The following is a 537,216-nucleotide window of genomic DNA, read 5'->3' on the forward strand; positions in this document are numbered from 1 at the left end:
TGCAGCCAGGCGATTCCGTTCTCGTTTGGACCTGGAAGGACAAGCCTCTCCAAGAGAAGTGGAAGGGACCCCACACCGTCCTGCTGGTCTCCCACACAGCAGCAAAGGTCAAGGGACACAAGAACTGGATTCATCACTCCCGTCTGTAGGCAGTGCCCGCTCCTGAATGGTGGACCGTCCAGCCTACGGAAAAGGACTACCAGCGACGACCTGAGACTTAAACTGTTATTCAAAAGACAATAAGGCCTGCTGGGAATGCCCTGTGGTCTCTCTGGACAGTCGCAGCGCACTCCCCGTGAAAACTCTAAGCGTTGGTTGTGTTTACTCTCACAGGGCCGGCCTAACCTGGTGGCCTGGCCCTTTTGTTTTTAATCTGCCTACTATTGGTAATTGATATTTTGTGGGTATTTGGGGAATTGTAATTGTTAGGCCCTAGGGTCACCTGCCCAGCATGAGTTCAGGTCCAGGGTCTGCCACAGTGGTACTCTTTGCCATAGGGACACTCCTTTCGTTACCTCCCGTTCCCCCCAGGCACATGTGGGATGGAAAGGGATCCCTACTAACTTGGAAACAAACACATATGAGTCCTTGAAGGTTTGCTTTGCCCAAAAGTTTAACCTCTCTAACTGCTGAGTATGCTCCCAAGTCCCGCACCACGCAGCAGGGTTACCCTGGAGGGCGGTCCCCCAAAATTGGTCAGATATCTGTTGGGGATGGTTCAGTAGGGGAAGAAATACCTCGGGTACCCCCTTGTCACAAAACTGTACCATTGAATCCCAGTAGGCATTAAGGGACAACCCCTGGCTGCCCCAGGCAGCGTAAATCTTTGTATGCCACCTCAGAGCCCATTAAGGAAGAAGACAGGTTGGGTATAATCCTCCTCCCATCCTATGGGGTGGAACAGCTAACTCAATTTTATCGTAGGCTCTCTGTGTTTCTCACCAAGTATGCCAATAAGACCTTAGCCATAAAAAAACTCAAAGCTATACCAGCTCCGGTTGCTGTCCCTGCAAAACAGACAGGCCTTAAATTATGTTTTCGCCTCCCAGGGCGGGGTGTGTGCCCTTATTGGGAATAAATGTTGTACTTATGTCCCGGAAAACTCACAGGATATTAACAAGCACGTCCTGTCAGCCAAACAGGCTTTCAAGCAGTAGAAGGCCCAGGAAAGGAAACCCACAGTTTTCAATTCCCTTTGAAGTTGGTTGCCCAACCTAGGAGGACTGGGGGGTGGCCTTGTGCGTCTCCTCCTCACCGGTGTGGTACTGTGCCTGGTCACCCTCCTCCTAATTGCTTGTTTTAAAATGCTCCTCTTTGTGCCCCCCGTTCCTCAAAAATCCCGGCATATCCCCTCATTGAAAACCCCAGCTTCATAGCACTTAATCATATCTTGTCCACAGAATATGAGAAAACTCAGCCAAAAGCTTGTTGAGTATTCTCAAAGGAGGGAGTTGTTGACGTCACTAGGCATAACCCTAGGTAACTCGGGAGGGTGAAAGGCCACAAAGTGTCAATGAAGCCTTCCTACACTAGGCCTAAGTGAACCAAACTCTATCCTTCCATGTTTAAACTCTAATCAACCTCAAAAGCCAGGTGCAATTGGAATATGTAAGCAACCAGTTATCTGTGTGCAACCCCCTGCTCAAGCAGTAATAATGAGGCCTGCATGTTTCTGGCTGAAGGGAAAAAGGACAAGATAACAGTTTAAAGAAGTTACTAACAAGCTAGGCTTATAGCTGCCAAGAATGACTTAACTATTACCAGGGATGGGAGGGGTAGAGGGAGGAAGGGGGGGAGAAAGGGAGGGCTAGAGGGGAAAGGGGGGAGGGTGAGGCTTAACTGCAAAATGTATAAAAGAAGAAAAACTGTTCCTGTTAATGTGCTTGATTTGAGACTTGCCAGTCTCCTTGCACCGCTTTGGGATCCCAAATAAACTTTGTTTGCTTCTCCCCCTGGTGTCTTTATTGGCGCGAAGCACACCGGGCAACGGACCCGCTGTTGCTTTGCCTCGGGCACTCTGTGCTGGCAACAAGCCCTAAAAGGTTCTAATGAGAACTCCCTTCTTACCAAAATGGATGATTTTCAGTCCCTGTGTCTCAACAATAATTTTTGGTTGCTCCACACATGTAGTGAAGAGGACAATACAGATAAAAATCTCATCTTCAATTTCTGTATGCTGTGGCATTGTTATTGTGTTGTTGTTTTTTCCTCTTTCCCCACAAGTGCTTAGGACCCTACCATATATAAAAACCATGTAGCTAGGTTCTGTCCAACACTTCACCAGCAACATCAACAGAGCATAAATTTCATTTTGTAGCACAATATTCAGTTCAGAGATACAGGAACTACAAGTGCATCTGGTTGTGTTTTTCAAAGCCAAATGAAACAATCTTTCTGGGTGGCAAACAGAGAAGGAAATTGTAGCCAGGTCTAAAGAGAGGAGGGAGCAGAGCAGATAAAACAACAGTGAAGTGGGCTTTCAATAACCTGTCTGATATGCAGACATAAACGCCACTGAGTGCACTGACCCGTTGCTCTATGATTTCAGTGAAGTCACCTTACTGAAATGATGTTCCAAAACTTGTTGATCATGTGAACCAGGAATTTTTTAAACCCATTTTATGGTTTTACAACTTCCTGACAAGAATATTCAGAACATGACAAATTATGTATTTGCACAAGAGGCCAGAATTCTCTCCTGTAGATGCAGTTTTTCTCTCTTCCTTGCTTTAAGTTTATTATCTGTCTTTACCAGATTTTTTGGGTAAACATAGCTTGACTGTCTAGTGACTGGGCCACAAAGTTACTAGCGATTGAGAGTTTCACTTTGAGATTCGGGTCTGAGTGATTCCCCAAACCTCAAAGCAAAACCTAGTCAAAGTGCCTGGTTGAAACTGTCATATTTTACTTACACAAAGAACAGAACATATCCTTCCAGTCTCGGGAAATTTTACTTATACTAAAGAGATCACAACAGATAGAAAATCTCCATGAGACAGAAAGCAAAGTATGGCACAGTCTGTTTGAAATTCTTAGTCTTGAAAGGTCTCATGCTCTAGCTTCTCCCCAGCTCCAAAAACAAGGATTTCAGCTGTTTACATTTAAAGGCACAGTACATAATTTAGAATCATATAGTAGCTACAGACATTCTGGGAAACCATAGTGGTTCGTATGGTTTCCGACCAAGTCCCATAAAATATTGCATGCTTGCTTGAAACTCAGCCCAGGATTGCTCTAAATTTGTTCCTGGTTTTGTGAACCTTCTCCAAACTTCCTTCACCCTTTGTGAAGCCTGGGCAGAATCTCATGTTTGTAACACAACTAGGCTGATTGTTTCAGAGTCCATTAGCAACATTTCACAGAGTTCAGTGTGGAACTGAAACCCCTGTGCCTTTGTATTGCAGATGTCTCAAAATACTGTTTCATCTCACATAACATACATGTTGTAATTCCTAAATCCAGCTGCGTGAATTAGGGTGAGAATTATTTTTATGGATTTTGGTTACCATTATAACACCATTTCAATTTTATTTTCCATCTACATTTTTACCTTAGTAGATTCTCATCCAACAGCAATAAAACTACAGACAGAAAGCTGACATCTTCCTCCATTCATGTAAAACACTGATAAGCTTTATGATGTGTCTGTTTTTGGATATTATATTAAATCTTTCCCAGAGAGGACAGTAGCTTCATTCAAGTGATTATGGAACATTTTCATTTACTGTTTTCTTCATCTGTCTTATTTCAAGGCTCAGAATCAATGGATCTAGGTAAGCAATTCACAAGACAAATGTAAACCTTTCTGCTGATTTCAGATCACTCTTCTGCCCCATCAAGAGACCTATATTTTCAAGTCTTTGAGCATGGAATTCTGATAGAACCTGATGCAAAGCCCACTGACTCCATGGGAGATTTTCCACTGAGTTCTATAAGCTTTGGATCAGGCCCACAGATGACAATGGGAGCTCTGCATGCAGAACAAGATCAGGCCCACATGAGTATGACATTGCTGATGAATGGTCTGGGCCATAATGCATATTTAGAGGTTTATTCTTCCATATGTAGCTGCCATTAATGCTAATGGGAATTGGGCACATAAATCTCCTGTGCACTGATGAGTGAACAAACCCATTTAGTTGCAGAATAAAAATTATCTTCAATATTTAAAGGAAAACTCTAGAAAATTGAATCACATTATTAATGTTTTATACACTTTACTGCTATAAAATCCATAATAAATATGAATATCAAGGCAATCAACACTCACCATCTCTCTCCTTATTGTTTTTTAGATGTTATCACTGTATTATACTGGCAAACTGCAGCCGGGTAATTCAAGCTTCTAAGAAAACCTGGGAAAGAAGACGTGGAAATATCCAGGCTGCAATCTGTTATAAGGAGAGAGATCAACTGTTTATATGACATAAATCAAACCAACAAAATATTAAGGAAAAACCTCAATCATTTTTATACCCTTCATTTAAAGGGCTCGGGAATGTTCCTTTATGAAACCATGTAATATCAATAGGTTTTACAGAATGATTAAATCGTTAGCTATTTTATGTTGCTTGTGTTTAGAGCTGCTTCACAGTAAGTGATTTATTTACAGAAATCATATTTTAGTTACAATGCAAAGCAACATGAGTGTTCGAATGAAATCCTGTACCTTTATTGCAATTGGTATTCCAGAACCAGTGCTGCTGGGGAATCTTTCATTTCTTGCTCCACTGATTTAAAAATGGTAACAGTAGCAGGGAATTGTCACAGTGGTAGTCTGAGAGAAAGCCCCTAATCTCTTAATGGCTAGCAGGCAACAGTCCAGGATGCTGGGTTATCTGAAGCAGCAGACTGACAATGGAAACATAGATGTTGGGAGATATTTGACCAAGTTGCAAGGCTAGATGAAAATACTAGGTCATTGACGCTTAAATGCTTCATATCTTTCTTTGAAAGCTGAAAGCTATATCAGGTTGACACATTCACAGGGAAATCATCATACAATAAAATATTCCTGATGAATGCTATTACACACCTCCACCACCAATAAATCTTTTATATACAGAAAGAGATCTCTACACAGTCAGAAGTCAAAAGGGAACAAACAGTGTTACACTTCCAAAGGATGTATTCCCCACACACTTTATTAGCATTCAATTGTACACCTCTACCCCGATATAACGCAACCCGATATAACACGAATTTGCATATAACGCGGTAAAGCAGTGCTCCGGGGGGGGGGGGGGGGGGGCTGTGCACTCTGGCGGATCAAAGCAAGTTCGATATAACATGGTTTCACCTATAACGCAGTAAGATTTTTTGGCTCCTGAGGACAACGTTATATCGGGGTAGAGGTGTATAGCAGGGCCCTCTATTGTTAAGGGTGCAAAACAGTTTCCACTGTAATGCTGTGTGCAGAAATTTTCCATGCATGGTCCATAAGCAATAATTATGTTTGTTAAGTTAAGAGCAATATCATCAGCAGTTTTTGAGTTATGGGGGAGGGAAGAAAATGGGTTTATTTTATAATAAACATAACCAGGCTAAGTGTAATCACATTTCCATTTGAACAGAACTGCAGCAAATATGGCTGGAAATTAAATCTTTGCATGGATATAGTCCTCAGTGAGGACTACTACCTTTGCTTGGTTTGAACATTAAAAAGGAAAAGTCATAAGCACATGAAGAGTATTCAACAGGAAAAACTTTTATGGTTAGTTATGGGTTGAGAGTGGTTTCATGAATGTGTCTATATGAATAAACTGTTAGAGGTAACAGTTAAAAACCATTAAGTCATTTACAGAATCCACTGTGCAAAGCACCAGCTAGCACTTGAGAAAAGGATCCCGAAATTGCAAAAGTACTCATTACATGTGAACTAAAGATCCAAGTCAGAAGTTTCTCATAAGGGAATATGCTTTCAAGAGTGCCATAAATAGTAAAAGCAAGGAGCTAGAGAAAGTTGTTTGAAGTAAATATAACTCAAGAAACACCCATTTCCAAAACAAAATCTGGCATGGCTGGCACTAGAAACAACTACTTGAGGGAGTAATTCTGGGTGGATGGCCAATGAAAAAAGCCCAGGCATCTCTAAATATAATGTCTTTGTAGCCCTATCTCTGGATCACTCCCCAATGGTGGTGAAGCCCTTATTCCACCCTCTTCTGGGGCTCAGTGACCTACTTTAAGGCCAATGGGCTACAAATTCTCTGCCCTCAGTGTCTCCAGCTGGTGGCTGGTTGCATAAACTCACAGAGCAGCACCTTTGACCTCTAGGACATTACAAATTATAGTGACAGGGAACCAAGGACCAACAGATTATAAATGATAAACACTTTATTCCAGCAAAAAACTAAATTAAAAGAAGGGAAAAGGTACAGGGAAGGGAATCAAAGATAACAAATAAAGGAGTGACCAACCAATCCCACAGTGATAATTAAAACGATTCCTTCTTCAAAAGCCCTCAGCAGAGTAAAATCAAAGAGGATGCCCTCTCTCTCCAAACATTCTCCCCACAGCCCTTAGCTGGGTGATGGAATTGGAGCCTGAAGAAAGACTGGTGCTCTTTGCTGGGAAGCTCTGGCCCTCCCCACTGGGAAGCCTCCTGAGTGCTAGTGTCTGTCAGTTCTTTCTGGCCAGTCTTGGAGCTCAGTCTCTCCTCTGTGGAACAGTTGGTCTCAGCCCCTGGTGACTCTTGGTTGGTCTCAGCCCCTCACCATCCCCTGGATCCCAGTGCAGGGGAGGACTTGTAGGCTTAGCTGGCAGGTAATCTCTCAGATCGAGAGAGACAATATGCAGCAATCTGCTGCAAAGACCACCTCAGGAGTTCACACCTCTCCTGCTGTTGCAGCCTGACTTCCTTTGTCTACAAACACTGTCTCTACTTGGGCTCAATGTCCATGTTGTCCAGCCACGTGCAGGTATGTTAATCAGGTTCTGGCCCAGTAACTCCTCCTCCTCCTCCTCCTCCTCAACAAGGTGTAGATCTAGGCTCAGTTCACATATTTGGGTTGTCCCAGCCCTTTGCAGGCTGCCTGGGGCCTGCCGATGGTTGCCCTGCCAGTTCCTGGCCAGTAACTCCTCCTCTCTTCTCTGGTCCAGGCCTACCATCAGGCAGGTTTCAAGCACAAATTAGGCAAGGAGTTTCAGTTCCCCAGATTTGCCTCTTAGCTGTTCTGTCTGAGCAGGTAGAAACTGTCTCTCTCAAACCGCTGAGCAAAGAGAGGAAAGAGTGCAGATCTCTCCAGGCAGTGAAGAAGTCTGAGGCCTTTCAGCAGAAGGAGCTGCTGCTGGAACCTAGGGACTTTTGTTTTGGGACTTAAGTTTTATCTGGGCTCTGAGATAAGAGTCTTTAAACCCTTGTACAAGTGCTCCTTTTGGAAGGCTTTATTAAACAGAGACATACTGCTGTAAAGTACAGTGTTTGGCTTCTCCTAGATTGGTCTAAGTGCCCTCATTGTTACCTCATTAAGGAGGGGAAACCGAGGCAGGCCACAGCAGAGCCATGCTCCGACACAACGGGGTGCTCAGGAGGTGACAGTGTCCCTTGCACAAACCACCACTCCAGAGAGACTCATAGGTGGAAGGACAAAATCTAACAAGCTTCTTGAGTCACAGGGCCAGATTTGTAAATGTATTTAGGCACCTAACTCCCATTGAAATCAAATATATTTAGAAATCTGGCTGAAAGACAATATACCCTGAAGTAGTTACAAGAGAGCAATATGCCAGGAAACTAGAACAGAAGAAATATTATGACCAGAATTTGAAACATTGCAAATGAGAAAACATTAGACTGCAAACAGAAAGGGGTAGGCAATCAGCCAAGCTAGCAGCTATCCCATCTGCACCAATGTCCTATGCTATAGTCACCTCTTAGAATCAGACCCACGGATTGCATGTAAACAAAACCAAGGAAGAAGAAACTCTTTCTTGAGGATATCCACTACGTTCCCTGCACCTCTAATGTGCTAATAGAAGGAACACATGCCCACCTGACCCAGTTAATGACAATGAAAAACACCAACAGCAGCAAACACAGGCTAGATGTGGCCAATCTACCGCTGTAGCCCAACTGGCCATTGCAGAAGAAAGTGTTTTGTGAACAAGGGACAAGATTTTTAAAAATAGACACCTAAAGTTAGACTCTAAATCCAGTTTTAAGCACTTAAATATGTGGCCTGATTTTCAAAAGTGCCAAGTACCCATTAGCTCCCACTGACTTCAGTGTGGGTTGTTAGAAGCCAGCACTTCTGAAAATCAGGCCATTTGTTTAGATGGGCCATGTGGTCAGAAAGCTTTTGAGGTTCAGAGGTAGCAGTTATTTCAAGAAGAAGAAGAAGAATCCTCTCATCTGTCAGGAGGTTCAGATCATCTGTCCTGATCTCCATCTTAGACATCCCCTCTAATGTATTTATTAGTTACCTGGGCCCAGGCTTATAAAGATCAGACTTCTACAAGCATTTGTGAGTGTCACACCTTTATTAAAGGTGTAGTTCCATAAATCATTAAAATATTCCCAAACGTAATCATGCAGTTTGGTTTTAATAAAACATTAACTTACATAGTTGGTAATGCTGGATGGCACAAGGCAAAGCGTGTGAATTAGTGGTGCCTTCTTTCTGGGAAAATTGCTTCATCTTTCAGATGCATAGATACTGCAAAAGGGAATATATCAGAGTAAAGCAGCACACAACGCTTTGGGCATCTCAAAGCTCTCACAGACTCCACATGACAGAAATAACAAACCTCAAACAAAACATGTATTACTATGCTATCAAGGCTTTTACCTCTGACTTGGACAATGAAAGCTTTTATCTTTCTCTTGCCTTCCTGATAGATCTTTCCCGTCTGTATAAATAATCATTAAGCAAAGCTAAACCTGTAAACTTCCCTATTTGTTGAAAAAGAAATTATTTTACATTATTTCTATTCATTTTTATGAACATGAGAAATATAAGGGATTAACCTTAAACACTGGTAAAATCACTACCCAAGTTGCAAGGCCATGAAGAATCAAACCCAATTACATCAATGGGAGTTCTGCATGGAGGGCTTGTAGAAACCAGACTTCTGGAAACACTGTATCTTGGACTGATCCTGCAGTTGCAGACAAAATTCCCAATGGGCTTGATTCTGCAAGTCCTCCACACAGAACTCCTCTTGAAGCCATTTGGGGCTGATTGTCCTCTCCACTGCCTTGTACCTTGTCCTGTCATTTCGATCTAGGAACATAGGACATGGGTCTGGAAGGGAACTTCTGGGTCATTGAGTCCAGTCCCTGCTATGCAGGCAACCCCATTCTGGCTATACATTTATCAAGATGCATCTTAAAACTAGTTAGGTTGTTTGCCCCCACTACACCTAGTGAAAGGCTGTTCCAAATCCTCACTCCTCTGATGGTTAGAAACCTCCTAATTTCCAGCCTAAGTTTATTTGTGTTTAGTTTATACCCATTTGTTCTTGTGCCAACATTGTCCTTTAGCTTAAATAGCTTTTCATCTTCCCTGATGTTTACGCCCCCCCCCAATACCCCGATGTATTTATAGAGAGAAATCATATTCCCTCTCAGCCTTCATTTGGTTAGGCTGAACAAGTCAAGCTCTTTCAGTCTCCTCTCCAAAGAGAGACTCTCCGTTCCCCTGATCACCCTAATAGCACTTTATTGCACCGGTTCCAGTTTGAATTAATCTTTCTTGAACATGAGTGACCAGAACTGTACACAATACAAGGTGGATGTCGAATGCTACCAAGTCAGAATGGTAGCACTCTCCATCCACTTAGCACCGGTGTAAAGGACTACGCAGGGTTCAAGGCAGTGAACAACTATCATTTCCCCCAGTCTGTATGAGATCACTGACACAACTGAGGACAAGACAAATAGACACAGATCATAGGTGGGGGAAAGGGACACAGCAGACAAATAAAGTGGCGAGGATGCTGTTAGTAATAGAATGTTTGATAACACAATCCTTTTTTAAAGACATGCAGACTGTTTAACCTTCAACCTGGCCTTGCTTAGTCAGCTAGGTTCTGATGGGCATCAGGGTGTAAAAAGTTGGTGTTCAGGAGGGATTTGCATGTGATGAAGACAGTTGTCTAGAGGACCAGCTCAGGAAGGGCATTCCATGCATGGAAGTTGGTGTGGAAGAAGGCACAGAGATGATTGTCAGATGAATGGAATACCAGATGAATGGCATCATTGGTTGAGCAAAGGGACCAGTAGCCAGGGAAGCTACAGAAAGACACAAGGACTAGTGATTAGGGTTGGAGAGAAAGATCCATGGTCTTGATTGCAAGGGCAAGGAGCCTGAACTAGATGAATTGGAAGAGGGAGAAACAGGGATGTTCAATTAAGAGGCAGCAAATTCAAAACTGATACAAGGAAATAGTTTTTCACACAACACATAATTAGACTGTGGAACTCATTGCCCCAGGAGACTGTTGAGGCCAGGAAGTTAGCAAGATTCAAAAAGGGATTAGAAATATATATGGATTCAGGAGTTAGTACTATTTTGAAAGTGATTTTAAGCCAGAGTTTAATCCAGTCTCGGACTACAAGGGTATGTCTACACTGAAATAAATTGGCCTGCGTCAGCTGACTCAGGCTCAGGGGGTTCAGGCTGTGGGGTTAAAAATTGCAGTGTAGATGTTTGAGCTTGGTCTGGAGCCTGGGCTCTGGGACCCTCCCTCTTGCGGAGTCCCAGAGCTCGGGCTCCAGCCTGATCCCAAACATCTACACAGCAATTTTACAGTCCTGCAGCCCAGCGGAGTCAGCTGACCTGGACCAGCTGTGGGTGTTTAATTGCAGTGTAGATGTACCCTAAGAGACCAGGATGAGACCTACTGTTGGGGACAGATTATCCCACATCTGCCAACTGTGGGGTTCTGACACCTTCCTGTGAGGTAACTATTGCTGGCCACTGTCAAAGACAGGATATTCTATCTAGTCCAACAATTTAGTCCAACAATTCCTGTGTTCCTTACATTGAGAAAGAGGCTCTTAGCAGCTGTTTCTAAATGGAAGGAAGAAGTGCATCATGGGCATTAGGGATGCCAGACAGGAGGAATTTACCTTCACCCATTTGAAAGAAAAGGAGGACACGGGCAAGAATTTTACTGTAAGGATACAAAGTAAAGGCCAGCTCTTAGACACACGGTACAAGAAGGAGCAGGATTTGGACGTGACAAAGCTGTCCACTGACAGAGATTGTAAGGAAAATCTGTTCACTTTTGGCCATGTGGAGCTTAAGTTCAGCTATCTAGGAGGAAATGTCTGGGGAACAGTACAAGACATCCAATTAGATGGATGGAAGCAAGTTAGGAGTGGACTGTAGATTTGTGTCATCAGTAGAAAGATTACCTCCTTTCTCTGTCACCATGGACAACACACCATACTGCCTGCCATTCAGGCCTGGGACCTGAATGTCATTTTCAACTTGGACCTCTCTTTAGGTCCTCACATCCAGACTATATCTAAATGTTGCAGTTTCTAAGACATCTCTAACATACAGCTTTTCCCATCTATCCATGTAGCTAAAACTCTCCTCCAGGCTCTTATCGTCTCATGTCTCAATTACTGAAACATCCTTCTCTCTAGCTTTGACACACGCAACCTTGTCCCGCTCATATCCATTAAGAATGGTGCTTCAAGCACCATTTTCCCAGCCCATTGCTTTGATCACTTCATCCCCCTCTTTGCATCCCTCCATTAGCTCCTCCTTCTCTATCACATCAAACATAAGCTACTTGTCTTCACTTTCTAGTGAAGGGCTATCCCACCCTATCCTCTCTCATTGACTATCAAGATGTTGACTCCTGCCTCTGATCAGTCCATGATACCAGCTTCCATCACTCTCTTGTTACATTTGCACACAAGCACTTTTGTGCTTTCTCCCATGCTGCCCCTCATGCTTGGGGGAAGCTCCTTGTAAATATCCACAAAGCCACCTCATTATCCTTCTTCAAATCCCCCCTTAAAGCTCTCATCTGTGTGATATCTACAAGCAACTTGACAATAGCAAGTCTGTTGATGTGCTGAGGCCCGTACCTACCATGCTGTGCAATATTGTTTCATTGTTTCCTTGCACTCCCCCCTCTATCTGTCTGTCATCTCATCTTATAATTAGATTGTAAGCTCTTTGGGGAAGGGACTTTTTGTTCTGTGTTTGTGCAGTGCCTAGCACAACAGGGTCCTGGCCCATGATTTTCACTATGGCAGTACACATAATAAAAAAAAAAATAGTAATGGCCATTGAAGACACATGAACAGATGAGGTTACCGAAATCTTCCTGTATCTTCAGTACCTCTCTCCCCTTCCCAGCTCTTCTGCCTTAGTCCTGTCTCTCCTACACAGTCCTCTCTCACTGCTGGAGCCAGGCTCTAAGAGCAGCTCCTTTTTCTTCTACTTCTTTCTAGCAACATATAGTAGAGACAGCTAGGTTGGCTCCTCTTCCTTGTTTCTAGCTGCTTTGGATTAAGGCCTTAGACTGTAAGCCTCTTAATGTAGGGAGTGGCTCTTTATTCTTGTCTATGAAGTACCAGAATACTAAGGGAGCCATATAAAAAAAAATTGATATTGTATAACAGATCTAATTTTCTGCACTAGAACTGCATATGCATTTGGAGGTGTTTTATGATCTGCACATTGGTTCTCATTCAAAATCAGAATAAAGAGTAACTGAATTGTTTTTGGTACTGCTTGACTGACCCTCGGCTGTTTTATGATACCTAATCTGAGATATTATACGTATTCACTCATTCATTTTTCCCCATTAAAAATTCAGCTTGAATTCTGAAAAGTAGTCAGGTAAAGCAGTGGTTCATATGATGTTTCAAATCCTGTGATCATCCCTAGCCAACAATATTTAATGCACTAGCATTTGGGGAAAGTATCCCAAGTTTTTCAGCTGTGAATCAGCATGCAGTAAAACTGCACACCTGAAATATCCTGCATTTGGGCAGGCTGCCATATATCTGTGGGCCAGGGACCTGAAACAGGTTTGGAAACTTAATCACTAAATTCTATAATTTGACTTTTATTACAAAAATATTTCTGGCCATTTACTATCTTTCTTCTCACAAAAATTTGAAAAAGATCAAGTAATCACAACATATAGGTAGAAAATACCACCATATAGTGTAAATCTCTCTCTCTCCCACACAGGCCTGGTCTACACTAGGCGTTTATGTCGAAGTTAGCGCCGTTAAATCGAATTAACCCTGCACCCGTCCACACTGCGATGCTATTTAGTTCGACATAGAGGTCTCTTTAATTCGACTTCTGTACTCCTCCCCGACGAGGGGAGTAGCGCTAAATTCGACATGGCCATGTCGAATTAGGCTAGGTGTGGATGGAAATCGACGCTAATAGCTCCGGGAGCTATCCCACAGTGCACCACTCTGTTGACGCTCTGGACAGCAGTGCGAGCTCGGATGCTCTGACCAGCCACACAGGAAAAGCCCCGGGAAAATTTGAATTTGAATTCCTTTTCCTGTCTGGCCAGTTTGAATCTCATTTCCTGTCTGGACATCGTGGCGAGCACAGCAGCACTGGCAACGATGCAGAGCTCTCCAGCAGTGATGGCCGTGCAGTCTGGGAATAGAAAGAGAGCCCCAGCATGGACTGATCGTGAAGTCTTGGATCTCATCGCTGTGTGGGGCGATGAGTCCGTGCTTTCCGAGCTGCGATCCAAAAGAAGGAATGCAAAGATCTACGAGAAGATCTCTAAAGACATGGCAGAGAGAGGATACAGCCGGGATGCAACGCAGTGCCGCGTGAAAATCAAGGAGCTGAGACAAGGCTACCAGAAGACCAAAGAGGCAAACGGACGCTCCGGATCCCATCCCCAGACATCCCGTTTCTACGAGGCACTGCATTCCATCCTCGGTGCTGCCGCCACCACTACCCCACCAGTGACCGTGGACTCTGAGGATGGGATACTGTCCACGGCCGGTTCCTCAGACATGTTAGGGGACGGGGAAGATGAGGAAGGAGATGAGGAGGGCGAGGCAGTTGGCAGCTCTCACAACGCTGATTTCCCCGACAGCCAGGATCTCTTCATCACCCTTACAGAGATCCCCTACGAAGCGTCCCCAGCCATTACCCCGGACACAGAATCTGGTGAAGGATCAGCCAGTAAGTGTTGTAAACATCTAAACATTTATTTTTAACAAAACAGGAATATTAACAATTAAAAGAATGGGTTGTTCATGATTAGTGTGCCCTAGGCGCTTAACGGTTTAGTAAGGGGCAGTGCAAGTTTTGAAAAGAAATCTAGCAATGTCCGGTTTTCAGTGATTGTCCTGCACAAGCCGCTCTACTGTGTATTCCCTGCTACTGCAGCTACAGTAAAATGCGGTCTATATGTGCGGGGATAGAGCAGTAATCCTCCTGGGACATCTCGATGAAGCTCTCCTGGAGGTAACTTGAAAGCCGTTGCATGAGGTTCTTGGGGAGAGCGGCCTTATTGGGTCCTCCGAAGTACGACACGTTGCCGCGCCACGAGATTATCAGGTACTCAGGGATCATTGCTCTGCACAGCAGGGCGGCATACGGCCCTGGTCTTTGGAGGCTTTCCCGGAGCATTCTCTCTTTGTCGCTCTCGGAGATCCTCATCAGGGTGATGTCGGCCATGGTGACCTGCTTTTAATTAGGTAGGGGAATGTTAGTGTTGGGACTGCTTTCCCGTTCCTTTACAGAACTGTCACCGCTGGTTTGCAGCCACGCGGTGGAGGCGGGAGAGGGGCAGCCGAAAGGGATCATTCCCGGGGACAGCCGCGAGGGGGTGGGACAGGGGCAGAGTTCCCGCTTGCCGGATTGCTGGCAGCAGGGACTGACATTGATTTAAATGTGAAATGAGGCCAGTGGTAATATAAAAGTTTTAAACTGCCACAAGTGTACGGCTTACCATGTCTGCCTGCAACAGAAATTCCGTTGTGCTGCCTCGCTTCTCAAATGTGCTGTTCAAGACCCCAGGCACTGAATGCGAAGGCCGAGAATTCGACCTTGTGCTGAGTGCGCATGTGAAAGGTGCTGTGCATGGTCTTGTTCACAGAGAAAGACTATGTTCTTTGTTCACAACTACATTTATCTTTCAGAGGAATTCACTCCCTTTTTCCCATTTCCACAGCCCCGTCTGCGACTGTCTCACAACCTAGCCTGGAATCACACTCCCAGAGGCTAGCGCGGATTAGGCGTAGGAAGAAGAGGACACGGGAGGACATGTTCTCTGAGCTTATGGCCTCTTCCCAAGCCCAGGCAGCACAGCAGACCCAGTGGCGGGAGAACTTGACCCGAATGCACCAAGCCAACATGGATCGGGAGGAGAGGTGGCGGCAGGAAGACCAGCAGGCGACTCAAACGCTGCTTGGACTACTGAGGGAGCAAACGGACACACTCCGGCGCCTTGTGGATGTTCTGCAGGAACGGAGGCAGGAGGACAGAGCCCCGCTGCAGTCCATCTCTAACCGCCCTCCCCCGCCACCAAGTCCCATACCCACCTCACCCAAAGTGCAAAGAAGGAGAGGCGGCAGAGTCCCTGCTAAGTCTCACTCCATCCCTGCAGAGAGCTCTAGTAGCAGAAGGCTCTCATTTCCCAACATTTGAAAAGTTCTTTCCTTCCCGCCTGACACAAGCCCACGTCCAAGTTTCACCTCCCAATGCCATGTGTAGTTGATAATAAAAAATTCGTTTCTGTTAACTACTGTTTCAATCATGTTCTTTTGGAGGAGGAGGGGAAAGGGGGTTGGAAATTGGACAGGACAGTCTCCTTTGGCAGGGTACATAGTCGGGGGCAGGCACAGCAGCAGGGCACATACACAGTGCAGTGATGCAGTGACTAGTTGCCCCGGTTAGTCTGGGAGGTTGTTTTGATGTAATGTTGGGGGGGGTGGGTTGCTCTGTGACTTTGTGGCGGGGGAGGGCAGTTACAGATCTTAAGCGCCGGTCCTTAGACAGGATCACAGAGCCACACAGCATGGGATCTGTAACCGTCCTCCCCCTGCCACAAAGTCAAATAGACCTCCCATACACACAGTCCCGATCAGGAGGGTTGACAGGCTCCGTTGAAACAAGCATCCCACCGCAGCGGAGCCTGTCAATCCTTGAGTTTAGAAGCTGCATTCGCATCACAACACTAGACCCGCCCCGCACCACAGTCTGCGTCCCAGTTTTAAAAAATTCCCGCTAAAACAGTATTAAAGAAAACGGTGTGCTTTAACAAAGTAGAACTATTTTTATTTCGACACGTGTGTTGGAGGGGGGGTGAAGGGGGTATGTAACTGGATAGGATAGTCAACATTACCTGGGTAAAGAAACGGGGGCAGGTTTAGCTTCTCAGTACACAAACTATAAAATCACAGGTTACCCTGCTCACTCAGGAACTTTGCTTTCAAAGCCTCCCGGATGCACAGCGCTTCCCGCTGGTCTCTTCTAATCGCCCGGCTGTCTGGCTGTGAGTAATCACCAGCCAGGCTATTTTCCTCAACCTCCCACCCCGCCATAAAGGTCTCCCCCTTGCTCTCACAGAGATTGTGGAGCACACAGCAAGCTGCTATAACAATGGGGATATTGGTTTCGCTGAGATCACAGCGAGTCAGTAAGCTTCTCCATCTCCCCTTGAGACGGCCAAAAGCACACTCCACCACCATTCTGCACTTGCTCAGCCGGTAGTTGAAGAGTTCTTTTTCAGTGTCCAGGGCGCCAGTATAGGGCTTCATGAGCCAGGGCATTAGCGGGTAGGCTGGGTCCCCGAGGATGACTATAGGCATCTCCACATCCCCAACAGTTATTTTGTGGTCCGGGAAGTAAATACCTTGTTGCAGCCGTCTAAACAGACCAGAGTTCCTGAAAACACGAGCGTCATGAACCTTGCCCGGCCATCCCACGTAGATGTTGGTAAAACGTCCCCTGTGGTCCACCAGTGCTTGCAGCACCATGGAAAAGTATCCCTTTCGGTTAATGTACTGGGTGGCCTGGTGGTCCGGTGCCAGGATAGGGATGTGAGTTCCATCTATGGCCCCACCGCAGTTTGGGAATCCCATCGCTGCGAAGCCATCTATGATCGCCTCCACGTTTCCCAGGGTCACTACCTTTGGCAGCAGTACATCAACGATTGCCTTCGCTACTTGCATCACAACAACCCCCACGGTAGATTTGCCCACCCCAAACTGGTTCGCGACTGACCGGTAGCTGTCTGGCGTTGCAAGCTTCCAGAGGGCTATGGCCACTCGCTTCTGTACACTCAGTGCAGCTCGCAACCGGGTGTCACTGCGCTTCAGGGCAGGGGACAGCAACTCACAAAGTTCCAGGAAAGTTCCCTTCCGCATGCGAAAGTTTCGCAGCCACTGGGATTCATCCCAGACCTGCAGCACTATGCGGTCCCACCACTCAGTGCTTGTTTCCCGTGCCCAGAATCGCCGTTCCACGGCATCAACATGACCCATTGCCACTGTGATGTCCTCGGCGCTGGGTCGCCTGCTTTCTGACAGGTCTGTGCTACTCTCAGACTTCAGGACATCACCGCGGTGCCGTAGCCTCCTCGCCTGACTTTTCTGCATCTGCCTCAGGGAAACCTTTATGATAAGCTGCGAGACGTTGAGAGCGGCCACAACTGCAGCGATGGTCGCAGCGGGCTCCATGCTCGGAGTACAGTGGCGTCCGCGCTGTCAATGACTGGAAAAGCGCGCGAACTGTTTTCCCGCCGGCGCTTTCAGGGAGGGAGGGCGGGAGTGATGGACGGATGACGACAGTTTCCCAAAAGCACCCTCGACTCATTTTGTTACCCAGAAGGCATTGCCGGCTACACCCAGAATTCCAATGGGCAGAGGCGACTGCGGGAACTGTGGGATAGCTGACCACAGTGCACCGCTTCGAATGTCGACGCTATCACCGTTAGTGTGGACGCACAAAGTCGAATTACTGTCCTTAGTGTGGACACACACGTTCGACTTTGCAATATCGATTACAAAAATTCGATGCAAGTAAAATCGAACTACTCTCGTAGTGTAGACAAGGCCACACACACACAAATCCCTTCATCTCCCCCCCACACACACACACACGCAAATTCTCTGCCACAGGGGCATCATTTCAGAAAAAATCAGGGGGTGGTGTTGGGGAACTTGTGTCAGCACCTAAAACTTTATCTGTGATTATATTATATCCTGCAAAGGAGGGGGGAGGGGGAAGAAGTGGAAAACATACAGACCTACTAAATGTTTTTTGGGGGGCAAACAAAGGTCTGGTAGGGGCAACTACTCCCTCTGCCCCATAGCAAATGACTCCCCTGGCCTGCAGTGAAATTTGGTCCCTGATTAATAATAGATACTGTCACAAACAATTTAGGACTCAAAGTGAAGAAGAACATTGTGTCTATCTGAAACTGCCGGAGGTGCTTCAGTAAGCAGAACGTCATTATTCAAACTGGAACAATTTCAGAGCATGGAGCCTAAAACTCCTTTATTTGTGTGCAAAAAAAGTGTGGTATGGGATTAATAATCATAGATGTCAAGATCACAATTTGACATTTTGTCTAGAGTGTTCAGATAGTTTTATAGAACAAAAATACTTTTTTCCTAAAAGACAGCATCTCCAGCAGTACAGCATCCATTAATGCCATTCTGAGATCCATGATCAGGACTGACTCTGAGAGAAGAGTACATATGGGCATCTAACATCTTGACAGATGAAAGGAAACATGACAAAGTCAGTCAATAGTGTGGGAGAAGAGCCCAATGCGTGAGCGGCAAACCTTCCCACAGTGGCTACAGGTCCACTCGCCAGATGAAGGTTGGAGCACACACTGCTTTCTGGCTCACCTGAGGCCTCAGCCTGGGCTCTCTGGTGGCTCTCCGTGATGACTGCACCAGCCTTGACCCAGCTTCTCCACACTGAGTGGTTGTGGGCAGGATGCTCCCAGTTGTCAGTGGGAATGCTGAATTTCTTGAGACCTTACTTGATCTTGTTGCTGTATCAAAGCTTTGGCCTTCCTCTGTGTCACGCGCAGTTCTTGACTTGTTCGTAGAGCACAGACTTTGGCAGACAATCTTGAGGCATGCGCTCCACGTGTCCCAGTCAGCGAAGCCTGCAAGTGTCCAGCCTAGTTTGCATAGACTGTAGGCCGGTTCTCTCAAGGATCTCGTTACTGGTGATCCGTTGGTCCCAAGTGACAGTGAAGGTGGAAGCTGTTCAATCTCCGCTCCTGCTTGGAGTACATGACTCAGCTTTCACAGCCGTAAAGGAGGATGCTGAGAACACAGTTCTGATAAATGGACACCTTGGTGACACCTTGAACTGTAAGCAGCAGAAAGCACTACTATTATTTATATAACAATAGTGCCTAGGGGCCCCAGTCATGGACCAGGGCCGCACTCTGCTAGGAGTGGTAGAAACAGAGAAAAAAAAAAGAGAAAAAGAAAAAAGAAGAGTCCTCCACTTTGAATGGAATTAAGGGCTTGTTTCCAAGGGGTGCAGCGTGGGGGTAGGGTTAAACCAGACTAAGTCAAGTTAAACTGGTTTGAAAATGCTTGCGTATACACAACAATTCATTACACCATATTAACTTGGTCAATTTAGGCTTGAATAGGGACTGGGAATGGCTGAGCCATTACAAACATTGAATCTATCTCCCCTTGTAAGTATTCTCACACTTCTTATCAAACTGTCTGTACTATCTTGATTATCACTTCAAAAGTTTTTTTCTCTTACTTAATTGGCCTCTCAGAGTTGGTAAGACAACTCCCACCTTTTCATGCTCTCTGTATGTGTGTATATATATATATATATATATATATATATATATGTTCCATTCTATGCATCGGAAGAAGTGGGCTGTAGCCCACGAAAGCTTATGCTCAAATAAATTTGTTAGTCTCTAAGGTGCCACAAGTACTCCTGTTCTTTTTTAAAGTGAACTAAGTTTGCTGTGAATTGAGTTAGTTTGGTCTGTTGTTTGCATGCTTACAATGCTGCCACACATTACTTTGGCAGTCCTTAAATTGCTATGACACTGCTTTGCAACTACTAGCGACCAGTCTGTTTCCCTGCATGCCCTCCCCTGCTCTGGTATTTGTGATGGGTCGGTCACTGAGACCCCCTTGGGACTGTCACCTGATGTGCTGAATTTGCCTCTGAGCCCATTTTCCCTGCCAGCTTGGGACTCCAGAACCCTGCCTTGTTGAGCCAGACATGCTAGCCAGCTGCAAACACAAACCCAGGTCTGGTCTATGCCCCCAAAGCTGCAGACTTGAACCAAAAACTGCTCAGCATGTCACCTATCTCCAGCATCCGGTTCCTAATGGGATCCAAACCCCAAATAAATCTGTTTTACTCTGTATAAAGCTTATACAGGGTAAACTCATAAATTGTCCGCCCTCTATAATACTGATAGAGAGATATGCACAGCTGTTTGCTCCCCAGGTATTAATCACTCAGGGTTAATTAATAAACAAAAGTAATTTTATTAAATATAAAAAGTAGGACTTAAGAGGTTTCAAGTAATAACAGACAGAACAAAGTAAGTTACCAAGCAAAATAAACCAAAACACGCAAGTCTAAGCCTAATACATTAGGCAACTGAACACAGGTAAATCTCACCCTCAGAGATGTTCCAATAAGCTTCTTTCACAGACTAGACTCCTTCCTAGTCTGGGTCCAATCCTTTCTCCTGGTACAGATCTTGTTAGTTCCAGCAGGCATCTTACGTGAAAAGCAGGGGATTCCACATGACTGGGACCCCTTTGTTCTGTTCCAACCCCTTTTATAGCTTTGGCACAAGGTGGGAATCCTTTGTCTCTCTCTGGGTTCCTACCCCTACCCCTCCTTCTAAATGGAAAAGTACCAGATTTAAGATGATCACATGTCCTGTGAAACACCGAGTCTCCATTCTTCCAAGGCTGGCCAGCAGGTACCCTAGAAGTTTTGCAAGAAAACAGAGCCATTCACAACCAATTGTCCTAGTTAATGGCTGCCATCAAGATTCCAAGCCACCATTAATGGCCTACACTTTGCATAATTACAATAGGACATCAGAGTAATGCTTCATATTTCTAGTTTTAGATACAAATAGGATGAACACACTCAGTAGAACATAAGCTTTGTAATGATACCTTACAAGAGACCTTTTGCATAAAGCATATTCCAGTTACATCATATTCACACTTATAAACATGCCTCGAGCAGCCACTTGGAGACATGCTGAGACCCTGGATCTCATCACCATCTGTGGGTAAGTGTAGGTGCAGGTTTTAGCCAACCACCAGAATAAAGATCTTTGTATGGACATTGCTAAGCAGATGATATTCCTGGGGAACTCTGTGCCACTGTATAGGTGCAGAATTGAGGTTCCTCCCCAGATTTCTTTTGGGGAAGCAATGGGAAGCTGCAAGACTGCTCATGCACCTGTGTGGTTTCCAGCGCCTGAACAGTGGGCCTAAGGATACCCATGGGTTTAGTTTGGGGGGGCATTGCCCCCCAGACAGAGGAAGCATGGGGTGGGCACGCAGCTGAGTGGCTGTCTAACCTAGCCTCCCTGCACCTGGACCACCCTGATGAGCCTCGCCCCGCACTCAGACCCCTAACCCACTGAGACCCAACCAGCTGCACCTGAACCCTCACCCCACCAAGCCCCACTCCCACAGCACCCGGACCCCCCCCAGGCCCCTTCCCCAGGGGGCTGCAGGTTGATCGCCCATCTCCATGCAGCCAGTGGCCTGTGCTCCCCACTACCATGCTGGAGCCTCCACATTTATTTATTAACAAATAAAATTTGCAGAATTTTGTAGATGTTGTGTGCAAAACCAAACAGCATACACTGCACAGACAAAAGTCCCAGTGCAGCCCTTCTCATGCACATGCCACTTACCATTTCTGAGGTTCCCCCAGATAGGGAAGCATCTCAGAAAGGGAAAGTCAGAAGTGGCAATTAAAAATATTCTATCAATGCCTCTTTGGAATATGTACAATATTAGCTTGTGGTTTTTTTCCTATTCTCACAGCCATGGCATCTGCAGCAGCCAGAACCTCAAGGCCAGGGCCTTTCTCAGGGCTGAGTGGCTGTCTAACTTGAAGGGGACAAAATGTCCATTGTCTGGGTGACTTTGGAGTTCCCGGGTTTCTTTGCCTGGGCTGGTTCCAGTGGCTCCGGAGTCCCTGGGTTGTCTGCAGGTATCAGGGCATCTGCCAGGGTCTCGGTGCCTCTGGCTTCCACTTTCAGAGGCTGCCGCTGCTCCAAGGTGGGAGCCAGCAATGGATGTTCTTCCTCTCTGGCAGTCAGCCCAGACTGAGCTGGGCTGCTCCTTTTTATACTTGTACAGCACTTGGTGCACACCCAGTAGGGATGTGGGGACATGGCTTCCTCAGCCCACAATGCGGAGTTAACTCTTTCCATCCAGTCAAGTGTATGTGTTCCCACAGTTTTTTCTCAATTTCCTCTTCCCCATATTGACTGCTGTGCTCATCAGGTAGTCTTTGGTTATTCAGTCCTCCGGCCAAATCACACTCTGTTCATGTGCGAAACAAACAAACCCCTTCCGGGGTGCACAATCCAAAATGTCCCCAATGTCCTGCAGTTCTCCCTAGGCTCAGTCTTCTAAAACAGTCCAGTAGGGCCCAAAGCAGTACCCTTGGTTGCTTGGTTGGGGTCAGGGCCGGCTCTCACCGGTCTGCCGAAACAACCTCCCCCCCCCGAGTGCCGTGCCGCCGAACCAAAAAAAAAAGAAAAAAACCCCGAGCGCTGTCCCGCCACCCGAAGATTGGCCGCCCCTTACAAGGGGCCGCCCCAAGCACGTGCTTGGTCAGCTGGTGCCTGGAACCAGCCCTTGTTGGGGTGTTCTTCTCTACAGCCCTCCCTGGGCTCTGTCTTCAACCAGTCTAACAGGGCCTGTTGTGGTACCCTCGCTTGGTGCGGCTCAGTTGCAAAGTTCCTACTCTGGTATTGAGCAGTGCCCCGAGGGCTTCTTCCCTGGGGACTTCTAGCCTCTACTTGAGTCATCAATGTCCCCAACCTTCCTGCTGAGCCACCCTTTTTGTTTGCTGACCACATCTCCCCGCTGAGTCAGTCCCCTATTGCAGCTGCCTTCCTTGGGGTACCACAGTTCTAATTCCCTTCCTTAGGGCATAACTACTTTCCCGCCAGTGGCTGGTGGAGAACCTGGTCCCACCCACTGCTTTGTGTCCCAACCCAGAGACCCTTTAAGTATAGCAGCCTTGTGCTGCATCCCTTTACTAATTGCTGCTCTACGTTTCCCTTGCCACTTCTCTGTAGCCTGTCTTAATTGAGTCCCGACAGCCAGCCAGAAGCTCCTTCCTCGCTCCCCCAGTCCCTGCCATTAACTACCTGCTTAGTCCCAGAAGCCAGCCAGGAGCTATTCCCAGGCTCCCCCAGCTCCTACCAACAACTTATCTGTCCAGCTCTTTCAGCCCCTGCAGCCAGCCAGGAGCACCTCTTGCTCCCCCAATCCAGGCTAGCAGACTGAACTCACTCTGGCCTTGCAGCTCCTTTTATATGGGCCTGATAGGCTGCATCCCACGCAGCCTCTCTAGGGAACTTGGAGGATGGGGTGTGGTAGGGCCACCAGTCCTTCAGCAGGGGGCCTCAGGGCGTAGTCCACCCCATCACAGTTCCACTTTCACCATCTATAAGCAACACTGCACAGCTCACAATCCATGCCACCCCACCCCACTCCACAGGTTAGTGGCTGGATGGACAGCTGCACATTTTCAGGCTTGAGACTCAAAGTATGAGCAATAGGCATCCCCAGCAGAATTGCCCTGGCTGTTTCCATTTTGTACTGGATGCCTTACTGGCTGCTGAGACCACTGAGCAGGTCTCTGTACTTCAGTCTCCCACCCCTGGCTAAGGCTTTCTTACTTATGCTCACAGATATTGTGCAAAATACAGCATATTGCTATAATTTTAGGCACATTTCTGTTGTGCTTCCAACCCATTCCACAAACAGCGCCACCTGCCTTTCAAATGGCCAAATGCGTACTCCACAGTCATTCTGCAACTACTGAGGCAGTAGTTAAACCGTCCCCTCCTTCTTTCGAGTGGCCTGTGAATGATTTCATTAACCAGGGAAGCAGAGGATAAGCTGGATCTCCCAGGATAACAGGAGCAACCTCCATACCAACAATGTCCATAGTGATCCTAGGGGCGAACAGTCCTTCTGCCATTAAGGTAAACAGAGCTGAGTTCTAAAATATCCTAGCATCATGGATCCTCCCTGACCACCCAGCATTTATGTCTGTAAACCTGCCACAGTGGTCACACAGCTCTTGTAGCACCATGGAAAAATGCCCCTAACTGTTTATAAATTCTGTGCCCTGCTGGGGAGAGGGGACAGGCAAATAATAAGCACGCGGGTCCCATTAGTTGCTCCAAGACAGTTTGGGAACCACATGCCTGCAAAGCCATCAGTAATCTCCTGAGCACACGCAAGCTCTATGACCCAGCGTAACAGTACCTTTTCCATGGCATTACACATCCACCTGACAATGGCCCCAACAGTTGATCTCCCCACACCAAAACAATTGGCTATGGATTGGTAGCATTCAGGGGCGGACAGCTTCCAGATGGCAATGGCAACCCATTTCTCCATATGTCTGGGGCACCACATGTTGTTATGCTGCCACTACAGATGTGGGGCTAGTTCAGCACATATCCTGAAATTCCTTTGCAACCGCTGGTCAACCCAGGGCGGCAAAATGATCCTTCCCCACCAATCTACACTGGTTCCCAGAGACCAGAAATGGTATTGCATGGTGTGAGGCTGTTTCAGGAACCGGTCCTCTAGTGTTAGTCGATAGGTGTGCTTCTCTTTTTCCTCATCCTCCTCCCACTTCCGCCATCGCTGAATCTGCTGGTGGAGCTGCTGCTGCTGCCGCCACATCATCTGCCCAGGGACGTGGTGGATGAAGTCCAAAACTGAATTAATCTGCCTCTCGGTGTTGAAACACAGCCCAAGCAGCCTCTGTGCATTTGAGGTTGGCAGCATAGTGGTGCAGAGCATTGTTGTGTCCGTGCTGGCCAACAGCAGTTTGAGAATGGCACCAGTTCACCCAGAAGAGAAGCAAGGGGCAGAGACAGTGGAAAAATGGGACTTTAAAATTGTTTTACTTGCCTGGCTTCTGCTATGCATCCTACAATGCAGAGTGAGAAAAATCCCAGAATGCACACTGCGGAGCAGCAAAGCAAAGGACCATGGGATACCCTCCAAGAATGCCCCACACTTAGAATGCCACCCATGTATACACAAAGATGCAAATTGAAAGAAGGAATGGCATCCCATGTGTGCACACAATTACTGCAGCTTATGTCCTGTGAGTTAAAAATGCACATCAAACCAATCCAGTCTAACACAGACTCACGTGTGTGGACAATCTGTAAGTCTCAAACCACTTGTGCATCCAGTCTCCTTATTCTTAAAAGCATGAGATATAAATGGGGCACAGTGTTGCTGGGGAATTGGGATAGCTGAGAAGACATGGACTTAAATGCGAGCCTGGGTGTCCAAATGAAGTACTCTCTTCTATCTTTACACCTGCTACTAGACAAAAATAATTTGGTGGCCACACAGTAGCATTCTTATTAATACCAGCTCAGGTCCCCTGTGCTTCTTGTCCTGCATATCACTTTTTAACCTTACACTTAAACTTGCAATGCTTGGCACCTGTGCTGTCCAACTGTTTTTACCCCTTTGTCCACATGTAACAGTTCTGTAGCAAATGGATAATGTTAAAATTGCAATGTTTCAATTCAACTGCCCCAGATCCTCCTCCTCCTAAGGCAAATTAGTATAAACCTCATTAATAGAAGATAAATTCTACTGCATATGAGATGGGAAGGACTCTTCCAAGAGCCTAAAAGCCATTATTACAGAGCAGTGTAGCAGTACTTGAGAAATCAGTGGCACCATTAGGAGTCACTTTTCTATAGAAAAGGAGCCAGACCTGGGAAGGCAGGCACTGAGATGATAATAGGAAAGCTGTTAGTAGACCTCTTATTTGTTAGAAAATGATTCTAGCCAGAATGGCACTGGCCCAGCAAGAAGCAACCCTGTCAAATAGCTGAGGAAACCCATTACTCAAAAGTTTCAATTCCCTTGAATAGACATTAAAAAAAAAAAAAACCCACACAAAAGAGCTGTAGGCCTCAATTGTGTCCTGCATCCAAGCAATTGCAAAGATGCACCTGTCTTGTACCATCTATTAGGATGGTGTAGAATGCTCCCCAGGGCTGAGAGAGTCACGTAAGGGCAAGGCCGGCTCTGGCTTTTTTGCCGCCCCGGCAAAAAAGCCTCCCGCCGCCCCCCGAGCCCGGCCGGGGCCCTGCTCTCCCCGACCAGCTAGAGTGCCGGGAGGAGGGCGGAGAGCCCGGCCGTGGCCCTGCTCTCCCTGGCCGGCCGGAGCGCCGGGGGGAGGGCGGCAAGCCCAGCCATGATCCCGCTCTCCCTGGCCGGCCGGAGCGCCAGAGGAGGGCGGCGAGCCCGCCGCGGCTCCGCTCTCCCTGACCGGCCAGAGCGCCGGGAGGAGGGCGGAGAGCCCAGCCGGGGCCCCACTCTCCCCACCCAGCCGGAGCGCCGGGAGGAGGGCGGAGAGCCCAGCCGTGGCCCTGCTCTCCCCAGTTGAGCGCCGCCCCCTCCAGGTGCCGCCCCAAGCACATGCTTGGAGGGCTGGTGCCTGGAGCCGGCCCTGCGTAAGGGCTTCAACAAGGTGGCCACAGAAGCAGCTTGATAGAAGATACAGAAAGAATTGTGCAGTGTGGATGGCAAGTGAAACCTGGTCTATAAGCTTCTCTATGCAAGCTTCAGTTAACATTTGTTCGTTTCAAAGCCAATCTGAAAGAGCGTACAGTTGTAAATAAAAGCAGATTAGGATAATTTATTAATCCTATAACCACGGTCTCCTTATTTTGTCTCCTTTAAAAAAAAAAAGTGACCCACCTTCTGAGGTTCCAGGTATGCTGGCTGCTCAGTGCTGACACATCACCAGCACACCTGGATTCAGCAAATGCATAGCATTTACACAGAAAGCATGTTATCTATGCATAAGCTCTTTGTCCATAGTCACGTGGAAGGTGTGTAAATCCCTATTCAGAATTATAGATATGGATGCTGGGCCCTTATGCCGGTAAGCTAATTAGTCCTGACAGGCAGGAGGAGCACAGAAATACAGCAACACTAAGATCTTATTCTATCATTGCTTCCCATGCTATGATAACAGGGCAAATCAGCTGGACTCAATAGCATAAATATAGACTGCAGCACAATAATAATAAAAAAACCTACTGGAAATATGCTTTCCAGAAAGCTTTTGAGGTTCTCCCCATCAACAGCTGAGCAAAACAATTTCAAGTGACTGCATTACAAGAGTTAAGCCTCCAGGCATAGATGACTGTTGCAAGGTCTGCACAAGAGAGGAATGGCTGCAGTCCCCTGGCCAGCCACTGATGATTATGGGCAACACTGTTTTGTGTGCTGTTTCTTTAAATCTGTCAGAGGAAACCAAGCAGGCCAGGGCTGGTGATGTTTCTAGGCAGAGATGGACAGAGTAACTTTACAGATAATACTGCTTTTATTATTCTAATAAAGTTCCATGTTCAGGTGTTAGAAGAAATTGATTCTTTCTGTCACTCTTTACCATTGTCACATGGCAAAGGCCACCGCTGTGTCCCAACAACAGATCCAGGAGGACTCGGAGTCTGCAAACCATGTTGATGAAAGAGCGCCCCACTGGTGCGGAGATTCCCACTCTCATTCTCTTCCAACAAGTCATCACTCCTATCTTGTCTGGGTTCATTCAGTGATTAATTTTCAGCCATCTCTCTCTGTCAAATACAGAGAACAACGATACTCTATAATCTGGATTCAATGCAAAGAAGATATGGGAGCTAACTCCAGTATCACCAATATATTGATAATACTGTTGCCCCAAATTTCTCTCTCCCCTAGTGGTTTCATATAAACATTGAGCAGGAAGAGGCGACGTTAAGAGCTGCTGCGAAGAGTTGCCAGAGGAAGCCATTTGCAGGGTACAAGTTTTATTGGCCCTACAAAACTCAGGAACAATTCAATATGCTTTTGAGTGCCATCTACTGGCACCGAGTCAATTAACTATTTACATATATACAGATATAAAATGCTTCTGTAAGAGCAACAAGATGGAATCCTGGCACTTAGGATCCTCCTGGAGAGAGAGAGAGAGTGAACATAATCACTCAACTCTGCTCTCTACACCCTCCCCCTAAAGAAGGAAGAGCAAACCCATTAAAATGTAGTTTAAGCAGGAGATAATGATTTACACAAAAATACCCAGTAAAGAAAATTCACAGCAGTTTTGCTCTCTGGGCATCTGGGTGTTCACCAAACTCTGCTTTTAGGCCCAGATTCAGCAAAGTACTTAAGCACCTGTTTAACTTCAAACAGGTATTTAAGTCTCATTGAAGTCAAGCACATGCTTAAATACTTTGCTAAATCAGGGCCTTAGTAATTCGAGATTTGAAAACATATTAAATCATCAGGACTATCTCACAACCCCGACATGGCAGGATATAATTATCCATAGAAAACATTTGATATTAACCGGATATAACAACTGAAATTAGTCAATGGTCCAAGAACATCAACTTTATCTTAGAAAGCTCAGTAATGATACTAGTATAGAAAACACACTCAGGAAGCTTAGCTTTAGATACCATCTACTTGCCATTTTTTTCAGCAAATAAAAGCTAAAAATCTGAAGGCTTCCCCCAGTGTTTTTATTTTCAAAGTAACAATGCATATATACTGCATCATGCCATGCTGATTCATTACGAGCTCTCTCAAAGTTAAATAAGGGAAACCAGAGACAGTAACAAAACAGTGACGTACTGCATTATTTAATTAAATGAATGTATCATTTCAAAATTTGGCAAGCGTCAACCATTTGCGACTACACACTGCACGTGCCCAAGCTGCAATGTACTCTGGCTTTTGCTGGAGGCTTGAGAAACATAGCTAAAATATGACCTGGCAAAGTACACATCAGTGAAAAATATAGGCTGATAGTTCCCTCCTTTCAATGTTACTTTTCAAAGAACAAGCAGGGAGAAAACAGGAATTTTCTTGTTGAAAATAGCGAGATGGAAAAAAATAGATCAGCACTAGATAGATTATTTTAAATGCCAAAGTGTGAAGAGCCACAGTGAACTGTAGATTCTGAGACTGTTTCTGCTGCAAACTGCAATTACAAAAAGCACTAAGAATATATTAAAACATAGACGTCGGTAACACGTGGTTATGTTTGAAATATGCTAATGGAGGGCCAAATCCTGGCCTGCTTGCAGGGTCCCTTTATGGGCTACTAACACCATAGGTAGCACCACTGCAGGAGACTTGGCCTATGCAAAGCCACTATATCTCCCTTTGAGCATGTGGATGGGAGTAGGTGGGATAAGGCAAGACACGGGTGGAGCCATGGCTCCCTCCCTCCCCACAAATACACCGAGCAGCGGCATGGTTGCACTGGTTCTTTGGGATACGTGTGTTGTGCCAGGCATAGACCTAGTGCAGGGTACTTCACCCTCAGAGCAAGTGGGACCCAAGAGACTGATTGTGAGTCACAACCGGGCTTCTGCCCAGCTTCAGGAGCAGGACAGCTCCCTGCTGCTCAGGGCTTGTGGCAAAACCATGATTTAGCCCTGGGAGGGGGGGTCCATATAGACAAATAAGGGTTTATTTTCATTTCGAAGCTTCAGATAAAAGCTAATGGTTCTCAATCAGATTCAGAGCCTGAGAAATGATAGTGCATCTCAAATAGGTGTGGGAGTCTGGGACTAATAATGTTTAATAAAAGCTAGCATGGGAGGCAGGTAGATGGTTAGTCATAAAGATGTGGTAATTTTATATAATCAAATATCATAGCAAATATTACAGATTCTGGTGAAATTCACTGCTTGGCATTAGTGGGTCCTATTCCATTGACCTGTTTGCCAGCAGTGAATTTGAGCCACTATGTTTTATAGTTGAGTCCATTTTAATTCTCTTCTGCTTTAATTCCCTGCTTTATGGCAACTGGCATCATAGCTATAGTTGGCTTTAAATACAATTTACCCCAGAAACCTCACAAGTCTGGACAGGGCCCCCAGAAGTGCATCTCATAGGTCCTATCTGATATCCCACTTCAGTGGCAAGAGGGGAAACAACTCCCAGTCTATCCACTCTAGCCAGCAAAGTGTGATTTAGCTATTACTTGTGGTCCCACAGCTCCAAAGTTTGTCCCAGACTGGCACGTGGGAAGAGCAGCAGTGGCATAGGTACAGTAGAGCTGTTTGAGTGTGGCTCATTGGTGCCTCAGTTTATATTGAGGGTATCCAAGTCCAAAACAAACACCAGAGTTTTCCACCCACTCAGCTCAAGATGGGACCAGCACTTCTTTCCTGAGGGTCTGTCCTGATTGCCATACTTGAAATTTGACCTTAATGCAAATCTGGGGAAAGTTACCATTCCCATTGATTTATGGTTTTACTTTCAGCTACTTATGATCTGGAGAAGTTCATGTCTGACTGTTCATATTTTCAGAATCCTTATATTACATACAAGGCTGTTCTAGTAAGAAATTTAAATATTTCCATAGGAAATGTTTCTATGCATTCCATAAAATTACAAAGCTTTCAATACCAAGTGCATCGTAACGTGATTCAAAGGCAAAAAAATATTGGTAATATGGTGGGGAAAAACACTCTTCTCACTGATAACTTTTTCTGAGAGAAATTTGAAAAAGAGAAAATACCACACACACACACTTTTAATTAACCACACCCTATAAAATGAGGGGGGAAGGGGAGAGAGCAAAAAACCACTCGCCGGGGAAGGGAGAATTTTTACCAAAATGAATCAAAAGGTTTTGGGGTTTGATTTTTTTTTAAATGTTGTACATTTTTTTTTTTTGCCAAGAACCACAGAACATTGAAGACAGTGGAAACTGTAGTGAAAATGTCAATTGTGTCTAAAACACCAATTTTAATTAAGAAACTGACAAAATATTCAACCAGCTCTGTTCATAACTGCCTCACTGTTATCTTGTGCTCTTCTTGCCTATCATACCTACCTGTTGTCTCTTGTCTTAAATTTAGATGAGAAGACCTTTTGGTCAGGGACCATCTCTCTATTAAAGGTCTGTTATCTGCCCAGCAGCACAATAGGGCCATGGCCCTCATGTGCTACTGCAACATAAATAATAACTATGAAGGTACAGTGCTACATCATTAACAGCCATATGATGTCTTTATTATTCTGGATATGCAATTAATACATCCAGCTGCCCAACGGAGGACTTTACTAAGAGCTTGAGCTTGCCCTGTTCAATCCTAATTGTGTCTGCGTGCATCTTACATATTGCTGTATCACAGCTTAGATTCAGGTAAGGATCCTGTTGGAGAAAAACACAGTTCCTGTCAGTTCTTTCTCTGCTTCCACAACCCTTTTGGTTCACAAACAGCAATTTCACAAGAAGAGCTACTGAGAGCATCCCCCAGGACAACATGGGCTGGGCTAAACTTATTTCAAGGAAAGGTCACTGCAAAGACATCCGCTATTTTTGCTTTATAACAAAACAAGAATTTGAGTATTCCTTGCAGGAACGAATTTCAAGATTTGAATATTCTTTGTAAATATGATTACAGTCATGCTTTTGCTAATCACAAGTGATTATATATATACACACATTTAGTGTACAGGAATTAAGTAGTAGCCCCTTAAGTAGTTTACGTGGCCTCCCTGTCTTCTATTGCAGAAGCCACCAGAACAAACATAGTAGCAGTGTATACATAGCTGGGCCTTATATGATTATATTTAGTAAATATTATTTGGAACCCAGCTGTGTTCATGGGGTTTCCTCATATTTGTAAGGTTGTGCAGAGATTAAAGACACACCAGAACACTTTTGATTTTGAACTGAGAGAATAATGAACACCGGTGTTTAGTCAATTTTTTGGGCAAGAAAATTACAATCAAGCCCAAACTGTGAAACCAATGGCAATGTGTGTGCGGGGGGCACGCAGGGTCACATGCCTGCCAGATTTCTGCCAGGGTGGGAGTCAGGCTGAGCGCGGCTGAGGGGAACATGCCTGGGAAAGGCACTGGCACCTAGCACTCCCACTGAGCCCTGCTAGGAAGTGCCGGAGCAGGGAAGAGACACAGGGCTGGCAGTGCAGCTCCACCAGAAGTGGCGCGGGAAGCCCGCTGAGTCTTGTCCCTTCCTCGCCCGCAGCCACAGTTACCAATGTATAGCAGTAGGACAAGTATTAATCCTTGATGTAGCTCCACTGATGCTAGTCATCATACAAAGTCAGTAAAGTAGCCTGTTCATGTCTAAAATGGAGGAAAGAGGAAATGTGATCTTGCAGCTGAACCTTTCCATTGTCCCTGGATGAAGAGGGACCACAAGCAGCATAAAGAGATAGCCTATGCAGAACACAGAGTCCTTTCATTAAAGGGAAGCCCTTGCTTATGCAAATGTCCATTTCCAGCAATTTATGAGCAGCTGCTCACCACAAGTGTTTTAATTGCCAGTGTACAACTTCAATTACTAATCTGTTCTCTGTCCTCACCTCACCATGAACAGACCATAAATTATTGTAATTTGTTATGATGTGAGGCATTATAATGGTGCCTGCCAGCAGCATGATAACTAAGAGTCTCTCATCATTTCAGTTAGCAACCGTTATAGGTGTTGGCAATGACAGGTGGGCAGAAAGTTATAATATAGAGCAGTACGATTTTGCTGTGGCCTGAAATTTAGCCTACAGGGTCTTGGACAAGGACCTTTTTTTGGTTGTTGCAAATTTAGATTTTTTAAAATCATCATTTACATTTTATGAATGTAAGCAACAAAATGTTTTCATGTTTTCTAGCACTCAAAACTAATGCTGTTTTTAAAAGTATAGTATTTTGCAGGTGAGTAGTCCATTATGTACCTATTTCTGACTTTTGAAATTTGGTTTTAAATTTTAAGAAACTGAGATTGAGGTTTAAAAGGTAGCCAACTCTGAGGCTCACTTGGGGTGCAGTGGTATACAGGATGACAAGAAAAAGACAGGATAGAACAAACCAAGGAAAGAGACTGCTTACTTGGATTGCTGATACATGTTAGCTGCAAAAATCTACACAAGAAACTAAGCTATTAAGGGGATATTAAGAAGTTTGGAAAAAATTGTACCTGACCTGTAATATGTAATCAATTGATTCACTCATGATGCAATTCCAAATAGTATTAGATTTATCAAATTCAGTCATTGCACAGATTAATTGGGTATTGTTCTTTTTAAAAATCAATTGGGAGCTCTGAGAACTCCAAGCATTTACATTTACTTTTTAATTGTAACAGTAATTTTAGAGCCAGATATCTTCTGAGGGCCTAATAGCCAGCTTCCCCTCCTGCTCAATTTTTTGCACATAAACAACGTCTTAGCCTCTCTGTCTTGGTTTCCTCACCAGTTCAACAGGAATAACGTTACACTTGTAGATAACTCTGACTGTAGGTTAACAGTGTTGCAGGTAGAACAGTCTTAAGCTTTTGCCAAAATACACACACCCTCCCTGAACAGCACTCAGACTTTTTGGGTGTGCAACACAGGAAGTTATGAGGATTAATTAGTCACTCCTTGTGAAGCACTTTAACGATGAAAAGTGTTAAGTATTATTAATATTTCTATTTATTACTCCTCTGTGCTATTCACTGTTACTATGGTGTTCTGTTTAGTAAAGATATGATTAAAAAGTCTTCTCTGGAGTGGACATAGTTAAACAAATGTGGAAATAAACATATGCTATATGGGCTCCTTTTATTTATGCTATTGAATTTTATTTTTGTGCTCATCGAATGGATATTCATGGTCCGTCCCATAATTTAGCTATGCAACTCCCCCCACTAACATCACTAACCTGTGACAAAAATCACTGTGTTCTTCTCTAACAAATTTATCATTAAACAACTTCTTCACCAGTTGGCCAAGTACACTCACTCAATAAAAATGCAGATTCTGAAAGTACCTTTGTAGCAGCTAAGTAGCAATAATGGTATGTTGAATGGACAAAGCCGCTTTTTTGCATTCAAAATTCTCTGATGTTCAAGTATCAGCGATATAGTCTTGCAATCAGACAGCAGCTACTGGAAATGGAGGGCTAAGAGCTCTGTGCATTGCATTATGTTTATATTTAGAATATACTGGGAGAACGCAAGACCGAAATGCTGGTCATACATTAAGTAATTTCAGCAGAAACCTTGCATGTCATTCAGCATCATTTAGTTGACACAAGGGCAAATATCCTTAATCATTATTCCCTGTAGCCATTAATAACTAAGCTTAACATAAAATATCCCACATTCTTCCAGATGCATCAAAAGGCTTAACAATTAGAGTTATTCCTTTGAAATAAATCAAGATAATTTACAAAAATAGACTAACTGCTTATACAATTCATGGTTGTTATAATGTGACTGTACATGTTGCTATGTTATGCCTATTGATTTTGTATAATAATACTGATGAACTATTTACAATTGCGCGCTAGATGATAATGATCCTACATATTTTCTTATAATTAAAATGACAATAGCTTTTAACTTAACGCTACCTGAATGTGGCTGGTGGAGTTTCATAGTGGTTAATAATAGCTCTCCATTTGTTTCTCAGGTGTTTATATGCCACCATTTAGTACTAGCGAAGCATGATACTGCCAGCTGTACCCTCGGAATTGAAATGAAGGGACATAATCAGCAAGACTCTTGCAAGCCCTTCAGCTAGTTGGCATTGTTGTGTGTCTGGAGGGTAAGGGGTTGTATCATTTTTAGTTTACATATGAAGGGTTTTTTAAAAATTTGATTGCACTTTTGATGTGAAACCACAGATAAAAACACTCTGCTCATTTTAATGTGCTTTGTAACAGGAAGATCCCTCTGGTTTAGTGTGATCTTTTAAATCCCGAGTTCTTTACTGACAGAATGATTTTAATCTTTATTACACTTGCAGTTTTTATTACAATTCAAATAATTACTCCCAATAGTGTTATTACATGTAATCTTTGCTGGATAAAAACCTTTTAAAAGGAGACAGTCTAAGAAATACTAAACAATAGGCACATGACGTGAAAATGCATGGATATTTCTGAAGATGCAGAAATGTGCATCAATTAATCTCTCAAATTTTCCTCATTTATTCTTTCTCCAATAAACCACTGGCATCTGATTCACAGCAGAAATATTTGGAGTCACTGATAGCGAAGGGTCAGAGTGTGAGCAGTTACTCACACAAGTAGTCCCAGCTCTTAGGGTCAGGTGCAAGAGGGGGGTGTACACTTCCTCTCCTCCACTTGCCCCCCCAATTTCCACTCTAACCGAACAGAGATTCAGAGGTTCTGTAACTGGCTCCCTGGTTAGCCCCTCTGATTCTTTGCTTGGCCCCAGCAGAGAATTCAAATTAGAGCAGTCTAAGGGCTGCTCTAAAAATGCATCAACAATTGTTCTAATGAACTGTTTGCTAATTGTGGATTACAGAAGAAACTCCTCCACTCCACCTCTCTGACACTTGGTGTGCCACCAGAACCACGTCCCATGAGGATGCTGGTGTTAGAGATGGCTACGCCCCTTCCATGCATGCAGGGCACAGAATCTGCCCATGTCTGTTGGCAGTGCATGGATTAGTTACATCACAATGAACATGTTCTTAAAGTAGGGATTCATGGCCTTCAAAGGTTAAAATGTAATAAAAGGCCTGGCATGATCCCCTGGCCTAGGGTTGAATTGCAACTATGGTGAGCAACTCTCCTATTTTGGATAAGAAAACATTTCCAGAAGCAGCAAAAACATAAACCCTACAAAAGAGGGGAAAGGGTACTTGGTCCATTTTGCCTGACAAGTTTTGGTTTCTTCCTTTTCTTTTCCCCCCATCTTTGTTTATCACATACACAATTTCACGAAGCCACAGGCATAGCACAAACAGCTGTTTAGCTTGGTCAGGACACTTCAGCCTTGACCTTCAACATCTCCAGCTCTCAAACTTTCTTGAACAAAGCCAGCTGAGTTGTGCAAAATTATATGCCAGTTTTGGTGATGTGATTAAGTGTTCACAAGGAACTTGGGGCAGAGGCAGCCTGGCCTAACAGTCCCAGCTGGGCTGGTGTCCAAAAGTCAATGGCAGCCATGAGGCAGTTGTCAGCGAGCCGGGATCAGAGTAATCGCTAGAGCCAGGATCGATAAGCAAGAGTCAGGGTCAGAGTCAGGCCGGGCTCAGAGACTGGAAATCAGGAAGCATGGTGCAGTCTGGAGTTGCAGCAGGCCAGAAATCTGTGTGGTTGCCCAGTCAGCTTCCTGGGGCACCTCCACGGTGAAAGAAAAAACAAACAACAACAACAACAAAAACCACAGTTGGCCAACCAGAGGGCCACAGGGTACTCTGGACCCTTTGGACAGTACTTCATGCAGTACCTAATTTCCACAGTGCTTCTTGGATAGGATTCTGCATGTCCTGCCAGTGGCAGTGTGGGACCGTCAGCTATCCCAGGCTCCACAGAGCCACGTTCTAGTCTTACAGAACTAGTAAGACAAGCAGGTCAACTGATTTTCACTTGTGACCAAAACACAACTGGTCCTAGGTCTACACAGGTGAAAGATTTGTGCTCAAAATCAAAATTAGGAAAGGGGTTCAGGAAAGAGCTGCAAGAATGATCGGTGGGCTGGAAAACATGCCTTACACTGGGAGGCTAAAGCAACTCAATCTATTTAGTTTATCCAAGGAAAGGATAAGAGTTGACTTGACCATGATCTGTGAGTACCTACATAAGGAAGAAATTTTTGATAGTAGACAGTTCTGTAATCTAGCAGACAAAGGCATAATTAGATCCCATGGATATAAACTGAAGCAAGAAATTCAGCTAGAAATAAGGTGCAAATATCTAATAGTGAGGGAAATGAACAATTGGAATAATTTACTAGGGATGTGGTGGGTTCTCCATGATGGGAAGTCTTTAAAAAAAATGTGGATAGCTCTGATTCAAACAATATTTGTAGATACAACACAAAGATTACTGGTTGAGATTCTTTGGACTGTGTTATGCATTAGAGCAGACTAGATGATCATAATGGTCCCTTTTAGCCTTAAAATATATGATTCTAGTAAAAGCCACTGATCCATCAAACACCAGTCATGTCTAATACACATTTTTCAATTCCTCTTAACTAGTGTAATTGCTGCCTGTTAATTGATATAACTTGAGATTATGTCCTTCTGCTACAACAAAGGAATTACCATAAAAGCACAAGATGTTCATTCAGCTAGTCTGGTGCTCTGTTTATGGAAGTGGCCTGTAGTGGGTATTTCAGAGGAAGAGTGAACCATACCCCATAATGCACCTGGTTAATAGTATAATGGTAGACCATGATGGTAGCTTGGTGTGGAAGTCCTTCCTGACTTTAGCTGAAGTGCATATGTATAGATCAAATGTATACACTATTGATTTCCATATGCCTACTGAATCACGGGCATACATCTGTTTGGATATTTGGACCAGTCACTTACATAAGAAAATACGGAATATCAGCAAAACTAGGAATGTTGAAATCATTGGAATGTTGTTCCTAATACACTGTAGAGAAAGCTTGGCTAAATTGCAATTGTCTGCTGCTTTAGAAAGACTAAGCTTGGTCTTCATCACTTTTCCAAAAAGACATTATTCAATGACAAGTAGAGCCCTGCATGGATAAAAAATGTGGATCTGCATCTGATCCGCATCCGCCAGAGTCAATCCGCGATCTGCTAGCCATCTTTTACCTGTATCTGCATCCGCAAGCTTTCTCACAAGGGCTAGTGATGGGGGACAGGGGATGAGTGAGTGGGGGGTGGAGTCTCAAGGAGAAGAGGCTGGGAGAAAGGGGCAGCACGGGGTGGGGGCCTGGGAGGAAGGGGCATCGCATCGTGTGCTGTTCCCAGGCGCTCGTGAGCGACGGCAGCAGCGCATGTTCCATCACAGCGGGGCGGAGAGGTGGGGTGCTGTAGCCCCACCTGCTCCAATCCCCGCAGCCACAGGTGGGCCCTGCTGCCCAGGAGCTGGTGGGCCAGGAGTGTGGCCAGTGCTGCCAGGCTGGGCCATGGTGGGTTTGCTGGCGCTGCCAGAGGGGCCTGAGCAGCTGGACAGGAAGCAGCATGGCAAACGGGTGCTGGATGGCCCCGATCCCGGCCTGCCGCCCAGCCCGAGCCACTGGCTGCTGGCTCCAAGTGCGCTCGGCCCCTGGGCTGCCTGAGCCGGATGCCACGGGACAGGCACATCTGATCCACTATCCGCAAAAATGATCTGCAGGGATCCGCGGATAGCCACGGATTTGCAGGGTTCTAGTGATGAGTATATGAAACAGACAAATTATTCAGTTCCTGGCAATCTTTTCCTTACCTTGCTCACTAATCATAAATATAATCATTTAATTCATAAGTCATTATACGAAACCGTTTCCCTGTGATACAATTAAAGACAGCAAACAACCTGTTGCCAAAACAAAATGCTAAAGGCAAAACATCTTGCTGCAGCCAGGGGCAGCTCTACATTTTTTGATGCCTCAAGAACGGCAGTCAGGCGGCCTTTGGCGGCATGCCTGCGGGCTGTCCGCGGTCACGCGGATTCAGCAGTTTTTCTGTGGGTGATCTGCTGGATTGCCGCTGATACCGCGGGACCGGTGGACCTCCCGCAGGCATGCTGCCGAAGGCCGCCTGACTGCCGCCCTCACAGCGACCAGTAGGCCGCCCCCCGTGGCTTGCCGCCCCAGGCACGTGCTTGCTGCGCTGGTGCCTGGAGCCGCCCCTGGCTGCAGCATAAAATAACTTCTTTTATGCTCCAGATTGTCAATGACTGAACCCAAAATGACTATTCTGATGAACACAGACATCTAACTCATTCAGAATTAAAAGATCAAGATCCCTACCCAGTCAGACCTCGGAATGTCAGAAAGATTATCAAGGAATTACTGTACGTAAAGTAATCAATGTTAAGAAGTAAATCAGATTTTAAGAATCAACATGATAGTGAACAGATGATTTGTGTGGTGTTCTCCCCCAAAACATGTGAAACCAACTCTGTGCATACCTTCTAGGCCAAAAAGAACAAACATACGAGGTTAATGCAGCCCACAGCATAATATTTTCTTCTGAACATTTTGCTAACTCGTGTCATCCTATATAAAGAGAGGATGACAGAATTCAGTGAAATTTTGTTTTAACAGAAAACCTACCACTCTAATGGGAAGGCTATATCTGGAAACATTACAGCCTAGAGAGAAAACACTCCAAGTCTAGGATTAGTAAACAAAGTGAATGAATTTTCTATGCCAGAAAGTGCACAGTGCTGGCTTTATATTGCTTACTGGAAGGTATGATGGAAAGCTAGGATAACTGAAGCCAAGCCAAACAACTGAGTCAAGGAGAAAGCCTAATAAGGGAGGCAAAGGCCAGTGAACTCTCTGGACTGGACACTTCATCACATTTCCTTTCAAACATAACCTGGGCCTGCACAAGGACAAAGACTGCTGAAAGGGAAACAGGCTGCAAGTACTCAAAGAGTTAGATCAGAGAATTGCAATACTGAGACATAAGTGGTGGATGATTCTGTGGAGTTTGCTGTTCTTGCTTCATATCTGTTTAGTTCTGATATCTCTCTTGGTAGATATACCGCCTAAGCTTCAAGAGGAAGAACATTAAGATTTACAAAAGGTATTATAACTGTTAGATTAAATTTTATGGGGGCACCTAACCATAAAGGTATTGCAATAAAAATTACCTTACAATACTATCTAGAAATCTCTTTCATAATATCACTAAATTACTTTTAAAGCTCCTAGTAAAGAGCTTCTTTGATTAAAGATATTCTCAAACATATTTTATTTGGCAGAGACCCTGTTTCAACTTACTGTTACTGTTATGTACTTTGTGTGAGGATCCAGGCAGAATGGGAACTCACTTGCTTGCCAATTATTCTTTTACTTCAGTCAGATATATTTTTGTGGATTTTTTTCTGTGTGCTAATTCTAAATTGAACAGCCTTTTCTCGATCCATAACTCTGCCTACAATATAATGAACAGTTCCAATGTACAGAAATCCCTACCCCCCAAAAAATAAAGTTCTGGACTTTTGCAGTATCCCCGCAGCAGTTGACAACATGATATAGGAGAAAAGTGACAGAAAGGTGATTTTTTTCACCCCCTTGCTCTTATTTTATTCTAAGAGATGGAGATTTTTCTATAAAAAAAGAGAAACAAAATAGCATATTCATTTCTCACACAGAATATGAAGATAGCATTCATGGTGAAAACCAAATCCTTATGCTTTGTATCACAGCACTCTGTACATCTTCCCCAAGCAAAAATATAGATAATGGGCCAGGTGCCTGCCCACAGATGTGGTAGGTGCAATTTGCCTACCTCTGGGCCTGTAGAGAAACCACAGTCTGGAGGGGAGAGTCACCTAAGCAACTTTTCAGAGAGATGCATTTGCCAGACTGGTGCAAATACTTGGTCGCAGTCACTCAAGCCTCTATACTGCCACCTTATCTAGGAACCTTTCCCTTATCAACTCAGAGCAAGTAGAAACAGCAGCTTTAATTTTTGGCTGAACACCAGAAAATAAGAAAAAAGAAAAGCGGTGTATGCATATGAAAAAGTTAACAGGCTTTGGTTACTGACATCACAGCCTATCATGCTGATCTATATTGTCTCATTGTTTTCATTCTCCCCATCTGTTTGTATCCATCTGTTGTCTCTTGTCTTGTATCATAAACACCTTGGAGTAGGGCTCATCTTATTGTTCTGTGTTTGTACAGCACCTAGCACTCTGGGGTCCATGACTCAGCTCCTAGGTGCTACAGTAATACAAAATAATAAATAATGAAGAGAATTGGGGCCAATATTTGTGTCTCATACATTTCTGATAAATGGAGAATGGCATCTCATGATTTAGCCTAGTATAATTAAACCTGTATTTTAAGTACATTTCACAGTTCATTGAAGGTGAGAGAACTCTTTACTTTCATCTATAGATATGAGATCCTGAAGCAGTCCTACAAGGTAAAATGATATTCTAGTGTAGGACGTCTCTGAAGTAAACAATTTACCAAGTTACATGTAGGAGATCAATCCAGGCTTTACATTCAGCCCTGAGCATGCCGGGGAGAAGGGGATTTCAAAAAGCTGGATACAAATCCCAACTTTCCCAAATGTTGGGGGGTCTCTGAATTTGCCCAGTTTTAGAGATAGACTAAATCTAAATCCATAGCTTCGATATTGCGGGTTCTGTGGACCTGATCCAGGTTTGGACTTGCACAGATCTTTCTCAAATTAATTCAAAACAAAACCCTATTATAAATAATATCTACAGAGGAGAAGGATGTTCAGTGGTTAGAGCACTTATATAAGACTCAGGAAAGCTGAATTCAATTCACATCTGTCACAGACTTCCTGTGTGACCTTGGGCAAGTCCCAATCTCTCTGTGCCTCAGTTCCCCACCTGTGAAGCGGCAAGAACAACTTTTTTCTACCTCAGATGTCTGTTGTGAGAATAAATACATTAAAGATTGAGTGACCTGGCTATTGTAGTAATGGGACCATACAGATTTATATGTAAATTTTGGTTTTATCTAAAACTTCTTCTGTGTTCTGGAACCCCTAACAGGAAACCTCTGAAGTTTGTGGACATCTGTAATATTAAAATACGTTGTGTGTTGACAGATTTTTTCCTACTTCATTTTTAGTCCAGGGTATGGAGAATTTGTACCAGCTGTTACAACTGTTATTTCTCTTTCAACAAAGACAATCATTGGGCTGATTATTACAGCTGTGGTTCCCTTATGTATTTTTTAAATCTTGGTGGCTCCCCAAAACTCTGTTCTTTTAAAAAGCGAGGTGGCAAAATTTGCGGACGACACTATATTACACAACATAGTTAAGACCAAAGCTGACTGCGAAGAATTACAAAGAGATCTCACAAAACTGGGTGATGCCATGTCTACACTACAAAATTATGTTGGCCTAACTCACGCTGGCATACAGCCACCACAGTTATTAAATCACTTCTGTGTGCGCACTTTTGGCTTCTTGTGACAGCGGTGCACATCCTCACCAGGATCACTTGTATCGATTTTTTTGTCAGTGTGGGGCATTGTGGGACAGCTTCTGAAAGCCAGTAACAGTTGATGCAAGTAATGCAAGGTCTACCCTGACTTAATTACATTGACCATGACTCTATGCGGCTCAGGGAGGTGGTGTTACTAAATTGGCATAGAGGCACTTACGTTGGCAGGAGCCAAATTTAAGTTAAGAGACTTCCACAGCTAGATCGATGCAAAGCAATTTACATTAACCTAACCATGTCGTGTAGACCATGCCTCAGCATGCAATAAAATGGTAGATGAAATTTAATGTTAATAAGACAAAGTAATACACATTTCAAAATATAATCTCAACTATACATACAAAATGAAGGGACCTAAATTAGTTACCACCACTCAAGGAAGAAATATTTAAATTATTGTGGTTAGTTCTCTGAAAATAACTGCTCAATGTGCAGCAGCTGTCAAAGACCTAACAGAATATCAGGAACCATTAGGAAAGGAATAGATCAGGGGTCCCCAACGCGGTGCCCACGGGCGCCATGGCGCCCACCGGGGCGTCTAAGTGCACCTGCATACTGGCCAGCGGACGAGCATCCACCAAAATGCCGCCAACAAGCAGCAGCATCCAGAGGCGGCGACGCTGAAATGCCGCCGATTTTGGCGGCGACACCTCTGGATCACGCTGCTTGTCAGCGGCATTTTGGCGGCAACGCCTATTGACGTTGCCACTTGTCAGCGGCATTTCAGCGGATGCTCGTCCACCGCTATGGTCTTCCGTGGCTCGTCGTCTGGCTCCCACCAGACAAAAATGGTTGGGGACCACTGGAATAGATAATGAAACAGAAAATATCATGAGGCCACTATATAACTCCATAGTACACTCACACCTGGAATACTGCGTGCAGCTCTGGTTGCCCCATCTCAAAAAGATAGACTAGACTTGGAAAAAGCAGAGAAAAGGGCAACAAAAATTATTAGATGTATGGAACAAAATCCGTATGAGAAGAGGTTAAAAAGACTTGGACTGTTGAACTTAAAAAAGAGACAATTAAGGGAGGATATGATAGAGGTCTACAAAACCATGAACAGTGTGGTGAAAGTGAATAAAGAAGTGTTATTTACCTGTTCACATAACACAAAAACCAGGGGTCTTTAATATTTCGTCACCTAGGTTTTTTTGGGTTGGGATTCTTTGCAAAAAAAAGTTGTTGAACTATTGTACCTGCTTTAACAAATATCACCTAACACAGAAGCTGACCCATGTTGGCTATGTCTGTGGATTCCTCAAGCTGCAGTGCAAAATATTGACTCTTAATTTGTTCTATCAACTAGTCCCGGGGTTTTCTGCAAGATCATCAATCCATCAGATGCTGTTATTTGACCTAGGAATGGTTTTCAGTGCCAAGGCTGCTTGTTTCCCAATCTATACATCTCTTGGTGCTGTAAGATGAAGGGTCTCACCTATAGTGTGCACTGGTTTGCATTTTGAAATTCACATGTCCAGAACATAAGATACTTCTAAGGCTTCTTGAGGAACAGTTACTTCTTTAGACATACCTTTTGGGGATGGAGGGGCTCCTTTAGTTTTTCTTGTTTCCACAGGGAAAAAAATCATGTCTCTTGTTTACGAATTCTGGGTGTTTCATTTCTAAATGCCTGTTGTTTTCCCGGCCCCATAGTTTCATTTACAAACACTTGAAAACAAATGACACATTGCAGCTGTGGACTTTCCCCAGTAAAATATCGAGACATGAAATCCAAACATATCTTAACTCTCATCATATTGTCTATTTGTCTTCCTTTTCTGTTTAATTTTATTAAAATCATCTTCTTCAGCAAAATGTTTGCTACATGTAGGCTTAGGCCTTGGTAAAAATTGTTCCATTATAAAGAAGCACCCTTCTGTCCCGCAGCCCCTCTCCCCAGTCTACTAGTGTTCGTGCTGCTGCCGCCGGCACTGGGAACCTCTCTGTGCCCTTCACTCCAGAAAGGGGCTTTCAGCCCAGATACTTCCTGCTCAATACTTCCCCACGCACAGAGTCTGTTTGCTGAGGGCCCCCCTGCAGGAGTGGAGGGCACAGAGAGAATGCCAGCCCCAGCAGCAGTTTAAGACACAGGCTTGTAGATAAGCCCATTGATTTTTAAGCCTTATTTACTAGTCTCTGAATATAAAAAAAACAAAAACAAAAAATGAGCACATTGGGGAAAAAAATGAATCAAATGTTCATGGCTCCCCCGCTGAACCCTTCTTGGCTCCCCAAGAGAGCATGGGTCAGAGTTTGGGAAAGGCTTAACTACGGTATCTTATGGTTACCCATATTATTATCTATATTTTGATAACACTGAGTTAAATGCACAAAAGGGAAGCATTTAAACCATTTTCAGAAGTGACATGGCTGGACGCTAGAGCCCTAGTGACAAACACAACTCGTCAAAAATGCTCTTCATGCATTGTATGTCAACTATGTGTATTAATTTCTAGCTATAAACAGCTGGTTTTACCCCAGATTTCAAAGATGCCAAAATCGTAACAATCTACAAGCACAAAGCAGACAGACCTGACTGCGGCAATTATTGTGGCATTTCGCTCCTCTCCACCACTGGTAGGACCCTAGGTAAGCTGTTGCTGAAAAGACTTCAGGTTATTGCAGATGATGTACTCCCTGAATTCTAGTGTGGGTTTTGTTTATCATAGAATCATAGACCTTAAAGTCAGAAGGGACCATTATGATTGTCTAGTCTGACCTCCTGCACAACGCAGGCCACAGAATCTCACCCACCCACTCCTGTATCAAGCCCCTAACCTATGTCTGAGCTACTGAAGTCCTCAAATCGTGGTTTAAAGACTTCAAGGTGCAGAGAATCCTCCAGCAAGTGACTCGTGCCCCACGCTGCAAAGGAAGGCAAAAATCCCCAGGGCCTCTGCCAATCTGCCCTGGAGGAAAATTCCTTCCCGATCCCAAATATGGCGATCAGCTAAACCCTGAGCATGTGGGCAAGACTCACCAGCCAGATATCCAGGAAAGAATTCTCTGTAGTAACTCAGATCCCACCCTATCTAGTGTCCCATCACAGGCCATTGGGCATATTTACTACTAATAGTCAAAGATCAATTACACCTCTACCCTGTTATAACGCGACCCGATATAACACAAATTCAGATATAATGCGGTAAAGTAGCGCTCCGGGGGGTCGGGGGGGGGGGGCTGCACACTCCAGCGGATCAAAGCAAGTTCAATATAACGTGGTTTCACCTATAACGCGGTAAGATGTTTTGGCTCCTGAGGACAGCATTATATCAAGGTAGAGGTGTAATTGCCAAAATTAGGCTATCCCATCATACGATCCCTTCCATAAACTTATCAAGCTTAGTCTTGAAGCCAGATATGTCTTTTGCCTCCACTGCTCCCCTTGGAAGGCTATTCCAGAACTTGACTCCTCTGATGGTTAGAAACCTTTGTCTAATTTCAAGTCTCAGCTTCCTGATGGCCTGTTTATATCCATTTGTTCTTGTGTCCACATTGGTACTGAGCTTAAATAACTCCTCTTCCTCCCTGGTATTTATCCCTCTGATATATTTATAGAGAGCAATCATATCTCCCCTCAGCCTTCTTTTGGTTAGGCTAAACAAGCCAAGCTCTGAATCTCCTTTTATAAGACAGGTTTTCCAATCCTCGGATCACCCTAGTAGCCCTTCTCTGTACCTGTTCCAGTTTGAATTCATCCTTCTTAAACATGGGAGACCAGAACTGCACATAGTATTCCAGATGAGGTCTCACCAGTGCCTTGTATAACAGTACTAACACCTCCTTATCTCTACTGGAAATACCTCGCCTGATACATCCCAAGATCGCATTAGCATTTTTCCCGGTCACATCACATTGGCAGCTCATAGTCATCCTGTGATCAACCAATACTCCGAGGTCCTTCTCCTCCTCTGTAACTTCCAACTGATGCATCCCCAGCTTATAACAAAAATTCTTATTATTAACCCCTAAATGCATGACCTTTCACTTTTCACTATTAAATTTCATTCTATTATTATTACTCCAGTTTACAAGGTCACCCAGATCTTCCTGCAAGATATCCTGGTCCTTCTATGTATTGGCAATACCTCCCAGCTTTGTGTCATCCGCAAACTTTATTAGCATATTCCCACTTTTTGTGCCAAGGTCAGTAATAAAAAGATTAAATAAGATTGGTCCCAAAACCGATCCCTGAGGAACTCCACTAGTAACCTCCCTCTAGCCTGACAGTTCACCTTTCAGTATGACCTGATGTAGTCTCCCCTTTAACCAGTTCATTATCCATCTTTCAATTTTCATATTGATGCCGAACTACGTCAGTTACAGGAGAAAACTGCTGGACAAGAAATGCCCCTGTACTTTCCTTTGTCAACCTTAGTAAGGCATTCAGCTCAGTCAGACGCTCTTCTCTCTGGTGCTTTCTTGCAAAGTTTGGCTGTCCAAACAAACTAATCAACCTTATACGCTGTTTCCATGACAACATGCAGGCCCATGCACCAGTGGATGTCAACTCATCCGATCCTTCCCTGTAGCTCAAGGGGTTAAACAGGGCTGTGTGCTTGCTCCTATATTATTTACTTTGTTCCTGGCTGGAGTGCTAGAAGTCGCCCCACGTACTACCACTATAGGTGTCACTCTAACAACACGATTCGATGGCAGACTTCTAAACCCTTTCAATGTTCAGAAATGACTATACTTCCCCCCTTTAAAAATTGGTTATTTTGAATAAAATAAAAGCAAACAGGTGAAATAAGTGACCTCTCTTACATTATGTTGCCCACTGCAACAATGAACTCTGCAAGCAGAACTGGCCATTGTGTTCATTGTCTATTTCTATGTATTTCATCTCTACACTATGGGCCTGATTCTGCCACCCATACTCACACTGAATAGTTTTGCTAATATTCATACTGAAATAACTGGGACTAGTCATGGAATAAGATCCTAGTCAGCCTATGTAAAAGTTAATCCCTAGATAACTGGCCCAGTTATATGACAAAATGACTATTCCACATTGCCCCTATTGAATTGTGGAGAAGCCAGAAATTTACCCTATGTATTTACATTCATATTCATTTCACAGCTGGGATAGATAGTAAACTTCTGTTAATGTAAGATTATAAGTGAAACCCTTGCTGGCCTTTAGGCTGCTGTTTGCATGAAGTGTGTTGGGACTTTGTTTTTCCCTTATTATTTCTTAGCCATCATTCAATCTAATCAGAGCTCCTGAAACCTTTACAGAGTATTATATGGATAATTCTAGTTCATCAGCACTTTTTTGGTTCCAGTTTTCTTTGGCTGTGTAATTATTATTATTATTTATTTATTTTTGCCCTTTTTCCCCTCCAGGAGTTGCCCTTTCCATGAATTAAACAGATGGAAACCTGAAAGACTCAGGAAAGTAAAGATGTATTAAAGAAAAAAGCCAGATAACTAAAAGGAGAATTATTTGCTGGAGCACATAATCTCCCCTTTTATGTAGTTATCCACTGATTACGGGCAGAGCAACATTAGTGAAATCACAGGTGGCTTTCAAAAGAGACTTCCATAATGGGGCAAATTTGAGGTGGGAGGAAAACATTTACATGAAAATCCCTATGGAAGAAGAGTAATGTAATTTAATAAGGATGAAACCATTATGGTTTTGTAGTGGTTGGTTTTTTAAAAAAACCTCCTCTGGAACTCTACAGTAAGGATATAATTCCTCCAATTTTTTTCTGCAGGTTTAAAAATCCTATAGAAAAGTTACCTATTAAATTCTGAAGAGCATCTCCACACGCATATGCATTCACAAATTTCCTTTCCCAGTCATTTTCTGTATCTCTTCCTAATAGTCAAATATTTGTGTTTGACTAAGAGCTTTCTTCTTCAAAAAACAGACCTTTTTAAAATTTTGCCAAGAAATCATAAATCAAGATTTAGGACAGTCTGTTGCCATGGAAATAATTGTGTTGTTACAAATTTAGTAATATGACTTCCTGTGTTAGAGAATAGTCTGGAAAATAGAAAACCTTAAATTTGAAAACAAATAAAAAAAATAGATAATCTGATAAGCAAAATCCTGGAGAAAGGTATCAGTGAGGCATTAACCATAGAATATTAGACTTATTACTATGTGTTCACTGGTGTGCCATGCATTCAGAGCATGCAAGCACTGTGATTGCGATTAACCCCTAAGTTGGTGTATAGCTGGGAGGGAGAAATATTTCTTTGCCTTTTTCAGACTTGCACAAGTCAAGACACAATGTAACCCTAAAACAAGCTTTGAGAGGAGACATCGCAAGATTAGGATTTACCCTAATAAGGTGCACCAACATTTTCCCAATTCTCAGCTCTCCTATCCCTATTATTGGAGATATGTACTTGGGCCTAAACCTCTTTCACAATTTGCTCTGCAAAACAAAGTCAACAATAATGTCGCTATTTTTGGTACTGTGTAGTTTTGACATATGATTCTAATTGCCCTGACATTAGGTGAATGAAGGAGCTATGATGGTGATGCAAGCTCATCACTGCCTCCCGGTACTAAAATATACCTCTCATGGGTTACTTCAGGTCAACACTGTTCAGAATTGAAAGAATGGGCAAAATTCAGCTGTGCTGTAAGCAGGTGCGACTCCACAGTAGTCAAGGCAGAGTGTTTTGGAGGAATAAGCACAGAGCTAGGAGTCAGGGGCCCCTGAACTGTAATCTTGGCTTTACCACTGATTATCCATCATTTCTTAATTACTTTGATTAGCAGTAAAATATTTATCAATATTGACAGTCCAAGTCCTTATAAGACTTCAGCATTAACACCCATTGAGCTGAACAAGGGCCCTATTGGTTCAAGCAGTCTGCAGACTACATCGGTGACACTCATGTCCATGTTCAAGGGTTAGAGACATGTTTTTTAAAATGAAAACTTAGATTCTGGAACACAGATTGGCAGCCACCACCAAACAGTTCCAGCTTATCCAATTCAATCAGTTGCAGGCCACCCAGTGCAAGGCAGGAATATACCAAAACCATCTTCAAAATACAGAGTAAAATTGTCAGTTATCTCAGTTGAAATTCTTCACCTTTTAATTTAACCTGATATGATCTCCACAGAAAACACACACACACAAACCCACACAAGGCAGCGATAAGACCAATGTTGGTAGGAGGACATGCTCTAAAAGCCTGATCATCCAGATGGAACAGATAAATCTGTTACCATTTCTCTAAATATCAACACTGCATAATTAGCAGCTGCTAAAATAATAGAAGCCAATTGAAGAAAAGCATGGTATACTCCACATACATTTATTAAATACCTTATGTTTTCAAACATAGCTTTCTATATTTGCTGCAAAACTATGTGGCTTTGTGCACCACACAACTGAGGGGAAAATGACACCAGTGAAATAGGCTATTACTATATCCATCAGGAAGATAGGGGACTAGTCTACGTGAGCAAGATGGAAAAATATATTCATCAAAAGGAAAAGCTTTTAAAAGCTGCCACTATCTAAGAGATCAGCATCCCGTCTCCCTTGGAGACAGCTAAACCCCACATTTATCTAAATTATCTTGGTAATATGACAGAGTGATTGCTCACTAATGGTCAGTAACAGTTTTCTTTGTCATTTTCCTTGTCATTACCTTCTCAGAATGAACTCCAGAATAAACTGCTTGTGTGCTGTGACTAGAATACAAAGCATACTGTTACAACAGACACAGTTTCTATCGAACTCGTGTACTCCCACATTGGACTTTTGACATTTTTATTTATGAAAAATAATAGTCTGATGAGCTTAGAGATATTTTATACTTAATCAGAAAAGAAGCAGTATTTACTTGGCACAACTGTCTTCTGTTTTTCCATCTGATATGATATGTTCTCTGCAAAGCGAAGGGTTTGCATGGATAGCTGTTCTAGGATATCTACTTTTCTGGTTGGATATTTTTGTACTTTGTGGTCCATTCATCTGCATTTTTTAATTTGGATGTTTAACTCCTTTTGCCCTTTTTCAATGGCTATGGAGAATCACTGATTATACAGTCAGTCTGAAACTCATTTCCCCTGCTGAGCCTGAGAAAAGCCCTCACAGAAGGCTGGTTCACATGCAAGCTGATTATTGGCTTCTTTTCCTCCCCTTAAAGAATAGAGTTTTTCAATGCCTGACCTCCATTGTGTTTATTTGTAATTAAATGGGAATGATACACTGAGTTGCAAAGGGGAAGGAACTGAACAAATCAAGGGGTGGAAGCAAAGGAGCAGACATCTTCCCATCTCAAGCTGTCCAGCTTTAAAAAAATGTCAGACTAAAAAAGGAAGATTTAAAAGTCATACTATGGCAGTGAACACACAAAGTTTATAAGTAGCTCACAGAATATTTATGCCCAGCTCCTCTAGCGCAGTTGTGAAGCTTTGTGCTGTTCTGTTGGGACATTGCTGCCCTAAAACCAGTTTAACGGTCCACAGGAAGAACTCTCCCCAGGCATAAGAAGGCTCAGTGGCCTAGAGCTATCTCAGTGGTTCCAACACATTCTCACTCCCTTTGGCTTGCACTAACTGGATGTTTTCAGGGCATTTCTGAACCCAGATGATCCCTGACTGCTGTAACAACCCCTTGACACCATAGACACCTGGTAAAACTTAGATCAACCTTGAGATTGCCTTAAATTATGCTGGGGACTGGTCCAGCACCCAGTCAGCTAAAGATGGGGGCAGGAAGAGCAAATCTCTTAAGATGTGCCATATGATCCTCCATTTATAAGCCAACTGAAATTCAAATGGGCTGGTAGCCATGCAGTAACAGCAACAGCACATGTTGTTGTAGTGTCTCAGCGATGTACTGTTGGCCTTCTGCATAGACTCTTGCCATTCTGATAACATACTATGCTTTGCTGCTGGAGCCTTGCAATAACTGAATTATGAGCCAGACCAGAAGGATCACATTTTAGCTACACTTTCCTTATTCCTCTATAGCAGTGTTTCTCAGTGGGTGGGACACAACCCCCCGGGTATCATGAAAGGCACTGAAAATTTCCTCTTGTAATTTGAATTTGAATAAGAAGCTGCCAACCTGAAACTGAGAAACACTGCTTTGTAATATTTCTAAGGACACTAATCACTGTGGTATTTGAGAGACCCTAGTTGAAGAGTTACATCTCTCTTAAAACAAGCTCTGCCTCACATCACAGAATTTCCATGGACGCAAGGCTTCTAATTTCAACTGTCACCATGTTCACCAGGCCCTGTAATTTGAATAGCAATTTATGAATGCAAAGCTCAACCGTGGAAAACATTTAATCCTTATGCAGAACTAATTACTAGGAAAGGTTTGATTGATTTATTTCCATGTATGTGTTAGTATTCAAAGGACAGATATTAATCTCTGATCCAGGACACACAGTGCCACACCTGAGACTGAAATGTCTGCTACCGAGATGCTAAAAGAGCAAGAGTTCCCCAGCCATGAACGCCCAGTTGTCCCTGTATTACAGGGAGATTTCTTAAGCTGAGGTGAGGTAGCCCATGTTCTGGCCGCAAGGCTGCTGAACTTTGTGGACCTTTACTAGAATCACTCGATAGTGTAGTTCAGACAAAGGCACCTTTGTTTATTTGGCTAAAACAGCTGCTAATGCAAGTAGCCGATGCTGCACTGATTAAAACAAAAATAAAAACAGATTTGCATAAAATATTGTAGACCTTTATGAGGGGCCTTTTGGTACTTCACCCTCAGAAAGAGACTGACCTCACTCTTAAATGTGTTAAAGCTTCACAAAAACCACTATGACAACTGGCACTAATTAGAATCCTTTGCTGGCAGTCTCTGCAGAGAGGCCAAGAATTGAATGGTAATGGCCTCTCCCAGCCCACTGGAGGTGGTCTCCTGTGTTGAGCCACATAGGCAGGAAAGCCATAATTGCCAAATCTTGACTTTATCAGAAAGGTGGATGAATTAAAGAGTTCAGTCTCCATGGCTTTCAATATGGAACGTTTTATATTAAAATATGGCCGGGGGAGAGAATGAAATAAGCTTGAATTTAGCTGGACTTAGCAGAGTCCATGTTCTTTCACACATATATTTTTCACCCTGAAACACAGCCTCATTGTTTGCTGTATTTTTAGTGCCTGTGCAGATACTAGATCTCTTTGGCAGGGTATGTGTTTGAACCAGAAGAGAGTGGATGATTGGCACAAAGCATTAATAGCTTTTACGTCCAGGCTTTGGTGCATCATTGGTTGTCACATCTACTCAGACTCCAGTTTCTTGTTTTAAAAATATCACTTACTGCCTAAAGACAAGCAGTCTCCTTGAGTGTTATGAAACACAGCAGCAAATCATTTCCACACACTGAACTGTGCACAAGCCTGAGATCATCAAATCATGCCTAGAGAAGGCTGGCTGATGCCCACACATATGATCTGGGAAATCAGCACATCCTACATATTTTAGATGAATCAGCCACTGCTGTGTATATGTAGCACTTATCTCCTTTGCATCCAATTTCAGCACAGCCCTGTTTACGACCTAGTATTCTGGAAACAGATCAACTCTTGCATTTTCCAGAGGAAGGGAGGCTAATACAAAACTGAAAGCTGCAGACTTGTTGCTCTAGAGAGTCTTGGAAGGATTTAGAGTGGGAGCTCTACCACAAAACTAGCATTATGTAAAATATTTTGCATAGTGCTGGTCTGTCAGAAATTGACTATCTGTCTGAAGATAAATATCAGTCCAGATAGCCGCAGACTGTTAGTCAGATTATTTTCACCAGTTAGCCTTTCACTCCTGAATCATGTTCAAACATTTCATAATAAAACATTGCCATAAATAGTCAATAAAAGTGTCACAAGGTGCTGCTAAAGTGAGGGAGTTTGAAGTCAGCTCCCAAATTTCCCCAACCAACAATCTTTTGCATACAACGAGAATCTATTCTACTCTATACATTTTCCGCTGTGTAGAATTACTTTTGTATCAGCAAATTTATGAATGCTGTTGAGAATGATTCTGCACATCCCAATGTTCTGCAGTGCACACCGAGTTCTTAGACACACTGAATGTGTGTGTGTATGTGTTGTCTGAGGTGCCATTTCAAGTGACTATCCTTTATGGGTGAGTTTGTGCTGAACATACCCAGTGCCAAAACAGCAGTAATAATTTAATACTTAATATTTAATAATTTAATACTGGAGGATGACAGACTATCTTAGGTTTTAGTGCCTTTTATCACTGTATCTAAGTATTGAGCAAGCTGCACAAATCCAGTGGGGCTTTTCAGAAAGTACAGTAAATATGAAAAGATTGTATAACTCTAGAGGAGAGTTTAATTAATGTTATGACACTCTTGGATGGGTTGTCTGCAGGGAGTGAACCCAGACTGTCTGAATCTAAAGCATGAATCCCTAATATTTGAGCCAAAGGGCCAGATCTGCTAACCTCAAAGACTGTGGCACAAACCTCTGTGCATAGTCTAGCCACTAGAGGAGGACAAAGAGCCACCCTGTATTAGCATGGGTTACAGTTAGGTCTACACAGTAAGAGCTGTGCACTGGCTAGTGTACACTACCAAGCTAGCTTGACTCCAGCTAGCTTGGATAACAATAGCTAGCCTGTGCTGTCTTCACTGCAAGCTGAGTACATACCCAGGATCCATGCCAGGTTTGTACTGCCCATGCTGAAGCTCACCCTGTTCTAGCTTCACTACTATTGTTCCCCCCACTAGCTGAATTCAAGCTAGCTCAGGTAGGCTAGTCTATGCACAGCTTGTGCTGTGCAGAACAGTTTATTTTAATGTTTGTTTACTTTTGCATATTTAAGAGTGACTACATAATAGGATCTCGTATGCATGCAAGCCCAGGCATGCTTGTTGCCTCTAGGAATAGGCAATCAAAGAACTTCGCAATGTATGTATGCATGCACACATGTGCACATCTAACAGTCTTCCCTAACAGCATGTGATGTAAGTGTGCCCACACTGACACTCAGGCTGCCAGTCACTGGACTGCAGAAGTGTTCCTTCATGAAGGAAGTGCTGCAAATTAACATGCATGTGTTGCTCAGATCTGCAAACAAGACCAAGAACAAAGTGGTTGATGGAGGTTATTTGCAGTTGCACAGTAATTCCTCTTGCCTTCTTTTGGGAACTTGCTCTTCCACTCTTTTTTCAGCATCATCTTTTCCAAGATAAAGATGTTGAAGATAAAAGGGAGATAGGAATCCATGGATTCCTATCTTAGATGACTTAGTCCCAAACTCCATAGATCCCTGTTCATAGTGGTGGAGCTCAAGTTTTACAAAGGGCCCAGGAGCAATCCATATTGCCACTGACCCTTGGCTCTTCTTCCAGAGGGCTAATGCCAGGGAGAGAGAGTTACAGCTGCTCCAATCAGAAGAGTGGGCCCAGAAAACAGCCTCATTTTATTTTGAAGTAACTGAGGAGGCTCAGGCAGCCCGCAAGCAAAACAGTCTCAGGGATGGGTTCAGCCAGCAAACAAACAGTCTTTCAGGGGAACGGGCTTGGAGAGGCACAGGCTACCAGCAAGCAACAGTCTTTCAGGGCTGTCTTTGGGCTGGGCGGGACTCAGGCAGCCAGCAAGCAAAACAGTCTACAGGTGAGTGGTAAGGGAAGCTCCTCTTCAGAGCTAGAGCCTCCTTTCACAGTGTAGGCCCACCCTACTCCACAGCCACAGCATGCCGACTGGGCCACCACTGGCTCTGCAGCCAGCTGCTTCGGGGCTGCCCCTGGGCCACTTCCTGCCACCCAGGGGTTTGGTACCTCTAGCCTCCAGGCCTCTTCAGGCTCCTCAGGGTAGGGGGCAGCAGGCACTCCGGGCCAGTCCTTGTCAGCGTCTGTGGATTGGGCACCGCCTGGTGAGGGTTCCTCTTGGGGACGCGGCCGAACCAGCAGAGTGTCCTTCCCCTCTGCAGGCTCTTCCCCAACTGTGCTGCAGGGCCGGCCTTTTATACTTCCGGCCATGCCCAGGTACTTCCGGGGGGAGGGAGGTGGTGATATAGGCTCCGCCCTTCAAGGGGAGTGTAATGGTCCCTTGCTCTCCCGCTCGGAGAGAGGCCACTCGGCCTTGCTACAATGACCAAATGATTAACACAAACCATTATCTGTTCAAATATACTGAACCAATAAAGTAATTAATTAGAAAGAGCTATATCCTCTTCTTTATCAAATACCAACACTACAGTGGGCAGTAATAATAAAAATAATGACATTTAGAAATTATTTATCACTTTCCATGTCCAGAGCACTGTATAGATCAGGGGTCGGCAATCTTTCAGAAGTAGTGTGCCAAGTCTTCATTTATTCACTTTAATTTAAGGTTTCATGTGCCAGTAATACATTTTAACGTTTTTAGAAGGCTCTTTCTAGAAGTTTATAATATATAACTAAACTATTGTATGTAAGGTAAATAAGGTTTTTAAAATGTTTAAAAAGCTTCATTTAAAATTAAATTAAAATGCAGAGCCCCCCAGACTGGTGGCCAGGACCCGGGCAGTGTAAGTGCCATTGAAAATCAGCTCGTGTGCCGCCTTTGGCACACGTGCCATAGGTTGCCTACCCCTGGTATAGATATTAACTAAAAATATCAGAGAACCAGGAAACATTTCTGCAATACTTCTATTCCAAATAGGTCAAGAGCTCTTGTATGCAGAATAAAATATTTTATATTAAATGCATAAGAAAATCTCAGCTCCTACAGTTAAAGCATTGAGACAGCTTGTATGCAATGCTGAATAACTATCAGTCCAATGGAGAACGTTACAAATGGATGGTTGAGATGCAAAAAAGAGATCTAGAATTGAAATAGTGTCAGTGGCAAAGAGTTTGGTTTCATTCAACCCTTTTCTCCCAGGCTTAATCAGTTGATGGCTTTCTCTGGAGCCTTGGGTGGAAAAAAAGGGTGAGTTACAACTGGTAGTTATTTGCAGGAAAGAGCATATTCTTTCAGTGACTGATTTCTGGACCAAGCAGTTGTACATGTCCAGTTATCTTTTTTAAAATGTATCAAAAAACTACTTTTCTGTAGTGTCTGTACATTTTCTTCCCCAACTCTCACATCAATAAATCAAATTCCTTCCTCCCACCACCAAGTGGAGAAACCTTCTGTAGTTGTGTTCCCTTTCCTTTCACACTGGATTCAGATCTCTTCAAATAAGTGTTATGGTTTGTGAGAGAAATTGCCTGTATAAGAATACAGACCCTATATAAAACTGAAAATCTAAGATTGTCCATTAGTTTCATCTTAAGAAGCTTTAAAGTAGCTTCCTCTATCAAGGTAAACATTTCAGGAAGAGAAGCCGATTGCCTTACGGCCCAGTGCCAAATGTTACTATAAATTTATCTTTGTGACAAGAGTGATGACATTGGTCATAAATTGTTTAGAGGTGATGATTGGTTGTTGCTAGGATGGTTTTTTAATCACCTATTTTACCGTATTTTTTTATACTGACCTTTCCATTAATAGGGGACATAAAATTACCTTAAGACCTTTTACACACATAAGCCCATGTCACCTTCCTCAAACGTGTATTAAAATCCAGATTTTTGATATTTTTGGGGTTGGGTCTCAGACTTTCAGTTTCTGTGGGATGTAAAAACCCCGAATTTTTTTTTTAAGTTAATGCTTGCTATGGATGACCTCATTCAAACTAGATTGGGCAAAGCTGCATAGCTGTAAGGCAGGCCTTGCATCAGATGTGTCAAAAGACTTTGGAGGGAGAGGGCCTGAAAAATGGAGTATAGAAGTTCACAATCTATAAGAAATCAAGGGTAGCCAAGACACTTTTTGGGTCAAGTCACCTGAGGGAAGACTGATGTTCCTGAAACCCTGAGACTGATCACCTGGGGGAGAGAAAGTCTAGCTTTTGACCAATCTGTCCCTGTACATGATGGAGGCCCATTAGCACAAGCTACTATGCAAGGGGAACATCACCATCTGGCTCCTTGACCACAGTCTCAGCTCCTACATTGAGAGCATTCAGAATACTGCAAGAGCTGAAAAGTTTGTGAACCCCTTGTCATCTTAGGTAACTTATTTTTCCTTTTTCTATTATTATCTGGGGCATGTCCCAGCCCTTTCTATACTCTTTAAATTTAGGGTATGAAAATGTGATTGTGTGTTTGCCTGTGTTAGCATTCAACAGCCACATGGGACCTTGGGACCATCCAATGTGGGACCAAACTACAACTCCCATAATGCAGTTGAATGTTTTGTTGAAATGATTTGAAAAAAAAATGTTTCAAGTCAGTTTAATGAAAACAGATATGTTGATTCCAACAGAAAAGGAAACATTACATTTTTATTTTCCCAATGGAAAAAAATCAAAATATTCCCACAGAAAATTTTAATTTAGCAGAGAAAGCATTTTCCATTGAAAAATCATTCCTATGGAAAATTCCCAACCAGCTCTAGTTAATAGGTTCTCTGAGTGTCTCAGGCTTGCTTGTGTATTTATTCACAGCTTGTTGCTTTTTCTAAGAGCTATTTATAGCAGAAAGTAGAATCTCAATGAGCTGGAACCTATTACTGCTTCAGCAGATGTTTTGGCAAATTGTTTCCTGGCTGCTGATATGAGTTAAAATGACAAGAGAGTTTGGCACTGACCAATGGGAGATTTCAAGGTCCTGTCATTATCATGAAGTAAGTCAGGACCTAGTTTATGTAGTGGACCATGCACAGTAATATGGGCCTGTGGCTACAATGGATACACACAACACCAGGTTAGTAAATATGAGGTCCTTTACACAATATGACTCTAACAGGGTACTAGGCCTTGATGCACATGCCTATTCCGCATTGTGCTTGTTATAGCTCTTTGGCCCTTTAAGGCTAGAGTTGTAGTTGCAGGGTACACCCTTACACCTAGTCATATGCCTTATAAGACATCTGCTGGAGGGCTCCCTGCAACTTAGGCACAGAAGCAGGTGAGACCTAGGGGTAGGGAAGGAGCTAAGGATCTGGAAGGGGGCTCTCATCACTCAGCTGGAAGGCCTGAGAGGGAGACATCTAAAGGGTAGTGTCTTCTGGGGAGGTTTGTAAGGACTACGAAGCCCTGGAGACCCCCCAGGGGAGGTGAGAGCACATTGGGTTGTGTCCGAATCTTTATTAATAAAGAATGTCTTGAGAAGAGAACTGGAACTTTGCCATTGTTTGGAGAGTGTGATTACCTTCCTTGGCTGGTGGACCAGTCCACCAGCATACGTACCTTGACAAAGGAAATCTGGCATCTGCCTAATATACTAACGTTCTGGTTCAAAATTAAGAGAGACCAACATTGGTAATAAATGACATCTACAGCCAAATTCGGAGGTGGAGCTGAGGACGTCCATGTTGATGGAACTTACAACTTCTTGTAGACCCCTGAACACCAGCTTGGAGTCCCTTAGACTCAGTTAGATTCCCCTAAAAATCACACCCATTTATAAGCTGTACTCCTCTATATGACACCTCTGAAGTTAGTTCAGCAGTCTAACTGTATCTGAAACAGAGACAAAAAGTGGTCTGTAACTTTAATGCACAGGGCTTGGAAGAGCTAGGTGGTGTAGGAAAAAAAACCTAAGGCCTGGTCTACACTAGGCGTTTATGTCGAAGTTAGCGCCGTTAAATCGAATTAACCCTGCACCCGTCCACACTGCGATGCTATTTAGTTCGACATAGAGGTCTCTTTAATTCGACTTCTGTACTCCTCCCCGACGAGGGGAGTAGCGCTAAATTCGACATGGCCATGTCGAATTAGGCTAGGTGTGGATGGAAATCGACGCTAATAGCTCCGGGAGCTATCCCACAGTGCACCACTCTGTTGACGCTCTGGACAGCAGTGCGAGCTCGGATGCTCTGACCAGCCACACAGGAAAAGCCCCGGGAAAATTTGAATTTGAATTCCTTTTCCTGTCTGGCCAGTTTGAATCTCATTTCCTGTCTGGACATCGTGGCGAGCACAGCAGCACTGGCAACGATGCAGAGCTCTCCAGCAGTGATGGCCATGCAGTCTGTGAATAGAAAGAGAGCCCCAGCATGGACTGATCGTGAAGTCTTGGATCTCATCGCTGTGTGGGGCGATGAGTCCGTGCTTTCCGAGCTGCGATCCAAAAGAAGGAATGCAAAGATCTACGAGAAGATCTCTAAAGACATGGCAGAGAGAGGATACAGCCGGGATGCAACGCAGTGCCGCGTGAAAATCAAGGAGCTGAGACAAGGCTACCAGAAGACCAAAGAGGCAAACGGACGCTCCGGATCCCATCCCCAGACATCCCGTTTCTACGAGGCACTGCATTCCATCCTCGGTGCTGCCGCCACCACTACCCCACCAGTGACCGTGGACTCTGAGGATGGGATACTGTCCACGGCCGGTTCCTCAGACATGTTAGGGGACGGGGAAGATGAGGAAGGAGATGAGGAGGGCGAGGCAGTTGGCAGCTCTCACAACGCTGATTTCCCCGACAGCCAGGATCTCTTCATCACCCTTACAGAGATCCCCTACGAAGCGTCCCCAGCCATTACCCCGGACACAGAATCTGGTGAAGGATCAGCCAGTAAGTGTTGTAAACATCTAAACATTTATTTTTAACAAAACAGGAATATTAACAATTAAAAGAATGGGTTGTTCATGATTAGTGTGCCCTAGGCGCTTAACGGTTTAGTAAGGGGCAGTGCAAGTTTTGAAAAGAAATCTAGCAATGTCCGGTTTTCAGTGATTGTCCTGCACAAGCCGCTCTACTGTGTATTCCCTGCTACTGCAGCTACAGTAAAATGCGGTCTATATGTGCGGGGATAGAGCAGTAATCCTCCTGGGACATCTCGATGAAGCTCTCCTGGAGGTAACTTGAAAGCCGTTGCATGAGGTTCTTGGGGAGAGCGGCCTTATTGGGTCCTCCGAAGTACGACACGTTGCCGCGCCACGAGATTATCAGGTACTCGGGGATCATTGCTCTGCACAGCAGGGCGGCATACGGCCCTGGTCTTTGGAGGCTTTCCCGGAGCATTCTCTCTTTGTCGCTCTCGGAGATCCTCATCAGGGTGATGTCGGCCATGGTGACCTGCTTTTAATTAGGTAGGGGAATGTTAGTGTTGGGACTGCTTTCCCGTTCCTTTACAGAACTGTCACCGCTGGTTTGCAGCCACGCGGTGGAGGCGGGAGAGGGGCAGCCGAAAGGGATCATTCCCGGGGACAGCCGCGAGGGGGTGGGACAGGGGCAGAGTTCCCGCTTGCCGGATTGCTGGCAGCAGGGACTGACATTGATTTAAATGTGAAATGAGGCCAGTGGTAATATAAAAGTTTTAAACTGCCACAAGTGTACGGCTTACCATGTCTGCCTGCAACAGAAATTCCGTTGTGCTGCCTCGCTTCTCAAATGTGCTGTTCAAGACCCCAGGCACAGAATGCGAAGGCCGAGAATTCGACCTTGTGCTGAGTGCGCATGTGAAAGGTGCTGTGCATGGTCTTGTTCACAGAGAAAGACTATGTTCTTTGTTCACAACTACATTTATCTTTCAGAGGAATTCACTCCCTTTTTCCCATTTCCACAGCCCCGTCTGCGACTGTCTCACAACCTAGCCTGGAATCACACTCCCAGAGGCTAGCGCGGATTAGGCGTAGGAAGAAGAGGACACGGGAGGACATGTTCTCTGAGCTTATGGCCTCTTCCCAAGCCCAGGCAGCACAGCAGACCCAGTGGCGGGAGAACTTGACCCGAATGCACCAAGCCAACATGGATCGGGAGGAGAGGTGGCGGCAGGAAGACCAGCAGGCGACTCAAACGCTGCTTGGACTACTGAGGGAGCAAACGGACACGCTCCGGCGCCTTGTGGATGTTCTGCAGGAACGGAGGCAGGAGGACAGAGCCCCGCTGCAGTCCATCTCTAACCGCCCTCCCCCGCCACCAAGTCCCATACCCACCTCACCCAAAGTGCAAAGAAGGAGAGGCGGCAGAGTCCCTGCTAACTCTCACTCCACCCCTGCAGAGAGCTCTAGTAGCAGAAGGCTCTCATTTCCCAAAATTTGAAAAGTTCTTTCCTTCCCGCCTGACACAAGCCCACGTCCAAGTTTCACCTCCCAATGCCATGTGTAGTTGATAATAAAAAATTCGTTTCTGTTAACTACTGTTTCAATCATGTTCTTTTGGAGGAGGAGGGGAAAGGGGGTTGGAAATTGGACAGGACAGTCTCCTTTGGCAGGGTACATAGTCGGGGGCAGGCACAGCAGCAGGGCACATACACAGTGCAGTGATGCAGTGACTAGTTGCCCCGGTTAGTCTGGGAGGTTGTTTTGATGTAATGTTGGGGGGGGTGGGTTGCTCTGTGACTTTGTGGCGGGGGAGGGCAGTTACAGATCTTAAGCGCCGGTCCTTAGACAGGATCACAGAGCCACACAGCATGGGATCTGTAACCGTCCTCCCCCTGCCACAAAGTCAAATAGACCTCCCATACACACAGTCCCGATCAGGAGGGGTGACAGGCTCCGTTGAAACAAGCATCCCACCGCAGCGGAGCCTGTCAATCCTTGAGTTTAGAAGCTGCATTCGCATCACAACACTAGACCCGCCCCGCACCACAGTCTGCGTCCCAGTTTTAAAAAATTCCCGCTAAAACAGTATTAAAGAAAACGGTGTGCTTTAACAAAGTAGAACTATTTTTATTTCGACACGTGTGTTGGAGGGGGGGTGAAGGGGGTATGTAACTGGATAGGATAGTCAACATTACCTGGGTAAAGAAACGGGGGCAGGTTTAGCTTCTCAGTACACAAACTATAAAATCACAGGTTACCCTGCTCACTCAGGAACTTTGCTTTCAAAGCCTCCCGGATGCACAGCGCTTCCCGCTGGTCTCTTCTAATCGCCCGGCTGTCTGGCTGTGAGTAATCACCAGCCAGGCTATTTTCCTCAACCTCCCACCCCGCCATAAAGGTCTCCCCCTTGCTCTCACAGAGATTGTGGAGCACACAGCAAGCTGCTATAACAATGGGGATATTGGTTTCGCTGAGATCACAGCGAGTCAGTAAGCTTCTCCATCTCCCCTTGAGACGGCCAAAAGCACACTCCACCACCATTCTGCACTTGCTCAGCCGGTAGTTGAAGAGTTCTTTTTCAGTGTCCAGGGCGCCAGTATAGGGCTTCATGAGCCAGGGCATTAGCGGGTAGGCTGGGTCCCCGAGGATGACTATAGGCATCTCCACATCCCCAACAGTTATTTTGTGGTCCGGGAAGTAAATACCTTGTTGCAGCCGTCTAAACAGACCAGAGTTCCTGAAAACACGAGCGTCATGAACCTTGCCCGGCCATCCCACGTAGATGTTGGTAAAACGTCCCCTGTGGTCCACCAGTGCTTGCAGCACCATGGAAAAGTATCCCTTTCGGTTAATGTACTGGGTGGCCTGGTGGTCCGGTGCCAGGATAGGGATGTGAGTTCCATCTATGGCCCCACCGCAGTTTGGGAATCCCATCGCTGCGAAGCCATCTATGATCGCCTCCACGTTTCCCAGGGTCACTACCTTTGGCAGCAGTACATCAACGATTGCCTTCGCTACTTGCATCACAACAACCCCCACGGTAGATTTGCCCACCCCAAACTGGTTCGCGACTGACCGGTAGCTGTCTGGCGTTGCAAGCTTCCAGAGGGCTATGGCCACTCGCTTCTGTACACTCAGTGCAGCTCGCAACCGGGTGTCACTGCGCTTCAGGGCAGGGGACAGCAACTCACAAAGTTCCAGGAAAGTTCCCTTCCGCATGCGAAAGTTTCGCAGCCACTGGGATTCATCCCAGACCTGCAGCACTATGCGGTCCCACCACTCAGTGCTTGTCTCCCGTGCCCAGAATCGCCGTTCCACGGCATCAACATGACCCATTGCCACTGTGATGTCCTCGGCGCTGGGTCGCCTGCTTTCTGACAGGTCTGTGCTACTCTCAGACTTCAGGACATCACCGCGGTGCCGTAGCCTCCTTGCCTGACTTTTCTGCATCTGCCTCAGGGAAACCTTTATGATAAGCTGCGAGACGTTGAGAGCGGCCACAACTGCAGCGATGGTCGCAGCGGGCTCCATGCTCGGAGTACAGTGGCGTCCGCGCTGTCAATGACTGGAAAAGCGCGCGAACTGTTTTCCCGCCGGCGCTTTCAGGGAGGGAGGGCGGGAGTGATGGACGGATGACGACAGTTTCCCAAAAGCACCCTCGACTCATTTTGTTACCCAGAAGGCATTGCCGGCTACACCCAGAATTCCAATGGGCAGAGGGGACTGCGGGAACTGTGGGATAGCTGACCACAGTGCACCGCTTCGAATGTCGACGCTATCACCGTTAGTGTGGACGCACAAAGTCGAATTACTGTCCTTAGTGTGGACACACACGTTCGACTTTGCAATATCGATTACAAAAATTCGATGCAAGTAAAATCGAACTACTCTCGTAGTGTAGACAAGGCCTAAGAGGACTAACACCTGTCCTACACCATCTTCTTGTATCTTCTCAGCACCTACATTAAGCCAACTTGGATTTGAGGGACTTCCAAACCTGAGCAGTTTTGAGCTCCTTGCAGTACTGAAAGGTCAGAGAGGGTGTACCACAACTCACAAGATCTTTGGTTTCAGGATCTGTTAGCTGGAAAATAAAGTTGGATAATTGGCCAGGCTGTCTAATAATTGGGAGATCCTACCTTGAGGGATAAAAAAAAATGTTGACTTTCCCAAGCCATTAGGATGCTGCCACCTCCTTCTTTTGCTTCCTTGTTATTAATTATTATTATTAGTTAAGTGCTGATGTTCTTTCCAATTTGTTAATGGAAGACCATGAAGGCTATCGGGTGAGATACATCCAACTGGCTTGAGAGCTGCTTGATGAGAAGAACTTTCACACATGAACCTAATACCCAATATGCATCAACCCCTCATCTCCAGAAGTCAGAGCATGACATAATCACTGCCTGTTGCAAGCTGGAAAGGGAAATTTAGCTTTCTAAGTTTTTATCTGAAATGTACTAGACATACTATAAAAAGTTTACTACACTTTTGGGGGTGAGGGGGAGAGGAATTGGATTTTTATAGGGAAAATATACTATTTTAAAAATAAATACCCTCTTGACCTTATGGTTCAATTCTGTTGTGAATGTTTAATCTTCTTAAGAGTAATCTTTGTGCAATAACATTTTGAGAGGTGTTTTAGGACTTTATTGCCAAGGCTGCATGAATTCAGAGAGCATATGATTAGCATTAAACAAAAAAGCATTTTAATCCCTTTGTAAACTTAAAAGGGTGCCAAGAAAATAAATTACAGTGTTTCTGCCTCTATCTAAACCAAACTTTATGCACAACAAAAGCAGGAAGTTTTAGAGATGAACTTGAAGGTTCTATGCCTTAGATTCTGGTGTCACTTAAATGGATGTCTAAATCCTGAGCAACTCCATCAGCTTCAGTGACGTTACTCTAAATTTATACCAGTGTAACAGAGCAGAATCTGCTCTACAGACCTCAGATGTTAACCAATTCAGTGGTGGATTATTTACAGCTCCTTAATAGAGAAGCTTACAAATAAGTGGCTCAGTTCAGTAAGGGCCAGTTTACAAGTTGCATGATACAATACAAAGCTTCTTTGTTTATTTGAAACAAATACACCAATTTTAGTCCTGCCCCATTTGTTAATGAAATGAGAGAACCCAATAGAAATTGATTAAATCAAAAATGTTTTGGTACTACAGGCAAATAAGATTTTAGATTTCAGGTCTTGCACACCTGTACCACGGATCAAAAACTAACCCAGTCATTTAAAAAAGTCTTCCATATTTGCAAACTGTGCACATATGTTTTTGAAAGACTTGCTGTTTGTATTATTACCACTCTGTCCTTTCCCTGCCCCATCTGTAACCTCTTCTGTTATGTTTTTAACTATCATAGAATCATAGAATATCAGGGTTGGAAGGGACCTCAGGAGGTCATCTAGTCCAACCCCCTGCTCAAAGCAGGACCAATTCCCAACTAAATCATCCCAGCCGGGGCTTTGTCAAGCCTGACCTTAAAAACCTCTAAGGAAGGCGATTCCATCACCTCCCTAGGTAACCCATTCCAGTGCTTCACCACCCTCCTAGTGAAAAAGTTTTTCCTAATATCCAACCTAAACCTCCCCCACTACAACTTGAGACTATTACTCCTTGTTCTGTCATCAGGTACCACTGAGAACAGTCTAGATCCATCCTCTTTGGAACCCCCTTTCAGGTAGTGGAAAGCAGCTATCAAATCCCCCCTCATTCTTCTCTTCTGCAGACTAAACAAACCCAGTTCCCTCAGCCTCTCCTCATAAGTCCAGTGCTCCAGCCCCCTAATAATTTTTGTTGCTCTCCACTGGACTCTTTCCAATTTTTCCACATCCTTTTTGTAGTGTGGGGCCCAAAACTGGACACAGTACTCCAGGTGAGGCCTCACCAATGTCAAATAGAGGGGAATGATCACATCCCTCGATCTGCTGGCAATGCCCCTACTTCTACCGCCCAAAATGCCGTTAGCCTTCTTGGCAACAAGGGCACACTGTTGACTCATATCCAGCTTCTCGTCCACTGTAACCCCTAGGTCCTTTTCTGCAGAACTGCTGCCTAGCCATTCGGTCCTTAGTCTGTAACAGTGAATGGGATTCTTCCGTCCTAAGTGCAGGACTCTGCACTTGTCCTTGTTGAACCTCATCAGGTTTCTTTTGGCCCAATCCTCTAATTTGTCTAGGTCCCTCTGTATCCTATCCCTACCCTCCAGTGTGTCTACCACTCCTCCCAGTTTAGTGTCATCTGCAAACTTGCTGAGAGTGCAGTCCACACCATCCTCCAGATCATTAATGAAGATATTGAATAAAACTGGCCCCAGGACTGACCCTTGGGGCACTCTGCTTGAAACCGGCTGCCAACTAGACAAGGAGCAGTTGATCACTACCCGTTGAGCCCGACGATCTAGCCAGCTTTCTATCCACCTTATAGTCCATTCATCCAGCCCATACTACTTTAACTTGCTGGCAAGAATACTGTGGGAGACCGTATGAAAAGCTTTGCTAAAGTCAAGGAATAACACATCCACTGCTTTCCCCTCATCCACAGACCCAGTTATCTCCTCATAGAAGAGGATCAGGTTAGTCAGGCATGACTTGCCCTTGGTGAATCCATGCTGGCTGTTCCTGATCACTTTCCTCTCCTCTAAGCGCTTCAGGATTGATTCCTTGAGGACCTGCTCCATGATTTTTCCAGGGACTGAGGTGAGGCTGACTGGCCTGTAGTTCCCCGGATCCTCCTCCTTCCCTTTTTTAAAGATGGGCACTACATTAGCCTTTTTCCAGTCTTCCGGGACCTCCCCCGATTGCCAAGAGTTTTCAAAGATAATGGCCAATGGCTCTGCAATCACATCCATCAACTCCTTTAGCACCCTCGGATGCAGCGCATCCGGCCCCATGGACTTGTGCTTGTCCAGTTTTTCTAAATAGTCCCGAACCACTTCTTTCTCCACAGAGGGCTGTTCACCTTCTCCCCATACTGTGCTGCCCAGTGCAACAGTCTGGGAGCTGACCTTGTTTGTGAAGACAGAGGCGAAAAAATCATTGAGAACATTAGCTTTTTCCACATCCTCTATCACTAGGTTGCCTCCCTCATTCAGTAAGGGGCCCACACTTTCCTTGACTTTCTTCTTGTTGCTAACATACCTGAAGAAACCCTTCTTGTTACTCTTAACATCTCTTGCTAGCTGCAACTCCAAGTGTTATTTGGCCTTCCTGATTTCACTCTTGCATGCCTGAGCAATATTTTTATACTGCTCCCTGGTTCATTTGTCCAATCTTCCACTTCTTGTAAGCTTCTTTTTTGCGTTTAAGATCAGCAAGGATTTCACTGTTAAGCCAAGCTGGTCGCCTGCCATATTTACTATTCTTCTACACATCAGGATGTTTTTTTCCTGCAACCTCAATAAGGATTCTTTAAAATACAGCCAGCTCTCCTGGACTCCTTTCCCCCTCATGTTATTCTCCCAGGGGATCCTGCCCATCAGTTCCCTGAGGGAGTCAAAGTCTGCTTTTCTGAAGTCCAAGGTCTGTATTCTGCTGCTCTCATTTCTTCCTTGTGTCAGGATCCTGAACTCGACTCATCTCATCTCACCTGCTTCCCAGGTAACCTACCCACTTTTGCTTCCCCTACTAATTCTTCCTGGTTTGTGAGCAGCAGGTCTAGAAGAGCTCTGCCCCTAGTTGGTTCCTCCAGCACTTGCACCAGGAAATTGTCCCCTACACTTTCCAAAAACTTCCTGGATTATCTGTGCACTATTGTATTGCTCTCCCAGCAGATATCAGGGTGATTAAAGTCTCCCATGAGAACCAGGGCCTGCGATCTAGTAACTTCTGCTAGTTGCCAGAAGAAAGCCTCATCTACCTCATCCCTCCGGTCTGGTGGTCTATAGCAAACTCCCACCACGACATCACTCTTGTTGCTCACACTTCTAAACTTAATCCAGAAACTCTCAGGTTTTTCTGCAGTTTCATACCGGAGCTCCGAGCAGTCTTACTCCTCTCTTACATACAATGCAACCCCCCCTCCACCTTTTCTGCCCTGCCTATCCATCCTGAACAGTTTATATCCATCCAACTATGATTGTAAGCTCTTTGGTGCAGGGATTTTCTTTTACCGTCTGTCTGTACAGTAGCAGAAATATGCTTAACAAAACAATATGAGCACTATTCAAAAACATTAAGGAGAGATATTCTCCCATCCATGTACAGTAGTTTGCATGGCAATTTTCCATATTGCTAATGGAAATTACATGCACATCAGTGGAAGACTAGATTTCATAGTCTAAAGCAGGGGGAGAGAGAGAGAAAATCTATAGATGTTTGGAGGATGATAGAGTGGGCCCCATTACTGCAGTATAAATAATATACCATTTTCCCCCCAAGACAACTAGAACGTTACTTACTTTGAATGCTGGATTTCAAAAAAGGAAAATTTACCAGCTCCCTGACAGACGATGTGCTGCAGTATGACAGGTGTACAGATACTGTGGTAACAGGGCTGTATGCCTACATTAGATAGACATGCAAAAAACAGGGAATCAAGACTTTGGACCTGATTCAAAACCCATTTAAGTCAATGGAAAGACTCCTATTGATTTCAGACGTCTTTTAATTGGGCCTTTTCCCCTAGGTCAAATGAGATATTTATTCTTCAGCTGGTTGCCCTTTTAAACAAAATAGTAAAGGAAATATATTGATAAGAATGATATTTGATGAGGCTATTACTGCTACAGTATTCTACAGCAACAGAATTCAAACAGATTGCATCGTTTCCAGGGAGGATGCCCAACTGCTATATTTGTTTTATTTAGAGCTAGTGTAACTGGGTCCACCTCTTCCTAAGTGCCCCCTTGTGGCCTAGGATGGCTCTGCAACACCGTGTCTCAGTGTCCCTCTTTCACGGAGCAACTCAAAAGCTCCACCCAGTCCACATTGTCTTAAGACGTTCCCCTTCTGGAGGGGGATCCAATGTATTTACCACACACAGACATCCATACTTCATGTTGGCTTCACCCAGCTGGCCATCAGTTCTGTGGTTCCAATGATTCTTTCTCCTTGACTCAGGAGTCCCCAGCCCCACTTCCCGGAGCTGGGTTATAATCCACATAGTCGCTTTCTCTTCTGCAGGAGCCTATCTTGCTCCCAGCAGCATTCACTGGCAGCTGCTTCTTTGGGTCAGCTGTGGCTTTTCAGACTTTTGTCCTGACTGGCACTCGCAGCCCTACCTACCTACCTGGAGCAATACAGGCTCCCACTCAGCTACAGATATACATTGCAGCTCGTCAGGGTCTAGTGGCTTCTGAAATTTAGAAGATAGGCCTCCCAGCCTGGAAAGATGCACAAGCCATGCAAGTCTTAGCACATTAAAAATAGATGTGTGGATGTTTGACTCAGGCTATCAAACTCACCCGACCCACTAGGCTTCAGAGCCCAAGCCAGAACATCTACATTCCTAGTTTTAGCATGCTAGTTCAAACCCCACTAGTGCGAGTCTGTCTACCTTGGCTGGGGTGCAAACATACACTTCTTTATATCCTTGGCCCTGTCCTGAGTTAGTCACATGACCTCATTCATCATCACTCATCCTCCCCAACTGGGGAGAGGGGCTAAGCTTGTCAGAGGAGGGGCTGATGTCTATCCCCCCATAAGGGGCCAAGCCACTCTGACAGCTAGATTCTGCCACCCTTACTCATGTTTGGTAGTAACTTACTTTGCAAGTGAGCCCTCTGAAATCAGCACTGGATATCAGAACAGGGTATTAAGGCCCCAATTCTGCACAAACTTATCTTCATTAGCCTAAATTTACACAAAGAACTAGTGATTTGCAGTATGTCACAGGGCCAGGGGCGGCTCTATGTATTTTGCCGCCCCAAGCACGGCAATGAGGCAGCCTTTGGCAGCACGCCTGCGGGCGGTCCACTGGTCACGCAGATTTGGCGGCATGCCTGTGGGAGGTCTGCTGGTCCCGTGCCTTTGGCGTACCTGCCACCGAATTGCCGCCGAAGCCACGGGACCGGCGGACCTCCCGCAGGCATGCCGCTGAAGGGAGCCTGACTGCCACCCTCATGGCGACCAGCACGCCGCCCCCCGCGGCTTGGTGCGCTGGTGCCTGGAGCCACCCCTATACAGGCAAATACACCCCATCCCCCTTTGGGGCAGGCAAGGGCATTGTAGCCTCATGGTTATGTCTGGCTGACTACCCTTAGCCTCTGGACAGTAGGGCCCAGTGGCCAAAGGCCATGAGGTTGCCTTTCCTCACAGAGTTATGTGGCCTAGTTGTCAGAGAACATGTCTGCCCTCTCCCTCAGGGTGGTATGGCCTTATGGCCAGAGCCAATGTGGCCTCCCCTCTCCACAAGACTGTGCGGCCTACTGCCAGAGTTAATAAGGCTTCCCTTCTCCACAGGGTTATGAAGCCTAGTGGCAAATCAGGGAGGTGGGCTGGCCACCACCAGGGGGATGGGTGGACCCTGGCCCTCCCTACTCCACCAGCTCCCAGTCCAGGGCCCTGGCAGTGACATATGTGCACGCCATTGAATCAGCGGGGATCCGACCAAAACACGGCACAATGACTAGCCCCTTGGCTACTTCCTACCTTGTCCCTGATGCAATGGCCCTGGTGTCTCCAGGGTCTTTGGGTTCTTCAGCCTGTGCAGCTCCTGGTGGCTCCAACCTTTCTTGGGCATCTGCAGGTGCTTGGGTATTAGGCTGGGTCTCGGCACCTCTGACTTCCATGGTCTAGGGCAGTAGTCACCAACTGGTTGATCCTAGAGAATCTCCCAGTCAGTCTTGATCTCTGTTGGTACAGTGGGGCTGCCACTAAGGCAGGCTCCATGCCTGCCCCAGCCCCAAGCTGTTCATAAAAGCGATCAGCACAGCCCCGCAGTCTCCCTCCGCACGCTGCTCCTGCCTGCAAGCACCACCCCTGAAGCTCCCATTGGCCGGGAACGGGGAGCTGTGGCCAATGGGAGCTGCGGGGGGTGGTGCTTCCAGAGGGGGCAGTGCATGGAGCCATGTGTTCCCTGCCCCGCCCCCAGGGACTGCAGGGGCACATTAGCCCCTTCTGGGAATGACGTAGGGCCAGGGTAGGCAGGGAGCCTGCCTTAGCCTCACTGCACCGCTGACCGGAAGCCGCCCAAGGTAAGTGATGCCCAGCAGGAGGCCACACCCCAACCCCCAACCCTGAGCCTCCTCCCGGAGCCTGCACCCCAAACTCCATCCTGTACCCTAAGTCCCTGCCCCAGCCCTGAGCCCCCTCCCAGAACCAGGACCCCGCATCCCCCCTGCACCCCAACACGCTGCCCGAGGCTCAGCCCGGAGCATCCTCCCACACCGAGAATCCCTCGGCCCCAGCCCAGAGCCTGCCCCCCTTCCTGAACCCCAACACCGTACCCCAGTGAAAGTGAGTGAGGGTGGGGGAGAGCAGCAATGGAGAGAGGGGGGATGAAGTGAGTGGGGTGGGTCTTTGAGGAAGGGGCGGGGTAGATCCTGGGTTGCCCTTAAATTCAAAAAGTGATCTTGGGCATAAAAAGTTTGGAGACCACTCGTCTAGGGCTTCCACAGGTACTGGGCTGGAGCCATCAAGGTGTGTCTTTCCTCCTTGGCGGTCAGCCCAGACTGAGCTGAGTTACTCCCTTGTATATTGGTGCTCCAGTTGGAGCATGCCTAGAAGGGACAAGGTGGGTAGGACTTGCTCCTCTCAGAGTGTTGGGTTAATCCCTTTTTGGCCAGTGCAAGGCAAGTACACACCATCACAGGGTGCCTCAATTTTTGGGTGCTCAGCTTCAGTCAACTTAAAGTGACCTGATTTTCAGAGCATGTTCATCAGTCTCTGAAAAATCAGGCACCCAAATTACTAGTCACTTGAAAATTTAGGCCATTGACTTCAATAGGCTTACTCATGTACAAAAAACTACACACGTGGTGGGTTCAGGGCCTAAACATCAAGAGCAGACAAGTTTTAAGTATTCTCAACATTGTATAGAAGATTACCGGACTTCAATTTTTAAAAACACCACGTCTCAATAAGTTATTTCCCAAACTGGAGCAACTTTCAATTTGAAAGGGCTTTTTATTGTATAAACCAAAAATACTTATTTTAAATTGTCTACAAATACTAGACTATAACCAATCATGTCCATTACCTAATATCACAACATTTTTCTAGCAATCTGTGATAAACAGATCATATGTAAATAGGTCATATGGAAAGTATGGAGCATAACTAACAGCCCTATACTTCAAGAGTGAGTAATTAAAACAGTGAAGTAAAGCACAAAGCAAATCATAACTTCATAGCTGCTATAATACATCTTATTATAACAACCCTAGAGTCCATAGATTTTAAAATTGTTCTATAACAGGGTTTCTTTAATCTTTTGACAGTTAAGATTATTGCACTATAGATTTTTTCCCTTCAGAGTTGAGAAGATATGTTGAAGAAGAAGAGTGTGACAAAACTGCAGTCCTTAAATAAATGAAGAAAGAAACATTATAGGTGTACTAGTATTATAGAAGTACTAGTACTAGTACTGTATTAAACAGAGATTTCAAGATGTAAATGAAAACCAACACTACCACAATGTTGCGAAGAGGGGTCATTTACTAGCAAGTAACTCATTTTTTATTCCTAATGAAACAGAATAATTTTTCATTGAACTATAAGTTTCCAGAGATGTCTATAGACTGCCTTCCATTGCCTACTTGAGCCTATTTGAAAGGATGCTTGTATTCAGTGTGAATATTGTCTGGACCCTTGCAGAGATTGACTGCATGATGATCATGTGTGGTAGAAATAATGAATACAGAAGGCTAGATTCTTAGCTGCAGCTGAAATAGGCTTGGCAGAGCTGAGAAGGATGACAAAGGTAGCTGCTTTAAGACCTTTGTGGTTTCCTAATCCTGATGTTGCAAACATCCTGGCCACTGATATAAATTAGAACAGCCCTGAAGTTGCTCTAAATTATGCACAGCTGCCAGTGGCCTGAAGCGGCCTTTCTAGCAGCTGGAAATCATCCATGTGGCAGCACTCCAGCTATATAACCTTTTCTTCTGCACTAGCTGCTGATTGCTCCTGAAAGGTATTTCGCACCCTCAACTCCTAAAAAAATCAATGGCAGTTTAGGGTGTTTGACAGGGCTAGCCCCTGCAAACAATAAAAATAAAAAAAAGCAGCACTCTCAGCATCCTCCTGCTCCTCTCCACCTGCACTGGAGAGCGGAGATGGTTTCCCAGTGTGTTCAGAGTCAACTGTGGCCCTTTCTTGGGCTGGAGGAATTTGGCCTAATTAGGAATAAAAGCATGGCACACCTTTAGAGTCAAAGAGAACCCTATCTTGGATGTATGCTTGGAACAATAGAATTCCATGCCTGATGAGAGAGCAGCCTGTTTTCCTCAACAAGAAAAGCTTGAGATACAAAGTGACGCCACGATTCCTAAGAAAATCAGCAGCCATCTGATCTATCCCATTAAAGCACAAGCCAGAAAAGCTCCTCTCTCTATACTGATGCCTTGTACTAATCAACAGCAATCAGATAAAGACAAAGCTTATTACTGGTTATGCAAGAGACAGTTTCTTCCAAGTAACAAGAGAGCAGGGACATTGCTCCGGCATAAAAGAGAATTACACTGTGGTGTCATCTACCTGATATGGAAGACAAGCGTGCACTATGTAATGACAACTCTAAGGGGTATCAAATAAATATTTAAGAGATTGGATCTGGAGAATGACCCTGAGGAAATCTCATGTACTTACAGCATGGATGAGTAGCTGTACAGGAATGGGCCCTCTGAGAACTCAAAGCAAACTAAGATGGGACTGAATAGGTCACAGTGAAGCTCTACAGACATTTCAGTAAAATTACATGATCTGTAGTATCAAGGAGTATGGGGGGGGGGGAAGTCTATCAATACCAATAGAATTATTAAGAATTAACAAGAAAGAGTAACTGCAGAGATGCACCAAGACAGACTGTAAAATGGCCTTATCAAGAAACAATGAGATGTTGAATAAGGTAGATGGGGTCACCTTTTCCAAGTATGTGCCAGAAACTTTACAGATGGAATGGTAACTTAGTACAATATCTGATGGACAGACTCTCCACAAAGTGGACTTAAAGCATCTGTATATGGCCTGCAGAGGATTCTCCCTGTGAAGGGGAACACTCCAATTGGGTAGCTGCTTCCTGCACCTGACACCCCCACCTCATTTTTGGCAGGGAAGGAAGATGGGTTATAAACAGTAAAAATGGTACATCTTGATTTTAGTAGGGCTTTAGACATAGTCCAGTATTACTGTCTCATAAGCAAACTAGGAGAGTGTGTTCTAGATGAAATTACTAGAAGGCGGATGCACAGCTGGTTGAAAGACCAACTCAGAGAGTAGTTATCAGTGGTTCACTGTCAAACTGGGAGGATGTATCTAGTGGGAGTCCCACAGGGGTCAGCCCTGAGTCTGGTACTGTTCAATATTTTCATTAATGACTTGGATAACGGAGTGGAAAGTATGCTTATAAAATTTGCAGATGACACCAAGGTGGGACAGGTTGCAAGCACTTTGAAGGATAGGATTAGAATTCAAAATGACCTTGACAAATTGGATAATTGGTCTGAATTCAGGAAAAAAGAAATTCAGTAAAGACAAGTGCAAAGCATGGAGGAAAGAAAAATCAAATGCACAACTCCAAAATGGGGAATAACTGGCTAGGTGGTAGTATTGCTGAAAAGGGGAATTAGAGTGGATCACAAATTGAATATGAGTCAACACTGTGATGCAGTTGTGAAAAATGCTAATATTCTGGAGTATTAACAGGAGCATCATATGTAAGACATTGGAAGTAGTTGTTTTGCTCTTCTCGACACTGGAAATGCCTCAGCTGGAGTATTGCGTCCAATTTTGGCCACCATACTTTAGGAAAGATGTGGACAAACTGGAGAGAGTCCAGAGGAGAGCAACAAAAACAATAAATGTTTAAAAAATCTGACCTATGAGGACAGGTTAAAAAAACTGGGTATGTTTACTCTTGAAAAAAGGACTGTTATCAAGTCCGCTGCCCTCCGCCCCACCTCAGTCTTCAAATATGTTAAGGGCTAGGGCTGTCATGGATTGTTCTCCATGTCCACTGAAGGTCGGATGAGAAAGTAATGGCCTTAATCTGCAGCAAGAGAGATGTAGATTAGATATGATTGTGACAGACTATTCACCACTTTTACAGAACTATGATGCATACTTTGTACAAAGTATGCCTCGTGAAGTATTATTTGAAAACACAATTTGCTGATCATTATTGTCCTGGTAAAATGGGTGTGCGAATATTGTGTGCCAAGATAAGATTCTACAGTATGATGTTACTAAAGCATATTCCAAATTTGGGAAGCAGCCCAAGCCAGTTCCTTGGACACAAAAGGCAAACAGATACCCAGCCAGGTTGTCAACAAAATCAATTGGACAATCACCTGGGTTAACAGTCATTCTTTGGCAGGAAGAGGGGTGTGAGCGAGAAAGCAAACAGAATTGCTGTCGCTTGAATCCCAGCTGGAGATGATTCTCAAAGAAGAGAAATACTATTAGAAGGGAGAACAGAGGACACAAATCACCTCTTTCTTCTCATCTCTACTCACAGAATCAACAACATTTGAAAAACAACAGGAACATCACTGAATGGGAGGAGGGATCCTGGCTGAAAGATCCAACCAGACTGCTGTAAGCATATGGTGAGAGAAATCTTTGCTTTGAATTCACTTAGCTTGGTAAGTTAGGTATTAGTTTACATTTTACCTTTTATTTCTTTGTAACCAATTCTGACTTTCATGCCTCGTTATTCATAATCACTTAAAATCTATTATTCTGTAGATAATAAACTTGTTTTCTTGTTTTATCTAAACCAGTGTGTGTTTGGATTGAAGTGTTTGGGAACTTCCATTTGAGATAACAAGGTTTGTGTAGATCATTTTCTATTAAAGAAATGGTGGACTTTCTACGAGCTTATACCTCACAAAAGGAAAGAACAGGGCAATACAAGATGCACATTTCTGGGGACAAATCTGGAACTGGGAATTTGCTGGAGTCTCTCTGTAACATAATTCAGGAGTGGGTGGCTAGAAGGACTCATAATTCACCTGGGAGTGATTTTGCGTACTAGAGACTGTGTGTGAACAGATCAGAAGTGGGTGTTCTCACAGCGAAGGAGTACGAAAGGCAACCCAGCTTAGAGAACTAAGAGGACACAGCTGTTCAGCAATCCAGATTGTACCATGGGGAATGTCACAATGAGGAATAACTTTCTAATCATACACGTAGTTAAGCTCTGAAATAGGCTTCCAAGGGAGGCTGTGGAATCCCCATAATTTTTAAGAACAGGTTGGACAAACACTTCAGGGATAGTCTAGTTCTATCTGGTCCAGCCTGGGTGTAGGGGCTGGACTTGACTTCTCAAGGTCCCTTCCAATCATACATTTCTGTGAAAGCATGGGTTGGGAGGCAGGGAGTTAGTGTGAGAAATAGGTCTGACAAATAGAGCTACACCCTATGCTCCACTGGTTTATAGTCTCATCAGGTATGCTCGCTGGGCCAGATCCTAGCTAAACTGGCAGAGAATCTGGCCCCCTTTCTTTAAGGAAATTAGGAAATCCCATTTATGCTGAACATAACAACCAACTTAATTCATAAAACTGTAATTTAACTGTAATAATCAAGCTAGCCCAGTACAGACAGTTAAGAAGTGTGAGAATACTTACAAGGGGAGATAGCTACTGGGCTAGCTTGATTATCACTTCAAAAGTTTTTTTTCTCTTAATTAATTGGCCTCTCAGAGTTGGTAAGACAACTCCCACCTGTTTATGCTCTCTGTATGTGTGTATATATATCTCCTCAATATATGTTCCATTCTATATGCATCCGAAGAAGTGGGCTGTAGTCCACGAAAGCTTATGCTCTAATAAATTTGTTAGTCTCTAAGGTGCCACAAGTACTCCTGTTCTTCTTTTTGCGGATACAGACTAACACGGCTGCTACTCTGAAACCTCAGGGCTCAGTTTTAGTCCTCTTCTTTTCCTGCTGTATTTCTCTGAACTATGAGGCCACTTGAGATCTGTGTATGTATTGATGTTTGTTGACTCGCAAGTGGCAAGTTCTTCAGTTCCTTTAGAAGAAACCAGAGTGCTATCAACAATGCAGTTTACTTTACAAATGCAAAGTACTCTGCTTAGGAAGGAACAATCAGTTGAATGCATACAAAATGGGAATGACTGCCTAGGAAAGAGTACTGCGGAAAGAGATCTGGGGGTCATAGTGGATCACAAGCTACATATGAGTCAACAGTGTAACACTGTTGCAAAAAAAATTGAACATCATTCTGGAATGTATTAGCAGGAGTGTTGGAAGCAAGACACGAGAAGTAATTCTTCCGCTCTACTCTGCACTGATTAGGCCTCAACTGAAGTATTGTGTCCAGTTCTGGGTGTCACATTTCAGGAAAAATGTGGACAAATTGGAGAAAGTCCAGAGAAGAGCAACAAAAAGGATTAAAGGTCTAGAAAACATGACCTATGAAGATTGAAAAAATTGGGTTTGTTTAGTCTGGAAAAGAGAAGACTGAGCGGGGACATAACAGTTTTCAAGTACATAAAAGATTGTTACAAGGAGGAGGGAGAAACATTGTTCTTCTTAACCTCTGTTGACAGGACAAGAAGCAATGGGCTTAGGTTGGACATTAGGGAAAAACTTCGTAACTGTCAGGGTGGTTAGGCACTGGAATAAATTCCTAGGGAGATGTGGAATCTCCATCACTGGAGATTTTTAAGAGCAGGTTAGACAAACACCTGTCGGGGATGGTCTAGAGAATACTTAATCCTGCCATGAGTGCAGGGGTCTGGACTAGGTGACTCTTGAGGTCCCTTCCAGTCCTATGATTCTATGATTTATACAGAGGCCCAGAAAGGAAGGCAATGGATCTTTTCAATGGATCCAATAACACATTGGTATATATGGGAGTGAGATAGCTGACGATCTGGACAAAGTTGGAAGATCAGAAACTAAGGTAGGAATGATAACGGTCGAGGATATTGAAGCCTTATCAAGGAAAAATATTAGCTGAAATAAATGGTCAAGAGATAAAAGATCCTCTGATTGATATCAAAATATCTTGGAAAATAACATCCACTATTGAGACTGCAGAGAGGGCACACCTCAGGAATGAAAAATCAATAGAGACGGGACCAAGATATATCAACGTTGCTATTGTGTCAGGAGCAGGCTTTAACACCTACCCATTCTTTTGAGCATGATATTGTAAGGAAAGCAATGATCTTAGATTTCACTCCTGGCATCAATCCCTGGATTTCACTCCTTGGATCAACAAAGGACCCTGTAAGAGTCACTGAATTCATTCTCAAACTTCATGGCTTGATATGATTATTGTGGGACAAGACGAGACCACACCACCCTACCCTCTCTGAGGACAGAAAATTCATCCACAGCAGGAACTTGAAATAGTCAATTTTGCAGATGAATCCTGAATCATTTTCAGAAAATCACTTAGAGAAGGAACACTTGGGAATACGTTCCCATTACGCAAATGTGTGCCTGACGTGCTTGTTGAAAAACGGATTATTTCAGTCTGTGACAGACCATTACAATGCCTGCCTTCACCTTTCCCTTTGCTTTGTGCATCTTTAAACTTCATTGAATAATAGTCTTAAATGCTCACTTAACCTGATCAAACTGAGCCCAGCAAATCTACCTCCACTCCAAAATGCAAATAAAATAATGACTGGAAAATGAAGGCAAACTACCACCTCAGTTTGTTTGTTTGTGTGTGTGTGTATATATATATATATATATATATAATGGCCCAATGCAAATAATGGTCTCTAGAATGTGTCCTAACACAGATCAATACCTATAATGAGGTTCCTCATGCTCCAATAACTACTGGAATTGAATGGTAAGAAGCATACTGGACAAAGAGTAAAACTGCCTTCTCCAGGGGGGAAAAATGAATAAAAAGGAATTCACTTTAAGTGAAAAGTATTTAAAACTAAAGGACTAAACCAAATGGCTGTTGAATAAAAAGGGTTGCTTGCACTAATGAAAAAGCTCCCAGAAATGGTTTACAACTATATGCAGCCATAACATAAAACATAAGAGCACCCAAGCAGATTTTAAAATGTTTTCTATTAGGTGCTGCTTAAGTGGTGTGTCCTGTGCAGTATTAGTAGAAGGTCTTTTTCCTCCTTTGCAGTTAGACAATTACATTTTAATTCCTTGTTAAGAATGTGATGACTCTTCCTACTATAAGTAGATATGTGAGAGGGCTTTGTAACAAAGTAATTGGAGAGACCATTCTCCTCACCTCGCATTTAATTATGAATTAAAAATGGGTCAATTTCTAAGAAAAATATGGCCAAGTTATACTTTTAAAATGTGCTTGGTTTTTTGTTTTCTTTAATTAACAGATAGGGAAATTCACAATTATCTCACCACACTTTTAATGCAAGAACAAGATTTTGCATAAAGAGATTTGGGGCACGCAAAAGAAAACAGAATAAAAAACATTCACAAGAAATTGAATGAAATGGACACTGAGTGTCTCACAGCTCTATCTGAAAGTGTAACAAGGAATTACACGACTCTAGGCTCCTACTTTTGGATCCAAATGCAGATTGGGTTTCTAGCATTACACAGCATTTTCTGATAACTATAGAAATAGAAAACCTATCATATCAATTCTATGTTCAAATCCACAATGAGAATGTTAACTAATGCAGGGAGATCTGTCAGTAATAAATAATAATTAAAAACAACCCCACAACACACACTTCTTGCAAATAGTATAGATTGGTCATCTTGACTATCAGGACAACATTAGATGTTTTGCACTAAGCATACAAGTGACTACACAATAACACCTATCTAGTACCTGGTCCTACTCCCATTATCATCAATAGGAATTTTTCTGCCAGTATCAATGGAAGCAGAATCAGGTCCCTGGTGGTTCTATGCTGATCTAATCACATCGAACACATCACTTTCTAATTCAGCAGTGAAGGACAGTGTGCTTTTGTTTGTTTTGATGGTTTGAAGAATTTACCGTTTTATTCATTCTCAATGGGAATAAAGTAACCCATTAAAGCTAAATAACTAACACAGAAAGCAAGCAAGACTTGTTTCTTTTTCAGGATCTACCTCCAGTCACCTGATCACACTACCAGTTAGTTCTTCACTGTGTTTCTTGGCAGCCAGCAAGCAACCACAGAGAGCAAGAACCAGCAGGAGAAGTAACAACTTGGGAGAGAAAAGTGAGTAAAATGATTTCAACCGAGAAAGTTAGATTCTAACGTAAATAGAAGAGAAACTGGGGTTAGAAGCTAAATCTCAAGGGAGGTAACTCAGATTACTGACACTACAAATTGGAATAAAATTACATCATACAAGAAACATCGATGAAAAGTGACAAGGATGCAAGTGAAAACATTGAAATGAGACAGACAACTACTGTGGCATGATTTAAGAAGAGAGGATCAGAGGTAAAACAGAAAGCAAGATGCAGCTGACCCAGAACTGAATGAGAAAATAGAGTAAACATAAAGTGAAAGCCCAGTAAAAATAAATTGAGATGGAAATAAATAGAAATCAGTAGGTAAATAGAAAAGAGGAAAGAAAGAAGATGATTTTAATGATACTCTGTAGAAAGTGAAATTAAGTACATAGACTGATAGGGAACATTTTAGTATTCCGCATTAGTTTTCACGGAAATATACCTTTGATTGACAGACAAATGCTATTGTTATTTAGAAAACAGGCAGATTGTTTTTACCACCCTGGAGGTGCACTTACAAAGTCTTCTATATGCCCACATCCACGTTTGTAAAAGAAAGCACGCATCTGCTTGCATCAGATTCATCAGCAATAGCTATCGTATTGAGCAGGCTACAAGCAGCTTGCAGCAAACTGCAGTTTATACCTACCTGCATTTTGATAGTCTCTTCTATACACAGGGGAGGGAGCAGAGCACAGACCTGTTTCTGGAACACACCCGAGGGAGTGCTTTACCTTACCTTGGATACACCGACAGTACCACTGGATGTCACTGTTGCTTCATGAAAGTCAAAAGATGTACCAGGTGCCTATAACATTTTGTAAGAAGCTTACCTGTTATCTGGAAGATTTTTCCAGAAGGACCAATGTTATAAAAGTAATATACACTATTACAGAATACTTTACAGTGTTTATGTTGCCTTGTGTGGCACTTTAATCAATCATTCCCCTCATGAATTGTTTCTTTCTGTTACAGATATATTGTTTAGCATATTTCCAATACTGAAGTTTGCTCATATTGTGTTTCTTCACTTTTCCTTGTACCAATTATTGAGATTTGTGGGGGTTTTTGTTTTGTTTTTAATTATTGTCTCCCTGTATGGGGAAAAAAGGCTCTCTCTACCTGTTACATCTGGTCATGTAGGCTGTGAGCCTCTTTGAGGCAGAGACTTCATTTGTCCATACATTGCCTAGCAGAATGGAGCCAAGAACATTGATTAAGGTACCTACATGCTCCTCCAATACAAATATCACATCAGAAACAAATGGAGGGGCTATGGGGGTGGGGTGGGGTGGGGGTGGGGAAGGCAGTAACAGTTCCCATTGATTGCTTGTGTTACTGGTGACTGATTGAGGAGAACTTATCTTTCTATGTAAAATCCCCTAAGAAAGAGGGGAGCCAGACTCCACCTGAGCCTCTGGGCTAGCACCCCAAGGGCACACTTGGTGCATCAACCCATTAAAGAAATGAAGTTATACTGATTTACATCAGGTAAGGGAGTGGCCCTCTGTGTTCTTGTCAGCATAAAGTCAAACTGAGAATTTCAAACAACTTTTATCATGGTGAACATTGACTTTTTTAATGGTCACCAACACTAACTGCTTGCACTATTTCCCTGTACATAGACTAGGAAATAAATGAAGTACCTGATAACACTGAGTGGTAAGACCTGGTGAATGCTGACTTTTTAAATGGTGGCCATAGTGTAGCGTACCAAGTGAATCCAGACACAGAGGTCCCTTCACCTACCTCAGGAATATACCACCTTTCTGTGTATTTGTGTACTTATGAGTGTACACAGTAACACAGAGCAGGAAGCATGCCTTATCCAATTGAAACCCCCCCAGGACAATTTTAAGTGGCCAGAAAGTACCATAGTTATCCACATAGGAATTTAATTAGGACCCTGTGCAGATGATAGGGTGTTAGACCCAAAGTGCCATGGACTCTTTAATAACCACATCCATTGTTGTATAATATAAAAACAAATTGTCGGAAACAATCCTACATTGGGGTGTAAAGGACTAGGTGACCCAATGGGTGTTCTCTGTCTGTAACATATACAATTTACCAGTGATCAGAAGGACCTTGGTTCAATGGATTATTCAAAAGACAACTCCCAAAATCATATTTTCATCCTAGGTCACTTACTCATAGTATTGACTCAGAGGAGAGAGTGTTATTTACTCAGTCCTACAACATTTGAGAATCTCTGGAGGTCTCCCATCCACATATTGACCTAGCCCAATGCCACTTAGCTTGATATCTACTATATCCATGTAAATGGGTATCAGACAGTAGGTTCCTATATGGAAGTATAGTGCTATTCTGTTGACTCACCTTAGCAGCAGGTCAGGTGGCTCTCACTAGCATCAGTCAGGAATATAAAAGGCTGAGAGTCTCCCTGATTTTGAACTAGAAGGGGAGAGAGATCTTGCTAAGAGAAATCCTAATTAGGAATGAGGAGTAAGCAGGCTTGGGGCTAATTCTTGTGTTCTGAGTACAGGCTGGCTTTAGGAATTTGTTATTTAAATTAAAAGCAAAGCCCCAAAGGAGGGGCTGATAACCATTTTGTGTGTGTTATGCTATATTGAGAATGGGATGGGCAAGCCACTCTGTTACAACCCGGTTTAGCAGTGACATTTTAGTTATGGACCCTTCTTCTGGTTGCATAATTAATAAATAGACGTTTGGGTGATGGCATGTGTTAGTGAAAATATATGCATCATGGAACATTAGCATCAAGGTAACCAAATATGTTAATGCCAGTTTTGAAGAAAACTGTGTCAGCTGGGGGTGATGTCTTGAGAGGAAGGCAATAGACCTGGTTATTATTTTAAGATTATGTTGAAAATTAGGTGTCACCACAGAATTTGGAGAAGCTGAAGCCAAGGTGCCACTGGGAAACAGGAATGGCGGAGAGAGATAGGGAATTAACCAAGTCATGTGGAACAAAGTGATTGCTAGAGGTCTGATCTGCACACGGGTATGAGGATTGATAGGTAAGACTGAAATCAAAGGCAAGAAACCATCGTGAAATAAGATGTGATTCACAAACCCAGTGAGCTTTGCCTTGGCTTACCTCTTACCCAATTCTTTTTCTGTCTGCAGTCTTTATTTGTAGATTTCTAACAGCAAATGAATGCTGTTAATTTCTTCATTTTCAATACAACAGATACCACAGAACCAAGGCATCAGAGAGGGAAAAGACTAAGTAGATCACTCAGTCCACCTTCCCACTGACTCTTTATAAGAATATTCTAGCCTACAATGGAATATTTCCAGTTATGGAGTTTTCACAACTGAGATTTGCTGCAGTTTCCATTGGCTGGCAGAGCTTACGTTACATTTTATCATGGGGTACATGGGGAGCTTGGATACTTGTTTACCTGATCCAATAAAGTTTTGACCTGGATATTCATTGTACACTAGAGGGTCACACACTTTGTGGCTTCTGTCAGACTAGCTTATTACACACCCCAGGGGCTCCTTGCATTCCTCCTCTCCCCCCCCCCCACCCAAGTTTCTTGGGTGTTAGCTGCCAGTGCCTTCTATTTAAGGGTCTCCCTGCAACCCCTCCAGCCCTTCCTTCATACCAGGGGCTGTATGTGCTCCCATTCCTCTTCCTCCCCTATGCTAGTGGCTTTTGTGCCCTACTTTTCCCCTTCCCTGCACATGCTAGGGTCCCCCATATACCCCTACAACTGTCTCCCTTCTTTCCCTCCCCCCCACCTAAATGTGTCTTTTAAAGAGAACATTGTAGAAGTGTATGTAGTAATGTGCCTGCCAAAGCACTGTCAGTGTACATCCCTAGGTAGAATTGTGTATACAATTGTAGCTATTTGAAAGATATGTAAGGTATTTGGGATATACTACAGCAGTAAAAGCCCCTATCCTAACACTCATGTGGGCAGATCTGCATACCCATTCTGTCCTCACTGCAGGATTTGAACCTACAATTATATGTACATATTCCTCCTATTTTTCAAAATGTGCAGATACTGATTTTTATAGCACCCACCCTGTGACCAGTACTTCACAGAAATTATAATAGACATGATCTCTGCCTAGAAAAACTCTTTACATTCATCATACAGGTTATTCTATTGTGCTCAGCACCATAGCTGGAGGGACCCGTATCTGGTTCATGCTCATAATCTAGCCACTCTGACATCAGCATAGGTTCATTGGTGAAAACAATATTTTCTTTTATCCTGCAGAATACTGAGAAATCTTTTTTAAAAAACCCCATGACTCTGACACATCAAAACAGTGTGTGAGCTCCTCCTGGTGGTGCAGAAGTCTTGGAGAGTCAAACAGGAACAAGGAATAAAAGGAGAAAAATCAAGTGACTATGTTGAAGCTTCAAGAAAGGTATTACACATGGGGGTGGGGAGAAAAACAAAATAAGAGCTAGCTGGGGCAGTGCCTTTTTAAAAGGTTTTAGCATTTTCTCTAACATCCATGCGATGTACAAATGTAGTGCACAGTCAATGCAACTGTTAACCACTAAAGATGAAGGACATTTCTGACAGATTTGCTGCTCTCAATAGTCTCCACCTCTCTTGTGTTTGCAAACTGAATCACTCATTCTCCAAGATGTGCTGACACAGATACCAGTAACAGGCAAAATTTCCTCTCTCTCCTCCCACACGACTAATTTTTTTTTTGCAGTCCTTCATGATTTTAGTCTGCTGCTTTTAAATTTCTAAGCAATTAAATTTTTGGCTCAAATACCCAATCAACAGGTGTGGAATGATTGACATGGCCCTGATATGCTCCATCTGTTCGCTCCTGATAACGTAATCCTGTTGGCTACTGGGTAGTATCTTCAACATACTTAAAAGGCAGCAGTCTAATCTATCTGCAGGAAAAGAAAAAGCCCTGCAGTTAACATCATTATGTGACAGGAACAATTGGCAACAGACAGCACTTCTATAGGGACAGTGGGGAGGCTTTTATTCAACTATTTTCCACACTGGGAGCGATGATTCACCTAGTGCACAGTTTTTCTCTTGGAAATATAAAAAGCTTTATTTTGTGGTTTGTATAAAAAAAAACTCTGCATGCAGCCATTCAATTATTGTTTTGCTTTTACCTCCATATGCCATAGGAATCTTACTTAATTTTAAGAAAGCAATGGAAAAAAAAGACTAATATTAACTATACTATGTATTATAACTACAAAGCTATGATGGTAAATATATACAAAAATAGCAGGGCTGGTGCCTGAGATCTAGGCAAAAGAAAATTTACATGTGCTCATGGGTATTCTCCTGTATGTAACTAACAGTAGTAGATTAAGGGGTCTATTATCTCCTCAATGCACATTTTTCATTCCCATTAACGGTAGGAAGGGCTCTGCATGCATAATGAACAGGGAATACAGCTTTGGATCTGGGCAATACCTTTTGCTAGATTGTGAAATAAAATATGGAGTGCAAAACTGAGACTGCATGAAACTTCTATGGGTTCGTCTTCACCGTACTGTTAAGAATGAACCTGGCTCTCCCTCAGGCTGTAATCCAACACCCCCGACCCCAAATATTAGAGCTTGCCTTTTGGGGGGGCTGAAACATTTTTTCCACCAAACAATGGAAATTCAGGACAACCAAAACATTGTTAATTTGTATCAATTTTGGCTAATTGTTTTGGTCAAAATGAAAAAAAAAATCAAAAATATCAAAATGGTTCATTTTGATATTAATGAAACAGCTCACTCTGATTTTTGGAGAGGCTAGATTCACAAGGGGATTTAGGCACAAAAACCACTGGAAGAAGAGATGATCGTGGTTCCTCTTTTATAACATTTATGGCAGTGGTTAGGGCCCTCAACAAGGTTGTAAGAGACTGAGCTTCAAATCCCCATTCTCAATTTCTCTTGTTGACACTGTTCCACTTTGTAGAATATATTTTAATAGTCATGAGGTATGTGTATGTGTGTGTGTGAGAGAGAGAAATTCTATAGCCCAGTGGTTAGTGCACTTATGTGGGAGAGAAGAGACATGGGTTTAAGTACCTGCTCCAGAGGGTATTTGAACCTGGGCCTGCAGCTGTCAGAGCAGTCTGGCCTAGCAACAGGCACAGCCCAAGGATCCAGGCCAGGTAAGAAAACCAGAAAAGTCAGAGTCAAGTGACAAACCCGAGGACCAGTACCAAGAGACAGGTGTCTGGCAGAGTCAGGTTACCAGCAGGTCAGGATCAAACAACAGTATCAGACAGCCAGAACCAGGATACCAGGGAAGCACTCCGTGACAGGGTGAAGTCCACTTGTTCAGGCAACTTTCTGGCTTAAATAGGGGCTTCGGTCCTATCAGACTTGGAGCTCTCCTAGCCAGAGCGTAGGGGTAGGGCTGGTGCCCCAGTTGGGCCGCATGGGCCCCAGTCCCAGCTGCTGTCTGTGAGCTGCCAGATGGAAGATTGGAGTGTGATGACTCCATGGACTTGGGTTCAAATCAAGGCCCAGGAGGCCTGACACCGGCCACTGGGCTAAAGGTTATCAAGGGAACCTTACCACCATCTCTTCTACACCAGTTTTAGTGCCTAAATCCCCTTATGAATCTAGCACCCAAACATCAAAATAGTTAATCACAACCCCCATCCCTCCCTCCTCTCCTTTGCTTTTATTAAAGATTCCTGAATTGAACCATTTTGTTTCAGGTCAAATGAAAACCCAAAATGAAATTTTTCCAACCTTCTGAATTTGCCAAAAATTCTGAAGAATTTTGGTTTCAGTTCAATCCGAACCAAAGTTTCATTTCAATTTTTCAGAATTAGCAGTGTACTGAAACACCAGTTATTCACTTGGCTCCACCTACTATCCCCACAGAAAAACCTCTGACCCAGGTTTTAGGTGCTTTAAGCCAGGGCTACCTTACCTGGCTGGGGTATAGGTTAGAACCCCAGCTCCGCTTTCCCTCATGCTGGAACCTACCCACCCACAGTGAGGATGTAGAGACAAATCACTCAAGTGCTAAGAGTCCTCCAATGCCTTCCCACAATTCCTCCCAAAAGCCAGACAAGTTCTCCCCCAATTGACTGGGAAAGAACCATAGAGCATCTCTGTACAAAGAAGCAGGGGATATGCTTCCAGACATACCCACAGGTGAGTGCAGAATCAGTGAGGACACAGTAGCATAGGTAGGGGCTTTGCTGTGAGAATGTTCACACTAATTTAGACTAACTCAAGAGCTCAGACCTGGGTGCCACTCACTCAGGTTAACTGCTTAGTGAAGATACCATCTGGGAAGGTTTCCCAGGCCCATACATATTTACCCAAATGCCCAAAGAGATTCTATGGGATTTCTGCCTATAGATTTGGGATGCCTTTTACTTACTGTGACAATGTCAGCCCCCACCTCTCATAAGCACCCCCTTTCTGGTCAGGTGTGAGAGCCTGCTGTTTCTCTGTTTGGAACGGGGGAAACACTCACCTCTCACAGATATCCCCCACCCAATGGTTTCTTCAGCAGGTCTTCAGTGACTCAGCCCTCCTGAGGCATCACACACACTGTCTGTAGGTGGAATAGAACAAACAAACAAACATCTTCCAGCATATAGAGTCTTTACCTTCCACCAAGGCTTCCTCCCTGGAGTCACTGCCCTCTATAATAGTCCAACAGGGCCCATTGCAGTACCCGCCGTTGGTGTGTCTTTTTCATCAGGTCATCCCCCCTCCCCCAGGCTCAGTCTTTAACCAGACCAACAAGGCCCATCACGGTACCTTAGCTCGGTCTGGCTAGGTTCTGGAGTCAATCCTTGCTCAGTCCCCAAAGCCAGCCAGGAGCTCCTTCTTAGCTCCCCTGGTCTTCAGCAACCTTCCCTAGCCTCATCCCTGCCAGCCCTGAGCTGTGCATGGTCCTGTTGCCCTTCCAGCCAGCCAGGAACCCAGTCCTCTCTCTCTTTTCCAACTCCAGGTAGTAACTAACTGCTCTGTGTCTGATGCTCCTTTTTATATGGCCCTCCTGGCCCCTGATTGGCTGCTCCCCTGCAGACAGTCTAGGCTGCCTGGAGGATTTTTCCTCTGCTCTTTTCTCGGGTGGGGTGAGGCAGCACTGCAAGGCCTCCAGCAGGGGGCCTCTGGACCTAGTCCACCCTGTCACACTTACTTAACTCATTGTTCCTGTTCTTAGGGGTTTATTTGTTCACACACTTTATCTTAGTATCTCTTACAGCCTCAACTCAGCAAAGCCCATAAGCATGTGGGCCAGGTCTCCTGTGGATTCCCAGAGTTCCACAGGGATTGGTAGAGTTTAATGCTGGGCCATGCACCCTATTCTGTGGGGTGCAGCATTGCCAACTCTGATGATTTTATCGCAGCTCCAGTGACTTTCGGGTGTTGTTTTTACCAGTCTCATGAAAACATGATGACATCAGCCAGCTCATAAATTTCCCTTTATTTGAAATGGCCACCATTTCCTATTAATGGAGCTGAAGTCAGCAATGTGGCTGTAATTACCCTACAATCTACCTGCATGCAGAAGTACAGCTGCTCTGAATAAAGTTGGCTGCCACCTCCCACTGTTTTCAATTAGATTGAAGCCAGCCCACAGGCAAAATGGCTTCCACTGTATTGTTCAGGGGGCTAAATAGGACACAGGGAGTGTGAGGAGCAGTATACACACTGTGAAAGATGGTTAGGGAGAATGAGAGGGAGCAGGTGACTGTGGGGAGCAGGAGGCAGATTTAGGGGCTGCAGAGGAATGGGAGCACAGGATTGTGGGAAAGAAGGGAGGTCGAAGAGTTGCAGAGGACAGGGATGGGGATGGAAGATGGAGGGAATACAATGGCAGCATCTCCAGCTGGGGGCAGTGGTGGGGAAAGGGAGTCCCCTCCAAGTGGCCAGGTGAAGGCAGTGTTGACATCTTTTGTGAACTGATTGCATGTCATGGGATTTTGGCACCTGGGGAGGAGCTGTCACAATGACATGAGAAACTCCACTGATCCCACAACTTTCAGGGCAAGGCAGAGATCTGTGTGAGAACCTCAGGGCTGAGGTCACAGACTTGCCCTGTACGGAGCCCTGCCTTCCGTATGGCCCCAGAGCAGAGAGACAGAGTCCTGGAGCAGCAGGAGGCAGTGGAGAGGGAAGTTGAAGAAATGCTGCTGCTGGGTCTGGAGCTTCAGACCTAACAACAGCCCTTCCAAGCCTTGGGACTTCTCCTCTGGTCACGATTGTGAACTCTGCTGCCCAGGGGTCTGGTAGACAGGAAGCCGCCCCTCCCCGTTAACGCCCATGAATTTTTGAAATTCTTTTTCCTGATTGCCCGGCTTGGTGAGCACACCTAGCAACTCTCCATTATTGCGTGCAAGTGACCAGCTGACCATGCTGGAGCTGCACTCCTGTCTGGACATATTGCAGATCCTGGGCTGCTAGGGAGAAGAGGCTGTGCAGGCACAGCTCCGATCCAGCAGTAGAAACGTGGACATCTACGAGCATTTTGCTCAAGGGATGCAGGAGAAGGGCTACAACACGGATCAGCAGCAGTGCTGCATGAAAGCCAAGGAGCTGTGGCAGGATACCAAAAGGCCAGGGAGGTCAACAATCGATCTGATGGAGAGCCACAGACCTGCTGCTGTTTTTACAAAGTTCTACATGCCAATCGTGGCTGATACCCTACCACCACCCCCAAGAGCCCTGTGGATACATAGGAGGAGTTCAAGTCACAGGCCCCTGCCGTGAAAAGGAAGAGGTGAATGAGAAAGAGAAGGAGGAGTATGGGGGACAGGCAACGGGGGATCCAGTTGCCCAATGAGCCAGGACATGTTTTTGACTCCACAGCAGTCCAGTCAGTTCTGACAGCCTGATGCAGGGGAAGGAAACTCTCATAAGTATGCAACTTGCTTTGAAATTACAGAGAAGGCACCTTCAAAGTAGCAGGACACATCTGTTGATTTACTCTTTTATACTTGTGCTAGAAGACGTAGTGAAACAACCAAGAGAGGCAGAGTTGCTCTTTGCTTTTTACTCCCATCTAGAGTTAGGCAGAGGGGGCCATGCAGAGCAGTTTGTTTATGTCCACTGGGATGTCCTGTGAATCCTTCATAGAGACCATGATGGGAATTTCATGGAGGTACTTTCCAATCCTCCGCCGAAGGTTTCTGGGGAGGGCTGCCTTATTTCTTCCACCGCAGTAGTACAGTTTCCCACACCACTCAGTGATTACTTCAGTAGGAACCATTGCAGTATGCAGGCTAGCAGCATACGGGCCTGGGCAGCATTGGAATGCCAGCAGCAGTTGTGCTTGGTTGGTCTCTGTTACACTCCCGAGTGAGATATCAGCTAAAATCACCATCACCCGTAGAAAATGGTGCCAGTATTCAGTTCCATTGCCCTATACAACTATAATCATGCCAGCGAGCTACTCCTCCCTTATTTCCCCAACCGCCCCCAAAGGCCATACTTACCAAGGCTGGTGCTGTGCTCCATCAAACCCAAGCAGAAGTAGCACTTCTCAAAGCACAAGGGAAGTGATTTCAGTATCTTAAGTTTCAATTTCTGTTGTAAATACACTGACAATGATACCTCTGTGTGTTCTATCTGCAGTTGCTGCTAATGTAGCATTTAGGGTCTTTCCCTCCACACCTGCAAAATGAATGAGCCAGATAACAAGGAGAAAGAAGAGGACTCGGGATGGCATGTTCCAGGAGATGCTGCAAGCTAATGCTGCATCAGAGAACAAAACCAGGGCCCGGAGGATCACCCTTGCAGACAGCCTGGAGAAGGATACAGCAGAGAGGAGAAAGGTTCAGGAAAAGGAAAAGGACATGCAACAGGAGATGCTTTCACTTCTCAGACAGAAAACTGAAATGCTGCAGACTCTGGTAGACCTGCAGATTAAACAATCCCATGCTTGCCTCCCTCTGCAGAACTCAATATTGGGACCTCCCTATGCCCTCCCTCAACATTCCACGTGGCATCAAGGAACCACTGCGCTACTCCTACCACTCCATCCCAGGGAACATTAAAGACAATCACAGCTTCACATACACTGACCTGTGAATGCCATGGGGTGGTGTACATGTACCTGGAATGGAGTGTTCTTTTCCCTTCATAAGTTCTGTTCCCTTAATTTATTAAGTTTTAAATGTTTTTTTTTTAATTGCCTGGTTCATGTTACAGATAAAATTCAATTTTTTGGAACAAAATTCATCTCTATTAGTTCACAACATATGCTGCTGCTGAGCATGTCTGACATGCACCAATTTCCTGTTGTTTCATTTTGTCACAGAACCCATATCATTCACAGACACTATTAATAGATTATATTACAAAGTTATATTCCTACATACAGAGTAATCACTACAAGATTCATTCCGGGCTGCAAAAGAGCAACACTAGGTAGAGCACACTGCAGCAATAAATGCTATTCTGTCTCACTATTAAAATGGTCTTTCAAAACCTCCATGTGTGTATAGCTTCACATTGAGCTCTTCTAATAGCCCTTGTACCTGGCTGTTCAAATTCAGCAGACAGCCGCTCACCTCCGCCCTCCACCCCGATGGAGACTTTTGCCCCTTAGCTTCACAGATATTATGCAGGACACAGCAGGCAGCTATAACCACTAGGATATTTTTCTCTTCGAGAGACAACCTTGTACATAAACAATGCCAGCAACCCTTCAAACGACCAAAAGTACATTCAACTTTCATTCTGCATCTGCTGAGTCTGTAGCTGAATCTCTCCTTGGTGCTGTCGAGGTGGCCAGTGTATGGCTTTATGAGCCAGGGGAGCACGGGGTTAGCTGGGTCCCCCAGGATCACTATTGGCATTTCAACATTCTCAATGGTAATCTGTTGGTCAGGAAAGAAAGTCCCTGCTTGCGGCGTTCTGAACAGTCCTGTGTTCTTAAAGATGCAAGCGTCATGCACCTTCCCTGACCAGCCTGCGTTGATGTTGGTAAAGTGTCCCGGTGATTCGATTCCACCATTATTTGCAATACCAGAGGAAAGTATCCCTTTCCGTTTATGTACTCTGTGGCAAGGTGGTCTGGTGCTAAAATAGGGATATGAATGCCACCAATCACCCCACCATAGTTTGGGAATACCATTGCCACAAAACCATCCACTATGTCCTGCACATTGCACCAAGTCGCAGTCCTGTGTAGCAGGAGGCAATTAATGGCTGTGCATGCATGACAATGGCCCCCACAGTGGATTTCCTGACTCCAAATTGATTCCCGATTCACTGGTAGTAGTTTAGTATTGCAAGTTTCCACAGTGTGATGAGCACTCGCTTCACCGCTGTTAGTGCAGCTCTCATTTTGGGGTTCTTGTGCTGGAGGACTGGGGCAAGTTTGGCACACAGATCCAGAAATGTGGCCTTGTGCATCCAAAAGTTCTGCAGCAACTGCTCATCATTCCAAACCTGCATGATAATGTGATTGCACCAGTCAGTGTTTATTTCTCAGGCCCAGAATTGGCTCTCCACCATCTCCAGCTGCTCTGTGAACACCACCAGCAACCTTGACTTGTTTCTTTCTATTTCCCACAGCAATCAAGCCTCCAAGGAATCATCATGGTCCCCATGGCCTCTCTTGTAGCTCTGCTAATAATACTGGAGGATCATGAGCCCTGTGCTTGCAACACTTATGACAAATAGAGCAGAGCTGTGCAGGATCCATGTTTCTGTCAGACATGGGAGACAGTGAGGAGGGACATGCATGTTTGTGCAGATTTTGAAAAAAAGGTGCAAAATATTAAAAGGTGCAGATGAAATTATGGGATGGAGAACACTGCATTATGGGAAGTTGACCCCATGCTTGGAGTCACCCCTGTATGACTCATTTCAGCCCTTTCAGGCGTTGCAAAAACTTCCCAAAACACCCTGTACTGGATAGTGCTGAATTGCACAGTGGGATACCTATCCACAGTGCTCTGCTATCTGCATTGATACAAGTGCTCCCGGTGAGGGCTCGCAGGGCCCACACAAGGAGCAAAGAGTGCACACGCACAAGCCACGTAATAATTGAGGCGACTGTATGCCAACATAACTTGGGTTGACATAATTTTGTAGTGTAGACATGGCCTAAGTTTGGTAGCCTGATTCTGGAGTCTGATTAAATAACTTGTAATGATTCCTCACCTGGGGAAGTGTTTGTTACACTGATTCCTGGCCTAGAAACCTGTTTACAAGGTGACATGGTATTTTGTTTAAAATGTGTTGGCTTCTCCTTGCACTGGGTGCTTACAGTGAATTGATTTCAGCCCTACCTGGGGAAATTAAGGTAGAGCACACCTGTGGTGCCACACAGGGCCACAAGGAGGCATAGTGCTTAGCCTGAAGCCACAGCCAGAGCAAGAAACAGATGTTTAGGGAGCAATGGACCATCTCTGATCTTCAGCTGCAGGAATCCCTCTGAGTCAACAGGCACCTTCTGAACAATTGAAGACACTGGAATGACTAATGATGATGACTCTGGAGAGGACAGAGGTACATGACGAGCACTAGTACATGTGATGAGATGGAAGAGCCCCACTATTGCAACAAAGGGGAACCGGGGTCCTGGGCTTCGGTACCAGGAATAATTACAGCAAACAGTTCCTCGGGCCAGGAATCATTAAAACTGTCAGTTAATCAGGGTCAAGGGCTCCCAAACTTACAGTCTGCATCTCAGACTCTGAATCAGGCTAGGCCTTGCTCTAGGTATCTCAGGGAACAACTGCAGCTTGCCTGGCTTCTACCCTCCTCTTTGTTTCTGTTTATATAACTCTGCCCCAGAGTGGGGAAGAACCTTGTCGATTACCCCTAGTTGCAGGTGCTAGCCTGTCGCTTAAGAGATAGCACTCTTTTCCCCATACACTCTTTCACACCCATAGAGTAAGTATAGTGTAGTCCTATTGCAACGTACATCAGTACATCTTGGCTATGGAAATATTCTTTCCTCTCTTAAAAGGACTTTTTATTTTCCTCTCCCATCCTGCCTGACAATATGAAATACTGCATTGTAAGTATTTAAAGAAATCTTTCCCTGGTTCAGTTTCTATTTGTAATAATTGGAAAGATTTAAAACCCCTGTAAAAATGATGCCCTACTTTTTGAACCCTTAACTTCATCTCCCATCTATGGAAGGGCTAAGGTCACTACAGCTGAACAGACATCTCACAAGGAGGCCAAGCTTGGCAAAGAAAGATCCTCTCTAGAGTTTCACTTTTATTTACAGGTAGTTGTCATTCCAAAGTAAAATATATTAGTTGAGTCCACAGTTTTTCCCCTGCATGCTTTGTACCACCCCTGGACAAAATCAAAACAAGATTAACAGATTAGCTGCTTCAGCATACTGTTGTTTTGTGCTCAGAGAAATCTTTATCCAGGGTTGGTGGAACTGATTCAGCAAACAATTTAAATATACACTCTTCTAAAGAGGCCTCTCCCCTCACAGAAGAGGGAGTAAGGAGGAAACACGAGCCCCTTTTCATAGGCACTCAGACTCTCTTGAGCCAAGTCTTTTAACTCCTTCTCCTAAAAAGTGAGAGAACTCTTCTATTTGTTCCTTTAAAATTGGCTGTGTAAGGGCAATGAAACACACCTGCTCTGAGTTGCTCTCAGCAAACCCAGCTGCTTTGCCTTAACCCTGAGGAGATGAACAGAAAGCAGCTATCCCCTACACGTCCTTCAAGATCAAAGCTAGCCAAAACTCAGAATTTCCAGTTTACAGGAAATTTCAACAAATTGTGTGTCAATTTTTTTTCACTAAAACATAAACAGAAAACACTTTGATCTAGAAAAGATAAGATGTTTCAATAAGGGCTAAGTAGCAACTGCCTTTAATTATTTTTAAAATAAAATAGTGTGTATATAGAGAAAGCTGTATATAATTATATAATTAAAATACATAAATATAAAAAAATAGAATATTTCAACTGTTACACTATGGTATTTCAGTAGTAGTGCATATTATGACATAATGTAAAAATAATATAAAAATGAAACAAAATTAAATTAAAAATAAAATTTTGAAATCCAAAATGAAAATTTTCCAAACCTAATTTTTTTCTTTCCAAATGTTTTGTTCCACAGGAATATTTGTTGAAAATGACACAATTTTTCTGAAATGTTTTGACAAAAAGGAACTTTCTGTCAAATAAAACATTTTGCCAAAAGATTTCTGATCAGAGCTATTCTGGAGTTCATCTGCCACAAAACCTGTATAGAATCCAGATTTAAAAATTTTATTAAAGCTAATGTTAAAAAATTATATAATACACAGGTTAAGAAAAAGAGTGTCTGTACATCTGGGTATAGTGCTTAGATTATACAGAAATAAAAAGGTTGTTTTAAAAGTCATAAGACACATATAGTGCATAGTCAGCAATAACCCAAATTTAGGTGAATAAAGTTAACAATACAGTTTAGATATTAGCATCCATGTATTCGAATACCTCACTCATGAAAAATTATACAGAGAGTTGGTTTTAGAATTTAGGATAGGTTGTCTATTAAAAATACAATCCACCAGGGAAGTATTTCAGTTACTTTCCCAACTGCTTAACCCACAGAGGTCCTCTGAGACCAACATCTGGTTTCTTAGGAAATCACTGGTGGCCTGAAACCCACTCTGCACAATGCACACGATGAACCCTGCTGGGCCATATAAGTGATGTTGTGAGGGTTTTGGATCACCAAGGACTGCTGATAGTGGGGTAGGGGGCCTTTGATCTTGGCAAGCTTCCCCACTTAATGCCAAGAGAGAGGCTTAATGTCAAGCCTCTCTCCTGATGTTGTCATTATTTATGTTTCTGCACTTGGTTTGAACTAGACCAGAAATGTCTGAATTTGATTTTTTTTAAATCAATCTTTTAAAAATCCCCCTCCTCCAGAGGTGAAAGTAAGCCGGTACGCCCCAGTACGGCATACAAGCAAGAGCCGGTGCACTGTACCAGGGCGGATCAGCTTTCCCTGGCAGCAATTTAAAGGGCCTGGGGCTCCCAGCAGCAGCTGGAGCCCCAAGCCCTTTAAATTGCCACCAGAGCCCTGCTGCCAGAGCCCTGGGAAAGCGGCAGAGGGGCTTGGGCGGCAATTTAAAAGGCCCGGGGCGCCTGCCACAGCTACCGCCCCGGGCCCTTTAAATCGTCCCCGGAGCCTGCCGGAGCCTTGGGGTAGCGGCAGCAAGGCTCAGGCAGCAACTTAAAGGGCCAGGGGCTCGGCCGCCGCTACCACCCCAGGCCCTTTAACTTACCGCTGGAGCACCGCCACCGCTACCCCAGGGCTCTGGCAGCAGGGCTCCGGGGATGATTTAAAGGGCCCGGGGTGGTAGCATCAGCCGGAGTCACAGGCCCTTTAAATCACCGCCCGAGCCCCCGGCTGCTGCTGCTACCCCGGGGCTCTGGCAGCGCAGCTCAAGTGGCCATTTAAAGGGCTCGGGACTCCCACTGCCACTACCCTCCAGGGCCCTTTAAATTGCCACCCGAGCCCTGCTGCTGGAGCCCTGGGATAGCAGTGGCGGGGCTCTGACAGTGATTTAAAGGGCCAGGGGCTCCCATCTGCCGCTACTGCAGTGGAGCCCCGAGCCCTTTAAATCACCCCCGGGGCTCCCAGCCTCTGCAGCTGGTAGCTCTGGGGGTGATTTAAAGGGCCCAGGGCTCCCAGCTGCTGCTACCACAGCCCCAGCCCCGGGCCGTTTAAATCCTGATTTAAAGTGCCTGGGGATTTAAAGGCCCCGCCTCTTCTAGTTGAGCCACCACCCCTCCCAAGGACTCCGGAGTACCAGTAAGTCTTTTAAGTTACTTTCACCCCTGCCCTCCTCACACATAAAACAATCAAGCCAAAGGTTCAGGCTAGTTCGTAAATTATCTCAATGTGTTCACCCATCCCTAGTCCTAACAAATTATATGTGTAAAATATAACTCAACCCATGGCAGATGCTTAGTTCAAAAGCATTTATTCCTATAAGAGGTGGGCATGCTAAACACAGAAAGGGTGTAACTAATTCCATGGAAAAGAGGTACACGAGTCTTCCCATGCCTTTCAAGAAACAGATACTGTAAATAAGTAATTGGATGGATCTGTTTACTGACGTCATTTTGGGAAGGAACTATAAAGGCCAGATTCTGATCTCACACCAGCATAACTTCACTGATGTCAACAAAGTTACACAGGTATAAGATCAATGTAAGTAATTGCTTAATCAGGCACCGCGTGTTTTGCTTTTCCTTTAGTTCTTTACAGCTATGTTTTAGTCACATCAGATAGCGTCTGTCAAAGTGAAGAGTGGAACAAAAGGGAAAAAACTAGCCTAAATAGTGATTAGTGAGGAACTGTCCATATTTAATCACAGCTTTTAACTCAGACTTTTATAATTTAAACTTCACTAACTGTCTTCATGATTTCTGCATCCATTTGTCCTGGCCTACGCACTCTCTTTGAACTAACAGCATAGCTTATCTTTGTAATTAACCATTCAGTGTAGCAACAAATCTTCAATTCGGTATGAGTCACTCAGCTGCTAAATCAAACAATGTACCATAAACAAACTGATTTCCTCCTGACCTCAAATGATAATAATGTTATGCAGCTATACTTACATTTCTTTAGTATAATTTTCTGATACCTTTTGACACACTCATTTTCAAAAAAGGGAACACACAAATATACATACAATTTATGCTAGTTATCCTGGAAAAATGACACCCCAGTTGATAAAAAGGCAAGATCACCTCCTTAAAATTATAAATCTTGGATGGCTACAGCAAAAAGAAAATGTTGTACAATGACCATTATCACATTGATCCTTGAACTTCAGCATACAGTTAAGGTGGCAGCTTAATAGTATTACCTTACCTGTGTTTGGTTTGAAACAGCATCTAATAGTCCTTTTGCTGAAACAGCAACTTGTGTTCTCACATCATAGGCAAAAGATAGCCTGATAAAAGCAACAGCTCTGGCAACGTGTGCAATGGATGTTTCCATATCAAGAGCTGCACCCATGTGAGGAATGGGAGCAGGCTGTGAGGCAAGTGCATGAAGAATAGAGCAGGGGAACAGCTCAAAAAGCGTTCTGCCAATATTGGTTGGAATAAAAAGCTAGAATTGGCTGTGTCTGACTTCCCACCGCTGGTGGTTGCTTCCCATCGATAGTCTAGTGAAAACGTTTCCTTCAGGAATCATTCCCCACTTAGGCATTATCTTTATGTGTACGGCAGGACTGTTTTTTGGTAGATCGCCAAGGTGCCCTTTGAAGTATTTTTTAGAACATGAAGTGAGGGCCAGATCCTGCACCACCGAAGTCATGGGAGTTTCACTATTGACTTCAGTTAAAATGTGTAAAGTATTTTTTTTTTTTGTATGCATGAGTCAGTAACATCACCCTCTATGGGCTGTCCCACAGAGAGGAGGAGCAACAGGCTAATGTTATAAGCTACACTAGTAGAGGCCAGTGTTTTAGGAACCAAAGGAGCAGGATGCAAGTTCCAGCTCCCTACATGTATGGCTTAGAGAATATCGAAATTGTGGGCTTGACTCTTCACTGCCTTGCATGCTGTGAACTCATTGGTACATGTGCAAAGCAGGTGCAGAATGCTACATAATAAAACATCTGTTCACAGTGGGTATTTAGTATAGTATAGCATTTGCTTACAGTGTGCTGGGTGCTTTCCAGATGCTGAAGGAGAAAAGGTCCCTGCCCTAAGGAGCTCGCAGGCTCTGGACAAACAGATGGAGGTTAGAGGAAGAGGAACACCAGATAGGGATTTCTTTATACCAGCAAGCTGGATTCACTGCAGGCAGCATGTCAGAAGTGGGTCTTTAAATATGGGCAGGAGAGGGCCCTTCCCTGTGGATGAGTTCTGGAGGGTTGTCCCATGCACTGGGGCTGCGTGGAGCAAGGTATGGGGGCAACATTGTGATAAATTGACAGGTAGGGAGGAACGCTGGCAGAGTAGAGGGGCTGGGGGCAACAGAAAGCCTGAGGAGGCATGTCAAGGGCAGAGAGACAGAGTTGTGCAGGACTTTGAAGTTGGAGATGAGGTTAAATTTGATGCATAGTGCATGGGAGCTAATGGGCTTTTTATATATGTAACCCTTCTGCCAGGTGGAGCCAGCAGCAACCAGGGCCAGGTTCAGTATCTAGGGGTTACTTTCCATCAATATAACACAGAACTGGCTCGAACCCCACCGGGGAAAATGACAAACCCTCATGGGCACCTCTGAGAGGCAATGCTTCCCCACTTGCAAGCAGAGTCCAAGTGTAGAAAATAAACTTTTAATAAAAGGAGGGAAATAACTCCAAGTTAATTTGGGAAAATATTGCAAACAGGGTTCATAAACACAAACCGTGAGTAAAAGACCACCCCCAAGTAGGTTGGGCAGTGCCCTTTTCCCCTCAGGTTCTTAAGTCCAGCAACCCAAAAGTCCCTTTCACATGCCTTTCTCTGCACCCCACTCACAGTTGCTGTCCTTGGTCAGTGCAGACGCAGAGTTCAGAGGTGCATCTGCAGAGTTCACCTCCCCCCAGGTGGGGTAAAGAGGCATCTTACTCGCTCTGCTGGCCGTTCACCGACCACCTGCTCACCGCTCTCGCCGTGCCCCTCCACCAGCTGCCCTGCTGGCCGCTCATCGCGCCTCTCCACCACCGTCCTGGTGGCTGTTTGTTGTGCCTCTCTGCCACTGCCCTGCTGGCCGCTCATCGCGCTTCTCTGCCTCCACCCTGCTGGCCGCTCATTACACCTCTCTGCCACCATCCTGCTGACTGCTCATCACTCCTCTTCACTACCACACTGCTGGTCACTCATTTGCCAGCTGACTATCAGTCACCTTCTGCCGCTCTGCTGTGACCTCTGCACATCAGTCTCAGTGATTTTCAGCTCTTTTGCATGCTAGGCAGAAACACTGCCCCATCTCAAGTGGTTTCAGCTCTGCAATTAAAATAACAAAAGAGGCTCCTAAAAAAGCCTATTTAGCTCTATTCTTTGAACAGTGGGGGAAAGAACAGGTTAAAGCAGTCTAAAGAGGACTCAGGGGTGGGGGTGAGAGGGGGTGCCGCCTCTTGACCAGGATTCCTGTCCCTACCCCTCTTACTTTCACAGGACTCGGACATTTGAGCCCCTGTTTAATAAGGTTCTTTCAACTGAGGGTGCTCCCCCCCCTCATTTGGGACAGGTTAAGAACAATCCTGCTACAATAATTACAACATTGGTAACCATATTTCACTATCTCTGCATTCAGCACTAAGGTCATTTGTACCCAACACCAGCCAAAGTTGATCCTTTGACACAGCTGTAAATGATGAATATGTAAACAGAGCAGGAACAAACTGTATTTACATAAACACACCCATAGTCTCTTCCCCTCCCAGCTAGCTGTCATTCAGACCCTGCTTACAGCTATGTGCAATTTGAGCATAAAATGATCCGTGAGCAGAATAGCAGGTTTTAAACCTACTTTACGTAGAGCTAAATAATTCCACAAGGAGCGAGGAAGAGGAGAGAATCAGGCCCACAGTTCTGATCTTGATAATTTTCAAAAACCTGGAAGAAAACATAATCGCTGATAAAGTTTGCAGAGGACACAAAAATTGGGGGAGTGGTAAATAATGAAGACGACAGGTCACCGATACAAAGCAATCTGGGTAAGTTGGTAAGCTGGGCGCAGGCCATCCATCTGTGTTTTAATACAGCTAAATGTAAACATATACACCTAGGAACAAAGAATGTAGGCCACGATTACAGCATGGGGGACTGTACCCTGGGAAGCAATGACTCTGAAAAGGATGCGGGGATCATGGTGGATAATCAGATGAACATGAGTTCCCAGTGCAGTGCTGAGGCCAAAACGGCTAATGCAATCCTGGGATGCATAAACAGGGGACTCTCGAGTAGGAATAGAAAAGTAATTTTACCTCTGTATTTGGCACTGGTACGACCACTCTTGGAATACTGAGTCCATTTCTGCTGTCCACAATTCAAGAAGGATGTTGGTAAATTGGAATGGGTGCAGAGAGGAGGCACAAGAATGATTTAAGGATTAGAAAATGTGCCTTATGGTGATAGACTCAAGGAGCTCAAACTGTGTAGCTTAGCAAAGGGAAGGTTAAGGGGTGACTTGATCACAGCCTGTAAGTACTGGGAGAGAATATTAATGGACACTTCAGTCTAACAGAGAAAGGTATAACACGATTCAATGGCTAGAATTTGAAGCTAGACAAATTCAGACTGGAAATAAAGCATACATTTTCAACAAAAAGAAGAACAGGAGTACTTGTGGCACCTTAGAGACTAACCAATTTATTAGAGCATAAGCTTTCGTGGACTGCATATATATGCATCCGAAGAAGTGGGCTGCAGTCCACGAAAGCTTATGCTCTAATAAATTGGTTAGTCTCTAAGGTGCCACAAGTACTCCTGTTCTTCTTTTTGCGGATACAGACTAACACGGCTGCTACTCTGAAACCTGATATTTTCAACAGTGAGGGTTATTAACCATTGGCGCAATTTACCAAAGGCTGTGGTGGAGTCTCCATCACTGGCAATTTTTAAATCAAGATTGAATGCTTTCTAAATGACACATACTAGTTCAAAAGGAATCATCAGGGGAAAGTCTATGGCCTGTGTTATACATGAAGTCAATTTAGATGATCACAACGGTCAATACTTTTGATTTATATTCCTTGCATTTTCAGCACGTCAGTTGTCTTACTACACATCAGCAGCCTGATTAGGCAAGTTAGCTTGATCACAGTGGTTGAACCAACAGTACATATCATAGGTCTAAAGTTACTAATGCGCCATATTTTAAGCAACTGGGAAAAATACATATATGTGCCCCAATTCTACCATATCCAAGTGCCTCCCATATATTCATTCTCACAACAATTGGTAGGTAGAAGAATATCACCATGCACATTTTGAAGATGGAGAATTGAGGCAGAGAGAGAGATTAAGTGACTTGCCCAAAGACACACAAGAAGTCTTTAGCAGAGCCAACATCAAAATTCACATCTCCTGAGTCCCAGCCCAATACCAGGCCATATACATATTGGCTGGTGCGAATACCTATTAAACCTACATGCTCCTGTTCTTTCAGTAGTCAAACACTAGAGCTGTTTGGAAGATTTTTCTTCAAAATGCATTTTTGCAGGAATATGCTGTTTTGTCAAAGCCAAAAAGGTTTCATAGAGACATATTGACTTTGACAGAAATTTCATCAGAAAGGTTTCTGATGTCCGGAGCTTTCAGATCAATGCAGACCAGAGAGAGGGACAGAAGCAAATCCTTTTCGAGAAGAAAAGAGACAGAAGCAAATCCTTTTCGAGAAGAAAAGAGACATTTTGACACTATTTTGTTTTGCCAAAGCATTGGAAAAGTTTGGGTTTTGTTCCAATGTGGTATGAAAACAAATTTTGAAACTTCAAAAGTTGTCACAAAACAAAATTGTCACCCTCCAGTCAGCGGTATCCCACACTTTTGTTGGTATACCTTTCATACAGTCTGACACATGTGACACAGATATTTGCATTTGCACCTACAAAAACCACTAGCCCCCAAACAAACAAAATATTAATCTAGTATTACCCAAAAGACCATCTTTCCCCCCAAATAATTTTTTCCATATGCTTATGCCATATGGTGTAAGTCAGCATAGATCCATTGTCTTCAGTGTCAATTTACACCAACTAAGGTTCTGGCTTTTTTATGCCCAAACGTCCAAATTCTTGTAGATTAAGAACATTAGGATGCATATTTCAAATGTTATAGCAATTTACAAAGAGGAGGCTTAAAAATTAGCTATCTTTAAACTGATCTAAATGGTCTGTGATCCACCATAATATTTCATAACAAACACCTTAGGTTAAAATTGAAAAACAGGTAACAGCCTGAAGAAGAAAGTTTCTGTATTAATGTATATTGAGAGACCTAGGCCCAGATGTTCAACTGGTGTAAACTGGCATAGCTCTACTTCAAAGGACACACACTGATTTACACCCTCTGGGGATCTGGCCTATAAAACCTAATAATTCACCTGTACTCCATACTTGAAAATAAAAAGTAACTTGCATCAGTTACTGGAAATACCACCTGAAAATGGCCTGCATTCCTACTGGTAGAATTAGTCATATATAGAACTCTTATTGCAAAATACAGTAGATATCATGGATAAGTGGGCCTGTGTCAACAGTTACAGACTGATAGAAGGATGCCTGATTTGTGACCTGTGAGGATATACCAGCAATTTAATGTAGGCAAGAAGATAAACATTACATACGCATACATGTGCATGGCAAGGTTTAAAATGCTTATTATGCTGCCCCACAACTTTCTCTTTAGAAGGAGAATATTTTGGATATATTCTAAATCCTACAAGATGAATCACATAACGCAGCATTTTTATACAACTGGCTGGTAGATCACCAGTGGGTATTGCATAATGTAACATAAATTCATATTATAAATCTATAAGGGATGCAGGCTTACAGCCGGCACATTTTAATATCTTGAATCACTTTTGCTGGATACCCAAGAGGATTATAAACTGGTGCTTAGAACGTTCAGTTTATGCTGTCACTATTGCATCATGTCCTGGAACGTGTATTCACTTGTTCTGGATGTGGAGGGACATAAAACATTTTTAGAAACAAGTGTCACCAAAATAAAAGTTTATTTTAAATACAGTACAAGCACCCGCATTCCAGAGTCCTTTTGTGTTTAAGATGCTGTGACAAAGCAGAACACATTTTTCAAAAGGAGAAGTTAAGTGGATTAAATTTATCTTTTTGCTAGCAAAGAAAATACTTAGATACTGATGGAATTTATCACCAGCCTCTAGAAAAGAATGGCATTTGTATTGTTGAATGCTGCTGCAGCATGAAAGCCTTGCTAATCCCTCCCCTTGCCTTAGAATGGGTCAGCTGTGAGGATTCCTTCCTCACCCCATCAGCCCCTGCATAGCACCTCAGTACACAGTCTAGTTATATGGGCTATGTGCTGAGTTAAGAACTTGGCTCTACAGAAGAATTCCACTGTGTTTTATAGCTGACATCGATATAATATTTACCAAAAACTAACTCTGATAGTTGACACTTGGTAACCATATTGGCAATAACAATTCTGATCATGTTGGCATCTCATCAGTCTAGCATCCTGCCCTGCGTTCCTTTTCTGAAAGTGATCCGCAGACAATCTGCAGTTTTGCCACATGAGTGCAAATGCATTGCTAGGCCCAGCCAAGGAGAAGAGCTAGTCACGTTATTTTATGACTATCAAGCACCATCTGGAAGCAGGGTTATATGTATTGTACAGCAATAATTTTGCACAACATGGTATCCCAGCAGTAGATGAAGCAATTAGAAATGTGGCCTGGTTCATTCCACACAGTGAAAAAAAATCTGTCATAGTCCTGCAGAGGGGAAATAAAATCACTGCTTGGGTACTATTCTACAATTTCTAGCAAAATAAATCCCAATTGCAAAATGTGCCTCCTTATGTTCTATTTATTCTTCTCCTAAGCACTCAGGCAGCAAATATGAAGTTACATGTTTATGCTGAACTTTAATGGGCTTAGGACCTTAATGAATAATAAAGTCAATAGAAAGATTTCCATTGGCTTGAAGAGCCTGGCCCTGATCATTCTCTGATATCCTCTTTGTGTAGATGGGTGTCATGCATGTTTCTTCCCGTTCTACAGGTAGGGCCTGATTTTCGAATATGCTGAGCAACTCCAACTCAAGTCGATGGAAGTTGTGATGGTCAGCACCTCTGGAAATCAGAACATTATTGGAGTCCTTTGGCGGCTTTCTGGTTTATGTTTCAACTAAAAATCAATGAGAGTTTTGCCACTGAGTTCAGTGCAAAGAGGCTTGGGCCCTTAGCGGTATGTATTTGGAGCCTAAAATACAGTGATTTTTATGCTGTACTTTATATATGATAAACACTGTAGTTTTCACATCTACCAAACTCCATCTATTGCTGGGAAGGAACACACACAGTCTCTGTAAAGGTTAATGGTTTAGAGGTTAAGAATAGAGAATGCTGCTCAGGCAGAAAGGAAAGCAAGGGAAATGTATTACTTGTTCCAATGAACTTTGTGATCTGCAGTTGTGTTTATCCTTTCCCATCTTCCTGCAGTGGCATCTTTACAGTCTTGTGGGTTATAATATTACATACATTGTGTCAGGGACTTCTGAAAATAGTATATTTTTTCATACTTTACTGATACTTTGTATTTCAAAGAATGATTGAAATAAAGCAGCAAAAAACTCCAAGCAACTTGGAATCTAATCTTGATTTGGTGAAGAATAAACAGTACCACAAATATATTGCATATGAGAACTGTACAGTTTACAATCAATCCAACCACATGTACAGTGGCTTTCCCAAAAGTATGTTATGTATTGACATTTAGCTAGATCCTGTAAACTGGATCAGAGTGAACCAGGATCACCATGAATGCATCTAGACACAGCTTACAATACCGCAGCAGGATATAGGCATTTGTAGATCACAAACAACATTTTGATCTCTGGGAAAATAAATCTTCTGAAAATCCTACAGTGACGTGCGGAAATCTAAGGTGGCAATGGCATAAGTGGCAGTGCCCATGCCAGCTCATCAAGACACAAGGAAGGAATCTGTTTGTTTAAATCAAGGCTTTCTGGTGGAAATCTCTGCTGTCAGCTGGGAGTGGGATGAAGATGACCAAGGTTTATTGAGGAATAATACTTCAAATGGTAACTATCAGCTCTAACATATTTGATTGTTTTTTCAAACACTTTTAAAGGATATTTCATAATTATTATTCAATGAGGGGCTGAGTACTGGTTCCAATAAAATGTAATGATTATAATGATTAAGTAGCCCTTACACAGATTGCTTTCCAAGGCTAGATCTTTACAAAGAGGGCTGGATTAATGTATAGACAAACTAGGCATGTGCATAGGGTCCAAATGAGTGGGGGAACCAGGGAGCAAGTCCCAGCAAACAGCCACACACTGCAGCCTGGCTGGCCATGCTGTGGATCCACCACAGTTGGCTTCTCCTCCTGCTGCTCAGGACACTACTCACCGTGACAGAGGGGTGGCTGGGCCAAACCCGAGTGCTGCTGTGACCACATCACAATGCTTCTCACACAAATTTGGCTGGGACTTTAGTCATGACAGAGGGTGGCTGGGCCAAATTTGAGTTATGGCTACTTTTGCCTATTTTTTGCGAACTCTCTATATTGTATTTAAGATTAGGTTTGCATATCTAATCCCATTTATACTTATGAAAACTAAGATATCTTCCTTGCATATGACTCCATAGTCAAGTCATTAGAGCTGATTGATACCCGAAGGAACAGCTGAGAGGTCTTAAAGAAATGTACTCGTTCGGAAAGTTTCAGCATCCCACAAATGCATCTCTGTAGCAGGGACCTTTCCTTTCCATTACATGTCTGAGCCCCAGTTTCAGTCCCCTCATTGCTAGGTACATTACCTCTTACTGACTCTCTCCAGACCAAAAAAGTCCCCACTTCCAGGGTAAACAAGAGCCCAATGGCACAAACATTCAACCCATGTCCTCCAATCCTTCACCTGTTGCTGCACAAGCTCTTTCTTATAAATGAAATAACCACAACTTCCCATACAAGACCAAACCATCCCCACTCTTGATCCCAAGCACTCTTCCATGGAAAGATCAATTCACCCCTCCCTGGGGGTTCCTTAGTCTCAGGCATGCCTCCTCCCTGACCCGTCCACAGCCTATTGCAGCCTGCTCACCATAGGCCCCCAATCCCCTCTGCTATAGAGAGGTTCATCTTCCTGCACTGCTACTCTCTCCAAAGAAAGGGAGATTATGTATATCCCAGCTCCCTTTCCCATCAGGCTTTGCTCTTGGGCTATAGTTCCCAGGGTCCCTCTGGGAATGATGAGCCGCCTCAGAATGCCTTGCTGCTAACTCAGGGTAATACCAAGCCATAAGCCTGCCTTAGTGAACTCAGTGCACCCTGTTACAATCTCCTTCACATTTCTGGAGGGGGAGGGGAAGGGCAGTGTGCCTGAAGGACATGGCTAATGACACTCTAGCACTGCGGAAGATAATTAAAAGAGACTGCACTCTCTGGAGCGCACAGCACACTGTCAAGTGACTACCATCAGCTTGGGCAACATATCACGAGGGACACAAAAGGAAGAAACGTGATGAGCGGTATTAACACAAGTGATTTATTTGTGAAGTTTCTGGGAAACAGGGAAGCTATGTAAGGCTCTAAACATTGATGCCTGAGGTGCTCGGCATGTCATCCTATATAAAGCCAATTCCAATCCAAAACACAGAAAAATATGAGAGAGAGAGAGAGAGAGAAATGCATTTGCTGCCTGGGAAATCATTGCACATTGAGAGGCAGGGAACAGATTGATTAAGGGAGGAAGTGTCCCTCACTTCCCTCATTACACATACATCAGTAAGGAATAACAGCATTCAGCTTGGCATTAGGTAACCAGCAGTGTGTGAACTGGCGTTAAATGGGGTTTGAAGAGGCTAGAGGGACAATGCCTGAAGAGGAGAAAGAGAACTGTGAGGAGGAGACAAGTAGGGGGAAAGGAAAGGTGCCATATACAGAAAAAGCCAAGGAGCACAGTGAGAGAAAAAAGGTGTCCAGGAACTTTTAAAGGGGTAATAGCAGCTTGAAGACCGAGAAAGAGGCTTAATTTCAGCCAATAAAACCTAGGGTAGAGATGGGGATCTGGAAGCAATGAGAGATGAGGGCTGGAGTACATACCATATCTTCTTCCTTGAAGAAGAGAAGGGCAGGAGTACATACCAACCTGGGGCTGAATTCATGTACCCCATAGTTACCAGCTTACTCCACACATAGGGCACAGAGAATAGAATTCTTGATCTTCTCTCCACAAACGGTGCCATCTATTGCAGGCTAAAGAAGGACCATCATTAAGGACCATCAGTTGCAGCAGGCTTTAAATACCCGCTTTCTACCACCACTACAGTGTAAGATCATCATAAACTATCAAATGTGCAACCGTTCTGCCAGGTGCTACCTGCAGTGAGCTCCCTACCCTCTAGAGCTTCAGGCCACAGGGCTTACTAATGCTTGAACAGATTGGATTCTATTCACTAGATCAGGGTCTCAAACATGGCCGATAGGCTGGATACAGCATGCAATGAGGTATTCATGTGGTGTACATGTCATATGTACACCAATGCAGAATCTCAGCTTTCATTTTGAATCAAAGAGTAAGTTTCTAGCCCTCTTGGCAGCAGAGAAAAATCTCCAAAGGAGAACCGAACATAAATTTGATGTTTATCTGCGTCTGCATACAGCCTGAAACAGTTACCCAGAGGAGTGAACCTCCCTGTTCCCTATGAATGTCATTGGGGAGTCAACGGCGAAGTCCAGTGATGACACTTCAAGGTCAACATTAACAAATCCATTGCCGAGCTTGTGAACGGGTAGAACAGGAAGGAGGTGGGAGTAAAGCCCTCGACGGGTGAGAACTGGGAGTTGCTGCAGGGAAGCAATTGCAGAGGGAAGAACAGAGAAGACACGCAAAGACTGGGAAAGGAAAGAGAATCACAGGAACGAAGATGGGGATGAAAAGGAAACAAAGATCACAAGTAACACTGAAAATAATATTATCTAACTGAGTCATACATTTGTGGGAGATTCACTGTAGCTTAAAGGGAATATGAAATCCTGGATTTATATCTCCTAACGCCTGAGCAATAATTAAATATGGACTCAAGCCCTCTCCTCTGACCGAGTTTGACACCTGTGCCCTAGAGTGTAGTGGTACATATAACACAAGACAGTATGTAACAATGGGTCCTGAGGGAGATGGGGTGGGGGAAGGGAAACAGAGAAGGGGGTGGGGTGGGAAGTTTAATGGAAAGAATAAAAGAATAAAGAAACTTTGATAGAGACAGAGTTTCAAGTTTAGAAAGCCAAGGTCAAAGAACATTCCTGACAGTCTAAGCATGAGAACTGTGCAATAAACGTGCGAGACACAGGGGAGCTGGGGAAAAAAAGATATTTTTTTCCTGGCTCCTCTCACCTGGATTGGGTCAATGTTACAAGGTTAATATCCATCTCTCATGACATGACAAGGGTCAGCATCCACTGTGACTGACTACTGTTACAAACCGTGGGTAAATCATTTTGTTTTGTTTTATCAAATGTAAAGTAATCTGGACAAAAATCACAGTAAAAATAAGTTTTTAAACAATTAGAGACATTCTAACTTAAAAAAATAAACGTTGTACAATTGGAACTTTTTGTTTTCTTAAATAGTAAAGATATTTTAGAATCAATGTTAGCAAAATTAGAATTTCTTACTATCTGCCATCAACAGTAACTGCTTCCTGTTCAGCAGTGCCTCACATCTCTGCTGTGCAGAGGTCAAACTGTGCTAATACGACATCCGAATGTCCCCAAATATAGAACTGCCGATCTTGTTAGTGGCTGGAGTGCGAGTCCAAGATGACTCTGGAGCCTTGGAAGTTACCATAGCAACCTACATTATAGATAAGAGCTTTGATGAAGACATTGGCTAAATTAACGGTCTCTCTTAAACCGCACTTCAGCTTGATAAGCCTGCAGCTTTCAGGAGAGAGTGGGCCACATTCTGTTCTCACTTACACCACTGCAAATCTGGAGTAAATACACTGGTTTTTCAGAAGATTTACAGCTCTGGGTAACTGAGAACCAAATTTGTCTCAGTGAACTGGTATCAGGTGCAAGAACCAACTGGTGGGCTGACCAGAAAGGAAAAGACAGCCATCAAACGATGCTCAGATACAAGCACTCACTGAGGCCTGCACTATTCACAGCTGCATACCTTGCAGTGATACTGCCAGTATTTTCAGCCCAATAAATATAGTTGGTGTAAGAAGACAGCAAATAGACACAGAACTGAATGTATAATGCTGTGAAACTTCAAGCTTGCTGATAGGTGGGAGCTCCTGTGCTGAAACTATCAAGAGCAACTAAAAAAAGCAATAATCAAGTACTCAGCAGCAGTACAGCTCAGGGTCTGGTAATAATCTTTTCCGGTGGGTTATTTTACCTTCTGTTTTTGTTTCTTTCAAGGCTTGTGTTGCCACCCACTGACCAGATTCTGTCATCCACGGACCTGCTTCTTGGATTCAAATTGGCTGGTTTTTTAGACAAGGTTATTGAGTACAACATATAGCACTTTACTTAGAAGCTGTTATCTGTTACCTTATTATAATTATAGCCTGATTTCTAGAGAGGCTGAGCACCAACAACTCCTCTTGGGTTCATTGGGAGAAATGAATGTTTGCACTTCTGCAAATGAAGCCTATGCTGTATATCCATCAGCTATTGCATAGACCCTAAGAGCTATTCCTGTCTCTCCTTATACATTATTGAAAGAAATAAAAGAATAACTGCATAAAGAGAAGAAATATTTTCCTGGACTTACAGGAATCTCTCTTGCTCTCTTCTTCACAACCAGCTTTCCAAATAAACCATTAATGCTTTAACCAAAGTCATTTAGGGAATGCCCCCCTGCAAACAAATTATTTGAAAGAGTAAATAGTTTTTATAGCCACTAACTCACTGTTTGCTCAGTGGAGTGTATGGGTCTTGTCTCAAATCCCTCACAGTTTATGCCTTTTTATCCAAACTCTGGTTCAGTCAATGAGAGTGAAGTATATACCTTTATTGCTGTTGGTAGCACATGCAAAGCTGTGTCCTGCTTTCAGAGAAATGTACCACTAAGACAAAGTGAAGGATTGGATGGGAGATATTCTGGTTAAAAAGCACCAATCTGAACTGAGGTAGCAATGAAGCCATCTCTACATTTTAGGCATTTCGCTGGCTCCAAGTACTCTGCAACCAAAATATTCCATCCCCACAGAAGCCTTTTCTTGTATTATTCTAGCTGGCTGGGTTTCTAAGAACCTCTAGTGAATATCAGGTCTCTGCAGAAAGGAAATGAGATTATCTGATTATATTTGTAGCAGAGTTTTTAGACTTGACCACAGGAATTAAAAGAGCAACACACCACCTGTCTCCTGATTTCAATGGGCTGAGCGTGTGTGGGGTAGGAAACTTGCTACAACATGCCACCTTGTGGTTACAATCCAAATTCAACATGCTGTAGGAAAAAAGTCTTGTGCAGGCCCATAAAGAAGGTTGAGCAATATCAGGTTATGGTAGAAGTCCACAAAGTAAGCATCAGGGCATGGGGACCCATTAGTAGAATTAAAATAGCGAACTTTCCTAGGTTGAGACTATAGAAAGAGTCAGAGATTTCAGTCAGTGCTAAAAAAGGGTCCCAAGAAAAGAGACAGAGGTGTCTGAGGACAAACAGATAGAGCTGGTTCATGTGTGCAAGTGGGGAAAAGAGTAATGCCCTGATTATGCAATGCTAATATGCCCATCCAAAGGTGTATACATACAAAAGGACTGGTGATTACTACATATCCAAACTGCCTCAGATCTATCCTGAAAGCCATTCCTTAAACAGAGTCCCATTATTATTATTAAGTTATTTATTTTATTAAGTTATATTACTGCAGGCTGGGGATAGGAGGCTGAGGGTATCGCCCCATTGAAATAGTTTTGAAAATACATATCATTTGATGAGAGATGAGCCAAGGAGGCTGGGTCTGGGGTACAGGATGGACAAACTTGTCAGTCAGATTTTGACTTTGCAAAACCCAAACAAAGGTTGGCACTGATCTGTCTTCCATTTTGTCCGACCCACTGAAATGCAGAGAGGCAGAGGAATGATGGTTAAATGACTCTAACAGTTCCCCATAACTATATTTGAGGCCATGTGGTGCATTGCAAAAGTAAAGTAAAAATTATCTTTCCATAGGTGTTTTATTTTTAATAATCCAAGGATAAAGAATCATCCATGGCAAGGAAAGTTTACTAGTATCTGGCGATGGTGACAAATGCCAACATGCCATGCAAGGGATTATAACAGCAAAGGGTTGCCAGAGCACAGTGGCTGAAGGCCATGTGGCATATGAGCCAGCTACACTAACTTTGTGTCTGCTGGGGGCTCTCTCACACCAGGAAAATCCTCAGTTGGAGAGAGGCAGCTGCTATCGTGCCCCTGAGTGCCACCAGATTGGAGAGGAGCCAGGTTGCACAAGAGAATCTGAGCCCTTCGTTTGGGTTACTTGCCCTATGGTAGACTGTGAGATTCACTCTCAGAGCTGTAGAAGCGAAAAATATTTATATCAAACATTTCATCTAGCATTCGCTGTCTGACACATTGCCAAAGCACAGGTCATCTAACTTGGTTATTTCCAACATTGTCTGACCAGGATAGACTTAAGGGAAACACATCACACATAGAAAGGTAGGCAGTGTGGGGCTGTAAGTGTGGGGCTGGATTATGAGAAGTCAAGTCCAGCCCCCTGCGCTGAGGCAGGACCAAGTAAACTAGACCATCCCTGACAGGTGTTTGTCCAACCTGTTCTTAAAAACCTCCAGTGATGGGGATTCCACCCTTGGAAGCCTATTCCAGAGCTTAACTTCCTTTAGAGTTAGAAAGGTTTTCCTAATATTGAACCTAAATCTTCCTTTCTGCCAATTAAGCCCATTGCTTCTTGTCCTACCTTCAGTGGACATGGAGAACAATCCATCACAGTCCTCTTAAGACTCTTAAGAGCCCTTAACATATCTGAAGACTTTACCAGGTCCCCCCAGCACCACCACCACCACGTCTTCATTTCTCAAGACTAAATGTGCCCAGTTTTTTTTAACCTTTCCTCATAGGTCAGGATTTCTGAACCTTTTATTGTTTTTGTTGCTCTCCTCTGGATTCTCTCCAATTGTCCCCATCTTTCCTAAAGTGTGGTGCCTGAACTGGACTCAGAACTGCAGCTGAGGCCTCACCAGTGCCAAGTGGAGCAGGACAATTACCTCCCATGTCTCACACATGACACTCCTGTAAATATATCCCCGAATTATATTAGCCTAGATCTCAGCTGTAAGCATACACAATAATTAATTGTTTTCAGAAATGTTATCAACTGCTTTTAGGTTCATTTTAAACTGTTTTATGCCTATCGTCTTACTTTGTTTTTTTAATTTGAAAAAGATGGAGTTAGAGGACCAAAGTCAATTTTTACTCTGTCCTCTCTCTTACAAAGTCCCACAGCAATTCTCATCTGATCTATGAACTTTGTATATGGAAGTTAAAATATGAACAAGGAACAACTTAGATAAATATTCACACAGAACAATTGAGATATTCACATAGAACAACTTTGTTTAATGTTAGTTAGGGTGGCTTTGTTCTGCTTTAGCAGTATTTTACTCAGATGCTGAAAACTAGGAAATACAAAATTAAGGTCAACACCACACTTCTGTTTCTCTACCTGTGCTAATGTAAAATATATCAACTCTCACCTATTACTGTCCTCCTTCCACAATACATTGTTCACACCCAGAACTCACAAACTACTGTGCTGCCTTAATTCCAACATACATATGAGGAAGGCATCTGTTAAAAGTATATGTCCTTCCTTTGAGAGAAGCTTGTGTTTCTGGATTTCTTTGAATAAAAGATAACTTTTAATATATGTCGCCTTGATATATGTTGTAGTTAAGGCAGTAATTATAAAAAGGTCATTTTATAAACCACATTACTCCCCTTCAAATTCCATCTGCGCAGAAAATTCAATGCTTTCCTCCATTCTATGTGGCTTGTTTCTTTCTCCCCCCACCCAACTAAGACATTTATTGGATATTTCCATTTTCTCCCCATTAAGCAAAAATATCTGATGCAACCTTAACTTTGGCTTCAGTACCACACCCTCAGCATACAATATCATCGCACATCTTAGTAAACTAGGGGCCAAACCCAAAGGTTCTAACTCAATATTTATTCATTCCATTGACGTCAATGAGAATTGGTCCAGTTAAGGACTAAATAATAGCTGGCAGCCAGATCATTGCCTTCTATGCTCACAGGATGCTGTGAAGGGTTGGAAATTTCTATCAGACTGGTTTTATGATGGAAAATGCAGTTTCCACAACATTTACATTTTCATTAATATTTCACTTTGGAGCCATTCAACCTGAACCGGAATATTTCATTTTTGTTAAACATCTTGTTTCAAGTCAGTTCAACATTAAACTATATTTCCCTAGAGTTGTAGTTTGGGCAACCATTCTCTTCTCTGAGCTGAACTCAATGGAAGACTACATATCCTGTGATGCAAGGTGAACTTCCCTCTGATCAAACTTCTTGGTGCATCATAGGAAAAGTAGTCCTTCCAAGGAGCCTCGCCTAAAGAAAATAATGGAGACATCAGGCTCCTGAACTACAGCTCCCATGAGGTAATGTGCCAAAATGGGAAAATGCAGTTTAATGTTGAACTGACTTGAAACATAGCATTTCAGGTTAGCTCAACAAAACAAAATGAGGCATTTTGATTTTGAAATGTTTCCTTTTTATCAAAAATGTCACATGGCAAATTCTGATATTTCCACTTTTTGCCCCAATTTGGTATGAAAACAAATGTTGAAATATTAAAATTTCCTAGTCAATGGAAATTCTATATTTCACTCAGCTCTAGTGAAAAACTCTGAGTATGAGGTTCCCCTTGTGATGTTTTCTCCATATTATTCCTTCAGAGAATATGGTTTGCCCCAATGACCCCCATGTAGAAGAATCAGCGACATCCATGAAGAAACTCTAACCTCCATATTGGCTATGAGTCCTCAGCACCACGCCCCTCTTCCCTTGCTGGGTAGCTCAGTAATTCTGCTGGTCATGTCTATCACAAAGATCCCCTGAAGGTGGGAGTGCCCCCTCATGAAAGGGGCCCTGCAGAAAACATACTACAAAGCCCGGTTGTGGTTCTATAATCTTTGCCTCCCTGTTTTTTGGTGCAGGCTGGAAGGGGAATGGAAATGAAATCTACCCCACCACTCTCAGATTATGTATTGACCATCCATAATTTCAAAATGGAAATGCATGAAGAGTAAACAGCAGTCACTGAGCTGAATTCCTGAAATTCAGGCCTTCACTTCATAGTACGTTATGACACATCAGGTTAGTTTTTGGACATACTAATTACAAGATGGGAACACACCTTTCATAGCTCCGTTCTCAGAATAATAATTCAGGCAATCAAAGACAATCAACCTATACTGCACAATTCATTAAATAATCCACAGAATCTAATGAAAAATTACTGAAGGAGGCTATTCAAGAATAAATAGTACAAGTAGTTAAAATTGGGATATTTTACAAAATGATGAGGCTCCTGGCCAGAAGATTTATCCACAGTAACTATGTATCTTCAGTAGCTCCACTATGAGATACTGTTCTTTCCCAGTGATCCCAGATTATGGACAGAAAAATTTAGGGAGAAAGGAGAATACATCCAGTTGTCAACATTTTGTTTTGTGAAGGAGCAGATTTGAAATTGGACCTTAAGGCAGAACATAAGGAAGTCAACAGAAATATTCCAGTGATATGATGTGAATATTCCACACAGACTTTCTGTGAAGACCTAATTTAAAGGTGGATGAATCTTACTATTATAGTCTCCTAGAAATGCACATATCCTCACCATTCAGCTCTGTGAAACCATCCGTTACCACTCAGACCTGCATATCTCATCTTCCAGCTGCCTGCAATATCTCTGGCCCCTAGGCACAAACCCTCACCTAACCTGGCTCCCAGCTCCTGGAAACCTTCCCTGTCCCTTGGACAAGAGTCTCAAATTGCAACCACTTCCAACTGCCAGACCCACATTAGCTCCCAGACAAGAACCAAACTTGGTTTGCCTCATAAGACTAGACTCCCTCCATACCACACAGGAAGAGCTCAGCTTGCCCCAACTCTCAGCTTCTGGTTCCTTTCCATTACCCCGTAGGCAAGAGATTTGAGTTGATCCCTCCAAACTGTGAGATCCATCCTTCTACTTACCTGGGTACTGGGCCCAATTAGATCCACCTCACTACTGCTACAGGGCTTCTGCTTCCTCCCAGAAAAAAGCTCCAGGACAAGCCACTTCTCAGTTCCCCAAAATCCTCCAACAAAACCCAGACAAGACCCTCGAGGACAGTTCATCTCCCTCCTACTGAGTGTTTCAACGGTTTTACAAAGGTGACTTTCTAAGGGGAAAAATGGGTTTGTACCTATTTCCTCTTCCTTATAGTGGGTAATAGAGGCGGCCTGAAAAGTTGTTTTTGTAATTTTTTGAAGGTTTTTTTTCTTTTTTCTGTTTCAAACAAGATGAATAAAAGTCACTTCCTAATTCTCAATCAAGTTTCACTGCCTTGGTATCTATGATGTTCTACAGCAGGGCTCTCAACCTCTCCAGACTACAGTATACCTTTCAGGTGTCTGATTTGTCTTGTGTACCCCCACGTTTCACCTCACTTAAAAACTACTTGCTTACAAAATCAGACATAAAAATACAAAAGTGTGACAGCACACTATTACTGAAAAATTGCTTACTTTCTCACCTTTACCATATAATTATAAAATAAATTGATTGGAATATAACCATTGTACTTACATTTCAGTGTATAGTACATAGAGCAGTATAAACAAGTCATTGTCTGTATGAAATTTTAGTTTGTACTGACTTTGTTGGTACTTTTTTTGTAGCCTGTTGTAAAACTAGGCAAATACTTAGATGAATTGATGTACCCCCTGAGAGACCTCTGAGTATCTCCAGGGGTATATGTACCCCTGGTTGAGAACCACTGTTCTACACCTCCAATTCTTCAGCTGACCATAGAATTTCCCAGAGCAGAAAAGATGTGGATTTTAATGTAAAACAAGCAGAAAAAAATTAAATTAGAATAATGACTTCCATCTGCGTTATACATCATAAATAAGGACAGGAAATAAAAAAGGACAGCAATGTGTGAGATACTGCATGACATAAATGGTCTGTTTTTCAAGTGTGGAGCAGCCCTTGCATTTAGATAATGCCACTCTCCTGCTGAGTGGTAGCAGATGTTGGAGTCATGCAGCTCAGCTTCCTGGTGGAAGAGAAATTAGTGACACAGAGTCTGGGTATATTCTTAGGACAGCTTATTTATTTTAATACTCTATACACCAGTCCTTGAACAGAGATGGCTACAATCAGGCACAGGCAATTCTATCTTTCAGGGATCTCAGCATAAATTCCAATGCCCAGTTCCAAGGCGGTAACTCTGCCTCAAGAATTGCCTTTAGTTAGAGAGATGAAGGGAGAGAGCAAACTTCCTTGCTGCTTGCCAGCTCCGCCAAAAAAACAACATCAGAAAAATCAACACAGCTGCAGTATTTTCTTCCAAGTCTAAAATCTTGCTTGTACACTAAGGAAAATAATTTGTAAAGCTAAATGCAAGAGTATCATCTTGTGACATTCTACAATAATAACACTGCTCTACAGCCAAAATGCTTCTGAAATAAATGTAGTCAAACTTTACTAATTCTGGGTCACAGAGAAAGAAAATGATGCTTAAAATTGTTGATTGGCTCTAGTTTTCAAGATATGCTATTGGGTCAGTATATCCGACCCTTGACTTGGGAATGGCGGAGGATAAGTGAGTTATAAAGGGAAGGGATCTCAATTTAAACCAAAAATGACTAAAATACATCTTTGACTGGATCTATGAATAAATCTATGACTGGGTTTGGACAGTACTTGCTTTTTAGGCAAAACAATGAATGATGCAATCTGAAGCTGGTATTGCGTCATACATGATATGAATTGCATCATGTTATTCCTAGAAGTCATGGATGATGCAATCATAACAAAGCTTACATCACTCTGCTGAACAAATTGCCCTATATCAGCTTTAGAAATCATACAGTGTCGTGCTCTTTTATTTGTCAGTGTTTGATTTTGCAAAGGGACACATTTCTGTTTAGCCAAAGTGAGCAGAGATGCCTCGTACTTGTGTGACCAGTGCAGATAACTTCTGCTATATTTGTGGTGAAGTGACTTTTGCATCACAAAAGCGCAGTATGGTTAAGAAAGCCTATCACCTTTATTTTGGCTGCAAAATTGGAGATCGGGACAAGAGGTGGGCCCCACACATATGCTGCAACACTTGTGCAACAAATCTTTGCCAGTGGTTGAACAGGAAAAGGAAATCTATGCCTTTTGCACTGCCAATGATTTGGAGAGAGCCAACAGATCATACCAGCAATTGTTACTTCTGCATGGTGCCTCCAGTTGGGAAAGGTGTGTCAAAGAAGAAAAAGTGGACTGTGCATTATCCAAACATTCCATCAGCTATACGCCCAGTACCCCACGGAGAAGGACTGCAGGTTCCTGATGCACCAGAATCATTCTCACTTGAGTCAGACGAGGAAGAGGAAGAGGATGAAACTTCTGGTCCTGAACCATCAATGTCACAGGACCCACATTTTCTCCCATCCTCCTCCTCTGAACTGCCCTCATAACGCAAGGTGAACTGAATGACCTTGTCAGGGATTTGGAACTACCCAAGAGTAAGGCAGAGCTGTTGGGCTCCAGATTACAGCAGTGGAATCTCCTGGCAGGTGATATTAGGGTTTCCATGTTCCGTGACTGTCAAAAGGATCTTGTCCCATTCTTCTTCATGGAAGGTAATCTTGTAGCCTGCAACAACATCGATGGTGTGATGGCAGCCCTGAACATCGTTCACGATCCAGATGAGTGGAGACTGTTCATTGATTCATCGAAGACGAGTCTTAAAGCTGTTTTACTGCATAATGGCAATGTTTTGCCATCAATTCCAGTTGGTCATGCAGTCCATATGAAGGAAACCTATGACAACATGAAATAACTTTTGAGGTGCATAAACTATGACCAACATCAGTGGCAGCTTTGTGGCGATTTGAAGGTTGTTACTCTCTTGCTTGGTCTGCAGACTGGATACACAAAGTACTGCTGTTTTCTCTGCAAATGGGATAGTCATGCAAGAGATTCCCACTACATCAAGAAAGATTGGCCACTCCGACAGTCATTGGAGCCTGGGAGGAAAAGTGTTCAGCATCCACCACTTGCTGAATCAAGGAAGATTTTGTTACCACCCTTACACATCAAGCTGGGTCTGATGAAGAACTTTGTCAAGGCCATTGACAAAACACAAGCAGCTTTCAAGTACCTCCGTGGAAAATTTCCAAGGTTAAGTGAAGCTAAGATAAAGGAAGGTGTCTTTGTTGGTCCTCAGATTCGTGAACTTCTTCGAGATGATGCATTTGACCATGCATTGCGTGGCAAGGAAAAGACGGCATGGAAAGCCTTCCAGTTAGTGGCAATAAATTTTCTCAGAAACAACAAGGCAGACAACTACAGGTTGTTGGTAGAAAACCTCCTCAAGGCATACAAAAGCCTTGGTTGTAACATGTCACTAAAGATACATTTTTTGCACTCTCATCTAGATTTTTTTCCACCGAACTGCGGAGCACTGAGCGACGAGCACGGCGAGCCATTTCACCAGGACATTGCAACAATGGAGAAAAGCTATCAGGGCAAATGGAGCCCATCAATGCTTGCAGACTATTGCTGGACAGTGACAAGAGATGCTCCATTTAATGAATACAAGAGACAAGCCAGGAAGCGCCGAGTAGACACTGAATAGGACTAAACTATGTACATAATAGTTTTTTGCCTTCTGTTTCATAACAAATTTTATTTATATAACCCTTTTGCTGATTTTTAAAGTGTTACATAAACAGGACAGGTGAAATATTATCATGTAAAGCAACCATAAACACATGAAAAGACCTAGGTTTACAATTTATGATTAAAACTCTACTATCTATGATTAAAACTCTACTATCTACACAATATACATAGACATAAAATGTAAAAACTTAAATATCTTAGAAACAGTAGCCAATCAGTTGTTTTAATTGTCATATTTGAATTCAGCACATCAAAATACATATTAAATAGCACATTTTATCTCTGAAGCAGACAACTTCTCAAAAATTGTAGACCAGTGTAATATTTGGAACTGTCATAGAATGATACAAATTAAGCCAGAAGTTATATTGATTTAACAAAATCCATTTCTAAACTGATTTACCTTTACTCTATGCAGTTCCCGTGTGCAGACACTCTAAGTTTAAGAGAAACTGTAACTGATTTAGCTGAAACATATTAATTAAATTGGAACAATTTTCCTGTACAGAGTGGGTGCTAAGAACTGGGAAAGGATCTTTTAGGTCACATAGTCCATCCTGTTGCCCTTAGAGGCGTGTTACCTACAGGCTATTCTTGAATACTGTCCAGTTTAGTTTTAACTTATTCAGCTACATCCCTGTGGACACCCTTCTCTGCCTATTTTACAGTACTGATATGACATTTTCCCTGATACTCAGCACATACTTTCCTTTACTTAGTCTCATCCCTTGTAACTCAAGGTTAAATGCTATTACTTCTAGCTTCCTTCCAATGGCAAAAACAAAGCATAGCAATGCCCCCTCCCATCCCCACACTTCTGAATGCTGTGTTCTCATTAGGGTTTGGCTTCTTTCAATGTTCTGTCATTCCCAGCTAGTGTAAATAATCCCTTGTCCTGTGTTATGCTACCAACTCCCAGACAATTATAGAGGATAAAATGTTCACAAGTGTCTACATGAGTTAGGCGCCTGAGTCCCATTTTCAAACAGCATTTAGAAGCCTCGGTATTACTGACTTCCAACGAGACTGAAGCACCTACATGCCTGTCATGTTTGAAAATGGGGTCTAGGTGCTTTTGACCATTTTATCCATTGTTACACCTTTTTGTCTCCTTACCTCTACATTTTACAGAACTGGCCAAATCCAGACCTGGTGCGAGTGAGTGAAATTCCACTGAAGTCAATGATATTACAGACCCACTTACACCATGTCTGAATTTGCCCCCTGTGGGGCTGTAACCTCTTGGCATATGTTCTAGTCCACATAGCTTTTTCTGTTGCAGTTTGTTTCTGGTTTCTCCAGTGTACTGATGTTCCTTTTAATGATGAGATGTCCAGAACTGTACACAGGACTCCTTTCCCCCTGCACCTTGGTTTATATTCATGTGTAAGAAACCCTTTTCTTTCCTGTCTGGTAATAGCAGTGGGTCATCTGGGAAATCCACATTCTGAAGGGGGCATGGGGCTATTGGACCCATGCCTTGGGCAGACAGGAATATAGCTGACTCTTCCCCCACTATTTGCATTGAATGTATCATTTTTCCTATGCATATATTTTGATCACTGATGTCAAGATATTTTGCTGATACAGTTTTACTCCCTAGGAACTAACAGGGCACGTAGGGACAAACTGTAAGTGCTATATGATTGTTTTGGTCAGATGGAACAAAAAGCTCGGCCTGCATATTGAAGGCCAAATTCCATTTACATTACTTACATGAGTACTGTCATTTAATTCTATGGGATTACTTACACGAGTAAACTGATCAAGATTTCGGGCCTTATCCAAAGCCCATTGAAATCAATGGTCTTTCCATTGATTTCAGTGAACTTTGATTCAGGCTCTTGCTTTTAACTGTGTAATTTCTTCTCATCTCTATCCCTTATGTTTGCTGTAAGGTTAAATTCTGGCCAGAAATCATAAATAGGAAGTATTCAGGGTTTGAATTTGTTCAGCTAATATGGTTTAGCTGAAGTAGAGCATCTACTGGGATTTTTTCCTGTTGAGTTTTTTTTCTTGATCTACAAGGTGCAGTAGCTTTCATTACATTTACACAATAGCTCAGAATCAATAAAATGAAAGCTTTCTCTCCTATGTAGTACTCCATTCTGTCCACTGAGGGTTGCTAATGTACTGGATTTGAATCAGCGCTGCCTGTCTCATAAACTGATGTTACAAAAAAACGGATGATGCAATCATCTTCCCTGCATGTATTTCCATTACAAGTATTGTTTTCACTTAAAACAAATGCATATGTCTATTTATAAACATCTTTCTAAGCAAAGACAACTCTCTTTACTCTGATTAGCCAACTGCATCCCAGAACTGGCAACTGAAAAGAAATGCAGTGCAGAATGAAAGAGTAAATACTGTGCAGCATCCTTCAGTATGAATTGATTTGCATTTTACCTCTTTTCTATATCACTGTTAGCAATTATCATGCAATCTTTCCCCCTCCCAACTTATCCATGTCTCCTACAATCCTGTCGTGAGTTTAGAACCCTGAATACTACATTTTTGGACATCACAATACACAACAGATAAATCAGCAAATTGTGTTGTCACAAAGCAGAGAATAGATCCAGCCCAGCTTCTTCCACAAATACCAAATAATTCTAACTGGTGTCAACAGAAGCTGAGGTGGCCCAATGCCTGTGAAACTCAGACCACTCTTTAGGTCCCTAATTCTGGTCACACATGTTTGAAAGTTTTGGCCTCAGGGAGTCGCACAGGAGGATGGATTATCTCGCCAAGTAAGCAGAGGACTGGAAATCCCAAATCCTGGGTTTTAATCCTCATTCTCACAATGCCTTGATTTGCAGACTTGTGAATTTAACTTCTCTGCACCACTTATTCTCTTCCCCAGCTATAATATGGGGAAATGATATTTAAGTGCTAAACAGAGTTTTGTAATGTCCTACAATGGCAAAGTATTATTAAGGTCAGTCAGTTCAGAGACATTTTGGAGAAGGTCCAAAATCATGCACAACAAACTGGTGAAAAATTGCATGAACTTACATAAATTCCCCACCAACTCATACCATTAAAATATTTTCGGTAGCCCTCTTAAGGAGAAGCGACAACATGAATCTACAGGAGATAGTGCAAGAGCCTTGAATTAACTTTATCAATAGTGAAGAGGAAAAAACAAAAGAACCTTGTAGACTTGCAATGCATTTAGAAACACCAGTAGGTGGAGCTCTGGCATGCAGTCCTCCTTGCTCTATCTCCCCCCCCCCCACCCCCAGCACTAACTTCAATAAATAAATCCATTTATATATTACAATTAAAAAAGTGTTAACTTTTGAAAACTTTGAGATTTATTTTAATTTTACTACTACGTATAATTACAGTGGTTTATATAAGAACATTGCATAGCATATAGATTCAATGCTGTACTAAATGTAAAAGCACTAGAAATACAATCAAAAGCATTTCCCTTACAATCAGTATCCTGGATGGTAGGAGAGACTCAAATAAGCTGTTAAAAGTCCTCATATGCTCTTTTCCTGCACTTCTCAGGTGCAATTCCTTGACCTTGCTGAATTGTGGTATCTGCAGACAGCATAGGGATAGTTGTAGTTAGTTCTTCCTCTCCTTCCCAATGCAAAGAAGGATTTGTAAAACTCATTAGATATTTCTATTGCCATGCAGTAGATGGTTCTTACTGTGATGATAAAGGAATCTCAAGACAACGTCCTTGTTCCCTCCCTCCTTACCCCCTGTACGGCTGCTTTGTACTGCATATGTGAACCACAGCAGTGATAACAGGGGCTGATGCAGAGGGTGAAGGGTTCCCCTAGTGCCAGGAAATCCCAAGGATGCATATATTACTCCTGGGGGGGATTCTGTGCCACTGCGCATAGGCAGAATTCATGTCCCCCGCAGATTTCTTTGCTTCCCTGCAGAAAAATGGCTGTCTGACAGGAAAGCAAAGGGAAGCTGCAAGAGCAGTCATGGGCAACTACCCAGCAGCACAAGTGCATTGTTTCAGGCACCCAGAGCAGCCAGCATAGTGGCAAATCACTGGGGGGGGTCTTAGGGAACGCTCCTACCCTGTGCCAGGTTCAGCTATTAGTCCTGGCTGGGGAGGACAGGACTTCCTTTTCCTCTGCAAGGAGTGGCCAGGGCTGTGTCAGACCCACCCCCAGAAACCTTTCCGGCTGCAGAAAGCACTGCATCCTCCCCATGCTTCCTGCCCCCTTCACTCCTCAGCTGGGGGGGGGGGGAAGGGGTCACTGTATGGGGGGCTGCTCCCCCATCTGCCCAACCCCCATGCATCTGGACCCACCTCATATCCATGCCCTAGGTGACAGGAAATGGATCACTTGACGATAACCTGTTCTGTTCATTCCCTTTGGGACACCTGCCATTGGTCACTGTCAGAGGACAGGATACTGGGCTTGATGGACCTCTGGTCTGACCCAATATGGCTGTTCTTATGCTCTTATATCCAGATTGCCCCGCCAAGCCTCACGCCCTGCACCCAGAACCCCCCATTGACCCCCTCTGAACCCGAACCCACACCCTGACAAGCCTCACTCTCTGCATCTGGAAACCCCCTGCACCCAACCCCCACACCAAGCTCCAACTCCCTGCATCTGGACCCCCCACCCCTGAACCCAGACCACCCCCCATGCTTGAACCTCCACCCCAATGAGTCCCACCCCACCTGCACCTGGACCACCCTGATTAATCCCCATGTATCCAGGCTCCCACCCCATTGAACTCCACCAAGCCAGCACCCAGACTCGCACCCCACCAAGCCAGCACCTGGACCCTGCTGAGCCCTTGACACCCAGAACCCTCCCTGCTGAGCCCCAACCACCTTCACCTGGACCCCTCTGTAGAGTCCCATTGTGTCTGCACCAAGAACCCACCCCCAATGAGCCTCTGTTCATCCAGATCTCCATCACACCCGAATCCTGCACCAAGCCGCCCACACCCAGATTGCCCCACACAGAACCCTCTCACCCCACACCTGGATCTCCCTACACTAAGCCCCTCCACACTTGGATCCTGTTGGGCTGATCCTGCCTTCCTACATCTAGTGTGCTTGGCACGGGGCGGCGGGGGTGGGGGGCAGGGCCCCGGGGTATTTCTGGGACAGTGCTGGTCCTTGCGCTGTGTCAGGGGTGGGTGCAACTTTACCACAGAGTCCATGTCCAGGGGGTTGGGGGAGGGGTGCAGGGTGATCTATCTCTGTGCAGTCAGTGGCCTGTGCTCCCCACTGCCATGCTGGAGCCTCCACATTTATTTATTGACAAATAGAATGTGCAGAATTTTAAAGTATATTGTGCAGAATTTTAATTTTTTTGGCACAGAATCCCCTCAGGAGTAATGTACGCAGGATCGGGGTAAAGGGGAAGCATCAGAGTCTGCTCTGATTTACACCTCTTCAATGTTGTTGATTTCAGTGGGATTGTCCCATTGTAACTGGAGGGAAAAGTATATTTCCACCCAGTTCTCTGTCAACATTCTGTGCTCATGGCCACCGTTATGATCAAATGGCAGAAACAGTGTACTCCCCACTATTACATTGTTTATCCCAGCAGGCTCTCCCAATGGCCCTGGCCTCTCAGATGTTCTCTATGACAGCATTGCTACATCCTTCCTGTGTAGGACTACTTCCTCAGATCTCTATCCTTTCCTAACCATTCTGTCCTTGATAGACCAGAATTACAACATTCCCGTCTTTTTCAGAAATGCCAACACAGGGACAAACATCCAACACGCAGGAATAAATCAGAAACATATGGCTACAGGGCCCAGTGCTGCCACTCGTTCTCATGTTGAATTGCGTCTCACTCTGGGAGTAGCCCTAAGTAAATCAGCGGAACTACTCTGGGGCCCCGATGTATTCATTTAAGCATCTGCCTAAATCCTTCCTTCTTCAGCAAAGCACTTAAAACAGGTGTGTAAGTCCCTCCGAAGTCAATGGAACTAGACACATACCTAAAGTTGAGCACATGCTGAAGTGTTTGGCTGAAGAGCTGTGGACTGGGGCCAGCATAAGAGAGCACATTTTGCTGTTTCTGACAGTGTGCTTGCTGCCTAGGCTGCCGAATGGGAGCAGCTGCAGGGAGCAGGCCTTTGGGTCAATCCCTGACAGGGAGTGCTACTGCAAGAAAACCTGGCTCAGTAGAGCAGGAGAGCAGAGCATCAGCGGGAGCGGTCATAGCTTTCAAGGTGAGAGAGACAGAGCCGAGAGCCCAAGGAAAGTGCTTTGAAGCTGACAGACAAGAGGAGAGAGACAGAAGGCAGCTGAAAGACAGGATTGGACTGGCAGGTGCAAAGAGGCCCTTTCAACCAGCCCAGAAAATAGGGACTGGTCCCATAAGGTGCTGAGATCCCCATGGGAGATAAGAGGTCGTGGCTCTCTGGAGGACCTGCTCAACAAAATTATGGTTGAGAAATGACACATTCCAAAATCAGGAAATTCCAAAAGTTCAGGCTTTTTCCATGTCAATGTGCCCACCTGGCCATCCTGTATATTTTCTTAATTAAATTGCAAAAAGTAACAGCTTACATTTAACATTGAAAGTGGGGTAGAAAATGCAACCTATGTGCAAGGCTAGTTTCTGCATTGAGAATCCACTTCTGCTCCCATTGAAGTCCAGGAGAGTCTTGCCATTGTGCACATAGGATTGCTCACCTATGTGCTAGTAAACTGGAGACTTTCACCCCAGTCTTCTCCCCTTGAAGTCAGTGGCAAGGATTCAGTAGGCCATGTAGGTGCAGCCCATTATATGGAGCAGTGCAGAGCTGCCACACCATAGGGGAAGCACCAGTAGGCATTTTCCAGTAGGCCACCTTTGTATACACATCCCTGATGTGAGATCGCTGCAGATTGGCTGTTCCCCAGAACCCAGCCCCTAACAGTTTGGAATCATCTGAGTTTTGAATGCTTGATTTCTCAGGTTTACCCCTGCAGTCATAGTAGGTTTTGTTTTCAACATTATATATGCAATATTGCTAAAACTTACTGAGGAAGGATGGCCTGGTGGTTAGAGCACATGTGGCTCTGGGTTCAAGTCCTGCTCAGCTACAAAACCAGGTCATTTAGTTTCACTGTGCCTCTGGTCCCCATCTACAAAATGAGAATAATAGCACTTCCCTACCTCACAGCGGTGTTTTGAGGACAAATACATTCAAGAGCGTCAGGCACTCAGATACTACAGTGATGCGCATGATATAATTACCAAAGCAAGAGAATGAAAAACAAATGTTACATGACAGCCTTTTGTCACATGTGTACAGCAGTTTTAAAATACAACTGGAAGTGTTCAGCAACTCATAGGCCAAACAGAATTGCCAGATCCAGCAGTCCATGTAGTCCAGTGTCTTGTCTCGGAGAGTGGCTAGCACTAGATACTTCAGAAGACGCTGCATCCAGTTAGTGGATGGCTTATGCCCTGAAGCATGAGGCTTTAAGTGTCTTCATTAAAACATTTTTTAATTTTCACTATCATAACTACAATCCCACATTTTTGGACAGTTTTTGAAAGGACCATTTTTTTCCTGCTACTGCAGGAGCGTGCAGTTTTCTTTTCCTCCTAGTCTAAGAGCCTTAAGGTTGCCTGGTTACTCTGAATCAGAATCTCTGTGAAATGTCTCTTGATGAAGAAGCAGTTACAATTTGGCAATTAGAGTAGCTTGATTTGTCATCTAAATGTAGAAATCCTTGGGGGCGTGGAAGAGGGGAACACTTGAAAAATGATGGCGTATAAACCGCAGTGAGAAAATACTTACACATATGCACTTGAACAGAACGGCATTTAAAAAAAGTAAGTGAAGGTTGCTAATAGTAGATGAGAAGGCAGTATGGTTGATGGGGTGTCTAGAAATGGAAATTACCACATGTGACTTGGAAGAAAAGCTTAAAGAACGTAATGAGCTCAAACTGGGGGGACCAGATAATTTCCACCCCAGAATACTGAAAGAACTGGCACACGAGATTGCAAGGTAGCAAGGTATTTTTTTTTTTAAATCTATGTGTTCGGGGCAGTCCCATATGACTGGAGAAAAGCTAATATTGTACCTATATTTAAAAAAGGGGGGGAAAGTGATCCAGGCAATGGATAATCTGACCTCAGTAGTACTCATGGCTTTAGAACAAACTGTGAAGGAAAGACTAATTACATTCATGAAGGTAAATGGAAAAGAGGATGTAATGCAACATGGGTTTACCAATGGTAGATCGTGCCAGACTAACCTACTTTTCTTCTTTGAGAAAATAACTAATTTTGTTTTTGTAAAGGAAGCACAGTGTAAATACCTCGTCTTCAGAAAAGCATTTGGCACAGTACCACAGGGGAGATTATTGGTTAAATAAGAGCAGATGGGGATCAGTCCAAGCATTGAAGGAACTGGCTAAAAGGCAAAGGCAATGGCTTGTGCTAAAAGCAGAATTATCAGACTGCAGGGAGGTTGCTAGTCGAGTTCCTCAAGCATCAGCCTTGGGATCAATGTTATTTGATGTTTGTATTACTGACCTTGGCACAAAAAATAGGAGTGTGCTAATGAAAATTGCTTGCAATACACAGTTGAGAGGCATTGTTCATACAGAGGAGGAGCGGAACATCATTCAGGAAGAGCTGGATGATCTTGAAGATTGGAGTGACAGAAATGAGATGAAATTCAACAGTACAACATGCAAAGTCATGCACGTAGGCTCTAACAATAAGAATTTCTGCTACAAGCTGGGGGCTCATTAGTTGGATGTGACAGAGGAGAGAGACCTGGCTATGTGGGTCAATCACAGGATGACTATGAGCCACCAATGTGATATGGCTGTGAAAAAAGACAAATGCAATTCTAGGCTGTATCAGGTGAGGCATTTCCAACAGTGACTGAGAAGTATTAATGCCATGTACAAGGCACTGGTGAGACCTCACTTGGAATACTATGTGCAATTCTGGTCACTTATGTTCAAGAAAGATACATTTAAACTGGAACAGGTGCAGAGAGGAGCTACTAGAATGATCAGGAGCATGGAGGGCCTTTCTTATGAGAGGCAACTGGAAGAGCTTGGCTTGTTTTGACTAGCAAAAAGAAGGCCAAGAGAGAGAGATGACTGCTCTTTCTAAATACATTAGGGGTAGGAGGCAGGGAGGGGGAAGAGCTATTTAAGCTGAAGGACAATGCTAGCCCAAGTACAAATCGATATAACCGGCCATGAATAGATTCAGGCTGAAATTAGAAGATGGTTTCTAACCATCGGATGGGTGAGGCTCTGGAATAGCCTCCCAATAGGAGTTGTGGGGGCAAACAACTTCATTAGCTTTAAGAGTGAGTTGGACAAAGGTGAGTGTGACAGAATTGCTGGTGATGGTGGGAGGCAGGGCTCAGCAGCCCTGGGCTCACTTACAGTTTATACTCCTAACAGTTTGTGCTTCAGGATTACAGTCAGCCACCTGCAGGGGTCGGGAAAGGATTTTTTCCTACCCATTCGGGGGAGCAGGGGGAGCTCCTTCGTCTAAAACATCAGGAACTGGAGATGGGACATTGGACAGAGAGGGCCATGGCTCTGAGGTGGCACAGAGCATTCTCTGGCTCACGTGCTTGGCTGGCTGGTTCTTGCCTGGCTGGTTCTTGCCCATGTGTTCGGGGTCTGATTGCCACATGTGGGCACAAGAAGGAATTTTCCCCCAGGTCAGATTGGCAGTGACCTTGGTGTTTTTCCACCTTTCTCTGCAGCATCTGGGTGTGGGTCCCTTGCCAGGATGATCTGGGTGTAGCTCACTTCATCATTTCTCGGCCTTGGTGCACTTCGGTCCCTCCTAGTCTCTGCCAGTGGCATGTAATAGCCTAGTCTCCTGTGAGCTGTGACATTTGGGTCTAATTTTGCTTGTCGGGTTTAGTGTGCGGGTGCTGGGTGGGGTTGGTGGCCTGTGATATACAGGAGGTCAGACAGATGATCTGGTAGTCCCTGTTGGCCTTATACTCTATGACTGTGTGAGAGGACTAGCAGTAATACAGCTTTCTGCTGTGTACTATTCGTGTTTTAATATAATCCTGTTCCTATAATATAGCAATTCCCAACGTGATTAGAAAATCATTTTTGTTGAAGAACCTCCTCCCCCCACCCACAATTCGCAGTATGAAAACATTTCCAATCAGCTGGCAATCTACACATCTTAATGCAGATTTAAAGGACCACCATCAATTCAGAGGAGGCCCAGAATTCAGCTAGTAAAGCAAACTCACATAAAAGTCAAAGTCCCTTCAAGTATATGGTGTTGTCAAGTATATTGTATTGGTGAAGACCTGGAAGACTTGTAATTGTTGTAATGCTTTAACACTGCAAGATATTTCATTTAGAAGTGAATCAATGTTTTTATATTAATATTTGTTTTTGCAGTGTATTTGTATTTGTATTTTGCTTAATGGGAGCTGCCCCTTTAAGAACAATGAGGGGCACTTGATTGGGGTATGTTTGCAAGAGGCTCAGATCAGCGGGTGAAAGACTTTGCCTCTGTTCCAGGGGACGCGGGGGGAGTTGAGATCCTGCCTAGGTAACTCCAAAAAGTCAGAATTTGATTTAATAAACGTTCCTTTCAAGAAAACAAGCCTTATGCTTGAAGTTGGAGCATATTTCCTTATGGCAGCTTTACTCAACAGGCACTAGATACAAATCAAACACAAGTAAGAAAACCTGTAATTTTTTCAGTATATTTGAATTTTAAATAGAGCATATCCAATCAATTTTATATGTACAGTTTCCCTGGGTGCACAGGGCCATATTTTGGCCCTTCTGCAGCGTGTATAGTAGAGATGAGGTAAAACCACAACATTATAAGACCTCTTTTATACCACTTTTGCTCTTTAAGGCTCACAGGTGTGCCTCTGGGTTGGCCTAAATAACTCAGATCTGATTAGTGTGTACATACTGCAGCTCATGCACTGAGCACTATGATATTACTTTGAAAACTCTTTTATGTCTCAGAAGCTCTGTTGGCTCACATGTGTTCAAATATTTGAATTTTCCACTGACATGGCTGTTTCTTCAGCTAATTGAAACCAGAGGAGGGGAGTATAGTAGACGTCCCTCTTTTTATAAAAAGGTAATAGAGATGATCCGGGAAATGACATGTCAGTAACCCTTCCCCCTTCAATACTAGGTTAATTGGTTGAAACAAATAGTCATTACAAACAGAATTACAAAACACCTAAATGGTCATGACATCACAGGAGCTAAGCAGCTTGGCTTTGGCACAGGAAAAATTGTACCTTATTAATGTAGTAGAATTTTTGAATGGGTCAGCCACGTGACTGGATATAGAAGAAAAAGGTTGAAATAACTTTTGGAACTTTTCAAAAGACATTGACAAATTCCCTATCAAGAGGCTATTCAGGAAACTAAGTAGTCCTGGAGTGAGAGGCAAAGTACTGCCATGTGTCAGAAAATGGAGATTTTTCAGCATGGTAAAAGGTTAGCAGCAGGGAAACTCAGGGTTCCATACAAGCACTGGTATTTCATATGTTCATTACTTATCTGGAAAACAGAGTGAAGAGAGAGGTGGGAAAATTTGCAGATAACTAACCTAAATAATTCTGTGTCAAGACCGGAGAAGACTGAGAAACTCCAGAAGGATCTAATACAGCTAAGATGAGTGGGCAATGCGATGGTAGATGAAATGCAGTGGTGATAAATTCATTGTTGGATGGAATCATGAAATAATTCTGGACCTTAATGAGGTCTAAATTAATATTAACAAGTCAGCAAAAAGACTCATGCATCATAGTAAACAGCTCAATGACAATCTCTGCTCAGTGTGCATTTGCTGTGAAAAAAAGCAAATAATGTTAGGATAAATAAGAACTGGGATAGAAAATAAAACAATGAATTTTATAAATCAGTGATACATCCTTGCCTGGAAAACTGGATTCATTTCAGGGCCTTACAGAGAGGGCTGTAATAGAAAGGGCTTCAGGGATAGGTAATGGCAATGATTAGACATGGAAAATTATCCAGACATGAAAAACTGAAAAGATTGGGACTGTCTAGTTTAGAGGTGAAGTGAATAAGAGGAGACATGATAAAAGTATACAAAATAATGAGAAGTATAGACAAGATGGGGTCAATAGCAGTGCCCCATTATTCCAATAATAGAGGAATACAATGAAACTACAAGAGACAAAAGTTTGAACTGATAAAAGGGAAATTTATATATGCAGACAATACACAATTAAACGATGGAACTCAGTGCCACCAGGTATGCTGGAGAACAAGAACTTAGCAAATATTTTTTAAAAATTGGATATTTAGTTGAATTGTGCAAATATCCGAAGTTAGACAAGTAAGAACTTAAAAGAGCAAACAATCTAAACTGTCATGCTTCAGTCTATAAGTCAGCCTCAGAATTAGAGGGTTGGGAAGAAAGTTCCTTATGGGCAAGTAATCCCATAATTGTCCCCTTCAGCATTTCTTGCATCTTGCAACTGATACTGGCTGCTTTCTGAGACAGGCTGTTAGACTAGATGACCCACTGACCTGCTCCAGTACAGCGATTCTTATGTTTCCAGTGTCTTGAGGTACACTCTGGACCTGGTATAATGGGCTTAGTTTATTTGGCTGGACTTTAAGCGTGTATGGTAAATTATAAATAAATTATTTGTTATTTGAGCCTATACATCTTTTCCTTGTATTTGGTGCTTTGTTCATTAAGGTTTGTATTTTGCATTTCATCCAATCAGCGAGATATTCTCTTAAATCATTGGCCAATATATTTTTGGCTTATCGAGGTTGCATCCCAAGGAGATGCATCACATTTTCGGTCTGTGTTACCCCTGCACTTAGGTTTAATGTATTTTTTCCAGGACCTTGAAATATGTATATTGCAGGGGAGCAGGACAGGAAAGTAACAAGATGGAAAGCCTAGGACATGAATAACAGCACGCTTATGAGTAAGGCTCTCAGCCTCTCTGGGTTTTTTTTTCCACCAAAGTTTCACACAGCAGCAAACAGTTCCCAGTGGCGCCACATATAATGCAGTACTCTAAAAAGATCTGTTTAAAAAAAGTATTAAAATTTACCAACAAACACACAGCAAGTAAAAAGCTTTCAAACCAAACCCAAGTGTTATGAAATTCACAGAGGAAAAGTCACCCATTATTAACAAAAGACAGTGCACAGTGGAAGAGACTCACTTTTCGAATCCTGAGGGACTAATAGATTCCTGACTAAACTGGATAAATGGCAATTTTGCAAATTTTACTCTTAGCTGGAGCCCTCAGCAGGATCAGTCTAATGGCAAGCTGCATAATTCATTTTTACACTTTTGATTTATTTTTAGCTCAAAGAAAATTGATTTAGATATTAGTCTTTTTCATAATTAATGATCAGTCTTTCAGATCTTCCGTGGGAAATATCTTGGACCCAGTTCTGTTCCCACTCACTCTAGGGAGCAGCATCTGTCCTGGAGTTAAAAAGATCGGTATCCAGTATGTAGCATGTGTGTGAGAGATACACATAGACGCCTACATTTGAGGACTTTGACGCTGCACTCCTTTCTACAGTACAGTCTACACAACAGTACATATCTCTTCAACTGTATCGAGTTGGGGAGAGGTAGCATGTGGGAAACAACAGGGATCTAGCTTCAGTCCAGTCATATTTAGTAACTTCATTAATGATCTGGACCAGCATGTTAGCGAAATTCTCAAAAAATGAGTGGAGCTACAATTACCAATGAGGACAGAGAACTAACCCAGAGAACCAAGAAACTGACAGAAAACAACAAATTGATATTTCACAGGGAAAACTTCAAACTCCTACAGAGGTTGCAGTTTAAAATAGCTTCATTATGAATGGTTATCACCCAGTGGTGTGGAGATGTTCTTGTTTTTACTTTTTTTAAATATAGGCTAATAAGCAGTATTAATATTTAGCTCTAATATAGCATTTTTCCTCCATACATCTCACAGCACTTACTGCTGTGTCTCCGAGGCATAGTATCATAGACTATTTTAGAGGTTGGAGACACAGTGGCCAAGGTCAGAAATTTCTCACTTGAGTGGGAAAGGGCTGGGACAGCACAGTTGCATGCTCTGAAATAACCTAGATTCTCAGTCTAATCATCATGCAGATATAGCCGGCTGCACACGAAGGAGAAAAGTGATGATTGCATGGAACATTCCTCCCCAGAGGCCAGTTATAGGGGGGGAGGGGAGTGGAATGTGTTCACATTCACAGTGAAACTGAACAAACTACCTCTGGGAAAATGGCCCCTTGACCAGGGCCGGCTCTAGTTTTTTTGCTGCCCCAAGCAAAAAAAATTTTGGTTGCCCCCCCGGGCTCTCTCCCCCCCCCAACTGCACCCTCCTGCCGCCCCAGCCCTGGGTCACTGGTAACTCGCTCCCAGGGCGGGTCATTCAGCAGGAATTTTGGATGTGCACAGAACACAGACAGGATTGGTTCCCACATGGTTACAGAACTGCAGTAAAGTGGAACAATTTTCAGCGTGTGTGATTGAAGGATATCTGGATGCATATTATAAGACTGTCCTACATAAATGAGGAAAAGTTGAGGTGCCTTTATTATTCTTTTGTTCCACTCTTTGTTTCTATGGGGAATTTGCCAATGCCATATCACTGTCTTCCTTTTAAACAACTAAAACTAAAAACAAACAAACAAACAAACAAAAATGGCTGTTGAAAATAGCAATTCCAGTCCTAATAACCACTGGGATGCATTTCTTGCTCAATTTATTCTACTTTTTCTACAGCAAGTTACAGTGGATCAGTATATTTGATTTGGGAGAAATGAAGTAACAGCTGCCCAAATTGATCTTGAACACTCCTGAATGTTGAGAGTGTTCAAATCTGGAAGGCAGGTGCTAGATTGCCTTTCTGAATATTAGCTAAATCTGGAAAAGAAAAGTCAATTTCTGCTTCCATGGCTCAGAAGTGTAAATCCTCCTACGTGCCTGGTACTGTACCTAAAGCTGCCCAGGTCCTAGTAGAGCCTCCCTTCCCTTACTTTTCATTTTTAATTCTAGTGGGAACTCCCTTGCTAGGCTTCAGATAGGGAAGTGCACTGTCCATTTAGTCCACCCAATTCTTTCTTTGGGGGAAAGCCCAGGGCTGGGGCGGCAGGAGGTGCGGGGGAGGGGGGAGAGAGCCCAGGGCTGGGGTGGCAGGAGGTGCAGGTGGGGCCAGAGTTGGGGCAGCAGGGGGTGTGGGCGGGGGAGAGAGCCCAGGGCTGGGGCGGCAGGAGGTGCAGGTGGGGCCAGAGTTGGGGCAGCAGGGGGTGTGGGCGGGGGAGAGAGCCCAGGGCTGGGGTGGCAGGAGGTGCGGGGGAGAGCCCAGGACTGGGGCAGCAAGAGGTGCGGGGGAGGGGGAGAGAGCCCAGGGCTGGGGCGGCAAGAGGTGCAGGTGGGGCCAGAGTTGGGGCAGCAGGGGGTGTGGGCGGGGGAGAGTCCAGGGCTGGGGTGGGAGGCGGCAAAAAAACTAGAGCTGGCTCTGTCCCTATCATTCACAGCAAGCTGCAGCATGAGGTTTCAATTCCACTCCTTCCCCCTCCCTTTCCTATTAATTGCAGCCAAGGGAATGCTGGGAAATGTAGTTCTTTTCCTGCTCCAGGGCTGGCTCTATAGGCAGGGAGCTAACCAAGGAACTACAGCTCCCAGGGCCCCCTGTTGGTTCTCAGCTCCCATGCTGTATTCTTGCACCCCTGCAAATTTGTCGCCCCAAGCAACTGCTTGCTTTGCTGGTGCCTAGAGCTGGCCCTGCCCTTGACAAATCTTCAGTGGGATTTCTAGTTTTGTACAAATGTTTATGTAACGAAGGCTGTAACTGGACCAGGGCCATTGAGCTACAGATGTTGTTGTGAATTCTGAAACACGTATTGTAGTGGCGTGCATAGTGGCAGAAGCTGTGAATATATAGTGACATTATTCAGATTTGTATATCATGGCTCTGTAGACAAATGCCTGATGAAATGCAGTCTGCATGTGTGTGTGACTGCGTGCAGGGAATAGCTGCTTCAGACCTTAAAAATCCTCCTCAACGTTATCTTTGTACAATAAGTCACTTCCTATCAGCCCAAATAATGCTGCCCACACAGAGTTTGAATAAACAGTATCACCAACGCCAAGCACTTAAAAATCCTGAGTCAGCCACACACACCCCCATAATAAGATTGTTAAACCAATCATGAGATCTTTAAAAATAATAAATTTGGGCTTTTTATTTGCGGTGTGGGGTTTGAGCCTTTAGGATTACTGTTTTCAGGCCTTTCTCTGCAACCACGAGGGCTAGAAACTTTTTTCAAATGAAAGCTGAGTTCTCCCCATAATAATTAACCCCCAGCTCGAGGAGTCATGTTAAAAATAAAGTGTGAGACTCATGATAAAATTGCAAGAGCTGGCAACACTGAGCAGAGGGAGTCTTAAAGGGTTTTAGAGGGAAGGAACGTCTCTCTCATCTATCCAACCTTTGGCTTCACACAAATGGGCCGTGCAGCCATGGTGCCATCACTACTGCAGAGCATAAACTGTAATAGGAGCCGGGGACCTGCACATTGCTTACACAGGAGCTGTTAGGCCTGTGGATCTGTTGGTGCTGGTGCCACTAGGCATAACCCTAGGTAACTCGGGAGGGTGGAAGGCCATTAGTGTCAATGAAGCCTTCCTGCACTAGGCCCAAAAGAACCAAACTTCTCCCATGTTTAAACTCTAATCGACCTCACAAGCCAGGTGCAATTGGAATATGTAAGCAACCAGTTATCTGTGTGCAACCCCCTGCTCACACTGGTATCAAGTGGTAATAATGAGGCCTGCATGTTTCTGGCTGAAGGGAAAATAACAGTTCAAAGGGAAAAAGGACAACAGTTTAAAGAAGTTACTAACAAGCTAGACTTATAGCCGCCAAGATGATGTAACTGCTTAAATGTAATTGCTTGCTACTTGCTTAAAGTAAACTGTTATAGGAGAAAGGGGGGTTGGGTGGGTGAAGGGGGGGGGTGAAGCCTAAATGCAAACGAATAAAAAGGGAAAACTGTTTGTCTCAGTGTGCTTGATCTGAGACATGTCTGTCTCCTTGCACCACTTTGAGATCTCAAATAAACTTTGTTTGCTTCTCCACCCTGATGTGTTCATTGCCGCGAAGCACACCGGGGAACGAACCCCACTGTTGCTGTCCTCGGGCCCTCTGTGCCGGCAACAGTTTCACTGGCCATTCTCCCATCCTACCCCTAACTTGTCCCTGCCACAACCTGAACACCCCTCTGTATTGCCAGGAACCCAGGCACCATAACGTGGAGCTCAGACTCACACAGCAGAACCACGGCAGAGGTGACACTTAAGTCTTTCTGCAGCCATAGGAATTTATCTCATTTGTTAGCAAATCCTCCGAATGGCCATCTTTAAATGGTATGGGCAGCTACCGCTGGGAGATGACAGAAACTGCAAACATTGTAAAGCCCCCATGAAAAGAAGTGGGCAAGGGGAAGATGCGAGGTTAGAAGGGGCACGCTTGCTATACCAGGACAACGTCTTTTCCAAATGTAAGAAAGGTGCAGTCAATGGGTGAGTCTTTCTTAAAGCCCTTAGAAACACTTCTTGGTCCAAAAAGATAATATCTTTCACTGATGGTCAGACAGGGGGAAAGAGGGGCGGTGGGAATGCCATAGCTACAGGGGCAGGGGCAAGGTTGTTCAGCTGCTTTAACTGCACTTCTTTACTTTCAAATTTTTAGCTTGCTTTTAGATTTAAAATTCAGGCTGAATTGCCTGGGTTTCTGCTAACTACAGCAGTGTTATAAGGTTTGGGGTTTTTTTATCCTGAAGTTACTGCTAGGTACTCTGAATCTTAGCTTTAATCAAGTTAAGTCTAGAATATATTACCAGTAGCAGTGTAGCAACCCTAACATGCTCAGCTATATAGCACCATACAGTCTGCAAAATAGTTGTACATTAGGGACTTGCTTTATTGTCAGTGAGAAAGTTGACAATGATACCAGCATTTTCCTTTACTCTGGAAAAAATACCATTATGTATTAAACCTCACCAAAGATGGGCCAAAAAGGACCGGGCTTAACAATGCTCGTTAAAATGGATTAAATATTGCTGCACTAACAACTGCAAAGTTCTATATGACACGCTGACTCTTTTTTTTTAAATTAGTGTCTAGAACAAGGTTGATTTCTCATATCCACTTATCTGAAGGTCTGCTTGCAAGGAGAACCAGTTCACGCTTTAATGAGTCACTCCAGCACATGTAACACAGACAATCTCCCAATGGTGCCTTGTTCTTTTTTTCTGAGTCACACGTTTCCCAGGTGGCACTTACTGAATACAGATGGACTGATTGCCACCGTACACATTCAGTTAAAAGCTGGAACGTGAACCAGACACATTGCAGAGAATGTTCATCCGGGTGAATTTGCACCTTAAAATAGTGGTAGAATCCCACCTTTACACTAGAATCATTATGTCAGCATATGGCATCATGTGTGTTATCCGGGCTGGTGCAAGGAAGTTTCACGCCCTAGGTGAAACTTCCACCTTGTGCCCCCCACCCAGCCCTGCAGCAGCTCCCCCTACCCCGCCCTGAGGCGCCCCCCCCCCCGTGGCAGCTCCCCCTCTCCCCCAGGAACTCCCCCCCCCCCAGGGAGCCATGCGGCAGCTCCCCACCCCAGCTCACCTCTGCTCCGCCTCCTCCCCGAGCACACTGCCCCGCTCTAATTCTCCTCCCCTCCCAGGCTTGCGGCGCCAAACAGCTGATTGGCACCGCAAGCCTGGGAGGCAGGAGAATTAGAGCGGGGGCTGCGTGCTCGGGGAGGAGGCGGAGCAGAGGTGAGCTGGGGTGGGGAGCTGCCGCACGGCTTCCCGGGCTGGGGAGCTGCCGCGGGGGGGGGGGGGGGGGAGGGAGCTGCCGCAGGGCTCCCCACCCCAACTCACCTCTGCTACATCCCCTCCCTGAGCATGCTGCCCCCGCCGGCAATGACAATAATTGCATGGAGCAGTCGCTGCGCTGGGAGAGGGAGTCTGAGCCGCACGTGTCAGCGCGCCGCCGGCAGCCCAGCCCAGGAACGCTGTATAAAAAAAAATGGGGGCACCGCTTTTTGGCACTCCCAAATCTTGGCACCCTAGGCAACTGCCTAGTTTGCCTTAATGGTAGCACTGACCCTGTGTGTTATTATGGACGTTTTTGTGTACACTTTTAAAATAATTATTTTAAATGAATTAACTAAATATCTCAGGGTTTGTGGGCCACATCCAGGAAATAGGTGAGAGATAGGCAGCTAAGTTTTGAAAAGGTATGTTAAGGAAGAGCGTGAGTTTGCAAGGCATATAGGACAATACTCCATATGTGTGTATATATATATATATAGGGAGAAGCAGGGGAAGGAGCTGTACGGGAAGATTTGGCAAACCAGTAAAATGCCTGAACCCACTACTGCTTATTGCTAAAAGCAGCCAAGTCAGCAGGCTGTAAACTGGCCATCTCACAGCCTCAGCTTGACCAAGGCAGGAGGGGAGGGGCTTTTGGGTGCCATAGAAAGGGCAGCTTGACCCCGCATCCTTCCTGATAAGAATTGTGTTGAAGTTGCTGATACATGCATTTTAGAAGAGCAGGATGTGCCCTCAGGAATGCGTCTAACAAGGTCTCAAGGCTGCAAACTCTGGGGGAAAAAAAACCCACACCTGATTAATCAATAATCAGAAGAAAACCTCTTGCTTGATCATTGGAACTGCTTGCTTAACAAGTTTTCTTTAAAGGACATGTCATTCTATTACTAATGTATAAATAAGGGGGAAAAGTTTGAGGTAGTTGGACTCTTCTGGACTCTCCCTCTGGATACATCTTGCAGTCCCCAGTGGCAGACGGGCTGCTGCTGTGCCACTCGCGAGCCGCACTCAGCGTTGGTAATTATCGAGGGTTGGGGGTGTTTTACTAACCTGTTGCGGACATGTGTGAGTGCTTGAGACTGACTAAAAGTGTAGCTTTAAGTGAAAGCTGTCTTGTGTTGTCCTGTTTGTGCCAGCCCTCTATCGCTCGGGCGGCCGTGTCTCCCCAGATTTATTTCCTGACACCACCTCGCATAGAATAAAAGTTACCAAGAGCTTTGGGCTGAAAGAACCCCGGGTAACAGAGCACCCCCGGGCACTCTGTGGGCACAGTGTCGTCCAGGAATGAGGAGTGGTGGGCAGCCAAGATGTACGCAGAGGCAGAACTGTAAAGGGCAGCATGAGGGGTTTGACTGCAATGTGGAGAGAGACTGGAAGCTAATGCAGTGGGGGGGGGGGCAATATAGCATAGTGACACTACTAAGAAGAAATTTTTCATTAGTATCTTATCATTAAATTCACTAAATTAATGACACTTTCATTCATAACTCAACAGAACTTCTCTGAATTTTATCAAAACCAGCAGATTATAAAGATAGCAGAAGTATTAAATTGCAAGCAAGAAAAATAAAATATGGTTATAACTACAGAAATAGCTACATAGCTTATACACAATGCTGAAAGCTCATCAAGAACTGTTAATAAACTCTTATGAACACAATCATTGCAAATTCATAATTGGATATTAATCTGATCAAACTGTATTCTGGGAAGACAATTTTGCTTTCACCAGGGAGCACTATAGGTCATGTTATTTGTCAAGGCTGAATCCCCATTCTGTCACTCTGAGTGCAGAAGGTGGGGGCCTGCAAGGACTCTAAAAATTAATACTTGCCACTCCAGGCTTGTATTAAACTCCCAAGGTTACAGCTTTTCTCTGACCGTGGCTTGGTAAACGCTGCCACCACCCAAATAAAAAAAAACCCCTTTGAACCCAGGAAGGAGCACTTGGGAATTCCTCCCTGTGGGGTACCCTCAATCCCTTTCACCCCCCCCCCCCCCTCCAGGGAAGAGCTGAGAAAGAAAACAAAGGAAATTAGCTGTGGCTATCAGCTAATCAAACAATATGCACAAACCTCTTCGGACACCAAAAATCCAATCCTGTTCTTAAAAAGGTAAATTTTTATTAAAAACAAAAAGGGAAAAAATACATCTGGAACTTAGGCTTTTGCTAGATTTTAAAAGAGCAATTCCAAAAATCAAGCACCCACAATAGTTTTCTTGGGGATTCAGCTTAAAGGTTACAAGCAAACAAGAGCATCTGGGTTTAACACAGAGGAAATCCACAAGCCAAAATAAAAAAATCAAAGAAATAACCCTAATTGCGTCTTTTTAGACATTCCCTAATTTTACTTACATATCTGAGGCTCCAGATAAGTAGGTTCGAGGTATGAATTGATAATCTATAATCATACCTGGTTTAAAGCTGGTTACAGCATTACTGCTCCATGTCCCTGCAGCCTAGAGAACAACAGACAAAGGGAAAGTTTCTTTCCCAATTTTAAAAAGTTCTACCTTCCCATTGGCTCTTTTGGTCAGGTGCCCACTGCTTTTCTTTTACCTGTGGACTTGTTAACCTTTTACAGGTAAAGCAAGCAGAGAACAGACCAAGAGGGATTTTACAGCTAACTGGCTGGCTCGGTGTCTATCAAAGGAAGCTACTTCCCTCCCCTCCCTCTTTCATGTATCACATTATTAAAGAAGCTTATCAAGGCCTATCAAACCTCTATGACTATCAATGTTAGTAGTAACTGGTCACAAGGGCCAATGGGGCTAAACCCACCAATTCAATCACCTTTTCTTCTTTAAAGCAACCCCCTTTTTTGGCAGACGTTGCCTTTTCCCTCCTCTTCTCCAGCAGCAGACAGGAGAGCACAGCAGGGGGTGTGCCTGGGAGAAGAGAGGCAGGACTGGCAGAGTCTAGCTGCTTTAGTGCTGCAGTCAGTGGAAGGAGGGGCAGGTGAGGCTGCTGGGGTCTAGCTCCTAAGAGAGCTCCTCCCATCATCACAGACATAGAGCAAGGCTGAGATCAGCGCATGCTCACAGGCTCCCTACTTTGGGGCTAAAGAATTGCCCCAGTGGGAGCAGGGGCTCAGCATCCAGAGCAGAGCTGCACAGAGAGAAAGATGAGGTAGAGGAGGTGAGGAGCTGGCCAGCCTGTAATTTCAGGCCAATGACTTAGGAGAGGCACCAGTGACTTTGTAAAGGGGCTAAAAGGCAGAGAAGGGGAAGCCTATGACCCAGCAAGGGCCATGTGGTAGTGAGCAGAGCAGAGCAGAGCAGAGGGAGGCTGCCAGTCAATTTTAAAGAGCAGTAGGGGAGCAGAGGTGGGAGTTACAGCAGAAGAGCTATGGGAGAGGGGGGAAGGGCATAGCATTTACTTCTTGGGGCAGGGGAAGAGTCCCCAATGATCTAATTGGTTGGGTGCTTTTCTTTGTGAGATCAGAAAATATTTGTGGGGGGAGAGTGCTCAGAAATATTTTGTCAGGTAGGGGTGGGAGGTGCATCCCATTTCCAGCCCCAACCCCCACCATTTATTTGGGCCACTTACCAGCCACCATCAGTAATTGTCCAGTCAAAGTAAATTCTCTGAGGTTAACAGTTTGTGTAATTCTGTTATTTACTAAATAAGGACTAATTTGGCAGTTGTTGCTATGGTCACTACACTTTATAGGTACATTCCCTCATGCTCTCTCACACCCACACAGAAGATTTCCTAATATATTAAAATACCAACCCCAAATTCACTCTATCAGTGTTCAGTGGTTTCAGGTGTCATAATACTCCCGTGCTAGTTAGGCTTAATCATAGGTAGTTGTTCAATAACCTTAACATTCAAATCACCCTACACATACATTTTATCATCAAACACTGTTACAATCCTGCCACTCTTAATTTCAGTAATTTAAGATGTTTGTTCAATATTTAAAAACGATATCTGTTTCATATGCTATCTCGAGCCATGTATTTAAGTCATTTCAAACTTCAAGTTGCTTTAGATGACATCTTTTCAATTACATCCTTTCACAGTATATAGAGCAGTTACTCATCGAACAGAAGGAGTCATTCAGATGTACTGAGTTTTCAAGGTCACTACATTGTTAACAAACCTTGTTATCGGACACACGTATTAATCATAAATCTGAGTAACAGCAACGATTAAGCCACTCAGTTCCTTTCAAACCTGTTGCACACTTTCTAAAAAATGGTCACTTCAAGTCTGATCCAAGGCCCATTAAAATCAATGGAAAGACTCCCATCAGCTTCAGTGAGCTTTGGAGTAGGCCCTTAATAAAGAAGCAAACCATCACCATTATAAAAGAGTATACAGCAGACTGATCACTTGGATAATAATACCAGTGAGTTGTTCAGACATCCGCATATCAGTTACAGTTCATAGCTATAGCAGTCATCTCAGGAAACAGATGGAACTTGAGGTCAGCTCCAGGTGGTATTGTCATTACATTTTAGCACCACAGATTTCTCTTATTGTTAGAAAGCATGACTTAAATATTGTCTCTGTTTGATGGGTCTTGTTGATGTTGCCGCATGATAAACTGTTAAGAAGGGATGGTCTTTGAGGTATATTCAGGTCTCTCCTATTCTGTTCCCAGGTTTCTGTATTTCAAACAGAATGGAAACAAAGAAACAGACGTGTTCCTTCTTTTATGAGGCATCCAATGAGTAAACCTGTGGCATCTATATTTTTGTGTGCCTTCCAGCAATATATACTTGAACCAACTGGTGCAGAAGGTGCACTTTTGTACATCATTTTCCTCATTACTTAATAGGAAGCCCGCTCTGGGTTTGATTATGTGAACTTACTTTCTAGTAAATAAATTTTCTCTTTTGGGATATTTTTTAATCGCCATGGGGTATTTTGGCTGGACTGTGATCAGGTGATATGAGGTCCACCTGCTGTAATATTTCCTTTGTCTCGTGTCAATGTTTTCGCTGTTGTTATAGCAGATAAAATTCACAACAACATTCACCTATGTGCAGAGTATTAAACAACACCCTTTGTATTGTCTCTTCATATAAGGATTAAGGCTCTTAAAAACATGATGTATCAATAACTTCTACCATTTAGCATATGTAACAACCTATATGGAACTTGGAGGGAAGACTACAGGTTGCAGGAAGGAAGCATTTGTACACATGGCTAGAATGCTAGCTGCAGCATCTCTGTGAACTGTCCTCTTGAAAATGAGCCTGATTAGTTGACAAGCATGCAGTCCTTTCTTCATGTTATCACCCAGCCCTCAGGAAATGAAACATTCTGGATATAAACATCCCCCATTTATTGAACTGAGAGAGCAAAATTATTTTGATAGTTTAACAAAAAAAATCTATGGAAAAACCTGCTTTTGACTGATTATATTAAATATTTAATAGGAAAATCTGGCTAGGGAGGTAGCAAGCAGAGATCTCTGCTGGTTATGCGTGTGTTCATTTTACTGTTACCATATTCTTCCTACACCTTCTTTTGTTTGTTTTGTTCATCTGTTGTGTCCTGTCATCAGCCTAGACAGTAAGCTCTGGAAGATGAGCACTGTCTAATGTATATGTTTGTATGTTGCCGAGCACAATGAAGCCTCAGACCTTGATTGGGCCTCTAGATACTAATGTAATGCAAGGTCTCGCTCTCATATAAGAGACCCTAGTTTGGGTGTGCTGTGGTTGGAATGTCAGCCAAGGAAGGTGATTTTAGCAGCAATGAGCAGGACAGATCACACACCTCCCAACATTTCAAGTGGCTAATATGGGATGCAGTGACCATCCACCCCTCTGCAAATGGAGATGGAGGGATAGATGGACCAAACCTGAGTGGCCCTGTGACCCTAGGTGCCAGGTTGCAACACTACTTTGTTTAGGGGGTCCTCTCAAATGCTGGGGAAACTGCCCCTTTGTCCCCCTTCCTGGAGGGCTCTGAATGAAAGAACTCTTCTGTGTCAACTGGGACAGGGGAGTTTGGGGGATTAAAGCAGGACAGTCCCCTGAAACTCAGGTGTGTTGGGAGGTCTGAGATTGGAGGAGTACAAAGTGAGAGGAGAGGAGAGCACTGTGTTGTGGTAGTCAAGGTGAGGTTCAGAGGTTCTGCTGTGGGGATGGAGACGTTAGTATGGATTTTGGAGCTATGGTAATGCAAGAACCAGCAGGATTTAGCAATAGCATGAATGGGGGTTTAATGGAGAAAGGGGAGGAAAATATAACACCACGGTTGCCAGGCTGAATGAATGGAAAGATGGTGGAGTGGTGAAAGTCAGATAGGTGCTTTTGAAAATGCCACCAAAGGAGTTTTGTTTTAAGCATGTTGAGCTGGAACTGTAGTTGGACATCCAAGACAAGCTATCAGCGAGAGAACTGCAGGGATGGGTTTTAATGGAGTAGAGCGGTAGGTTTGAAAGCCATCAGCGCAGAGATTCTAACGTGTCTGTGAGAGCAGCTGAGATCACCCAGGTCATTGGTTATAAGAGGAAAGGAAGAGACGAAGGTCAGATCCTTGAGGGCACTAAGGGTGGGAGAAGGGTGGATCAGGAGACAAGGAGAAATGTGTTGAGAAGCCTCCTTCCAAGCAAACCCTGGGTTCATTTTGAAGGTGACATTAAGCACAAATAAAGTTATTTTCAATTATAGATTCCTTATCTGCACTTTGTGCCACTATTTATGTATTCTCTGATCACACTCAGCTCTGTTTACCTAGCCCAGATTTTCAGATAGGGATTTAAAAAGAAGTAGGCTTTGATATGTTTTATTTGCATTTAACTACCTCCACAGAATCAAAGAGAAATGAAAACTGGTAAAATTAAATAGGTTTATGAAATTGCAGCTGACAAATGCTGCAGATGTAAAATCCAAATGGATCCCAATGACATTTGTGTGGTATTTGGAGTACTTGCTCCTTATGTGTACAATGGCATGGCATTATGTAATAGGCAAATGTAAAAGCAGTCAAAGGAATGCCCAGAGACCTTCTGAGGTCACTCAGTTTAAAATTGCAGGGCTTTTATTTCACATATTTAAACAGCTGGGGAGCCATACAAACTGTCATATGGAAAGAGGTCAGGTTCACTGATGATTTGCACAGCTTTTATGTCCTTTGTTAAGAAAAACTTTAAGGTATAGTATAGGGTCAAGATTTAGCCTCTTGTAGCACAAAGGTAGCCATCTGAACCAAGCTTCCACAACTTCCAAATTCCCAGTCACATATTTCATAACCCTCTTTGATTCAGGATGGATTTTTCTTACGCCAACTAGGATGTTAGAGGAATTAAATCCAAGTTAGTATCAAAGAGCAGGGACAATGTACTCTTTTATGCCACCTCACCATCCTTCATGCAACTCTCCTCACAACACGCTTGTGAAGCAGGACTATTATCCCCATTTTGCAGATGGGGAACTGTGGCAGAGAGATGGGGGCAGATTTTAAAAAGATAAAGATAGGTGCCTTGTGAAATTTTCTGAAACACCAAGTTGCCTAATTCCTATTTAATTACCTAACTGCCTTTTAATATCTGGCCCTAAGTGACTTGCCAAAGGTCACCCAGACAGTTTCTACCAGAGTTGGGCACTGAACCTGAATCTCAGCCTAGTTCCTTAACCACTGGACCACCCTTCCCCACTGGTTGCACTGCATCCTACTCTAGATGTATTACTCACACTGCCTTAAAACCAATGGAATTACTTGAGTAAATGCATGTGAGGGCTCCACAATTGAAATCAGTGAAATTCCAAATGGAATAAAGTACTACTCCAAATGAGTAAGGCATCAGAATCTGGCCCTCAGTGTGTTACTGACTTTTCAGGGTAGAGGGGGTTTCTCACTGGGAAGTGTTGCATTGTGATGGAAAGTGAAGTTTTAAAAGGAACAAACAGTGTGACAGGAGGAGGTCAGGGGCATAGTGCTGCTGTGTACTCTGTGGCTGAGGTCAGAAAACTGACTCCAGGGGAGCAGGCAGGTTTCAGCAGCAAGATGAAATGTTTGCCAAGAGCTTTAGTTTTTGTATAATGCTGCCAGCCTACAACTGAAATAAAAACAGAACCAAGCATGAGCAGGAGAGAAAAGAGCCATTGTGACATTTGACTGAAATGCCAAGTCTTTTGTACTATCTGTCTGTGAGCTAAATCGGGCAGTGCCTGATAAGAACCAGCTGTAAGGTGGGGCTGGAATGGAGGGACAAAGGAGTGAGGGGCATTGCCTCAGGTTCTGAAACGTGTGTGTTTCTTAAGAAATGTTGGCCAATGGGATTGCTTAGAGCAAAGTCCTAGGGTGGGATCCACAAAGGTAGTTAGGTGCTTAAGTCTTGGGTTTAGGTGTCTAATTCCCTGTTTTGGCCCCACTGCCATCCACAAAATTCCCCATGAGAGTGAGACTGGGAATGACTCTGTAGTCCACTGGTTAAGGCACCCAGGAGCGCCGCCAGGGTTTTTGCTGCCCTAGGCGGCAGCGCTCCTCTGAGCATTTGGCGGCAGGGGGTCCTTCCGCTCCGCGTCTTCAGGGCACTTCGGCGGTGGGTCCCGGAGCGAGTGAAGGACCCACCGCCGAATTTCCGCCAAAGACCCGGAGCAGAAGGACCCCCCGCCACCGAATTTCCGCTGAGAATGGCAAAATGCCACCCCCGAAATCCTGCTGCCCTAGGCGACCACCTAGGGTTGCCTAGTGGAAGCACCAGCCCTGAATGCACCCACGTAGGAAGTGGGAGATCCTAGGTCCAGCCCCCCTTCTCCAATCACTTTTTCATTATTTATCCACTGTGGAACAGCTTCAACAGGCCAGACTGCATGAGCCCCACATCAGACTATCCCATTGCTGAGTGGTTGGAGCACCTTCCTAAAAAGTAGGAGACTCCTGGTCAAATCCTTTCCCCTGCCCCCCAGCAGAGAAAGGGGAATTGTACCTGGGTCTCCCACATCCCAGGTAAGTCCACTAACCATTGGGTTAAAAGTTGCCAGGTGGGTGGCACCACCACCATGGATCACTCAGAAGAGCTCTGCACCTCATCCCAAGATAGGGGCAGGGCTTAGCACACAGCCCTCCCCTCGGCATTTCCTACTGGCTGGCTTAGGTGACTCCCTGCCTCTCATTCCGGCTTTTGTGGGTCATATTCTTAGGCACCTACTCCTCCTCATTCATTGTACAGGGAGTCTGAGTGCCTGACTTGGCTTTGTGATTCACAGTGTTGTTCCTGTGATTTTCTACATGCGGTGATGCTCAGGATTCCAACATCAAAGTCCTTTTGTGGATCCCACCCAAGATATGCACATGAATCAGATTGATAGTGACCAAAAGTCATTACCGCAGGACAGCTGTTTAGTGCCCTAGGCTGGCTCCAGGCACCAGCTTGCCAAGCAGGTGCTTGGAGCGGCCACTGAGGAGAGGGGCGGCACGTCCAGCTATTTGGCAGCAATTCGGTGGAGGGTCCCTCACTCCCGCTCGGAGCGAAGGACTTCCCGCCGAATTGCCACCGCAGATCGCGATCGCGGCTTTTTTTTTTTTTTTTTTTGCGTTGCTTGGGGTGGCAAAAACCCGGGAGCCGGCCCTGGCCCTAAATAAAATGATCATATGGTTTCCATCCAGATCCAGGTGAAAAATCATCACCCCCTTTTTGGTACCATTAATGCTGTTTTGGGTGGTCTGAGCAAGGATTGTCTCCCATTGAAGGGGTTAATAAAATTCCAATTAAATACAGTTCTATTTCTCATTGGAAATGGGTTCTCATGCAAAGAACCATCTGGCATGGTGTCCAGCACCTTCATCTAAATTGTCCATTTACCAGGGCATTGAGTCTCTTGTTTTTTCCCCTGAAAACATTCATAATCCTGTGTCCTAGATGTAGTATTCAGGGAAATAATGCAGTTACATTTGTTTAAGCAAAAGGTTTGATTTTTCTTACACAATGTATGTTAAACAGTACAGAACTCTGTATCAAAACAGAATATCAGTACAAAGATCTGTCCAACAAAGGAAACAATAATTGGGATTTTCAAAGGAGCCATTGGAATTCAGTGGGTTTTGGGCACCTAACTCCCTTATTTAAGTGTCAAGCTATTAATAATGTTCCTATGGCATGCTATAATATCTACTTTGCAACTGCTGCCCCCCCTCCCACACACTTGTTTGTTTTTTTTTAATTATCCTGAATGTGTTTCCTTTTATCAATGAAAGAGGAGGCGGCAAGGGACAAATTAAGGAAAAGTGTGAACTCTAAGGCAAATTATGTTGTGAAATAATTTTTGGTTGAAACTTGCCTTAGTGACCAATTGGAATTCTACATTACCCTTTTGTGACTTACTATGGATAAGGCTAAAATGTAGTCGTGTATTTTTAGTAAAAGTCATGGACAGGTCACAGGCTCTAAACAAAAATTCATGGCCGGTGACCTGTCCATGACTTGTACTATATACCCCTGATTAAATCTTGGGTGCTCTGCAGCAGGAGCTCCAGAGGTGCTGGGGGTGCTCTGGGGCGGGGGCGGTTCTGAGGATGCAATGGGTGTTCTGGGGCAGGGATTTCCGGGGGTGCCACAGGTGCTCTGGGGCTGGGGGTGGCAGCATGTGGCCAGGGACCGCTGCTGGTGCTCCAGGGTGGGAGGGGTGGTGCACGGCCCGAGACTGCTCCAGCAGCAGATGGTGCAGCTGACCTGGAGGCCGTCGCACCGGCCACTGCAGAAGTCACTGAGGTCCCGGAAAGTCACAGAATCCATGACTTCCATGACAGATTCGCAGCCTTAACTATGGATACTGCCAACATGAGATCCTAAGTGCACACACACAAGCCTTGTCTACACTTAAAACGTATACCTGTTTAGCTATGTCAGTCGGGGTATGGACAAATCTCCCTTGCTAGTGACAGAGCTTTGCCAACAAAATCTCCAGTGTAGATGCAGGTATACCAACTGAAGAATGCTTCTTGTCATCATAGCTAACATCGGTCAGGAAGGTGGTACGATACTGGCCAAAAAACTCTTCCTGTCAGTGTACAATAGTGTCTACATAAGGGGGCTATGCTGGCACAACTATGCAGACATAGGCTCCCTCCACGCACACACTTTTCAAATCTACACATTCACATATGCAATCACCTCACTCTTCTCTGAAATACAGCCCTCTCTAGGTTAGGATGCAGAAACTGTTAATGGTATAGAGCAACACTGGAGCTTAGGGCAAGAAGTGAAGACACATACAATACCCTATTGAAAGTGCAAGCGATTTAAGAAGGAGAATGTACAGTAAGTACCCAAAATGGAATTATAGGAACCAGAAATGTAACAAAGTATTACTAAAATTGTAATACAAAAATATAAGTGCTTTCTAGCAAAGTAATAATAGACTGACTGACTGCTACTGTGTTTGTAGAGTGCCTAGCACAATATGGCCCCCTTCTTGGTTGGCCCTTAGGCACTACTACAGTAATAAATAAATAAATCCAGCAGTCATTGATTACTCGGGGATGATAGCATTTTTTACATCATTCCCATAACTGGTTCATAATTGGAAAAGATAAAACAGCTTTTAATCTTGTTATCTAACTGATTAGCATCGACTTTTACACCCTGTACGCCGAATTATAATGGAATTCCCATGGAACTAAGTACAACAGTGAAAACAGAACAATACATCTGACAAATATTATCACAGTAAACACTAAAGCACATAACAACTTGGCTTGTATTTAAAATGTTTCACAGGTACCCGCTCACCTGCATGGACAATATGTCAGATATGAAAAAAAAATCTCCTTATGCCTTATGTTTTTGTCATAATATATTTTCTTGATTTCTGTTTTACTGCAGATGAGTGACTGAGTGGAAAGATTGTGCACTCCACAGTGGTAATCTATAATTAATTAGAAATATTGGAAGCAAATATGAGCCTAGATGCTACTTGGATAGCAATGAACATACTGTTTTCCTTACAGTTCATATTTATTGTAGTTTTGAAGGACATGACCAAAATGCAAGTTCTCATGAAAGTCAGCAGAATACAAATTCAACGTAACATGTACATCAATTTTCAAAATTGTATTCTCAAACATTTGTTTTTCATCACTCACTCTATAAACTGTCTCTATTGCTTTTGTACTTCAAGTGCATTTAAAAATATTTTGAATTAACTATGACTTATACTGAAGATGTTGAGTTATATACCAAAATATTACAGTGAGTCAATACATACAAAAATATGAAGACAATAAAATTACTATTAACAAAAGAGAAGAAAAACATATAAGTAAAGGGAAAAGCTAGCCAGGTTTTTTTTTTTTTTTTATTAAACAAATTGTGTATTTTCCATATGCCTCACAAGAAGGTGGCATGTCTGAATACCATTAGCACAGGTACCCTTTTCAGTACTGGTGAGATTTTGCAATAGGTAATATAGCTCATCTCTCAATGACAGTTTGGACCACACCGGCTTTTTTAGAATCCTTTGTCATGTAACAGTGTAGGCATGGTTATGTGATATTATTTTTCTTAATGAAATGTGTCATATCAACATATTTTTCATTGATAGCACCCAACTGCTACAGCCCTCTAGTCAGCGTCTCTACTACCCCAGCACCCACTATTGCACCTAGCAACATCCACCTCTAACAACATCTAGCCAGCACCCAGAACATGTCACCCATTCAGCATCCGCATAAGCCCACCACCCCACAAAACCAGCTGCAGTTCCTTCTTGTAACCACCAAGGATTGTGGAATGTCACTGCAAAGTATTGTGGGATTGGGGTCATGAAAAGAAACCATGGCTAGCTGTGTGGTCCAGGCTGGAAAGGTTTGGGAACCCCAGAACTAGCATAGCCAATTTACACGTATAGCTCTGAAAGAGAGATAATGGATTGACTTGCACTACAAGGCTTGTATTGATCAGGCTTTAGAATGACATATTTCATCATAAATTTAGCAATATCTGCCCTTCCTTTGAAATTGTCCCTATGACTGTTGCAATCCACAGTTGTGAAGCCATAATGATTCCACATACCTTAGGCCACCCAGATTATAAAGCTGGATACTAACCAATGTACAAAAGTGGTGGAAAAACACCTCCTCACATGGATGCTGCTAGTTTGATATTCAAGTACCTGCACCTGAGAAACATGAGGATTTCTTTGCAGAGATACCAGCTGCTATAGAGTGAATGTCCCATATGCAGAGTCTACACTTCATCTCATTTTACAACTGGAATTTTATCTATAATGTTCCCCTTCCTATCCTTGTTAGAGCACACAGCTATATATACCCTTCCCGTCCTTGTTAGAGCACACAGCTATAATATTTGGAGCACTATACTCTTTTACATCTTTGGAATGCAGTGGAAAATTAGCACCAATCATGTATCTTGGAGTGTAGATTTCAATAATTTGGTAGTAAAGTGTAAAGCATGCCATTTGTTCGCAGATAGTCAATAACTAAAATAATCAATAGCATAAATGAAAAAAATAATGTTCAACTTCTTGAGTATTAAAGGAACATAAGATTGAGCATTATAGCCCCACAAAGGGTTGTAAGATCAACCAAGTTAAAGAATAATAGAAATCTTTTGTTATACTCCTAATATTGCTGGAGCCAATCTTTGATTAAATTAGCTCAAAATTAGCTCCAAACAAATGTCAGCAGTATTGCCTCTTTAGGAAGAAAAATGTATGACAAAGAGTAACCGAGAACCAAAGAAATTTAGGGCTGGAAGGGACCTTAAGAGGTCACATAGTCCAGCCCCTGGCACTAAGTATATCTAGACCAAGGCTTACAGGTGTTTGTCCAACCTGTTATTAAAACCTTCCAATAACAGGGATTCTACTATAGCCTTTGTTAACCTATTCCTGTGCTTAACTAGCCTCGTAGTTAAAAAGTTTTTCTGACTATCTAACCTAAATCTCCCTTAATGTAAATTAAGCCCATTACTTCTTGTCCAACCTTCAGTGGAAATAGAGAACAACTGATCAATGTCCTGTTTATAACTGCCCTTAGCATATTTGAAGACTTGTTATCAGATCTCCCCCTCACTCTTCTTTTCTCAAGATTAAACATACCCAGTTTTTTAACTTTTCCTCATAGGTCAGGAAACATTTTTGTTTCTTTCCTCTGTACTCTTTCCAATTTGTCCATATCTTTCCTAAAGTGTGGCACCCAAAACTGGATACAGTACTCCACATGAGGCCTCACCAGTGCTGAACAGAGCAGAACAATTACCTCCCATGTCTTAGATATGACATGCCTATTAATGTTGTGCAAAGCACAAGTTATACTTCATCATAAAACTGAACCAAATCAAATGTCATATTGAAATAAATATAGTCAAAAACTTCAAAATTTTGAATTTTTAATGAAATTTTTCACCCAAAATTCAATTTTTGACAGAAAAAACAAAAAAGTTTGATGAAAATACATTTTTTTTTTATTTTGGTCAGTGACAGATGCTGCCACCTATAGATCTGGTCAAAATTTTCTGTTGATCAAAAAACTGTCAAGATTTCAAAAAAGCAGCACAAATTTTCAAAAACACCCTTCAATTTTTTCCATATTCCAACCAGCTCAAGAAATAATTATGACTATCTGACGTTAATAGTGTGCCTAATTCTGCTGTGGTGATCTGAAGAAAACGAACATTATATGCAACATATGAGAATAAAGATATTATTGTCATAAGATCAATGAATACCTTTAATGTGTTGGAAGACTCACTTGAAATGTTATTTTTCAAAGTAGGTCAGAAAACAGTTCAGTTTGAAACAGCGGCCACTTTGCAATACAACATAAAAGGATCAGAAACAGATTTTCATATAAATGTGCTTTATTGCAGAGAAGTTACATTATTTACATGCTGTGACACATTACAACATAAATCTATCAAATATTTCATGGTGGATACTGTAGGTTGCCAGATAATATTCTTATAAGAACTACTGAATAAAGTGAATAGACTTACAGCTTTATTTACTCTACAACTCTGAGGAGCTAAAATGTTAAAAGTGAAAAGGCAGTGTTTTCTCAGGCGGGCCAGTCATCGAATGCATGCAAAAGCCTAAGGAGAGAAAATATAAAAGTGCTGTCTGTTTTCAGATCCATAACGCCACCAAAGCTGATGGGTGAGTAATTATTTGTATTTTAAGCATATAATTCTTGCATAAAATATACAAGTCTATTAAGATTGGTATAAATCTAATTATTTATGAACCATAGTTTAGAAACAAAGGAGAGATACAGCTTACACATGCATTTGAAAAGGACAACCTAGCAAATGTTTGTGACCTGAGCGATTATCATCTATCTTCTTAACAAATCTGCTAGAAAACATCTTAATTCTAGAGTTGCATTTCTCTTGGCTGAATAATGACAATGGAACTCCAGAAAAAGACAACTATGCAATCTAGCTAATATATGCTGGTGGAGAAAAATCTATGGAATATAAAATATTTAGGTATAACTTAGTATGCCTTCTTTAAGCAACGTTTCAAGCAGGACCATAGTGAAATACAACAATTCAGTGAAGTTTGGCCCCTTTGTTTTCTAAAGTGTTAAAACAATCTAAAGTACTAATAGAGCTGAAACCCAAATATCAGTTACTGTATGTGCCAGGGAAATCATTCCTTAATGAGTGTAATTGCTTTTAAAAAAAGTTCTCCTATTTCACCAGGCTTAAAGTACATGACTTGAGCAAGCCTAAAATCCATATGGATAATATTTAAAAAGAGAGGGAAACATTCTGTGCATCAGAAAACAAACATAAAACTAAAATATCCATTCTGGGTCAGATCCTTGGCTGATATAAGTCACTGTTATGCCATTGACTTCAATGGAGAGATGTCAATATACACCTGTTAAGGATCTGGCCCTATTTCTTTGCTGCTAATGAATTTTCCCATTCAAGTTATCCCAAGGAAAAGCAATCAGCAGAGGGGTCAGCGGTGGTACAAATACAGAAACACACATAGGAATTGATCCTGCCTGTGGTGCAACGGGTAGCACCAGGGCACGGCTCACATGTGGATCCCCAGCAGGCCTGGTTTGGAAAGCTACCCACACATGACTGCCACGTAGCAGAAGCAGTCCATTCACATGCCACGTGACAGGAGTGCACAGAGGGCCGAAGAGGCATGGTGACTAGCGAAATCAAGGCATGGCATCACACCCCTGTGGACATGAGATTTAGAAGGCGGTGGGTGGATGCAGAAGATACCCCCACCCCATTGCCCTCTGCATGCCAACTGCAAGTGTGGGTGTCATCATGCAGACAGGGACCAGGCAGGGACCAAGCTGCACCACAAGCATCATGGTCCCAAACACACAGCACTGCTGGAGAAAGGGGCATGTCTGAAGACCCATGTGCTCCTCTGCCTCTCAACAGTGGCTGTCTTCTGCTGCACAGGCAGATCCCTGCACATGGATGGGATTTATACTGTGTGCCTCTCCAGAGGGCCATCAGCATGCTCCTGGAAGGCTCTGTCTGCTTGGTAGCACCCTGAGATCTACGCAATGGCAGAATGAAGCCCACATATCATCCAGAGGACTTTGGGGTTGCTAACCAGGGGCCTGATCCTAATCCCACTGAAGTCAATAGACTCCCATTGACTTCAATGAGCTTCGGCTCAGGTCCTAGATAACGTTTGTGGGATGGAGAGGACAGAGAGAATCTGTGCGTGTGCACTATAATTATAACTCTTCTCCACGGGCAGAGTGCTGGAGGCAAGACCAAGTCTCTCACTCTCCCTTTTCACAGCTCAACCCAACAGGATTGGCTGCCTTTGCCTACACCTCTGAAAAGGAGAGGAATGCCCTCCTCGTTTCACTTTGCCCAAGTCTCTTATGAACCCACTTCTATGAGGCCCATGAGAAGTCAGATTATATTACATATGTGTATCTACATATGCATTAAATATATCTATTATGTATATATAATATACATACATATTACGCACACACATATATTAAACAACACAGCATTAAGTTATCCTCACTTCTGGCTTTCCCAGTGAATCCCATCATCTCTCTCAAACTGGAAGCTCTTCAAGAGGACTGGAATTGCCTTTATTTTGGGATATTGCACATCTCCAAGCACAAAGCTGGCTACATGGCAATTCCTAGATTTAGATGAGTGAAGGTTGCACCTGGTCTGCTAGTACTTTATTTATTTATTAGTCCTTGTAGCCTCTACAATACTTCTTAAGCCCTGATTTATTCATGTGTAAATCCCATTGATTTCAACTGGTTACTCAGAGTGTATAAAATTAAACACGTGTGAGTCTTTGCCAGATCAGGGCCTTAGTTATCACTGGGAATTAATTGTATCTAACATATTATATGTTATTACAAATGTTATACACATGTAACAAAAACATTGAGGGGAGGGGCGAGTTTTGGGAGTGGGGAGAAGTGCAATGCCCCGTCCTTTTCTTCTCTTTCTGTCTCCTGATTGCATTTTGGAGGAAAAGTGTTGTGTTAGGGCTAATCTCCTCTCTTTTTGACGTTTAAAGGGCCAGTTCTTGAAAGTTCACCAGCAGGAAACATGGCAGCTCTAAACTGTCTAAAATATTTCCCTTATTTGTGTGTTTCTAGTGAAACAGATCATATTCCTAAGGTTATTTTTTGTCATCTTTGTTCTTTTTCTTCAGCAGAATATGCTCAGTATGAAATACTGAGAAATAGACTGATGATGGATGATTAAAGCAGGAATTCTGGAGTGATAAATGATATTTGTCAAACTTGTAACAAACAACAGATAAGTTGTCCTTGGACTTATCCAAATACATAGCTAAATAGACGACTTGCTCTCCACTAATAAAGTCTATGAGTGCTAACAGAGAAGTGCCAAACAAATAACTTACCTTGTATAAAAACCCTGAATAATACAGTATCAAACTATAATTTTAAATAATAGACAGTAGAACAGAAAATTCACAATATAAATCACAACAAAACCCAAGGTATTTTCCCATACAAGTTATGGCTTTCATAGCCAGTGAAAGCTTACTGTAATTCATAAATAAACAAAAGTCTATAGCAGGTATTGTAAATTGCAATAACAATAGAGTATCTGCAGATTGCATAAATGTGTTGTTGTGTCACATAATATCAAAGTTATTTGCAAAATGTATACAATCTGGAATGCTTTAATATGAGACACAACAATGTACTTAAACATACATGTATAAGAAAATGAGAGCAATCATTATATAAAATGTATTTTTGGGATGCATTAAGTTAGCAGTGCTATCAAGGTTAAATATGTAAAGTGAAAAGTCATCTTTTCAGTAAGCTGCTCATTGATACCAAATTTTGCCATCAAGACATTTTCCATCCCATACTTCTAGTGGATCTTTAAAGTTCCAAGGGCAAGTTTCGCCCAGTTTGGGGCATTCAGGAATAATTCAGTCGGAATTTGTTTGATTGTTATAGCCATTCACTTTTTTTTTCTGTTTGTAAGAGAGAAATGGTTTTGCAAAGGCAGGCGTCTGTTCATTTAGATTGTAAACTCCTCAGCACAGGGGCCATGTCCCCTCCATGGTTTGGATACCACAGATCACACTGTTGGCACTCAACAAATAAATAACAACAACAATAATAATTTATTTTGCTTATTTCCTACTTTTTTCATGTTCTGATCCCCTCAGTTAAGTGATACGCCTTAGGAATTTTCAGATCCTCTTGGCCTACTCCCCCTCTCACTTTCCTCCTTCCTGTAGTCTTTCTTCTTAGTGCTGCTACTCTTTTCAGTCCAAAACCTCTTATTTTTGAGGCATTGCTGTTTTATTTGCACCTAAAGCGGCTGTGTTCGATAAAGCTACACCTCTTTCTGCATTTGGTAAATCTGGTGTTTCAAACTCCCATGGACAGACTTCAGCTCGAGATGTTAAAGCTTGCTGTAAGTTACTACTTGATCTATAGGAGTCAGAGGAAAGCATGTTTCCCTCCAAGGATGTGGTTTTTTTCTTTTCTCCCAAATTATTGAGCTTTTCCCTTTCAGCTGTTTGCATTGCAGCTTTTTTTGGCAGTTCCTCAGATTCCCCACCACAAATATTTGCTGCATAATATTTATTAACATTCTCACACTTAAACCCAGGGATGACCTGAGACTTGGAATTTAAATGTTTTTTCTCATCTTCAAAAACCTGCTGCGCTTGGGTCTCCCGAGTGCATGCTTCTGACTTCTCTGTGCTCTTTTGATTTGATTGCTGATACCCTTCAGCTGTCTTAAGCTTGTGATGAGATTTCCACTTTGGCTGGGAAGTGTGATTTTTCTCTGTTTCTGAGGAAGCAATAGACACATGTTTTTGAACTTTCGATTCAGAAGGCACAGAATCAGGAGTTTGGTCATAAATCTCCCAAGGACAAATTTCTGCTATGTCAAAACTGTCCTTAAGCAGGGACTTGCCTGTGCCTGTGTCAGGATTTGCAACTGTCTGACTAACCCTTTGTTGTTTCATAATTCCAGATTTATGGGGTTTCCTTGTCTCCTCAGTGTGAGTAGAGTTTTTCCGATGTGAATCTTTATGCTCCCCTTTATCGCTGCCTGAGTGTTTTTTGCTGGCCTCTTTACCCTTTTGCTGAGGTTTATGGGATCTATTGCTTTCCTCTAGACTTTGTGTTTTCCCAGTTAACCCCAGAGTCTTTTCCTTGGCACTAGCAATAACACTGAGAGATTTTTGTAACACTGATGTTCTTGGATGCAGAGGCTTCTTATCCGCACTTAAGTTGTGTGCACTTAGTGATTTGCACACTAAAGGGACAGATTCAGTGGACACAGCTTCAACTTTTTCTGTAGATTTTTTTGTTAATTTTTTCCCTGTCAAGGAATCCAGCAGTGAATTATCAGCAGTTATAACTTCTGCGCTTTCTGTGGTTAAGTTATTAGACTCTTCTGTTTGATCTCTAACATGATCATAAGTGCTATGGGACTTTTTTAATGAAAAGACTCTATTTTTCAAAGACTCCTCCTTTGGCTTTACATAACTTGTGGAATCCTGTGGGTTTTTTCTCACAACTGCAGTGTTCTTTGTAGCACTGTGGTCCATAAGGTCCTTGTCCTCCTTGGAACACTGCCTGGTGACTGTCTCAGGGATTTCAGTAATTCGTCTCATTATTGAACGACCCAAGCCCTTCTTGGAACACCTCTTTTTCTGGAGATGTGGGTTATTAGCAATCATCTTTTTCCTTTTGTAGATTTCAAGCTGGGCATATAGTTTCTTCAACTCATCCTAGAAAACAAACAGCAAAACTAGTACATACAACATAAATCAAGTCAAATGAACAGTCTCAGCGAATTCCATTTAAGCTCCAGTTGTCTAAATACGACATTAAATTATTTCACTGCATCTTTTCTACTGTTTAAATTTGTCACTTCTCCATGTACTTGGGATTACATTTTTCATTGTTAAGGTAAATTCAGATTTAACCCATTGCACAGAATAGCCATCACATTTGGTCGCACAGCATATTCCATGCACAGACAGTTATCAAATACTCATGCTGTATTTTTAGGCTTCTTCTGGAACCAAATGGGGTTACTGTGCATTCTTTATTAACCAAAGAAAAGGACAACAGCCCCCTTCTCTGGGCAGTGACAGTCAAATCAGTACTGGGAGAGAAGTGCCCTTTTATCAAATGAAGTAGGGATGATGTATTTTGATCAGTTTATGAAGTTTTATAACAAGTAACACAGTCTCTGCTCACATTAATATGTTTCCCCCAAAATATGTCACATGATTTGATATTGCTAGAACTGAGCTGGCCCACTTCATCTGGTGTCTGCAATAAAAAAAAAATCAAACTGACATGGCTCAGAGTTTACTGGTAGAAAAACACTTGTCCTTAAAAACGAATTACAATTAAAAGTTTTGTATTTACCCTGATGTCCTCAGGGTCCAAACTATGCTCACTCCAAGCTGAATTGATACTGCTGTTTAGATAGGACCCAGATCGTCCCATGTCAAGTTCATCTTCATATGCTTCAGTAGCTATGTCATCTCTTGGGTTATTGCTTGAGTGTGAAAACTGCAATAAGTATTTGTAAAAAGATGTTGCAGTTAGTGTATTGATAAGGATCCCATCAACATTCAGAAGTGTACCACTATTCTCCAGGTTTCATTTTACAAGCCTGGATTCAAACAATGGCTGTCTCTCGGTAGGCATTATTAGAAGAGGTACTATATTATTAATTTATTATTATTATTATTGAATAGATACTATTATTAGTGGTTGGTTAACCTGAAAAAGTTCAGAGGTTCACTTCAGAAAATCCAACCCTAAGCTGCAACTCCTTCGATTTCAACTCAGTGCTGGCCCTTGGCAATTGTTCCTGTTTCCTATCTGACTTCAGCTCTGACCCTGGGCTTGACTCTCAAACCCAACTCCTGATCCAACCACAAGATCTAACTGCCCAAGCCCCAGTTGTGACACCACCTTAGTAAAGGCCAAAGATGCCACCATACCTTGTGTATCTTCCTGTTACAGGTTAGATATGACAATATTCCCCCTCCAAGCACAGATCAAAATCAATGTCCTCCATACAGAGGGCCCAAATTTACCTGTACTCTTTTACACTGAACAAATAGAGGCCTCACAACAGTTACAGAAGAGTTATACTGAGGAAAGTTACATTGCAAAACTATTACTCATATGGCACTGGTGTACTTTAATCTAGATACTCAGCAGAACAGACATACATTTCATGTGGCAAGTGATCAGCACTACGGGGGCATATGCAGAAGGTGGCCAGGAATATGGAGACAGAATTAAGGCTATTGTAAGTATGTTAACTTTGAATTTCCTTATGTTTGTGTAACAGAGTTTTTTTCTTATTATAATGTTCTAATAATTGATTTATATAAGTTAAATATATTCACAAGCTTAAATCTATTAACAAAACTATTTTGTGGGAATTTCCTTATTGTTCTTTCATCAAGAAATTCCATTCTAAAATTAAACTTTCCTAAAATGGAAATGCTCTGAACAACAACAACTGAAATTGAAGATAATCATAATAATGTTAAAATACAGCAGTGGGCAAACATATAATTTCCTCGAAGTCTTGTGTGAATTCTGATATGTTCCTTAGCAATACTTTTGAAACAGTATGTATCTCAAATACTAAATGTCATAAAAACACTTCTGATTAGCAAATACACACAGTGGCTTTTGTTCTTTGTTGTTAACATTATCAAAAATAATTGATTATTCAAAGCAAGAATTTCTGCAAATGTAGTATTAAAAGAGAACAAAAATTAGTGAGTTTCCCCAAGTATTTTAAGATAAGAAGAATTTTAAAATATATATATTTGAAGTTATATTGGACCAATATCCTAATCCTCCTCCTCCAGTTACTTTCTAATTTAACAAAGAATGCTTCTGCAGAATTATACTGTTCTTTCTGTGGACTTGACAAGAAAAAGGATAGAAGAAGAATACCTTAGGTATCAGAAGTAACCCAATGGTAACTGTCAGAGTCAAGTGCGTGTGTGCAAAGAACAACATCAGCATCCAATCGGACTGAAGTCTTGAGGCAAGACTAAATCTGAAAATAGAATTCAGAGTGTTGGCAATTTGTCTTTTTTAACATGTTAAACTTAATATTGCTGGAGGTAATTTGAATTAAAGATAAAATGATGTGTTTGTTTTGTATTACTTTGATATAGACTAAAAGTTACATTTTCATCCTTTCTACATGCACCATAACTCCAAAGGAACTGCGGGGGACAAAAAGCAGACTTTTAAGAATATAGCTTACTTAAATATTCTCACTCTATTTGTTCAGACCCCCATTGACTACAACTGAGCTATGATAATGTACACATGCTGAGGATTTGGCCCTAGAATTTTTAGATTATTCACAAAAACATGTTCTTCTCTATTTTACAGCACATTTCCTAACTAAGTTGCAGCTACAGAATGGGGCTGGCCAGCCGTCGTCACAGAGAACTGAACTGAACTACATTTTAGAAGGGCTAAGTGGGGAGTACAGAAATGGCCTTGATTGCAGGAGCTTCCAGCTCAATACTACAGGGCTTAACAATCTTACAAATTCTAGTGAATGAAAAGCTAATTTGATTAAATTCATTACATTACATTACGCTATATGAAGTAATTCTTTGCTGTGCTTTTTTAAAGTGTCATAGACTAAGCACTGCAGTTAGAGCTGGCTGAAGCATGTTCGATTTATCTGAATATGAGAGTTCCCAAAAATGGTAAGCAACGTAATGGATGAATGGATGTACCACTGGCTTGTAATATGGTTTAAAAAAATAATTCAAATAGAAATGATGTTTGCAACCTCTTTCAACTTAATTTACATTTTATAAGAACCATATACTTTTATTAATGTCACTGGTCTGGCATGAAACATTATCTAATAATATACACATACTTTCTTGTTTATTACTTGTAAGCATACTGGTTCATGCACACAATAAAATATAACACTCTTCCTTAAAGAGATGTTGCTATACTTACATTTTGGAATATTTTTTTTCTAAAACTCAGAATATTAGGGATCACCAATTGTAGTCATCATTTGGTTATACACCTCTACTCTGATATAACGCGACCCAATATAACACAAATTCGGATATAACGCGGTAAAGCAGCGCTCTGGAGGGTGGGACTGCATGCTCCGGCAGATCAGTGGGTCTGGCTCTGACACACTGCTCTGAGTGGCGTGTTAAGGATGCCGGGCTGGGGCCGAGGGGTTGGATAAGGGGCAGAAGGTCTCAGAGGGCGGTCAGGGGACAGGGAACAGGGGGGGTTGGATAGGGCATGGGAGTCCTGGGGATGATTAGGGATGGGGGGGTGTCTCTGGAGGGGGCGGTCAGGGAACAAGGAGCAGGGGGGCTTAGATAGGGTGTGGGGTCTTTGGAGGGGTGGTTAGGGGCGGGAGGTCTCTGAACAAGGAGCTGGGGGAGTTGGATGGGTCAGGGATTCTGAGGGGTCAGTCAGGGGGCAGGAAGTAGGTGGGGGTCGGATAGGGGGTAGGGCCAGGCTGTTTGGGGAGGCCCAGCCTTCCCTACCCGGCCCTCCATACAATTTTGAATCCTGATGTGGCCCTCAGGCCAAAAAATTTGTCCACCCCTGCATTAGGCGTTCTCATCTCTCCTGCCTATTTTAATCTCGTTTCTAAATTGTGTGCAGTATAGACTAAGCTTAAGTTGTCTCACTAGTTGTATTTTGGAAACATTGTAACTCTGCGCTGACATTTTCTAAACAATAAAAAAAAATTGTTAGCATTAATACAGTATTAAAATACCATTGACGTGATGGCAAGTAGTTCACAGCCATGGAAACGAAAGGCATGGACATTCAAAGAAAAATTGGAAGCTATGGACAGACTGAAACCAGGAATGAGCCAAGGGAAGGTCTCAAAAGAACTAGGAGTGGGGGAATCAACATTAAGAGGGTGGATCAAAGACGAGGAAAAATTACGATCAATGCTAGTTGAACTGGATGAAAGTGAAGGCCTGGAAAGGAAGCGCCAAAAACTGCCCAGGATAACCAACTAGATAAAGCAGTATTTACGTGGTTTACCCAAGAATGCTCCAACGGCACGCCAATTTCCGGTGACATTATAAGGAAACAAGCGGAGAAATTGAAGGATCTCAATTTTAGACACTCGGGCAAGGACGCTTCTGCACATCAAGGTAACGAATTTAAAGCTAGCAGTGGATGGCTTAATCGTTTTAAAAAACATCATGGCATTCGGCAAGTCGCAATTTCAGAAGAGATACGCTACGCAGATATAAAAGCTTGCAACGAATACCCGCTAAAGTTACAAGAGATCATCATCGAGGGTGACTATGCTCCAGAGCAAATCTATAACGCTGATGAAACCGGCTTATGTTACCGTATGCTGCCGGATAGAACACTTGCTTCTCGGATCGAAGAACAAAAGGCCGAAGGTTTTAAGGTGATAAAAGAGAGAGTGACAATACTTTTTTGTGTGAAAAAAAAACAGTTCACATAAACTTAAACCTCTGTGCATAGGCAAATCCAGGTCACCTAGGGCTTTCCACCATAAGAACATGGATTCAGTTTCATTCATTTATCGCCATTCAAAAAATTCTTGGATGACATCGGATATTTTCGAGGAATGGTTTAAGAAATATTTTATACCAGCTGTCCAGAGCCACCTACACAGACAAAACCTGGAGCCAAAGGCATTGCTCCTACTTGACAACTGTCCCGCCCATCCCCCAGTTGAGACCTTAACCAGCAAAGATGGGAAGATAAAGGTGAGCTACCTTCCTAAGAACATGACATCCAAAATACAGCCCCTCGATCAAGGCATTATAGCCACATTTAAAATGAACTATCGTAAAGCCTTAGTAAAGAAAATTGTTGAGGACAACAGTAGCATAATGGATGTAATCAAGAAATTGAATTTGTTGAATGTATTTAACTTAGGTGAGACAGCCTCGCTAGGAATCATTCCGTCAATGATAGAGAAATGTTGGCATTGTGGTCTCAAAAGTGCTTTTGTCACTGAAAGCGACTACAACTAAGATGAGGAAGAAGACGGAGATGAGAACAATTTTGAAGGTTTTATGGAAGAAGAGGCCATGGAGGCAGAACGAGTCTACAGGGAACTTGGCTCAAAGTGGGGTAGCTGATGTTCAAGAGTGGATGGAGGTGGATGCTATGTGTCCAACCTATGAACGACTTACAGATGTAGATATAATTCATAATGTTGCCCCTCAACCACCTGATGCCTCAGAAATTGTGTCTAACCCTGAGGATAGTGACAAAGAACCCTCAGAGCCACTGCCCAAAGCTGCTGATGCGATTGTAGGATTAGAGATTGGTCTTAAGTGGCTAGAAAGCCAGGATGTGGATAGACTGCAAATACTGCAGTTAAAATCCATAATTGATCTGGCGAAGAAGAAGGCTTGCAGTAGCACGAAGCAACAAAGTATAACACGTTTTTTTAAAAATTAAAAAAATGTTAAGGGGTACATCTTAAATAAGAAAGCATCTTGTACCCCCAAAAAGGTATTTACCATTTTATCAGTGTCTCTAAAATTCGATTACTTTACCATTTTTAGCTTCATTTTAACCTTTTCTATAAGTAAAAACTTCCATCTCCAAAATGTTTTCAAACTATTTAATAATTAACGGTTCATATTACTTAACAATCTACATATAACATACAATAGTTGTCTAAGTGACAAAGTGGCCCATGCTCCTATTTGCTAAAACACCAAAATCCTTTTTTACAACAATTTGTAAGGATGTGTAATTCAAAGTGTTTTCTGATATTTTATGTGAATTTTGCATTTTCCTAAGTATTACACGCAGACCAAACGATTGATGTATGATGAAACCTAGCCCACATGGATGCATTTAGCAGTGGTTAGTACCTGTGTTGTTAATATACTGTATCTTTTAAGTAAGCTTATAAAATAATTGTTGTAATTAAAGAAAGGAGAAACAATTTAACCATTGTAGAACAGATTTATTTACTGCATACACTGTGTTAGTTCTAACAAAAATGATTTGCTGACTGTTAATAACGGAAATGCTTGAGGCCAAAGCAAGTTTGCTATCAAGCGGTTTCACCCATAACACTGTAAGATTTTTTGGCTCCCGAGAACCACTTTATATCGGGGTAGAGGTGTATATTAGAGCTGGTCAAAACATGGGGGATTTTCCATGGAAAAGTTCAACAAACAACAAACAAAAGTGTCATTTTCATCTAAAATTTTCCACAGAAAATTTCTATTTTCAGAAAAAATTTAAAAACAAAAAATTTTTGTTTGGGAGATGCTGCTGCAAAGCCTTATGGGAGTTGTAGTTTGGGTGCCTCATACCCCCATTCTCTACAGGAGGCTAGGCTCCTTGTTTGGACTATATCGCCCATGATGAACCATCTCTCTTCTCCAATATAGTTGGGGGAAATATTTCAGTTTTCAATGAAAAGACAATTTTTTCCATGGAAAATGTTGACATTTTTAATCAAAATTTTCCTTTGATCAGAAACCCAATTTTACTTTAAAAATGGTTTTGATGCAAAATTTTTAACCAATCCTCATATTTTTCATATAAAATTAGTACAAGTTACTTTAAAAATAATTCTATTCGGGCAAAAGGCAGAGACTGAGTAAAACTTGATAGCAATTGGATGGGGGTGTGACAGCAAGCCCACCTTGATTATTCACTGGGCCCCAGTGTAAGTACTAGGGTCCCGCCAGTGCTGCCACTCCTGCCTCTCTGTGGGAGACAGCAGATCCTTTCTGCTCTCAAAGAGAATGGAGCCCTGCTGCCATTCCTGGGAGGACAAGGAGGCCATATGCCAATTGCCCCAACCTCTCTGGGAGGGAAGAGAGAGCCCCTACCACCAACACTGCAAAAGGGCATTGGGGTCAGAGTGCAGGGGCAGAGGTACATGGGTGGAGCCACGAGTGCCCCATGACGTGGTGTCTTAGTTGGATGGCTGTTCAATGGCCTGGCAGATGTAACTATAGCATTTTTAGAACATCCATTACTGCTAATGCCTTGTAAAAATACGTTCAGTATTGTTCCAAAGTACTGCATCTCAACACAAAAAATAAAGGGACATTTCAAGAGCACTAACTGACATTCTCAGCAAGAGGCCAAAGCCTGTATGGGTCATGGAGACTGATGTATTCTGTCACCCACAGGTCAAGCAGAAGGCAAGCTGGAAACATCAGCTCCTGTCCTGCGGGGCCGGGCCTTGCTCTACCCAAGCCTGGTGCAGAGAGGAGGTGGGGGTGGGGGACACCTGGAGAGCAAGCCCACCCAGCCCCACGCTCATCTCAAGCAGTGGCAGCTCCTGTCTTGTGGCCCTGGGACTGGGCCTGGGGGTTGCAGGGCAAACCCGACTGGCCCCACACTCATCCTGGGCACTTGCTGCTAGAAGGAGCCCCACCACAGCATCACGTGGTGCAAGTCAAGGCTTTGCCACAAGCTGAACATGCATGCAAAGGGCAGTTGGTGACCTGGGATCAGATTTGGGGGGGAGGGGTTGAGCTTCCTCTAGTCCTAGCCACCTGCTGTGCAGGGCCGGCTCCAGGCACCAGCTTACCAAGCAGGTGCTTGGGGCAGCCACTTCGGAGAGGGGCGGCACGTCCAGCTGTTCGGCGGCAATTCGGCAGACGGTCCCTCCTGACCGAAGGACCTCCTGCCGAATTGCCGCCGCAGTTCGCGATCGCGGCTTTTTTTTGTTTATTTGTTTGGCTGCTTGGGGCGGCCAAAACCCTGGAGTCGACCCTGCTGCTGTGTATGATTGGGGTTGGTGTGTCTGTCCTTTACTTATGCTGTTCAATGAGGTAGTTTGTTTGTAAATATCAGACTGGAAGAAAAGATGAGACTGGCAGTAATTTCTTTGATTTCCATTGATACTGCCAAAAGCCAGAAAAAGCATTTCGCACTTTGGATTGCATGTTACTTGTCTGAAGATGAAGAATGTTGAAGCTTTTGGAGGTAGCGCCACTCGTAACCTAACTGAACCACCTTGGCATAAAATGACCAGCAGAATTCATTCTCTCGTTATGGGGTGGAGATTTTGCTTCTCTACAGTTGTCTAATTTTGTCACCGTTTTATTGTTCCAGCTCTAGCTATATATACATAAGTTCTTATATGGCATGCATCACTGTGGCATTTGAGTGCTTCCCCTAATTACTGTGCATACACAATCATACATTTCTCTGTTTCCTCCAATTTTCAGAGATTGGACTGTGGTTTGTGGTGTTATTTTGGGAAGGCGAGCCCAAAGAAGTGGATTTTGCATTTTGCTATGAAGATGCAAATAATCATGGTTGTTCTGATCTCAACCCATCTCACCCAGATTGGTGGGCAGTTGTTGAGAAGTTCCATCTCCTACATAGACAATTTTCACTCAAGTTTGACACATGGTCAATTGTTTCCTTTTAAGGAGATTGTATGTGTCTTGATGTTGACTAAACACATTACATAAGCATAATATTAACTAACTTGAACTACATCACAAAATACCATGACCTGCCACATAGTAACGCCATTTTACTCATGTGCCACGACTTATGTCACCAATGTATCCATTAACAAACTGTATCATATATGTGGGTGGGAGAATTGAACATAAGAACAGCCATACTGAGTCAGACAAAAAGTCCATTTAGCCCAGTATCCTGTCTTCCCACAGTGGCCAGTGTCAGGTGATCCAGAGGGAATGAACAGAACATGTAATTATCGAGTGATACACCCCCTGTTGCCCATTCCCAGCTTGCCACAGCATGGGTCCCTCATGGTTTCACTTCTGCTGCCTGAAAAAGTAGTTGCTATCCATCACTAGTCCTATTGTTAATGCTGATTGATGGGAAAGGGGGGACTCACCCTCTCATCTTCATATGCTAATTAAATAAAAATCTATTTAAAAAGAGGGATTCCTGTACACAAACTTAGAGGTGGTCTTGAAAAGGGAATGATAACTGATATGTAAATGATTGGCAAATATCAAAAAGTTCAGGGTTTAATTTGGATGCTCCTCTGAATTTTACTCAAACTATATTAAGCTGCTGGAATTGTCAAATAGTATGGTGTTTATCTCATCAGAACAGGTTATGCTGCAAGACATCCAGTGCATCCAACTTTTCACACATACTCTGTGAAAATGCTTGGATTTTGGCTGTTTGGGTTACACCCAGAATTTAGGGAGAAGGAGGAAGATAAAAATGAAAGAGGATGGGAAAATAAATGCACAAAACATTTCAAGAAGATTTAGTTTATGTTGGAATATTCAACATTTTAGAAGGGGTCTTACATTTTCCAAACCAGTTCATTCATCCTTATTTAATTATGGTATATGATCTCTTATTTCAACAGAATGCCAATACATCCAACAGTAAGAGAGGCACAGGGCAAATATAACAAACAGCAAGGAAGGAAAAAAACACTAGACCTTGTGCTGAAAGGAATAATTCTTCACCAGCAGGAATAGAGAATAAATGCCCTACTGGCCTCTTCCAGTTCACATTTATATGATTCTTTCCACTTCCTTATTCTCATTGTGCTATATTTACTCTGAGAGAAGCAGCTATTCCAGTCAGTGACAGACGGGAGATGTCTCCAGAACTGCACGTTCAGAAAATGACAGCTGGTCTGGCCATTGCAAGGACTATAAGAATGATAATAAAAGAGTCTGGAAATCTACTGAATTTTTGAAAAGATGAGCTGATCAGAAAGGAAATAAAATCAGATTTATAGAATAGAGGGGAATTGTCAAAAACTCCAATGTTGCACCTTGAGTGGCATGGTAGAGTTGTCAGCTGTGATGAAGGAAATGGGGAGGGAAGAGAGTTTAGAAGGAAAGATGAGAAGTTCTGTTTTTTCTGTGTTTGGTTTGAGTCAACTGTGAATCATCTAGGAAGACATCAGAAAGGCAGCAAGAGACATGAGCCTGATGAGAGGGGAAGAGGTAGATTTGAGAGTGGTTAACACAGAGATGGTAAGAGACCTTAGGAGTGGGTGTGACTGTCCAAGAGACAAAAGGAGGAGGTTAGCGAAAGGAGACAACAAAAGACATCAGAATCTCACATAGAGACAATTTGTAGACTATACCAGTATTTGGATTTTCCAGGACAATTTCATTTCTGCGGTGAAAATTTTGCACAACCAAATTTGATCACCTCTAATTTTTTGTTACCATTACTTTAATTTCCCACAACTAAATTCAGGGTAAATTATAATCCTTATAAGACAAGAATTTTCATACACATTTGTTATAGTATTACATACATAAACAGTATATAATTATTGCTTTATTTTATATCCAGCATATAAACCACTATGCTTCATGCACAAACCAATATAATTATCTCAAGGATTTTCACTTGCCGATCTGTTACACACCAGAAAGAATTCACATATACTAATATACTTAATTGCCAGTTTTTGGGAGATACAAACCAGTGTGTGCTGTGTAAATGAATTAAAATGGACAGTAGTTCTGTTAAATCTAATTTGTTATATATATTAAATTTTGATCCAATTGACATAAAGAACACGTAAACTAGCTATACTGAAAAAACAAATCACATGATTAATAAGTTGATTACATATATTTTCCAGTCCTATGAGAACATTAGGTTTAATAACGTCTTAATATGCAAATTAAAATATTTATGAGACCCTTCCGTTGTCCAGATTACCCATTTTAAATTGTACCACGGGAAACCTGAAAGATAAACAGTTAAATACTAGATCTACAGATCACTTGCCTAATTGTATGGAATATAGCAGAGATAATGAGCTCATTGTGAACTGCAACAGTCATATAACGTGGCTCATGAAATGCTGATGGGACTGTCCGCACTGCATAGCAGAGATAAACACCCCACAAGAGGAATAAAAATTCAGCTGTGAGAAGAACAAAAAGAAATAATTTGCCATTAGTTTTATAGATGAAAAATAAAGGAAATTTGAAGTTATATAGCATGTTCTATATGTCTGTGTATATATAAATATAGAAACATATAGACAATATGTATCATAAATATAGATATTCATACACAATTGTTCATATACTTTCAGATATTTTAAAATTGACTTTAATATTTAACATTTAACTTCAAACATTTAATTTTTACACAATATGTCATTAGACCAGGAACCTTTGCCTCCACGTTTTCCCACTATTTTACAAGTGTTAAAATCAACCTTTAGCAATTTCTTGTCTGTTTTTCAACTTGATATGGTAGAAGCCTGACATTATTTGTAATACATTTCTGATTTTTATCTCAGGTTCCTGTTATAAAGGCAGCTTCAAGTGCCACTTCAGTTAAGAGTCTGTAAGCCTTTTTAATATGAATATTTTATTTAAAGGTTTATAACTCAGCTGTAACTATTTCTTCTGGGTTGAAGTACATCCTCTACTCACTTTAATTATGTTGTGCCTATGTTTTATAGACATTATGAGCCTCTTTTGAGGCACCTAAGGACTTGGTAATTACAACAATGACACATTTCTCCTTAATAAGTAAGAAATAGGCGATGAAAGAAACAAAATAGGGATGGATGAATGCTCAGGATCAGCTCAAACCATCCCTGTATGAAGGGACTGAACTGAAACCTCACACTCAAGAGTTTGCATTTCAGTCAATGTTTCACCGTGACACAATTTTGTTTGTGACACAAACATCATCTTTCACATTGGCCCAGAAAATCCCACATTCCAGGGATCTATCTCAGGGATGTGGTTATTAGAACAGCCTATTTCTTTCGTCTCTTCTCTTCTGACATGGGATGTCCTTCTTGAGAACTGAGCTGGAAGTGGCCAGCCCTGTCTTGCCACATGCAGTGCCAGAATCAACTCCTGGAACATGGCTCTTCTGGGCCAGTATTAAGACATGACGATGTCTATGTTGCATTGGGTTTGCTGAATTTTGTGACTAGTATTTCGCTCATGACACCGCTCTATATTTACCACCCTAAATTATATATATGTTTATATACATAATGTTGTTTTCTGAATTCAGGTTAGTTATATTAGAAACACGTCTTCATCACATTTCACCACATCATAACTCCTAGCTACAGGCTCGTCTGTTAGATCAGCAAACAACCAGCATACCATGTAGGTACCTAAACAACCTTATCATTTTCAGATTTTTTCCCATTGGAATCAGTGGCAAAGCTCCTAATGACTTCAACTGATGGAAAATTGGGCCCTAACACAGGAAATGTGAGCCAGGAGAAAGAGGGAAAAAATTGTCAAGGATACACTGCTACTGTTCCTAATCAAGTAACAATACTCTCTCTCTCTCTCTCTCTCTCTCTCTCTCTCTCTCTCTCTCTCTCAAAAAGGTATATTATCTCATTCAAACATTACCATGCTGGGTATCTCTGCCCTAGAACATCTGATGCTCTATTAGAAGCAAGTTCATACACTATTAACACGAGAAAAGAGAAAAAGTAAAATTGTGGCTGTCTATCTCTGGAATTAATTCACCTGTCTGAGCTAATGGAAAATTGGCTATAAATGCTCCTTTCCTCTTCCTACTTTTATGCTTATTTTTGATACTGTATTTAAAAATATTATTGGCCATCCACAAAAAAGGAAATTTACAGTAAGAAATACAGATAATTTTTGGTGTTACTTTATTTTTCTTTTTGAAAATTCTATCTACATAATGGGCACCTGTTCCATTTAATTAGTAACATCACAAGTAATGATTGGCAAAAACAGCTACCAATCTGGTTTTGATAAATATGCAACAGTTTGGAAGGACCATATTTGAAATAGTTTCTGAGTTAAGTCCAAAACTATTCTCCTAGTATTTTAGATCTACCAATTCTAATTTTGGACTTGTATGCAACCAGGAAGTGCAATGGCTTGAGAAAGTGAAAATGAATTCAGCATTATGTGAACTTCTTTGTGCCTCAATAAAAGAATCAGTGAGTTTTGAGCAAAGCTTTGAGTGGTTCTTGTTTTAATGTGAGTGGTTTGCCCAGTCCTAAATCTATACATTTGCTGACCAAAAGTTATGTATCTTCTCACAACTGCTAATATGTAGCACTTTTAGTACTCTCTCTCTTTTATGTCTCCCCCGAAAACCAACAATAATTACTATTAAAAATGGAACAACAGTTTGATTTGGGATTTTTAAAAGTGTCTCTTTGGGGACCCATAGTACATCTTTTGTGATTTTTTTGACTGGGTCTATTTTTGGGCTTCTCAAATGAATGTAAAGTAGTACAGCAGTACAGCACTCTTATGTCCTATACTGAGTGCCTGGGCAAATTGGGTACTAGTTTCATTTCACTACCACTTCATTGGCTACATTGCCAGTGAAGTCTATTACTGTATCTCATAAATATCACCAAACTAGGAAAGATCCACTGAAATATTTTTTCCCCAAAGACTTGTCTGAGCACATGGAACACAACTTCTGGTTTGATTAAATTCAAGCAACCCTTAACAAGCTAAATAGCAATCTTAGCCTTTAGAACTATTTCAAAGACATTCAGTGTTCATTTGCATGCTCTCTTTTTAAATATATTCCTCTCTTAAATCTAGAATCACAGCACAAAAAATGTGTAGTTTGTATTAACTTCAAATACAATTAAAAAAAGAAAATACTGTAATGAACTAAGGTAATAAACATATCCCTCATGCGTCTGACGAAGTGGGTACTCACCCACGAAAGTTTATGCTCCAATACATCTGTTAGTCTTAAAGGTGCCACAGGACTCTCTGTTGCTTTTTACAGATCCAGACTAACATGGCTACTCCTCTGATACTTGAAACTAAGGTTGGTACAGCTAATTCATTGGCTCTTCTAAGGGTCTACAGAAATTTCTCATTGACCCAGCAGAGTTTGAGAGATGTGCCACCAGAACATATTGCCCCTGCTGTTTTTACAAATTCTGTCTTTCAGTCCAGTGTCATCCTCGATAAACAGATATTAACAGTACTGTAGGACAGAACAATGTCAGTGCTAGCTGCCAAGGAATGATCAAATTCCTGAATACTACACCTAGGGCTCTCATTTCTCTTTCTCCTGAACAACCAAACCAAGTGAGAAAAACCCAAATCTGTTACTGATACAGGGAGAAAGTGATAAGTTTCAAGAGCTAAGTGAGGATATACACTAAGGGCTTGTCTATACTTACCGCGCTGGTTCGGCGGCAGGCAATCGAACTTCTGGGTTCGATTTATCGCGTCTTGTCTGGACGCGATAAATCGAACTCAGAAGTGCTCCCCGTCGACTCCGGTAATCCTGCTCGCCGCGAGGAGTATGCGGAGTCGACGGGGGAGCCTGCCTGCCGGGTCTGGACCGCGGTAAGTTCGAACTAAGGTACGTCGACTTCAGCTACGTTATTCACGTAGCTGAAGGTGCGTACCTTAGTTCGATTTGGGGGTTTAGTGTAGACCAAGCCTGAGAGTTCCAATAAATAAGTCTGTTAAGTGCATGGAAAGAGAAGTTTATATATGCTTATAATGTTCTGAAGATACCTTTATTGAAAAAAGGACCCTGTCTATCTGGAATAACTCTAAAGAAGGCATTGTAATGACTCTATAGTTACAGTGCAGTAACCAAAAGAAGACTTTAACTGTTTCCAGATACACTGTAATCTCTTAAAATATCCCAATAAGCAAGTGAAATGGAATAAGCCACACTTCAATTAGCAAAGGTCAATTTCAGTGGGCTTTCATGGGCATAAATAATGGCAGAATTTGGTTCTAAGTCAAAAGAAGTTTTGTGCATTTCGTTTTCACATATGCAGGTAATATCACTCTTTCTAAGCAGCCACTTATACTAGTATGACTTTAATGCCAACAACAATGGAATTCAAAGCATGTGTATACTGGAACACAGCAGACAGTTGCACTATTTAATGTAAAATGTTTCTATCAATGCTTTTCATTTAGAACAGAGGTGGCATTTCTGACTACAGAAAATAATTAGCATGACATCTAGTATATTACACAAATTGGAATAGCTTTTAAAATGCAAGGTAAAATAAGAGTGTATATACTAGCTAAGCCCAATATTATAATAATTTAATTAGCATTAGCAAACAAAATATTCTGGTTGAGAAACAATTTATCATCCAAAGCACCAATTACCTATCTTAAATATATCATGTAGAAGTTGGCCTTGAGGAAGAAAATCAGGTTTATATAATTAACTTCAGGCTAACACCGTAATTTACAAAGAAAATCTGCAGATGTTACCAAATTTTGCTGCGCTTTTTTGTACGTGGGCATTGGACAACATATTGTGATTCTGAATATAAAATTAAGACCGATATGGATAGAACATATATAAATAAATGAGTTTTTTAAAAAATCAAGTAAGAGCATGGAACACACTTTTGGAGTGCTGAAACTAATTCAACAAGAGAAACTGAACACTACTGTCTCAACTATCATCTAAATAGTGGTCACACAAAATACTGCAGAGGAACCCCAGGGATGATTAACATTGTTGATCATGCACTATCCTAGCCAGTTTGTGCCACACAACTTTTAATGATAAATCTGCCAGGTTTGAAATGAGGATTTATATTTGACTCACTCAGGAATGAAACACTCAAGAGAATGGAGTAGAGGAGTGCATTGGCAAAAGCTAACGGACTATACAGGTATATTGCCAAAACTGCTAATAAATGTTTTGCAGTGTAGCAATGTTATATCACTGATATGCTACAGTAGACCTTGTAAAACTGCATTAAAATACTGTAAGGTGTAGGGTTTTGGACTAGCACTGTAGTGATTTTTAAAAAAAAATAAGGGATGGTGACATCTTTAAGAGAAGCAGTGAGGTATATTTTGACCCACAAAGTACTAAAGTGGTATTTCAGTAAATGAAATTGGTCACACTTTATATTAATGTTATATTTACAAATAGTTTATAAAGGGCTAATAGATGGTATGAGCACATTGTGGACATTTATAAGTACACCCATAGAAGGTGTTTTAGATGGTTATGAGGGTTTATAAGCAACCTATTGGATTCTATAAGAATCCGTAACAATTGAGCAATCGTTTATTTAAATATCTACTAACCAAGTCTAATAAATAGTTTTTAATGTACAATTTGGCCATAAAACTCAAGAGATGAAGCAGTAGGAGCAAGTAGTAGGAAAGAAGCCTAAAATAGGCATCTGTATTATATCAACTGTCTAGTGACCAAATATGGAACTGGAGGTCTTTAGAATATGCAGAAAAGATGCAAAATGGAGGGCAGAAGCAAAAATAGCCAGAGGGAAAGACGCAAATGGTGTGGATTTCTTTAATTAGCCATAATGTTAAAATTGTCTATAAGCTCAGTTTAATACTTCACCATTTTTGAAGTCATTAAATAACAATACTAAACAAAAAGTCAGGTGGCAACTGGCGCATGACGGAGGTAAAGTGAGGTCTAAACAAAGATCTCCCTCATAATAGGATACAACATGTAATTACTTCTTTGTCCTTAATGGTGGAACTGTGCATTGCAACTTCACATATAGCCATGTGTACAATAAATGTTTTACTTAGGCCTCTCATTCTTGTTGAAAGAGTAACGGAAGTCGTGACGTTACTATAGTTGCTGCTTGCTACCTGGATAAATAGTTTGTTATACTTTTCAGGGACATGAGGACCACTCTGACATCCCTTATTCACATGAGCACCAGTCTCTGTTAATTAGTGTTTATCTCTAAACAGAGCTCTTGCTCTAACTGATACTGTTTCCTCTGCTTCAATTCAGTTGGAGTGGGCAAAAAATAATGTTCTTGCACTGTTCCATGACCCTAAGCAGTGTGATACTTTCCATTCAGCATGTTGGACTAGGGACTAATACCCAGACCTGTGCTGGGTCATATCGTTTGCCAATCACCTGCAGCCAGCAGCTTGTACTGTACTTAATGATTTTCCACATAGCCAATATCGGCGGTCATTGATTCAGATGGAATGCGTCTTCCGATTATAAGGAGCATACCAAAGCCTAGATGGAACTTCTGGAAGGCAGATTGGGGCTCCTATACAGAGTACTTTGAACAGAGCAATTTGTAGCAATCCCATTAAACATCATCTCCGTGGAAGATGCAAATCGTCATTTCTGCTGTGCCATTTTTAAAGCTGCAAGTGCAACAATTCCATGTGGCTTCCAACCTGTGTACATTCCACGTTTGAATGAGGATTGTGCAGACTTGCTGAGGCAGAATGAGCAGTCAGGTGATCCAGAGATTGCAGACCATCTTACAGAATCAAAGGGATTCCAACATAAGCTGAAGACTGGTTCAGTTTTTCTTGACCAGACCGTGGCATACAACACAGTTTGGCACATAGGCCTTTTGGTGAAATTGTCTAGATCTATGACAAGTTGGTTTGTATATGCAATGGCTTTGTTTTTGAGAAATCACTATTTCTGTGTGCACATTGGTGAGAGAACAAGTGGTTGGAGGCACCAGAAGAATGGCCTACCACAAGGATCAGTATTGTCTCCAACATTATTCATTTTACATTCGAATGACCTACCACATATCAGATCTCACAAGTTTGTTTATACATATGACATATGCCTTGGCACTCAGTCACACTCTTTTGATATACTTGAGAGTGTTTTGAATGCAGATATAGTGGCTATGGCTGATTATTGTCATCAGTGGCATCTGATACCAAGTGAAAGTAAGACTGTTTTGAGTGTTTTCCACTTACATCATGCCCAAGTGGGGAGAGAGATGAATATAGTTCTCAATGGTCAGCGAATAAAGCATGATTCACACCTGGTTTATCTAGGCATCATGCTGGATAGAACTCTCAGCTATCATGATCATCTTACAAAGACAGCAACTAAGGTCAAAATGCACAACAATCTGCTCAGAATACTGGCCGGAACTACATAGCCTTTGCACTCTGTTATGCAGCAGCAGATAACTGCGCTCCAGTAGGGGCTTGCTTGTCTCACACAAGGATGATCAATGCACAACTTAATTCCACCATGTGTATTATTTCAGGCACACGTAAATCTACTCCTCTACCATGGTTACTGGTTGTCTGCATATTGCTCCACCCAGTGTTCACAGAGAGGAAAACATAGCAAATCTCATGACAAAATTGTGTGATATGCTACATCTATAGTTAATTAAAGACTTGTTTAATCCACCATATGGTCATCTGCCCTCACAGCGCCCATTGTGGATAAGTTTACCGGGTGAGGGATTTACAGTAGAGGATGCATGGCGAGCTTCATGGTCCACAGAGATAGTGACAAATAATTCTTGTCTCGGACCCCACTCAATATCAACCCAGGTTTGATTTACCACGAAGGCAATGGTGCCTTCTCAACCGGTTTCATACCAGGCATGGAATTTGTGCCGCAGCAGAATTTTGGTAGCATTTTATAGACAGTCCGCTATGTCAATGTGGGCATCCACAAACCATGTCATGCATTGTTGAGGACTGAAAAATGACTCATCTCTCTGGAAGTCTTTGTGCCTTGAACATTGTTGATAAAAATGCTGTGACTTCACTTGACCGGATTGTATACACTAAATAAATAAGTGGATTGGATCTGTCTAGACTGGAGTCCATCACAAATTGAGAGGTCTGATCCCAATTAGTGGGTGGTTGCGGGAATTGGGAGTAGAAGGGAGTACTGTTACTTATCAGCTCTTTCCACACCTCAGGTTTAGCATTTATTGGAAATTTAAGACATAGCTGTCCATAAAAGACCAATGAACAACAAGCTTCCTGTTTACCCAAACTGAAATCTCCAGAGGATATGATTCTGTACATTTCAACTTGAAAGGTTTGCTACTAGATGTTTGAAAACTATTTTGTACAACCCTTTCCTGGTCAAAAAATTTTAAACAAAACTTTTTTCCATAGAAAAATGCCATTTAATCAAAATAGGAGTGAACATTTTGTTGCTATAAGATGGAATGGATAGGAGAGCATGCCACCTCAGACTAATAGCACACAGTGATTAGGGCACTCACCTGGGATGTGGGAGACCCAAGTTCAAGTCCTTTCTCTGTTTCAGGTACTTGAACCTGGGTGTCCTACATCCCAAGCAAGTGCCTTAATCAAAGGATTATTGGCTATTCTTAGTGGGGTGTCTTTCTCTTAATATTTTTCATGAAAATTTTCAGGTCTCAGATTTGTTTCACATTTTGAAACCTTGACATTTTTTGTGAAATGGAATTTCTGTTTTCTGGCCAGCCCTAATGTTGAATACAACTTACTCATTGGGAATGACATAACCATGGGTTGCAGAACCAGGCCCTTACAAAAACAAAACAAATTTGTAGGATATGACTGACTATTCTTATTCATCAGGCACAAGAAATGGGCTGCACATTCTCCATTCCTACAGAAAGAAAGGGTGGGGGAGCAAAAAAACATAGAGCTTTTAACATCTGCATGCAAGAGAAAGCATTAGCTCACAAAACAGGGCAAGACAATGTATCCTCAGAAATGAAGTGACAACAGTATAACTGCAAGGTAAGCATTCAGGGTGGATGGACAAATGAGAGATGTACTGAGACACATATGAGAGTAAGACAAGTGTTGCTATGAAGGCATATGTGGATGTACATGTAATTGGAAGGCAAAAGACAAAAATAGGGTGTAACTTAAATATCCCATATACACGAATGGAGTTTTTAAATGATCTCTTCCACTGTTCACTACCTTGTTCTCATCTAGATTACATCTTATCCAGTCTTTGTGTTACCCAATTAACCAGTTTTATTGTATCCCCCAATTCCTAGGAACAGTGGCTGTTTTTAATGGCATTTTTACATTATTTTGATAGCAATTCAGCTATTTCATGTTTTTAGTTCATTTGGAACACTTGACCTGGTTATCCAATACACTGAGCCAAATTCATGCCATATTCTATTCTACACCAGTGGTGGGCAACCTGTGGCGCACCAGGGTAATCCGCTGGCGGGCCGCAAGACAGTTTGTTTATATTTACCGTCTGCAGGCCCGGCTGCCTGCAGCTCCCATTGTCCGGGAATAGTGAACCGTGGCCACTGGGAGCTGCGGGCAGCCGTGCCTGTGACTAGTAAATGCAAGCAAACTGTCTCATGGCCCACCAGTGGATTACCCTGACAGGCCACGTGCGGCCCATGGGCTGCAGGTTGCCCACCATTGTTCTACGTCATTATTCATGCCTGGTGTAACTGAACCATAATGTCAATTGTACCAAAGATGACTCTCCCCCCTTTTCTATTTAAAATTGAATTTGTAAATGTCCTTTTTTGGTGTTTTGCACATTTCGGTGAGGAAGGGCAATGATAAGTTTGCACTGTGTAGTGCATGTTTACTATATACAGTGGACCAGATCCTCATCTGATGTAGACTGGTATAGTTCTATTGACTCGATCAATTTATACCAGCAGAAGATCTGGTCCTGTATGTTTACAATATATTGTATAACAGGGAGTTGTCTGTGAAAGTTAATTATTGTTCTTGAACAATGAAGTGTTCTTTTAATGCACATGCCTCTGACTCCAAAGCCTCCTATCGCCAATGTAGTTTATTAATTATCTTAGCATTAATTGGCATTTTAATAAAACTTTCCCTACGATTTAGACTTTCTTAATAAAAAGGTTTAATGTCTACCTTCACTCCTAGCTGCCATTTACTTTAGCTACAGTTCATATCCACTTTTCACATATGTAGCTAAATCGGTACCAGCCACACAAAAACGTGCAGATGGGGAAAATGCGTGTGTAAAAGACTGATGGCTTTAGGGTGTACAGCTTGCAATGTATTCTGCATGCTGCGAGAAGGATTAGAAAAGCGGTTCTCAAACTGTGGTTCAGGACCCCAAAGTGGGTCGCAACCCTTTTTTAATGGGGTCACCAGGGCTGGCGTTAGACTTGCTGGGGCCCAGGGCCGAAGCCCAAGCATGACCCCCCACATGACTCCTCCCTGCCCCACCCCCAGCCCGGGGCCCCGGCACTCTCCCTGTCCCCTCCCCATCCCACGTTACCTGTGGGGGGAGGCTCTGTCCTCCTGCTGCGCCGGATATCGATTTCTGAAGCAGGGCTCTCCCAGGAACCGCAGTGGTGAAAGGAGTAGAACTTGGGGCTGCCAGGAGGCCCCAAGCCAGCAGCTCCAGCGGTGCGGCTGTACTGTCCCCAGGCCAGTTCTCCGGCAGGGCTGTACAGACCCCAGACAGAAGACGCAGCTGCGTGGAGGTGCTGGGGACGGGGCTGGGGGCAGTACAGCTGCACTGGAGAAGCTGCCAGCGTGAGGCCACCCTGCAGCCCCTAGTTCTACTCCTTTCACCACTGCAGTTCCCAGGAGAGCCCTGCAGTTCTGAAAATGTGTCTTTCCGGTATGGCGTACTGGCAATAAATATCTTAATGGTACAGAGTACCTGACTGTACCTGCTTACTTGCACCACTGTTTATAAACATATACTGTTGCACTGTATTTTCCAGTGGTGATTTCAGTTTGTAAAGTACCATTCTGCACTGTGTACAAGGCTCCTGCTCTCTAGAGGTGGCCTTCCAAATCACTGTCTAATCTGGCACACCTTTCATTACACTTCTTTCAGAGGGGAAACCATTAACAATTACAATTTACTATAAATTTACTAGGCAATTATGAAGTATGTACTGCTTGCAAAACACAGAAGTATTCCATTACACTGAGGACATCTTTTCTCAGAATACTGACAGATTAGAATGCTAATTAAACCCATAACACTGGCTATTCGATTTCACTCAGTTTTAACTAGCATTTTATTTCCTCAATCTATTGTCTTTATTTCAAGTTCTGTTTGCTGAAATTCACTGAGCCATGGATCTGGAAAGCCGGCTGTTCCATCCATTTAACTGCTCAGACTGTCTTTTGGAAGCTAAGTGAACACAATTTTAAAACGGAAAAAAATACTATGCCCTAGATTCTTCTTCTTCTCTTTCCGCTTTGCTGCACTCCACCTCTCACCTGGAGGGCTACGCTGTTTCATATTAAAAGTTCCTTTTCACAGACTGAAAGGATTTTCAGACAATGCAAGGATCTGTAATCCATTTATATTTCTTCAGTTCTGAATTGTTTCCTGGGTCATTCTGTTACCAGGGTTTTATCTATCCCTTTTAACTAAGCTATACTTATTTCAGTGTCATTTTAATCTTCAAAGCAAAACAATATGCATTCCTTTGCAATACACCATATGTGGCAACTATTAATTACATGAGGCCAAATCCTTCCATCTTTACTGAGGCACAACTCCCACTGACTTCATTTGGGAGCAATGTGTGATCTGACTGCCTGAGCTCAAGCCTCTGAACATAGTCTCACCCACTCCCATCCCCTTCCCCTCTCATTTTATCCCCTCCATTATTCCACCTGCTTTTCCATTCACTCAGTTCTTCTGCACTGACTCCTCTCCATACCCCATCTTCATTACTGCATCTACTCTCCCACCCACATTGTCCTTCCCCAGCCTCTCCCTCAATTTCACTGTGTGTGTGTGTATACAAAAGATAAAGAGGGAAACAGAAAGAGAGAAAAGAGAGAGAAAGCGAAGGAAGGAGGAAAGGTGAGAGAGGGACGAGAGAGACTTTGAGCTCCTTACCAGCAGCTTGACATACCACTAGATATTGAGTGACAGGGAAGCCCTGGGAACTCTTCCCTGTCCCCTCAAACAAACCGCACAGGAAATGGCCATGCAAAGGGGAAGCACCCACGGGACAGTGGTGTCAAAAGTGTCAGAAGTAGGGGAAGGCCTAGACAACACAAGAAGTGGTCAGGGAAAGGGGAGCCCCGGGTTGTCTCCCCAGCTCAGGCCACTGCCACTGAAAGTGTCCAAAGAAGAGGAGACCTGGAGCACATCCCCATCTCAGCCAACAGCACTAGAGCGAACTCCTCTGAGTGGCAGGTACCTAGCTGAGCATCAGGTTTGGCAGCAGGAGCACAGCCATGCAAGCGTGTTGCTTTGATGGAGCCCTGCATAGGAACTGTGCCTGAGGCCTGATCTACACTGCCGCTTAAGCCGATGTAAGTTACGTCACACAGGGATGTGAAAAAATCACCACCCTAAGGCCTTGGCTACACTTACCCGCTAGTTCGACGGCTGGAAATCGAACTTCTGGGTTCGACTTATCGCGTCTAGTCTGGACGCGATAAGTCGAACCCGGAAGTGCTCGCCGTCGACTGCGGTACTCCAGCTCGGCGAGAGGAGTACCGCGGAGTCGACGGGGGAGCCTGCCTGCCGAGTGTGGACCAAGGTAAGTTCGAACTAATTCGAACTAAGGTACTTCGAACTTCAGCTACGTTATTCACGTAGCTGAAGTTGCGTACCTTAGTTCGAATTAGGGGGGTAGTGTAGACCAAGCCTAAGCGACATAGCTTACATCGACCTAACGCAGTGTCTACACTGCGCTATTTCGGCAGGAGACACTCTCCCACCGACTTAGCATCTGCCTCTTAGCAAAATCGACACCGCTGGATAGATTGCAACAGCATAGAGAGGAACATAGTTAATTGAATTGCTTCATATTCCTAAACAATATTTGTTATAGAAAAAGCTCATAGTGCTGCCTATAATTAAAGTAGATTGACACTTTCCATGATGAGCTCCTGTTTTCAGCAGCTTATAACTTTGCCAATTTTTAACTGTTTAGACTGAAATTTCCCATGCAGGTTGTCTGCCTCCGGCTAAATCTTTTTGGAATGTTTCAGCTAAAACAGTGCAGCTATTTCTGAGAACATGATGAAGAAAAAATAGGTTGTTTTGTCCATTTAAAAAAAATTCTTAGAACCATTTTGTGGAGCTCTAGCACCTCTATACTAAAGCACAGTCTTCAAATTTGGCAGGGTCACTTTGGTGTCAGTAATGTGGTTTTTGCTGTTCCTGGGAAAAACGACCGTTCAAGACTCCCCCCCTCAGCCCACCCAAAAACATCTCACTTTGCAGATGCTCAGTAGAGATTTATTAGAGTTTGGTGGCAAAATTCTCCACAGATTCCATCTGACCGAGTATGCCCCAGCCCAGGCTACTGGAGCTGAGCAAGACTTTCCCTTTAATTGCTCTTCCCAGCAGCCAGAGGCCACTGCAGCACTGGGCACGAGTACTGAGAGCTAGGAGACTCTCCCAATGCTCTCAATACTCCCCTTATGTCCACTGAGTGAGGAGGAGAAATCCAGAGCTGTCCTTTGGGTACGACGAATTGGGGTGACCACTCCGGGCCTGGTGCTTTGGGGGGCCCCGCCAGCCGGTGTGATTGGCTGGCGCGGTCAGTACCAGAAGCAACGGGTTGGTCCCAAAAGTGACACATTCGTCACATTCGTCACTTCCGCCCCAGGCCCTGCACTCCCCTAGGGATGGTCCTGGAAAAATCAACCACATTGGAATGCACACAAGTGAAGACTGGGGTTCTGAGCAGCAGGAGAGGGGATTGCAGAAGCCAGAAGGGTAGGGAGGAGCAGAGAGGGTGGGTGACCAGGAGCCAGGATAGAGGTTGGATAGCTTAAGTAGGTTATCAATGAGCTCCTGATGGAGACATATTGGCCTCTTATTATTCTTTTTATCTTCATATCAAGATAGTTTTCTGTCGTGCTTTAATATTGTCTCCTTGAGAAACTGCCAGCTCTGCTGAACTCTTTTTCCCCTTAGATTTTCTTCCCATGGGACCTTACCTACCAGTTCTCTGAGTTGTTGTAGTCTGCTTTTTTGAAGTCCATTGTCTTTAGTTTGCTTCTCTCACTCCTTCCTTTCCTTAAAATCATGAAATCTATAATTTTACGATCACTGTCACCTAAACTGACTTCCATGTTTAGATTTATAACCCACTCCTCCCTGTTAGTCAGAATCAAGTCTAAAATGGCTGTTTACTTAGTTACTTCCTCCACCATCTGAAACAAAAAGTTGACTGCAAACCACAATACATTCTGAAAACTTGTTGGAAATTTAGTGTTTTGCCATATTACTTTTCCAACAGATGTCTGGGTGATTACAGTCCCCCATTATTACCACCTCTTTCTCTTCATCTGATGGTCTACAGTAGATTCCTACCATGACATCACTCCTGTTTTCCCCCCTTGTATCTTCTTCACCCAGAGACTTTCAATTGATTTGACTCTCACCTCCTTCTGAACCTCAGAACAAATACATATATTCTTCATGCATTATGCAACACTGACTCTCTTTCCCCCATCCTGTTCTTCCTGTACAACCTATACCTCTCTATACCACAGAGGATAACAACCTACTATTGCTACCAGTTACTCCATTAGCTCAAGGTATGTTTGTGCTGTGGATCTAAAGTTCCAAAGCAGGCTGATTACCCAGCTGGGGCTCAATATGGTTCCATGTGATGGAATTCCTGTTTTTTTAGATTTTTCTTTAAAAAATAGGAAATTATATCTATTAATTACATTAAAAGAACATTAAGGTTACAAAGTCAAGCACTCCAAAGTTAAGAAATGCCAGAATTAAGGTTGCGTGTGCATTCTTTTTAAGGTACAATATCATACAGTGAGAGGGAGTTCTTTAGGCACCACAAACTCAAGTGGTTTCTTTGTTATTTTTGTGGTTGTGGCTGCTCAGTGGCCATTATAACATCTTTTATTTGCATGTCAGCTGACAGCCAGCATTGAAAATATAAGTCACCGATTGGTCAATGGTGCACTACCATCAGAGAACAGCTCAGGCAAATTGCCCTTCAATCAAATGTGTGTGGGGGGGAATATTTGTTTGGGTTTAATCCACAAATATTTGCCATCCATTTCTGATTTTAATAAAAGTTTTATAGACTCACATAGATTATATCTGTCAGTGTTATACATATTGTGTGAAACCCTGGCCCTGCTGAAGTCAATGGTAAAACTCTGATTTACTTCAATAGGATCAAGATTTCATTATTTTTATTTGGTCTGTATATCTTTCTCTCCTGTTTGAGGTTTTGGCTATTAAACTTATTATGTTGCTGTTAGTCCAGTCAGTGACAAGTTTTAAATCTTGTGCTGATATATATTTGGGTCAGAGGGGTCCCCAAGATGAAGTACCACAGTTTGATCTGTAATACTCTGAGCCCTTTGGCTTCATGTCATGTGATTATTCCTGGCTACCAGAAATCTGTCTGTTGCCAGTTCGGGGACAGAAATGCAGCCCCTAAAAGAATACATTCAAGTTATAAAATATAAGCTTCTTGGATGGTTTATTTTCAAGTCTTCAGCAAGTCTGCCTCTAAAATCTCAGAACTGTCAGTGGTGCCACAGCTGCCAGTGTTATAGATGCCACAACTTTGAAAGTGACATTGTAGAGAACGCAGGGGAAACAGCAAGCTACAAATAAGACAGTATGGAGACTCACCATTATCCAAGCTCACAGAAGATTCAGATATATTATATTTCTTTAATTTAAATAAAATTCCATTTATAGGATGTTGATTTTTCTCCTCAATACATCTCAGAGTGCAGATGGGGGAATCAGGAACTGTGATGTCCAGTCTTGGTCTAAGACCACACTGCTCTCACCATAAACATGTTGTCAAATGTAATACAAACTTAAATACAAAACATTCACTATTGCTAAAGGGTTTGGATAAATATCAAGATGAGTATGGAAAATACTCCATAAATCCTAACTCCCATAATCTCTGTCAGCATAAAAACTTTATCTCATTATGGCTTTGTAGCAGAACCTTGTTAATTTTCACTTCAATAATCTGCAATCTGGACAATTCTCTCTCTGCCTTTCAGCGAAGATTTGACAGCAGAGTGAAATTATGAACTCTCACATTAGTAGGATTTTGTTTTACAAAATATACTACAGAACACTCACTAGTATTCTATGAAGCTTGGTTTTCATTTTATTATTATTAATCAAATATCTTCACACGTGCTAATTTATAAAATGTAATAATTAGCAATGGAACTCCCAGTCAATGGTGTGAATTAGTGAGGTTCCACACTATGTATTATGTGAGGTTCTTACCCACGAAAGCTCATGCTCCCAATACTTCTGTTAGTCTTAAAGGTGCCACAGGACCCTCTGTTACTTTTTACAGATTCAGACTAACACGGCTACCCCTCTGATACTTGATACCAGTAGAAGAGCAGGAGGAATGTTCTAATATACTATTGTACCTGATAAGCAATGAAATTATGGGACAAACTAGCTTAATATGTGACAACAACAAATGCTTCACATTTCCCCCTCTTGTTATTGAACTTAAAAGAGAGATGTCTGATGATGATTAGGGTGACCAGATGACAGGAAGAAAATATCGGGACACAAGGGGGGGGGGGTCACTGGCGGAGCAAAAAAACCCAAAACACCGAGTGCTGCCGGTGTAAGGACACAAACAGCTCCCTCTCCCAATTCCCTACTGTGACCCAGTGCTGCCGGCAGTCGGGGGCGGGAGCTGAGAACAGCCCAGGGCTGCAGGCAATCAGTGGAGATTATGCTTACCCTTCCTTAAGTATGCATACCTTCAGCCTCTGGTTTTTAGGAGCGGGGGAAAAAAACCAACAGAGAACAGCTGAGTGCTGCCGGCAGTCAGAGGGGAAGGAAAAAAAAAAAGCCGAGAACAGCTGAGTGCTGCCGACAGAGAAAAAAAAAAAAAAAAAAAAAAAGCGGAGTGCAGCGTCCCGACCGAAGATCAATCGGGCGCGGGACACATACCTAAATATCGGGACGGTCCCGATTTTATCGGGACGTCTGGTCACCCTAGATGATGATTGAGTTTTATAAACATGGGATTACTGGAGAACTTCCTTTTACATCATCCGTCACACTTTATTATATTGCATAGGATAATGCAACACACTTTAGGCATATTTCCAACACACCACTGAACAGCACACTAACCCACAGAAACCTTCCTATGAAAAGAAGGATTCTGCATGGACTCCTCCTGAAGGTCAAAACAACAGACTGGACTTCTACATAGAGTGTTTCTGCCGACGTGCACGGGCTGAAATTGTGGAAAAGCAGCATCACTTGCCCCATAACCTCAGCCGTGCAGAACACAACGCCATCCACAGCCTCAGGAACAACTCTGACATTATAATCAAAAAGGCTGACAAAGGAGGTACTGTAGTCATCATGACTAGGCTGGAATATGAACAAGAGGCTGCTAGGCAACCCTCTGACACCATGTTCTACAGGCCATTATCCTCTGATCCCACTGAGTGTTACCAAAAGAAATGACACCATCCATAGGCGCCGACTTCTTTTGGCGCCGGTGGGTGCTCGACCCCCCGCAGCCCCAGCCCCGCCCCGACCCCACCCCTGCCCAGCCCCCTCCCGCCCCCATTCCAACCCCTTCCCCAAAGTCCCTGTCCCAGCTCCGCCCGCTCCCTGCCCCTATTCGACTCCCTCCCCAAATCCCCGCCCCAGCCCCGCCTCCTCCCTTGAGCGTGCCACGTTCCCGCTCCTCCCCCCTCCCTCCCGGAGCTTGCTACAGCTGTTTGGCGGTGACAAGCATTGGGAGGTATGCGGAGGTGCAGGGACATAGTGTGCTCAGGGGAGGAGGAGGAGGCAGAGGGGAGGCGGGGTGGGGAGCTTCGCTGCTGGTGGGTGCAGAGCACCCACTAATTTTTCCCTGTGGGTGCTCCAGCCCCTGACCTATGACACCATCTGTTCAAGAAACTCCCTGAAGCAGCACAGGAACAAATCTACACAGACACACCCCTAAAGCCCCGACTGGGGGTATTCTATCTGCTACCCAAGATCCATAAACCTCGGAATCCTGGACACCCCATCATCTTAGGCATTGGCACCCTGATAGCGGGATTGTCTGGCTATGTGGACTCTCTCCTCAGGCCCTACGCTACCAGCACTCCGAGCTATCTTCGAGACACCACTGACTTCCTGAGGAAACTACAATCCATTGGTGATCTTCCAGAAAACACCATCCTGGCCACTATAGATGTAGAATCTATGGATGTAGAATCCCTCCACACCAACATTCCGCAAAAAGATGGACTACAAGCCGTCAGAAACAGTATCCCCGATAATGTCACGACAAACCTGATGACTGAACTTTGTGACTTTGTCCTCACCCAAAACTATTTCAGATTTGTGGACAATTTATACATTCAAGCTATGGGTACCCACATGGCCCCACAGTATGCCAACATTTTTTATGGCTGACTTAGAACAACGCTTCCTCAGCTCTCGTCCCCTAGTGCCCTTACTCTACTTGCGCTACATTGGTGACATCGTCATCATCTGGACTCATGAGAAGGAGGCCCCTGAGGAATTCCACCAGGATTTCAACAATTTCCACCCCACCATCAACCTCAGCCTGGACCAGTGCACACAAAAGATCCACTTCCTGGACACTGCAGTGCAAATAAGTGATGGTCACATAAACATCACCCTATACTGGAAACCTACTGACTGCTATACTTACCTACATGCTTCCAGCTTTCATCCAGACCACATCACACGATCCATTGTATACAGCCAAACTCTAAGATACAACCGCATTTGCTCCAATCCCTCAGACAGAGACAAACACCTACAGGATCTCTATCAACGTAAGCGTTCTTAAAACTACAGTACCCACCTGGCAAAGTGAAGAAACAGATTGACAGAGCCAGAAGGGTACCCAGAAGTCACCTCCTACAGGACAGGCCCAACAAAGAAAGTAACAGCCCCCAACTAAAACCTCTCCAGTGCATCATCAAGGATCTATAACCTATCCCAAAGGATGATCCCTCACTCTCACGGACCTTGGGAGACAGGCCAGTCCTCACTTACAGAGGGGCCCCCAACCTGAAGCAAATACTCACCAGCAACCACACACCACACAACAAAAACACTAACCCAGGAACCAATCCCTGCAACAAACCCCGTTGCCAGCTCCGTCTGCATATCTATTCAACGGCCACCATCATAGGACTTAACCACATCAGCCACACCATCAGGAGCTCATTCACCTGCACATCTACCAATGTGATATATGCCATCATGTGCCAGCAATGCCCCCCGGCCATGTACATTGGCCAAACCGGACAGTCTTTACGCAAAAGAATAAAGGGACACCAATCTGACATCAGGAATCATAACATTCAAAAACCAGTAGGAGAACACTTCAATATCCCTGGACACTCAATAACAGACTTAAAAGTGGCAATTCTTGAACAAACAAACTTCAAAAATAGACTCCAATGAGAAACTGCAGAACTGGAATTAATTTGCAAACTGGACACCATCAAATTAGGCCTGAATAAAGACCGGGAGTGGATGAGTCACTACAAAAAGTAATGTTCCCTCTGCTGATACTCACACCTTCTTGTCAACTGTTGGAAATGGGCCACCTTGATTGCACTGACTTCATTAGCACTACAAAAGGGACTTCCCTTCCCTTGGTATTCATTCCTTCTTGTCAATTGTTGAGAATAGGCCACTTCCACCTTAATTTAATTGGCTTGTTAGCACAGACCCCCCCACTTGGTAAGACAACTCCCATCTTTTCATGTGCTGTAATATATATACCTGCCTATTGTATTTTTCACTCCATGCATCTGATGAAGTGGGTTTTAGCCCACGAAAGCGTAGGCCCAAATAAATGTGTTAGTCTCTAAGGTGCCACAAGGACTCCTTGTTGTTTTTGCTGATACAGACTAACACGGCTACCACTCTGAAACACTTTAGACAGTACTTCCAAAAGTAGTGATTTACCTGCTATATTATCAAATGTTCTGATTGCCAGTTTCTACCCACCAGCACCATATGGTCTGCAGGCCATTGGCTAGAATGTTAACAAAGAAATTAGGTATCTAAGGGCTGTCTCTGACTGACCCAGAGATCTCACTCAAAGGAAAGAGGGGCAGACGAGAGGGAGTAGAGAGATGGTATGGGGTGGCCTTGGAACCATCTCATACCCACTGCAGGAATAGTAACACTCCTAATAAATAAATAAATAAATGAAGTTGGCAGTTTCGACAAACATTTAACATGTCATCACTTCATGCTCCTAAATCAGCCCAGTTCACACAAGGGTGATCTATCCAGATCTGATAGAATAGAAATAAAAGGCTTCTCCATACTTTGTCAGTCTAAAGAGGATGCAGTAGGTAGGACCTTCCTGGTTTCAAAGCTCTTATTTTCACGAGCACCAGATCACATTGTTGTTGTAGTCAAAGTTACACACCTTTGAAAATGATATAATATTCAAAATCTTTGGATTGTGTTTCACCTTTCAGTGCATTTAAAAAGTTTTATTTCTAGGGCTGTCAAGTGATTAAAAAAATTAATCATGATTAATCGCGTGATTAAAATAATTAAGCACAATTAATTGGACCGTTAATAATAGAATACCATTTATTTAAATATTTTTGGATGTTTTCAAATATATAGATTTCAATTATAACAAAGAATAGGAAGTGTACAATGCTCACTTTATATTTATTTTTGTTTACAAATATTTGAACTGCAAAAAACAAAAGAAATAGTATTTTTCAATTCACCTAATACAAGTACTGTAGTGCAATCTCTTTATCATGAAAGTTGAACTTATAAATGTAGAATTATGTACAAAAAAAACCCTGCATTCAAAAAAAAACCCAATGTAAAACTTTAGAGCCTACAAATCCACTCAGTCCTACTTCTTGTTCAGCCAGTCACTCAGACAAACACATTGATTTACATTTGCAGGAGATAATGCTGCCCACTTCTTGTTCACAATGTCACCTGAAAGTGAGAACAGGAATTCTCATGGCACTGTTGTAGTCGGCGTCACAAGATATTTACATGCCAGATGCATTTAAGATTCATATGTCCCTTCATGCTTCAACCACCATTCCAGAAGACAGGCCTCCATGCTGATGACGGGTTCTGCTCGATAACAATCCAAAGCAGTGCGGACCGATGCATGTTCGTTTTCATCATCTGAGTCAGATGCCACCAGCAGAAGCTTGATTTTCTTTTTTGGTGGTTCGGGTTCTGTAGTTTCCGCATCGGAGTATTGCTCTTTTAAGACTTCTAAAAGCATGCACCACACCTCATCCCTCTCAGATTTTGGAAGGCACTTCAGATTCTTAAACCTTGGGTCGAGTGCTGTAGCTATCTTTAGAAATCACACATTGGTACCTTCTTTGCGTTTTGTCAAATCTGCAGCGAAAATGTTCTTAAAATGAACATGTGCTGAGTCATCATCCGAGACTGCTATAATATGAAATTTATGGCAGAAAGCAGGTAAAATAGAGCCGGAGACATACTATTTTTCCCCAAGGAGTTCAGTCACAAATTTAATTAATGCATTATTTTTTTTAACAAGCATCATCAGCATGCATGTCCTCTGGAATGGTAGCCGAAGCATGAAGGGGCATACGAATGTTTAGCATATTTGGCATGTAAATATCTTGGAATGCTGGCTACAAAAGTCCTATGCGAACACCTGCTCTCATTTTCTGATGACATTGTAAATAAGAAGTGGGCAGCATTATCTGTAAATGTAAACAAACTTGTTTGTCCTAGCACTTGGCTGAACGAGAAGTAGGGCTGAGTGGACTTGGAGGTACTTAAGTTTTGCATTGTTTTGTTTTTGAGTGCAGTTATGTAACAAAAGAAAATCTACATTTGTAAGTTGCACTTTCACGATAAAAAGATTGCACTACAGTACTTGTATAAGGTGAATTGAAAAATACTGTTTCTTTTGTTAATCATTTTTACAGTACAAATATTTGTAATCAAAAATAATAATATAAAGTGAGCACTGTACACTTTGTATTCTGTGTTGTAATTGAAATCAATATATTTGAAAACGTATAAAAACATCCAAAAATATTTAATAAATTTCAATTGGTATTCTATTGTTTAACAGTGTGATTTAAACTGCGATTAATTGCGATTAATTTTTTTGAGTTGATCGCGTGAGTTAACTGGAATTAATTGACCCCTAGTTATTTCATTTTCCTATATGCTTTTTCAGGTGAAGCTCCAAGGTCTGACAAAGGCTTTGAGAGGTTTGGTTTTGTTTTTTGTAAAGGAAACAAGCTTTATTTAAAAATTAAGAGACAAGCCAAAAAGTCAACATACCAATAGCCATCATGTAATCCCAGCGGTCTAGGAGGCACATATTGAAGATCAGGTGGTCTGATGTTTGCCCCTGGCCAATGGGTGAAATATTTCTCTCCAAGTTTTGGCAGACTGCAGAAGTCCAGCCGATCAGGAACCAAAAGACTATCAGGAGAATTACAGCCAGCATCCTCATCACTCGGCCACCTGTCATGTATGGAATACGTTGAGCAGTTTGGGACAGGAATACCTTCAAAACTCTGTAAAACCAAAGAATGACATTTGAAGCATCATTACTTTCACATGTATTATATTTAAATTGAACTGATTGTTATTAGAGACTGCCAGTCAACAAGAATTAGTGTATTTGACCAGTAATTTTTAAAGCAAACTTTGTGTCCAAATTCTCTAATCAGAGTTGAATTTTTTTCTACAAATGAAGAGCAAAAATATACAAAGTCTTCTGTCTTGAGTCTCGTCATATGAGCAACCCTTGATATTCAGCAATACAATTTGATTTCAAGATTAGCATCTATATTTATTTTTACAGAAGAGTGAGTAAATATAACTGGCACTTCCTAACAAAGAATAGAATAGGGTCTAGTAAGGCAGAAGTGCTAGGGCTTAAATCACAGTTTGACCATAAATACAAGTTTAACACTGCACGTTAGGTGAACTTGGAGATCTCAAGAAGTTCAACATTATTCAGCTGTTTTCTTCCCAACAGCTACACCATATGGAGGCATACTCCTTAATCTTTCCTTGTTTTATAGATGTGATATTCAGTTCTCCCTTTTCAGATACTAAATATTTTATGTTTGATGCAAATTCTAAAACACTTCAGACAGAAAGAGAGACAGGATCAGGACAGATAACTATTTTCACAGGAATGAGTCACACACAAATTCCCTGTACCTTTATCAACCAAAAACTAATCTTGCATTCTCATTTTTAGAAGGAGCTTGCTACAATTCCTGGACCCTTAAAAATTTAGCCTGACCAAGGGATTTCCTGCCCTGCAGGGTGAATGCCACTGAACAACACGGAGTTCCTCGGGGAGGAAAAATAACCACCCTTTTCTTGCATAACTGGGGGAATGTGAAGGCTATAAATTAGACCACAATTCAAGAAAAAATTTATAGCATGAAGGATATGAAGCTTTGAGAATTATGGAAGCATTACTTATAAACGATTTGAGAATTATACTAGCAAATTTCCTTTTCTATCTCTTTTGGCTCTTCAAAGTCAAATTTTTAGCTAATATTGAAAGCCAATGTTAACCTGTTTTGGTTGTGATGAGTCAGGACATGTCAAATTTCTTCCAACACCAGCTCAATGACTGTTGTCTGTGAAATACTTTCCCAATGGAATTGGTGGAAGCTGTATTGTGTGATCACTTAAAACTAGATTGGACAGAGCCCTGGAGACATGCTGTATACTGTTATTCTGGAAGGTATTAATGGCTACTATCAAGTTGGTCTTTGATCTATAGACAATCACAGACCTCATTAAAGCTGATCGGTGTGCTAACCATCCTTCCTTTAGGCTAAATGGAAAGAGCAATTAGCCCTTTTATGCAGTAAAATAGCTGAAGACAGTTGAAGCTACTGCTCAAAGCAATTGGCATATGGTGAAGCCTGAGCAGAGATAAGCCATGTGTTCTGAGGGGTTTCACCTGGACTAGCTGCAAACACAGGGATAAGGGGACTCACTGGTTGTGTGTTGTGTGAGAGTATGTCTACAGTACGAGCAAGGGATGTGATTCCCCTGCTTGTGCACACATACTTGTGCTAGCTCTCATGGAGCTAGCATGAGTATAAATAGCAGTGGGTAGCAGCCCAAGAAACCCCCGGTTTCAGGCATATACATACTAGGCTAAGCTGTGTCTCTGCTGCAGTTACCTGTGCTACTACGGCTACCTGCTATTTATACTCACACTAGCTCGATGAGGACACATAGCCTGAGAGGCTGAGAGCTGGCAGAAAGGCAGCACACAGCGAGAGAAGCAGGGATGAAAGTAGCTCTGAGAGGGACTAGAGGGACAGAGCTCATTGGGGCACAGGACTGCTGGAGAGGCAGGTCTGGAAACTGTGAGCAAGAAAATTCCCAGCTGTTTGATTCCTGCTGTGTTCAGGGAAACAGGACTTCATGTACATTCCCTGTAAACAAAATACCTGACTTGTATAATCAGTTTCTCCTCTTAAAGGAAACAACCTGGCAAGCCCCCAAATATTGATTAACTGCATGGGTCCAAAGAGGCAACAGCATGAACAGTCCTGCAGTGGCAGCTGAATGTATAAAATGACCTACCTGAGTGATTCTTTTTAATTTCTAATTTCTATGATTGTATGGCTTTTCTGAGTCATCCTGTCAAACAGCTCCGTTAAACAATTTGTTGATTTTTGTGATATAAAAGCTATATTTACACACATTAAAAGATGAGAAAAAGGTTAAGAAGGGGGCAGAGTGTATTGCTGACCAGACTTCCCTATGGGAGGCAAAGTTTGCTGGCTATTTTCACTGGAGAAACACAGTATCTCGGGCTAGCTACTCAGCATGTTTAAATCAGTATAATTCCAATGAAGTCAATGGAACTATGTCAATTTACATCAGCTGAAGACCAGACACACATTTTCTACTTACTGGACTGTTTTTAAAGTAAAGTTTTTAAAAGGTCGCATCCATCAGAGAAGTCCAAGAAATGTAGATTGAGGAGATTCAGCCTCAGGTTCTGCTATTTTCAGTACAGCTGAGCTTGCCATCACTTTTTGCATGTGAAGGATACGCTTGTGTTCACTTTGGATAAAATGTGGTTTGCAGGATGCTTATGCATAGGGAAACATGCGGTGGCTCACCACACTAGGAACATTCTAGAAAAGGCAGGGGGAGAGGGATGAGCTCAGCATGTGGAATGAAGGACTATGAGCATGTGATAAATAAATCCATATATGGAAAGGTTAAATCTGATTGGTTAGAGGTTTGTGTTATGTAACTTGTTATGTAAGTGCCATGTGCTATAAAATAGCAACGGAGGGGCTCCTTGCTGGAGGGACTCTGCCTGATTTTTGTACCAGGGGCTTTCCCTTTGTGCACATTGAATAGAGCCTTGTTGAATTGAATTGAATCGAATCGCATCGAAGTCCCTTGATTCTGCTCAGCCTCTGACTCATTGGGAACCACAAAATCCCAACACATGACCTAGAACAGATGGCACAAAAATGTTGCTCTAGAGAAGAGCATAACCTTGAAAATATGGAGACACCCCACTGCTCTTCCAGTGCACTATATTAGCAGTCCTGGACAACAGCTCAATCTACTACTGAAAAAACTTTTCAAAATGATCTTCTCACAATTCTACTTGTGCAAGAGCATTGCAAACGCCAAAAGAAATACAGGAGACGCCAGAATTTCTAGAACATTCTTATAGTGTTTCTTACCATGATGTCAGCAGAACTGTTGGAAAAACATGGAGAACTAGGACACCAGTGACCCAGCAACAATTTACATCTATCATCCACAATAACAATAAAAACCTCAAAAACTTAAATTATGCCCCTCATCTGGATATCCCACTTTGTCTTCTCTGTGTCTGTCCTTTAGACTGACTCCTTGGGCCAAGATGTCAGCAGTTAACAAATAAAAGTAGTCGCTGTAACCTGAAGTAAAGCGTGCATTGGAGATGACTGCATGCTTCAAACAAACAGAGAACAGAAGGCAAAACCAGCTGGTACATGGAATAGATGCAGTGTCTAGAGACTATAAATGAGTAATGGGTCAGCATTTTAATTTTGTCTGTAAATTGGTTACCACTACCCCTGCATTGCTATTTAGGATCAAATGCTTGCCTTTGCTGAGTGGGTGTTGGGTTAAGGGAAGAGAGACTCTTGGGGCTGTGAAGCTCCAGTGGGCTAATTTGCTCAACATTGCCTTGAATATTCTACCTAGCTGTTGCATGGGCCCACTAGGAGTAGGGGAACAGGCCTTCCTCCCATCTGTTCCCCCAATCCAGCTGTTAGGGACCAGATCATAGGCAGTCAGACCTAGTGAGTCAGAGCTGGAGCTGGCATCAGGAGCCAAGCCAAGGGTCAGAGTGGAAGTTAGGAATTGAGCTGTGGGCCGGTAGCCAGAAAATGGTCCAGACTCAGAGCTGGGACTGGTAGCTAATGGTCAGGAGCAGAGCATAGGGGCGCAAACCAGAGAAAAGGCAAGGATCAGGCATGAGGCAGGAATTGAGGACAAGGGCAGGAGCAAGGCATGAACCAGGAACAGGACGGGAGCAGAGCAGGAAGTGGGAACAGGAGTTGGATGCAGATTGCAGGAAACAGGCAAGAGTGGGGTCTGATGCAGCAGCAACAGAAAATCCATATGGTTGCTCAGACAGCCCACCCCAGTCATTTCCTGGCTCAAGTAGTGGGTGCAAACCAATCAGGTGACCACACATCTTAGGCATTCCAACAGACTTCCTGTCGGATTGACGTTTCAGGATTTGGTGAGCTGCTGCTTCGTCTCTCTCACTTGGAGGTGATAAGGGAGCATCAGAGACCCAAGCCCCTCACTGACCCAAGTTTAGACCCACTGAAAGAGAAGACCTGTACAATCAGATCCTTAGAGCAGTATAGCCACTCCAGCCAAAGAAGGATTTGGTCCAAAATTTATAATGACCTGTCTGGGGGGTAATAAATGGCAATGTTCATATTTGAGGATATACTGGTGATACCTTAATGAATTACTGATCAAACAGACTAAAGAATTGAATGATTGGGGAATTCAATTATGTGTTTCCTAACAAATCATATTGGCTTTTAAATAGACATTGTTTCCATGATTCCTTACCCCGGATTTAAAGAGGACTTCTATTATAAGAGACCAGACCAGCCCAAACTTGTCAGACAAAGTGTGACTCAGAGGAAACAGAGAAATGTTATTAAGGAGGGGTGGGATTTCTTTTTTTCTTAATGCATGATAACAACTACCTTTGCAAGCACATAAATCTGGGATCTAAACATGGTCCTAATCTATATGCTATTTCTGTACAAGTCCTCCCCCATATCTCCTGAGGGTTTCCTACTCCCTGTTTTCATCCTACATTAAGTGTAGCTATTGTACTGTATCTGTAAATAAATATTAATGTTTATACCACACACAGAAGGCTATTGGATTGGATTTTGGAATACTCCACTGGAGCCAGAGGATCATTATTAAGGCAATTTTGAGAATCTTTGACAAAAGTTCTATTAAGAGTGTAGGGAATAATTTATGTGCCATAATTTCTATGTATGTGGGTTAGGGTGAGGAAAGTTTAAAGGAAGGAGGCGAGTTCACATGCAGGAATCAAGAGGAGGCTAGTGGTAGGAGATTGCAAAAAGGGGCTCAATACTTATCTCATTTAAATCAGTGGCAAATTTTCCCACTGATTTTAATGGGAGAAGGACTGAGCCCAGTATCATGCAACTTTAATAATATGGAATTATTAAAAATACTTTATTTGCTTTCATTGAAATGTATTAATTTAAACTAGATCTTGTCAATCCATCCACATGTAAATTTGGAACGAGCAAACTGATTATTATTTTCCTAAATTAAATCAGTGTCACCTAGATGACAGTATTTTCACATGCTGTAGACATGTTTTGTATTCATCTTTCATCTCTGTGTCTGAAATTTCAAGCCAAAGTTAAATGTAAAATGGGCCCTCTGAAGAAAGCTGATTTTCTCGTGGAATTCTGATCAAAATGTTTCAGTGTGTGGAGCTGACTCTGAAGAGTACAGCTAGAGAGTCTTTGACAGATCAGATGAGGTTTGTTTGTCCCTTGAGTCTCCCCATTTCCCAGCTCACTCTTGTGCTGCATGCTTTTGTTCTGGTGGCTGCTGTCCTCCATTCCAGAGGAGACTGGACTGCGCCGATGTTGTTTTTGAAGCACTGTAGTTTGCTTATTACCATATTGCCAAGATATCCCACCCTCATCACAAATGGACAAATGGCTGCTCCTCCTCTGGTTTTGTCCATTCTGGATCTGGGTCTGTGTTGTACTGACTATCTTGGGATTGAGGGGTAATAAGAATCAACACAGGACCTGCCGTGACACATAACCAGGTTTCAATAATGCAGACCATATTGGATCTCATTAGTATGGAATCTGTGTCCGCTATCCATTAATTATATCTCCTAATGGAAATAAACCACCCCATGGATCAGTTTCTGTACTAACACCCCAGACTATCCCACTGAGATCAATAGGGCTGCACATGATATGAATCAGCACAGAATTTGACCCCTTAACTGTAAAGTTATCTTATCACTCAGAACTATCACAGCATATACAACTATTATTTACGCTGTTAAATAAGGAACCCAGTCAAACCATTCCCAAATGATTAGTAGCAGCAAGACTACAGTCTGTCAACTTTTCACCTTTGGGGTTAAGCTGCATAGTTACTTCTGCTTCTTCAACATCTAGAGCTGTCAATAATAATGTCCTGTCTAAAATTCCTAGAATTTTGAAAAACACCTGCTGCCAAGAGAGCCTCTATCATGTCTTTGACTCATGTCCTTGAGCCACCGATGCTACTTTTGTTAACATAATCACTTCAATTATTTCCCTGTGGCAGACATGTTTAAAATGATTCTACATACTTCACCTGCTAAAAATGAATTCTGTGTTTCAGCTCCTCAAACATCCTTTTCCATAAGCAACCCAATCCAGTCCAACCCTTTTCCCCCATTCAAACTGAAGGTGATTTGTTGTAGAAACGTTAAGTTCACAAATCCCTAAGGCTCTTTCTTCTAGTGCTTTGGTCTAACAACTATAAATCCTTCAGGCTACACAAGCACTGGCTAAGCTAATTATTTGCTTCTAAAAATCATCAGGTGATCATTATCTTTTTGTAAATCTAAAGCCATTCACTTCTTTACCCTTACCAAAGACTTTCAGAATTGGCAGTACAAAAGATCTCAAGGTCACTATTTATCAAGAAGCTTATACTGTGAAAATAGATCTGAGTAATGCCTGCCTGTTAATCTCCTCTCACCATAGTTCAGCACATTTTCAAATCCTTCATTTCAAAACTAGGTTCACGTGGAGTTTATGGATTTGAACTCACCACTCCAACTAAACTGCAGGATTGCAACTTGTGTTGAACTGAACTCACCAATTTTAATTTGACGTAATTTGGTGAATGAAAGCGTAGGTTTGCTCTCCACAGACATTCTCTTTTGCTGAAAATATATATAGACAGTTATAATAAGCTTCTTCAGAGTCAGAGATATTTTTCCACTGGTCAATCTTAGGGTACTATTAATCAGATGTGGTCAAAACGTCAGTGCTGTGGCATATGTTTTTATTTGTAGTATATATGTTCACATACTGCTGGTGGCAGGGACGGTATGGCTAATTCACAGCATCAGGACTAGGGAGATATAGTTTCTGTTCCTAGCTCTGCCACTGACTTCTAGTGTGACCCCTGCCAAGTCACTTAACCTCTCTGTGCCTCAGGTTTCTCCATTTGTTAAATGGGGATAACAACAACTTCTAAAGACTCACTTCTTCCACAGTGCCTCAAGAAAGGAGTTAATAACAACATACAGTATAGACGCTAAACACAGTTATTCCCTTCTCTGGGTTTTCCAGTGAATTCTGTCTTAAGCATTTGCTTAATTGCTTTGCTGGATCAAGGCATCAGATCTTTAGAACAGGGACTAATTTTATTTATATATGTTGTACAGTGCAACCACACTGTTGGTCATTTAATAACAAAGAATTTCCAACCCCAACTGATCAAAAATCATGAGTCAGACCCCCAAAACTCATAAGATTGGCTTATAAATCCGGAGGTGTTAAAATAATAAATATGGGTTCTTTTTATTTACCTTCTAAGTTTTGAGCCACTATGGTTCACTTGGCTCACATTTTCTTCACAATCATGATGGCTAGAAATTTCCTTTTTTTAAAAATGAAAGCAGAGATTCTTGTGCGTTCACATACTCCAGGAGTTAGGACTTCAAGAAAAATACCACATATCGTGAGATCTGTGATAACATTTCAAGAGCTGGCAACATTGATAACAGCAGCACTTGCCTACCTCACAGGATGTTGTGAGGCTTAGTTCACTAACTGTAAAGCACTTTGAGATCCTTTGATGGAAAGCACTATAGAGTAATTGAACAAGGTATTATTTTGAGTCAGAAACCAAAGACTAGTTCACTAACCATAAGTTAGGCGGTGAAATATATTTCACTCTGCCACCAGATTTATTGTGGGAACTAAAATATTTATCAGTTGCAGATTCGCAAATTATCTTGCCGGTATTTCGCTTTATTTTTAAAAATAAATTTTATTTGACAAACATTAAATAATATTTTAGCAACAGAAGAAAAAACAACAAGAGATTCAAGAAAAGTATGTACTGGGATACTTAACTGTTTTTACTTTTTGTCTTGTTTTATATATGGCTGATATGACATGTTAATTGTTAATTTACCTATGGTGTAACAGACAGATATCATAACTCTAAAATAAACTGCTATTTTAATTCACTGACTTTCCTATGCTCAAATTAAATAGCAAGTTTCTGCACTAAATCAACCACTAAATCATCTCAATTCTAACTGGTCCCTTCTGATTTATTATTGCTTTGAATAATAGTATTGAAAAACACTAATAGTGCTATTATCATAACTTAATGCAATTCTTTTACTGAATCTTCTAATGGAATAAATTAGTTGAGTTAATGCAACCCATTGCAAAATTCAGGCTTGTAACCATTGTAGGATCTATGAACTCAGTGATTACTATGAAAACTCAAATGCTTACTGTTATGTGAAAAATAGAGTGCAATTCATTTACTCCTAGAGCCACGTTCTGTTTTCCTTGCACATACCTACATGATTATAAGATTTTACTGAGAGGTCTAACCCTGTCAGACAAGATTAAAGAAACATATTTAACAATATAAGCTAGTTCTTTGAAACGAGCAGTGGTTAATACCAATAGATCCGAGACTAAATCTACTTTGCTTAAATCCGGTATTAACACTTCCATTTTTAAAACACACTGCTTTGAAGCAGCCCCATTTGAGAAAGAAATGGGCTGTAGATACTGTATCAGATTATTCAGAAGGCACACATACATGATCATTAACTAATATCATTTCACTATTACAGAACTTCCTCTCCATAAATTCCAAGTTATTTATTTATTGTTCTCTCTAAGCATTCCCCAAGAACACTGCAGAAAATGGAGCAGCCATTATGTGCTTAGTAATAACTCATACAGTGCAGATAAGAAATGTTGGCCAGGATGGAGTCAAAAATGGAAGGATCAGAGGAATTCAGTTCCCCTAGTTAAAATACTAAAATAAAAAAAAGAGCAAGAATCACTTCAGAAATACTGTATATATACAAACATCTGAAAAGCTGTTGCAGAGGGATGGATTGTTCTGCTCTGATTAGCCTCGGCTTGGCTTGTGAAGTGTTGGCAGTAAGGTACACAGCTGTGTGCAATACCCCTGTGTTTGTCTGTAACGTACTTCTCCATAAATTATGCACACTATCAACTAATGGTATTGTTATTTAAACAGATCAATTAAATTCAAACTCTGGAGGAGATGAATTACATTAATTACCCTTTTTTCTGCAGTTTCAAATAACATGCAACCTTTAATTAAAGAAAAGATTTGAAAATTTAGATCATAACCATTGTCTTGTTTCAGTAATGTCTGGAGATAATGAATCCTTTCTTAAGATTCAATGTTTTACTGTCAGATAAATGCTCTTTCAGCTGTATTTACTATGTGTATGTGTGTAGCAATAGGAAGATCCACTCACTAATTAGGTTAATCATGAATTAATATGCCTTATGAATATCATAGAGGATCTCTCCTTGAAACCAGTTTTTTTTATTTTTTTAAATTGTCTGAATTTAAATTTGGTGAAAATGATTCAGGAGAAAAGTTGCATCTCTTAGCAAGTACAAGCTTCGGGCTTCTTTCTCATGACCTAGTGACTCACTGCTCTAAGCTATGTATATACTGCCAGGAATCTCAGACAACCTGACAGGATTATCTACTGACAGTAACTCAGCATTAAAGGTGTGCCTATTCTGAAATAACTATTCTTGATCTTTATGTATGTTAGTGCAAGGATATGGAGGGGAGGTGCAAAGAAACTAATGAACAGTGGTTCTAGCAGTAAGCACACTGCCTCAGGCTTCTTCTCGGGATCTTAAATCCTTTAGAATATCTGTTATTTAACTGATGCTATGAGATCCTCTATGCTTTGATCAGAAGTGTAGTGAAGGCACAAATCAGTTCAGTAACACAGTGGGAAAATTCTGCTCTCAGATGCAGTCCAGGTACATTATTTCTCTTTAGTAATAATATTTAGTATTGTAAAACATTACACACACTTAATGCACTGGATAACATTCCATCCTCATTCCACATACAAAGCTATATACATACACCAAAAACAGCATATGGCTTTCTAGCGAGAAGGCATGGCCTCCCTCAGAGAGTGACAGGGAGGGATCACAACACGGTCCCCGGGAGAACCACATCTGCCCCGCCAGAAGCGTAAGGGCAGGATAGGAACAGGAAGTGCAAAAGGCAGGCCCTGCAGCTCAGTTGGGCTGGAGCCACTAGAGGAGATGGATGCATCCCGCCTGCTGCTGGAGCATGCAGAGGAGGCCTCCTGAGGACTGGCCAGAGCTCCCAGGACCGCTGGCCGACCAAGGCGCTGAAGAGTTGCCAGGGCTGCCACCTGAGGACTGGCCGGATCTCCTCGGGCTGCCGGCTGACTGAGACGCTGAGGAGATGCTGGGGGTGCCACCTGCAGACTGGCCAGAGCTCCCTGAGATGACAGACACAGGTACACCCAAGGGGGAGAATAGGAAGCAGCCCAGGGAAACCAGGCAACAGTGTGGTTGGGAGCTGGCCTGATACAAGGTCAGCGTGTTGTGGGTGGATCCCTCCTGACTCCGTGGCTGACCACTCCGCCACTGTTAGGGCCCTGGGCTGGGACGCGTACATGTTGGAACAGAGGGGAGTCAGAATGTGACTTGGGACTTAACCTAGGAATACTATTGTTACATTATAGTGGTGCTGAAAAACCTACTAGAGTATTGTGACATAATTCTGTTGTGAGCGACCTCAGTGGGTTTCAATCACCTGCAGCTGACACTGATATACTAACTGAAAGCAGACAATCAGCAGAGGGTCCTCAAGGGTAACACATTTTGGCCATGGTTTTGTGCTGAGGAGAGTTTTAACGCACTTTAAGGGCCTCATTGAGCAATGTTTTTGTTATATGTTAACTGCTCTTCTTCGGGTTGCTTTATAGAGAGAACTTAAGCAGGGCCCTATGAAATCCGCATTAACGAGAATACGGACAGAATCACAGAATCTTGCTCTCCCCAGCACTAGGACCACAGCAGGAGGCAGGCAGGGCGGGCTGCAAGGCTGATCTACCTGCAGCAGCCGCATGTACGACAAGCTGCTTTGGATCAGGAGCCTCCTGAACTGCTGTCCTGAACAGAGCCAGGGAGGGGCTAATGTTGGGGTGTCCCCCTCCCCCCACTGGTGCACCCGGTCTCCACTGACCTGGGGGGGGACAAGGGGGTGCCTGTCTGTGAACCAGCCTCTGGCTCAGGAGTGGGTGCTGCCGGCTGCTCTCTGAACAAGTGTTAAGACTGGTGGGTACCCTGCTTATAGAGACAGTGTGTAGACACATTCACTCAGGCATGCGCACTCCCCCAATGCACACACACACACACTCCCCCCAACACACAGTTTCTCTCTCTCTCTCTCTCTCTCTCTCTCTCTCTCTCTCACACACACACACACACACACACACACACACACACACACACACTGTTCAGCAGTGTTACCGAGCGCTACTTTAAAAAAATCATTTCAAATGTGTAACTTTTACCGTATACTGTATATCTGCAGGATGTTTTGTTTAAATTGTAGGATTTCTTTGTAAAATCATTTTTTCCCATGTGCAATACAATTCTGAACATTTTTATTATTCATAGTAAGGCTAATTGTTGTCAATGTACCAAACAATTTTGATTAAACAAACCCATAAAGATGGAATTAATTTTTTTTCAAAGGAAAAAAACAAAAGAAAATAATAAATCTGAAAATCCACAATAAAATGCATTTCATAGGGCCCTACTTAAGCATTATTAAAGTAATTTTTTAAAAGTTCTGTAAGGCTTTGAGATGGACTTCACACATCCCTTCCTCACAATGTTTTCTGACACCATTGCCTACAGCACTTATCAGGTGCTATGCATGATTACTCCCTGGGCACAAGCACTACCATGGTTTCAAGAACCGATGACTATTTGGTAAGGGTTGAGTAGGATTAGTTGTAAAAGCATTGCTCAGTGTCAGATATCTTCAATGTTAATTTAGTTTTGTTTCCGTTGTCTGTATTATCACTTAAATTATTAATAAAGACATAAATATGATTCACTTAACTTGCCTTCTGGTTTTCATTCTGGTGCTTTGAACAGCAACAGTTATTTCATGGCTTACTTCATTGTCATGAACACTTGTTTTTAAAAAATGACAAATTCATAGTCACTGGAGGGAAGGGGTTGTCGGAGGGAGGAAATTGTTTGCATTTCCATGGCACCAGACTTTTAAGAAATCACAGTCATGTGCTGTGAATTCTGCTACTCCATCCTAAACCTTTAGGATGAACCATTTGATCACACTCAGAAAACAAGGTGCACACACAAGTGAAGTGAACAGTAACTTTTATTTACATACAAATATTGAACAATAACCAAAAAAAAAAAAAATTCCCAGAGAAGTGGGCAAACATTAATGTCTGTGGACACATCTCCTCCACCTTCCCCTCCTCCTTGCCCTGACAAGAGAGAACGAGCTGTGGAATATTGTGTGTGCAGAACAAACACAGACTTGTCTGTGTGGGGTTTGAGGTGAAGGCTGAGCATGACTGGGCTACAGGGACTGCACTAGGCTCATTGTTCTCCTGAGAGGGTCTTGGGTGACTGAGGTGGATGTGGTGCCGAGAGTCCAGGATGCTCCTCACCGGCAGGGGTAGGAGGTGGGATTCACCACCTTGGCAGCACACTGGATAGCAGCTGGGGGAGGAGGAGGTGCTGCCTGTTCCAGAAGAGGAGCAATGGCGAGGCAGGTGGGCCCGAAAAGTCACGAGTTGTACCACGGACTGCATGAATGTATGATCCCATTCCTTCTGGGAATACTCCAGGAAGCAGTTCATGAGAGATTCCTTCTGCCTAAAAGCCCAATCCTCCTTTGCCCAAAGGAATTCAAACTGTTCCTGACACCTCTTTATGCCAATGACTCTGTCTTCCAGCATCTTTCTTCATCTTCCTCTGCTGTCACTGTGTTGCCGATCCTGCTGTCCCAGCAAAATGGGTTCCTGTCAGCATTGGAATATCCTGGCAAGTCAAACACCTGACTAGCACTGTATTTATTTTCTCCTTTGAAGAAACCTAAGAAATCCCACTAGATAACATAATTGTGCTCCCAAAAGCAACAATACTGATACTTTTTAACATCCCAGGAATGTTTCTGTTACAGCCTCCTTCCTTCAGACTACTTTTGCAGCTCATGGGGAAGCAGTTGAGGGTAAAAATAGTAAGCTACTTGCATTACTTTTATTAAATTGTTGTGATGTTTACAGTGCATCAAGGGGACAGTTGAGGTGTGGTTTGGTTCCTTCACTGGTAAGGTTATCAGTCACCTTTTTCTTCCTTAAAGGCTGGAGAACTCTGGAGAACTGCTATGTTCTTCCATCACTTGGAGAACATAGCAGTTGAAGGTACTGGAATAGAAGAGAGAGATGGTTTTCTACCCAACCACCTATGCCACAGAGATGTTTCTGCTAATGGTCACCCCTCTACATATTGCTGAGTGAAGGGGTATGGTGAGCTAGCAAGATGGACCAAGTACATTTGCCCTGCCATTAAACCTAAAGAACCAGCTTGAATTGCTACTACACTACAAATTTGCTGAATTATTCTTACAAGGCTGGGTGTCAGTTTGAGAGAAAACCAACTACATTCTATGCTAGCAGACAGAGTGTGCCCATGGAAGAGGAACAGAAAATCATAGAAAACATCCACCCACCCCCAACCCCCATGCATCACCAAAAAGTCCAGCCTCGGTGTCCAGCGACCAGCACTGAAAGGGACAGGGAAACAGAGTGACTCCAGAAGTATATTTTCTTCTCTGAATTTTTGGATTAACACCACAAGCCAGAGCCTCTGCACTGCTATGGGACACAGAATTGTGTATATGCAACCGTCAGAGTGGATATTTTACCCCCCCTGGCTTCTCCAGATCCTGCAGAGTGGCTCTGCATGGGGAGAGGACAGACTTTCCTCAGACAACCAAATGGTTCCCTTTCCCTTTCTGCACCTAGGTGGGCCTGCGCACAAGCCACCAGTCACACCCACTCTACTTCCACATGGCTCCTGTTTGTAAGGGGAAGGGGAGTGAACATGGGAGTGGGAGAGGGGTGGTATTGGGTTTTTGCACAACCATAAATGTTATGAAACTGTTCTTTCTCCACCCAGACTCTTTTAAACCCTTCTACTCCCTCTCTCCCACATGTGTCACCCTTGGACCATGTCGGGGTGGTGCGGGGATGTGGTGTGGTAGTGCAGGGTGTACTGAGGCATATGGCACCAGATCAAGAGGGGATGTTGGCAGGGAAGGTGGGGGTCCATCCACTGTAAAACTTACCAGTGTTTTTTGCAGTGTCTCTTGGACTTTCTCAGGGTGGACTTCCTCATTTGGGTCCCCCATGTAGGTGCAGGATCACGTGCTCCTCTTCCTCCATGTCTCCCTCCCGGGTCCCTACAATCTCCTGATTCTGCCCCTCATCGGTGTCCCATTGTATAATGAGGCCAATGGGGTTAAGGAGGGGTCTGTGAGTCTTCAGGCTCCATACTCACAGCCTTGGAGAGCAACTGGTCCAGCTCATTGAAGCAAGGGCATATGTTAGGTCCCTTCCCAGAGTGATTGTTGGAGTCCTTCACCCTCAATTACAAAAGCCTGGGGAGCTTCATGCATTCCTGGTGCTGGGACGGAGTCCGGTGAATGCCAGCCTCCTTGAAATCTCCCGGTACAGGTGAATGTTCCTGCTGACCTGGGAGAAGTCACAGAGGACGGTGTACTCTGACCACACATTGATCAGCACCTGGGTATGCTCCAGAGACCAGGCAGCTACTCTCAGACCATGATCACCTGTATTGATCAATAGATTTTAGCAGAAAACTGTTCTGAAGGGCTCAGCACAGGTTACTACTACTGCTGGAAATGGGAGTTGGGGTAGGGGAGGAGGTAGTCAGGTATCTTTATACCTTTGAGTAAGGGTCAGGAAGCAAATGGATCAAAGCATTGTGGGAATGGCCCTGGAGAACTACTGATACCCATGACCTGATACACGACCCTGCCCCCATCCTCACTGCACTGTAGAATGGGTACAGTGCCATGCCACAGCAGAAGCATGCATACGCTCACACTCCTCATGCGTGCTAGCTATTGCACACTACACTGTCCTTCAGGAACACACTTCAGGGCTTCAGATGTGGATAACAAGAACGCATAACGTAACAACACACACATAACTATGTACAGTCGCAAGTGTAGACGTAGCTGTATAAAGAGAGCCACAAGCTATTAACCAATAAGCTAATGACATGTACAACTACCAAAATATAAATGTATTTAAATCATGGACAAAGCATAAAAGATAGAGAAGGTTCTGGCACACTGCTGGCTGAATGATATCTATGAGACACTCTTATGCAGTCACCTAAAGGAATGCCTTGCACAGTCACAGATCCACCCATCTGATTATGGAAAATGAAATTCTTATGATAATAAAAAAGAATGAAAAGAAAAAAGTGTTTTAGAGAGCAGAAGTTAAGAGAAAGACTGCAATGAGGAAGCAAGCAAAAACTGCCACTGCTCTGTTGAGTAGGCACAGTACAAAAAATAAATTAATTGCTATCACTATATTGCCAGCCACAGTAAACATTTTTAGAAAGAGATAAACTGGCTAGCTAAGAATAGCCTCATCAGAGAAACAGCAAACCCTAAATGCTAATGATCATGCTTCAATACGAAGAAAAAAAGGGGGGGGGGGAGAGAGCTGAATAATGTTCAGACACTGGGTCACCTTCTGCCCTGGAGACTTCAGTGGAATTAAAACTGCTTACACCATCACTGAATTTGGCTCCTTCAATTTAGTACATTGCTAAATGTTCCATATAGCATGAAATAGAGAATAAAACGTCAGTACCATCTATTTGAACATGGAAGACAGAATACCAATGGAAAATCTACACTCCTTGCTGCTCAAAGCAGAGAATAGTTTAACAATCCAACACTGACCTCCAAAATGGATTATTCCATAGAAGACAATGAAACCCTCAAAACACCACCTCAGTGAGAAACACTTTCCCCTCACATAGCACTTTCCATACCACTAGCTAGATGAAAGACTACCACCGATCCTCTAGTAATTTAGCAATCAATCAAAAATTCTTGGTACATGCGTGGGGTGGGATTTGTTGTTATTGTTGTTATTTTAAATAGTCTTGGGAAATAAAGGCCTTGTGATTTGTGTATTCCAGCTGACACACTCTGCAAACTATATCAATGATTATGACTTTGTGTAGTAATCCAACTGAATGATTACAGACCAAACCTCTCTGATGGTAACAGGGCAAGGTGCCAATTCTTTGTACATTTGATTGCTCTTGAGCTGTATCCAGCCACAGCAAGTTAGACAGCAGTAAGGTGGAAGGGTCCCAGGGCTTGGACTGCAGCCTGAGCCCAAACATCTACACTGCAATTAAACAACCATGCAGCCCGAGTCCCGCAAGCTCAAATCAGCTGGCATGGAACAGTCCCGGGTTTTTAATTGCAGTGTAGACACCCTAGGAAGCTAGTCACAGAAGTAGTGTTCCTCCAGCTATGATTTTGGGCATGTTTCAACTACTAGCCATTATAGGTTTCATTCCATTCACTATCTCCCACACTGTGGTAACTCAGGATGACTGTTCAGTCATCCTAGAAGTTAGGGAGTCCACATAAGATGAAACGTTGGGGTTTAAAACTGAAAATAATGGTTGAGGCTTCCAGGGTGAATCCCTCTATATCAAAATCTTCAGGTTCATTATTGTGTTCCTTGAATTGGAGCAGGAAAGTTTTCGTTTTTAAAAAAATAATCCTTTTTTCCCTCATAGAAGGAGTCCAACAACTGTTTAAGAGCTTTTTTGTTTTACAAAGCCTACTCACCCTTTATAGAATACAGATTTAATGGAAAGACAGACAATGTATTCTTTTAAGAATATATTTGCTAGCAATCTGAAAAATGCCAATGTTCTAATTATTCAGTGATAGTAAAAAGCTTTAAATTATTTCTTTAAAAATATTTTTGTTCATATTTAATTAAAAAAAAAGAAGATGGCAGATTATTTGTAGAAAAAAAATAAGTTAGATACCTGGGTCTGATTTGATAGACACTGAAGAATCTCTTTAGTATATAATATCCCTGCAGTCCTGAATTGTTTTCTTCCAGCATCTGAGGCTGTAATGTTTTGGACTTTGTGGTACAATCCAGAGATCTAATATATTTAGAGTAGACTGGTTATGTCTCAGGAAGTAACCAATTAGCCAGGACCGGCTCCAGGGTTTTTGCCGCCCCAAGAGGCAGGAAAAAAAAAAAAAAAAGCCGCGGTCGCATTTGTGATCGGTGGCACTCTGGTGGCAGCTCCACCGCACTGCTTTCTTCTTTGGCGGGAATTCAGCGGCAGGTGCTTCCCCCCGAGAGGGACCCGCTGCCGAACAGCCTGACGTGCCGCCCCTTCCCCTTGGCCGCCCCAAGCACCTGCTTGCTGGGCTGGTGCCTGGAGCCGGCCCTGCAATTAGCACATTTGATAATGCACAGATTGGTACAGTGTCGACTTAACATCATAGCATTAGCTAATAATGTAGTCACAATATAGTTGTTACCACTGATAAAACTACTGAATTGCTATACAAGACTGGTTTTCGTGGTAAGTCAGAGAAGTATTAACTAGAAACACATATAGATAACTATTTTCCATGGTTATTTTTGAGGCAGATTGCCTGATTCTTCCAGTACTACGAGTCTGCAAATAGATTTAAACCACTTACATTTTCAGAGCTACTTTGAAGATAATCATTAGCTGGGAAAAGGTGTAGGTCAGTAAATAAGATTGGTATTAATGTGAAATTTAATTCACAAAAAAAGTTTAGTTATCCATGCTGACCCAAATTAACACTGACAGCAGAGCTTGTGTTTCAGAGATTCATGGAGTTTAAAGCCAGAAGGGACCATTAGATCATCTAGTCTGACCTCCTGTATGAGACAGGCCATTAAATTTCACCCAGCTACCTTTGTATTGAACTCAATAGCTTATTTTTGTGTTTGCAACATTTCAGTGCAGAATTGTGTATGTTATATAATTAGTAGAGCACAGGGGTTTTATTACAAAGGCTATTGTCGGGGTGAGCTGGGGTATGAGATCAGTCTTGGTATGGATTATCTGCATGCACCCCAGGTAAAGTGAGTGTGGTCAGATTCAGCTATAGCTGTACTGAATGGTGGACGCAGTGGTTAGCACTGCTTGGTAGAGGTATGTTTGAGAGATCTGTGGATTATTTTGAGGTGTGTGACAGAGCTGTGACTGTGATAGGAGGAGGGCTATGTTTTCTACGCTCATGTGTAGGGCCCTACCAAATTCATGGTCTATTTTGGTCAATTTCATGGTCATACCATTTTAAAAATCGTAAGTGTCATCGTTTCAACTATTTAAATCTGAAATTTCACAGTGTTGTAGTTGTAGGGGTCCTGACCCAAAAAGAAGTTGTGGGGGGTCATAAGGTTATTGTGTGTGTGTGGGGGGGTTTCAGTACTGCTACCCTTACTTCTGTGCTGCTACTGATGGGGCGCTGCCTTCAGACCTGGGCACCTAGCCAACAGCTGCTGCTCTCCAGCAGCCCAGCTCTGAAGGTGGCGAAGAAGTAAGGATGGCAATACCGTGACCCCCTAAAATAATCTTGTGACCTCTCTGCAACTCCCTTTTGGGTCAGGACCTCCAATCTGAGAAACGCTGGTCTCCCCCCGTGAAATCTGTATAGTATAGCGTAAAAGCACACAAAATACCAGATTTAACGGGGGGAGACCAGATTTCATGGTCCGTGACGAGTTTTTCATGGCTGTGAATTTGATAGGGCCCTACTCACATGTGTGAGGAAAAGGAAGAGGGGCATGTGGACTTTCAGGATGCAGAATGCATAATTTCTATGCAGAATTTTGTAGGTGATGTTGGTAGCAGGGAATAAGGCTTTTGTTACAAATCCTATTGTCAGCAGTGAGGTAGAATATGAGAGGATTATCCTTTAATGATAGTTAAGTGAAAGTTTAGGTTGAGATGGTATCCTGTGAGCAAGTGTAAGGGAGTTGTAAAAGGCAGTGAAGTGGTGTGCTATTGTTTTGGGGGAATTGGCTAAGTGTCTGAGGATTTAGAACCTCCTGGCTCTTATAGTGCCCCGGGCCAATAAGTATGTGTTACGAGCATACTGAGGCATTGCTTGACAACAGAGGAAAGGTGGTGGGGGCAATCTTCCCCCCCCTATTTTTATCCTTTTAAATAGTGCTAGATGGAATCCTGTAGTGGCAGCAAAAGGAAGTGAAGAGCTTGTACATTTCAGCAGGGGTGGTCAGAGTAAAGGTGCCTGGGGGGAGAAGAGAGTGATGGGGACCATTTGGCATTGCTGAAAGAAGGCAAGAGTTAAGGTTGCATGGGACAACCTTACCTGTCCATTTCCTGGTTTTCAGATGTTTGAGATTTGCTCAACTCAGCATTCTGCAAGGAGACAAGATGAGGTACCACCAAGCAACCTTAACTCTGCAGTGAGACAGTTTTTTGACACTGAATTTCCAAGTTTTTTTAATAGGAAAAGATATGTTGTTGGCAGGAGTTAGTAGTAATTTACGCAGTTTTACATACTATGTCCCACAATTAGCATGCTGAACCAGCCAGCCCCGCCCCATCCTCAGCAGCAGCAGCCCACCAACCTTGCTTCAGCACAACTCCCCAGCCATACCCTTTGCCCATTTTTTTGTGTTACCCCCTCCAACCTGGCCCTCTTCCCCCTACTGCCCAGGCGCTCCTACCACAAGCAGGAAGCATCTCCCTGAAGTCCTCACTCCCTGTTATACACATGTTTCTATTGCCATTAATTCCTCCTCCTATAACCTGACTCACATGCAGTGCCTGAAGCAAAGGACAGCCATAGCACAGTGGAATAGTGTTCCTGGCTGTGTTTCAGAGTGGTTGTAGGGTGGTGTGATGGGGGGTTCACCCCACACTTGCTCTGGAATGGTTAATGAAGACAAAGAAGGGGCTAATTAACCCAACAGGCCACAGGTGAGAGGAATCAGGGGGCTAAGTAATCCCCTGACTGAGAGAGGGACCCCAGCTGAGGAGGAAGGAGCTGAGCTGAACTTACAAAGGGAGGAAATTGACATCAGAGGGGGCAGCTGGGAAAGTCTGCAGTCACTCCCTGGGAGAAGGGAGGTGCATTTGGGAGAAAGAGGGGAAGCCAAGAGGGTAGGACACAGCTCAGGGAAAGACAATAAGGTCTAGAAGGGAACAGACCTTGACCGCCAGCTAGAGGGTCTCTGAGCCAGAACCCAGAGTCGAGGACAGGCCCAGGTTCCCCTGCCACCACTGAGGGAGTGGCACTATAAGGCAGTGAATGGGAAGGCTGCCTAGGACTGCTAAAGGAAGACTTTGGTACCCGAGAAGGGGAAAATATGTAGAGTAACCTGGCCAGATGGCTGAGTCATAAAGAGGTGGCAGCAGCTCGTGGAATGAGAGAGGGCCCAGAGAGGCCAGCAGAGGACACCGTGCAACTATAAGAAGGGACGTTGACCTCATAAGCTATTCGTCAGAACGCCCAGGAGGAGGTGCCATTCTAGCAGAGAGTGGATCACGTTGTCACAGGTGGAGTTTGTAGCAGGGCCAGCAAAAGAATTTCACAGACAGTATTTTGGAACAGAAACCCTGACGGTTTTATGTTTGAGAGAAAGGGCCTCTGACCCCTGACTGATAGATGTCCAAAAAACAGTGAGGTATCAGAGCTTGTAGTGTTTCTATGCCTGACAGTACAAATTTTCTGGTCAGCCATGAACCCTCCATTTTCTCAATTAATGTTCTTCTAGCACTTATTGCTTGCTTTCATATTGTTGCTGTAACAATTATTCAGCTGCTCACCAAATCAAAGCAAACTATCACAGCTCCTGGAAACAAATCTCTGATGTGGGCCAAATCTGCTCTCATACATTGTATGAAGTACACACCAGGAATATGACCCAGATAATTTCTGCCTGAGTGAATCACCACAATGTCCAGTAGATTACAACCTTTCAAGTTAGACACTGCAGACTGGGCAAAACATGATGTCAACACAAGCCACCTCTCTCCACCCAAATCAGCCAAACGTTGCAATCTCCATTGTGACGTTATTGACATAATCTGTAACTGTATAGATTACTGTTGAGACCACTGTTTCATAGATTCATAGATTCATAGATTCTAGGACTGGAAGGGACCTCGAGAGGTCATCGAGTCCAGTCCCCTGCCCCCATGGCAGGACCAAATACTGTCTAGACCATCCCTGATAGACATTTATCTAACCTACTCTTAAATATCTCCAGAGATGGAGATTCCACAACCTCCCTAGGCAATTTATTCCAGTGTTTAACCACCCTGACAGTTAGGAACTTTTTCCTAATGTCCAACCTAGACCTCCCTTGCTGCAGTTTAAGCCCATTGCTTCTGGTTCTATCCTTAGAGGCTAAGGTGAACAAGTTTTCTCCCTCCTCCTTATGACACCCTTTTAGATACCTGAAAACTGCTATCATGTCCCCTCTCAGTCTTCTCTTTTCCAAACTAAACAAACCCAATTCTTTCAGCCTTCCTTCATAGGTCATGTTCTCAAGACCTTTAATCATTCTTGTTGCTCTTCTCTAGACCCTTTCCAATTTCTCCACATCTTTTTAAAAATGCGGCGCCCAGAACTGGACACAATACTCCAGCTGAGGCCTAACCAGAGCAGAGTAGAGCGGAAGAATGACTTCTCGTGTCTTGCTCACAACACACCTGTTAATACATCCCAGGATCATGTTTGCTTTTTTTGCAACAGCATCACACTGTTGACTCATATTTAGCTTGTGGTCCACTATAACCCCTAGATCCCTTTCTGCCATACTCCTTCCTAGACAGTCTCTTCCCATTCTGTATGTGTGAAACTGATTGTTCCTTCCTAAGTGGAGCACTTTGCATTTGTCTTTGTTAAACTTCATCCTGTTTAACTCAGACCATTTCTCCAATTTGTCCAGATCATTTTGAATTATGACCCTGTCCTCCAAAGCAGTTGCAATCCCTCCCAGTTTGGTATCATCCGCAAACTTAATAAGCGTACTTTCTATGCCAATATCTAAGTCGTTGATGAAGATATTGAACAGAGCCGGTCCCAAAACAGACCCCTGCGGTACCCCACTCGTTACGCCTTTCCAGCAGGATTGGGAACCATTAATAACAACTCTCTGAGTACGGTTTTCCAGCCAGTTATGCACCCACCTTATAGTAGCCCCATCTAAATTGTATTTGCCTAGTTTATCGATAAGAATATCATGCGAGACTGTGTCAAATGCCTTACTAAAGTCTAGGTATACCACATCCACAGCTTCACCCTTATCCACAAGACTCGTTATCCTATCAAAGAAAGCTATCAGATTGGTTTGACATGATTTGTTCTTCACAAATCCATGCTGGCTGTTCCCTATCACCTTACCACCTTCCAAGTGTTTGCAGATGATTTCCTTAATTACTTGCTCCATTATCTTCCCTGGCACAGAAGTTAAACTAACTGGTCTGTAGTTTCCTGGGTTGTTTTTATTTCCCTTTTTATAGATGGGCACTATATTTGCCCTTTTCCAGTCTTCTGGAATCTCTCCCGTAGGGTTACCATATTTTGTGCCTCCAAATGGAGGACACTCCACGGGGCCCCGCCCCCGCCCCCAGCCCCGCCCCCGCCCCGCCCCCGCCCCCTCCCCAAAGTCTCCGCCCCCTCCCCTGCTTCTCAAAAGGGGGAGTGTGGGGGGAGGAGGCGCGGCCCAGGCTGGCCCCCCGGCGGCTCCAGCCTGGGTCGGCTCGGGCCCTGGGGTGCTGGCCCCGGCCCCCGGCCGACCACCCCCGGCCCGCCCAGCACTGCCGGCCCCCGGCGGCCCGGCGCACCCCCCGGCTCCCGGCCCCGCGACCCCGGCTCCCGGCCCGGCCCAGCTCCCGACCCCACGGGCCCGGACCGGCTCCCGGCCCGGCCCCCGGCCCCGCGACCCTGGACCGGCTCCCGGCCCCGCGGGCCCGGCCCCCCAACCGGCGCCCGGCCCCGCGACCCCGGACCGGCGCCCGGCCCTGCGACCCCGGCCCGGCTCCCGGCCCGGCCCCCCGGCTCCCGGCCCCGCGGGCCCGGCCCCCCGGCCCCGCGACCCCGGACCGGCGCCCGGCCCCGCAACCCCAGACCGGCGCCCGGCCCGGCACCATGCCCCTGGCCCCGCGACCCCGGCCCGGCCCTGCACCGGCCCCGGCCCCGCACCGCCGACCCCAGCTAAAGAGGCCCCGGTCGAGCCCTCCCTCCCTCCCGATTTTCCCGGACATGCCCGGCTTTGGGGGATTTCCCCCCGGACAGGGATTTGAGCCCCCAAAAGCCGGATATGTCCGGGAAAATCCGGACGTATGGTAACCCTACTCTCCCGTCTCCCATGACTTTCCAAAGATAATAGCTAGAGGCTCAGATACCTCCTCTATTAGCTCCTTGAGTATTCTAGGATGCATTTTATCAGGCCCGGGTGACTTGCAGGCATCTAACTTTTCTAAGTGATTTTTAACTTGTTCTTTTTTTATTTTATCTGCTAAACCTACCCCCTTCCCATTAGCATTCACTATGTTAGGCATTCCTTCAGACTTCTCGGTGAAGACCGAAACAAAGAAGTCATTAAGCATCTCTGCCATTTCCAAGTTTCCTGTTACTGTTTCTCCCTCTTCACTAAGCAGTGGGCCTACCCTGTCTTTGGTCTTCCTCTTGCTTCTAATAGATTTATAGATGTTATAGATTTGCAGGATATATTGTATAAAGGTTGTTGTGTAAGGGGTCTAAGGATAGGTTATGGTTTGCTGGTTATGATTATGCTGTATATATGCTGTATCATTTTTGTAGTTGAAGTTATGAATATTGGCTCTATATGGTCTGTATTTCAAACTTATTTATGCTTTGGGGTGACACCCCAGACAAGTTGATGTCAGCTCTGCCTAGCCTGCTTGATGGCCCATTAAGGATCATCAGCTATACAATTGACCCATTGAGAGAAGGCAGACACACCTTGTGACTCAACAAGGTATGCAGGGACATGCCTATGGACAGAACTCTGAGGTTTTTCCATGCCATGTGATGGACAGCTTGTCTTTGAGACAAAGAGAGCAGAGACCACATGGCAAGAAACTATAAAAAGCTGCTGCAGCTCCTCCATCTGGTCTTCAATCCTACTTTTTACCTCTGGAGGGACTTTGCTACAAACGGAAGTTCTAAACAAAGGACTGATGACCCATCCCAGCTGTGGATGTACTCCAGAGACTTGATTTGAATCTGCAGTTTATTATACCAGTGCTACAAGCCTGAACCAAGGACTTTGCCATTACTGTATGTAATTGATTCCATTTAACCAATTCTAGCTCTCATCTATATCTTTTTCCTTTTATGAATAAACCTTTAGATTCTGAAGGATTGGCAACAGGGTGATTTGTGGGTAAAATCTAACTTGTATATTGACCTGGGTCTGGGGCTTGATCCTTTGAGATCGAGAGAACCTTTTTTCTTTTACTAGGGCATTGGTTTTCATAACCATTTGTCCCCATAATGAGCGGCCCTGGTGGTGATACTGGGAAACTGGAGTGTCTAAGGGAATTGCTTGTGTGACTTGTGGCTAACCAGTGGGGTAAAACCGAAGTCTTCTCTGTTTGGCTGGTTTGGTTTGCCTTGGTGTGCATCGAAACCCCAGCCTTGGGGGAAAGGACATAACTGTGTTGAACTTGTGTCAACCAGTTTTATTTTGAAGAAATAAAGCCAAAGCCCTGAAGAAAAGGGGAATGTAATACTCTGGCTGGAGTATGTTTTTGGTGCATGGGCTACTCCTGGGGGAATTCTGCACCACTGCGCAATGCAGAATTTTGCAGAAGTTAATGTTGTACATGCAGAATTTCCTTTCTCCCACAGAAATGGGCTGCAGTGTGGCTGGCCACCACTAGGGGCTGCTGGATCCAGGAAAGCCCAGCTCACACATAGAAGACACTGCTGGGGGGAGGGAGAGGGAGCTAGAGGGTTCCTGGCAGCTGAAGTTCCCAGCATGCCCTGAAGGAAGGATATGGCAGTGGAAAGGAAACTCCATGCAAGCCTGGGACCAAGCATCAGGCTGTTTCTTCCTCTAGATCCTTAGGCTCGGGGGGTGGGGAGGAGGAGAGGAGAGATTGGTATCTGGGCAAGGGGGGACCATGGCTGGGCTCTGTGGGGGAGGGGTTGTGGGTGTCTGGCCACCCTGGCTGGGCTCTGGGGAAGAGGCAGAGAAACAGGAACTGGGTTGTCATAGGAGTTTCTTTAAACTTTCTACTCCTGGAGGAATTTTGGTGTGTGTCTATATTGTTACAGACCTACTTGCTCACAAGTATTTTGAAATAAATTACCAAAATAACTGAAACTGGTGTGATTATGTAGTGTTATTTTGACAAATAAAATTTGCATAATTTTAAAATATTGTGCACAGAATTTTTAAGTTTTGGGCACAAAATTTTTAATTTTTTGGCACAGTAAGCCCCCGGAGTAATGAGCCAATGAGTTAACCCACCGATTTATAAAATGGAACAGTTTCAGAGTAGCAGCCGTGTTAGTCTGTATCCGCAAAAAGAAGAACAGGAGGACTTGTGGCACCTTAGAGACTAACAAATTTATTAGAGCATAAGCTTTCGTGGACTACAGCCCACTTCTTCGGATGCATATAGAATAAAAGGTGCCACAAGTCCTCCTGTTCTTCTTAAAATGGAACAGAAATTTTCCTCTGGAATTTCTAACTGGCCACATGCTCAATATGAACTTTTCTGATGAATGATTCCTCATGTAGACATTCAGCATCTCTGTATCGCTCTTCATGTCTAACTTCCATTCTTCTTCTTTCGTATGGGTTCGGTACGTAGCAACCCGACTACAAATTTATATCTAGATTTGATAGCCAACACATTGCCGCAGCAGAGAGGCGGTGACTGTCCTTCAGACCCCCAGCGAAAGAACAAAGGGGACACTCAGATATAATGTGCTTCATCGCTTGTGTCTGGTGACCACAGATGCATACAGGTGTTTCCTTCATTTTCCATTTAAAGAGGGTTTGTCCAAATCTCCCATGAGATTTCCTGACGTGACTCAATCTGCACCAGTGTTTCCGATATAAATCAAAACCTGGTGGTTCCTTGACAAGGTCAATGACAAGTGGTTTGTTTTGAGCGGTCGAAACACTCCATGGGATTCTCCATTGAGCCTCAGTGTTGAAGTTGGGTGTAAGGATCTTGATGTGGTTCCATAGAGGTTGCAGGATTTTAATCTTGCCTTTGGTGGGTTCTGGAGGTAATCGTGCAGCGGGATCCTCATGTTTGCATTGACATGGTTAAGAAAGTGAGATGTCTGAGCAGCTCTTCTAATCTGTGGATCCTGGATGTGCAATAGAACAGGGAGTCAGTTGATTGGAGTTGATTTGAGCATCCCTGACATTATGTGCATGGCGTTATTGAGTTGAATGTCAAGGAGTTTAGTATGACTGCTGTGAGATCACATGGGCACACAATAATCAGCTGCAGAATATACCAAAGCAATTGTTGCAGTTCGTAAAGTTCGTGGACTGGAGCCCCATGATGTTCTGGCAATTTTATTCCAGAATTGTACAAATTCACTAACATACCAGTGTCGTCAATTGGCCACTGGATGTCGTATTACTGACCTCCCAGTGAAAGTAGCAATGATTATACTTCCTCTAACTTCCATACCCATGAAGCACAAATGAGTTTTGTACTTTAACCTACTACAAATCTGCTACCCCTTCCTCCCTCCCCCCCCAAAAAGTAACAGTTTCTAAAGGAGGAGACTCCAGTAGAGTAGCAGAATGGAAGAGACTCCAGTAGAGTAGCAGAATGGAAGAGAAGCTTCTAAATTCTCTGGGACCACATCTTCCCAAGTTGTAAAGCAAACTGTTAAGTTAGGGTATTAATTCAGTGTACAGCCAAGCCAGGCAGAATTCTGATACATACAGAAATGTACATGGAGGCTTCTTCAGGTGCCAATTACTCCAGCTTAGTGCAAGGTGCTCTCTAGACAGGGAACATGTAGGTTTCTCCAATTTTGTATATTCCTGTTGGTAGATAGATCTGCCCATGTTAAAAAGGTACTCCTGTGTATTTGCATACAGTGAAGCTATTGAGAAACACACCTTACTTCAAGCCCACACACAAGACACTTGGGTATTGTCTTAAGATAGTAATTCTCAAGTTTTCCATCCTAGGACACCCTCACATCTAGCTGGGACCCTCCTTCCATTTAGCATTATGAGAAAGGCAGGGTGGTCGTGACTTCCCTGGAAGTTATAATTCCCAGGTTGAGAACCAATGGTCCAAAAAAGAACAGTACATGATCATTCTTCCCTCTAGAATTACTCCTCTCACCCAGCCTCTTCTATGATTTTTCTTTAATTTTGAAGCCAAGATGGTAGAAGTTCCAAAAATAAAATCAAAGCATAAAACCTGTTTTTAAATAAAAAGCACAGACAAGAAGACAAAGACAATCTGCAGTCACAGAGATGTACAGAAAGAAGCAACATCAGCAGCTCATTTGACCCCAAAGGGCTACCTTTGGGGCAGCATTGGATTTGATCTGCTAGAAACGTTATGTGGACTTCATTGTTGAGGAAAGTACTAGAGTCTTCTGTTCACCTCCCTGAATTCAAATCTGTTAAGTTTAGCTCATCTTCCTGTTTTCTCAAGAAAAAGTAGAGTGATAAATTCAGCTCATTATTTTAAAAATGCACGATGAATGAAATGTGGTTGAGGGTCAGAATGGGTGACATCAAAAATTGCACGAATAGGGTGATCAAAGACAGAAGATTATGTTGTTTATTTTACCCATTCTTCCTACAACAGGCTGTTCAGCCAGGTTAGGTACTTGTATACAGCACCTATCAGGTTTTCTGAAAGTACCACGCAAGGTAGGCCTGAGTAATGTGTGACTGCACTGGAGATCCTTTAGACTTTGTTAGCATCATTCCTAGGGCTGCTCCACTGTCCTAGGATTCCTGCTAATCTCAAAATAACCAATTCATCATCATAAAGAAGTTCGTCCCATAGGTAAGTGTGGATGTGGCCACAGAAAATGTTCAGTTGTCTATTCTGTCCATTCTTCATTTCTGCAATGATCATAGATTAAATTAGATCTTCCAAGAATCTCAATGCTAGTCTTGTGGGGATTTATACAGCAGCCAGGTCTTACTTACCTCACATGACTTAATCATAATTATTATTTAAAATATGTATGGCATCATAGGTTTACTGAGTCTTTCAGGATCACTACTTATACTTGGGGGAAGACATGCCCAAAATATTTATAAATAGAGAATAAACAATAAATAGTAAATAGAGAAGGCAAGGCACACTATTACAATACAGACATGCAGATTTAGAATATAGAAACAAAAAATGCACACTTTGTTGGATAAGCAGGCATAAAAGCCAATTAAAGCGGTTTACAAGAGGTGGAGTAGCCATAAAGTCACAAAGAAACATTAAATGAATCCAATGATAATGCAAATGTTATAGCTGAAAAATGCAGTTATTTATTCTGGGCCATAACATCAGCAGCACAATAATTTCAACCAAGAAATAAAAACCTGAAGTCTTAAAACTTTGTCTCCATAGTCCAACTGTCATGCCCCAGAATGGTTTTTGTTTGTATTATTTTAGGTTTTTTTTAAATTTTAATATGAATATATGCCCTTGTGATTGCCTATACTGCAGCTTGGAGAGACCTATTTCTAGGGGTTTGTTCATCATTACGTACTTGACTGTCAGCAAAAGTATTAAGCAGTGTGAAATGTGGCGATGTTGTGGGGCAAGAGGTGTGGAGGCTTGTTTGTTTTAACATAGACAGTTGGCTTGTAGGAACTAGACTGAGAACACAAGCAACTGAACAGCCATCGGGTAACAACTTTTGTGTTCCCACAACTTTGCCTTGATTTGAACGGGCAACCTAGAGGTACAAGAGCTTCTATTCTATTTTCCAACCCTTTCCTCGCCTTACTTAAACACAATTCTAGCTCCCTTATCATAATATGGCATCACCAATCCATGTTAACTTTGAGTCATGTGATCAGCCTGTTACAGAACCAGATGTGGAACAACAATCTGGATTCTAAACATTCCTAGGCTCTTATTCTGAGCTCAAGATAATAGCTCCTCTAAACAAAACCCCCAATTCTCCTCTATATTTTCCATAGTCCTCCAATATACTTCCCTTCTCACAGCTGAATTCATCCTCTGCAAAGAAGGTACCAATTGTGACTTTTTTTGATACATTTCAACGCAAAGAGGTGATCAGACATCATTAAACAAACAGGCAAATCATACCTACTGATATCAATACATATAATTAGTGCAAAATCCAGATGTCATTGGCCCTATCATAGCACAGTTCAGAGCACTATACAGGATCTCACTTGTATGTCATGCCAATGGATTAAAAAAGCTAGAGTAAAACATAAACATGAATACTTTACAGCTTCTCCAGTTTTCTACGCGCTAATATTTATATACTCCCTTTTGCTCTCTCTTCATAAATACATTTATGGAATGGATGTATAAGTATTCCTCTATATTTCTTTTCATTGTGGTGTAAGGGGGAAAGTGTTCAGATTTTATCTAATACATGCCCACAAAAGGCATTGATTTATAAGGAGGCTGTAGAGGTTGGATTTGAAGTTGGGTCTCAAAGTATCAGCATCCCCAGTTAAGTGCTCTGCCAGCTCAGCTGAATTTCTACTAACATAACCCAAAATTCCCTGAACACTTTCTGTGGCAGGCAGTTACATCTGAGATAGCTCAGCCTGTCTACCATCTGTGCCTGAGGAAAGCAACCTTTGGCTTGTGTGCCTTGAAAAGGCTTATAATAAGCATGTATAGCATTCTGTCTGTTTTAGGATTTTCTACAGCATCCATTACCATGTCAAAACATGTATAACATTAAAACAAAAAAATCCTTTACCACTTTCCTGTCTTCGGACCCTTGAAGGAACATTTAGATATTTTACTTCCCTTTATCTTCAAAAAAACCTTTTCCCCCTCTGCTAAAAACTCTGTATGATTTTACAATGTGCCTGTGTAATAGGGAGATATCTCTTTAAGAGACCCATTGGGGGAGGTAGGACTGAGTTGTGTCTGGGTCATTGTTGTGGGGTGGATTTAGCACTCCCCATCCAGAAGCTTCTGGAATTGGGTGTGGTATTTTTGGATTTGCTCCAATAGGTTCCTTGTTGCTGGGGTCAGACTCTATGAGGGCAAGTTGTCAGGGCAGCTGCTTTACAGGGAGCCATGTACCCAGGACAGTCCTTAGGCATAAACAGCTGCGTAGGGCACCCTGAAATTTGGGGCACCAAATTGCCCAAAATTTCAGGGTGCCCTAGACAGATGTGTGCTGCATATGCAGCAGCACCAGCCCCAGCGACCAGCCCTATCCCTCGGCTGGCCCCCCCTGCAACGGCCGTCCCTCGAGGGGGGGGCCTCCAGACAACTCCCTCCGCCCTGCCTCTTACCCTTCCCCTCTGCTCCGCCTCCATTCCACCTCTTCCCCCCAGTGACCCCGCACTCACTGGCAGCGGCAGGAAGTGGAGCAACCCGGCCCCAGCCCGCTCTACTCCACTAGCTCCGAGCTGCGGTACTCCGCTTCCCGCCACCAGTAAGTGCCCCCTCCCCCGAGCGACACTGCTGGGGCCGGGGCGAGGGAAGTGGAGCGGGCTGCTCCAGGCCCCCTGCTAATCCACCGGGCCATTCTGGGCCTGTGGGGCTCCCAAAAGTGGTCCCCCACAGCTCCTGCCTCCCAGGCCCTGGGGGGGGGGAGAGGCTGGAGCCCCACACAGCCCTTCCACAGGGGGGCTGCGTAGGGCACCCAAATGGGTAGGGATGGCCCTGCATGTATCCTACATGAGTTGGGAGAAGCTGTGCCCACGATCAGAGCAGACTGTTATCCCTAACTCTGAAGCATTTTGCAGCAGGTTAGTGATATTGTTAACTCTCTCACAGGAAAGCATGGGCAATGCTAATTATAGCAAGGGGAAATTGGGAGGGAAACTTTATTTTAATTGTATGCTTTGAATGTTGTTTTGATTTTAGCCAAACTGTTCTAGTTAAATTGTCTCAACTAGTATGAATCACCAACTTTTATTTAAATGTAGTAATGGGGAAAGAGACATTTATATTTTGCTATTCTTAGTTTTGTATTTTCTTGTAACTTTTTTTTTTCAAATCTATACACTTAACTGAGTGATTGGTTAATCAGTTAGCTGACTGGCTAGCAGTGGTTTCAGCAGAGGAAGAGTCTGCATGGATTTCAGCTGAAGATTCCTACAAGCAAGTGGAGTAAGATAGGGTTACCATATTTCAACAATCAAAAAAGAGGACACAGGGTGCCTTTTTTGATTGTTGTGCCGCGCTAGCCCCGCCCCCTCCCACTTCCCGCCCCCCTCACAATCCCCCTACCTATCCCCTGACTGCCCTCTCCTGAGACCCCCCCCACCCTAACTTCCCCCAGGACCCCACCCCCTATCTAAGTCTCCCTGCTCCCTGTCCCCTGACTGCCCCAACCGCTCTCTACACCCCCTTCTCCCGACAGCCCCCCCAGAACCCCCGACCAATCTAACCCCCCCGTTCCCTTTCCCTTGCCTGCCCCAATCGCTCTCTACACCCCCTTCTCCTGACAGCCCCCCCAGAATCCCCGACCAATCTAACCCCCCGTTCCCTGTCCCTTGCCTGCCCCAACCGCTCTCTACACCCCCTTCTCCTGACAGCCCCCCCTCAGAACCTCCGACCAATCTAACCCCCCGTTCCCTGTCCCTTGCCTGCCCCCGCACCAGGCCAAGGGAGACCTGCAAGCTCCACGTGCAGGCAAACACTGTGGGGCTGCTCTGCGGGGGAGGGGGGAGAGGGGGAGGGACTCTGGCTGCTAGAGGCCCCAGTGGCTGCTAGAGGCCCCAGTGGCTGTGAGCGGCTTTCAATTAGGCCCAGCTGTCCAATCAGCCACGCCGCACTCTGCATGAGGGGAAGGGGGAAATCCCGGACATTTCTACTTTATTAGAAATCCCCCCCGGACGGCCATTTAAAGCTGAAAAAGCCGGACATGTCCGGGGAAAGCTGGACGGATGGTAACCCTAAGTAAGATGTTTTAAGGGTGACCAGATAGCAAGTGTGAAAAATCGGGACAGAGGATGGGGGGTAATAGGAACCTATGTAAGAAAAAGCCCCAAATATCGGGACTGTCCCTATAAAATCGGGACATCTGGTCATCCTAGATGTTTTAGACTCAGCAGACTGTACAGATTTCATGATCAAAGACTCAGACTTAGGGGAACTCAACCTAAGCTTTTGGGAACTCTACTTATGTACAAGTGTGAAGATAATGTCTGTGGATTATAAAATAGCCATGTTATGCTGTAAAAATTAGATTATATGTTTCTTTGTCATAAGATTTTATAAAGTTGTTTAATTAAATTCATTTCTTTAGTTCATTTTGGGACATGAATGTGGGGAGGTTAACCCTGTGCAATCCTTGCTGAAAATCCTTAGATTGAATTCTGGATCTCCAGCTACTTTTCTATGGGAGTTTTTTTTTTTTTTTTTAAGGCACTGGCGAAGGGCAATGTGTTTAGCCCATCCAAAGTTTACACCTGTATAAATTATTCCTCCTGAGTCAAATACTGCAGCCTTGACTCAACCACTCTGGCATATAGACTCCTCAAAAAATAATAATATTACTACTACTACTACTTCAGGAACACTGAGACGAGATAGACATTGGTTTTAAAACTCAGAAAGAGCTACTGTTTATAATAAATTCCCACAGCTCTTGTTTCTAATTAACCACACAGAGTACATACTACCACAGTGATGGAAATTACTAAGACATGAAATACCTGTGGAGCTTGAGTGTCACAGTTCCATAAACAGTAGTAAAGCCCAGAAGACGAACCCATCTTAGGAGAACACAGCGAAATATGCTTGGCTCAAAATACAAAATGATAACCTATGAAACAGAGAGACAAAGAAAGAGAGCTTCAGTGCCAGCTTTCATGGGGAAATAGTTGTTGATTCAAATAAAGAATTGGATTTGTACAATATAGGCAGTGGACATTTTTAAGCTTGTACTACTGTGTAACTCACACACCTCCTGGGTATGATGTTCTGTCCCATCTAGTGGCACCGAGACCACTTAGAGAGAGAGAAATTAATGAGTCTGCTCTACTGCCTTAGCTAACAGCCTGATGGCTTTTAGCTCATGCAGTAGAGGCTCCTGCACTAAGCTCCAGAGGCCCAGGTTCGATCCCGCTCACCAACAACCGGGGTCTGTTGGTGTTACAACTGCACATTGAGATTTTACAGTGAAGTAACTAGATAATCTGATCAACTCACTGGCACAGTTCTGCGTGCTGATTGCTCTCCGCAGGGAGCTGGCAAAGGCCCAGTGATAAGCTAGGAAATGATAGCACTTCTAAGGACTTAACAAAATGAAAGCATGTATACAGAGGAGACAAGAGCACAAAGGAGATTTTTAGTGGACTGTTATAATATTCTTTGGTGGGCCTCTTCCCACAGTTTGATTACATTTATTACAGCAACTATATCACACTTCACAGTAATTCCTTCTAATAAACATGGCAAAAGCTGAGCATCTCATTTTCCCTCTCAAATCCTCCTTGTATTACTCTTGATAACATCACCATCCTTAGCGTCAGGACATTGGTGTCATATATGACTCCTCTCTTCTTCTCCCTTCTCCCTTCCCTGGACTCTCAAAACCAGGCTGCCTCTTCCTCTGCAACATCCCCTCCTCACACTAATTGATAATTATCTTTGTTCACCTTCTGGCCTCTTCTTGTCCATACAGAATGCTGCTACTACAATCATCTTCTCTCATCACTCCAATGATGCACTCTTCTCTCTCAATCACTGTGCTGACTTCCTCTCAGCTTCTTCATCAAGTTCAAGCTTTTCTTCCTAACCTTCAAGGCCATGAAATCAAGCCCTATTTATATAGCTATGTTCATTTCCTGTAACAACCCCTATGGCTGCCAAAGCCTCATTCATAAACACCTGTTTTGTATCCTTCTACCAGTTTTATTCTTGTGCCCTCTTCCATCCTAAAACCTATGCTTGGAGCACTCTCCTTTTTGCAAAACAACCTCCTCCTCTTCATTCTAACCCTTTTTTACAACTACATATCTCCAAGAAAACCTTTCATCATCAACCAAAAGAGACAGAGACAGGTAAAAAACAACTGCACCATTATGAGATTGAACTTGATTGGTATTATGTGTGTCTGAAGCGTATTATCTGTATCTGACCTAGACTGTTCTAGAAGCACTTAGAGCAGTGGCAGGCAACCTGCAGCCTGCGGCCTGCACGCGGCCCATCAGGGTAATCCACTGGCAGGCCGCGAGACAGTTTATTTACATTGACCGTCCACAGGCATGGCTGCCAGCAGCTCCCAGTGGCCACTGTTCGCCATTCCCAGCCAATGGAGCTTTTGGAGAGGAATTTTTTATAAGCTGGAAGGAAATAAAATTGGAAACTGATTGCGACAGAGATTGTGCCTTCCTCTACGTTTGCAGAGCACAAACCCAATGACAGTGTTCAGTAACTATGAACAAAGGAAGAGTTATATAATGTACTTGGTGTTCAGAATCAGTAAAATGTGATGTTGCCCTTAGTATAGAGGAAAAATGCACTGAAATGTTCAGGACCATCTGCCAGTCAGCCCACTACACAGGTAGCACTTTCCGGCAGCAGTGGTATTATTGTGCCTATGGCCTGCCACATTATATTATCTTCCTAAGTAAATGCTTTATACTGAGTGAGAATTCTAGCCCAGGACGTTGGCAGGAAGCCCAGAACAAAGTCCTCTGGGTGGCATAGATAGATTGAGGAATGGTGGAAGAAAAAAATGGCAGAGATGTAGATATAGAGCGAGAGCTGGAAAAACCTCCATTTCTCTTGCTGAAGAACCAAGATGTAATTTTTTTTTAAAATCATGTTTTGTCAAATCAAAAACACCATGCAAAAGGTCATCTGTTTTTGTCAGTCCACCCTCAATGAGCTGGATGTGCTTCAGAGAAGCAGGTGATTCATAGGCATTTGACAAATGCTGCAAAGAGAGAAAAAAAATGCATGCACTTGTGTCTTCCATTACATTTCTATTAGTGGCAATGCATCTTAGCAGAGATGCTGCAAGAGCACCACCAATGCTTCTTATGGCAGACAGGGAGATGGGGAGTGAGATGCAAATAGATGAAAGCCAGAGAGTGAGGAGAAGTGAATCTCAATCTTTCCATAAATTTTCAACCCAAGATTCACTCATCTCTAGTATACACATTCTTGAGCTAAATTATATCACAGTATGAAACCAATCACTGATGAGGCAGTTTACTCCCTCTGTTTCCCAGACAGCAAGAATGGTAGGAGGACAGCATGGTCATAGTGGATGCACATTATCCACCTTCCATCATGAAATGAACTTAGAATTAGAGCTGGTTGAGAATTTTTTTATTAAACATTTTTCTTCTGAAAATGCCAATTCATCAACATTGAAACTGTTCATGGGAAAGGGTTAGTTTTGACAAATTAACTGTTTCAAACTATTGTGAAAAGAGTTTCAACCTGCGTAGACATTTTCTAAATAAAAAAGTTCTGTTTTTCAGAGCAAAATGACTTTTCATTAGGACTTACCTACACGGCCTGATAGTTTGGACTATGGAGGTCTGACTTGCAGTAGTACCTTTTTGTTCATCGTGGCAGCATCCACATGGGGGAGTTACAGCGCAGCACACGGCAATTCACACCCCTATAGTTTAAACTACAGGGCCACGTAGACAAGACCTTAGGGAATATCTACACTGCACGCTTTTTTGATAGCATGTAGATTACATATCTCCCACCCCCCAAGCATGAGTATAAATAGCAGTGTATGGTGAGGCACAGCTTAGTCAAGTAGACTAAAGATACACTGGAAGAGTGTGGGTATGTATACAAGTATGTACCCTAAATGCTTTCTAGTCATCCAAGCTGTGCCCATACATCTACACTGGTGTTTTTAGCAGTGTAATGTCCCATTGCCTCCCCGCTGCTGGAAAAGGCTCCTCCAGTGGGGAAAGGCGCTGCCAGTTCCCTGTTGTTGGAGTCCTAACCCAGCAGCAGGGGAGGCAGAGCTTTTCCTTGCCACAATGAAGGCTCTAGCAGTGGGAAGCTACTGAAGCTTTCCCCCACTGCCTCACCTCTGCTAAAGCCTATCACTGGCAGTATGTCCTCACCACAGTGTGGACACTGCCTACCTTTCCCTGCAGCATGCAGCTACATGTACACTACCTACCAGTGCAAGTGGAGTCCCGTGTAGACGAACCCTTTGAGTAAAACAATGTACAAATAATTTAAGATCAAAAATGAAAAGAATTTCAACTGACCCTTTCTGAAGTTCTTTTCATATTTACAGTTTGTGAACATTTTCAATGATTTTAACTTTTTGTCCTGATTTAGGAAGGGATTTTTTGTTGTTGTTGTTGTTGAAATCTTGAAAATTCTCACAGGATGGGAAAACCGTTTCTTGACTCCTTAGAATATTAGCTGGAAGAACAAAACAAATGGAAATGCATCTTACATGCCTATCTCCCCCATAATGCTAATGGAAGGAGAGCATTTTAAAGGTGGTTTCTCATAAAGTTATGGATAGGCCAGAAATTTTCTATTGACAGCTATAGTTTTCAGCTCTCAATGTCATACATTAGTACCATTGCAGATTTACATAGCAAAGTCAGTAACACTATCTCTGGTGTTGAAGTTTGTAGGAGGGAGAAATTGCTGTGATTCATCTGTGGTTCCTCCATACCAGAAAAGCAATGTCAAAAAGGAATATTATATACTAACTTTGAACATTTCAAGGTTGACTAGAGACAAAAGTTTTTTCAGAGCACTTGTCTAAAGCTATAATTTCAACCACAGAATTTCCTGAATAAAGGCAATAGCTCTCCCTGGCATGAAATCTGACACAGCAATTTTGTCTTTCAAATACTTGCCGAAGCGTTAACTGCTCGCATTTAGATAATCTTGTTTTTCCTTATTGTGTGCTTACTACCTGATGGACGCATATAGTGTAATTTGTTTTGGGGGCAGGGGGCATGTGCTGAGCCTAATGGCCTGCTAGGCAAGACTGATAGCTTCTTAATGAGGCTTTGATCCCTAAGCCCTTTAGCACCCATTAACTCCTAACCAGGGGATGGGGCTACCCAGGTAGAACAAGGATTTAAAAAGCCAGCTCCTAAGCAAGGGAAGGAGCTAGTGAACAGGAGCAGCTAACTGGAGTTTTGTGTGGAAGTTCAGAGAGGGAACGTGAGAGCTAAATATACCTGCTTAACATTCTCTAAACTTAGGCCAATAAACAGCCCCCAAAACAAAAAAAACAAAACAAAAACAAAAACAAAAAAAGCTGCAGGAGTAAAAAGAATGCAGGCAGAAGTCCAACAGCAGAGTGGGGTCTATCCAGATTATTGCACTGAATATATCATGTGTGATTGCTGGCCTATGTAGGTGGCATATGTATGCATTTGGTGCAAGGAGCTCATGGCCCTCAGAGACGGAGTACAGGCTCTGGAGACCAGAGTGGCTGAACTGGAGGGGCTAAGGGAAACAGAGAGGTACAGAGATGAAACTTTTCGGAACACATCAGAGTGGTCCCAGCCCCAGTCTGACAGGCTCTGTGCTGTTGAGGAGGATGAAAGCCTTGGAGAAGGAGAACATCAAAGTGGAGCAGAGTGAAATGATCCCATCATTGGGATCCTCCTTCCAGTTTATGTCATGGTATCCTCTCTCACTGAGGATGCCTCTCCAGCAGAGGGAATCCCAGTTATTAGGAGGAGACAAGTAACAGTAATGTGTGATTCGATCATTGGAATTATAGATAGCTGGGTTTGTGATGACTGGGAAAAATCACATGGTGAATTGCCTGCTGGGTACGAAGCTTGCAGATCTTTTGAGACATGTAGACATGCTTATGTGCAGTGCAGGGGAGGAGCCAGTGGTCATGGTACACATAAGTATCAATGACATAGGGAAAGGTAGCAGAGGACCTGGAGGCCAAATTTAGGCTGCTAGGTAAGAAATTGAAGTCCAGGACCTCTATGGCAGCATTCTCTGAAATGCTTCCAGTTCTATGTGCAGGGCCAGTTAGACAGGCAGAACTGCAGAGTCTCAATACATGGATGAGACGATGGTGTAGGGAGGGAGGGTTTAGGTTTATTAGGAACTGAAGAACCTTTAAATTGAACCCCGAAGAAAGCTAGTTTGGGTGCTTAATTTTTGTAATTGTTTCTTTTAAGATCTAGCAAAAAGCCTAAGTTCCAGATGTAATTTTTTTCTTTTTGTTTTTAATAAAATTTACCTTTTTTAAGAACAGGATTGGATTTTTGGTGTCCTAAGAGGTTTGTGCATGTTGTTTGATTAGCTGGTAACCACAGCTAATTTCCTTTGTTTTCTTTCTCAGCCTTTTCCCCGGGGCCGGTGTGTGTGTGTGTGTATGTGTGTGTGTGTGAGAGAAAGGGCTTGAGGGTACCCCACACGGAGGAATTCCCAAGTGCTCCTTCCTGGGTTCAACGGGGTTTTTTTGCATTTGGGTGGTGGCACCGTTTACCAAGCCAAGGTCAGAGAGAAGCTGTAACCTTGGGAGTTTAATACAAGCCTGGAGCGGCAAGTATTATTTTTTAAAATCTTTGCGGGCCCCCACCTTCTGCACTCGGAGTGACAGAGTAGGGATTCAGCCTTGACATCGTGGCAGAGTGGTGGGATAGTTTTGAACAAGAAGCACAGACCTCAGGATTTTAAAAGGACACAGTTTTCCTTTTGGCTGCTTGAAAGCCAGGTAGGTTCCCCCTCGCCCCCCGCTTTTTTTTCATTGCCTGAGGGGGAACAGGCACATGAAAGAAGCCAGGGAGTCCAACAAGCAGTTTTTTTCTAGTTTCGTGGCAACGAAATAGTTAGGCTAAGAGTAGGGCAGCCTGTGCATGAGATTGAGGTCAGGCACTGAAACCCTAGAGAAACCAGTCTTCCCAAAGTGGCACGCCATGTAGAAGACAGACCCAGATCAAGCCCAGACATCCAGCTCCATGATGGAAGTGAAGGGAGGGAATGGGGGACTGGGAACTTCTCCGATCAAGATCCAGGTGCCAAGCTGGAGGGAGTTACTCCCTCTCCTTCATGTCTCACAGGAGCCTACACAGAAAGGATTGGCTCCACCTAAACCAGAATGGAACCAGATTGCTTGCATGTCAAATTAAAAAGGTTGTGGAGGAGTTTTTGAATTAAGGACTGGGGAAAAGCAGAGGGATATAGAGGAGCACATGGTTCGGACACAGACAACTTGTAGGGAAGGAGCTACTAACGGGGATTCTCTATATCCTAGTAAAAAGATGAGGATGGAAGCTGATAAAGTACAGAGAGGAACTGAAGAGAAACAGTCAAATGAAAAAAGTCCCATTCAATTACATCGCATAGCAGACTGCTAAAAAGTGACAACTTTTAAAAGTGCTTGTATACAAATACTAAAAATCTAAATACTAAGATGGGTGAACTTGAGTGCCTGGATTAAATGAGGACATTGATAGATATAAAAGTCATCACAAAAACTTGGTGAAACAATAATAATCAGTGGGACACAGTAATACCAGGGTACAAAATATATAGGAATGACAGAGTAAATCATGTTGGTCAGGGAGTGGCACTATATGTGAAAGAAAGCATAGAGTCAAATATAGTAAAAATCTTAAATGAATCAAACTGTACCATAGTGTCAAGTATCAGGGGGTAGCCATGTTAGTCTGTATCTACAAAAACAACAAGGAGTCTGGTGGCACCTTAAAGACTAACAGATTTATTTGGGCATAAGCTTTCGTGGAAGTGAGGTTTTTACCCACGAAAGCTTATGCCCAAATAAATCTGTTAGTCTTTAAGGTGCCACCAGACTCCTTGTTGAAACTGTACCATAGAATCTCTATAGATAGAAATTCCATGCTTGAATAATATGAATATAGCAATAGGAATATACTACTGACCACCTGACTAGGATGGTCATGGTGACTGTAAAATGCTCAGGGAGACTACAGAGGCTATAAAAAAAGAAAACTCAATAATAATGGGGGATTTCAATTATCCCCATATTGACTGGGTACATGACAGGGTGCAAAGAAAGTTTCTAGACACCATAAATGACTGCTTCTTGGAGCAGCTAGTCCTAAAACTCATAAGAGAACTAAATCAAGAATTGTTTCTCCCAAGTGGATCACAGGATCTGGTCCAAGTGGTGAATATAGTTAAACTGCTCGGTAACAGCAACAATAATGTCGTTAAATTTAACATCCTTGTGAGGGGGAAAAGAAGCCCATCACAGTAGCATTTCACTTCAGAAAGGGGAACTACATAAAAAATGAGGAATCCAGTTAAATGGAAATTAAAAGGTGATATGCCTGCAAGCTGCATGGAAACTTTTTAAAAACATCATAATTGAGGCTCAAATTAAATGTATCCCCCAAATTAAAAAACATAGTAAAAGGATCAGAAAAGTGCTACCATGGCTAAACAACAAAGTAAAAGAAGTGATTAGAGGCAAAAAGGGATCCTTTAAAAGGGCAGATGAAATTCAGTGCTGAAAAATGCAAAGTAATGCACATTGGAAAACATAATCCCAACTATACATAAAAATTGATGGGATCTAAATTAGCTGTAACCACTCAAGAAATAGATCTTGGAGTCATTGTGGATGATTCTTTGAAAACATCCACTCAGTATGCAGCGGCCGTTAAGAAAGCTAACAGAATATTAGGAATCATTAGGAATAAGGATAAGAAGACCATTAGGACAATGAAACAGTAAATAATCATAATGTCACTATATAAATCCATAGTCCACCCACACCTTGAATACTGCATGCAGTGCTGGTCACCCCATATAAAAAAAGATACATTAGAAATGGAAAAGGTTCAGAAAATGGCAACAAAAATGATTAAGAGTATGGAACTTCTTCCATAGGAGGAAAGATTTAAAAAGACAGGGACTTTTCAGCTTAGAAAAGAATCAACTACGTAGGGATATGATAGAGGTGTGGACAGGGCCGGTGGAAGGATGTTTCGCACCCTAGGCGAAACTTCCACCTTGCGCCCCGCCCCGTCCCCGAGCCCCTGCCCTGAGCTCCCCCCCTTCGCCCTGAGGTGCCCCCCCTGCGGCAGCTCCCCACCCCCCATCCTGAGGCACCCCCCTCCACCCCAGCTCACCCCTGCCCCGCCTCCTCCCCAAGCATGCCGTGGCTGTTTCGCTTCTCCCGCCTCCCAGGCTTGCGACGCCTAAGCTGATTGGCGCCGCAAGCTTGGGAGGCGGGAGAAGCGAAGCAGCCACGGTGTGCTCGGGGAGGAGGCGGGGCAGGGGTGAGCTGGGGCGGGGAGTTCCCCTGCGTGCCACCCCCCCTCCTTGCTGCAGGCGGCCCTCCCCGCGCTCCATTGCCCCAGCTCCCTCTGCCTAAATGCCGGCAGCGACCGGGGTGGCCGAAGATCCGGCCGCCGCGGTCGCTGCCGAAGAAAATGGCGCCCCCCAAATCCTAGTGCCCTAGGTCGCCTAAATGGTTGCACCGGCCCTGAGTGTGGAGAACATGAATAAGGAAGTGTTATTTACTCCTTCGCATAACGTAGGAACCAGGGGTCATCCAATGAAATTAATAGGTGGCAGGTTTAAAACAAACAAAAGGAAATACTACTTCACACAGTCCAGTCATCCCATGGAACTCATTGCTAGGGGATGTTGTGAAGGTCAAAACTATAATGAGGTTCAAAAAAGAGTTAGATAAATTCATGGAGGACAGATCCATCAATGGCTATTAGCCAAGATGGTCAGGGATGCAAGTGCATGTTCTGAGTGTCCCTAGCCTCTGACTGCCAGAAGCTGTGAGTGGATGATAGGATGGCTCAGTCAATGATTGCCTCTTCTGTTCATTTCCTCTGAAGCAGCTGGCATTGGCCACTGTCGGAAGACAGGATACCGGGCTAGAGGGACCTTTGGTCTGACCCAGTATGGCCGTTCTTATGTTTGAACTGAACCATTTCTATGAGTAGCTGAGGCATTACACTTTCAGTTGCCTATCAGAAGGCACTGTGTGAGAACAACACTTTAAAAGGAAGTGTGGAGGGCATGGGAGTTGAAGTGTGATGGCAAATGGTGAGGACCTTCAGAGGTAATGGCACAGCTGTTGAGCAGGTATAAACTGTCACATTTCCATATATAAATATATAGCAACTTACCACAGCTCAGGATCTTCCCCAATGTTTGATAATATGGGGCAGATTTTCAAAGACACAAAGGGGATTGAGTATCAGGGGGTAGCCATGTTAGTCTGTATCTACAAAAACAACAAGGAGTCTGGTGGCACCTTAAAGACTAACAGATTTATTTGGGCATCAGCTTTCATGGGTAAAAACCTCACTTCTTCAGATGCATAGAATGAAAGTTACAGATGCAGGCATCATATACTGACACATGGAGAGAAGGGAGTTACTTCGCAAGTGGAAAACCAGTGTTGACAGGGCCAATTCAATCAGGGTGAATGTAGTCCACTCCCAATTTTAGTTCTGCTGTTTAGTTGCTACAGTTTGCCTACCTCGTTGCCTACTCTGTCCCCATATCTAGTCTGGCGACAACATCAGAGGACCCAACCACATCAGCCACACCATCAAGGGCTCGTTCACCTGTACATCTACCAATGTGATATATGCCATCATGTGCCAGCAATGCCCCTCTGCCATGTACATTGGCCAAACCGGACAGTCCCTCCGCAAAAGAATAAATGGACACAAATCGGACATCAGGAATGGTAACATACAAAAGCCAGTAAGGGAACACTTCAATCTCCCTGGTCATTCTATTACAGATTTAAAAGTCACTATTATTGAACAAAATGGTCCTTCAGTGCCGCCGAACACACCCGGAGCAAGTGAAAGACCTGCCCCCGAAGTGCCGCCAAAGACCCGGAGCGCCGCCCCATCAGTAAAAGCGCTGCCGGGTGAGTAAAAGCGCCGCAGCGGGTGGCACCTTTTTTTGTGATCACTCCCCCTGTCCGCCGGGTGAGTAAAAATTAAAAAGGCGCCAAGAAATTGAAAAGGCACCACTTGTGCTCAGTGGGAGAGCAGCCGCTGCCCCACTCCCCCTCTAGCTACGCTATTGGGTGGAGTAGGGGCAGCGTCTGGGACAGAGCCGGGGTCGAGCACCCCCCGGCACTTTGGAAAGTCAGCGCCTGGGGGGCAACAAGGTCTTTCCTGCACGAGACTTTCTTGCTACCTGCAGTTTCCTGAGTTTCTCTCCCCCCTCCCCCTTACTGCAGCCACCTGCTGCCCTTTATAGGAAATTTCCTTACTCAGGTGGGGCATATCCTGTAATCAGGCTGGCTTAACCCCAGGCTCTCAAGACCAGGGACAAGCTGCCCTGTTACATGGCATTCTAGTTTAACTAAAACACCACAAATTTGACAAAAGTCTCTGGCTGCTGCATTCTATCCATCTTTCTGGCTAGCAAATACCAAACACAACTAGGGGAAGCTCTTAGATTTCCCCAAATCTCCAGATCACCATGTATGTAGCCTTTTGGTTAGAAAAACCTCTGCCCCTCCCCCACAATGGGGATAACTCGCTCTCTCTTTAAGGTGTTGAATGTACCAAGCCTCAGCTACATCTTGATTAGCTGGGAGCGCATTCCTAAAATTACACTGAACCACTGTAGTTAATCCCCCCAAAAACCAGGCTGCTGTCTGGGTCTGCAGGGCATCTTTCTACTCTGGGCAAGGGGTCAGCAGGACTAAGGGGTCCCCTCAGGGACACTGAAAGACCCCTAGGCCCATCACAAATCTGATAATCCTTAGTGTTACTTAAATGTTCTTACCATGCTCTATTCCATGAGGGCTACATAAATCTTATGAAAAGTGTCCATATACCACAGTGATGAATACCATAGGAACTCCTTAGGCCTTGGCTACACTTACTCGCTAGTTCGGCGGCTGGCAATCGAACTTCTGGGTTCGACTTATCGCGTCTAGTCTGGACGCGATAAGTCGAACCCGGAAGTGCTCGCCGTCGACTGCGGTACTCCAGCTCGGCGAGAGGAGTACCGCGGAGTTGACGGGGGAGCCTGCCTGCCGAGTGTGGACCAAGGTAAGTTCGAACTAAGGTACTTCGACTTCAGCTACGTTATTCACGTAGCTGAAGTTGTGTACCTTAGTTCGAATTAGGGGGGTAGTGTAGACCAAGCCTTAGAGAGACAAGGTGGGTGAGGTAATATCTTGTATTGGAACCAACTTCTGTTGGTGAGAGAGACCAGCTTTCAAGCCACATGGAGTTCTTCAGATCTGAGAAAGGTACTCCAAGCATTACAGCTAAATGCAAGCTGGAACAGATTGTTCAGCATCACTAGTTAGCACATATTCTTGTCTCTCTACTATCCCGTGACTGACAGGGCTACAACTACATTGCATATAGGAACTCCTTATCAGAGATTAGATCTGGGGATGCCATCAGCTTCCCTCAAATCCTACAATACACTTAAATACTAGATATTGTCTCCTATTCTGCTGCACCACCTTCATTTGGAAAAGATATTTGAAAAGCTTGAGAGGTGTATTCATAGAGTGCAGGTCATATATCACGTAACCATAAGCAGCTGGTGAAAATATTTTGGTGGGGGCTAACACCACCCCACAGTGGCAGCTTTGGTCCCATGGGACTGCGCCTGGCTTTTCACTCTGGCCTACTGGCTCTTGTTGCATGCAGATTTGAAGGAATCCACCACAGTGTCACTTGACACATGCGTCTGCCCACAGGTGGGGTCCTCTCCCCACAAAGCTGTGCCCCACACCCTTCCTGGCCCTAGCACCGCCAGACACGGGGCCTCAGGATTCCCCCCATCACCTCAGGATCTCCCCTTTACCCAAGACTCTCTTCCCCACTTATCCATGGGCGGCAGGTACCATATGCTGAGAGAGGCTGTGCCTCACCAAACAGCCAGGTGTGGCTCATGTTCCGCCCCCAGGCTCCCATCTTCCACTTTGTGGACACGCCACCCGCCCGCCCTCTCTCCCAGCGCTGGGGAGGCTGCCCACCTTCCCAGCGCTCTGGGGTTGGGGGCACTAGCCTGGGGTGGGGGCTGGTGGCCATGGGGGGAGGGGTCTCGGCTCCAGTGGGACCTAGGGTGGAAGGGGCAGAGCTGGGGGCTAGCCTCCTCCAGCTGGCAGTTCACGCACTGCCCATGCACTTATCCCTCTATCATTCCCCCTTTCACCCTCCTCCCTCGTTCTCCTCTTCATCTTTCCCTTCTTCTCTTTCATCCCTTCCCTCTTCCCCTCAGCCCTGCCTCATTTCTCTTTTCTTCCCCCCACGTCAATCTATCTGTCCTACAATTCCCTCCCCCCATACATGTGTCCCAGCCAGCTCCCCTGGGCATTGCACCAACCTTGCCTAACAGAGGTGGAGGGAGAGCAAGCTGGAGCGTTGTCTTTTATGTGTCCATAATGCATCCCCTGCCAAGATCAGGTGCGGTATCTCTGGCACATGTATATTGTGGTGTGTATGCCTCCAGCCTAACACATATATAGTGATGACCAAGCTCAGGGAAAGGAGAGTACTTACTTCCCGGCATATGCATGATTGTAATCGAGGAGAGGTGGGAGTGGGATGGGGGAGAGGGTAGGCTAGTTTTGACACATTCAGAGCGTAGGGTAGGTTGAGAGAGTCTACTGATGCCTCCCAGGGCAGAGCACATGTGTGGTGACCTGGCTAGGCTATGCTAACTGTGAGGAGTGGCAGAGGCAAACCAAGACAAAAGAGTAAGTTCAAATTTTTAGAAGTTTTATAAGAGAAAACCCCAAAATTGTACCAGGAGCATAAATAATATAGAACATTACAAAAGACTTACTACTTATAATAATAAACTATAGGTTCCCAACTCATTAACTTTTGTGAGCTTGTACAGGCTGGGCAGTTAGTACCAAATGCATTGTTATTAACAAGAACAAGAGAGATTATTCTACAATATACTGTGTCACTTCAAGGAAGAATCAACATTTCCTCTCCTTGGCTGTAAGTCCAGCTATACTCTTGCTGTGCTGTTCTTTGCTTCTCTAAAGCTTGAAGTGCTCCTTAGATTTGATGTTCCTGTGGCGGTATCTCATTTCACGAGTTTATCCACGAATGGAGTTTCTTCACCTAATGGGCCCTCACTTGTCCATTAGGCACCTTTGAATTGTATTCTTTCAATAGATGTTCAGTCATTCTCTCTGTTCATACACATTAGCTCCTTTGTGGGTGGGCTTCTCGTTTATCTCTTCCAGGATCTGTTTGCACCTATCACAGCTCTTTGATCAATTCCCTTTTTTACCAATTATATTTCCTTTCCGTTTTTTCACTTGATACTCACTCTCTGGTAAGTCTGTAGATTTGATTTCTCTCTATGTCTCTCCACTAACAGTGTCTGCTCACATACCCAGGTCTATTTTTTCTGCTTCTCCTAACCTGAAATCTTTCCTATTTTCTTTCTTTCCTCCTTCTCACTTCCCAACCCCCTACTTTTATTCTCCTGGTCTTCTTTTATTTAATCACCTCCCCTTCTACCCAGGCTCCAGTTCATCCGCTAGCTCAGCATCTCCATCCTTCTCCTTCTCTAACTGCTTTTTCCAACTGCCCCCCTCCCCAGCTTGAGCTACCCTCTGACTGGCCAGCTCTCTCCCCAGGACAGCATTTTGTTTGGCTGCATTGCAGCTGCAGCAGGTGCTAGTGCCAGGGTGAGGGTTACTACACATGTGCATTAGGCAGCCCCAGGCCCAGGTGGCAGAGGGAAGAGGGTGGCAGTGGTACAGAATGTGGTGAAGCAGTGAATGGTTTTTCCCTTCCCTCTCCTTCTCCCACCCTGCCCCCTCCATGGGGCAGTGGTGCAGTTCAGGCCATGGCTCAGCCCAGAAAGGCAGAGAGATCTGGGGAGGGCTGAGCCCCCTCTCACCCTAACCACCTGCCACCTATGCTTTTCGCCAGCTATTGCAGCTGTGCCTGAGCCTTCACAGAGTCATAGAGTTTAAGGCCTGAAGGGACCATCCAGTTTGACCTCCTGTATATCGCAGGCCACTAAACGCCAAACCACCCCCAAGCAAAGCCCAACATCCAGAACTAGGCCAAAGTATTACAGTCCTCCAGAGACTAAACTATTGTGTGCTACAGGCAGAAAGCAGGAGGCATAAATGTTTTATGTTTGTCATCTGGACAACTGCATTTAGATATTTGTTCTTACCTCAAGCAGAACATTCTTGCGAGTAGTTGCATTGTGACTTGTGGAGTCAGAAGTTAAAAATCCCTATGGGTATGTCTACACAGTGATAAAGAACCCGTGGCTGGCCTGGGTCAGCTGACTTGTGCTCATGGCGCTTGGACTCTGGGCTGAAAAGTTGCTGTGCAAACATTCAGGCCCAGGTGGGAGCCTGAAATCTGGAAACCTGTGAGGGGGAGGATCCCAGAGCTTGGTCTCCAGCCCAAGCCTGAACATCTACACAGCAATTCTTCAGTCCATACCCTGAACTCCACAAGCTTGAGTCAGGAGACCCAGGCCAGCCATGGGTTTTTTATCCCTGTGTAGACGTATCCTACAAGGCTAAGAGCTAACAAACGGAGTAACTCAATGCAGGAAAACAACAGAGATAGAACAGACAGAAACTTAAATTGCTGACATAATATTCAGCCAGCTGTTAGTATTCTGACGACATGCTGAACAATAGATCCATGTAGTATTTGAGAACAATGGGTAAGGCAGAAATTAAGTGTTCAAAGCTTCGAGTAATAGTTAAACAGACGATGGCACGGACAGGAGAATACTAGCTACAGTGTGGACTCAGAGAGAACAATGATACAATTAATAAAACAAAACAGGAGTAGTATTTTCAAAAAGAACTGGAAATAAATGGGTTGGGTGGCTTTTGTGTAATTATTTCTTAGAAGAACAAAATCACCCTCTAATATCAGTAAAATGTTAGCCTATAGGATATACCTACTGTACTGGGAAATGCACGACCTTTCACTTGTTGTTTCAGACAGATTTTACTACAGGTAAGTGTCATAGGACAATGAGTTTTGGGAAGGGTACCACTTCTGCACCCAGACTTCAGAGACACAGATAAATTGGTATGTTTACTTCAAGCTATATAAATTGCCAAAGTAAAGTGTTGCCTACTCTCACAATTTTATTGCATGTCTTGAGATACTTTGTGTTTTATTTAAATCCTCAGCCCCTTGAGTCACGTGGATGTGAAAATCTCATCTCATTTATGAAAAAAAATTGTAAGTTTCTAGCCTTCAAGGCTAAGAGCAAGAGACAGATGAAGGGAAGTGTAAGTCTTAGAGGGCAAGGAAAGCTAATAGCTGATGACATCAACAAGGATGAGGTGTTTAATGCCTATATTGTTTCAGCCTACACTAAAAAAGTTAATTGTGACCCAGTGCTTTACAAAAGTAATATCAACAACAAAAGGGAAGGAACACAAGCCAAATTAGAGAAAGAACAGGTTAAAGAAGATTTAGATGTATTCAAGTTGGCAGGGCCTGATGAAAGTCACCCTAGGGTACTTAAGGAACTAGCCGAAACAATCTCGGAACCATTAGTAATTATCTTCGAGAACTGCTGGAGGACGGGTGAGGTCCCAGAGGACTGGAGAAGGGCATCATAGTACCTATCTTTAAAAAGGGAAACAACGAGGACCCAGGGAATTATAGATCACTTGAGCCTAACTTTGATACCTGGAAACATATTGGAACAAATTATTAATCAATTTGTAAGCACCTAGAGAATAATAGGGTTATAAGGAATAGCTAGCATGGATTTGTCAATGACAAAACAACATAATTTCCTTCTTTAACATGGTTACTGGCCCAGTGTGGGAAGAAGCAGATGTGACATATCTTGATTATAGAAAGCTTCTGACACTGTCCCATATGACATTCTCATAAGGAAACGAGGGAAATATGATTGAGATTAAATTATTATAAGGTGGGTGCAAAACTAGTTGAAAGATTGTACTCAAAGAGTAGTTATCAATGGTTCACTGTCATTCATCGGTCCAATACTAATTAATATTTTAATTAATGACTTGAATAACAGAATGGAGGGTATGTTTATAAAATTTGAGGATGACACCAAGATGAGAGGGGTTGCAAGGATTTTGGAGGACAAGATTAGGATTCAAAACAATCTTAACAAATTGGAGAATTGGTCTAAAGTCAACAACATGAAAATGCCAATAAAGACAAGTGCAAAGTACTACACTTAGGAAGGAAAAAGCAATGCACAGCTAGCTATACAATGGGTAGATGATAATACTGCTGAAGCAGATCTGAAGGATAGAGTGGATCACAAATTGAATATGCGTCAACAATACGATGCAGTTATGAAAAAGGCTAATATCTTTCTGGGGTGTCTTTAAAGGAGTATCATCTGTAAGACATGGGAGGTAATTTCCCACTTTACTCAGCACTTGTGAGGCCTCAGCTGAAGCATTGTGTCCAATTCTGGGTGCCAAATTTTAAGAAAGATGTGGACAAATTGGAGAGAGTCCAGAGGACAGCAACAAAAATGATAAAAGATTTAGAAAAGTTGACCTTTGAGGAAAGGTTAAAAAACTGGGCATCTTTAGTTTTGAGAAAAGACAACTGAGGAGGGACCTAATAAAAGTCTTCATATATGTTAAGGGCTGTTATAAAGATCACTATGATCAACTGTTTTCCATGTCCACTGGAGGGAGGAGAAGTAGAACTGGGCTTAATCTACAGTAAAGGAGATTTAGGTTAAATATTAGGAAAAACTTACTAACTATTAGAGGTTTCAGAGTAGCAGCCGTGTTAGTCTGTATCCGCAAAAAGAAGAACAGGAGTACTTGTGGCACCTTAGAGACTAACAAATTTATTAGAGCATAAGCTTTCGTGGACTACAGCCCACTTCTTCGGATGCATATCTATTAGAGTAGTTAAGCACCACAATAGACTTCCAAAGGAGGCTGTGGAATCCCCATCATTGGAGGTGTTTATAAACAGCTTAGACAAACACCTGTCAGGGATGGTTCTAGGTTTACTCAGTCCTGCCTCAGCACAGGAGACTGGATTTGGTGACTCCTCAAAGTCCCTTCCAGCTCAACATTTCTATAATTCTGTGATTTTGCACGGCTCTAAATAGGACATCACACAGCCTGTTTAGTGTCCAGTTAATGAAATTAACCCAAAGGGCATTAATTTAACAGACTTACACAAGAAACTATCAAATGAGCTGTCAGGTCTAGTCCTTTGTCACACTATCTGCCATTGTCTGACATGGAATAGCTGGCACATGCACTGCCTATAGGTAATTCTGTCACAGAAGATAGTATTGGACTTGAAAAGTGGTCTTTATATGTTTCACACTTGCGTCTGCATTGGTACTTATCTTGTTGATTGCTTAGTGTGCCTTTGAAGCCTGTGCTTTCCTTTTCTCTACAGAATGTATACACTCTTTAAGCACATAAATGTCATCCAGCATGATCTAATACACAGAAATACTTGTCAGTGCTTCAGTGCCTGGCTCTGAGAAAGGGCTTCCTGTAACAGAGATGACGTTTGTGGTGTTATGTAGGCTTCCCATTTAAACTCATCATAGTCTGGCCCTATGTCTTCTAGAAAACAGTCTGATCAACTTCTGCGTGAGCATAATGCCATCAATTCACAATGGCATGAACAGAGATATTCAAGAGCCTATATACAGTATGGGTATTGCATACAAGTGTTAAGGACATGATTCCCTGCCCAGATTATCTGCTGAAATATTAGTGAATGTACAATTTTTTATCCAACCTTATATTATCAATAAATATTTCTCATGCAACCAAATAGAACATCTTAAAGGTGCAGTAACTCCTGTATCTATTTTCAGACTGACTACCCAAGATGAACATTTCCTTCCACTTCCGTTCATTTTTTTTTAAAATGCCATCTGTGGTTTTTAACTCAAAACACTTTACACTAAAATGCCTGTGGCTACACAGTATCAACTTGTTGTGTGATCCTGTCAGGTCCCACAAGATAAGCATGATAGGACTGGGATACACAGTCCTCAATGGAACACACAGTGGCTACAGGAAACCATAACAGTGGTTCAGTAGTTTTTCTTTCCTCTGACTCAAAACTGAACTGAACCAGTGCCCCATCATACAGAGTTGGAAGCACTCTACTGCTGGAGGGCATCTCTTACAGATGAGATGTAAAATCAAAGCTCTAACCTTTAAAGCTGCTTTGGCATTCTTCATAGAAGTAGGTATGTTAGCTTTGGTGGCCTCACCAAAGACCAACTTGGATAAATATTTCTGCCCACCTAAATCCTCCCCTGTGATTTCAACTGGAAGAATTGTTTTCTCCTCTTCAGGTGGTAATGACAAAACTCTAAAGCTACTCCATGGAATATATTTTTTCGGTGAGCACTGTTTGACTCCCTGACAAGAATCATCTGGCAGTTGAACAAACAGAACTTTGGGTTTATCGTGTATGTGGTTGAGGGACTGTCTCCGGGCTATCACTTTTGTTTATCCGACCTGAAATATTTGCTGATATTTTCTTCTTTTTGTGAGTATGGACTTCTGCCAAACCCTCACATGGGATTTATGTACAGTCTATTTTCAGGAAAATATATGTGCAAATGATTTCCAAATATCGACTCTTTCAGCAAGCTGATTTCTATCTCCCCACATCCAACTTGCAACAACTTCCAAAGCCCTATTTCTGCGCTCACTGCTGCCACTTACTACAATTTCTCCAGTCTGAAATTAAGAAGGAATGTAACACAGTAACTAATCCTATTCCAGTGTATGTTATTGGATCTCATTAATATTTACTGAAAAATAACAGAATCACTCTTATTATCATAAAAATAAACCACACATCTCTGTGTAAATAACAATAGACAGATAAGCCAACAGAGAGTCAGAGCTGAGTGTGTGTGTTTAACTCATACTAATATTTTAATAGATTAACTGAAAAAGAAAATATATTGTCACTTTCTGATATTTTTAATAACATTTTTGCTCAAGTCCATTTTGAAAGTGGAGAGAGATGGAAAAATCAAGGTTAGGATGTCACTCCCCCTTGGTACTGTCTCATTTACATACACCCACCTCTCCCTCCCCCTCAAAAAAACCTCGTTAGGAGATCCAAAAATATTGGAATCAAAGGCAGAGAATGGCTGCGTGGCTGGCATCAATATATCTACCTATGCTGACATTTTAGTGTTCTATCTTAGGTACTTATAATACTCTCATTATTGTAGTATCTGAGCATCTCACTATCTTTAATACATTTATCCCCACAACATCCCAGGGAGCCAGGAAGCCCTGATAGCCTGGGGAGCCAACTGCCCAGCTCCCCAGTTAGCCCAGGGAGCTGACCACCCAGGGAGCTGAGCAGCCCTTCAGGCTGCCTGCCAGACATCAAAAGTTTCAAGAATCAACACGTTCCTGTGGAAGATTTCAATTCCATTGAATCAACATTTGCCAATGGAAAACTGTTCCATCAGAAGATTTTTGACCAGTTCTAGTCTAAAGCTTACATAAAATAAGACTTGTGAATTCTGAACTTCCAATGATGGTATCACCACCGAGAACTTTTGTGCCCCATATGTACTTCCCCCTCCCAGCCAACTGCCTCAACATGCTGCCTTCACCCATGTTGGGCCTATATACTTCCTTACCACATTCAGCTTTTAAACACGGATATGTATACATGTTGATAGGCATGTGAGACGTTGCACTCTGTATGATTTTATGAAAGTATGCTGATGAGTGTGAAAATATGCTTCATGCAATAGGTCTCTTGTAAGGTATCATTACAAAGCTTATGATCTACTGAGTGTGGTCATCCTATTTGTATAAATGTATCACTCTTGTATCTGAAACTAGAAATATGAAAAAATTACTCTGAGGTCCTATTGTAGTTATGCAAAGTATGGGCCATTAATGGTGGTTTGGAATCTTGATGGCTCCCATTAACCAGGACAATTGACTGTAGATGGCTCTGTTTTACTTGTAAGTCTTCCTGTATACATGTGTGCTGGCAAGTCTTACAGTGACATGTGATCATGTCACCTGAACTGGAATCCATCTTTAACCTGGTGCATTTCCATTGAGAAGGATGGGTGGGAACCCAGAGGGACTAAGGATTCCCTCCTTATACAAAAGATATATAAGTGGGTGGAACAGAACAAAGGAGGGCCATCATGAGAAATCCCATAGCTACCACCTGAGTTGGAACAAGGGCTGTATTAGGGGAAAGGATTGTGCCCAGAGAGACTAGGAAGGCATCCAGTCTGTGAAAGAAACTTATTGAAACATCTCTGAGGGTGAGATTTTATCTGTATTCAGTTTTATTACTGTATTAGGCTTAGACTTGCATGTTTTGTTTTATTTTGCTTGGTAATTCACTTTGCTCTGTCTGTTACTACTTGGAACCACTTAAATCCTACTTTCTGTATTGAATAAAATCATTTTTTACTTATTAATTAACCCAGAGTATGTATTAATACCTGGCCCGGGGGGTGGGGCGGGACAGCTGTGCATATCTCTCTATCAGTGTTATAGAGGGCGAACAATTTATGAGTTTACCCTGCATAAGCTTTATACAGGGTAAAACGAATTTATTTGGGGTTTAGACCCCATTGGGAGTTGGGCATCTGAGTGTTAAAGACAGGAACACTTCTGTAAGTTGCTTTCAGTTAAGTCTGCACTTTGGGGCACGTGGTTCAGATCCTGGGTCTGTGTTGGACAGATTGGCATGTCTGGCTCAACAAGACAGGGTGCTGGAGTCCCAGGCTGGCAGGGAAAGCAGGGGCAGAAGTAGTCTTGGCACATCAGTTGGCAGTTCCCAAGGGGGTTCTGTGATCCAACCCGTCACAGCATGGTAGGAAGTTGGGACATAGGAGAGCAGGTTGTGTAAAAAGTGACAAACAGTCCTGTGGCACCTTATAGACTAACAGAAGTATTGAAGCATAAGCTTTCATGGGTGAATACCCATGGGCCAGACACATGTGGTGGAAATTTCACCCACGAAAGCTTATGCTTCAATACTTCTGTTAGTCTATAAGGTGCCACAGGACTCTTTGTTGCTTTTTACAGATCCAGACTAACACGGCTACTCCTCTGATACTTGACACCAGGTTGTGTAGTGGAGGATGGCAGGGAAGGGAAGGTTGGAGGGTAGCATGGGAGCAAGCCTATAAAAAAAAATTGGGACAATTGTACATTATTGTTTGCTGGACCCATTTCACCTCCATTTCATCCCAATTGGGGAGGGGCTGAGGTCAACCTCCAGTACAACTGTACCCTTTTCCCCCCTCGTTAGCCCTGAATAGAAGGAATGGAATTCTGCAGGGAAACAGGAGAAGCAAGTCTATGGAGAAGCATAGGAGATATTGTGGTTCCTCAGGGAGTTACACAGAATCATAGGACTGGAAGGGATCTCAAGGGGTCTTCTAGTCCAGTTTCCTGCACTCACGGTAAGACTAAGTATTATCTAGACCATCCCTGACAGGTTTTTGTCTAACCTGCTCTTAAAAATCTCCATTGATGGAGATTCCACAACCTCCCTAGGCAATTTATTTCAATGCTTAACTACCCTTACAGTTAGGATACATGTGGTATCTATTAACACTGATAACTTCTTAGGTAACACTATAAGTGTTGATGAATATTAAAAAAAGAAAAAATTCCCACACAAAAAGCTTCATTAACTTGAGTTGCATTTGCTGGACTGAATACTCCTCCAATGCCAACTATTGAACAGAGATAAGCAGATAAGGCATGCAGCATTCCAGCTACAGTTGAGATGAGGAACAGATGAGTTGGGTGTGTGTGTGGGGGGGAGTTCTAAATATCACCTTATTTGCTTATTTCCTTTGGTTTTATGGTTTACTTGAGGTATACAGTCTAAAAACTTTAGCCCAAAGTTAACAAAAGGGGGACAGTTTCATTTATAAAGCATGCATGTATGTACACTTAAAAAATTGTTAATATCAGTACAATAAAGAACAATATTTAACTGTTTAAAAACTATAAATATTTTTGATAGAAAGAGAAAAAGTGTTTATTTTGTCCTTTAAAACTCAAAATATCAACTGGCAAAAATGTTTACTTCCACTACCAGCTATCATTTACATTCACACTCCAACATATTTTTTCATAATTCCATATAGGTTTTTCAGTGTGACATATAAGACATGGCACTTGGATAGATGACAACAGTTAACTGAATGGTTTAACACAGCTACTTCATCTCACGAAAAAATTACAAAGGAAAATGGAACTCCAACTTTGTTTTTTACTATGCTTTTTTCTTAACAAAGATCTGACCAGCAATGAAAAGGAAAAAACAGAATTAGCTTCAGGTAATTCAGACATCTCAGATTAAAATGAAAATCATTATCCATCCAAACCAATCATTTGCCAAAACTTTATATAAATTTTAAAGAATGGAGCTAAGAAAACAGTTATTCTAATTTTATAAATAATTAAATGCAATATTCCATATAGTATTTTACTAAAAATGATCTGACTACACTGATTTCATTTGCAAGACTATGTTTGCTATTTTAAAGGAAAGAAACCTCTTTGAAAATATAACTGTAAAGTGGTCTATGCTGAAGGGAGTTTTGTAAGAACTGCAACCAAACCATAACATGTTAAACTAAATTATTCAATGCAATTTGCTATGTATTCAGGACTTGGGTCAGATAAACAGAGTTGGAAATACCCAGGAAGTTCATTGGAATATGGCTGGAAACTCAAAAGATATACAGTGCAGAGAAGGAAGTTTCATTTGAGTGTTTTCAAATCAATGGTTTTTCCTGAAAAACAATAAAGAACTGTAAACTTTTTCTAATAAAATATAACACCTATTGTGAAGGTCTCATCCTAATTACAAGAGGGTTCACAGTCGGTTTTCTTGCATAATAAACCTGGTGCAATGTTTAGTGTTGAGTCTATAAGGAAAATCACCTGGGGACATAGGCTCTTCACGGGACACTGCCTCAGTGAGGTCATGGTCACTGTTGAGCTACAGCCTAGCGGCAGTGTCCCTTCATAGGTTTATAACATCACTAAGGGCTTGTACACACTTGCACTTACTTCGGTATAACTAAAGTCGCTCAGGGTATGGAAAAGCCACTCCCACCCCCTCGAGCAACGCAAGTTACACCCACATAAGCACTGACATAGCTACCACCGCTCGGGGCGGTGGAGTAATTATGCTGATGGGAGAGCATTGAGCATTCTATCCCATTGGCATAGAACATTCTGCATTAGCATCACTACAGCGGCACAGCTACGCCGCTGTAGCCATTCTAGTGTAGACAAACCCTTAGCTTACAGAGAAATTCTGTTGATTCCAAATTTCAAGCTAGGCGCATTGAGAACAGTCTAAGGACAGAGGCTGTCTTCCTTTGAAAGATCCAGCTGAATCTCTGCTAGAGACAGGATGCTGGATTTGATGAGCAATGATCCTGTATGTCAAATCCTGATTTGTCCAGTCTTTCGATTACCATTAATGACCAGAAACATCTTCAGTTACACCAATCTGAGAAGTCTCTTTCCACAAAACAGTGGTTTTAAGACGGAAATCGAATATCCCGTAGCCTAATCTGGACATCCCTCCTGAAATTGCTGACTTCTAAAGAGTCATTTGGCAGACTGCACATCCTCAGGAACAGCAGCACTAGTGATAGGCCAAAGATGTCAAAAATTAGGATGCAACAAACTACGAGGGGAAGTGTTGGTTTCCTCTATTTCCCGATGTCTTCAAATCAAGACTGGATGCCTTTCTGGAAGATATGCTTTAGTCCAGGGGGGCCAACCTGAGCCTGAGAAGGAGCCAGAATTTACCAATGTACATTGCCAAAGAGCTACAGTAATACGTCAGCAGTCCCTCATAAGCTCCTCCCCCACCCCCGCCGATCAGCACCTCCCCCTCCCTCCCCGTACCTCCCGATCAGCTGTTCCGTGGCATGTAGAAGTTTCGGGGGGGGGGCAAGGGGAGGAGCGAGGGCACGGCAGGCTCAGGTGAGGGGGTGGGAAGGGGTGGAATGGGGGCAGGGCCTGTGGCAGAGCCAGGGGTTGAGCAGTGAGTACCCCCTGGCACACTGGAAAGTTGGTGCCTGTAGCTCCAGCCCCAGAGTCGGTGCCTATACAAGGAGCTGCATATTAACTTCTGAAGAGCCGCATGTGGCTCTGGAGCCACAGGTTGGCCACCCCTGCTTTCATCAAACATAAGTTAGTTGGCTCAATACAGGAGTAACTGGGTGAAATTCCATGACCTGCAATATACAGGAGGTCAGACTACATGATCTTATGGTCCCTTTTGGCCTTAAAATATATGAATTGCTGAGAATAAATTGGGTCTTGCAACATTTGTGACATGAATCAAGTCCATGAGACATCAGCCTGGGTTACAAAACCAAAACTCAGTCCACATTTGGACTGAAAATGTTGTTGCCTTTAAAGCAAATCTGGGCCCATTTGTGATTTTGGATGGAAATCACATGAAACTAAATTTCTGACCACAAAACAAACAAACCTGATGGCTTCAGCTGAGCTTTGCATTGAAATCTGGAGTGTATAAGAGCCTGAAATTCAAAGTGAAACTTAGGAAGAGCAAATCCAAACAAACCAAAAAAGCCAGCAGTATTCTACAAACTAAAACTGCTACTAACTTTCTCACAGCTCTACAAAATAAACATAGAAGAAGAGTTCTCAGAATGTGCACATCGAGTCCACTGTTAGAAAACAAGATTTATGAATGTTACATAACATTTAATAAAGGTGAGCACACATCCATTTTTTTTATTCATCAGCACTGTATACATAAAAGGACGTCTTGTATTCAAACCATGCATTATTCTCAAGCACAAGGGAGAATGAGTAGAGTGTAAGTGATCAGAAGATTTTAGAGGTCACTGCAAAATGAACAAATACATCAGAACCAGTGGAATATGTGAAAGAACCTGATCAGAATGTCACCCAGCAATGCATAAGAAAGTTAAGAACTCCACGAGACACAGCTTTGTCTTTAGACAGTATGTTTTAAGGATCTCTCGCTCAACTTTGCACAAAGACAGCTCCTCACCCCCAGCTCTGTCCTTGTGTTTATGTATCCCACTGCTCAGAGTTACATGTCCCCTTCTGAACCTGGTCCATGGAGGATGTTAGTCTGTTGCAGCCTCCCAGTTACAGAACTTTTCCAATCAAGCTGCACACATGCATTTATTTAGCTCTAGCAGTTAAATCCACATTGTTGGCCAAGTTGGCAGCCATCACATAAATTAAATTTAAATTGCTGTTGATCTGAGATGAGCTTCTTCTGACCATAGAAAATATGTACCCCAGTAGTCAGTGAGTTACATGCCATCCTCTGCATGCAATACAGTGAGTATATGAGTCTGTTACATTCTCTCACTATAAGTCTTGACTCTTTAGCTCAAGCTATACAGACTCATGTTTTTATCTTCAAATGTCCCTGGTTCAAAGCCAGATGGCAGCCTTCACACCTGTGTTTGGCTCAAAAAGACAGCATGAAGCTCCTGTCTGCCTTAAGGGAAACGGAGCATAGGGTAGCATAGGAGGCCAGAAAGTGAAAGGTTCCAATTAATTAGTGCAGGTGCTGTTCATGTGCCTTCTCCTGAGTGCACATTGTCATACTTCAGGACAACTGCACCTGTATTTCCTCTCCATGGTCCAGCAAGGGTATCTACTGTAGATTGCCAGCTCCTCAGACGTCACCTCTCATAGGTGGAGACACATGTCTCTTTCCCTCCTGACCAGGGTTCTTGAAGACTGCACAGTTCCCTGCCTACAAAGCCCGCTCCTAAGCGACCAAAGGCACTAGCAAACAGGAGCGGCTAACAGGGGAGATTTGTGAGGGAGTTCTCCAGGGAGGAGGGTGAGAGGGGCTAGAAAAATGTAACATTCTTTAAACTTAAAGCCAAAACCACCCCTGATGAAAACAAAACAACAAAGGAACAAGCTTCAAGAGTTAAAAGATAATGCAGGCAGAAGTCCAGCAAAGGAATGGGAGCTATACAGTTTATTGCAACCAGGGCAGCATGTATGATTACCTGCCCTATGGGCAGGTGGTGTATGTGTGCATTCAGTGCAAGGAGCTCCTGACCTATGGTTGCCAGGTGTTCGGTTTTGGACCAGAACACCTAGTCAAAAAGGGACCCTGGCAGCTCTGGTCAGCACCGCTGACCGGGCCATTAAAAGTCCGGTCGGCATTGCTGTAGGGCTAAGGCAGGCTGCCTACCTGTCCTGGCTCCACGTGGCTCCCGGAAGCAGCGGCATTTCCCCCTTCCGGCTCCTACACGTAGGGCCAGCCATGGGGCTCCGCGCGATGCCTCCATCTCATACGCCAGCTCTGCAGCTCCCATTGACAGCACCTGTGGATGGGGCAATGCGCAGCGCCACCTGGCCACAACTCTGTGTAGGAGCCAGAGAGAGGACATGCCGCTGTTTCCAGGGGCTGCCTGAGGTAAGCACCGTCCAGAACGTGAACCCCGACCCCCTCCCACGCCCCAACCCCCTTCCCCAGCCCTGATCCCCCTCCCACCCTCTAAACCCTTCATTCCAAGCCCGGAGCACCCTCCTGAACCCCAAACCCCTCATCCACATCCCCACCCCAGAGTCTGCACCCCCAGCTGGAGCCCTCACAGCTTCCCACACCTCAACCCTCAGTCCCAGCCCCAAACCCCCTCCTGCACCCCAAATTCCTCATCCCCAGCCTCCCTCACATCAGAGCCCTCACCCCCCCCCCACACTTCAACCCCAGCCCAGATCCCCTTCCCGCACCCTGAACCCCTCATTTATGGCCCCACCCCAGACCGACCCCCCCCCAGCCCAGAGCCCATACCCACTCCTGCACCCCAACCATCTGCCTCAGCCCAGAGCCCCCTCCCATACTCCAAACCCCTCAGCTCCACCCCGCAGCCCAGAGCCCCCTCCTGCACCCCAAACCCCTCATCCCCAGCCCCACCCCAGAGTCCACACCTCCAGCTGGAGTCCTCACCCCCTTCCACACCCCAACCCCCTGCCCCAGCCCAGAGCCCCTTCCTGCACCCTGAATTCCTCATTTCTGGTCCCACCCATTAAACAAATATCAGATCACCAAACTGCAGTTTTTACTCACAAATTCAAAAACAGATCAGCAGGATTTTCCATCAGAAATCTTTGTCCCCTGGCTCACAGGCAGTAACTAACACAGCAAAACATGCAGCCCCACCAGACCCTTTATATTTGAAGTACTCTCTATTCAAACTAGCAATGATCTGTTCCAAAATTATATCGGTCACTTCAGAGACTTTTTTTTGCTTATACTTGCTTTTTTACACACATTGGGATTGCCCTCTATCCCCTTAGGCACCTGCCAACAAAACATGTAATTTTACAGAGAAGAGAAATCTGAAAAATATTAACTGACTCTCATCCCAATGGGAACTCATATTCCTCTTCTATAAAGAAACATGATCTACTTTGTTTAAATAGAGGCTATATGCAACAATGGATATGGGGAGAAGGGAGGAGAGTGGGAAGGGAACAGAATTAAAATGAAGTCTGAGCAACCAAGGATTAGCTGTACTGACGTTCCCACACTAACTCAAATTGCCCACTTTTCCATTCAGATTAGAATGCAGGAGCAAGCAGGTTTTATCAGAGTTGCAAGTGGTGCAAGCTGAACAATTAGCTTATTCCTGTACTGGCTTTGCCCAATTTAACAACCACCTACTGCTCCTTTTGCTATCTTTGCACCTGGCAGCCCAATACAAACTGCTTGAACATGAATGCTGACGTAGGCTTTTTAAATTGGAGCACAGTGTTCACTCCAAGGAACTATCTGTATGAGTGTATGAGAAACGAATTAACTCAGTTCCTCCATATCATGTACAAGACAAACATAGAAAGACCCAGAAGGAGGAGTTTCTTTAACAATTTTGCTTTCCTTAATCTAATATTTTTCACTGTTTTATGTTGTGGCCCTCATAAGAAAAGTGGGTATTTAGAAGCTTTTGATTGAGAAGATGGGGGCCTGGAACACACGTTTTGGGAGGATGTTCCATGCATAGGGGCACTATAGAGGAAGACAGAAAAACAAAAATATGAAGACAGTGAAAGGTCATAGAAGCTGGCATAGTGATGGTCCTGGGGGAACACGGAAGATGAGTTCTGGATGTAGGCTAATGTGGGAATGAACAGGGCTTTGAAACTGAGGTCTAGAACTTGATATGATTGGCAAGAGGAAGTGTCAGGGTTGCCTCCCCACTCTGAACTCTAGGGTGCCAACTAGGTTAATTGAACTGATTAACCCCTTACAGGTAAGGCAATTCAGTGCAGCTGCCCTGTGCATATGTATGACAGGAAGCCAGTGGAATGATTCAAAGAGGGGAGCAATATGGTCTGATTAAGAAGCAAAAAAAAGAACACTTTGGCTGTAGATTTCGAATTGATTGGATGGATACAAAGTTGGTAACTGGGAAGCATTAGAGGAAAAGGTTACGGCAGTCCAGGCAGGAGACAAGGGCACTCAGGAGTGCTTTTGACAACAGGACAGAAAAGAAGGGTCAGATGTTCTAAATATTTTTGAGGAAACACACTGGATTTTTAGTGTGTTAGTTTAGTGCACACTCGCTATTTGGGGAGACGTGGAGGGAGAATTAAAGATGACATTGCGACTGCAAGCATAAGAGACAAGGCGGTTGGTACTGTCATTAGCAGTGGAGAAAGAAGGAAAAGTGGAAGGCTTAGAAGGAAAAATATGAACTCAGTGTGGCCATGTTGAATATCAGAGGGCAATAGGCTATCTGGGGTGATATGCTGGGGAGACAGTTGGATACCCTGGGAAAGCCCTAAGGAGAATCACTGTGTTGGGGCAATCCCCACTCTTTCACAAATCTTGCAGTAAAAGTCCTCTCCCTACGGGACTGCTGTCAGGCTGGAAGGACAAGACTCTTGCCTGAACACAGAGAAGTCCTCCGAAAATCTCAGAATGAATATTTCTAACAATGTGTGAAAGCAGAAGACAACTAAAAATTTGAATGCTGCCAAGTAACTGAACAAATCCAAAAACAACAGAAAGAAATCTCTACCTGTGAAAAGTGGGATAAGGATGGAAAAATCTATCATTGCTAGATGGAGAAATTAGTGGGGACCCACTCTGGCAGAATTGGAGCCAGAGCTGGGGCATAGTGTAACAGACAGCACAGTAGGAAAGAGTGGCAAAGTCATGGGAAGCAAGAAGGGTGGAGTTGAGTGTCTTGACTACAGAATCCATGGAGCTGTGGGAGCCATTGGTGGGAAGTAGTGGGTGCAGAGCTGCAGAGTAGAGAAGAATGTAGATAAAATGGAGGTTGCAGACTGGGTGCAAGGACTGGGGGGGGGGAAACTGAGCACGGGAGGGTCCCCTTCTATAGAAAACAGACATTCACTCTATGTGTCTTTGTGTTTCAGATGACAGTTGTTAAAGTTTACTTTTAAACAACAAAAACTCCAAATATAAGCAATGACTTTCTGGGATAATACTCATAACTGAGTAGTAATCGACATACATGAGTCTGTGCGGAAAATTTTCTTCTTCTTTTTATTAAAAATAAAATGGAGACTGTCAGAAGGTGAATGGCCGCTTAGTCCTTCAGTGTATATATCATGAATTAGCTCTGAACCTGCACTCTGATGTTTGGTCATATTTGCCTGTGCATTTGTCTATCTGTCTAAAGTGTTTATATGGCCCCCATCACTGTAGTGAGCACCTCACAGTCTTTACAGGATTTATCCACTCAATACCTCTGTGAGGTAGGGAAGTGCTATTACACCCATTTTACAGGTGGGGAAGAGAGATACAGCAAGACTATGGGTACATTTACATAGCGAGCAACAGCGAGGCACAAAGCCTGGGTTGATAGACTCGGGCTTATGGGGCTCATGCAACTGTGCTAAAAACAGCGGTGTAAGCATTTGGGTTCAAGCTGGTGCCTGGGCTCCGAAGGCTACGGAGGGGAGCGAGCTTCAGAACCTGCGCTCCAGCTCTAGCCTGAACATTTACACTGCTGGTTTTAGCATTGTAGCATGAGCCTGAGTCTGCTGAGCCCAGCCGTGAGACTCCCTCTCGCAGCTGTGTAGACATTCACTAAGTGACTTACCCAAGGTCATATAGGGAACCTGTGGCAGAAAGGGGAATTCAACCTGGACCTCCCAAGTGCCAGGCGAGGGCCCTACCCAGTGGATCATTCTTCCTCTCCTCTTTTCTGATACTGAGCTGTGTAGATGTAACCAGTTTCTGTGGTGTGCATTTTGTTGTTGCTTTCGTGTGAATAAAGCATTGGAGACAAGATCCTCCTAGTCCAAGATCTCTCATTTTGCAGTACTGATGCATTACATACACACCAAGTCCACAAGGTGGGATCATTAATGAACTGACAAAATAGCCTAGAAGTTCTCTTCAAACACTCCATTCATTTTGGGGTGAAGGGCGAGTGAAGAAGCGTCCAAATATTTAACAGTTTTATGAAAAGAAGGGTTCTCCCTCTTCCAGGAGATCAGTGCACTTCTAAAGGGAATGTATTTGATATGTATTATGTTGGGTTGGGTTGCTAGGCACTCAACTGTGTTTAATAATTATTATTATTATTTATTTATGTAACTCACTCCTCCCCACCAAGAGGATTGGGGTATTGAATAAACAATGAAAATACGGTACAATTAAAGCAGCATTAAAGCAGGAAAATGAAATATTGAAGAGTTAATTGAACAGAGCCATCATCTCTAAGAGCAAGGGGTGTCTTAAATGGGGCATACAGTGATCAAGAGAAAAATACAACCTCTGAAAAAAATGAGCATTATGGGCATTTTTATATAAAAGGGGGGAGGAGATATGGGTAGCATATGTGTGGATGATGCGTGTCCTACACCCTAGAAATAGACAAAGCAAAAGCTCGATCACCCACTCTTACATGCAGTGGATGAATTCCTACAAGGGCCGTGACCTTCTTTTCCTCCATACTTCTTGAACACTCAATCACACATATTTATGATTTAAAACAAACTCACATTCAGGCAAATTTTGACAGGATTGTTTGTGACATATTCAAGGAAAATGCATTACTCTCAAAATACAAGTGGCAAAAGAAATGAACCAGGAAGACTTCTGCTTATCACACTGGAGGATTTCACTTAAGGTATGAAATTCAGTAGATAGAGAAACCTTGCATACATATAGATAAAAAAAAATGTGATTTGAATGTGATTAGGTAACCTCAGGATAGCAGAGATTCTGCAGTGCTCTAGAGAAATATATAGTAGTCAGCTAGTGTTTAGTAAGTTTCATAAAGTTGGAAATTTTGCAAACCAATCAGCTGTTTTTTGTGTAGCAAAATTAGCTTCAGTTTAAGGACTTATTTAACTTTTGAAATTTACAATCTTTCTCTTGATCCCTGAAAGTTCAAATATTTCAAAACATGTTTTTCTTTTCTAGAGCATGTATTAGAAACAGGGCTGTGTAGGATATTATTCTCCCAATGTTTGAGATTTCAAAATTTTTTCCCAACCTGACAGAATGAAAAGTCAAAATCCTGAAACTGTTCATAAACTGACAAGCCAAAAAATAATTGGTTTAGGTCAATTGAAAAGTTTTATTTTTACAATTTCAAAACTTTTTGTTTCAACTTTGACTTTTTTCTTCTTCTTCAACCTTTAGTTAAATTTTGAAACAAAAAAAGTCATTTTGAACCAAAAAAATCACAAAGTTTTTGCTTTGAAAATGTCAAAATGGAATGTTTCAACAATTTCAAAATATTTTTTCCTCCTATATTTTTTCAAGTCTGGAAATTCATCAAAACCAATTATTTCCTATGAATAGTTTTGATGTGAAGAATCAGCATTTTGGGCAAAAAACTTTGTTGAAAATTTTTTGACTGTCTCTAATAAGGAAGACAATGAAAGATTAATTGAAAAGCTAGGCACACCAAAATGCATGCTCTGTATGGGCTAATCCAAATTCCATTGAAATAAATTGAAAGCATTGACTTCGATAAGAGATGGATCAGGCTCTTTCTGGATCCAGGATATATACAATATATTGTACTGTATTGTTTTACATTAGAATTTGTCTTTATCCCTCCTCTACTTCTTTTCTTCACCCATCTGTGTATTCTCATTCTTCACTTTCTCTGCTCTCTACTCCACTCTTCAGAGTCTCTTCTAAGTAGAGTGGAAACCCAATTACATTTGAATTAAAATAAAAGTTTTGAAGTTCTCAAAGTTTTGAGTGGGTTTAAAATTAGGTAGAATGAGTTTACCCAGCCTTAGCCCTTAAATCTTAATTATCCCTTATTTTATTGCTGGTCACCTTGACTGTTTGTTTAATTTGATAAATTTCTCTGAACCTTTACCATTTGTATCAAAAACTGTACAATTCCATTAAGATAGGAAAATATGTTGTGGAGATGGTCTACGAAGAGACATTCAGCAAGCTAGATTTATTTCTTAGATGCAAGCCCTTGATAATCTCCACAAAGTATTGTACATATTGTGGAATCAAAGGAGAAAGTGGAAAGTGGAACTATGTCATTTGATATGAAAAGGCTTTTGATAGAGTTGAGTTAGCCTATTTATTAACACTGTAAGGAAGTCTGGAACACTGTAGTTCTTATTGTCCAAAAAGTAGTAATTATAACTGATAATCATCCAAAGCATAAAGTACAAACAAGGGCTTAATATCCTACCAAGACAAAGTTCTCTATTATCTTCCTTATTATTTGCATTACCACTGAAACCTCTAGCAGTAGCTGTAAGGGGCAGAAAGCAGTATTAGAGTAGGAGACAAAACAGATCCTGGCTACCTTAAAATGCCACCTCTCCCCTCTATCTATCAGGATTGCATCCATTGTATTGGTACTTAAGTGCCAACAAGATTACATGAAGTCAACAAGCAGGCTGAACATCTAATCTGTACTTTCCCTTAAAGCTTTGTGACATCTGAGATCGGCAAAGGCCTTTCTATTACCAGCACCAAGATTTAAACTCTATGAGAAAAGGCATTTTTGGTGGAGGGTCCTCAGCTCAAAACCTGTACCTCTTTGTGGTCTCCCAGAGTCCGTGTTCATTGATCTTCAGGGCATGCTGAAAGGTCCATCTGTTTATTGGACCTTTGCCTGCGTAAGGAGTTAGTTAGAAGATATTTTGTATTTTTAAAAGCCTTGTTAAGAGCTTAGTTAAGGAGGCATTTTGAATTTTCTACCTGTGGTAATGGTGGTTAGTAACTATTTGTGCCTAGTTTCAGAGTAGCAGCCGTGTTAGTCTGTATCCGCAAAAAGAACAGGAGTACTTGTGGCACCTTAGAGACTAACAAATTTATTAGAGCATAAGCTTTCGTGGACTACAGCATCCGAAGAAGTGGGCTGTAGTTCACGAAAGCTTATGCTCTAATAAATTTGTTAGTCTCTAAGGTGCCACAAGTACTCCTGTTCTTATTTGTGCCTAGAGAGCTTGCTGCCAATTGTTGATTGTATGTTGTAAATTATTTTCATTACAATTTTAAAGATGTCAATATGCCCAGAGGCTCAGGAAGCAGATTCCTGTTTTATACATATGAATATAACTAAGTAAATAATTTATTTCTGTATGCAGATTTTTTCATACTAATTTTTTTATGGTCCCAAAGCAATAACATGGGTGGAGAGGGAGAGAAGTTTAACTGGATCAGCAGACCATGCAGCTTATTTACTCTTCTCTGTAACAGAACTTCAAAGTAATACTCAAGTGATTCAGTATACTTAGCAATCCTGCAATAGAGAGTTTAGAACAGCGAGGTCCTTTCTTAGACTGAGTGTTTGAAATAATTCCTCATGTTCCCGAACACAGGTTATTATATTTAGGGAGGGCTGGAGTCAGAAGAATATTGTCGCCACAGCAGATTTAGTTAATATATGTGTAGTATTTATAAACTAATTAAAATAAAACAAAAAACTCACTAAAATTTTCAGAATTTGTTTTGAGCATTTTGGCCCTCATCCCAGGCACGGGCTCCATGTTGGTGAAAAAATCTGCTCATGCAGTTCGGATTGCAGAATCAGGGTCTAAAAGTGATTTTTACAACATTTCAAATAATTGGCTATATAGAAAGTTGCTATAATTAAAAGGAAGATCCAAACTCAAAACACCGGGAGTATTTTTGAGCTAAAATTAGACACATTATGCCTTTCCTGGTTTGTACTTCTCAACCTAATCTCAATTTTCCTAGCTCCTTATTCTTACAGAATGCCTATCATCTCTCGAAATGAAAAAATAACTGCATGTTACCAGACATCTGAGATAACAAAAAGGCCACTTTTATTTTAAAAGATAAGAAAAATAATTAAAGAGCTATGGTACTCAATCAATTGTTATTTATTTGTATTGCAGTAATGCCTGGGGTGCCAATCACAGATTAAAAATGTTGTGCATAGGCTTGTACTCTAAGCTATCCAAGATAACAAAAGTTCAGCTCAGATTGTTGCATAAAAATTTTGTAGAACAAGATATAAATAGGAGACAAACAGACTGAATTAGTCCAAACAAAAAGATCTTCTGATACAAACCAAAGACTGCGTTGAGTTCATGACTGGTAAACAAGAGGAATGCAATCAGAAATTAATGGACCAATAGCGGCTTATCAAAAAACAGTCCTAATAGAATCACTGAATTATAAAAATATAGGGCTGGAAGGGAATTGGAGAGGTCAGGAGGCAGGAGCAAGTAAACCTGGACCATCTCTGACAGGTGTTTGTCTAACCTGTTCTTAAAAACCTCCAATGATGGGGATTCCACAATCTTGCTTGGTGACCTGTTCCAGTGTTTAAGTATCCTTCTAGTTAGAAAGTTTTTCTTAATATCTAACCTATATATCTCTGGCTGCAAATTAAGCCCAATACTTCTTGTCTTCTCTCCCGTGGACAAGGAGAACAATTGATCACAGTCCTCTTACACGAGCCCTTAACATATTTGAAGACTGTTCCTAGGTCCCCTCTCAATCTTCTCAAGATTAAACATACAGTTTTGTTAATCTTTCCTCATAGGTCAGGTTTTCCAAACCTTTTATTATTTTGTTACTCTCTCTAATTTGTCCACATCCTTCTTCAAGTGTGGCACCCAGCACAGGACACAGTAGCACAGCTGAGACCTCACCAGTGCTGAGTAAAGCAGGACAATTACCACACGTGTCTTACATTCAACATCCATGTTAATACACCCCACAGTGATATTAGCATTTTTTTGTAACTGCATCACATTGATGACCCATATTCAATTTGCGATCCACAATAACCTTCAGAACCTATTCAGCCTAGTCAGTTATTCCCCATTTTGTAGCTATGCATTTGATTTTTCCTTCCTAAGTGTTGTACTTTGCACTTATTTGTATTGAATTTCATCTTGCTGATTTCAGAGCAATTCCCCAATTTCTCAAGGTCATTTTGAATTCTAATTCAGTTCTCCAAAATGGTAGAAACTCATCCCAGCATTGTCTCATCTGCAAATTTTGTAAGCATAATCTCCAATCTATTATCCAAGTCATTGATTAAAATGTTGAACAGTACTGAACCCAGGACAGACCCCTGCAGGACCATGCTAGATATATATCTTCAGTTTGACAGCAAAGCACTGATAACTATCTTTCTGAGTATGCTTTTTCCACCGGTTTTGCACCCATCTTATAATAATTTCATCTCAACCATATTTTCCTAGTTTGCTTATGTGAATGTCATGTGGGACAGTGTCAACAAGTCTTACCAAAAACAAAATATATCATGTCTCCTGCTTCCCCTCAATCCAGTGGTGGATTAGCACTGGGTCAATGGGGCCCATGCCCGGGGCCCTGGCCAATTGGGGGTCCCCAGAAAAATGGGCGCCTCCACTCCCTAACCTGCTCTGCCCACCTGGCGCTCCTGCCAGGGAGTGTGGTTAGGGTTCGGGGGCTTGCCCCACTCCACTAGCCCGGCACTCCTACTGGGGAGCATGGGAAGCCCCCCGTCCCAACCCTGCTCCACGGGAGTGGAGCAAGCCCCCATGCCCTGACCTCACTCCCCCCCACACCCCTGGTAGGAGCACCAGGCTCCTCAGCAGGAGCGCCAGGAGGTGGGGTGGGGGGGAACTGCAGGCGGAAGGGGTGGGGAGGGGGCCCCCCACTTACTTTGGCCCAGGGCCCCACAAAATGCTAATCTGCCTCTGCCTCAATCCATTAGGCCAATAATCATCAAAGAAGGAAATTAGGTTATTTTGACATGATTTCTTGACAAATCCATGTTGGCTATTACTTATTACCCTATTATCCTCTAAGTGATTACCGACTGATCATTTCATAATTTGTTCCAGCTGACTGGTTTATAATTCTCTGGGTCCTCTTTCTTCCCCTTTTTAAAGATAGGTACTCTATTTGCCCTTCTCCAGTCCTCTGGAACCTCACCCATCCTCCAGGAGCTCTCAAAGACAATGGCTAATGGTTCCAAGATTACTTAAGAAACTAGCTGAAGCACCCTAGGGTGAATTGCATTAGGCCCTGCCACCATGAACAAATCTAATTTACTTAAATATTCCTTAACCTGTCATTTTCCTATTTTGGCTTGCATTCCTTCCCCTTGTTAATATTAATTGTTTTAAGTATCTGGTCATCATTAACCTTTTCAGTGATGACTCAAACAAACTAGCCATTAAACACTTCAGACTTCATCGTTGTATATAAGACATGGGAGGTAATTGTCCTGCTCTATTCAGCACTAGTGAGGGCTCAACTGTGCTATTGTGTCCTGCTCTGAGTGCCACACTTGAAGAAGAATGTGGACAAATTAGAGAATCTAATTCTGGATGTCATCTATTATTAGCTCTCCCTCTCTGCTATGTAGAGGACCTACAGTTTCCTTCTTCCCTTTCCTTCCGTCTTTCTCTAAAGTATGTATAGAACCTTACTTATCTTATTGCCTTTTATGTTGCTTACTAGGTGTAATTCTTTTTTGCCTTAGCCTTTCTGATTTTTTCCCTACATGCTTGTGTTAATCTTTTGTACTCATGCTTAGCAATTTGTCTATGTTTCCATTTTTTTGTAGGATTCCTTTTTGATTTTCTGGTAATTAAAGAACTCCTGATGGAGCCATATGGGCATCTTACTACTGTATTCTTCCCATCTTTCCTTCCCAATGGGATAGTTTGCTATAGCATCTTTAAAATTGTCTCTGGGGACTGCCAGCTCTCCTGAAATCCTTTTTCCCTTAGATTTTCTTCTAATGGGAGCACAATATAATGAGTGGAATGGCTATTCTGCCCATTACCCCCTTTTGGGGGTCCTTAAATAAAGAGACTTTGGGGAGTATCAAAATGCCAGATGGAGACAGTTGGACTGGAAGAAAAGATCTTTACAAATAGGGCTGCCACCCCACCATCTCCTAGGACACCACTGGGCTTTCATCATCCTAGTCTTGAGAGATGTTCTGACCAGACCAGGCCAGAGAGAGGGAACCAATGACATTGTCATTGCTATCTCCTCTGCTGTTGGCTAAATCCTGAATATCACCTGGAATGTGAGCTGTGGGTTCTTGTTCTTACCCCCTCCTCATGTATAGTCTTCCCTCCCCACCCTATTTCTTCTCTCTCTCTCTCTCTCTCTCTCTTTTGCCTCCGGTTTAATAGGACTCTTGCTTAGCCAGTCAAGACAACTGCATCTTTTGCAACACTGCTGTGTCCCCATGACCAGAGAGCGAGCTAAAAACAATACCCTAAACAGTCCGATGCTGGTAAATGTTTGAGAGGTGCCTGAGTGGCTAAGAAGAGTTTGTGCTGTGCTAATATCCCTACAGCAGCCAGATGGCAAGTCAGAGTCAGCACCAGACACAGAAGCTTTATTTTCTATCTTTATTATTCTTTTCTCTCCCCTTTTTTTGTGTGTTTGTCCTGTTTAGTTTTAAAGAAAACAAGATCAGAGTTTAACAGCAGCAGCAGCAACAGCAACAGCTACAGCCCATCTCAATGAACTTTTTCTCTCTTCCCCCAAATAGAACAGTTATTACCATCTGTAATACCAGGGGATTTTCCCTGTAAAAGCTCTCCATATCTACAGGGAAAGGGGGTAAGGGATATTGTTAAAGTACAAGTCTTATTTAATAATTCACATTTTAAATGATTTAACTGTTTTTCCTTCTTTTTCTGTATCTTTAATACAAGGTTATAAAAAATGTAATGGTCATTGTTGCCATGGGATTTAGTAGGCTGAGGTCTCTGTATTCAAAACCCTGAACATTGTTTAACTGCTTAGTGACGTACCGTGATAGGGTCACATTAATACCTTTGACTCTCTGGGCCTATTTATTCCATCAAAATTAACACAACAGGACCCCATTGTGCCAGGCACTGCCCAAATATGACAAAAAGACCATTACTGCCCACAAAGACAATCTAAATATAAAACAAGAGATAACAGGTGAACACAGACAGACACAAGGAATACAGGGAGCACAAGGTAACAACAGGAGTTTTGTTACCTTATGTAAGAGAGGGAAAAAGGAGACTAGTCCGGATTAGTGAAAAGCATCTAACTTTTTTTTCTTTCTTTTTTTTGGCAGCTAGAGAACTGGTGATTTCACTTAGAATTAATGATTTTGCAGATGTCTTTGGATTGCATGTATAGAAGATAACATGGCAGGAGAAAGAAGAAACAGAAACAAACACATTATCACTGTGCAACATACCACATCTGACTTATTTCTATTTTTACACTGTTTAGTTCCTTCATTTTTTATCCATGACAGATTTTAAATTATTTTTCATGAGATTGTGTTAGCCTTTTTTACTGGACCTTAATTTTATAAAGCCAAAATTTGCTACTTTTTTCTTCCCACTATCTTTCCCTTTTTCCAATATCATGCTATATTTACCAAAGTATATTCAACAAAATACAATAGAGATTACAGAGCATCAACATCCCTGCGTCACCTAACAGATTAACACTGCACTGATGGCAATTATCTTTGAAAACTCGTGGCGATCGGGGGGAGGTCCCGGACAATTGGAAAAAGGGCCCATCTTTAAAAAAGGGAAGAAGGAGAAGCCGGGGAACTATAGACTGGTCAGCCTCACCTCAGTCCCTGGAAAAATCATGGAGCAGGTCCTCCAGGAAACCATTTTGAAGCACTTGGAGGAGAGGAAGGTGATCAGGAACAGTTAACATGGATTCACCAAGGTCAAGTCATGCCTGACCAACCTGATTGCCTTCTATGATGACATAACTGGCTCTGTGGATATGGGGAAAGCAGTGGACGTGATATACCTTGACATTAGCAAAACTTTTGATACGGTCTCCCACAGTATTCTTGCCAGCAAGTTAAAAAAGTATGAATTGGATGAATGGACTATAAGGTGGATAGAAAGTTGGCTAGATTGTCGGGCTCAAAGGGTAGCAATCAATGGCTCAATGTCTAGTTGGCAGCTGGTATCAAGCGGAGTGCCCCAGGGGTCGGTCCTGGAGCCGATTTTGTTCAACATCTTTATTAATGAACTGGATGATGGGATAGATTGCACCCTCAGCAAGTTCGCAGATGACACTAAGCTGGGGGGAGAGGTAGATACGCTGGAGGGTAGGGATAAGGTCCAGAGTGACCTAGACAAATTGGAGGATTGGGCCAAAAGAAATCTGATGCGGTTCAACAAGGACAAGTGCAGAGTCCTCCACTTAGGATGGAAGAATCCCATGCATCACTACAGGCTGGGGACCGACTGACTAAGCAGCAGTTCTGCAGAAAAGGACCTGGGGATTACAGTGGATGAGAAGCTGGATATGAGTCAGCAGTGTTCCCTTGTTGCCAAGAAGGCTAATGGCATATTGGGCTGCATTAGTAGGAGCACTGCCAGCAGATCGAGGGAAGTGATTATTCCCCTCTATTCGGCACTGCATCCTCTATTTTAAAAATTAAACTTGTTTACACTTTCAGAAGATTCTGGATAGTTCATTTTCTTGCCAGTTCTTCTCCATAAGTAACAAGCTACTTTGTGAGTCCATAGAATGGACTGTTTCTCTGGAGTCCCAGAACTTATTCCCTACCCAACTACTCACAAGTACTGTATGTGAAGATACTTATAGTACTGCACCTGATCTTATTTCGCGTGGGTTGCTATTGACCTTGGGATTTAATGAGAAGCATTAGTTTAAATCTGGAGCATCCCACACCTCAGAAAGGTATCAAGGGGAAAATTTAAAAATATAATAAAACTTTCCATTTTTAAAAACAGTGTTCTCATAATTCTTTATGAAGTTCTAGACAGAAGACTTTACGCTACTTATCAAAGTCATTTTGCTTGCACAGTGATGTCAAATTTCAGCTCTAGACACTGGTATTAGCAACGGCTAACCCACCACCCTTTGTAGCGTCTGGATTTTAAGGACATAGACCAATACTGACAATGGCCAGCCTGATCTTTGCTGTAAGAAAGTTTCCCAGTGGAGAAGACATTAGCATTGATTTTTCTCATCATATATTGTAATATGTTGCATCTCTAATTTCTACTGGAGTCAACCACAACAATTGCTCTGTACACAGGGCCGGCTCCAGGCACCAGCTGAGCAAGCTGTTGCTTGGGGCGGCAGATTGTTCGAGGCGGCATTCTGCCCAATCCTAGGGCGGCACGGCCGCTGTTTGTTTGTTTGTTTGTTCCGCTCCGGCCGCCCTGTAGGGGGCGGTGGCGCAGAGAACCAGAGTGCCCTGCAGGGCAGTCCTCTTCCTTCCCTCCCCGCCGACCGGAGCGGAGCCCTCGCGGCAGTGCAGCAGGAGGGGCTGCATGGCGGCGCCCCTGCTGTAGCCCTGGCAGCCCCCTTCTCTCTCTCTCCCGCCTGCTCCCCGTTTTTTGCCGTTCTGCCGCCCCGTTTTTTTTTTTTTTTTTTTTTTGCTTGGGGCGGCCAAAAAGCCAGAGCCGGCCCTGTCTGTACAGTACACTGTTCTTACAACAAATAGATTGTTACAACATACTTCTAATACATTCATATGTGGGGGGTGCTGAGGAAGGAGGACTGAGGAAGGAAAAGATTGTGTGTCAGCTATTCATTATACACAACAGTGTACAGGCTTTTCAAAGCAGGCTTCATTTTTTAGTTTAGTTCCACTTTTCTGACCCTCCTTTATTCTTATTCCAAGTTTTCTGTCAAGTGAAGTGGAAATTCATTAATACCTGGCCGCTAGGGTATAATAGCAGGTTTCATTATCCAGTTCCACGCATCATAGCAAATCAATGTCTTAACTTTAAAATGTAAATCTCTTGCTCTGTGGCATAGTGAATTACCATACTAGCCATTTGCCTCTGATAATCTGGGTTCAAATCTGTATTTAGTTATATGAATAAAAATCTTGGTGATAGCATCCTAGTGCCTGATTCTAACTGTTCCTTCAGGCATAGGATGCCTCTACTTTTATTGTTTTCCTTCAGACACCTATTGATGCAGATCACTAACAACCCTAAGCTAAATAACCAGACAACAGATGAAATTACTATCGATCTGATCAGGATAGCTTAATACATTAAGACTTTTAAAACTGTCCCAGAACTTCCTTTTGTCTACAGATTCCAGGACTCTCCTTGGGTCTCATGCATGGAAGTTAAAGTTATAAACAATAAGTAGGGACATTTGGTGGGGAAAAATATAAATACACCTTTAGCTACATTGAAATGCAGGTGGATAGATAGATTTTTTTTAAGTGGAACAGAATGAATGGAACTTTTCTCAAAAAAAATGATAACCTCTCACTATAAGTCTTGGGGATCAATAATTGTGCTTTATTGATAAGACTTTCAAATTTGCTTACAGTTTTTATTATTTTCATATCAGGTAAAACTGTAGAAGCTGCATTTTATTCAACATATTCACCTCTAAGAGCATTCAGATATACATCAAAATGTTTCAGGTGTAGTTCAATACTACACCTTTTCTATAATTAGAGCTGAGTGAAAGTTTTCTGGAAAATAATAAATTCAGCCTCTGAACTAAACAATTATTCACTCCAGCTCCATCTATAATACAGACTCTCTGAATAAACAGTATACTGTCGTTTTTTTTTTGAATGCCCTATCACATTAGTATTTTTACCAATATAGACTCAGACTTTAGGGCCAAAAAGGACCATCACAATCATCTAGTCTGACCTCCTGCACATTGCCTTTTCTTTTTATTGATTTTTGTGTAAGTTAAAGCTTCTGCAATAAAAACTGAAAACTCCATGAACTAAATACTGCTTATACAATCACAGTTCATCTGAAGAATGCTACATTTGATCTATTCATACTAGGTGGGTCCAAGAAGGCAATTGCTGTTGCTTCTAGCTGACTTTTATCTCTGCCATAAAGAGAATAGGACAACAGCTCATATTTCCATGTCTTAATGAGATCCACAAAGTTAATAAAAAACCCTGTGTAGAAGAACCTTTCAGCAATAAAATGTGTAACAATCTATTCCCAGCCCTAAATGTGTTTTCTTGTAAAAGGTGCACTGTGAATTCACCCACATCCCAGCCCTTTGATCACTTGCATGTCAACACCTTCTGTGATCAGAAGTCAAATCTCCAAGATATTTATTCTTCAAAAAACATCACATCTGTAACTTGTGCATGTATTACTGCTTACAGTGTGCATATCTGCTCTTTACTTCCAGTGTTGTCTTCTTTTAATAACTCACCTTAAACAGTGAACTTTAAAAAAAAAACAAAAAAAAAACCTCTAATTAAATATTTTACTCTCACTTTTAGGAGGAGATACTGTAACTTTTCAAGTTGTACTTTTTATACTAAAGCATTTAAGGAAAAACACTAATTTGGGGCCTGAAAACACTTACACATGCGAGTAATTTTATTCATTTGCGCGTGACTTCAGCAGAATTGCTCACATGAGTAAAGAACCAGGCCCTTAAGGACCATTGTGGCAGCCCTTCATCACATGATTAGTTTCACTGGATTAGGGACTGCAAGTAGGGGTGAAAATAACTTAAAGGACTTACCAGTACACAGGGTGGCCGAGATCCTGGGCAAGGCGGGGGGAGGCAGCTCTGGGCCCCCAGAAGGGGCGTGGCCTCGGGTGGAAGGGGCAGGGCCTCGGGCGGAATGGGCGAGGATGCAGCCAGACTCTCCCAGCCAGCTCTTCAGCGCTGTCCAGCCTGCACCACCCAGGGCTCCGGCAGCGATTGAAAGGGCCCGGGGCTCTGGCCGCTGGCGCTGTAGCAGTAGCAGCGGCTGGAAGCCCTGGGCCCTTTCAATCACCGCCGGAGCCCCGGGGGAGCAGCGGCTGGGAGCCCTGGGCTCCAGCAGTGATTGAAAGGACCCGGGGCTCCAGCCGCTGCTGGGAGCCCTGGGCCCTTTTAAATCACCAGGCCCTGGGGAAGCTGCTCCTTCCCCCTCCCTCCCCTCAGCGACCAGCAGCCCTGTCAGTATGGTCGGCTGTGTACTGGTGGCCACTTTCTTACCAGTACACAGTACTGGACCGTACCGGCTTACTTTCACTTCTGAGTGCAAGACTGAACCCCATGTATCCCACCAGACCAGCAGTCTAAGAGTGTGGTTTAAAATCAAAAGTCCACTGAAAACCTAACATGGTGGTTGGTTCAATTCATTGGTCATTAATTCCACACAATTTAACATTGCTGTCTTCCTCTCCTTCCCCCCGTACACACATACACACAATTGGCTACTGGGTGAGCACAGAGATTTCTTACACCTACAGGCATGTGACCTTCCAAATTGTTTTTTTTTTAAATGGGAAGTTAGTACAGGGAATCATGGTGACAGTTATAGCAATTTCCTGCAATTTCCTGGACAAACCTTACTGAATTAAGTTAACGTATTTTAGGAGCTCATTGTACTAAAAATGCAAATGTTTATGTCTTATTGTGGGATTGTATTTAACTTGTCTAGGACACCTAACTAATGAAAACCTTGGGAAGTGTTGTGAGCTTCAAAGGAATCTATTAACAATGGATTAAGACAAGAATGAATTTTTAAAAATTAACTGCATTTCCTAAGAAATTTCTAGGGTTCTAGGAGGTGTATGCAAATGAACCTCATCTGGTTATGCAAGAACTCAGCCTTTTGAAGCTTCATCCTGAGAGGGGGACCTTTGTCTGACTGATTACCTATTCATGGTCGTTTCAAAGACCCAAACGGGATAAAAGAGTGATTTATAGAGCCATAAGGGGGCTGGTTCTGAGCTGAAGCTGTTATGAACTGGTGACCACAGGAAAAAACCTGTGAGGGGTATGAACGTGTGTGGTTCACCAGCCAGAGCCCTTGTTGGAATGAGGGGATGATATCTGGTAAGCTTTTTAGTATGCATGTACGTTCTTTTACTGTTTTAATATGTTTTCTCTGTAATGCTTTCACCTTAATAAATGTCCTTACTCATAAAGAGCTGTGTGATAACTGTGGCAATTACACTGTTTGCCATCTCTGAGGAGAGAAATGAAGCAGGCCTGATTAGGCAGACTGTCTTGTGCTGGGGAGGTCACAGTATAGACAGAGAACTGTTCAGCCTGAAAATACCCTAGTCAGAAGGGAGAGAGAGATGTCTCTCCACCCAAGAGAGGCAACGGCTGGGAAGCCGGAAGACTAGAGTGGGTGCTGTTGCTGGCCTATAGAGAGGAAATACAGATGCAGTTTCCCTGAACTGTGACAATCAAATGCCAGAATTCCACACTTTACCGCTAGACCTGCAAATGAATGGAATGTTTTTTGGTCTTGGTACCACAGTGACCTTCACAATCACAAATGTCCATTCACTTAAGAAAAACTTGTGGGACTAATTAACACGAAATAATGGAAATACATAACACGAGCTTCTCCAGTCTCACTGACAAATCTAGCAAGTACCATCTTAGAATCACACAACATGTCCTGACAGCACTACATATTTCACAATTCAAATAACTATAATCGGTTTGACTTTTTTTTTAATATGTACTTTGCATGCTCCTCTCCTGACAAAATATCCTTCACATTGAATTTTACACAACTTTTTTTCCCCTTGGAATTTTTCAAAGATCTGTAACTCTCTAATGTTATTTAAAAGTAAAGAGATTGTGATTAAGAAATTCCTGTGCTAAACCTGGATTCATAGTTCTCCTGCTATGTTGTCCCCAAAGGGGTAAAACTAGAAGCTAGAGTGCCCACAGCTCTGGGGGACTAAGGGTCTAGGATAACTGGTCTGTGGAGTCCCACATCCCATGAAAGGTCTCTGACAACAGGTCAGACCCAGGAGCATACCAGAGCTAGAAACAGTGAAGACTCTACCCAGACCCAATCAGCTTACAAGTATGTGGGACTCAGAGGCTGGATCCACTCACAACTCACTGATGTCCATACAGAACAGTAGTGGGCCAGGTTGATTATTCTGTGCAGCATATGTCCTTGGCCAGTGAGAGAGGAGGTGCCCTAGCTAAGAAATTTACAACGGTCAAGGTGAAAGAGTACAAAAGCAAGAAAAAGGATTTCATCAGAGGTGTATGTGAGGCAGTACTGAACACGGATAGGAATGGAAAATACAGGTAGCGCAAAGTGGCATTAAACTGGCTGGAGATAGGCAGAATTGTATATTGACTGTGCAGGAACACTGTCACTCAGTGGAAAGCTGGCAGAGCCATCTCCAGGGCCTCCTGTGCCAGTCCCCCACCACTCCTGACCAAAGGGAAAGAAAGGTTTGAGTAGGAGTTGTGTTGGAAACACGGGGTGGGAGGGTGGGCACAGGGTGATGGGGGAAGGTGGAATAGAGCTGTACAATGTCCAATCCTTAAAAGGACCCAGATGTCTTTCAATCAGGGACCCACAACCAGCTCATCAGCTCCATTCTATGTAAGGAGAATCAAGGCCAAAGAGAGGTATAGACGTAGGAGATTCAGAATCCTGATTTTCCTTAGATGTAGTAGAGAGGGAGAGCTGCATGGAGCTGGTTGAGCACAGTATGGTGATGTACTAAACGAGCAGTAAAAAGTCTGATAAATAAATTTAACCTATTAGGCAGGAAGTCTAAAAGTGGAAGCTGAGCTTTTCACTAATTGTCATGCTACAAAATATCCATTTGCCATATAAAATGAAGAACCATTATCACTGCAGTCTTTTAATTATGAAATCAAAACAATTCTGCTCCTGTTTCAATGTTTTAAGTGCATTTCCCCCAGATCTATTAATTCCTTAAACAATTTGTTCTGATTCACAGAATTACAAAAACATTCCTAGACCTTTATAAATAAACAAATAAAAATCCAAAGTAACAGAAAAAGAGTTGAAGAACAGCAGCTGCACATATGTGAATTAGGTCTGATGTGACAATCAATATCTCACACCCTACCTATCTGGCATGAATTAAAATGTGTATGAGTGCTAACTGGGTACAAGTTATGCACTCATTTTATAGCCCACACCTGATCTTTTATTCAGTTATGTGTTCCTCAAAGGTTCATGCAAGCACAGGCTTGGATATGGTGTATGTACAGTAGAACCTCAGTGGTTTGAGCATTGGCCTGCTAAACCCAGGGTTGTGAGTTCAATCCTTAAGGGAGCCACTTAGGGATCTGGGGCAAAATCAGTACTTTGTCCTGCTAGTGAAGGCAGGGGACTGGACTTGATGACCTTTCAAGGTCCCTTCCAGTTCTAGGAGATAGGATATCTCCATTAATTTAATTTAATACTTCAAGAATCCACACGTCCAATAATTCGCACCCCAGAGTGGCAGTCTCTTCCTATTTAACAAGGTTGCATAGCAGAATTCTACCGTGAGCTTACAGAAGTATGTTCTTAAAGCTGGTGAAATAATGGTTAATTTATCTGTTTATTTAAAATTAGAAACAACAATCTTTCTCTCATTTGTCCCAGCCTGTAGGAGTAATAACTTGATTAGAGCACAGCTGTGTATGTGAGGGAGAAAGAGAGTCCCACCAGAGAGTGTGTGGGAGCATAAAACTATTGCAGAGAGGAAGCTTGATTATGAGTTTTGCATTTAGCTCTGAACAAAGTGAGTGAGGAATGGTCATTCTTATACATTCTGAGAGTGGGTTCCTTAGTCTAGGACCAGTTCCATTCAAAGCACCATCTCACAAGCCTCCCACATTGGTTGAGAGTTTCAATGTCAGCAGGGCCGGCTCCAGGCACCAGCTTAACAAGCAGGTGCTTGCGGCGGCTGAGGGAGAGGGGCGGCAACTGCGGCAATTCAGGGGCGGCAGGTCCCTCACTCCCTCTAGGAGCGAAGGACCTGCCACTGAACTGCCGCCGCCGATCGCGGCTTTTTTTTTTTTTTTTTTTTTCAGAAATGCTGGAGCCGGCCTGATTGTCAGTGGAACGTAGCTGTCATGGGAGCTCATTGTTGTAAAGGGAGAAACAACCTGTCAGGTAATCAGGTACAGTCCCATAGAAGGCATAGAAAATCTGGACAGACTTTGAACTTGACTCTGTTCAATGCAGAGCTGGTGCAGAGAGCAGAGCACTGCGGCAATGTGCTCATGGCAATCGGTGTGACTGAGCACATTGTCTGCTGCATTTTGTACTAGCTGGAGCTTTCGTAGCCAGTGTGGCTTCATTCCTAGAGGTGCAACAATCAAAAGGACACAAGGTTCTTGGAGAAGATCTGGGATCAAGACAAAAGGCCGGGGAAAGACTAGGGTGAGCAGATGGGAGCCACAGCAAGATCAGGGATGAATTAAGCCAAGCTAGGGCTTTAGGCATATCTCACAGGAGAACTCTCTGCTATGGCTTCACCCCTTATACTTTGGCCCAACCTCCTGCTTGAGATGGTAGTAGCTGGGTCTTCCCTCCCTTGGCTGATGGGAAGTGTGGCAGTGTCTCTGCCTCCTTCCTCCCCCAATCACCTAGAGAGTATGCTCCCCACTCCCTTCTCAGGAGCTGGACTCCGCATCATATGGCCTCCTGCTCTAGTTGGGTAGCAGGGCATCGACCTGCACTCCCCCTACCTGGCTGGAGAAGGCAACAGCTGCAGCAGCCAGGGGACTCATCCTTCCTCCCCCAGAAACCCTGAGGATCTGTGAGGTCCTGCCCCTCTGAACTGATGACCATGGCTTCCTCCCCACAGCAGTGGCAAAAACTGCAGTAGAGTTCCCAAAGAGTAGCAGGCTTCCCTCCCCATCCCTCAAAAAAGCAACAGGGACATGGTCTGGTCTGGGGGGTGGGCCAGACGGCTTCTTACCCAGCTTTTGTGACTGCCCTTCCTTCCTCTGCTGAATGCTCTCTACAGATTCAAACATTCCTAACTGCAGCAGTTACACCCAGTTCACACTTTGACGCTTCTTTTCATAACTATGAGGGCTGGAGGCTTACATTATTTTTGTTTTAAAACTAAAGCAAGGATTCTGAACTCACCATCTTACTGTGATAGGGACCCTAGACCCAAGTTTATTGGTGCCTATCCTTTAATCTAGGCCTGGGCAAGTCTAAGGGGTCAGAGTACAAGGCTGGGAAAAGGTTAGATTGTCAGTGAGAGAGATTGTCAGGGAGAGAGAGGGGGACTGAGAGGAGGAGATGAGAGGATAAGGTTGTGTGTTAGAGATGGAAAGGTAGTTACATCTTTAACCAGAAGTACTGGTTTCATTGACATTCAGACTGTGAGGCAATGAACTCTAAAGCAATGAGCATAGGCTGGGAGTCAGAAAGGGTGTGATATTCTAAAATCCCAGCTCTGACACTGATTAGCTGTGGGATTTTAGGCACATAATTTCACCTCTTCCTCATCTGGGATTCAATGTTGTCATCTAGCACCTGGGTGCTGCTCTCACATAAATGAAGACAGACCCAGTCCCCAGTGAAATGGGGGTAATAATGATTTACCTCAAAAGGGTTATTGTGAGAATTAATTACCATTTGTACAATGCTCTGAACATGTTAACCATTAACTAAGTGTTAAGTATGATTATATTTCTGTTCCAAGCACTTCATGACTGGCCTTAACCAATGTTCCTCATTGGTTTCTAATGGTGATGTCAGTAACACAAAAACATTAAAAAATGAAATCTATCTTCTTCCTAACAACCTCAGAATTAAAGATGAAATTCCAAATAAAACTATCCTAGCAATTAACAAACACATTTTTTACTTTTAACCTAAAAGAGCAACACAATTTTGAACAATTTAGAAAACAAACTCCTGCGGGATTTGTCTTTATTATGGCATTTATCTCCCCTCCTTTAGTACTGCATGTTTGCAAATTGTTTACATGTTTGCCTGGGTGTTTTGCTTTCCAGGGTCTCATTAATGAGCGGGAGCTCTGTAAAAGCCATATAAGCATTTGACCACGGGGGAAAGTTATAACCATATTCAAAGCAGTCTCTAATTCTATTTCCTTCTCCATCAATTCTCGATTCCTATCCTCTTCCCCCTTTGTTCACTTCCACCCTTCTTTCTTCCATCCACTCGTTAGGCCTTAGACTGCCCGACCACAAACTTGCACCAAGATATCTTGGTTCTCCCTTTTCAAAAATTCCAGAAAACTCGACTAATTCATTAAGTATTCCAGCTAAAACAACCAGAACTACATTGTTCCATATTTTGCCCACTTACACTATATAAATAACAACACATCTTCCCAAACTTACACTATACTCACACTATATAAATAACACATATTCTCAAACATAAGGTATTCCAGATGTCACACAGTTTCAGAGATATTTAATAAAACATTAAAATAACTCCCCTGCTTTGTAATAAATTCCAGAAAGCACTAGATATATTCAGTCTTTATTCTTTATACACAAACTTGACATTTTTGTTATTTTTAAGTACAGTAGAGGACCTAGTTTCCAGCTTTTGATATTCTGTTCAACTGGGAACATACAATAGGCAACCTTAGAAAGTTTCCATTTGACCCCTTCCCCCCCCTTTTTTTTTTTAATATCACTATTTAGTGTATTTGCAATATTCTCTCTATAGTACTCCCTGCACTTGGAATGATCTCAAATACCAAAAAGTTAAGCGCACTTACTGCACACAATACATTAAAATAATTGTATTAACTTACCTAGTATGTACATAGTTTTGATATCTGTATTTATCACCAAATTGCTTACGTTTTAAAACTTTGGCAATAAAAGCAGTTTAAAAATAACAACATAACTCACCGGGAAGTACAGGAGGAGTGATCCAAAAAGGATTGTTTCCAAAAGAACCAGGCCTGAAGCCCTGATGCTCTAGAAAACAGAAAAGGATGCATGACATTAGAAAATATTATTCATTTGCTATTTAGATTTTGAGCTATTTATGACAGAAACCTTCATACTTGTCTGTACAGTGCCTGGCACAATAATTACCTATAAATATTATTAATCCTGATACAGTAGTTCAAGTTTAATTGATTTCAACCATAAAATATCATTCCCTCTTCAGTTTTGAATGCTGTTTAACACAAAACTGTTTAGATAGCATTTACTAATGCCAAATTTTGCCCTTGAATGTACATGCATTGATTCGGATCATGGGAGTTGCAATGATGGATTTAAGGGCAGAATTTGGTCGGTACCGTTTGGATTTCAAATAGTCCTTCAAACCTTTTCACATGCATATTTAATGCCAATAACTGGGCTTCTAGAATGTATGAATATTCTAAAATTGTATTCTATACCAAAAGTGGCTTTTTAGAATGAAAACATATAACTTTATTTCCCGCAACTTTTGTATGAGAATGCTGATTCAGTCATTCACCTTTAAGGACTCTAAATCTAGCCAAGTACTGTACCCCTTAATCCTATCTATGGCATTCTGAGGCCTAAACATTATGTTCCCATTATCATTTGCTTATTGTTGTAAGTAAAATAAAAATTGATCAATCCTCTCCTCCCACTATAAATCTTGTTCCAATAAGTTAAATGATTTATATATAGTACATCTACAGCTTATATAATAAGATAAAATGTAGACACTGCATTTCCCATTTCCTTAACTACCTACTTCATCCAACATGCAGTCATAAATCACGCTACAAAACCCATTGTTTTCCTTTCAAACAAGGCAATTTTACAGTAGGCTGTCTCTCCTCAGCGAGGCAGGATGGCAGAAGGGCCCTTTGAAAAATCCCCTTGCTTCCCATAAAGAATATTCTTTTATAGCCTGGAATCAACGTGCCATTCAAATCTCTCCTGTGGCTTTGAACGGGGGCCACCATATCTGTTGTAAATAAGACAGTAATTTTTAAAGACTTTTTTAAAAGGTTTTACAGAAGAACTGGGGCCAAAGGATCCTTTTTTCCCTTGGCCACAGACTCTGCAAGGAACTCTCCAGATGACCTCATTCAGGGAGTTCACAATCTGACTGCGACAGGGCATACCAACCCCACAAAGGTTAAGGAATTGCTCTCGACACAGAAAGACACACCCCCTCACCCACTGCTGAGCATGCTCCCAGTGCAGGGAGTGCTCAAAAGGGAGCAGCTCGGCTCAGTCTGTGCTGACTGAGCAGGAGAGCAGTTGGGTGCTGCAACCTCCTGCAGAGAAGCCGCTGGGGCTCACAGTCAAGCTGCTGCAGGCCTTTCAACCATGGAGGCCAAGGACAACCAGTTACTGCAGAGAGGGTAAGATGCTCCAGGGAGTGACACAAGAGGACTCCCAGGGGGACCCCAAGACAGACCCGTGGTGCAGATGAAGGAACAGAAGTAGGAGTAGGAAGTGATCGAAGGAACAGGCGTAAGGGCACCCATCCATAGGCCATGTATCTGGACCATTATTTTGAACAGCCCTGGGTTGGAACCCAGTGAAGAAGGGAAGATTTGCAGTTCTCTACCCCCACCCACTGACTCTTGCCACTGGGCGACACAGTCATTGACTACAGCTGCTGAACCCTGCCGATAGACAAGGCGGCCTCTGACTCTCACCATCCAGAGTAATGTCACTAGGCAAAACTGCCAGCCTTGGACTCAAAACCCCCCTTCACATTGACTAACTGAGATTCCCTTCTATCAATAATAATTACGTCAGCTGATCACTGTGACAAGTGTCTAATGTACTTCATGGGATAGACTGATAGTTCTTACTATGCCTTTGTATTATGAAACCCAATGGCTCCTAACTGAATTGGAGCTGAGTTTAACATCATTTCCGACAAAAATTGTTTTTTTGTAGCTGCGGCTGCTCAAAGCCAGTGGCTGTCCCATGGCGCTATTACTGACAGGCACTAGCAATGCCTCATTTAGCATCCTTAAGAATATGGAGGTCCACTTCAAGAATGCTTCTCTGGGTACTGCAGTGTTTTCCAACTATTACCCACTTCAAACCTCCTGTTTTTAAGAAAGATAACCAAGAATATAATAGTACTGGCTCTGGGTGCCTCTCCATACCAATGACACATGAAGTAAGTCAAGGTGAAGGCCTTTTTTGAAGGTTGAGACTGCATTAGTTAGAGGTTATGAATGATCTCTTACTGGCTTTCAACTGAAGTCAGGGAGCCATTCGGTCATGCAAGACTTCAGCAGCTTTTAATATGAATGAGCACAGGTGATGCTTCAGCCACATAAGTTATGTCTACACAGCCTGCGAAGCCTTCACAACATCCCCTGGCAGTGTGTTCCACAGGTGTTGTGTTTTGTCTGAAGAAGTATTTCCTTCTATCTGTTTTTAATTTGCTGCCTATTAATGTAATTGGGTGACCCTGGTTCTTGTGTTATCTGAAAGGATAAAGAACACTTCCTTATTCACTTTCTCCCAACCAGTAATGATTTTATAGACCTCTATCATATCCCCCCTTATTTGTTTCTTTTCTACGATGAACAGTCCCAGTCTTTTTAATCTCTCTTCATATGGAAGCTGTTCCATACCCCTAATCATTTTTGTTTCCCTTCTCTGAACCTTTTCCAATTCTAATGTATCTTTTTTGAGATGGGGCAACCAGAACTGCACACAGTATTCAAGGTGTGGGTGAACCATGGATTTATATAGTGGTATTATCATATTTTCTGTCTTATTATCTATCCCTTTTCTAATGGTTCCTAACATTCTGTTAGCTTTTTTGACTGCCACTGCATACTGAACAGATATTTTCAGAGTGCTAGTAGTTAATTTAGACTCCATCCAATCCATGTATAGTTGGGATTATTTTTTCTAGTGTGCATTACTTTGCACTTATCAACATTGAATTTCAGACCACACTTACATATATTCACACGTGAAAACACAGATAAAGTTATTACCACAGATTCAACAGTCAAGTAATAGTGAGTAAGGACACTGGAAACAGAAGGTTATGTATAAAATAAAATCATAACGTGCTTTCTAGAGACTAAATTTAACTGGTTACTCTATTATCTAAAGAAGTTTATCTCACCCAAAATCTTTTCTACAGTGTTTCACCCAACATTGGTTGAGATCTAGTTTTCATGTAAACACACTGCCTGTTTACTTCCTAGATGCGGGCTAAGGTGGTGTTGTCTTTGCCTTCTTTTTATATCCCCGAAGTTCATTGTCTGTACTCAGAGACCGGATATCTCCCCCATGGTTTGTTTTTCCTGTGTGCTCTTCCCTGTTGACTTCACATCTCTTTGATAACTTTGTATGTAAATGAGCATCCATTGTGTTAGCTTACAATGCTCAATTAACATCTCAACAGAGAGACTGATGAATAAACCATCTTTTGTTTGATAGAAAACCTGTTTTGCCACCTCTGCTGTTTTACAGAATTTAAGAATATAGTTTCAGAACATATACATAACTCCTTACGTAGTATGTGTACATACATTTCACAATGGTAGCAATGACCAATGTGACCCTGGTTTTCATGTAAGACCTCACATGACATTCTTTGTAGAGCATGTACATACCACAATCAGGATATAGGTCTGTCGCATCTTACGCGCATTTAACATGCGCGATTTCAACTTTACGCAGTCGGCAAAAACAAAAACAAAAAAAGAGAAAAACAATAATTTTAATACTATACCTGTAGTGCGGGCGATTTCGCCCGCCATTGAACTCAATGGGATTTTGGCTATACGCGGTTTTCGCTTTACGTGCTAACCGCGGAACGGAACCCCCACATAAGATGAGACAGACCCGTATTCTTATAACTCTCTTGCCAGTTGGAATTAAGGAGTTCACATTCTCAGAGAGGTATCCACAAGTATAAAATTAAACATCTATGTATGTCTTTGCAGGATAAGGACCTAATGTTGTATGATCCTTATGGAATTCACAACCGTCACTAGTTTTGATTAACCTAAATAACTTTGCTTTGCCAACAAGCTTTGCAATTTTAATTCCTTGTTCATTCACACCAAAGTCCAAAGCCTTTTGAAAGTCTAAGTAAGTAAAATGGACCAATTGTTTATTATCTACTGTTTGTTAAAACTTTTTCAAATAATTTACAAAAGTTGTGCTAAGTTTGTTTCAGTCGCATCCATTTAAGTGCTTTATAACTCTGTATAAAGTATGGAGGGTCATGCTGTGACAGTCATTCCAGAAGAAAATATAGAAGTATTTTAACATTTAGTATAAAATTCCCTAATCAAAGAAGTTGCTTGGCTTGTCAGCCTGTGGGAAAGCAACCATGCCCAAAGAAGCTGCATTATTTCAATATAGATATTTAATGATTCCCCAGAGTGGAAGAAATACAGATTTCTTCCTGACACAAGAAGGCATAAAGTATTCCCACCAGAAATCAGGGAGATAGAACAAGACTGTTTTATTCACTTGGGATGCAAAAGTCTCCATGCCCCTTTTTCCCTAGCCCCTTACATAGTATTGAAATGCGGTGTGGATTTATCTTATATTAAGGGAGTGGACTGGGGGAACTTAAAATCTTCAGACTGGATTACATGGAAATTAAAATTTCAATAGGTTTTAATGCATGTTCCTGATGCTATATGCAAAAGCAGCTAAAATGATAAATACATAAAATATGAATTAAAATATTTTCGCACACAGGAAAGTGATTATATTAAAAGCACTTCCAAAAAGAGAGTGCTTTTGAACATGTAAATGGGGAGAAGACAGATGGATGCAGAAGTCCAAGGTTATCAATATCCATGCCTTAGAGAGCACCTCATAAAGGATTCATCACCTTCTGATTCGAGACACAAAGGTGAACCCTTAAAATGCATGAAATATCACAGCACAGAAATCCGTTAGGAGATTTCACTTTTATTCAGTCCCTCCCCAATGAGATCTCTAAGATTCAGCAGATTCATCTCAGAATATACCATTTTATAGGCAGCTTGTGTAGAAAATCATAGGGCTGCTGGAATATGACCACAGGTGACCATTTAGTGCACAAATGTCCTTTTACATCTCTACACTGGATGCAAATGGTTGGTGAAACATTGCTAGAAGCCCTACTGAGGTCTCACCTACACTGCCATTTTTAACCACGCTATAACTTGTGTTGGCTAACATAACTGAAATTTATAGTACAGGTCAGACAAAAACATGTGTTCCAAAAGGGTTAAAAACAACTAGGAATGAACATGTGTATCCTGCTTGCACTAGGATTTGCAATGGTGTTACTTAACTTGTTCAAACATGTTTACAAATATTAGTGTAGACAAGATCCAAGAGGCAATTACAGTAGTCATGATTCATGGCCAGAAGGTTATGTACTGTGTCTGCAAGTTCACCATAGGAGAAATAAGGGTGCAGTCTGCACAAATTGCACTGTTGAATGAAAACACTTTTGGAGTATATCCAACATGTAGCTTTCCAGGGAAAAGATGTTTCTGAAAATAATGCCAAGGTTCTTAACTTTACTATTTCTGAACATGCCTCTACAGTAAATGAAAATTCTCTCCTTTGTGGGTAGAAATCTTGTCCATAACATATATACTGAACAACACTATAGATATCTTAGATCCTTTAGACACATGGCACTTCAATTGCTTGGTGGTGAAATACAAATACAAGATAACTACTGACTGTTTTCTTTTCAATATTATAGGTATAGAACCATAGAAACGTAGGGCTGGAAGGCAAACTTGAGAGGTCATCTGTTCATTCCCCTATGCTGAGGCTGGACCAAATATACCTAAACCATGCCTGACAGGTGTTTGTGAAAAACCTCCAGTAAAAAAAGTAAAAACAGCCTCCTTTGGTAACCAGTTCCATGCACAGCTATCCTTATAGCTAGAATATTTTTTCTTAATATGTAACCTAAATTTCCCTTGCTGCAGATTAAGACAATTATTTCTTTTCCTACCTTCAGTGGACGTGGAGAACAATTGATCACAATCCTCTTTATAACAGCCTTTAACATATTTGAAGACTGTCCTTAGATCCCCACTTAGTTTTCTTTTCTCAAGACTAAACATGCTCAGTGTTTTTAACCTTTTCTTATATATCTGGATTTCTAAAGTTTTAGCACTTTTGTTGCTCTTCTCTGGACCATCTCCATTTTTTCTGCATCTTTCTCCAAGTATGATGTCCAAGTATGATGTCCAAAACTGGACACAGTTTTACTCCTCACCAGTGTGGAGTAAAGCGAAATTACCTTTCATGTCTTCCATATGACATTCTTGCTAATACCCCCGACATTGATATTAACCTTTTTCACAACTGCATCACATTGTTGGTTCAAGTTCAATTTGTGATCTACAGTTACCCCCAGATCCTTTTCAGCAGAACTATTCCTTGTCAGTTATTCCCCATTTTGTAGTTGTGCATTTAATTTTTCCTTCCTAAATGTATTAATTGTCACATGTCTTTATTGAATTTTATCGTATTGATTTCAGGCCAGTTCTTCAATTTCTCAGATCATTTTGAATTCCAACCCTGTACTTCAAAGTGCTAGCAACCCCTCCCAGCTTGGTGTCAGCTGCAAATTTTATGCATACTCTCCACTCCATTATCCAAGTCGTAAATCAAAATGTAGATTAGTACTGGACCCAGGACATATCCTTGCAGGACCCCACTAGATATGTCCCTTCAGTTTGACAGCAAACCATTGATAACTACTTTTTGGGGTATGTTTTTTCAACCAATTTTGCACCGACCTTATAGTAATTTCATCTAGACGACATTTCCCTAGTTTGCTTATGAGAATGTCACCTGGGACAGTGTCAAAAGCCTTACTAAAATCAAGATATATCATGTCTATCATTTCCTGCCCCCCATCAACTAAGCCAGTAACCCTGTCAAAGAAGGATATTAGGTTGTTGTGGCATGATTTGTTCTTGACAAATTCAAGTTGGCAATTATTTGTCACTCTATTGTTCTCTAGGTGCCTACAAATTGTTTAATAATTTATTATAGGATCTTTCCATGTATCAAAGTTAGGCTGATTGATGTATAATTCCCTGGGTCCTCTTTGTTTCTCTTATAAAAGATAGGTACTATGTTTGCCTTTCTTCAGTCTTTTGGCACCTTACCTGCCCTCCAGGAGTTCTCAAAGATAATCACTAATGGTTCTGAGATTGCTTAAGCTAATTCCTTAAGTACCCGAGGGTGAATTTCACCCAGCCCTGCCAACTTGAACTTATATAAATATTCTTTAACCTGTTATTTCACTATTCTGGCTTATGTTCCTTCCCCCTCACTATTGATATTAATTGTGTTAAACATCTGGTCACAATTAACGTTTTTAGTAAAGATTGAAACAAGTTGTTACTTGAATCACATGAGGGTGGCCCCAGACACACTAGTAAAGTCCTGTATATATATATACATACAGCCCGCAGAAGCAAGCCTCCTGGCCCAGGTCAACTGACTTGGTTTAGTCGGGCTCTCCCTAGAACTCTAACAATAACTTTGTAGGCAGCGTTTTGAAGTTGAAGCTTGCGCTGGATTCACAAAAGTGGATTCAAAAAAGAATTAGATAAATTCATGGAGGATAAGTTCATCAGTGACTATTACCCAAGATGATCAGGACACAACCCCGTGCTGCAGGTGTCCCTAATCCTCTGTCAGAAGCTGGGACTGGATGACAGGGGATGGATCATTCAATAATTGCCCTGTTCTGTTCATTTCCTCTAAAGCATCAGGCACTAGCCACTGTCAGAGACAGGATACTGGATTAGATGGATCATTAGTCTGACCTAGTATGGCCGTTCTTATGATAATAAACAAGGTGCTGATCCTGAACTGAATCATACAAGGTGGTGTGTACATTGTTCTCTTGGGGACAGCAGCCCTGATATTTCCATGAGTGTTCAGTGGATACGGGGCTGCACGCTACAAGGGAATGCTTTGAAGGGGCTCCAGGACTAAAGTGCACTTATTATTAACCCGCAAAGCAAAATAAGGGCTGGCATAGCCCAGAGGACAATGCTTGGGTGCATAACAGGGTGGTAGTGTCCGGGAGCTGACAGTAAGTTAAGCACAAGCAAGTCTCCCTCATGCTGGAGGCAGGGGGGCAACAAGATGACTCACAGTTCCTGAGTACCCCGAGAACCATCACAGTATGGTTAGGGCCTTCGGTTACTGAATAGCAGGACAACAGATGAACTTCAATGTGAACAATTGCACAGTAAGGCATATTAGAAGGAATTATTTAAGTTACTCACACACACTGGGTTCAGGGATAACTGAGAAAAGATCTACACATTGCGCCAGACCTCATCTTAACATGAATGGAACCACAATGATTTATGCACACTGAGGATCTGGCCCATCACTGTGAATTGCTCAAGATAGTCCAATATTTTATTCGCTTTTTAAAATCATTATTGCACGTTCAGCTGATGCCTTTGTTAAGATGGAACCAGAGCAGTTGAGATGGAGGTGGGACAATTACACAAGATATTCTACAGAATCTCTTTTTTTTTAAATTACATTTTAGCCCTTCTGGTGCTAAAGAAAGCCCTTTGAATGTGAGAAGTTGGAGTAATTAGGTATATTGACTATAAAGGACCTGGGAACATGCAGCTCATGCTGTTTTTGATAAAATGCACGGAATCTAAATGCTTTTTTTGGCCAGGTACTACACAAACAAATTTTAAAAAATAACAAATGATTATGCATTACAGCATTTTGAGTTGTGAGAGTAGGTGCATAGGCCCCAGGCCTCTGTGAACCAGGAAGCAGTTAAGCACCTTCAGTGGGCAGAGAAGGGGCGAAGCAGAAGTTCCACCATGAAGGGTATAAGAATTTAAATAGAATTCAATACAACCTCAGCATATGCTGATGACATTATACCCACCCACAACTATAGCTTAAATTTACACTGACATCCCTGGATTCCAACACGCAAGGGCTTTATTTCAGTTAACTAAGTCAAAGTCTCTCTCTCACTAACTATATTATTATGTTTGATAAAGCCATAAATACAGTCCTGAATGCAAATATTTAAACTACTGATTGCCACTAGCATTTTAGCATTCTCTTTAGATATAAATGACCCAACCATTCAATGACTTGCCAAATTCAATCACTGTAGGAGTGTTTTATTTAATTAATTTCTGTCCTTTTGGCTGGATTTGGAACATCACCCACTACTGTTCTATCCTCCAAATGTTTCCCCCTAAAGAAATGGCTGTTGCTGACTTCATCTAGCAGAGTACTCTGAATAGAGACACAAGGAAAAACATGTATATCCAAATGCAATTAACAACGTTGATTCTAAATTTGCAAGTCATTCATCCTGTTTAACTGTCCTTAAAAGGCCTAAAAGGGCTGGCAGTGTCTTTTATGGCTGCAGAACTAAAATTATACAAAAAAAGAAGAACAGGAGGACTTGTGGCACCTTAGAGACTAACAAATTTATTAGAGCATAAGCTTTCGTGGACTACAGCCCACTTCTTCGGATGCATATAGAGTGGAACATATATTGAGGAGATATATATACACACACAGACAGAGAGCATAAACAGGTGGGAGTTGTCTTACCACCTCTGAGAGGCCAATTAATTAAGAGAAAACAAACTTTTGAAGTGATAATCAAGCTAGCTCAGTACAGACAGTTAGATAACAAGTGTGAGAATACTTACAAGGCGAGATAGATTCAATGTTTGTAATGGCTCAGCCATTCCCAGTCTTTATTCAAACCGGAGTTGATTGTGTCTAGTTTGCATATCAATTCTAGCTCAGCAGTTTCTCGTTGGAGTCTGTTTTTGAAGTTTTTCTGTTGTAATATAGCCACCCGCAGGTCTGTCACTGAATGACCAGACAGGTTAAAGTGTTCTCCCACTGGTTTTTGAGTATTTTGATTCCTGATGTCAGATTTGTGTCCATTAATTCTTTTGCGTAGAGACTGTCCGGTTTGGCCAATGTACATGGCAGAGGGGCATTGCTGGCACATGATGGCATATATCACATTGGTAGATGTGCAGGTGAACGAGCCCCTGATGGTATGGCTGATGTGATTAGGTCCTATGATGATGTCACTGGAATAGATATGTGGACAGAGTTGGCATCGGGGTTTGTTACAAGGATAGGTTCCTGGGTTAGTGGTTTTGTTCAGTGATGTGTGGTTGCTGGTGAGTATTTGCTTTAGGTTGGGGGGTTGTCTGTAAGCGAGGACAGGTCTGTCTCCCAAGATCTGTGAGAGTAAAGGATCATCTTTCAGGATAGGTTGTAGATCTCTGATGATGCGCTGGAGAGGTTTTAGTTGGGGGCTGAAGGTGACAGCTAGTGGTGTTCTGTTATTTTCTTTGTTGGGCCTGTCTTGTAGGAGGTGACTTCTGGGTACTCGTCTGGCTCTGTCAATCTGTTTTTTCACTTCAGCAGGTGGGTATTGTAGTTTTAAGAATGCTTGATAGAGATCTTGTAGGTGCTTGTCTCTATCCAAGGGATTGGAGCAAATGCGGTTATATCTTAGGGCTTGGCTGTAGACAATGGATCGTGTGGTGTGTCCTGGATGGAAGCTGGAGGCATGTAGGTAAGTGTAGCGGTCAGTAGGTTTCCGATATAGGGTGGTATTTATGTGACCATCGCTTATTAGCACAGTAGTGCTCAGACCCTACGCTACCAGCACTCCCAGCTATCTTCGAGACACCACTGACTTCCTGAGGAAACTACAATCCATCGGTGATCTTCCAGAAAACACCATCCTGGCCACTATGGACGTAGAAGCCCTCTACACCAATATTCCACACAAAGATGGACTACAAGCTATCAGGAACAGTATCCCTGATAATGTCACAGCTAACCTGGTGGCTGAACTTTGTGATTTTGTCCTCACCCACAACTATTTCACATTTGGGGACAATATATACCTTCAAGTCAGCGGCACTGCTATGGGTACCCGCATGGCCCCACAATATGCCAACATTTTTATGGCTGACTTAGAACAACGCTTCCTTAGCTCTCGTCCCCTAACGCCCCTACTCTACTTGCGCTACATTGATGACATCTTCATCATCTGGACCCATGGAAAAGAAGCTCTTGAGGAATTTCACCATGATTTCAATAATTTCCATCCCACCATCAACCTCAGCCTAGATCAATCCACACAAGCGGTCCATTTCCTGGACACTACTGTGCTAATAAGCGATGGTCACATAAATACCACCCTATATCGGAAACCTACTGACCGCTACACTTACCTACATGCCTCCAGCTTCCATCCAGGACACACCACACGATCCATTGTCTACAGCCAAGCCCTAAGATATAACCGCATTTGCTCCAATCCCTTGGATAGAGACAAGCACCTACAAGATCTCTATCAAGCATTCTTAAAACTACAATACCCACCTGCTGAAGTGAAAAAACAGATTGACAGAGCCAGACGAGTACCCAGAAGTCACCTCCTACAAGACAGGCCCAACAAAGAAAATAACAGAACACCACTAGCTGTCACCTTCAGCCCCCAACTAAAACCTCTCCAGCGCATCATCAGAGATCTACAACCTATCCTGAAAGATGATCCTTTACTCTCACAGATCTTGGGAGACAGACCTGTCCTCGCTTACAGACAACCCCCCAACCTAAAGCAAATACTCACCAGCAACCACACATCACTGAACAAAACCACTAACCCAGGAACCTATCCTTGTAACAAACCCCGATGCCAACTCTGTCCACATATCTATTCCAGTGACATCATCATAGGACCTAATCACATCAGCCATACCATCAGGGGCTCGTTCACCTGCACATCTACCAATGTGATATATGCCATCATGTGCCAGCAATGCCCCTCTGCCATGTACATTGGCCAAACCGGACAGTCTCTACGCAAAAGAATTAATGGACACAAATCTGACATCAGGAATCAAAATACTCAAAAACCAGTGGGAGAACACTTTAACCTGTCTGGTCATTCAGTGACAGACCTGCGGGTGGCTATATTACAACAGAAAAACTTCAAAAACAGACTCCAACGAGAAACTGCTGAGCTAGAATTGATATGCAAACTAGACACAATCAACTCCGGTTTGAATAAAGACTGGGAATGGCTGAGCCATTACAAACATTGAATCTATCTCGCCTTGTAAGTATTCTCACACTTGTTATCTAACTGTCTGTACTGAGCTAGCTTGATTATCACTTCAAAAGTTTGTTTTCTCTTAATTAATTGGCCTCTCAGAGGTGGTAAGACAACTCCCACCTGTTTATGCTCTCTGTCTGTGTGTGTATATATATCTCCTCAATATATGTTCCACTCTATATGCATCCGAAGAAGTGGGCTGTAGTCCACGAAAGCTTATGCTCTAATAAATTTGTTAGTCTCTAAGGTGCCACAAGTCCTCCTGTTCTTCTTTTTGCGGATACAGACTAACACGGCTGCTACTCTGAAACTTAAAATTATACATGTTCTCTGATTTCTGTGAATTCAAATTACACTATAAAATCAATACATAAAGCCAACTTCTTCAAGATTGCTTTCAGCAGACACACTTCTACTATAATCTAATATAAAGAGCAAATAAGCAGGAACTAGATTTGAATAGGCCAATTATGAAGTCATTACATGGAATGTTTCCATTTTATTTTAATTAAAATTACTATAATCACAGATCTGGTCGTTTAAAAGGTTTGACGTGAACTGATCACATACATCAAAGTTTTAGTAAATTTTTATAAAATATAAACAACTTTACAAGTTGGTTCATGTTTCTAGAAAGTCTCAATAAAGGAAACATACCCTGGGTTTGATTAAGACATACGCTCTTTGTCAGGACAGCGGACAAAGGAAAGTCAGACTTTTCCCATGAAATAGAGCAATGCAGTCTTACAACACAAAGTAAATGGACACTAAGTGGCTTGTACAATAGTACTGACTTTCTCACATATCATTAAGTGTGAGTAAATTCACTAAGTGCCTGGATCTAAGGTAATTTATACAAATGAAATGTATCAGCCATCTAGCTAAGGTATTTATACAACCCCCCTTACTGTAGTGTCTGAGCACCTCACAATCTTTAATGTATTTATCCCCACAACATCCTTGTGAGGTAGGGAAGGGCTATTATCCCCTTTTTACAGATGGGGACCTGAGGCACAGAGAAGCTAAGTGACTTTCCCAAGATCAAATTGGAGGTCTGTGGTAGAGGAGGGATTCATAGATTCTAAGGCCAGAAGAGACCACTGTGACCAGCTAGTCTGCCCTCCTGAATAGCACAGGCCATAGAACTTCCCCAGAATAATTCCTAGAGCAGATCTTTTAGAAAAACATCCAATCCTGATTTTAAAATTGTCAGTGATGATGAACCCACCACAAGCTTTGATAAATTGCTCCAGTGGTTAACTACTCTCATTGTTAAAAATGTATGCCTTATTTCCAGTCTGAATTTGTCTAGCTTTAACTTCCAGCCATTGGATCATGTTATATCTGTCTGTGTTAGATTAATGAGCCCATTATTAAATATTTGTTCTCCATGTAGGCACTTACAGACTGTAATCAAGTCACACTTCTCTTTGTTACCTAAATAGATTGAGCTGTTTTAGTCTATAAGGCATGTTTTCTAATTCTTTAATCATGCTCATAGCTCTTCTCTGAGCCCTTTCTAATACATCAATATCCTTCTTGAATTGTGGGCACCAGAACCAGGACACAGTATTTCAGCAGCGTTCACAGCAATACAGAGGTAAAATAATCTTTCTATTCCTACTAGAGATTCCTGTTTTCGCATGCCCGGATTGCATTAGCTCTTTTGGGCACAGCACTGAACCCAGTTCTCCCACAGCACAGGAAAGCATTCTAAGCACTGAACCATCCCTCCACTTATGCAATACATTAGTGTATGACAAGGTAGCTGAGCAACAGGCTGAGATGGGCATCACTTAGAGCAGCACTATGAGAAGATAAAGGGATGTAGAAAAATTGGAAAGTTTCCAGCAGAGGGCAACAAAAATGATTAGGGGGCTGGAGCACGATTTATGAGGAGAGGCTGAGGGAACTGGGATTATTTAGTCTTCAGAAGAGAAGAATGAGGGGGGATTTGATAGCTGCTTTCAACTACCTGAAAAGGGGTTCCAAAGAGGATGGATCTAGATTGTTCTCAGTGGTAGCAGATGACAGAACAAGGAGTAATGGTCTCAAGTTGCAGTGTGGGAGGTTTAGGTTGGATAGTAGGAAAAACTTTTTCACTAGGAGGATGGTGAAGCACTGGAATAGGTTACCTAGGAAGGTGGTAGAATCTCCTTCCTTAGAGGTTTTTAAGGTCAGGCTTGACAAAGCCCTGGCTGGGATGATTTAGTTGGGGATTGTTCTTGCTTTGAGCAGGGGGTTGGACTAGATGCCCTCCTGAGGTCCCTTCCAACTCTAATATTCTATGATTCTATAACGCAAAGTCCTATCAGGTGAGGCCTCCAGCTATAGAAGAGCTTACATAACCAATCCTCTAACAGCGTCCCTGTGAACAACTCTTCTGTAAAGAACTTTTCAGCAAACTTTTCAGTCTTTCCCCTCATTGTCTCAAAAACTACTTGTCTTTCTCTGGATGGCACCCTCTATAGTAGAGATGGTGTGAACGCTATTAATGGAGCTGTTCCATGCCATCAGTATTTGGTGTATCCAATAAAGACAGGAGAGTTATCTATACACTGGCCACAGCTTGCAAGGAGTGTTACCAGTGTGCCATGGGTAGATCTACACTGCAGCTGGAAGGTGTCATTTCCAGGAGAAGTAGATAAATCCCTTGTAACCCTAACAGCATCGCAATGCAAATAGGCACAGGGCTTACTGGTATCTACTAGTGAGTTTCAGCTGGCCTGAAAAGCTCCAGTGTACCCCAACTCACTAGTGTGATAACCTGTTTCTAAAAGGTGTCATGTCAGATATCAGTAGAAAGCTAATAACACACTGATCATTAATATTGTGTGGTGTATGTATGGAGGACAAATGCAAAATTACAAACTTATTGGAAATTATGTTCTTAACGTGTGTCTGACAGGCAAGGCTGAAGTAACCCCACCCTAGACAAAGGAATGTAGTTCTGCACCTTGAAGGTGCTTTCAAGATACATTAAAGGATAATGGGAATGTATTTACATAAAAGATAAACAGGACCGTCAAGCCAACAAGGGGAGGAAACAACCACTCATCATCATGGCAGGGGTAGGAGACTTCAGGAACAGATCAATGTGCATTTTAGCAAAAAACAGCAGGGGAAGAAACCAGCATGGAACTTCCTTCACCCGGAGACCCAATGTCACCTTCCTCACAGCTTGAATTTACTTTTTTTTTTTTTTTTTGGGGGGGGGGGGGGGGAGGGGAACGACCTGCTAAAGAATGCATTTCAAAGGCTTACTGGGCTATAAAAGAGAGGGGCAAAGTACTCCAAGTTATCTTTCACCTAAGAAAACAAAGGATCTGAGCACTTTGTGGGAGATCCTGACCCAAGGAGTAGTGAGCCATCTTGCTAGAAGGAAGTGTGGTAAGAATCTTACCCTTGAACCAACACTATAGTTTTGTTACGTCTTAGTCTCTAGAAAGTGTTTTTCACTTTTATTTGCTTGTAGCCTGAACTCAAAATCCTATCTCCTTTTGTTAGTAAACTCGTTTTACTTTTGATCTAAATCAACCCTGTGCAGTGTTCGAATTGAATTAATTGTTAACTCCAATTAAAGTGATAAGCTGTTCATTTTGTCTTTTTATAGGCATAAACAAACCTTATTATTCCTCTGAATAGTCCAGGAAAGAGTTGGACATTGAAGAGCGCATGGTTTGGGGAAAATTCAGGACTGGAGAGTGATGGGGTCATCTTGCCGGATGTAACCAAAGTTGGTGGATGGGGTGTAACAAGCAGGCTGCTGGAATCAGAGCCACTGAGTCAGAGCTACTTAGCACACAGACACTCAGTGCATGCTTGTTTGCTGGCTGTCAATGTCCAGGCTGTGAAGCAATCAGAGCATTTAAGGCACTCAGGGTTACAGGGCAAGTGATGACGTAACCCCTTACCAGTCTGGTAACGTAACCCCAGAACATGATACCCATTCTAGCTTCAATCGAGTTACATACTAAAAACAGAAGTATGGCTGCAGCAGCACAAACAGCGGGACAAGGTAACCACCCTGAGTAAAATCATACTTGTCTGGTCTCATCTCTTAAAAGAAAAAAAAATCCAAACCCCACCACAAACAATCCCTGACAGCTCCATTGCTTGTATAATTAATAAAGGCATCTCTATCTAGCACAGTAATCGGGCGTGTTAGGATAAAGCCCAGTGGAATTTTCTTCCACTTGCAGCAATGTTAGTTGAGCTCCCCCCACCCCGATCAGCTGCTTGTTTTGTTACATCTGCTTTCGCTGTTGGCATTTGTTTAGGCTTTTGCTTATTTATTTCTCCAGCGAAATATTGTTGGTCTTGTGTACTGCTTGTTCATTTGCTGCTTTGTCTATGTGCTCATTTGCTTTCAGAGTTTTATTTCTCTGTTTGCTTGTTTGTGTCAGTGAAAGTGTCCTGTCTTCTTTTCTTTGTCTCCCTTACCAATTATATGCTGCTGCCACGACAACAGATTTGACTTGTGGTTAACTTTGACATTTTCCCCTCTCTCATTAGGGTTTTTTTGATTGTTTGAAATTAATTTACTTCTTGTTTAAAAAGTAATAATTCTGAGTAAAATGTTCACTAAGATGAAGAGTGAATGGGAGTGACCGGAGGACTCCTGGTTTACAGCTTCAATCCAGCAGTACTGGGCTCAATCCAAGAGTAACTGGATTAAATGCTATGGCCTGTGTTACACAAGAGGTCAGTCTAGATGACCTAATGGTCCCTTATGGTCTTAAAATACTGTATATGGACCTCTGAATGCCCCTCCTACACTCTGTCTTGAAACATTCTTGCCAACTCAGTCAAACTAAGTAGTGTGGAACATTGTTCACTTGAGAGAATTCCATCAAAGCCATTGCCACTTGTCAACCAAGAGAGTAAATGCAATCTAATTACTGTCAGTTCCCTCACAGGAAGCCACCAAGTGGACCAGACACTAGCTGTACAACAGAACTAGATGCAATGCAGCAAATAAAAAGTGAGGGTGAAATAATACTTATGCAGTTAACTTTTTTAAAAATCAGAGGGGAAGCCGTGTTAGTCTGAATCTGTAAAAAGCAACAGAGGGTCCTGTAGCACCTTTAAGACTAACAGAAATATTGGGAGCATAAGCTTTCGTGGGTAAGAACCTCACTTCTTCAGATGCAAGTAATGGAAATCTCCAGAGGCAGGTATAAATCAGTATGGAGATAACGATGGGCATTGCTGGCTCAGCTATGTACATTGGCCAAACTGGACAGTCACTACGCAAGAGGATAAATGGACACAAGTCAGATATCAGGAATGGTAATATACAAAAACCTGTAGGAGAACACTTCAACCTCCCTGGCCACACAATAGCAGATGTAAAGGTAGCCATCTTACAGCAAATAAACTTCAGGACCAGACTCCCAAAGAGAAACTGCTGAGCTCCAGTTCATTTGCAAATTTGACACCATCAGATCAGGATTAAACAAAGAGTGTGAATGGCTATCCAACTACAGAAGCAGTTTCTCCTCCCTTGGCATTCACAACTCAACTGCTAGCAGAGCACCACACCCTCCCTGATTGAACTAACCTCGTTATCTCCATACTGATTTATACCTGCCTCTGGAGATTTCCATTACTTGCATCTGAAGAAGTGAGGTTCTTACCCACGAAAGCTTATGCTCCCAATACTTCTGCTAGTCTTAAAGGTGCCACAGGACCCTCTGTTGCTTTTTTAAAAATGTTAATCAGCAATTGGGTGTAATTATTGGGGACCTGGAAACAGACTGAGGCTAGGGAAACAGTTATTTTAAAAAAGAAACTAAAAGTAATCTTGATTAGAGGGGTATTTGGAGATGCCCTGAATGGTGACAGAACTAATTGCACCTGTATTCCCCCTCCATGGTCCAGCAAGGACAGTCATTCTTAAGCTTCTGGTTCCCCAGCAGTCACCTCTCTTGGTTGGGGATCCGCATCTCTTTCCCTCCTGACTAGGGTATTTTCAGGCTGCTCAGTTCCCTGACTACACTGTGAATTCTCTGTCTAAGCAGGCCTGCTTTGCCTTCTCCTCTGAGGCTAGAAACAGTGTAATTGCCCATTATGTTACCACACAGCTCTTTCTAAGTAAGCACATTTATTCTTAAGGTGAAAGCATTACAAAAAAAACATTAAAAGCAAGAAAATAACCTATATGCATGCTAATAAGTTTGCCAGAGATCACCCCAACTCCAACAAACGGTCTGGCAAATGACCAGTCCTTCAAACCCCACGGGGGATTTTCTGTGGTTGCAAGTTCATAGCATCTCTTTGCTCAGAACAAGCACACCCATGAATAGATCAAATTCTCCCAACCCTTCCCACGAAGGATTGGGGCTTCCCTTAGACAGAAGATCCTGTCTGTTTGCTGGATCAGAAAGAAGATACTGAGTTGGATACTCGGGCTATTTATTCACAAGTCCTTTCTTTGTCTGCTGGTTTCTAGAGAAGCTAGTTTGAACTAGTATATGCAAATATGTCTAGACGCTAGTACCTCTTGGGAGGTGTTACAACCTGAGTGAATTTGCCTAATCACCCATGATTGTTCTTAGTTCTTGGAGGGCTGTGGTCCCGATCTCCTATGAAATTAAATACAATCCCTGGCCTACAGTGATACATAAACTTAATATAGTATGATCCCCCAAAGATATTGCTGAATATTGTTATATCTGTCACAAGTTCCCTTTAAAGTATATATGTAGATAAACTGAGATGTCATGTGCCTATCACCACCTTGATCACTTTGCCCCCTTTCCCATCTGATTGCTGAGATCTATTGTTACCAATCTATAAATGTGTGTACCCTAGTGGAAGTTACAGCAGACTCCATTAGAATCTCTCCTCTTCTGTTTGTTTCTACTCAAGAATGAATAGTCCCCAAAATCAGTACACAAATAGACCTGTTGCTCTATTCTCAAACTTAGCTGCAAACTGAAACTAGTTAAAAAGTAAACTGTTATTTCCATGAGCACATTCTTTTAAATTATTTTATTAAAGATATTTTAAAATACTGAACTATAAATTAATATGCAGAGAAACAACATAAACTAGTAAGAAAATGCATAATAAACCTGGTTCATTACTACATCCCTCCTATGAAGCAATCTCAGATGTCTCCATGTACAAATTCTTTAGAACAGCGGTACAACTATTTTTCCACCTCCTCACAATTAGCCTTTTGTCACAAAATACCACCCAACCAGAAAACCATTTATCAAATGTTTGTTGTTGTTTCATAGAGTAACTTGCACTCCAATCTGAGTAGAGAGTGCCCCCCGTACTAGTGTTTGAACTCTTACTCATAAAATTAATCAAAATAAGACTGAACCATGAACTGACACCTGGGATGGGAAACTGGTTGAAGGCTTGTTTCCAAAGTGAAATAATAAATAGTAGAGGGCTGAGCTGGGATCCATGTTAGGTGCCGCAGCCTTAATAAATATCTTCTTTAATGAAGGAATAAACAACATATTAATGAAATTCACAGAAGTTTCTAAATTGCGAGGTAGTTGAATAAATAATACAAATGGACCAAGAGATTAGAAATGTGGGAAGAAGAGACCACAATGAGATTCATCTTGGATAATGCAGGCTAATACGGCTTGGGGGGGGAATCCAAAGAAGAGATATTCAGTGTGAAGAGAAACACGGAAAGCAATAATACAGGAAAAGTCTTAGGGGTGACAGTGAGTTTGTAATCTTGCGACAGCAAAAATGACCAATGTCACTTTAGAGCAAGGCATCACATCACTAGGAGAGAGGAGTCTTTTATTTATTTGTTTGTTTGTATATATTATTAGAAAGGGAGCAATCTGAGGGGACTGACTTTCAAGGAAAAAACATTACAAATACAGCAGTCTACAAACAATTAAAGGGCGTAGCCAACAGGGAGTGGGGTAAGGAATGAGCTTAATAAAAGGTGTAACTATGAGTGATGAAATAAAATTAAGAGGAGAAACTTTGGCTATTACAAAAAACTTTCTAACAATGATATCTAGTAGTTAGTATAATACATTTCATTGGGAAGTAGTGAAAGCTCCATTGCTTGATACATTTAAAAGTTGTCTGGACAGAGGAATAGAAAACATACAAGTAACACTTCTGCACTGGAAGGGAGATGGAGTATATTACCCAACACCTCTTTTCTCTTGTTCCTATTCTAGTCCTGTGTCGCTGACAAATGTACACTGTTGCATTTGTGTACACTGTAATGTACACAATGTGTAATGTAATGTACACTGCATATTACATGATTGTATACTAAAACCTGTCTAGTCTGAAGTAGAACATTTTATTCATAGAATGGACAGGGTAAGGATAAGGTTCTACTGGAGGAATGGAAAATCTACCTTATGAGAGGAGTCTCAAAGAGCATAGCTTGGTTAGCCTAACCCAAAGAAGGCTGAGGGGAGATATGATTGCTCTCTATAAATACATCAGAGGGATAAATACTAGCGAGGAAGATACGTTATTTAAGTTAAGCACCAATGTGGACACAAGAACAAATGGATAGAAACTGGCCATCAACAAGTTTAGGCTTGAAATTAGACAAAGGTTTCTAACCATCAGAGGAGTAAAATTCTGGAACAATTTTCCAAGGGGAGCAGTGGGGCAAAAAAGCTAAATGGCTTCAAGACTGAGCTTGATACATTTATGGAGGGGATGTTATGATGAGACTGCTACAATGGCATGTAGCCAATCTGTGCCTGCTAGCAGCAAATATCTCCAAGGGCTGGTGATGGGACACTAGATGGGGCGGCTCTGAGTTACTACAGAGAATTCTTTCCCAGGTATCTGGCTGGTGGGTCTTGCCCACAAGCTCAGGGTCTGATTGCCATATTTGGGGTCAGGAAGGAATTTCCCCCAAGATCAGATTGGCAAAGATCCTGGGGTTTTTTTGCCTTCCTCTGCAGCGTGGGGCATGGGTCACTTGCAAGTTTAAAAGATGAATTCTCTGTAAGTTGAAGTCTTTAAATCATGATTTGAGGACTTCAGTAACTCAGCCAGGAGTTAGGGGACTATTTCAGGAAGGTGAGGTTCTGTGGCCTGCAATGTGCAAGAGGTCAGGCTAGATGATCATGATGATGCCTTCTGACCTTACAGTCTAGGAGACTATATGGCTCATAGGATATGTCTACACTTCGAGCTGGGGAGGGTTGGAGATCCTGACCCAAGGAGTAGTGAGCCATCTTGCTAGAAGGAAGTGTGGTAAGAATCTTACCCTTGAACCAACACTATAGTTTTGTTACGTCTTAGTCTCTAGAAAGTGTGGATGGGCACATATTTGGGGCACCTGGCCCCTCCCTCTGCTCACACTGCCACAGCTGCATTCTATTTTTAGCACGCTGGCTTGATCAGCTCTAGAGCAAGTATATCTCCTCAAGCCGAGAATGACACCTCCACCTGGAAGTATAGCCATGCCCATGATATGTGGCTCGATAGAAAACTCACAGCTTATGCATGATAGAGCTGTATCACATTTCAACTGAGCAAAGGTTGCTTTCTGTGAAACTTGGCCTTGTCAGCTCAAATAACTTGAACCCTTACATTTGACCCTATATTTTGGTCCTAAATTTACCCTAATTGTGAGCTCAACTATGAAAGTGTGTGAAAGCTCATGAAGTGTCACAATAACCTACAACAATAAATCTTGATGGGAAAAGATGCAAAAGAGAAGACAGAATGATTAAATTACTACAAATAAAAAAGCCTGGTGACATAATTCCAGGACTGTGTCGAGATCATATCTGATAAACAAGAGAAATACAGGACCAGAAATCAGTGAACCAAAACTGGTGTGTCAGAAATTATAACATAAGAATGGCCATGCTGGGTCAGACCAGTAGTCCATCTAGCCCAGTATTTTGTCTTCCGAAAGTTACCACTACAAGTGCTTCAGAGGGAATGAACAGAACAGGGCAATTATTGAGTGATCCATCCCATCATCCACTCTCAGCTTCTGGCAGTCAGAGGCTTAGGGACACCCAGAGCATGGGGTTGCATCCCTGATCATATCGGCTAATAGCCATCGATAGACCTATCCTCCATAAATTTATCAAATTCTTTTTTGAACCCACTTATAATTTTGGCCTTCACATCATCCTCTGGGAACAAATTCCTGATAATCTTCCTCTCCTCCAAGTGCTTCAAAATGGATTCCTTAAGGACCTGCTCCATGATTTTTCCAGGGACAGAGGTGAGGCTGACCAGTCTGTAGTTCTCCGGATTCTCCTTCTTCCCTTTTTTAATGAGGGGCACTATATTTGCCTTTTTCCAATTGTCCGGGACCTCCCCCGATCACCACGAGTTTTCAAAGATAATGGTCAATGACTCTGCAATCACATCAACCAACTCCCTCAGCACCCTCGGATGCATTATATACGGTTCCATGGACTTGTGCATGTCCAGCTTTTTTAAATAGTCCTTAACCTGTTCTTTCACCGCTGAGGGCTGCTCACCTCCTCCCCAAACTGTGCTGCCAGTGCGGCAGCCTGGGAGCTGACCTTGCCTGTGAAGACTGAGTCAAAAAAAAGCATTGAGTACTTCAGCTTTTTCCACATCATCTGTCACTAGGTTGCCTCCCCCATTCAGTGAGGGTTCCACACTTTCCCTGACCACCTTCTTGTTGCTAATATACCTGTAGAAACCCTTCCTGTTACTCTTCACATCCCTTGCTAGCTGCAACTCCAATTGTGCTTTGGCCTTCCTGATTACACCCCTGCATGCTTGAGCAATATTTTTATACTCCTCCCTAGTCATCTGTCCAAGTTTCCACTTCTTGTAAGCTTCCTTTTTGTGTTTAAGCTCACCGAAAATTTCTCTGTTAAGCCAAACTGGTCACCTGCCACATTTGCTATTCTTTCTGCACATCGGGATGGTTTGTTCCTGCACCCTCAATAAGGCTTCTTTAAAATACAGCCAGCTCTCCTGGACTCCTTTCCCCTTCATATTAGCCTCCCAGGGGATCCTGCCCATCAGTTCCCTGAGGGCGTCAAAGCCTGCTTTTCTGAAGTCCAGGGTCCGTATTCTGCTGCTCTCCTTTCTTCCTTTTGTCAGGATCCTGAACTTGACCATCTCATGGCCACTGCTGCCCAGGTTGCCACCCACTGCTGCTTCCCCTACCAATTCTTCCCCATCCATCGTATCTTTGAGGCAGGACATCACTATTACACAGTCGACTGTACTAGCTGCTGTGGAGAGGCCAAGGCCCTTGTCCATAGCAAGCTTCACAAATGCCTTGTTTGTTACATGTCCCAGTTTGACTGGGAGGGTGTCAGGAACATTGCCAGTATCTTGGTGGAGATGGAAAATTCTCAGTTAGCCCACTCCAGAATGAGAGGCTAGATAATAAGTGGTTGATGGACAGGTCAGTTGTTTCAAGTGATGGGCAAATTATGGCATGCTGTAGGGTAGGAGGTTGATTTTACTCCTCAAAGGAAGTGTTGCTGATCTCCATTAGCATAGGCTCTCAATTCTCTTTCCTTAGCCAAGAAAGCAAGTGTCAAAGTCACAAATGATGGTCACTGAGCTGTCCCTCTAGGATATAGTTTGCACAAAACTTCCCTATGACTCCATGTTCAGCCTCAACACCTGAATCATCAACTTGTTGATTCATTAAGGTGTCTAATACATCTTAAGGCATCACTGATGGCACTACACTGATGAGTATGTTTCACTGTGCAACTCTGATCCACACACAGGCGTGTTCTTCTCCAGAGACTTTGAATCTGAGCTTCCGCTCCCTATGCATACACTACTCCTGTTCTAAATAAGGTTTAGGTCTGCAGAAAATCAGATTTTCCAGCCACTTAAGTTCTGGCATGGCTGCCTCCTACACCAGCTGCCCTATTCCCATCCCCATTGTAAGGGAGAGGAGGGGGGATATAGGAGGCGGTACAGAGGCAGAAAGGGGGCATAGTAGAGTCAAGCTTCTCCTGCACTTGCCCACCCCATTGGCATTGTCCAGGCTGAATCCCCACTCTGGCACTTGGAGTGGAGAAGGTGGGGGCCCCACAAGGATTTTAAAAATTAATATTTGCCACTCCAGGCTTATACTAAACTCCTGAGGTTACAGCTTTTTTCTGACCTTGGATTGGTAGATGCCACCACCACCCAAATGCAAAAAAAAACCCCTTGGATCCAGGAGGGAGCACTTGAGAATTCCTCCCTGTGGGGTACCCTCAAGCCCTTTCACCTCTCCACCCCCACCCAGGAAAAAGCTGAGAAAGAAAACAAAGCAAATTAGCTGTTGCTACCAGCTAATCAAACAACGTGCACAAACCTCTTAGGACACCAAAAATTCAATCCTGTTCTTAAAGAAGGTAAATGTTATTAAAACAAAAAAGAAAGAAAATACATCTGGAACTTAGGCTTTTGCTAGATTTTAAAAGAGCAATTTCAAAAATTAAGCACCCAATATAGCTTTCTTGGGGTTTCAGCTTAAAGGTTACAAGCAAACAAAAGCATCTGGGGTTAGCACAGAGGAGTCCATTAGGCATAAGAAATAAACAGAAATAACCCTAATCGCATCTTTCTAAACATTTCTGATCTACTTACGCATTTGGGAATTCCAGATAAGTAGTTCTAGGTATGATCTGGTGATTTATGATCATACCTGGCCTAAAGCTGCTTACAGCATTGCAGCTCTGTATCTCTGCTCTCTGGAGAACAACCACAGACAAAGGGATTTTCCCCCCCAATTTAAAAAAGTTCTAGCCCTCCCGTTGGCTCTTTTGGTCAGGTGCCCACTCCTTTTCTTTTACCTGTGGGCTTGTTAACCCTTTACAGGTAAAGCAAGTAGAGAACAGCTACTAATAGGGATTTTATAGCTAACTGGCTGGCTGGGTGTCCATAAAAGGGAGCTACCTCCGCCCCCTTCCTTTATCACAGGCATAAACTCCATGAAGCAACTTACAGCAGTGTCAGAAGTTAGAGCATGCTCCCTGCTGCTCTTGCTTCTGCCAGAGCAGGACAGACAGAGACCAGGGAACCACATCTCTCTCCCTTTCTCTCTGCAGTCACCATTTTCAATTACACCTGAGTGCAGCATGTGTCAAACCAAGCTACTTCGATGTTTCAGTAGTGATCTCTTTAATAACCACCTTTGGTTTTAGAAATTTACCTTCTTTTTATTGTAAATCTTCTCCTTAAAACATCTGAGAGTCAATTTAGTGCCCAAGAAAACTAGAAATGAACAGTGCAAACTGCACTACTACTACAGAGTGCAGGCAAGTGTTTTGCAAGCATTCTCCCCAGTAGTCTTCAGTCTGATCTTTTGCCTCCTCTGCCACTAACTGTGGCCTTAGTTAATTAAGCACTTTACTGTACTACTAATTCTGAATTTCAGTGCAGCAAAAAAAATATTAGTTTGCAAATTGTGTTTAACTGTTCCATATTTTGGTATTGCTCAATATTTGTTCATAGCATTTAGAAATGTTACTAGGTCTTAGGATAAATAATCACTCATTGTCCCCACACCTCTGAAGGCGGTGACCACATCAGCTCTTTGCTTTCAAAACTGCAGTAAATCACATTAAAGAAGGAAAATCCCACATGCCTCCCAGGTACTGCTGGAGAGCCATAAATAAACTTAATTATTTCCACAAGGGAAATAAAATAATTTTTAGATGGCTAAGCTGCATCAGATAAAATGAAACAAAAAGCTAAAATGATGGAAAAAACAAGCTTGAAAGATATCGCATTTCAATTCTCTGTGGACCCGAGGAGTTAACGAAATACAACCACAATAATTAGCATTGAATTTCCAAACATACACACACACACACAAAAATTGTGCTTCAACGTATTTGCAATGAGGAGGAAAAAGAAAAAAATACAAGAAGAAAATTAGAATAATTCTCTAGCTGAGCTGTCACATTCTGTATCACTGGATTCAACAACTAGATCTGACAGACATTTGGCAATACTCCAGCAAAGCTGTATTCTCTAGGGCCACATGTCACTATGAGCCATATGCAACGTGGTACCATGGAAAGCTAGCGGGGGGGAAGAATAACATACTTTGATTTTTCTCACTTTCACTGAGCAGCTCTGCCATTTGAAAGTCTGCCATTCCTAAGAAGGAATGAAAGAACCGGCACACTGGTTGCAAGACAATTTACATTGGCAAAGGTAGCCTGCTAACAAGATGGATGTGCCTGATACAATCTATTAGAGAAAAAACAAGGAAGATTTGCTCACTGATCCAAAATACGAACACAACACATTACTACTTCATAAACTGAAAAGTAATGCTATGTAATTCAGTGCATATCAACAGAGCAGAGTTGGATGCATAGAACAGAATCATGGAGGTGACTTGTTTAAAGCAATCCTCTGGGAGACTAAAATAAGAAAAATATAGAGACCAGGCAATTCACCCTGGGTATAAAACAAAGCTACAGCAGATCTCACTGGGCACAAGTGCAACATAAATTACTCAGTTGGAAGGCACTGGGAAGATAACTACTACCCACATAAACAACAAATTGTCTGAAAAAATAGACATTTGTTAAAGATTGTATGTGTAATGGGGTCTGCATGCCTTTTGGAATATACAATGGGATTTGTTCTTGGATTAGTACCACCCTGCTCCAGGTTTGGTAGGTTTCCACTTGTGTTGTGGGTGCAAGGATATGTGTTCTAGGATTGCCAGGCATCTGGTTTCCACCAGAATGCCTGCTTGAAAAGGGACCCTGGCAGCTCTGGTCAGCACCACTGACTGAGCCGTTAGAAGTCCAGTCAGTGCAGTAGCGGGGCTAAGGCAAGCTCATTGCCTGCCCTGGCTCCGCGCGGTTCCCCAAAGTGGCCAGCATGTGGGTGCAGAGGGAGCCAGGGAAGCTCCGCATGCTGCCCCCGCCTCAAGCACCAGCTCTACAGCTCCCATTGGCCAGGAACCATGGCTAATGGGAGCAGCGGGGGCGGCGCCTGTGGGTGCGGGCAGCATGTACCGTGCAGCGCCGCTGGGCCGTGCCTCTGCCTAGGGGCCAGACATGCCGGTCGCTTCCGGGAGCCGCGCAGAGCCAGGGCAGGCAGAGAGCCTGCCTTAGCCCCACTGTGCCGCTGACTGGGAGCCACCTGCAGTAAGCGCCCCCCGGCCGGAGCCCACACCCCAATCCCCCTCTCACATCCTAAACCCCTGCCCCAGGTTGGAACCCGCTCCAGCACCCTAACTCCCTCCCAGAGCCCACACTCCATATCCCCTCCCACACGCCAACCTCCTGCCCCAGCACTGAGCCCCATCCCGCACCCAAACTCCCTCCTGGAGCCTGCACTCTGCACCCCCTCTGGTACCCAATACCCTGCTCCAGCCCTGAGCCCCCTCCCACACCCAAAGTCCCTTCCGGAGCCCACACACCCTCCTGCACCCCTGCCCCAGCCCTGAGCCCCCTCCCACACTCCATACCCCTTGACTCCAGCCCAGAGCCCCCTCTTACACCCCAAACCCCTCCTCCCCAGCCCAACCCCAGACCCTGCACCCTCTCCCAGAGCCCTCACCCCCTCCCACACCCTGAACCCCTCATTTCTGGCCCCACCCCAGAGCCCACACGCCCAGCTGGAGTCCCAGCCCAGTGACAGTGAGAGTGGATGAGAGCAAGCGACGAAAGGAGGGGGGTTGGAGTGAGTGGGGGACGGGGCCTCATAAGGGGTGGGGCAGGGGCCAGACCTCGAGGAAGGGATGGGGCAAGGGTGTTTGGTTTTATGCAATTAGAAAGTTGGCAACGCTAATGTGTTCCGATTCATTAAAAGTAGCAGAAAGCCAGAGTGGAAGGTACATTAGCAGCAGTTCCAGGCAGACAGAAGCTCTGCAGTGAAGCAGAGAGAGAGAAGGAGTTTTAGGAATAAAACTCTTATCTGAATAAATTCCACTTCCCCATCCATTCTCCCTCCCCCAGCCTGGATTATAATTTTTTTAAACTATGTCTTTATTTAGGAAGTTTTAACAAGTTCACAAGTCCTAGACATGTAAATATCAGAAACAACACAACAATCTTTACAACAATGAGCTTTTGTTTAGAAAAAACATTATAGAATAATATAATCTTTGGATCTCTCTATTTACCATGTTACAGACTGAGCATCTTTACCGTACCCATGACATGTCATTTCTAGTGATTCTATTAAATTAAGTGAATTCTCTGATTACATACATTTAACAAATTAGGAATGTCTATCAAATGTTATTTAAAAAAATGGACAGTTGTGATGTTTAGATTTGTTTATTTTTTGGCAGGCAAATATAGTTTTGAGCACTGAATAAATAGTGACCAAATATCTAAGTCTCTATAACAACCACCTCCCATATATTTTCGAACCATTCCTCTAAAGATGGACTATTTTTCTTTTTCCAATGGGAGGCTGTCAGTAACCTAACAGCAATAAGCAGAGGAGAGATTAGTGAACAAAGGTTTTTGTTCAACGTTAGGAGAAATTGACCCTTGTGTGATTCCTTACTATGGTCAGATGACAGAAGGGAAGGAAGTCTCTATCATTGAGGGAAAGTAATTGGTCTAAAGTAGAGAGATCTGGTTGACTAAAAAAAAAAAATCCTGCCAAAATGAGAGTTAGCTGCAAGTAAAAATTTTCAATAGGAAATTTTGAAATTAAACAATTTTTGTTTTGCACTGCATGGTTTGGTTTGGTTTTCAATTTTTGGTATTTGGATTTTCAGCGTGTGTGGTATTTTCCCCCTTTGCTGCCCCTCACCCTCTTTTTCCGCACTGGAAATGTTTGTGGTTTTTTATTTGAAAAAGTAAAAAATGTGAGAGGAAGGGCTACTATTTAAAAACTTCATTTCATTTCAAAATTTCCCACAAAAAATAGAAAAAAGTCAATGTAGTGAGGACAGAGTTTAAACAAGTAGGGAGTATTTCACTGACCCTTGCTGTATGACCTTCAAGCTAGAATTCAATGAGCAGACTGGGCTGAATCTTCTCTTACGCCTTTTGTAGTTAGAGAAATGGCTGAGACTTGCTAGTTCCCAGCCAGCCTCGCCTGTGACTCCAGGAGAGAAGGACAGCCTAGAAACCAGCAGCCCTTTGTGTCAGTTATATTTATATTCCTAGCATTTGACAAGGTCTAATGGAATCAGTATATATAAATACTGACATTCCCCCCTCCCAGCCAGAGAGAGTCCTATAGGGCCTGAATCAAAGCCCATTGAAGTAGGGCTGGCTGAAAAACAACATTTTCTTTTCGCAAAACAGTTATGAGGTTTCAACACTTGTTTTCATTCTAACGTGGAAGGAAAATGACACCTTTTGAAACCTTTTTGTGAAATGGGGAGACCACAAGTTCTATAGGCCAGTGGTTAGGGTACCAGCCTGGGATATGGGAGCCCCAAGTTCAAGTCCCTATTCCAAGTTAGGCAGGGCAGAGACTTACCCTGCATCCCAAATTGGTACCCTAACTCCACTGGACTATAGAAAAATAGTACCCCTTCTTTCTCAACATTTCTGTTTCAATCGAAAAAAGATTTTGTCAAAAATACACCAATCAGCTCTACATTGAAATCAATGAGAGTCTTTCCATTTACTGCCAGCCTTATCCAAAGTCCACTATAATTAATTAAACTGTTGAGATGATCTCTCATGGAAGGAGTGAAATAAGTAAATTCATTGCTTATATGTATTATTTTTTTCGATTATTTCCTTTGTAATTAATTTGGAGATAAACTAAGACAGTTACCCAGAGAAAGAGAATATCCTGTTAATACATTCCAAGGACTTACTAGGGTTTTTGTTTGTTTGTTTGTTTTTGTTTGGCTTACAACTGCACACAACAAACTCATTCACATACAGACTAAATTACATGTATACAGTAGTGTTGTAATGTTGGCATTCCGTTTTTTTTTTATAGATTGTTAAATGCTCCATTTGGGATCTTTTAGGATGAAAAAAACTGTACAAATGAAACTTATTATTGACTACTACTCAAGTCAGTCTTTTACAAAATCATTCACTACTTTAAGTGTTTACTGTCCTATTTTAAAGTATTTTTCAAACAGATTGAGATATGAAAATATAGTAAATTCAAATTAAATCAAAAGCCAGATTTTTAGAGTTGGTTATACACAATTATGTGCAGATATCTAAGTTATACAGGCAAATTTGTTAGGAATCACTGGCATTTGGAAGTTTTTGCAGTACACCTCTACCCCGCGACCCAATATAACACGAATTCGGATATAACGCGGTAAAGCAGTGCTGGGGGGGGGGGCGGGGCTGCACACTCCAGCGGATCAAAGCAAGTTCGATATAATGCGGTTTCACCTATAACGCGGTAAGATTTTTTTGGCTCCCGAGGACAGCGTTATATCAGGGTAGAGGTGTATTTCTGAACTCAATAAATATACCCCTTGTATATCTTTCATTTCTGCTTTAAAAATAAATATTTTGACAACAATTTAGTTTCTCTCTACAACTAGCTAACCTATTACTGTACTCAAACAGAATATGTCTTGCATCTACTTTCTACTTTTAAAAAATTAGGAGAAAACAAAGGGCAAGCAGCCATCAATAATAGATCAATCTCATTAACAGAGAACATGCACAAGATGTCAGAAGACCAAGAAATCCCCAAACGTTTTCTTTTTAAATTCACCTGCCCCTTGATCCTTTCTGTTATACGAGTAATTAAATTTGTCATGGTATATTATGAAGATAAGCTGGTTTACATTTTAAAGCAGAAATTCTGTTCTATACCAGATACACCACACCTGCAATACCGAAACCTGAAACACTGTATCTATAGGTGAAGAACTCTGCTAGTGAAAATGCTCTCCCTGTGGCCAAAGTCACCAGAATGTCTCCTCTCTTTTTAATAAAAAAATAAGAAAAGGAAAAAGGTCATCAGTTGCAGCTGCAGAAGATTCAATATGACAGCTCATAAGTATCACTGTTAAAAGTTTGTAAGTTAACCAACCCTATACTTCAAGGGACCTCCTGGAACACATAATCAAGTCCGTCCCAAGAAGCCATCTGCCCCCTGATGTTAAGGCATGTCATCTTCTCAGGCAGGCAGAACAAGCTACCAGATATGACACAAATCAGAACATATAACAGAAGGAAAAAACAACAAAACATTAAATATAACGCATATATATACGTATAATTGATTACCAGCAAACTAATTTGTCCAACATAGTGTCACATTTCAGTCTGCAAGCATTAGTTAGGTTAGCCATGTTCTAAGGCCCTGATTCAGGAAAACACTTAAATGTGTGCGGAAGTTCATCCCTATGCATGGAAAGTAATAAAAAAAGAGGAATGAACTGAGGTGAAGCAATTCAGCCATTTCCCTGCATTCTGCCAGAAGAGTTTTCTCCAGACATTCCATGGGTCTTTTTTCCATCTTTCACTTATGCTTTAGAAAGCTTCCAAATTTATCAGTGAACGTCAGCAGAAAGAGAAAGCATGCACTGAATCCAATGTATTATATTTATATGGCAACTTTAATCCCCAAGTATTCTAAACTAAAGCACTTTACAAATCAGACAGGCTGGAAAATGGAAGAAAGATTCACAAACATTTTCTCTTTTAAAAAAATGTGTCTTCTCCTCTCTCATTGTGCAGACACTATATGGATATGCAGACACTGATACATCTTTGTTCACATCATACAACAAGCCCCAGCTACATCAAAGACTAAATTTTGATCTATGAACCCCCATGACTGCTGTGTTTCTCTGAGGCAATGCAGATAATAAAGCCCACAATGAATTGTGTGAGAGCTGGCTGAGGTCATCCAGCTATGGAACAATCGCCCAGAGAGACCAGGTGAATCCAGAGTCTGACCATCTTCAGGAAATGTTGCAAACATGAATCTTTGAGAGAGCGTTTTCACCATAAGCGACACTCAAAATTCCAACAGTCCTTTTATTCCCATCCACTCTCCCCACAAAAAACCGCAAGCCCTACCTCAACAGAGATCTGACCCTGTAATGGGAGAAGTGCCAGAGACTCCGTGACGTCCACTAAGGACTTTGCTATTGCTAATGATTAATAGGAAAGGTGCACAGATACTGGCAATGAGAGCATAATAAATATATCATATTGCTGCTATTTTGCTGATACTACAGAAAGTCACCTTCTAGCAAATCCATAGGTGTTCATTCACAAATCCAAATGGAAATTCAGTTAAGTGAAGTTATCCTGAATCCACTCAGTTTTACATCAAAGAATCAAAGGGAAAGACTTATTAAGGTGTTGTAGCCTATCTGGTACAGTTCTATTCCCTACAAGGGCTCAGATATAAGACAGATAGGAACTAAGATTGAAAAGAACAAGCTACTATAAATTCTAGTAGTTCACCCAGTCTAGTTTTACATTTCAGAAAAGCTGATGCTTCCGCAATTGTTTCTAGAAAATTGTTCCACAATGTAATAGATCTCATTGTTAAGAAATTCACCTTGAATATCAGGAGAAAATTCCTTACTATCTTTATTCAAGCCATTTATTAAAATATCTAAATAAGGCTATAATACAATTATATATACACATGAACTGAAGTTTATAAGGCTAGGGCACAGCTTAATCTCTGGTATTAATGAATTTCACAGCCAAGGCCCCTCCACTGAAAATGCCCCATTACCAGCCCCTTTAAATCTGAATTTGGGATTGATAAACAGTAGCACTCTTACCAAACAATGTTGCCATGGAGAAGAGCTTTGAACAAAAAGGCCAGGACCTGGGATTGGTTTGGATTTGCAATGCAGAGTGTGGAGTATTGCATTATGTATTCTCATTGGTTCATACCACTTAGAAGACAGGATGCTATATATTGAACCATCTGTAGTTTCTAGATGTCAAGACAGCGTGAGGACAAGATATAGTGTGTTGCAGTAATCCAGCCCTGAGGTGATGAAAACTAAGCAGCTAGGTCAGCATCTAAGAGGAGAAGAATGCAGCCTTCTGGGCAGCCAAAGGGTTTAAAACCAGAATTTCTTGCTATTAATGGTATTTAGACACCCATGAAAAAGTTAAGAGTGCATCAGGACCCAAAGATTTTGGACCACCTTGTCAAACAGAGGACAGATGCCCTCTACAGAAAGTAAGGTCATGCATCTTAGTAGTGCCGCCACGTGCTCTGATCTTCTCACCTCTCATCTCTCTCACATGACTGAACTTGAGCCAATTTACATATTTTTTATCTTGACCCTTATTTCTTTCATATCCTAGACCAATGATTCTCAACCTTTCCAGATGACTGTATCCCTTTCAGGAGTCTGATTTGTCTTGCGTATCCCAAGTTTGATCTCACTTTAAAACTACTTGCTTACAAAATCAGACATAAAAATACAAAAGTGTCACCACACACTATTACTGAAAAATTGCTTACTTTCTCATTTTTACCATATAATTATGAAATAAATCAACTGGAATATAAATATTGTACTTGTATGATACTTAAGCCTGTTTTTCACTTGTGAACCCTGTCTGACGCCCAAGTCCTGGGTGGCAGGGCTGAAGCCCAAGCCCCACTGCCCAGGGCTGAACCATGTAACTTAGCTTAGCAGGCCCCCCTGTGGCATGGGGCCCCAGGCAATTGCCCTGCTTGCCAACCCTAACACCAGCCCTGCACTTGCAACCTCCCTAAACCTTGGAGCCCCCCCTTGGGAGTCACAACCCTCAGGTTGAGAAAAACTGATCTAGAGGAGTTGAGTACCCCCTGCAAGACCTCTGCTTACACCCAGGGATACATTTACCCCTGGTTGAGAACCACTGTCCTAGTTCATCATGGCAACTACATTGTCTATACTAAAGCTGGGTTTGTTTTCCTGATTAAATTCTGAACACTAGATTCCCCTAGAACATTCATATATATCCTGTAAACACTGTGCTTTGAAGAGTGAATGACACTATATCCAGTAAATATAGGATATTCACATTGTTGCAGTCATGCCTGTGAAAGTATTTTCTTTTGGAACTTCAGCTATTACTGCAGCTCTAACTTCCATCAGCAAATATAGGCATTTTAAGTCCACGCACATCTTTTTAATAGGGCATCTTGCAATTACTTATATGAGAGCTTAAAAAGAGCCTATCTAAAGGCATATTGTGACTATACAGAAAATGAGGAAAGGACACAGTTGTGAGCTCCATTTAGAAACAAAGGAAATGGGTAATTGACTAAAAGAACGGCCATACTGGGTCAAACCAAAGGCCCATCTAGCCCAGTATCCTGTCTTCCGACAGTGGTCAATGTCAGGTAATCATCAAGTGATCCATCCCCTGTCGCCCATTCTCAGCTTCTGGCAAACAAAGCCCAGGGACACCACCCCTGCCCATCCTGCCTACCCTGTTCTGTAGACAACAAGCTCAGTGTTTTTAAAGATATCCACCTACACTACAATGTAATTCTTCTAATGTACACTATGAATCTTGGTTCATGCTCATAATTCAGTACTGAAGAACATTTATGCAAAGTAAACTAGCCCTGCACAGAATCAATATACAATTTAGGAATTGTCTAATGTATACCATCAGTGCAGCATGCAAAGGCAGCTGTTCCATCTATGCAAAAGCTCTTCCCTTCTTCCAAGCTTCCACCTCAACTGAAATGTCAGAATTTGGTGTCTAGACACACACACACACCAGCAGAATCTGCATGTAAAGCTGGACCTCAGTCCTGTAGGACCCCCAGCAGTCCACCACAGAACCACCATTGTCCCTGCCTCTGTTTCCCTTAGTTGATTCCAGGATGGAACCTATATCCAACAGTCTTTGTCTGTAACTCCAGTCCTCCAGCTGGATTACTTGAGTCTTTCCCCTCCCTGGGCTGAAAGGAGTCTGGCCCCCACCCAAAGTTCTACCAGCCCCTTTAGTGGAGCTCCGGTCTATAGTCCCAGGAGTTTGACTTTCATCTCTGGGCCTCCTCTAACCCCCTTTCTGATGTTGCCCCTTTGCAGGTTCCTCCCCTTCTGTCTTCAACAGGGCAGAAGTAAAGTTAAAGCAAAAACACAAAGGCAAATTCCAGTATTCCTGTTATTGTCCCCATCCCTAATCAGGGATCTCAGTTGTCTTTACCCCAGTCTGTGTGTGTGGGGAAGGTGGGGGTAGATAAGGAGACCCAGGCCCCGCCCTGTTCTCTGGATTACACTAGCAAATAAGGAGTCAGTGAGTTAGGAAATTCATTATATTTAGATATTAATCAATATCCTAGCAGTCCTATCCCTTTAAAGGTGTGGAACATCAATGGCCTCGGATTATCTTACTTTGGGGAAACTAATAATTCTTCCAGTGCAATCATTGCTACTGTGAACCCCAGAGCTGTTAAAGGGGACAAGAAGCTCTGTGTTTCTAATATAGGAGAAAGGGGAATGGATAGCTCTGGCAAGCTTAACTTGTATATTATAATTCCATCTCAGTGCAGTTCTGTGCATGTTCTCTGTTATATTGTTTGAGGGTCATTTATATTCTGATGTTGGAAATGATATTAAATGGTGCATATAAATGTATTTGTAACAGGAAGAAATTATTAGAGGTATAGCCTGGGGAAAATGGGTCAACCTGAGCTGATAGGTAGTTGACTCTGATTTTGTAACGAGCCCAAATTCAACAAAAAATAAAAACTCTAAGGGGACAGATCCTCAGCTGGCATAAATTGTCGTAGCTCCACTGACAGAGCTATGACAGTTGACACCAGCTGAGGATCTGTCTTGGGGTCTTGTTTTGTTTGGGTTTCCTGTCCAGGGATTATGATAACTGTATGGAGCTGATTCATTGTACCAGAACAGTCAGCAATGGGACTGACTTCATGGGACTGGGCCTGGCGATACTAAAATTAACTCTGTAAAACATACAGGACATGATCTGGTGGCAGCTGAGCAGATGGAACTGACTTCACAGGCAGGGCCAGGCCACAGCCAAGCTGACTTCATGGAAGCAGACTTGGCAATAGCAGAGCTGGTGGACTGATTTCACTGGACCAGGATCTAGCACTAGCACACCTGGAGAAGCTGACTTTGTAGAATCAAACCTGGCAGCCACAGATTGGAGCTGGACCTGGTGGTGCAGACTTCACTGGATGGCAGTGGACAAGCTCAGGAGAACCACCTCCTGGTGCCTACTTGACCACCACAGAGTCTAGCTGGATTAATGAGTAAGCAAGGTTTGGCGTAGGTGAGGATTGTGTTGTGAATAACAGTTCTGGGCCACCGACAAGCTGGCAATTAATTACTGAGAATGTGGAGTCAGCCACATCCCTCATAAGTTGTTTGTGTCTTGCTCATTTCATTTTTCATGTAAATAGAAGTTTATCTTGTTTCTCCCTCCCCCCCCAATAAAAGGTATTTGTGGTTTCATATTCCCAGGGATTCCTGAATGCTTGTCAGTGGGGAAGAAACACCTGCAACAGGAGAAAAGAGGATTTAAACTATCCGTTCCTAAACCTGGGAGTGGATAAGGGTTTTAGGTGAGGGGTCAAGCCAATCATTTTAGTTAGTTTAAAAAGGACTCAGACAGAAATGCACCAGGCCTTTATCACTGCTAACAACACCTGGCTGCAGGGTTATGAGACTGCTATTTTACAGTATGATTAATTTTGGAAATTTTTAACACTTCATTTTATTGTTAAGTGACAATTGTTTAAAAATACTTTTAATGTGATGGTTGCTATAAAAGTTCACCGTAGTACTTTGGAATTAAAACTAACTTCCTCCTGGTGATCTTAGTTCCTAACTTATATACTGTATACCCATCATCTCTCTGAACGGGGATGCAAATACTACACAAACAGCCTCTGTCATGATAGCCAGGCACTTCCACTTCCAGTCAGAACTTGGCAGTATAGAGAAGAATGAAAACAAAATATAACAGAAGAATAAGCTAAGCTGGTTTCTGTGGAACTACTCATAAGCCCCAATTCCCAATAAAGTAAATGGAACTCCAACAAAGCACCTAAAGACATGCTAAATATGGATAGTTTGGTGAATCAGGGCCATAGTGCATAAAATTAAATACATGCATAAGTTTTTGCAGGACTGGGGCCTTAGCTGGCATTTCTTGACTTCTGAGTACCTAATTGTGCAACTTTAAAGGTTTCTGAATCCGTATTTTTTAATTGTGGCAGTACATAGTCCCTTAAAACTTTACATGAACAAATTATTTTTTCTAAAATATCTGCCTTTGTATTCACACCTTTGTGAATCACAGCTGCTCTCCTTCCCACACTGATCCATCTCAATGGATTGGAGCAGTTTTATATCTCAACCATAACAAGGCACACATCTTCAAATATAATAAAGATTGTTCTGTTTGCTTTTAAATACATTTTTTCTCAGCGTCTAGATATTTTAAACTTTCCAATAGCTTTTATTTCATTTTTATGACTTTTCCTCTTGACAGAAAATACCTGGCCAGTTACCAGCTCCATTCTTTCATTCCAATTTTCTGTCATTATCCAATGTAACAGACAGCTTTCTTATGCAAATTATCATTGTTCTCAGTATGTTTGCCCGGTCATAGAGCTCCTCATTTCATGTTAATTACACCAGATTCCCCCTCCAAAAAATTCATGCTGTACCAACAAGATAAAGGACACAAAAGGAATCCAAGAGAAAATTCAGCTGACTGATGGGACAAGCAGTGGGACATAATTTTTCAATTTCTACTCATTGAAAACACTGCTCAAAAAGGAAAAAGATTGTTCACCAATTCATTGCTGCTTTTTAGATTTTTTTCCTTTGTAAGAAGTTTATTTAGAGCAAAATCAACATTTCTTAAGCCAGTAAAACTATAACTGAATCTGTCTTCATCTAATTTAATGAAATGGAATGTTCAAAGACAACTCTCTGTCTGGGAAAAATGTCTATTTTGTCCCATGTCTTACTTCTGAAACACTCTTTATTCAGGCCTTAAATATAGCCTACAAATCTGGAAAAACTGGGCTTGTGCCCTTTTCTGCTTCCTTATGATGTATAAAGAAAGCTGGACAGGAATTTTAGAAGTGGAAAGGACAGGAGATGCTGGTTGAGTTTTTCAATATTAAAAATTCAGGTCCTATCTGGGATCTTGTGTATACATTTGACTTTTTGAGAAAATGCCAATCACTTACTACGCTACCATGGCTGCAGCTTCACTACTACCAATGGTAGTGAAAGTGGGAGGTTCCCATTCCTCCCCAAAAAGTCTATAATATATGTAATAAAGTAGATGTATTTATTATTTGTTTTACAATAGTATCTACACACACACACACACACACCCTGGTCAGTATTGTTTATGTGAAAGAGTTAAAAACTTCCACATCCTCCTCTTTATTAGGCTTATAAAACTTAATATAGGTTTCAATGAAAGGAGGAAAAAAATGTCAAAGCACACTGTTAACTGAATGGGAAGCAAACTATTTTGTTTGCTCCACTCCAGGCTTGGAATCTGATTTAAATTCACAAGGAATGTTTCTCTTAATGATATTATCTATTTAACACAACCATTAGAAGACTATAAAATTACCATCAGGGGTAAAACCTCATAGAATTGGAATGGAGTTATTCTGCTAAATTAATATTAGGCAACTAATATTGCTTTCAACAGACTTTTTTCATTAAGAGAAACTTTATATATCCAATCAAGTCTGTTGTCTGAATCAATCTAAACAATTTCAGTAACAGTTCAGTAAAAAAGTAAAATTTCAGAAAAGACTCTGTCAGAGACAGAAGAAAGAGAAAAAAGTTTTACAGCTCATTCTGAGATTTCCTGCCAGGATACTGAAGTAGCTGTCTTGAAGAACGTGACACACACTTTCCTACCTCTGTAACTGTCAGATTCAGTAGACTGGGCAATCACTGTTCAGGAAAGCCAAATGCAAATCTATTTATGGACAGTGGCTGAAGCTATTAATTTCAATAATGTGGTATGCTGTATGCACATGTAGATCTTCCCAAACTAGCTAGTAAATATGTGCAAGCTTCTATTCATTTTTGAGTAAACTGGAAGTTTTCAAGAGAGTGCTGTGAACAAAACAATAGTAAAACTAACAGGAATATTATATGCGGAAATGTTTGCAATAAGGTGAACGTGGCAAGTTTATCAGGGCAGCATATAAAATGAAACTGTATAGGGTTACCATACGTCCGGTTTTTCCCGGACATGTCTGGCTTTTCGGCAATCAAACCCCCGTTCGGGGGGAATTGCCAAAAAGCCGAACATGTCCGGGAAAATGCCGGCCGGGCACTTCCCCTCCCGCGGCGGCTCTGTTCCTCCCCTGACTCTTCGGCTCTGTTTAAGAGCCGAGCTGCCCGAGTGCTATGGGCTTCAGGCAGCCCCCTTGCCTCCGGACCCCAGCCGGGCACTTCCCCTCCCGGGTTCCGGCGGCACAGGGTCTGGAGGCATGGGGGCTGCCCGAAGCCGGTAGCGCTCGGGTAGCTCGGCTCTTAAACAGAGCCGAAGAGTCAGGGGAGGAGCAGAGCCTCCGGCCGCGGCGGCTCTGCTCCTCCCCTGACTCTTCGGCTCTGTTTAAGAGCCGAGCGCTATGGGCTTTGGGCAGCCCCCATACCTCCAGACCCTGCGCCACTGGAGCCTGGGAGGGGAAGTGCCCGGCCGGGGGTGGAGGGTCCGGAGGCACAGGGGCTGCCCGAAGCCCAAGCACTACCAGCTTCACGGTTTGCCGGGCAGCCTCCAGACCCTGCGCCCCCGGCTGGGCGCTTCCCCTCCCGGGCTCCAGCTGTGCTGGGGAAGCGCCGGCCGGGGGCGCAGGGTCTGGGGGCTGCCTGGCAAACCATGAAGCCGGTAGCGCTCGGGCAGCCCTTTTCGCGTGGCTGGGAGTGGGAGGGAGGAGGGGCGGGGTTAGGGCGGGGTTGGGTGGGGGAAGGGGCGGAGTTGGGGCGGGGCTGAGGGTGGGAAATGGGCGGGGTCAGGGCCCTGTGGAGGGTCCTCTTTTTTTCTTTGTTAAATAGGGTAACCCTAAAACTGTAGGAATGCCAGAGACAGGCTATAAATTGCTGGGACATGTTCCCATTTTTTTTAAACCAAAACTTTACCCAAAGGTACCCAATTAAAACTTTCATTAACTATCAGCATTTTGGACACATTTATTTCAAGTAATCATCAACCATGTGGGCTGTCTGCAGATTTAAAACATCTGTCCTTCCTAACAGGATTCAAATACATTTAGGCTGAGATTTTCAAACATAGGTGCCTCATGTTAGGTGCCTAAATCCATATTAAAGTGCCTAAATAAATGGCCTGATTTTCAAAACTGCTGAGTATCCAACAGTTCTCACTGAAATCAGTTGGGTACACAGCAATTCTGAAAATCAGGCCACTTATTCAGGCACATAAAAACGGATTTGGACATGCCTGAAAATCTTGGCCTATGTAAAATAGATCAGAGTTGCTTGGTTAGGAAGTTAATCATTCAAATTGGGAGCATTTCATTTAAAACAAATGTGTTTGCAACACATAACAAGCATGAAGGTTAAAAGAAAACATGCCTATGATTACCTTTGCCTTACGAAAATGGTAGACTACCAGCATGCTTATGAAGTCCAACAGCATACAGAGTGTTTGGAATGAGATGATAGCAAGCCGTAAATACTTGTCCTCCTGTGCATAGCAGGGAGTATCATCTGTACAGTAAGAACATCCTTCCCTGCAGGGTAGGCAGGTGTAGACTTCCTCAGACATCTTGCCTCCAGAGAAGTGATTATCTGTATCTTTTCCTGAAAGTATCAAATGGGGGAAGTAAACCATCTTTAATTCCATGGCACAGGCAGTCCACACATACAGGAGCAAAACACTTATCTGTTGACCTCTCTTCCACTCCCCATTTTTCTCTCTCACTAATTTACAGCACAGCTAGCAGGGATTGTTCAGGTCGCTTCACCTGGGAAATGCAGTCCAGTTTAGAAATCAGAGGAGAGCAACCTCACATGCCAAATGTTTTCCCATTATTCTTAAAATAGGCTCAGATTGTAAAGTTAGTTCTGTGAAGGCAACTGGTGAATGACAAAATTTATCACATCAGAGGCCTGGAGCGTGGGGAAAAGAAATATTATACTTACTGAGACATGAAGACCAGACCCTGCTAGCTACTTAACACTCAGAGTACAGACTCTGATCTGATTTTTTATTGTTCCTTAATTCCATAAAGATGTTATCTATAGAGTTAATTACCTTCAAATTAGATAAAACCCTATTTAATTAACAATTGTTCAGCACACTATTGGATGATTACTCAGTTCCTTACCCAAAGTGTAACTCATTCTTGGATACTTTACCTAATTTTCATTTACAAACACAAACCATGAGAGCAGGAAGTCTTGTAAGTATGTTAACATTTTGTCTCTCTCAGTGGTTCTCAACATTTTTGTACTGGTGACCCCTTTCACTTAGCAAGCCTCTGAGTGCGACCCCCCCCCTTATAAATTAAAAACACGTTTTTATATATTTAACACTATTATAAATTCTGGAGGCAAAGCAGGGTTTGGGATGGAGGCTGACACCTCGCGACCCACCATGTAGAAACTTCGTGACCCCCAGTTTGAGAACCCCTTGTCTATCTAAATCAGTGATTCTCAGTTTTTTTTCCATGCTGTGAACCCCTTTTCCACACCATGAAACCCTCTTGAATGTCCTTCTATTCAGCTGGATTCTTGCTGGGATACCCGCCCCCCACCTGCAAATTTACCAATATAGCAAGGGTATGCAGGTCATGACCCAAAGACACCTGTTTACAATCTCCAGTATGAGAGCTCCTGATCTATATACAATCTGTTAACATTGGCCAAGAACAGTATTCTTTTTTTTTTTTTTTGACACTCCTACAGGGGGGGAAAAATGTTCACAGAAACAATTTGCACAAATTTCAAACCTCGAGAAAACAATAAGGTTATGTCTACGTTACACATTGCTTTCAGGGGCATGTAGTGTAACTATGGCTGCACGCCACAGTGAAAAACACACCGTGTCCACACCACGGACACGTGTCAGTGAAAGGCTCTGGCAGAGGAGAGGCAGCGGGGAAAGGCTAAGCCTTTTTCCTACTGCCTCCGCCCACCAAAGCCTTTTGCCACTGACAGAGCTTTCCCTGTGTCAGGGAAGGGTTCCAGACAAGGGCAGCTGTCGGAGCCTCCCCCCGCTGCCAGAGCCTTTTGCTGTGGTGGGAATGGCTCTAGCAGCAGGAGGCAGTGGGACACTACAGTGCTAAAAATAACAGTGTAAACAAGGGGCACGGCTTGACCAGTAGACAAGGAGAAGTATATATACTTCAGGAACATACTCATACCCTTCAGGTGTATCTTTACTGTACTGGCTTCATCCATGCCTCACCGTTTACTCTGCTGTTTATACCCATGTCAGGGGGCTAAGTGGGTATGTATACTATACGCTGCTGAACGAATCCTGCAGTGTAGATGCACCCCTAGTATATAACAGTGCAAGAAACCAAGTGAACTTCTGCAAAACTTGTCAGCGGCATAATGGCAAGTTGGGAAGTGCATGAGTTAGGAGGAAGAATTTAGAGGCTGATTTAGGTCTCATGGGATCTATCAGCAAACCTCTGCATGATAGGTACAGGCAGGCACTGACATTGCAGATAATTCAGAATTAAATGGAGCAAAGTGGAAAGGAAAAGGAGAGATGTAAAAAAAAAAATAGTAAACCAAAGTTGCTGGAAGTGCTAAATACAAACTCTAGGTAGGATATAGGGGCTTCCATAAATAACTTTTGGAAAATTTGATGAAAGCTCCAAGCAATTTAGTGTCAAAATAAATGTGACACCTTTCTTCACTTTTCACAAGAGCTGGGAATTGCTCCAGTATCTTCCATCAAAATTACCCTCCTGCAGCAATGTATGCAGTACGACTTGCATCTGTTGGTTCCTGCTCTTCATCCCAGTGGTGCTATATATGTATATGGCTAGTAAAGAACTTTTGGAACCTTTGGAACGAAATTTGTGAAGTAGCAAAAAATAATTTTAAGGATAATTCTCTCTTGTTTTCAGGTGTGTGAGAGCATGTGCACAGACAGGCTAAGTCTGTAGGAGGTGAGGACAGAATGCATACGTTATGGGTCTAATCCTATTGTCTTAATCAGAGTTTTACCTTTGCAACTCGATAACATTGCCATAATATTCTGAAATTAGCAATAAGGCTGTCAAGCGATTAAAAAAATAATTGCGATTAATCGTGTGATTAACAGCACGATTAATTTTTTAAACAATAATAGAATACCATTTATTTAAATATTTTTGGATGTTTTCTACATTTTCAAATATAGTGTGCAGTCTATATTGTGCAGTGTTCACTTTATGTTATTTTTATTATAAATATTTGCACTGTAAAAAACAAAAGAAATAGTATTTTTCAATTCACCTAATACGAGTACTGTAGTGCAATCTCTTTATCATGAAAGTTGAACTTACAAATGTAGAATTATGTACAAAAAAAGTGCAGTCAAAAATAAAACAATATAAAGCTTTAGAGCTTACAAATCCACTCAGTCCTACTTCTTGTTCAGCCAGTCACTCAGACAAACAAGTTTGTTTACATTTGCAGGAGATAATGCTGCCTGTTTCTTATTTACGTCACCTGAAAGTGAGAACAGGCATTCGCATGGCATCGTTGTAGCTGGCGTCTCAAGATATTTACGTGCCAGATGCACTAAAGATTCATATGTCCCAACCTGCTTTACCTACCATTCCAGAGGACATGCGTCATTTTCATTATCTGAGTCAGATGCCTCCAGCAGAAGGTTGGTTTTCTTTTTTGGTGGTTCAGTTCTGTAGTTTCCGCATCAAAGTGTTGCTCTTTTAAGACTTCTGAAAGCATGCTCCACACCTCGTCCCTCTCAGATTTTGGAAGGCACTTTGTGAAATATATGGCAGAATGCAAGTAAAACCGAGGAGACATACAATTCTCCCCCAAGGGGTTCAGTCTAAATTTAATCAACGCATTATGTTTTAACAAACGTCATCAGCATGGAAGCATGTCCTCTGAAATGGTGACCGAAGCATGAAGGGGCACACAAATGTTTAGCATATCTGGCACGTAAATACACTGCAATGCTGGCTATAAAACTGCCATGTGAACATCTGTTCTCACTTTCAGGTGACATTGTAATTAAGAAGTGGGCAGCATTATCTTCCGTAAATGTAAACAACCTTGTTTGTCTTAGCGATTGGCTGAACAAGAAGTAGGACTGAGTGGACTTATAGGCTCTAAAGTTTTACATTGTTTTGTTTTTGAGTGCAGTTATGTAACAAAAAAAATCTACATTTGTAAGTTGCACTTTCATGATAAAGAGTTCGCACTACAGTACTTGTATGAGGTGAACTGAAAAATACTATTTCTTTTGTTTATCACTTTTACAATGCAAATATTTGTAATAAAAATAATAAGATAAATTGAGCATTGTATACTTTGTATTCTGTGTTGCAATTGAAATCAATATATTTGAAAATATAGAAAAACATCAAAAATATTTAATACATTTCAATTGGTATTCCATTATTTAACAGTGCAATTTAAACTGTGATTAATTTTTTTAAGTGTAATTAATTTTTTTAAGTTAATCACGAGTTAACTGCGATTAATTGACAGCCCTAATTTGCAATATTCCCTACATTTAGTGTAGGGGCTACTCTAGGGAATCTCTCACTTTCCATAGTAACAACGTAATGGGATGGCAGTGTCCAGGAACCCAAATAGGAACACGGGATTTCTCTGTGGAGCCTCATCCTAAATGCAGGTACTAAAGCCCTGAAAAAAGTACTAGTGACTCATGCAGGTAAGTGGATTTTATTAGCGCCAACCAGGATATAAGAGGAGATGTAGTCTCTCTCTGACCCAGAGAGAAGTAAGAGATGGGAGGCAGAAGCTCCCATGGGGTGAGAGAAGGGAAGCTAGAAACAACTAAACTTGGGTCAGTTGAAGAATCCCACAAAATGTGATCTCACCAACTATTAGTTACCCAAGAGGGACGAGAAGTCATTGCCACCAAATTCAGCATCGACTTTAATTTTGTTCCAAAGTCCATTAATCTGGGAAACTTTCTGGACTCCAGAATTTCTCATTTCCACATATCCCATATATGTAATTCTGTCTGTCAGCATTCTGGGAGCTCTGCCAGCATTAGGGTCAGAGTGAGGCAAAAGACTAAATCTCTATTTACTGAACTGCTGAAAGACCAATGAATAACCAACAGATCCACATCACTTCTCTATCACCTTCCCTACATCCCATCCAGCCTCACATCCAAATTAATAGTACACTATTGGTTTTCAGAGTTTGCTATGAGCTAGCTCACCCTGCCTCTGACCTCATGTCCACCTGTTCTCCAAGCTCTCATCTGTTCCCTTCATATTTTCCATAGATGAGAGTCGCCTTTCACTTGTGCTACCCATCTAGCTAGAAGTCTCTCTCTTCTTCTCAGCCACTTGATCATCTCTTTAATCCTCACATTCTGGTTTACAAGCAAGCCCTTCCTTAATGTACTCTGTATTGTGGCCACTATATAAATATAATAAAATATTTTAATATCGTAAATCAGGGATGACCAACCTGAGCCTGAGAAGGAGCCAGAATTTACCAGTGTACATTGCTAAAGAGGCACAGTAATATGTCAGCAGCCCCTCATCAGCTACCCCGCTCCCAGCATCTCCCACATCTCCCACCCAGCGGCAACCCTGCCAATAAGCGCCTCTCCCTCCCTTCCCACACCTCCCAATCAGCTGTTTCATGGTGTGCAGGAGGCTCTGGGGGGGGAAGGGGCAGGAGCGAGGGCATGGCAGAATCAGGGGAGGGGGCAGGAAGGAGTGGAGTGGGGGCAGGGCCTATGGCAGAGCCAGGGGTTGAGCAGTGAGCACCCCCCAGCACATTGGAAAGTTGGTGCCTGTAGCTCCAGCCCCGGAGTCGGTGCCTATACAAAGAGCCGCATATTAACTTCTGAAGAGCTGCATGTGGCTCCGGAGCTACAGGTTGGCCACCCCTGTCATAAATGCTGAAAAAACAGCATTTACATATTTACCAGAATTAAGACATTTACATTTTTATTTACATCAGATATTGGCTATGGATTAAAAGTTTTGCATGATGTAAAACCTGAAACTATTATAATTTTTTCTTAAATCTTTAACCTTGACAAATTGTCAAAAATATATTTTAATCCATGTTCTCAAGCATTTATTTATGTAAGTTTTGCTTGGATGTTTTTTTCATGTCTATGCATGTCACATGTTATAGAAATAACAGCTGATAAACAGTTGCATGTTACAGCAAATATCACAGGGATATGGCTTTATAGTGAAACAGCATACCTTGGTTTAGCCATATCTGGAGAAATGATTCAAGTTGTCTTTAAAGCATCCTGGGTCATTAATATGCATCTAAGGCCTGGCCTACACTAGGCGTTTATGTCGAAGTTAGCGCCGTTACATCGAATTAACCCTGCACCCGTCCACACCGCGAAGCTATTTAGTTCGACATAGAGGTCTCTTTAATTCGACTTCTGTACTCCTCCCCGACGAGGGGAGTAGCGCTAAATTCGACATGGCCATGTCGAATTAGGCTAGGTGTGGATGGAAATCGACGCTAATAGCTCCAGGAGTTATCCCACAGTGCACCACTCTGTTGACGCTCTGGACAGCAGTCCGAGCTCGGATGCTCTGACCAGCCACACAGGAAAAGCCCCGGGAAAATTTGAATTTGAATTCCTTTTCCTGTCTGGGCAGTTTGAATCTCATTTCCTGTCTGGACATCGTGGCGAGCTCAGCAGCACTGGCAACGATGCAGAGCTCTCCAGCAGTGATGGCCGTGCAATCTCAGAATAGAAAGAGGGCCCCAGCATGGACTGATCGGGAAGTCTTGGATCTGATCGCTGTGTGGGGCGATGAGTCCGTGCTTTCCGAGCTGCGCTCCAAGAAACGGAATGCAAAGATCTACGAGAAGATCTCTAAAGACATGTCAGAGAGAGGATACAGCTGGATGCAACGCAGTGCCGCGTGAAAATCAAGGAGCTGAGACAAGGCTACCAGAAGACCAAAGAGGCAAACGGACGCTCCAGATCCCATCCCCAGACATCCCGTTTCTACGAGGCACTGCATTCCATCCTAGGTGCGGCCACCACCACTACCCCACCACTGACCGTGGACTCTGAGGACGGGATATTGTCCACGGCCGGTTCCTCGGACATGTTAGCGGACGGGGAAGATGAGGAAGGAGATGAGGAGGACGAGGCAGTCGACAGCGCTTACAACGCTGATTTTCCCGACAGCCAGGATCTCTTCATCACCCTTACAGAGATCCCCTACCAACCGTCCCCAGCCGTTAACCCGACACAGAATCTGGTGAAGGATCAGCCAGTAAGTGTTGTAAACATCTAAACATTTATTTGTAACAGAACAGGAATATTAACCAAAACAACAATGGGTTTCTCATGATTAGTTTGCCCTAGGCGCTTAACGTTTCAGTCCTGGGCAGTGCAACTATTGAAAAAAAATCTAACAATGTCCGGTTTTGCATGATTGTCCTGCCCAAGCCGCTCTACTGTTTAGTCACTGCCAGTGCAGCTACAGTAAAATGCGGTCTATATGTCCGGGGATAGAGCAGAAATCCTCCTGGGACATCTCGAGGAAGCTCTCCTGGAGGTAATTGGAAAGCCGTTGCATCAGGTTCCTAGGGAAAGCGGACTTATTGGGTCCTCCGTAGTATGACGCGTTGCCGCGCCACGAGACAATCAAGTACTCGGGGATCATTGCTCTGCAGAGCAGGGCGGCATATGGCCCTGGTCTTTGGAGGCTCTCCTGAAGCATTCTTTCTTTCTCGCTGTCTGAGATCCTCATGAGGGTGATGTCGCTCATGGTGACCTGCTTTGAATTAGGTAGGGGAATGTTAGTGTTGGGACTGCTTGCCCGTTCCTTTACAGAACTGTAACCGCTGGTTTGCGGCCACGCGGTGGAGGCGGGAGAGGGGCAGCCGAAAGGGATCGTTCTCGGGGACAGCCACGAGGGGGTGGGACAGGGGCAGAGTTCCTGCTTGCCGGATTGCTGGCAGCAGGGACTGACATTGCTTTCAATGTGAAATGAGGCCATTGTTAATATTAAAGTTTTAAGGTGCCACAAGTCTACAGCTTACCATGTCTGCCTGCTACAGAAATTCCGGTGTCCTGCCCTGCTTCTCAAATCTGCTGTGCAAGACCCCAGGCACTGAATGCGAAGGCCAAGAATTCGACCTTGTGCTGAGTGCGCATGTGATAGGTGCTGTGCTCTTGTTCACAGAGAAAGACTATGTTCTTTGTTCACAACTACATTTATCTTTCTGAGGAATTCACTCCCTTTTTCCCATTCCCACAGCCACATCTGCGACTGTCTCACAACCTAGCCTGGCATCACACTCCCAGAGGCTAGCGCAGATTAGGCGTAGGAAGAAGAGGACACGGGAGGACATGTTCTCAGAGCTTATGGCCTGCTCCCGAGCCCAGGCAGCACAGCAGACCCAGTGGCGGGAGAACTTGTCCCAAATGCACCAAGCAAACATGGATCGGGAGGAGAGGTGGCGGCAGGAAGACCAGCAGGCAACTCAAACGCTGCTTGGACTACTGAGGGAGCAAACGGACACGCTCCGGCGCCTTGTGGATGTTCTGCAGGAACGGAGGCAGGAGGACAGAGCCCCGCTGCAGTCTATCTCTAACCGCCCTCCCCCGCCACCAAGTCCCATACCCCCCTCACCCAAAGTCCAAAGAAGGAGGGGCGGCAGAGTCCGTGCTAACTCTCACTCCACCCCTGCAGACAGCTCTAGTAGTAGAAGGCTCTCATTCCCCAAAATTTGACAAGTTCTTTCCTTCCCGCCTCACACAAGCCCCCGTCCAAGTTTCACCTCCCAGTTCCATGTGTAGTTGATAATAAAAAATACGTTTCTGTTAATTACTGTTTCCATCATGTTCTTTTGGAGGAGGGGGGGAAGGGGGTTGGTCATTGGACAGGACAGTCACCTTTGGCAGGGTACATAGGCGGGGGCAGGTCCAGCAGCAGGGCACATACACAGTGCAGTGACTAGTTACCCTGGTCAGTCTGGAGGTGGTTTTCATGTTATGTGGTGGGGGGTGGGTTGCTCTGTGACTTTGTGGCGGGGGAGGGTAGTTACAGATCTTAAGCGGCGGTCCTTATCCTGGATCACAGAGCCACGCAGCAGGGGATCTGTAACCGTCCTCCACCTGCCACAAAGTCACATCGCCCCCCCATACACACAGTCCCGATCAGGAGGGGTGACAGGCTCCGTTGAAACAACCAGTCCACCACAGCGGAGCCTGTCAATCCTGGAGTTTAGAAGCTTAATTTGCGTCAGTACACTACACCCGCTCCCCACCACAGTCTACGTCCCAGTTTTAAAACATTCCCGCGAAAACAGTAATAAAGACAATGGTGTTCATTAACAAAGTAGAAGTGATTTTATTTCTAAACGTGTGTTGGAAGGGGGTGAAGGGGTATGTAACTGGAGAGGATAGTCAACATTAACTGGGTAAAGAAACGGGGGCAGGTTCAGCTTCTCTGTACACTAACTTAAAAGTCACAGGTTACCCTGCTCAGTCAGGAACCTAGCTTTCAAAGCCTCCCGGATGCACAGTGTGTCCCGCTGGTCTCTTCTAATCGCCCGGCTGTCTGGCTGGGCGTAATCAGAAGCCAGGCTATTTGCCTCAACCTCCCACCCCGCCATAAAGGTCTCCCCCTTGCTTTCACAGAGATTGTGGAGCACACAGCAAGCTGCTATAACAATGGGGATATTGGTTTCACTGAGATCACAGCGAGTCAGTAAGCTTCTCCATCTCCCCTTGAGACGGCCAAAAGCACACTCCACCACCATTCTGCACTTGCTCAGCCGGTAGTTGAAGAGTTCTTTTTCACTGTCCAGGGCGCCAGTATTGGGCTTCATGAGCCAGGGCATTAGCGGGTAGGCTGGGTCCCCGAGGATGACTATAGGCATCTCCACATCCCCAACAGTTATTTTGTGGTCCGGGAAGTAAATACCTTGCTGCAGCCGTCTAAACAGACCAGAGTTCCTGAAAACACGAGCGTCATGAACCTTGCCCGGCCATCCGACGTAGATGTTGGTAAAACGTCCCCTGTGGTCCACCAGTGCTTGCAGCACCATGGAAAAGTAGCCCTTTCTGTTAATGTACTGGCTGGCCTGGTGGTCCGGTGCCAGGATAGGGATGTGAGTTCCATCTATGGCCCCACCGCAGTTTGGGAATCCCATCGCTGCGAAGCCATCTATGATCGCCTCCACGTTTCCCAGGGTCACTACCTTTGACAGCAGTACATCAACGATTGCCTTGGCTACTTGCATCACAACAACCCCCACGGTAGATTTGCCCACGCCAAAGTGGTTCGCGACTGACCGGTAGCTGTCTGGCGTTGCAAGCTTCCAGAGGGCTATGGCCACTCGCTTCTGGACAGTCAGGGCTGCTCGCATCCGGGTGTCCTTGCACTTCAGGGCAGGGGACAGCAACTCACAAAGTTCAAGGAAAGTTCCCTTCCGCATGCGAAAGTTTCGCAGCCACTGGGATTCATCCCAGACCTGCAGCACTATGCGGTCCCACCACTCAGTGCTTGTTTCCCGGGCCCAGAATCGCCGTTCCACGGCATCAACATGACCCATTGCCACCGTGATGTCCTCAGCGCTGGGTCCCGTGCTTTCTGAGAGGTCTGTGCTACTCTCAGACTTCAGGCCCTCACCGCAGTGCCGTAGCCTCCTCGCCTGACTTATCTGCATCTGCCTCAGGGAAAGGTGGATGATAAGCTGCGAGGTGTTGAGAACGGCCACAACTGCAGCGATGGTCGCAGCGGGCTCCATGCTCGCACTGCTGTGGCGTCCGCGCTGTCACTGACTAGAAAAGTGCGCGAACTGATTTCCCGCCGGCGCTTTCAGGGAGGGAGGGCGGGAGTGATGGACGGATGACGACAGTTACCCAAAAGCACCCTCAAGACATTTTTTTTACCCAGAAGGCATTTGCGGCTCCACCCAGAATTCCAATGGGCAGCGGGGACTGCGGGAACTGTGGGATAGCTGCCCACAGTGCACCGCTTCCAATGTCGACGCTTTCCCCGTTACTGTGGACTCACAAAGTCGAATTACTGTCCTTAGTGTGGACACACACGTTCGACTTTGCAATATCGATTCCAAAAATTCGATTTAAGTAAAATTGAACTACTCTCGTAGTGTAGACATACCCTAAGGCACTGCTTGCTTTGAGTAATTATGTGATGAGTATCTTTTGATTTAAGAACGGTTCTTCCGTACAGTTAATCCGCAGATGATATATATTGGGCCTGGCTGAAATTTTTCAGAATTTGACAAAACGTTTCCCATTATCAACAATTTTCCCCCTCACAAAACATTGCCACTTTTATATGCATACACACAATCTCTCTAACAGACATTCCTATTTATTGTTATGGCTGCCATTGAACAAGAAATTTGTTGGGGTGGGGAGTTTAAACCCAACCTATTCCCCAGGTTACATGACCTGAAGCACTACAAGACGGAAACATTTCCCTCTGCGTATGTGCAAAAATGAAGAGTTCCACCTTCTAGCCTCTGACCAATTGTTCACCCACTTGAGGGATGCAACATCCACTCAAACGGAGAGCAGCTTAAGTGATGCATGAAACGTGAACACTTCACTGCAGCACTGGCAGGAATGAGGCTCCTTGTGCCACACTCTTGTGCTGTTACGGCAACATCCTGGGCCCAAACATGGCTCCAGCAGGAGACTTTTCTGCCCAAAAGTGGCACTGGCTGGGGACCGCGGAAAAAAGAAAACAGTTTAGTGAGTAGGCAATGACTGGGAGCCAGATTCTGCTCTATTTAAGTCAACTGGAATTTTGCCTTTCACATCAACATGCACACGACCAAGGAGATAGAAAGTACTGAAAGAGTTAGAAATAAAGAGAGAATAAGGAAAGGCCACAGAGAAGGAAAAGACTAAAGGGACAGTGGAAAGGAAGGATAAATTGAGTGAAGGGAAAAGAAAAGTTTAGCTGAAAGGAAAGGGAGAAGGCATAGAAATGAATATGAAAGACTAATTGATAGAATGTGTGAATATTAAAAGGAAAAATAAGAAGCTTAAAATGGCAGCATCAGTATAGAAGTCTTGAAGAGATGAAAAAGGTTGGCATTAGAAAGGGAAAAATAAAAATATAAAGGAATTTTAAAAAATTAATCTGCAGGGGAAGAAAAATCCTAATCAAAACTGAAAGTATGAGGAAAAGGCACCCAGTTACTGTAGACAATAAAAAAGAAAAGAAAAAGTGGAGTGAAGAAGGAACAAAAGTGTATTTATTTTTATGGGTTTACTACCAAAATATTATCTATCATGAGTATTTTCACAAACAAATAGATATCTACACAAACCAAAACACACACACACAGGTACCTACACATACATAGGAATATATATTTAGATACATATATTAATAAATACAGAGAGAGAGAGAGAATGAACAGATGCATACGTCCATGTATTCACAAGTAGAAAGTGGTGTGGGAATAATGTGTCCTCCTAAGGCACAAGCTGGCCCATCACTTGTAAGCTCTTTAGGATAAGGACCTGTCACATGTCTAAAATACCTAGCACATTATTTTTATGTATATACATTTTACACACACACACACACACACACACACACACACACACACACACACACACACAGCTGCATTAAAAACATGGTAATGTTGCAACATCAAGCACATAAAAGTTAGGAAATGCCAGAATTAAGGTTATGTGTACAATCTTAATTCAACCCTTGTGCATATGTCGTCTTCAGTTACATGATCTCATAGCAGTTTTTTCTCAATTCACCCTGAGGCAGACTCCTACCATAGAAAATCTCAGGCCAAATAATTAAAGTTCGGCAAAGTTATAAACCTGAAAACACAGTCTTACAATGGGAAGTCTTGGGCAATCGTAACAACAGGCATCACCACCAGAGCTACCTTTAATAACTTTCAAAAATATTCTAAAACATCAGAAAAGAGTATGCTCCATCCTAACGCACTGAGAAAAGAAAGATACAGCACACATTTTGGAGACCTCTGAGAAAGGTTCTAGGCACTCAGAAGCTTTTCAACCAATGTTTGGAGGACTCTTCTTTATCTAGATAAACACATAAGGGAAAATAAATAGCCTCAGAAGTTGCAAAGAACTTCTCTGTCAATTACTCTATTGTGAATTATTATTAGCTCACTGACAATCTAGTTTTAGCCCTGAAATATAAGTATTACCAGGATCATCACAGAAATATTCACCGATTGCTCTACAGCAGGTTTTCAGCTAGAATCAATGATTTTTCTTCTTCTTTGTATCTCAGCATGTTAAACATTTCCTATTCTTACTGTTATGTGAAATGTAATTATCCAATCAGTATTTGGCCAACACATCTGGAAAGTGCGAATCCTAAAATAGTTAAACTTGGTGCCTGTTCTGAAGTACTTTAGGAATCCAGAAAAACCTCAGTAAATTACATGAAACCTGAATGGTAATCAGCACGTGAATGAGTTATGACTGGCATCAAACCACTCGGCAGAACTGAAGATCCCAGCAATGAAGCCTTCCTTAGAGGTTTTTAAGGTCAGGCTTGACAAAGCCCTGGCTGGGATGATTTAGCTGAGAATTGGTCCTGCTTTGAGCAGGGGGTTGGACTAGATGACCTCCTGAGGTCCCTTCCAACCCTGATATTCTATGATTCTGTGATTCTAAGCCAATTCAGACACAAAGAAATATACTTTTAAAATCTCCTCAGCATATAAAGCAATAAAACAACAGATTAAGGAAATGTTTTGTAAGGTTTCTGAGATTTCTTTGCCTCGCCAGTGATGTTTACAGCACTGAGCATGCTGCCCTCATTTCAATGCATTATAAATACTAATATTAAACAACAATGAGAATATGGTAGAATGCTAACTAAGGCAAATGCAGAAATGAAAAGTCAGTCCTGAAATAACTCAGAACTCTGATGATGGACTGTAGGAAATGGCTGTATAGCAGAACTTATTCTAGAATCTCCTTTTCCACTCTGTCGTTATTTTTGGCCTGCCAAGATTAATGCCTGAAATCAAGGCCTATTGATGGTCAATGTACTTTTAATTTAAGTGAGAGTCCTACTTTAATTTGCTCAATATAGCCTTCCTGTATAGTTTATTTATTGAAGACGGTCACTCACTGCCCCACTAGAGATCAAGGACCTTGTCTAAGTACTATCATCTACAACAAACAGCATTATTTGTCCCTGCAGCAGATGAATACTGAATACTAAGAGTACCCAGGGAAGCTATAAAATGCACAGATTTACATCAAATTTTGTTGCATGTTACTAGATATTTTGGGGGGATTTGATTATATTTCTTTCTTTATCACACAAATGCATGTTTCCCCTATGCTTATCACTGTATGTGCTCATGTGAGTGGGAGGGTTCTCACAGTTCACAGACACAACCACCATTAATTTTGAATGTACATAAGGTTTTAACTAATATTTATACCTGTGATCTGTGCCTGTACTTCTAGCATATTCTATAAACTCAATGAGTCTCATTCTATTTTGTAAATCATAAAATGAGCTCCCTAGTTATTTCACTAACTATAGTTATAAAGCAAATTTCCCAAACTTGCAACAGCATTAGCTCATGCACACTTCTAGAAGTCCTGTCTGAAAACATTTTCTTGATAATGTCATGGTAGCATTCCCTAAATTCTCTCTCTTTCTCTCTCTCTCTCACACACATACACACACACACACCCCTTAGAATATGCCAGACATTTTACAGAACAAATTACTGCTTCTGCTTCCAGGGACCATATACACCTCTATCTCAATATAACGCTGTCCTCGGGAGCCAAAAAATCTTACCGCGTTAGAGGTGAAACCGCGTTATATCGAACTTGCGTTGATCCACCGGAGTGCGCAGCCCCGCCCCCCCAGAGCACTGCTTTACCGCGTTATATCCGAATTCGTGTTATATCGGGTCGTGTTATATCGGGGTAGAGGTATACTAGTGTAAATTAGGAGCAATTCTAGCATCAACACAGCATGAGAGTGAAATGAGGTCCACTACTGCCCCAAAGAGTTTGCCATCTACAGCCCTAAACCTGGGAAAGACATACACATACACTTAATTTTATGCTCACGCTAACTCTCACTGAAGTTGACAAGACGCTTCACAAGTGTGAGCTGGTTCTGCCTGTGCGAAATCTATTGCAGAATCAGGACATACAAGAGCAAGATTCTGGGATTCTCCCATCTGCTGTGGCCCTTTTCTGCTGCTGCAGTAACATAGGAGAGGCATTAGAGCTCTGGAACCAGCCGGGCAGAATTCTCTCTGGTATAGGTTTTGCTCAATGTATCTTACTCTGCTCTACAAGTCCCATGCCAGAAGCATGAACATAAGGGACATGTCAGCATGAGGTGAATATAAGGGGTGGAGTAGGGTTGCCAACCGTTCAGGATTCTCCTGGAGTCTCCAGGAAATAAAGATTAATCTTTAATTAAAGATTATGTCATGTGACAAAACCTCCAGGAATACATCCAACCAAAATTGGCAACCCTAGGGTGGAGTAGACAGATCCCCAGCATAAAAATCATACAAATGTAGGACTGGAAGGGACCTTAATAGGTCATCTAGTCCAGCCCCTTACAACGAGGCACGACTAAGTATTATTTAGACCAGTGATGGGCAACCTGTGGCCCATCAGGGTAATCCACTGGCGGGCCATAAGACAATTTGTTTACATTGACCATCCACAGGCACAGCCGCCCACAGCTCCCAGTGGCCGCGGTTCACCATTCCCAGCCAATGGGAGCTGCAGGAAATGGCATGGCCCCCAGGCTGCCGACCACTGATTTAGACCATCCCTGACATGGGGTTTGTCTAACCTGTTTCTAAAAACCTCCAATGATGAAGATTCCACAATCTTCCTAGGTAATTTGTTCTATTGCTAGACTGCCCTTATAGTAACGAAGTTTTTCCTAATGTCTAACCTAAATCTCCTTTGCTGCAATTTGAGTCCATTATTTCTTTTCCTGTCCTCAGTAGTTAAGGAGAACAATTTATCACCCTTCTCTTTATGATAACCTTTTATGTTCTGGAAGACTGTTATATCCCCTTTTCAGTCTTCTCTTCTCCAGACTAAACAAACCAATATTTTCAGTCTTTTCTCATAGGTCATGTTTTCTAGACCTTTAATCATTTTTGTTGCTCTCCTCTAGACTTTCTCTAACTTATCCACATCTTTCCTGAAGTGTGGTATACAAAACTGGACACAAAGTCTACTTATCAGTGCTGAGTAGAACGGAAGAATTACTTCTCATGTCTTTGCTTACAACACTCCCGAGAATACATCCCTGAATGATCACTTTTTTTGCAAGTGTTACATTGTTGACTCATATTTAGGTTGTGACCCTCTATAACGCCCATATCCTTTTCTGCAGTACTCCTTCCTAGGTAGTCATTTCCCATTTTGTATTTATGCCATTGGTTATTCCTTTCTCAATGTAATACTTTGCATTTGCCCTTGTCGAATTTCATCCTATTTATTTCAGACTATTTCTCCAATTTATCAAGATAATTTTTGATTCTAATTCTGTTCTCCAAAGTGATTGCAATTCCTCATAGTTTGGTATCATCTGCAAACTTTGTAAGTGTACTCTCTATGCCATTATCCAAATGATTTATGAAGATATTGAACAGAATCGGACCCAAGACAGATTTCTCAGGGACCCCACTTGATATGCTCTTCCAGCCTGACTGTGAACCATTGATAACCACTCTCTGAGGATAGTTTTCCAACCAGTTGCGCACCCACCTTATAGCAGGTTTGTCTAGGCTATATTTCTTCAGTTTGTTTATGAGAAGGTCACGTGAGACAGCATCAAAAACCTTGCTAATGTCAAGATGTATCAAATCTACTGCTCTCCCCCATCCATAGGGTTTGTTACCCTGTCAAAGGAGAATATTAGTTTGGCTTGACATGATTTGTTCTTGACAAATCCATGTTGACAATTCCATATCAGCTTATTTTTTTCTAGGGGCTTACAAATTGATTGTTTGATTATTTGCTCCATTACCTTCCTGGGTACCAAAGTTAAGATGACTGGTCTATAATCCCTTGGGTTGTACCTATTCCCCTTTTTATAGATAGGTACTATATTTGCCCTTTTCCAGTTCTCTGGGATCTCTCCCACCCTGCAGGAGTTCTCAAAGATAATCATTAATGGCTCAGAGATCTCTTCAGCCAGTTCCTTAAGTAGTCTAGGAAGTATTTTGTCAGGACTTGTTGACCTGAAGACAACTAACTTGTCTAAGTAATTCTTAACTTGTTCTTTTCCTTGGCCTCAGATCCTACCCCATTTACATTGATGTTCACTATGTTAGTCATCCAATCACTGCTAACTTTTTTTTGGTGAAAACTGAAACAAAACAGACATTTAACATTTCAGCCGTTGCTGCATTTTCTATTATTGTCTTTCCCTTCTCATTGAATAATGGGGCCTACCCTATCCTTGGTTCTCCTTTTGCTTCTAATGTACTTATAAAATGTTTTGGTTTTTTTTGTTATCCTTTATATCCCTAGCTAGTTTAATCTCTTTTTTGCCTTGGTCTTTGTAATTTTGTTCCTACATGCTTGTGTTGGGTTTTTTTTCCTATCCATTCTTCATAAATTGACTTACTTTCCACTTTTTGTATGACCTCTTTTTTGAGTTTCAGGTCGTTGAAGATCTCCTGGTTAAGCCAGAGTGATCTCTTATCATATTTCCTATCTTTCCTGTGCATTGGCATAATTTGCTCTTGTGCTCTTAAAAATATCTCTTTAAAAATCTGCCAACTCTCCTGAACTCTCTTTTCCCTTAGACTTGCTTCCCACAGGATCTTAACCTACCAATTCTCTGAGTTCGCTAACATCTGCGTTCTTGAAGTCCATTGCCTTTATTCTGCTGTTTTCCCTCTTTCTATTCCGTAGAATCAAGAAATCTGTCATTTCATGATCATGTTCACCCAAGCTGCCTTCCACCTTCAAATTCTCAACCAGATTCTCTCTGTCAGTATCAAATCTAGAATAGCCTCTGCCCCTAGTCACTTTCTCCACCTCTGCAGGTAGTGCTGTAAAGATTCAAGGCAGCTGGGGACATGCTGTTTTAATGGCAGCTCTCCAGGCCTGTCTAAGTTACTCCCAGGACCAAAGCAGCCCCCACAGCAGCAGCCTAGATTTGGGAGGGCACAAAGTTGGCTTAAAGCCACCTTCACCCCCACTCCTCCTGGGTTGCAGTGCAGCTCAAAACCTGGCCCAAGTTTCAAAGACAAAAAAAGGGAAACTAGGCAGAAAGAAGAATTATATTTATAATTAAGACCATGGCATCAGTTATCAAAAGCAAATTTTGAAAGTTTTTAAGGGGGACCACTGTATATAGATTTTCTTTTTTCTTCTTCTTTTTTTTTTTTTTGGCTGAAAGATTTGGAGATCCAAAGAACATTCTGAAAATAAAAGATTTATCCCACAACAACCTCAGGGAAATTTTTAAAATGTTTGTTTTCTCTACTATAAGACTATTATACAACTACATAAAATTTGACCATTTATTGTTAGTGTTTGCCAATTAATTCTCAGTGCTGGAAAGAGGAAATGGGGGCAGTTTCCCTTTATCAAACTTTATATGGAAGCAGACTTATGTGTGTGTCAGATATGTTTGTTTTAATTTCTCTGGAATTAAACTCTCTCAGAGATTATCCAAATCCATACGGGGCTCTCGGACACAGTATCTCAGATTAGGCTGTTCACAAATGAGCGACACCTCCTTTAAGAGAGTGAGTGAGCCAACCCCACTGGAAAAGCAGAATGGTCCCCCTCATCCTCATAAATCCAACACTGGGTATAGAAAAGCTTTCCAACTACCAGCCTGACCCAACCTCTAATTGCTATGTTTTCTCATTGATTTTGCAGTGACTACACAAAGCTCCAGCAACGCATGGTATCTGCCAACATCTTGGATATCTTACAAATGGGCTTCACCCTGGGTCCTGGCATGGAGACAGCCCTAGTTAGCACTACTAGATGATTTCCTCCTCACAAAGGTCAGTGGCTCAGTGCTTGTACGACTTAGCTGCTCTGCTGCTTTCAACACACCAACCACAAGGTATGGCTAACTGGCTGGAGTAGGCAGGTTAGTGCTATCATGGCTCAAATCAGTCCTCTCCAGTAGGACTCAGAGGTAATGGGCAGCTGTTCCCCCTTTCCCCCAAAACTCTCACTCCTAGAGTCCCTATAGGCAGCTATCTTGTCTCCTGCTTCTTCAGTGTCTACATGAGATCACTTGGACGGGATGTGGACTATGCTAATGATACCCAGCTAAAGATCTCATTTTCTGAAAACAACATAACAAACATCCCAATGCTTGCAAGAGATCAGACCTTGGATGAAGAACAGTGGGCTCAATCAGACAAAAGTGACGCTGACTTGGAGAGAGAAATGTTTCAAAGAACTAGCTGAGATGCTGGTCTCCACTCCCATCAAAGGCAGCTGTCACCACTTTATCAAAGAAGTGCAAAGCTTCAGGGTCCTGCTGGATTCATCAGTAACCCTGGGGTGACCAGGTAGCAACAACATTAAACACATTCTAATGTGGTGCAGAATTCCAATAAGATCATTTGTAAATACTTTAGTCTAACATACACGCCACTCAGGTCAATGTTTTGACTTAAGGCAGATCAAGACTCAATGACTGTGCAATTCTTTTGCTATTTATAAATCTTATCTTGGCCCTTCAGAATCTTCTCAGTTTTTATGTTTTTGCGCTAGGAACATTTTCTTTTACACTTCTCCCAGATATATCTCTCTTATCGTCAGACTTTACCAGTCTATCTATGCTAGCTGACTTTCAGGTCAGACAGTTTCTGTCACAACTCAGCCTTCACAGGATTCACACCTGGAATGCATCTTAAAGCTAGTGCCTCTAATATTCTCCAAATGTGTGTTGTAACCCCTGAGCCTTGTTTCATTTTTGTTGCATTTAGATTACAGAGCTAAGTTGCCTTTGAATCAATGTCTTTTGTTCTGTCACTTGATGATCTTCCCTACTTCTGGCATTAGCTGTCTCTTACTGTTTAGTTTTGACATGATTTGGCAGACAGAGCTGAGTCTAGCTGAATAAAAGTAGTTCTTATAAAGAAGAGAACATTCCCAAACTCAAGCTCCATCGTGTTAATTCAGAGCAGTTTCAGGGTAGTTCAGAGTGATCCCAGAGAAATGAATTTGTAGGCTATTAAGTTTCAGCATATGCCGGTACTAGTGATCAGTGTTGTTGATATCCCTAAGGGTAGGTCTACACTTACCCGGTAGTTCGGCGGCGAGCGATCGAACTTCTGGGTTCGACTTATCGCGTCTTGTCTGGACGAGATAAGTCGAACCCGGAAGTGCTCGCCGTCGACTGCGGTACTCCAGCTAGACGAGAGGAGTACCGCGGAGTCGACAGGAGAGCCTGCCTGCCGCGTGTGGACCGAGGTAAGTTCGAATTAAGGTACTTCGAACTTCAGCTACGTTATTCACGTAGCTGAAGTTGCGTACCTTAGTTCGAATTAGGGGGTTAGTGTAGACCTGGCCTAAATATATTATTCTTCTGTGTGTTTTGGGGATTTGTTTTTATAAAATCATAGAATTAATTTTGCATATTCACATTCAAGGAATTAAATCCTGATCTCCATAACCACTCACTCTGCATGGTAGAAATAAGGAAGCATCACTCTCAGTCCATTAAAAGATTCATGCAAAGCCTGGAGAGAAATAAGTATCACAAAGTTGTACTTTGTCTGCTCCCATCTCCATCCCAATGAGAAAATCAGTTCATTACCGCTTGACTGTGGCACTCAACAAAAATGAATGAAACAGTGAAACAAAAAGAATCATGCAAACTTTGGAACAACATACTGAACTATTTATACCACATACATACATGATATAATGTAATGAGCCAAGACTGAGATCTCTCTGTGGATCCATATCAGGATTGACCTATTTAATTACCCACTGATAGGCTGACCCAGCGGATACCCCTACAAAGTGCAGGATGGCTTCAAACAGACATGGGAATGTCAGCCTTCCCTACCATTAAAAAGGGCCCCTATTCTGTTGCTATTCCTTCTGCAGTGCTTGTTACTTTTTACTCAAGTGAACATACACCACCACACTTGTACACCAACACAAACACGAAGTAAGAACCTGGATGTTTTGAACCTGGCAGTCTTGCAGTCTACCCTCCAGTTCACTTGAGAGTTCAGACTCAATAATGCAATCAACCCATCCATGGTGCACATGTGCATCGCTTACATATTTGGGTGTTTTGTCCCAGTGGTTTCAGGTATATTTAAAAACAGGAGAACAAGTTTCTCCTCTAAAGATTGTAAACAAGGAGAAAAAAATATAACATAAGTAACAAAGTCGGCTCATTAAGTAACATGAGGAACCACTGAGAGAGATGTATAAATGGAATGTATTAGATGGTTAAATTTATTCAGACTCCCTAGGGCCATGTCTACACTAGCACCTATGTCAGCAAAACTTAGGTCACTCAGGGATGTGAAAAAAACTACCCCCATGAGCGACATAAGTTTTTCCAGCATAAGTACTTGAGCGCACAGTGCTGTGTCAGCAGGAGACACTCTCCCACTGACATAGCTACCGTCGCTCATCGAGCTGTGCCACTGTAAGCTTCTAAGTGTAGACATGGCCATAGGGTACTACTCATGACACATTCAGGCCATGGTTCCCTAGTATCTAGCTTCTTTTTTTTAGTAGCTTTAAAGAAATAAAAGCAATTGAGCATCTATGACTAAGACACTACAAAGGGAAAACTTAACCAGTTTCAGGCTTTGTCTACACACAAAAGGTCCTGTTAGTTTAACTATACCAGCATAGCTAAAGCAGTACAATCCCCTAGTGTGGACGCAGTTAAACCTGTATAAAGGTGTTTTATATCTATATAGCAATTTCTGTACAGGAAGTGGAATATGCCATGCCAGTAAAAGACACCTATATACAATATAAATGTGTTGAGATGGGGGTTGGACTGGTATAACTACTCTCTTAACCTAAATAGTACACCAGTACAAAATTTGTGTGTAGATCAGGCCTCAGCATCATGCAAATGAGATGATGGGCTCACTACCATTTAAAACAGTGTGCATTCTGGGAAACAGAGTATATAAATTGATTAGCAGCTTTCCTGATATTCATCAAGTCTCTCCCCTTGTGACAAAACAGGATAACGTACCAAGCATTCACCTCACATGTTTTCAGGAAACCTGTAGAAGTTATATGTTATGCACATCACACAAGTGACCAGTTTCTCAGCCCCAACCATCTCTAATAACCATTTTGCATGCAATTATAGCTTGGATTTTCCTATACAACTCAGGTAATATTAAGATAATTAAAAATACAAAGAGGCAGTGACTAAAGCATCAATTCTGCACTAGTACAAGGGAAAACAAATATTTATTTATTTCTTCACAGTCTGTGCACAAATACTGATGCCAGAAATCTTCATTCCCTGGTAGCAAGATTTCTTTTCATATTTTTAAAATTAATTTACAAGTCAAATATGATTAAAGTAGGTATGTTTTACAGGATCTTCAATAGTATCACAAATGACAAACCAAAGGGCTAAAACTCCTTAAGTGATTATATAATCCTAGAGTTGCAGGCCATTGGGAATTTACTGTATAACCCTGACAAGGATAAAAAGGAGTCCTGCATTATTAATGCTATTTCTTTTTTTTCCCTCTCTTTTTTTTTAAAACTCAAGCAAAAGCACTTACTCTGAAAGCTGTTCACTGAAAAGATGTTGGGATGATAGAATCCAGCCTTGCAAATGCATTTGTAGGCTCCAAGAACAAATCCAAGGCCTTTAATTGGCATGCACTGTGAGAAAGAAGAAAGGAAGGAAAAGAACGTAATGCAGATGATCACACTCCTATAGACACACATGCATATTCAACTACAATACAAACAAAATAAGCTATATCAATTGGCCTTCTTTCAAGAACTATGTACTGATTTCAGTTTGTCATTATGTTTATCAGTTATTTTCCCCCTAGTCATATTTCACCTATGTATTTTTTCTTGCCGCTCAGATCCTGCAAACTGCAATGATGACAGTTACACTCAAGCTCATTCAACTGATAGGTAGAAGTGACCAGCTGGCAGATACGGTTTTCATCACTTTTGGAGTATCGCTCCATACATATCCTTTTTCAATTCCCATACCACGGCCAACAGTCACTTGTAAGAATAGATGGAGCCCTAAACCTTTCTGAGTAAAGAGAGCAAACAAACAGCTGGATCTTTGTGTTGATCTATCAGAGATGCAGAAGCCAAATTCTCCAGTACAAAATTCATCACTCTACACATAAGTTCCACACCGATTTGAAATAATGGGGTAACAGAATGAGTGGAATTACAAAAGAAAAACTGTTTAATGAAAAATATCTAAGGAGTCTTTCATCGAAAGCAGAAATATTCTGCCTATTTTAATTGGAAGTCACTTAAGTGGAAGTCCTTACACTTCCTCTGAGCTCCCTCAATTATCTGCCCTAGGAAGTAAGAACAAGTGAAATGAGTTCCAATTCTAATCATACAAAGATTACCTTTCACTTAATCTGAACATCAGGGCCACTTTGCCAAAATGATTGAAGCAGCATTAAATCCACTATCAGAAATTTTTCATACCATACATAATGTTGTGTCCTCTCACAAACCCTATTCCCTATACAAATAAAACATACCTCTACTTACAAACCAGTCAATTCCACAATATTACCTTTGCGATGAATGGCTTAAGCAAAACCTACACATCAATGGGAGCTTTCTCCAGCATTAACTGAAGAGGTGGATGGGGTGTTTAACAAATAGATCTTTCTTTCCAAACCCTTGCTCAGGCAATTGAGTTAAACAGGCGTTAAAAACAAAACAAGAAACAAGGTCTTATGCCTGGCCTACACTTAAAAAGTTTTATCAACATAACTATGTCAGTAACAGCTGTGATTTTTTTTAATCAATACAGTTATGCCAATAAGAGCCCCAGTGCAGATGCAGTTAAACCAAAATTTATTCAGGCATAGTTTATTTCGTTTTGCCAAATCAGAATAAGCACTTATACCTCTACAAGCACTTTTCTACCAGTATAACTGTGCCTACATGTAGAGTAGTTTTGCCTCTAACTATGCCAGCATATATTAAAGCAGCAAAATTTTGAAGTGTAGACAAGGCTTTGAACAGTCTAATGAAAAATCCCTGTTCTTCATTTCCTCAGGTTTCACTTTCTAGCACTAGTGATTTTATGATTCTGCTAATTGTCCAAACAGTCTTCCACGAAAAAAAACAGCAAACAAATATCGGAATTTCTAATGTAAAACACAAAGAGAGGATGGGCTTATGATTAAGGCATTTGACGGGGACTCAGTATACCTGGGTTAAATTCCAGGCTCTGCCACAGAATTCCTGCATAAGTCACTCTGGGGAGGTCACTTCATCTCTCTGTGCTTCAGGTTCCCCATATGTAAAATGGGGATGATACTGCCTTTCTCCCACCCTTTGCCTGTCTTGGTGGACAGAAACCATTTCTTATTATGTGTATATGCAGAGCCTAGCATGATGGAGCCCCAATCTCAATTGAGTCCTCTAAGTGCTACTATAATACAACTAACAAATAATAAACAGAAAATGGATATATAAATATATTATGAAAAACCATCCAGCCCTTTAATAAACACAAGAGGAAAAAAAAGATCACAAATCCATTGTTTCCTTTGCATTTCACCTTCATCCTACTGAGGATGCAGCTATTCAGACTGCTTGTTGATGCGGTAGAGAGAGAAATAAAGATCAAAGTGGTATGGGAATGTGAGTCCAAAGGCACCAAAAAATCAAGTTTGTTAATTAGCAACTGCTGCTTATCAACTTGATAAGGAAAAGAATGTTAACACCAATCAGTCTAGATTAAGTGGATCTGAAAGTGCAAAAATCAACATTTTTAATATGAGCAGCTCTGGTAAACTATTTTTACCCCCTTAACAATGGATAAAATAGCAATTAAAGGGGTAAGAGAGTTTATAAATGGTGACATATCAAGCATCTTTCAGTGTTCATGTTCCAGGAAATACTTTGCAGGCAAGAGTTCTGTGATAGCTCTTTTTCTTCATTATAATAGGTTACATGTTGTTATAGATAATATATTTTTTCTTTGAAGTTGAGCAAAATCTAGATTCTACTGGATTTTGTGAATATTGCAGTGTTCCTAATTCCACAGCCACAGAATATCCTCATTGCATGAATATTTTATATCAAAATATGACACAGCCTTATATAGCTCTGTGTTAAAAATATTTTCCTGAAAACCCCAAAAAGGAATTCTGACAGGGGAAAAAAGATGAAATAGTCTTCTATTCATTACATTGTTACACTTCAGTTTAAATTGATACAAGAAGAGAACTGAAAAATATCTCCCCCATAAAAAGTCTCCCCTTTAACTGGAATATTATGAATATTTAAAAATCTTGGACCAAATTCTACCTCTTGTGCACCCTTTAATATTGCACAGGTGTAAGAGGGCAGAATTTTGGTCGTCAATTTTTTTTAATTTGGAAGGAGAGCTGGATCATTTCAGGAAAAAAAGTAGCTACAAACAATCCAATTTTAGAATATTCAGAGACTAACACAATTTCATGGAAACTCAATTATTCACAGTATGAATTTTCTACCAGTATAACTGTGCCTACATGTAGAGGAGGCCCTAGCAAACTTTTTCCTCCACACTACTAAACAATTTTGGTTAGGCCAACATCAGAGGTAGTAAAAAATGGGAGATTTTTTTAAAGAAAATATTTCCCTTTTCTAAAATGTTGACATTTCAAAAGTTGAAAAATTTTGACCAGCTATAGTGAAACATTATTGTGGAAAAGGTGGTGAATGAATTAAACTAATACAACTTGATTAAAATAAAAGCCTTTGACATGGAATAAGAAGAGGCTTTGTGTTTGTACACACCTAGCACAGTGGAGTTCTGATCCTTGACTGGGGCTCCTAGATGTAATGATAAAAAATAAACAACAATAAAAAGGTCTAACAGCTGCACCCAGGCCAGTCTCACTAAACACGTGTGCAGGCAAGGAACTGGAACATTCACAGTCACTTTGTTAAACCTACTGACTTGAATAAACTGCTCATTTTTAATATGGCTGGCTAAGAACGGACCTACTGTTTGCACGTTAAAATCTCTGACAAGTGGATTCCAGCTGTATGCTCTTTCTGACTAGACCTCTTGCTGAGGGGAATGACTGATGTGTGACACCCAAAACACAACAGATTTTTAGCGTATTTGGGGTAAGACTAGCACCTACAGGAACAGCAATTGAAGCAGGGCCTGAAAGAAAATGCAAACTGAAAAGTAGTTTGGCTGGAGCTTTTGAAAAGTGGTGTTTTGCTGGACCTTTCCAACGCCCATTGGGAGTCCTTCCATTAACTTCAAAATGGCAGTTGAATCAGGCCTCAAGTCCCCAATGCAGCAAACACTTAAAGTGCATAACATTACTCGTGTAAGTAACCCCAGTGAGTTGATTGAGGTCAATGAGGTTCCACCTTGGTGTAGTGGGCTGCTCACACAATTCTCATCGCAGGATCAGGTCATACAGCTTAAGTGGTGCATAGGCCTTGTACAAGCTGTCTGCAAGGGGTACATTTCACCCTTAAACACGACCTGTTTTTTTTTTTCTTTTTATGAATCAGTTCTAGATTTAAAAAACAAAAACAAAGATTTTATGTAAGTATTTGTACTGTTAACTAACTCTCTCTCTCCACATATACAACAAATTTCAGAAAACTATCTCAAATACCTTTGCTAACTTACTCTGGATCCAATCCAATCCATACAAAAGTTAGCATTGCAAAATAGAAGTGTTCAGCATGTTCACAAATAATAATAATAATCATAACAAAAAAAAGCTGAAACATGAAATCACCTGGTTTCAAGTTTTCTGATAAACTCAAAAATCAAAGCTGGATGAATACTGAAAACATTTTTTGTGAACATTAGGTTGTAATTTTTTTTTTCCCCGATAACTGTGATCGCTCACTCTTGGGTTCACGTTTCACAAATGGTGTAGTAAATTGACAGGAAAAGTTTGCCAAACCCACACATTTTAATCAAATATTCCAGGATACTCAGAGAAAGTAAATTTTGAACTCTTTGCTGTTTGCATTGGAAACCCAATTAAGAATTACATTCAACCAATCCAGGAACAGAAATATATTATGTGACCAATGTATCTAATCAAAACAGCTCAGATTTTGAATACTGAAGATGCACAATCAACTGTTCATGAAACAGTGACAAATTCACAGGATTATTCAGCAAACAACTTCTTAATACTAAAATTCAAGAAAACTCAATCAGTTCATAGACAATTTACAAAACAGAGAAAGAGGCTAACTTTGTCAAATAAATTCTTAGATTCACAGATTTTTAAAGGCCAGAAGTGACTATGAGATCATCTAGTCTGACCTCCTTTATAACACAGATCATAGAATTTCACCTAGTTACCTCTGTATTGAGCCTAATAACTTGTATTTGACTAAAGCATATCTTCTAGAAAGGCATCCAGTCTTGATTTGAAGACATCAAGAAATGGAGATTCCACCACCTCCCTTGGTAATTTGTTCCAATGGTCAGTCACTCTCACTGTTAAAAATCAGCAACAACAGATGGAATGCAGCTATATCCAAGTGTATCCGCGAGAACAGAAATGGCCACGCGGTTGACCTCCAAAGAGGTGGGATGATTTCCTAACAAGGAGATATGGACAAGCATGGCAAAGGATGGCCAGAGCGAGAGAAGATTGGAAGACATGGTGTGATCAGCTCAGTCTCAACTGATGAAGGACCGACAGTCTACGCATTTCTAATTTGAATTTGTCTGGCTTTAACTTCCAGCCACTGGTTCTCATAAATCACTTTCTCAAAATTCAAACTAGGTTTGTCAAAAGGTTTGCTAGATTTTCTAATTGAATATTTGCTAATAAGGAGATACTGGTCATCCGCATAGCTAACAAAATATGCTTATTTCAGAAATCCATGACATGGTTTGCAAACTTTATGTTTTCAGCTTTAGACTATTTGTGCAATATGATGACTCACAAATGTATTCCATTAACCTATAAATTATGCATTCAATCCCAAAGAATGAAGCATCCAACTGTATATTTGCAATGATCTGATCGTGTTACGTTTACTAACACAGTGAATATTGTATTTATCTTTAAATTATTTATGGTTAAATAACCTCTGAATCAATATAATCACAATATCAAAACCAGTAAAAATAAGTCAAATAGATGTGAAGTTTTTTCCTGCATTTTGTCATAAATAACATAGTTGGAAAAATCAGAGTCATGTTAACTGAAGAATTGAGATGTTCAGGACTAAGTTAATTTACTGGTGACAAATGATGCAGAAATCCCTCATCAGGTATGAGTGGGTCACAAATCAAGCGTAAGTGACAAAATAGTGTAACTGTACTAATTTGGCATTCAGTGGGTATACAAAACATGTGTTATTTACACACCAAGGAAGTGAAAGGAGAGTATGGGGGAGGGGAGCAATTAACATGATGATATAATATAAGGTAGGTGATATTATATCTCACATGTAACTTAAATAATTGATTAAGTCACCAAGTAAATTTGGCCTGTACTGTTTTAAAATAAAGAGGTTAAAAATATTAATTCAGCACCACAGTAATATGACTCAAAAATGCAACCAGCCTGACTCAGGTATTTTAAATGTTTGAAGATACAGGAAAGGCTGTCAACTTCTGAATTTCCACATGCATGGCTCGATGAAACAAGTGAAGCTGTCTCTGCATAATAAGGTTAACTCCTTCCTTAGAGAATGAAATGAGAGAATAAGACATAATAGAAGAGTTTAACAAAGGTAGTCAAGAACAGCACACATTTCTTTGCTCAGTTTAGGTGCAGCAGTTAAGGAATTTCTTGAACATATCAGAAGCTATGCTTACTTTTTAAAGGCAGATAAATGTCTTTTTTCTCTGCACTATGATAGCAGAGACTAGCTATTATGTTTTCAGAGACTGAGAACTCCCTTCTAATTCTGGTGTTCTCATCTATTCAAGCATGTTCAGTCATAAAAATAAATGAAATAAAATAAAAGTCATAGAGTGAAATCCTGGCATCACTGAAGCATAGAGGAGTTTTGTCATTGATTTCAATGAGGCGGGATTTCACCTATCATACTTTCTTCCATTTATCCCCTAGCAGCCAAATTCTACCCTGAAATGAGTTTCCACTGAAGTCAATGGGAATCACATGAATGCATCTATTAGAATTCTTTAAGGGGGTCAACAAACATGTAGACAAGGGTGAGCCAGTGGATATAGCGTATTTGGACTTTCAGAAAGCCTTTGAAAAGGTCCCTCACCACAGGCTCTTAAGCAAAATAACCAGTCATGGGGATAAGAGGGAAGGCCCTCTCAGGGAACAGTAAATGGTTAAAAGATAGGAAACAAAGGGTAAGAATAAATGGTCCATTTTCAGAATGGAGAGAGGTAAATAGTGGTTTCCCCCAAAGGTCTGTACTGGAAGGAGTTCTGTTCAATATATTTATAAATGATCTGGAAAATGAGATAAACAGAGAGGTGGCAAAGCTGGCAGACAATACTAAATTACTTGGGAGAGTTAAGTCCAAAGCAGACTGTGAAGAGTTACAAAGGGATCTCTCAAAACCAGGTGACTGAGCAACAAAATGGCAAATGAAATTAAATGTTAATAAATGCAAAGTAATGCACATTGGAACATATTATCCCACCTATATATATATAAAATGATGGGGTCTAAATTATCTGTTACCACTCAAGAAAGTGATCTTGGAGTCATCATGGATAATTCTCTGAAAACGTCTGCTCAATGTACAGTGGCAGTCAAAAAAGCTAACAGAATGTTAGGAGCCATTAGGAAAGGGATAGCTAATAAGACAGTAAATATAATGTCACTATAAAAAGCCATGGTATGCCCACACCTTGAATACTGTGTGCAGTTGTTGTTGCCCATCTCTAAAAAGATATATTAGAAATGAAAAACATACAGAGAAGGGCAACAAAAATGATTAGGAGCAGGGCCGGCTCTAGGTTTTTTGCCGCCCCAAGCAAAAAAAAAAAAAAACCCGGAGTGCCGCCCCTTGAAAAGACCCACCCCTAAAGGGCCGGAATGCCGCCCCTTGAGAAGTGCCGCCCCAAGCACGTGCTTGGAACGCTGGTGCCTAGAGCCGGCCCTGTTTAGGGGTATGGAACAGCTTCCATATGAGGAAAGATTCAAAATACTGGGACTGTTTAGCTTGAAAAAGAGATGACTAAGGCCAAGGGAGGGATATGACAGAAGTCTATAATACCATGAATAGTATGGAGAAAACATGTTATTTACCTCTTCACATAACACAAGAACCAGGAGTCAATAGATAGCAGGTTTAAAAAAAACAAGAGGAAGTACATTTTCACACAACACACAGTCAACCTATAGAACTCTTTCCCAGGGGATGCTGTGAAGGCCAAAAGTATAACTGGGTTCAAAAAATAATTACATAAGTCCATGAAGGTTAGGTCCATTAAGGGCTATTAGCCAAGATGGTCATAGATGCAACCCTGTGATTTAGGTGTCCCCAAGCCTCTGACTGTCAGATGCTGGGACTGGACAACAGCTGATGGATCACTTGATGACTGCCCTGTTCTGTTCATTCCTTTGAAATATCTGGCAGCGGCCACAGTTGGATGACAGGATACTAGGCTAGATTGACCATTGGTCTGATCCAGCATGGCCATTCTTATATTCATGAACACAAGCTAAATGCATGCATCTGAGAGTCAATATAATGACACTGATTCACACCCACTGAGGATATGGCACACTGATCTTATTACTCATAGCTAATACATTTTTCCTCAAATATATTAGTTCAGTTCAAGAAGAGTTTCTTGATGAGGAAAAATTCCATCCTGGAGCAGACTCTTTCTTTCTGCTCTTGGTGGACACCAAGAGAATGAACTATTTATTCTTCATCTGGCTATCTCCAGGATGGTGAGAAGCCTTCCACCAGCAGCTTCCTTGCCAAATCTCTGCTACTGCAAATTCTGTTGGCACACACCATCTCCAATGTATCTTGTTTTTGATTCATAGACTTTTTATGAATTTCAGAAAAGTTTGGGATTTTTGTAGCCTTTCTTCCTAAGAGTGACGTAACTCATTATCCTGTATGTCATCTACACAAAATGGTAGTCACAAAAAATTACAGTTCTGTTGGATCAGACAGCTTTTCATATTGTTGAATTATCTGTCAGTCTTGTATTTATTAACATAAGGGTCTGTAATAACGCTACACAGCACAGAGATGCAGCGCCATAATATAGACTGCTTTATAAGCAGCACTGATAATCACTGTATAGTTTATTAGTTTAACTAAAGAGGTTTTAAAATGATCATATCTGCAGTGCTTGACATGACTGTCATTGACTTTGACCACCAAGCCTCTCAGTTTTATCATGAATGAATTTATTGTAACAAGTAAGAGAAATGCTGCCAACCAAATGAAAGCATTACCATTCATAGTGGAAGTGATTAATACGACTTAACGCCAATGACACCATAAGTGACATTTAAAACAATATCCCAGAAATAGATCAGACCTTAAAACTCAAAACTTCCTCAAACCACTCCAAAATTCAAACTCTAGAATGTAGCAGTTAACCTGAATAGTCTCCAAGCACAGAATGACTGGATTAATATGCCAGGGACACACAAACTTTGTCCAATTGGTGACCGCTGTGGCAACTTTCCAGTGAGTAAGGGGCAACACCTAACTAATGAAGTGGAGTGGATTGCTGGTACCCTCTCCTTTAGTATGAGATTTTCTACTCACTCTGTGTGGCTTTACTCCCCTGCAGAGGCTACCGATATCATGGGCAGCAGTACAAAGGCGGAATCAGAAGTCTCTGCAGGGCTGCAACTTCCCCTCCCATGCAGGTGGGCAGGAACTGGGTGGGCAGAAGCGGGAGAGTGGTAGCAGTTTTGCCTTTGTTTTCCCCACCCCAGATGCCCCAGGCAGTGAAGCTGGGAAATGCAAATAGGGGGGAAAGAGTCTATGCCAAGTACAGTGTTGGTACAGCTTATTTCCCTTGAGGCAAGGGGAGAACCTGGGACCATATTGTCTATATACTGGGTATGTCTACACACCTGTTGGGAGTCTCGCAGCCCAGGCCAACAGACTCAAGTTAGCGGGGCTCAGACTAATGTGCTAAAAATAGCTGTGTAGACATTGCTTTGACATTCAGGCTTGGACTGTACCTTGGGCTCTGATGCCCACCCACCCCCACCTCCCTGTGCTTCAGACCCCAAGCTCCAGCCCAAGCCGGAACACCCATTTTGCTATATTTAGAACACTAGCACAAGCTCTGCTAACACACTTCTGTAGACCTGGGCTGCGAGACTTGCTCCCAGCAGCTGAGCAGATATATCCATTGTGACTCTGAGTCACAATATCATCCCTGCTCTGCTTCTGCAGCAGTACAGCTACTCCGAGTTAGTAGCAAAATCACAATTTAGTTTTTAGTAAGGAGATTCAGCAATGTAAGTCTTTGTGGGACTCACTTGTGGGCAACCAGCTGTGTACTAGCCATCCCATAATCTCTAGAATGTTACCCTGTGGCTCATGGGAAAGAAACATGTGATTGTTAGGCATGGAGAGCTTTGCTGTTCTACACTTTACTTAGCATTTATACCTTAAGTGGGGTTTTACACAGAATTTTAAAATACCAATTTAAAACAATGTTTTCCAACAGCAATTTAGCTCTGTAATCATAACCAATTGTTTAAATTCTAAGTAAGACAAAGCATGCTGAATGGCCTACAGTATTTTAGTTAGGCAAAGCTATGAACCTGAAAAATGTTCATCTCACATGAGCAACTCTTGGCTCAAACCCTCACCAAAAATTGCACACTGCTTTTTATACAATATTTTCATCTCATCATCAGGCATATTATCAGGTTAAATGCTGATGGCAAAGAACACTCAGGTTGTTCACTTGATTAAATAATTATTACTTCAAAAAGCATGCATGTGATTTTATTAAAGTTATAATCGCTGGTATTTTATTAGTTTTAACACTGAGTCAAAACACATAAAACTCAGAAGACAAAGCCAGCAAGCAAGATCATTATTGGAACACACTGGATATGGCTGACAGCTCTGGGAACAAAAAAGCTATGTCAAAACAGCTACAGTAATTCAATGCTATCCCATGAAGATGCCCATTAATGGAAGAGATCACACAAAATGTTGAGTTATAACTAATCACACTGCAACTATGTGGAATCAGCACAAATTAATACAATTACATGCATGAGGAACTCATGCTTTAAATGACCACCGTTCAGTTCTAATCCCCACCACCACTGTGATCCAAAAGCAGTAACGACACAAGCACTGGGGGGAAAGGCCAATGTCTGTGCCAGTAATTAAAAAAGTCGAGGGCCGATGGGGATGGAAGGAAAAGAGTGAGAGTTGGCAGTGAAGAACAATGTACATTCACTGCAGATCTTGTTGGGGCATCATCTACACTGGGTACAGAGCTCTCAATGCATACGTATGAGACAGGTATTCCGTAGCCCAGAGACCTTACTGAATGGTGGAAGCATTCTGTCCATCTTTTAAATCTTGTTATTAGTGCAAGGTCACTTTCAGGAGCTCTGCCAAGCCACATTTGTGACAGACTTTTTAATACTGCTGAAGATATCTATGCAGACAACAAACACAGACTGCCTCTTGAAAAGACAGAGCCTTTTAAATGCATAGAATGATTTCCCAATCATAATCTGAACATAACGTTGAAAGATTTGTGTATTCGCTTCAGATTAACTGTGCAAAATAATTTCACATCTCATAAAAACTTTGCACAGCAAAACTTGTTAACAACAGGCAAAGGGACTGCTAATTTTATAGCCATTATAATCTGTGGCAACATAATGCAGAATAATAATTTGAAGGAAATTTCGTAGGGACAGAATTCACTGGCCATTCAGGCCATCTACAAAAGGATTCACTGCTTCCACACTGCTGCTTCTTGCACCACACTCAGCCTCCTGTGTCCCTTGGCAGCTTGGCACAATAGGTACTCTACCTGAAGGTGGGTTCACAGACTTGAGAACGAAGCCTTCCAAGATATCGCAGACTGTGTCTATAACGTGTGAGGCACTGCCAAAAGGCTTTAGTGTGGAAAATTTAATGCAGGCCACCCTAGCAGAAGCAGGAAACTTAACTGCTCTAACAATCAAAATTATTTATTAATTTGTATTCAAATTATTAGTAGATCAATCCTCACTTTGCAAACTCTTTCTGACAATGCAAAGATTGCTGATTTTCATATTAGTTTATCAGAGCAGGTTTTTTATAACTTGTAATCAAACATTTTCATAGTATTTCTACCTCTGACTGCAAACACTATATACAGATCGAATGCCATTGCAATATTATAATTAATTGTTGATTGTGATGGGGCAGTTGTCCCTCACTGGTAGGTAAGGGGTTAAAGCCACCCTGGGGAGGCTGAGTGGGAGGCAGCCAGTGAGGAAAAGGCTTATAGTGCCAGCCAATCAGGAGAAGATTTATTGAAACAGCCAATCGGGGCCAGGCTGGCCCATATTAGAAGGGGCTGCTGAGCAGAGCGGGAGGCAGTCACTCCCTGAAGGAGGAGGGAGGAGGACTGGCTGCTTAGAAGGCTGGAGCGCCATGGACAGAGCAGTGCTGGGCAAGATCAGCAGAGTAAGAGAAAGCTCCAGGCTGATGGCTGCCAGAGTGAGGCCTGATACAAGGGTGGGGAAGGTGCTAGGGCTGCGGGGGAAGTGGCTCAGGGAAGGAAATGGCAGAGTTCAAGGAGGGGCAGTCCATGACTGCCAGCTATAGGGTCCCTGGGTCGGGACCCAGAGTAGCGGGCAGGCCCAGGTTCCCCCACCCACCCCCACTTGCCACTGAGGGGAGTGACCGGTGAATAGACTGCAGTTTGCCACTGAGATGAGTGGTTGGACTAAGGAGACAGGTCCCGGAGGTGGAGACAGACGAGATGACGGGTGAGACACTACCTGAGAAGGGCGTACTGGCAACCCCCGAGCTAATTCCCAGGACAGCCAGCAGGAGGCGCCGTGGTGGTAAGTCACGCCCCATTACATTGATGGAGTCTTTTATTTGGAAAATTAAAGAACTTTAGTCAATAACTATAATTATTACAATGCTACTTTTGTTTATATTAGTGTCCATTCACATACTCTTTAATGTTTGATTTAAAATACTTGTGTGGTCAGTCAAAGCTAGCATCTCATCAAGAGCATTGTGTATTTTAGGCAATGAAAATGAATTCTACTTTAAAAAATGAATGATCCTTGTGCTCTGTGAAGGTACTAAGAATAATGCACATGTACTAGAATTGCCACATGATTTGACCATCTTTTAAAGAACATGAACTTTAAAATGCTGCTGGTGGGAATAATTTGCCAACCTGAATATTTGGGGATGAATAATACTGCTTATTGTTCCTTGGATACCAAAAAGTGTTTATTCCATAGCCAATTAGTAATTGGTATGAATAATTAAAAGGAGAAGAAAATGGTGCAAAATCTCAAATATATTACAATTTTGTTACATGTTAAAAATTTATTGCCTAACTAGTAAGTCCTAGCCTCTCTCTATCCCTGTCCTTCCTATTGTATTACATACATATCACTATCATATATCCACACATTTTTAACTTATGGTCAAGTTTTTCAATGTTGGGTAGTTACTTCTTGCTAATCAAATCCATATTTAGGCAAGTAAAGAAATGGCCTGTTTTTCACAAGTGCGGAGTACTCTGAAACCAATGGCATATCTTTGTGAAAGTGTGCGATCACTTCCTCTAAATATCAAGGCACTTCTTAGGAAGTTCTATATGGATGTTTTGTATGCAATACAATAGAAAGAACAGGTATGCAGAGGCTAGGAATAACTGAGTTGGCAATGAAGTTTACCTTTAACAGAATTTGAATATTTTAATGAAATTTTGCAGCATTCTGCCCTTTTATGTTAGTACCATGTCATATGTTAACTGAATGAGGATGGCCACCACTTTGACATTTGGGTGAACAAGTAGTAGTATTCATCCCAAAACAGGGCCTAATCCAAAGCCACTAAAGTCTACTTTCCATCAACTTCAATGGTCTTTGGATCAGGCACAGAGTCAGGTTAGCAGGATATCTCCGTCAACAACATTATTTATTTACTTTAGTGCATACTGTTTCTGTATTAGAAGACCTTTTAATCAAGTGGCAATCTCAATGGGTGCTCCACAACTCAACACTCTTATTCATTTTATCCCATTCAAAATACTAGTCCCTACAGTAGTTGTTATAAAATGTATCACTTTGCACCCAAGATAGATCAGCATGCCTGAAGAATAAAATCCAGATGTTTGTTTTTTCCACAGATAAACCCCACTTCCATGTACATCATTCAGAGTTTTAGTCACTAAGTTTTCCTCTCTCTCGACAGCAAGAACAAGATCGATCTGTGTTTCAAGTTCAGAATTCAACTTCAAGATTTAAGCTTAATTTAAGATCTTAGATTTAATGAGCTACAGACTCTGTTTGATCCCACACCACAGAAAAACCCACTCAATCTGAACAGAAAAGATGAATTACCTGAATGGGTTTGTATGTTTAATCCTTTCAGCACAAAGAATATGATCCTCACCCCCACTCTGGCACCTTAACACTGGCTAAAAGCACCAGAGTGATATAAAGGTGCCCTAATAACCCTGAATCCCGCTGGGGAAAGATTCCCCCAGTGCAGGCACTGCAGTAAGGCTCAGTGCTTAATTTGTAATGAAAGATGTGCCAGGGATGAAGCACTTAGGTACCGAGGCGCAAGAAATTTTTTTACATTCAATAACTGATGCAACAAGCCCAGAGATGTTGGGGCTATGAATTGCCAAGCCTAGAGGGGCTGTGGCTCAGCCCTGGCATGAATTAAGCACTGGTAAGGCTGATCTCTGAGAATCCTCTCACAAGACCCAGGATAGGGGTGGCACGGGGGGGGGGGGGAGGGAAGGGAGGAGAACGTGTGTTGGGGGCGGGAAGCGGGTCTTGTTGTTGTAGCCTGGAATTAGTCTAGATTGCAAAGTACACCTGTCACAAATACCAGATTCTTTATTTAGGCTGCTACTTAGAGTTAATTAAGAACGTGAGATCAGAAGAACACACAGAAATCTTATGAGCTTTAATTAATACAGACAAATGTAATTGAAATAATAGGAAATCAATATATATAAGTACAGTAAAATGATTTCCTGCATTGTTCATATGTACAATCTTACATTGTGCACAATGGAGACTATTAGAAACAAAGATGGAAGCAACAGTCAGTGTAGCTCACCCCAAAAGGAAGTTGCTGGGCCAGGCTTCCTAGCTGGTTTCCCATGTCGTCATCCCAGTGTCCCAATTAGGGATGGTTTTGACAATCTTTTATACACTTTTTTCTGTTCCACCCACATACATCCAGAACCATATCTGATTACGTCTCAGTCCCTGTTCATATTTGGTATTCAAGGAGACCAATTTTACGGTTCAGGTTGTCCATGTGTAGCATTCCAGTTGACTATAATTACATTTCCAAAAGTTAACCCAATCATTCACATCAATCTGTCCCCCAGCAGTTTCAATATGTCAATATGATTAGCTCTTATTGCAAAAAGCCCTTAAAATGCTACTATATATTCATTTGTGGTATAATATGTATCACATGATGGCACTGCTGGAATAATCACTAAGTACATATTGCTAAATTTTATAACCTTAGGCCAAGCACATATCATTTCATAACCAACAGTCACAAGCACACAATAATCATGCCATCCTATACCAACTTCTACTAGGCCTCACGCTAAACACTTAACCCTATAGTCAAGCCTAATTTTAATACATATAATTGGGTTCTTCTGTTTGCTGTTACAGCTTCAATAAATTTCATTATTATTTCTATAAGCATGCTTTGCAGACAGCGTATAATTTACCCAAAAATACAGGGTGGGGCCTCGGGGGAGAGGTGAGGCCAGGATGTTCGGTTTTCTGCCATTAGAAAATTGGCAACCCTAGTCCCAGGAGACTGTGAGGGTGCCATCTGCGATGTTGAAGCTTGCTCCTTCCCCTTCTCTTGTCTTTCAGTCAGCCAGTGTTGCAGTAGTGAGCTCTTCTCTTCAAAAACTCTCTTTCTGGGGACTCCAAAAGTGAGGGATGGGTAGAATAGCCCATCCGTTTATTATTTTGTTCACCAATTACACCTAATTTCTGACACACCAATTTTGGTTCATTGATTTCTGGTCTCCTGCTAATCTTGTTTACCAGGCATGATTTTAACGGAGTCCTTGTATTATATCAGTAGACCTTTTTGTTTGCACTAATTCAGTCTGTCTCTTTTTTCCACCTTTTCCCACCAACATTTATTATAAAAGTTATTGTGAAATTTTATAAGCTCACAATTAAGGTAAATTTGTAAGCACTGCAGAGACTCTAAGCAGTGCTGCAGCACACAGGACAGCCGGAGGAGGCTGTCATAACTTAGACAGGTCCGTGGGGTCTCTCCAAGCCCTGAAGCAGCCCATGATCACAAGGGCACAAAGGTGGCTTTGTGCCAGCCCTCCCTCTCCCCCACTCTGGGACTGTGCTTCTTAGAAACAACACAGAATCTCACCAATATAGGATCCAGCACTACATCTTGAAAATGACTAACATCTGCCCATGCATGTAAGCAGGATAGGTGATATTCCAAGACATGCAGAGACACACCCACAAACTGAAGGGCAGTTCAAACCCCAACCTGGGGAGAAGGGGAGAATGTGGAGACAAAACTACTGAAATGAAGAGACACTTTAGCCCTGATCAGTTCAGCACTTCACCACCACCACCACCCTCTTATGTTCAGTGGTGCACAGTTTCTGAGCCAGGACTATGCCTCACACTGACAGACGGTTTAACTAATTCTAAAAAAAATTTCCTGCTGTACTGAATTTATTGAGCCCTCCATGCTAGTTCAAATGGCAGATGGCAACACCACAGAGACATGAAAAAGATGAAAAGGTTTTCAGTTTGCACCAGAAGGCTAAAGCATCAGCTCAAATTATCTCTAGAACCAGAAACAGTAGAACATTTTATTCCTTTTTACTCCTGGCAATATAACTACCGATAATGTTACTTGAAAATACTGTAACTGCAGATCTGGAAGTGAATTTTCTAGATATCACTAGCAATGTCAGAAAATTCCACAACCTTATCCACAATGCAATTACTTCTTTCACAAGCACTTGCAAGATTACTTGCAAACAAGTAACAATAAAACATGTGACTCAAAGTGGGCTCCAGGCAATCATAGGGTACACATCACCCACACATTTGATCAAATAAACTTCCAGAAAAACAGGGACTCATGAATAACAAACGCCACAGAATATTCACTGGAGAAAAAGAGACCTAGCATTTTGTCTCCATTATTCAGCAGCTGCCGGATGCTGGTTCACAAAGCATGATGGACTGTAGCTTTCCTGACATTGTTAAATTTAAAAAGGCAACTTTTCTATTATTAATTGTAGAAATGTACCTCTTGTTCTCTTTGGTGTACATAGCTCTCAGAGCATATACAGCATTGGTGAAGCAGAATCCGGCAGTGGCACATTACAAGCTTGATGCTTGGTGAGGATTGCTACTGACTCAAGAAAATGTCAAGGTTAATGCTTGTCTGACAGAGCAAGTCCATTTTATTGGAAGCCATTACAGAAAGGCATGATAAGAGTACATTCTTAAGGTGCACACACAAAAAAGGACCCAACCCTATAGTATCTCACTTTTTTACTCTCACTTCGTAATCCCTTGAAATGTTTTAGGGCCAAATCCTCTCATCACTTCCACTGGTATAAATTAGTAGTAATTCCACTGAAGTCAGTGGATTTAAAGCAGTGCAAATGAGAGTAGTATCAGGCTCCAGTCCCAATTTACAAGTATTAAAAGTGAACTTACATGACCTGTACAAGCAACAACAAAAAAGCAACATCAAGATTAAAAGAATTTTATTTGTACCCAGTTAATAGATTCAGTCTTGGCTTTGTATTTATAAATAATGAAGTAATATACTGCATACCTCTCTCTGGGCTAACAGCTCTGGAAGAGTCTGACACATGCTGACTTACCCAATTGGACTGAATTAATTTTAAATATTTTGAAGTGGTCTATCTTATGGTCCCTCCCTTCTCCTTCAAGCCAGTGCTATGTTGCAGAATACTACACCATCAGAATCTCATTGAAAAGCTATGCCTTATGAATCACCTCATCTGAGAAGTCTCTCAAATGGCATATTGTGAATGACAAAAACTGTCCATGCATCTGATTCCTACAGAGAAACCACACTCAGAGCACTGGCATAAGACCATCTTTGGATAGTACCTCAATTAAACAGACATCCTTCTGAAGACAGAGCACAATGAAACTTTACTGTACTGTAGGTGAATAATATTAGCCTGGTTTGATGGCGGGGGTTTTGGTATGGGGTCAGGCCCCACTGAGAGTACTTGTGTACAGAAACAGAATTTCTAACTAGGACCCAGGACAGGAAACGCTGGAGACAGGTTGCCTTGTTTATATGGGTTTGTTTAAGGCTACACTGCATGAAAGGAATATGGCCAGAGATTTGAAGTGAAATCCTGGCCTCACTGAAGTCAATGATAAAATAAAAAAAAGGAAGAAGTCGGATCCGGGGAACTACAGGCCAGTCAGCCTCACCTCAGTTCCTGGAAAAATCATGGAGCAGGTCCTCAAGGAATCAATTATGAAACACATAGAGGAGAGGAAAGTGATCAGGAAAAGTCAGCATGGATTCACCAAGGGGAAGTCGTGCCTGACTAACCTAATTGCCTTCTATGATGAGATAACTGGCTCTGTGGATGAGGGGAAAGCAGTGGATGTGTTATTCCTTGACTTTAGCAAAGCTTTTGATACGGTCTCCCACAGTATTCTCGCCGCCAAGTTAAAGAAGTATGGGCTGGATGAATGGACTGTAAGGTGGATAGAAAGCTGGCTAGATCGTCGGGCTCAATGGGTAGTGATCAACGGCTCCATGTCTAGTTGGCAGCCGGTTTCAAGCGGAGTGCCCCAAGGGTTGGTCCTGGGGCCGGTTTTGTTTAATATCTTTATTAATGATCTGGAGGATGGTGTGGACTGCACTCTCAGCAAGTTTGCAGATGACACTAAACTGGGGGGCGTGGTAGATACACTGGAGGATAAGGATCGGATACAGAGGGACCTAGACAAATTAGAGGATTGGGCCAAAAAAAACCTGATGAAGTTCAACAAGGACAAGTGCAGAGTCCTGTACTTAGGACGGAAGAATCCTATGGACTGCTACAGACTAGGGACCGAACGGCTAGGTAGCAGTTCTGCAGAAAAGAACCTAGGGGTCACAGTGGACGAGAAGCTGGATATGAGTCAACAGTGTGCTCTTGTTGCCAAGAAGGCTAATGGCATTTTGGGCTGTATAAGTAGGGGCATTGCCAGCAGATCGAGGAACATGATCGTTCCCCTTTATTCGACATTGGTGAGGCCTCATCTGGAGTACTGTGTCCAATTTTGGGCCCCACACTACAAGAAGGATGTGGAAAAATTGGAAAGAGTCAAGCGGAGGGCAACAAAAATGATTAGGGGGCTGGAGCACGTGACTTATGAGGAGAGGCTGAGGGAACTGGGATTGTTTAGTCTCCAGAAGAGAAGAATGAGGGGGGATTTGATAGCTGCTTTCAACTACCTGAAGGGGGGTTCCAAAGAGGATGGAGCTCGGCTGTCTTCAGTGGTGGCAGATGACAGAACAAGGAGCAATGGTCTCAAGTTGCAGTGGAGGAGGTCTAGGTTGGATATTAGGAAACACTATTTCACTAGGAGGGTGGTGAAGCACTGAAATGCGTTACCTAGGGAGGTGGTGGAATCTCCTTCCTTGGAGGTTTTTAAGGCCCGGCTTGACAAAGCGCTGGCTGGGATGATTTAGTTGGGAATTGGTCCTGCTTTGAGCAGGGGATTGGACTAGATGACCTCCTGAGGTCCCTTCCAACCTTATATTCTATGATTCTATGACTTCAGTGAAGTCAAGATTTCACCCTTGGAGAGATTGGTTTGTTTGCTATAGAAAACCTGTATAAGGAACCTAAAACCCAGAAGTAATGTTTCCTCAGAAAAGACTGAAAAGCACTTATTAACTACATGAGCACTCAGCTGACTGGATCTTCTTAGACTTCTGCAAACATCTCGTTCACTCTGGGAAAGCTCAAAAGTTTAACACGGGCATAAACATAGTCACGCCTATACACACATTTAATCTAATTTGCAATGTTACTCACATACTAGTAACTTGTTATCTACCCTTACACCTGGAGAGGGGTTTTGTTTGTTTTTTTGTTTAACTTGGGACTCATGTTGAGTTTCTGTCCAGGCTCACAGACTCTTCAGGTCAGGTGTCTTCTATATTCCGCTAGAGTGAGAAATTTTCAGGTGAACCAGTAGATATACTTTCATATACCTGTACACCAGTAAACATCTCCAACCACACATCCTGGGCCAGGAATGAGAAAGAAAAATAAGTTCAATCCCCACCCTATCAAGTAATTTCTGTATCAGTGTAACAGGTGAGGAGGCTACCTGACAACCCAGACTGTATTTAAAGTTTTGGAGTTCAGTAACTATGAACCCTTTAATACCTGTGCTACCTAATTTTAAACTGAAGTCTTGACCTATTTAGAAGAATCCTAATACTGGCCTATGCTGAAGCGGTATCAGTTCTATGGTTCTGTGATGTGGTACCTACCCTCACACAAGGCCCAAACAGCTAAAACAGGACAATTAACCTTATAGGCTGCATCTAGAGGAGAGCCAGGGACTAACAAGGCCTATTGGCTGATGAAGCTCTGCTGGTGGAGGAGTTGGGATAACCTTATAAAGAGATGAAGCTGGTGGTAGGAGAATGGCTGCAGGGAGGAGCTTTGCAGTCAATCCCTAGAAAGGAGAAAAGTTGGCTAGGTACAAGGAGGTGTTTTAGAGGGCGACTATATCCTGGGATCTGCACTGGTCTACAGATTCTGGCAAGAAGCCAAGAGGGGTGAAGTAGCCCCAGGGAATGAAGGACACTCCAGTAGTAAATCCAGAGGTAGGCTAGATGATAGAGAAGAGAGGTAGGAAACAGCCCAGGAAAACAGCAACAGGGTTGGAGTTTGAGCATACTGTGGTTGCTGGGCATAGGGTCCCTGAGCTGGAACTTGGAGTACAGGGTGGACCCAAGTTCTCCTACCGGCTTGTGGGAAGATAGCAGAGACCTGGAAGTGGATCAGAAGATTTCCTGAGACTGCAGATAAACAGTTTGTCCAGTGGGACTTTGATACCCCAGAAGGGGAGGACTACAGTGACCTGACCGGAAGGACGTGTCACAAGGAGCAGCACCCCAGAGAGAGAGAGACTCCATGGGGTGAGCAACCAAAAGAGGGGGCCCCAGACTGGGAAAGAGCTGATTCCCAGACCCAGCTTGTGAGGCGTGTCCTATACTTCCTCCAGGGGGATCTGGAAGTGTAGCTGTGATCCTTCTCAAGAGGTCCTGGAACTGCCTGTCATCAGATGGTGATTGTCATCCCCAGCCTTGCCATGAGAACCCTATTGGTGCAGGTGGTTCAGTCAAACCCAGTTTGTCCTCCTCCTGCATCTATTCCTGGAGGGGATGAGATTCTTCCCTGCAGGGGGAAGGGTTGCCTTATTACAATGGGATCTGATAGATTCAGGATGACATATGTATGGATCCCATGAACTCCAGTAATACCGTTGAGAGGAACTGTAGGGAAATCTGATTGGTCCCCATGGGGGAAGCTACCACTGCTCCTGCAGTGCACAGATCCTCGTAAGCGAGTGGAATGGTGCCCACGATACCCTACATCCTCTGTCTGGGCTGATCCCTACTGACACTGGACTCACCCAAGGAGGAGAAGGTTTCACTGTCAACGGGTGGGCCAACATTACCAGGGGACTTATTATGTCCCCGCTCGTCAATTGTACCATAAAGTATCATCTCATCTCATCTGTCTTTCCCTCCCATACTGAACTAATGGTGTGAGGCCCTCCCTCATTAGGACAACTCTGACAGTATTGGAGATTCTGGGTCCATGTAGATGATAATGTCATCTGGGTGGTGTATCTAGCCCCTGATGTGAGGCAGAAGGCTGGGCTTCTGTCCCTCAATGTTGCTGGTGGGATTGGTCTTGTTGGCACTAATGGCTTCTTCTCAGACTGCATAGGTACTGCCGGTACAGGCAGCATCCACCACCTTCCTTCCCTCGCTGATACCAAGGACAGCTCCTTCAATGACTGACAGTTTGGGAGTACATTTGGCATTTGGCTCCAGGAAACTGGTACCATGCTCCTTGTGAGCTCCTGAGACCCCTGTTCCAGGGTGCAGAGTCTCACCCAACTTTGAGGGTGTCAGAGAGGGTGTCCTCTTTTCAGATAAGGAGTTGGAGGGGGATTTTTCACATTTCTTGTGAGAATATTTGATCTTTCCCTCCTCCTTCCTTTGTTTGAAAGAGTCCTTACCTCTATTCCAATTGACTCCAGAGCTGGAGGGCACAGTGCTCAGAGGGGTGCTCCTGGGTTCCATTGTTCAATGGGCCAGGGTCAGACGGCGGCCTTATCACATGGTCCATTAGGGATCTTCGGAGTCTGTACTTACAGGCTTGACAGGTTCAGCTTGGAAAAGGGCAGGCAGACATTGCACTTGGAAGAGGCATGAACTTCCCTGAGACAGTAAAGGCATTTGTTGTGGTCATCACTGACTGGAAAGGCCCTGGGACAAAACACATGTTGTTGTCTGGGCATACTAGGCATCCCATAAGGGGGGGGAGGGATATGTCCAGGTGGGGGAGGAACCCAAAGTCCTAACTACTAAAAATTATTAGAACAACATTATCTAGCTATAAAAAACATCTAACTGGTTTTAAAAATTACTTACAGATGAGAACAAAGTTTGACAAAGGGGGCCACCACCTAACACTGCAGACACTGGGGGGTTCCGTCTCAGACCATGAGCTAAAGAAAAGAACTGGAGAGGTGGTCAGTTCGCATCACCCCTTACACCCTCTGTTTGGAGTGTGATGAGACAAGGGGCACAGGCTGGTAAAAACCTTACATGCACATCCAGAGTGGAATATACTTCGGGACCATCACTCGAAGAAGAATTAAAGTGCTCACAGAAAAGAACAGAAAAGGCTCAACTTGTTAAATAATTTCACTCAGCTGCAAAATTAATACATAGCACTTCACACACTGATTTATCCACATGATTCTCAGCTCCTTATCAAATTTCAACTTTAGTAACTACCAGTTTCCTACAAACCTAAGTTTTCCCCTATATTTTCAACTGGATACAATAATTTCTTCTCACTTTAAACTATTGTATAGTGTTGATGTGAAATGATAAATAGTTGCCATGTTTTACCCTAGAAGTAGCCGTGTTTCTGTAGTACTGCTACATGAAATAATCCCTCTGTTTAGCTTGAAGTCAGTAAAGCATGTTTTGAGATCTTTGAGAGATTAAAAGTGTTATATTAATGTAAAATGATGTTATTAAAATTAATGGGAATCTTTCCACTAGACACTCCTCTCATTACACTGAAAACATACACCGTTTCTGTACATAGTCTAAACTTAAATGATTAGGGTCAGGAACAGACTTGTATCTACATTTAAAAATATATATCCTGTGGGATATCCAAAAATAGCCTGAAATTACCCCAAAATCAGGTTCATAATCTAACAATCTACCACATCACAAATGATTCACATACTTACAGTAAATAAATGTAACTAAAACAGCTGTTATATGGCAGTAAATATGTCTCAGAGAAAGCAATTCAGCTTGCAAAACTTCTGATTTCCAGTAAATACATACTTTCCCCTTCAACAACTCACCATTTTGTTTACATTGTAACCTCTCAACGCTGTATTGGGACTCTGATGATTCATTTTCTCAAGTAACATCGAAATCTCTCTTTGATCAACATATACTCCATAATCTCTCAGACTCTTTTCTCTTGTCTATGCTCTTTGACCTAATATTGTACCTTCCAAATTAGTTTCTTATTACAAGTTTCAATTCCTTCTGTCACCAAGTGCAATGTTCAGTTTAAACTGTCTTTATTTCTTTTCTTTTCTTCCCCATCTGGTATTAGCTGCCAGTTTTAGAACTGTGCCTCCAAGGTCTTTATTCCTTCATTGCTCTCACTATGGCAAATGGAATCTCAATAGCAATCCCTTCAGTGTTCATCGTATGTTTCTCTGTTCAGTTTGAAAAGCTGTCAGTTAAGGCTATCTTTTACTTGCCTTTCTTCAATCATTTCTTTATGCAAGTCTTCCATCAATTTTTACATTAAGTGTAATTGACTATATGATTTTTAAGAGCCCAGGTCAACAATAGCATTTATCAGCCATACCTTTAATTAACTGATGTTACAGTACCTTCTCAAAACTGAATATCAAGTATTCTTTTCTTTGTAAAACCATGCTGTTTTCAATCAAAGCATGCTGCGTAAAATGTCTCCCTACTTAGTCCTTTAAAATACCTTTGCAGAACACCAACAAAAATTAATGTTAAGATAAACTGTGATACGATTGAAATGTATACATTTCAATTAGAGACATAGTTGAAATTTATTTTATCATAATTTCTTTACCATAGTATACATACTAAAGTATACACTATGGGGTATATGTTTTGAAAATAAAATTGAATTCCATCATTAGATGCCAAATTTTGCCATGAATAAATTATTTGCAGAGTAAGGTAGTACTCAGTGTGAGTAATATGTTACTCTGCAAATAGTCCCATTGATTTTGATGAGACTGATGATGGAGTAAAGGATTACTCAAAAGAGCCAGGCTATCAAAATATGGCCATAAAATAATATGCAGTATGAAGCTATTATATTGCTAACTGTGGAGATGTCAAGAATTCCTCAGATTTTTGAGGAACCATTTAAACAAATATTTTAAGTTCTCAAAGTTGGCACATTTACAAACCATTTAGACATCATCATTTTGTCACTGACACACTTTTCAACATGTCCTTAGAGGAAACCCCACAATGTAATTAACATTGGATTGAAATGACAACTGAGGAAGTGCATTCTAAGTATTTTCTTTCAACCCTGGAAACAGACATATAGTGTACCTCAACTTTCATTTCACCTAGAAGACTCAAAATCTTTTATGACTCTCATTGGCAAACACAGGTCAATAGATTCATAGATCTAAGGCCAGAAGGGACCACTGTGATCATCTAGTCCAGGGGTGAGCAAACTACAGCCCGAGGGCCGCATCCAGCCCTCCAGACATTTTAATCTGGCTTTCAAGCTCCCGCCAGGGAGCAGGGTCAGGGGCTTGCCCTACTCTGTGCGGCTCCTGGAAGCAGAGACATGTCCCTCCTCTGGCTCCTATGCGTAGGGGCAGCCAGGGGGCTCCGCATGCACCCCCACCCCAAGCACAGCCCCTGCAGCTCCCATTGGCTGGGAACTGCAGCCAATGGGAGCTGCAGGGGCGGTGCCTGCAGACGGGGCAGCGCGCAGAGCTGCCTGGCCGCGCCTCCACGTAGGAGCTGGAGAGGGAACATTCTGCTGCTTCTGGGAGCTGCTTGAGGTAAGCACCACCCGGATCTTGCACCCCTGACCTCCTCCCGTGCCCCAACCCCCTGCCCCAGCCCTGATCCCCCTCCCACTCTCCGAACCTCTCGGTCCCAGCCTGGAGCACCCTCCTACACCCCCTACCACTCATTTCCAGCCCCACCCCAGAGCCCGCACTCCCTGCCAGAGCCCCCACCCCCTCCCACACTCCAATCCCCAATTTTGTGAGCATTCATGGCCCGCCATACAATTTCCATACTCAGATGTGGCCCTCAGTCCAAAAAGTTTGCCCAACCCTGATCTAGTCTGACCTTCTGCCTAGCTCAATTCCTGTTTGAATAGAGCATATCCTTTACAAAAACATCTACTCTTGATTCTAAAATTGCCAGGAACGGAAAATCCACCACAGCCCTTGGGGAAACAAGGAGTGGGTGGTGCTTCGGTCAGACCGACAGGAAAGGTAGAGTCAGATAGAGAGGAATGTTCCCCTCAGAGTGGGCTGGGTGGCCACGTGTTGGGCAGGCAGATGCAGCCAGGCTACGCTGCGTTGCAGTTTGTGCCGCTCTGGTTGGCTGCAGCAGCCTCATGCTGGCTGTTGCTAGGCCTCTGTGAGCCACCACTCTCCCAGATACATGGTCAGTGTCTCACTGCTAGTGGCAGTGAATCCCCAGCAGGGAGTAGCCTCCTGCACAGCTAGGCCGGGGAGGCCTGTAGCACCTACCACATGGGTGAGGGCTCCATGCAGGCAGCAGCAGCAGCAAGGTCCTGTGGGGGGGGGGGAGGTGTGCATCTTGGGCATTTGCGTCCTGGATGGCAGCTGCAGTGTAAACCAGGCAGGCTGCTCCCTGTGGCATCGGGCCCTGAGGGAGCGGCAGCTGGTGCTGATCCCTTGGGGAGGCTGACGCTGCACTTTCTGTGGGGAGCTGGGAGCAGCTAGTGCTGCTCCATCTGCACCGCAGCTAAGAACTCCTGGCCCAAGGTTTGGTCCTTCCTTTCAGAAAGGGCTCCCTCTTTTCCCCACATAAGTCAAGCACTGGGTAAAGCAACAAACATTAAAGTAGCAGTTCAGCTCTATAAGGCATGGCAGTTTCCCTGAACTTGAAGACAGGCTGGGTTACCTGACAGAAGACTGCCCCCAAAATGTCATCTCTCTGTTGTAAATATTTTATAATAATACACAGCAAATCTGTATACAGTAAAACTACATTGTGGTCATGTTCACCACTGTTTTGGCATATTTTATCCACACTGCTTGGAAAGATATACAAAAATATTATTTGTCAATGCATCATTTTAAAATAGAAAGACCGTTCTCCGAACAAAATAATAGATTTGAGCTCATAGTTGCAGGGTAGGTCTCACCAGCGTTTCTGAATTCTGCATAAAGTGCTATTAGTGACTGATAAAATATTAATTACAAGAATGTAGTTGAACAGCATCTGACCGAGGAAATGCCATTAGTGAACCATGATTTTTCTGCCAAAAAATACCAAGCACAGCACAATTTTGCTTTCTGCCCTATTTAGTAAGGATCACAAGTTTGTAGCTAGTGGTCTGAAAGCATCTTGGAGTCATCCACAATAGGGAGACCTGCAGACAGCATGCCCGCTTCTCTTTTAAAACAAACCAAGCCAAAATGGTTACACAGTGTGTTTTGAAGGGATTAATACAGTTTTGTTGTTTCAGCAATAGCAGAATTATGGTTTTGCTAGACATACTTCATGCTAAAACCCCAATGAGATGTTCAGCCTCTCTGTACTTGGGGAGTTGAAGTCACCGCTACTCTATACCACTCACCTCCAACTACCTCTGCCTCACTAGAGTTTCCCACTGTCTCCCCTCCTTTTGTTTCTGTCCCTATCTCTGCAGTCTGAATCCCAGGTTGTGCATTCAGATTCAAGCATCACTGTCCCTAGCTGACATACAAGGATTTTCTCTAGTATGCCCGTTCACTTTAGGCTGATTTGCAGACTGACTATCTTTAATCTATATCCCATGCCTAACTTAACTACAGCCTGCTCCTCTCACTGTGAGTCCAGCTCCTCAATTGCTACGGAGGGCAGGAACCTGGCTTCTGACATCTCCCAGCAGGAACTAAATGACTAGGCACTGATAATATGCTCCATGGCATAACAATGAACCAGTCTCATTGTAACTTCCTGTCATCTCTACTGACTAGAGACTTTTACTGCTGCTACCAAGCTGACTCTCTGAAGAATTCAGTTTGAACTTAAAAAAAAAATACAAGATATATTTCATCATTTTAAAAAACATTCCCCCACCCCCTATCCCCCACCCCCAATGCTTTCAGTGATCTATTAGATTAGTGAAACTGAAGCATTCCCTTACAGAAGTTTTTTGGTCTATAACACACAGGCATACATACATGTTGGGTTTGTCTGCATCAGAGATGCCCAACCTATAGCCCACCAGAGCATTTCATAAGGCCTGCGGCCTGCTTCAGCACAATGTACGAATGGCCGATTCATTAGCATTTTGTCATCATGTTTACATCACTTTAGTTATAAGTGTGTAAATAGACAATACTGTACATAGGTTGTTTCTATCTAAATACATATAAAACAAGCTGAACTTAAAATATAAATCAATACAGGTAACTTTAAATCTTATTAAAATATGTAGAATCTGTTTGGCCCACACAAGGTTGTGCTTAGGTTTATGTGGCTCTCCTATGTAACAAGGTTAGGCACCACTAGTCTACATGGTGTGTTATCCCCACCAGAGGGGTGTAAATTCTAGTGAGCACTAGCATATCAGGCACTGTGTCACCAATGTGGACCTTGTTGGCATGCACTAAAAGTTCCCTAGAGGAAGTTAATGTAAACTCAAAAACTAAATTTTCCAGAATTTTCATTCAACTCAAAACCACTTCATTTCAATGTTGTCCAAACAAAATATTTCATTTTGACCTAAAACTAAACATTTTATTTCCATTTTAACCATTTTAAAGGTTTTTGTTTATTTTTAAATAAAATTAAAGGAAATTTTAAAACAAAAGTTGTTTCATACCAAAAATGTCAATGTTTTGTTTAGAAAATGTTGAAACAAGATGTTTCAACTTTGGGGGAATTTATTTTGTTGTTGTTTTCCAGCATGAACAATTTGGCGAAACCAACATGAATTCGTAAAACTTTTCAGTATCACCAAATCTTCATTTTTCAGTAAAAAAAAAAAAGTACTGTTTATAAGTCCCTATGTTAGGCTGCTTGCTGAGATGAGGGACCCCAAACCTAGCCTCTTTTGGTTAATGAAAGGAAGGACAAACAAGCAGAACCCTGATTACATTTGCTTTCCAGTGGCACAGCACAAACATGAAACACTTGGGATTAATAGGTCAGAGAACCCAGCAGATTTATGTGAGCTAATTGTGTTCCTCGGCTAGACTTATTTAACAAGGAATCCATGATTTAGGAGCATCTATTTATTGGCTTTCATTAAAACGAACAGACTCCTTGGAGACGTATATTTATTCTTTGTCCTACCCATTATGGTTCCTGCAAAATTGTTTGTATTACTAAGTTTGCAGCAACTTTCTATAACTTGAAAGTGGTTGTTGTTGTTGGGGAACTAGAGTTATATTCAAGATGCTTAAAAAAAAACAAAGTGTGCAAGCTGGTGGAATACCATTAAATTTAGAACTCCCTAGTGCACTGGGATATATGTTTCCCCATCTGGTCTCTGGAAGGAATTAGCTGAGCAAATAGTTTTTTCTGTGAAGCTGCAGAGCTTCATTCAGCAACAGATTCCAGAGAGCCTCTCTTACATATTCATTCTTCGCACTCAGCTTCCCCTGTTATATGTAGAATTGCTCCCCCCCTTCTTATTTGGGTATATCAGAATTTTAGCCCATATAGCACTAGGAGCAGGAAATTAACAGTTGTGGAAACCAGTCTTATGTTTTGCCCAAAGTAAAATGTTTTGCTAAGTAAATGATGTAGTCTGCTATGGAAGAATGCAGAAAGCAGATTTCTTCCTCTCTCCCCCCAAGTGTAAGATTGCCCTATTAGAACTGGAATCAGAAGGAATCTCTCATGGTAAGTTCTGCATTCAAGTATTCTTTCAGCCATGGAAGCAGTATGTATTTGTCCTTATTTGTGGTTATAGCTAATTCTATATTATTATGGTAATTATTGCTGTCACTAGTTGATCTTAATCAACATAGAAGTGATAGGGCACATGTCTTTATATATAACTGTTATAGGGATGATGTAGGTAAGAATCTGATGACATAGTTATCACATAGCTTTTTAAAATGTTGTAGAATACCAATAGATTTTAAAAAATGTTCATCTTCCATTAGCTAACAAATTATCACAGAACATAGTGGTAAATTTTTAATTAGTGTTATTTCCCTTTCCTTTATTGCATCAATTTTTAATGGACTGTGCATGTATATATTTAAATATACACACAAACAATTAAAAGCAATTAAAAATCTAAGAGATACAAACACTATAGCTATTTTACATGCAGAATTACTGTCAGAAACTGTGATGGGATGGTCAGGCCTAGTGGTTGGAGCCAGGGGGTGAGCGCTAGAATCAGGAATCTAGAGCAGGGTTCGAATGAGAGCAAGGCTGGAACAGGACTAGGAACAGGGTGGGAGCAAGAGCAGGCTAAGGCTTGGAGAGTCTATTACTACTGTCAGGCAGGAGAGAGTTCCAAGCCCTGGAGTGACGCTGATCAGACTGAGCAGCTGTTCCTCCTCTGGGGTTTATATACCTGCCCTGGGAGTCGCCAGGCCAGTTCCTGGCTTGTGGATTGGCTGGAGCCCAGTACAGGAGTGACTCATCACCTTACAATTACTAAATACTTTTTAGGAGTAATGGGGGAGGGTCTTTCCATTCATATTTTCCTCTATAGTATTATCTCCTTCTTTTGTATCCTTCTTCAACTTCCCACTGAAGTAGTTAAAACTGAAGTCCACTAGGACAGTCAAGCAATCAATCCCAACACTAATACCAGTGATAAAAGCTGCTGTACTGTATTTAAAATAGGCCTAGTGCTTCACTGCTCTTACCTTCTGCATTCAGTAATCATAAATCCCAGCTCCCCCTTTGAAATCAGAATCAGACTGCTGAGGTAGAGAGCTCCAATTTCACCTGGGAGGTAATGAGATGAAATCATTCCACAAGGGAAGAGGAAAATATAGCCAGCTGACTATGCACCATTTAATTCAATGACTCCCTAGTGAGGAGCATCAATGGCTGGGGTGCAGCTGACAACAGAAATGTTGCTTTATATAACACTTTATTGTCCATTTGTGTGGTACTGTAGTAGCAAATAGTTAACAGGCCACGGAGGAATAGTCAAAGTCAAAGAAAACTGCTCCAGTAAGTACTTTCAGTGGTTTGGAGTCGATTCAGTGATGCTGCAGGTTTGTGGGTTGGCATATTTTTGTCCCTGGAATATACTTTCACTATAGAATATTTTTCTCAAAACCATTTATACAGCCACATAGGTGTGTACAGTGCCTTACAGGCAAGTATGTACACAAAGCCCTTGCCCTGAGCAATTTGTGATCTACAGTGGATGGGAAACAAGATGAAAGACAACAGATTTTAACATATAAAAAGGTGCCCCCACTTTAGGGGCAACTTTCTAATTGCACAAAACTGAATACCCCTGTCCCGCCCCTTCCCCAAGGCTCCGCCCCTGCCCCGCCCCTTCCCCAAAGTGCCACCCCTGCCCTGCCCCTTCTACAACACCCCTCCCCTGCTTGCTCCATTCCTGCCTCCCTCAGTCGCTCGGTCTTCCCCACCCTCACTCACTTTCACTGGACTGGGGCAGAGGGTTGGGGTGTGGGAGGGAGGTGAGGACTCTGGCTGGGAGTGCAGGCTCTGGGGTGAGGCCAGAAATGAGGGGTTCAGGGTGCAGGAGAAGGCTCCAGGCTCGGGCAGGGGCTTGGGGTGCAGGAGGGCGGTTGGGGTGCTTTCCGCAGCTCCCAGGAAGCAGCCATCAGGTCCCTGCGGCCTCTAGATACATGGGTGGCCAGGGAGGCTCCGCGCACTGCCCTCGTGCCCACAGCCACCACCCCCACTGCTCCCATTGATCGTGGTTCCTGGACAATGGGAGCTGCGGAGCTGGCCCTCGGGGTGGAGGCAGTGCACGGAGCCTCCCTGGCAGCCCATGCATCTAGGGCAGGGGTGGGCAAACTACAGCCCAAGGGCCACATCCGGACCTCCAGATGTTTTAATCTGGCCCTCTAGCTCCTGCCGGGGAGTGGGGGTCGGGAGCTTGCCCCGCTCCGTGCCACTCCCGGAAGCAGCAACATGTCCCCCCTCTGGCTTCTACACGTACAGGCACCCAGGGGGCTCGGCACGCTGCCCCTGCCCTCAGGGCCGGCTCCAGCATTTCTGCCGCGATCGTGATCAGCGGCAGCAATTGGGAAAAAAAAAAGCCGCGATCGGCAGCGGCAGTTCAGCGGCAGGTCCTTTGCTCCTAGAGGGAGTGAGGGACCTGCCGCCCCCGAATTGCCGCAGGTGCCGCCCCTCTCCCTTGGCTGCCCCAAGCACCTGCTTGTTAAACTGGTGCCTGGAGCTGGCCCTGCCTGCCCCAAGGGCAGCCCCTGAAGCTCCCATTGGCCGGGAACCAATGGGAGCTTGGGGTAAGCACCTCCCCAAGCCTGCACTCCTGATCCCCTCCCATGCTCCAACCCCCCTGCCCCAGCCCTGATCCCCCTCCCGCCCTCCAAACCCCTCAGTCCCAGCCCGGAGCACCCTCCTGCAACCCCAATCCCTAATCCCCAACCCCACCCCAGAGCCCGCACCCCCAGCCGGAGTCCCCACCCCCTCCCATACCCCAACCCTCAATTTTGTAAGCATTCATGGCCCACCATACAATTTCCATAACCAGATGTGGCCCTTGGGCCAAAAAGTTTGCCCACCCCTAGTCTAGGGGCTGCAGGAACCTGGTGGCCACTTCTGGGAGCCGCACGGAGCTAGGTCAGGCAGGGAGCCTACCTTAGCCCCGGGCTCCGGCTCAGGGCCGGCTCCAACTTTTTTGCCACCCCAAGCGGCGAAGCGGGAAAAAAAAAAGATAAAGCCACGATCGGCGGCACTTCGGCGGCAGGTCTGCTGCACCACTTCATTCTTCAGTGGCAATTCAGTGGCAGGTCTTTCACTCCAAGAGGGACTGAGGGACCCACCGCCGAATTGCCGCTGAAGACCCAGACGTGCTGCCCTTTTCCATTGGCCGCCCCAAGCACCTGCTTCCTTTGCTGGTGCCGGCCCTGCTCCTGCTGCGTCGCTGAGCAGACTTTTAACAGCCCAGTCAGTGGTGCCGACAGGAGCTGCCAAGGTCCCTTTTTGATTGGGCGTTCTGTTAAAAAAACGGACACCTGGCAACCCTACCCCATTTGCTCTTTTAGGTGCCTTTGATATTATTTAAATAAAGATACAACAAACCCATCCTGCAGCAAACCCCCATTCCAGCAGAACTCCATCCCCAACACAACCCAAAAGGCAGAATTTTCCCCACCAAAACTCAATTCCTCATAAATAATCAGTCAACAGGATCCAACTTGTTCAACCATTCAGGAAAAACAAGTAGGTCTTGCAGTATGCCCTGAAGGTCAACAATCCCTGACTATTTGGGACCCATGTCTGGAGTTTGTTCCACAGTTAAGGGTGCCTCATGGAGAACACACTACCACCAGTAGGGTGACCAGATGTCTCAATTTTATAGTGACAGTCCCAATTTTGGGGTCTTTTTCTTATATAGGCTCCTATTAGCCCCCTACCCCCTGTTCCAATTTTTCACACTTGCTGTCTGGTCACCCTAACCACTAGGCTCCTTTATATTAAATCAAAGGAAATCCATTTTACATGCTTCTGCTAACCAAAACTGCAGCAGTGGGGCATGGAGAGAGAAGGTCTTTCAAATAGACAGGTCTATAGTTATTTAGGGTTTTATGGGTCAAAACTAGAGATAATCTAAAAGATTTTTTTTCTGAAAAAATATTACTCTCATAATAATCTTCTAGTCATTACCTTTAACTAATCAGGATCATTGCAGCTTTACCTAGACTGACCATTAGACAGCTAGCTAGCTCTCATATATATCCCAGTCTCCAGGCCACGCCTTCAACAGTGCTTCAAAGTCAGGTGCAAAAGCAATATGATCTGAGTGTTATCCACATTCAGAAAACACTGCAGGCCATACCTCCTCACTAACCTTCCTAGCTGCCTACCTACACCTTGAACAGGGGAAGAGACAAGATTAATTCCTACAGAACCCCACAAGGCAGTGACCTTTTGGAGGGGAAGCAAACATCCTGAGGAAATCATCCACTAATGCCATCAGCATGGTTTCTCTCTTGTACTCTTGTTTGTTCCCAGACTAATAAGGATCAAGGAGATCTCAGGCCACAGGTAACTCAGTTGTCTCACCTCAACCCCTTCTGTGATCTTAACCAGAAATGGAAGACACTGTGCAGGCTGATAATTCACCAGACTGTCAACATCAGGCATTGGGGTTTTGAGCAAAGTTTTCACAATTGCCTCCTTAAGAGACAGTAGGACCCTGTCATCCCAAAAAGGATATTAACAAACTTCTCCAGAAGTGGACCAGCGTTTCTCTACTGGCCTTCTCCAGCCAGGAAGGACATGGATCCAGAGACCAGATTGTAGGATGAAGTTCCCCAAACACCTCTTCTACTTCAGTGAGCCAGAAAACGTTGCATTTGTCCCCTTGAGAATCCCTTCTGAAGCCTTGAGAACACGCATTATGCTCTAAATCTGCATGATTTTCATTGTAAAATAATCTGTAATTTCCTCACAGTAGGAGGGATTTGCATCGGCTACCAGGTGGAGATAACCTGGATTAACCAAGATGTCCACATCCTTAAACAAATCTGCTGATTGAGATTTTACAGATGCTAATAATAGGATGGAAAAGAGAAAAATTCTTCTTATGGGAGAATTTATTTTCCAGTCTTGTCTTCCTGGTGAATTTCATTCATGAGATTATTTATATTATACCATATTTCAATACAAATGGCAGAGAATCTATTTTTTCCCCATAGTCAGAGACACAGCTTTGCAGTTTTCCCTCGGCTGGTTCCAAGTATTCCAGCTGTGTCTTCAATGGTTTGAACAGATTTTTAAGAGAGCTCCAGTACAGAGTCAGCTGGCAGTAAGAGTTTAGAGTATGGGGAAAGGATATTTCTTTTTCTCCCTCAGTAAGGCTCCAGAGTTTGAATAGCTGATAGAAGCTTTGTCTTTCTGTCAAAGGGAGTTTCAAAGTGTTGCCAAAATTCATTATAGAAAAATATAAAAGGGGGAAATAAAAAAATCTATTTAAAGTGCCGTTGTGCTTACTGATGTTATTTTGCCATTTAACAAAATACACCAAGGTCAGGGTGACTAAACAGGCACTATTAGTTTTTTTATCATTATTATTAGACAAACTTTTATTTGCTTTGTGTGCCAGTGCTGATATGGAAATACATTTCCATCTATCCTCCACCCTTTCTTTACATTTGAGATTTAATCCTTAGTGTATTAGGCTATATAGAACTACAAACATTCTAATAATGTTTTACATATATATTTACAATCTTAATTATCTTAAAGAACCTTTCTTGTCTGGGAACTGTAGCATTTTTAAATGATTGTGGACTAAGAACATGCTAAGTTGGGAACTGACGTTCTTAAAAAGAGAAAGACAGGGTAGATTAGGCAATATCTTTTATTGGACCAACTTCTTTGGTGGAAGGTACAAGCTTTTGAGCTACACAGAACTCATTTACTGGACCAACTTCTGTTGGTGGAGCTCTGTGGAGCTCGAAAGCTCGTGCCTTCAACCAACAGAAGTTGGTCCAATACAAGATATTACCTTACCTACCTTGTCTCTCTCATATCCTGGGACTAACACGGCTACAACATCTATGGAAAGTTTATTAAAAAGGATTTAGATTCTTGTTCCCACTTAATTCCAAAATACTCATTCAAAACCTCTTTCATCTGGACACTGATGAAGCGTTAGAATGGCTGTACTTCTTTCATAAATAAGATATTATGCTAATTTTTATCTAGCCACTGGGCCCATGGATTAGCCACTGGGCCCATGCCCGGGGGCCCCTGGAAAGCCTGAAGCCCCAACTACCTGGGTGGGCAGGACAGGGGAAGACCCTGCACCCCAACCCCGCTCCACAGTGGCAGCGCCGAGTGGGGGAGGGTCCCCTAGCAGCCCCCAGCCGAAACCACAGGACAGGGTAAGCCCCCATTCCCCGCTCAGCAGCCACCAACCCATCCCCAGCTGAAGCGGCGGGATGGGGGGAAGCTCCCCGCAGCAGCCCCCATCCCTGGCAGAATCCCCTCTGTGGGGGAAGCCCCTCCCAGTGGCCCCCAACCACCTCCCTGGCAGATGCTCCTGGGAAAAGGAATCCCCAGTACCCCCACCCATCCCCCCCACAGAAGCTGTGGGGTGCAGGGGAAGCCCCCATGCCGACCCTGCTCTCTGGCAGAAGCACCAGGCGGGGTGGGAGACACCCCAGAACCTCAACCCTGGTCCCCTGCAGAAGAGCGGGGAGTGGCGGGGGAAGCCCAAGCACCCAGACCCCCGCTGAGGCCCTGGGACTGGAGGAGCTCTCACTCCCCACTGTTTCCCAGGCTGCAGGACAGAGCTTCTCCAGTCTTGGGACTGCAGTGGGGAGGGAGAGAGGCAGAAAGGAGCAAAAGGGGGTTGCGGGGCTGCAGTGGGGGGCCAAATGGAGGGGACCCTGGGTAAAACAGGGCGGGCCCCATCCCCAGGGGAAAGGGGCAGAAAGGGATGGGGCTGAGGACAGGGCCAAAGGCAGAAGGAGCGGAACAGGAGTGGGGCAACAGGCGGAAGGGGTGAGGAGGGGCCCCCACTTGCTCTGGCCCAGGGCACCTTAATCCGCCTCTGCTAGCAATATAGGTAGCTGCAATTTTACACACATGTAATTATCATCATAACTTACAGCACTAGATTTAAATATTAAAAAAAATATTTTAAAAAATGGAAAGAATCCCTTGAAGTGTTTGCTCACTGTATACATCTCAATATGTGGAAACATTATCATGAGTGCAGCAAAGAAGTTTCAGTGAATAGTTATTCAAATTTTAACCAAGCTCATTTAGGTTGTTTTTGCCCCATTTTCATGTGAGCTTTCTCCAAATATTCTGAGTAGTTTAGCAACAGAAATATTGCTAGAAATAATGAAATCTGAATTTATAAATGAGCGTATTCAACAATTAATCCAGATTCTAAGAATTTGCTACATAAATAATGGAACAGAAGCATAACATGTGATAGATATGTCCAAAAAAACTTACAAACACAGTTTGAATTTCATATATTGAATCTTTGTGCAGAGTGGCCCACAATTTACAAACCAAGAATTATTCACCAAAAATATGTAGTAAACAGTTCTGAGAAAATCCTTCTCAGCTGGTGAAAAAATTCCAAAGAGAAAAAGAAAAAATTATTAAGTACATTTTAATTATGAATTATTTACTTAGCTCTAACTAGGATCCATACAGTAAAAAATATGAAAATTACAAAATTATAGAGTAAATTAAGGGCTTGATCCAAAGACTATAAAAATCGATGGAAAACTCCCATTTATTTAAATGGCTTGGATCAGGCCCTAAGAGACTAGACAAGCAAGGAGAAGATTTTATTCTATGCAATAAAACAGAATTTTGAGGAAAGATAGTCCTTGTCCTTAAATTTTTACTATTTTTTTCATCAGTAAATAATTTTTAGCACATTGCATTATTTTAGTATATCAGATTTGGCTGTGGTGTATATTGTTTGTTACATATCCCCTCTCTCTATTCCCTCACTGTTTTATATCCACTACATTAACGTTATTTACAGAGGGGGCAGATTCTCTGTAGTGGAACAAGGGAGGGGTGGGGGTAGGGTTGCCAACCCTCCAGGATTGTCCTAGAGTCTTCAGGAATTAAAGATTAATCTTTAATTAAAGATTATGTCATGTGATGAAACCTCCAGGAATACATCCAACCAAAATTGGTAACCCTAGGTCAGGGAGGGATTCCAGGCCAGCCTCAGGTCCTCTGACCAAAATGGCTGCTTTTCCTCTTGCAGTGGAGAGCAACAACCAGCCTACTTCCCTGGTCACAGGTCTCTCAGACTCAGTTCACAGGGGCCTGGCCAGCCCTGTGGAGGCTTTTCAGGGCCTGCCATTGGTCCCCAGCATGCCCGCCAAGATCCTGCTCCAGGCTCAGTGTGTCCCTCCAGCACAGCCACAGTAGGCTGTCTCCGTCCCAATTTCTGTCTCTCTGCTGTTCGCTGTGGGAGCTTCATCTTTGAAGCCCCCAAGCTGGCAGGGACTACACATGGATTCTTCTTTCCTCTGTCATCTTACAGGCCCCTGTGCAGTAAATACTATACCACTATTCCCTTCTAAATTCATGTCACTGAATTGCTCTGTTTCACAAATCCCATCCCAGCTTATCTTAGAATGTTGCTTTCCTTTATTTCTAAACTCACCAATAGTCTTTCTATGACTCAGATGATGTTTGAAAGCTAGTAGTCAGGACAGAAACTGCTCCAAGGCACCTTACAATAAACCCCTCAGAGACCTGTGTTTACTTCCTGTATCTCCAAATCCCTTGTCACCTCATTTCCAGTACAGTCAGACAGTGCTTAATTTGTAATGAAAGAGGTGATGGAGCTCAAGCAATTTTTTAACATTCATAACTGATGCAGCAAGGCCCCGAGGTGCTAGGGCTATGAACTGCCAAGCTTAGAGATGCCAGCCCTGGCACAATTAAGTACTGCAGTCAGCCCTAAGCATTCAAGAATCCTGACTTACAACCCCAAAAAACATGCAATTGCGCCAAAATTAAGATTTATTTATTTTTTTGTTATCTAGTGTTTGAACTCTCCCTTTTCACTCCAATGTGCATGTAACAGTTACAGGTTGAAAATTTAAATTTCAATGCACACAAAATACACACATACAAAAAATGCAGTTCCCACCGCCACCACTGCACAGAGTCCTACCCACTCCCTAGGTTTCCTTTACAAGGCTCCCTAGAAGTGACACCTCCCTTCCCACTTGAGGGAAATAGGTAGTTATAGGTCTTTCAAGAGAATAGACTGCAGCCCAGGCCAGTCACCAGTGCCAGTAGAGGAGTAGATGTGAGGACATCTTGGGACCCCTTAAGGAGGAGGTGTGTCACTTGGGAGCCAGTCAGGTGACAGTTTGGGAGAGAAGAGGTGGGCCCTATGTATAGTACCTGGGTATGCAGTGAATGGCCTAAAAGTTCAAGTTTGAGGGGAGGAGATGCTTTCTGGACACCAAGGTTGGTATTTTCAACCATGTCCTTGAGCAGTTTGGAACATCTCACCCTAAAAGTAGCATGTTGAGGAGCTGCTAAAGGGAAAGTGGCCAGAGGAATTGGCAGCAGATTAAAAGAGCCCACGGCCAAGGAACTGTAGGAAAGAGCCCACTGGCTGCTATGGAAAGCCTACAAAAATGGGCACTAGCAAATATCTGCTCAGGCAGGGAACAAAGAGTCAGCCCGAACTGGGGAGCCAAGCAGTGCAGCTATGTATTGAAGCAACCAGCGGCCAATGCAGTGAAGCAGCAAATTGAGAGGAGGAACTTACACACGGTGTAATTGAAATTGAGATTCTCTGTAAGGAGGGGTCATACCTAGGGAGGGCAGCCATAGTATCCCAGTGAAACCACAGGGAATGCTTGCTATTCAGAGCAGCTGCCAAAGAAGAACCTGCAAGAGCTGCTGGCACAGTTGCTGAGCTGCAGAGTCCAGGAGAAGAGGCTGAAAGCATGTGTCAGTAATAGAGGCCTCCAAGAAGCAGCCGTCTGGCCATTCAAGGTATGTCTGCACAGCAATTAAAAACCCGCAACTGGCCCATGTCCAGCTGGCTCGGGCTCGGGCTCGTAGGGCTGTTTAATTGTGAGGTAGGATGAGCCAGAGAGTCCTGAAGAGAAACACAGAGCACCCTTAATATCTGCGAGCAAACAATCCTCCAAGCCTGCCTTAGAGAGGACATGAAAACTTTAAAGTTAGAAGTGCTCCAATGTTGGTACCTGTTCAGAGCCAGGTTGTGAATGTCCCCTATACAGGGTTTAGAGATATGTTTGTGGAAAATTATGATTTAGAGACACTCCGTCATAAGGGACAGTATTGTAAATATCAGAATTTAGAGATTTGCCCTGGAAGCTGGGGTTGAGAACAGTGTAGCTGTGCACAGCAGTCCACCACAACACCTCTCTGGTTTGTTTTATTATAAGGTTTATTCCTTTCTCATTCACTGTCTTGTTGTTTAATGAACCCCAAGATCATTGCACAGGGGAGTGTGGGTGCAAGGATGCACCACAGGGATCATACACAATTCTTCACTCTTGTCACACAAAGACTGTTCCCTGCTAACACATCATCAGGTAGAGGGCACCCCAAATTAGGTTGGGAGGAGAGGATGCCATGTCACATTCTCCCTCTTCTCCTATTCATGGCTGGCAGCAAGCTCTGAATCTCTGACTGATACACGGAATACATAACACTTGCATGCTACACAAACGTAAGGGCATAAGAATGGCCATATTGAGCCAGACCAATATCTAGCCCAGTATCCTTTCTTCCGACAGTGGCCAATGCCAGGTGCTTCAGAGGAAATGAACAGAACAGCAATCATTGAATGATCCATCCCATATTGTCCACTCCTAGCTTCTGGCAAATATCCATTTCTCTGTGTGTACGTGATCTCTACACTAGTTTGCTGACCTATCAGTATGTAAAATTACTGGACTAAATATCTGTGTGCACAAACGTACACCTCTACCCCAATATAACGCTGTCCTCGGGAGCCAAAAAATCTTACCGCATTATAGGTGAAACCGCGTTATATTGAACTTGCTTTGATCCAGGGCCGCCTGGGGGAGAGGGAGGAGGGGCAAGTGGGGCAATTTGCCCCAGGCCCTGGACCCCACAGGGGCCCCCACGAGAGCCTTTTGGGGCCCCTGGAGCAGGGTCCTCCACTCACTCCGGGAGCCCCGGAAAACTCTCGTGGGGCCTGGGCCCCCGGAGCTTCTTCCGCTCCGGGTCTTTGGCGGCAATTCGGCGGCAGGGGGTCCTTCCGTTCCGGGACATGCCACCAAAGTGCCCTGAAGACCTGCGGCGGGGGGTCCTTCCGCCCCAGGACACGCCGGGTCTTCGGCGGCAATTCGGCTGCGGGGCCCCTCCGCCGCCGAAGACCCCAGGCTCCCTGAATCCTCTGGGCGGCCCGGCTTTGATCCGCCGGAGTGCGCAGCCCCGCCTCCCCGGAGCACTGCTTTACTGCGTTATATCTGAATTCGTGTTATATCAGGTCGCGTTATATCGGGGTACAGGTGTGTATGTAACAATATTACACCAAATACCTGTGTATGGCCTAGTGAATAATAAGTAATACCAAGTATCTTTTACTTGTGTATAACAACACTACACCTAAAAACTGTATTCACACCGGTTTGTTTGACATGCATTTACCTAGAAATGCCCTATGAATCAAATCATTAAAAGGGGTAGAATTTTTTGTTGTTTAAAATAAAACACACAAAAAATGCATTTCATCTTAGAGAATATCTGTCTTCATTTTCACTGGCATAAAAAGCTGTTTTCTCAGGGTACAGGTGGAAGCAGAGAATAGTATGCTATGTCTCATAACAGCGCTACTGGGAACTAGTGGAAAGATGGGCACTAACTAAAGTTTTGCAAAACTGTGCAAACATTTCAGCTTTCGAAACAAGAGTTGGGCATAATGTGACTTGACTACACTCCAACAATCCTCACTTTAAAAAAATTCCCAGCAGCATGGTATGGTGAATAAAGAGCCTGATGATCAAAATACCTGAACTTAGGTGGCAAGAGATAAGATGGGAGTCATCATACATTGTGAAGAGCTACTGTCTTCTTTTCCCTTCCCAGAACCAATGACCCTTGCTTTATAGTGATCATGAGTTTCAACTTTTCTGTTTTCTAAAAAATCCTGTAGATGGTTATAATAGGTTACGTGATAATACTGAGGACAAAATCATACTTCTGCTTTTGTGTGGCAGTTCTCTGAAACCCTCATAAAATATGCATGGCTTAAGCTTCTTTGTGGCACTTATTGTGCCTGTTCATCTCATGAAAGCTGTGCAATAGCATATTTAAAGGGAAACTGCCAACTAGCTTTAGGCCTCAAATGTTCCTGTATATGCCTCAAAATCTGTGTGTGCACGCACACATGCATTTCAGTGATGTTAACAAAACACCACATGTACAGAAATGTATGTTTCCATGAATATATTCTAAAATTTGCATGAAAACAGTTTATTTGATCATTTAAACATGTCTCCGCAGTATTGTGAACCCCCAAAACAACAATGGTCAGTTTCCTTTTCTGGTTCTCTCACACTAGCACAATCTCTTTTCATTGCCCAACCAAGCTGTGCCACACTAATACACTAATCAAACAGTATAAACCAGAGGTGAGCAAACTACGGTCCGTGGGCCATATCCGGCCCGTGGGACCGTCCTGCCCAGCCCTTGAGCTCCCGGCCAGGGACGCTAGCCTCCAGCCCCTCCCCTGCAGCCCCCCTCCCCTGCAGCCATGCCACCACATGGGCAGCACTCTGGGTGGCGGGGCTGCGCATTCCTGCAGGGCAGCGCGGTGGCGTGTCTGGCTCGGGCCAGGCGGCACGGCTGCCAGACATGCTGCTCTGAGTGGCATGGTAAGGGGACGGAGAGCTGGATAAGAGCCCGGGGGTCCCGGGGGGCAGTCAGGGGACAGGAAGCAGGGGGCAGTTGGATGGTGTGGAGGTTCGGGGTGGGGGGGTGGTCAGAGGATGGGGAACGGGGGGTAGGGGGTGGATAAGCGTGGGAGTCCCAGGGGGCATGTCAGGGGGCAGGGGTGTGGATAGGGGTTGGGACAGTCAGGGAGTAGGGGGGGTTGGATAGGGGGTGGAGTCCCGGGGCAGTTGGATAAGGGGTGGGGGGGTTCCAGGAGGGGGCGGTCAGGGGACAAGGAGCAGAGTAGGTTGGATGGGTCAGGAGGTTCTGAGGGGGGCAGTCAGGGGGCAGGAAGTGGGAGGGGGCGGATAGGGTGTGGGGGCCAGGCTGTTTGGGGAGGCACAGCCTTCTCTACCCGGCCCTCCATACAGTTTTGTGGCCCCGATGTGGCCCTCAGGCCAAAAAGTTTGCCCACCCCTGGTATAAACAGTGAAAACTAAATTAGATTTTTAGGTTTTTTTCTCCACTGTCTTAAAAAGAACCAACCCAAACATTGATCTTTGACTCTCATGTTGTTATTGTCCTTTTAAAGGACAGACTGAAAAAGAAAAAAAGAGATTATAATATTTTACAGAGGGAAAGCGCATCTCTTCTGAATTTGGGAATTTTAGTTCTAGTAACAGAAATAGCAAACCCAATCTGCAGCCACTGTGAGTGAGTACCTACCTAAGTGTCTTGTATACACGTATCACTGCAGGATCTTAGCGCCAGAGTATGGTCTCTTCTATACAATAATTTAGTGTGTGGCAAGCTGGGGTGTGAATCTACAGTGAACCAGCTTCCATGCACTAAGTCACTGTGTGGACCCTGCTGCCATGCACCAGGAGTTCCATAGTGTGGTTTCACATACTGCACCCAGTGGCAGCTCTAGCAAACTCCATGGGTACAATGGCACCCACAGAAATCAGGCCCCGATGTGCCCTCACACAGCCAGGGCTGGCTTGGGAATGGGGGGGGGGCACAAAAGGGGCAATTTGCCCCAGACCCCTCGTTTGAAAGGGCCCCCAAAATGACAGAGGGGTGCCATAAGAACGGCCATACCGGGTCACACCAAAGGTCCATCTAGCCCAGCATCCTGTCTTCCAACAGTGACCAATGCCAGGTGCCCCAAATAAAAAGAACAGATAATCATCAAGTGATCCATCCCCTGTCGCCCATTCCCAGCTTCTGGCAAACAGAGGCTAGGGACACCATCCCTACCCATCCTGGCTAATAGCCATCGATGGACCTATCCTCCATACATTTCTCTAGTTCTTTTTTGAACCCTGTTATAGTCTTGACCTTCACAACATCCTCTGGCAAGGAGTTCCACAGGTTGACTGTGCATTGTGTGAAAAAATACTTCCTTTTGTTTGTTTTAAACCTGCTGCCTATTAATTTCATTTGGTGGCCCCTAGTTCTTGTGTTATGAGAAGGAGTAAATAACACTTCCTTATTTACTTTCTCCACACCAGTCATGATTTTATAGACCTCTATCATATCATATCATATTCCAAGCTGAAAAGTCCTAGTTTTATTAATCTCTCCTCATACGGAAGCCATTCCATAACCCCAATAATTTTTGTTGCCCATTTCTGAATCTTTTCTAATTCCAATATATCTTTTTTGAAATGGGGCAACCATATCTGCACGCAGTATTCAAGATGTGGGCATACCATGGATTTATAGAGAGCGGGGTGGCAAACTTTTTGGCCCAAGGCCCACATCAGGGTTGCAAAACTGTATGGGGGGCAGGGTAGAGAAGGCTGTGCCTCCCCAAACAGCCTGGCCCCCGCCCCCTATCCGACCCCTCCCACTTCCCACCCCCTGACTGTCCCCCTCAGAACCTCCTTACCCATCCAAGCCCCCCGGCTCCTTGTCCCCTGACTGCCCCTCCTGGGAGCCCCCCACCCCTTATCCAACCCCCCTGGACCCCACCTCCTATCCAACCCCCCCGACTGTCCCACCCCTTAGCCACACCCCCGCCCCGTGACAGGCCCCTCGGGACTCCCACGCTTATCCACGCCCCACCCATTCCCCATCCCCTTACCGTGTCTGGCAGCCGCGCCGCCTGGCCGGAGTCAGACATGCTGCTGCGCTGCCCTGCAGGAGTGCCCAGCCCCGCCGGCCAGAGAGCTGCCCGCATAGTGGCGTAGCTACAGGGATGAGGGGACAGCAGGGGAGGGGCCGAGGGGCTAGCCTCCCTGGCCGGGAGCTCAAGGACCAGGCAGGATGGTCCCATGGGACAGATGTGGCCCGCAGGCCATAGTTTGCCCACCTCTGATATAGAGGCAATATGATATTTTCTGTCTTATTATCTATCCCTTTCTTAATGATGCCCAACATTCTGTTCGCTTTTTTGACTGCTGCTGCACATTGAGTGGATGTTTTCAGACAACTATCCACAATGACTCCAAGATCTCTTTCTTGAGTGGTAACAGCTAATTTAGATCCCTTCATTTTATATGTATAGTTGGGATTATGTTTTCCATGTGCATTATTTTGCATTTATCAACGTTGAATTTCATGTACCATTTTGTTGCCCAGTCACCCAGTTTTGAGAAATCCTTTTGTAGCTCTTCGCAATCAGCCTGGGACTTAACTATCTTGAGTAGTTTTGTATCATCTGCAAATGTTGCCACCTCACTGTTTACCCCTTTTTCCAGATTATTTATAAATACGTTCAATAGCAGTGGGCCCAGTACAGACCCCTGGGGGACACCACAATTTACCTCTCTCCATTCTGAAAACTGACCATTTATTCCTACCCTTTGTTTCCTATCTTTTAACCAGTTATCAATCCATGAGAGAACCTTCCCTCTTATCCCATGACAGCTTACTTTGCTTAAGAGCCTTTGGTGAGGGACCTTGTGAAAGGCTTTCTGAAAATCTAAATACATTATATCCGCTGGATCCCTCTTGTCCACATGCTTGTTGACCCCCACAAAGAATTATAGTAGCTTGGTGAGGCATGATTTCCCTTTACAAAAACCATGTTGACTATTCCCCCCAAAATAGTCTGTTCATCTATGTGTCTGACAATTTTGTTCTTTACTATAGTTTCAACCATACTATAGTTTTGCCCGGTACTGAAGTCAGGCTTACCGGCCTGTAATTGCCGGGGTCACCTCTGGAGCCCTTTTTAAAAATTGCCATCACATTAGCTATTCTCCAATCATTTGGTACAGAAACTGATTTAAATGATCAATTACAGACTACAATTAGTAGTCCTGCAATTTCACATTTGAGTTCCTTCAAAAATCTTGGGTGAATACTATCTGGTCCTGGTGACTTATTACTGTTTAGTTTATCAATTTGTTCCAAAACCTCCTCTAATGACACCTCAATCTGGGACAGTTCCTCATATTTGTCACCTAAAAATAATTTGGGAATTCTTGGGAAGGTTTTGGGAAGAATTTGGGAAGGTTTGAGAATCTCCCTCACGTCCTCAACTGTGAAGACCAATAAAAAGAATTGATTTAGTTTCTCCGCAATGGCCTTATATCATCCTTGAGTGCTCCTTTAGCATCTCGATCGTCCACTGGCCCCACTGGTTGTTTAGCAGTCTTCCTGCTTCTGATGTACTTCCTGCTTCTTGCTATTACTTTTTGAGTCTTTGGCTAGCTGTTCTTCAAATTCTTTTTTTGGCCTTCCTAATTATATTTTTACATTTCATTGCCAGAGTTTATGCTCCTCTCTGTTTTCCTCACTGGGATTTAACTTCCATTTTTTAAAGGATGTCTTTTTGACTCTCATGGCTTCTTGTACTTTGTTGTTTAGCCATGGGGGGGTCTTTTTTGGTTCTCTTACTATGTTTTTTAATTTGTGGTATACATTTAAATTGAGCCTCTATTATGGTGTCTTTAAAAAGTTTCCATGCAGCTTGCAGGGATTTTACTTTTGGTGCTGTACCTTTTAATTTCTGTTTAACTAACCTTCTCATTTTTGTGTAGTTTCCCTTTCTGAAATTAAATGCTACAGTGTTGGGCCGCTGTGGTGTTTCCCCCGCCACAGGGATGTTAAATTTAATTATATTATGGTCACTGTTACCAAGCGATCCAGCTATATTCACCTCTTGGACCTGATCCTGTGCTCCACTTAGGACTAAATCAAGAATTGCCTCTCCTCTTGTGGGTTCCGGGACTAGCTGCTCCAAGAAGCAGTAATTTAATGCGTCAAGAAACTTTATCTCTGCATCCCGTGCTGAGGTGCTATGAACCCAGTCAATATGGGGATAGTTAAAATCCCCCATTATTATTGAGTTTTTTATTTTAATAGCCTCTCTAATCTCCCTAAGCATTTCACAGTCACTATCACCATCCTGGTCAGGTGGTCGGTAATATATCCCTACTGCTATATTCTTATTATTCAAACATGGAATTACTATCCATAGAGATTCTATGATACATGGGAAGCCGCAAGTCAGAAGGGAGGGGTAAGGAGGCAGGGGAGGGAACATGGCCAGCACCTTGGTTCCATTCCACCTGCTGGAACCCACAGCAACTCCTCTCAGCTCCAGGGACCTGCAGGAAGTCTTGAGCCAGCAGGAAGGGGTAAGGATTTAGGTGGGGCAGTGAGGAACTTGGGCTGTTCTTCTCCAGCTTGGCAGGGAGCTGCAGTGTATGAGGGAAGAAGGAGCCTGTGTTGCCATCACTGGGACAGGAGTGCCCAGTCCACGCACTCCTGCCCATTCTTGCTGCAATGGCAACTCCCTCTTGAGGCCCTTGCAGGGGTAGAATTGGGGAACAGGGCTGGATATGGGGCAGAGAGGGGAAAATTCTAAAATCCCTTCCCCCAAGGAAGCCTCGAGCCAGCTGAGAGGAGGTAAGGAGCAGGAGGGCGGGGGGAAGCAGAGGCTCCTAAGAAGGGAATCGGGAGGCTACATCCGCCCCGACTGCAGCAGTAGGTCAAAAAATATTACAGAACTTCTGGTGCATGGCAGAAGAGTGCACAGATCATTAGCACACATTGCAGACGATAGCACTGTAGATTTACACCCCAGCTTGCTACACACTCAGTCTCCATATAGATAAGCCCTATGTTACTGCCCTGGCTAGTTTTTCCTCTGTCGACTTCTCTTCATTAAAGTGATTTAGTAAATATGCCACAAAATGCTGTCCTTTCTATCTATCTAGGTACTTACGTGTCCCTCATCATCATGCAATTTGAGCACCTTACAGTCATCAGCAGATGTTTACACAACCCTGTGACATACGGAATTACTATCCCCACTTTACAGATGGGAATCTGAGGCTCTGGGTAGATCAAGTGACTTGCCCAAGATCACACAAAAGGTCTGTAACAAAGCAGGGAATTTAACCTAAAACCTTGAGTCCCAGTCCAGTATCCACTAAACTATCCTTCCTATCTCTGTGACTTCCAGCTTTGTTGGAGTGAAAGGCAAAAAAGAAGCTACTGGGATCAACGAATCCAAGCTGCCAGGGGCTCGCCAACTTTACAAGAGTCTTCAGCCTTCAGGCTGCATTCATTTTTCAGCAGATTCCCCATAGAGTATGTAGGGGATGATGTGCTTAAAACACCTGCCCCCTGCTCTCCAGCTGGTGCCAACCCTGCAGAAAGGAGGAAATGGTGCAGTGGATGTGGCTAAAACCTCCTTATGTGCAGGCGAGGGCACAATCAAGGCAATAGACACTGAGATGGAAGAGACTGAGTTCTCTTGTCCAGTCCCCTAACAAAACAGACTTGTTGCCTATAGTATCTTCTATAGTGCTTTGTCCTGACTGCTTTTAGAGGACTGAAGCATTACAGCTTCCATCACTCACCCTTGGATCTCTTGTAGAAAACAGGGATGCAGTTCACAAAAGAGTACATGTTTTATTCTTGCAGTCTATGTGGTATTTAAGAACCAGCCACCTTCCTGAGCTAGTGTTTATGGCAACTGCTAGCATGCCAGTGAGGTGCATCATTCTAATACAAGACTGTCTTTCCGCACGCAGCTTCCTCTTCTAGATGTTACCCATCAGAGAAAATAACTGGTTTCAGACCTTAGTCATTTCAGCCTGCATAGGATTTTCCACTGCTCACAGTTCAACATGTAGAGAATTTACTCTTAACATTCTAGTACATCCTGAGCTGGCTGCTCATGGACTCTGGCACTCAGATGAATCATTATCCATTATTGTTAACAGAGCAATCTGTGTTTTATCATCATCCCCTCCAGCTCCCAAGAGGATAAATCAAACTTATTATCGCTCACTAAAGACTTTTTTTCCACCTCTCACTATATATCTCTGCTGCCTACCTACATCTGTGTAGTTCACAGAATTCTCTCAATATACTGAAGATAAAGTAGCAACAGATAGTAGGGCACTCTTATTGTCAGAAAATCTGGAGTGACTCATCTTCACTATAGCAAGCCATGTGAGTCACAGCCATGACTCAGAAACACGACAAAAAGGTACCTGTCTGGAAGAAAGGATTGAAATTGTCCTATTGAGCCAAGTATGCCCTTTAGAGGGGGGTTTCCACTGGGGTTATTTTATTAAATCATTTTTAAAAAGTTAAGACGTGATTGTTTGAGGAGTTTTTTGGACTATTACAATACAAATTAAACTGTGACTCACTGTATTTCCCTCATTAGAACTTCTGTTTGATAAATTTAAAGCATCTATCCTTCCTCTTGTTCTAGTGAGTGAAACTGAATTAAGCTTTTTTGTTTATCTACTTGATTGCATGACTGCAATGAACATTCAGAGGTGATTTAATCCATACAATAGCAATAATCACAGAAAGGAACAAAAGTTAGAAAACATCCCAAGTTTCACTTAAAAAAAAAAGTGTCAGTCTGAGTGGCTAAGGAGAATGCACTGGTGGGCGAACTGCAATATCTGGATTGACACGAAACTAACACCATTCATATTCCAGTGTATCAGAGATATCAGATCAAATTGGTTTAAATGTAAATACTGTAAGCTAACCGAGGTGTGGTTGGTTCACTATAACTAGTAAATAGATCTAAACTGGCATATTTTAAAATCTGGTGGCTGAATTTATGCAAATATGTATTCCACACATTGCCCCGTTCCACCCGCTCGGTGCTCCTGCCGGGGAGCGGGGACAGGGGCTTGCCCACTCCCCAGCTGGAACGCCGGGCGGGCGGAGTGGGTGGAGCCAAACAACCTTATAACAGAACATTTGTAAACGAGTATATTTTAAACATATTTAAACGAGTATATTCTCTAATACATCAGCAACCTAATAATGAAACAATGTTAACCGGGACAACTTTAAGTGAGGAGTTACTGTAATAGTACTTCTCTACCTCACAGTTTACTATGAGGATAAACACAGAGACTATGAGGCACTCACATACCACAGTAATAGGTACTTAAGAGAGATTGCTCCCATGTTGGTCTGTCCCACTGCCCAAGTGCTTTTCTATATGCCCCCGCACTATCAGTACCTTATGTATATGCTCTGAGAAAGGTGATATAGAAAGCCAAGTTTTTATGAATATATTATTTGGTAGAAAATTAAAAGATGTATTAATAGACTAGCTTAGTTTGCGTCTTTGATTTCATTTGTTTAGTAATCTGCTTTGTTCTGTTTGTTACCCCTTCTACCACTTAAAATCTGCCTTTTACAGTTAGTAAAATTTGTTTTGTTTATTATTAAACCCAGTTTCTGTAATTTCTAACTGGGGAAGTAAGAAGTGTGCGTACATCTCTCCACATTGAGGGAGGGGGCAAATTTCATAATATCATCTTTGGGTCTGCACTGCCAGGGAGGTGGACATCTGAATGCTGGAGCAAGCCCTTAAACTGAGTCTTCCCAGAGCTGATCTGCGGCTGGGTGAGGCCTTTCCTCTGTGTGTGTGTGTGTGTGTGTGTGTGTGTGTGTGTGTGTGTGTGTGTGTGTGTGTGTGTGTGTGTGTTGGAGGAGGTTTTAAGAGCCTGGCTCAGCAAGACAGGTTAAAGGGGGCCCATGCTGGCAGAACAGGTAGACTCAATGGTATCTCAGCACATCAGGTGGCTTCCCAGGGCGTCCAACCCATCACACGCTTATGTAGTAAAAATACCTCACTCCATAGCTGGAATTTCTGGACAACATTCTATGTGTTGTATTATGCAGGTGGTCAGACTAAGTAATCATACCTGTCACTTCTAGCCTTAAAACCTATGTGTTATAGCTGAGGCAAGAGTATCTAATCTGAGATGGCCTAGTTTCTCTGAATGAAAATTCTGTAAACCTAAACCAGAATTGTCAAAATGGGTCTCAAATTTTTAACAAATTGTCTTGGATTATGAAATTTTCTTTCAACAACATTAACCAATCAAAATTACCTAATACTTGGGGTGAACCTAGAATTTGGAGCAGAAAATTTTTTAATGGTTTTTCATCCTGACTTCATTTTTCAGGTCTTTGTAAAACTCAAAGAATAAAAATTACACTGGCTCAAGACGCATTATATTCACATCCACACCACTCCCAAAAAGTATCACTGCTAGTCTGAGACACCTGTGAAAATATTAAAGTCTTACATCAGATGCACCATTAATGATAGAAATACATGCCTTAGAATAATGCAACACTGTGATTCTCAATTATACAGTGGTATGAGGCAGTTCTTTTTATCTTTGGCAAGTGGCATAATATCAGACCTTAAAATCAAATAATTTCATTCTTATAACCTTTTAGCTTTCTCTCTCCCACCTCCCTCATTTCAATTTGGGTGTGATTTTACTGGCTGATAATTTAGGAACAACTAGAAATAGAAACCAGTTCTTTGTACTATTTGAGAGTAGATTAGAAACTCATATTTCAAAGGGCATAAGGCATTAATCTTCTATTCAAGAGGTTAGCAATATATTGGATGTTTAAATTGTATCAGAATTGAAGGGGCGAAAAAGGAAAGGTGGTAATCAGAATGACATGATATCAAAAGGTCATTATCTCACAATATACAAAGGCTAAAATACTTTGGTAGAGAACTTTAATTATTACAAGGTTAGAAATGTTTTTCCAAGCACTAGTCCTGAATGGATATGCAGTACAGTGGGAAAACTGCAAACAGTTGAGGTTGAATTAGCCCCTCCCTCTTCGCCCCCAGTTACAAAATACTGTCATGAATCTGCTCAGCAGGACACTATTGTTCCCATCAACCTTCTCTCTGGTGACCCAGGACCCTTCTGGGTGGATACATAGGTGTGTTGCCCTGAATTTAAGGGGTATGTAAACCCCAAAATGTAATAAAGTTAATTACAACCATATTATATGCATTCAGCCACCCTAAATTAATAAAATAAAACATAACATAATTAAAAATTTAAAAACAAGCTTTTAAAAGCAAAAACATATCTAGCTAGCAATTTCTACTAATCAAAATAAAAAAACTAAAACTAAAAACCTTATTAATTAAAAAACCTTAAATCTAAAGACCTCTAATATTAAACAAATTAATTTTTTTTAAAAATTAAAATCTATATATTTTATAAAAAATAATTATAAAAACTAACTAATAAAATATATTTAAAGCAAACCTCTAAAGCCATCTTAAAAAATGATTTTCTTAACACCTTATCTTCCCAATGGGTAAGCAACTAGTCATTGCAAAAGCTGCTGTTAATTACTCAATACCGTTCCAAATATTAAGTAAATATCTAAAATGTTCTAAACCTATTGCTTATGTTTGTGTGTGCCTAAATCTAATAAATAAAGCACACTTACTTGCATAAATCTTATCAGACAAAATTGCTGTATTCCTATTAATTTATTCCTAACACTGCCTAAAATAAAATAGTTAGGTTGCCACCATTGGAGGTTCTGAAAAGCCCGGGTAACAGGTGCACTCACCTCCTTTGGCTCACGGTGGGGTGGGAGGTGGGGTGGAAAGTCCAGGAAGTGGCCTCTTTCTCTGGTAAGACAGTGGATGTGGACAGAGCAAGTCAGGCAGGAGAGCCTAAGGCCTGGTCTACACTGGGGGGGCGGGGAGGAATCGATCTAAGTTACGCAACTTCAGCTACATGAATAACATGGCTGAAGTTGACATACTTAGATCTACTCACCATGGTGTCTTCACTGCGGTGAGTCGACTGCTGCCGCTCCCCCGTGGACTCTGCCTGCGCCTCTCGCGGCGGTGGAGTACAGGAGGTGACGGGAGAGTGCTCGGGGGTCGATTTATCATGTCTAGACTAGACGCGATAAATCGACCCCCGCTGGATCAATCATTGCCCGCCGATCCGACTGGTAGTATCGACATACCCACAGTGTGTATTGAGGACTGTGATGGACTTGCAAGCTATCACTTTAAGAGCTGTGGTTTCTGGTCCTCCTGAAAGGCTAGAGGGTTGTAGCAAAGCTTGAGATCAGATTCAGCTTGGAAAGAGCCAGCGCAAGGTACATGTGAGTTCTGCCTCACTGCCTCTTTTCTCCCACTCTGTTTTAGGGTTCTTGTGTGCAATTGTTCTAAATTCTAGGAAATAAACTAGTGTTACATTCGAACCTTCCAGAAAGGGTATTTATGTTTTTATCTAACTTGTGTGTGTGTATGCTGCTAAAATAACAGCCATGTGGCAACCTAAGAGCAGAGCGAGAAAGCTGGAGCTGGAAGCAGCATGGACTTGGTCGCATGGCATCTTGGAGCAGAGTAGAAAAGCATGCTGCAGAGAAGCTAAGGAGACATGTGTGGAGCAGGCTGTGATTGGCACACATTGCAGCCAGTCGCAGAACTTGTAGGAAGCAGCAGAGAAAGGCCTGACCAGAGCCACCAGAATCCCTTTTCGACTGGGTGTTCTGGTCCAAAACCGGACACCTGGTCACCCTATGGGGACACAGAGCCAGACGGTGTCAGCTCAGGCTCTTAAGGGGCAGGAAGCCCAAAGAAGGCTATTGCAGAGAAAATGCCCTAGAGGCTAGAGCTTAATCCTGAAAGAGGCCACTGTGTTCTGACCCAGGGCTGGACCCAAGAAGAGGGGCCACTGTTCCTGTAAAGGACGACAATAGACAATCAGGATGGGCCCATGTGGTTAGAGCAGCCTGCTATCAGGAGCTGTGCAACAAGTGCTGCCACAGCAGTGGAGAACCAATGTAGATGGATCTCCAATTAGATATGCTACAGACTGATCCTGGCCGTGAAGCCTGCAAGTTATCTGCTGTCTTTAATAGAGGAACAGACTAAAGATAGAACCCCAGAGCTAGGCCTGGAGCACCCTAACCCTCTATTGGATGCCTCCAGGGGGCAAGCCAGGGACCAATATGTTGTATCTTGAAATACAATTGCTTAAGCCACTGTATCTAGGGTGTTTGCAACCTCTCTTTCTTGCCAACTCTGGTAAAATACCTCCTCACTTCAGCCATGTGCCTGAGTGCTTATTGGACCTACCAGGGCTAGAACCTAGCAGCTGATGAGTCTGTGGTTGCTGCTGAGTCATGGTACCCCTGGTGTTACTGAGTACATTAAGAGGTTTGGGTTACACAGCACTCAGCAGCTCTATTGATTACAATATCTCACGTGGGGTAGCAAAGCTTTTGCGCAAGATGGCATCTGCTCCTTCCCACCAATCCTTGGGGGGTACCTCTGGGAAATGAGAGAATGAACAGCTTCTCTGCTTCAAATATTAGCTGGGCTTCTAATGCAAGACTAGTGCCAGCAGACTGCTTTCTGAAACTGACAGTAGTTCCCTCACCATCTCACCAAATCTGATATTTTATTTAAGGAAACAATGGCCTTTACACAGAAGAATATATAATTATGATGTCTAGACTTCAGCATTATTATAACTTAACATTGAAATCTGATCTAATAAGATCTGCCATCAGAGAAGTACTTACTGAGACTATTGAAGTATACTTTTCTATTGTCAGATTTTTTAAAACTTATAGCAGATAACTCTGGACTTTAAAAAAAGTTACCTTTTCTAGGGAAATGGATGGGGGAATGATCAAGACCTAAATCAGATAAATAAATATAGGCTCAGAGTCCCAGCTGGTATAAACTGACATAATTCTATTAACTTAGATAGAACTACATAAGTTTACAGCAAGTAAGGATCTGGCCCACAATTTTTAAACTCTTTCATTTAATAAATCAGGGACAAACGTTTAAAGATAAGCCATACTCCAGACTGCTGCTGTAGAAGGTCTGATGAGTAGTGTGGGGTCTCCAAAAACCTTTAATGTACAGTGCTTCGTGTTTACGCTGTGTGTTGTTCAGAACTGAAACTGTCAAAATGAAAATATTACCCAGTATGCTGTGAGAGGCATGTTACTAATATGCTGAAAGAAATATTGGTAACAGTATGAATTTATCTCTTCCCTCTTTTACATACACACACACACACCTCAGTGTCACTCAAGTGTGAAGTTTCATTCATACCACCTCTGCAGAAATAAAAGTAATCAAACGATTTGTGGGAGAAATTAATTTGCATTCATCGTGACTCAGTTTGAAAATTAGGACTAACTTAATAGGTAATATTAACATGTAAAAACCCCAATAATAGCAAGGTAGTCAGAATGCTGTTTGGAAGTCAAATTTTAGATACATTTCTCTCCTCGCTTCTTCCTCAAGAGATGCAGATAAATTCATATCCTAACCACCAGTACCTGCAAGAACTTCTTTATCCAAGCCCTTTAAAAAAATGTACGGATACACCTCAATACCTCCTTCCAATCCTCCCCGGGCTTAACCTAACCTAGACACTGACCTGGGCCTAAATGCTCCAAATAATGGGCCAAATCCTCAGCTATGTGAATTGACTTCAATGGAGCTATGCCAATTGACATGGGCTGAGGATCTGACCCACCGTCTGCAATCTGAGAAAGTTTATCCATGCATACCTCACTTACGCTGTTGTTTGGAAGATAGCAACAATACCCTGACAGTTACTACAAGGGTCACTTCTCTTGAGATTACCAGAAACAGTTCTGACCAGCAGTCCTGTAGAACCGTTAAAACCTGGGAGGATAGAAACTAGGTTAACTTCCAAGCTACCAGTATCTCAATTGCAGATAATTATTCTGCTTCATTACTGTTAGAACAGTACAGAGAAGCATTCTACAGCAATGAACTGTAGAACTGAGAGCTAGGCAAGAAAATCCAGACAATCTGCTTTGTTGGCTAGTGGTGGCAAAGAACATACTCAGTAATGACTACAGAGAGAAATAGGAAAATGTGTTCTTTTAGTCATTTGTTTTTATGCATGCTATGGCAGTATTGTATTTTGCATGTGTGATTGCCACCATCTTGGCCAAATTAACAGTTAAACAAGGGATCTCAAGAGCTAAAAGCAGGAACTTCTACAGCTTGAGCTAAAACAGCAGCCTCCATAGTTGGGTCTGTAACAACCACACACCTCTGTCAATCAGACACGGACTGGGATGCATTACACACAGCCAGTGGGTTATATAAGCAATAGGATGAAATCCCTTAGTTGTGTACTGTACAGATCTTGTATGTTACTCCACAATGAAAGCCAAGAAACACCTTTCTTACCCATCCACAACCAAAAGGAAGTCATGTTTAGAGATAAAATGGAGTTGCTTTACTAAATAAATTAAAAATCAAATCATTTATGCTTTCTTCAACTGGTTCTCAGCAATCAGATATGTTGCCTTTTTTTTTTAATGGGGATTTTGTAGATTTACCAGCTTTTTTCCAGGGAATTGTAAATGCCTCAGATGTTTATGTTTAACGTAGATCTGAATTGTTCTCTGATTTCCAGAAGGCCACTGTGTGCAAGCTGCATAGCTGTGGAAAAAGGAGCTCAGAAGAATATTTGCTGGCAAAGCCACACGACTAGAAGATTGGTACAGATACAGAGGGGGGCACAAAGCGCCAGAAGAAGGTTTAAATAGCTAAAAAAGTGTAGAAAGTCACCATAGTTGCTTAGCCCTCTGCACCCTCAACAGAGCTAAGACTTGGGACACATGGCCCCAAGCAGCCCCCCATTCTGTTCCCCAAAGTGCCACATGGTAGGAGCCCTTCATGGGATTTCCCATTGCAAATGTCCCTTTAAGAAAGCGCTAGCTCCCACCAAGATGTCATCATGAAAAGAGAAACCATCTCACACAGCTAGAAGCAATTCCACACAGGACCTTGAACAGTCAGGATAGAAGCCTTGACTGGAACACACTGTTGAGTGGAGATTCAGCAGTACAGGATAGGATTACCACCTGGTCTGTATTTAACCAGCCTGGCCTGTTTTTTCATGGATTTGCCAATTGCCAGAAAAATTATTTTATCTACCAGGGTTTTTTTTAACGTGGGTCTAAAGATTTGCATTATCATCACAATACACTGGGATATCTAATGTTAAAAGTTTCTGTGTCCAGTTAAAGTTGCTGCAGTGTTCTCACTTCCGCAGTTTAAGCGATAATAGATCAAAACTGTTGAAAATACAGCAGCTGTGGGCACCATGTTTGTGTGCAGGAGAGGGTTGTTGAAGAGAGGGTTGCAGAGATGCCTTGTGGTTGGGGGTTGGGATTGCAGCGGGCTTGCCTTTTGGGGGGGCTGGCTGCCAGTTTTTTTGCATTTCAAGGGTGGTAACTCTAGTATAGGATGAGGAGTTCCCAGTAACTGGTTTTGGGAAGCAGCAGGCTACTGCATTCTGAGCTAGATGGAGCTCTTTCAGAGCTTAGCAATTCATTCTTAGTGCTAGAGAGCTGCATTCCATAATACATGAAAGTACATAAAGGCTAAATAAGAACTTCAGTGTTGTGACCATTTTCTTTTATTCACTGATTAATTGAAAGCTATGGAAGCACTACCTCACCAAACTCATATGAGGCAGGAAAGCAATTACCACAAGTGTGTACTGAATATAGGCATTTTAGCTTGTGGGGCACCTGAATTATTTCTGAACCAGGCAGCACATTTGTGGGGGGCACTATGTTCAAGAGGAATAAGGCATTAAATGGGTTTTCATGTAATTACTCACTCTTGGAGGGATAGACAGTATATTCCATTCATTGCATTTATATCCAGTCAACATTAACAGGAGTTTTACACAGGTGTTCAGAGAATATAAACCTTGGTGAAACTGAAACTGCATGTATCTGTTTTATGCATGCAGTCCACCTATGAACAGTGCAGGCAAGGTAAATGTGCATGTCATACCAGAACACGTATTTGTGTAAGAATAATCAATAAATGTAATGTAGACATGGGACTATCTGTATTCCAATTTAATCTTATTAGGAAAGTTAAGTAGAAGTAATGGAGAAATCATCACACTGCAACAAGTATGATTCCAAAAGTTTTGGCTCTGCGAGCTATTGGTGTAGATGTAAAATGAAATTCACTACACACACACACAGATAAGCAATAGGCTCCAAAGTAACAACTACAAACACACAACCTGCGGGACTGATCTGTAACAGAGAGCTTGGGAAAGGCACCTGGTTGCCTGATGAAGTTGTGAAGAGGTTATGCAACTCCTGAATTCAGAGCTATCTGCAAGTAGTGCACACAACATGCACACACAAAACCACTCAATAAAATCCTGTACACTCTCACCCACATTCTAATCTCAGTTACCTTGGCCTATATCCAGAATAGCTTCCTTTGCTTAAGGGAGTTACTGCAAATTTAGGCTCTGAGATAAATCCATGGGATCCACCCACATAGAACTCATTGCTGGATCAGGGCATTTGATAAGTTTAATAGAAAACAGAGATTAGCACTATAGCAATGCAATCTCAACTAAGTAGGCATTCTGGAGTCCCAACCGTCTGTCCAAGTTCTTACAACAAGGAAGGATCGGTAGAAGCTGTGTTCCCAGATATAGATCTATGATTTTCTCCTCTTTCCCCAAGGCCAGGAGTTATGAGACCCAGGTCTTTAAATTCAAGGGTAACTCCTTATATCTTAATCACCTTTATTCTCACAATTGTCAGAAATTATAGTATACTTAATGCCTACCTACATGATTACAAAAAAGCCACACAGCACATCTAAATTGGCATTTATAAGATTAAGGGGATGGGGAAGGTGCTGATGTATAGTGCACCAATGCAAAATGCAGTAACAGAAATTCTGTTACAATTACTATTTAATTCTGGTCTGTTATTCTGGGTTTTTTCTTCCCGCTATGTAGAATCACAATTATAAATCACAATAGTTCCCACACACACACACCCCAAAAAAACAAGCAATAAAATGCTGTTATGGAGAAATCTCAATTGCAATAACAGAGACAATGCTTTTTGGATTCAGTGGGTTTCATGCATCTTGCAGAAATATCTTACTTTCTCCCTTGCAATGTTAGTGAGAATCCAAATGGATCACATTCTGTTTTGCTGAGACTTTGGAACTTATCTACCAAAGTTAATTAGTAGAGCAAAAACCATTCATACTAGGAAGCATTATCCACCAGAAAACAACAAAATTTTTCAGACATATTGGAGAGAAAGAACACAAATTAGAAATGTGTTTAGACAAAAACAGGCTAAAAATAGTAATTACCAAATTCCAAGTATATAACTGAACCATTTTCACAGAAAGTGTACCCATTCCCGCCAACATCTGAGACATGTTCTACATGCGCAATTGTAACCTACACACCTTCTGGGTGTGGTGTTCTGTAACATCTAGTGGCACTGAAACCACTTAGCCCTGGTCTACACTATGACTTTAGATCAAATTTAGCAGCGTTAGATCAATTTAACCCTGCACCTGTCCACACGATGAAGCCATTTTTGTCAACTTAAAGGGTCTTAAAATCGATTTCTGTACTCCTCCCGATGAGGGGATTAGCGCTGAAATCCACCCTGCTGGGTCGAATTTGTGGTAGTGTGGACACAATTTGACGGTATTGGCCTCTGGGAGCTATCCCAGAGTGCTCCATTGTGACCGCTCTGGACAGCACTCTCAACTCAGATGCACTGGCCAGGTAGACAGGAAAAGCCCCACGAACTTTTGAATTTCATTTCCTGTTTGGCCAGCGTGGTGAGCTGATTAGCACAGGTGACCATGCAGAGCTCATCAGCACAGGTGACCATGGAGTCCCAGAATCGCAAAAGAGCTCCAGCATGGACTGAACGGGAAGTCCTGGATCTGATCGCTGTATGGGGAGACAAATCCGTGCTATCAGAACTCCGTTCCAAAAGACGAAATGCTGGAATATTTGAAAAAAATCTCCAAGGGCACGAAGGACAGGGACCCACAGCAGTGCCGCATGAAACTTAAGGAGCTCAGGCAAGCCTACCAAAGAACCAGAGAAGCAAACGGCCGCTCTGGGTCAGAGCCCCAGACATGCCGCTTCTATGATGAGCTGCATGCAATTCTAGGGGGTGCCCCTACAACTACCCCACCCCTGTGCGTGGATTCTCACGCAACAGGGATGCAGATTTTGGGGACGAGGAAGATGATGAGGAGGAGGAGGGTGAAGACAGTGCACAGCAAGCAAGCGGAGAAACCATTTTCCCCAACAGGCAGGAACTGTTTTTCACCCTGGATCTAGTACCCTCCCAACCCACCCAAGGTGGGCTCCCAAACCTTGAAGGCAGAGAAGGGACCTCTGGTGAGTGTACCTTTGTAAATATAATACATGGTTTAAAAGCAAGCGTGTTTAATGATTAATTTGCCCTGAAGACTTGGGATGCATTGGCGGCCAGTACAGCTACTGGAAAAGTCTGTTAACGTGTATGGGGATGGAGCGGAAATCCTCCAGGGACATCTCAGTGAAGCTGTCCTGGATGTACTCCCAGGGTCACCTGGCTGAAATAGGGGAATTTTATTAAGGAGACATGCAGAGGTGGCTGTTCCTTTTGAGCTGTTTACCTGTGGCTGAACAGAAATGATCCCCGTTGTTAGCCACGTGGTGGGGGGATCATTTCTGTGGGGGGAGGGGTGAAGCTATCATCCCAGATAATTGTGTGTGTGGGGGGGGGTTAGTTGGGTTTGTGCTGCACATTAACCTGAAAACCGCAGCCGCTCCTTTTAAATGGCCAACCCATTTTAAATGGCCAACCCAACGGGTGCTTGGTATGGGAAATGAGGGCGCTGCTGTTTGAAACCATCCCCACATGTTGTGAAGATTAAAGAAGCCAAAAGACTGTGGCTTACCATGTCTGCTTGCAAGCTGAATTCTGTTGCCCGCTGGCCGTGCGTGGGTGATCTCTCACACCAAACCGGCAGGCCATCAATATAAGAGGCAAAATGTGACCTTGTAAAGAAAGCACACGTGCTATGTAATGTTAACAGCTTGGTTCACCGTGAAAGAGTCTACCCATTGTTCTCTAAAATGTGTCTCTTTAAATACTATTCTCCCTTTTTTTCCTCCCGCAGCTGCAAGCGTTTCAATGCTCCCCGTATCATCTCCATCCCAGAGGCTAGCAAAGATTAGAAGGCAAAAAACCACACTCGCAATGAAATGTTCTCTGAGTTCATGCAGTCCTCCCACACTGAAAGAGCCCAGCAGAATGCCTGAAGGCAGACACTGTCAGAGTGCAGGAAAGCACAAAATGAATGTGAGGACAGGTGGCAGGAGCAAGAGGAGAGATAGCGGGATCAAGATGATCGGTGGCGTCAGCATGATGAGAGGAGGCAGGAAGCAATGCTTAGGCTACTGGAGGATCAAACTGATATTGTCCGGCGTATTGCTGAGGTGCAGGAAAGGCAGCAGGAGTTCAGACTGCCACTGCAGCCCCTGTGTAACCAACCGCCCTTCTCCCCAAGTTCCATAGCTTCCTCACCAAGACGCCCAAGAACGCGGTGGGGGATTGTAGTGGGGCGGCTGCCCCACTCCCTGAGAGTATGAGCTGCAGCAGGCCAGTGGGCCTGCGCAGACGCACAGCCAATAGGAGAAGAGCTTACTGGGAGCCAATCAGGGCCTATAAGAAGGCTGCTCAGGGAGAGGAGAGTCAGTCTGTCCTAGGCCTTCGACAGGGGAAGGTCTGTCTCCAGAGCAGGGAGACTAGCACCGCGGATAGCGCAGTGCTGGCCAGGCTCGGGGAGCAAAAGGGAGCTCTAGCCTGAGGCCTGCCAGGCTGCAGGCCCTGAAGGGAAGGGCCTAGCGGGTGCAAGGGACCGTAGGGGAAGCGGCCCAGGGAAGCGGGCAGACGGAGGGGAGAGGAGGACAGCGAGGCTGCCGCCAGAGGGTCCCTGGGCCGGGACCCAGAGTAGAGGGTGGGCCTGGGTCCCCCCCTTCCAGTACACCCAGCCATTGGCCGTAGGGAGCGACCATTACAGACCACGCCAGATCCCTGACAGGAGGGATTAGACTTTGGGGTGTGTGGTTGACTACAGTGGCTGGACATAGAGACTGGTGGTTGACACCCCCCCCCGGAAGGGGGTGTGGATGGACTAAGGGGCACTGCCGGAGGGCAGTGGTCCAGAAGAGGAAGCCACGAGTTGGTGAGCGACGTGGGCTCAGAAGCCAATCGAGGGCAAGGCAACGGGCAGGATACCACCAAGAGGGGACGCTCCACTGGACTGAGCTAATTCCCGGAGTAACCAGTAGGAGGCGCAGCGGTGGTGAGTCCCAACCTTGTTACAGGGGGCCTCCGGCCACCCAACCACTCCACCCCAGAGGACTGCCCAAGCAACAGAAAGCTGGCATTCAATAAGTTTTGAAGTGCAGTGTGGCCTTGTCCTTCCTTCCTCTCTTCCTCCCCACTCCTCCCGGGCTACCTTGGCAGTTATTGCCCCATTTGTGTGACCAATTAATAAAGAATCCATGAATTTGAAACAACAATGACTTTATTGCCTCTGCAAGCAGAGATCAAAGGGGGGGAGGGAAGGGGAGGGCGGTTGGCTTACAGGGAAGTAGAGTGAACCAAGGGGGTGGGTTTTCATCAAGGAGAAACAAACAGAACTTTCACACCGTAGCCTGGCCAGTGATGAAACTGGTTTTCAAAGCTTCTCTGATGCGCAGCATGCCCTGCTTTGCTCTTCTAACCGCCCTAGTGTCTGGCTGCGCGTAATCAGCGGCCAGGCGATTTGCCTCAACCTCCCACCCTGCCATAAACGTCTCCCCCTTACTCTCACAGATATTGTGGAGCACACAGCAAGCAGTAATAACGATGGGAATATTGGTTTCGCTGAGGTCTAACCAAGTCAGTAAACTGCGCCAGCGCGCTTTTAAACGTCCAAATGCACATTCTACCACCATTCTGCACTTGCTCAGCCTATAGTTGAACAGCTCCTGACTACTGCCCAGGGTGCCTGTGTATGGCTTCATGAGCCAGGGCATTAAGGGGTAGGCTGGGTCCCCAAGGATAACTATAGGCATTTCAACATCCCCAACGGTTATTTTCTGGTCTGGAAAGTAAGTCCTTTGCTGCAGCCGTTCACACAGACCAGAGTTCCTAAAGATGCGAGCGTCATGTACCTTTCCCAGCCATCCAACATTGATGTTGGTGAAACGTCCCTTGTGATCCACCAGTGCTTGCAGCACCATTGAAAAGTACTCCTTGCGGTTTATGTACTGGCTACCTTGTTGCTCCGGTCCCAAGACAGGGATATGCGTTCCATCTATCGCCCCACCACAGTTAGGGAATCCCATTGCAGCAAAGCCATCCACCATGACCTGCACATTTCCCAGAGTCACTACCCTTGATAGCAGCAGCTCAGTGATCACATTGGCTACTTGGATCACAGCAGCCCCCACAGTAGATTTGTTCACTCCAAATTGATTCCCGACTGACTGGTAGCTGACTGGTGTTGGAAGCTTCCAGAGAGCTATCGCCACTCGTTTGTGAACTGTGAGGACTGCTCTCATCTTAGTATTCTTGCGCTTCAGGGCGGGGGAAAGCAAGTCACAAAGTTCCATGAAAGTGCCCTTACACATGAGAAAGTTTCTCAGCCACTGGGAATCATCCCAGACCTGCAACACTATGCGGTCCCACCAGTCTGTGCTTGTTTCCCAGGCCCAGAACCGGAGTTCCATGGCATGAACCTGCCCCATTAGCACCATGATGTCCAAATTGCCAGGGCCCATGCTTTGAGATAAGTGTGTGTCCATGTCCTCATCACTCTCGTCACCGCACTACCGTCGCCTCCTCGCCTGCTTTTGAAGTTTCTGGTGCTGCATATACTGCAGGATAATGTGCGTGGTGTTTACAGTGCTCATAACTGCCACGGTGATCTAAGCGGGCTCCATGCTTGCCGTGGTATGTTGTCTGCAGATAAAAGGCGCGAAACGATTGTCTGCAGTTGCTCTCTCAGAGAGATGGGCGACTCACGACATGGCTTACAAGGTTGGCTTACAGGGAATTAAAATCAGCAAAGGGGGTGGGTTTGCATCAAGGAGAAACACACACAACTGTCACACCGAAGCCTGGCCAGTCATGAAACTGGTTTTCAAAGCCTCTGTGACGTGCAGCGTGCCTTGCTGTGCTCTTCTAATCTAATCGCAAACAGCCTAGTCAGCAAACAGCACCAGCGAGCTTTTAAATGTTCAAAGGCACATTCTACCACCATTCTGCACTTGTTCAGCCTATAGTTGAACTGCTCCTTACTACTGTCCAGGCTTCATGAGCCATGGGAGCAAGGGGTAGGCTGGGGTAGGTGGGGCTGACTGGGCGAGCAGCCTGAGGCAGAAGCCTCCAGCTGGCATGATATTCCAGGCAGGACTGAATCCCCATTAGACGAAACTTAAAGAAGAGAATGACCTGGATTCATTCCCATTTTTGTCTAGGCGCCCCCTACCGACCTCACCGAGGTCTGCCAGGAGCACCCAAGTCTGCCCAGGCGCCCCGACCGACATCACCGAGGTCAGCCAGGAGCAACCAGGAGACGGCTGCAGATGGTGCAGAACGACTGCTAACCATCTTTGCTAACTTGCAAAGGCAAGAAGCTGCTGCTGCTGCATAGCAATGCAGTACTGTGTCTGTCAGCAGCACCCAGGAGGCGTAAGGTGACGGCAAGCTGAGCGGGTTCCATGCTAGCCGTGGTATGTCGTCTGCACAGGTAACCCAGGAAAAAAGGCGAGAAACGATTTTTTTGCGTTGCTTTCACAGAGGGAGGGAGGGGGGACTGACGACATATACCCAGAACCACCTGCGACAATGTTTTTGCCCCATCAGGCATTGAGAGCTAAACCAGAATTTCAATGGGTGGCGGAGACTGTGGGAACTGTGGGATAGCTACCCACAGTGCAACGCACCGAAAGTCGACGCTAGCCTCGGTACTGTGGATGCACTCCACCGACTTAATGCTGTTAGTGGGGACACAATCGACTGTATAAAATCGATTTCTAAAAAAATCAACTTCTATAAAATCGACCTAATTTTGTAGTGTGGACATACCCTTAGAGAAAGATTAATGAGTCTGCTCTACAGCCTTAGTTAACAGCCATATGGCTTTTAGCTAATGCAGTAGAGGCTCATGCACTAAGCACCAGAGGCGCCAGGTTTGATCCTGCCCACCAATGACCAGGGTCTGTGGGTGTTACACAATGATAGCTCATTTGGGGTGAAATGTTGCTATGTACAGAAACAGTGCAAACAATTTAAGCTTGGTGGAGCTCATTAGGAGGAGAGGGAAAGCAAACTCATCCTTCTCTATATGCTACATATCCTTAGTTGTTAGGGAGGGAAGGGAAGGGAAGGGTAAACTATACTGATCTGTAGTTCACCAAAAACTAAGTCTCTACCAGTCTTGTGCTGGCCATTGAACATCATTTCACAGGAAATTAATTGCACAATGTGTAGCATTAGTTAATAAATAATATTTGGAAGAAATTCCAGGGTCCCACCAGATAAACTTAGATAACATTACTTAAAAGGAAAAGGCTTCCAAAATATCTGCTCTATCTCCAAATTTGGACATTTATTTTATTTTATAGGATTGTTTCATGAAATACTGTTCTGTACGATTGCGGCAATTACTGGGACCCTGGGGTTTCATCTGACCACTGATTTGTAAGACAAACTAAGGTACTGAAAATAATTGAACAACTAGGGAGCAACGGCTGTTTATCAAATAAGCTATACTGCCCTTGTGCCACATGAACATCTGAAAAAATTGTACACTTATATGAGCAGATTTTCAAAACAGTAGTGTTTGATCCAAAGTACTAATGCAAAATGCATTAACATTTGGCAACAAGAGATCCAGACCCACCAGTGCCAAAGGGCACTATAGTCTTTGGATACCCCAGCTGAAAACTAGGGTTACCATATGTCCGTATTTTCCCTGACATGTCCGGCTTTTTGGTTCTCAAATCCCTGTCCAGGAGGAATTTCCAAAAAGCTGAACATGTCCGGGAAAATAGGGAGGCACAGTAAACTAGCCTGTGGGTGCTCGCGTACCCTGCCCCCCGGTCTCCAGCCCCACCCCCATTCCAACCCCTTCCCCAAATCCCCGGTCCCGCCTCCTCACCCAGGCACGCCGAATTTCCCCTCCAATGCCCCTCCCTCCGAGGCTTGCTGCGAATCAGCTGTTTCCACGGCAAGCCTGGGAGGGAGGGGGGAGAAGTGAAGTGGCGGTGGCGTGCTCGGGGGAGGAGGCAGAGCGGAGGTGAGCTGGGGCAAGGGGGTGCAGCGGGGAGCTGCTGGTGGGTGCAGAGCACCCACCAATTTTTCCCCGTGGTTGCTCCAGGGCTGGAGCACCCATGGAGTCGACGCCTATGTCCATACCCCCTGCCCTGCCCGCAGCCAGCCCCTGCTTCAAGCCAGTCCCGCACTCCCTGCCCGCAGCCCCATACCTCCTGCCCTGCCCACAGCCAACCCCTGTCTCCAGCCCCTGCTGCACCCCCTGCCCTATCTCCAGACAGCTCCGCACCCTCGGCCCTGCCCGCAGCCAGCCCTGAACCCCCTGCCTCCAGCTAGCCCTGCCCCATGCCCCTGTCTGCAGCCAGCCCCATGTCCCCTGGTGCCCTGTAGTTCCCAGAGCAGTAACCCTGCACACCTGCTTCAATGAGGGGGGCAGGGAGCAGCTGGGACCCACACATGTGAAATGAAGCTCATGTCTAGTTCAGGTCCATCTTTTTAAAAAAGAACTTTAGGTAGAGTTATCATACGTCTGTATTTTCCTGGACACGTCAGGCTTTTTGGTTCTTAAATTGCCGGGAAAATACAGATGTACGGTAACCCTATTTAAATATCTAAAAACATCCGGGAGGGCAGCTGCAACAGCGAAGGTTCCCCCCTGCCCCATGGAGTGTCCTCTTTTTTGAACATATATGTTCAAATATGGTAACCCTATGAAAACAAAGTTTCAGGTAATAACTTATGGTATGTAGAATCTACCTAATTCTATGTCAGTAATTCAGCCTCTGAAGTGCTAGACCTAATTTCAAACAAAGAAGTTGTTAGACTGATATAATGAAAGGGAAATATTAAAAGCTTTACAAGAACATGTGAAAAAAATTAAATAGTCAGCCTTATCAAGTTGAAGCAGCACTTATTAGAAGAAGGAGGATACAGACATATTCTCCCCTTGAACCATATATGAAAAAATCCCACTTATGTAAACAGAATATAGGGAATATATATCCTGGAAAACTGGACATGAGCAGAGAGCTTGGCCAAAGACAGGTTCCAGGAACAGTACATAACAGACTAGAATGGATAAGAGCACATTTGATGACAGACATCTTCTAGCTACTGGGCTAGATTAATAAAACATGCATTTTAACACAGCCAAATGCAAGGTCATATGTCCAGGAACAAAGAATGTAAGGTCACATTTACAAGATGAGGGAGTGTATCCTGGAAAGCACTTACTCAGAAAAGGACTTAGGGTTCATGGCAGATAATCAATTGACTATAAGCTCCCAGTGTGATGCTGTAGCCAAGAGGACAAAAGTGCTCCTTGGATATATTAGCAGGGGAGTGTCAAGTAGGAATGGGGAGGTGCTATTAGGTCTTACTAATGCTGTACATGGAATATTAGTTGAACACCATTTCCAATTTTGGTGTCCACATTAAAAAAAAAGATACTGACAAACTGGAAAAGGTTCAGAAAAGAATAACATGAATGATCTAAGGGCAGGAAAACATGTTGGAAACTAAAAAGAACTCAATCCATTAGGTTTATCCAAGAGAAAATTTCTTACTATAGACAGCTCATTATTCTAGCAGAAAGAGGCAGAAAAAGATCCAACAATTGGAAGGGGAAAGTAGAAAAAGTCCAACTAGAAATAAGGTGAAAGTTTTTAAATAGTGAGGGTGACTAACCATTGGAACAACTTACCTAGGGATATAGTGGATTATTCATCACTTTTATAGGCATTAAATCAAGACTGAATATGTTTCTAAAGGATATGCTGTTATGGACTTGATGCAAAAGTTGTTGAGTGAGATTCTTTAGCCTGTGCTATGTAAGAGGTCAGACTACACAATCATAATGATTGTTTCTAGCCTTAAAATAAAAAAATCTAGAAATCCATAACAAAAAAAGTTATGATCCTAGTTATGTCAGTGTAATTCCACTGACTTCAATGAAATTATTCAAGTTTTCAATTGGTACAACAGACATCAGATTTTCCGAATAGTGCTGTACTATCAAATATTCCTTTTGAAGGCTTTGTCCCAATTAAAAGCCATACCTCCAGCAGCTATTTACAGGAGTATGGGCTTAACTGCTACAAGATATAAATTATCTAATAGCTTTATTAGTGATGGTCAAATCTCAAAGTTCAGAGGTTGGTTCAGATAAATAGCCAGTCTTTGTATAGTCTGGATAAGTGTCTAAACATCATTGCTCCCTGAGCACTGGGGCTCCTTTGAGTTGCTGTTTGTCGGCAGAGTGAAAATCATATGAAGATGCTTTCTTGCATATTTGTAATATTTCCACATCCTAACAGCAGCAAACACTAGGAAGCATGAACACAAGTGAAAATATCAATACCTATATCAAGTTTATCAAAACTGTTTTAAAATATGCCAAAGGCTCAGTTCAGTTTATGTTTTGGTAGAAGATTCGCACCAGTTCTTATTTTACCCAGATAGTTTTATCCCTCCTTAAGAAAAACTTGAAGGGAAAATTGAGTAAATGTGTCAGTCATCTGGCAGTTGGCCCACGAAGATTCTGAACAATCCTTGAATACATAAGCAGGAAAATATCAAGCCAAAGTAAGAAGGCTATATTACCTCTGTATATGGCATTTGTGAGAGCAATTCTGAAATACTTCAAAAAGGAGTGGTGGAAAATTGGAGTGGGTTCAGAAAAGAGCCACAAAAATAATTTGGACTGGGAAACATGCCTAACAGTGAGAGCCTTAAGGAGCTCAATCTATTTAGTTTATCACAAAGAAGGTTTGGAGGTGATTTGATTACTTGCTATAAGTATTTACAGAGGGAGATATCCGATAGCAGATGGCTGTGTAATCTAGGATATAAAGGCATGAAAAGATCCAATGACAATTAAATTGAAGCTAGACAAACTAAAATTGGAATAAAATGCAGATTTTCAACAGCAAGAGTAATTAACCGTTGGGACAACCTAACAAGAGATGCAGTGGATTGTCCATCATTTGAAACCTTTAAACCAAGATTGGATGTTATTTTCAATGATATGTTGTAATAACAACCACAAGTTACTGGTTTTGATGCAGGACTTACTGGGTGAAATGCTACATCTTGTGCTATACAGAAGGTCAGACTGGATGATCACAATGTTTCCTTCTGGTCTTAATTTATTAATATACTGTACAAAACAGGGCTTTGGAGCTGTGCTCTGGCTCCGCTCCAGCTCCAGGCAAAAACCCTGCAGCTCCACTGCTCCAGAGCTGCTCCGCGCTCCAGCTCCGGGCTCTGCTCCAAAGGCCTGGTACAAAATTGTTCCTCAAAAAACTATAGTGGCATTCTTGGGCATTCTCCATGAATAGATAAGACATCTCTTTTTAAGAAATTCTGTTATATAGATATGCAATTTATGCCTTTGATTTGTCTTTATTGCACCTTTAAATCTCTAAGAGCTCTGCTGTCTGTAAAACTATACAACTATAGTTATAAGAAGAATGGCTACAGATCATTACAATGGGACATGCTGTACCATGGTCATGGAGACTTCACTTTTATTTTAGATTCTTGAAAACAAAAACAAAAGTAATTTTAGCTTTAGAGCCTCTGACTGCTCCTGGTTTAAGGAAGAATGACAGAGTGCTTGGCTTTCTGTGTTTGAATTTAAAAGATGACTAAACTCAAAGATAGTCAGAATAAATGAGGCTAAATGAGTCTACCAAAGGTGCTAAAATCAATTCTCTTAAGAGATAAAGAATGATTCAGCAACACTATTCATAAAAAATGAACAAACAATTCTAGTGGCAAAAAAAAATTTTCTTAATTTTATGAAGTGTTAATGAAAAATGTGTCATTATTCAGTGGAAAGCAACTACACAAGTCTACAGATCTTAATCAGAACACAATGTGAACTTGGAGAGTGATGGTTCTAATCTATTTTAATCACACACTAAACATTCCTCTTCCAGTTTTAGCCAAGGATTCTCTCATGATTCAGCTAATCACTATGCCCAGCAGAAAGGATTCTCAAGACTGAAGTGAAAGAAATTAACCCTATATAAATGAATTTATTAGGGGGAGGTGGAAGAAAAACAGCTTGGAAATAAAAGTTGTTTTTAGAAGAATTCACCTGTTTAATGGAACTCCTACACAGAATGTTTTAATGCATACCATAGATTGAGGGGTACTAGGGAAATCCAGAGTCCTAGATTTGGATATTGTTACTCACACTGAACAATACCATAATCCACAAGTAGTCCTATTATGGTCCGTGGGGCTGCTTGTGAATTAAGGTGCTACTAAATCGGAGTGAGTGTCTCAGAGTCCGGCCCAGGAAATGGTCCTGTATTTTATTAAACACATAGATTCATAGATTCCAAGGCTAGAAGGGACCGCTATGATCAGCTAGTCTGACCTTCTGTATAACACAGGCCATAGAACTTTCCCAAAATAATTCCTAGAGCATACATTTTAGAATCTTGATTTAAAGAGAATCCACCACAACTCTTGGTAAATTGTTCCCATGGTCAATTACCCTCACTATTAAAAATTTACAACTTATTACCATTCTGAATTTGTCTAGTTTCAGCTTCTAGCCACTGGATCATGTTACATCTTTCTCTGCTAGATTGAAGTGCCCAAGATCAAATATTTGTTCCCCATGTAGGTACTTACAGGCTGAGATCAAGTCATCCATTAACCTTATTGTTAAGGTCACTATATAGTACATCTTCTACTCCTTCAACTATGCATGTGGCTCTTCTCTGAACCCTCTCCAATTTATCAACGTCCTTCTTGAATTGTGGGCAGAACTGGACACAGTATCCCAGCAACAATCATACCAGTGCCAAGTAAAATAATCTTTCTACTGCTACTCGAGATTCCCCCGTTTATGCATCCAAAGGTCACCGTTGCTCTTTTTGCCAGTGTTGCACACTGAGCTCCTGTTCAGCTAATTATTCACTGTGACCTCCAAATCTTTTTCAGAGTCACTATTTCCCAGCATAGAGTCCCCCATCCTGAAAGTATGGCCTACATTCTTAGTTTGTACATATATATATTTATATTTAGCTATATTAAAACTACTTCTGCCCAGTTTACCAAACCAGCCAGATTGATCTGTATTAGTAACCTGCTGTCTTCATTACTTACCAATCCCCCAATTTGTGTGTCATCTGCACCCTTTATTGGTGATGATTTTATGTTTTCTTCCAGGTCATTAATAAAAATGATAAATAGCACAGGGCGAAGAATCAATCTCTGCAGGGCCCCCATTAGAGAAATACCCACTTAATGATTCTTCACTTACAAACATTTTGAGATCCATCAGTTAGTCAGCTTTTAATCCATTTATTGTGTGCCAAGTTAATTTTATATCTTTCTGTTTTTTTAATCAAAATGTCATGCAGTACCAAGTGAAATGCCTTACAGAAGTCTATTACCTCACCAGTATTACTTTTATCAACCAAACTTGGGGTATGTCTACATTTACCGTGGATTGATGCTACGGGGATCAATCGACCACAGAGCGTTCTCCCGTCGACTCCGGTACTCTGCCGGAACGAGAAGCATAACGTAAGTGGACAGGAGAGTTACTCCCGTCAACCCAGCACAATGTACACACCTCAGTAAATCGACCTAAGTTAGGGCGACTCCCGCTACATTATTCACATAGCTGGAGTTGCGTAACTTAGGTCGCCTTAACCCCGTAGTGTAGACCTGACCTTGTAATCTCATCAGAAAAGGTATCAAGTTAGTTTGATGAGATCTATTTTCCATAAAACTATGTTGACTGGCATTATTTATATTACCCTCCTTTAACCCTGTTAATTGGGTCCAGTATAAGCCACTCGATTATCTTGCCTGGCATCACTGTCATACTAACAGGGTCTGTCAAGACAAGGTCTAATATAGAATTCTCCTGTGGTGTATGCAACAATTGTTTTTTTGAGTTAGGAAATTGTTATCTATAAATTTAGAAATACTAAGGGTGTTTTAGTACTAGCAGCATGAGCCCTCCAGCATCTGTCACTCAAATTTAAGTGCCCCTACACATTATAGATAGGTGGATAAGGAGCCAGTCATTGTGTTCCCTAGAGTGAGTTGGTAGTCTGTATCACATACCAACTAGTACCCCATCTTGTACTTTATCTGTTAGGACACTGATCCATAAGCATTCAGAATCATTTTCTTCCAAGTTATCTGTGACATGAAGTGCCACTCCTCCTCCCCATTTGCCCACTCGATCCTTCCGAAACAGGTTATAACCATTGATTTTGACATTCCAAACATGTGAATCATCCCCACCAGGTTTCAGTAATACCAACAAAATCGAATTTATGCTCATAAATGAGCAATTCCATTTTCATCTGGTCTCTAATAACAAGGGGATATGACGATAAAATTTACATGCAATTTAAAAATCATATTGACAAAATTACTGAAGAGACAAATCCAAAATCTGTTCTTTCACTTAACACTGACAGTACTGTCTCTCACAAGAAAATTCCAGCACTGCATTCTGGTTTACTATTGTTTCTATATTTGTATTACAGTAACACCTCGGAGTCCCAGGAATGGATCAGTGTCAGGCACCCTCGGGTCTGAAATCCAGGCCATGGGGTTGCCAAGTGAGAGCCTTCCCTCCACACCACCACACTGCAAGGGCAGATGAGGGCACTGCAGTTAAACACCCCACCACCAAAGCCTACACCCGCTGATTCAAGTCAAATGACTAGCAGCGGATTCCTAATTGGGTACCACCTGGCATAAACCTTCCTATTCCTGTGTCACTCCTTGTCTGAGTGTCACTACTTGCTGCCTTCTTGCCTGCACTTTGTTCCTGCCACCTCAACTTTGTTCCTTGTCCCTGGGTTGCTGCTTCCTTATCCTGACCTTCAGGTGCTGACACCAGCTCCAACCCTTGGCATGACTTCTGACTCTGGTTTAACCACTGGCATGACCACTGACTCCAGATTGACCCTCTGTCTATGATTCCTACACTATTTCTGGCTCTGACCACTAGGTCAGACAGCCCCCACTATGGGCCCTGATAACCAGGACCCCATTGTGCTAGATACTGCACAAACACAAGAATAACGGTCCCTACTCCAAATAATTTACTGTCTTAGAAACTCTACAGTAAGAAATGCTGTTGTCAAAAGGGATAAGATTTTTGGAGAGAGAAGGATCACTTGCAGGAGGACAAATGAAGTCCACGATTTTATTCCAATACATCACCATCACCACCACCCAGCACTTATTCTTTTTTCACCACCTTTGTTTCCTCTCATGCTTTTCCTCTCTCATGGCCTACAGTCTTACCAAGACTGGGGAATATGCCATTCTTTCTATCAATGAATTGTCTCTGCTCTGTGTTTTATTTGCTAAACTGAAGAGTGTTATAATGTTCAATATCTTGCATAAATGATTAAATTTCACTTAGATCCCTACTGTCTAGATTAAGCTGCCTTTACTCATGTTAAAAAGCAACTTACTCCTCAAACATTTCCAGTGATTTCAAGGGTACTACTTGCAGGGTGAGATATTAGTGACAGAGTATTGGTGGCAGAATCTGGCCCTATGAAATAATCCTGTTTTCCATTAAAAAGCAACAGAGGGTCCTGTGGCACCTTTGAGACTAACAGAAGTACTGGGAGCATAAGCTTTCGTGGGTAAGAACCTCACTTCTTCAGATGCAAGTAATGGAAATCTCCAGAGGCAGGTATATATCAGTGTGGAGTTAACGAGGTTAGTTCAATCAGGGAGGGTGAGGTGCTCTGCTAGCAGTTGAGGTGTGAACACCAAGGGAGGAGAAACTGTTTCTGTAGTTGGATAGCCATTCACAGTCTTTGTTTAATCCTGATCTGATGGTGTCAAATTTGCAAATGAACTGGAGCTCAGCAGTTTCTCTTTGGAGTCTGGTCCTGAAGTTTTTTTGCTGTAAGATGGCTACCTTAACATCTGCTATTGTGTGGCCAGGGAGGTTGAAGTGTTCTCCTACAGGTTTTTGTATATTGCCATTCCTGATATCTGACTTGTGTCCATTTATCCTCTTGCGTAGTGACTGTCCAGTTTGGCCAATGTACATAGCAGAGGGGCATTGCTGGCATATGATGGCATATATAACATTGGTGGACGTGCAGGTGAATGAGCCGGTGATGTTGTAGCTGATCTGGTTAGGTCCAGTGATGGTGTTGCTGGTGTAGATATGTGGGCAGAGTTGGCATCGAGGTTTGTTGCATGGGTTGGTTCCTGAGTTAGAGTTGTTATGGTGCGGTGCGTGGTTGCTGGTGAGAATATGCTTAAGGTTGGCAGGTTGTCTGTGGGCGAGGACTGGCCTGCCTCCCAAGGTCTGTGAAAGTGAGGGATCATTGTCCAGGATGGGTTGTAGATCACTGATGATGCGTTGGAGAGGTTTAAGCTGAGGACTGTAGGTGATGGCCAGTGGAGTTCTGTTGGTTTCTCTTCTGGGCCTGTCTTGTAGCAGGAGGCTTCTGGGTACACGTCTGGCTCTGTTGATTTGTTTCTTTATTTCCTTGTGTGGGTATCGTAGTTTTGAGAATGCTTGGTGAAGATCTTGTAGGTGTTGGTCTCTGTCTAAGGGGTTGGAGCAGATGCGATTGTACCTCAGTGCTTGGCTGTAGACGATGGATCGTGTGGTGTGACCGGGGTGGAAGCTGGAACCTACCTACCTACGCTATATTGATGACATCTTCATCATCTGGACCCATGGGAAGGAGACCCTGGAAGAATTCCACCATGCTTTCAACAGCTTCCACCCCACCATCAACCTCAGCCTGGACCAATCTACACGGGAGGTCCACTTCCTGGACACCACCGTACAAATAAGCGATGGCCACATTAACACCACCCTATACCGAAAACCCACCGACCGCTACGCCTACCTTCATGCCTCCAGCTTCCACCCCGGTCACACCACACGATCCATCGTCTACAGCCAAGAAAAGTGGACCCTAGAATATGACTGTGCATGTTTACGGCACTTGGCATGTTTCATAATTCAGTTTGTGAAATTGTTTCATATTTTGTGCCACATATGCAATAATTCAAGCAAATTATCAAACCACATTAAACAAAGCTCTCTTCACTATAGACTTACAAAAGGCTTTTGTGCACTCAGCAGCCCCCAGAGGACTAAACTTTCAATGGCTCCAGTAGCGAAGCCCCGCTCTCAGAAACAGCTTGTCTGGTTACAGTCATGCTGCCTGACCTACTTTTCTTGTTTTTTTCCGAAGAGGATCTATAACCTTCAGAATTTAATGCTCGTAATGTTTTATAAATCAAAATTCAGATTTAGAATAGTCAACTATATACTAGGTACGTCCCAGCAGTTCTGAGAATTAAGTTTGCATATTAGATTGCTTAACTTTCAGTCTTAGCAGTGCTACCTATTGGTTAGTTGACAAATATTGTATTGATAATGTATACCAATATTTGGGAATAGCAAGTTCTAAATGAAGTTTAGGCCATTGCTAATTTTTAAAAAAAATCTGCTCCCCAAATTAATGCTTATTCTATATAAAATCAAATTATTTTAGACAAACTGCAATTGTATAAGCAGTGTATAGTACAGTCATACTGTAAATTGTGAGAGGAAAAAGGGGGCACTTTCCTACTCAGCAGATCTGCTCTATAGCTGCTCACTTTCATGACAAAAATAAGGTTTTGCTCTTCTTAATGCAGAAGAGCCAATACAGCTATGGGAAAGGGATCTAGATTCTATTTCTCCTCATGCATCTCCATCAGACATGTCAACTTAGTGCTCATTGCAAACCCAGTTCTACCCATGAGCCTAGTTAGTTTCATCGGGGTAAGATACTACATACTAAGTGGGATTGTACAGCAGGATTCGGCCTGAAGCACCTTATTCATTGGTGATTGTGTGTGAAGAGGAAAGAACCCATCTTGATTTTCAGAGCCTAGGCTGAGTTTGCAGGGCTGAAAGTGAGAACACTTAATACAGAAGTTATTGGGAGGCTGTACACATGGAAATGAGGGGGAGGGGAGGAATTGTGAGAGGTGTGTCTGAGTCACAATGCTTCCTAGCACTCCTGCTGGAGCGGAGCATCTTACAAAACACCCTTTACTCAGGACAGTGCCTCTGGTCAAAACCTAGCTCTAAAAACATAGGTACTGGTGGAAGATCAGAATCCGGAGTCATTCCATTGAAATCATGGCATTACACTGGTGTAAGACACGTGTAAGCAAGAGGGGAATCAAGCCCGTGGTTTGAAATTATGGCTGTCAAGCGATTAAAATAAGGAATCGCGATTAATCATGTGATTAAAGTGATTAATTGCACTGTTAAGCAATAATAGAATACCATTTATTTTTGGATGTTTTCTACCTTTTCAAATATACTGATTTCAATTGCAATACAGAATACAAAGTGTACAGTGCTCACTTTACATTTATTTTTGATTACAAGTATTTGCACTGTAAAAAAACAAAAACAAAAATAGTATTTTTCAATTCACCTAATACAAGTACTGAAGTGCAATCTCTTTATCATGAAAGTTGAACTTACAAATGTAGAATTGTGAACCAAAAAAACTGCATTCAAAAGTAAAACAATGTACATTTTTGGAGCCTGCAAGTCCACTCAGTCCACTGCTCGATAACAATCCAAAGCAGTGCGGACTGACACATGTTCATGTTCATTATCTGAGTCAGATGCCACCAGCAGAAGGTTGATTTTCTTTTTTGGTGGTTCGGGTTCTGTAGTTTCTGCAGCAGAGTGTTGCTCTTTTAAGACTTCTGAAAGCAAGCTCCACACCTCGTCCCTCCCAGATTTTGGAAGGCACTTCAGATTCTTAAACCTCGGGTCGAGTGTTGTGGCTATCTTTAGATATCTCGCATTGGTACCTTCTTTGCATTTTGTGAAATCTGCAGTGAAAGTGTTCTTAAAATGAACAACATGTGCTGGGTCATCATCCGAGACTGCTAGAACATGAAATATATGGCAGAATGCGGGTAAAACAGAGCAGGGGACACACTTATACAGGGGATACAATTCTCCCCCTAAGTAGTTCAGTCACAAATTTAATTAATGCATTATTTATTTAAGAGGTGTCATCAGCATGGAAGTATGTCCTCTGGAATGGTGGCCAAAGCATGAAGCATCATACGAATGTTTAGCATACATGGCATGTAAATACCTTGCAATGCCAGCTACAAGAGTCCCATGCAAAGGCCTGTTCTCACTTTCTGGTGACATTGTAAATAAGAAGATGGCAGCATTATCTCCTGTAAATGTAAACAAACTTGTTTGTCTTAGTGATTGGCTGAACAAGTAGGACTGAGTGGATTTGTACGCTCTGAAGTTTTATATTGTTTTGTTTTTGAGTGCAGTTATGTAACAAAATAAATCTACATTTGCAAGTTGCACTTTCACAACAAAGAGATTGCACTACAGTACTTATATGAGGTGAATTGAAAAATACTATTTCTTTTGTTTATCATTTTTACAGTGCAAATATTTGTAATAAAAAATAATATACACTTTGATTTCAATTACAACACAGAATACCATATATTTGAAAATGTAGAAAAAATCCAAAATGTAATAAATTTCAGTTGGCATTCTATTGTTTAACAGTGCAATAAAAATTGATTAATCGTGATTCATTTTTTTAATTGTGATTAATTTTTTTGAGTTAATTGTGTGAGTTAACTGATTAATCAACAGACCTATTTGAAATATTATCTGTTCCTCCCAACCATGGCAAGAAAGAGGGCTGGGGGGGAGGGCAAAGCAGGTTAGGGTGCCAAAAGGTAAGAGCGAAATGGAAAGGGAGATCTTGAGGGATAGTATGGAGAGGGGGTAAAATAAGCAGGCAGAGGCATTCCCTACAGTATTCAAATGGGACTTTTTTCCCCTTAAAATAATTAATCTCTAAGTAATGAGGCTCTTTCTTCCCAGTCATGTAAATATGTGAAAGCAAACACATTTCACATTGATGCAATCCCAGAAAGTGCGGTATAGATACAGGACCAATATACAGTGCTATAGTTTCTAATTTTGAAAGCAGGCTTTGGCCATCCATTCTATGTAAGTTGGCATCCCTGATACATTGCAGGCAAATGCAAAGGGTTATAAGAATGATTCAGCTTTAATGGTCAAACACTTTTTCATTCCACTTATTGGAAGGAATATTTCATTTTAGGGGAAATATTTTAGTGGCCTTAATCATCCCTGTGTGTGTCTTTGTCCCCTACTGTTATACATGTTAGCCTGATAGAAAAAAAATGAATTTTAATATAGATTTAGCACTGTGTTCTGTTCTTACAAGCCAGGATAGAAGCTGACTTTAACAGTATGCCAGCATATCTGAGTGCAGGATCAAGTTTTTTGCTCCTTCATTAAACCCAAGGAGAAAGCTAGCCCACAGAATGCATGAACTGTGAATAACAGATGAGTAATGCATCCCACACTTGTTTGCATAGTACAGTTATTTGATCTACTTCGACTGCTAGAGAGTAGCACAAAGCAAAATCATTGCTTTCCTATTTTTTACAGGCAGCCCCCAGTAATTCAGCCTTTCTAAAGACCGGAAGAGGATGTAGAATATTTAGATTTAGAATGTTATATAGAGTCATTACTTCACAAGTGTTTCAATCGGGCAAAAAATATGGTAGATTTTGAAACTGTCTTGACACTTGCATGGCGCAGCTAATTGCTGATGGGCAGCTGCCTGACTTAACAGAGAAGGTCAAGCACTTAAGGAGTAGGAGGAAAACAGAAGTCCATTGATCTTGGAGTGCTGGGAAGGAGAGTTTGCAGGGGGAGCAAACAGCTAAGCTATTTGGGAGGGCTCATTATTTTGATGGGCTTGGGTCACATTTAGCTGTAATCAACCAATGTTCTTGTTCATTTTAAAACTCACATCTCCTCCTTTCACAATCAAAGAATCATAGAATATCAGGGTTGGATGGGACCTCAGGAGGTCATCTAGTCCAACCCCCTGCTCAAAGCAGGACCAATCCCCAGACAGATTTTTGCCCCAGATCCCTAAATGGCCCCCTCAAGGATTGAACTCACAACCCTGGGTTTAGCAAGCCAATGGGCAAAGCTTCTAAAAAAGCAACCATGGGGGCTGATTTGTCATTGCCATTTGGTATTCTGTCCACAGAATGGGCAAATTCCAATGGAGGGCTTTTAAAGCACATCACAGCTTATGAAACTAACTGGGATAAAAACACCGCTCCCTTTAAACACAGAATGAATTGGTTTACAGTAAAAATAAAACAAAATCATTAACATTAGGACATAGGGTAAGTGATCCCAAGCAAAAGAAATAAAGTTAGAAAGGGTTACAAGCAAATAAGTGTGTGTGTGTGTGGGGGGAATCTAAACACCTAAAACTTTATCTAGCAAGATATACAGGCTTTGTTCAAGATGGTTTCTCTCACCAGTCATTCTTCTTTTCAGCAATGGCTGACTGTCCCCTAGATCAGACAGAACAAGGAGCAATGGTCTCAAGTTGCAGTAGGGGAGGTCTAGGTTGGATATTAGGAAACACTATTTCACTAGGAGGGTGGTGAAGCACTGGAATGTGTTACCTAGGGAGGTGGTGGAATCTCCTTCCTTGGAGGTTTTTAAGGCCCGGCTTGACAAAGCCCTGGCTGGGATGATTTAGTTGGGAATTGGTCCTGCTTTGAGCAGGGGGTTGGAATAGATGACCTCCTGAGGTCCCTTCCAACCCTGATATTCTACGATTCTATGATCAGGACGTTCCACAGAAGTACAAGATATTGGCTTCCCTTGTCTTCCTAGGTGAAAGATCTTTGCCTAAACAGGTTTCTCACCTACATTCAGTTCTCAGAGACTTCAACCCCTGCCTCTTGGTTGAAGGACTCATCTTTCTCGGCTTGCAAGAGCTCTTGCCTCTTGTGTCTGTCTAGTGACGGGTGTCAAAGATGGCTTCTGTCCTTTCTTATATCTTCCAAAGTCCAATGATCTTGTCTGAAATGGCAGAATGACTTCATGCTGTTTTTCCTTTCCTTTGGTCTTCCCATTCCCCTACTGACTTCTATGTAAATGGAGCTTCCATTCTTTTTGGTCACACCTTGCTTAATTTCTTTGGAGAGAGGTAGATAGCTGCATTTCCTCCTGTCTGGGGGACAGACTGTTTCTCCCTTTGTTTGGTCACAGAGTGTAAAGCATAATATCAATGGGTATCCCTAATTCCTTATATAATGTTAATACATATAATTCACAATATCACCACTGTGTACTAGACTTTCATAAATGACCTCCTTTCATACACTTTTATAATATAGTAATATTTTATACAATCAGCTAATTCATTTGCTTGCCACTTGACGTTCAGCGCCCTCTCCCTCCCCCCCCCCCAGTCTTTATAGACTAATAAACCTTTGCAATGTATTTTGTGAAAAGTTAAACCCAGACCTAGCATCTCTCTCCTGCTGGGTGTACATGCTATGTTGTCTCCTCTCCCACTTGTTAGTTTGATAGCATTGTTTACCTAGTATCTAAAAATGGACCTTCATTGTCTCTGCCTGAAGACCAGGCTAGTCAGAGAAGCTAATACACAGGCCTTTGTTTAGGGCAGACCTGTTTACCAACTCTCCCTGACATGCCTGGTTTAAAACACACTTCAGTCATCATTCCAGCATATATCCATTACTTTTAATACACACTGTGTACATACATTACACAGAATATTAATGATCAGTGAATTAGTTTTCAGATTAGGTCCGAAGGCATATTTTGTACAAAGATTACTAAAATAGCATATAGGGTGTAAATACAGGGGTGTTTAGGGTCACAGAGTCTCCAGAGTCATCCCATCAGCCTGGATCACGATACGGCTTTGGCTCAGTTAAGAACCTTGTCTTCATCTATGGACAATTCTGTGCTGCCCAGCTCATCCTTCCCTTCAGTACTGGAGGATTTTAAGGCATACCAAGACCTTTTGTGGCATGTAGCTGCTTCCCTCCGTATCCAAGCAGCGTTCTTGCAAGATAACATCCACAAATTAGTGGATATCCTGCAGCCATCTGTCCTTGGGACAGTCACCCTCTCTATCAATTATGTCCTCCTCGGACTGGCTAACACCCCCTGGAGCATGCTTGCTTCGGTACCACCAGTGGTGAAGCATATGGAAAAACATTATTTTGTTTCTGTGCAGGGATTTGAGGAGTTTTACTCCCATCTGCCCCCAAATTCTCTAGTTGTAATTGCAGTGAATGACAGAGCCTGACAGGGCAGGTTTAAGTCCACCCCCAAAGACAGGAATCTTAAACAATTGGATTTCATGGGCAACAAGATTTACACCTCCTCTTCCTTACGAATGTAGATTGCTAACCAGCAAGCCTTGCTATCCACTTACGATTTTGTTAACTGGACAGCTATGTCAAAGCTTTCAGACCACTTGCCTGAGGCTTCACACAAGAGGAATTTCAGGCATTTGTCACTGAGGGCTGCTTAGTGGCTAAGTCATCCTTCCAGTCCACACTAGATGTCGTGGAAACCTAGGCCAGGGTGATGGCCTCTCTGATCACCATGAGAACAGCTTCCTGGCTACAGAATTCAAGTATTGCACCTGATGTCCAACAAGTCATTGACAATTTGCCCTTCAATGGCCAGATGCTGGTTTTGGACAAAACAGATGCTGCACTCCTTCAAAGACTCCAGGTCTACGCTCTGGTTCTTGGGGGTGTACATGCCACTACAGCATTCAACAGCAATGCAAACAACAGAAGAAAGAGGGATAGAGCCCACAGAAGAAAGCAGTCAGGCTCAGGGTTCAGCCAGTCTACACACCCTCCCACAGTGCTCTCCAAGTGCCCATTTTGACTTGTTGGTCCAGAGCACTTTGGTCCTCCCTCCTCATCTCCCCCCTTTTGGGGACAGGCTGGCCTGCTTTTACAATGCTTGGGGCTCAATCACTACTGACAGCTGGATCCTAACCACCATCAATCGAGTTATGCCATACAGTTCCTCTCTTCACACCTCCTCCTTCCCCATCCCTCTTCAGAGACCCCTCTCACGAGATACTGCACCTCAAGCAGATCTGCTCTCTGCTGGCTTTGGGAACAGTGGAAGAGGTTCCACAGGAACATTGGGATCATGGCTACCAATCCTGGTACTTTCTGGTACCCAAATCCAAGGGAGGTGTTAGACCCATCCTCGACCTACATTGCCTTGACAAATATATCAGGTATGTGAGGTTCTGAATGGTCAATCTATCCCTTCATTGTCTCAGAAACTGGTTGAAACTATAGTAAAGAACAGAACTGTCAGACACATAGATGAACATGATTTGTTGGGGAGGAGTTAACATGGTTTCTGTAAAGGGAAATCATGCCTCACCAATCTACTGGAATTCTTTGAGGAGAACAAGCAGCATGTGGACAAAGGGGATCCAATAGTATACTTAGATTTTCAGAAAGCCTTTGACAAGGTCCCTCACTAAAGGCTCTTAAGCAAAGTAAGCTGTCATGGGATACGAGGGAAGGTCCTCTCATGGACTGGTAACTGGTTAAAAGATAGGAAACAAAGGGTAGGAATTAATGGTCAGTTTTCAGAATGGAGAGAGGTAAATAGTGGTGACATCTAGGGGTCTGTACTGGGGCCAATACTATTCAACATATTTATAAATGAACTGGAAAAAGGGGTAAACAGTAAGGTGGCAACATTTGCAGATGATACAAAACTATTCAAAATAGTTAATCCAAAGCAGACTGTGAAGAGTTACAAAGGGATCTCACAAAACTGGGGTGACTGGACAACAACATGGCAGATGAAATTCAATGTTGATAAATGCAAAATAATGCACATTGGAAAACATAATCCCAACTATACATATAAAATGATGGGGTCTAAATTAGCTGTTACCACTCAAGAAAGAGATCTTGGAGTCATTGTGGATAGTTCTCTGAAAACATCCACTCAGTGTGCAGTGGCAGTCAAAAAAGCTAACAGAATGTTGGGAATCATTATGAAGGGGATAGATAATAAAACAGAAAATATCATATTGCCTCTATATAAATCCATGGTATGCCCACATCTTGAATACTGCGTGTAAATGTGGACGCCCCGTCTCAAAAAAATATATATTGGAATTGGGAAAGGTAAAGAAAAGGGCAACAAAAATTATTAGGGGTATGGAACAGCTTCCATGTGAGGAGAGATTAATAAAACTAGGACTTTTCAGCTTGGAAAAGAGATGACTAAAGGGGGATATGATAGAGGTCTATAAAATCATGACTGCTGTGGAGAAAGTAAATAAGAAAGTGTTATTTATTCCTTCTCATAACACAAGAACTAGGGGTCATCAAATGAAATTAATAGGCAGCAGGTTCAAAACAACAAAAGGAAGTATTTGTTCACAAAATGCAGTCAACCTGCGGAATTCTTGCCACAGGATGCAGTGAAGGCCAAGACTATAACAGGGTTCATGGAGGATAGGGGTCCACCAATGGCTATTAACCAAGATGGGCAGGGGTGGTGTCCCTAGCCTCCATTTGCCAGAAGCTGGCAATGGGCAACAGGGAATGGATGACTTGGTGATTACTTGCTCTGTTCATTCCCTCTGGGACACCTGACATTGGCTGCTGTCGGAAGACAGGATACTGGGCTAGATGGACCTTTGGTCTGACCCAGTATGGCCATTCTTATGGTCTTAATGAGTGGTTTTCTCTTCTAGACCTTCAAAACGCCTATTTTCATGTGGCAATTTTGCCAAGCCACAGAAAGTTCTTTAGATTCGTCGTTGCAGAGAGCCACTTTCAGTACACAGTGCTTCCATTCAGCCTCTCTTCTGCCCCTCTGGGTTTTTACCAAATGCATGGTTTTTGTTATGGCGTATATTCCCCTATCTGGATGTCTGGTTACTGAGGGGCAAATCTAGAGATGAAGCTCATTCTATGAGCTCATTTTACGAGGGTGCAAGCAACATCCATTGTGTTCCTGGGTGAGCTTTTCATTCTGGACATTTGCAGGGCTGTCACGTGGTCATTGATATATTCATTCATAAACCATTATTTCATAACCACATTTTCCAGGGTGGATGCAGGTTTAGTAGAGCAGTCCTGCAGTGCTTGCTTAGGTAAACTCTGAGCTCTGCTTCCTGGGGAAAGTGCTGCTTGTGAGTCACTAGGTGAAATACATGTCTGTATGTACTCAAAGAAGAAGAAACACTTACTTACTGTAACTGTAGTTCGTCAAGATGTAATGCAGAAATGTATTCCACAACCTACCCTTCATCCTCTCTGCATTGGAGTCTTGTTTTCTGGGCATTCGGTGGGAAGGAACTGAGGGAGGGTCAGGGTGGCACTGCTTCATGGAGCCAGGGGAGGGGCTACAGCCACGAGGCGTGAGTGTCACCCCTTTATGGGTATTGCTAGGCAAATTTCTCTGGCTCCAGTGCACTGGGCGTGCACACACCTAAGTGGAATACACATCTATATCACATCTCAAAGAACCAGTTACAGTAGGTAACTGTTTCTTCTGTTTCCCATCTAGCTTCTGATATCAGCTAATGAAACAACTTCAGCAGACCTGTCCCATTTCTTTTGCATTTGTGTGGACTGATTCAGCTAAGCTTGGACTAATTATCTGTTATCAATAGCTGTTGCCTTGTGGACTTGACAAATATGTGTGTGGACTTGACAAATATCTGTGTAACATTCAAAGACACTTCTGAATCCACATAGACCTTTTTGATAGGGAGAGTTTTCTCTGAAATTACTATATCAGTTTCTCTACCCACGCTTATTTAATTCAATATTGCTTTCTTTATGTGACTGTATAATTGACATTTTGTTGTTGAAATTCTTTTTTCATTTCTTGGCTTTTTTAAATATTACTTGTTAAATCCTATGAACTGTTATTGATCAGCAAACTGCTGAGAAATAAAAATAGTTCTCAATCTTTTCTTTGCACATATTGATATAATTCAATGTTCTTTCAAGTTAAAATACATTACAACTGAAGTATAATAATTCCATATAATAGCTCTCAAATTCCAGGGCTTCTTTTTTTGTGCTACACTCTGGACTTGTGTAATAAGTTGTTATTGTAAAAGTATAACTGGGTTCAAAAAAGAATTAGATAAGTTTATGGAGGATATATCCATCGATGGCTGTAAGCCAAAATGGTCAGGGACGCATCCCCATGCTCCAGGCGTCCCTAAAACTTCCGACTGCAAGAAGCTAATATTGGATGACCGGGGATGGATCACTCAATACTTGCCGTGTTCTGTTCATTCTGTCTGAAGCATCTTGAACTGGCCACTGTTAGAAGACAGGGTACTGGGCTAGATGGACGACTGGTCTGACCCAGTACGACTGTTCTTACATTATGTTCTTATTATTTGTTAAGCACAAATTTTAAACTCGGATTTACAGTAGGAAGAATGCCTCAGTTAAACGTCTATGGCAAACTGACACCAGATAATGAGTTTGGGAATCGTAACCTTTTAAATGCAGTGATTAGTTTTGAGCACATTTTATCATTAGTATTGAGGTTTTTGCAGGTATTGCTATCAATCAGGAGTATGAAAGGCTACACAGCTGCCAAAATGCAGTGGTCCATCAAGAGATGCTAAGGGAGAGTACTGAATCCCTGATAAAGTCCTTGTTTTCATCTCCGGGATCTGAACAGATTCTTGCTAATTTTTTCATGTCTTCTTTCCTTTTAGGATAGAAATTCACTGTTACTTCTTTACCCAAAGGAAGATAGATCTCAATACTCAATTGCATCTCTCATTGCAAGTGGTGTATTTCCTTAGTGGTTGTCTTACTTTATCTTTAGGAGCTACAGCTATTGAGAAACAAGAGTGATTATCATTAATAATGACTTAAAAACCCTGCTTTTTATAATTTTGCCAATGAGATGTGTTTTTGTCGTTGTGATGTACAAAATCAACCTTAGTTTAAAACCCACAAAATAAATCACAAAGAACTTCTTCCAAGTAGTCCTTGAACACAGTGCTCTGCTGGAGAGAAATGGTTCACTCCTCTGGAATAAAAGCAATTAATTTAATCATTCTATATTTTTCAAGGTTTACTTTATTTAATAAAAGGGACATCGCAGCATCTTGATTTGTTTAGTTAATATCTTCTTCGCAAGCAATTAAATCCCTCAGGTGTGTGGGTCTCATTTATTTTCTGTTACAGTTATTTTTGTTTTAGTTGGGAACCCTGCTGCTCTCTTCTCTTCATTTACTTCACATGTCTGAAAGGACCATTTGTTTTATCAGCTAGTGTGTTTCTCCAGCGTAGCTCAGTTCTCAGGTTCCAAGAGAAGAGACTAATAAAAGAAGGATCCTCTCCTCATTACGGTTTAAAAGTCACTGAGCTGTGCCTTAGGAAACAATAATGAATACAGGATGTGCATTCATCTGTCAATATTCACATCACTTAGATGTACTGAGAAATGAGGCTTCATTAAGTACTTTCATTACATCTGAGCAGTGACTGTTCACTGACAAACATGCGAGGGAGTGTGTTACTGCACTTACACAACAGCTGCTTTAATTTAGTAACATGGCAATGCATTCACAGGGGTGACATAGAAGTCAACAAGTCAAACTAGGTCATTAGAATAGTTTCAGTACAAATATTTCATGTTGTTGATTCTTCTAGCAATGTTTTATTTATATGTATATGCATGATTGAATATAAAGGATAAGCTCAATCCAGATCCACATTTCATAGCTGTTGCTACAGACTTTTGGGTCAGCTCATTAAAAAGATCCAGTGTTGTCAAATCTAATACATGGTAAAGACATATTAGATCATCCAATCCTAACACAACCTAAGAGTCACTGTCAGGAAGTTTTTCTTGATATTCAGCGTAAATTTTCCCTCTCGGTTTTATCCCATTACTGATACTTATATTCCTATGTACTTCCCTAAATAACTCCTCCCTATTTGTGGTTAATCAGTGGATTATAAAACATGTAATCTACCACTGGGAAAAAAAAACTTCAATCAAATTTTTGGGACTACCAAGATGAATGTTCAACTTTTCTACTCAATCACTGTCCTTGCTCCAACACACTCCCTTCCTTTGCTGGCATGCTATCTATTTTGATTGCTTCTGGGTAAGGTTAGATTATATGGTGGTAAGAATGTCTGCACCCTGTACACCAGTGCCACTGCAGAACCATTTCCTAGTGCAGACATACACTTTCAGGAGCAAGGACTTCATTCTGACAGCTGTCTCCAACCCTTCTAGCATACTCATGGCACTACACAAAGAATTAAATAAAGTGTCCTGCTTGCCACCCACTATAACCTTTACATAGGGTTCCAGCTGTGAAATTCAGATCCAGGCTGCCACAAAATCCAGGATTGTTTGGATCTGAAGCATTGGGTCAGGCAGATTGTCAAAGGAAAACGCTCCATGATTCTTCAAGATAAAAGGAGCTATATATAAATGCTCTTTTTTAAGTAGTATCTTTAAAAGAATATACTTTGGTATTTAGAACTTAAATATCCTGTGGCACATTGATAAACAGAGCTCATCATGCCTCAAATCTCTCTCATGAGATCTGTATTAAGTCCTGCCTCAAACCATTTCCCCATTGGGTGAAATGGTAAACGGGAAGGGCAAACAAATATAAGTGGTCTATTTTTGGTTCATCTTCCCCTGGACTTTCCCCTTTTACAGATTCTCTGCCATTCCATAGCACTTTCAGTTCAGTTTGAACTTGGCCTGAGCTCCCTGCCTAACCCCATTTCTTTGAAGTGCTGCTGTTCTCCGAAAAGTGACTCTGTAAAAATGGCATTGTGAGGTCCCATACATATCATCTCCATAATTCTGGATCAAATGTGCTCAGTTTACCAGTAAATCTCCACTCCCTCGCCCCCAAACTGCAGCAGACTCAATCTTGAGTCTGTGTCAAGCTTTTCCTGCTTACACACTGTCACCAGCAAGAGATTCTACACCTCCAATCCTGTCCTCCATTACACTTGTGCAACTGTATAGATTACAATGAAGTTGTACAACACATCTAATTGTCTTCAGTGGGGTCAGTGATGCAAATCAGGGCAGAATTCAGCTCTGTAATATGAAAATCTCCTCCCCCTAAATTTCAGTTACAGAGACAAATTAAATAGGAGTTGGGTATCTAACCACACTTTGTGCCTTTGAAAATCTCCCTTTTAGTTAACAAGTCTAAGGAAAATGCAACAGAAGAAACAGAATTAGCGCCTTCTACTATAAGCTGTATTGGGCTCTGCTGCATTAAGAGGAGTTTTTGTCACTAAAGTAAGCAGACATGGTTCTGAATAGACATAGATTGAGCAAGGTGCTGCCATTCTTACATACTTGCCTTTCAGCATACAGCCACACTTTAAAGCATTGTTACACTGTAGCAGCCACTCAGTTCTGTTTAGCCTTTTGAAATTAATGGAGCGTTGCTCGTTACTCTGACTGTGTAGTGTTCTTTTTAAAGCCAAACGTTGTTCTTGTCTTGTTGAAAATCATGGAGAATCTAGCAAAGTTTTAAAAGAAATTATGTTTATTTTTTAAATGTTATTGTTCAGACAGGGCATTAATTTTGAGATAGCAAGAGAACAGGGTTTTGAAGGAGAAACATCACTAATGAGATTATACTAAATAAAATTACATTGAGTTATTGTATAATTACCTTGGTTTGGAATGCTCTCAACCAATCAAAATGCTGCTTTTATCCAACCTACGTTTACAAGTTACATGGAACAAGGAAGGCCCGTCTGTCCAAAATTGTCACATCACCAACAAAGAGAACAAGTGATACATGTTTCAGCACTTCCCCATATTCATATATTTTAAGGGCAGAAGAGACCATTAGATCACTTAGTCTGACCTCCTGTATAACACAGGCCATAAACTTCACCCAATTACCCCTGTATTAAGCTCAGTAACTTGTGTTTGACTAAAACATATCTTACAAAAAGGCACCCAATTATCATCTGAAGACATCAAGAAATGGAGAAACCACCACTTGCCTTGGTAGTTTGTTCCAACAGTTAATCACCTTCACTGCTTAAAAATTTTTTTTCCTTATTTCTAATTTGAATTTGTCTGGCTTCCGCTTCCAGCCAGTGGTTCTTGTTAGTCCTTTCTCCCCTAGATTAAAGAGCCTTTTATTACCCAACATTTTTCTCAGGGTATTTCTACACTGTAATAAGTTACCTAGACAGAGAGAGAAAAGAACAGCTACTAAAGATATAGAACCTTCCAGCTTTCCAGCCAGACTGCAGCTGGTTCTTGAATATGGGAAAGGAAGCGTGCAAGAAGCAGAACCTCCATGCTGTCCCCATAATCATAGAATCATAGAATATCAGGGTTGGAAGGGACCTCAGGAGGTCATCTAGTCCAACCCCCTGCTCAAAGCAGGACCAATTCCCAACTAAATCATCCCAGCCAGGTTCAAGCCTGACCTTAAAAACCTCTAAGGAAGGAGATTCCACCACCTCCCTAGGTAACCCATTCCAGTGCTTCACCACCCTCCTAGTGAAAAAGTTTTTCCTAATATCCAACCTAAACCTCCCCAACTGCAACTTGAGACCATTACTCCTTGTTCTGTCATCAGGTACCACTGAGAACAGTCTAGAGCCATCCTCTTTGGAACCCCCTTTCCGGTAGTTGAAAGCAGCTATCAAATCCACCCTCATTCTTCTCTTCTGCAGACTAAACAATCCCAGTTCCCTCAGCCTCTCCTCATAAGTCATGTGCTCCAGCCCCCTAATCATTTTTGTTGCCCTCCGCTGGACTCTTTCCAATTTTTCCACATCCTTCTTGTAATGTGCTATCCACCAATGCAACCACCAAGCCATAGTCCCACCCACCCTTTGCATTGGACAGCAGAACTGGGCTTGTGCTGGGGAGAGAGAGGTGTCTCAGGAGCCATCCAGCCTGTATTCCGAGAGCTCTGCGCGGATACACAAATGTGTATCCACATCCAATCCACAATCTGCAAAAATTATCTACGGATAGCCACATCCGTGGATATCTGCAGACATACAGGATTTGCAGGGCTCTACACTAGGGGCCGGGCTGAGGCTCCGAGGCATCCTCCCCGCTGGAGCCTGGTCAGGAAGAGCCGCGTGGGGAGCTGTGGGGGGAACCTGCGCGGAGTCGCGGACCCTCCACCTATCCTCGGCCAGGCGGGGAGCCTGGGGGTGCTCTCAGCGCCCATCCCCCCACACCGTGGGCAGGTGGAGGGTCCACTACGGCTCCCCACGGCTCCACGGCTGGGCTCCATACTGGCCTGGCCGAGGGGAGGGAGGAGACCTGTGGAGCTTCCCACAGGCTGCTCAGGTCCCCTGCCCAGGGCAGTTGGCGGGTCTGCCGCAGCTACCCACAGCTGCCTGCCCGTTCTTACCATGGATGGGCTGTGGCTCTCAGCCGCCCCACTCCCTGGCCGGAGCCAGGTTGGGGAGAGCCGGGCAGGCAGCTGTGCAGAGCCGCGGCAGACTCTCCACCTGCCCTGGGCGGGGGGCCCAAGCAGCCCCTGGCCCATGTCTCTGCCCTGCAGTCCCCCGCCCAGTGGCCTTGCCTCCCCTGCCCAGTGTCCCTGCCCCCAGCCTCCCTGCTCAGTGTCCCTGCCGTGGTTCCTAATAGCTGCCCACCCGACTCTTACCATCAGAGCCCTGCGCAAAATTTGTATCCACAGCCACGCTGCTATCCGCAGAAATGGTCCACCGATATAGAGCAGATACCCGCTCTATGTAATCCCCCAATGCTCCAGGAGATCTTCTGCCTGCCTGAAGTACAACAATTCCAGGAGCTCCCACGGGGGTGGTAGTCTTCCTCACCTACTTCAACCCAGCAATAAATTGGGAAATGCTGCATATACCCTGAGAAAAAACAAGGGGACTTAAAGAGATCTGAAATATGGACCAAAAAAAAAACCCCTAAAAAACCTCAAACAACTTAAAAAAACACAGTGTAGAGACATGCCAGGTAATAAAATATAAAATTCAGTCACTCTACAGGAAAATGCAACTTGAAGAGGAGTAATGCAGAAAGGCTTAGGGGTGATATTGGACAGCCAGTTAGATGTGGAGTTTGCTTTGCAGTATACAAAGCAAGTGTAAATTTTGTGCAGAGCTGGGAAGGTACCTTTACAAGCAGATGTAAGAGCTGACTTTCATTTAAAAATAAAACTTAGATTTTGGACCACAAATTGTAGAGCAATTTTTTTTTTAAATTGGGGAATTCTACATAGGACTCTGATTATCACTAGATACGCCATTATCTCATGGAAAGAGGTTGCAGTTACTGTAGCATCCAAACAGCCCAATCAGGATCAAAATACTATTGCGCTACGTGCTGTACAAACACGTAGGAACACATCAACCCTACGCCCATAAGCTACCAATGTAAGAAAACAGTAAGTGATGGGTCACCGTTGTATTTAAGAAGGACTATCAATGAAACATTTGTGTGGACATTAGGAAGTAATAAAGCAGTACCAAAGTGTTATTTGGAATCATACAGAAGATTAGAGGAAACATGATGAAAGGCTGGCTCATTTTAGAAAACTTTTTCTTGCAGTAAATCCAAGAAAGGGAATAGAAATGAAAGGGTCGTTTTAAACTACAAAGATACATTATTCAAAGGTTAGAATGCATACCTGCCATAAACTGATTTGAATTCAGCTGTCTGGACCACATCCATAAGGCTATACTTTATAAGAATGCGCTGCTGGCACTGTAGGACAAATTGAGCAAGGAGATCAATAGAATCCATAAAGGTGATAAAGAAAGATCGATCTGCTGAACGGTAAGCTAATTAGCCATTGTTGAGAAATAGAAGAGCACATTCCATTTGTTCCTTCTCTTCCTCAAAGATTTAAACTGCAGGATTAACAGAGGGTATTGTAAACTCGAATAAAATTATAGCACAATGCACAACAGGGGCTTTCAGGTTCAACACAACAGGTTGGCAGCTACACTCATCTTGACAGAGATCACAGACTCTGGCTTGTTTTGTACAGGATTAAGTGAGGATTAGAAATATATCAAAGGAAACTGATTTCACAACCCAGCAGTGAAATAGTGATGAATAACTGTAGGACTGGAAAGCTATTAGTAAGAAGCCACTGACCTAGGGAGACATTGAAAGCAGAACCTTGTAACCAAATACAGCTAAATATATGTCAAAGGTCTTTAAACCAAAACCTATTTGAGAATGAATCAGACTGAGAAATAAAAAGATGCCTGAAAAACAAAATTAGGTGAGGCCATAGGCGCTGATTCCGTGGGTGCTCCAGGGCTGGTGCATCCATGGAAAAAACTTAGTGGGTGCTTTGCATCTACTGGCAGCCAAACTTCCCCCTCCTCCCCCAGTGCCTCCTGCCTGCCAGTGGCCTCACCAATCAACTCCCCCCCTTCCATCCCAGCGCCTACCACCTACCATGACCAACTGTTCCGCAGCATGCAGGAGGTGCTGGGACAGATGGAGGGAGGGAGGAGCGGGGAGGAAGCATGCTTCGGGGAGGGGACAGAACTGGGCAGGAAGAGGCAGGGTGGGGGTGGGGACCTAGGGGAAAGGGTGGGTGGGAGCAGGGCCTAGGGTGGAGCACCCCCAGGACCTGGAGGAAGCTGGCACCTGTGGTGAGGCCAGAAACTAGCCCACCAAGTAGCCTCATGGCCACCCTCTGGTTTGCAAAGCAAAGAGCACAGGTTTTGGAGAAAATGTGACATCCAGCTCTATAAATGGCTAAGATGATCTTTAAAAAAAAATTATATATATATATATGAGAGTCACATCATTCTCAGAGCATCAGCTTGGACCAGCAATGAAAGTCACAGCATGACCAATCCATTTACTGTTAGCTTCTAGGGCTGAAGAAAGTGGTCTTTAAAAAACGAACCTGGCAAACCCATTAGATGTTTTTAAATCAGCAGGTCCAGATAACTTTCATCCAAGAGTTTTAAAAGAGTTGACTGAGAAACTTAGTAGACCATTAATGTTGAGTTTCAACAAGTCGTGGGACACTGGGGAAGTTTCAGAAGACTGGAAAAAAGCTAATCTTGTACCAATGTTTAAAAAGGGTAACCAGGATGACCTTAAGTATCAGAGGGGTAGCCATGTTAGTCTGGATCTGTAAAAAGCAACAGAGAGTCCTGTGGCACCTTTAAGACTAACAGATGTATTGGAGCATAAGCTTTCGTGGGTGAATGCCCACTTCGCCGGATGCCATTGGTAATCATAGGCCTGTTAGTCTGACATAGATCCCAGGCAAGAAAATGTACCAACCCACATGGGATTCGATTAAGAGGGAAATATAATTAATGTCAATCAACATGAAATTATGGAAAATAGATCCTATCAAACTGGTTTTTTGATGAGATTACATGTTTGTTTCATAAAGATCATAGTGTTGATGTAAGGCATTTGACTTGATACTGCACATCATTTTGATTAAAAAACTGGAATGATATAAAATTAATGGCACACATTTGATGGATTAAAAGCTGGCTAATTTATAGGTCTCTAAACGTAATTGTAAATCAGTAATCATCATTGAGCAAGGTGTGTTTCTAGCGGGGTCCTCCAGGGATTGGTTCTTAGCCCAAAGCTATTTAACATTTTTTTAGTCAATGACTGAGAAGAAAACTTAAAATCATCACTGATAAATTTTGCCAATGACACAAAAATTGGGGGAACGGTAAATAATGAAGAAGACAGATTACTAACACAGAGCAATCTGGATGGCTTGGTAAACTTGGTGCAAGCAAACAATATGTGTTTTAATACAGCTACATGTAAATGTATACATCTAGGAACAAAGCTTGCAGGGGATAATTTTGGGACATGAGATTCAATCCTGGGAAGCAGTGACTCTGAAAAAGATTTGAGGGTCGTGGTGCATTTGGTGACACTGTGGCAAAAAGAGCTAATACAATCCTGGGATGCATAACCAGGGAAATTTTGAGTAGTAAAGAGGTTCTTTTACTTCTGTATTTGGCACTGATGCAACTGCTGCCAGAATAACGTGTCCACTTCTGTTGATCACAATTCAAGAAGGATGTTAATAAATTGGCAAGGGCTCAGAGAAGACCCACAAGAATAATTAAAGGATTAGAAAACATGCCTTATAATGATTGAGCTCCTTGAGTCTATCTGTTTAGCTTAACAGAAAGAAGGCTAAGGGATAACTTGGCCACAGTCTGTAAGTATCTACATGGGGAACAAATATTTGATAATGGGTTCTTATATCTAGCAGAGAAAGGTATCATAAAAAAAAGCTGGAAATTTAAACTAGACAAATTCAGACTGGAAATATGGTGTACTTTTTTTTTCTTTTTACAGTGAGAGGTAAACAGCTATTGGAACAATTTAGAATCATAGAACCATAGGGTTAGAAGGGACCACAAGGGTCATCTAGTCTAACCCCCTGCCAAAATATAGGATTTGATGTGTCTAAATCATCCAAGACAGATGGCTATCCAACCTCCTTTTGGAAACCTCCAGTGAAGGAGCTTCCACAACCTCCCTAGGCAGTCTGTTCCATTGTCCTGCTGTCCTTACAGTTAGGAAGTTTTTCCAGAGATTTAATCTAAATCTGCAATGCTGTAGTTTGAACCCTCTTGCCCTGTCCTCAGTGGCAAGAGAGAACAACTTTACCCTGTCTTTTTTATGACAGGGTTTCAAGTATTTGAAGACTGCTATCATGTCCTTCCTTAATCTCTTTTCCAAACTAAACATACCCAGTTCCTTTAGCCTTTGCTCATATGGGTTGGGTTCCATCCCTTTGATCATCTTTGTCGCTCACCTCTGGATTCTTTCCAATTTCTCTCTATCCTTTTTATACAGTGATGACTAAAACTGGACACAGTACTCCAGCTGAGGCCTAACCAGCATCAAGTAAAGCAGTACTATCACCTCCCATGATTCTCATGCTATGCCTCCATTAATGCAACCTAAAATTGCATTTGCTTTTTTGCAACAGCATTGCATTGTTGACTCATATTGAGGTTGTGATCCACCAAAACTCCCAAATCCTTCTCAACAGTGCTGCTGTCAAGCCAGTTTTCCCCCTTTCTGTTTTTGTGCATTTGGTATTTCTTCCTTAAGTGTAGCACCTTACATTTGTCTTTGTTGAGTTTCTTTTTGTTGTCTATAGCCCAGTTCTCCAATTTATCAAGATCCCTTTGAATTTTAGCTCTAACCTCCAAAGTGCTGGCAACCAACCCCTCCCCACAAGATTTGTGTTATCTGCAAATCTGACCATTATGCTCTCTATTCCTATATCCAGGTCATTAATAAAGCTGTTAAACACCGCACCCAGAACCGATCCCTGTGGAACCCCACTTGAGACCTCCTTCCAATTTGACATCATTCTATTAATAGGTACTCTTTGTTTGCGGTTGTTTAACCAATTCTGTGTCCACTTAATGGTAGTTCCGCCAACCCTGCATTTCTCCAGCTTACTTATCAGAATGTCATGTGGGACTGTAACAAAAGCCTTGCTGACGTCCAGGTATATCATGTCCATCACATTCACCCTATCCAATAGCTAGTTACCCTGTCAAAGAAGGTAGAAATCTTGGGATTTTTCACAAAACGAAGTATTCCAAAGCGTCATTTCAGTCAGATTGGAACATCGTTAATATTATTTTATATAATAATCAAAACATCCTGACCTTATTGAAACTACAAGTTCTGATATTTTCCCATCAGAATTTGACAAAAATTGATAGATTCCCACCAAAGTTTTTTGATTTTGTCAAATCAGCCCTTTCTGTCAGAAAATTTTCAGCCAACTCTACTTTAGATGTCTTGATATGGCAGTTCACTAGTGGAGAACAATACCAGACATAGGGTCTGGACACACTAGAGAAAACAGCATGCATCCAAAACATTTTATATTATGTATATCATGCACAGGGAAGGGGCGCATCCACATAAAAGTGTATGTTTTATTTTCAGACTACAGTGCGATAACCTAGTGAACCCAATATATACATTTATGGTGTGCTTTTTTTAATCCATTTCTGTTAGACTTTCAAACATATGCTACCCATCAGAACAGCCCCAATAAGAGTCTGAACATTATTTTTGAATGGTCAGATGAGAACTCCTCCTGAACTATTACAAGCTGAAAGACACACCATATGTAAATGTTTGCAATCATGTTTGTATTTTCAGTTGGCTTCTTGCTGCCACAGCAATATCGGCAAAAGTCCTGCTCTTCAGACAAGTTACTTGATATGTATTGTGAGGGACACTTATTAATTTAGCAACAGAGCTAAATAGATCTTAGATACTTTACTGAATGACCTTTGGCCTCCAGGTGAGAGTGTAGTGACCCTTCTTACAATTCTGAAAGATCTTCTCTCTGCCCAACTTAGCGGAGGGATTTGAAGTCTCATCTTTGATACCTTCCAGGTGAGTGCCTTAATCACCAGACTGCAAAGTCACACTCACTCTCTCTTTTTGGCCCAAGAAATATTTAAGTATTTATACAAAGTAGAACAGTTTCAAAAGGAGAGATTGAGTTAAACCCACCCCAGAACAGCCTAGTGGTTAGGCTACTTACCTGGGAATCAGAAAACCAGAGTTCAAGTCCCTGCTCCAGAGTGGGGATTCAAACCTCGGTCTTCTACATCCTAGGCAAGTGCCCTAACTCCACACCCACATGGTTTGCTGACCTTAAAAAACTTTTTGTTTTTGACCTGATAGTTTTCCCTGGCTGAAACTATCAGGTCAAATTCACAAATAGTTTCAGTTGACCTGAAACTGCACTTTTCAGCAAATCAATTAGTCCAAAAAATTTCACCCAATTCTACTTCAAACTAAACTAACTATAGACCTGAAGAAGAGCTCTGTGTACGCTTGTTTCTTTCACCAATGGCATAACCATAGTGAAGTCACTGCATTGGTGTTGCAAAACAGAACTCAGATTTTTTCATTCAGTGTAAGATTTTTAGATTAATCTAGATGCCTGCAGTCTTAATTCAATACTCTTCCCTTTTCCCAGTCTAACAATGTTATAAAACTATACTCTACATGACATGACCTCTTGTTTTATACGTTATAACTTGTTTCAAACCTAAAAAAATCAACAAGCAGATAATGAAATTTGAGGTCACTTAGCAATGTCTCTTCTAATTCTATTTTAAAAGTTCTAGAGACTGAACAAGTAGATATATTTGTAGCTACAAAATGCAAAATAAAAATCAGAGTATGCTTAATTTTCTGTCTTAATACATAAATGTTGATAAATGCAAAGTAATACACATTGGAAAACACAGTCCCAACTATACACACAAAATGATGGGGTCTAAATTAGTTGTTACCATTCAAGAAAGTTCTTGGAGTCATCATAGATTGTTCTCTGAAAACATCCACACAATGTGCAGTGGCAGTCAAAAAAGCTTACAGAATGTTAGGAACCATTAGGAATGGGATAAATAATAAGACAGAAAATATCATAATTCCACTGTATAAATCCATGGTAGGTCCACCCCTGGAATATTACATGGGTATGGAACAGCTTCCATATGAGGGGAGATTTAAAAGACTGTGACTATTCAGTTTGGAAAAAAAGAAGACTAAGGGGGGATATGATAGAGGTTTATAACATTGTGAATAGTGTGAAGAAAGTGAATATGGAAGGATTACTTACTCCTTTACACAACACAAGAACCAGGAGTCATCCAATTAAATTAATAGGCAGCACATTTAAAACAAAAAAAGGAAGTAATTCTTCACACAAGCAACCTGTGGAACTCATTGCCAGGGGATGTTGTGAAGGCCAAAACTATAAGCAGATTCAAAAAGAATTAGATAAGTTCATGGAGGGATAGGTCCATCAATGGCTATTAGCCAAGATGGTCAGGGATGCAATCCCAGGCTCTGGGTGTCCCTAGGATGCTGGGACTGGAGAATTTAGGATGATTTCAATTATCCCCATATTGACTGGGAACATGTCACCTCAGGATGAAATGCCAAAACAAAATTTCTCGATACTTTAAATGACTGCTTCTTGGAGCAGCTGGTACAGGAACCCACAAGGGGAGAGGCAATTCTCAATTTAGTCCTGAGTGGAGCGCAGGATCTGGTCCAAGAGGTAACTATAACAGGACCACATGGAAATAGTGACCATAATATAATAACTTTTAACATTCCTGTGCTGGGAAGAACACCTCAACAGCACAACACTGTGGCATTTAACTTCAGAAAGGGGAACTATGCAAAAATGAGGGGGTTAGTTAAATAAAAATTAAAAGGTACAGTGACTAGAGTGAAATCCCTGCAAGCTGCATGGACACTTTTCAAAGACACCATAATAGAGGCCCAACTTAAATGTATACCCCAAATTAAAAAACACAGTAAAAGAACTAAAAAAGAGCCACCGTGGATTAACCATGTAAAAGAAGCAGTGGGAGATAAAAAGGCATCTTTTAAAAAGTGGAAGTCAAATCCTAGTGAGGTAAATAGAAAGGAGCATAAACACTGCCAAATTAAGTGTAAAAATGTAATAAGAAAAGCCAAAAAGGAGTTTGAAGAACAGCTAGCCAAAAACTCAAAAGGTAATAACAAAACGTTTTTTAAGTACATCACAAGCAGGAAGCCTGCTAAACCATCAGTGGGCCCCTTGGACGATCGAGATACAAAAGGAGCACTTAAAGACGATAAAGTCATTGCGGAGAAATTAAATGAATTCTTTGCTTCAGTCTTCACCGCTGAACCGGCTTTTGTAGGTGACAAATCTGAGGAATTGTCACAGATTGAGGTGTCACTAGAGGAAGTTTTGGAATTAACTGATAAACTTAACAGACACAAGTCATCGGGACCAAATGGCATTCACAAGAGTTCTGAAAGAACTCAAATGTGAAATTGTGGAACTACTAACTATGGCTTGTTTCAGAGTAGCAGCCGTGTTAGTCTGTATCCGCAAAAAGAACAGGAGTACTTGTGGCACCTTAGAGACTAACAAATTTATTAGAGCATAAGCTTTCGTGGACTACAGCCCACTTATGCATCCGAAGAAGTGGGCTGTAGTCCACGAAAGCTTATGCTCTAATAAATTTGTTAGTCTCTAAGGTGCCACAAGTACTCCTAACTATGACTTGTAACCTGTCCTTTAAATCAGCTTCTGTATCCAACGACTGGAAGATAGCTAATGTAACGCCAATATTTAAAAAGAGCTCTATAGGTGATCCCAGCAATTACAGACCGGTAAGTCTAACGTCAGTACCGGGCAAATTAGTTGAAACAATAGTAAAGAATAAAATTGTCAGACACATAGAAGAACATAAATTGTTGGGCAAAAGTCAACATGGTTTCTGTAAAGGGAAATCATGTCTTACTAATCTATTAGAGTTCTTTGAAGGGGTCAACAAACATGTGGTCAAGGGAGATCCAGTGGACATAGTGTACTTAGATTTCCAGAAAGCCTTTGACAAGGTCGCTCACCAAAGGCTCTTATGTAAATTAAGTTGTCATGGGGAAGAAAGGGAAGGTCCTTTCATGGATTGAGAACTGGTTAAAAGACAGGGAACAAAGGGTAGAAATTAATGGTAAATTCTCAGAATGGAGGGGGGTAACTAGTGGTGTTCCCCAAGGGTCAGTCCTAGGACCAATCCTATTCAACTTATTCATTAATGATCTGGAGAAAGGGGTAAACAGTGAGGGGGCAAAGTTTGCAGATGATACTAAACTGCTCAAGATAGTTAAGACCAAAGTAGACTGTGAAGAACTTCAAAAAGATCTCACAAAACTAAGTGATTGGGCAACATAATGGCAAATGAAATTTAATGTGGATAAATGTAAAGTAATGCACATTGGAAAAAATAACCCCAACAATACATACAATATGATGGAGGCTAAGTTAGCTACAACTAATCAGGAAAAAGATCTTGGAGTCATCGTGGATAGTTCTCTGAAGACGTCCATGCAATGTGCAGCGGCAGTCAAAAAAAGCAAACAGGATGTTAGGAATCATTAAAAAGGGGATAGAGAATAAGATGGAGAATATCTTATTGCCCTTATATAAATCGATGGTACGCCCACATCTTGAGTACTGCATACAGATGTGGTCTCCTCATCTCAAAAAAGATAAACTGGCATTAGAAAAGGTTCAGAGAAGGGCAACTAAAATGATTAGGGGTTTGGAACGGGTCCCATATGAGGAGAGATTAAAGAGGCTAGGACTTTTCAGCTTGGAAAAAGAGGAGACTAAGGGGGGATATGATAGAGGTATATAAAATCATGAGTGATGTGGAGAAAGTGAATAAGGAAAAGTTATTTACTTGTTCCCATAATATTAGAACTAGAGGCGACCAAATGAAATTAATGGGCAGCAAGTTAAAAACAAATAAAAGGAAGTTCTTCTTCACACAGCGCACAGTCAACTTGTGGAACTCCTTGCCTGAGGAGGTTGTGAAGGTAAGAACTATAACAGGGTTTAAAAGGGAACTGGATAAATTCATGGATGTTAAGTCCATTAATGGCTATTAGCTGGATGGGTAAGGAATGGTGTCCCTAGCCTCTGTTTGTTAGTGGGTGGTGATGGACGGCAGGAGAGAGATCACTCGATCATTACCTGTTAGGTTCACTCCCTCTGGAGCACCTGGCATTGGCCACTGTCAGTAGACAGGATACTGGGCTGAATAGACCTTTGGTCTGACCCAGTATGGCCATTCTTATGTTCTTAATCACTTGATGATTGCCCTGTTCTGTTCATTCTCTTTTGAATGAACTGGCCACGGTCAGAAGACAGGATACTGGGCTAGAAAATCAGGGGTTCTCAAACTTCATTGCATCACGATCCCCCTCTGACAAAAAAAAATTGCTACACAACCCCGGGGGGGGACCGAAGCCTGAGCCTGCCCAAGCCCTGCCACCCTGGGGGGGGGGGGCTCAAAGCCAAAGCCCCACTGCCCTGGGGGAAGAGAGGGGGAGCTGAAGCCCAAGGGCTTCAGCCCCAGGCAGGGGCCCTGTAATCTGAGCCCCACTGCCCAAGGCTGAAGCCCTCAGGCTTCTCCCCAGACAGTGGGGCTTGGGCTTGGGCTTTGGCCCCTGGCTCCAGCAAGTCTAAGCCAGTTCTGGTGACCTCATTAAAACGTAATCCCATTTGGGGTCCCAACCCACAGTTGGGAAACTGCTGGGCTAGATGGAGCATTGGTCTGACTCAGGATGGCCATTCTTATGTTCTTATCACTTTCTACCACTAAACTGTTAAAATGACATTGATCAAGTGTTGGACAAATTATCAGGGTGTCAGATTAAAGAGGTAAAGAAGAATAGTCAATTAACTAAACCCAAATACCAAAAATGTTAAACATTAAAACTAGTAAAATAGTAATCTGAGTGGTGAGAACCAAACAGTAGAAACTGTATGGTCAAGTTCAACAGCCACTCAGAAGTCATATAAACTTTCTCAAATACTGTGTGGGAAGGGGCTGTGCAATATTTAATCTGCTCTACACATTAGAAATGGGCAAATCTCAAACAATTTGGTATTTGGGTTTGGTTAACTGACATATGGGAATGCTTATATGAAAATTATCCATACCTCTTGGGTCTGCAACACCAGGTGGGACACCTGAAAAAGACTCTCACAAGATGCTTGGTAGGGCAGGGGGTACCATCAGAACTGACTGTTGTGACAGTTCGCAACTTGCATCTCTGCTTTCCACTGGAACTTGAAAGCACACTGATGTGTAAAGGTGTCGCTAGCTTTTTATTTTTAAAGTCTGAATGAGTTTTGGATGAAAATTACAGAGCTCTTATTTTGTCGTAATTCGTTTGCCCACCTATAACAGTAATCCATCCATGGGTACCAGTTTATCTCTTGGCTTTCTACCACAACCATTTTTGAAAGGGTAAAAAGACACGTAATTCAGAAAAGATAGGGAGACCGGATGGAACTGCTAGTGCAGAAGCACTGCAACTGCTCCATTCTGGCAGCGGTTGAATTTCAGAAGGTGCTTGTGGGTTTAATTGCACAATTTTTGCAAAGCGCTTCAGTACTATAGGATAAAAACTTGCAAAGTTCATGAATGTAACATTTATTCATTCTACCATTCACTCCTAAAAATAACAAAGCACAGCACAGCTATGCTGAATTTATAAATAACCTCTAGAACCTACCCTTATTCTGTGTTTATACAAAATGCATGAAACACAAATATAAAGCAATAGGCACCTAAGCACATAATTTAGTCATTATGGCACAGGCACCAGTTTTTCTTGTTGGATTCTGAAAATAGTGGGGATTAGTGTTAGCTTTGAAGTATTTATGATAATACAATTCCAGACTCAGTTAAAAATAATGGTTCATAATCACCTTTCATTTGTAATTAGAGCTGTTTAGAAGGAATCATGTGAAATTCATAGATTCCAAGACTCTACCACTGTTATCATTTAGTCTAGTCTGACCTCTGGTATAACTCAGGCCATAGAACTTCTGCAAAATAATTCCTAGAGCAGATCTTTTAGAAAAAAACATTGAATCTTCATTTTAAAAATGCCATTGAGGAGGAATGAGGAGTAAACTGTTCCAAAGGTTAATTACTCTCACTATTAAAAATGGAAATAAAGCAAACAATACAAATTCGTCTAGCTTCAGCTCCTAGCCATTGGATCATGTTATACCTTTCTCTGCTAAACTAAAGAAAACTCATTATCAAATATTTGTCCCCCACATAGGTACTTATAGAGTAATCAGGTCACCCTTTAACCTTCCCTTTGTTAAGCTAAATAGATTGAGCTCCTTGAGTTTATCACTATAAGGCACGGTTTTCTAATCATTCAATCATTCTCATGGCTCTTCTCTGAACCTTCTCCAGTTTATCAATATCCTTCTTGAATTGTAGACTCCAGAGCTGGACACAGTATTCCAGCAGCAATCACAACAATGCAAATCAGAGGTAAAATAACCCCTTTACTCCTACTTGAGATTCCTCTGTTTATGCCTCCCAGGACTGCATTAGCCTTCTTGGCCACAGCATCTAACTGGGAGCTCATCTTATGTGGATTATCCATCATGACCCTAAATCTTTTTTAGTCATTGCATCCCACAATAGAGGCTTCCATTTTGAAAGTATGGCCTATATTCTTGGTTTCTAGATGTGTACATTTACATTTAGCTGTATTAAAATGCATATTGTTTGCTTGCACCCAGTTTACCAATTGATTCATATCACTTGAATATCAGTGACCTGTACTCTTTATTATCTACCACTCTCCCAATTTTTGTGTCATCTGCAAACTTTATCAGTGAAGACTTTAGGTTTTCTTCAGCCATTAAAAAAATGTTAAATAGCATAGGGCCAAGAACTGATCCCCTGTGGGGCCCCCATTTATATTATCTGGGATCAGTGTCAAACTGACAAGACCATAAGCCAGGGGTGGGCAAACTTTTTGGCCCAAGGGCCACATCTGGGTATGGAAATTGTATGGTGGGCCATGAATGCTTACTAAATTGGGGGTTGGGGTATGGGAGGGGGTGAGGGCTCCGATTGGTGTTGCGGGCTCTGGGGTGGGGCCAGAAATGAGGAGTTCAGGGTGCAGGAGGGGTCTCTGGGCTGGGGATTGGGGGAGGGGGCTGCGGGCTCCAGCTGGGGGTGTGGGCTCTGGAGTGGGGCTGGAGATGAGGGGTTGGGGTGCAGGAGGGTGCTCCAGGCTAGGATTGAGGAGTTCAGAGGGCAGGAGGGGGGTCAGGGCTGGGGCAGGGGGTTGGGGCACGAGAGGGGGTCGGGGTGCAGGCGCTGGATGGCACTTACCTCAAGCAGCTCCCAGAAGCAGCAGCATGTCCCGCCTCTAGCTCCTATGCAGAGACAAGGCCAGGAGGCTCTGCGCGCTGCCCCGTCTGCAGGCACCGCCCCTGCAGTTCCCATTTGGCTGCAGTTCCCAGCCAATGGGAGCTGCGAAGGCAGCACTTGGGGCGGGGGCAGTGTGTGGAGCCCCTGATTGCCCCTACATGTAGGAGTCAGAGGGGGGACATGCCACTGCGTCCGGGAGCTGCGCGGAGTCATGGCATGCATGGAGCAGGGCAAGCCCCCAAACTCCCTCCCCGGCGGGAGCTTGAGGGCTGGATTAAAACGTCTGAAGGGCCGGATGCAGGCCTCGGGCCGCAGTTTGCCCACCCCTGCCTTAAACCAAAGTTACTTGATATACAAAGCTTGTAATTCTGATCTGGAGACAACTTCTCCCTCTTGTTGCTTATGAGTGAGGGGCCCCAGGTCCAATGAACCTGAATGGAACCTTTAGATTGGGATTCCCACTGCCAAGCTCGAGCAGGTTCAGAAGAGGCTGGAAGGATATAGATGGGGAGGGGCACAGGTAGTGGGGAGGCACAGCTAACTCCTAATCCTAACTTCCTCTAAGGGGCTACGTGGGGAGAAGGCAGCAGAGTGTCAGGCCAGGCAGTGGAGCCAAGGAGGTAACATTGGCTTTTTTGTGTGTAATTCCAAAAGGGAATAAGAGAAATACCTTATTTTCTGTTTAAATTGGAAGTGTGAAAATGGCCTGACAGTTGTCATTAAAGCGTGTGTGAGTGCACAGACACAGTTGTTCAGCGATGGGGACTGAAAAAAGCGTGAAACTCTGTTAGGGCTCAAACTGACCAATTTTTAATTGTTTGTTATGGAAGAAATACCATACATTTTATCCAGGTAAATACCACAGAAATTCAATTGCCATGTGTATAACAACTGTGCTAAATTTGGAGACTAAATTCAACAACTGATTTGTTGGAGAGAGATTTTTATTAGCAGTAGTCATTTCTAGTATCCCCATTATAAGGCATGCTTTTCCTCACTTCTATCCTTCCAACAAAAGAAAAAATTTAAGATGGCCACTACCCTATTTCTATTCAAAATTTCGCATGCACAAAATTTTGTGCAAAACTAGCTTTTCATGCTCTCCTCATTCATTGAATGAAAAAAAAGAGCTCCTCATAAGTAGCAAACTAGGAAACTAAGCATCTATGATGTGAGGGGGCAAAGAACTGCCATGGATTAGAAACAGGCTCAGAGATAAAACAAATAGAGTAAGAACAAATGGCCATTATTCAACTAGGTAAAAGGTTAACAGGTAGGTGCCCCAAGGTCCCATATTAGTACTGGCATTTAATAAATTAATGAACAGTGAAGAGGCAAAAAAAGATGACACAATATGGTTTAGTGAAGACTTCATAATTTTAATGAGGCTTAGTACAGCTAAGTGAATGGGCCACATGATGGCAGCTGATATTCAGTATTGACAAATGCAAGATAATTCACATAGGAAAGAATGATTTAAGCTAATCACACACATTTGTGGATTCTAAATTAACTCTCATGGAGACAGACTGGAGTTATTTTTTATACACAAGAAGGTGCTGTGAGAAAATGCTTATATCGCACCAAAAATTTCCAATGGTACCTCAAGTCCTGATGTTAGAAACATCCTCCCATTTAGGAAACAAAATAAATTTGAATCCCTGGAAGTTATTAATTTAGCTCCCTGCATAAACATATGAGATTCAATAATGCTTACTCTCTCTCTCTCGCTCTCTCTCTCTCTCTGGTTTCCCTCCTGGGCTATTTAATAGCTTTCAATCTCATTTTAACTCACTACTGGAAGAGTGGGCGGGGGAAGCACAATACACTTTCTCCTCAAGTCTAATTTAGACTTGCCTCCTCCTGCACAGTTTTCACTGTGCGCAGTAAGGCTTGAGAAATGCTTGCTCCATTTTAACACAAGGCTTCTTAAAATGAGATAACAGACAAGCTTTTTCACTCTTATGCTTCTCTGTGGTTTTGTCAAAAATTACCCTGCCAATGCATAACACATACTGTTTACCAAGTCCACATTTCTTCAATAAAAAATTTACTGTCCAATACTGCAGCTGACATAAGCAGAATATTTCTCTGGCCACTATCAAAAACAGTTTGTAATATATTGCCTGAGTAAGCAAGCAATTAAATATGTGACTCTGTAATAGCACACTCAGAACTCACATATAGTTGGTACCAGGGACAATAGAGATCCAGGTTAAGTTCTTACTCTGCCACAGACTTCCTATGTGACCATGGTAATTCAAGGTTTCTCTGTGCCTCAGTTCCCCATCTGTAAAATGGGGAATAATAGTACTTCCTTACCTCACAGGATGAATGCACTAAAGATTGTGTGGGAGGTGCTCAGATACTAAGGTAATGGGAGCCACATAAATACCTCGGATAATATGTAGCCCTTATTATACAGGCTAACTGTAGTTATCACGCACAAAGTAAAACTATCTGAGAGATAGTACATATACTGCACAGCCATCATTTTTTGTGCCTGCTAATTAAAAAGTGCCATATTGACTGCCCTGAAGAATCAAGTTCTCTGTTTATATACAGAGCCAGTACAGCATGGGTAGCAGCAGTGCAAGTTTCCCCATCCTACTTCACTAACATGCCTCAGCCACCTTAAGAGGGAAGAGGAGAGGTCTGTCTCCATGCACATTTAGTCCTCAACTTCTCTGCTAAAGTGGCCCACCAAAGTACCAGTTAGTGCCCCCTGTAGTGATGGCTTTGGAGATGTGGATACTTGTCACTTTGGAAATATATTGAGACCATCAAACTCATTTAACGTAGGCCATTGAAGAGCCACCAGATTGTAATAGCTTTGAGACAGACCCTCCAAGGGCTGGATCCAAACTAACATCCTAGATTTGAAAAGCTCCCCTGCTGCCAACCCTTTGAGTCTCTAAGCTTGCAAATCTCTCCTGTTCTGATAATATACATGTTCTGCTAAGTTCGCACTGTAGAATGGTATGGCGGAAAAAAATCTCAGATAGTGATAAGCAAATAAGAAGAGGGGCCAAAAATGAAGACTAAAAGGATCTTGTCAGCTATTACTAGTCCCCAAAAGGAGCAGGGAAGCTCTGCTAATATAGTAACAAGTCACTCCCATGACCCTCAATAGAAAGAATGTATCTACACCTGGGAATACCAGACCTGGATCTGTCTGGGTCCACTCCGTGCCAACTGACTTAAAGGTTCTACAAGTCAATTGAGGGCACCTGCTTTCCATTGTCTCTACAGACTTGCAAGGATGGCATCATGACCTCAGCTAATCGGCACTAGCTAATGTTGTGATGTCATCCTTGGCAATACAGCTTTCAGACTTTTCAGTGACAGCACTGAAAATAGCAACATCAGTGGAGAAAGGAGGTTGGGGTGGGGGCGGGGGAAGGATTGCCACAGGATTGCGCATCACTGCAGAAGCAAAATGCATTTTCATTTGATTTTGATTCTCTCTGTTCTACTTGCAGCATCACTCAACCACTCACCCACTCTCTTTCACTTCTCAACCCTTAGGAAGGGAAAACAACAGTAAATAGAATCTAAACTGGATGAATGCACAGTACTGAGTTAGCAAAGCTACTAGGAATCAGGCATTGGTTGATAAGGCTCTCTCCTTTTGAGGGGAACAGTAAGAAGCCAAGTTTAACTCTTGTGTAACAATGAGTCAGTTAATGCTTTTTAAAAAGGCAAAGAGTACTGTAGCTAAGCAAACTGACTCTTCATTGTACTGAAAAGTTGATTTGCAGGGCACCTTGTTTACCACTAGGGCCCTACCAAATTCAGGGTCCATTTTGGACAATTTCACGGTCATAGGATTTTAAAAATCATAAATTTCATTATTTCAGATATATAAATCTGCAATTTCATGGTGTTGTAATTGTAGGGGTCCTGACCCAAAATGAGGTCGTGTGGGGGTTGCAAGGTTATTGTAGGAGGGTCGCGGTATTGCCACCCTTACTTCTGCACTGCTGCTGGTGGCGGCACTGCCTTCAGAGCTGGGCAGCCGGAAAGTGGCAGCTGCTGGCTGGGAGCCCAACTCTGAAGGCAGCACCACTGCCAGCAGCAGTGCAGAAGTAAGGATGGCATAGTATGGTATTGCTAGCCTTACTTCTGTGCTGCTGCCTTTAGAGCTGGGCCCTCAGACGGCAGCCACCATTCTCTGGCCACCCATTGCCACTTTCGGGCCAGCAGCTTTCTGGCCAGCTCTGAAGGCAGCACAGAAGTAAGCATGGCAATACTATGTCTAGTTGGCAGCCAGTATCAAGCGGAGTGCCCCAAGGGTCGGTCCTTGGGCTGCACTCTCAGCAAGTTTTCAGATGACACTAAACTGGGAGGAGTGGTAGATACACTAGAGGGTAGGGATAGGATACAGAGGGACCTAGACAAATTAGAGGATTGGGCCAAAAGAAACCTGATGAGGTTCAACAAGAACAAGTGCAGAGTCCTGCACTTAGGACGGAAGAATCCCATGCACTGCTACAGACTAGGACCGACTGGCTAGGCAGCAGTTCTGCAGAAAAGGGCCTAGGGTTACAGTGGACAAGAAGCTGGATAACAGTGTGCCCTTGTTGCCAAGAAGGCTAACGGCATTTTGGGCTGTAGAAGTAGGGGCACTGCCAGCAGATCGAGGGATGTGATCATTCTCCTCTATTTGACATTTCACGGGGGAGAGCAGATTTCACAGTCTGTGACATGTTTTTCATGGCCATGAATTTGGTAGGGCCCTATTTATCACGGAAAGTTCCGACAAGCCTCCTCCATGTTTTATATAATTGTGTCTGGGGGAGTCCTAGACTAGATCCAATTTGCTATCATAGGGGACTTTTCCCACGAACACTGATGATGCAAAACTATATTATTTTAAAAAGCAGTCTAAGATGGTCCATGTTTGCTGAATGCTTCTCATATACTCAGAATTGTATGAGTCACAATTTTTCTTGCAACTATGAATGTGACAGAGACAAATATTTCTTTCTGCAGTTGGTTCTACGAGGTGTTAGCTGCAATTTTCAGAATGGAGAGGGGTAACTAGTGGTGTTCCCCAAGGGTCAGTCCTAGGACTAATCCTATTCAACTTACTCATTAATGATTTGGAGAAAGGGGTAAACAATAAGGGTGCAAAGTTTGCAGATGATACTAAACTGCTCAAGATAGTTAAGACCAAAGCAAACTGTGAAGAACTTCAAAAAGATCTCACAAAAATAGTGATTGGGCAACAAAATGGCAAATGAAATTTAATGTGGATAAATGTAAAGTAATGCACATTGGGAAAAATAACCCCAACTATACATACAATATGATGGGGGCTAGTTTAGCTACAACTAATCAGGAAAGAGATCTTGGAGTCATCGTGGATAGTTCTCTGAAGACATCCACGCAGTGTGCAGCTGCAGTCAAAAAAAGCAAACAGGATGTTAGGAATCATTAAAAAAGGGATAGAGAATAAGACGGAGAATATCTTATTGCCTTATATATATCCATAGTACGCCCACATCTTGAATACTGAGTACAGATGTGGTCTCCTCATCTCAAAAAAGATAAACTGGCATTAGAAAAAGTTCAGAGAAGGGCAACTAAAATGATTATGGGTTTGGACAGGTTCCATATGAGGAGAGATTAAAGAGGCTAGGACTTTTCAGCTTGGAAAAGAGGAGACTAAGAGGGGATATGATAGAGATATATAAAATCATGAGCGGTGTGGAGAAAGTGAATAAGGAAAAGTTATTTACTTGTTCCTGTAATATGAGAACTAGGGGCCCCAAATGAAATTAATGGGCAGAAAGTTTAAAACAAATAAAAGGAAGTTCTTCTTCACACAGTGCACAGTCAACTTGTGGAACTCCTTGCCTGAGGAGGTTGTGAAAGCTAGGACTATAACAGGGTTTAAAAGGGAACTAGACACGTTCATGGAGGTTAACTCCATTAATGGCTATTAGCCAAGATGGGTAAGGAATGGTGTCCCTAGCCTCTCTTTGTCAGAGGGTGGAGATGGATGGCAGGAGAGAGATCACTTGATCATTAGCTGTTAGAGTCACTCCCTCTGAGACACCTGGCATTGGTCACTGTCTGTAGACAGGACACTGGGCTGGATGGACCTTTGGTCTGACCCAGAATGGTCATTCTTGTGTAATATTCTACACCTATTAACTACTCTGTGCTGCTCCTAACTCATTTTTGTTGTTTCAATCTTAGCTCTCCTTCTTAGCCCAAGATTTGTTATAGTATTTGGTGCTCAAGTCCTTTCTACCACCAAAAGATCTTTCCTTCCTTCTAGAAACTATATCTCCATCCATCCTCTATGGTCCTGTTTATATTTTCCTGCTGCCACATCTCCAGTCCATAACTTTATTGCTTTCTGCCTGCACTTCCAAGGAGTATCACTGCCAGATTGAATGTTAACCACATTCTGCAATCCATGTCCACCCTCAGATTGCATCACCAACATATCACATTCTTTTCAGTGCTTTTTATGCTGTGTGCCTGTTTCATAATGGGCTAGATGGAAAATATCTGTAAGTGGTTACGTGGAAATTTTACTTGACATAGCCCATTGGGATCTTAGCTATGTTGGATGCTGACCTCATCTCACCTCCTCTTCCCTAGGAGAACATCAGTCAACAGTTTTTCCAATGTTTGACATTGATAATGATATTGGGAAGTGTTCCTCTTGGGAAACTTTAAAGGCATTGTTTTTCCTGATTTAGCTGCACCATTGCATGTTCCACACACTTCACTTCTGAGCCTCTGAGAACTGCAACTGCTATCCATTCCCTCTCTCAGCACCACAGAACCTAGTCTCTGGTCCATGTATTCCTCAGAGATACTGCTTCCCTCTCAGCTGTTAAAATGAAGGAGAGCAGGTGGAAGAACACTGCTCTCTGTTAAAGGATGAGCTGTCTCTCCTTTCCCTGGGCTTAGGTAAACAGCATTTCCCCACAGCTCCCCCTCCTCACTGAATGAGAGCTACCCCCGCTGTTTCAATAGGCTTTAACCTCCATTCTCACTTGACCTCACAGAATTGGTTCCAACCTACTTCTACCTGTGCCATCTGAGCTGCAACTCCCCATTCAATCATCAGAGAAAGTCCTAATCCAAATTTCATCACCACCTTCCCGGCCCCCAGAAGTCACCTCAGAATGATGAGACTCCCACTTTGCTATCTGCCTCTTTCCCTCCAAGTTACCCAAAATATTGTCCCCATCCAAAAATTAAACATTTTATTGCTCAAACTTCAGGGCAGCTGTTCACATTCCAAAATGCCAAACTACCCTTCCAGAAGCTGCTGAAGCTTTCAAGCTAGCCTCCTAGGTTGAAAAGACAACAAGGAAACCATGGGTATCATAGCCTTATGTCCAAAATCAATATTCCCCCTCAGCTTTAATCCTGTGTGTACAGGGCATGTTTGAACAACCATGCCGATGTTTACTGGACTAGAGAGAGAGGAAGGAAGTACTCCTCAAATTCCAACCACTCATTTAGGAAGATAAAGCTTTCTATCAAATATGAGACTATGTCATTCCTCATGTAAAACTATTTCATGCCAGGTCACTCTCTCACATGAATAATTGTTAAAGTATGTACTTGTGTTGGTCCAGAACGCAGCCATCATACAATAGGGGTTGACCTGGGCACTCCAGAGATAAAAGCAAGAATTGCTACAGCTTGAGCTAAAGAGTCAATGCTCTCTAGCAAGGGGCTGTAACAACTCGTATCTTTTGTGTATCGGCCTGGGGGCAGGCGGGGTTAGGGGGAAGCTGTAACACATTCACCAGTGGTTACACTTGCATTTTTACCAAACTTTGGGGGGAAATTTCAGAAGGGCAGCATTCCATTTGAAAATACAATTTGTTCTTGCATTTGAATTGCAAGCACAAAACTGACAGTAGGTGCACATTCGGGTACTTGGAAGCACAAATACCCCCAAAGTGTGCATTGTTTGAAAAAAGTATATTTCCTTTCATCAGTTTTAATTTTTTATGCCTTTTAACTGAATGTCTCTGAATATCTCCCTGTTCTTGTATTGTGAGAAGGTGAGTAAAAGTGCCCAATCTACCTTCTCTAAAGCTTTTACTATGGTGTAGTTATCATACCCCCTCTTACTTGTGTTCTCTCTAAGGCTCTATCTACACTACAAGCAAGGGGTGGGATTTCCCCTGCTTGTGTACATACTCGTGTTTGTTTTAGCTAAGTTTGTGCTTTAGCTAATTTTCTGATTTAGCTGCATCATTGTATGTTCTATTCATTACACAATGAGTTCATTCTCATGGTCTATTTCTGAACTCTTTGTGGGCACAGAAATATGGACACAAAAGAAGACTGTGCCTCAGCCATACTAAATCTATCCCTCAAAGTTCTGCTTTGTTTCCATCATTCTCTCTCTCTGTCGTTTGCCTCTTTGAAAGTCCACAACTCTGCAAATTGGCGCAGAATACTTTTTATGAAAAGTACTCTATAGAAATGAAATGTGTGTTTAAAATTACAGCTGCAGATAAAATGCAATTCACAAGTCCATACCTGCCAAACAGATGCTAAAATGATTTCCCATAATAATAGCAAACTGAAAAATATTAACTGTATCACCTTTATATTTCTTCTATTCCCCAAAACAGGTGATATTTAAAGATGGATGCTGTGCTCTCAAGACCTCAATTTAAGGCTGAGCAAAGGCTGAAGGAACTGGATATGTTTTGTTCAGAAAAGAGGAGATTAAGGGGAGGACATGATAGTGGTCTACAAATACCTGAAAGGCTGCCATAAAAAAGATGGAGAAAAGTGTTTTTTCTCTTGCCACAGAGGGCAGGACAAGAGGCAATGGATCAAACAACAGCACAGCAGATTTAGATTAAATCTCTGGAAAAACTTCCTAACTATAAGGACAGCAGGACAATGGAACAGACTGCCTCGGGAGGTTGTGGAAGCTCCTTCACTGGAGGTTTTCAAAAGGAGGCTGGATAGCCATCTGTCTTGGATGGTTTAGTCATAACAAATCCTACATCTTGGCAGGGGGTTAGACTATATGACCCTTGCAATCCCTTCTAATTCTATAGTTCTAAGTTTCTGGTGAGTACATTTTTCTTGTTACCATTTTCTTATGATTCATAACAATAGGTTATGATTAGATGTTAGATCATTAACAGCACATATTTTTCAGTTCTTATTTTATGCTAATAATAATTTAATTTAATTGACTATCAGCCATACTGGGAAATGCTATCTTATTTTCCTAAAAATTGTCTCTTTTTCAGGATGAGGAGCATGGAAGATTCATTTTGGTTTTAATTTCTAATACAGAAATTTCACTCAAACATTAGTAAACACAGAAGGTAATTACATTTTCCTCACAGTAAGAATGTTCTTCCTATATTTTTGCCTCAAAAAGAATTTAAGTTAAACATGGGAGCATAGTATTCCCGCAACAGTTAAGTAAAGCGCATACAAATATCTTCATTATTAGCCACATCTAGAAAGCCATGTAAAGTTCAGTGAAGTGAGAACATTTCCAGCCTTTAAAAATAAATACAGAAATGTACATATAAGCTTGTACATGTACAATATAAAGCACTTGAAACTGATATCAGAATTCTAAAGAGACATTTGAATCTCAAAAGCAAGCTCAGTATGTTTATTTGCCAATTAAGAACCTGATGTGCTGGCCCAGCATTAAGTTTTAGGATCAGCTCCTCAGTTGATGTAAGTTGTTATAGCTCCACTGTTGCAGATATGACATTACATCAGCTGAGAATCTGCTGCTTGCTCTTTAACATGATGAATGAATGAACTAACAGAGGGCCCTGCAAACACTTACTCCTAGGCATGGCACTTATCACTGTATTGCTGAGCCATAAAAGTATGGTGATTATGGGCTATAAAAGTACCTACACATAAACATCTATCTAGGTACTTTTGTGGCCCCTGATCACTCTAGTCCCTGTGGTATTAGGCACCTGAAGATACAAATGAACACCTAGTGGGATTTTCATCAGTGCCTAGGTGCCTAGCTTCTATTGATTTCATAAGTTGCATTTGTATGCACTTCTCATTCTGGCATCACTATGTGCAAACACTGAAATGCAACCACTGCTGGGATAGAACACAGCAGTCATTTCTTACACCACCAAAGACTTCCATTTATTGTGACCTAATTTTTATTGTTTTGCTTTTTCTGGAAAGTGGAGGAACAGAAACCCATACACCTGAGACCACAGAATTGGCATTAATAGGTCAGTCCCAAAGGAGACTGGAACAATAACTACACCACCTCATTTTTATCCTTGTATTGGAAGTACTAATGCTATGTTTGCATCATTCCTACAGCCAAACTTTGTTAAACCATTATTGTTACTTGCCTGCATAGTTATCCACCATGCACAATGCAATTTTAGCTTAGAAGCTTATTCCATGAAGTACTTATACAACATTTTGTTGGCAATAAATAAAAAGCTCAGGGTACGTGGCTAAATATTACTTTCAGCAGTTTTGAAACTCTGACCTTTCAACTAGGTTTTCCGTTTTGAAAAGTACTGTAAAGTGTCAATTGAGAAGTGCTATAAGACAGTGTGACACTGCAGAAATGCTTCAAGGGAAACACTGCAGCAGCTGTGAAAGTACCAACAGCAGAGGAAGAGTGGCATCTTAGATAGAAGAGTCTATGCAAAAAGCCCAGAATAAAAAAAGAGAGTGTCCGACACTGTAGTGGGAGATAGAGAAGTGACTGTCAGGTTATGTTATTGATAGGAAAGTGTCACTATCAGACGTTTATGAGATTTGAAGTAATAATAGATTTTGCTGTGGAAGGATCATTGCCAGTAACTTCACTGCAGTATAATCTTGTTTAACCAACTCCCTGTTATCCAAAAAACGTTAGCCAGGGTTGACTTATGTCCCATGATGGCCCCCTGCATTATAGGCCTTCATTTGTTTGAAAATTTGTTTATCTAAATACCATATTTGCTTGTTCTAAAGAAATAAATGGTGCTCTGTTACAATTTTAAGATAAAATGTAAAGTTTTTCTTTAAGTTAAACCATTAGTTTCTGTTTTATTTTTGAATGGATGAAGAGCAAAACCTGTATTTCCAATGTGAATGATTTACCAGAGATCAAGGGGAACAAAGATTTTGTTTTCATGAATCAGAGAATATAGTTTCTCACTAACATTGTGCATCTAAAATGAAATGGTAGGTGCCCATGCAGCAGGGGCAGAGAGTGGGGCGTGGGTCTCTTCTACATTTAGAAGTACAGCACCCAGAAAACGGAATAGAAACATAAGACTTGCCTACTGGATAAAACCAGTGGTCCAACAATTCCAGTGCCTGACAGTGGCCAGTACCAGATGCTTCAGAGGTCTACTCTAAATCATACCCTTAGACTTTGATCCAAATCTAATTAAGTCAATGGAGAGAGATTCCCATTAACTTCAATGGGCTTTGGATCAGGCTTAAAGTGTCCCACAATACTGACTGGATTTCAACACTTTCAAATGACTGGAATTTACTAAACAATTCTGTCTGTCATGCACAAGGCTAGCCTAGATCACACATACTGAGTTGAATGGTCTCTGTAGGGGTAACAGAACTAAGAGCATTCAGATACTATGGCAATGAGTTTGATAAATGTATTTGAATAAACAGCTGATGAGATATTACTAGCCCTAAATAAAATAATCTTTTTCATGATAATTGGTTACAAAGAAGAGTGCCCCTAAAAACATAGGACTATGATACTGAGGTGAAGAATTGACCAACTGCCCTTACTAAGTTCCTTCCAACTATTTCCTCTTTAGAGACTAACAAATTTATTAGAGCATAAGCTTTCGGAAGCTTATGCTCTAATAAATTTTTTAGTCTCTAAAGTGCCACAAGTACTCCTGTTCTTTTTGAGGATACAGACTAACACGGCTGCTACCCTGAAACCTATTTCCTCTTTGTCTTCCCTACAAAGACTGTCCAAATCCTCCATAGAGAAACTTCCTATTTGCTGCTTACACAAAATTGTGCCTAAAGGCTTGTTATTTATTGACTGTGCTAATTAACAGTATGTTTTAAATATGTTAAAAAATATATGAGATGAAGGGAGTTATAAGAAAACATACAAGTTAAACTTTGCTGTGAGGGAAGAATCTGTGTTAGGGAACATCAGGAGAAGCCAAGAAAGGACTCTGTGCTGGAACACAGAAAGATGCTGCTGCTGCATAAGAACTTTCCTGTATTACAAAAATGTTAAGGGACGAGTAAGAAAACTGCATAAACAATTATTTTACTAAACATTCTGTTCAGTGATTGACCCATTACAAGACAGCCCTGATTGAAACCCTTGCATACCTTCCTTTTTGAGGAAGATCTGTGCCTGAGAGTTTTCTAGAAGCTGGAGAGTTAATATGGTGGGCAGAAGACAGTAGGAATAAAGCACCTGGATCAGACACGCATGAGCTCCACTTTTCTTATACAACATGGAAGGAAGGAAAAGGAGCAAACAGAAAGGCCTAAAGGCACTGAAAGCAGCCTCAGATGCATGCTTTCTCTTCCCCAAGCCAGTAGAAGCCCCTCAGAAGGACCACCACATAGTGGCTAATTATTTTTGTTATGATAATGTCAATCGTGCTAGACCCTGTCTAGATATTCTAGAAGGGACAGTCCCTGCTCTGAGGAGCTAACAATCTAAGTACAGACAGGTTAGAGAGAAGAGGGAACAATAGACAATGTGTATACATTACGTTTCCACTCTCAAAAAAGAGCCAACCCTACATTCAAAGAACATTCAAGTTGCAAAGTCAAGCACTCAGAAATTATGAAATGCAAGAATTAAGGCTGCTCATGCAACCTTATTTCGGTCCCCTTGTGCATTTGTATTATGAAAGTTTTGCAATTACATGGTCACACACCATTTTTCCATAGGCACAGAGGCCATCACTGGAATTTTTCAGTCACCCAATGAGGTTACTTTTGGTGACTCCCCAAAGCCAAAAATCAATTGTGCAGTTGTAACACCAACAGACCCCGGTTGTCAGGATCGAACCGGGGACCTCTGGAGCATAGTGCATGAGTCTCTACTGCATGAACTAAAAGCTACATGGCCATTAACTAAGGCTGTAGCAGACTCATTAATCGCTAAGTGGTCTCGGTGCCACTAGAGGGGTCACAACACCACACCCAGGAGGTGTGTGGGTTATGTACTTCCCCCAGCTGAAGAAGCGCATCCCGAGCATCAGAGACTTCCCAGTTGAGATAACACACAGCCAACGTCTAACCACACCACTAAATTTACCAAAGTAACACTCCACTTGCCTCACCTGCTGTAATAAAATGGGAGGCATGTGAAATTACAGCAATTTTACTAAATGTCACATTCAAAGGGAAACCTCTTTTTCACAGCCAGGGTGCTCTGCCCAGGATCCCATTGTTAGGCCTCAGATTTGGGAGGGAAGTTTGATTATGGAAATATGTCTGTCTTGGTTTCACTCTGTTACCTCACTTTCTAAAATATAAAAGATAGGGCCCGGTCCGATGCCTATTAAAGTAAATGGAAAGACTTCAGTGGGCTGTGGATCAGGCCTAAAGTGAGTTAAAGACCAGTACTATCCCCTTCTTTCATTGTTCTCTCCATTTTAATTTTAACATATTTTGAGGCACCCTCTAAGATTTTTCCTTTTCTTCTTGGTTGTAGGAAGAAATTTAACCCAACAACCACACTCACGCTGCTTATGTCTCTGTTTGTGACATAAGGGAGGAGAAGACAATACTTTCCCCCCAAAAAATATACAACTATTGGCCTTAAGCTCAGGACGACTATCACATTTTAAAGGGTGGCATTCACTGAGGATGAGAGCTGAGCAGAAAACTGTTTTACCATCGCAGGAAAATTTTCAAGATTTCAAAGGTTTTCCTGTCCTTAGCCTGGACAAAATGTCAAAAGATCTTGAAAACTTTTGCAAACTAACAAACAATTTGAAATTTTTTTCATTCAGGTCAATGTAAATGTTTCATTTTAAACAAATTTAAACTTTTTAAAAATGATAATTAGCTTAAATTTTAAAATAAAGTTGTTTCCAAAAATAAAAAGAACAATTTCTTTTCAAAGAAATGGAACATTTTTACAACTTCAGAACTAATTTTTTCCCCATAAGGAGTTTTTTAACTGAGAAATCTGCTGAAACTGACCTTTTCCCACAAACAGTTTTGTTTTCTACTAATTGACATTTTACAACACAACACATTTTGTTGAAAAATTTCCTACCAGCTCTACTAATGACACCACCACCTAAAGCAGAGGAAAGCAACAATTGTCTATGTATGTTTTAATAACTATTTGGGAGTTTTTCAGAGGTAGAAAGAGTAGTTAGGTGCCCAATTCCCATTGAAAGTAAAGGGGAGTTGGACACGACTCCAATTTGTGCCTTTGAAAATATCCCCCATATAAATAAAATACCAAGAATCTAATTAGTATTCTAATCAGTATTCCAGTGTCAAAGTCTCATTGCATACAGGTGACTGTCCAGTTTGGATGATCTGTGATGCAGCTACAAACTGAGCTAATCACAGATCCTTGAGGGAGAGCGACTGAGGGGAGAGAGAAATGGTGCAGGAAGATGTGAAACACTGAAATATTTAGTCAGCTCTATCGAAGTGTTAGCGTTTCTATTTTAAGAGAAAAAAAATACAAAATCCAATTTTCCCTCTTAGTGCATATTACTCTTGCAAATGCACATACAAAAACAAGTCTTTTTGAATGAATACCATCAGCATTTCAACCAGTTCTATTATATAATCCACAATGGGTTTGCCAGCCAAAAGTGATAAACTTTAATTGCAAGTCTATTTTAAGATGTTGTATAAAGTAATGTCTATTATTTAACTCTCAAGCAGAACTTCATAAGTCATTTCACTGATAATCTTCTTTGCCGCTAACATTGTTATGTCTGCACAGTGAGATTCAGTTTTATTTTGTGCTGATATTCCTACTATTCATATGCTACCATAATACCTTGAGGCACAGAAACATCTTTACAGCACAAATTGCCTTTAAAGAAAAATATAAAACAACACAACATACAGTAAACACAAAGCAAAATGTTACATGATGGAAAGATAGTTTTTACTATTACAGTTGAGTTCAATTCTCTAATGCTCTTACCTCAGAATTGTTGAGATGGCATTTGTGAGTTCCTGAAAACCATCCCTCACTAGAACATTGGTCAATGTCCACCTTCTGCAGATTTATGTCAACTTTGACAACACCTCTGAAACAAGAAAGCCGCAATTAATACAGGGTCTTTGGAGCAACTGGTTCAACTTTTATATCTGTGAATTGTCTGCATGTACAGATCAGAAAGCACAATTATATCTTTATTGTATTTGGCACAAAATGTTTAATCTAAATACAGAATTTTGTAAGAGATCTGAAAACAGAAGATCAGTTGCTGAGGTAATGGCTACAGAGAGATCCTCTGTGATTTTTATTGCTTCCTGACATGAATCACCATGAGACCAGAACTCAGAAGATCATGATCTTGGATCGAAAGCAATCAGCAAAAGTAAAATGGTAGGTAAGAATAAGTTATATACTCAGGTAATTTGATGAGTCTCAGTCGTTCAAGTTTTAGTGCCTAGCAATAGCCTGCACTTCTGGCCTTCAGTTCTGATTTTCAGACCAGAATATATCTGAGACCAGCATATATGGGATGCTCTCTGGAGGGGATAGCTTTAGTTTCCAGGTAATTCAATAAGCATTACACAAACTGCCAGAAACTGCCAGCCACATCATTCTAAAAGACTAACCCTCTTCCAAATGACACACATGTCCTATTGTCTACTCTAGAGGGAGCTATTTACCAAGGTAATAAGACCCAAATCCTGCTCCTGTTGAAGTCCATGGAGAAAGCTCCCATTGATTTCCAAGTAGCTCAATAAATCCTAAGAGAAAAAATAAAGCATGTCCTTTGGAAAGCATTCGTTTACTCCATTGGAAACTCTTTGTATTATCCAATACACACATCACCTTAGCCTAGGGAGACCAGATAGCAAGTGTGAAAAATCGGGACGGGGTGGGGGGTAATAGGCAGGGCCGGCTCCAGGCACCAGTTTGCCAAGCAGGTGCTTGGGGCGGCCATTCCGGAGAGGGGCGGCACGTCCAACTATTCTGCGGCAATTCAGAGGACGGTCCCTCACTCCTGCTCGGAGCCAAGGACCTCCCGCCGAATTGCCGCCGCAGATCGCGATCGCAGCTTTTTTTTTTTTTTTTTTTTTTGCGCCGCTTGGGGCAGCAAAAACCCTGGAGCCGGCCCTGGTAATAGGAGTCTATATAAGAAAAAGCCCCAAATATCGGGACTGTCCCTATAAAATCGGGACATCTGGTCACCCTACCTTAGCCCCAGGCCTGATTTTTCATTTGAATTACTTGCCTCATTTAGTTACCATTTCAATTTCCCATTTTGAATCATGTGATTTCTGTTCTGTGTTTCACTGATTGACTGAGCAGTCACTTTGCCAAAGCTACCTCCCATCACTCCCGGCTTACATCTTCACATCTGTCCGCAGCCCCATCACACTACCCTCAGCATGTTTCTTTGATGCATCTGCTGACTGACCTTCACCTGCCTGCTCTCCCTCCAGCTCAGACAACACATATCAATAACCAGAGCTAGCCAAAAAAGGAAATATGTTTGACAAAAAGTTTGACATTTCAAAGTCATTTTCCCTCTGAAGTGACTTTTTGTCTTAGTTCATCCCCTGCCTTGGTCTTTGGGGAGAGGGCAGCTCACAAATAATGGGATCCCCAAGTGGGCGTTTCTGATTTCTCCCACATGTGGAAAACACAATTTGTGTGATTTTGTACAAGTCCTCTGACCTTGAGTCTCTTCTTACCATTCTCTTCAGAGGCATGGGATCCCACTAGGGAACAGACAAACCTCCACCAATGAGGCAAGGACTCCTCTACCCAGTCCCCACAAGAAACCTGTGCAATGGACCCGTGAACCTGACCTCAAGCCCCTGAAGGGGATCATGGTCCAGTGGTTAAGCTGTTAGCAAGGAACCGAGGAGTCCTGGCTTTGAGTATCCCAGACCACACAGCAGGTCTCAAACAAGTCATTTAACCTCTCAGTGCCTCACTTATATCCTTTATCTCACCGGGGTGCTGTGAGGATAAATACATTAAAAAGATTGTGAAGTGCCCAGAAACAACAGTAATATAGGCCTTATAAATTCCTTAGATTGATAGAAGCCAGCCTCCCAGACAAAGATACTGTTTCTAAATCCAACATCCCATCTGCATACCTGAGTATGAACTTCCTAGCCACCAGAAGTGTAGCAGAGCCCTTCTCCCCTCCCCCACAGCCTCCTTAACCATCTGTTTCTGGTTCTAAAGCACCCATACAACATAGTCCTGCTGCATAGTAGCTCGGTGACCACAACACATAGTCCTTTGCTACACATTCTGGAGCATTCTTTGGGGCCTGATTCTCTGTTGCCCTGTGTTTTGTATATTCATTTACACTAGTATAAAGCAAGGGTACAATGCCAACATTCTGACTCAATAGCATTTTACACCCTCTTTACACTGATGTAAATGATTTCACAAAGTGAAGGACAACAGAGAATCAAGTCCTTGGTGTCTAGGAAATTCAGAAGGATGCTTCCAGTATATACACCAAATAAACGAGCAAGCACTCTCTCAAGAATCATACTCATGTGCCAGGAACTTAAAAGCTTTCATCATCAAAAGTTTCTCCCACAGTATTAGAAGATTCCTTCCACTGAAAACAGACTGATCCAATTTCCAGTTAATCATACTGCCTTATAAACACCTCAAAAGGGACAGTATGAAAAGCAAAAAATGTTCAAAGTGCAGCTACCTAGCTTTAAAAAAGAGAAAAGAAGAGAGTTTCCTTCCTTTCTCTTAGAATAGTCAGTGGAAGGAATTAGTTCTGAGGAGATTTATATTCATCTTCAGAGATTATATACCTGTTACTAGTATTTGACTAGTATTGTGTGTTTAATTATAAAAGTTTTAGTGCAGTGTTTTTGTAAGGGATATTATATAATAATTGTGGGACAATGTCACACTAAAATGTCATAGTAATTAGAATAACTTGCAGAGCATAAAGTTAGCAAACTTCGATGTTGAATCCTCAAGCTCATTAAAGTTTCAAACAAGCCGAACTATGCTAAAAAGCACAGCCTCATTTTGCAGCCAATTACTTTATAAAAAAAAAATACCTCTGCAAAGTCTTAATTTCCACTACCAAATACAGGGATAGCCTTACAAACTACGGATTGCCGGCCCAGCACTTTCAGCCAGTACTCATGGCCTTCTTGGATCTGTACCCCCGGTGAAGTGCATGATATCAGCTGTGGGGTCTCTAAATTTAACCTGCTAATTTCAGGTTAGGAATCCAATTGCCTAACATCAGTTTTTTAAAGAATGTGACATGTTTATTATGCCAACAATATTCCACACAAACAATTAAAACAATTAAAGTTATGTCTATAACACCTTAATCTTTTCAGTGATGTACAAACTAATTAATTTTCACGAGAGTCTAGTATGGTAGGAAATATTACTATCCCCATTTTACAGACGGAGATACAGGGTCACAAATGCACTAAATGACTTCCTCAAGTCCATGCAAGGAGTCAGAGGCATAGCCAGGATATAACTCAGGAACTCCTGACTTAATCCACTAGAACATGCAGCCTTTTTTGATAAGAGCACAGACTATACAAGTAAGACTGATCATCATAAAACAGGAACAGAGCAATAGATTCATTTAATCCTTTGGGCCATGTATGGCCAAATTCAGACCTGGTGTAAGCAAGTGAAACTCCAAAGTCAATAGTTACACTGACTTAGAGTCTAATTCATCAATCAAGGAGATTTTATCTGAGATTCAAAATAAGTCACCACGTCTCAGACTCATTTTTACCCTCTTCATGTAAAACATCTTAAAGTACTTATTATGTTCATCCATAAATTATATAGTATTAGGCAGACATTTTTAAATTCATTCATTCATCATTATGAATTCATCGTTCATATTTAGATAAGTACATTTAGTTCATATCTTTGTGCAAATCTACATCTATCCTATAGAATACATTCAGAAGTGCTTGTTGTATTTGCTTAAATGGGGGGTTGGGGATTGCTCAGCCCTCCACAGCCTGCTTCAATCCAAATCAAAAGATCTTCCATATTTCAGGTACCAAAAGGGTGAGTTTGGCCAAGAATAAGAAAATCTGGCTTACTAGTTTAGTATTTTATATGTGATGTAGGTGTGGGTGGATCAAGATTCCTGAGTAGAGTTTAATCCTCAACCTTAGACTTCACAGTGCTTCCAAGCCCCTGACCACATGCAAACAATAACAAACTGTCTAGGTGCATGTGATTGCTCACAACATTCAGTTAGCTTCTAACTCTGCCCAACACAAATTTCACCAATCAGATACATCATGCAGATTTGCACCATTTTTCTGGACCACTTTTGGGTCCTTAAAAACACATACATGCCAACAAATGGGGTTTGCGGGGTAGTCAGTCCTGCAAAGTGTTCATTCCAATGGGGTACTGCATAAACACAGGAGGAGTCCAGTCCTGCAAAGGAACTTGCAGGATTGCAGCCAAACTCACTTGCTCATGATAAAGCAGAGGCTTTTGCAACTGTTGGAAATTTCTCACAAACATTAGCTAAATATTTTCTTCTACCTGCTGTGAAGAAACTGATTCACCTGCTGAAAGATCTGTGATGAGTCATCCTTATTAGAGCTGCAGCAGCCTCACCTAGGAGAGTTTGTAGAAGCCTTAGGGAAGGAGGGCTTTACTTCCTGTTAAGGAAGAGAACTTATCCCTTGTGTAGATTTTGTTTTTAATTGGTAGAAGGGAGGGTTATTCCCAACACTTTTTTTTTTTCTAAAAAAGGTTGGGTGCATAAGAGAGAAAATAAGATGATTTAAGAATTTCCTAACCACTCTAAGAGTGGGGGTAAAACTGCAAAGCCTTTGTCTGCAACAGTAGGCTGTGCTGTGTGGTGAGCAAACTGTTGTACAATTCCTATCATGATTAAGAGCTATAAGGGGATGAAAAAGAGACCCGGAAAACAAGAGTGTAGCTAGAGGTGGTTACTTATGAGTACACAGGACTCAGAGCAATTAGGGACTGTAAATGCAGAACAAGCATTTGAATGTGATTGGACTTGTTTTAGACTGAGGAATTTGTAACTAAGGTCTGGTCTATACTACCCACCTGAATCGGCGGGTAGAAATCGACCTCTCCGGGATCAATTTATCGCGTCCCGACGGGACGTGACAATCGATCCCCGAATCGGCGCTCTAACTCCACCAGCAGAGGTGGTAGTAAGCGCCGCCGACAAAAAGCGGCAGAAGTCTATTTTGCCGCTGTCCTCACAACGGGGTACGTCGGCTGCAATACGTCGAATTCAGCTACGCTATTCACGTAGCTGAATTTGCGTATCTTAAATCGACTCCCCGCTGTAGTGTAGATGTACCCTAAGGTACTCTACCCCTTAGTGCACTAGAGTAGTACATCATCCTAAGTGGTTTCCGCTTAGAGAAAAGTATGTTGGTTTTCAGCCTTTTCTACATGCAAGATAGTTGAAAAGTCCAACTTTATTCTGTGAGAAGTTTCAAGTGAAATGATTTTGTTCAAACATTTTCATGGAAAGTTTTCATTTCCTCAACAAAAGAAAAATTCAAAATAAGATTGTTTCAAATTGAAGTTATTTTTTCATTTTATTTTGGGTTTTCAAACCTAAACATTTCAATTTGAAACAAGACAAATTTGTTTTCAACTTTTTTAATTGAAAAAATTAAAACTTTAAAAAAAACTTTTCACAACATTTTGATTTTGGCAAAGCTTCATTTTTTTATTTTAAAAGAGTGGACAAAACATTTATCAGTTCTAACCCACATTCCCGTCACCATTCAGATTCTTCCTCACTTCCTGCTTGAAGTCCTAATGTGACCAGTCTCTTTCCCCTCTCCCCATCCCTGGTGAATTGGTGAGGTTGGTAATCAGCAGAAAGGGGAGGTGGGTTGTGTCAGAAGGACAGGGTAGAGGAAGAGAAGTTCCTATCAGGGAGGAGGAAAACAAAACTGGTAATGGTTCTTCCTAGAAGCAGTCAGAAACCTTCCTCTCTTCTACACACAGTGCAGCCCAACAATAAAACTAGGAAAGAGCAGGGCCGGCTCCAGGCACCAGCTTACCAAGCAGGTGCTTCAGACGGCCACACCAGAGAGGGGCGGCACGTCCAGCTCTTCGGCGGCAATTCAGCAGTGGGTCCCTCACTCCACCTCGGAGCGAAGGACCTCCTGCCAAAGTGCCGCAGATCGCGATCATGGCTTTTTTGTTCGTTTGTTTTTTGTTTTGCGGGGGGTGGGGGGGGTGGCTGCTTGGGGTGGCAAAAACCCTGGAGCCGGCCCTGGGAAAGAGATTTCTCATGAGTAAAGCTGGGCAAATAATGGATTTTTCAGTTTACTAGCAATTCCAAAAAAAACCCTCCCCACAGCCAAAAAATGTAGTTTTGGGTCAAACTGACAAGTGGAAGTTTTCAACATGTTCAGTGAATCAAAAAGTCAGAAACAAAAGTTTGTCAGGGTGAATTAAATATTTCATTTCACCCAACTTGAAGGTTGTGATTTCAACTTCAGGTATTTTAACAAAAGCAGAGGACAAGATTCACAAAATGAGTACAGGAGCAGGTGCCTTCCTTATACACCTCTACCCCGATTTAACACGACCCAATATAACACGAATTCGGATATAACATGGTAAAGCAGCGCTCCGGGGGTGGGAGGCTGCGCACTCCGGCAGATCAAAGCAGTTCGATATAACGCGGTTTCACCTATAACGTGGTAAGATTTTTTAGCTCCTGCGGACAGCGTTATATCGGGGTAGAGGTGTAACTTTTAGCCCAGTCACTAGGGCACTCACCAAGGATGTGGGAGACCTGGTTTCAATTCCTGCCTAGGCTCTCCCTAATGTGGAGGAAGTATTTGAATTTGTGTCTCCTACATTCCAAGAAAGTGTCTAGCCACCAGGTTATTCTGATGTATGCCTGTCTTAGTCCGTCCTGTTGAAGCTGTTCCACATCGTATAATGAATTGAATTAATAACTGAAGCAGGGATCTGCGCTTGGGTCTGCCATATCTTGGATGAGTACCCTAACCATCAGGCTAGAGAGTCTCTCTCTAGGTACAGAGACATTGAAAAAAAAATCCAGCAGCAAGTCACAGTGTCCTGGTCAACTGACTCAGGCTCTTGGGGCTTGTGCTACAGGACTAAAAACAGCAGTATGGATGTTGCCACTCAAGCTGGAGCCCAGGCTCTGAGACCCACCCAACTCACCGGGTTTCAGAGCAAAGGCTTTAGCCTGAGCAAGAACATCTACGCTGCTACTTTTAGCCCTATAGCATGGGCCCCAGTCACTTGGCCTTGGCTCTGAGACTTGATGTTGGAGGAGGAGGAGAGGTTACAGTGTAAATGTAGCTTCTCTCTCTCCCCCATCCATCTCTCTCGCTCTCCATCCCATCATGCCCAGCCCCCAAATGACTATTCGTTGTCATTCATAGTGGCAATTCAGAGCCATTCATGATTACAAGGAATAGTCACTGGCCCAGGGAAACTTTGTGGGAATGACTATAGCCTGCTTGTTGGGGCACTCCCCTGGGATTTGGCAGACTGCTGCAATCACTATTTAAAGATTTATACAAAGTGGAGTAGCTTCAATGGGAGAGACTGAGAAAGACCTCTGCTAGACTATCCCATACCCCCACGGCTACAGCGATTAGCTGGGAAGAGGGATGGGAGACTCACATTCAAATCCCTTCTCCATATCAGGCAGAGACGGGAATTGAACTTGGGCCTGCCACATCCCAGGTGAGTACCCCAACTGCTATGCTAAAAGTTATGAGACCACTTCCCTTAGCCAGAGCTACTCATGGGGATTAGGCAGTGTCCTAAGTAGTAAGGCCATCACTTTTACACTGTGCATCTTAACTATTTTTTTTACTAGGCCTCTCCAGCATGTGTTTCCCATCTCTGTATCTCTGTCTTATTTTAATTCCACAGTTCTGGTAAGCCAATAATAGGGACTGGAACGGGGCTAACAGAGCTTTTTAATCTACTTGAGAGATGTAAAATAATTTTAAAATAGATTTGTGTGAGATATTTACAGAATATATCACCATAGTACAGTGTAGTAAAAGGTTTATTGGCATTCATTTGTGGTGACCTCCCTTTTGCATCCATCCCAGACATACCACACCATCATATGTACGTGTAAAGCATATACAGCTATGTAGGATGATTATATATTTCTGAAATCTTTTACTGGTATTAATACAGTAGCTAACACAGGCTGGTTAGCTACCCACATTTTTAGTTATTTTTGATTCAGTATGCCGAAAAGGGAACATATGGAAAAAGACAACCTACTAGTACATATAGGGATCAACTACTTCCAAATGTTATATTTACAGAACTAGCTGGGAATAATTTTAGCTTTGCTATCTTGGTCCAAGTGATCAAGACACAAATGTCAATAGCATGATAGTAAAACTTGGCTTGTCGGCACATAGTATCAGTCTGATATTCACCCAGGCTGACAGAACAGCTTAGCTGAACCCAAGTCACAACCACAGTGATAAGTTAATAATAATATTAATGGTAATTGTAGACCATCTGGCAACTAAGTGTATTTTGTGCATTGAAAGCTAATCTCCTTATTACTATAAATATTCTGTTTTCTACCCTTGTTTTACAAAGCTGACACAAAATACTGCTTCAAGATTAGAGGGTCATATTTAACATTTTGGATTTCCACAGACAAGAAATTATTAGTTTGAATGATGTATAATGGGGAATTGTTGAAGAATGATGTCATCAAGGATTTTCCGTCAGGTCAGAAGGTTTGATTTAAGAAGCTTTCATGTCTGCCTTAATTTCCAGCACCACTGTTTGTTGACATTCTGTCTGCTTCAAAATCAGTGCCAGTAATTGATTTAAGCTTGTTTTCCCAGCTTAGTGGTTATCTTGATATTTTCAGTAGTTATACTTCATTGTAACAATGAGTTACAAACTTTTGCGTCTGCAGGAGAATTTTTGACACCAGTGTCACTCTGTAAAATAGAAAGAGTATATTTCCTTTTCACAGTGCTGCTTACAAGCAGAAGCGCACAGAATGGTTTGCCAAACATTTAAACAGTGACAAACATGGTCCTTCTATCTCCTAGATTTTAGGAGTCTTTTTGTCAAAGAGGTCAAGTCTCGGTTGAACAGGAATGCAGTTTGTCTAGTGCTTACCTATATAAAATTAAATGCACATGAGCAGAGGACAAATAAAAATGAAGAGATGTCAAACATATCAATAAAAGATCCTTGTAATCAGTTCTGCTTATAGTCTACCCATATAAGCTACACAAGCCTCTTAGTCAAGAAGATATGAGGAGAGAAGTCCTCTTAGAATTAGCAAGACTTCCAGCAAGTTAGAGCTAGATGTGAACATATAAAGAGGACACAACCTTTAAAGGGGAATTTGGAAAAGCTCTCTAGGTTATATTCATGCTTTGTAAAGGCTTCAACTGTGAAATATATATTTCTTTTAAAAGATGCTAGACTGACCTCCTAAGCTAACCATTCTGGGCATGAAAGGATTCTGCATAACTAAGTGGAGTATAAACACTTCTGTTATGTGCTATATTAGAAAACAGAGAAATCAATGTAAAGAATTTAAAGGATCAAACACAAACATCACAGTGCTTCTCCCAGCTAAAGACAAGCTTTAAGGCCGGGCTGTCAAGTGGTAGAGAGGATGTCATTCCTTGGCTCCAGAACTCTTCCTAGAGGCCCTTCCTGACTCTTACTACCAGACTCAGGCTCCCAACTCCCTACAGTGCATCCTTCTTACCATGTGCTAAGGAAGAATTGATTAATTCCCCACAGATGGTGCAGCCTGACTACTCTGCAAATCCCTGCACTGCTAGACAGATACATACATATAATTAATTAGTTTGGACAAGATTTTCAAGAGTCACTAGTGATTTTGGGTGTCAATTTTTGGTTGCCCAACTTGAGACACCTTAAAAGGATCTTGAGTCCTCAGAACTTTCTGAAAATCAGGCCCCTTCAAGGTGTCTCTAGCTGGTTTCCCAAAATTACCAATCACTTTCTAAAAATGTTAGTATAAAATTTACAAGTGTGCCCAAGTGACTTAGGTGCCTATATCACATAGAAACCTAAGTCTCATTGATAGTCAAAGTGCTTAAGTCACTTTGGAAAACACTCGGCCATTTTTAAAAATGTTGGTCTATATGTAAACACATGATTGCCACTTAGAGCTTCAGATGATAATAGGGACTTACTGTATGTGTGGCAAAGAATAGGATTTTGATCTGTTCCCCCCACTACAATTCAGTTTTCATTAATACTGAGACAGATTTTTCTAAGACCTTAGCAATAGCACTATTTTTGTTTTTCAACATACATTTTCATAGGAGTACCAACTTTCACTAAAAATAAACCTGATCAGAGAACAGGGGATAGCAATGTGGGCACATGAATTAGGATTCACCTGCAAAGGAAATCCCCATGGGCCTTTGGAACAGTATTACAAGTGTGGAGTAGTTATATCTGAAAGAAGATTAGAATCCTCAATCTCATTGACAACATAGCCTTCAGATCTATGGCATGCATTGCTGCATATCTGGGGATTTCCCTGTAATTAAATCAAAAGAGCTTCTTAAAATAGTCTCTCTTTCTTAAATTACTACTTGGCTGAATTCTGCCATCAGGGACAGCCTTGCACATGGGGACTTCTGTGTCCACAAATTGAGACTGTGGATTGAAGGAATAAAAAGTGGTAAAGATCAAGGGGCAGATCCTCAGTTGGTGTAAACTGTCAATGCTCCACTGAAGTCAATAGAGCTCTGACAATTTACCCAGATGATGTGCTGTCATGGGGGAGGGGAGGAGAAATAATAGAAGTTTGCCCCAAAGAGCAGGTTCTTTCTAGTCTTCCTTCCAAATGTTCAAACCCAAAATAACCCTCACAAATGTAACGTGCACTTCAACCCTGTCCACATTTTAGTCCTCACACAAAACCACACTGTTGCTGTGTTTCGGACTGAATTCCAACAGTCCAAGATTCCAGCAGTGACTCAAGAAGATTTGTTGGTTTTTAATTTATTTATTTATTGTTCCTCTTCCCTAACCTCGCTCTATCTGTCTCTCCTTAGTCTTGTGAGCTCCTTAGGGCAGGGACCATTCATTCGTAGATGTCTGGAGAACATTGTGGCTGCTACGCTAAACAGATAATAAATTATCCATATCATAGTAATGGGCTTTCTCTGATCCCACCAGTTGCTGTCCTTTCATGGCCATAAAGCCAAACGTTTTGAAATGTTTAGGAAGTAAATGCTTAAAATGATCCATTTATTATCTTCAAAGTCAAATCTATTGTCCCCCTTCCACTCCCAACTTATTATGGGTCATAATATCTTAGGATAAGAAGGTATCAATTTCACCATTTTACAATGTTTTTAGGATTATAGAACTAATATGTGAAGTCATGTACATTTAGCATGTAATCCTCCATAAACCTTATCCTATGTCTTTCCTTCACTATTTGAAATATTGCAGACTGGATTGTAGAGTTTAGGGAATTAGAAAACTAGCTTAAAATGTGAGAAAGGAATTAAGGTAAGGACTTGAATCACCTATAAAGGGGAAATATTATTGGCCAAATTATTTTCTTTCATTTATTCAGGATTTATTTTGACTTATCTTTGAAAAATTTTAATAACAAACTTGATTCCTGTTACATATTTAACAAACTAAGAAGCTACGTAAAATATTCCCTGGGAAATTGTTGTTTGTTCATATATATGAATTTTCCTCCATGGATTTATTTGCTTTCAGTAATGCACTTCAAACTAAACACCATTCTACATGCCTTAATATGGGTTAGGTCCAATTCCTGCTGAAATTGGAATGATGGCTCAGTGAATTCCACTATCTTTATGGAAAGAATGACCAGGTTTGACTATACAGCAGAAAAAAATCAATGGACATTAGGCACCTAAATACATTTCAGGAACTGGATCTAAAAGCCAGAAAGACAAGCATCAGAAAATAAAAAACAGTACTTGGTCAGCTGAATTTGGTAGTCCATTTATTTTCTGTAAATGCTCCAGCACGTAGCATCATTCAAAATAAATGGTCAACCTGCTGATAATGGGCATTGAATTGCCAAAAGAATCATCTTTCAGATGTACTCTCCCAATAGTTCTTCTTTAAAAAACAAACAAAAACAAAAAAAATTAAAGAAAGAAAACTCACAGATACTGTACCAGACTCAAAAAGGAAGCAGTCTGGACTTGTTACAATAGCGGGAAAGGGAATGCCTGTGGCCTTACGATATTCAGGCCTAGTGTAAGATACTGATGAGTAATAGTCATGATCACTGCCCACAATGTTAGTGCATTACAAGAGGATATTAATGAAAATGAGGGCTGTATTCAAGATACTATTTAGAACTGAAAAGGGAACCATTAATGGCTAGTCTACTGAATACCAAACTGTGCGGTTAACTTCCACCAGAGCTATCCACCCTCCCCGTTGGCCCACTAATCATCTGCAGTTGTAGAAGCAATGTACTAACATCCAACTCCCTCTCCAGAGGTCAAATATGCACTTCTAGAAAGTAAAATGCATCCACAGTGGGGAACACATACGCAAGTTTCTTCACACCATGTAAATTCTGCAGTGGGGTTGCACCAGGGCCAGCTAAACATGAGGTTTCTGCACCATAGAAGGTGATTCCAGGTAAGTATATAATGGAGGTCTGGTAATTACACTGAGAGGGGTCCACAAGATTCATGACAAATCCTATTGCTCCACCACTCTGTGCAGGAGTAGCAACTGCAGAGGGACTGAGTTCTAGCCCTTTCTGTGCCCACGCTTTAGATGGTGAACGCCATCCCTAAAACCTCATTACTCAGGCTTTATAAGGAGAAGGAGGAGGCAGGATGGTGGTGGGAGAATTTCACTATATGGTGCATTTAGCCTCTTTAAAAAATCTATCCTTGCGACCAAATGTATGTTTTCCCAAATGGTAAAATAAAGCACTGCCATTGCCACTGTGTGATGAACAGTCCCTTCTAAAAAATCTCCAAGCCAACAGAAGAGGCTAAAAATATAACAGGTTTCTAAGGAAATAAGAGGTCCAAGCTATTTTAGAACTATTTAAGCAGTGATTATCTTAAAAGAGCTGGGATATTATCATGCGTATTTTGAGTTCTCTTTAGTTTCTCAGCTTCATTTTAATATTGGCCTACTTTGCTAGCCTTTGCAAGACAAGATATAGGAACATATTTTCTTCTAAATTCTTTTTCTGGGGCTTCACCTCAGGTAGTCTGGTTTCCAGTTCCTGGGGCAGAACTGTCTAGGACAGATGACAAGATGTCTTCAGTAGAGGGCTCTACCCTTGCAGGTCACTTCCTCTGGCAGTGCAGAGTACAGAGGCCTTCATGGCCCGGAGTAAGAGGTTATTCTTTAAACTCTTTATGGTTACATTTTCAGAATGCCATTGAAGAAGGGTCTAGCAACAAATAGCAACAGCTATTGGACAGAAATAGTAGTCATTTGTCCACTCTATATTTGTGGTAGTACTCATGTTCAACCAGGAGAAACAAATTCTACTCTTTTTGCACAAATGTAGGTCTGAAACATTTCTGCAGACTTTGGTGGGATTACTCCAGATCTACTTGGGTGTAACTAAGAGCAGAGTTTAGCCCTGTGTTTTTAATAATATGAGGTGTCCATACACTATTCACAGCATTTCTCAAATTTCATTGCACTGTGACCCCTTCTGACAACAAAAATTACTACATGACCCAAGAAAGGAGGACCGAAGCCCAAGCCCCGTCACCTGGGGAGGGTGAGCAAAGCTCAAGGGCTTCATCCCTGGGCTGGGGGGGGCTGTAACCTGAGCCCCAGTGCCCAGGGCTTCAGTCCTGGATGGTGGGGCTTGGACTTTGGCTTCAGCCCGGACCCCAGCAAATCTAACACCAGGCCTGTTGACCTCATTAAAAGGGGGTCACAAACCACCTTGGGGTCACAAACCACAGTTTGAGAACCGCTGCACTGCAATGCATTCATATAAATACAAGCAAAGGCAAACTCCTCTTCTGTAAGCCTAAAGAATACTCTTCCATCAAGAAAATTAATGTCTCACTGTGTCACACCATGCATACAGTATCATACTCCAGAGATAAGCAAGCAAGCAAGTATATAAAAAGTTAGAAGATGTTTAGAGTGGGCATGCACTAAATTACCGCTACTGCTCTCATGCCAGACAACGAATGGAAGCAGCATTAACGCATCCCTAACAGATGGTTCACAGACACATTTTGTTGGGGAGAATCAGTGTAACTTCTTCAAAAGAAAGAAACCAGCATATACGTGTTTTGTTAGCATATGGGCTTTAAATAGGAATTTGAAATTTAAAACATGTTGTGTCACTCAATGACAGATGGAAAGGGGAAATAAAAACCTATTCTGGGAGGCAACTTATGGTGATTAATACTAATGTTGTAATGACTGTGTCGAATTTTTCACTCCGTTTCTGATTTCATATTTTTAATTGACTTCTTCTTTTAAAAAAGTATTGGGGTTTGGACTGCCTAACTTTGGACCTAAGAATTATAGAAAATCTTGTGCAATATTAGAATAATTTATGTTTTTAAAAAACTACAAGGCTAATCTTTTGTTTTCTATAAACTAGAATAATGTATTTTTAGAGCTGTCAAGCGATTAAACAAATTAATGGTGATTAATCGCGCTATTAAACAATAATAGAATAGCATTTATTTAAATACTTTTGGATGTTTTCTACATTTTCAAATATTTTGATTTCAATTACAACACAGAATACAAAGTGTACAATGCTCACTTTATATTTATTTTTATTACATATATTTGCACTGTTAAAAACAAAATAAATTGTATTTTTCAGTTCATTTAATACAAGTACGGTAGTGCAATCTCTGTATCATGAAAGTTGAACTTACAAATGTAGAATTATGTACAAAAAATAACTGCATTCAAAAATAAAACAATGTAAATTTAGAGCCAACAAGTCCACTCAGTCCTACTTCTTGGTCAGCCAATCGTTCAGACAAACAAACTGGTTTACATTTGCAGGACATAATGCTACCTGTTTCTTGTTTACAATGTCACCTGAAAGTGAAAATAGGCGTTATCTCCCATAAATGTAAATAAACTGTTTGTCTTAGCGATTGCCTGAACGAGAAGTAGGACTGACTGGACTTCCAGGCTCTAAAGTTTTACTTTTTTTTTTTTTTGAGTGCAGTTATGTAACAAAAAAGTCTACATTTGTAAGTTTCACTTTCACGATAAAGAGACTGCACTACAGTATGAGGTGAATTGAAAAATAGTATTTCTTTTGTTATTCATTTTTACAGTGTAAATATTTGTAATAAAAATAATAATATAAAGTGAGCACTGTACACACTGTATTCTGTATTTTAATTTAAATCAATATATATGAAAAAGTAGAAAAATATATAAAAAAATTAATAAATGTCAATTGGTATTCTATTGTTTAACAGTGCAATTTAAACAGCGATTAATTTTTTTTTTAGCTAATCACGTGAGTTAATTGACAGCCCTAGTATTTTTCCAATATTTTGTAGAATATCTTTGTATGTATATTTTAAAGTACAAGCTCATCTTTCATGTATCACTCCTCAAACTGAAAACAGGAAATAAAACATTTGACCCTGACAGTGTAAATCAAATGTATATACTTCTCCACCCCAATCACATACAATATTTACCAGAAACATTTAACAACCTGTATTTCAGTTGTTTTTTAACAATAATAAAACATACATAATAGTTTAATCACCTTTAATATTAACCTTTCAACACAATAGAATCTGTTTTAAACATGCTAACAACATGGCCCCTTTCAGTATCTTCAAATGAAAAACAAAAAAAGAGAGAGTGATGATGAACATAGAACTCCAAAAACATAGGTGTATAAAAGCTGCCCAGAGGTGCATAAAATTGTTGCAATGGACTCTGTATCTAGTTAATCATTGTTATGCCAACATGCTAAAAAGCACATTTATGGGGTGGCAGGGTGGGAAGGCTGCAGAGGTAAAGGAAATGCTTTGTATTGCTACCATAATGACCTCTATTGGTCAATTTGTGTGGCAAGTATTGCTCCAAAATGGACCTGGTATATTGCCTGGAGTGGAGAGGGCTATCACAGTGTGGGCCTACATCACAGAGATGTGTCTGTGGCAAGGCTGGGGCTGTACCCAGTCCAGCAGAAGTGTTCTTTGGTAGGATGAAGAGAAGTTTTAAGGGATCATGTGGATAGAATCCTGGCATGAAACAGAGTTACTTTAAAGCTCTAGACCCTCTGCTGCGTCAGGGCCTGATTCTGCTCCTGTTGAAGTCAATGGCAAACCTCCTATTGACTTCTATGGCGCAGGATTAAGCCCTAAGTAAAGATCTTAGTTCTTAGATGGACGGAGCTGAAGGGGTCAGCCAACAGCCAGATAGCACTTGTTTAGGGATGAATAAACTTTTGTGGATTATATGTTCCCCCTCCGCCCCAACAAGAGAAGGCTCCATGCTGTGCACCACTGCATGTACAGTCATCTCCATTTATCCGTACCTATAAATTCACTGAGTGTAAAAACAACGGATGTCAGTGAAACACCAGCACTTTTCTGGCATATGAACTCACCTTGTGCTGTGCTGGGCCAAGCTCTGAAGAAATTATAAAAGAGCAGCCAAGTTGATTTTTGCCCTTCTGAGAAGTTCGGCAACAAGGAGCTTGCAGCTGGGCTCCACTCTTGTTAATCCAATCAATACAACATGTGAGAAGAGTTCAGGGTACAAGAGCATCATTCCACTGGAGAAGAGTCACTCTCTATTGGGCTGGAGTTTTCAGAGACATTTGGCCATATTCATCCTTGATTTGACTCCAGTGGATTTCATACTAAGCCTAGTTTCAGAGTAGCAGCCGTGTTAGTCTGTATCCGCAAAAAGAACAGGAGTACTTGTGGCACCTTAGAGACTAACAAATTTATTAGAGCATAAGCTTTCGTGGACATCCGAAGAAGTGGGCTGTAGTCCACGAAAGCTTATGCTCTAATAAATTTGTTAGTCTCTAAGGTGCCACAAGTACTCCTATACTAAGCCTAGAAAACCGTAATTCACAAAAATGTCTGGCTGAATTGCACTTGTTGTCATTGCTGTCTGGCCTCCCTACCTTGAGTGCCGGTAAAGCATATAATGTACCTCTTTGTTCTTGGCTACCTCTGTACAACAGCTGATTCCCAAAGTAAAGGGGCACCAAATACACAAAAGAAGCTTTGCACCTCTATTTTACCCACAAAAAGGCTAAAACCCACTTCAGGAAAAAAAAGAAGGACACAGTGGGGAACTCAAAGGAACTCCAGTATGCATTATCTGGTGCTTTTCCTCACAACAAAAGTTCCTATGATCCCATCCATGGGCTCCAGGCTTCAGTCTTTACTCAGGCAAATCTCCTGCTGATATCAAAGTATAAAGACTTCAGACTTGGGCCTTTGTACATTTTTCTCTACTGTTCACAGCTCATTGGCTATCAGGGAATAACTTGTATACAGCTATTTAAACATCCCATGTATCAGCTTTTATGACATAAAATAGCAGAGGCATAAGGGAGCATTATATTACACGTTTATCTTTACAAAAAATATTAATGTTTTACCTGTAGCCATCTAAGGATCTAACTATATGCATTGTGTTGTGAACAGAGGTGACACAGGTTTATTCATCTGCATGTGCATTATTATCACCTTTGAGCACATCCCAGAGTGGATGGGTTTGAAAGACTATAAATTGCAGTTTGCAGAATAAAAATGATGTTTTCTGGCTGGTTAAAATTATGTCTGGGATTGAGCTGGTTTTAATTATACACCACAGTAACTAATGACACATCAGCGAACATTTAACTACCAACTCTGCATTCCTCCTGCAGTTAGAAATAACTAACTCCAACAGGCAACTTCTCCTGCTTTCTTCTACACACAGACACACACCCTGCTTTCTGACCATGAAAATTACTCCCCCAGACTCAGGTGATTAGAGAAAACAGTATTTTATACATTGTCACAAAAAGTGATGCTTTTACCAGGCAACAGCTCCCTAGAGCATGGCAATAAAGAGCTCAGGCAAGGTCTGCCTCTAAAGGAAGTTTGATTTTGCTGTGTGTTTGATTGAGGGTGGGGGAGTTGTTCTAGAATTGGATGATCAAGTTAGTTGAGAGACAAGTTCCTGGGTGCCCCTTCCCTACAACAAACCCATCTGGAATTTGTGGCACCTTCCCAACACAACTCTGAGTACTAGTAACTATAGAAAGGAGTTCTCCTCCTACCTGAATTCGGGGAGAAGGTTTGGCTGCAGCCCATAAAAAGCTGCTGACAGAGTCACTAGCCATCCAGGTTTGTAATTCCCATTCTCACACTCCAGGTAGGGCGAGGACCATTTGATGTGGTTCTTATCTGCCGTGTGGCTGTACTTCTTCTTCCAGCTGCTCTCCAAAGTTTTAGGACCCGGGGTTAAAACCTTCCTGTGCAGATGTGGCCTCCACTTGCGCTTCAAGCTGTGGAACCACTCGGTTTCGATCGAGGCATTGGCTAAATGGTGAGCTGTGGAGGACAAATCCTGCAGGAGGATCTGGGTCTCCTGCCGGCTGGCCTGGAGGAAAACCTGGGGAGCAGAGGACAAGGGCTCTACATTGAAAGTAATAGCGGCTCTGGATATGTTGGGGTTCCCTTCCAGGAGACTCCTTATCAAGGCTTGGTACCACCCCATGTCCTCCTGCAAGTTCTGCTCCCGGGATTTATTGCTCTGGAGGATCATGCTCAAGAAGTTGGTAGCGTGGAGGAGCGTGTCCAGGGCACCGTGCAAAGACGGGTGAGCGGTGAGGCGAGACTTCCCAGCCAGGCTGGCCAGTTCGTACCTCCGAGAGCAGTTGGCGCGTCCCAGTTCCCGGGAGTCCCCCGTGTAGAGGAAGGAGGCCACGTTTTGGGGCACCTCTTCGGTGAGCCTCTGCGCCAAGATGGTGCTCTCGGTAGATCTGCTCCAGGGAGCCGGGGGAGGATCCGGGCTCTTGATGTTGTTGTAAATAGGCTGTTTCCCTGTGATTGCTTTCTCTTTGTGGTGCACCGTCCGCCCTTGGCTGGATCCAGACCCGACCCCCAGTTGGGCAAAGAGCAGGAGAGAGAGAAGCAGGCGCCGAGCCATGTCCTCGGATCTCGCAGGCACGGCTAGGTCCCTTTACTATTATTATCACGGCTATCCCCACCCACCCCCAGCAAGGTGGAAAACAACGATCAGTGGCAGTGGCGTGTCTTGGCAAGGCAGCTGCAGCGGAAAAATTCAAGTCACCTGTGGCGATGCCCAGCGAGCGCGCCCTCTGCGCGGTGGGCAGCGCTGGGAATTACGCAGCCCGGCTTCCGAGCAGGTGGCAGCCCGTCCCTTGCTCCGGGGAGAGGCTATAGTTAGTCTGCTTACGTCCTCATCCCCCCGCCGCTGCCACCGAGGTGTTCTAAGGCGCTGCACGCAGAGGCGGCCGCGCCCTCAGCCGAGCAGGTGGCAGGTCCCGTCTCCCACTCCGGACACACGCGCCTGGGCTCCGCATCCTGCGGGCATGGCGAGGGGCGCGCGGACGGTGCCGGGGAGGCGCGGGGCTGGGTCCTGTCGGACCGGCTCGTTCCTATGGAGCGGGTGCCGGGCTAACTGAGCGCTCGGGTTTCCCAGCCCAGAGAGCCACGCTCCGCCCTCTCCCGGCTGCGGGAGGCTGTTCACCAGGCTGCTCTGCCAGAGCCAACCCCTCATTACCGCTGGCCCCTTCCCAACCAGCCCTCGTAGGTGCACGCCCGCTGTCCCGCTCCCCGTATGGCCGGGTCGCCTGTCAGTCACCCGAGAGCCACTGGCGGGCCGGGAGGAAGGCGCTGTCCAGTGCTGGGTAAGGAGGCGGCGGCGCGGCTCGGGACCTGGCGCCCTGCGGGGGGTCCGCGGCTCAGCAGAAGGCGGGAAGTTGGGGCGAGGGTGTCTCCAGCCCCCTGTTCCTCCCCCTGCCACGGGAGGGGGCCCGGCCCGGGCTGTGGAAGGGGAACAGGAGGGCGGCTCTCGAGTCGGCCCCCAGGAGAGGTTGAATAAAGGATGATGTATTTTAACTGGGTGGGGATGGGCGTAGATGAGTCGAATAGAGACATCTGCTGGATGGGCTTAAAAAGATACCGCTGCTGCCTTAGCCAAACTGACTGCACTGGGAATAGATGATAAACTCGGGTCAGTTATAGGTACGGAAGAAGAAGAGGAAAAGGAGGGTGGCTGAGCAGGGGATCAGGATGCTTAAAATACCCTTCGCTCAACACAGGGAGGAGCGCGCTCAGGCTTGGGGGGCTACAGTTAACGCTCCAGGCTCACTTTGGGGCCTGGCTGTCTGCTGTTATGAAGAGCATCTTCTTGTCATTTTCCAGCAAAATATATTCCTCATTAAAGAAGTAGGTTCATAGCACTGGCTAGGAAAAGGTGGATGGTACATGTCAGGCCACTGTATATTCTTTTCATACAGCTCTCCCGGTGCACTGGAATCCAGGATCCCTGCTAGGCTTGTACTGGACTACTTCTAGTCCAGGATAGATTGGATTGAGACATTTACTTTAGTTATAAAACAAATTCTGCTTCTGATTCCAGCAATTACTGCTTCAGCTACCAACCTCAATACCCCCCTTTCATTTCTTTTTCCCTGCTGCTGACTCCGCACCTATTTCTATGTTGCCCCTTAAGCGTGGCCTGTCTTCCAAAATCTGTTTGCCTAGCTTTCACCTCATTCAGATTGCTCCCATAATCACACTTCTGCAGCATTATCTAACATTTTAAAAAGCACACATACAACTGAGCTACCTAGATCTATCCTTGCCTAAACTAACTAACCCTGCAGTCATATTTCTGTAACCTGTGTCCTTCCTTGCCTTTTCAATCTTTTATTCTCCACTTTTCTGTTAACTCCATAATGCCAGCTCTGTGTTCACTCTCCCAGAATAAATCCTTTAATCCAGTGGTTTGCAGAGCACTTGCTTATGGTCCATGGAGGGCTGATAGATCACATGGTTTTCCTCCTTATTAAAAGACAACTAACATGCATTTAAAATTTTATTACTTTTCCACATAAGCAACCTTTGTAATTGCCAGAGGGATGTTATGTGAACAGGAAAGAGGCCCTAATCCAACAAAAATATTTAAGTACCTGTTTAACTTCAAGCATTGACTTCAGTGGACTATGTTCATGCTTAAAGTTTTATTACTAGATCAGAGCTCTGCAAAATTATGCATTGGAAGGGAGGTAGTTCATGACACACTGTAATGGGGCAAGGCACCCACCTCTCACAAGCATCCCTTTCTAGTCAGGTGTATCTGCAGCCTTTCAGTTTATGGTGATCCATCAGTGGTTTCTCAGGCAGTTTTTCAGTGACTCGGCCCTCCAGTTGAGTCATATACACTGTCTGTATGTGAAACAGAACAAACCCCTTCTGGGATATACAGTGTTTAACTTGTCCTGGCCCTGGTATAGGGCCATACCCTCAGGGCTTCCTGCCTGGAAACCCTGTCTTCTTGTGGCCCTCCCTGGGCTCAGTACTACTCAGTCCCAGCAGTCAGCCAGGAGCTACTTCTTAGCTCCCCCATCCCTGTTCACACTGAGCTGTCCATGGTCCTGCTGCTCTTTCAGCCAGCTAGGAGCACAACCCTCTCTCCTCCAGCTCCAGGCAGCAAGGGACAGGTGCTCAACACTGCAGCTCCTTTTATATGGCTCTGCTGGGTCCTGATTGGCTGCTCCCTGCAGCCTCTCTCATTGGCTGCTTCCCCGCAACCAGTCTAGGCTGCTTGCAGGACTTCTCTTCTACTCCTCTCTAGGTTGGGTTGTGGCAGGACCCTGAGGCCTCCAGCAGGGAGCCTCTGGGCCTAGCACACCCCCTCACACACTATTAAATTGCAGTCTACTCTTGTTTAATTTAAATATCTATTTTGGAATTACAAGAGAGTAGCTGAAAATGACTAGCTAAGGAGAGTCCATATTATCAGTTATGTTTTTATATACATAAACACACTGTAGCGGGAAGGTCTTATGACCAGATGGCTTAGTGGTCAGTTCATGGCCTTATAGTTTCTGTCAGCCAAGTCATCCCAGAGGGGGCACCCTTTGCAGCCTCAACCACCCCCACTTGCTCCAATTTCTCCTCAATGAAAGAACGGAGGGGGTTAAGGTAGGGGGATTCAGGCCCTCCCCTTCCACTGGATCCAAATCCAGGGCCCCAGGGGTTTATTAGAGTGTCCGTCTGTGCCTGGAGTCCCAATGGGGGCCAGCTGAGGTCACTCAATTAGGGTGAACTGCAAAGAATGGGGCAGATAATCCCCAAAGCTGGTGGATATTTTCAATACGTAGATTTATCAAGACAGCATAAAACAGCTTCTTTATTAACTCACTGATTGCCCAGAAGCCAACAACACAGTTCCCTTGAATTAACCCAGCCTCAGGCCTCCATCCAGGTACCCAAGTCAAATATGATGAAGATTTCTGAAAATCTTATTTCATCATATAAAAGAAAAGGTTCTACCAGTCCCAAAGGATTGGATACATTATCTCCCAGATAATATTGGGAACTGAATATTCCAGATCTTACCCAAATACCTACTTACAGCCAATTCGTATTAACTAAACTAAAATTTATTAAAAAAAGAAAAGAGTCATGGTTAAAAGATCAATATAAATACAGACATGAGTTCAATTCCTGAGGTGCAGATACATAGCAGAGATCGTGAGCTTTGTAGTTGCAAAGAGTTCTTTTAGAATTTAGTCCATTGGACTATAACCTATGTCCAATATCATATTCAGGGTGTTTCCAGCTGAACTGGGACCTCAATCTTGTGACTCAAACTTCCCCTGATGAAGCTTAAGCAGATCTGAGATAACGGGATCAGGACCCAATGATCTTTTATACAATTTCAAGCCTACTTTGACAGGTTGGAGTCTCTGGGGGAACAATTGGTAATTAGGGTGACTGAAGTAGGTCCATCACTGGTACTTAACTATACAAATTAACATAAGGCAATTGCCTGTTCATCCACCATTCACAGATGTTTTGCTATAAATGAGATGAATACAGTGATATCCTGTGTTTACAATTCATTTAAATGCTAGGATGTTCTTTTGATCTCTGAATTATCAGAATGCAGCATAGACAGAGACTGTTTATTACATTGTTGACTGTTACCTGGGGTTCTTTCAACCCAAAGCTCTTGGTAACTTTTATTCTGTGTGAGGTGGTGTCAGGAAATAAATTAAGGGAGACACGGCCGTCTGAGCGATAGATGGCTGGCACAAACAGGACAAAACAAGAGTGCTTTCACTTAAAGCTAAACTTTACTTAGTCTCAAGTATTTACACACGTCCGCAACAGGTTAGTAAAACACCCCCAACCCTTGATAATTACCAACGCTGAGTGTGGCTCTCAAGTGACACAGCGGCAGGCTTCTGGTGGCCAAATCTTCCATCTGCAGGTGGGGACCACAAGATGTATCCAGAGGGAGAGTCCAAACAAGTCCCAAAAGAGTCCAATTACCTCAAACTTTTCCCCCTTATTCATACATTAGTAATAGAATGACATGTCCCTTAAAGAAAACTTGTTAAGTAAGCAGTTTCAATGCTCAAGCAGGAGGTTCCTTCTGATTATTGATTAACCAGGTGTGGGTTTTCCCAGAGTTTGCAGCCTTGAGGCCCCAATAGACATTCCTGGGGCACATCCTGCTCTTCTAAAATGCATGTATCAGCAACTTCAAACACAATTCTTATCAGGAAGGATGCGGGGTCAAGCTGCTCTTTCTGTGGCACCCAAAACTCCCTCCCCTCCAGCCTTGGTCAAGCTGAGACTGCTGACTAGGCTGCTTTTAGCAATAAGCCATAGTGGTTTCAGGCACTTTACTGGTTTGCCAAAATCTCCCCATACATTGACCACTATCCATATATATGTAAATACACAAAAACACAAACATTATCTCCCCATCTGTCTTTAAGGATTGAATTTGAGTCATTCATTCTGCAGGATGTTTAACCCTTGCTGGTCATGCGTCACACCATCCCAGTTACTGAACTGCCCCAAACTATGTTTCCAGCTGGGTCACTTCCTACCAACTCGGAAGCAACTCAGTTTGAGGTATGATCACAGGCTTAGCAGATTCTCCTCTGTCTCTTAATGTTCTCTTCAGTCAATTACTCTCTTTTAGGACTTTCAACTCTCCAAGAAAGCAGGGTGGGGGAAGGTCCAGGTCCCTATTTCTAAAGCAACCTTCACAAAGTTGTTGACACTCCTGCCACAGATCTCAGCATCAGCTTTGCTTCCTGGTGCCACATATAATTCATTCTCATTTCTCCTGGGCTACTAGTGTCCTTTTAAACTATTCCTCCACTAGAAACATGTATTGCACCTGGTGAGGGGTGCGGCCTTCTGTGATGCTGGCAGATCAGGTCATGTCACAGTGTATTCAGGCCAATTCACTTGTGTATTAGCATAGATCAAAACAATTGTTAAATGTATAAGTGTATTGAGTGTTTAAACTTCATAAAATCAATGGGATGTTATGTGTATTGTTTTCTCTTATCTGTATCCTGTTATGATGCATCAAACATTTATATTGTAATTTCTCCTGTAACTAAATAACTCATCAGACATCAGTGCAGAATTGGGAATGCTGATGAAGGACTTTATCAGAAAAAGCTAATTCCAAAGCAAATGGCCATTGTGTCTGATGACTGAAGGTCACCCATCATCAAAGGAAAAGCCCACATGGTTAGAGACACTCTCAGTGCGTCTTCTGTCAGAAGAAGATATAAGAATGGATTCTAAGAAAAATCCTTCATCTTTGAGCTGTTTGGAATCTTGCAGGGAAGTGTACCAGATACAAAGTGGAGAGTCCCAGATACAATCTGGGTGCCCTGGAAAGATTTTTGGGAAATTAGCAGTTTATTACATCACTGCCACCATTTGGAATTACAAACTATGATTCACCTGTACATATATTTTACCTGCTTTAACCTCTCAATAACTCTCATTTCCTAGCTAATAACCCTTTAGTCTACTATAGACTTGGCTGCCAGTATTGTCTTTGATATGCAATCTGGAGTATCAATTGGTCTGGGGCAAGTGACTGGTCTCTTGGGACTGGGAGCAACCTGATGTGGTGCGATTTCAGGTTTAAGTGACCTTTTATCACAAAGCCCAGTTTATCTGGATGGCAAGATAGGCTGGAGAGTCTAAGGGGACTGTCTAACTCCATGGTGAGACTGGCATAGTGATCCAGGAGTTCATATTTGTCACTGGCTTGGTGAAATCTAATTACAGAACACACCACCACTTTGGAATGTCTACCCTGTTTTCTGACAGTCTGCCCCGAGATAGGCATTCACAGTTGTGAACCACTCCAGACAGTGTGACACCCCCATAACCCATTATTGCTCTACTCCCACTGCCCGCTTCAGTGTGGTTCCTGTAGACCCCATCTCTCTCTCACACACACACTCTATAATAAAGGAATGGATGCCATTGCTGTCATGCAAAGTATTATAGGATTTTGAACTAATGATAAAAATATATACCTGCTCCTAAATCTCACTCTCATATTAGAGTCATTTGCATGTATAGCTAAAGGAAGATTCACATTAATATAGTTAAATGTAAATAACTTTGTATCCCATTTTTCCATAATGTAATACATGTAATATTTGTTTAATATTCAAATTTATTATTAGCATATATAAGAGAAAATTATATTTTTTAAAATTTTCCTTTAAACAGACAATGTGCATGCCTTAATCGCCGCAGTCAAGAATAATTTACATGTAGTTAACTTCCCCACATGTGTACCTCAGTGGTTATTTTGAAATTACATATATTAAGCAACTCAAAAACTGTTGTGTTTAACAGCACAGAAGGCAACATGTTGAAAAACTTGTGCATGAACAAATATTTATAGGCACACTTACTACAAAGTGCAAGTGGGAAATAGACATGTGTGGGCTTTCCTAAAGGGTAGGCTGCATTGTAGACATGGCCTCTGGGATGGGCAGATGCAGCCTGTTTTCAAAATTGCACAGTACTGTCTGGGCTAAAGATGACAGAATGAGGATAGTCATGGTTTAGGCAGGTGCAAGTCCAGAAATAGTAGTGGATAACCAGGGGTGGCTCTAGCTTCTTTGCCGCCTGAAGCACGGCAGGCAGGCTGCCTTCGGCGGCATGCCTGCGGGAGGTCCCCGGACCCGCGGATTCGGCGGCATGCCTGTGGGAGGTCCGCCGGTCCCGCGGCTTCGGCGTACTCACCGCCGAATTGCCGCCGAATCCGCAGGACCAGTGGACCTCCCACAGGCATGCCGCAGAAGGCTGCCTGACTGCCGCCCTCACAGGGACTGGCCGGGCGCCCCCCGCAGCTTGCCGCCCCAGGCACATGCTTGGAGTGCTGGTGCCTGGAGCCACCACTGCAGATAACAATTGCTTTGATAGCAGCCCACTACAGTTCATAAAAGAAATCAGCAGAGAACACACTGTTAAATAAAAGGCAAATTCACCAGTGCACCAAAGCAGAACAAAACTGTCAGAGCATACCAAACTGTTATGCTGACTCTCATCATCATCATAAGGGTAGCCAAAAGCAGCCAAATGGAACTGATTGCTCTGGCCCTTAATTTATAATTGGTGTGTTGACTTAGATGGTTGTGTTAGTGAGACTGGTGCAATGACAAAGGGGACAGGAAGAGCCAAGTTCCTGAGTTCAAATATCTCTGTGCTTTATAATAATATAATATATGGAGATATACCTATCTCATAGAGCAAGAAGGGACCCTGAAAGGTCATCAAGTCCAGCCCCCTGCCTTCACTAGCAGGACCAAGTACTGATTTTGCCCCAGATTCCTAGGTAGCCCCCTCAAGGATTGAACTCACAACGGGGGTTTAGCAGGCCCATGCTCAAACCACTGAGCTATCCCTCCCCCCTTTAAGGTCTTCCCCTGAGTTCCTGCCTTAATTCCCCCAGCAGTGCATCCTCAGTGCGCAGCAGGGTTGTGGCAGCAGTGCAATGGAGAGCCTTTCAAGCCATGCTGCCCAAGCTAACATATAGCCATGGAAAGCTGTGGCAGCTGGGCCAAGTAATCTGGCAGTGAAAACACTTGAGACATGTGTCCAGTCTCCCTCATACTGCTGAGTCATTACAACAAATAAAATTGTTTCATGCAAACAGTTGTAGAGGAAGAGTGATAATTGGTTGAGTTATCTTTGATGTCACAATGGCCCCACTTAAGAGTTACCTGAGCTGTTGACCACAGCCTGACTGTAGCCTATATAAAAATAGCAATTAGCTATACTAAGTTATCACTTCATAATTACAACCTACTTAAAATATAGCCTATGCAAGAAATTTCAATTAATTTTAAACATATGGAAAGTTTGAAGTCTGAGTTATTCCACTGTTAAGATCACACAGGACAAAGGAAAGACTGACACAGATTCAAAATTTCTTAAAGGGCCCAGCTTTTAATTAATTTAACCCAAACTAATTAACAGATGTAGTTGTAAACGCTCAGAAAATTCATTCTGTAATTGAAGAGTAAGTGCAGTAAATTTGAGGATGATATGCTGTATTTTTCTTTCAAAACAGAAAGGTCAAATCCCTGTCTTTAGTGCAGACTTTGACTCCCTCCGGGAACTGATGGGCAAGATCCCCTGGGAGAATAACGTGAGGGGGGAAAGAAGTCCAGGACAGCAGGCTGTATTTTAAAGAATCCTTATTGCGGTTGCAGGAACAAACCATCCCAATATGTAGAAAGAATAGTAAATATGGCAGGCGACCAGCTTGGCTTATCAGTGAAATCCTTGCTGATCTTAAACACAAAAAAGAAGCTTACAAGAAGTGGAAGATTGGACAAATGACCAGGGAGGAGTATATAAATATTGCTCAGGCATGCAGGAGTGAAATCAGGAAGGCCAAATCACACTTGGAGCTGCAGCTAGCAAGAGATGTTAAGAGTAACAAGAAGGGTTTCTTCAGGTATGTTAGTGACAAGAAGAAAGTCAAGGAAAGTGTGGGCGCCTTACTGAGTGAGGGAGGCAACCTAGTGACAGAGGATGTGGAAAAAGCTAATGTACTCAATGCTTTTTTTGCCTCTGTCTTCACGAACAAGATCAGCTCCCAGACTGCTGCACTAGGCAGCACAGTATGAGGAGGAGGTGACCAGCTCTCTGTGGAGAAAGAAGTGGTTCAGGATTATTTAGAAAAGTTGGATGAGCACAAATCCATGGGGCCGGATGCACTGCATCCGAGGGTGCTAAAGGAGTTGGCGGATGTGATTGCAGAGCCATTGGCCATTATCTTTGAAAAATCATGGTGATTGGGGGAGGTCCCGGATGACTGGAAAAAGGCTAATGTAGTGCCCATCTTTAAAAAAGGGAAGAAGGAGGATCCGGGGAACTACAGGCCAGTCAGCCTCACCTCAGTCCCTGGAAAAATCATGGAGCAGGTCCTCAAGGAATCAATTCTAAAGCACTTAGAGGAGAGGAAAGTGATCAGGGACAGTCAGAATGGATTCACCAAGGGCAAGTCATGCCTGACTAACCTAATTGCCTTCTATGAGGAGATAACTGCGTCTGTGGATGAGGGGAAAGCAGTGGATGTGTTATTCCTTGACTTTAGCAAAGCTTTTGATACGGTCTCCCACAATATTCTTGCCAGCAAGTTAAAGTAGTATGGGCTGGATGAATGGACTATAAGATGGATAGAAAGCTGGCTAGATCATCGGGCTCAACGGGTAGTGATCAATGGTTCCATGTCTAGTTGGCAGCCGGTATCAAGCGGAGTGCCCCAAGAGACGGTCCTGGGGCCCATTTTGTCAATATCTTCATTAATGATGTGGAGGATGCCGTGAACTGCACTCTCAGCAAGTTTGCAGATGACAGTAAACTGGGAGGAGTGGTAGATACGCTGGAGGGTAGGGACAGGATACAGAGGGACCTAGACAAATTAGAGGATTGGGCCAAAAGAAACCTGATGAGGTTCAACAAGGACAAGTGCAGAGTCCTGCACTTAGGACGGAAGAATCCCATGCACTGCTACAGACTAGGGACCAAATGGCTAGGCAGCAGTTCTACAGAAAAGGACCTAGGGGTTACAGTGAACGAGAAGCTGGATATGAGTCAACAGTGTGACCTTGTTGCTATGAAGGGTAACTGCATTTTGGGCTGTATAAGTAGGGGCATTGCCAGCAGATTGAGGGACATAATCATTCCCCTCTATTCGACATTGGTGAGGCCTCATCTGAAGTACTGTGTCCAGTTTTGGGCCCCACACTACAAGAAGGATGTGGAAAAATTGGAACGAGTTCTGTGGAGGGCAACAAAAATGATTAGGGGGCTGGAACACATGACTTACGAGGACAGGCTGAGAGAACTGGGATTGTTTAGTCTGCAGAAGAGAAGAATGAGGGTGGATTTGATAACTGCTTTCAATTACCTGAAAGAGGGTTCCAAAGAGGATGGATCTAGACTGTTCTCAGTGGTACCAGATGACAGAACAAGGAGTAATGGTCTCAAGTTGCAGTGGGGGAGGTCTAGGTTGGATATTAGGAAAAGCTTTTTCACTAGGAGGGTGGTGAAGCACTGGAATGGGTTACCTAGGGAGGTGGTGGAATCTCCTTCCTTAGAGGTTTTTAAGGTCAGACTTGACAAAGCCCTGACTGGGATGATTTAGTTGGGAATTGGTCCTGCTTTGAGCAGGGGGTTGGACTAGATGACCTCCTGAGGGCCCTTCCAACCCTGATATTCTATATATTCTATGAAACTACACTGATTTACCCATGCTGAGGCTCTGGCCCACTGTGCTTTAATACAAAAGGCTAAATTCATTCTGAGAGTAACTCCATTGACTTCAAAATTCCTAGTAAAAATTCTTCCAAACCCCACATCATGATAACATTTGTCCTAAAATGCTGCAGATGTCAGCTAATGGAAATAAATTTCAAAGGGAGGAAATTAACAGCTTACTCACAATTTCAAAACAAATTCTATTTTGAAGGACTCTTTTTATATTGTGCTATTAAACTGGGTTTAGTCTAATAAACTCCACCTTTAGGTATACAATCCCCTCATTCATAAAATTGTATATTTAAAATAAATAGTAAGCTATTGACTGTGCCCTTTGAAGCCTGAGGTAGACCTTGCTACCAGACTGAGCAAATGCACAAAATAGAGCACTACATTTGAGAAGCTGCTTTTGTAGTTTCCATTTTGGTTTTCTATCTAAGTGAGATTCTTCCCATCCACCAATGGGTATCTTTGTGAAAGTCAAATTAATCAAAGCCAGAGGAAAGCTGTGATAAAGACTAACTCCAGCTCATCAATGAGAGAAAAGAGAAGTATGGATGCTATCAGCCAGGTAGGAAGGAACATGGGCTGAGGAAATTTCACTTCCACATGTCATCCAGACAACAGGTTGGAGGAGACAGAAAATGTGGTAGAAGGCAGCAGAGCAGAAACAAGCAAGTTAGTGTGCTAGCCAGATATTCTTGTTGCATACACAACTGCACCTTTCATTTTTCTAGGAAAAATCATTTGTAATGAATGTTAGTTCCTGGGAAGGTTCTCAGTTGACAACCCTTGAGACAGAAGTCCTCAATATAGGCATAGAGCACAAAGAATGGGCAGCAGAAATGTAAGGCTACCCATGAGTTTGCTTTAACCCTGATATGGTAGGAACTCTTATAGGATGGAGAGGTCAGTTTAATCTCCAGAGCCTTCTGATACCAAAGTGATGGACATACTAAAGAACCTAAACAGACTAGATTGTCTGGAACATATTCTGGATGATCTATTGATATCATCAACAAAAATGCCAATTAGTTTCAACTGCAGTGATGTGATTTGTGATGTGGACAACTGTCTACTGGGACCTGTGCTGAATATTGTGACCATCATATTTCATAGAGGTATTGAGCAGCCATGAGATGATGCAGCTTTGGGGTTTTTTTCCTGACTGGAAATGAATTCAAAACCATTCCCTAAAGGTGAAAAACTCCATCTGCCCTGATCAGTCCCTGAAGCCATCCAGTGCTACAATGAAACCCTTCTGGAAGAAGATGTGAATTTGAGAGCAGATAAGAATATCAAAGGCACTTGAATCTGTGGCTTGACTAAGAAGGAATGGCACCGGGGAGAAAGAGCTCAGTCCCTAGTGATTCTAAAAACTGTTAGCTCCTATGTATATTGGAAGTTAATGTTGGGGGAGGGGGTTATTTTGGTTTGTTTGTGGGGGGGGTTGAGGGGAGGGAGATTTATTGATATTTTGGGTCATTAACAATATGATATTACAATTACATTGTCTTGACACATATCAGTACATATCTTAATACAGAGTTAACAATATTAAGCAACATAAGCTACGTGGGGCATTCACAAAGGAAAGACTCAACCGTATGATCAAGAGGAATGTTATTTGAGAAGAACATTTAAATGTCCTTTTTTTCCAGAAAGAGTGAGGATTTCCTCTGAGGAGAATGAAGATATTGTGCAGTAACAGAAGATGAAGATAATTCAGCAAACAGACGGCAGGGTTACTGAGCCTGAAAGGCAATATGGGTGGGCCCAGGTAGCCCTGCCAGTACTGGTCTGCTGAGCATGCTCCATCTGGAGGAATGGGTTCCAAGGAGCTCCAAAGTTGACAAAAGGAGTGGTGGATAGGGTGCAGGAGAGAAGACTCCTTCTCCAGGAAGCTAGAGAGAAGGTGGAGACTGAGAGAGGATCACATAGCAGGTCAGGACCCTGACAGTTCCTTGTCCAACCACCACCCCCTTCTAGACAGGTCTTGCCCTGCTCAGTTGAGACTTTGTTTGAAATATAGGATCCATGCCCCAAACCGAAGGGGCACATAGGTAGGAAGTATCCCAAGGTGGCAGATTTAGACTCTGTATGGTGAAGAGCCTGGCAGTGTTACTTCCCAAAGGGCCCTGGGCTGGGACCTGGCAAAAAGGGAGGGCCCTGGTCCCCCTACCATGCCCCACTTACGGGCAAAGGCTCAAACACTCACATCCTGGGGCAGGGAGCAGGCACTACTACTGCTCCCTGAAAGCGAGACAAGGGGTTGTCATCTGAGTATCCTACAATTACTGCCTTTCCTTTCTCACTCCCACCCCTTTCCCCCAAAAAGTTAGACAAATTCATATTTTTGTACTGGATTTCCAATTCTTGTATTAAAGTAGCTCAAATCTAAAATGCATCCAGATTACATATTAAAATGACAGCTTCAAGGTAATTTTGAATATGTACAATTTCTGCTTATAACTGACCAGTACATGTCAGTATGTTTTGCTTTGTTTTATGCAGTTCATGGTGCTGCCCCAAAATAAGATCAGACAACAATAGTCAAAATGTAGGGCAAACCACAATCTCACCTTATATAGTAATTTACCATCTTCACTGACTTGCAACCTTTTTTTTCTTACACCATCAGTGAATTTTCCATTTCTTTTACTGAACATCAGTGAGCAATCTAAATAAACACATATTTGATACAAAATAAGCTGACAGTGAAGAAGCAAACCAACTCCAGTTCTTCCAATGCATCCCCAGTACCAACATTCCAAAAGATGTCAAATTAAGGCCTGGGCACTCTGTGGCTGCCAAAGATCCTGTGTCACTTTTTTGCAAGAGCAAAGTTGTAAGCTCAGGTTTCTTAGCCAAATTCCACATTTGCAAATTATGTTTTGTCTCCCCAATTTCTACCCATAGTTTTTAAATGGAAACAATAGATGATATCTTGGCCACATTGAATTAGTGGCAAAATTCCCATTTACTTTGATGGAGCAAGTATTTCATCCAGTACTTAGCATATATTGACAATGGAGTCATGGTGCCAGTCACTACCCTGGGTCTAGATGGTCCCCTGCAAACCTAGAAAGGGGGATTCTCGATGGAAGAGATAATATAACTGCTAGCCCTGTCCCAATCTTCCCCCTTTGCCCTCAACCTCTTCACAGATCCTGGACTTTTAGAGAGGCACCTGTGAGGTCTGGAACTGTAGGACAGTGCCCTAGACATGGCTGACAACCCTTCCAAGCAGCAGGAGGAAGATCTGTTTCCAGTGGGGACCCTGCATATATCGATCTGGAGGAGATAATCTGGGTCACTGTCTTTTCCATTTATTTGCTCTTGCTGTTATATGAGAACGCCTTCCAGATAAACCCTACTTATGACTAAGGGTGCCTGCCCATCAATCTCATTGTCAGGGCAAAATTAATTTTAGATAGAATTTTCTACGTGCCCAAGTGACTTGGAGCCTAAATGCCATTGACATTCACTAAGGCCTTGGCTACACTTACCGGCAAGTTCGACGGCTGGAAATCGAACTTCTGGGTTCGACTTATCGCGTCTAGTCTGGACGCGATAAGTCGAACCCGGAAGTGCTCGCCGTCGACTGCGGTACTCCAGCTCGCCGAGAGGAGTACCGCGGAGTCGACGGGGGAGCCTGCCTGCCGAGTGTGGACCAAGGTAAGTTTGAACTAATTCGAAATAAGGTACTTCGAACTTCAGCTACGTTATTCACGTAGCTGAAGTTGCGTACCTTAGTTCGAATTAGGGGGGGTAGTGTAGACCAAGCCTGAGACTTAGTCCTAAGCATCTATGTCACTTTGAAAAATGGGACTTAGGCCTCTAAGTTATTTGGACAATTTAGAAAATGTTACTCATTATCTCTTACAAAACTCAAACAGAATGTTAAAAGAAATCTAAAGCAGTATCCCCTTCCCATGGGTGAGACGGGAGTCTTGAACATGTGGGTACATCTTATCATGCAGCATCCATATCATCCAGGCTAGCACCTACCTTTTATGAGTAATTCCCCTTCTACAAAGCAAAACAAATGTATCTTACCCCCACACCCCACCCCACACCCCACACACACAACTTCTCTCCATTTCTTCTACACAGATTTGTGTGTTATTGGAGTTACAATGCATTGATCTCAAAAAAGACACAAATCAAATGTATCTGGAAGGTAGAATTCAACCTTACCTGTTGTGTGCCAACATAGCTGCAAAAACATTTTTATGTTTTGTTGGTTCTGTGATATGACTCATGCTGGTTAACTTTACCACAAAATATGCCTTCGACACACTATATAGTCACCAAAAGTCATAGCAACAAACAGCTTTTACTTTAAATATAAATCCTCACAGTAAAATTGGGGACACTAGTGATCATTCACGTTGTCAAACCACATACATTTTTTCCACAAGGGATCATTCATCTTGGAAGATGGGTGTTTAACAGAATGGGAATATGGGAGGGAATCATTTTTTTTTTAAAGATCTGCAATGTCTCGGATGCTCTGTAACAAACAGAGCAGAACAAAATTCTACTGAACATTCTAATGAATAAGTGCTCAGAATGAGCAAATGAGAGACAATAAGGGAAATCAAATGCAAGAGACTTGATAATTATTTCCTCTTCCAGTCATTCTATTTGACTTTATGTAATTTTATTTAAGGCAGGAATATTGTATGTAGAGGGTTCAATATTGTTTTAATTAAATATGCTCAATTAGTTTGTGAAGAAACACTTCCCTGCAAAACTCGACTGTGATGCTTTGTGAACTCATTCTTTCCCTAAAGCTACAATCAACTTTAATAGATTTCCTAACTCTAACAAAACCTTTATGTAACTTAATAAAGACTGTTTAGAACAACTGCAATAAATGAAGGTTGCAGAAAGAAGGTAAGTTGTCTTGAGGGTGCACTTACACCAAAAATGGGAAGAGAAAGGAGGCATGTCTTCAGAGTCTGCAAACTACTGCAGCTTATACAAACAACAGTGAGCCTCAAAAGAATCAGCTGCTTGCAGCTGGCTCAGGTCTTAGCATTTGGGTATTTTAAGGCAGCAGAAGCCTCCTTTCTATAGTTCCAGATGTATGAAATATTTCTGCTTGTTGTCATTTTGATATACCTTTAGGGGAAATTCACTTCACCTGCATAAAGTCAGAGTCACCTTGCTCTATGTGAGCGAACTGTGGATCTTCCTATCCCCATCCTGGCAACTATAGACCCACCAACCTGAGCTCAGAAGTATGCAAGGCTTTAGAAATTTTGAAGGAAGGAATAATTAAAGACATGGAAGAAAATAGGATGAAATGAAACACACATTTACCAAAGGTAGATCATGCCAGACTAACCTGGTATCTTTCTCTAATAGAGCTGATTCACTAGAGAAGGGAAATGTGGTAGATCTAATCTATCTGGATTTCAGTAAAGCCACACGGGAAATTATTAGTTAAACTGGAGAATGTGGGGATTAGTGCAAGAATTGTAAGGAACTAGATAAAAGGGAAAATGGGTGTGCTGAAAGGGGAACTATCAGGCGGGAAGGAGATTACTAGTGGAGTTCCTAAAAGATCGGTCTTGGGATTGATCTTATTTAATGTTTTCATTAGAGACCCACACTCTCTGGCCTCCTTATGCACGTGCACCTACCACCTAAGACATACACCTGCAGGGTAGCTTGAATTTCTGCCCACTTCACTACAGCTGTTCACCTGCCACATTGTCCTATCTTGATAAATACCTCTTGCAAACAGCAGATAAGCTTCATGTTTAGCAAACTGGAATTCTACCAAATCTAGTTTCATTTTCTGCTACTCCAGCAACATCCATTATGCATATAGTTCACAAGTACGCCAGTTGGACTCAATTTTGTATCCTTCTGTTTCCAAAAGTATTGCCTTTGTTTGGGCTGGGACATAAGGATTCCAACCCTATAAAAACAATATTTCAGTACATAACTCCAGCCAGCAACTTAATAGCCTATTGCCTCAGCTTTGCTAGGAGCCTCAAGGACAAGGGCTTTGTGCAGGGTCCTTGCAATAGAATTTGAGGAGCACGAACTGACAGGCCAACAAGTCACTCCCCTTCTCTTCTGCTCTCCTACCTCTTCTACTCCAGAATTGACCCTTGTTTCTCTTCTCTCCTCACTCTCTCCAGCCTGGTCTACACTACAAAGTTAGGTCAACATAAGCCATGTTAGCTGAATTTAATAATATATGTGACTACGCTAGTAAGTCCCTTTCGTCAACCAAAGTGGCCTGTAAAGTCAACTTCTGTACTCCACCTCTCCGAGAGGCATAGCGCTTGATTCAACATCCCCGGGTTGACCTGGGGATAGTGTAGACACTGCGTTGTGTAATTCAAATGAATTGCCCTCTATGAGGTGTCCCACAGTGCTCCGCTGTGACCGCTCTGGAGTGCACTTTCAACTCCATTGCACGTCAGCCAGGTGCACAGGAAACCGCTGCTCCCCTGTTAAAGGCCTGGGAACTTTTGAATTTTCATTTCCTATTCGATCAGGGTGGCGAGCTCGTCAGCACAGCTGATCATGCAGACTCAAGGTTGCAAAAGCGGACCAGCATGGAGTACACAGAAGGTGCTGGATCTTACTGTTGTGTGGGGAGAAGAGTCTGTGCAGGCAGTGCTCTGATCCAGCAGAAGAAATGCTGACATCTATGCCAAAAGCGCGTAGGGCATGGGGGAGAAGGGCTACACCAGGGACACGCAGCAGTGCCGCGTGAAAATAAAGGAGCTTTGGTAAGCGTGCCAGAAGACAAGAGAGGCAAACAGTCGTTCTGGTTCTGACCCACAGACATGCCACTTTTATGAGGAGCTGCATGCGATTCTCAACGGCAACCCCATGACTACCCCAAAACGCTTCGTGGATACCTCCCAGGAGCCCCGGCCTACCTTAAGCAACAACGAGGAAAACATATCAAGAACTGTTTTTAACCCTGGAGCTCATCCCTTCACAGGATCAATTGGCGATGGAGCATGATGCCGGGGAAGGCACCTCTGATAAGCACACATTTCCAATCAAACTGTAGGGGTTACATGCTATTATTTTTAATGTTTAATCGGAACAAAAAAGTAGGTGTAGTGAGTATCAGTGACCACTCCAGCTACGCAGAGGGCACTCTCCGAAAAAGACTGTTTATGTGCACGGGGATGGCCCTGGAATCCTCCATGGAGAGCTCTAGGAAGCTTTCATGGAGATCTTCTGCAAAGGATTGCAGAGTATTTCTGGGAAGGGCTGCCTTATTTTGTCCACCACGGTAGAACACTTTCCCGCACCATTCCAGTATTAACTCTGCTGGCATCATTGCAGAGCACAGCATTGCAGCATAAAGGACCAGGTCTGTTCCCAGATGCTTGCTGCATCTGCTTCCTTGCTGCCTCGGTTACCCTCAGGAGAGTGATATCGCTTATGGTCACCTAGGGGAAATGTGGGAACTTTTAAATGCTAGCCCTTAAACCACAAACAATTCAACAAGTAATCCACCCGTATTTGGTGAAATCTGTGTCACACAGCCATGCTTTCCCAAGCGTGCTGTGGGTGTGGTTGGAAGGGATCACTGTGTATTGCAACCAGCATTAAAAAAAGGAGGGGTGCTGGCTTCCTGTTTGTCTCCCTCCCACCCCCCACCTCCAACCCGGTGCCGCTTTTGTAAAAATCAAACTATTTAGGTGGCTTTACACTGGTGCCTGTCCTCAAGGACCATCCAGGTTGCTAGGGAAAAGGGGGATTTTCTGAAGCTGCAACCAGTGATCCCAAGGATGATGTCTTCACAAAAGCAGCAGCACAAGATCTCTCGCCCATGCCTCACGGCCTTACTCACCATGGCTGGAGCAGCAAACCGACTCCGGCAGTAGCCAACAGTTGTGATTACATTGTGGCTTGCAGGGAAGTGCATTGAGGGGTGCTTGTTTGTTTATTTATAAAAAAAATTAACTTTGCACCTGAAATAATGTATGCAGTGTTAATGCTACCCTTGTGCTTTGTGTTCTTTGTAGCTGAAACCTTGTCCATCGATGCATCCTCCATACCGGAACAGAGACTTTCCCAGATTAGAAGGTAGAAAAAGAAGACTCGGGAGGATATGTTCAGTGAGTTAATGCGTGCCTCTGAGAGTGACAAGACAGAGCTCAGCGCTTGGAGGATTACACTGTCCGAGAACCTGGACATGGACCGAGAGGACAGGAGAGCATGCAGGGACAAGAGCATGCCATGAAGGAAGAGATGCTGAGGATTATGAGGGAGCAATCAGACATGGTTAGGCGTCTGGTTGAGGTTCAAGAAAGGCAGCTGGATGCTAGAGTCCCTCTGCAGCCTCTGTTGAACCTGCTGCCATCATCGCCCAGGTCTACATTCTCCTCCGCCAAACGTCCTATGAAGTGGGATGGGGAAGTTTGGTATCCCTTGTACTCAACTCCAGGGGAGGGTACAAGGAACAGAAGGTGCCCATTCCCACACCTTTGTTTGCTATTGCAGTGCAATTGTAAACAAGCTGTCCTTGTTTCTCCCTCCCCCCAGTGTTATCAGCCCTTTTGCCCCAGGTTATCTTACTTTTCTTTGCTGTCTCTCTGTGTGTATGCGCATAGTAAAACTTAATGGATTGAAGAGAATCCATCTATTCATTCAGCACATGGTGGTTGGTAGGGTTACCATATGTCCGGATTTTCCCGGACATGTCCGGCTTTTTGGGCCTCAAATCCCCATCCGGGGCGAAAACCCAGTAAGCCGGACATGTCCGGGAAAATAGGGAGGGAGGGACCGGCGGTGCTCGGCCGGGGGCTGGAGCTGCTGGGGCCGGCAGTGCTCGGCCAGGGGCCGGGCCGGGGCCGGCGGTGCTCGGCCGGCGGTGCGGAGCCGGGGGTGCTCGGCCAGTGGTGCAGAGCCGGGGGCCGGGGCCGGAGGTGCAGAGCTGGGGGCTGGGCCGGGGGTGCTCGGCCGGGGGCCGGGGTCGAGCCGGGGGTGCTCGGCCGGGGCTGGCAGTGTGGGGCCCAGGGCCGGTGGTGCGGGGCCGGGCGGTGCTCGGCCGGGAGCCAGTGGTGCGGGGCCGGGGCCGGGCAGTGCTCGGCCAGGGGTCGGCGGTGCCGGGCCAGGCAATGCTCGGCCCAGGGCCAGGGGCTGGAGCCGGCGGTGCGGGGCCGGGAGCCGGCAGTGCGGAGCCGGGGGCCGGGACCGGCAGTGCTCAGCCGGGGGCCAGCACCCCAGGGCCTGAGCCACGCCGGGCGGGAGACGCCGGGGCCAGAGCCTCTTGGCCTGGGCCGGCCGGCCGCCAGAGGGAGCCGCTCGGCCGGGGGGGGCAGACTGGGCCGTGCCCCCCCGCCCCAGCTTGCCTGCTGCTTCAGGCTTCCCGCGAATCAAATGTTCGCGGGAAGCAGGGGATGGGGAGGGGCAGCTGGCGAAGCGTCCAGGGGAGGGGGCGGAGTTGGGGCGGGGCTGGGGCAGGGGGCAGGGAAGGGGCCTGTGGAGTGTCCTCTTTTTGGACCCTTAAAGTATGGTAACCCTATGGTTGGTGGGGGTGGTGTTTACAGGGGAGAAAATGCAATGGAGGGGACAACTTGTTAAAGAACAACACAGATAAGAGTCACATTGCTGAAACTGGTTTTCAAAGCCTCACGGACAGAGCCCCTTGATGTGTTCTTCTTATTACCCTGGTGTCTGGCTGATAAAAACCTCCACCCCGGAGGAAACTTTTCTCCCTTTGTTTCACAAATATTATGAAGCACACAGCAAGCAGCAGTAACAATGGGGATATTGCTTTCACTGAGGTCTAACCTAGAAAGCAAACAATGCCAGCAGCCTTTTAAACATCAAAAGGCACATTCCACCACCATTCTACACTTGCTCAGCCTATGGCTGAACCGGTCTTTACTGCGGTCCAGGCTGCCGGTGTACGGCTTCATGAGCCCTGGGACGAAGGGGTAGGCTGGGTCTCCCAGGATCACGATTGGCATTTCAATATCACCAATAGTTATTTTGCAGTCTGGAAAGAAAGTCCCTTCAGGGCTGGGGAAAGCTCTCTACACAGTTCCATGAAAGGGGCCTTACGCATTTGAAAGTTCTGCAGCCACTGCTCATCATCCCATAGCTGCATAACGATGCAGTCCCACCAGTCACTGCTTATTTCCTGGACCCAGAATTGCTCCGCTCCATGGCTTCCAGCAGGGCTGCTTGCATGGTATCATATTGTTCCACGTGGTGGCTCCTGCTTAAGCTGAGTAAATACTGCAGGATAAAGTGCAAGGTGTTTGTAATGCTCACAACAACAGTGTACAGCTGAGTGGGGTCCATGCTTACCGCGCTACGGCATCTGCACGCGTAACCCACGCTTAGGAAAAAAAAGACGTGAAAAAGGCTTGGTTTCTTTGCCGTTGATTTCAGGGAGGAAGGTAAGGGCATCCTGGGAGGCTAATGCCATGTTCCCATAACCACCCGCGCAAATGTTTTGTTCCATAAGGCATTGCAATCCCAACCCAAAATTTCACTCGGCTACATGCACTGTAGGATAGCAACCCACAGTGCAGTGTTCCGTGCGTCAATGCAAACCCTGCTAGTGAGGATGCACTCCACCAACACAATGAGCATAGTGGGGATACGCAAGATGGACTTGCTTAAATCGGAGGCTAGATGTTGACTTACATAAAATCGACTTAACTTTATAGTGTAGACATGCCCTCAGTGAACTACAGTGCTAATAAGCGATGGTCACATAAACACCACCCTATATCGGAAACCTACTGACCACTATACTTATCTACATGCCTCCAGCTTTCATCCAGACCACATCACATGATCCATTGTCTACAGCCAAGTTCTAAGATACAACCTCATTTGTTCCAATCCCTCAGACAGAGACAAACCCCCTCAAGATCTCTATCAAGCATTCTTACAACTACAATATGCACCTGCTGAAGTGAAGAAACAGATTGACAGAGCCAGAAGAATACCCAGAAGTCACCTACTCCAGGACAAGCCCAACAAAGAAAGTAACAGAACGCCACTAGATGTCATCTTCAGCCCCCAACTAAAACCTCTCCAGCGCATCATCAAGGATCTACAACCTATCCTGAAGGACGATCCCTCACTCTCACAAATCAGACGTCAAGAATTATAACATTCAAAAACCAGTCGAAGAACACTTCAACCTCCCTGGTCACTCAATTACAGGCCTAAAAGTCGCAATTCTCCAACAAACTTCAAAAACAGACTCCAACGAGAGACTGCAGAATTGGAATTAAATTAAAACTGGACACCATTAAATTAGGCTTGAATAAAGACTGGGAGTGGATGGGTCATTACACAAAGTAAAAATTATTTCCCCATGCTAATTTTTCCCCAACTATTACTCACACCTTCTTGTCAACTGTTGGAAATGTGCCATCCTCATTATCACTACAAAAGTTTTTTTTCTCCTGCTGATAATAGCCCACCTTAATTGATTACTCTCATTATAGTTGGTATGGCAACACCCATTTTTTCATCTTCTCTGTGTATATATCTTCCTACTGTATTTTCCAATGCATGCAGCCGATGAAGTGGGTTTACCCCACGAAAGCTTATGCCCAAATAAATTTGTTAGTCTCTAAGATGCCACAAGTACTCCTATTCTTGTTTCAGTGAACTCAGCCATTCTACGGTTTCAACTACCACCTGTATGCAGACAATTCCCAAATCTACTTCCCTACACTGACCTCTTCCCCCTCTATCAGATATTGCCTCTTTGCCCTATCTGTCTCCTCCATTCAGTTTTGTGCCTTTGTCATACTGCTTTGTAGGCTTGAAGCAATCTTCCTTCCCTTGTCAGACAAGCACTCACTCTCTCCTTTAAATCCTTCAGTAAATTCCAGAGATTCTTCCTACTTTGCTCTCCCCAGAGAGGGGGGGGTGTCATTTTTTGTTGGCACAACTCTGGAAATAATTATTTTCAGATGGTAAAATATTTTTAGTAGACATAAAATCTCATTGTCCTTTTTCTCTTGCCTCTTTCTCTTTCCTCTCAGTCATCTTATCTAGTCACAATAATGTATCTATAATTTTATATTCATTTCCCAAACTCTTAGAATTCACCAGCACCCTGCCATTCCCTTTGCAGCTTTACAAGCTTTTGTTGTATATGTAGAGTCCACCCTTAATCTTCGCTGGAACTATTCATCTCTGCAGGTGACTTACCTTTCCTGCCACTGCTTCACACTTTCCATGTGTTATGCATTTGCATAGTTAGTCATCAGCTGAGTTTCATTATGGTGCCTTTTATAACCTTTGCTATCATTTTTAATCTTGCCTGCTTTTTTTGTGCTGCTTCTCCTTTCATTTTTATCCTGTTGCTAGAAAGGCCCTGTTAGATAGTTCTGTTCCCTATTAAACTCTTTCCACATCAGAGTGTCAGAATGCAAACATTTTTAAGATTAGTGCATAACTCCCTAGACCCTGGTGAGCTATGGTATTGAAAGAGCTTCATATCCCAAAGGTTTCTTATTCTTTCCTGTACTCAGTGCTAATCAGTCTCTTCCAGGCCCTGAAGTATCTCTGCCACTGAGTGTCTCTCTCTCTCTCTCTCACTACAGATAGCTCTTTGTCAGTTTTTGAAATCTCTTCTTTTCCCCATTACCTTGTCCTGCTGTTCTTACATTCACTTTCTTTACTCACTAAAATATTTAAAGGCAGTATCCCAGTTGTTGCAGGATTAAACCAGCCCTTTGGAAGGCGGCGGGGAACAACAGGGGCTACAGGAAGAAAGAAATCTAACAATGTTTCTGCTGGCAAGATGTACTAAAAAAAGTACATGCTGGCTAAGCCACAGAACAGAGTAGGCTGCAAGATCCTAAGACATATAAGTGCTCCTAGAAGCAGAGCAAAGCAGATATGGATCACCCACTGGTTCAGCTGGAAAACTTCGTATTTCCTGAATTGTGGTGCTTTTGTACAAGGATAATAAACAGTCAAGGAAAATGATAAATATGACTCCACAGATGAAGCAGCATTGTTAGAACTAGCTCACCATTAATGCAGTTTCAGAACCTCTTTCTGCAATGTAATATCAGTGTTACAGAACCAATTATCAGAATTACATCCACAAGTTTTAAGAAAAAAATGTTCAATCTTTATCCCCATATTTCTTCCCAGTTTTAAGCTCCTACTCTTTCTTCTTTCACTTTGCGAGCTCCAGGTCTCTTTGCGATCTCTTTTTATTTCATCATTATCTTGTTAAGAATTTTCATGGACATTTTTATATAGCTCCATTCATTCTGCTGACATAGAAGTCAGTGTTCTTCCTGCTATTGGTTTCTGCACAACAACAAACGTACTAAACCAATTTTAATACAGAGAGAAATTTGAATCTATGTAATAACACACTATATTTGTCTGTATGTCCATTCCCAATATATGTGCACTGTTCCCCTGTAGTGGAGAGACTGTCTAACCTGCTCAAAGGTGTAGCTTACACATGGTGTGAAACATTCATCCTTGTGTTCTTAACACATACATATGGAGCACTAATAATACCTCTGATAATATAACCCAGGTTCACTTCACAGTTCTGTCATCCATGCCACTCAGGAGATGGCACTTGCATACTATAAAAGGGTACTTCTAAATGAGCATTATTAGTATATACAACTTAGATACTGTTAGATTCTTAAACAATACCTCTGTCTTCTCTTTTAGTGTGGTGAACCTGTGAGACCCTCTCTCTGGCTTGAATGTGTGTTTAGTTCCACTGTCAATTCCTGCAATCTTCTAAATTTTATTCTTTAGTTTTTTATTTCCTTTTTCACTTGTTGTTTCCCTCCACCCTTTTTTGGCTTGCTATTAATTTGCACCAAAATGGCGGTAACAGACCCCTAAAATACCATCAGTTATGCAATGTTATCTAGTTATTAGAATATGTTACTGTGCTGTATTTTAATGCGGGTTTTCTGGAGATATATGGTCATACACACAAATAGCAGAGGTATATAAAGCTACCTTCACTGTGACCTTTAAGAATCCATAGTGCTAAACCATGTTGAAAGAACTCAGATGAAAAATAAGAGCGATAAAGAAAAGCAATATCTAGTGTCCCTGATGCAATATTTGTAAGACAAGGCTTTATAGCAGTTATTTTAACCTTTGACTTGTTCAGGACCTTTGCATCTATCATATGGCCACAATATTAACTTTTCTCTTGAAAGAATTCACATTTGGCCTGGTTTTCTCTCATCTCATTTAGTTCCTGCCTCAAAACATCCTGCTCAGGTTTTTCTCAGTGTTCTGTGTGAATTATCCTGTGACACAATATCATCTAACACTGCACCCCAGGGATTCCTTCCAACTCCACAGCTCTTTGGCATCTTGCAGGACTTGATGCTGCTCCAAGCGGCAGCCTAGTAACCTGGAACAGCCCCCTAGGAGTATTTACTCTGAGTAGTGCATGAGATTCATGGCTCCATCTGTAAATAAACATGAGCTAAGACCACCTATGTGAACTTCTGCCTCCCTACTCAGCAAAAACATCTTCTATATTTCACAAGGGGGATTTGCCGACTCTTAAAACAAGATCATTCATCTGAAATTACCCCCAGATCCTTAAATCTCCATTTTTCATGACAATATTCACTTTGATTTACCTTACTCACAATCCCTTCACACTTTCATGGCTCCAACCTTAACTCAATTTTTGTGCTGAAGGCATATGACCTCTTTCTAAAGCTTGGCTGGCCTCCTCCTCTCAGTGTTCAGGACGCTCAGATTTCCTTTAGCTTATCATTAGTGGTGGGGTTGACACTAGCATGCTTTTGCAGAATTTATGTAATGTCATTTGCATGGCTGAGAATTCTGTGCTGTGGAATAACACAAAAACACTGTCAATTGAGCATGGAGCCATTCCTTCCCAACAGCACATGGCTGTCCTGCTCTACAACTAGTAGTGATTGACATTTCAATCTGCAGGACTTCTACTTGCTTTATTTCTTTTTTGGTGTACATCTCACACTAAAATGCAGTATAAATGAGTAGCATGGCTCAACGCGGTCTTTCTTAGCTTCACTTCTATTCTTCAGCTAAGACTGCTCACCCTGGGTCCACTTGCATTTTTAAAGAGACTCTCCACCTGTTTCAGTCTTATCTGAATGAGATCTGAGCTTCCCTGGGGTTTGCTTATTTTGCATGTATTCATACTGGCTACATGTATACAGTCACTTGTACAATAAATTAATGCCACATTTGCCATCACTCTTATGCTGGGCCGTTTTTTCTATGTCTTTTCTCCACTAACACAGCATTATTCGCAATGTGGTAATATGTAAAACCAACCTCTGTTAGTCAACATTTCTGTAAGGTTTCATCATTCAAAGCGTAATCCAAATTTTCCCCAGATTCACAGTATTGACTTTACTTTAGTTCTGCCATATATGTGCTTATGGACTCCACAGGCTGCTGGGTCTGCTTATGTAACCAGAAATGTTCCACTACGACAAGAAGTTTCTGAAGACAAGGGCCTTTGTAAAATAGCTATCATTACTTTAGAGCTATTCTTTCAGCTCTAGTACTGCTGTGAGTGTAAGAGACCACAGGTTTTATTTCCCGTAAGACACAACTATAATCATACCTTTGTTTCCTGTTATACTGTTAGCATCAAAAAAACTATTCCAGCCTTTCGGTATGTGATTTCCAGTCCTTACAGGATCCATCAGAGGGATCTGTGTGTCCAGTAAACCCAGCCATTATGCCTAGACATAAAACAAGCTTTAGGGCTGATTAGAAAAAAGTTTACAAAGCTCTCTCCACTGACCAAGGAAATAGCAACTTAACCAATCTTGATTGTGCTGACAGCTGGGTTTGAACCTTGCACTTTCAGTAATAAGCCTCCGCCATTTGAATTAAATGTCTAGATACTCTAGTTGATAGAACTATTAGATATAAACTTCTTATGCAGTCCAGTCATCAGGAGGGGACAAAAATCCACACTTTCCTTGTGTGGGTTACATTAACAGAGACTGATTATCCATCAGTTTGTGGCAGTGTTATGCTTTCCTGAGGAGAAGCTGCAGCATGAGGCATTCACACTTACACACATCAACTCATCAGACACCTTCTTGAACTAACTTTATTAACAAGAGACTGGGAAAACAGTACTGTACACAGAAAATACTGAAACTTGCCATAACCATAGAAACACCATTAGGGGGAGCTCTATTACTTATTCCAATACCTTACAAAATTAATATCATTTGTGTCACTGGCAGCAGAGAAGCCAATTGTCAAAGAAACCAGTTTCCCTCCAGCTTGAATATTGGACTAATATCAGAAGAGGACAATTTTTTGTTAATGAATTACATTTTATTGATTATAGAGTTATTCCTATTGCTAAAGCAGCCTGGAAACTGACAGAGTCCATATGCTGCTAGTGTCAGAAATGCTGCCAATCATCAACAATATTATGACCCTCTCCAGCAGAAGTCTCAGCAATGCCAAATTTAACTACAGTCTTTAAGTTTAGCAGACTGATTAGCTAATGAGATTGATAATCAGATACAGAGCCTTTCATGCCAACACCACATTGTGTGAAATGTGCTGGAATGCTCATTGCAAATTTTAGGGCTTCTCTACACTTGGAAGCTTACCAAAATAATTATTCCAGAACAGATATTTCTGCATAAGCCCCCCTGTGAACACTTACTGCAAAATAATTAACAGAGGAGAGAAGGCAGAAAAGGGAATGTAGAAAGGAGGCTGTGACAGATATGGTATTTTCCTGCAATATCCTTGGGAGACCTTATTGAATTAAGTTTAAGTAACTTTGGGGCCCATTGTATTAAATGAATGGTTTATGTATTATTGTGGGCTGGGACTGTATGTAACCTCTGAAGGGAGGAGATGTGACAGATGAGACACCTGGCGGCTTCAAAGGACTATACTGAAAAAAATGCTAGAGAAGAAGGGATTTGGGGGGGGGAAAGTGTTAAGTTGATTTCCTGGGGAATATCTAGGGCAGGGTAAATGCAAATTGCTCATCTCTCATTATGCAAATATCCAACCTTTTGAAGCTATGCCCTGCAGAGTGGACCACTGGCTGCTAATCACCTGTTAAATGAGGCTGCTATCAAAGGCACAATCCGCATAGAGGAAAGATTGAACTAGTCATGGTTGTTCTGGTTCTGAATCTAGGCAGTCGTGAATTTGTAACTGCAGGGAAAACCTACTTTTGAATTTTGAAGGTCTGACACCTACCAGAGGCTGAGTTACAATTGGGGTGACCTTTAGTAAGCTTTTTAGTATGTGTGTAGGTTCTTGTATTGTTAATATGTTTTCCCTGGACTGCTTTCACCTTCAGAATAAATGTTATTGCTTATAAGTTACCAGACAGCTCTTTGTAACTGTGGGCAATACACTGGACATAGCCACTGGAGAGAAATCAGCATTGGCCTTTTAGACAGTCTGACTTGTTGGGGATATCACAGTGTAGGCAGAGAACTGGGAACAAAGGTGCAATTAGCAGAACTCTGACAGAGGCACTAGAGGGGAGGGTGTAAAAGAGTCCTCAGTAGTTCCTCCCGTAGAGGGTGAGGGAACCTGACCACACCCAGTTTCTACATTAGGTGGTCACGACACAGGCCCTACTTCCCTACTATTTGCAAGGCAGGCTTTGCCCTTTGTGGGCCTCCTTAAGTTTCTCTGGCTGGGGGATCAAAATGAAAGTCACAAACCCCACCCATTCATGGATACTCCTTCCCTGCAGTCCTAGCAAAAGGGGGAGGAGGGTGATGTGTCTATAGTGCTACCAACAATCCAGCCCCAACGTAATGGATTTGGAGAAATTGCTCTTGCTGGATCTCTGAGACAGGCTCAGCCTGTCTGACTTACTCTGGGAATCCACTGTACTCTCCTCAGGGTTGGAGTGAAGGTTTCCTGCCTAGAAGTTCCCTACACAGGTTTGGGAGTTGCTCCTGCAGTCTGCTGCTTAGGGCAATCCATCTCCCTCCCCCATGCTAACTGCAGTTTCCTTCCTTTTAAAGGCCACCTCCCTATCAAGCATGATTGAAAGGACCAGAGGGGTGAGGCTAGCCCTGCTGCCAGAGACTTTCTAGCCCCTGCCTCATCCATGTGGGGCCTAATCATCCCATCACAGAAGGAGTGAAGTAACGTTGCAGAGAGTGAATAAAGGCAGGTTGTGGATGCTGGTGGTAAAGCAACTGAGGGAGGGTGCTGGAGGGAGGATCTAGGAAGATGAGGAGAGAGGGAGCAGCTGGAGGACAGAAGGGATGAGGTAAGCCATTACTAGAGGGAGGTGATCCAACGATCAACTCTAGTATTGTTTAAAAAGCAAAATAAATCGTATTTGAAGTGAAGTGATCTCAGGGGGATGCTCTTACCCTCTAAAAAGGCTATTAAAGACTAATTATTTCCATAAAATCATCAGTGATATCCTCACAGTACTTTTCAGCCACATTTGAAAACACCTAACACAGAGGGAAGAAACCCACATTCAGGTTCTGCAGGCACCATCTGTTAAGCAGGGACACGCAGAAGTACCGAAGGCTGCCAGCTGGCTGGCCATTCCTCACTCTTTTCAAATAAACATGCAACATGTTTTCAGTAAATTCTGAACATTACAACTTCTCTTTCTCCTACCTCCCTTTCTCACTTACAGCATAATAGAAATAGGGTGAGAGCGCTATTTGTCTCAGCCATATTGTTCTTTCCCAGCAGGATAAATGTTCACTTCAGAAGATTATTAGTTCATAAAACAGGCTGCCCAGCCTAATATTCGTTATTAATCATTTTATGAACTGTAAAGGGAGTTATTAGCGCCTTGGATGAGGCTAAAGGAATAAGATCTACTTAAAAGATCTCTTTTCAGCACAAACCTTAATTACTTCAAGGATATTTCAGTAGATAATAACTTAATTTTAGAGAAAGATTTTCATCCCAAAGAACTTTTGAAATTATATACAGAAATTGCTGAATGCAGCTAACTCTGCCATGAGATGCAGCAACTAGATAACTCTGCACTGAATCTTGTTTGGGCCAACAAATGCCTTACACAGTTACTGGGGAAGCAGACAGACACTCTCCCAACACAGAATTTGATCAGGACACTGGGGCTAGCACCACAAACTTTTGCTAAAAGTCACATGGGACTCTTTAATAACCTCAAAAAGTCAAGACCTCAGTTTTACTTCTCAGTAGATGCCAATAGCCCCTCTTTCTCCATTCAATGTCTATATAGGAAGCCACCAGAAAAGCTGGTGCTTGCACTCTAAGTGGAATGGAAGAATCAAATTAGCATGGTGAAAAGGGGCTCGCAATCCCATCAGATGCCCATGAGCAGCTGAAATGCCATGGCACACCTTGTCCATATGTGTACCTATATATTTTAGGGTATTATACAGCCAACCATCCCCTTAGCATCTGAGTGCCTTCCATGTAAAGTGAACTGTAATTTTGGAGTCCCTAATTGATTGGCTCTTCCCCCTTTCTTAATATCTGGAATAACTCCACTAAAGTCAGTGCAGTTATTCTGGATTTACACTAGCATAACCAACAGAATTTTGTCCCAGTGCTTTGTGCAAAGTACTGCTTTACCTCTTGCATAAAAGGCTTTTTACATTTTAAAAAAATGTTGCATTTTAGAAGGAGATGAAATATAGAATCTGTGGTTTTACTCTGTCATGTCACGGAATTATCAGCTTCATGTTGTGTTTCTTCTTCCCAAAGAATGCTTCAGACTACACAATTAGCCAGGCTGTAGATTCTTGCAAGCAGAGGGCAATGCGCATGTACATTGCCTAGCACAATGGGTTCATGATTCCCAAGTTAGACCTCTAGGGTTTATTGCAATGTAATTAATAATAATCAGACATTCAATAAATTGTATACAAGTAATTAGTAATAGTTTTCATTGAGTACCGACAGTTAATTCTATGTCCATTAGGGAGCTTTTTCTCATAATGAGCTAAATTTCTTCATCTGGAGTCAAGTTCCCTTTCCTTCATTTACCTTGTTCTAGATTAGCATGGCTTAGTTTAAAAAAAACAAAAACTGCACACCATTGACAGCAATGGCCTGATCCTGCAAATATTTAAACATGTGAGTAATTTAACTCAGACAAGCCGTCCTATCACTGTAGTAGCAATACTTATGTGAGTAAAGTTACTCACATGCATAAGTGTTTACAGGATCAGGCCCAAAATTAATCCCAGGAATGGTTTCACACCACTCAATAGCATTTGCTTGTTTTTATTTTGACAATACAAACTCCTGTTTCAAATTTATTAGACACTAGGGCCCAAATTCACAAAGGCATTTAGGCACCTAACTCCCACTAATCTCAGTGGGAGTTAGGCACCTAAATACTTTTGTGAATCTGGGACTAGAGGCTTGATCCAAACAAAGCCCGGTGTATTCCCATTTACTTTATGATGCTTTGAGTCAGGCCATAGGGCACTTACATTTCCAGTGGGAGCTAGCATTTAAAAAAAAAATCTATCAACTTGTACACCACCTAAAAATCTGTTATAAGAAAATTTCAGAATATGCTCATTGACTTCTGGTGAAGAAAGCAGTAATGTTAGTGGGAGTTTCCACTGAGAGAATGTAGGGGATCCACCACAATTAATGTTGTGGCAATGCCAGAGCCATATAGGAAGGAAATGCAATTCACTTGAATGGCTAATTCCATTGTAAGAAATGCTTCACATGCTGACACACTCCTGACAATGCAAATATATCCTCACTCAACCTAAAAACATCAGGAAATTACATACCTTTTTGTTGTTTTGGTATCAAAATACCTCAGGATGGACTAAAACAATTACATCAAGGAAATTCCATGTGAAGGTTGTCATTGCATCTTACAAAGCCATAACAATATAAATGTATATAAATAAACTAATACATAATCAAGAGTAGATTTACTGCACTGTATCCCACACAACTCATATCCTGTAGCATTATTTCCTGTCATTAATTACATTGTCTACATCAAAAAGTTATCAGCCAGCCAATTGGAAACAACTTAATGAGCTAAATTTCATACTCTGGGGTCAAGTTCTTTCTCCTTCATTTGTCTTCATTAGCAGCCTCTCTCCAGGCTTTCCAAAAATAGAAGACAGAAAATTAGTCAACAGATTTTAAAATTCTATCTCAAGGATGCTCAGAAATTAAACATAACAGCTTTTAGGACTAATTTTGGATTGTTATTGTTGAATAATATGACAAAAAATGCACACTTTTCCTTACTAGTTATTTACATTGTGGATATTAATGGTAATGATCTCACATTTACCTAGCATCTCTACCCTCAAGGATACCAAACCACTTTACAGAAATCCTACCTGGTTGACAAGCTACAGCTAGAATATTATTTCATACATAGGCTACACTTGTGTAGTGGAATGGAAGCTTTGAGATTCCTCAGTTTTCTATACATTCTTCCACTGATGGAGGGGGGGTTGCCCCTCTCCAGGAACAAAGTAGGTTCAGCCCCTTCAAACCAGTGATATCCCTCAATATCTGCACAGGTATCAGGAGATCCATGAAAGCATTGGTCATCTACACACAGATCCTGTTTCTCCACAGTAGCCCCCAGCCCCTTTCTGTCTCCTGTCACTGTTGGTACAGCAGGAGCCATGAAGACAAGAGCTCCTCCGCTGGACCCTGCACCACATGAAGGATCCATATGGGGGGAAAAGTGGGTTAGTTAATGGTCACAGGGTTAGCATTTGTTTGCCTACAAAATTCCTATGAGGGTGGAGGTACCTAGGGGATGCCCATCCCCTCTGTAGGCACAGACTCTGATCCCACAAACCATCCACTGGAGAAGAGGGGAAAGCAATGCCGCAGAGGCAGCCCTTCTCTGCCCAATGTCAGAATTTGTTTGATACTCATGCCCTCTGCTCACAGCAGTGGAGGATATAACAGGGCTTTATATTCAGAGGAATTACATCATATATCACTGAGATGCATGAACATGTGAGGTGAAAATGTAGCAGCTGTTTAAAAGTTCACTGCAATAGATAGACATGTACACCAGTTTAGGACAGAAAGTGAAGGACATCAGCATATCTAATTGGAATTGCAGGGGGGATTTATAGTAGGTGGGTGGAGTATGGAAGGAAGCCAGATCACCAGCATTAAATACTCTCCTCTTGCATCAAGTACCAGGGGATCTCTAATGACCTCAAGTGGCCAGGACCTCAGATTTGCATCTCATGTGAAAGAAATAGTTCCTTCTGTACTAAATAAAAAAGTGTGTTTACAAAAGCGAAGGTTGATAATATGCAGTATTGTTGTGGCTGTGTAAGCTCGAAAGTTTGTCTCTCTCACCAACAGAAGTTGGTCCAAAAAAGATATTATCTCACCCACCTTGTCTCACCTAAGATTGCCAATAGCCAGACACCTGCTCTTTCATTTGAGCAGAATGGTAATTTACCCACAGGTACACCTCTACCGCGATATAACGCCATCCTCGGGAGCCAAAAAATCTTACCGCGTTATAGGTGAAGCCGCATTATATCGAACTTGCTTTGATCCGCCGGAGTGCACAGCCCTGCCCCTTCTCCCCCCCCCCCCCCCCGGAGCATTGCTTTACTGCGTTATAGCTGAATTCGTGTTATATCGGGTCGCGTTATATCGGGGTAGAGGTGTATGAGGAAAGCTTCAAAGGATCAAACAGGGTCATGTAAAAAAATTATCAAATCATCTTTTAGTACAATCCTCTCCACTGGTAATGCAGCAGGAAAAGGAATTGGCAAAGCCATTTGAGCACTTGGACATATTATAGTAGCAGGTTTGTCACACGATTTCTTCTTTGAGAGCCAAAGATTTGTCTGCTGGGCATCACAGGGTGTGGGAAATTCTCTAAACCTGTGAAGAAAGAGTAAGAGAGTGTTGGAGTGGTCAGACCAGATCACTGGGGGGGTCCTATTACTAGGTTCTATTTACAGCTCTGCCACTGACTTGCTGTATGTCCTCCAGCAAGTCATTAAAGGGGAATTTCAATGAACTTCCTTTGCGTGTTCTGTAGGAACCCTGGGGGTTCAGAAATGAGGGGGTATCTCAAAATAGATTGTGTAATCTGATCTTGGAACACACTCTTTCCATGCCTCACCCAATTATCTGGGTGTTTAGGCCTGGGCTGGGGGCTAAGCCTCTGCCATTTTCAAAAACACATTGATATACGATGCTCTCCCCTCTTCACACACTGTCACCCTGGTTCTAAGGATCCCAGCTTCTCCTCCACCTCCTAGGCCAATGAAAACACTTCAGCAATCCTTGCGTAGGACATCCCTGGCCTACCAGGACAGTGCAATGTCAGAATCAGCCCTTGAACTGGTAGAAAAGTCTCAATTGGTGGGACCAAAGGGAGGCAGGCTTATGTGACCAATGGGTGCAGGGTGTAAAAAATCCCTGCCAGGCTGCTTTGTCTGTGAAGCTATGTAAATCTGTCAGAACCAGGGAGATGGAGATGTCATCTGACTCTCTCTTCGGATCTAGTCAGTCGAGCTGGGTCAGAAGCAGTTTTCTCATCCTGGGAAAACTTTCACGATTTCAAACAAACATTTCCCCCTTCCCTCCATCTCAAATCAGAATGGAAAGTCAAAAATCTCCCACCAACCAACAATCCAAAAACAAAATTGGATCAGTCAATGTTTTGTTTAGATAATTTTAAAATGTTTCAATTTTCCCCTCAATTTTTTCCCTATAATTAGCTTAAATTTCAAAATGAAATTTTCATTTTGAAAACTTCATTTGAAAATGTTGAAACATCCCATTTTGACCATTTCAAAACTCTTTTTCCAAATTTCTAAACTAGAAATTTGTTCAAACTGACCTCTTGCTGCAAACAGGCTTTGTTGGGGGAAGGGGCTGGCTTTGTGTTTTTGACAAATCAGCATTTTCTGACGGAAAAACATTGTCGAAAAATTCCTGACCAGCTCTACTAGTCAGACCATCTTTCAGAATCAGGACAAAGACGTCTAAAGGGCGTGTCTGGTAAATCCTGATGCCCCATGTGTAGCAGTGACTGTGCTAGTGAAGCTCAGTGACAATGGCACTCCCTGCTAGACTCAGCCAGCACCCCCACCACCACCACCTCCCACAGATTAATTTACTAAGAAATGTCCAAAGGGTGACAACATTGTCCCATCAAACAAGGCTAATCAAAATGAGTTTCAAATTATTCATACCTGGACACGTCCTTTCATTTTAAAAAGGCTCTGGTCTGCTGCTATGTCAATTTTGTAACCTCAGAGCTTTGAAAACCCCTAATCAGTTATTTTTGTTCAAACAAACTCTGTATCCATCATTTCTACTAATCTGTTGTTTTGTTCAAGCCACTGGGCACTTACACTTCAGGGGCAGCTGAAAATCGGATTGAGAGGCCCTTCAATGCCCAGCTCCCACTCAAACCCCAAGATGAGAGCCAAAATGGCTCCACCCACGCTTTTAAAAATGTGGGGTTAGTCTTTCTCTGTCTTCCTTTGCTACGGCTCAATAACCCTGTTTGACTTGCATTAAGGCAGTGTTTCCACAATTTGGGATGCACCTCCCTACTGCCTCCTGGGGGCACAATGGACCAGCTTGGAGGGGGACCCAGAGGGCTTTAAGAGACCATGCTGTCATTCTCCAAAGCCTCTGCTTTATTTATTTTTAATTAAGTCCCTAGCTGTTATAGTTGCAGAGAAAAACCTTAAAAATGGGAAGCAAATGCAACTGGTGCAGTGAAGTCTGCTTGAGTTTGCAGAAAGCCTGAACCAATAGTACTGAGGTCTGAACGTCATCCATTACAACAGGTACTGACCCAGATGTTAATGACAATACTTTAAATATCAGCATGGTTAACTATTTCATTACTCATTAGTGTAAGAAAGAGGGCATGGGACCATATTACAAAGTGCTTCACCATCCTTGCCCAAAGTGTTTGTGGGGGTGGGAGGCCCAGGAGGTGTACAAATTAAGAATTTTAGGCCTTCACCATCACATTTCAGGGTTGAAGGACGGATGCCATTGGTTTCATTTTCCTGAAAGAAGGCTCAGCCTTCAAAAATTTTGGAAACACTGTAATAAGGCCTGAATTCAGGCCCACAGTCACATGGTCCCTTAATGATGCATAACCAATTGTGCATAAGGCTGACTGATCCTGATCACCACGAAATCCCAGGTAGAAATGGAGCCGAGGAACTCTACCTGCTCTTGGTCAGGAGATACTTGAGTGAGCAGTAAGTTGATAGAAGAGAGCCCATGAGCAGCCCTCTCTGGATCCCTGTCTCTTTCTTTCCCTGTGCTTGAATTATTATGATAACGGCAACCCTAGGGCTGCAATAACTCCCGAATGGACACAGGGGAAAGTGGGGGCGGGAGCAAAGGAGCATCTATAAATAAGCTGTTTCCTGACAATTCTCTTATGATCCACTTAGGACTCTGCAGATCCCAGCCACACTTCATAGCTCCAGCCAGTTTTGCAGCATGGAGACTCTAAAGGCCAGGTTCTGGCAGAAGAAACTTAATTCTGTATTGCTTTAGTTGTGGGCATAACTCTAGAAAAAATTGGAAAGAGTCCAGCGAAGGGCAACAAAAATGATTAGGGGGCTGGAGCACATGACTTACGAGGAGAGGCTGAGGGAACTGAGATTGTTTAGTCTGCAGAAGAGAAGAATGAGGGGGGATTTGATAGCTGCTTTCAACTACCTGAAAGGGGGTTCCAAAGAAGATGGATCTGGACTGTTCTCAGTGGTACCTGATGACAGAACAAGGAGTAATGGTCTCAAGTTGCAGTGGGGGAGGTTTAGGTTGGATATTAGGAAAAACTTTTTCACTAGGAGGGTGATGAAGCACTGGAATGGGTTACCTAGGGAGGTGGTGGAATCTCCTTCCTTAGAGGTTTTTAAGGTCAGGCTTGACAAAGCCCTGGCTGGGATGATTTAGTTGGGAATAGGTCCTGCTTTGAGCAGGGGGTTGGACTAGATGACCTCCTGAGGTCCCTTCCAACTCTGATATTCTATGAGTCTATGATTCTATGATAAAAGAAAGTTTTTAAATAAACTAGAGTTGGTGGATAACAGTCACTCATTTCACATGTAATTCCCTGCAATGACAGTGATTGGAGTATAGAGACATAATGGGTCTCTTGCACACATTATTTTCTTTTCCCACTACATCTAGAATCATTGCCAAAATGTATTATTGAAAACCGTCTGTGGGTAGAGGGTTAGTCTGAATGAATTGGCATCTGTTTGAACTTGGTAACTCAGTCTATGAAACTGCTGTTCTGCGGGAACAGAATTTGCAAGTTAGTTAAGACAAATTCCTAAAGAAAATGACAGTTTCAGTTTTGTCACTTTCCCTGAGGAGGTTGCAGGGATGAATGGAAATGGCACAGGTCCTTCCTCTCAGACCTCAGACCAAGTGTTATGGGCAACTGCTGCTCAGACACCAAAGTTGTCATCTATAGAGTCCCCTAGGGCTCAGGTTTCAGAGTGGTAGCTGTGTTAGTCTGTATCAGCAAAAACAACAAGGAGTCCTTGTGGCACCTTAGAGACTATTTGTTAGTCTCTAAGGTGCCACAAGTACTCCATAGGGGTCAGTCTCCCCATCTCAGTCAATATCTATACAAAGCTGCTGAGACAGCTGATGTGGAAACTGCTGGAGTCCCAGCAGGGGACAGATGACACCCAATAGATCTGCATCTCATTTAAGTCCAGTGTAAACAGCACTGCCTCCCAGCACTGCAAACATAGTGTCAAAATCAGCCCCGCACCTAGACAAAGCTGAATCCAGGCAAGAAAGACGTGGTGCTGATAAAAAGAGAGAAGCTCTTCAAAGGACTACCTTGCCCCAATAATCTCTCCCACTGTCACTGGCAGCAGTCCTCAGATTATCAGATCAGTCCACATCCCTGGTGTTATTTGACTCCTCAAAGCTTTTGGATGCCCAGTTAGCCATGTCAGAAAAACAATGCCCACTTTCATCTGTAAGTGGCTAGAAGATTAGGTCTGGGTTTCAAAACCTTAAAAAGCTCCAACTTGTACAAAATGCAGCAGCCCATCTGATTGCTAACAGGGGTCTCCATGAACACACCAACCTAGTAAACCACTCTCTGCATTGGTACACCCCCTTGAACATGGAGTCCAGTTCAAGGTCTTTCTCCAGATACAGGACTGGCCCTGGCTACCTAAGAAATACTCTCTCCTCCCAATGCAGTGATCTCGCATGACAGTTCCACTCTACTGGAACCATGAAATATCAACCAATAGCAGGAGGTTCATGAAGGCAGGAGACAGAATTTTAATGGGAAAAGGACCCAGACTATGGAATTCCCTCCTGCAAGAAACTGGAATAATCACTGTTCTCAGCAAAATCAAAACAAAATGCAAATCTCACTTGACTGACTTTCCCACCATATATTTTTTCATCCACACTAAAAACTATGAAACAAAGGAGCTGTAAACCAAAAATTACTCAAGCTACTTCTTCAGCAGGCTGGGAAGGAAAAAGGAAAGAGATTGTCTTTGTTATTTTTAATCACTTGCAAGGTGCCCAGATGCCATGCTGATGAGGCTGCATAAGTTCCTAAATAGATTAAACAGGGAAAGTAATTTATCTGATTTAACTCTGAGCTACAAAGGAAAAGCTTGAAAGAATTGCAGGTGTGAAATGTTGGACACACAATTGTTTCTGCGAAAAGCAGAAGCTGAGTTTGAACATTAGGCCCTAAATGGATTTGCTGAGTTTCCCACAAGATGTGGGAAATATTACACAGACTTCCTCTTTGAGAAAGCTTCCCACTATAAATGACATTCACACTTTAAACACCCCTTTATTCCCAAACCCATACCAACTCCTCATCCCCCAAAAACTCCTACCCCAAGCAGAGTTCTGATCCTGTAATAGAAATGCCAAAGTCTCTATAAAGTCCACTGTGGACTTTGCTATTGATTTCATGAGGAAGGTATTCAGATATTATAGTAATGGGTGGGCAGTATAAAACCCTAAGACAGATAGGCAGAAGTCTGTCACAGAGCCTGATATAGAGGACAGAGGCATGATTCTCCATTGCCTTGTAGTCATTTCCACCCACACAGAGTGAGTGTAAACTCTGACATGGGTATGAGTGAGTGGAAAGTTGTTTCAATAGCATTTTTCAGCCACTTTGCACAAGTCTAATCACTAAACAAAATGCAAAGGAGTGGAGAATCAGGCCCCATGCTCAAGCCTCCCAGAGTTGCCAACTCACAATTTTATCATAAGTCCCACAATATTTGTTGTTTGCATTACAGTCCCAGCTGCTGGAGTGACATGATTAAAAGAGACACTCACTTTTTTTAAAAAACAAAGCTAAGTTTTAGCCATTATGGTTGCAAAGAAAAGCTTAAAAATGTGAAGGTTTCTAAAGGCTCAGAAGCCAGAAGGCAAAGAAAGAGAACCCAGAATTTGTTAGTTAGAAGCATCTCATAATTTGGGGGAGGGGCTGACTGACTAATTTTGAATGCTCAGGGTTGGCAATACTGAAGCTGTGTCTATAGGATATCCCTTTTTGTCTGTGTCTTTAGACTGTACAGCCTTCCAGGCAGGATTGTCTTATTTCTGTGCTTGCACAGAACCCATAACAATGGGGCCCTAGGTCTTTGAGTGCTACCATAAGATAAATATTACTTAGGGTTACCATATTTCAGCAAGCAAAAAAGAGGACGGGAGGAGCCCCGCCCTAGCCCTGCCCCTGCCCCTCCCACTTCCCGCCCCCCCAGAACCCCCAACCCTCCCCCCGTTCCTTGTCCCCTGACTGCCCCCTCCTGGGACCCCTGCCCCTAACTGCCCCCCCAGGACTCCACTCCCTATCTAAGCCTCCCTGCCTCTTGTCCCCTGACTGCCCCAACCCTTATCCACACCCCCACCCCCAGACAGACCCCTGGGACTCCCACGCCCCATCCAACCACTCCCCACCCCCTGACAGCCCCCCCCAGAACTCCCAACCCATCTAAACCCCTCTGCTCCCTGTCCCCTGACTGCTCCGATCCCTCTCCGCACTCCTGCCCCCTGACAGCCCCCCCAGAACTCCCAACCCATCTAAACCCCTCTGCTCCCTGTCCCCTGACTGCTCCAATCCCTCTCCCCACTCCTGCCCCCTGACAGCTCCCCCCCAGAACTCCCAGCCCCCCACCTCCCCGCTCCTTGTCCCCTGACTGCCCCCTCCTGGGACCCCTGCTCCTAACTGCCCTCCAGAACCCCACCCCCTACCTAAGACTCCCTGTTCCTTGTCCCCTAACTGCCCCCTCCTAAGACCCCCCCCAACTGCCCCCCAGGACCCTACCCCCTACCTGTACCCTGACTGCCCAAAACTTTCTCCACTCCCCCCAAAAAGCCTCCCCCGTTTCTTGACTGCCCCCTCCAGAACCTCCCTGCCCCTTCTCCTGCCCCCTGGCCCCCTTACCCTGCTGCTCAGAACAGGGTGTTGGGCTCTGTGCGAGCCGGACACGTGGCTGCGCTCCCCAGCACAACAAAACCCGGTCCCTGGCCCTGCACAGTGCTGCCGGACCGGGCTGCAGGGGAGAGCTGCCGGCTCAGAATGCAGGGCGGAGCTCCTCTACAGCTGCTCCGAAATCCAGCCCGGGACTTTCCTGCAGCCCTCCCAGCCGCTCGCTCTGCTCTGCCAGGGGAGGGGGGAAATCCCGGACATTTTGAGTGATTTACAAATTCCCCCCGGACGCTATTTATAAATCAGGTCTAATCCCACACATACCTAACATTGGCCTCCCACATCCATTCACATATTCTTGCTACTCTTGGTGACACAGCCTGCTCCTCTGCAGTTATTGCTCCTTGGAACAACCTCCCTGTCTCTGCCCATTGATTTGCCATTTCTTTTCAGACCTCCCCACAATTATTTATCCCTCTGAATAGCACTCTCCCTCTGGCATTATTTAGCTCTATCATTGTGATGTTTGACTCTATAAGCCATTTTTGGGTAGTTTATATGACAGATGCTAAAGCCTATTATGTAGGTATATTTTATTGCTCCTGGGGCTTCTGCTGACATGCTGCATTAGAAATAATCCACACGTGCTGCTGGGCTCACTGTAAGGATGCCACCAGCTCTGTTTTCACCCATTTCAGTAGGGCTGGTAAAACACTGGAGCTATTTTAAGCCCTCCACAAGATTAGCTGATTAACAGAGACAACAGTAACACTGATTGGCAGGCACCCACACCTCCTGAATAGTCAGGAAGCACTGCTCATTATACTCAGGACTGGTCTACACTGGGGGGGGGGGTCGATGTAAGATATGCAACTTCATCTACGGGAATAGCATAGCTGAAGTCGACGTATCTTATTTTGACGTACCTCGGGTCCTCACGGCGCGGGATCGACGGCCGCAGCTCCCCCGTCAACTCCGCTACCGCCGTTCGCCCTGGTGGAATTCCAGAGTCGATGGGAGCACGTTCAGGGATCGATATATCGCATCTAGACGAGACACGAAATATCGATCCCCGATAGACGTACCCTAAGACTGCTTTAAGAACTTTACACCCTCTATTTCATTAAGAAGGCAAATGGATCATTCACAGCTACAGAGCTAGCTGCTTTCACTAGACAACAGCTTTGTCCACCCTAGCACTAAAGAAACACACCTAAAAATCCCTGAAGGGGCAAGTGCTATTCTCATTTTTACATATACTGACTCATCCCAATGGAAACCAACCAACAACAGTATGTAAAAATAATGATTTGCCTGAACATAAAAACAAAACAAACACAAACAAAAAAAGGCAATCCTGTCCTGAATTCTCTGGTTCTTCCTCAGTTTAAACTAAACTAGGCTTTTCAATTTGCTGTGACGTGGTTAACAGATGCTGGGGAAAACTAGAAACTCCACCTACCAACAGTGTGTTTAAGGGAATAGGAGCAGGCATTGCTCAAGGACTTACATATGTCACCAGTTTTCCAGGTGTAGGACAATAGAAGGCCTCTGGAAATGTGCAAAGCAGCTGTAACAGACCTTAGAGTCTGACCCAATGTGTCCAAAACTAAATTTCTCATCCTTGCTCCATAAATAATCTTTTCCTTTCCTGCTCTGTCACTATTGATTATCCACACTTCATTATCCAGGTTGACAACTTCAGAGTCATATTCTACTCCTCTTTCTCATCCTACATCTGGGCATATGAATATTTGCTGAGAGACTCGGGCTTGAGAATATCCAGCCACATTTGTGCTGTAGCTGTTTTCTGCATAGCTCACACCGCTGTTTGCATTGTCCAGGTCCTTCCCATAACAAAATGGAGTGTGTCACTATTTAACATGACTCATGAAAAACAAAAGACTTTTCATCCATTGGAAATAATGGCAGTCAGAAGGGAGAGCTCCCATGTTATAGATGAGTGATGGTGTTTTTATGGTTCACCAGAAGGAGGCAATATATCCAACCTGGTACAATGGGAGAGCAAGATATTTTGCAAAAAGTATGTTATGGATATCCTAGTGCAGGGGTCTCAAACACGTGGTCCCGGCCCGCCATAGCTCCCCTCATCCCTGGCCCCGCGAGCGTGCTGCGTCCCCGCTTCTCTGCCTACTTCCCAGTGCTTCCCACTGCCAAACAGTTTGGCAGTGCTTAGGACTTTCAAGCAGCAGCGGGGGGGAAGGAGTGGGGATGCAGCGCGCTCAGGGGAGGAGGTGGAGAAGAGGCGGGGCCAGGGCAGGGATTTGGGGAAGGGGTTGGAAGAGGAGCAGGGAGGGGGCGGAATTGGGGCAGGGACATTGTGGAAGGGGTTGGGCTGGGTGTGTGAAGGGGTGGGAAGAGGCGGGGCAGGGGCAGGGTCTCATGGAAGGGGTGGAGTGGGGGTGGGGCCTGGGGCAGGGCGGGCTTTTGTATCTTTGTATGAAAAGGTGTCAGTGATGCAACCCTCAGGCCAATGTACTAGTCCTCATGTGGCCCTCATGGTGATTTCAGTTTGAGATCCCTGATCTAGTGCATGACTTACAGTTTCCTTAAACTGGTAGCCAGGTCCCAGCTCCCACGGCTCACCAACTAGCCAAATTGGATTCAGATACTCTGACATTTCTATATACAGCAAATTCTAATTGGATTCAATATAACAGCATTTGCATACATCAGCATCACCAGCAATACAGGGTAGAATTATTATTATGTAACTGTTCTCATTTTCAACAGGCTGTCAGTCAACCACCTACAGGCTTGGCAGAGAGCGTTTTGTTGGCAGAAAGACTATTCCAACCCCTTTCTACTGTCATTTATTTGACAAACATTATTGTACCAGCCAGGTACCTTAGCTATCTGTCACCATGCTGACAAGCATCTGGTCTATCATTAAACAAGGAAATCTCCAAAAAAAGCTATAAACATACATGATAAAATTATTTTAGCAACTCATTAACAAAATTATATTCTGAGCAAAGTGAATACATTTTTCCATTAGGATATTCTTTCCATTTTCCAGGTGGTGATAAAAAGGGATAGGATAAGCATTATGAACTACTCTCTACTATTTTGTAGCTGTCTTTAACCAAAAAGGGGGGGTTTCAGTCAATTTTTCTAACATCAATTAACCATTTTTTCTTAATAAAGAGAATGACAATACCTATATCAAAACTGCTTAGCCAGCGTGGTTACTCAATGATAGGAGTTGTGATGGAGCTTGGAATAAATATTGATGCTACTTTTTAATTTTTCAAAAAGGTACTTAATACATTTTGGCAGTTTCACCTTTCCTGGAGAACAAATTCAGAGACTGAAGCTCCTAGCAACCTGATGTAAATTTGAGTATTGCAAATGACATCTTCATTATGCATCCAGAATGAGGTCAGTCTTGTTGATAGCAGAATAACTAGGGAGTATTTCTGGGGGTGGAAAAAACACACCACAAGCATAAATGAACTACTTGACACGGTTGCCTGGAATGCTTTGAATTTAAAATCTGTCTTGTTTCTAAAGTTATTTTTGTTTTAGTAAGATATGTTTAATAAGATACATTGTCTTGTATTACATGTTCTACACATTCATTTATGTTACACTGAAAAAACAGTGTTAAAGGACTGAAAAAAAAAGCAGATAAGCATAAATTGGGCCTTCAAGGTCTGGGTGAAACAGTATGGACAGAGCAGCTATTAAGCCTGTGAAAATGTCCATTGCTTTGCAGAGAAGCAGCTTCCTTCTGCAACTGGTGACTTCATTTTAAAGCACTGGAATTCTAGAGACAAGTAATTGACAGTCACACAAACTGTGTGCCTGATGAGTCTGTGGCCTCTTTCCAAGGCTTGGCACATTTGTCACAATCTTTGTGATAAGTGCAAAACAGCCCCTGATTTTAGTATCGCTGTGGATAAAACCTGTGATGGGAAATAGAGAAGGTAGTGAGTTACTGTCAAATACCTGTCAAAGCAAAATACAAGTGTCATTTCCCAGACAATGTTGCTGTATTAAATATGCACTCGGAAACAGCGCATTATGCAAAGCAGGCACAAGATGGAGAGTCTGGCAGAAATTCAGTTACCTCGGGCAGATAGATTCCTGCCAGTCTCTCTGTCGGGTATGTATTTTGCTAATTGATAGGAAAATTCCAGTGAAGAAACCTGTATGCCATGAGCCAAATGCAAATCTTCTCTTGCTTAGTAGGACCTACCCCTTACTCTATAGTATGGGAGGCACATAACACCATACTGTCCACTAGGAGATGTTTGGGAAAGGCTGCTTTCAGCCAGCTTCCCTCTCCCTTCAGACACAGCAGGATTCATGTGAGGATTCCATGTGAGACTCACTCTCCCAGGGAAAGACACCTCCTCTGTCATGTGCTATCCTAAACACTACTCCTGTATTAGATCCCTACTTACACTTCTATAACACCTTCAGTCCAGCAGAATCCCAAAGCATTTGACAAGCTCTGTACAGAATTAATATATGGAGATATACCTATCTCATAGAACTGGAAGGGACCCTGAGAGGTCATTGAGACCAGCCCCTGCCTTCACTAGCGGTGCTGATTTTGCCTCAGATCCCTAAGTGGCCCCCTCAAGGATTGAACTCACAACCCTGGGTTTAGCAGGCCAATGCTCAAACCACTGAGCTATCCCTCCCCGTATACAATAAAAATATTCCCCTGTATTCCCTTCACTCAGCACTGAAGTGCAGTCAGCTGTGGATTGCAATACAGCATTCTATCAGGTTAGGACAGGAAATGAGGAATCTCTTACCCAACTGAAAATACAGGGATTGGTTTCCGGATTATTCTGGGGGTGGGGGAGGGTAATTTTCATGACCACAGGCAGGATCCTGTTTTTCTCAACCAAAAGAGAATGCTACCAGCAGCACAGTACAGCCTAACAGCACGCACATTACGCATCAAAACTCACTCAGAAGTAGAGCTAGGCCCATCGGGAAAAAATTCTTGGTCAAATAAATATTTTAATATGAGAGTTTTGCAAAATTTGTCCAATAATTTATTCAGCCAAAGTATTTGCAATTTAGTCCCCTAGCTCTGCAATTTGGGCATATAAGGAGAAAAAATGTGTTGAAAAATAGCAAGATTCCACATGATACTTTACAAATTTAAGTAATATGGATTAGCCTATTTACCAAAGCCATGTCAGATACTAAGTGGAAAAACAATTTCTGGTCACTGATTTTCACAATACAGGGATGTTTTTTAAAATAAACCCATAGTTCCTTCTTTGGTTCTAGATTAGAGCGGAGATTGTAGGAACAAAAAATGCTGCAAGTTTATTTTGTTGGAAGAAGGTGGATTTGAAATCTAGGGTGCACAGTTTTCCCCACAATCCAGCTCTTGAGAGCATGAGATTATAGAGATAAAGAAGCTGTAGCCGCTGTCTCTCATCTCCAAGATAAGAATGACTAATAATTCATCCAGTAGGTTCCATTTGTTTGGATTTACCAATCCAAAACATTTATGATTAAGCAAGTATGACTGAGGCACAGAGAATTTCCTGGGGATTAGTGACAGACTAGGAGAGTTGGTGACTCAGGATGAATCAATTAATCCCAGCGTCATGACCTGGACATGGGTGGTGTCAAGGCTGATTCCCCACTCTGGCATTTTGAGTGCAGAAGGTGGAGGGCTGCAAGGATTCTAAAAATTAATACTGGCCACTCCAGGCTGGTATTAACTCCCCAAGTCACAGCTTCTCTCTAACCTTGGATGGGTAGATGTTGCCACCACCCAAGTGCAAACCCGCCCCCCATTTTGAGAACCCAGGAAGGAGCACTTGGGAATTCCTTTCTGTGGGGTACCCTCAAGCCCCTTCACTCCCACTCTGGGGATGAGCTGAGAAAGAAAACAAAGGAAATCAGCTGTTGCCACCAGCTAATTAAACAACATGTGCACAAACCTCTTGGGACACAAAAAAACCAATCCTGTTCTTAAAAAAGGTAAAATTTATTAAAAACAAAAAGAAAGAAAATACATTTGGAACTTAGGCTATTGCTAGATTGAAAAAGAGCAAATATAATAATAAACATCAAGAATGGTTTTCTTGAGGTCCAACTTAAAGGTTACAAGCAAAACAAAAGCATTTGAGGGTTAGCACAGAGGAGTCCACAAGCCAATAAGAAAAAAAAGAAATAACCTAATCTTCCTAGACAGTCCCTGATTTACTTACGTATCTGTGGTTTCAGATAAGTAGTTCTAGGTATGAGCTGATGATTTTTCATACCTGGCTTAAAGTTTCTTATAGCATTGCTGCTATGCGTCTCCTCTCTCCGGAGAACAATAGACAGACAAAGGGAAAGTTTTTTTCCGAATTTTAAAAAGTTCTAGCCCTCGCATTGGCTCTTTTGGTCAAGCATCCACTCACTTCCTTTTACCTATGCATGCAGTCAGACTTTTTAACCCTTTACAGTTAAAGCAAGTAGAGAACAATTACTAACAGGGATTTCATAGCTGACTGGGTGTCCATAAAAGGGAGCTCCCCCCCCCCCTTCATTTATCACAGGTGGTCTGACTCAGAGCAGGAGTCAGGCTGGGTCTGATACCAGGAGATCAGCATCCAAGACAGGTCAGAGAGCAAACTGAGAGTCAGGTGTCAGGAGACAGGCAGGGTCAGGTTACAAGGAGATTGGGAGCAGGTGTCTGAGGGAAACAGTCCAAAGCAGGGAAAACCCAGGTGCATGGACAACTTCCTGTCCTGTGCGGGGCTTATACAGAAGCTGACCCCCAGCATTCTGCAACTGGATTCCAGGACTGGGATCCTCTGTCAAAGTTCAGCTCCTATTCTGATCATAGGTGCTGCAACTAGTGGTGTGGGGGGTGCTGCCGCACCCCATGGCTTGAAGTGGTTTCCATTATATACAGGGTTTACAGTTCAGTTCAATGGCTCTCAGCATGCCCACTATACAAATTGTTCTAGCACCCCTGATTCTGATAACAGTTGCCAGGTTGCTTATTAGCCCCAAAGAGCCCTGTGGCTCGATGTTCAAGACCCACAGTCCCTGACACCCAGACAGTTATTAATTCCCAAAGCACTGCCTTTGGCTGAGGTCATTGTTCAGTATGAGAACACATTTTTAGTATAGCAGGAGCAAGTTTGACTTGTACTGCTGCTGCACTGGGCATATTTAGAGAATGGACACCCGTCCAGCAGCCAATGAAAATTTTAATTTCCTTTTTGAGGATGGTCATCAAGGCATAATTTGTTTCAAAGGGAGATTATCAAGGTGGCTGAGCTTTAAAATGAGTCTGTTTTGACAGATGCCCCATTTGGTAAGATTTCACCAAAAGCTAAACCTGATTCTTGGAGAACTGAATGTAACTCTGTATCACATTGAAGCCAGCCAAGGCAAGCATAGTATGACACCCCCACCCCACCCCCAAAAACGGAGAAGTTATATGTTCACTCCTGGTCCATAGTCTACAGTTCTTCAATTCAAAGTACCAACTGGAGACAGTGTCTTTTTATCAGTTGTTGCTGAGTTTTCTCTAGATAAATGGTACGTACAGTAAAATGTCAGTGTTTTAACCCCTAGCTGCCTTTGGCTGCTACTCCCAAATAATAGTGTTAATAATGCTAGCAAAATATGGTGCCCAGGTGTCTGGGAAAATCCCAGCAGCAAGGGTCAGGAGTTATGAATTTGGTTGTTAGGAGAAATATATTCCCTTTTTCTATCACTGCTGAGAGCTTTAGCCAAAAGCCATTTTCACAGAGAAATTATTTCAAAACAAAGATGGAGAGGAAAAGATTATATGCAACTGTGAGGCTGCTCTTTAATAGACTCTTTAAAAGAAAGTAGCATGGGGGAGATCTAGCTGCATGTGTATTAGTAAGTGTCCTTAGCTTTCTCTCTTCGAGATCCAGAAACACTCACTTGTGAACAAGTAAAATCCTAAACAAAAAGGATAATCTCAGCAACTAGAAACATAAAAAAGGACTTGATCCTGAAGGCTTTCCTCAGGAACAACTCCCATTGATTACCCAGGGAGTCTGGGTCTGAGCACAATGGGCATCATTCAAATGTTGACATTTGCCATTTGAAAGTAATTCCTGTTAATTATGGTATCACACGTATTCTCTTTACTTATTATGGGTATCTAAGGAGTACCTGTAATACCACAGCAACAGTAACTTCTGCCTCAAGGTGATTGTCAACAACTTAATGGCAACCTCCATAAGAATGGCACGTTCAGCTCACAAAGAGCATCTTACAGCATCAAATGAAAGTGATGGTTCTTTTAATATTTTTAAAAACTTGTGAAGCCCACAGATAACCGTTATGGGCTCAAGACAAGACTCTGGATAGACAGACTTTCGGTTGTGAGATTGATATCAGATTAACTTTAGGGTATCTGTGAACTCTTCAACTTTCTCAGTGAAAGCCCATGTACTGAGTTAGAACAATTTCACATTTGTGAAGTGTAGGCAAGTAAGAAACATGACTATGTACAAATAACACCATCTTACTCAAAATACTTACTCCCTCTTGTTTCTCACAACCACATTTGTCTACTTTCTTACCAAACAATTTTTACTTGCCAGTGCTGCAAAGCCAATACAGTGGAATCCAATGGGCTGCTCCTATGATTCTGCTTTGTGCATCAATCAAATTGTGTGCCAACTTCCGACTGCCAAATTTATTACCTGAATACAATCTGATTTTCAAATCCAGCCTGAGTTAGCAGAGTTGGCAATTAAAAAGACATCTTTTGGCTGGTGAACTGAGCAAATAGGATATGAATTTCATTAGAAGAAAATAAATATGGAACCCACAATGTCATTTTTCTGACTACAGTCATGATTTAAACATTGTCTGTTCTGGGGAACTGTTGGAGGCTTGGGAGGTTGTTATTGGAATACAGAGCCTCTTAGGTCACCACTTCAAATCCATGCTAGATGGCATATATATGAAATGAGTTGGTGAGCTCCATCTACTTTGGAGGCAGAAAGCATCCACATTACAAAAATCATCATCAAAACTGGCATCTTTCTTCACAGAATCAGCCAATAACTGATTGGGCACAGAGACAGAACTCTCTTCCCACTCACTCCAGAAGTGGTCCCTCCAGATCAGGATTGAAGTGTGCTGGCAGAAAGGAAAGGGAAGCTTGTACTGCAGTTGCATGTGCTGTACCTATCCTATGGGTAAATAAAGCAATTCAGTTTCTAGGGCTGTCAGGCCTGCATCTTTTGCCAGCACTAGGGGGCCAGAGTGGATAAAATGGATGATTTTTTAAAAAATATATATTTAAATTTAATACTGGCTTTTAAAAAAATAAAGCCATTTAAAATTAATTTGAAAATAGGATAATATATATTAAGCCCAGGGGCGGCTCTAGCTTTTTTGTCGCCCCAAGCACGGCAGGCAGGCTGCCTTCGGCGGCATGCCTGTGGGAGGTCCCTGGTCCCGCGGATTCAGCAGCATGCCTGCGGGAGGTCCGCCGGTCCCGCGGATTCAGCAGCATGCCTGCGGGAGGTCCGCCAGTCCCGTGGATTCAGCAGCATGCCTGCGGGAGGTCCTCCGGTCCCGTGGATTCAGCAGCATGCCTGCGGGAGGTCCACCGGTCCCGTGGATTCAGCAGCATGCCTGCGGGAGGTCCACCGGTCCCGTGGCTTCGGCGTACCCACCGCCGAATTGCCACCAAAGCCGCAGGACTGGCGGACCTCCCGCAGGCACGCCGCCAAAGGCTGCCTGACAGCCGCCCTCGCAAGGACCGGCAGGGCGCCCCCCATGGCTTGCCGCCCCAGGCACACGCTTGGAGCGCTGGTGCCTGGAGCCGCCGCTGATTAAGCCTTCAATTTACTATAATCTATTAAAATAATTTAAAAAACAATATTAAGCAGTATCTGTTTACTGCCAGGTTTTATAGAAAGTGAAGCCACTGAACTGGTGGAAGTCTTTGGTTAAACAGACTGGTTCCAGGTGAAGTGCTAAACCCAGCTTTTGACAGCAATATCCTCTTCTGCAGGCACAGAGTTTTTTATTTCAGTTTGTTCAACTAGTTCAGTTCAATCATTAGTTCATTCAAAGTTAAAAAAAACTAATTGGGAGTTGAAAAAGCAGGAAAGCTTGTTTTCTTCTTCCAATTTATGAAGAAAAATGAGGCATGAGATTTACTAGTTCTAAAATCTTGAAGGACATGGTAACCTAGAAACAATCAATCCACTAACTACAGACAATGTTTCCTTTGTTTTGCATATAAAACTCATTTATTAAACATGTTTTGATAAACTTTTTATAAACTTATTTAAGTATCCAGTACAAAGGCAGTTGTTTAACTAATAAACAATTATTTTAAAGTGTTTCTGTGCATTGATTTGAATTTCAATTTCCATCTTAGGTTTGACCAAAATCACAAGTAAAAAAAACCTAGTACAAATAAATGCAACATTCACCATTTTCTAACAATGTAAAAAATTAAGAATCTGCATGCATGTAAATTAAGCAACTATATAGCTTAACTAAATGTGTATAGATATAGTATATCTTCCTGTTTACCAGAAAGAAGCACCAAATTAAGTGTAATGGCTATATTTAATTTCAAATCAACATTTTAATGGTTAACACCAAATGAGAATCAACCTTTAAGAAAATAACTAAAAAATACAAACACAAAACAAGATTAAATCAGTTATTTAAATCAAGGTTTGCTTAGTGATTTAAATTGTTTTGATTTAAATCAATTCAGCCTGCTAAAAGCTAATTTACATGGGAAAGTTTTCAGTTTAGTTTATGACACTTTGGAAGTTTTTGTAAAGGAGTACTCAGTGGACAAGAAACACTTCACTTTTGGTACTGAAGGCAGGGAAGTGATGCTATATACAGACAGAATGGGGGAAACAAATTAAACAGGAAATAAGGGAAGGGTGGAGCATGATTCTAACCCATAATACTCTGAGTAACCCAGTTAACCCCTTGATGACCACCTTACTACAGAAGTAGTTCAAGCTAAACTCAAAAATAGCCACTCTTATTCCAGAATAGGAGTGTCCATACATGGTGTTGTACAGTATAACTATACTAGTGATATTACACCAATATAACTGGCAAAAATTTTCTGTGTAGACAAGCCCTAAGTTAGCTAACAATAAATCAGATTTTTAAGTTAATAACCATCTTTGGCCTGTTTGCAAGTATATGGAGGCACAGGTTTGGGAGAGAGAAGGCTGATTGTTCTGCTATTGTGCAATTCTGCAGAACAAAATACACTTAGAGTCACATTTTGAACATAAGGTTTTTAGGAGATGCAGTCAGGCTTTCACCTGTATTAGTGGTGCCAGGAAAGCTGATGGTACTATCTTCCTGAGAAAGTCAGTGGAGCTTCCACATCACAATTTTAGACAACTTAGTTTCCAAAAAATTAAACAAACTGGTTTGGGATGGGAAAGGGCATTAAAAGTTTCAAGACTGCATTCTCTCCCATCTTGACTTGATCAAATCCTTAATAAGGTAGCAGCCAGAACACCATTTGACAGCTATGAAGATTGACTGTGTCCAGTCAATGATCAGTGGATGGAAGAAAGAACAACTGATGTAACCCTGGGAGGAAAGTAGGGAGCCTTTATTTGTACTGTTGTCTGAATTCTGACAGATGACAACTGTGTTTTACCAGTGATTTTGTCAGGTGATAAATTCCATTTAGTTAAGGCAGAAGAAGCTGGAATGGTGTTATGAATTTTCTCAATAGTAAATACACTGGGGTTTTATACTAATAAGATTTCTCCTCTTTAACAGGAGTAATCTGAGCACTGACTACTTTAAGAAATTGCAAGATCTAAGCAGGCCTGACATTTAATCAGAGACTTCAGACTTAATAATTTAAAGGTTCATTTAATTTCAGAAGAGTTGTTCACTCAGTAAGGGTATAAAATTATCAAGCAAAGAAATGACACACGCCCCACTTTCTTATTGGATTCCTCAAGAACAAATAATCCCTGTGCATCTCATTGCTTCATGAGACAAGGAGCTGAGGACCGGTCCATACTTTAAATTTATAAAATTGGCATAGCTATGTCATTCAGGAATGTGAAAAAACCCCACATGCCTAACCCACAGAACTATGCCAACAAAACCCCTAGTGTAGACAGAGCTATGCCAACAGAAGAGTGCTTCTGTCACCACAGACAATGTCGTTCAGGGAAGTGGTGTGCCTACAATGGCAGAAACACTCCATCTGTCAGTGCAGATTGCATCTATGCTAGGGAGCTATTCCAGTATAGGCTCTGTAGTGTAAAAAAAATAAACAAACAAAAAACAAAACTAAAAAACCCCAAGCCTTAGTTCAAAGCTTGATTTCAGGTCTTCACTCTCTAGTCCAGGTGCAAGGGGACTTTCTGCTAATGCCCTGGCAGCCTGCACTGGCTGATCTATGTGGGAAGCAGTGTTCTGAATGTAAACTAGTTTCCCCCCACCCCCCCAGTGGCACAATGATCTCATGGCATGGCCCTGGGAGTGGGAGAAATATTGTCCTGCCATTATCTAATGCTCCTCCTTGTTGGGCATGAGCAGTCAGCAATGAGAGGGGAGAAGAAGTTTAAGAGAGGAAAACTGCACTGCTCTGCCATTGGGTGCAGCTTCAAGATACCTAGGACCTGGCTTTGAGGGAAACTGCTATAGAGAAACTATTTATATTTCCCATTTAACACTAACTCTAAGAAAATATTTAGATACAAAACTCAAGATCGAGATACAAAAGGAGCGCTTAAAGACGATAAAGTCATTGCAGGGAAACTAAATGGATTCTTTGCTTCAGTCTTCACGGCTGAGGATGTTAGGGAGATTCCCAAACCTGAGCCGGCTTTTGTAGGTGACAAATCTGAGGAACTGTCACAGATTGAAGTGTCACTAGAGGAGGTTTTGGAATTAATTGATAAACTTAACATTAACAAGTCACCGGGACCAGATGGCATTCACCCAAGAGTTCTGAAAGAACTCAAATGTGAAGTTGTGGAACTACTAACTATGGTTTGTAACCTGTCCTTTAAATCGGCTTCTGTACCCAATGACTGGAAGATAGCTAATGTAACGCCAATATTTTAAAAGGGCTCTAGAGGTGATCCTGGCAATTACACACCACTAAGTCTAATATCAGTACCGGGCAAATTAGTTGAAACAATAGTAAAGAAAAAAATTGTCAGACACATAGAAGAACATAAATTGTTGGGCAAAAGTCAACATGGTTTCTGTAAAAGGAAATCATGTCTTACTAATCTATTAGAGTTCTTTGAAGGACATAGTATACTTAGATTTCCAGAAAGCCTTTGACAAGGTCCCTCACCAAAGGCTCTTACGTAAATTAAGTTCTCATGGGGAAAAAAGGGAAGGTCCTTTCATGGACTGAGAACTGGTTAAAAGACAGGGAACAAAGGGTAGGAATAAATGGTAAATTTTCAGAATGGAGAGGGGTAACTAGTGGTGTTCCCCAAGGGTCAGTCCTAGGACCAATCCTATTCAACTTATTCATAAATGATCTGGAGAAAGGGGTAAAAAGTGAGGTGGCAAAGTTTGCAGATGATACTAAACTGCTCAAGTATCAGAGGGGTAGCCGTGTTAGTCTGGATCTGTAAAAAGCAACAGAGAGTCCTGTGGCACCTTTAAGACTAACAGATGTATTGGAGCATAAGCTGTCGTGGGTGAATGCCCACTTAGTCGGATGCATGTAATACATCTGTTAGTCTTAAAGGTGCCACAGGACTCTCTGTTGCTTTAAACTGCTCCAGATAGTTAAGACCAAAGCAGACTGTGAAGAACTTCAAAAAGATCTCACAAAACTAAGTGATTGGGCAACAAAATGGCAAATGAAATTTAATGTGGATAAATGTAAAGTAATGCACATTGGAAAAAATAATCCCAACTATACATACAATATGATGGGGGCTAATTTAGCTACAACAAATCAGGAAAAAGATTTTGGAGTCATCGTGGATAGTTCTCTGAAGACATCCATGCAGTGTGCAGAGGCAGTCAAAAAAGCAAACAGGATGTTAGGAATCATTAAAAAGGGGATAGAGAATAAGACGGAGAATATATTATTGCCCTTATATAAATCGATGGTACGCCCACATCTTGAATACTGCATACAGATGTGGTCTCCTCATCTCAAAAAAGATAAGGTTTTTTTCTCTAGAAAAGGTTCAGAGAAGGGCAACTAAAATGATTAGGGGTTTGGAACGGATCCCATATGAGGAGAGATTAAAGAGGCTAGGACTTTTCAGCTTGGAAAAGAGGAGACGAAGGGGGGATATGATAGAGGTATATAAAATCATGAGTGATGTGGAGAAAGTAGATAAGGAAAAGTTATTTACTTGTTCCCATAATATAAGAACTAGAGGCCACCAAATGAAATTAATGGGCAGCAGGTTTAAAACAAATAAAAGGAAGTTCTTCTTCACACAGCGCACAGTCAACTTGTGGAACTCCTTGCCAGAGGCGGGTAAGAAATGGTGTCCCTAGCCTCTGTTTGTCAGAGTGTGGAGATGGGTGGCAGGAGATAGATCACTTGATCATTACCTGTTAGGTTCACTCCCTCTGGGGCACCTGTCATTGGCCACTGTCGGTAGACAGGATACTGAGCTAGATGGAACTTTGGTTTGACCCAGGACAGCCGTTCTTATGTTCTTATGTTAAGATAACAGTACAGAAATACCAACAGCCTGAGTCAGAGCTTAGGGTGGTGTATTGTGATCAAATACTCATTTTTCTGTTATTGATCAGGGTAACGTGTTGATTACATGGGCAGTGTCAGATTTAAGAGATTGTGTTTTACAAGTGCTAAATTGTGTTTAAAAATGTGATAGTTAGTGGGACGAAGGGACTCTACACAGGTTCTGATAGAGAAGGGATTAAAACCTTTCCCCAAACTGATGGGTAAATGGGCAGGTACTCATTACCATTCGTGTTCAGATTCTCATTGGCAGCAGAGAGCTGATTCTCTGAGAGGTTGGGTATATAAGCCAACAGGAATGGAGGTGGGAACAAGACGAAGGTCAGTATAAGGTATAGGTCTACACCTCTGCCTGTAGAATAGCTGAAACAAGCCTTTTTTTCTATCCCTCACTCACATTAACATGATCAGCTCATATGTTTTCAATCATAATTGTCTGTGTACACAGATGCTAAATGGTTTTAGTTAAAATGTGTTAGCCGACATTTTAAAATCCCACTTATTTTCCCAGTGTAGAGAAACCCAGCGATATAACTCCTGTTTTGATCAGCCTCTCTCTATAGTGAATGGTTCCTAATGTTCAGTTTCTCCTGTGTACGACAGGGACTTTTTACTCTTGAACTGTCAAAATTAAATACCAGGTTGTCAATGTACATTGATATTTTCCCCTCTCAGATAATGTCATCAATGTGGAGTTTATGTTAGAGCCAGGTATCCTTGTCACCCGGTGTAAAGAAAGCAAAATGACGCCATACTCACAGCATGACCACTGCCACTGTGCCCTGGAAAGTGATCCCACTGTGATGAACAGACATGTACACCACACAGCAGCCATCAGAAAAACACCTGAGTGCTTCTGAATTATACATAGAGTGACTTGTACTGCAGATCCTGAGTAGCACGGAAGGGTTAACATTTATTTTGTTCTTGTGCTGTAAAGCTCCCTAAATTCACTCAAGGACATTGTTTGAATATCCAGCATATTGCTGGAAAGCCCATAAATAGCTCTTCTTCAAACAATGCTGAAAGCTCAAAGTAATAAAAAGAGAAGCAAAACATTTCAGTGCTGTAGTGCTTATTGTATTTTTTCAGGCAAAAAGCTGCAGTGGCTCTCCTCTGAGTTTAAATAAAAGCCACAGTATTTAAGAAATGCGATATTCTTGAGACTCTCTTAAAATGGGGCTATTTTCCTTCAGGTATCAAAAATACCCATGGAGCAGTAAAGGTCAGAGCTGGTGCAAGGAAATTTCGCGCCCTAGGCGAAACTTCCACCTTGCGTGTCCCCCCCCCAGCCCTGCGGCAGCTCCCCGCCCCCCTCCACCCTGAGGTGCCCCCCCCCCCGCGGCAGCTCCCCCCCTGCCCTGAGGCGCTCCCCCACCCTGCGGCAGCTTCTCCCCCCCCCTGCTCTGAGGCACCCCCCACGGCAGCTCCCCACTCCCTGGCCCGGGGATCTATGCGGCAGCTCTGACCCGGGGAACCCCTGCGCTGCCGGCGGCGCACTGACCCAGGGGAACCCCTGGGCTGCCTGCCGCTGGCTCAGACTCCCTCTCCGTCCCAGCGCAGCAGCCGCTGTAAAAAAAAAAATTGAGGGTGCCGCTTTTTGGCGCCCCCAAAGCTTGGCGCCCTAGGCAACCGCCTAGTTGGCCTAAATGGTAGCATCGGCCCTGGTAAAGGTTAGGATGTGAAAACGCCATAGATGAGCTGGGCATATGCAGTGCTAGACACTTAAACCAGGATGGAGCTTACAGCCAGCTATTTCAAACTTGGATATCTAAGGCCTTGTCTACACTGGCAAATTTCTGCACAGTATAGCAGCTTTCTGTGTTGCAACTCCTGAGGTGTACACACTGTCAAGCCACTTAGTGTGCAGAATCTGCGCAGTTGCAGCACTGTAAAAAAACTACCCCGACGAAAGGTGGTCTGGTGCCAGAACCGGAATATGTGTGCCATCTATCACCCCTCTGCAGTTAGGGAAGCCCATTTGTGCAAAGCCATCCACAATGCCACACACGTTGTCCAGCGTCATGGTCTTTTGGAGCAGGATGCGATTAATGGCGCCGCACACTTCTGTCAACACGAGTCCAATGGTCGATTTTCCCACTCCGAACTGATTTGCGACCGATTGGTAGCAGTCTGAAGTAGCCAGCTTCCACAGGGCAATCGCCATGCGCTTCTCCAATAGCAAGGCAGCTCTCATTCTCGTGTCCTTGTGCTGCAGGGCTGGGGAAAGCTCATCACACAGTCCCATGAATGTGGCTTTCCTCATCCAAAAGTTCTGAAGCCACTGCTCTCATCCCAGATGTGCAGGATGATGTGAGCCCACCACTCAGTGCTTGTTTCCCGAGCACAGAAGCGGCATTCCACTGTGCTCAGCACCTCCATGAATGCCACAAGCAATCTCATGTCGTAGCTACTATGTGTGGCGAGATCAATGTCACCCTCCTCTTGCCTTTGTAGTTTAAGGAATAACTCCACTGCCACTCGTGATGTGTTAGTCAGAGGGAGCAGCATACTGGTCAAAAGGTCGGTCTGCAGGAATGGATCCCGAAGAGGCAGAGCGCACAGTTCATAAACCATTGAAAGATGGCGCCAAATGTAGATGGAAGCACAGGGATTGCTGGGATGCAAAGCAATGTATCACAGGGCATTGGGACAGGACCTAGGATGTCCCGCAACCACCTCCAACTTCCCACAACTCTTGGCAGCAGAAGAGGAAAAGATGCTCTGTCGGATACCTGCCCAGAGTGCACCGCTCCGAATACCGCTGCAAGTGCTGCAAATGTGAACACGCTATAGTGCAGGCAGCTGACAGTGTGAACACGCAACAGCGGTTTCCCTTCAGCACTCTCTGAGCGGCGCTGTAACTGCTGGTGCTGTAACTCTGCCAGCGTAGCGTATACTCTAATACTAGAGTAATGGGTGCTCAGAATCTCTGAAATGCTGGCAGCTTTTATTTAGCTTCTCAGAGGGTGGATGCTCAATACTTGCTTAAAATCAGGCCCCTTTAAGGCATTTCAAGTGGGGCACTGAAAAACAGAAGCATCCAAAATCACTGGTCACTTTTGAAAGTATTAATTTTGTTCCTTTATGTGCCATTTCATAGGTTTACGCTGCCCCTGTGGTGACTGCTTAGGAAGTATGAAGACAAAACAAACTCTTTGGGAACAACTTTCTTAGCTGGATTAGAGTTACCTCACATGCAATTCATTCAACGCCTGTTTCATTCAACCACCTGAACCAAAAACTCACCAAGTCCATGATGACCCAAACACTTTCAAATCTTCAGAATGAAGAACTGAGATGGAGGGACAGAATGATCATTTTCTTCAGATTTCTTATTTTGGCTACACCCTTCTGATAGTGCCTGAAGAAACCTATCTTCCAGTGTGCAATTCCATGGCTCTAATCTAAGCCTAGGCAACCAAGGGGCTAGAGAAAAGCTATGTTTTCATGAAGGCCTCTTATACAATATATTTACCACCCCATACAGGTTTTATATTATAGTTATCAAAATGCAAAAAAGGCATATTTTTGCATTCCTGTTACTTGAAAACATGCAATAGAATGTTTTTGAACATCTGTACAACTAGTGCTAACGGGTTATTTGAACAACATTATAATTTAGGGAGTGGGGTACTGGGCACAATACTTGTTCACTTGCCTCTAGAGAGACATTTTTGGCTAGAAATCTGACTTGGTGATGCCTCTGTAAACGTGTAGGCATCTGCAGCCCTCCCTTGCTGTCAATCTCCAAGGGGAGGCCACACCTCTTGGCTGTCACACCCCTGGAACAACAGTTTTAGACAAGGGGGAAGTTAGCAGTCTCAAGGCTCAATCCCTCCAGTGGAGTCGAGCAATGAGAGGTCCAGGGGCCCAAGACTCAGACAGGGCAGGGCATCAACAGTCTAAAACCCAACCCTGAGGCAGGGTAGAGCCAGGTATAGTCTGGGAACCCAGGCCCTGAGACAGGGGGTACTAAGCGCATTCTAGGTCCCCAACCCTCAGGCAGGCCAGAGCTGTGAATAATCCAGGGACCCCAACTCTCAAGCAGGGCAGGGTACCAGCAGTCTGCCTTTTATACTTCCTGTTCCTGTCCCACCCCTCTGCTTCCGACATGGCAGGGGGCCTTTCCTGGTTCTGCCCGCGAGGGGGCATCTGGCCCTCCCTCTCTGTCAATCTCCGAGGGAGGCCACACCTCTCTGCTACAGCCTCACGTTAATATACGGTTATATGTATCTTATTGATTATTTTTATCTAGGCCCTGATCCAGCAAAGGCCTTAAACATATACTTAACTTTAAGCATGTGTGTTGTCTCATTATACTCTATGGGATTACTCATGTGTTGAGCAGATCCTTAATTGCTTCATTAGGTCAGAGCCCTAATTGGAAACCCACTTCCCTTTTCTGTGTGTTTGCTTTTGGGAAGGCAAGAACAGTATCTCTGTATCCCACTCACCTTGGAGTGGACTCAACTAGGAGATGTTTCAGAGTGGTAGCCATATTAGTCTGTATCCGCAAAAAGAACAGGAGTACTTGTGGCACCTTAGAGACTAACAAATTTATTTGGCATAAGCTTTCGTGGGCTACAGCCCACTTCATCAGATGCTTAGAATGGAACATATAGTAAGAAGATATATATACATACAGAGAACATGAAAAAGTTTGAATAGAGACTGGGAGTGGTTGGGTCATTACACATATTGAATCTATTTCCCCATGTTAAGTATCCTCATACCTTCGTGTCAACTGTCTAAAATGGGCCATCTTGATTATCAAGTTTTTTTTCTCCTGCTGATAATAGCTCATCTTAATTAATTAGCCTCTTACAGTTGGTATGGCTACTTCCACTTTTTCATGTTCTCTGTATGTATATATATCTTCTTACTATATGTTCCATTCTATGCATCTGATGAAGTGGGCTGTAGTCCACGAAAACTTATGCTCAAATAAATTTGTTAGTCTCTAAGGTGCCACAAGTACTCCTGTTCTTTCAACTAGGAGATGTATTTTGCTCATTTTGGCAATGTCTGCTGTAAATGTTAAGTAGGCTGTGGGACTGGCAGTATCATAAGGAGAATAGCTCTGATGAGATGCCATGATAAAGGTATTAGAACTCCCTCATGATGTGTCAGCTAATACACCTAATCTGAGGAAACAAGCACACAGGAGTGCAAAACTGTCACCTTCAAACTGCTAACACGTGCATAACTTTGACTGTTCTGAAAGAGGATTGAAGTCTGTATTGTACAAACAACTCCTTTTTTTTAACCCTTTGTATTATCTCTGCTATGACAGGGTACCATCCACTAGAGGGAGCATGCAGCCCCTCCATAGAATAAGGTTCACTCAGAGCTTCAAGAAAAGAATATAGTTAATCTTATCCTGAAGTGTGAATAGTATTTATCATGAATGAGATTAGAAGCAGAGCATAAGATTTTTTTTCTCAGATGACCAAGAGTCAAGCTGACATCCCATTGCTTTAGGAATATATTACAGTAAATAAAACTTACATCCATAGATGTGGTGTTACTATCTCCACTTTGTGGGCAAGGTACAACCTCTCCCCCCTGCACTGATGTTCTGTGTTATCTGAAATCTCCCTGCTAGCCAGGGCAGTGCCCTCTGACTCACTGAACTCTTTGTTGTCCCATTTACTTTGGCACTTCAGCACTTGAATCTAGACCTTGTACTTTGATACATTTGTCTAATTCCTGATACTGTTCTCCTCTTTCCATCAGTGGTTTGAATGGCAATTGTTTAACTAGGGAAATGCTTCCTTTATCCTTCCCCTATATCAGGGGTGGCCAACCTGTGGCTCCGGAGCCACATATGACTCTTCAGAAGTTAATATGCAGGCTCCTTGTATAGGCACCGACTCTGGGGTTGGAGCTACAGGCGCCAACTTTCCAATGTGCCAGGGGGTGCTCACTGTTCAACCCTTGGCTCTGCCACAGGCCCTGCCCGCACTCCACCCCTTCCCATCCCCTCTCCTAAGCCTGCCGTGCCCTCGCTCCTCCCCCCTCCCTCCCAGAGCCTCCTGCACACACTAGGGTTACCATACGTCCGGATTTTCCCGGACATGTCCGGCTTTTGGGGGTTCAAATCCCCGTCCGGGGGGAAATCCCCAAAAGCCGGGCATGTCCGGGAAAATCGGGAGGGAGGGATGGAGGGCTCGGCCGGGGCCTCTTTGGCCGGGGTCGCGGGGCCGGGGGCATGGTGCCGGGCGCGGGGCCGGGCGGGGAGCCGGGGGCGCGGTGCCGGGCCGTGCGCCGGGCCGCGGTAGCGGGGGGGGGGGTGCGCCGGGCCGCGGGGCCGGGCAGGGAGCCGGTCCGGGGTAGCGGGGGGGTGCGCCGGGCCGCGGGGCCGGGCGGGGAGCCGGGGGTGCGCGGGGCCGCGGGGCGGTCCGGGGTAGCGGGGGGGGGGTGCGCGGGGCCGGGCGGGGAGCCGGTCCGGGGTAGCGGGGGGGGGGGTGCGCCGGGCCGCGGGCCCAAGCATTATTATTTAGAGCGCCCTGCATAACTATGGACCTGTATATAGGGAACAGGTGTCTGCATTCAGGAGCTCTGAAATTTTAAATGGATGTTAGATTGTCATTAAGCATCCAAATTCACCATGAATACTGCTAACTATTTCATTGCTGATCATTTAAGCATAAAACTCCAGCTGGACTGGAATCATGGGCACAGGTGGACCAAAA

General features: G+C 42.9%; 3 protein-coding genes and 2 long non-coding RNA genes across 6 annotated transcripts in view; 3 read left to right on the top strand and 2 right to left on the bottom strand.

Moving 5' to 3' along the window:
• LOC135981920 (uncharacterized) overlaps positions 1–1,949 on the top strand; it is a 5,615-nt gene extending 3,666 nt beyond the window's left edge. Inside the window, exon 2 of the long non-coding RNA XR_010599113.1 lies at positions 1–1,949. This exon is cut by the window's left edge and continues 50 nt beyond it. This is a non-coding gene — a long non-coding RNA (uncharacterized LOC135981920).
• An 11,466-nt stretch (positions 1,950–13,415) lies between these two features.
• On the top strand, positions 13,416–15,703 carry LOC135981919 (uncharacterized). The gene is made up of 2 exons (XM_065586869.1): positions 13,416–14,138; positions 15,133–15,703. Exons 1-2 carry the CDS (start codon positions 13,562–13,564, stop codon positions 15,606–15,608), a joined length of 1,053 nt encoding a protein of 350 aa, XP_065442941.1. The 5' UTR covers positions 13,416–13,561; the 3' UTR covers positions 15,609–15,703.
• Positions 15,704–58,692: 42,989 nt separating this feature from the next.
• On the top strand, positions 58,693–61,235 carry LOC135981280 (uncharacterized). The gene is made up of 2 exons (XM_065582961.1): positions 58,693–59,671; positions 60,666–61,235. Exons 1-2 carry the CDS (start codon positions 59,095–59,097, stop codon positions 61,139–61,141), a joined length of 1,053 nt encoding a protein of 350 aa, XP_065439033.1. The 5' UTR covers positions 58,693–59,094; the 3' UTR covers positions 61,142–61,235.
• Positions 61,236–84,691: 23,456 nt separating this feature from the next.
• Positions 84,692–87,821, bottom strand: LOC135981921 (uncharacterized). Its single transcript, XR_010599114.1, has 3 exons — positions 87,688–87,821; positions 87,398–87,478; positions 84,692–84,828 (listed from the first exon to the last, which is right to left on the bottom strand). It is a non-coding gene; the product is annotated as an uncharacterized LOC135981921 (long non-coding RNA).
• Positions 87,822–153,134: 65,313 nt separating this feature from the next.
• Positions 153,135–476,290, bottom strand: GPR158 (G protein-coupled receptor 158). 2 transcript variants are annotated; one of them, XM_065586867.1, is made up of 12 exons: positions 474,875–476,290; positions 456,541–456,646; positions 338,483–338,585; positions 316,131–316,348; positions 275,466–275,534; positions 225,135–225,244; positions 191,789–192,027; positions 169,559–169,697; positions 160,763–160,868; positions 159,203–159,349; positions 159,029–159,103; positions 153,135–158,553 (listed from the first exon to the last, which is right to left on the bottom strand). In XM_065586867.1, the coding sequence occupies exons 1-12, from the start codon at positions 475,744–475,746 to the stop codon at positions 157,084–157,086; spliced, it is 3,654 nt and encodes a 1,217-aa protein (XP_065442939.1). In that variant the 5' UTR covers positions 475,747–476,290; the 3' UTR covers positions 153,135–157,083. The 2 variants fall into 2 exon arrangements, with proteins under 2 accessions (XP_065442939.1, XP_005302865.2); XM_005302808.5 differs by lacking the exon at positions 159,029–159,103.
• Positions 476,291–537,216: the final 60,926 nt, after the last annotated feature.

This window comes from Chrysemys picta, chromosome 2 (assembly GCF_011386835.1).
Source record: "Chrysemys picta bellii isolate R12L10 chromosome 2, ASM1138683v2, whole genome shotgun sequence".
Taxonomy (NCBI): Eukaryota; Metazoa; Chordata; order Testudines; family Emydidae; genus Chrysemys; species Chrysemys picta.

What these genes read in the sequence shown, in the direction of transcription:
- LOC135981919 (XM_065586869.1), top strand. Translation starts at nt 13,562, where the DNA reads ATGCAGAGCTCTCCAGCAGTGATGGCCGTGCAGTCTGGGAATAGAAAG. An exon ending in ATCTGGTGAAGGATCAGCCA is followed by an intron (nt 14,139 to 15,132) that starts GTAAGTGTTGTA and finishes CCATTTCCACAG; the next exon opens with CCCCGTCTGCGACTGTCTCA.
- LOC135981280 (XM_065582961.1), top strand. Translation starts at nt 59,095, where the DNA reads ATGCAGAGCTCTCCAGCAGTGATGGCCATGCAGTCTGTGAATAGAAAG. An exon ending in ATCTGGTGAAGGATCAGCCA is followed by an intron (nt 59,672 to 60,665) that starts GTAAGTGTTGTA and finishes CCATTTCCACAG; the next exon opens with CCCCGTCTGCGACTGTCTCA.
- GPR158 (XM_065586867.1), bottom strand. Translation starts at nt 475,746, where the DNA reads ATGGCTCGGCGCCTGCTTCTCTCTCTCCTGCTCTTTGCCCAACTGGGG. An exon ending in GGATTACATGATGGCTATTG is followed by an intron (nt 169,698 to 191,788) that starts GTATGTTGACTT and finishes TTCTTCTCACAG; the next exon opens with CTGAATTTTTATTCCTCTTG. An exon ending in GCTATATTCCATACAATTAG is followed by an intron (nt 160,869 to 169,558) that starts GCAAGTGATCTG and finishes TTCTATTTTCAG; the next exon opens with ATTTAGTCTTGCCTCAAGAC.